The sequence below is a fragment of the Falco punctatus genome (genome assembly GCF_963210335.1).
Source record: "Falco punctatus genome assembly, chromosome: 5".
NCBI classification, from domain to species: domain Eukaryota; kingdom Metazoa; phylum Chordata; class Aves; order Falconiformes; family Falconidae; genus Falco; species Falco punctatus.
In genome coordinates this window covers 61,601,159-62,123,384 of record NC_137584.1, presented here as the reverse complement: position 1 = coordinate 62,123,384, position 522,226 = coordinate 61,601,159, and the positions used below count along the sequence as shown (strand labels likewise).

Below are 522,226 nucleotides of genomic sequence, written 5' to 3'. Positions count from 1 at the left end.
GGGGCAAATCATCTGGTTTATCTTCAAATACATTTACTATATAATATGTGAATTTCAGAGGGGACCATTTTGTTAACTGAGAATAGAGACTGCTACTTGGCTGTGATGACTAAGCCAGCAGTAGGTAGCAAGTTCTAGAAATACTGAGAAGATTCCATAAAAAGGAATGGCTGCTTCTATGGTAAGTGGATTAGGCATTCTGTGTAGCACTATCCATTTTCTCTCTCTCTTCGCCCCCTTCCTTCTCCCCACCCCCCCTTGAAGAGGTCAAATCATAGTATTGCTACAGCCCTGAATGAAATTTTTTTAGCATCAGGTTAGTTTTTCCGTAGGGACTAAGCATAAACAGTACTATGTATTGTTTGTATACCTATCTTCCCCATAAAATTCTCACTTAATGTGACAAGCTGGCTGAGGCTCTGGCATCACTTGCTGAAAAACCTGAAAACTGACTCTGTCCACTTCCATGGCTAATGTGACTTGCTTGTTGTGCTCGTGTACCCAGCAGGGAGTCTGGTTAAGCCTTTTGTTAGGTTTGTTCTGAACTGCGTGTTGGAAGTTTGAATGGGAGTCTGCAGCAGACAAGAAGATGAAGCTGCACTACAGTATCTCAAAACTGAGATAACTAAATAGCTGAATGGTCTTCATTGTGGAATGCCCCGTTTGGGTTACATTCCTGTTGTTGGAAGTAATTTGAAATTGGAAGTCTTTATAGCAGCATTTGGACAAAGCAATATCTTTAGAGCTGTATTACTGGAGATGAGAATTAATATTGCGGCCTTCCGCCCTACAGACTGTAGAACTGTTGGACACTTCATTCTGGAAGTGTTTCCTTATATTTTTTCTTTCCCCTCTTCAAAATGAGTGTTGCTTTATATCTCCTTTGGGATAGACATGTCACTAGAAGGGAAAACAACTGCTTTTAAAAAAGGGAATTGCCAGATTTTAAATGAATGCTGCTATGTGAAACAGTATATTTCAACTGTTGTAGCTTCATGTAGTGTTATAAAGGTGATTGTGTAAACTCTGAGTATGACAAAAACCTGCAGCTAAGATCAGATTGCAGTTACAGGAAAGAGCTGTGGTCTACTTCATCTCATAAAAGAGAAGGGGATGTTTAATCAATTAACTAATGTTTTTGACATCAAATAACATTCTATATGAGCTGGAATGTTCAGAGCACAGTTGGCTGCCTTTTGCAGACTGGTCTCTGATGTTTACCAGTTACTGTGTGGCAGAGAAGATGAACAGTTGTGCAGTGTTTCCTGGGTTCTGTCATTGCCATAGGAAAGCTTTCTTGCTGAATGTTAATTGTGGGGAGCCTGTTGGAAGCTACCTGGAGTACTGAAGTTTATCTGTAATATTAATTTTGTTTCTTTAAAATGTAAGGTTGTGTTTAAGTTACCATGTGTAAGTGTTACTGTGTCACTGAAGCAGTTCTGGTGCTGGCAGTAAAGATATAAAATGGGAAAAGCCTAGTTTAGTCCTCAAAAGTAATCTATTTTTTATATGTGTATCAAACTGCCAAAGAATACTTCTAATACCTGAGCTCCCCTCAATCCTCAAACTTCTGCCTATCTCAACTAAAAAGACTTGTTTTCTACTGGAGATGGGTCTCAAGGTCTAATATTTGTCTATAGAGGGATGCTTAATGAAACTAAAATATGATTAGTTCAGCTGCATTTGATTCAACTTAATCAAATCTCTTCTGATGGCTAGTTTAATTGTGAATGAAGTGTTCCTCCTGGAATTAATGTAGTTGAACTAATCCATGTTATCACTTAGTTGGGGTTATTTTACTGTCCCTGTGTGGGCAATCTTCAGTGAGCTGTGCCAAATGCACTGTGCATATCCACAACTTGATCTCTGAATGTATGTCATTGCAGTTAGCACCTCTCCCTGCCTTGTTCTGTGTGAAGGTCTGTGGTATAGCTGTGACATGCTGTATGGCTGTAGTCTCTGGGTACCTGTACATAATGTGTAAAACAAGTTTTTATGATTAGGGAATCAATTTATTGAACTTTATTATTGAAAGTTAAATCTGAATCTGTAAACCAAGAAATCAATAAAAGACTATAATCTTTCTACAGGCTATGGTGATACATGAACGCTTTCGCAGGTTTGACTGAGATGTAATCTTACTCATATTGCTACATCACTCTGGGAAAGTAGAGAACTTAAATGGCATGCTCTTAAATTGCTTTCTGTGTTGTAAGAACTAGACAGATTGTCTACTACTTCCAACTTCATAGAAGCTAATGTGTGAGCTTTTATGGTAAAGCATTTACTGTAAAAAATATGGTAATAATAATAAAAAAAAACCCACCAAAAAACCACCAGAGAAAGAAAATCAAGCCCTTTTTGATTGCCCTGGGAACTTGCTAAACTTGTTCCTGGCTACTAAAAAGCTTGCTTCCTGGTGCTGAGTCAGTCCTGAACCTCGTGCTGGGCTCGGCTAGCTGCCAGCTCTCTCCTTTGGAGCATGGTGAAGCTGAGGACATGGTGTAGAAGAAGCCTCCACAGCCTGCGGGGTGCCTGGGTGCTGAGCATGAACCCTTTTGAAACGGGAAGTTAGTGTTCAGGTAAGTTTTGAAAAAGTACTGAGCGTCGTGGTGGGTACCAAGCTGAGCATGAGCCAGCCCACAATGAAGGTCAGCGGCCTTCGGGGTTGTGTTAAGGTGAGCGTTGCTAGCAGGTCAAGGGAGGTGACCCTTTCTACTCAGACCTGGTGAGGAATCTGGAGTGCTGGGTCCAGTTCTGGGGTTCCTTGGTCCAAGAGAGAGGTGGGCCGCTGGACCTAGTCCAGCAAAAGGCCATGATTATGCTGGTTAAGGAGTGGCGCTTCAGTTGTACAAGCAGAGGCTGAGAGAGCTAGGACTAAACAGCCTGGAGAAGGATCAGGAGGGATCTTGCCAACGTTTATAAATAAATGAGGGAGAGGGAGTAAAAACAGCCTCATTCTTCTTGATGGTGCTTACTGACAGGCTGGGCGGCAGTGGGTGCAAATTCAAATATAGGAGAATCTATGTAAACATCAGCAAAAACTTCCTCTGAGGGTGGTCGGAGAGTGGAGGAGGTTGCCCAGAGAGGTTGGGTGCTGGGCTAGATCATCTCTGGAGGTGTCTGCTAACCTCAGCTGTGCTGTGAAATGGAGAACTGGGTCGGCAAACAAGTTACTTTACAGAGAAGGGAGTTTTCAGCGAATAAATAGTCTGCTGTTGCCAGAATTCAGCATATGGTGCTTCCATGCTGGCTTTTATCTGCATATGCTTCAATCTAGAGGAAAGCCCTAGGTGGTGGAGCACTATTGGCGGGCTGGCACACTCCATTCACAACAGTGAAAGAGCATGCTGGGCACGGGCAGTGGTGAGTTTTCAGTAGGCTTGCCAATTAAAAAATCCCAACTATTGACAGAAAAAAATATTCTTTGTTCAGGTATTTTGTGATAGAGGCTCTTTGTTGGAGAATGTGATAAGAGACAGGTTTTTCTTCCTTCATTCCTTAGCAAATGCTGCTGGCACTCTGTTTCCTTAGATATGCAAGTTCCTGGTAAGAAAACTCATGTTATTGAAGGTAAATCTTTGGTATGCCCTCGATGATGCCCAAAATTTGTTACCATGCAACTCAATAGACAGCAAATGCAGAGGAACGAGCATGGCTTTTCACCAAATTGGCTTACACCTAGCTTCACGCTTGCCAGCATTAAGCTGGCTCTTAAAAAGCTCTTCGGTTGCCTCTGGTGCATGTGGAGTTATTACTTGCACGCATACAACCTGCCTGTAAAGGTTAATAGTAGCTTCCGAACTGGAGCTGGCTCTAGGGCAGTGTTAGGTATGGTGCTGCTGGGGCTCTCCTACCTCAGCTGGTTTTTAATAGAGTCAGCGATGATGGCTCGCTGCAGTTAATCTTTGGTATTGAAATTACAAATTATTAGAGGTGTCTGGATGGTGGAAAATTCAGCTTCACTTGCCCCAGTGTGAGAGCCCCCATTAACTACTACTCTCTTAACAAATTTCTTAACAATTACTACTTCTCTCTTAACAATTTTGTCAAATTTCTACATCTTTCCTCTTTTTTTTCCTTTCCGGTGGTACACAGTAGTTTAGCAAAGGAACTAGATGAGGTTCTGAAATAGTTGCTTTGCAGTGGGGAATCTGGGGACATGGTCGATGCTACAGCTGTTACAGGAGTAGGCCTACAAAGCAGCTCCTGAAATTACAGTGATTTTTAGGACTTCTTTTTATGAATGTGCATTGAGGAACCATACAGCATAGCATGCTGCATTGAGCGAAGACTGGTAAGCAAGCAGAATGCAAAGTAAAGGTCATTCCTTTAAGAAGAAAGTATATTCTTACACGCTTACATCTGTAAGTGCTTTCTAAAGTACTTCACAAAAGTGACAAAAAAAGAATAACCTGCTGGTTGGATTTCCAGTATATTTCATGAATTCAGCTTGTGTGAAATCGTAACTGCCCTGAATAGTCTCAAGTTTGGTTTTTTATACTTAAAAACATCCTTTTTAAAAAAAAACGTTGGTTGTTTTTCCACTTGAATTAACGTGATATTAAATGTTTATTCATTGGCACTGAAAGGTAGGTATAACTATAAAAACCAAAGCGTATGTGCAGATAGTTTTAGCCTCTGTCTGCTGATCCCGATGTATCAGCTGCCTTGCAGGTGGGCTTTGCCCCACATTGCCAGCCAGGACTGTGCTGCCCAGGCAGCAGCTTTGGCAGGAGCAGTGCTGGGAACATGGGGACAGGCGTTCTGCTTCCGCGTGGTGCCTTCCATGCTGCCATTCTTTCAGGTGTCACAGCCGCCCAGTGCTCTGCTCACTGGGAGCTTTCTTGGAAGAGGTTCTCACTGCTGCTCCTGAGCGCTCAATGCAACAGCAGGAGCCTCGGCTCAGGAGCGAGGAAGGCACTGGAGAATAAGGCTGAATTGCAGCCCATCCTATGCAAAATTTTGCAACTAGTCTTGCTGTGAAGGTTACCATTTGTCCAATTTCGACCACACCGTGAATGACTGTAAACAACTTCTAGATCTCTTCCAGGAGCTAAGCTACTTTTGATAAGTTTGAAATGCTAAAGCAAATGAATCAAAGGCCATGCTTTAAACCCCTACACAATTTCTTTTCCTCAGATTTGCCAAATTAAAAGGGAGACCTGCAAGCCCTTCCTCTGCTGTATGTTTGTCTGTGTTAAATGATGCAAGACCTCCCTGAATTCCACTGAATCACTGCTGAGAGCCATAGGATTATTCCTTAATTGCATCCAAAACAACTTTTTAAGATGATGAATAATATTATGTACTATACAGAAGCATGCCTCAACCCTAACTTTGAAGTGCTTCACAAATTAATATTTAATGAAACCGTTCGCCTTGAGGTTTTTGCTGTACTATCTAACTGGCTGAATATGAACACAAGCCAGGGCTCTTTCATCTCCCTGACAAGCCTTGCTGCTTTAATACAGCATATTTCCTCTGACCGTGTGCAGCCAGTTTGCAGTACTGTTGTTTTCTACACATGTATGCTTGACCTGCAAAAATACTGCCTCTCCTCTAAAAAAAAAAAAAAAACCAACAACAAAACACCCCCCAGCAGAAGACCCTAATGGATTGGTCATATAGAAAACATATTTTAGGAAAATGTTTAATTGAGCTAAACATGACTAGTATACCAGTTTTGAAATATGGTTTACATTGTAAACATTAGAAGCCCAGTAGCTGATAAACTGAAACAACATTTGTCTACTCCTTGGCTGCAAGGATTTATTGTAATTTCAATGGAAAATTTCTCTCTGAGCCAGCTGTCAAAGCTAAAAGCTTCCCATTAGATTTTGTGCCATTTTGTTGGCAGGGTGCCTAATATTTTTTTTTTTGCGAGCATAAAGGTGTCCGAGAATGTCATTTCAAAGGGGCCCTCTCTCTAAATCTGGCAGTGCAAAGATGGTTTTGTTAAACTGATGTCATGAGTCATTCTGCAATTTACAATATTTAAAGTTGAAATCCAAATAAAGTCTCCTTTCTGTCATGACAGAGCAGTCACACTGTTGGAATCAGAATTTCAGGAGGACATACGGGTGTTATGGAAATAACAGTATCTCACACAGAATTAAGTATTGTACTGGCGTGGTGCTGAAAGAAAGCAGAGTAAGATGACGATGAGAATCACAGAATTGCAGGAAAATGTTGCTGGGGAGGAGGATGGCTGGAGATCACCCAGTCCGACCCAGGGTTTGGGTTTTCTCAGTCCCTGCCAAGTCTCGCTTGCAGAGCTGGGCCTGCTGTAACTCAGCACCCTGAACTGGCAACTGCCAAGCAAGAACTCGGGAAGGTTTTGGAGATGAGGCTGAGTGTTTTCTCATGGACACTGTCGGATCAAGACTGTCACACACGTCTGGGGCTGGAAAGGAGACGCCGAGGTCTTTGGGAGCTGCCGTGGGAGGGCCCTGGCAGACACCCCTCTTGTCTGCACAGAAGCGGCTGTCGGTGCCGTTTCTTTTAGAGCAGAAGCCTGGATTTTCACAGACTCAACCTGTGGATTTTATGATTAGCTTGCATATTTTCAAGTAGTTGGAACCGATCAAAACATCTGTAATTTCTCTCGTGTGTCAGTGCCAGCCCACAAAGCCTGCCTCAGGGGCTGTGGTGGGCGCCGTGCGTGCTGCCCTGCGGCAGGGTGGGCTCAGCTCCTTGCCCCGCCGTGGCTTTGGCCATGCCCCAGGAGGGCAGGGCTCCCCCCACGCTGTCTGGCAATACCGAGAACCTTTCCTACCCCTTGGCTTCATTACTGAAGTCCTGTCCAGACTGCATGAGCCTCTCTGTGTAAGTATATTCTAGAGGCATAAAACAGCATGCCTGATGATGATCACTGCCTTGAAATTCTCTCCATGTAGCTGCTTCTGACCATGTTTTATTTAGCTGGCTGGCTATGGCAATCCCTGACCTGAAAGCCTGCAGGCTCCTCCACTCAAAGCAATTCCAGACACTCCTCTGAAGGTTATCTTGACTTAGTTCTCCAACCGCTTGTGCCCAGGAAGGAGCTGGGCATAGCCTGCCTGGTCCACCTTGGGGAAGGTTGAGGTGAGGGTAGTGCCTGCCAGCGCCGCATCAAGGAGCCCTTCATGGCTATGCCGTGTCTCCCAGCCACAGCTCCCCACCCCAAAACCTCCAGTCGCCTCGTCCTCACCTCTGCAAAACCCTGCTCCTCCTGTGTGGGCAGGAAGCCTCTGCCTGGCCCTGCACATCCCTTCTGCTCCCGCATGACTCATGACTTGACAAGAGAATGTGCTGAGGACCAGCTTCTTCCCTTGGAGCTGCCCTCATCTTGCAGGGTTCCCCCGCGCAGGCAGAGCCATGGGGGAACACTCCTCTCCATGCAGCAGGCTCCCAGCAGCAGCCTGTGGTAGCGCAGCTGCAGCCCTCGCTAGTATGGCGTTCAAGTTCTTGATCTCCAAATCAAGAAGTCTATCCTCATGAAGGAACTTTTTCCCCAAAATTAAAAGTTGGCTTACTCTGAACATGAGCGTGTGGTTTTATTCTTAGTGAATCTTTAAAATATATGAAATGTGTGGGAGGTGACAGCAATGCTGGAAAATGAGGTTTTAGGGGGACGTTTATTTTCAAAGGAAAGGGGAAAGAAAATTAAATTTCTATTTATGCATCATCTCTAGTATGAATGTAAAAGCACACAGGAATGGGAGTAAAAAGCTAAAACTTATACCCACACCAGCTCAGCTGCATTGCACACATTGTATATGTGCAAAAGATCTGATTAATACCACAACAGTTGTGCAATAGAATCAGTTTAGTACTGCTGAGATTTATTGCTTCGTGCTCTCCCTCATTTTACTGGTGGTGGCATTTAAATCCTAATACGCTGAGTTTGTGTTTACCAAGTTTATCGTACATTTCTATTGAGACCAGGTCAAATAAATCCACCTTTCCTACAGCAAAGACCTGTGATTGTTACTGCAGGTAAGACTCTGCACAGTGTCTTGCCTTTGCAAGGCACATATAGAGATGGGGAGAACTGTTGCAACTGTTTGCATTGCGTACAAGCTTGTGCAGCTTGTGGAGAAGGTTGGTGAGACCTGCAGACACAAGAGACAGCAGCTTTCTGCGCAAGACTTTGGCATGTGCATTCAGAGACCTTGACCTCACTTCTGTTTGCATTGTATTCGTAACTACAAATCTGAAACAACATTGCTCTTAATTTCTGCTCTTTTTAGCACCTGTGAAAGTGCTGGTTTTCTAGGGGACCAGGGAGGTGGAAGTCACTTTGCACACCAAGCTCCTCGCAGTTGTTAGGTTTTCCTATGCATAGACTTAGAAGTAAATTAATTGTCTAGACAATCAGTGAAACAGCTGCTAAAGCCTTGCTAAAACTCTAAATAGCTGAGGCAGTGGACAGCAAAGTTGCAATCCAGTCATAACCCAGAACACTGCTTTCAGCTATTAAGGTGCTCGACCCCACTTCCCAGCACTCGCTATGCTGTGCTGGAAGTCGAGAGGGCAGGGTAACGTATGAGGGCAGAGGAATATATGAGGATATCTCCACAAGAAAGGAATTATCAGCTCTGAAAAATAAGGCAAGCTTTTAGAAAGCTCCTTGTATGTGATGTTAGCAGCCCTCGGCAAGCAACCAATGCCTTACAGTAACAGCTGTGTCAGTCTAAGGAGTGCTGTCGGGAAAAAGGGAGTGTCTAACTAAGTCTGAGGATCACTTGTGTTTTATTCATAAAGTGAACTCTTTCTCATAGTGTATTAAGGAGGCAAAAGAGAAATAGGGGGCCAATGGGAGACCTGCCTTGGCTTCAGGACAGAGCTGTGCGCTGTGTCTCAGGTGCTGGCATTCAGAGGTGATGCTGAGCACAGCACAGATGAACACAGCACTGTAGCTGAGGGCAGAGCAGGGCTGCGTCCCCCCCTCCGCCTCCCTCGGCCCTCTGCAGCACAGACCAGCAGGAGCGATGGAGTGTGCAGCCCCGTGCCTGTGACCCCTCGTCACCGGCTCCAAATGGCTCACCTGCAGCATCACCAGAGCATGCCTGTGGAGCTCTGCTCTCTGGCTGCCCTCCGGCAATGTGTGGCAGGTCAGGTTTAGCCCCCCAGGTGCAAAAACCAAGCCCCTGCTAACAGAGGGCATGAAGCAGGCTGAGCACAGGTCATCCCCAAACACACAAGGCAGATAAATGACCAGTTCTGAGGATGTGCCACACTTCAAAATGTGCAGAGATCCCAAAAAACAGACAGGTGGTTTTTCTGTACTGATTTATCACAGGCCTTTCTTTACATGATACCACGAGTTGCTTTTGTTTGAGCAACATGTAGTACAACCCCATGTTTTGGCTGTGCCAGGAGTTTTTTTTCCCTGCAGTATGCAGCCAAAACAGTTCTTATGAAAGTGTAAGTGCTATTTAGGCAAAGCTCACCCACCTCAAATACTCTGCCAGAATCCGTCTGAGCCATCTGTAGTGGGTTTACATGGCAACGTTTTGGTAGTAGGAGGTCTACAGGGGTGGCTTCTATGAGAAGATGCCAGAAGCTTCCCACATCCAATAGAGCCAATGTCAGCTGCCTCTGACATGAACCCACCGCTGGCCAAGGCCAAGCTAATCAGTGACAGTGGTGGTGCCTCTGGGACAGTGTATTTAAGAAGAGGGTGTGTGGGGTGTAGGGGTGTGTGGGGTGTGTGTGTGGGGGTGTGTGTGGGGTGGGGTGGGGTGGGTGGGTGCCTGTCTGTCTGTCTGTCTCTGTGTGTGTCTGTGTCTGTCTGTATGTGTGTGTCTGTGTGTGAGAGAGAATCTGCTCAAAAAAAAAAATAATGCAATGGAAGAGAGGAGTGAGAACATGTGAGAGCAACCACTCTGCAGACACCCGGGTCAGTGCAGAAGGAGGCAGGAGGTGCCCCAGGCACTGCAGCAGAGATGCCCCTGCAGCCCCTGGTGAAGCCCATGGTGAGGCAGGCTGTGCCCCTGCAGCCCACGGGGGGTAACGCTGGAGCAGGTACCCACCTGCAGCCTGTGGAGGACCCCACGCCAGAGCAGGTGGATGCCCCAAGGAGGCTGTGACCCCGTGGGAAGCCCACACTGGAGCAGGCTCCTGGCAGGACCTGTGGCCCCGTGGAGAGAGGAGCCCAGGCTGGAGCAGGTTTGCTGGCAGGACTTGTGACCCCACAGGGGACCCACACTGGAGCAGCCTGTGCCTGAAGGATTGTGCCCTGTGGAAGGGACCCACGCTGGGACAGTACATGGAGAACTGTCTCCCAAGGGAGGAAGCCCACACTGGAGCAGGGGAAGAGTGTGAGGAGGAAGGTGCCGCAGAAACAAGGTGTGATGAACTGATCACAACCCCCATCCCCTGTTCCCCTGTGCTGCTGGGGGCAGGAGGCAGAGAAACTGGGAATTAAGTTAAGCCTGGGAGGAAGGTGTTTTTTCTGATTTGAATGGTAATAAACTAATTTTCCCCAAGTCGAGTCTGTTTTGTTCATGACAGCAATTGCTGAGTGATCTCCCTGTCCTTATCTTGACTCACAAGCCTTTTGTTATTTTTTCTCTCCCCTGCCCAGCTGAGGAGGGGAGTGATGAAGCAGCTTTGGTGGGCACCTGTGATCCAGCCAGGGTCAAACCATGACACCGTCACAACCCCTGCTGCTCACTGTGTTGTTGTTTCTGGCTTGAGGGCCAGGCTTATCCACCTTTTCCAGTTTTTAGAAGCTTGCCAATGTAGCTGTGCTCGTTCTAATCACAATTTCAAATCACCCTGGAGTTGGTTCCTATTGTTTTAACAACAGCCTCCTGCATCTTTGGGGACAGATCAGATGTGAACCTAAACCTTGGTACAATGAATAGAAATGGTTCTGCCTATAACAAAACTTGTCTTGTTGGTTGGTTGTGTTTTTCACAGTCTTAAGAACAGAGTCTTCTTGAGTATTAATCCCTGTAAGTGTATTAGATGTATTTTGTAGGAGAAATATTAAAAAATAATTGTTTATATTTTTGCAGCTGGAGTTCCATTTCCTCATATCGCATCCACGGTACCAACAGGGCAGTATGAACTGATTGATTGATGGCCTCGGGCTGCCACCTCCTTACCTGGAATCTCTCAAAGCAAACTGTGTACCTGGGGGAGCAACCAGCCTGGTGTTCCCAGGAAGTGCTGGAGCTGTCGCCTGTGCTCTGTGGGCACAGTTTCTGCGTGGAACAGAAGTGCAACCCCGGCTGCAAGCCTGAGGCTTAATGCACCCTGCAGACACAGGCGCAGTGAATCTTTGTGATCTTCCACAGAAGCATCACACCTATTTCTATTGCCTAAAGACAGTGCCTGGTTTGAATTACTGTGTGGTAGCTCTAGGGAGGAGGTTGCTGGTGCAGAAAAAACAAACAGATGGTGGAAGCACCCAAATTCTACTTGGACAAAATATCCAGAAGAAAAAAGAGGGCTTATTTGGGAAACCTGCGTGAGTAGCCCCAGTGCTACTGTGTCCCAAAAGATCAGCTCTTGCTTTCACCTGAGAACATCACCTCTTCTAGTCCTTAGCATTTTGTTGATCAATGTGGAAGAATAATTCCACCTTTGATTACTATTTTGCAAACAACGCACAACTAGAAAATATAGGTCACTAGGTGTTTTACAGTAAGACATCCACCACCAGATAGCATCAGCTTTGACATTAAATGGGAGACATAACCTACACTTACTCATTTTTATTATGGTTGTAATAAAGATGGCTCAGGTAACTCAAATCCCCACAGCCAGAACATACCATCTGACAACAGGCCCACGAAGGACCTATCATAATATTATTCTGACCTTAAATTGTTTACAATCTTATTCTTCAGGGCATCATGTCAGCTTATCTTGATCATTACACCTCTTGAATTGGGAATCAATTAAATGTTACTTGATCTCTCTACTCCATAGTATGCAGTTTATTTTCGTGCAGGAAATGAAAACTGCAGCATGATCGTATCATCCTGCACTTTTGATTTCCGCTGTATATAAATCTGAATAAATACTGCTGCTTTGACATGTTTAGAACAATACTTGCCAAAAATACACGGTTATCTTCAGTGGCCTAGCCTAGTTCTCCAGGTCAAAAAAAGCTTGCATTTTTATTGACGTAGAATTGCAATATTCCCAAACAGTGTGATAACATCCTCTTTAATATGTTAGATTGTCAGTCTAAGAAGATTATGACTGAAAAGTCGAAGAGTAAGTTGTTGTGCAAAGAGGTTTGGATTCCTTTATTTTAGGAATTTACTTTGAATATTTGCTTTGCTATGTTAGAGTACATCATGTGTTGAACAAAACCCCAGCTTTCTAACAAAGACCATTTGTGAAGAAAGCGCAAATGCTGAAGGAGTTAATGTGAACATAGGGGGCACCAGCACCCCTCTGAAAAGAGGAAATTCTAGGAAGGCTGTTGGAAACGAATTGAGCAGTAGTACACTAAGAAAAAAGGAGCATTCAAAATTAAAATCTCCACTTTAAATCTGTGCCATTTTTTAATGCACAAGGTTCTGCAGATTCTGTGTTCAGCCAAAAAAAGCATAAACCAGAAGATACAAATGTTTAGGTGTGAAACTTCCGTTATCTGACCTTAGGGAAGAAGCAAACGGCTGCAGAGCATCCACTGCTACTCTGGAGGGAGCAGGATCTCTGCAGAGGTGACTCTGAAGGTTACGGTATTGTTGAACTGCAAGCAGCAAAGTGGAAAGCAAGAAAAGGAAGATTAACATCATATTGATTGCAGATCATGTTTGGGTTTTTTTTATATATATCTTTTTAGCAGCAGACTAGTGATGAAAGTCCACCTGGGGCTGTCCTGTGGGAATATGACATTACATGTGTGAGCTTAATTCAATCATCTCTAGGCTTTTGCAGTCAAACTCTACTGTTCTAGGGGATAGTGTCCAGTCCCCAGACTATTATAAAGTGAATCTGGTTTCCACTTCCTTTTATCTTTAAAGCCTCTTTTGTTGTTTGCAGGCTGATAGAAGAAAGTCGCTTGCAAAGGGACGGAGCAGGTTTTTTAACATCAGAAACAAGGACAACAGGAAGACATCCTATACTGCAGAACCTGCAAGCATGCAAAAAATGAAAGTTAGTGATATTAAAAAGAAAATCAGAAGGAGCAGGTTCAAAGCACATTGTTCCATAACATTTTTTTATCAACAAACAGTTGTGAGGGGGATGGGTATGGCACAGTGCTAAGTTTGGAGATAAGTCATAAATTCAAATAAAAAAAGAATGAAAATTTTCTGGCCACATAGAAGCTGCATGTCTAGTACACTCCACCCCCACTCCACCTCCCATAAATAAAGTGGAAAAAAACCCTAAAAGGCAAGGTTTTTCCATGACTAGTCAGAATACTATTTTTTACTGTTCAGCACAATGCTGAGCTGGCATCCAAAAACCCCCTGAATTGCAAAAAATGAACTTCCAAGACCAACCCATGCTCTCAGAGACCCAGCCTGAAATAAATACAATTTTTTAAAAAGCGCTGAGCATCTTCCAGAAGCTCAGGCTTTTTGGGACAGTTAACACTACTGACCACTTTTCAACATTTTGTGTAGAATCTTGTCTGCCCTTAACGCAGTACCTTTACACTGCCCAGACTGGCAGCAAACCCGAAACCACTGGCATTGGGGTGCTTTGGGCTGCACCTCTTCTCCAGGGAGCTGCCAGCTTTGGGTACTGCTACTACAGCTCCTGTGGTTTAGTGCTCAGCCAAGGGCACCGGGGCGCTTTCAGTCAATGAAGAGTTGCAACAGAACAATATAGGGGAAAAATAAAATATTCCATAACTGTAGCAGATTTCAAAGCGATGGAGAATGCATTGGGTCTATAAGGAAGCTTGGGAAATATCTGATATTCCTGGTTTTTACACTACAATTTCTAACATTATAAATCAATCCTATGATAAAATCGAAGAGTTGCTGTGAGTGTAAAGGAGAATGGAGACTGTTGTTTTGGTGTATCCCTATTGCAAACGCCGAGTCAGAAATTCTGAACTACTCTTCCTACAGAAAAAGGGAGCTGCAGAAACTGGCCATGTGCTCCTACTTCATGCTGGAAAAATTTCTCCAAAGTGGCTTTCAGCTTTCAAAAGCATATTTTCAGAAAAAAACAACTATGGGCACTCAGATACCAAGAGAAGATACCCTTTGCTCTTACAGCCACGCCTTGCCCTAGGCATGCGTATTGTGGTTAGAGTACAAGTTTCACAGTCCAGTGTCACCTCTGAGTCACACAGAGAAGCAATTCTGTTGGCCTTGCTGTACTGGAGCTTGGCCACTCATGGACTTGGGCTTCCTCACCTGGCCTAAGGTCACTGTGAAATTTAAAACATGCCTTCATCTTCTGAACAAAAAATACAAGTTATTCCTAGGATGTCTTTTCTAGTGTGTTTGTATTTGGTTGGTGGTGATTTTGTTACACTAGTGTGCTTTCCCGATGCTCAGAATCATCCTGCAGGTGACTGTTTGGAAACTGTTCCCACAAAAGCAGGCTGCCTTGTCTCTGTACCCTCTCAGAAAATGCTCACGGCAGCCCAGGCGGCACAGGCTGTGCATCGCAAACCTGTCACTGCAGCAGGTATGGCAGAGAGAGAACTGGCAACGCCAAATGTCTGTGGGAGTTTAAAGAAGGAAAATCACAGGAAAAAAAATCCATTAAGAGCTGTTAGATGCAAAGAAAACACCTCTAACTCAGGCTGAATACAAGCAGAGGCTGGAAGGGTACCATATATCGTCACTCAGGTCTTAACGCTCTTCCCTAGTCACCTGCTGCAGGCTCCTGCCAGAGGCGACGTCCTGGACAGTCCTGGGTTTGGCCCAGTAGGGCCATTCTCAGGTTCTTGTTAGAGCAAGCGTAGAAACCTCCTTAAGCCTATTAAACATTTGTCTTGAAAGACCTGGCATATGGTGCTGACATACTCTGCCCCTCAAGAGCCAGAAAAGCATCTCCAGCTCCACAGCTTGCAGAGTCGGTATCATCCTGAAGGCTTTTGGAGTATTTTATTCAATTAGGACAATCCTATCCTCAGTGACTAAACATTTGGTTAATGCCTTCTTTTCAGAAACGTTGAGAGCACATTGCATTTCCAACACGGGATGAAAGCTCGTTAACCATTTGTTATTTTGACCATAAGGACTGAAGTTAAAAGTTTGTGTAAAAGATGGATGTCAGCGGGATAACAGCTGGATCGTTTGGGATGGAGCGGATACATACTGGCTCCTTCAACAGCTGCTTCCCAGGTGCACATATGCTTTCTCGAATTTTGATAAGATGTGGAATTTTTCTTATAAAAAGTAATATTGGGTTTGGCTGTTATTTGGACTCCAGTGGAAAAAAATTAACAATTTTAGCTCTATTTGAATTTATGTTCAGAAATTTATCAGCATCTTTTTCCACTTGAACCTCTTGAATTGAGGCCGTGGAGGAAGGAAACTTAAAAAAACACAGGAAGCCTTGATCATTATTTAGGAAAGAGCAGCACACAAAATTAATATCCATGTACCTTAGACACTTCATTAGATTGCTTTTCTTATGCTGTATAATTTTGCCTCTAAGGTCCCTTCCTCACCTTTCCTTCCATCTACATTAAGCAAAAACTTAGTAAAAATATTTCTAGGAGGTACATCTCTGACAGATGTTCAAGTGATAAATATTTGCAGTCAGGGTAATTAGCAAAACCAGTGTAATTTTGTTGATATAGGATCTTTCTGTATTTTGTATTTTTGTGCAAACACGTAACTCTGGAAAATAAATTTGTCTTAATCAAAGAAAAAGTAATTAAAAAGTTTGTAACTGAAACTGTTGGCATTGCTTCTGAATGTCACAAAAATGGGATCTCAAGCAAGGCATGATGCTTTTCAAATGTACTTAAGATATATAAAATTGATTGAAAATTTCTATGCTTGAAATGATGTATGTAATGGAAAGCATGCACACTGCTTTAATTCACTGCAAAAACTAGCAAAGCAGAAAGGAGAAGAATTATATAGCTAAATCAAACACAGAGAGACATTGAAAGAGATGAGAAGGCAAGACTGCCTTTTAGCAACAGTGCTCTAAACCCAGGAAGACTGAACAACAACTTGCACGTGGAGGAACTGCTGAAGGAAACACACACATCTATTAGGGGGTGGGATCACTGCTGTCTCACGCTTCTCAGGGCATTTCCAGGCTGGCCAAGCTGCAAATGATGTAAAAAGGAGGTTGCTTTTACATAGAAATGTTTTCACTTTTTTCTTAAAATTACTGTCAAAAAAATGGGGTGTGGGGAGAGAGAACAATATATGTTTGTAGTCTTCCTTATAAGAAATAATTAATCCCTGCCTAGATGTTTTATTTTCATTCTTCCTGACCTTCCAGACTTCTGGCTCTAGATTAAGCAGGAGTGATTTACACCAGATAAGATCTGGGTGGAGAACTTTTACCTGAACCATTGGCTGAAACCTGCAGTGGACCTTATTCGTCACTGATGAGGAGTATTTCCGTGCACCGGAACTGAAAAGACAAGGAGCCTTCCTTTCCAACATTTTGACTTTAAAAAATCTCTCTCCCTTTGGGTCTATTTTCTTCTGGAGAAGCAACCACTGATGGATTCATGCTGTGGGGAAAAGAAAATGTGTTCTTCACCTTTTCCTTGCCAAAGTGCTTGTGTTTAGAAGTGTGCAAGGCCACGCAGGCAGAAAACCTTCGTGACCACCAGGGAAGTGATCCTGCCTCTGCTGTGGGAAGGCTTTCCAGGTGACGGAAATTAATTAAAATCAAGGGGCTAGAAAACCCTGTATTCCTGGCTGCTTTACTACATTAAACAGCACATTTCCCACCTGGCACACCTGATAGGCTATGTGAGGTGTTGTGCGGATGGAAGCGCTGGGTGATGCTGCCTGAACCCTCAGCAGGTGTTTGCAGCAGGAGAGGCTTCACGCAGGGAGAGCCGGCAGGGCCTGGATTGCTTTGCAGACTATGGATGGCAGGGGAAAGACAGCAAGGAGCCGTGAGAGCTCCTCCGGTTTGTTCCTTTGAGAAGGAAAAAGAAAACTTCCATTTTATAAGGGAGCCTGATCTTGTCTTAGTCTGATCCGGCTGTGCGGCCGCACGTAGGGCTGAGCACTGCACCTTCTGGTGGGTATCTTACGGGAAGGGGAAGAGTACTCGCGTCCCTTCCTTTGAGCAATGTTTTGTCCAGGCCTGCACCTATCCCATAGTCCTGAGGGTGTTGGGAAAATAACATTTTATTCATGACATCTATGTCACGGCTGTGCTTACAGGTCATACCTTACGCTGGGGTTACACACATATACTTAGCCAACGCTAAGAGTCCAAAGGACAAAACAGAGCAAAGCAGGACACGAGACCCATTGCTCTAGCAAGTCTGGAAAGGACGCACTGCTGCTTCTCCAGCACCAAGCTGTGCTGCCCTGCCTGGGCATGCTGAGCTTGCAGCTTGTCCTGTGGGAAGGGGAGGGAGCGTTAGAGGAATGCTTTGGGGGACCGAGACGAGTTGGCATGAATCTTGGTCAGTTTAGCTGGTCCTAATTTGGGGGAAAATTGTCAAAATTGGAAGGAAGGAAAATCTACTCCTTGCACTTTGTTAACCAAAAAGAGTGAATATCTTTTGTGTCTTAGTTCTCAGATGAATTTGTTTTTTTCTGTCTTGTTAGGGCCTAGAACTTTCAATAGCTTCCTGGCAATAACCTCAAAGTATGACAGTATTTGTAAAGTCCCGCTTCCTTGTTGTCTTTTCTTTTCCTTCTTTTAGAGGAAAATCTTGTGGTGTTTGCAATGAAGATGTTATTTGTCCAAATGAGTTCAGTCTTTCGCAGGCACCCAGCACTTGTTCGGTACAGGATTTTTGCATGCATGCAATCAACGAACCCTTTTCAAAATAGCCTCCCTTCATTTTAGCCTTCAGACATAACTCCAGATATTTAATTTCCATTTCTGCAAATAGTTGCCATAAGACAACTTGATCACATTAAATCAGAATAACATCCCCAGTGTAATTACAGTGGGCACCTGTTCTAAATGAAAAGTATTCCAACCAGGGGTCCCATTGGCACCCTGATTCCTCCTGTAAGTCATGTGTGCTCATGAAGGGTTCAAGTCATGGCAATGCAGGAGGATTTTCTAGTCCCAGATGAAGTGTCAGCAATCTGTATCAGAAGAGCTTTAGTCCCCCCAGGTTGGTGAGTGGAAGTGGAGTTATTTTCACAATAATATTGTAATGATGTTGTTGAGAGTGAAAGCGCTGAATTTATCTGAGGCTGATGGTAAGCTTAAATTTAATTGTTGTTGGCATTCAGGCAGAGAAAGTACTGCTTTGGTTCTCTCCCCCGCCCCACCCCCCTGAAAGAAAACAAAACATTTAAAGTTGATCGTGCAGCTGTTATCCTAGCTACTATGGCTTTTCCACTCCTTTCCTCTGAATGAAGAGTGCTTTCTGAAATCAAGTAACCTAAATTTTTCTTGGATTCAATGGAATTTTGGATCCATATCTCTTTCAACAGCATTGAGTTTCCCTCTTGCTCCCACCCAGTCCCTACAAAAGCCAAATATTTTAAAAAAATTTGCTTCTTCTTAAATTGCCTCAAACAGCCCCGCTTCGCCTAGTAAGAATGTAACAACTCTCCATTTATGGGTGCCCATATTATATCTAGCCTTCCTCCTGTACTAAGACATTAAACTTTTCTTTTCTTCATGTGCCTGCTTCAGGTTTTGGTGCTTCTAAGCACTACTGTAGTTATGAAAATGCATTTCTCCAGGCACGTCCCAAGGGGAGAATTGAGTGTACTGCTGTCTCCACCACAGGTTTTCTACAAATCTCCTGGTTCTTCTTGCTCCCCATCAGGCCCAGTGCTGCCCACACTGCTGCTGTGTGCTCCTCTTCGGCACTTCAGCTGTGGCCCCATGAGTGCACATGGGGTGAGGAACCTGAAACACACAGTGCCACCAAGCAAAAATGCTCAGGTGCCTGAGAATCCCCGGGGGCTGACCCTGTACCTCAGTGTGTGCTGGCCCTTACGTATGTGAAGAGGACAGTCCTGCTTCAGCGTGCCTCTCTGGGATGCAATCAGCAAAACCTTTTTTAGGAACCAATTGGCATCAAAGCACCTTCAGGATTCCCCGGAGACCAGCTTCCCCCTCCTCTCCGGCTTAGGGCTGCTGGCACTGTGGTCCCTGAGGGACCAGGCTGTGGCAACCAGGACTTGTGACGGTGGAGGCTGCAAAGCCAGTGCCAGCGCTTCAGCCCGCATTGCTCAGCTGTGTGGCATTTCAGGGCTGGGCTGGAGGGAGGCTGCATTCACTCTGGCCTGGGAGAAGTGGTCCAGAAGAAACAAAGGGAGGCTCTTACAATTGATGGTGCAGTTTTGAAATCAAAGAGCCGGGTTGCTGAGTACAGGAGATCAAGGTGAGAGTATAATCTGAAGCATTGCTTCAGCATCTCCTGTTAACAAAGAGAAACAGCCTGTCAGTGCTGGCCAGGCGTACGTAAATCACCTGCACCTCAATGAAGCCAAAGCAGAGAAGGCATCCCAACAGGCTGAAAACCACAATTAAAGGTATTTATGCACGCTCGCATTTGGCTTGGGGAAACCTGCTCGTGCCGATGTTCAGACCCAGAGCAATGGGTCTGCAGGGGCACGTCCACCGCCAGCGACACTGCCCTCGCTATCAAAATAATCGTAAGTGCTTTTTGCCCAAGCTATCTGTTGGGTGGTACCTGCCTTGGAGCTGCACCTGGGTTTTCCGAATGCCTCGCAGAAGCTTCGATTCTCCTTCGAGGAGGTGGGAAAAGAGGGTGCAGGGGGGTTTGCCTGGGGGGCAGCCCGGGCACACCTGCCCTGCCGTGCGCTGCCAGGCTGCGCTGGCCACTGCCCCACACCGCCCGGCCGGCCCCGGAGCCCGCTTGGAAAAGCGAGTTGGTCCCAGATTTTCCAGAAGATGGAGCTCAAGAGTCTCCCATGTGAAGAAGAAAAAGGATCTCGTCTGTACCTGGGGAATATGGGAGGTAGACATTGCCCCTGGGGGGGCTACCTGAATCACAACCTTGTAACAAAAGGCTTAAAATATCTTCTAGGGAGAAAAGGAAGCGCTGCCCCCCGCAGTGTTACTAGGAATGATGCAGAAACAGTGAATTTTGTTCTGAAGTAATATAGAGTGATGACTAAAAATATAAATGGAGTAGAGTTTGCTTGAGAGAGGAACAGAATAAAGTGCAAACTGAGAAGATACCAACCACTGAAGTAGGACTTGGAACATTAAATGGTATTTCCTGAAGTATTTTTGTGCCCTGCACACGCTCTTTATTTTTTTCACTAGCCAGAAAACTGCCTTCTGTGGGAAAACCACAGGGAAACAAGGAGGAGATTCTTATTTTCTTGGGCCTGAGCCCACCACCAAAAGTCTGTTTCCAGAATGGATTAAAACATCTTCCAATTGCTGCAAAAGGAATGGCAGAGGCTGCATATTGAACCAACTCTTAAGGAGAGAACTGTGCATGTACACGAGGTCAGTAGGAATTTGCAGAGATTAACAACTAAAGCCATCTGCACTCTGAAAAAAATCAAACCCATGCCATATATTGTGTGGGAAATCCATGCAATAACACCAAAATCCCTGGGGGTCCTATTAGTCAGACCACAAGATAGCCATGAGAAAACAGATGAAATGAAAATTATTAGCAGCTTGCTCTCTTTAACAGTCATGTTCAGGTCCACCACAGAGTCTTTTAGGATAGTTTTTGAAATAAAAATATGAGGTATTTCTCTTGTTAAGCTCTTTTGGCATTGATAACAACTTCTCCTGTGCAGTCAGATTTTTATATCACATTTCAGCTGCACAGTTCCATACTTAATCATACACATCCCAACCTAACTGAGACGATGTTCGTGTAAAGCAGTAAATATTTATTTTCAAGGTACTGTTATGGCATCCCTATATTATGTATATTGGTAAAGAAAATGTCTTTAGCTTAATTTTTAAACAGATCAGAGTATAGCTGTGCTAATAAAAGCTGGGGTGAATTCTGCTGCCAGAGAACATCTGAAGGCCAGATACTAGGAGATTTTAAATCTCCTGGCATTCATTTTGATACACATATAGATAGATAGATTTATAAACCACCATAATGCCGAATTTGCTGCTGTTACTGCCTCGGGGTAGGAAATTCCCAGACTTACTTCAATCCTGTTTCCTTTCTGCTGCTAGACTGGGAGAACAGACGTCTCTGACAAGTCTGCCCTCAAGGATTCCTTTCCTCCAGCTTCTTCCACCTTTGGGTTTTCCCGTTATACAAGACCAGTGCGACTGCTTGTTTTCCTCCTTGGAGCCTTTTCAGACAGCACTTTAGGGTACATAAGGGGATAGGCTGATGGCAGACATCTGAATGGTCTGCCACTGTGAACTGGCTCTTGTTGGGAAACCTTTGGGTGGTGGTCCGGGTTCATGAAGTTGAGGGCTTCTTTCCCACTTTTACTGGGACACTTCAAAGGTAGATGCCTAGAATTAAAATCCAAGGTGAGACAAGCCATGCATATCTTTAAGGAGTAAGATGAAGAAGAGGTGGCTTTAATGAATGGAGCGAGAGAGATGATTCTGACCATTTAGCATTGTTTGTGTAGAAACCACTCAAAATTGCACTTTTTGCTGGAGACCTTTTCCTCCTTCCCTCTCACTTTAGATATGTGAATAATTTTTTGTTATACACTTTTGATTATGTACAAAATCAAGACACGTATGTATATATGCTCATACTTTGAGCACTCACCAGCCCCTCCATTCAGAAGCTGAATTAAATGAAAACAGGTTTCATGATAATTCTGGCAACTGAAACCTGCAGCCCCTCTCCCTGTGGGCCCATTTTTGGAAAGAGGTGTTGCATGTATTACACTAAGTCAAGCCCAAACCTTGCTATGAGGGAAAAACCCCAACATGCACAAAAAACCTGGGTATGTTTTGTTTGTTTGGAACCTGCCACTTCAAGAGGCCTTAGTTAGGTCACTGTCAAACAAAACAGGCAAAATTAATCAAAAAACTTAGAAATTATTTTTTCTGTATGAAACCAAACAGCTGCCTACCAGTATGAAGGGATAACCCAGACTGGCTCAGGCATGCCACAACCCTACTGTGTGATAGGCCTCTCTTTTCAGCAGTATTACCTCCATAAAATTTTTTACTGGAAATTCCTGCCAGATCAGCTTTGCAAGAATACCTTTGGGCTTTTAATATATATCTAGATACAGAAATAGCTAATGGGGTGAATGAAACAGATGTCAGTTATGTCATTGCACAGAGGAGTGCAGATACTGCTGCTACAGAACAAAAAAGTGCCTGAGACTAGGACAGTGAATAGCCCTCTGGAAGCGCTCTTTGCTCAAGGCTGCGTACAAAGAAAGTCCAAAGTATTGATGAGGCAGCCAGCCTTTAGATATTCACTGCTAGTGAACATAAGCCCTTCTTTCCTCATCATAAATGTTCTTTTCAATGTTTCTAGTACTATTTTTATGATGCACTTTTATTATTGGACCTTTTCTAGGAACCTATTTGATGCATAGTCAACAAAGACAAATCAGTTTACTTACTTTTGTAACAAATGGCTCACAGTTGACTTTGCCATTAACCTTCCTATTGCAAAATTAGTGTTCAGATGCAAGACTTTCACCAAACTCGTTGAATTGGCTGTTGGAGGCCAATTACTGTGAGTTTATGCAGAGATCAGTCTGCAGAAGCAGACTATTCCTGAGGTACTGAATAAGCAGTGCACTTTCAGGAACACTGGGGAAAGATAAACAAGGCTGAGAGCAAGGAGAAATCTGAACAGGTTTTTCCCTGCTGAAAAGCAGCTGCTTTAGAGAGTGTGGAAGGGAAAAAAAGTAGAACAAAAGCATAATAAAATGGGATTTAGTGAATTCCTCTTTTGTAACTTAATGATTAAGTGGATAATACATATAAATCTATTATCACAGAAAAATTGAAGCATCAGACTAAAATGAGTCAGACACTGACAATGTGGAAAAGCAATTAAATGATGGAACCTTTGCTTTTGTCTACTGGAAAAGGATTTGTGTCAAACATATATTAAAGCACAAGCTCAGCATCCTGCCCTCGTTGTATGGAAGTGAGCCTCCCCCCCACACCCTACACCTGCAGAGTTAAATATATCACTGAGGAGATTTGTAGGTGAAGGTAAAACCAAATTCTTCCCAAGACTTGACCATCTTCACCTGGTGCTAACGGAGAGGTACACGCTGAACGTACTTTTCCCTGTAATCCACAGATTTTGGTTGTAGTCCAGTCACCGAAGTGTAAATTATCTGCCTGAAAAACTGGCTAATTAGACCTATTGGGGCAACTGTGTTTAACTGGGTAAAGATAAAACATGATTCATTGCTCTGTGGTAGCTTGTACCTGCAGGAGCTTGCAGTTAACCCTGCCTTTCATGTATGTAATGACAGTAACTTCTGCTCTTTGAACACTTTTCTTTCATTTATTTTTTTTGCTTCTTTTTTTTTCAGTAAAACTTGCATGGTTTGGTTAATGGCATCCAGATCAATACTCTGCAATACAGACAGATAGATAATTAGATTCCTAACACAAAATATGACAAGTCTGGGGATGGACACATGTAGTAACCCTCCCTGCACAGTGAACATGACAAGCTGTTCATTCACGAGTTGTGCTCGGGGACATGGAGGTCAGAAGAACAGTATCTTGGACTAACTGCCTCTGAAACTACTTCAGATTTCCTATTAGTGTGTTCAACATGATAGATAGCTCCTCTCCTTTTCAAAATGATGACCTATTTTTCTACTGTCACTGCAGAATACATTATCATAAACCATAGGTTTCACATTTATTGCTCTGGACCATAGAATCATTATTTATAAGAATTATAAGGTTGTCCACATATTTTATTCTCAGCATTAAACATGACTGAAGTTTAGAATGAGGTATTTTCCATTCTTACCTTATTTTATAGACCGGAATGGCCTGTGTGTCAGTGTCAATATACAAGAGGTTTCACAATATTCAAAGTTACAGCATTTTCCAAACTATTTCCGATTAGGCTTTGAAATAAGGGGAAATACCACTTCACATGTATTTACTCTTCTCCTTAAAAAAAAAAAAAAAAAAAAAAATATTTGCTTTCAGGATGAAATAACTTCAGGCTAGGTCTTTAGGTTGGAAAAGACCCGAATACTACAGCAAAACAGTAATTCTGTACTTTACAAAGTGTTTTGAAAACACTCTTTGAAAGAAGTGTGGCATTTAAACTACATATCTTCATATTCTTGAATTATCCAAACAACCTTACCTCTGTATCTCTTGCAAGGCCAGGCTCTTTTTCTCCCCTTCAGATATGTTTGCCTGTCATTTGGATTCATGTTCTTCCCTTGCAGGGAAAAGAGCTTTCCCACTGGATGACCTCTAGAGGAGAGAAAACTTGGCTTGGAATTTGTCTTTATTTGCTGACAACTAATACTAAAAGAAAACCTGAAGGAGGAGTCTTGTTCTTTTCTTGGAAGGAAGTTGAGAAGGAAATATCTAACTCATCCTGGGTAGAATTGTAAAAATACCAGCTGTACAAGTGCAGATCTTAATATTGCTAAAGGAATAAGATCTCTCCATCGGGGGTGTGAAAGGGCACTTGTGGTGTAGGTAGGGTTAGTAGCCTTGCTAAGCTTATCTGACATGTCCAATTAAGTAAAGGCAAGACTCTGAAGACAAACTTCTCACAGATAATCTCTGACTGCTAAGCTTGAGACCCTGGCACCTGACTGGAGAAGTGCTGAGAATTCATGGCTGTCAACAAGATGGAGATGAACTGTGCTCTGGGCACAGAAGAATGGTAAATATTGCTGAGAGCTCTGAAAAGGCACCTTTTAGACCTCTCAGACTGAGCACCCCAATAAATGTCTCTGTGCATCAGTCTTCCAACAGTAAAACCTGACTATCCAGCTTTTTTTCCTTGCACCTCAAGAGTGCTCTAGAAAGATAATTTGCAAAACCATTGAGATTAACCACAGTGAATAAACTAGTAATTCAGGACTAATATGAGCAAAGATTAATGTTTACTAGATAAAGATGAGGGTTTCAACTGCTGTTCATGTGAATACTGCCCATCCTGTGTCCTGGGTCCTACATATAGCAAGGGGATCTACGGGAAAGAAGGTGCCCTGAGAGGTCCTGCTGTGGTAGGTTGGGTGAGGTTCATGGGTAACCTTCATGCCAGCCACTCTTCCTTTCTGTGTGCTTCCCCTCACACCCTTATTGCTCTTCTAAGGTCACTCCTGTGCATCCCGCTCTCAGAGCTGTCATGGTTGTGCTTGGCTTTGCTTGTTGCCAGTGGTGCTCCTAGAAAAAAAAAAACCCAACAAAACATCTCCTCTAGTTCAGTGAGTTCATTTTGAAGCAGTGAGTCAAAGCTGGCCAAGAGGCTTCCTCTGCAGCTGAAGAGAAGGTTTTGCATAGGTGAGACGTGGCATCTTTTGGAAATGCCTAAATATCCATACATGTGTTGGCTAGAGGGGGTGCCTACTAGCTACTAGTAGGTAGGTAAGACAGCATCTCCTCTTTGCCTTCAAGGTAAGGGACGCTGATCTGTAGAGTAATAAGTGGTTTTTTCCCCCTAAATGCTATTCCTGTGAGTGAATGAGTGAGGGAAACATTTCAAGATCAATTCTCTGGAGACAAAAAAAGACAAGTTCAAACCAGTGCTTTGTGGTGGCTGACAGGTACTTTTGTTCTTGGTTGCTGACCAGCTAAATACTATGACCAAGTGAGACGGGCAACATGCCACCAATAGGCTTGGGCTATCGTTCACTTTCACTGAGCATTCCCATGGCTCTGTTTTCTGTACGTCTCGTCAGAAATCCAGGGCTACAGAAAAGTCCCAGACTTACTGTGGTTTTGTGAACCATGCCACTTTTAACTGTCTACATTTTTACACAGAGGCCACAAAGGTTTTTCACATGACATCTAACAAATACTTCTCTGAGTATTTGTAAAGTTTTAAAAAGTGTTTACAAACTATGGTTGAGTAAACCAAATGGTCCTTCAAATGGATCCTGCGTATTGCAGCATTCTATGTCTATCTTCATCCTGTTCATAGTCATGTCCTGCCATGGAAAAAAACATTTCTAATTGTTCCTCTGTGTGTGCCATACTTTGACAGCCTGTTTTTCTGATAGCAGACTTCTTTAGCTAAAGTTAGGTGTTGAAGAGTTGAAAAATATCTGGAGCTCACATACATGCTGTATTTATAAAAATTTAGTAACATTTCAGATTTGTCTCCATTGTACAAATGCTTGAGTAAATTTGATATATTTATGCTAAGAAGAGTTCATATACTCCAAAACACAATCTGACATTTACTCTCATTTATTTTGAAATGCAAATGCATCTAGTTTATTCAGGATTCTTTTGCAGCTTACCATCTTATTAGTGATCATGCTGATAACTTGAATTTCTAAAATGTTGTTGCTAAGCAATGCAACTTCAGGCATGTAATGAGGCTTTCCAGTGGCTACTTGAAGATGAAGAAAATTATCTCAGCTTCACAGGTTGTTTGATCATCAACCACATTATAACGGTTGGGTGATAAATAAGTTTTCAGCTTGCCCTCATTCTCCTGCAGATAATTTATTTTTGTATGGTAACTGAAGATCATACAGTATCAGGAAGAAAGTTGTATATTTTGGGATGCAAAGGCAGAACCAAAGAACTTGCGTAGCTCCTTTGTGTAACTTTCTATAAAAGAAGATCCCTTCTTACAGCTCATTACTTCAGGGAAGACTAGAGGAGAACTGGGATCCAAGGATGTCCCAGCAGGACCACCCCCCCCACACAAGGTGATGCTGCCCCTTCACCCCTTGCGGTGCATATCTCTTGCTGGTGGGACCTGGTCGAGGAGACCCTCCAGCTGTGCCAGGAACAGGCAGCTGTGCTGGGCAGCATGGTAGGGGCAAGTCTTCTCACATAGGATTTGTTCTTGGGAAGCAAAACTCATGCACCATATTGGGATAGGTTTCTCACATTCCTGTGATGTGCCCCAGCCTGGCGCTCCCCGGCGTGTAACAGCAGCCGATGCCTGGCAGAGCTTTCATACAAGCTCTCCGTGGTGCAGCCGTGCCAGCTGGAGACTGGCTATTCTTGAGTCACCTTTCAATTATTTTTCTTGATTTCTGCGAAGTCCAGTCGCTTAAACCTACTGTCATGTATCTGACGTTCCCCTTTTTCTATAGGATCATCCTGAGCTCTTTTTTTTCTTTTCCCCTCCATTGTAGTTACGATAATACCTGCAGCTGAAGTAGATGGGAGCAATGTCCTGAACAGCTAACACTCTTGTGCATGCTGCTCACGGGAAAGTGGGTCCAGCTGCCTCAGTCAGGCACATACCACCCTGACCTTGATCTCTCAATGCCTCAATCCTCCATGCACCAGAGGAGACAGTATCTACAAGACAGTGCAAATAAACTGGTGTCTGAAGAAGTCAGAAGTAATAATGATGAAGGCTAAAGAAAAGGCCAGGGGAAAATAGACACATCTTTACTCAGAGCTGGTTTGAAAAGTCTGCAGTAGACGAGGCCTGGGGCTAAAAAATGGGGGGGGAAAGGAAATAAAATAAAATATTGACTATCCGCTCAAAAAGTGCCTTACCTTCTCCTGTGCACTTCACAGTGCAGATGACCAAGGGAGAAAGGCTGTGTAAGACTGTGCTGTGACCCAGTCGTCAAAGTGAATTAAAGTTGTCCAAACAACTGCCACACTACCTCTTCTTTTCAGTGCCTGGTTTTTGCAGCCTAATATTTTTAAAGTAGGTGGGGGTTTTGTGCATGTCTGTGTTATTGGTGTACAGGGCCTTCCTTGAGGATCAGGACTTTTTATGCCCCTCAGCCTGCTAGAATAAAGATGGCTCCTACTACTGAGAGATGCTTTTGCAAAATTACAGAGCAGTCCTGCATTGAAAAATCAAAGTGTAATGTAAGATGACACAGCTCTTGCCCTGAAGGACTAATTTTTACATACTTTTTTTCTGGAGCAGATCAATGTTCACAGTGAGGCAGCAGTTTCAGAGGAGTCACCCACCCAGCCAAGATACATTTTCCTGTGCGTGAAGGAGTGATATTTTTCTGCCCTCATTGAGACGAGGTGTTTCCTATTTAACAATTAGCAACTTAAGGGTTTAGTCCTGGAAAAGAGAGAATATTTTAAAGGTTGTGGTTTTGAGCATCTTTGATTTTATTTCCTCCACTGTTTCATTCAAAAAGCCACTAAATCCGTACTTACAGTGTGTAGACATGAACCTAATCTAAACATCAGATTAATTTCCTTATCTGTGGGCAAGCAAGCCTTAAAACACATGCAGCCAAACGTTTATGTAATACTCAGTGCGCTGTTCTCCTAACTGCTAAATGTTTGTGCTCCAGGAGAGATTTCTGTCCGTTTTGCTCCTGCATGTTCTCCAGATGCCACTGGCAATCAGCAGGTGCATTTTTTCCTGTACCTTCTTATAGTCACACCCAGCTACCTACTGGCATGACAGAAGGATGGGGGAAGCCTGTGGGGAAAGGTGGGGTGTTGGGGTGTTTTTTACTTTTAAGGAAGGAGGGTAAATTGGATTTTATTTTTTTTTTTTTAAAAAAAAAGCTTGATTCAGAGCTGTTGTAAATTTGATACATTTCAACCCTCAGTATGTGCCTGGCTGGGACTCTTAAGCTTCAAGTCCGTATCATGTCCATTCAGATCCAGACCTCTAAAACTCTTCATAAAAAACAGCACCTCTTTTCTTGCTGCAGCAGCACACGGTATTCTTCTACATAGACCCAGCATGAAAGCATATATTTCTGCTTTCCTGTGCTGAGAAAGCCAGGTGAGGGCACAGGCTCTGAGCATGTCCGGAGAAAGTCACCCCCGGGTAGGCAGCGCACCTCGTATTTCATCCCTGCAGTATCAGCGCTGGCCAAGGAGCTCAGTGACTTTGATCCTTGTAATGATCGTTGTTTTATTGCTGCCATTTGCTGATGCAGGAGCAATCAGTTGTTATTGGTTTGTGCAGTTCCCGTCCTCAATGGCACACATGGTTTGTGGCTCTCTGGGAATGGGATTTATTTTCTGTATCTATGAAAAAATGTTTTCGGTTAGGTCATTAATCTTTTAGACTGACATTTAACCCTATACTGGTTCAGGACTTCAGCAGCTGGATTCCTCTGTATAAAAAGGCTGGCTAATTAAAATCCTCCTTTTCCAGTCAACTAGGAGAAATATATTTTCTAACACAGATATAGCACTGTAAAAAAATAATACAACACCTAATATTCAATGAGAATGAACTGATAATGTAATCAAAGATATTCTCTAGCATGGCAGTTAAAATTAAGCATTGTGAACAGTGCATAACGTTTCCATGTTTTAACAAGTTCATAAATATCTTAACCCTTAGCAGCCTGGTTAATTCCAGGATGCTAAGCTTGTTTGACATGGCCTAGTCACACACATACAATCAGGAAAAAACAACGCATTTTTTAAAACAAAAAAAATCCTTTCTGTACTGTTTTACACTTTCTGTTTGTTTTTTACTCCCACTACCAGCACCTCTGCATGGTGCTCTGCTCAGGCAGCCTGCGTTGGGGGAGCTCTGGCAGGTGGCAGTGAAGGAGATGGGGCAGGAAAGGTGATGATGAGTGGTAGGATGCTGTTGGTCCCTGCGCTGGAGGCTGTGCTGGGGATGTCTACAGGGTTAATAGGGAGCTGAATATGCGAGGAAATGTAGGAGAGAACCTTGAGAAAAGAAAAGGATCCATAGCAGCCGGAGCACCGAGCTTAGTGATCTGTGTCCTGATACTCCTGGGCCACACAAATGCTTCCTCTGTGCCATATGGGAGGGAGCTACTTAACTGGTTCAGGCAGGTCTTGCTGAGGGCTCCTCATTCATGAGGAAGCTGATCAAAGGAGTCTGGCAAACAGCTTCTAAACTTGGGGTGAACAAGAGGATTTGTATTGCCTGTGCCACCTTCAAGGTCACCGATTTCATTACGAGGTCAAGCTCATACAATAATCAGTCCTCACTGTGTGGATGACAAAGGCTGGGTGGAAGAAAGTTTAGTTTCTGGTCCCCTTGTGAATGGACAGAAATGCTTTTTTGCCATTGTAATTCAAGGATCCACAGTCAAGAAGGAGACGGTGCCTCTAGAAATAAGATTAACAGCTAGTGCACTTCACAAGAGGGCTTGAGTATTGATTAATACACTGCCACTGCTCGATAGCGGAGAAGTGCTACATTTCAACTCACCCAGGGAATTGCCAATGTTGCCTGAGACTAGGGCATGAGTCCATAAACCTCAGATACACGATCTTGCTTGAAGCATTACATGCTAGACCTTGTAACGGGGTGGATGCAGACAAAGACGTATGTGGGGACAGTGACCCAAGTGAGGTGGGTATAGCCCCAAACATTTAAACACAGCAAGCCTTCAGCTAAGGAAAAGTAATGTGTGCATTTCCTTTTGCATAAGTAATTGATAGCTCATTAACAGCCCATTAGAGTGAAAGCTCCTGGGATGAAGAGCATGCTGTCTGTTTTTATTTGAAAACTTAAAACAAATAGAAGAAAAACCCCCAATATTAGAGTCTGCCATAGATGACTGCTTTGTAGCAGCATCTTTTTCTGACTTCCAACTACTATGATCAGCTCACCTCAGGGAGACAGAGGGGTTTCCGTCCTGACCATAGGAGATCCAGCTCTACCAGGCCCATAACTTTTTTGCAGTGGGCTTTTTCACTGTTTTGCAGTATACTGTCCTTCCTGCACACCCATGGACCAAGGATCTGCTCTTCGTAATGGCATAAAATGGTCAAATTGTTTTCTTCTGGCTGAAAACCTAAGAACAGGTAGAAGGCAAATTATTTATTCTCTGTCAGTGAAATTCAATGTTTTCAAGTACAGACACAAAGGGGGATCACCAGCCCTGCGCTCCCTGTTGTACAGGGTTTGGAGAAGGTTAGGGACTAAGGAAGCAGCAGCCTGAACAGGGAGCACCTAGTGATAATACCATCAGCAAGAGGATGCTCAAGGCTGACAGAGAAAATGCTGACCACAAAGCTGTATCCAAAATCCTGCATCTCTCTGGCAGGTGCCTCTATCCACAGGTTGGTGCTGTGCCGTGTATGAATGCTTTACTGACATTTATCCAATGTCCCTGTCCTTCAATAGCACGGTTACTCCTCTCTTGCCAAGGGTTTGGCATAGTCACCAAGGAAATGGAAGATTTAGGTCCGGGTTACACCATGCCTTTACACGCACTAACCATTTTATTCAGTAGCTACAACATAAGCTCTGAAATAACACAGGGTGAAGGAACCAAACTCAGCTTTCCCCTCTCCACCTTGCCAGCATCCAAAAGATGGACTGTCCCTATACCCACTCTTCTCCTCTTGCCCCAGCTCCAGGCACGAATGCAGAAAATGTGAGTGCCTTCACAAATACAGCTGTCTAAAGATATTGGGATAGATAAGATAAGTTTTCCAAAAAAGGATTAATTCTATTCAGTTATACATCTGACCAGCCAAGGTACCTCATTTGAAAAACATTTGATAAGTAAAGTAGAAAATAATGCTGATCTAAGGTCAAAAGCACTTACTTTGCTCCTATGTTTATTTTGCAGCAGGTCAGGGAATTAGGAGAAGACAGATGGAAGACGAAACAAAAATGTGCACCTTGAAATATGTCAGACAGAAGCTTTGTTTCTAACAAGCCTTGCAATAAAAAAGATCACCATGTCTTCCACTTTTCTGGCATGTAAATCTTTTTCAAGAATTAGCATAAATAAATTTTGCATAAACAGATTTTTTTATTTGGCACTGAATATGTAAGACAAACAAGACATTTAACAATTGTCATAAAATTATTCATTTCCTCTGTCAATTTCTAAAATCAAAGGCATGTGTTTTGGAATAATACATACTAACTAGGAAAGTAATTTTAAAAATGTCTTTCACAAATGTTACCAAATTAAATATAACCTTCAATGCTGTTTCTGAAATGTATATTTTCTTATCAGAGGCTCCCTGTGTTCAGTTTATTTTGTTGTGCTCCTTCTACATCACAGCAATGACAAAGAAACAGTCAAAGACTGGAAAATACACATTTATGCAGGAGAAGTAGGTGTATCGACACTTTCTTCCAAGTGTTTAAATGCTCTTTATCATTGTATTTAGCAGAGAAAAGCAACTTCTCATTCATAACTCAGGAAACTTAGCAAAAGGCAAGCAGATATCATTGCTACTTGATCCTGCAAAATATTCAAATGGAAATAGTGAGTTGCAAGCGAAGTCAAGAAAATAATTTAATCTCACAAAGAAAGAGAGTATTATTTTTGACAACTGGACCAAACCCAGTAAAACAGGTATTTTGCGAGGAAATGTGACAGCAGAATGGAAAAGGTCAGTGCAAACCGTAGATTGCCTGGATCATTAAACCAGTAGCATTATCTGGGGAAGCCTTAGTTGAGTCCTGCACGACAGGCATATCGGAGCCCGAAGCAAGGCCATAGAGACAAGCCTACGGTGGGCACCTTCTGGCTCTGGAGCCTGACCAAGGATACACACGCAGGAGGAGCTCCAGCTGTACCATCCTGCAGCTGTGTCACAGGGCCAAGGGCAAGAAGTGCTCTTCCTCCCCACAGACAGATACTTCTTTTGAACCTGTGAAAGATAAATAGAGAATTATTAATGATAAAGCCTTCAGACTACAGGAAAGTGTGAGGGCACATACCCTGGCAAGCTAAACAGCACTGGAGACTTCTAGTGAAATACACGTGGCTGCTTTGCAGCTGTGTACTAGTACTCAAGAGACAAGCAAGACAGACTGCATCTCACCTCTTTCCAGCCAAAGAGCTTTTCTTCTGAAGCCCTCCTGACATACTGAGTACTCTTCTCAGTTACAAGTTTCAGCACAGATTTTGTATTAAGCCTCATCTAAGATCATCACCCGCAAAAGCATCTGCTGAGTGTCTGGAATTAGGATGAAATTTCCCTTTCATCGTAAGTAATTCCACATCCATCCATTATTCAACCATCATCTCAGATCAGTTTTGACCCCAGAGACAGATCACCACTCTGATCAAACATGGCAATTTTGATGGTCTTGCCAGTGATGTTAATAGTCTACAAATCACATAGACTTGTTTTTTAAAAGTATTTAGGCACCTAACTTGCACTGCAATAAATTTAAAGGTCTCTGAATAAATTCTTCTGTAAGAAACTCATATTAGGGAAAGAATGCTTGTCTTTCTCACTTAAAATGAAATAAAAGATCTAAAGCCTGCTAATGAGCAGTGATATTCTTGAGTGCCAATTTAAATGGAAAAAAATTGCTTTCATTATGCAGATTTTGATGCTGGCCATGTCATGACACTGCTTCCTCCAGAGGATTAATTTAAGTCCAGTAAAGCAGAAAAGAATCCTCTTGAAAGTGATGAGGTGAACAAGAAGTGAAATTGATTTATGCAAAGTACGAAAGTCCTGAAAGTGTTGTAGATTATGCAAATGATTAAAAAAACCCCAAAAAACCAACAGGACCAAAGTACTTTGAAATTTTGAGGGGAAAAAATCAAATTATATTATAAAAGAAATACTTACTCTTCAATTAAAGGGCTTATTATTTGATTTTGTGAATGGAATAAGATAATAATCTTAAAAGAAATTAAGAATGCAATGCATATTAAAATGGTGCCAGTCTTTCCCGGGACCAGACCTTTACCAACTTCTGTGGCAGAAATATTGAATAAGAACACCCATGTGTGGTTATTTTTAAATAACATCACTGCCAGCTGGCAGACTGAATTGCACTGCTTTAGAGAGTACAGAAAGAGGAATCTGATTAGTATCTAGTACAAGGTGCAAGTTCAGGCTCATTAGCCAGTGGTGATGAAAGCATTAACGCCCTTCAAGGAGTGCATTTACTCTGAACGCATTTGCTCATTAGGGGGATGAAGGTCTCTTTCTTCACAGTACATCTGAGCCGTGAAAGAGTCTCAGGAAACTCTCTGCTTTATCAGGAGCTTTGTCTCCTCATGCTGACAACTGCAGGGGGGTACCAGGGCACTGTGGCCGGCGCTGGGACTGATTTCCCCTGGCAGCGTTTCCCACAGGGCAGCTGCCCCCCACCCAAGGCGCCAGCCAGGTTTTCGCTGTGGTATCTAGAAACTGGCACTTCCAGGGCAGGAGTTATTTGAGATGAACTCAGTAGAAATGCCCACTTTAGAAAGAGAAGACTCATTGCCATGGGCCAAAGGGGGGTTAGAGGACCAGTTTGCAGATAGTCATGCACATTACATTTGGGCAGATGAGTTGCAGCCCTTTCCCGGGCACAGAGCCACTGGTACTTTGGTACAGCCATTGGTGCAGCAGAAACTGTTTTACCATGGATCAAGCCAACATTTAAAGCCAACATGAATGGCTTAATTGCAGATTCCTGTTGTATCCAGCCACAGAGGCAGAAGGAACGACAGAAATCATCAAACACTACTAGAGGCAGTCATGAGTTTCTTGAGAAAATGGCCCAGTCTGTTGCAACAGAAATGCTACTGGTGATAGCAGACATTTAGAAGCAACTTTTGCCCCAAGATGCTTGTCGTCTTTGAAGTAGGATCAAGTTGGACAGCAAAACAGGCAATGAATTGTTCATGGGACAAGCTCTTTTTCCTGTCCTCACCCTCCTTCAAATATGGGGCTCTGCTTCCAGACCAAGCTTCGGCTGACTATTCTTTTCATCCTTGTCTTCCAGAAAAAGAATTCAAAAGTTATCAGCAGAAGTGTGCTACAGAAAAAGCTCTTTCTTAAATCTTAGTATCACCATATTTAGCCAGAACTATCATGTTGGTTTTCTGTCACATGGTGGAGTAGTTACACACAGGGAAGAGATACAAAACAAAGGAATTGTTGCATGTTCTTTCAAAGGTACTTAAAATCTCTTTCCCCTCTATAGGCCACTATTGTTCAGGGAAATGTGACATACTGGCACCCCTTGAGAGGAGCATGAATACTTGTGCACAGCTTTGTTAGCCTGCATACAAGCATTTCTACAAAAACCCTAACCGATGAAGAGGGTCAAGATACAGATATGTTTGCTCAGTGAAAGTTTAGAGAAAACCAGAGCAGACTGCAGTCCATGTGCCAAGAAGAAAGTGCTTTTTTTTCCTTAACCCTCTCTTTCACAGGCTTTCAATGTCTTTGATTATAAGATCTTCTCTTCAGACATGATGAACTGCCAGCCATTGTGTTAGTGTTGGGAAGGATTCTGTCTTCATTGGGTATGTGAGTGTTTCTCATTGTAAGTTCCATTATACATGGCAGAAAAACACATTGTGCAAAGAAGGATGCATATGTATGCAACATAAAATGCCTCCAGTGTACCACACCAAAAAAGGGGAATCCTGATAAGCAAGAAAATGATCCTATTTCCACTTGTACCTTTCATCCTTCTGATCTTCTATTAACTATGCATGGAATATATTAAGGCATTTTATTGTTTTGGGGAATATTAGTTTAATATAAAGTTACGTATTAATTCATCATCACCAGCTGTATATCTACAAAGATGGTCACTTCATGGAAATTGTCACAACAAGCGGTTGCTCCAGTTAGAGATTTCTAATGAAAGGGAATTATACTGATTATTAATGAGTTCCAAATGAATTCAAGTCCCATGGTAATGATAAGCTTAAAATAACACAAAGGCCAAAAATACTAGCTATGGAAAATGGCTGATCTGATCAGAGTTGTATTGAAATGTAGCTTCAAAAAAGTAATCAGCCAGAATTGAGCCAATTCGACTTGCAAAAGCAATTATTTTGCTTATGTCATATTCACTTCCCAAAACTGTTCAAAAAAGGACCTCATGCATCACAAATCCAGTGATTTTCCTACCTTCTCAAGAGGCAAATCAAAAAAAAGAAGGAAAAAAAAAGAAAAAAAGAGGCTTGCATATTCTGAAGTGAATTAAAAAGAAAGAGGAGTAAGAGACAACAAAGGGACACTGATCATTCCAAAACCATGTTAAAAGAGAAGAAAGAAAATGCAGCACAGAGGAGGCTGGACATCCCTCAAAGCGCCCTAGTGAAGCTGAAGATAAATGCAATGTATTGTTGGCACAATGCTTTGTTCTAAGGGAACTGGTGCCTTTGTGAACCATACGGTGTTGTAGGCACTCGGAGAAGGCAAAGGCAATGGAAACAAAACTATTTCTATTATCTGGTGTTTTGAATAGAAGAAATACTAGTTTTCTATCCTGGGAGGCGACTTCTGGCATTCAAAGATATGCATCACTGGCAGTCCCAGGCACTACTGTTACTGCGAATCCTATGGTATGGAAGCGAGTCGACAAAACTATAGAAAAGATTTTGGCCAAAGTAAAGCTCAAGTTCCTGGTATCTGGAATTTCTTCTTCACTGCAAAATGGATTTCTGCTGCCTCTGTTTCTGTGCTGCCACGTGAAAGGTATGCTGCCTTCACTGCTAAGCCCTCCCCTACACAGGATGCACCATTGCACTTCAAGTGCCAGGAGCCCTCCTCTCCCTGCAAACAGCTGCCAAGCGAGCTTTAATGACTTGCAAGCAAAGTCAGATAGAAGGAAGGAAAAGGAAGTTTGCTGGAGCATAAACAGGTCAAAAGCAGTCTCTGTAACATCTTCTCACCCGTGGCCATGCTCCATTGGGCATTGCTAAGATGGGCGAGGAGCAGGCTGCATCCCTGCCCATGGGTCTCATCCCTTGCAGACACCTGCTTTATGTACATCTTGCAGTGGCAGTGTCACTTAAAGCAGCTTGTGCCCCTTTCCGAGACTCCCTCCCTGTCCCTTGCCCTGCCCCAGCTCAGCCCTTGCAGGTGGGCCAGCAGCAGGATGGGGGCTGGAGCACCTCCTGTCTGAGATTTATTTCTTCTAATGGGGATTAAAAAGTGGATTCTGGTATAGGGATGAATGAAGCCTCTGGATTTTATTTGCTGTTTCTTTGTGTGGCACTTGCAGAGGGAGTGGTTGTGCTGTTTTTCCGATAGTGGATGCTCTAGTCACCTCTACGGAAAAAGGCAGCTTGAAGAAAACAACAGCCTAAACCAAGGGTGGTGAATTTGGTAGAGGAAGAGACATCTGCCAGCTTAATTACACTCTATGTACCACCTGGACTTCAAAGGGGTAAAGTCACACTGGGGACAGGACAGATTACTGTGGTGTTTAGCACCATGGATAAATTCATTCTTGGGCAGATCCCTTGAAAATTCACTTTCTCCTCTCTTTCCGCTCCTGAGTTACTCGTCCAGCGAGCAGCCATGTGAGGCTGGCACACCTTCGGACACGCAGCCACTGGGCAGATTATAGCAAAAACTGGTATCCAGTAAGTTAGGTTGTTAAAGACAGCATTAATCTCTGTGGGTGACTTAAGTACTCCTGAGTAAGGTGTTGTGTCAGTAAACTTAATCTGTAATTAACAGACTGCACATGCTTTGCTTCTGATGGCGTTCACAATTTGGATTCTAATGGCTTACGAAATACAGGTATGTCCCTTCCTTTTGTAGGAAAGGATATTTCCAGATTGTCATTCCTACTCAGTCTCTTTGAAGTTGTGGGATTTCAAAATCAATCAGATGACTATCCTGCAAGAAAGCCCCATCTTCCCTTGTTTTCTTAATAAGTGCTAAGATTTTCTTTCATTTAATTGTGGTAGATCATCCCCTTAGTATTACATGACATGCCGAGGAGGAATACTTGTGACTGCTGAATAACACTGCAAATCCAGCTGTCCCATGGGGGATCAGATAGTTTTAACCGTTAGGAATGTGGGAAATGATGAGAACCTGAGCTTTCTGAAGCACACATGATATATGCCAGGACACGTAGCTAACCAATGTTGATGGGTGAATACAATAAATCCTCCAAGGAGTAATGTTGTGCTAAAGCATGTTTTCATTTGCAACCAGCAGCAGTGTCTTTTCTCACCCCCTGGCAGATAAACAAGACATCAGAGTTGCATTTCCTTGTGGTGGTGGTCGGCTTCTCCAGTATTTTTTGTAGTGCTTAACCGGCTGGCACAGCTCATGCTACTGCAGGAACAGTATGACCGTCTTCTTCGTCAGAGGGACACTGGGATGGGGCTAGGATCTGTTCCTGGCTGTGTGCAGTCTCCAGGACTGCCTTACTTATCTACACAATAATGTATCCATCTCCTTTTGTGCTTTATGGCACTACTGAAACAATTAGCCAATATGGAAAGTAAGCCGAGAGGCAAAAGCTTGCAAACTTCTTGGTCTTTACCAGTCTTTTGATATGGGGAGTTTTGTGTGGCTGCCAATGAGTTTTGCAATACCAAAACTAAGGGAGCAATTCAAGTGCCTGAACAGAGGGCAATCATGTCACTTCAGGCACACAGAACACCTGGGCAAGGCTGAAAGCCATGGCGCAAAACTTGCCACACAGTTTGGATCAGCAGCTGGAGACTGGTGTGATGCTCTACAGCACCTCAGACAGCCCTGCATGGCTATGGTGGAGCCATGTGAATCGCACCCTTGGAGGAAAACTTGAAAAGACAAGATTTTGCAAACATCAAGCTGAAGTTCTAATATTTCACTCAAAATTGCTCTCCCTCTATGTTTTCCCACATTTCACCTCATAATTTGAATTTGTTCCTCTGGGTATTCCCTGACTCAATATCAGCAGGGAAAACTGTGGGCAGTCAAAGACAAATTGAGTATCTGCTTTGTGCTTGATAAATTCTTTTTGAAGAAAAAAAATTAATTTACATAAGGAGAAGGAACAACTAGACTAAGAATATGATACTGCATAAGTCCGTTTCCCAGTTAGACTTAGTAGATACTTTACAGTTACCTGTTCTTATATATCTATATGTTTATATAAAAGATTAAATTTTTCCTGATTTTTTAAACTATACTTCTGTTAATAACTTTCTAAAAGCTAACTTATTTTTGCCTTATGCCAGTCTTCTATTACTGAATATGAAATACTAGTAATGGTATTCTTAGAAGTGATTTATTTTCTGTTGTCAGCATTTTATTTTTTTCTTTGGGAAATAAAGCTTTTTCATAGCTATTCCAGAAGCTTAAATTAACCAGGAGAAGACCAGTGATTCTGAGAAATAACAGAAGGAGTCAGAAGGAAATGAAAATTATGAAAGGAAGAGAGTAAGTAAGAAACAGAAAGGAGGATGAAGGAAAGGAGAGCAAGTTAGGGGTGCAGTTTAGCCAATATTTATAAAAATCTGTCTTCTTTCACAGTCTTGTTTCTGCCAAGTGTTATTTTGACAAATAATAAAATGTAAGAAGGGTATGGAGGTCTGGCTTCAGCTCCCCTGTTCATAAAGTATGCAACTGTTTTTTAAAGAAAAGATAGAAATGTCAGCATTTCTATACTTGGGAAGAATTAGAATTAACGAGGTGACTTGTCACAAGATCAGTCATCATCATGACTATCCTGTTTGTATTCTGCAAGCTGTTTCTGAGCTTTGTGTCCATTTTGTGATCAGCTCACACAGAGATACAAACAATTTATTTCATGTGCAGGTAACTCAAACCTTCACAGACTTGTCCCTGTCCCCTCAGCTTCCACCAAGTGATGCTTTATGTGGGAGCTACATCATGTCTTGTGCCATACCTGCTCCATGGGTGGGCACTGCTGTTATTTTTGAGCATGCTTAGGAAAGATGGGGTCAGCTGGAGAGAGTTCAGAGGAGCGGGGGTGAATAGGCAGAGAACACGTGGACATCTCAGTGAGCCTGGCTGACCTGGGCTCACTTGGCAGCTGGGCTGTGCTAGCCAGAGGGCAACCACAGGCCAAAGGGGAGCAGTTTCTCCCCGTGGCTGGGCACTTGCAAGCCCACAGCTGGAGCGCTGGCTCTGATCCCCCCCTTAAAAGAGAGACATCAACAAACTGGAGAGGATCTTCTGGGATGGTCAGGGGAATGGAGCGTGTGCCAATTGAGGAAAGGCTTGTGAGGACTGGGTTTGTTAGCCTTTTATTTGCTGTAAGAACCAGGCATTATCATGAAACAAATAATTAGCAAACTATATAAGTAAAATTACAATTAGTTAAATGGGGGGTGTTTTAAAGACTTTTAGATGGCTCTGTAACTGGAACACCTTGAACTTTGAGGTCCATCCCTTCCCTCTTGCTCTGCTGCAAAGCCATCACAATCAATGTGCATGACCCAGGCTGTAGGAAGTATTTTCTGATCACCTAGCACAGAGCCAGTAATGGTGCTTACTGCTTGCACACAGAAATACTGCAACACGAAGCTGGTTCACTACTATAATTTTTCCCCACTTGTACTGTCAGAGCTGGTTTCCACTGCTTCTCAGTGAGGGACAGCTGTTCCTAAAGGGGGATGAGCTGGGACCTGAGGGTGACCCCAGGGCAGGCCATTCCCTCCCCAGCGGGTGCCATGGCACAGGATCTGACCACTGTGGGCAGAGATGACGGCTATAACAAGGTCCATCAGCAGCCTCTGAGATAAAGAGTGAAGAATGGGGGCCAGGGACCACCCAGGGGCTCCCATCAGGAGCTAAAGGAGAGGAGACTGGAGACAGGACCAGAGACAAGGGATCGTGACTTACGACCAAGGGGTCCCAACATAGAACCAGCATTGCCATGGCATCACTGGGGCAGGGACTGATGGCCCCAGGCTGGGCTGAAATGGGGCTCCTGGCCTCAGGTGGCCCCAGCAGAGGCTGGGCAGGAGCAGCGAGGCCCGTGGCAGCCCTCAGGGCCCTGACATCTATGTAGCTCACCCATTAGGAAGCAGGAGAAATTATGAAACCTGCTCAGTAGTTGCTCAGACTGCTGCATGGCTTCAGGCATAACTGGCAGGAAAGAAAAAGAGTAGGTCTTTTCTCTCTCTCAAAGTTTTTCAGTGGATGAAATATGCTGGAACTTATTTTTGGAGGCAATCAGATAATGAGAGTGGGGAACTCGTGTACTCTCTTGTGCTCACTGTGTGGGAAACAAGAGAGCAAAAAACAGCCTTAGCTTACCAGATAGATAACCAAGAACATCCATACGTGCTTACCGTTTTGTTCACATTTGACTTCAAAAAACTGAAATATCAAATGGGTTTTCTAGACACATTCCTAATGGCTGGGATTTATTTTTGTGAAATTAAAAAAAATAAATCATAGTGTTTCCAAAAATGTAATGCCTTTATGTTCCATTTTGCCGCACGTGGCGGAGTGTTGCAGTTTTGAGTTACAGCAGCCAGACCTGGTCCGGCCAGACAGCGATGATGGCTGTGCTGGGGGAAGGCGCAGAAGCAGCACAGTGCCACGGGTGGCTCCCACCGCTGCTGCTGCTCAGCCTGGTGGTATTCTTGCTGGTGTTTATGTGCTCATTGAAGGTGTCTCCACTCGTAGAAGAAATGGGCGACCACAAGGATGTTAAGAAGTTTTTCAGGACACAGAATGATGTGTTAGTGCTGTATTCTAGATCTGCTGCAAGCTCGCTCAGGTTACTGTCCAGTGTGACCCAAGAGGTGAAAGTACTATAAGCTCATCAGAACCCCCCTCTGAAGGAAAAAAAAATCCCAGATGTCAAGAAAGCAGATGAGAAGAAAGGTGATCAGCCTCCAGAAACTAAAAAGCCCAAGATATAACTGAAGAAGGAATATGTGTATGAATTCAGAGACAAATTGTCTGAACTGTATGAGAAGTCTGTTTGTGAAAAGGTTGTGATGATTGTTAAATACGTAAGGTATGAAATGTTAAGAAGGAAAAGAAAAAAGAAAAGAAAAAAAAGGGGAGGAATTGTGGGGAAATTATAGGGGAATTGTAGAGGAATGAAAGCAGGTTAACATTGGTAATATACAGCGGTGGGCTGGCTTCAGGGGCAGTGGGCTGGTTGATGTGGATAAGGTGCAGCTGTGGCTGGTTCCTGCTAAGTAGTTAAATAGCTCTAAGGGGTATGGAAGAGGAGCACTGGATGAAAAGAGGCCTGGGAGAAGCAGAAGGAGGAGAGAGAGTATGCCCCAGATGTAGGAGAGACAAGGAGAGGCCCTGGGAGAAGCAGAGAGAGAATGAAGGTGGCCGGGCTGAGGAGAGGTTGGCTGGAAGAGGAGCTCAGAGAAGGAAGCAATCCAGATGCAGCAGAGAGAAGCAGGGTGGACTGACCTGAAGAGGATGGAGAAACAGCACAGAGAGTAGATGAACTTTTGAAACCTTGTGGGGGATTGGTGGCTGTGCTGGGGCAAGGTGTGGGAGCTACTTATTGAAGTTAACCTGGTATGAGATGGTAAAAGCCTTGTTGCAGCTGGCTTGTTTTGATAGTGCTGTGACAGCTGAGGTGCTGGGCAGGTTCAGAGACGTCTGCCATTGACCAGAGCAAAGGAAAACAGGCACTCTCTAATTATACCCTGCTACAAAAGTCCCCTGTGACTGTTCCGCAGCTAGTGAGCCACACCACAGCCCATGCACCCTCATAGCTAGCAGCTGGCATCAAATACTGTGAGTCAGGCTACAGCCTGGCCTCAGACACAGAAGTTGTCTCCCATGCGGAGGTGCTGCAAAGCCCTTTGCAGGACAAGGTGTGACTCCTTGTCACGGCATAGCCTGTGCTCCCACTACCCTGTGTTACTCTGCCATGGAAAGGCAGCAGTCTTGCCTAAGCTGGGATCTACAAGACAGTCTTTCCCTGACAGTCTGCCTGTTTCTAGTTGTCAATAAAGTTATGCCAAACCACGGTTGCTTTTAACCTGAAGCAGACCTACACCCAGGAAAGGAAGGGGGGAAGGCACTGAAACTGGATAGGTGGGTGTCCCCGAACCTCACTCTTCCCCTTCAGATTTTAGGCAGGCCGCACTAAGCACCTTGGCACAGGTGGATGTGCAGAAGCAGTGGATGCTCTTGGTGGCTGCCAAAACCTCACCTCAAGCAGCTGCTGCCCTCTCTTCCCTCCCTTCATCAGCCTCTTCCAGCAGCACAGTGTGTGTCTGGATCTGAGATCTGCTTCTGGAAAAATAAACCTGCTGGCTTAGCTAGTGGGCAAGTAGGTACTCCCCAAAGAATTATAAATTCCCTGCCCTTCCCTGGGACAGAAACCATGTCCCGGCTGTGTCCACAGCCCTGGGCACAGTCGGGGCTTGGCAGGGGCTGCCTGACACTGGGGCTCAGCCCAGCCTTGCTGAAGCAGCAGGCAGGGGGTGGCACAGCCAAGCTTGGGCTCCTCCTGCCTTTCCATCCTGCTGCACACCAGCCACAAGTTAGCCCTTTGATAGTTAAAATAAACAGAAACCCAGCAGTGACAGGTTGTTTGTTATAGGCTCTAGGCAAGAATCTCTGTTTTCAGGATCACGTGGAAGCCTATGGTAACAAAGTGGGGCAAACTGGGAAAACGCCTGCACAACCCTTTGATTAAAGCTATATAGCTCCTCCTCCCCCCTCCACACTTTTCCTATTGCTGCTTGCCTGAATTTGTAGAGTTAATTGAAAGCGAGCAATAAAGGGCTTGTTACAGATCTGAGCAAGGAAAAGTGAAATAATGACCTGGTTAAGCCAGGCTCAGGTACGTAGCTTCAAAGGAATGAGGATAACAATGTCTGCCTCTACCCAGCCAGGCTGGGAGACTCCTCTGGTAGCCAAGTCTGCTTTCAAAGAAGCCCCTAACACCTCCGAGATTCCAGGAAAGGGCAGGGGATTATGTGAGCTGGGGGAAGCTGACAGGCTAAAGAGATGTTTAAAAAAAAAATATAAAAAAAATTAATCAGGGGAACCAGGCTGCAAGTGTGATAGACAGCTTCCAGTCCTCCATATTGGGGGAAAAATACCTGGTCCGCCTAAGCTCCTGCAAGGAAAGTTAAGTATGAGTACAAATGTAATGTGTAAGGCACCTCTCTTAAATCCATTCTACTAAGAGCTGTGCAGCTTTTTGGCAAAATCAATCACATTTTTCTTTCGGTTAAGCTGCTGTTGCAGCCTGCCAGGAGACCTGCGTTCCAGTGCTGGCAGCCCTGGATCCCAAATTCTGGGATGAAAATTGCAGAATTTCATCCAGGAGGCATCCCAGGGACAGTGGAAGGGAGAGAGGCTGCTTAGAGAGGCCCGGAGCAGGGACAGTAGCCCAGCTAACCCAAAATCACTGCTGCACAGGATTTAAGGTGTCCTGGAGTGACATTGTACATGATCTGCCTAGGTCTTTCCTGTATGGTGCAAGAACTGTCCTTCTAATCCCACATTGTTAACTAAGTGATCATTTTTTCCTTATAAACCAGTCTGTAATTCCTCATAAATCCATCTTGCTGTCTCACAGAGATTGCATTGACTTTTCAGTTTTCACTCCCTGTGGCAGCCTTTGGTTAGAGAAAACACTGTGGTGAGCTGGTCATACTTCAATAGCTCACTCACAAATGGGCTCGTCAATAATTAAATTAATATATTTTCAGACAATGAAGAAAATATTTTCAGCAGAGCTGTGAGCTAGCAGTGCTCTGCTTTCAGCATATTTTCGACCACAAAGGCCACTGCAAGATCTGAACCTAGTGCAGAAAAAAGAAACAAAAGCAACTGAATTTCCACAGTCTTCATTAATTTAATTTAGCTTGAATAATTCATGTAATGCCTCTCTGTAGTGTATTTTATCTGGAGACGCAAAGGCTCTTTAGAAAGTTGGGCAGCATAATTATCTTTTTACAGGTGAAGAAGCAGAGATAATCTCCATACTCGAACATCAGACAGCGGGCAGGGTTTGCCTGAAGTAGGCACAAAGCCTCTTTCTGCCGGCTGTCATTCTGCAAGAAGACAAATCTGGCCCCATGTGTTAGGGACATAACTCCAGAAATTTGGCTTCTAACCCTGAATGTGACACCAGTAGGAGCTACACTTCTGCAAATGAGGTCACCTCACCGACCTTAATAGTCAAGTATTTAATGTAGCGCCGCTCTGTATCAACCAAATGAGTAGAAATCTGAAAAACACAAATGATGGGGGATGGCAGCAGGCTCTCTCTGTGCCTTCAGAGTCTGATGTCACCCAGCCCTTTGGCAGTCCTTTCCTCAGCCATGGTTTCATGACATGAAGTCTCCAACAGCAGCACTATTAGCAGCGCTAAGGGGCTGCTGCCCCACTTGCTGCTGCTTGCTCAGGTCCCCTCATGCACCAGACCTTCATGCAAACCGAGCAGACAACTGGCCCAGTTTATAAATGATGTACTAAAAACACCCTCAGAGAGGCTCTGTAGATTCCTTCATCGCATTCAGTGTTGTGGGAACAACTATGCCCGTGCACCTCAGGCAGCTATTTGTTTGAGTGGAGTGGTAGGAAGAGAGGAGATGGTGGGAAAGAGGTGGAGAGGCCATCAATGCCTTGGGCCAGTTCTGCCACTGAAGTCCTTGTGTTATAAAGCCACAAAATCAGGGTCCAATTTTTAACAGCTCCTCCCTCCTTTGAAAACAAAATTTTCAATTGAGCTTACTGGTACAGGATACCCAGATTTGGGGTTGAATTTACCAGTCTAAACTTTTGGGGTCCAGCTGGACTGCACAGTGCTCCAGCTGTATTTTCTTAGATATTGTCAACAGCCCTAATATTTGAGCCTGTGCTGCAGCTATCCACACTGTGCAAGAGATGGTGCCTTCTAAATTCAAACTAATTATTTCTTACGCCCAGCTGGGTACAAAAGAACGGATTCAAGTCTCAGTAACCTCCTTGCTATGAGGTCTGATGACCACTTGTGTTGCTTGCTGTTAGTCTTCTGTCAGCTCTAAAACCCCAACTCTTTGATGGACTACTACAGCTGAGCAGCAAATTACTAGAAGAGAGCTCTAAATACGTTTGAAGATTATTTCTTGGTAATGGCAAACGCTCAGTGGGAACCTTTGCTTTTTTACCAATCAAAGCAAAATCTTGATAAAACTTTAAATGCATACCACATAAAACTCAAGCTGGCAGCAGTTACATGTGACTTTGCTATGACAGACAAAACCTGTATTTGGCACTGGTGAAGCCGCACCTCAAATATTGTGCTCAGTTTTGGGGCCCTCATTATAAAAAAGACATCAAGGTGCTGGAGCGTGTCCAGAGAAGGGCAACGAAGCTGGTGAAGGATCTGGAGCACAAGTCTTATGAGTAGCAACTGAGGGAACTGGGGTTGTTTAGCCTGGAGAGGAGGAGGCTCAGGGGGGACCTTACTTCTCTCTGCAGCTGCCTTAAAGGAGGTTGCAGGCAGGTGGGAGTCACTCTCTTCTGCCAGATAACAAGTGATGGGACAAGAAGAAATGGCCTCAAGTTGTGCCAGGGGAGGTTGAGATTGGGTATTAAGAAAAATTTCTTCACTGAAAGGGCTGTCAAGCATTGGAACAGGCTGCCCAGGGAGGTGGTGGAGTCACCGTCCCTCAAGGTATTTAAAAGATGTGTAGATGTGGTGCTTAGGGATGTGGTTTAGTGGTGAACTTGGCAGTCCTGGGTTAACAGTTAGACTGGATGATCTCAAAGGTCTTTTCCAACCTAAATGATTCTATGATTCTATGATCTTATCCTAAACTCCATTGCTAAGAAGGATAAAAGAAGCAAATAAGACAAAACAAGAATGCTTGCTAGAAGAGGATGGAGAAAAGTATCGTGCTACTGTTGCAATAGTAGTGGCCAGTAATTCAGCAGTCTAACAAAATGTACTTATTTGTGGGGTGCAGGATAGTGGGCAATCCTGAGGACGTGCTGTGACAGTTCTGTGATTAGGAGAAAAAATGGCTAAACATGGTGGGAGGGATGTGATACAAATGCAACACTGATGATTTCCTAGTCCTGTCCTTTTCCTTTTATGCCTGTTTTACCAAACATTTGACTTTACTGTTGCTCAAAATCCCATCTTGTTTCTTTTGTTGTTGCTCATAGTCTCTGTGTAGCAATTAGCTAGACAAGACAGGAGTTATTTGCCATGATTTGCTCCTTAGACATCAGACAAGCTCTGGAGAAAAAAGCAGAGTCAGAAACCAGACAGGAATAAGTGGAACAAATAAAATCAGCCCCCCCTGAGTTTCAGAGATCAGAAGAACAGAAGCAGCTGTATGAGAACATTTGTGTGCTAAAGGGAAATCTTACATGATCTCAGACAGGAAAAGCTGGATTTAAAATTTTGTAGGGCTTGTTATTACTGAGTTTGCAATAGGGTTTTTTTCTGGGAAATCAGAGCCTTGTGAAAATTAATTCTCACCCAGAATGAGAAATTGCATGTATACAATCTTCAATAGTTTGTTTTAAAAGAAACATCAGTCACTGAGGTGCCCAACACACCACCACCCCCACCCCCACCCCCCATGGTTTTGGGGCAGGGAAGGAAGGAGAAACAAGCAACAGAGAGCCACATCTATGTAACATACTCCGTCCTGGTCATACAAATGATCTGTACTCTGAAAGTGGACTGTGCACTAGAGAAGAATGAGACGTTCTTTTGGGGGTTGGGGAATAATAGAGCAAAGATGTTTTCATCATTATGTGGTCTGTACATGAAATCCCCAACCCTTCTGCAGGGGAAAATTCTAAGTTAGCAACATCAGCTCAGTGTCTGATGCGAGCCACAGAGTGGTCACACTGCAGACATATGAACTGCCAGCAATAATGACATGACAATAAGTCAGTACAATGGAGGGGCTTGAAAATATTTCCTTGGAGGTCATCTGTGGAATACAAAGAGAGGATGATGAAGTGTTCTCATGTAAAGTCGCACTTTGACTTACTGTAACCAATGAGCTTTACAAAACTGGGTTTGGTAAAAATGACACTGGTCCCAGTCATAAGCAGAATGTTCTCCATGGGAATGGGCAGGGCTTCACAGCCTACCATCTTCTCCTATAAACATATCAGCCAGAGATCTCTGGTGGACATTTTGGTGTGTCCCAAAATATTCCATGATACAGAAAGTTGTAAATGACAGTCTACTTGGAGGTATTGTAGATAGGCAGCAAAGTCTAGGGTGGCCTAGAGAGTTTAGAAGACTCTTTACAACTTCAGAAGTTCCCACTAATTATCTGAGCTGAGCTAACTGTCCAGGTGCCCAAACTGGTATAACTTTTTAAGTAAAACTCATACACTATATTATACCACTTTCCCCAGAGGCAAGACTTACCCTAAAAACAAGTGGTTTAAAAGGGAAAGTGTTTTACTTTGTGAAAGTGGCCAGCTAAGAATATGCAATGATCACTTCTGTTGTCTCTGACGACAGGCAAGGCCTTTTGCTTTCCTCAGAGGTGACCATCTGCCAGAGCCAAGGGTTACAGAGGTATCGATAATGCACAGGGTTAACAATCCAGGGTCATCATGCTTACTACACACCGCTGCACTGTAAGGGAGATTTCTTCATCCTGAGTAATTTTCTTTTATTAAGAGCACATCCAGCTGTCTTCATATGGCTCCTTCTCCATGACGCTACCAGTCACTCATCATCTTGAACATGAATGTCACCAGCCACCCTTTTTTATTATTTTAATCCAGTCAATGGATTAAATTTGGCACACTGTAAAGCCTTGCATCTACCAGAAACGTGAGTCAGTTTAAATTGATTTAAACTTACGTAAATTACTATGATAGACATTTAACCCATGTTTGTATCGATTTATCTTACATCAGTTCTGCTCCTGCCATGAATGCCAATCATGATTATTTTTTAACCAGTGCACTCATCTAATACTGGCAAAGCACAAGGCAAGGGAAAAAAGTCAAAGCTTAGGTTTTCTTCCATTGCTGAAGCAAAATGGAGCTTGATACCATGTTGTGTGCTGTAAAGAGCACATGAAATAGTGGAATATGAAGGGAAAGAACACGGCACAAAAATAGCAGAAACAGGCAAAACACACACAGTTGGGCAGGGTTTGTTGTAGGAAAGTTTGAGAGCAGAGATGTAATCTCTGTAATCCTGTCTTTTCCATCTCATAAGCACTGCCCGTTTAGCTGTCATTTCTCATAATTAATTTTTACTGTACACAGACAATTCCCCGTGCTGGAGAAACCTTTTCATCTGCTGCGGAAGCAACCCCAAACACCATGAGAGACTCCCTGTGTCAGAAACGTCAGTGGTGATGACCTTCAGGCCTCTAAAAAAAATATGGTCGGGCTTCTAGACTATGCTCAGGGGGTCTCCGGGTTTCATGCTGAAAGCCTATGAAATTGTCACGCTGACATTTTCTGGGTCTGTTTTGCTGCTGTAATGTAGTTTTAAACTCTCCAGACCTTTCAGGAAGCTGCTGCAGCCGCTTACACTGAAGCGTGACATAACCTTACAGCTGGTAAGGGGCCGGCCAAGATTTCTGCCTGCTCTGTGCACAGATCGCTGCTGCGTTACCACTGAACACAGCTCCAGATCTCATGGCCCGCTACTCGGTGTAAACACTTCCTCTGAGTCCTGCAGCCTCGAAGTAGTCTATAAAACAAGAAGACAGTGTCTCACTCTGTCTGAAATCCAGGTCCTTGGGAAGGAGTGGCCCGTAGCTTTTATTTTACTTGCACACTGGTTTTAGTTTAAGTAAAATAACTGGAGTATGTGATCTCTTGCGCTCGTTCCCTCATACAGGGATGAATGTTGCCCACAGGCACTCCTAGTCCTGCAGTTGGTCCAGCAGGCAGAAATATCATAAGCAACAGTGATGGTATACCTCAAATTGTTTTCAGTACAGCTCTTGTACGCTTGTTTGCCATGAACTCGGCATGAACACACAAGCTGCTGTCTTGTCATGAGGCATGGTTTGGATATTCAGCTTTTTGAGATGCAGAACATCCTCATCTGGAGTAAATAAGTACCCTGTGTGCAGCGATGGCATCGACCACGTATGGTATTTTGACAGGAGAATCAGCTCTATTTTAACCTGCAAATCACTAAACAGCCGACACTCATTGAATGGCAGATGCCATACTTCAGGGAACTCATGGTTTGTTTGCTCCTAGACCACAGTACTGAAGCTCTTTCTTTCATCAGCTCCTCTGCTCTTCCTTGTCATTTCAAAACCTTGTGAAAAATTTCAGAGGGTCTCAAGCACAATGTGGGCCCTGGTTTTGTATCACAGATCTCCACTCTTTACTGGAAGTCTTTGACGTAAAATTTGAAATGTCTTTATGCATTTCGTAAGCTTTGAAAGGACACTGGCCCTGCAGTAACATTAGCTTCGCTGCCCATTTTTCTTTCTGATAAATTCTTTGGATATGAGGTGGAGGAAGCTGAAGCTGAATCTGCAAATGCAGTCTGTGCTCATCCAAGGAAAAGGAGGAATCAGCAAGCAGACAGTCAGTATCTGGCAGGCTTTTCATACAACAGTAGGCAGCAGTTTACAGGGTTAGCTGTCAGGCAGTACATCCTGATAGCTGCAAGTCAGCCTCCAAGTCCAGCTGTGAAATGCTTTGCATGTGTAGCACCCGTCTGGTACGTTGTCTCCAGTACTCCTGTGCTAGGTTACTGAGTCAGAGAAAGCTCAAATGCAGTTCCAGTCATCTCAACAGCATTTAAACTCTGTTACCCAGGCCCTGCTTCCTTGAGAAGGATTTCACACTATGTACAGGAGCACATTATGGTGGGATTTACTTGCTTTTACTTCAACACAGGCATTATATCTGTCTGCTAAGTAGTTCTTATCGCTGAGGATAGCTCTTTCTTCAGTTGGCATGGCAGTTAAATACTCTCCAGAACATGATAGGCATGTTCATTAATCCCAGTGTAGCAAGGAGCAAATCCTGGTTGCTTGTACATCAGGACATCCTTCATCCTGTTCCTCTGCTCTTCTTCCTAAATGCCGAGCAGGGCAGGGCTCCAGCTCTGCAATTAGGTACAAATGTGCACCGAAATAAGAAGAAAGCCTGCATTTCTCAGAGCAGTTTATGCACCTGCAGCAAGAGTCTGGAAACTGGTAACATTTTCACCTAAGTCCTGCATCTGTTGTTTAGCCTGGGAGCTAGTTGAACGTGTTGTGAGAACAAGTTAAAAGGAACAAATAAAAAGGAGCTTGCACCCCAGTCAGCAAAAAAAGCTGAATTTGGTCCAATGCTTTTGCCCATAAACTCTGGTTTCCGTATCTCTTTTCAAAATTCAATGTTCGTTCAGAGAGCCTTTATTAACCATTAACATATTCTTAGACTGTAAAACTTACTGTAGAGGGTACTGTGGGACATGACTTTTCTGATCATCAAATCTAACCTCTGGAATAAAACAGGATTAACCACTGAAATAATTCCACTTTGCATCTATCCATCTTTATCTTGAACTCTGCTAATGATACTGACCTAATGACCTCATTAGGTGATACCTGCCTAAGCATGAGGCATCCTGTTAATCACGCCTGCTGGTGCTATTTCAGTAATTCAGAACTAAAATAATAAATAACAATTGAATAAATCATAGAATCATAGAAAGGTTTAGGTTAGAAGGGACCTTAAAGATCATCTAGTTCCAAGCCCCCTGCCATGGGCAGGGTCACCTTCCATCAGACCAGGTTGCGCTGAGCCTCATCCAACCTGGCCCTGAACACTTCCAGGGATGGGGAACCCACAATTTCTCTGGGCAGCCTGTTCCAATAAAACCTTGAACCGGATGATATCTTCCATTAATCACCCAAACATTTGACCTATTTGCAAAGTGTGACTAGCAGGTGTGATTTTCTTGCCCCCAAAAGCTATGTATTTTGTCTTTATTAATTCCTTCAGAACACTAGCCTTTGGGCTTGGCTCAACAACAACCACCCCTCTCACCCACTTGCAGAATTACAGTTGTGTCTTGCCAACGAGGCCTGCAAAACAGGGACACATAGAAAAAGATAACATGGAAAGGCACTTTACACTTTGACAAGTAGATCTTGCTAGTATCTGGAGATCACTATTTATTTTTTAAAAAATCAAGGTATTTTGTAAAAATGTACCAGACCTAAAGAATAACTGGAAAACAATAATAAATATCCCCAAATAGAGTTGCTCCTGAAGGAAGTATTCTGAATTCTCTGTTTTTACTAGCTATTACCTCTATTGATGGATACCCTAAATGGCCAGTTGGTCATAGACATTTTGAATCTTGACTGAGGCAATAATCCCAAGAGATGCTCATCTCTCCAGTCCAGAAAGGAACAGGGCAAGAGAGCTGAATCTCTACTATTTCTATCAATGCATTCGAGTAATTAAGAATTTGCATTGGTCAGGTGCTTTGTTGTTGCTTTATTGACACTAATTTTATTTTCACTCTTGTATAATGTCATGTGGGAATAAGTTGCTTTATAGATACTCATCCTTTTGTGTTTTCCTGTAACTTTGTCCTAACAAAATTCAAAATAGTGAAAATGATACTTCTTCCAGCTATTTCCCTTTCTGGAGTTTTCTGACCCTGCAGTTGCACATGCACATACTGTTGAAATATAGCTAAAATAATAATTTGTAGGATAACTCTCCTTGGAAGAGGACTCAGGAAGCTTCTGCTCCAACCTCCTACTCACAGCAAGGTGAGCCATGAGGTGAGACCAGGTCCCTTAGGGCTTTTTCCAGCTGGGTCTTGAAAACCTTCAAGGACAAAGACTTTGCATCCTGGGCAATCTGTGCCACTGCTTGATGGAATTAATAAATCACCTGGCAGTTCTTGTTGTAGCCTGTACCCTAAAGATGCTGTGATTTGGTGTCTTTAGAGCATCATCATACTAGAAAAAGAACATGTTTGTTCTTGTATATCACAGACCAGGGCAGCGTCAAGGTGTAACCAAGATCCTGACAGTTCCACGTGGCCTCAGGAAGTTAGAAAGGATAGAAAACCATTTTTACTTCCAACAGCCTGCTCTGCCTTCAATATAGCTGATCCAAACACCGTACCAAAAAAAGCAGAAGGAAAGGCAGCGCAAAGGTCAGTTGTCTTCACCTGCAGAGTTATCTAAAAGGTCGCTGTGTTGTCACAGATGTACGGATCAGCTCTCAGAAGGTGGCTCTGTGCAGCAGGAGCCATGGCTGGTGGGATTAGATGCACACAGGGCCAGAGAGTGAAGACGTGAGAAGTCTGGATCGAGCACGAAGGGCAGGCAGTGCCTGTGAAGATGGAGATGTGGTCACAGCGGTACCATTTCAAACGGCTGGACCGTGCAGCTGAAATGCAGAGAGAAAAGCTAAACTTGCCAGCACCGTCATGACTACTGCTTGAAAGCATGAGCCCTCTGCTCCTGCCTGCTGCAGCCTGTCCCCAGCCCTGGGGGAGGAGGGAGGGACACACACCGCTCGCCCTGGGCCGGCGCTGGGGTTGCAGTCCCTGGGGTCTTGCTCACATCTCCAGAGGGTTTGATTTAGGTTTCAGCCCTGCCATTTTGTTTCCTCTGGGAGTTATGACAGTGGTAATTAGAAACCCAGAGGCCTCTGAAAGCAAAGTGTTATTAACTAGGACAAAAGTCTGTCAATGAAATGTATTATAATAACACTAAGGCATGCAATATGTATGGTTGTTTTTCTCTAAAGGTTAGCACATTTGCTGTTTGGGAAGCCCCTTTAATTCCTCCACGCTCTGTCTAATGGCTTTCCTCCCTGACAAAATGAACTCTCGTTCTTCTCCCGAAGTGCATTTCTTTAATGTTGAAAATCTTTTTCCAAATATAATTCTTGTCCAGCAAAACTGCTGGGCCACTTTGCCCTGGAGTCTGGCGGCCTGTCTCTGCCCTCTCACCTCAAGTGTTTTCTTGGATGCCACTTACTCAGAGAGTGCATGGCCAGAAGGACCTCAGGATCACCTTATATGACCTCTTACATATCACAGGCCTCCTCATTTCACTGAGTTATCTCTGTATGGAAATTGTGTGGTGCAGCTGGAGCAGTGAAATGGCCCCTTAGTCCAAGGGCAACCTCACTCTTGTAAACCCAGTCCTCTCCTTGTCAGATTGTTGATTATCTGGCTTGCAAATGGAATAGTAAACCACCTCTGCTGTGAAGTGGGTCTCCCTTGCCATTTTAGCAAGTCAGTCTCTAGTTATCCTCGGGGCAGCACTCCTAATTTGCAATAGGGGGCCTAGACATGTGGACAGCTCTGCATGCAGGAGGGACATGGGCAAGTTTCATACCTCAGGCAGGGAAACAGATGGTCCTGGACAAATAGAATAGCTACAGCTAGTGCATCGGTCCCATGAACATTTCCCAAGTTATGGGTCAAAGCGTGCCTCCCACCTGCTCCCTGAGTTCCCCAGGCAGAGAGCCCTCCTTTGCAGCCTGGCCTTTCCAAGGCATCAGCCAGAGGAGTGCCTTGATCACAGGGCAGGCAAAGGATCTCCCATGTGCCAGCATGAGAGCTAGGGGTGATGCATGAGTGAACAAAGTCTGCAAAACTGAGTGTTTTGGTTTTTTTTAAAGATATAGATAAGTAAAGAAAGCAAGCAATTGTCACATTCCTACTGAAAAGGACTGCTCAAGACTTGTTTCTTCAATCTTAAAAGGAATTGGTTTGGTTTTTCACATCTGTGTATCATGTTTTCTGACTGCTGAACAGTAGTAACAAGTTGAAAAGTGATATTGTTGCTTCATAGATGAACAGGATTATTTTTAAAACTTGTTATCTCTGGACAAGTAGAGACACTTAAATCAGGGTGTACTGTAGGCTGACATTCAATTATGTAATGAGGAAGGAGAGGAAGCATGAAATAAAACAAATAAAAGTAATTGCAATATAGTTTATTGAAAAGAACAAGTAGATTGAAAATGCTACTGGGCTACGTAAAAATAGCATCACACGACTATTATAAGTTCATTTCTCTTCTGCTAGCAAATTAGGGACTTCTTCCCGCTTGCTTTATCGGTACTGAATATCAACGAGGGAAATAACAGTCTGCCTCCCTGCAGCTTTCTGAGCTGATGAGCTGTTGTTGCTTTCTTTTGAGTTTCAGCTTTCTTTCCAACGTGAGGGTTTGAGTCTGCGAGTGACCTATGCCACAAGCAAAGCACAAAATTTAAAACACCTCTTAATTAACCTCTGTAGGATTATTTATTTTTATGCAAATTAAGAAAAGGACAAGTAGGTAAATACCTGCAGCTGTCTAACAGCTATTGGTGACTGCACGGCTACTACAAACTCTGCTGAAATGATAGCTGCGGCAGTGAAGCAAGTGAAATCTTGAAGAAGAGGCAATCATATGTGAGGCAGCAGCTCTCCCTTTCCTCCTCCAGAGAAACTCAGCTATCCCAGATGTTCCATTTCTGAACTGCTTGTGAATCTTATGCTATTGTAAGCTAAGGCATTTGCAGATTATTTATTGTACTTTTTATTGTGCCTTTGTTGCTCACCTAAGGTGATGGAAATGAATAAATTCTATCTAATTTTACCTTTTCTGTATTGTATAATCTATTTGTTTTATATGGAGTCAGCCGCTTGGTCTCAGGCTCCAATGGCATCACAACATAATTCTCCCTGTCTCTGTGTGTGTGTGTGTAAATATTCCCCTAGAAGAGTGAAAACTATTAGTCAGTTGGTATATTCCCTCCTGCAACTAATGAGAAACATAAAATATGTTTATGGTTGATTTGAAAAATTGGCATTGTTACCCACAACCTTCCTCACCCCTTGTGTGATGCAGGTGGGGTGTCTCAACTTGCTCATGCTGCCAGGGAGTGAGGAGTCAGTGGGAGGAGCACCTCTGTCTGCATGGCTCCATGCTCTCCTCCTCCTGTTTTGTTAGATGCAGAGCTGCTGTCTAGGAACTGTACATGGGCTGTGTGTTGAGATTCCCCACAGCTATGTTGCCTTTCCATAGCTGTTCATCCACTAACGTGTATGAATAAACATTTTATGCTCAGATTCAGAACTGCTGACTTCTCATCTCCTAAGAAGTTGACTTGTGAGGCCCTGATTATCTGTAACAACCTGATGGATGGCAATGATGGTGCTGAAATGGGACACTGGCACGTGGAGACTGAGGAATAACATGAAGGTTGTGCCACTGTGCTCTACCCTTGCTTCTTTTTCTCACAGTCTGCCTCATGTGTTGGAAACTTGTGGCTTCTCTGAGTCTTTCTGAGTGTTGTGAGGCGGCTGGACTAGTTGGGCTCTTGTGATAAAAACTTGCCTGAGAAGAGGCTTGGAAAAATTTTGAGTAAAGGGCTTTTGTGAAAACCAACACCTTGTCTCTGTGGCTGTTGCTTGTCCCTCAGAAGCACTGTAACAAATGCTGTCACTGCCGTGCTATGCAGTGCTGCATGTAAAGACACCTGGGCTAGTTATTAACAAGCTAGGCAGCAGCACCACAGCTTCAGGATGGTACTGAGCTCAAACTTGCCAGACGTATGAAAACCTTCTCTCTGGAATGTCATGCAGAAACAACCGGCACGAATCTTGGCTCTGACCTGACATTGATCCACGTGGTGTTGCAGTAGAGCGTGCTAGCAAAAGTTCTCGATCCCTCCAGCTGCAACTACTTCATTCCAGGGATAAAGAAAAATAATATATAAATATTTGATTTTTTACTAATAATCAAGCAATGTTTAGACCAAATAAATGTTTTAATATAAATAAAATGTTATATCAAATGGTAAAAAACGTAAAAATTAGTAAATCAAAGTGTAATTTTGATATAGAGTAAACAGCAAATACTGAATAGTCATTTAGACAGATGCAGAAGTGATCATGACTCTTCCTCTTGGTAGCCCTGGTGTTTGTTTGAGAAAGGACAGGACATGTCCAGTCTTGGCCAAAGCTGCTTTAATACCCTGAAAAAAATGTGATGGAAGAGGCTGATTGCCTGATTGCATCCCCAAGAGAAGCCAAATGGCCTTGGGAGTATAACACTGTTCCACATCTTAGGCCAGAGCTGTGACCACTGGAATTTGGGTTTCTTTTCCTGGAGCTGGGAAGCAAGGGATGCTGACAGTACTGCAGAAAAGCAATTTCAGCAATTCCAGGAGACTCATCTGGAATGGGAAAGACTTTTAACTCTCCAAAATTTGGCTAATCTGAGGTGAGAGCCCAAGTTCCCGCATCCAGGGAGAGCGGTCAACCTGCCTGGAGACGGATGTGCACATCTTTATAAAAATTCCTCATTTGTTGACACTATTCCCCTGCTTACAAGTTTTACTGCTGCTGTGTTGTCCCTCTAGTTACTGGTCAGCCTCTGGTGCTGCTGCAAGTCCTGTCAGGTCTTGAGTGGGGTCAGAGCACAGCTACAAGCTCAGAACCCCAGGAGAGAACTTCCCCACTTAGCTCAAGAATTGTGCTTCAGGCACTAGGGTGTAGGCTTGAACCAGGTCCCTGGACAGTGTGTTAGCCAGTCAGTGTGGCTGCTGTTGCAACAGCTTTGTGCATCCCCCCGTAACCCAAGGGGAAATGGTCAGTGACCTGCTGCACCACTTAGACACACACAAGTCTATGGGGCTGGATGGGATCCACCCAAGGGTCCTGATGGAGCTGGCAAAAGTGCTCAGTGAGCCACCTCCTACCATTTATCAGCAGTGCTGGCTAACTGGGGAGGTCCCAGTTGACTGGAAGTTAGTAAATGTGATGCCCATCTACAAGAAGTTCCAGAAGGAGGATCTGGGGAACTACAGGCATGTCAGCCTCGGTGCTGGGGAAAGTTGTAGAGCTGATCATCCTGAGCACCATCACACGGCACGTGCAGGACAACTGGGGCATCAGGCCCAGCCAGTGTGGGTTTATGAAAGGCAGGTCCTGCTTGACTAACCTGATCTCCTTCTATGACAGTGACCTGCTTAGTGGATGAGGGAAAGGCTGTAGATGCTGTCTACCTAGACTTTAGTAAAGCGTTTCCCACAGCATTCTCCTGGAGAAACTGGCTGCTCATGGCTTGGACAGGTGTACTGTTTGCTGGGTAAAAAACTGGCTGGATGGCCGAGCCCAGAGGGTGGTGATGAATGGAGTTGCATCCAGCTGGTGGCTGGACCCAAGTGGTGTTCCCCAGGGCTCAGTACTGGGGCCAGTCCAGTTTAATATCTTCACCGACGATCTGGATGAGGTGGTTGGGTGCACCCTCAGTAAGTTTGCAGATGACATCAAGTTAGGGGGGAGTGTGGATCTGCTTGATCCTCTGCAGGAAGGCTCTGCAGAGGGACCTGGGCAGGCTGGACTGATGGGCCAAGGCCAGTTGCATGAGGTTCAACAAGTCTGAGTGCCACGTCTTGCACTTGGGTCACAACAATCCCATGTAACACTACAGGCTTGGGGTAGAGTGGCTGGAAAGCTGCCCAGAAGAAAAGGACCCGAGGGTGTTGGTCAACAGCTGGCTGAACATGAGCCAGGTGTCCAGGAAGGCCAACAGCATCCTGGCTTGTATCAGAGACAGCAGGGCCAGCAGGACTGGGGAAGTGATCATCCCTCTGTACTGGGCACTGGTGAGGCTGCACCTTGAAAACTGTGTTTGGTTTGGGGCTTCACACTGCAAGAAAGACACTGAGGTCCTGGAGCGTGTCCAGAGAAGGGCAACGAAGCTGTTAAAGGGTCTAGAGAGCAAGTCTTACAAGGAGTGGCTGAGGGAACTGGGGCTGTTTAGTTTGGAGAAGAGGAGAATCGGGAGACCTTGTTGCTCTCTACAACTATCTGAGGGGAGGGTATAGTGAGGTGAGTGTCAGACTCTTCTCCCAGATAACAAATGTCAGGACAAGAGGAAACAGACTCAAGCTGCACCAGCGGAGGTTGAGATTGGATGTTGGGAAAAACTTCTTCACCAAAAGGGTGGTCAAGCTCTGGAACAGGCTGCTCAGGGACGTGGCTGAGTTGCCATCCCTGGAGGTATTTAAAAGATGTGTAGGTGTGGTGCTTAGGGACATGGTTTAGTGGTGAACTTGGCAGTACTGGGTTATTGGTTGGACTTGATGATCTTAAAGGTCTTTTCCAGCATAAATGATTCTGTGATTGTATCAACAGAAATTCAAAAGTAAAAAGGACTTAGTCCCCTGTGAACTCAGGTGGTCACAGAGAGGTGGTTTATTTATGGAAGTCTTTGGTGACCAAAAAGGCTGAGTCAGTTCAGTGCCTTCAAGAACCTGGGTTTAAACTTACATGATGATTTTGAACCTTAGGCTTAAAACCAGACTTAATACTAGAAGGCAAAACAGTTCTGCAGTGTAAACCACAAGAAAGTGTCATCAGAATAACTCTCTAGCACGTTCACTTGTTTGTTAATCAGGGGGATGATATGCTTAACAAAAAATAATATTCACAATTTTTAAAATTCTATTCTTATGTTTTGGTAAAATTAATCCAGTTGCAAGTTACATTAATGAAGATGCCAGACGTGACATAGTTGAATGTCAACACACTGAGAAACAGCTACGTTGGAGTCGAACATGCTCAGCACTATGTTTGAAATCAGGCCAAGAGTGCTGAGGCTGCGAGGGATACTAAGCCTCATGAACAGCATCTCGAGTAATTATTAAAATGTTAAAAAATGCTGCTCTCAATCAGTCACTACTGATTGTATGATGCAGTCAACTGCTGATATTACTAAACAGAAGACATCCAGTATAATTGCTCTTCCCAGTAATCATGTCTAATCATGGCAAAAAACCAGCATGGCTAAGCTGCAACATGAAAGGCACAAAGCCGTGGGATGGCGTCATGCTACACATGTGGTGTGAAAGTGACACAAAGTGAAAAGTAATTGGAAACAATTTTGTTGGACACAGCAAAATTTTGGCAACGTATTTATGATAGATCTCTGTGTGCAAGAAATCCATTTGTCACGATGGCAGCAGGGCTATCTGCACAGACTTACAGTTTCCTTCCACATCGGTGAAAAGGGGCTGCCAAACAAGGGGGCTGCCCTGAGGAGAGGGGCTTCCTACAGCCCCTCTGTTTATCGGCAGAGCCCAAATTGGACTTCAGGTATGCATTCATTTGGTTTAATCAGTAGGAATAAAGTTACACAAACACTGTTGTTCTGACCCGCTCAGCTGTCAGATCAGACTGAAATGGCCACTGAGCACCCAGAAGCAAACACATCTCTTATCTAAACCTTCTCACACCAGCACGGAGAGTATTTCCAGAATATTGGCTGTTGCCATCCAGCCACAGTTTGGAGAAACAGAACGTTTAACAAAGGGCATGGAAATGTTAACAAATAGGTGCTGGAGGTACGTGGGACAGAGATGAGCAGGTGAGCTGGGGGTGCTGCGGCTGCACCCACGGGGTGATGGCACGCAGCGGCCAGCCCTGCAGCTAACCCCGCACCGCCTGCCACAGGCGTGGGGGCTTTGGAGCCTCTGTCCCTTCCACTTCCAAGAGCTGCCAGGGAGAATGAACCTCATCTTCTCTCCACTTATGGAAACATGTGGTTGCCATGGGGGGAATAGGAGAGAGGAGAATCTCTAGCATAATCCAATTCAACTGAGGTTCGGCTCGCGCTGAAAACAGCTGGCTTTTTGCCCAGAACGGAGAATGAACTTTAGAGGATTTCGAGTGAGCGAGCCCCATCTTCAAAAGCATTCCTCTGGTAGAGCAACATGCTCCACTGGATCTCATCTGAAGACCTGTTAGACTGAGGCTGCTGAGGTACTCAGAGTAAAGCAACATATTAAAAATTAATATTGCCAAAAGAAATAGTCTCAGTAAACAGATCTGACGAACCTGAAATCTAGTCATTAAAAAAAAAAAAAGCAAAAGTAATTTTGAGTATTACATCTATCTGATTTCCCTGGGGGACACTCCACAGCTTTATAACCACATTTCCCTGCTTTTTATGAATGTTCCTCTCACCTTCACAGCTTTCTGTAAGGTCCACACAAACAAGAATACAGGGAAAGAATCCTTGACAAAAGTAAGAAGGGGGAACAATAGAATGGAAAAGGTGAAATCTCAAATTTATTTCACTCAGAGAACTTTGCAAAATTACCACATAAAACGTTTCAGAGAGACACGATCGATTTCAAAGGTATGTGTACGTTTTACCTCCTCTCAGCCTGATTAAATTTTAAAAGTGACATATCTTACTCTTTCGAAGGAGAAATATTAAACCTGCATTCCTTCCCTCCCTTTTCAGACACAGTCCCCGTATCCGAAGGAGACTAACGCCGGTCTAACCAGCCCTGCCCATGCATGGAGCGCACCGGCCGTGCGACACCCGCCTGGCGCACCCAACTTCACGGCCACTGCCACTGCCACTCGCCTCGGTAAGGGCACGGCTGTGCTCACAGGCATGTTTCACGGACACCTCTGCCAGCCCACTGGAGAGAGGCCACGCCGCGTTTCGAAGGACAAACGCACGGCAGCTCCCAGGTGCTCCAGCCCCCAGCTGGGGCAAGTCACCCGGCCAGCAAAAACTCGCCCCGAAGGAAAGCCGATGGGTGTTTAACGGGGTGAAGCCCTGGGGGTAAGCGACCCCCCCGCTGGCCCGGGCCCCCTCGCGCCCGCCCCAGCGCGCAGCCCGGGCGGGACGGCGGCAGCAGCCTGCGAGAGGGACCCCCGGCACCGCCCCCGCCCCGCTCCGCCGCGCATCCCGCCCGGCTCCCGACGCCCGGCGGGGCGCCCGCGGCTGCGGCGGGGGGAGGGAGCGGGGGCGCTGCCGCCGCCGGCGCCCCCTGGCGGCCCCCGCCGCGCTCGGCCGGCGGCATCGCGGCGCGCAGGGGCGGTCGCCGCCGCACACGGCTCCGAGGGGGCACCGCCGCCGCCGCCGCGCCGTGACGGGCCGGGCCGGGCCGCGGCGGCAGCCGTGAGCTGGGGGTGCGCGGGGCGGCGACGAGCGGGGAACAAAGGGGATCGAGGCGGCGCAGCGGCGGCTCCGCCGGGGGGAGGCACCGGCTGGGCGCGGGGGGTGTGGGGAGGAGGAGGGTCGTCAAACTGCTGCCACTTCGTCGACCGTGAGCGCACTCGCTGGCGGCGGCGGCGGCAGCCCGCCCCTCGCTGCATGGCAGCCCAGTGAGGGAGGAGCGGGCGAGGGTCTGGCGCTGCCCGGAAGCCGAGGGAGCCAGCGCCGGCGGCAGCAGCGCCCGCCGCCCTCCCGCCGGGATGCGCCCCGCTCTCCGCTGAGGCGCAGCCCCGCCGCGATGCTCTCCCCCGAGCGCCACCGCCACCACCGCCACCCCCCGCCGCCGCAGCCGCCGCCGCCGCCGCACCACCCGCCGCAGCCCAGCCATGTCGTGGCCACCATCGAGAACCTGCCGGCGGAGGGCGGCAGCGGCGGCGGCAGGAGCGGCATCTCCGCGCCCTCCTCCAGCGTGCGCCAGAGGATCAGGAAAGTGCTGAACAGGTGAGCCCGGGGGAGGGACCGGCGCTCCGGCGGCGCGGCAGGGCACGGCGCGGCTCGCCGCCTCGCCGCCGCTCGCCCTGGGGCGCGCAGGTCCCGGGGGCGGCCGTCGGGGGAGCCCCGGCCCGGCCCCTTCGGCGGCGTGGGGCGGGGAGGCACGGGGGCTCCGGCGGGGCGGCTGGCCCGGGCTGGTAGCGCCTTTCCCGGCGGAAGCCGCGGGCAGGGGGCGGCGGCGCGGAGTCTCCCCCGGCCCATTGTTGCCTCCGAGGCGCGGCGTGAGGCGCGGCCCCAGCCCGCTCCCTCCCCGCCGGCACTGGTGCCGATGCCGGTCGCACCTGCCCGGCCCGCAGGCACACCCCCCTCGGCGGCGGTCCCCGCTCCTCCCGCCAGCCGCGGCTCCCCGGCCCCCGTGGCGGACCCGCGGGGGACGGCGGGCGGAGGCAGCCGACCTCCCGCTGCCGCAGCCCGGCCGGTGGCGGAGGCGCCGCCGGGGAAGTTGGAGCGCGGGCGCCGGCCGGGAGGGGCGGCGGGGAAGGGAGGGGGCGGCCCCCGGTCCCGGCGGGGGTCCGCCAGCCGCGGCCGGGCGGGGCCTGGTGCTCCGGGCGGCCGGGCGGCCCCGGGTGGGGTTTTTGCCCCATCCTCGGCCAGCTGGCGTGGTCAGGGAGACGCAGGCTCCGGCCGCGGGAGCTGGATGCCGGCGAGGTGCGGGCTGCTCGGTCCGCCGGGGCGGGTGGCTCAGCACTGGCAGTGCGAGGGCAGGAGAACTGCAGGGTACCCGGGGTAAATTATTTCAGCGAACGCACAAGAAACCACTGGAACCGTCTGACTTAAATCCGTGGCGCTCTCATCTTTGCCAGTTGTTTCTTCTGCACTGCATTCGATTAGGGCTGAGGTTTTTGGTACAAAACAAGAGTCTATCCAGAGCCTAACTGGTTGCACTTCTCCAGGAGGGAAGGGGCCTCAGAGCTCCTGTCTGAAAAGCCAGCTGAAGCCATCACTTCTGCCTAATGACTTTTACGTGCTAAATAGAGTGGTTGCAGCGTTATGAGCAGCAATGGGATGGTGCGCACCAGCACCGGCCTCATTGTCCCCGCTTTAGTTTCGGATACGTGTGGTGTGGATGAGCTACCAAGAGAAACAGCTCTTCTGCCTGGGTATGCTGCTTTTGAAGATGAAGGTCATTGAATCTTTCGAGCTTTTAAACATTAGGAAATCATCATTGTCACTGTCTTTGTTACAAATGCCTGAAGGTATTTGATTGCTCGTAGATCATTGCTATGATATGCAGTTAATTGTTACCGTTCTAGGAGGATCCTCAAAAGCATTGGTAAGGGAGGAAATACTTATTCTTTGTTATTCGACCATGAGAAGGATTGAAAAGAAGTCGACACAAGTAAGAGCTGCTTCAGCTCAAACTGAGTTACACCTTTTCTTGTACATTCGAATTTGCAACTCTCACTATAGTAAATTTCACTCAATTTCTCAGCCCAACAGCCTGTGTCATCTTGGGTGTCCTGTGCTTGCAAAATCCTGCTCTCCTTCTGCTTGATCATCCTGATGTGTGTGTCAGTACTGAAATAAGACACTAGAGAAGATTTCTCAGGGGCAGCAAGAGATGTATGAAGATGCGGTGAGGTGTTCAGATACAGAAGCAGTTGGTACTCCGGTTCAAGGGTGGTAATAGTGACCTCTGGGGAGCCATCAAATTGGCCACAGTCGTCTTGTCTAGGATGTGTTGGATTAATTAGTATAGTTGAAGCAGTTACCATGCTTATGCATATATATGACCCTCAGCCATAGATAAAGAGTCAAATCATTATTTATTGTTATATATTTATGAATGAAATGAGACTATCTTGATGCTCTGTTTTTTGAAGGGGGAAAAGGATAGAAATTTACTCTGGTGACCAAAGTTCAAATTTCGGTTCTGCTTCGTAAACTTGAATCTAGAAACAAGACCTCCCATTGCCTAGAGGAAAACCCTAACGAGCAGGAACCCAGTCATGGTTTTGTGGACATACCCTTTTCTCCTCCTCAAACAAGAAACAGGAGTAAAATTTTTCCAAATTTCTGTGATTTGTAGAGAGCAAGAAGACGTGTTACTGTGGTGTTTAAAGGCAGCCTTTTCTTTGTGTGAGAGAATCTTTAGCCCACCCCAAAGTCTGTATGGAGGGAAATTTTGCCCGAGTTAGGTTTCCTTTAACTTTACACACGAACTAATGACTCAGCCTGTGTAATGTCATGGCTTTCATGCAATATTTCTGTTGATGCAGTGAAGTGAATCCTGACACGATGTTTATTTTTTCACCTTCTATAGAAATAATAGCACGTGATGAGTAAAGTAAAGGAAAAAATATGTATGCCAAATTCCTAAAGAAGCAGGAGTCCAGAACATGCCAAACATTGGTTTCCTCAATGTTTTACTATTGGGAAAGGGTAGCACTTTCTCCATGCTGTGTATACTTTGTGTGCACCATTTGCTTGAGACTCATTTGTGAAAGATTCCTGATTGACTCATTGACTTGAGCTCATGTGATTCAGTTTTCTGCTAGACAGAGTGGGGGCTTTTCAGACAGAGGAACAAAATAAAGTTTGACAACAGCTGGGTTTGCCAGAAACCTGCTTGTAGCTGGTAGAATCATGGAATCGTAGAATCATAGAATGATTTGGGTTGGAAGGTACCTTTAAATGTTATCTAGTCTACCTCCCTCTGTAATGAGCAGGGACATCTTCAGCTAGATCAGGCTGCTCAGAGACCCATCCAGCCTGACCTTGAGTGCTTCCAGGGATGAGGCATCTGTTACCTCTCTGGGAAACCTGTTCCAGTGTTTCACCACCCTCATCATAAAAAAATCTCTTAATTCTATCGAGTCTGAATCTACCCTGTTTTACTTTAAAACCATTCCCCCTTGTCCAGTTGCAACAGGCCCTACTAAAAAGTCTGTCCTCAAGGAGGGGACAGGCTCTGGTATGGTCAGGGAGGAGACAAGGCAGCAGGACAGTGGGGATAGACACTGGCAGAAACTGAGCATCATTTCTCTTTCGTTTTATATGCAGTAGTTTGGTCACCCAGGCACTTGTTGATTCCAGAATTGCCTTTGAAGGCTTCTCTTAAAATTGCTTTGCAAGCTATGGAAACTTACTTGAAGTTCACAACTCTCCTCCCTGTTCACTCAATAGATCCCAAGGTAACAGAGAAACACTGTAACACCAGCACACCTCCCCCCCCCCCCCCCCCCCCCGCCCCCGGTGTTTGAGAGAGGACGTACTGAAAGCAGAACTGGTTGACTGTGAAAATCTATTTCAGTGATCACAGCAAACACTCCACTCTGAAAAAGTTTCCCATAACAGAAAACCAAAGTAAAACACAAAACTGAAGGGTCAGAATCTCAGAGGACTGGAGATGCTCAATGAAATTGTAGGTTTTACTGGAATAGTTTGGATATAAATTCTGAGCTGCCAATGACAGTGAACAGGACCTGCTGCAACAGGAACAACCTTCCTGCTACCCTGGGAGTCTGGAGAGGGTGACTTGGCATTCCCATTGCATTAAGGGGAAATGTCATGGTGATTACATACTGCAAATATGTTCCTGGACCTGTGACTCACACCTGTGGTCCATGAATCCCATCTGCAGGGCCCTGCCTGGTACCTTCCTTGTGACATTTGCTGAGTAGGTGTCCCTGGCTGACCCTGCCCTGCTATATTTCAGGGGAGAAAAGGAATAATGGCTGCTTGCTTGCTTGCTTCCCCCAAGCCTCTGTGAAGCCAAAATTGGACTCCACCGACTCTGCTTGCAGAGGACCACTTAATAAGCAGTGACTCACCTGCTCTGCATTGCCTCCCACCTATAGCGGGAAGCAAGAAAAAAAGGAGAAAGTCGTGTGGTTTGAAGTTCTGTGGTTCTCAATGCTTCCATCCCAGCACCTGCATATTTCAGATAGCTGTTGGTGAGTATGAACTCGCCCTGTCTGGCTGTATCCCAGCACAGAGGGGTGGCTTGTCTCCCTTCCTTGCATTCCCTGGATGACCTGAAGGGTGAAGAGCAGAGAATCACCTGCAAAATGTTGCCTGTGGCCCCTGAAGCCAGGTCGATCTCATGTTGGTAAAGTTGGTTGTCGCCTCTTCAGAGGAACTGGGTGAAGAATAAACATTGCTGAAACACAGGGGGAGCACCTTGCCAAATGATCTCTTTGGGGGATTCTTGCAAGTTATTGATCTAAATGAGAACCAACGAATGATACGTGGACATTATCTCTGTAATCCTAGGCACCAGGACAAGGAGGGAAGATGAAGTTTCTGCAAGGGAAATGAGTTAATACCTTTATATACTATAGCAAAGCTATTTTACCTAAATAAACATGGCTATTCTGTAAAACAAAAAACCCCATACTGTAGCTGTGTCAATGAACTCAGGCCTCCAAAGTAACATCTGAGGCCCTGCTGTTGTATTGCTTTCCTTGGTGTGGACTTTTTTAGAAAGCTGATGGCACATACATTTTTCTGGGTTTACCCACTTCTACCTTACAGTACTTTCTTAACGAATACTTGCTGTAAAATCTAGCCATGCCTTATCTTGCTGTTTCAAGGATGTCTTCATGAGCTTTTTCTTGCTCTTTGTTGCTAAATGGTGCTTCGTATTTTTCAAAAGATTCCTAAAAATCATGTCAGAATATTAGAGACATATTCAACTTGATATCAGAAAATGGAGTAAGAGTAATTTCAGGCACTCAGTCCCATGCCATCTTTCAAATAGCTTTGTAGTTATGTTCTCAGCTCCAGTGAATTGCAAAAGCTTTCTGTGGAGGAGTGTGAGTCTCTACTTCTTTGCTCACTTATTCACCTAATCAGATAAATTTTAGCCTTGTGCATAAAGCCAGTGTATGGTCTAATTACCACTACCTTTCTTAGGAAAAGGAAATAAAAATAATGTTGCTAATAAGAATAAATCATTAAGCTCGGCAGTGATTTACTGAGCAAAATTATACGAAGAAAAGCAATTTGGATTCTTGTCAGAAAGCCCAGCTGTTTGGGTACAGTCTGAGTAAAACATTTTCCTTTTCCTTTTTTGTATGTTACAGGCTCAATTCATCCCTGATAATGGAGTTGAGGAAGAATTTGGCTTGCTAGCTGGCTACCTTTGAACTTGAACTGTGTGTCAGGGCTGCTAATGCTTCAGAGATGAGAGCTGTTTAAATGACACTGCAGGTATCAAATGCTCTAACCCAAGGATTTTTTTTCCTAGTAACACGTATCCACATAGTAAATCAGGCAGAGGGAGTTTATGTGCCAAAAAGAACCTGAAATTGAATAATAATGGAATTGAGGGAACGTATTTCATTGCCCCAAAGCAATAACGCCTTTCAGTTGACTGAGCAGAGAGGAAAACAAACCAAATAATTTATGGCATTTTTCCTTAATGAAAAGCAAGTCAAGGATCAAACGTGTAATTTTTGGAATCCAGAAAAAGAGTGAGTATTCATAACCTTCACTTGCTTTACTTCTTCAAAACAAAAGGATTGACTTCCTGTGGGATTTTTATCTTCTCAAAGTCCACCCAGAATAGCAGTGACTGTAGAAGAATGAGTCTGAGCCCAATTCAGATAGCTGTAGCTTTCCTTTTAGGTAAAAAAATTTATACATTCTGAAGTAAATCAAAGAAAATTAGTTCAGAGCGTAGATAAAGCAATTAGGTTGGCTTTCTTGTACCTCTTAGTATTACTCTTTTTGGTCAGGGAAGTGGGAGGGTTGTATCTGCCCGTCGAAAAGCATCCTGTCAGAGGATATAGAAATCAACTGATGCAAAACTGACCTCCGTTTTCTTTTCTCATTAGTTTACTTCTAATCGCCATTTTGAAAGCCAGTGACCTCTGTGAATCAGCTACATTCCCAATAATTTGGGTGCATAAGGGAAATACCTCTCAAATGGGAGAAAAAGATGCTTTTCCCCTTCCCCTCCAAACAACTTATTTCTGTGAATGCATATTTATTGGAATGCCATAGCACACTTAAAATGCTTTGATTTAGGAGTGAAGATGAGCTCAGGTACATAAAGCTTCCATGTTTCTGCCTTAGCAGGTATTGGAAGTCTGTCCAGGTATGGTTACCAAGTCTCCGAGTGTGGTTTCCTAACAGGATTTAGACTCAGTGTTGGAAAGCTTTGTCCCCCTTGCCTCACTTTTGCTCCTGAGAATTTGCACCGTAGGAGATACAAGTGATGCTGGCCCTATTCTGAAATAGGAATTGTTTGAAGTGATTTGATATGGTGAAAGTGCACTGTAATCTAAACCTGTCAGCCCACGTACTGATTGGGAAAAGACTTTCCCGGGGCGGGGGGGGGGGAGCGATTTGGCAAGGGGAAATATGTGGGTGTCTTCTGTCTACCTATGACATTCAGAGGGCTGGTACTTACCGCGTGCCTGTCTGTAAGTGGGAATTTTTGACACTGGCTGTGCTGTGGGCTTTGGGAAGGGGTTACTGCCTCTTGAACTAGGGGGGTTTCAAAGGAGCAGCACTGTAAATGGCTCCATAGAGAAAGCTGGAGGAATGGACAGAGTGGCTCTTATGGGATGGACAGAGCAGCTTTAATGTGTTAATGAGGGGAAGGCCAGATGCCAGTAGCTATCAGAAGGGCTCTTTGTGGTTCTGTCGCTGGAGATGGCTGGAGCCTCTGTCCTTATCGTGGTTGTTTCTGCAGGCAGAGGGAAACACTGGGGCTATTAGTGAGGTGTTCCCTTCCTTTAAGTCAGCAGATAGCCTTAAAGATCAGCACTTGAATACTGATTAGGGCTAATTACCAGGAAAACTTAGGAAAAAGAACTTGCTGAAGAAGCTTGACTTTAAAAAACTACAAAAAATTGCTCCCCAAACCCAACAACAACAGAAAAGTCATGCTCAAAGGGTTGTGAGCTGAGCTCAAACTCGCCTGTTGCAAGAACAGCTGTATGGGGACTCATAAATTGCTATGACTGTAAAGTATGTAAGTATTGGTGGTCGTGAAGTTCATGTTGTGAACTGCTGCATCTACCTGTCTCTGCTTATTTATGTCTGTCATCTGTCTCTCTTGGATTTTTACTGAAAACACACCAGTTTTGAAGCTTGCCTTTCAGCTTTTCTCTGACTTGCTTTCTCTTGTGATTTAAGAAAGCATTTCTTCAATACGTGCTCGCTGTCTGTCGTTTTTCTCATAGACACCGCATGATTGAATTAGTGGGTTTGACTCCCATGCATCACGTTCTCCTCAGTACGGCTGGAACTAAAGAGCAAGAGACAGAGGAGGGACTGGCCCCACAGCCCGGCCACGCTCGGTGAGAGCACCTGTGCACAATACTGCGTCGTACTTCTGCAGGGAGTGTGCCTGCTTTTTGGGGTGTGCCACAGTGTGTGGCGCTAGCCAAATCTTTTCCTAGGTGAGGTAGATGACCCTTGATCTCACCAGAAAGGTCTGTCCACAAATGATGCCCTGTAGGTGTCACTGTAAAAAATAGCGACACTTATTAAGCCAGCCTTCTGTTTGTAGCTGATACAGTCATTTCAGCCCTTAATTTTAGTTTCCCCTTAGTGTGGTGCTCAGTTGCTTCTTTATACTGCCTTTGCCTGCAGTGACGACGGAGTGGTGCTCCACCTTCAGATAAGTCTGAACTGTGGCGATGTGTAGGAACTTAGGAGCCGGATAGCAAATCTTGTCTTTTGCTTTAACAACTTTTCCTGTCAGAAAATGTAGGTGAGTCAAAACCTTGGCAAGGAGGATTGAATTTTCTCAAGACTGCATGTTCGGCAGGGTTTCTTGTGTCCAGACTAGATATTTTTGGATAGAGAGTGAGTAAGACTTCATGGTAATCTGGCGATGGGAGTATTTATGTAGGAGACCAGGTTTAACTTTGCTTTGCTGCATCCCTGAGGGCTGCTGTGAACCCATGAGATTCTCTTGGGATGAAGAACCTCAAAAGGTCATGGTTTTGTCCTAACGCAAAATGGGAGAGGTTTTGAGAATTAAAAGTTTGGAACCAGAAGATGCTTTTTTGCCCAACTCATCTCCCAGGGCATTTCAGACTTCAAGATGTTCATTTACGAAAGCACACTATGCTTGGAACAGATTGCTGCATCTCTAATACAGATTAATGAGGTAATTTACATCCAGTAGCAAGACCATAACTATTACCTCCCAAGCCCTAGTGTTAATTGCAACCTGTAAGCCAGTATTAGCCGATGACAGAATGAAAACACAATTTGAAACATTGATAGTGATGGTCATTAGTTTACTTACCCCTTTTTGGTGTTCATTTGTCAAAGGAGCTGTCACGCCTGCGCCCAGAAGCCTGCTTCACTGTCTTTTTATTGGGCTGCATTGAATTCAAAATGGTGGGGTCTTCCATGCCACGTTGGTTCTCATTACTTTTTTTTATCTGGCAAGTGTTTTGATGTGACCTAATGTTTTCTGGTTTCCATTTGGTAGAAATGGAGAATGACTTAGGAGGGAACTAAATGTTTCCCCTGTTTGGTGAAATGGAGAGGAAGCAACGTGGGAGGGAGATACCAGGGTCCATTCCTGCTCTGATACCTCTTCATCAACCTTATCGAAGAGGAACAGAGCTCCACAGCTCCACTCCTGGATCTCTCCAGCCTAATAACTAAAATCCAGATACTGAACGTAGCCTTGGGGCTGCCAGTTCAGACTCTTTCAGTGGAAGGGGGAGTTCGAAGGGTATGGACTGAACGAGAGTGGTGGCTACCAAGCAGAAGTGGGGGGACTTGTCTCTACCTTTTTTTTTGAAGAGAGGAGGTAGATGTCTAACTCTTCAAGAGGAGCCCTGAAGTGAGTCACTGACAGAGGTCTGATGCTCCAAGGTGGGTAAGGCATAAGCTGTACCCTATCCTATGCTTTCTTTTTTTTACCAAGATTTGGATCTTTATCTGCCTCTGTGGCTATCCCAGGGTACATTGTTCTTCTGCGTGGATGTTTGCTTTTTTTCAATCCCTACGATGATTCAAATGCCAGAAAAAACGTAATAAAATTGAATTAATTGCCTTTTGATTATTCTAAGCCCAGATATTTTATTGAGTTTAAGTAGCTCTGTGTTTTCAGTGGCTTCTGCAGCCTGATTTGGGCCATTTACCTTCTGAAATCTCTTCTTACTAGAAGCTGAGTGCCATAATGAAACTGAGCTAGTGTTTCTTTCTTGTTGCTGCTTTCCTTTTCTCTCTCTGCTGGTGCTACAGATATGAAATGCTTTTGATTATGGTTTCTAAACTCCCTGCTGCCAGTATATTGAGGTCTGTAGGGACTGTCCTGGGTAGACTGAAAGTGAGGAAGGACAGCAAAGAGGAGGTAGGTTGGGAAGAGTTGAGCAGGGAGCTGGAAAATATTTTAATGGGTATGAGACTTGATACTTGAAGGAAATAAAACTTTAATATTGTAGATGTAATTTTCACCACGCTGGGTATGAGGATTAAGTACCACCAGGCAGAAAAAGTTTCTAAGCTTCATGTAACATGGTGGGGAAAAAGGCAGCACCCAAACACATGTGATGATCAGATTGAAGTGCCTCCTCTTTCTCTGTGACCTACCTGTCATGCCCAGGTAACTTCCAGTCAGATTTCAGATACTAGACCCCTGCTGTTGGGTGCCTGCTGTGCTGAGGGGGATGCTTTGTAGAAAAACAACTGGTTTTCTGGAATTTAGATATCATAATTTGCAGAAGTGCGGTCCAGCTCATCCCAGAGGGGACAACACCTCTGCGTAGCCCTGGAGACCTTGTTCTGTTGCTTTCTCTAAATGTTCTTCTACCAAAGCTGTTCTGCTTTGATTTAGTGCTCACCAGCATTTTTTGACAGCATACTTCAGTGCTTTTTCGGGTCCACTTTGTGGTGGGGGTGGGGGAATCATGTCTTTGAAGAGAATCGGTAAAGTCCAGGACATCTGGAGGACTTAAATCTAGAAGCACAGCGGCAGGGTGGTGTTACAGTTGTCATACGTGTGTGAAGGCACTGCTTACAGGCATTGACAAGGAAAATTCCAGATTTTGTCTTATTTAACCAAAAAGATGACATCTTATCAGAACAACTATTCATTAGGAGAAAGGCACTCAAGGAGTGAGGCAGAGTGAGATGCAGTGCCATGTGGTGGTTGGAGGGTTGCCAGAAGTGGAAGAGTTTCATTGCATCTATATTAACTAAGTGAAATCCCTGGGATTCAGAGTTTCTCCTGCTTTAAATAGGTTACTTGAGTTTAAGACACCAAATAATTCCCTAATAATTCACTTGAAAAAAGGACTCTGTCTGTGTGTGTGTTTAAGCATGCAATATCTTTTAGGATGAACTACAAGTTACCTGAATTTAACGTCCCATTATAAATAAATACATTCTAGCACATTCTAACTAGTAGAAGAATTTCTGTTAAATTTGATGCCTGAAATTGTTCATACTCATCAATTGGGTAGCTATTACCTTGTTAATGGAACTTATTATTACTCACCTAGATTAATTTATTAGATTTATTTCTGTACTTTTAGAACCTATAGTTGTATTGAGACATGAGCCCGCAGAATCAATACCAATTTCTTTTCTCATTTATGAATGCACTTACTAACATCCAAAATACTGTTACACTTGAGAGTATTTAGCTGCAGTTTGTTTTGAAGCATACGCTCCAACAATTTTAAATTTGTATTTCTTCTTTGTCCTTTAATGATTATTTTTTTTTCTGTATGTGGGCTCTGTTTGAGCAAAATGCCATGCATTAACCATCAAGTGAGTCATGACCATACTCCAGTCATTCGGACTAGTTGTGCAAGATTAGGGCTCTGAGACCAGACCTAATCTTTGAGATGTTTTTTGTCTGCTGTTCTGTGTGGCAGGTCCGAAGCAGGAGAGGGAACAAAGGTATGAATGTAACTTACAACTAAGTTGCCTGCCAAATGTGTAATATATTTGCATGTTTTTCTTTGAGCAGCGGCGATGCGTGCGTTTATCTTTCAGAAGCAGTGGTGTTTGACTGAGAAGCAGTAGCAAAGCCCAGCTGAAATGGATAACTGATGTGAGGCTTGTTCACTTGCTTTCAAGAGCATGAATGTCAGACAGGATCTGCTGAAGGCTGGCAGTGGGGGGGGAGGGGGGGGCAGTGCAGGTACAGAGGAAGAAAGCTATTTGGTCACCTCTGCCGTGCCAGCTCAAGACTGGTAGACAGCTGATGGCAGGGAGAGATCAGTCTTCAGGCAGTCCTGACACTGGCATTTCTGTTCCCATTGTGGCATCAGTTGTGCTTGGAGATAATCATCCATCCTTCCTTTGGATGGACCAGGAATGTTCTGTAGATCTTGGGAAGAGAATTGCAGGGGTGGGTTGATGTCAGCCCAGCCTTTAAATCCAATCCAGAGCAGCTCACCGTTTCTGTGGAGAAATCTCCACCAGCTGCAAGTGCAGAGATAATGTTTCATCCAGTGGTCTTGTAAGGTGGCGCTCAGTAAAGCTAACTCTTCTCCAGTCAGCCTTTCTTTGTGGTTTTCCAGTAAAAGTTGCCGTATCCACTCCGTGTGCTGCTCATCTCATCACTTTTTGGCCTGTACTTAACTGCTGCTGTAGCTGCTGCTTGTGCACCAGTGCAGTTGCTGGGTATTAAAATCTTAAGCCTGACAAACAAACACCAGCATGCACAAAAGGACCAGTCTGGTGATAAAGGGAAACTGAGGGGAAACAAAACACCCCCAAAACCATCATATGTAAGTATGATGCAGAAGCAGACATCAGAGTTAGAAAGCTGGGGAGATGGCCTGTGAGTACTATTTGCCTGATTGAGTTGTGGGGTTTGGGACCAAAGCCAGTGTGATTTCTGTCATCTTGTCCGTGCTTGACTAAAAGTTACAGGAGAGCTGGTGGACAAAAAGCAGCCTGACCAACCCGTTGCAGTGATGGGCAGGGTGGGGTGGGCTTTTGCCTGTTCTGTTTTTAGGAGAAGCTTGTATTGCAGCGATGGATGGGGGGAAATACTGTGTTTTGGAAGACTTGGGAAGAAGTTACATACAGTAGCTCCTGATGTACAGGCCAGGATTGGAGACCAGTTAGTTTTTTGGCCTTGGGCAAATCTCTCAACCTCTCTGGGTCTGGTTCAGCACCTGTAAAATGCGGATAATTAAACTTAACTACCTGGAAGAGTTGTTGATTAGTTAATGCTTGTAAAATGCTATACAGTGCTATAAAATACAGTGTAGTATTCAGAAGCATCTGGTCTACAGTTACTGTAGTGCTTTTCTGAAACTTTATGGGCAAACGTTTGCCAAGAAACAAAATTACTAATATGTGCAGTACATGTAGGCTTTGGGAGATGAGGGGGCAGCATGTTTTCAAAGGTGTCTAACTTTCCTAAGGTACCTCCTGTCGGAATACAAGGGGAGGTTTCCCTAGGACACCCGCAGTGGTCTGGCATTGAAATGGGTGTTGGATGAGGTGGGGGCTACAGAGGGGGGCTCTGGCAGGTGGCGGGAGAGCTCCTTGCTCCACTCCCAGCTGCTTGTTCTTATTCTTGTTCCTGTCCCCAGCCTCTTCTTTCTTTGTTGTCCTGGGGGAGCTGTTTGTGTGGTGGCATGGGGAACCAGGCTGGTGGCTTGATCCAGATGGGAAAAAAAATGGAAAAAAAAAATTCTGTTGTTGTTGGTTTGTATTTCCAGATAGCTGTTCTCTCCAGTGTAGTTTGTCATGTGGCTACAAACACATGGACCAGCACAATGCAAAGGCTGGTACAGGGGTAAGAAGTGTCTGGAGAGAAAGTAGGGCTGGGGCTGCTGAAGCTCTCCTGACACTAGGGATGATGCCAAACACAAAAGATGTTGCCATCCCAGAGGTTTGAAGGTGTGTTAGTGAGCTAACAGTCTCGTGTATGGTACAGCAGCATAAGAGAGGCCATGTGGTGATGAGCTGGTCCTGGCTGAAGCTCACCGTGCTGTGTGAAACTCTTGCTAACAAGGGGGAAGGAGCTAAAGATGTGCCCGAGATGAGCCTGTAATAACTTCTGAGATTAGCACCTTGACACTATTATTTGGGACACTTGTGATGTGAATATATGGCACCGTGAACAATGCACACACACACACATATTACTTTGGTTTAATAGGAGACCGTAAAAAAAAAAAAAAAAAAAAAAGTGGTGGTGCTAGGAAAACATTTCCTAATCGGCCACTCCCGAATTAATACCTAGTTGTTGTTAGGAGAAGGTGGTGATCTCAGACACTTCACAGAACTACGGAAGGTAAATATGAGCTAAGGCTGAGAACCGAATTTGTTCTTAAGTCAGCTTCAGGGACTGCCAAAAGGAGGTCTCACTTCTGTCTCTTCTCTGCTCCTGGACAATTTAATCCTTCTGCTTTTGCTAGGCCATGTCTGGTTCCTTTCACATTTCACAGTCAACTCACTAAAACAGCAGTGAATTAACCTGCCCGAAAGAGGTGGTTGTTGCTGCTGCTGGGTCTTCAGCTAACTTTTGAGTAGAGTAGTGCCTGGACTGATGAAAGAACTGAGAGCTGGTGAGCAGGGAATGGGGAGAAGCAGGAGCCAAGGAGACAGAGAAGATGGGGATTGGAGGTAAGAGAAACTAGGAAGAAGGAAGGGAAAGTACCTCTTTCTGTGGCCACAAGGTTTTTATTTGGCTCACTATATTTCAATACTGTGTCTGAGCTAACTGCTTGTTGCTAGGGTCTATAGCTTCCTTCTGCCCATGCTGTCCTGTCTTCTCTCTTGTTATAAGCCCTCATGCTGGTGTTCCTGAGGAGAGTGGTGATGACCCCAGGTGAGAGAGACCTGGTGGGTCTCAACAGTTGGTAAACAGTCAGCTGTAGCCAATTCCTCACTCAAATAGGGGGGGAGGGGGAAATGATGTGATTATACCAGGAGAGGAAAAAGAAGGCAGCCTGACATTTGATAGTGTGAGTCTGGATGGAGCTGGTGGAAAAATACAAACTGTTAAGTGCTTGCTGTGCTTTTGGAGGTGGTGGTGTGGTGCAGCTCTAAATGGACAGCAGTCTTCCTTGTTATACCTTCTTTTTATTTATTTTTAGGCAGGGCTGAATTCAGTGGGGATGGGTATTTGTGCAAAACCTTAACATGAGCATGCTCTGTGTTTCCCTGGTGCTAGAAGATGGAACAGGAGCCTTATCCCTGGTACAGCTTTTTTCACAGTAACTGAGAGGTGTGTGTTCATCGGGTCTAAAATCACTATATGTAGTGTGTGGCAGTGCCCCTGTGGGCTTTATGACTCACTTCTGCCGCTCTGGCAAGGTGTACAGTAACCTTGCTGCTGCTACTGATTAGGAAAATAGCAATTGATCGGCAGCCACTGAACTGGTTCATCCCGCTTTCCATGACAGCATGCACTGTATTACAGCCTTCTGCTATATGCTGTGCTGTGAATCCTGGTTTTATTTGGCTGATGTGACCTTGGAGGCCTATAGCCATTCCCTGGCCTCTCTTTTTCTCCTGTTTCTCCCTAGAGCCAGCAGCTGCGTGATTGCTTTCCCAAAAGCTGTGCCTTTGAGGGAGCGCTCTGATCAGCAATCCCATGGCTTCAGTTACTGGGAGAATTTCTTAAAAGCAGAACGTCCACCAATTTGATCACCTCTGGAGTGGTCACACCAGGGCTCTTTCTGGGTAGGCAAATTGTACTGATATAGAAAGACAGTTTTCTGGGAGCATTTTTTTTGTTAGCTCTGCTTCCCAAATCGATTCTGTATCCTCCTAGCATGCTGTTGCATTCTCCCTTGCTGGTGTGAAGAGGGGCTGCACAGTTCCAATGTATCTCTTCACACCTTCTCCTCTCCTGCAGCCTGTAAAGCTGTTGTATTTAGAGCACCAAAAGCGCAGAGGTATGGAGGAAAATGGGTGTTGTAGAAGACAATAAGCATGAAACAGTATGGCTGTATACTGTGCCTGGATAGAAATAAGGAATTAACAAATCCAGACAGAGAACATCCCACATTGTTCAGTTCTTCATTGTAATCCTGTTGAAAAGAGGTGGAAGTGATAATAGAAATTCCAGATCAGGGCCTAAAGCCTCTTTAGGTTGAGAATTTCTCTTGAATGAAAAAAAGAAATACATAAAATAGGGGCATTGTGGTTTATCCAGCTTGAGTTTCTTGGCAAGTTCTTTTTATGAGTGGTAGTAGATGAAGGCTTTCTAATACATTAAGTGGAATTTAGGAGGTTTCACTTTTGTGACTTGGGTCAGAAGGTTGTGGTTTTTTTCCATATGAGGAGCTGAGTGTGTCATTGTTTACAGATCTGAGTGTTAACATTAGTATTTTTTTTGTGACAGTACTGAAAGCAAGTTTGGCCATGGGTCAGCCGTGATATTTTCTTTTATTTTTGGCCTGTGCTCTAATGCGGGAATTTCTCTGGGTTGTGGTTCCCCTGTATCCCCTGGATTACTGTCCAGCACCCACTCAGATTGTTAGCTGCGGCTGGTCTTGTTTTGGGGAAGCTTAAACCATTAGTATTGCCACATTCCTGTTCTCAGTTAAGGCTTTAACAGCTTGTAAATAAATACAATCCAAGTTGATATCTAATTGATGGTGTGGGGGGGAAAACCCCACCAGTAAACCCACATGACCCATGGGTTGGTCAAGCCATATGTTAGACTGGGAAGGTCTTTATTAGTACAGGCTCTGTTGACTTTTAAAGTAAAAAACCCCAAACCCCAACAGAGCTACAGGGCAATATACAGCAGTTCATGGTTTGATACCAAAATGAGTGAGTGGGAAGCCGGGAAGAATCTTCCACATAAATTCTGCTAGTGTTTGAATTCCAGTTGTTGGGAGTGGGGAGGTGCAACATAACAAGAATCTCCATCTCATTTTGTCTCTCTCTCTTCTGTGGAATAGGAATAAATTGTCACAGAGGGAGGAAGGACCTGTTTCTATGCCTTTTGGGTGTTCCTGATGATTGTCACTGCTCTGATTTGTGGTAGGCAGAGATTGCCAGGTGGCTTGCAATGAAGTAGCTTGCACATGTGGATACAGTATAAACACATCGGCTGTTTTTTGCCCCCAGCCAATGCAGCCCATCGAGAACCCTGTTACCCTTTTGGATGTGTGTGTGGGTAAGAGGGCACGATGCAGTTCTGTATCTCAGCCCAAGTGCGGGTGGTGTGATGCCCTGGTTGCCATAGCAATTAATCGCTGCTTTTAAGGGCTGGTGCCTACTACAAATCCCTGTAAATTGCCCAGAACAGTAGTTAATGCTGCTCCTTAGGCATCTTTCTGGCGTGGGATGGAGAGTTTTTTTTTTTTTCCTCTACTCACGAAGAAAGCCATAATAACTAGCCATAATAACTTGGTATATGCAGTTGGACTGGCTTTCACCTTCCTGGGCTTGTGGAGACATAGGGAACTTTTGTGAAGAACAAGTGCAAAATAGATGGGGATGTGGTGGCTTCCAGCTGCGTGTATGTAGGCTTCATGTGACCAGCAGATTGTGCATGGCTGGGAAAGTAACAAGCATAGTCTTTGAGAGATGTGCATGGATTTTTTTTTTTTTTTTTTTTTTTAGTTATTATTGGAAGGTTTACACCAGACAATTAATGTGTATGTCTTCGGCTTTTCTTTGTGCCTTACAAAGAACAGCTGTGAGTTACTGTGCTGTTTGTATGAATTTATGTAACCATGATGGAAATGAAAACCAGCTACAGCAAGACTGTAGTCTACGTTTGTCTGTTTGAATAGGTAATGGGAGAGAAATAGGGGATGTTTACTATGTCATTGTTCCAGAAACGTGAACGGCGGTGAACGCAGATATTCTTAAAAGTCTTCCTGTAAGTTACAGCCCTGTTCATTTGAAAGGCAGTCTTGATTTCCTCAGTACATTCTTAAAAAGGTTGGAAACACCTGTCCAGAAGTTTGAGAAGTTTTTTTCTTCCGTGAAGGCATTAAAATCTGTTACCTTTAATACTGCTTCTCAGGAAAAAAAACCCCACCAAAAACAAACCCTGTGAAGGGAAACAAGTTTAACGGGATAAGCTATTAAATGCACAGTATTCTCTCTTTGCCTTAAACAAAGTGATAGGTACAATTCAGAACAGCCTTTTTTTTTTTTTTTTTTAAGAAAAATGAATGTTACTATGATACATATACATTCATATACACAACATATGTACATGGAAACTTGCAATTACTTTTACTGGAGATCATGGGTAAGATGTTAGCTTTCTTTGGTATGCCAGATCAGAGTCAAACGTGACAAAATAGATGAGGAAACTTCGATTATCAGTAGGATTAATAGCTGTGCATGCTGAGAGCATGCTATATAACCTGGTTTTGGGTGATTAGTTTAGTCCCACTAGCCACAGATGGGGGAATATATGATTTAGAGAACTATAGGAACATAATATTGGTTTGCTCTATTTTTGATATTTCAGTATTTGAGAAGTATCAGGTACTAGTGTTGATAATTAAACTGTAGTTGAAGAAATAGTTGCACTTCATCTTATGTATGGCAGATCACTGTGATCTTTCAGGACTGGTCAGACTGGAGCAGCTAGAGGCAAAGTAATCAGAATGGACCCAACCCACAGTATATGGCTTTGCAGCCATTACTCCTGCCCCTTATCAAAGAGCTTTAAGCTGAAAGTGTGCAAGATTGCTGTTCGAGGACTGCAGGCTAAGGTCTTCTTTTATTCAGTTTCCCAGGCAGATCCCCCATGATCAGATTTCCTGTCTGGAAGAATAAGAAGTGGTTAAATAAAGAGCATTCTCTTCTCTTCCTTCCTTCCTTCCTTCCTTTTCATGGAGCCTGTGGAAATCCCTTTCCCAGGCCTGCATTGTTCCTGGCCAGCAGTGGCTGGTGAAAGGCCCTGAGGCAGATGGTGTTCTTGGGGTAGTACCTGTCCTCCTTGCCAGCTGTCCTGGAGGTACTAGTCAGAGAAGGTAACATCCTCCAGCCTTGTCTTGCCTGTGACAGTCAGAGCCCCCTCTTGGCATCTGGATTGAGAGGGCTTGCAGGACGTGGGGGACAGAGTGAGCTTCAGTCCCTGCCATAGTTGCAGCTCTTCATCCAGGGTGATTCTGATGATCCAGCAGAATGAGGATTTGAACCTGGCTATGCCCACATCCATGCTGTTGCCAGAGCTAGCAGACTGTAGCCTCTTGCCCCATTCTTCCCAAGAAACTTTGTTGAAGCCAGTATATTTTTTTCCAATGCAAGTTTTTCTTTTGTCTTTTTTTTTTTTTTTTTCCCTTCAATGCAATATAATACTACAATGGTATTTTTTCTTCACTGTAAATATTCCAAGCAGCCCTGCGTGCATGAGCAGTGCTTGTCTTGAATATGTCAGCGTGTTTATATGGGTTCTGGTGTCATGCGGTGCATCGTATTCAGCAGTCATCCTGCAGAAGTCCCGAAAGCTTCCTTTCATCCTTCTCTATCTGCTGCAGTACCAGGACACCCCTCTGTGGAAACGGTGGGCCAGGTTCTCGGGGCTTTTCTTAGGTGAAACTCCCCCAGGTCCCGGTGGGACTGTGCAGAGTCTGGTAGGGGCTGGCAGGATATACCCTCATGTGATAGCTGAGACTGCTCTCCAGTTACAGTATCTTGAAGCCCAGCAGAATGGCATACAACAACATCTTGCAGTGCCGGCAAAGAGAAACTTTCCTGTTTCAGAGTGGCAGATGCCATCCAGTCCTCTCCAGCCTGTTAACTCCCGGCAGCTTTCGCAGCAGCGCAACCAGCAGGGCCCGCTGCCAGTGCACGGGCTCCTTCAAAACGATGTGTCGTTTGCATCTCTTCTCCAAGCAGGCTGCTTGTTGAGGGGCTTGCATGTTGACTGTGGTAGAGCTGGCAGATACCTGTCCTGTTTTTAGAGAGATGTATGACAGAGAGGGGAAGATCAATGGGTGTTATAAGATAAGGCAATACTCTGGTATGGTGTTGGTGAGCTGGCAGCCGCTCGCTCCTGCAGCCTCCCACCTGCTGAAGCTGAGCTGTGCCGGGGGTGGTGGAGAACGGTGCAGCTGGTGGGGTGGGAAAAGAGGCCTTGGTCTCGTGTGTTGAGTGGTCTGTACCTGAGTCTTCCCCACTAAAAGCCCTGGATCCTCACCACCTCTGGGCCACCAGACAGCTGGCAGGAGCCACCGTGGTACGTGCAGGAGCTGCTGCTGCCACGGCCCTGCGCTGCTGCCATGGGATGGCTTCTGCAGCAAGCCCTGCAGCATCATGCCTGCTCTGCCCACCCTGAGCCAGTACTAAGAAACAATTTTATTTTATTTTTGTCCTTTTACTGCTTTGTTTTTGTGAACTACTAGTCAGTTGTCCCTTTTCCTCTGATCCCTGTGTGGCTGTTGTTCCCTTCACCCCTTCACACGCAGCTTCCCCTTCTTCTCCCCAGCTTGGCCACCTCTTCTTCTTGCCCTTCCTACAGGTATTCTTAGGTGAGGGTCAGATGCTCGGGTCTCTTGGGGTAAGCGGTTGAGGGTTTTGAGACTGAAATAGCACAGCTGCTTTTTGGTGCCTGCTGTGAGGAGTTGCTAGCCTGGTATCCTCTCCCCCAGCTTCTCTGGGCTCTCATGGAGGTATTTGGTTCCACTTAAAACATGTGCAGGCTTGAAGGGGCTTTGAGGAGCAGAAGTAAGCTGGGTCTGTTTTCCCATGGCTTTAATCTATTTAGCATGTCTCATGAAAGCAACATGTCTGATTTAATGTAAGTTTGTATTTACTTTTAGATTTGATTTCTGTGATTGAGGCTGTTCAGTGTGACAATAACCATCTGATTGGAGATGATGTCTCTGTGACAGTAGCTTCACTGTCACCACGGGCAGGGCTCTGAGGTGCTGGTAATGTGCTCTCAGGGCTGTGGAACTTCCAGCTCCCGAGAAAATCACATGCGGCACAGCATCCCCTCTAGTGGAAGAGCAATTTTAACTGATTTCACCTATATCCTTGTTATGTTATTTTTAGCTGCTAAGATTAATGCTGTAGTGGCATAATTACAATGTAGCGGTCTGAATATAGAACAAAGCTCTTTAGTTTTAACCTATGTTCTGACGTGCAGTCCCTCTCGAGCAAGGCATTTCCCTGGTTTGCTTCTGGTTTTACCCCCCCATGGATGCAGACAGCAGCCTTGCATCAGGAGACTTGGGAGTGTTTAATGAAAAAAACAGGAAAGATATTTATAAATGCTTCTAATTTGTGTTGTAAATATAGGCTGGCAAGGGAGTGGAGCAGTCACAGTGAAGGAGAGTAAGAGGCTATAAAGGCTATGGCACAGATATGGAAGAGTCTTTTCCATCTCTCACTGCAGCTCAAGAAAACATAAAAGGGCAGTGTAATTGGGATGCTGTTGAATTATGTATAATATTGGCACTGAGTTCCCCGTTAGTTTCATTTTGGTGATGCTTGCTTTCTTGCCAACAGAATAGTCTCTGTAAATAAGCTGCCTCCTCATTTACTTGCATGGCCTGATTATATACAATTATCCCTTGACTGTTATGACTTCTGAAATTAATACTGAGCTCAGCCAGGTGGGTATTCTAGGACTGCATCTGAAATACTTCACTGCTTTAACTGACCATGTAAGCACACATGCTTCAGCTCCCAAAATGGGAAAAGCCATTCTGCTGACAGCTTCATTGCCTTTCTTCAGGTTTGTTATCATTGGAATCACTTGTCACAGTAAGAATGGCCTCTGACATTATTTTAAAGACTGTACCTTCTTAACAAAGGTAAAATTGAGAGTTAGTAAAGTATATTATGAACATAGTACTCCTAGATCTTTTATGTCTTAAAGTTGACATGGGAACAGAACTAACAAACCTGGGCAGAAGGTTTTTGTCCAGCCTCAGATCCAAACATGTCTGCAAGTACACTGCCTACTTCACAGCTTGCATCCGTTGCAGCACAACTACATTCTCCTTAACTTGTGGAAACTTTGGTTCCATTTCTGAGCTCTCTGTCTCTGAGGCATTGGTATCTTTACTGCTTAAGTGGTAGAACACAAATTTATCTCCTGTCAGCAGCAGAATAGCCATCTAGAAGTTCAGTGCCCTGGCCATATGATAGCCAAGTATGTGCATTCATAAGCCCAGACAAGGAAAAAAGATTGAGATTTCAGGACACAGAAATCTACAGCAAACAGTGTTACTTGGACAAAGATAAAACTGTTGACAAACTGACATTAACTACAGTTAACAAACCTGAAATTTCAGTCTTAAGTATTTGAAAAAGATTGTCTTCAGCATATAGAAAATAAAAATCAGTGTGGAGTGTGTTAGAAAAACAGGTGTTTACTTGTAAAGGTTACAGAGTTTGGCCCTACAGAAGTAGGAAAAATGAACAATCACATCTTGTGTGGTATCTGAAGAAGGCAAAGAAATCAGAAAGAATATAATTCTCAAGTGTTTTGGAATCTGTGTAGGGTGGCGTGGCATACTCGTGAAAACTAGCTTCAACACAAAACCTGCCTGTTCATCCTGAGCTGTAGTATTAAGCTTAACACGACCTTTCTTAACTTCCTAAATAAAATACTACTTCTTCATGTGTTGAGCTGAATTTTTCTGGCTGATTTTGGGTAAAAATTAGCCCAAAATACATTGAAGGGAATCTGTACCCTCCAGTATGCCAAAGATCCTTTTAGCTCCCAAAAGCTCAAACTTTCTCCTTGCTGTCTTTGCTAGAAGTTTTTGTGTTACTGTCTTTTTCTGTCCTAGCTCTGTGTGTTGTCTTGCAGTATGTTCTTAGAAAAGAGGTTATATTCATTTTGGGGTAGGAAGGCTGAAGGATGTGAAAAAACATGTATAAACTAACCTGTATGTGCTACTCATTTTTATTTCTAAGGGACAAAATCTGAAAGTCTTGTCGTCTGCTACAGCACAGAAAATATTTGGGACATCTCAGAAAAACCATAATTAGAGCTAATGGGATAGGTACAAAAGCTGGGTAATAGAGAAAAGGAGTTGATGGATATACCTATTTGAATCTGGACTAATCTTTAATGGAAAAAGAGATATCATCCAAACTAAATCACAGAAAGCCCTTCCAAACCCATGTGGAGGAAATCATCCTTTGCTGATGGAAGGATGGAGGCACATGATCTAAAACATCCTTTGTATCTCTGATTTCAGTGGTTACTTTTTTTTTTTTTAGCTCTTTGTCAAAGCTGCAGTTTCAGAGTTATTAAAGAAGAGGATGATGGATTTACATTCAGACCTGAGGCTTGTTATATCACTATGATGTGCTATGGGTTATAATTTGTCATGGGCATCCTTCCTGTGCACGGGCAGGGAGGAGACCCTGAGCGGTGGGCTCTGTTTGTCTCCCCGCAGAGCCCCCCATGGCCTTCCCCTCCAAGCGGTGATGGGGATCAGATCAGACTGGCATCCCAGACCGCAGCTGGTCTCCCCTGCAGGGGTTTCCCATGACGGGAGCAGAGCAGCACCATCCTTCTTGGCGGCTGCCTACGGGTGGGAGAGCATACATGAGACTGGGCACAGCAATAGCTCGCGCTTCTTTGATGTGCTGTTGGGCTGCTTTGTGCGCTGCAGTCTTCTGGTCCCCTCCTTTGTGGCCCCTAAACTGTGATTAAAGCCTCAATGAGTGTCCCTGCGCTAGGCAACGGGGGAGCAGCGCCTGGAATCCACTCAGTTCATTGATAAAACCCGAGCCTGAAAGAATGATGATGCCTTTGTGCGAGTGCATCCAGGCCTCTGCCACAGGCTGGCTGCCGCCGAATTCTGCAGCCCCAGCCCTCTGTCGCTTAATCTGAGCCACCAGGGAGTTGTCTCTTGGGACCCGCTCTGAGGTTTTAAATCTCTTGTGTTAAAATAATGTGTCAGTGCAGAACGTTGCATGAGCTTGGGGGCCCTGACGACTTCTCCGAAGAACTGTGAGCATTTGGAGGCAGAAATGTAGCAGAGACCTGTTGCACAAGGAAGTGAAATGGCATTTGGCAGTCTGCTTTGAAAGATAAAACCCCCAAACAAACAAAAAGAAGTGGTGTGGGTTCCTCCCCCCCAACACAAATGTGAAGCAGTGGCTACACAGTGGCTGTGCCCTGGTAGCCAAACAATAGATAAACTGAGTGTGAGGTACATACCTCTGCCTGCTGGCCTGAGGGCAAATATTGCATCTAGAATAAATGGGTGAAATTCCATTGAGTTAGTGGAGTAGCACCGACCTGAGGTAGCACTCTCCCCACCCTAATTATTATTTCTTATGGAAGCCCCAGTCACGCTCTGAGGCTGTGAATGAGTGGCATTTTTCTTCTAAGGCAGATAATCCAACCGCTTCACTCTGAATGGGGAATGGCATGTCTTTCAAATTACCACACAAACGATGAGAACATAATGATTTTCTGAGATTTACAAGTGGAACTGTTAAATTGGTTTGTGATTTAAAATGAATTTTAGATTTTGCTCCTTTGAGAATTTTCTAGCTGCTTCTTTTTTGTGGGCTAAGCAGAAAAATAATGCAGAGCTTGCACTTTCTTTTTTTTTTTCTTTTCTTTCTTTTTGTTTTTTTTCTGCTGTAGTGCCTGGATGCATGATGCTTTGTTTGACCTTCAGCCTCCTGATGCTGATGGATAGAGGCTTGAGAACTCTTCCTTGTAGCTATTTTTTTGTTGCTGTAGATACAGAGCTGTTGTTTCGAGTAGACATCTTCATGCTGGGAAAGAGGAGGAAAACTTCAGTTCCCCAAAGATTAGCCAAACTAAAAAAAGGTGGAGAAGGAAAAAGAGGAGGGGAAACTTATGCTCACTTTCTGGCTATCTCAAGGTGCAGACTGCAGTGCAGCCATCAGTTGACCATCCTTTCTTCTTGGTGCAAATGTTGTGTTTTTCACCTAAGCAGGCTCTGCTATCTGAAGCAAGCTTGTCACAACCAGGAGCCTGAGTTATTTCTGCAAGCTGGAAAGCGTTAAAACATGAATAATTTTCACTGATAAATTGCAAGGGTGATTTTTTGATTTATTTCTTTATTCTTTTAAGCTCTGAGTTTGCACACGTTTAATAAATATGTGTGCTTTTAAAAATTACAAAACTAAATCTTGCCAGTGGGAAAGTCACAGATCGTACTTCTGCACCTTTCTGCATTCTCTGTGTGAGAGCTTAAGTAGCTCTATGCCTTTGCAAAATGGGATTTAGACTCCTAAATGATTTGTGCTACTATTGCTATTTTTGCTCCTAGACTTCAATGATTATCAAGTGTTGCCAGGTTTCATGGACATAGGGTTAAATTGATAGTGAGCCCATGTATAAAGAACAGTTTGTTAATCATAATGTAGATTGGGGTTTGTTTTGCCTGATGTTGGCTGTCTCTGGACTGGGCCTTTGGTAATACATGTTTCCTCTCTGCTCAGTGGAGGGAGGGGGACCCTCCCACAGAATATCTTGGTCTATCTTAACATGGGTCCTTATCCTCTGTATGTGCCTTTCCCTCTCCTTCATGGCAGAGTGAGAAGTGATGACCTGACAGGTAGTTTTTGATGGCTTCAGTTAGGTGGGATGGATTCCACTCCTAAATTAATATTAATAGACTGCTTGCTTTGTCTTTTTGAGAAAACAAAAAATCCTTGACAAACACTACCTGACTGAGACTGTCTATGTCCTCCCCGACACATACACAAGGTAAAAATATGTTATGCAAGAGGGCACTGAAATTACATGGAAGCACACACACCTATCCAGGAATGTTTGAGCAGTGCTTAGAACAAGGTTTTGTTGTAACAGCTGGAATATGGTCTCTTCTGCGCTATTTGAGTCGGCGGAAAAACACCTTGTTTGCTTTAGTAGGAGTATGAAAGGGTAGAATAATGCTGGCAAGGGCATAGGAAATGAGAGAAGATGGGTGTTTTTATAAAACCTTTTAATTGATTTTAATGTGTTGCTTTTAATGGCAGCATTTAAAAGCCTTTTAGTAAATAATCTCTTCGGTACAGACATTTATTTGGAGAAGAGACACCTCCATGAGAGGATTTTAAATGACAGTTCTTCATGCTATAGGTAAATCAACTAAATGGTGTTTTAAATACACATCGATTTCCTTCTCCCAGCCTCTGTACTACTGCTATATTTCATGCTGCCTTGCCGTGTGATAATACTGGCCTGTTACACAGCTAATACAGTTTTACCACTATGAACAATTGCAAAAATAATCCCATGTTTTGCCTCATACTTAGAGACAATCAGATAATCTGGAGTTCTGCAGAATTATTGCTGATGAGTGAATAGTTGTGGAAAGCTGTCAAACCTAATCCTTGTTGCTAGTACATAATGTGTTCCTTCAGCTTTAATTTCTATCATTTTGGGGTAATTTTAGGTGAGTGTCTGTGTTATGGAGGAGCAGCATTGAATAGTACTTACATCGTTTAATAATTCTTGTAACTTTAATGAAGGCTTCGTACCAGCAGAGCCCTTTAGAGCTTTCAGTGAGACCTTGACGCTGAGCTGGTGTGGAGGCTGAGAGTACTGGGTCTGGCTGAGCCCCACCACAGCCCTCGCAGTGCTGTGCTTGTATTGGTAGCTAAAAAGGTGCTGGTAGCACACCAGGGTTTTGGCTCAGCTGGACCTAATACATGGAGGGACACCACCTACTTGTTTTATGAAAACTTGCTGTAATTTGGCTGTTACACTTCTAACCGCCACCCCCCCAGTCACATACAGATGTCCTGTCATACAGCTTGTGTTTGACAACATGCCAGACTTCAAGTTTTCCTCTAATAAGACAGAGATGCGTCTCCTACATCAATAATGTACCTCTGCCATGGAGCCACTCAACAGCACACGAGGAAAATGTTGTCTTCCTCCTGCTTTTGCTTTCCACTGTTAATTGTTGCCATCGGGGAGGAGGTAGTGAGCATGGATAGCCCATCATAACCCACAGATGTCATGTCCCAAATAGTCTTAGTTTTCCATATGATCTTAATGCACCGTCACCATTTGATGCCGTCACGTTGGTATCTATATGTTGTTTGATAGATGCCTGGCATCTAATGGTTGAGATACAGCCTTCTTTCTAGGAAATGTTTCTCATTCTCAAAAAACCCCACCCCATTTAGTTCAGGCAGAGCATAGGTCACTTTTAAGGATCAAGCATTTAAAATAATGAGTTTTCTGAGTGTCATCTGGAACCCTCAGAAATGTGTTCCCTACCGAGCATTTCAGAGCTCTGTAAATATGCTCCCATCTTCAGGAACAAGACTTGAGTTTGGGAAATCTGACTTGGAATTGTGGTACCATAAATGTCAGCATGAGAGTCAGAAAAGAAAAATACATTCAGATTTCCCATGGACAAATAAAATGTGTGTGGTGTTTTTTTTTGTGGTGTTTTGGTTTTTTTTTTGGATTTTTTTGTTTTTTTTTTAATGATGAAGATAAAGTTCTCCATAGTGTGACAGTACCATCCACTGGCCTGCTAATGTCTAGTACTTTGCAAATAAGCAGCAAAGTTGCATAAAGAAGATGGCTGCTGTACAGAATGGCTAGATAAAACTAATACAGCTTCTAGAAGAATAAGGCCGCATCTTTACCTCAGTGACTTTGCAGTAATTACCTTCAGCTACTGCCTGCTAAGTCTTGGTTAAATCTTAATTGACATACTCAATAATAAAACTATAAATTTGGGAAAGGAAGGACCTCCCTACCTCCCTTGTTTTTAGCTGCAATAACATAGCTAATTCTAATAAGGGTTTGTTATCTCGCCAAATACATTTAGCAAAAGATTTTTCTAATAGCTTAATAACCCTACAAGAAAAAAAGAATATGCATAATCTCTGAAAACTATAAACCAAGCAATCAATAAGTCAAGTTAATCAAATTAATTCTGTCAGTCGGTGGGGTGGTGGAGTCTTCTGCTCTCTGGCACTGTACTGGCTGCAAATGTTGATAGCTAAAGAAAAAAGATTTTGCACAGAAGACTCAATGTATGTTGTGGGCTGGGAGCAATTCCCTTTTCGCTCCAGAGAAACCCTGAATTCCCTGGACTCTTTTTGTGCCCCAGTAAAAGTTTCCCTGTTTTACAAATGACATTTTCTTTAATCTTTGATGTAAACAAAACCAAAAACCAACCAACCACAAAACCAACAATGCTAAAAGAAACCAAACAAACTTAGTGAACAAGTTTAAAGCCTCATTTAAAATTTTGCACAGTGGCCCTGTAAAATAGTTATCATGCCCACCAGAATATTTAAAGTGGCAGCTTCTATCTTTATCAAAATTCAAAACTATTTAGCCTCCAAAGAGGCTTGCTGATATCAGCAGCTTTGGAACATTCCCTTGGTTTGGCTATGTGCGGTACTCCTTGCATGTTTTAAGGTGAGCGGCATAACAGACCGTTTCTATGCTGTCTACGCATCCCAGGTAAAAAGTTGTGATTTTCCAGAAGGAGAGCTGTAACTTGACCCACTTGCTGGCTCCTGTCTACTGAATACAGATCATACGATGTAAAGTTTACTGTAGAGAAAGTTGTAGAGTGGAAAAACTTTTCTCTGAGGGGAGTAAGTAGTGAACTATAGACACCTGGATGTACTCAGTAAATGACTAAACGTATTTCTGTGTGCCTGCATACAAGTTTTGGATACTGTAAAGATCACAAAGCAAACCTAAAAAATCCGGTGTATCATTTCGGGGGATCAGCATTCCTCAGAGGAGTTTTTACAGGATGAAACTGGCTGCTGTTTCCGTCTGCACTCCACATGCACGTGCTCTGAGGTGTCTTCTCCAGGCATGTCTGTCCAAGTGGCAACCACGTGTGGCTTTGAACTTCCCCCCAGCTCTTTATGTCTTTTGGTTTTGGCACTTGCCAGTCAACGGGTGGGTCAAAGTTTGGGAGTCATGTGCTGCCAGACTTCAGTGCTGGTGTGTGGGGTCCAATTCCTGCAAACAGAACATCACCTCCAGTGCTGTTCGGGAGAGCCGTTGGTGCCCAGTACCTATGGAGGGATGCTGTGATATGAGCAAGTGTGCGCTGGTACAGAGAGAGTAAACCAGTGGGTGAGCACCTGCAAAACTGTTGTGGGCAGCATCCCCAGTAAAAAGCAGTAAAATAACTGAGTGGCCATAGCCTCTGACACAGAGAGGCCATGGGTTATACTGGATTCTGGATCTGATTTATATTTGCAATTTAAAATAACTTTGCTACAGCTGCTTTTTTTCTTCCTTTTTCTAAATCTCGAAGGGCTACATAGGAGAACAGAGATTCTTTTTACAGAAGTTGGCATCACCCTTTTTTTTACTGCTCTCTACGTGATTTTCCACAACAGCCATAGTGGTAGTTTCCAGCTGACTTTCACGTGAACTGGACAGAAGCAGGAAGAAATTCTGTTACTGGCATTTATAGCTGATTTCTTGGCATGGGAAAATGAGACAGCGTGCAGACCATGAACACAGGCAGTATTTCTTGAGATGAGTTTGAACAGCAGCAGCATCTGATGAAGTGGAAAAATGAGCTTTTCTGTTCCAAAGGTTTCATATTTTCTAGGGCAAGGCAGGAAGTGTTCTCGTTCAGAGGCAAAGGAAATTGGAGGGAGGCTGATGAAGCAATATGCATGCTGACAGAGGAATAAAAGGCACATAGTGCTTCTAAGAAATACTATACACCCAAAAGTGTATCTTTGTGGAATTTTTTAGTAGTAGAAGTGATTTGTCGTGTTTTTGATGCTATTAAAATGCAATAGATAGCCATGTCAAAACCGGTTGTAATCTGAAAGGACAGTTGTGTTTTCCCCTCATTGCTTATTCCCATATTTAATTTTGTGTTTTGTACCAGAGAAGATAACCTTTGAGCTTTTTAAGCAAGGACGATGTGCGCAGGAAGCGTTTGCTGTGCTGCAGTAGCTGCCAGTAATAAATACAGTATTGCTAGAAACCCTTATGAACTGGATGTTTCTTTTCCTATCCAGTATCCTCCCACTAGCCTGTTGTCCTGTGAGTCCTGTGAAGCTGTCCTTTGCTCTGGCAGAAATAGTGCTGAATGTTGTTACTTAGCATTGAAGTTATCAGGTGCTGAGGTTGCTTGGTCTGTAGCTAATGCAGGTCTTCAGGCTGCTACAAATCTGAGGCATTGGGATAATCAGCCCGCACCAATGAGGGATGGTGGTTTATTCTAGTTGATAGCTTTTCTGAAGAGTTGGCCTTTCCATCAAAAATCTGTTTGCCTAGATATACAGCGGCATTGGCTCCCTGGATTAGTAGCTAATTATAAAATGCCCTGCAGTTCTCTTTCAAGACAGGATGAATTTAAAAGGGCATTTATATGTCTTATTTTTTGTGCAAGCTAAGAGTTCTCTCAGCTTTGGGAGCTCCTGAAGAGGCTCGCAGAGGTGGCACAGCCAGTGCTGTGGGGCGGGCAGCTGGGGGGAGGTGCAGGTCCCATCGGTTGCGCTGGAGCCTGGGGCAGGGTCTGAGTTGGTAGCTTGTTTTTCTTTTGCTTTTCATATTTTCTTCATTGTGTCAGAAAGCCACAGGGATCAGCTGCAGTCTTTTCCTTAGCTTCAGTGGGGTTTGGATCAGGTGCGGTGTGGTTTGTTCTTCCGTCGGTGACTACAGCATAGGAAGAAGCTATTTGGCACCCAGGGTCCAACCAGGCTAAGTTGCAAGTGCTGGGATGTCCCTTTGTCAGGGTGATAATAAATAAGACTGGGTCAGTCACTTAGGTTCTTAATCTGTCAAAGAAATCTGCCTGCTGAGAGAGAAGCCTGTCCAGTGGCTGGTGAGGAGAACCTTCCCTGGGGGTCCTTCCTGCTCAGTGGTGGGGTGGAGACGATGTGGAGTATCATGTCTCTGATTTTTCTTTTGAATGTTGTATCTTTTTGGCCGCCTTGTGGGCTCCCAGTCTTGATCAGTTTTCCATGTGCTCTTTTGCTAGCTTTGCACCCAGCTTTCTGCCTCTCCCTAGCTTGTCTGGTCCTTTCTTTCTAGCATGCTTCGTGACCGCCTCTTATCTTACTTTCACACTTTTCTTGTTTCAGTTACTGAATTTACCATAATCTTGTTACTGTCATACTCCTGCACATCTTCTTGTTTTACCAAAACCAAGCTGGTTTAAGAAGAATAATAATTTCTAAACGAAAAACAATGAACAGTCAGTCTCTTTTGCATCTTTCATGATGCAGATTTCCCATAACTGCAGTACATTTAAAATGCATACAGCGGTATTCTAAACTCCATGTTCTGCGTTTGAAGCATGTAGCTTATATCACTGCAGGTGAGAAAAATTATTTTTTTATTCATCTGGATGATAAATTTGATCCCTGTCCATCTGGGAGCATTCGGAGGCCACCAGCAGCAGCTAGAGCTGTCTCCCACTCTGTGCTCCTGTGTCTTATTAAGGAAGACTGATTATACTTTTAATCATTGATATCAAGTGGGGTTACTCAACATTTTATTGTTTGTAATTTATGGATTTGATGGAAAGGTCACCGGAGGGGCAGCCTCTCCATTTAAGTGTAGAACTTCACTGAAGTTCTCTTTTGAGAGTACTCACACACGTGCACACACACGTGCATGCACACACAGAGTTCACACTATTTTTTCTATAACCGTAGGGAGGAAAATGAAAGCAAGTTAATATTGCTGAATGGAGCTTAAGGGCAACGGGATGCGTTTCAAAGTAATTGCTGAAGCTGGATTTTGGCCAGGACTTCAAGCCAATAGATAACTGAAGCCCCAAATTACATGGTTTCTTTAATGATCATAAATAATTGGGAGATTCTGTATTTGCATTTTTATCTTGGAGGTGTGTGTTAGAGATTGATGTAGCCAGCTGTCACACAATCCAGCTTCGAAGAATGCTTGTATTTTCAGCCAGCAAGGCATCCATACAACTGGAGCTTTTTCCTATGCATTAAAAAAAATGAACCACCTATCAATAGCATATGACAAAACTTCAGTTTCTTTTAATCTTAGGACTGGCTTAAACTGTGCTTTAGGGAATGTGTGGTAAAAATAATTGGCACACTAAGGTGTTGCACAAACCACAGTGGAAAGCTGATTTACATTGATACAAGTTGCTTGTGAACCTCTCGCGGTATTTTAACCCAGAGGTGGAAATGGTACGTTAAGTATGTGTTCCCATAGTGTTTCCTTTGGCTTGACCTTTTCTTTTACTACCAAAATGTTTCATTGAAGCATATTTCAAATGCATGTCAACTTTCTGTCAAAGGTTGTGGTGAGAAAGGGAAGCAATATATTTTGCAGGAGTACGTGTTTATACATCTCACATCTTGCGGTTGTGGGAATTTGTTGTACATTCTATATTTTACTTGTATTTTATAGTGTTATTTGGATGAAAAGAGGTGGAGAAATGAAGAGCGTGTGTGTGTTTATGTATGGAGAGACATAAAAGTCAGTATTCAATGGAGACAAGATTTTAGCTCCTTCCCTCTGCAGTGGAGTCATCCTTTTACAGACCAACCTTTGCATTGCCTTGGCTTTAAAAACAGAACAGACCTACATTAGATCAAGCCTCATGTTTTCAAATAAACTGTTTCAAGTCATCAATATCTTTCTGTTTTTTCTTTTTTTCTGTATGTAATAGAGTTACAGTTTATTCCTCAGAAAGCAGCTAGTTCTCAAACAGTCTGAAGACTTGTCTTTTTCTTTCATAAGGTCTCGGTGACTCGCAGTCTCAGAATGCTGATGTATTTGTAATCTTATTTTTGTCTGGAAGGTAAAATTCTTCCATAACATGTAACTACAAATTAACTTTTCTGTGATGTAAATTTGCCTTGTTATATGGTTATCTCTGCAAATTTGAGGCCTGGCTATGACTAAATGAAACTGATACGGCAAAAGCTTTGATATGGTGGGCAATGGGATATTTCCCAGCTTCCTCATGTAACCTGAGAAGTGGCATTATTAACTGCTTCAAGAATAAATACTACAACAGCACGTATGTATTTTGGTTTTGTCCGTGTTTCATTTTATTGCTTATTTTTATAAGTCACAGTACCAATGGCTAATTGCATAACTAATGAAAAAAAAACCAACAACAAAGGGATGAATTTGCTGTTCTGTGTTGTCAGAGTTTGAGGAGTACAGAACAACCCTGTTGTAATAAGGGACTGTCCATTTACTTCTGGAAATGCAGATAATTCTTTCATGTTGCCACCACATTTGCGTAAGAATCCCAGACCTTAAGGCTGCCCTTCAGCTCCCCACCACGCTGTTCCAGTGAATGCCCATACTGTTTGAGCTCGGCTCTGCTCCTGCGCCTCGAGCTGTGTTTGCTGTAACTGACACAGAGTATGAAGAGGAAAAGATGAGAAGATAAAGGTTACTTATTAGCAGGTGGAGCTCCCACCAGGCTGGGGCTGTGTGATGGCTTGAGGCTGCAGGTACGCTGGAGTGACCAGAGGGGTGATGTTGCTGGGGGCTGACACCTCTGCCTGTGATGGGGACCTGGCACTGTCACCCTTTGACACGCTGTCTTCTGATGCTCGTTGCTGCCCTGGGGTGAGCCTGCCCTTCCCAGGGTGGCATATTTTTTGTGCCCCAACTCCCCTTTTAGATTTGTTTAAAACCAGTTTTACCTCCAGAGTTTGAACTTAAAACCTGAACTGCAAGGGAAGAGGTGCGGTGGTTGTGCCGCCTGTTGAGCTCTCACACTGTAGAATTTGGTGTAATTACGTGGTGTTGAGAAGCTGTGGTTAACATATTCTCAGCAGAGTCTTTTTGGGGTATGTTTATACTGGACGTGCTCCAGTCGTGGGCTGACCAGGAGTTACCCACTGGTTACAACCCTGGCTTACGTGAGCTCTCTTGGGGCTAGATTTATGCATCTGAATGGAGGACAGAGGACTCGTCTTCCTTCTGCAGCCTCCATTAGGACTCACCGTGGACCTGGGCTGTGTAGAGGGAGAGGCTGCCAGTTCAGATGTAGAGGCAACATGACCTAGAAGACCAGAAAAAACTGTTTTTTGGAGGATGAGAGAAAGACTGAAACAGACTGTGCTGCTTAAGGGTAATAATTTGTTGGGAAGATTGTACGAAAATGAGAAATCAGAGATGTGGGATGGAGTGGGAAAGGATGGCGATGCAACAGCAGGTTGGAGGAGATGGGGACTGGGCACAGGGCAAAGGTAAAAGTATAGAAGGAGTTATGCTGGCCAAGCGTGGATGCAACACATTGCCATGGCAGTACTGTTGTCCAGGTCTGGAAAAGGACATGATTTTCCTGGGTCTCACTGCTACTGAGCTTCCAGGTAACTTGAAATCTCATGGCTTTCTCTTTCCAGCGCTGGTCCACCATGAGAATGACAACCAATTACTAATTCAGTTACTCCAGCAGATCAGTAAGTTCCTACTGTGACAGTGAACCTTGGCAGCATAGCAGGATGCCCAGTGAGGACATTTCTGGGTCCGCAGTCTTTAACTGGAAATCTAAATGATTAAACGGGAACGCTCACAGGGGGAGGGCACTGTTAGGGCTGCATGTGAAGCATATCTCAGTTGCCAGAATGAGAGACTTGCAAAGCCAACATTTGTGGCCTCTTTCTACTGCAGCAGAGCTTCTGATCATACAGAAGGACTTGCTCAGGACAGTGCTGGGGTACTGTATTATGGCTTTGCTGGTGCTGTTGCATCTCTGACCCAGTCCCAGTATCAGAAGCTGGAGAACATACAGCGAGTGAGGGAACTGCAGGATGGCAGAGGAGTATTTTGGCAGTTTGGGGTGTCAGAGGCTGCACTGAAGGATGAGTTGTACAGGATTCAAAGTGACAAGCATTCAAGTGCTTATGGATTTAGCGTTTTAGCTAGTAATACTAAATGCAGAGTTGGAGTGGACATCTGTTAGGCTATCAAAACTTGCTGCTTACAGGCTAAGCTGCTGCTTAAGAATCTGCCTGGAGTGAACATTAAAAAAACCAACCAACCAACCAAACAAAACCCAAAACCAAAACAAAACAAAACCAAAAAGGAAAAAAGAGAAAAGGGAATATATGCCTTCAAGCCACAGAAAGTTAGCTTAGGCAATCAGTAACAAAACATCTTTGAAGTTTCTAAAACCATGGAGGTTAATACTCTAATGGAAGGGAATTTCTGTGCCATTTGTGACATTATCTGGTATTGGAAGATAATGAGAAAATTTTATTCTTTGATCAAATTTTATTAATACCATGATTTGAAGCCTGTCAGGACTCCGAAACGCTTCTGGGCAACCTACTGCAGTGTTTGGTCACTCTTGCAGTAAAGTTGTCTTATCTTCAGATGTTTCATGTGTTTCAGTAGGTGTTCATTACCTCTAGTCCTGCCAGTGGGTACCAGTGAAAAGAACTGGTACCACCTGCTGGGCTGTAGCTGCTTGCTGATGGGGTTGTGTGACGCACCATTCAGGTTTCAGTGCACTGAATTAGATGATGTTGTTTTCCCTTTTAGTGGTGATTAAAATTCAGTCTTAAACCCTCTCCGTCTCATGCATTGCCAGGGCATGCTTACACTGTTTTGAAGATTTCCATATTGTCAAACAGGTTGCAAGATTTCAAGGGCAGGTGCAGAATATTTGGACTCTATGAAGAAGCACCTGTCTGATGCTAATTTCATCTTTTTTACTTAAAAGTCACTTAATTCCTTTGGAAAAAAAGTATAGCAATGCTAACTTTCAGAACAGTTATTTGAAATGAGTCCTGTCTCACGCACTGGTGGTGTTTTCTGTTGAAATGGTGGCTTTTCAAGTTGCTTTCTAGCTCGGAGTTGAAGATTGATAGATAGATGAAAGTAAAATACTTTGTACTGACACAGAGTAACATACCCCGTGTAAATAATCACTTGGTTTTTTTTGGGGGGTCTCCTTAGTTTTAAGCCAACTTAAAAAAAACAACCCAAAAACATATATTTGCAGACAAAAAGATGTATCATGCAGTGTATTGGGTTCATGACGTGGAGGCTGGTGGGCTCCAGCCTGTGAGGTGCTGGTGTTCTGGTCTCCCCTCTGCAGAGCCCTTTATTTTGTGCCAGGCTGGCTGCGCTTAATAAGTACCCCATACTGCCATGCTTTGCTAGAGAGGGGCTGGCACGCTCAGCACCCTGCTGTATCAAGCCCAAAGAAAGTGCTGCATATTAGAGGGGGAAAAAACCTGCATTGTACTCTAAAAATAACTACCTTTTTGCAGGTTGGATTTCCTCTCTCTCTCCCCGTTCGGGTCTCTCTAGTACCTGGTACTATTCAGCAGTGGTAGATAGAAAGGTCTGCTGGACAAGTGCAGTGCTTTTATAGAAAGAGACATTCTGCGATTTCAGATTGCTCAAAGCTTTTTCCCTTCACTGCACTTATTTGGGGGGGTGGGGTGGTGGTGGAATCTAAATGTATGAGGGCAGAAATAATTTCCCTTTTCTTTAACAATTGCACCCATGATGTCAGCTGCCACCAGTAATGTAGAGTGATAAATTGACATTGAACTTGAACAGAATTCATGGCGTGCTGGAGACAATAAGAACCTCTGAGGAAATAATTATTTTGCTGCCAGGAGCTCATGCATCTCAAATTGGTTGGTGCAGGGACTTTAGAGTAGCCTGCTTGCCTATTGACTGGAGTTGAGAGCTGGCGCTGCTGGCTCTGTGTTAGTGCAAGAACTTGGGCATTGTGGTTTGCTCATGGCATGTCAGAAAAAAGAAAAGAGAGTGACAAAGGTCTGATGTTGACCACTTTCGCTTGCTTGCAGAGAGAGAGAGCGAGTATTGAAAACCAAGCTCAGTAATATGCTTTTTCCTGTGAATATAGTGCTTCAGTGCTCTCACAGTGGTACTTACTGCAGACACTTGGGTGCAGCACAGTTTCTAGTGAGGGGGAGGTCACTCACATCGCAGCAGCTGGAATTTAATTTACTGTTCATGTGCTTGATTGGTTTGGGGAGGGCAGAGTTCCTCTGATCAGGTGACCATTGTTACTGATTGGGGTCACAATAATTAATTTTCCATGAAAGTAATTAGTCTGCATTGTACACAACACTTCTCTGCATTTTTGGTTTTTGTTTGTTTGTTTTGGGGATGGAAGTAACTTAAAAGTCTGATCAGGCTGTTCTCCTCCCTCCCTCCTTGAAGTCGGTTTGAAGGTTGTGGGTGGTCCATGATGACCCGTAATTAAGCTTTTGCTTTTCATTTGAATAAAATGTAAATAACAGTCTAGCACGTCGTTCCTGTTGACTTTCACTGAGAATTGGGCACCCTGATGCCTTTTCTGCCTTTGGAAATTTCATTCTGTATTCAAAGGTCATGTTCTTGAAGAGAAACAATCTTTCAGCATGTCTTTCTTTTTTCCTAGAAAATATTAGTACCTGCAAGGGAAAAGAAGAAAAGATAACCTCACAAAGTCTGTAGCTTTCTTACATCTCAAAGAGATTTCCCGGCTGAGTTTTGACATTTTAAGTTAGGAGATGTTCATTTGTGTGGGTCATAAAGTTTTGGAAGGTTGTAAATTACTGTATTTATTCCCTAGCTAAATAATAAGACTAACCATATATGAGTTTGTGTTTTCATAGAATTATAGAACGGTTTGGGTTCAAAGGGACCTTTAAAAGTCATCTAGTCCAACCCCTGTGCAATCAGCAGGGACATCTTCAACTGGCTCACTTTATTCTGAGCTGCTCTCGTACTTTGCATCACAGAGCATGGATCCCTGAATTCCTCTTTCTTTCCTTCTGTATAGCTGTGCCTCTCAGCCCCTGATTTGGGATTGGCCACGCCTAACAAACTTCAAAAATGTGGGACGTGCAAAATAACATTTTCATACATGAAAATCAACGTACTGTGGCATCATGCTTTCAGTAATAATAACTTTTAGTTAACAGTAGTTTTACAGTTCTGTATCTTTCACATGTATAATTTTAAACAATGAAATTGTCAGACATCAAGTATGGCGTGAAACAGCAGCTTGGACAATAAAGCTGATGTCAGCTACTGAAATGAGGTGGAAAGCTATGTCTGAGCCACCAAAGGAAGGGTTATCTCTTCTGATGGTATCTATTGCTTTGATGTTCATAGCTTTTCAGTGATGCATCTCTGGTTATATATGCTTTATTTGATCTCATCTGTTACGCTGTTACACTGTTTAGGACTAATTTTTTTTTTCTTATTTAAGCACGTAGCAATATAAAATAAAGTTTAATCAGTATTTTCTGTGGTTATGCTCTTGTCACGACAGTTGAGGGCAGTCCCTGGAGTGCTGATGACAAAGAGCCTCCCAGTAAGGCTTGCATCAGGAGGGTGCTGTGTATTTTGTCTCTGACCTCTCTGAGGAGTTCCTTGCTTTGGTGCTTTCAGAGAAGAGTCCTGTGCTCAGTATCCTTCTTGCCTTCCTGCACGGTACTGAGGTGAGGTCTTTAAATACAGAGGAGGTGTTTCAAAGTTTGTTACCTATACCACAGTAAATAGTATAAGTAAATTAAGTAGGTATTTGTTTGTTTGTTTTTACATTTAACAGTACCTCACCTGCAGGGAATTGGTTTGGCCAGCTGCTGGTGAGGCAACATGAGCTGGCTTGTCTTGACTGATGTAGTGTAGAATCTGATGTTAAGACTTTGAGGCATGAATGAAAATACTTTCACCCAACAGAAGTGGCCCTTAGTGCTCTTTTTAGGAGGGTTTTGGCCGACCACTGGGGAAGAAGGTTGTGATGCCACTTGTGCTGCAGGGCAGCACTTTTGTGGCTAGAAAGTTTCAGCATCCTGCTTGTCCTATCCATTCTTTCAGCTGAAGCTACAATTCACTTAAAAACTTTAATTGCTGAAAATCTAAATGAGTGCAATCAAAAAAAAAAAAAAAATCTTTCCTGGGGAGCTCCAGTCATTGTTGTAGCAAAGGGGTTTGTCTTCAACCAGAAATTTACTGAAATAGTTATTTCAGAGTAAATGCTCTGGTATAATTATTCCAGAAAAAAACCACCACCCTTTGTAGAGTCTTTACTCTGTAATGAAAGCACAGTTAGAGTTGTGGATATTAATTAATAACAGGCAGATTGGTTTCAGAAAAACAACAATATTCCAAAATAATTATTTCAGATCAGATATTCTACTAAATTGGCAAGCAAATTGCCAAGTACTAAAGCTTTCCACTGCCATTACAAATAAAGTGATCTCTTAGTATTGCTTGAAAGTCTGTGCAATATGTAGTGCATATTTTTTTAAATTATTTTTCTATATAAAGCTCCGTGCAAACACCCTGGTGTGAATTCAACATAGGAGAGTTTTTAGTCACAATGGGATAATAAGCAGAGAGAAAAGAAGGGCTTGAGTATTATGTACATAACTTGGGTTGTTGCACTAGTTATAACCACTTCTCTTTTCCTTTTAGAAGTATCCTACGTAATGCCAAAGCCATAAAATGGGCCATAAAATGGAAAGGTGAAAGGGTTTCTTGTCCTATATAATTACTAGACCTTAGCTCCTGTTTGTTTGCTCCCATTGTAGGAATGCTTAGTCTCTGGTTCCCTGCACATATTTTTTAATGAATCGCTGGCATTTATACTGAAAACAAAAGAGAAGAGCACTGCTCTTTAAAACCCTTCTTCTATTTTCATTTAACTAGTGCTATTTACAGAAGTAAAAAAAACCCAACCCAAATCTGTGAGTTTTTTTCCTTTTCTGCCCTGTAATAAATGTCTGGGATGCAAGGCACTAAGAGCATTGATGCTGATAGGAAATTGTTAGTTGACTGTCTCTGGTTCTCTGTTCTTTAGACTGCCTGAGATTAAATTTCTGTGGAGCCTCACCAGTGACAGCAGTGTAAAGAGTTTTTGCACACCCCATTGTGCTGACCTGTGGCTGCTGGGTGTCTTGAGTGCGGGAGCGAGCTGGCCGTGCTGAGTGCAGGATTTTTGTCGTTTCTGTAGGGGAGGGAGAACATGTGCTAATACTCAGTTACTTTTTCTGTGTCAGTAAACAACTATCAGTGATGCAGATAATTAAATAACTGAATGAAAATGTGTCCGTAGCTAGTCTACAAGATATGGATATGAGGTGGAAACCCTGACGGGTTTTGTGTTGTGGCTGAATTCCAGTTGGTCAGAAATACTTTTTTTACAACAAGAATACCAAGTGCTGTGATCATTACACAGGTCACCCAGCTATCAGAGACATGCCTCTTCTTGACTTCTCCAGATCTCCTTCAGCAGTCTCTCCTTACCCGCAGCAACCTGGCCTCACCCCTTCCCTGGTGGGAATCAGCCTGACCTTTTCCCTGCATCCGCTCTTGCTTTATTAGGGACAGGTTTTGATCAGCTACTTGCAGAAAGAGCTTGTTGAAATCAGCTTCTGCTTTGGGAGATTGTTCGTGAGCAGCAGTTCGAAGTCTCTGCTTTGGGATTTAATTTCATCAGGCCTACATGTGTAACTTCGGTGTGTTTTGGGAGCACAGCGTGCATCGATGGTGCTGCTAGGTGGAACTACCCTTATCGCTTGTGTCACATAATGCCGTATTTGGATCTCTGGTGCCAGTTATCATTCAGCATAGTAGGCTTGGGTTCAGGTCCCTGAGGTGTCCTAACAACAAACAGAAGCAGCGTAACAACATTAAAATGGAGGATCTCAAATCATAACAGATACCAATGTTTACCTCTTTGACTTTATGGTGTTTGGTTTGCAAAGATATTTTCCTTTATGATGCAGAAAAAACATCTCCATTGTAATGCCATTTGAGTGTTTTTTTCACAGAGGAATGAAGGTGAAATTTAACACTAAGGTGGTTCCATGTCCCAGCTAGGGATTTTGAAGTCCCCTTCATTTTTTTTATCTCCTCTGGACAGAAGTTTCAGTTTGAGTTACCAGTAGAGATTGCTAACCATCTGGGAAAGAGACAGCTAGCCGGAGACAAACCAAGTGTTGTGGAGCTGAAGGTTTGATATCTACCCTTGATGTCACAGTTTTCAGTGCTGAGACCTTCATAAAATGCAGGAAAAATAGCAACAGAAGGTAACAGTAAGAAAAAAGAAGGTGGTCACTAAACTAACATGTATGGGAAAGGGCAGGATTAATGGTAGGCTGGAACTAGTTCAGGATGTTGAATGAGGAAGACTTAATAAAACCAAAAGTCAGTGTATTGTTTTGATCTTGGAAGATAAATCACTTAGCCAGCTGTGCATCACAACCAGGTAACGTGGGTCATTTTTACTCCTGGAGCTGTGGGCCTCCAATTTATGATTGACAAGCATTAATCATTACACTACTTTGCACAGGCTTTGTTATCCCTGAACTGCATCTGGCCAATAAAATTTTGCCTCAGTAACCCCTTTAAGAAACGAGTGCACTACACTTAGGTTTCATTAGGAGGAGAGTGTTATAATAGCTGAAGTTTTCTGTGGTGTTGGACAAGAGGGAGTGCTTACGGGGTAGTTGACTATGATTTATGACCTGGAAAAAGCAAGCTGCTTGTGCTGCCGATTCTGAAGGTGCTGCAAGTGAGTTTTTTGTAGCAGGAGCCTGATGCTCTGTTTTCATGTAACTTACATAGGTAACAATAGTATAAACTCATTGTTTTTTATATATATTGGCATAGGGAGTTTTTATTCTTACCTTCCCTTAATATAATGCGACTCAAATTTAAAGCAGTGTTAAGCTATCAGACAGCATAGATAAACATTATCTCTGGGTCAGTGTTCAGGAAATAATGACAGTTTTACCTGTGTTCAAGTTGGAGCAGACCAGCAGGTGGTATATCCATATCTGCTGCTTCACTGCCATGTTAGCAGTTAACAGCTGCTCTTGGTGGCTCAGACGGCGTATCATCTGTAGAATATTAAATGTTGTAGTTAATGCTGACAATCAGGACTAAAGTAGACAGATGTCTTTGTGATTAAGTTGTCCACTGATTAAAACCACTTATAACAATATACATTAACGTAAGGGAGTAGAGTACCTAAGTCCTATTGAGATGTATGTAAATGATTGTCTGAAGCCCTTATGCTTTTTTGAATATCCTGTGATGTGCGTTTTGGCTGACATGCCAGGGAAGCATTTTTTTATTTTTTTATAGGAGGGCAATCAATGTACATGCAGCCAGTTTATGTCTCCAGCTTCACTACAACCAGTGTTTCCTCTCGGGTTGGTATGTACCTGGAGCACAGCATAGTTTTCTACATTTATGTCATTTTGTTAAGCAAAGTTTGTCTAGTGACATCAGTAGCAATATTTATTAGTTTTTCATGGTCTGAGGATATATTTACCTGGGGCTAATAATTTTCTGTGTTTTCATTCCATTTCCACGGCTTCTCTTCACTGCCTCTTCAGTCAAGCCTGAGATTGTATTTTTACTTAGCTTCCTCTTGCTGTATCGACATATTTTTAGTAGAGACCTGTTAATTGAATTTGGGTATCACACTAGCACATGCACACGTATACACTTATGCACAGAGTTTCTGTTAACATATGTTCCTGTAGACAGTGACATTTATTTAATTAGTCATCACAACCTGCAAAAATCTGCTTAGATTGTATTATGGCTACGTGCCATGTGAAAACAAGTGTGTTCACAATTTTGTGTCTTTTGGGTTATTGTAGTCTAGTTAAAAATTAATTTGAGAGTATATGCCTATGTAAAACACCAATTTTAAAGAAACAGGATGATTGTGTATGTTGCGTTTTATGTCTGTTTAGATATTCAGAGGTTTTAAAATTTTAGTAATATTTATGAACATGTTATCTGTATTCCTTTATTAAATGCAGAGTGTTACTAAACTTTAAATGCTTCAAGTCTATACAGAAGACTCAAGGTGCTAAAAGGATCCTATTAGCTGCTTGCAAACTTGGAACTGGAGTCATCTGGCGAAGTCATGCTGTTAGTTGGCATCCCAGCTTCAAGTAAAACCATGCCATTCTGCTGTACAGCATCCTTACATTTTCTCCAACTTTTTTTCTTGTGGTCATTCTCTTACACAGTCCGTTTGATCATGGGATTGTGGTGTCCCAACAGTTAGCAAGGTACAAATCCGATATGATCTGGACTATCCGTCTTTTCCTTTCAGTGGAACGGCAATATGGAAGGCAAAAGCTTCATGCTACTGATTATTCTTCAGTTTTTCTTCCTTTTAGGTGGGGTAGACTTGCAAATCTTTAAATACCTCAGTATTGCTAAACCTAGAGTGAAAGTGGGCTGACAAGAACTTCAGCTGAGGCACAAGTGAAAACATAAAAATCTTGAAAAGGCACTGACTGCATGTAAAGAGCCAGTTCTGAGGTCTGGCTCCTGCTCACTTTTCCTTTACCCCATGCTTGCATAGGAAATGTCTCCAGTGTTGCAGTGTTGAGGCTTCTTTAATAAGAGCATAGGCTGGTTAAAAACTCAGCAGTGTCATCAGGATTTGAGAAATCTTCACTCAGAAGTTCTTTTTCTTTCTCCTGCCCTGTTTCATGTAGCCTGTAAAGGCAAACTGTGGGGTTGGTTTTTTTTTTTTTTTTTGGTTGATTTTGAAATTATCACTTTGAGTTTAAAATTAAGGCTTTTTTTGCAATGCAGAATGTCATAGACGTAGGTTTGTTAGGGCAGGCCCAAAATGAGAGACAAAATCCTAGGATCTGAGGGCTGGAACAGGCAACAACTGGAACAGGCAATAGCTTGAACTGCCTGCTACCCAGTTCTGTTAGCTCTCTTGATAACACTAGGGCAGGTGAAGACGTAACGTTTGTGAAACGTCACCTCCTTTGAATTGATACCTGTGTGACCCCACAGCACTAACTTGAAAGTTCACCAAGTTGTCAAGACGGACAAAAGTCTGAAATGTATCATAATTGAACAAGCACTTTTAAGTACCAACCTTAGTTAATTTACAGAAATTTGCTGTAACTAATGCAGCTGTAATTAATACAGATGCACTAGTGCTGTAATTAGTATCTTTTTCAGCTATTACTTGTGCTGTGGAAACAAAATACTGTGTAGTAGAATTTTGTTTACATTGGATGCTTTGATTTAGCAGTTGTTTGAGGGCGGTATTTTTAGCTGATGATAGGAAGCTCCAATAGGAAGGAATCCAAAAGCCCTTTAAGCATCTTCTTAATTTTAAACAATGTTATTTTATCTATTGCCTTAATTAGAACCACAGTTTTGGTGCTTTCCTAGGATAAGCATAGATTAGCTGGAGTATTTGGGTAGATAGGTAGTATACCTGTTGCATGCAATTGGGATGTAATCACTAAAGTGAACATCTACTGCAAATCTTTTACAATGCCAGTGTGACAAGACAGCCTAACTCGCTGTGTGCAGTGTACGAAGATCTGGGGACAAATTTGTTAGTTCTTTGCCGTGTTCTATAATTGAAGTATGTCCGCTTAACACCTGACCTTATCCTGTTTTGCAGTATTGCCATGTCTGCTTTTTGGTATAGACTCCTACAGTGAATCACATGCCAAAATAAGCAAACAAATAGAAGAATCTCAAACCAAAATGCCTTACTGCAAACTCTGAGTGTCTCAGGCTTGAACATCTGTAACACAGTATTTCTCTGTCATCGTTCTTTGTCTTTTGCTGAGGCACCTAAGCGGCAGATGTGGGATGCACACAACATGTTAACTCCATAGCAGTTGTGATGCCGTGTTATATGGCATTGTACTCTCACCGATGTTAAAAACAAAACCAAAACAAACAAAAAACCCCCAAACATTTTTACTTTGTGTGTGCTGTTAGAGTTTTCAGTCTTGCTAGGTTGAGTCTGATTGTTAGCAGAAAAAACATTTCTTTTTCACTGTCACCCTAGAAATGGTGTGTTTTAAGAGGCTGCACCTGGAGTGCTGTGTCCAGTTCTGGGCTCCCCAGTTCAAGAGAGGCAGGGAACTGCTGGAGAGGGTCCAGCGAAGGGCTATGAAGATGGTGAGGGGACTGGAGCATCTTCCTTGTGAGGGCAGTCTGAGAGAGCTGGGGCTGTTTAGCCTGGAGAAGAGAAGACTGGGAGAGGACCTTATCAATGTCTACAAATATCTTAAGGGCGAGTGTCAAGAGGACGGGGCCGGGCTCTTTTCAGTGGTTCCCAGCGACAGGACAAGGGGCAACAGGCACAAACTGTAGCACAGAAAGTTCCATCTGAATATGAGGAAAAACTCCATTACTATGAGGGTGACAGAGCCCTGGGACAGGCTGCCCGGAGAGGCTGTGGGGTCTCTTTCTCTGGAGACATTCAAAACCCGCCTGGACATGATCCTGTGCAACCTGCTCTAGGAGAACCTGCTTTAGCAGGGGGTTGGACGAGATGATCTCCAGAGGTCCCTTCCAACCCTGACCATTCTATAATACTGTGAGTATCATAGTATCTAGTATCATAGACTAATTGAGGAAAGCTTAAAATAGTAGCCCTGCCTGGGGGCTCCCACTCTTACTGCCCCCAGGGGAGACCCTGGCCCCTGCTGTGCCCTTCCAGTAAGGAGAAAGTGCTGCTGTTTTCCCTGATGTATGTCCCTCCTGACAAAACACTTACTGATTAACCAAGCTTTTAGGCCGTAAAGCATTTCCTTCATCAGCTACATTGCCCTAGCACTACTTTTCCAATGTTTGAGGTATTGTTGGCTCCAGATAATGATTTTTCTGTTCAATCCATATCTGTTGTTGAAGAAATCAGAAAACTTACGGTTGTGGTGGTGGTCTGATTCCTTGATAAGTATATGGGGATGCTTCTGAGTTACGGTTTTATCTAGTTTATATGGATGTCAGTAGTATCTGAAAGAGGATTTTTGTGTTCTGCTGCCATAAGATTTGAAAATAAGGAACCCTTTATCATATAACTCGACAAAAGTATTGAGATGCAATTTATAATTAGCTTTTTTTTTTTTCTGTAGCTGCCTGTGTAAGTACTCACATGAATCACTTTTTTAAATCCAAGGCATAAATGAAATTAGAAAATTGCCACAGATGCTCAGCTTCCTTGCTATAATGAAATAGTTTGTGTTCATTTTTTTTCTTCATCTTGGAGAAGATCTTGTCAGAGTACATTTAAAGAGATTTTCTGGATGTTGTAGTAAAACTGCCAAAGCAGATTAGAGGATATTATAGAAACAGCAGTATAATGAAAAAAACAGTTTCTTATTTTCTAATTAATTTTTACTTATCAGAGGAGCCATCTAGCACTTCCAGGTATGTTCTTGCTCATTTTGCATGTATCTTTTAGAGTAACCTAGGGTTCTAACTAAAAAACACAGGTGCGTGTGTTTGGATTTCACTTTTTTTTTTGACTGCATTAATCCATGCTTCATTTCTGGTCAAGTAACACAATAATGATGTGACTTGTTCTTCCGTAAAAACTTGTAGAAGTGCACCAAACATCTGCACATAATGAATCCATTCATGCAAAGAAAGCTAAGTGACTTATTTATCCCACTGGATTTGCAACAATTCCTCCTTTTCTGCTGGCAGTTTCAGAAGTTTGCTGCCATTGAGGGCAAAACCCCTCGTCCTGTTCATCTAACAAGCAAGGTACAGGATAGATGCATAGATAATATCCATCTTGATTTTCAAATTAGCAGGTAAATGTTTACACAGTGAAGGTAAAAAGGGCAAATGTTCTTTGCTATTATTATTTACTGAATTCTTGTGATGGCCGCAAAGGACCAAGCACTTCCTTGTGTTGAAGGAAGTTCAACACAACAAGTTCAACACAACGTTCCTCCAGGACGCGGCAGGTATGACTTCGGTTGAAGTAAAGACACCTACATTGACTGTTACATTGTGTATTGGGTGCCTAATGTCAACCCAAAAGGAACAGGAAGGAACAGCTTCCCGCTGCCACCGGTGACTTCTACCCCCTGCAGCATGCCACAGCTGGGAGCAGGCAGGCAGAGACTCTCCCTTTCTGCATCCTGCTCCTGTGGGAGTCTTATAACGTATTCCCACAGGAAAGCAAAAGGGTCAGTATGGTCAGTAAAGCCTAGAGAGCAGTGGTTCAGCTGTTTACCGGTATGGGCTCTGTTCGGTTGCCTGAACATATATATAGTGGTATTGGAGACACACTACAGAATCTGGGACATCTTTGTGGGTTGGTAGGTGCCGTACAGGTTTGCAGCAGACCTGCTCCATGCCCTTTTGGACAGGCGTCTGGAAGCTAGGAAGGGTATTCTAGTGAACATAACACTAGACAGCAATGCCTAGTTACTTGTCTATGTCCTGTGTTTATGACAAGTGGATTGTACCCTAGATGTTGACTTAAACATGAGTTGAATCACTTTCTAGGCTCCACTGATCGTATTGACTAGATCTGTGTCAGTTATGATGGTAGTGTAGGCAGCTGGTACCTCTGTGGGCACTTATGTGTAGATAACTAAAGGGAAATGTCTTACTCCCTGTACAACTTCCACTCTAGAGAAACATACAGAGTGGGAAGGGTCAGAAAAGATACATTTACATTGCCACATACCTAATATTTTGATTTATACATAATAAAAGTGGGTCTTAATAACAGATTTTAAGTTGAGAAGAGAGAGTAGTGGTCATTGAAATTAGTGAAAGAGGGACTCGATGGATAGAAATTAATCTTCCAGAGAGAAACAGAGCAATGTTTGGGTACAACCTCAATGTGGTGGACCCAAGAGAGTGACAACATGGAGAAGGGAAACCTCTAGAGCATACTCGCTGAGGGTTGTTAAAAGTGACCAGAGTGCAGCTAACTGTTAACATGGTAACTTCTGGATAGGAACAGGTTAAAATATAAAGGACAAGAAAAGAAATACTGCTCACTCTGTCCTTGCAGGGTAGATCTTTTTCATTTTTGTGATTTCCTGGTTTGAATAGCTTGCACAGAGTGCCTTGCTGCTCTAGGGAAAACCTCTTGTCTTGACATGACCTCTGATGCTCACCCACCTTCCTCCTTCCTTCATATGTGTGTCTCTTAGATTTGCTTGTCCTGTGGTCTGGGAGGTTTTCCCCAGGTTAGCATGGCCCGTTGCTTTTGGGGAAGGAACAGCTTCCCACTGCCACCAGTGACTGCTACCCCTTGCAGCATGCCACAGCTGGGAGCAGGTGGGCAGAGACCTTCCCTTTCTGCATCCCACTCACACAGAACAAAACAGCCTTATAACGTACTCCCACAGAAAACCAAAGTAAATAAACCAGATACCGTTCATCCCAGACTTAATGGGGATAAAGAAGGAAACAGAGGAAGCAGCGGAGAAGTCACGGTGCTTTACAGAGAACTGTAGCAAGAATCATTAGACAAGACTCTGGCACTGAAGTAGCAGGAGGAGAGTAGATGGTGTGAGTCAGGATGCTGTGTTGATTGTGAACCGCTGAAAGTCATTAATGGGCCAAGGGGGCTGGAGACTTAAGTTGAAGCCTCAAATTTGAAGGAATTGCTGGAGACTTCAGTGAGAACAAAACCAGTAAAAGGGACAGCTGTGAAATTGCTACGAACAGCAGATGAAGTGCAAGGAGTGAACTGTAGCTTTTCACTGTTGAATTTACCTTACAAATGATGGGAGGAGGGAGTACAAGGAGCAGCTAAGAAGGTAGGTTTGGATCAAAGGTGGGATTTTGGTCTCAGCAGACTAGCATTTTAAATGCAGCTCCTCTTGATACATTGAATCTATGCTAATGCCTTCGCTTGGTTGGCAGCAAAGTTACTAGATTTAGGGTTGTATTTCTCCACCACTTATTAACAAAAGCCTATTCCTGCTGAGTACCAATAGATGTTATTGAAGTCAGCGTCTCAGAGGACTAGGCCCAGAAAGAACAAGGGAAAAGCATCTTTCTGCTCTGACAGAGCTGCCCTCAAGGCAGGGTTGGATAGTACAACCCTTGGCACTGTGATAAGAGGTAAAAATTATTTTCTTCTTACTATGTTGGTTGTTTTATCCTTAGTTGCACTAGGCTGTTAAATCTGGTGTGGAAGGAGAGAATTGCTCTATCATAAAGAGTTTTGTTATTGTAGGATTTTGAACACATGGGTAAGTAGCGCAGCACACAAACATAAATTAAATGGACAGTGGCTGCAACCTTTTTCAAACTCCATACATGGGTTTTGAGCAAACCGACAATGAGTGGTAGTGCTACGAGAGCAAGGTTTTGGTCAAAGGAAGGAGCAAGAGTTACTTTTTGGCTATAGTGGTCCCGTTAGCTGCACTGCAGTGCTGTAGCGAAGTGCACAAATATAAACTAGAGTGCAAAGAGATGGGAATGAAATCAAGATAACTTTTAGTTTGGTACGTTGAGGAACATTTGGTGTGCAAGTGCACCAGGAAGCTAATCTGGTTATAGCCTAGGATTTCAGAAAAGAGCAGTGATTTGAGATGCATGAGTTTTTACAGTTCATTAAAGTCGGTCCCTGTTCCCGTATCTCAAGATGGACACCCAGAGCCACCAGTCATTTGGGAGCATTTAGGCATTATCCCTTTATTCTGAGTTCAGTGTCATAAAGGTTGTCTGCAGCCTGGTAATTCACAACAGAAAAAGGAAAATGGGGTTAGGAAAAAGTTTAAGGGATTACTGTTTCATGAAATTGAGGCATTGGTGTTGTCAAACGATTTGTGATTTGATGTTCTTTGTTTTCCTTCAGTGTGGCAGATGATTTGAAGAAAGAGCAATCAATTGCAAATTCAGGCAGCATGGGAATAAGTATCAGTAACTATGGAAAATTGTACTCTTCTATGCCAGCATACTGTGAAATCAGCCAAAACTTCTCCGTGTTCCAGCCACCTTTAGAAGGTTTTATTTCATCACCTCTCTGAGCTGAGGAACACTTGTTATATTAGAAAAGCTGGATAGGAAGGGTAACACATGGTTTAAGACTAGCAGAAGTGTTGGGGAATTGTCAGCATGCAGGTAGACACCTACCTGTGGGATCAATGCATTTCATGCAAAATGAGGAAGAAAAGAAAAATGATTTAATGAATTGTTCCTGAAGAGTTCACTGAATTTAAAAGGTGTCTTAAAATAGCTCATGTGTAGTTGTCTCTCCCTTGTCTGACATTTAGCAAGAAAACATTCCAGACTCTGGAAGCCCAAAAGAGCATCCAAGTACAATGTCTGGCTCTTAATTCTTGGCTACTTAAGAAACAGGGAGGGGAAGGCTTGAACTGCTCAACTCCATCGACTTGTTGTCTGTTAACAAGCATATGCACACACATGCTCTATATCTTGACTGCAGGAGAAGAGCACAAAAAGGTGAGATCATATACAACTCTGAACAGACTTACTACATATCAGAAATCTTGAAGCCTTCCAGAAGCTTTGCTGAAAACTGTTGGCTTCAGTGTGGCCATAGTGGAACATTTGGAACATTATTTAACTTTTGTTACAGTAGCATCTACAGCATTCAGGAAAATCAGGACTTCACAGCACAAACATGGACAAAATGAACCTATCTCAAAGAATTTACATTTTTTGTGATATATATACAAAATATTGTATAATATATACAAATATAAAATATTGTAATATATATACAAATACATATATTTGTAAAATATAAATGAAGTTTATATTATTCTCTGAAAGAATATAAACTTTAGGTAGTAGTCAGCCACAGAAAACTGCAGGGAAGATTAGGGATATTACCAGTTAACTAGAGCTCTGCAATAAAAAGTAATTAGATTCAAAGGTCTGATTTTTAAGAACGGATCACTCCTTTTATTCTGGAGACAGACAAAAAGAAAACAAAGGGTCCTACTCGACCTAGTCTAAAGGATGCTTCATAGCACCAGGTTTTGGTGGGCATAGGTAAGATACAACACTAACGATTGAGAGGTCTGTCAGTATCTTTAAAAGCACTAGTGTAACCCATGTGACACATCACTGATGAGCCATGACTTAACCATGAGCATTTATAACCCCAGAGTTTGGATCTAACTTAAGAGAACAACTTTTACTTGTTGTGTTTCAAGTATTTAAGAAAATACAGTTTGAGAATAATACAAGATGAGTAATCTTCAGCTGAAGCCTCATATAATTACTCATGTATAATGAATGTAAGGGGACTTACAACCTTTGTGCAATTTCTTTGCTATTTAGGGGTCAAAGCTAGGGAAAAGTACATCAGAAGTCACATGTAACTGAAATTATTTTCGGGACACTAGGCAGTATATAATGATGGGAGCCTTGAATGTCCCTATGCTTGATAAAGTTGCTCAAGGCAGTTGTCAATAAGTTGACTCATGCAGTCTTTTTTGTGAGAAATTATATGTATCTCAATATTGATGGAGGTATATACTTATGTTAGCTCACTATCCTTCAGTTAAATATGCTATGCTTCTCTCAAACAATAAAGCTCAAAGAAAGAAATTCTGTTACATACTCATGAAGTTATGTGAGTTAAAACCAAAAATTAATGCTTCTTATTCTCATATAAGGTCTTTTTTTTTTTTTTTTTTACCCACTGCCCCCTCCTCCCAGCAATGAAAGATTTTAAATGTAAATGGAGATGAAGGCAAATACATAAGTACTTGGTTAACTGTTTTAACACTGGCTGCTTTATCCACTAGTGACAAACACAAATTGGAGAATGTGTATCACTAACAACAGCTTGATTTTGGAAGACCTTATAGGATGATTGAAATATTCTGTTGCAAGGGATCTCTGACAGTGCCTAATCTGATGTCCTGCTCAGACTAACTTTAAAGCTGTATCAGGTGGCTCATGGCCTTGTGCAGTTCAAATAAAAAAAAATGACAGAGTGGAGAATCCGTAGCCTCTTCAGACAACCTGTTCCAGGGCTTACCATCTACAGATCTCCACTGATTAACACAGAATTCTTCATTTTGGTTTGAAATTAACTGGTTACCATCAGGAGAGAAAGCTGCTAAGGGCTTGATTCCAAACCCTGTTCCTTCTTGGCCAGTAAATGACCCAAGGGGCATTTAAGTCACCAGTGCAGAATAACCTGTGATAAGTGTATTAATCCGCAGGCTGTGAATTAGCACAGGCCACTCTGCAAGGAAGTTGTGGCTGCTTTTTGAGCAAGTCGTCTTTTGTTTGGGATGCAGAAAGTATCAGCAATGGATGCAGGCTGGTGGCTGAAACATGTGACTAGAGGGAATTGTCTCTGAACTGTTTTAAAATTCTTCTATTTGACAAAGATGTTCATAGAGGTTTGCTGATTTAATTCCTTGGCAAGAAGAGCCTAAGTGAGGAGAGCTGGGTTATATTTTCACAAACTGCTTTTTCTTTGCAAAGGACTGATTCAAAAGAACAATGGCACCTTGGGGAGCACACCAGTTTTAGCACTGCTTTCCCTAGGAAAGTCTTTTGAAGTGCCAGATAGACTATCTGGTCGAAAGAGAGTTGACCCGTGAGGAACCAGGATGTTCCTCTGAGTGGTGGGTACGGCTGTGCAAGACAAATGAGATGAATAACCCTCTGGAGGTGCCAGTTTTATCCATGAGCTATAGAGCAAGGCCAGATGCAAATCTTAGATGAGATGCTGAACTTCTGCAGAGCTGAAGTCAGAGAGGTGAACTTCTCTCTCATATTTTAAAGCAGTGCCTATTCCTTTAATGTTTTGTGGATGTAAATAGCTTTGGAAATCTGTGCCAGTTATAGGGAAAGGAAAGAAACTGATGTCATGAGCATCTTAAAGATCATGTGTTGTATAGAGTTCCCCACCCTAGGGAGGGCATAAGCTGACTTTGTTGCACTTTTGTGCCATTCACCAGGCAAAGGATCATTAAGGACCCTGCTGAGCAGATCTGATCACTGTCACCTACCGAGGTAGAACCACTTCTGTTGTTTTGAGCAAGTCTTTCATGGAGCAGTGTCTTGGCTGTTGTGCTTCTGTGTTACTAAGTTCAGCCCAGTCAGTGGTTAGAGGCACAGAGGCCTCTTCTCCCTCAAGTTAAACTTGCAGACTTTCTAGTAATCTGTGAGTTTTTACATATGCGTGTTCTCACATGGGACAGCGGCTTTTCCTATGGAAGACTGAGCTGGATTCCCAGCTGGTATCGTTTAAATGCAGTTGACAGCATTAAGAGATTGAATATGATTTCTTAGGGATGAAGAACTGCATCACGTAACTACTGTCACGAATAAAGCCACTTTGATGGTTGTTTCATGTAAAACAAAGGTCTTGGAGACTGAATGAGCTCAAGTGCTATTTTAAATTCATTCATGGGCTTCCATGATCTTGCTGACCTTTTAGTCCTGACACCCCTGATGCCAAATAGGGTGAAAAGGCAGATTCTCAATGAAAATGAGATTTTTTCTCTATGATTTAAACTTCCCTTAGTGAAACAAACAGAGCACTGAAGACACTGCCTCCTGAGAAGGAAATGTTTTGCATTTGTATGGACTTCTTTTATTGTTCTCTACAGCCACAGTAGAGCTAGGTGTGTGGGCAATGTAAATTTTTATTATTTTTTTTCCCCCAGATCTTCACCCTTCCATCTTCTCCAAAACCTAAGATGCTGTGAGAACAGCTTCAAAGTCAAGAGGATTCAGAGCTAAACCACAGAATCAATACGAAAGTATTTGTTTGTGGATACGTACACAAACATTTATTTTGTTGTTCAGTACAGAATTAGAGCAACTAGTTCCTGGAGTCACATCTCTTATCTGACCCTGTCTGGTCTCTTGGGAGTGTCCATCTTTCTCCAAACTTTTGCAGTGCAGTTATGTCCTTTTAGAAACCTTTTGTTCATTACTGCAGCAGTAATCATGGAAATAGGACACAGCCTCTTTGGAGTTAAGCTGTTAAGTCCCCACAGAGAATGGCACTTAAATATCAATAGTGTAACCGGGAAAACTCGGCAGTTATTTCCCTGTTTTCTGCAATTCAATGAGGAGTTGTTCGATGCAGACCCCATTGCACTCTAGATGAATGGCAGTGATTGTGAGAAAATGATCTCCTATTAATGCAAGATGTCACACTGAGAACAAAGACTAGTTCTTACCATGATGGGATGAGCTCACTCTAATCCCCGATTTGGGAGACTTTGGTGCTTGTCCAGGTGCCAGTTTTTCCATATGTGACGTACCAGAAAAAACTTTTAAAAAATGTTGAACAGGGTAGTGTTAAACTGGTGCATGGCTTCTGAATCTCAAGGTCATATTGGGTGAGAATATCATATAATTACCCTTTTGCCTACCATTTCCCAGGGAACCACCTCCCCTGTCAACAGTTTGCATTTTCAGGGTGCTAAGAAAATAGTTAATATTAAATTTACTATCACAAGTAAAGAAGTGCAGACAAACTGTATGCAGTTTGTGCTTGCATGGATGTGTAAAATATGCCAGTTTAATTTAAAACAGCATTGTCTCCAGGTTTTCTGTACTGCAGAACTTTATGTCCCCATCCTGGGATTTTGGTGTGTGGTCCTAGGAGGACTCATTGTGCCCTCCTGATATGCCATTCCTCTGTTTGCATTGCCTACTCATCTGTCAGAATGGGAAGAACCAGAACATCGTGACTGCTTCAATGTGTTATTATGAATGCTGTGATAACTGGAGATTTTTGTATCATTTATTTGGTTAATTTAAAGTTTATTTTAAAAATAAACAACCAGCAAAAAAAACCAACCACTGTCATTGTAGGTTGGAGATTTAGAAATAGTGAGATGGCCAGTAGGATTTCATAACCTGATAATCATGTAACTTACAGTTTTCTCTTTCTGGGTCAGTAGTATTTCATGTTGGCTTCCCTATTCCACTAAGATGCCCATTCTCTTGGTTTGTTATCTCTTTAGCTTATTAACTGTCTTTTGTCCGAGATCCTTAAGAAGGCATTTGGAAAGTCAGGCAGCAAGGTTTAATAAAAAAAGACGTGTATTGCTCTAGCAGCCCATCACCCCAGACCTTTTCTCTCATCATCTGATGTAAGTGGCAAGCAGAGGAAGGTCTTGTGAGTGCTGTCCCAGTGTCCTGCACAAGGTTGTCCTCCCGTTGCATCATGCAGAATCTTTTCTTTAGGGAAAGTGCAGAAATACTTCTTATGTTGTATATTCCACTAGGATAAAATGCATGAGCAATAGGACCAAAGATCATTAAAAACCTAAAAGAAATGGCATAAAATTAGAAGGTTATTGGGAAGACATTTTTTGGAGTATGTGTACAGGGTCTCAAGAACAGAAAGTGAACTCCCTGAAGAAAAAATAAATAAAATATTCAAAATAGTGCTGGAATTGCCAGATTCACATTCTTTAGGGAACAGACGTTTTTGTTCTGTATGCTGCTTTGTAGGGACTAAAATCTCCAAAATTTCTGATTTCAGTCATGAGTTTATTTTAGTGTATGTACGCTATTATGTAAATTAGAAGCAGATCAATTAGTGAAGTAAGGAACTAGGCTGACATGCCAGAAGAATGTAACTGTTAAGATAAAAAACAAAGTAACATTCCCTATACCAGTTAGAGTCCTGTAAAATTTCAGATGGGGCACATTTTGAATATGACAACAGAGATTCAGAAGCAGAGAAATCACAGTAAAGACCTAAAAGAAATGTAGTATTTACTTCATTTTTAATTGCAGCTTTGAGTTATGATTTGTGTCTGTATTATCAAAAGTGTGTGGTTAATGAAATGCTAAAATGAGTCTGGTTGCATCACTGATTTCTGGACTATGCTTTTTGCTTACCCTGGGGACTATTCGTTATTTTTCCTACCTTCCATTAACTCCGGATGCAGAATCTTTGTGAGTTATCATCAGGCTTTGTCTCAAACTTTTCTGAAGATTTTATAATTATCATCTTTAATTAATACTGTTGGAAGGATTGTCAGCATCATCACAATAACCAGGAACCCATGGAATTGTGCAGTTTTCCTGTTCATTGTATCTCTTCCAGGATGCACGCCTTTCTTCTCAGGTGACACGGAAGGAATTTAACACCTGCCATGGTACCAGCCCGTACTCGTGATGCCTGGCAATGTAGCAATACCTCTTCAACAGCCTTGTAAAATATGAGCAAAAATTGCAGTGCTCTTTTTAGAGCACTGCCCCGCATCCCTCCCTTCCCATGCAAAGCTTCAGGTCACAAACATAGCTTGCTGGCTGCCGGGTCTCTTAGCAGCAGTAGGGCCTGGTGTGTTATCAGCTAATGAAATCTCTCTGATTTCATACAGTGCTTGGGAGCTCTTCTGGGGCACTCCTCTTTTGGTTACTACAGATTCTGAAATTCATAACATGTCAAAAGCCTAACTGCAAGTGTAGAGGGCCATTCTAAATAACAGCAATTTAAGCAACGCTGTGAAATCGTACTAATTACATTTCTATCATTCATCAACAGTAGGCTTTTTGTGTTAGTCTTAATGTGGAAGTGGTGTTCTTTTAGCCCAGTGGTGTTATCTTAGTGCTCTTCTGTAGAAGGTGCTCATTGACTGAAGTGCTTGAAATCAACCCTTTTTTATGTTGTTTTGCTGAAGCTGTTGTAGTCCAAGAAGAAATGAGAGACGTGAGCCACAGCAAGGAACGAGTGGCTACTTGCACTATGAAACTGAAGGCCAAGCATAGTTTAAATGCAGTAGATAAGTTACTGTGTCAGATTCAGAGCTGATGTGTGAAGTGGCGTAAGTTACATGTAACTGAGTGGATGTAAGTGCATCTGACTGAGTCTGAAGGGGCAGAAATGATATCCTGAAAAAGTGCTAATTATAGTACTGTAAGTGATGATAGGACAGTTTTAAGCATTAATCATGGAGAAGATTAGCTTAAACAACAATATGTAGAAGTTGCATTGAGTTGCTGGGAGAGGGCTGCTTAACGGACATATTTATCTTAGTCGCTTTTATTGCTGAAACCCTCTTTCCTGGTGTTTTGGGTTTTTTTGTTTGTTTGTTTTGGTGGGTTTTTGTTTTGTTTTTTTTTTTGGTTAAGTTTGCAATGCTGCATACAGGGTGCATAGAAGATGCCAAGTTCTGTGCATTCGCTGTGCCTCATGCCTCATTAGCCTTGTCTGATGACTAACTTTCCCCTCTGTGCATGCAGGGCATGTGCTTAATGAATGGGGAAGGCTGCTGCACTGCTTTCAGATGTTCCTGGGGCAGCCGAAGAGCAGAATGTGCCCCTTCTTTCATGTGTTCTAACATCTTGTTAGCTGTCAACTTGACGTGCTGAGCCTTGCCATTTCTGTGTATGCACTACTGTTGCAGAACATCCCAGACGAGGCAATCTATAAGACAGTAGATAGTATCTAGGATGTTTTTAGATACAAGCAAGTGTTTTTACGCGCAAAATCTTACATACTAAAGAACCACTGGTAGAAAAGTGAACTTAGACTGTGGTTTCATTAAATGAGAGCCCAAAGAGCATAAAACTGCCAAGACCATGCTGTCAATAATTTTATATAGATTGTGTGACCTTAGTAGAAGTTTTCAAGGCTTTGTACATAAAAAAGCCTTTTGAGGCACTGGTTTTCTACCTCACTTAATGTAACAATAATAATAATAGTGTATGGGGATTGGTAAAGTGGTTCTCATCTTATATGCCAGGTCGGACAGCAACATTGTTGTTTCTGCCCCACTGCCCTTCATGTTCTAGTTTGTGCAGAATTACTTGAAAGTCATGTGTACATTAGTTGTTAATACAACTAATTTTCTCCACTTCATTGCTTGACTAAGTTCTACTCCATCATGGCACCAGCATTTGATTAAAATCAGATTTCTTCATGCTAGGGCAAGGAGCACTGAAGAGGTGGTTCTGTCCTAGAGAAACATGTGCTTGTCCGTGGACCACTGATGCATTTCATTCATTTGGCAAACTTCGTGTTGGGTGAGTTTGGGGGATGGAGAAAGTTCTTTGACTGCTCTTCAGTTCTGACAGCAAAGACCCAATAACCTTGGCAACTATGGATGCTGAAATACCACTTAATCCTTACCCATAAGGCAGTAGGGTTTTGCCTATGTAATAACTTATTAAGCCTCTTAGCACGTGAATGAAGAAACTATGAAACAAACAGGGTGCTGTGGTTCAGATAAAGTATTCATGCAGCAATTAACTGTGTGGCTAAGCAACTGAAATACATTTGTTCCGGAATTTACCAGCAAGAGTTTCTTCTATCAGAAAAAATGCTGATTCACAGAAACCAAAACTGTGGGCGAAGATTTTTTTTTTTAAAGTCTCCCATTTCAAAACAAAACAAGTAATTGTCCAAGTATTTTCTTAACGGAATTTTTTTCTATTAGGTAAAAGACTGTAAATCTAGCAATTGTGTATTAGAGTTTTTTGGAACAAGTGACTACCTGAGAGAGAACACTTACCTTCTTTCTTGATGTGTTGTGTTCAGCAGGATGAGCCGGTGGGTCTGAGTTGTTTCACAGCAGCACGAGTGCCAGGTCCGGGGCAAGGGGGGAGGGTGAGAGGAAGGAGTGAAATCTCCCCTAGCAACTGCAGCCTTGCTTGGGCTGGACCGAGTAGAAGGTGCAATCATGCCTGAAGTTAAGGTTTTGCTCTGAATCACCCTTGGAAGACCCTTCCCTCCCACACCACCATTTATGAAATGGAACCTTGGGGAATTAGGTTTAGGAGGCTAAAGTCAGCATTTATGAACATCCTCCCAGGTTTGTTCCAAAGATTGTAGTCACTGTGAACCAGTTTCTGTGAATGATCAATCTGGGTTTTAGGGTTTGGTTTGGATTTTTTGTTTGTGTTTCATTGTTTTGTGATTTTTTGTTGCTGTTGTTTTTGTTGGTGGTGTGGTGTGAGGTTTCGTGTTTGTTTAATTTATTTTGTTGGGTTTTAATTTCAACTTTTTGTCTCTGCAGCAGAAGCCCTTAAATCCTCCTGGGCTTGGAACTGTTTCCTGCCCATTCTACATTTATACCCAGAGTAAATAGGAAATATCTTTGATATTTCTAGCAGTGATTTTTTTGTTTATTATCCTGAGAGTCATTCAACATAGTCAAAAGGCAGTAAAGGTTTCTCTAGAACGCGGACCTCTTTACAGGGCATGGAGTATAGCTGACTGAACAGCACCATGTGCATGCACAGCCTTTCTTTTACTGCCAGAGCTTCCTGGTAGGCAAGGTTGTGGTTGAAGTTAAGCTGCTGTGGAAGAAATTTTTACAGTATGGTGAAGACAATCTTTCTTTTTTCCTTAAACTACTCATAGATCTGGGGTGGCCAGCCGAATACGTATCGGTTGGTTTGGGAGGGAGGGAGAGGAAGAAATGGTGGTAGGGGCAGGGCCTGGGGCCAGGCCAGGAGGACAAGCTACCCTGGGTGAAGGTGGGGTGGGCAGGAGGTAAGCTGGTGTCTGCTGCCACCACCTCGGCTGTTGGCACTGCTTGCCAAGCCAAGCCTGGGCATGGTGAGCAGGGAGGTGCAGGTGCAGCAAAAGCCATGGGGAGCACAGCTTGCAGAGGACAATTTTTAATTGCCAGTTTTGGAGCGGCTAGTTGTAGTGAACCAAGCCCTGTTGTGTGTTGATTTGGCATATATGTATGTGGGGTTGGTGCAGGCAGCTAGTTTTTGATAAAAGAAATAATAAATTTTGAAATAAATACTGATATGTTAAAAGGCTTGAGAAAAGTATTTTTTTTTAAGGCTGAGGAATGAGGGACTTTTTCTTCTACTTCATTTTCGCTTCCTTTTTTTCCCATATTGCTGCCTCATTCAGTGATTCCTTAGTTTCCCCTGGTTATTTTTGGTTTTGTTTTGTTTTTATGCTGCTTTCCTGCACAGCATTTGGAAATGTTTTCAGGTCATCTGTAAAGCACCATTCCTTTGGTATTTCCTGTGTGTATATATACACATATATAAAAGAAAAGATAACATTACAGATCCTGTCGTGTCGTCTTGAAAGGTATTTTCAAGGCTGGAGAACAAGACATTTCATCTTTGTCATGTTGTACACTAGTCCTGCCTTGTGAAGCTAATCCATGTGTGCTATATGTTGTCATTTTATTCCACTTAGTTTTTCTCTTTTAACTATCTAATACGAATGCAGCTCAGCCAAGCAGGGCATATTTAACCTTGCAATGCTTTGCTGTATTAGTTTGGCAAGTTCAGAGAGGATATAAGCAGTCATACGAAAGATTTGCCTCCTGCAGAAAAATCCATCAAAACTTAGCCAAATGTTTTCAGAAGCCAGGGAAATAAAGCTGGGATCTTAAGAGTGGCTAATTGGATCTTGTACTATCCCTGTGGTTTTCCAACAACTGAAAAAAGCATCAGAAGCATTTTTGTATGTTTTGAGTTTCCATGTTGTGCCCCCCCCCAGATCACTTTCTTGGCATGAGTTTGTCTTAAGAAACAGGATCCAGATGCTTTAGGAAAGGCTAATAGTTCTGCCTAAGTCTGACTGGTTTTTCCATTTATTGTGCGTTGAAGGCCTGTCAAGAAAGGATATATCACTTTAAAAGGCTATGCAAATGGAGATGAAGGAATAATTTCACTTTTGTAGATAATAAGTGTTAAAAATAATTTGTGGAGATCAGAAGGCAAAAGATGCTCAAGGATGATTGCGTTGTTATGACAGATTTAAAAAAAAAGAAAAAAGAATAAGGCTGGAGACGTTCACTGAAATGGAAATCTTCAAAACCTGTTAGGTGAAACTTTCCAGTTGTGCCGTCCATAGCCTGCATGCCCTTTGCTCTCACTTCCAAGATGAGTTAGTGGTGGGAGGGGAGGATTGGAAGTGATCCTTCACGCTCTGCCCTCTGTCCAGGCAGAGGCTCCTTGTTCTTGGTCTGGTTTGGCTGGTGCCCACACTGCTGCCTGCACACTGCTGGATGCCTGGAGTCTGCTGCTTATGTTTTTAGGGGGGCCAGCCAAGGTCGCAGTAGTGCCTCCCTCACTCCTTTGAAGTTTCGGGGGGCAGGAAGGTTTGGTTTCTTTGCTGGCCCAGCCCCAGATTGGTGTGGTTGCTCTGTGTGTAGTTACTTTGCCTTCATACTGGTGTAACTGTCAGGTTTGCAGCTGTGCGAGTCCTGCCCTCACCATCCAAGGGGGTCTTTGCCTCCTCCCATGTGTGTGTTCAGTGTCTGTTACACTTGTGTTTGCATGGAAAGCTCCAAAACTGTGAGCATTTTAGATTCCTGCTGAACTGAATCCTGCTCTGTTAAATCCTTACATGAGCCATAATGTTAGTTTGTGCAATTGGGATGAGTTAAACAAGTCTGAATCCTTAGGGTTGTCTACAGCAGCACTTCAGGCAAGATGCTGTAGCAGAGAGCACCTGGGACTGTAGCATCCCTCATCCAAGTGTATAGTTACATTGGAGATGCTTGCATGTGCAGCGGGAACTGCAGCTTGAAAAGAGAAATTTAAGGAAAGGCAACTAATAAGAAAGCATAGGGTGGCACGGCACTGTTCTGGGGATGCCTTATTTAATGCAGGCAGTTTTGTACTTACTCTATATCTAAGGCTGCCTTTAAGACTGAGTCAGATTTGGTAGGCTTTAATGTAAGCACCGATGCTGATCTGGGGCATGGTGGTTCACGGTTGCGCTCCTTTGAATGTGCAAGCAGCACATTGTTGCTTTTTGTTGCCCTTGTTTTTGCCTTGTTGCAAAAAGTTGGTGTTTGCCCTTTTCCAGCAGGCTTGGTTAGTGGAGAGGGACGGTGCATAATATGCTGAAACACCCCTGATAAACACCCCAGAGTTAAGAAGGAAGCCTGCCAGGCGCCCTTTAAATATGGGCCTTTAGCATTCAGCTGTGTGTGCTTGAATAGTAGTACTTGTCCTCCTCTGCCTGGAGCGATGTATCAGTTTGGTGTGTATGATTGCTGTGGCAGTTAGCTTGATTGCAGATTTTTAATCTTATGCTGCAGATCTAAAACATTTTTCTCAAATTTTGCTTTTCTTATAGGAGGTTTGATTTTTTGGTTTGTTTTCTTTTTTGGTTGATTTTTTGTTGTTTGTGATTCTTTGGCTGTTAAAATCAACTCATTTCATCGTAGTATGCTAAGCTATGATTCGGAATTTTGTCATTTTTAACAGAGATTTATTTTGTTTTATTCCCTTTTCTGCAGAAAGATGCCTATTTTGTCTCAAAATCAGGGGCTGAAATGAAAACTGGTGACTTCCACGGGCATAAACTAAAATTACAGTTTCCTTGATGGTTGCTTGGACTTCCAATTAATAGAACATTTAAAATGAGCATTGATGCCCATGAATAATAGAGCAAAACATGCTAGAATTAGGCAAAAGGAACATTTGTAGAATTTTAATGAGTTTTGAAGCAGCTTGTGGGTGTATGAAATTTCTGTCTAACTGCTTTCTTTAAATGAAAAGTGACGGGTAGTTATTGTGTCACATAGCAATGTCACTTTGCTCCTACCAGTCCTTCAGTAGGCAGCAATCCTATATTCAGCAAAACCAACCATCCAGGATACAGCCTTATTTTCCTGCACCTATTAGAAAGGCTTGTTGGCTTCCCTCAGCCAAGTAGGATGCGATGTGGAACAGCAGCTGCAGCAACTCAGACTCGACTGCAATGCATTCGGGTGTTAAGATAATGATCCAGAAAGCTCAGAGGGAGAAGCTTCTGGGTGGTTTTCAGCTTGAGGGAAACCAGATCTATTTCACTGGAGCATAGCCTGGCCACTGATGGTGCCTTACTAGAGCAGAGCCACCCAGCAGCCTGGAGGAGGGGCTGCTTCTCTGACTTAACAGTTAGGGATGTTTGTTGTGATGGAGGAGCCAAGATCCAGCTTCTGTTCTTGGTTCTGTCACTTAGCAAATGTCTCCTGCTTTAACTTACACCTATCATATGATCACACTATGCATGCTGATCCTAAAATACTTACATAAAAGTCAGCACTTTTTAAAGTACAAGTTAAACTTGATTGTCTGAATAGTTTTGTCTACTGGGATGCAATGAAAATGAAATATTTGCATTAGGATCTTCCTGTTCCGCATACAGACTGAAGTGCCCCGTTAATTTATTGTGAACTGAAGAAAAGAGGAATTATTGAAACCGGTACTGTCTTTTCTGCCTTCTGAGTATAACTTTGAAATTGCGGAGGTAACTCAGGAACCCAAAGAAAACCGAATATCAGTGAAATTCAGAAGGTCACTTCATAGCTGAACTCAAAAACATTGTGGAGACTCTTGTGTCTTTTTGCTTCCAAAACAAAGACATTAGGAGCAAATCAGTCTTTTAATATATGCTCCTTCTATTTCATTTTCATTGTTTAGTTCTAGAAATCACCAAATCTGAGATAAGAAAATGTAAAATCTTTTTTCTGCCAGTTTTGGAAGTATTTCTCTTAGATGTGAGCTTTGCAGCCACTTTCTGCACTTCAGCCACTTGCAGCCAGCTTTCTCCCGCATGCCATGTAGCGTGCAAGGGTGGGAAGGTGACCCAGTACCTCGGAAGAAGTTGCTGTGTTGACACTGGGTAGACCCAGCAGTGCTCCCCAAATGCAGTGCCAGCTAGCTCAGCCCTCCTCCCTTTCCCAGTGTGTCTGCAAATTTCGAAGCCATCACTTACTCCTTCAGCACGAGGGAGAGACTTTGGTAAATACAAGGGTTTTCTTCAGATTGATTTTGGTGCGCATTTATAGACATTGCTTGTGAAATGCTCATGAAAATGAGAAATCTGGAAAGTGAGGGCCAGCATATGGAGCTAGCAAATGAAGGTGGGAACAATGAAGTAAATGTCGCTTTGGGGAGGCATGATGTTCAGGATTTGGCTTTTCAGTTTTACAACCTAGACTGTTTAAAGCTAATTTATACTCTTTGACCCAATGATGCCTGTCTTCTGTCTGTTTATTGTAAAGATGAGCGGTTTATGTAGATGTTTTCATCTGGTTACTATGTTGGCAAAAAGGGGTAGTGGATCTCCCCAGAAAACCTGTTGGCTCGCAGTCACTTTCCACATTTTCCTAAGGATACATTAAGTGACTTCTCTGTTTTCAATATATTGGAGTATCTCACTTACATGCAAGATACCTGGAATCCATCATGAGGCCCTTAATACTCTTCATGATATGGACATTGTAAAGTGGTGAGCAAAGGAAAAAGAAAATAACTTTTTTCTTTGTCTTGTTCTGATGTTCAGGTCTTCTTTTTTCTCTACCGTTCCTCAAGTTTTCTCCAAGTATCAGTAACATTAATGCTGTTGTCTGTTTTTTTTTTTTTTAATGGAAGATTGATTTCTTGTACTTCCACTGAAGGAACAAACACTCTCCCTTTTTAATAAAGTGCTCTTCTGCCAAATATTCTGAGTACAGAAATACATAAATCTAACAACACACTTTTGTGGGCAAAATCAGAAAGCATCAGCAGTTGGAGGGGCGTGGGGTGCGTGTGCAGGTGTGGTGGTGGTTGTAACCAAGGAGAAGGAATTAAAGCAGCGGTTGATTGTGTTTTTTTCAGAAATAAAAAAGAGGTCAAGTCTAAACAAAGAAACAAACGAAAAATTGACTTGGTTTTCAAGCATTTTACTGTGCTACTGGTAAGATTGTTCAAATTAATACCACTGAAATACATGATACAACACTATTTCTGAATAGTCTTTCAAAATTACTAAAAGCCTACAATGTCAAGTACTTTTCAAATACTGGGAAGAATGAAAAGAGGACACAAGATTGTGCAGATTTTGAAAATAAAATAAATTTGTTTCCAGTAATAGAACTTAAAGCAACATGCAGGTTTCCAGAAGCTTTATTACGAAGTACGTTTATTGGCATAGTGAAGAAGAATGCATACGTGAAGTGTAGGCTTACAAGTAGTTACCTGCCCTAATGTGTAGAGGATAATTGTCTCACACGAGGCTTATATCTGTTACTGTCGACTTCTTTGGGTTTCATTAATGATGATAATATCTTTGCAAGGTTTCAATGAGTCACAACATATGGATCTGATAATTGTAATTTAGAAGCTGATAACAATTTAAATCACAGGAGTTTGATTCCAGTCACCACGCCTGCTGAGAGCACTGAGCGCCCATGAAAGCAGCGCCTGGTGGGGCTGGCTGCTCTTCAGGAAGCATTGTGGTGTGGCTGGCTGCAAGCCTGCGCATCTGAAACACTTCACATGAAATGAAAGAAAAGTCCTGTTTTAAACACTGTGACTTGAGTCTGTCCCCGGTTCTTGGGGATGGGTTATCTGCTTGAGGCCATAGGAAACTTTTCATGTTAAAAGAGAAGAGATTCAGTCACAGGTGAGAGTGGTTGCACTTTTTATAGCTATCTACAAGTTGTGTTGACATTTAGAGTTGGTTTTCACTAACTTCTGCTCAGTGCTGGTTGGTTTCTAGCCAGTGAAAATATTAAATATAGTTCCAGAAAAATCTATTTTTTTTCTAGTAAAATACCTGAAGCTGCTGAAAATAAAGTTGATAGGCTTGAGACAAACTCTTAGAATCATAGAATGCTTTGGGTTGGAAGCGACCTTAAAGATCATCTAGTTCCACACCAGGCCAGGTTGCTCACAGCCCCATTCAGCCTGGCCTGGAACACTTCCAGGGATGGGGCATCCACAGCTTCTCTGGGCAGCCTCTGCCAGTGTCTCACCATCCTCACAGTGAAGAATTTTGTTCTAGTATCTAATCTAAATGTACTCTCTTCTAGGTTTGCCCGTGGGTATCGTGGCCAAAACTGATCTCCCCTGAAGGAGACTCTCCTTCTTAAAAAAATAAACAATTCAAATCTACTGGAAAAGGGCCCAGATTGTTTATTCTTGTCTGACTCCTTTCTACTGGATTTTTTTTCCGCAAAGGGTTGGCTGCCGTTGTGGCAGTGGCAAGGCTTCTTTCTGCCAGACAGCCCATGTCAAATACTGAGCACTTTTCATGATGTTTTACACCTTTTTGGTCTTAATATTACTCTCCTCACTTCACTCTCAGGATACAGACTGCTCTTCTAGGATCTCTGTGGACAGGATCTAATAGATATTGAGGAGGACTTGCTCTTTTTGCACTCTCTAATGGGCAGCATTGCCAATTTTAAAGTTTTTTGCAGACTCTTCAATCTCTGTGATGTTTCTCTAGTTCTTTGCATTTTGGTGGCTGTTCCTCTTCCTCCCTGCTCCAAAACGGGAGTTATGTTACTTCCAAAATTGCTTCCAGGTATCAGGAAACCAAATATCCCCTTATCAAGCTATAACTATATGCCTGGGAGTGTAACTGTACCAGAGAGAAAGCCAAGCCATGCTACATACAGACCTTTCTCACCTTTACATTTAGTAACTGGTGTTTCAGGAATCTTGAATCAAAAGCTGGAAGGGCTGACATTGTCTGCGGTCAATTTTGGACCAGGCCCAGTAGGGCACAGTCACTGCTGTTAGCCGATCAATATTTTGCAAGAAGTAGTAACAGCAGCATCCGTAAAAGTTGTGAAACTGAGCACAGCCATCCATAAACCGGTGCAGCCTACTTGCATAGATGTAATGGGCTGAGAATGGTTTGTGCCAATTCCATCTGTTTCTTCAATAGCTCAGGCTTTGAAATAAAATGACACATTTTTAGTAGGCTGGGCACCAGATGACAATAAAAATTGAATCCACTATCTGAAATAGGCTTGATTTTGGGTTTTTTTTGTTTTGTTATTTTTTTCTTAGCCACTTATATGCAGTAAATAGATTTGCTTTCTTTTTTCCTTGTGCAGTACCAGCAGTTTATGTACTATATTTTCAATATAAATAATTTGCATTTCATGCTGTTCTAATACTATAGTATTCTCCTTTGCTTTATTCCTACTGTTCTTTTAAGATTCATGCATCTGCTTCATATAGCCCTCATTTAATGCCTGACTCTTTGATTGCAAACTATTGCTATGGCATATTTGCAAAGGATTAGTTTTTCACTGGATTCTTCATTCAATTTCATAAATATAGTGGAAATAAAAGCAAATCATAGATAAATTGGTTCCCACATGACGCTGTTAAGGATTTTGATGAAAATGTGGCTTACTTTGTCATTCACTGGAAAAAAATCTTAGCAAAAATAATTAACGCTTGTGTCAGCTCTTGATTTTCCTCAAAACTGAGGTTACCTTCCCTTGATCTTGATCTTGTATATGCTTACCTATATAAGAATAGAGCCAGTGCAAGAGGAGATACAGTTAAATTTAGATCCATAAATCTTCACACGATCCGGGCTGAAGCCCAGTTCTGCTGGTGGCTGAGCATTCCCTCCAAGGGCTCAGCAATGTGCAGCGTGAATCAGTGGTCAGGAGTGGGGCTGTTTCTGCTGGAGCTGGACCTGCTCAGCCTTGAAGCAGGAGTGATACTAAACTGATAATGTAACACTGAGGTGGAAAGGCAGATCATGAAACATCAGAAAGTTAAAGTTCCAACAAGAATATTAATGTTGCCTCTCTGTACGTACTGCATATTTTACAGTATTTGTTAAATGGTGTAAAATGTAGTATGATAATAAGCTTTATAATTACTGAGAAAATCAAGATGAAAAATATGAAATATACATAATAAGGCTGAATGAATATTGCTAGTAGAACAATTATTTAAAAGTTTACTTTTAATGAGATTTTATTAACACTTCATTTTCTATTTAACTTCTAATCAGTAAAAAAACACCCAACTGTTGTCAGTACTGTGTTTGATGAGTAGAATATTGGAAGAAAGAATAACATACAACCTTACCCCTTTTTAACCAATTTAGATGTTTATCCCTCATGTGAGTTCTCAAACTACCGATTGATATCAAATGATCCAAGCATTTAAAAGACGTGAAGCCCTTGCTGTGACTTAGCTCTTTAGGTCATCCTGAATAGTTAGGGCAGTAATCAGATGATTTCAGATGGCCTGACTCTTTGAACTACTATTTGGACTTGCTGGTCTTTGACATAGTCATTTGTCTTTCTGCAGGGTGGGTGCAGAGGATGGATCCATGACCCTGTGTTGTAGAGTGGTGCCAGCAATGGCATATAGGGGCCATGCAAGACTCAGGGTGTGGTGATGGGGGGATGGGCCTGGATGCTTCCTATTTCATGTTCAGTCACACAGGCCGGTAGCAAGATTAACAGGTTTGGCTTTGAGGAGAAAGCCTCAGCATGCCAAGCTTCAGAAGTCAGAAGATCTACAGCTTGAAAATATGGTTGTAGTTTGTTTAGCAAGTTTTAACGGCTTGGAAAAAACCCACCTCCTAACTGTACAGTCTCTCCCAATTTTCAAATAATGAATACAACTCTGAGCAGAAACCAACCGTGGAAACTTTAAATCTGAAACAAATTTCTTTTTGAAATTACCAATAGGAGCACCTAATGGAAATTGCTTTGTAAATGTCGTGTGCCTGCTGAAAGTAATAGCAAAAGTCCAGCTTGTGTTTTATTCCAGTTGTTCTGATGAAATTGAAAAAGACAAAGATTAGTGATAAACCCACTGGAACAGAAAACTTCCATTCTCATGGTACATCAGAAGAAATAATTTTGAATTCACACTTTTGTCTGGGTGGACAGAGATGGTGGGACTGTTACCTGTTAAGTTATAGGACACTTGCATTCCTCAAACTTTAAACTGGTAAACATTCAGAAATTGCTTTACATAAAAATGTGTATAATACAGTTTCTGTCACATGCCTGCCATAATCAGCCAAGCTGCTGGAAAGTGCAGGAAAGCAGTGATGGAAATAGCGATTATCTGCTAAAACTGATGGATCACTTCATTGCAGTTCATCAACTTACAAGTGTGCTGTTAACTATTTGTTTATAAGTTATTCTTTTTGTCTATGAGATGGGGAAAGTGGTGTAGTTATTTTTTATTAAAAAAAGCTGAAATCAAGGTTCTGATCCTGCTAGGACTTTCTCAAAGACTTATTTTCATATAGTGTGTATACTTCTGTTGCTGTCTTAAAGGAACAAGAAAGGTCCAATGAAAATCTTTCCTATATCAAGAAAATGTCAAGCTTCCATGGGTAAGCACTTGCGATTAATCAACATCCACTTGTTAGGGTTTTCTAGGGTTGGTGCCCAACTCGTAATGTTGCTCCTTCCTACGTTTTGGATTTTTTTGGAGTAATATACCATCTTCATAATTGTTTCCTGTAGATTGAGCTAGAAATAGGTAAGCATGTAAAAGAATTGATTAATGTCTTTGCAATGTATTTTTTCTATTGGTGAACCAGATGCAGAATTATTTTTCCAGTTAACAACAGTCCTAGACTAAATCAAATGATGCTGCACGTCCTTGTCGTGAGTTGTGTCATTCTCACTCTTAGCAGCAGAGCAGTTTCCATTTTGGCCTCCTCCAGACAAAAAATTCCTCCTCCTGCCTTCTCATTCACAGGCCCGTACATTACCAAGTAATTTTTTCATACTTTGCATTCTAAGACAGGACCAATTTTTCTTTGAGTAAAAGCGTATACTCCACTGGTGGCAGACAACTGCATGGCCTTATTAACTCCTGACTCCTGTTGGCTAGGCACTCAAAATTACTTTTTTGAAAAGCTACATGTTCCCATCTTCCTGAAGGCCACAAGTAGGACTTAACTGATTTTTTTTTTTTTGGTCTTGATTACTGTATTAGGACTCCTTACCTATTTATCAATATTTTTTTGACTGATTAACTTCAGAGTAGCATCCAAAAAATGTCAAGTGTGATGGAAGTTGGCAAAGACAACTGGCACTAATGTTGGAGACCATGCTGAGCTGTTCAACATGAGGTGTCACAGAAATGGATTAATGCAGCTCGTTTGTTGTGGGGGGTTCGGCCAAACAGGTGTGTGATAGATGGATGGCTCCTCGGGAATCAGATTGCAGATACATACAGAGCTTTGCTGCTGTTCTCGCCACCCATGTTGTCAACGGGATGAAAAAACATTTCGCTGTAGTGCTTTGGTAGAAAACATACACAGGGATCACTGTTCAGATTGCTACTCAGGAAGGTAGCCAGAATTCAGGACAAATCTTCATGAAAGTAATATGTGGACGTTGAAGCAAGATTTTTCATGTGATGTGAGGATACTCGAAGTCATGTTCTCTATAAGGTTTAAAATATTAATTTGTTTGTTTGCCTGCCTTCCTTTTTGGGTCACCTTCTTCCCTCACCCACTCCCCATTCTTCTTTGAATTTAAAACCAGTGGAGCTGTGATTTATGTTTCCATGATAATTTTGGATGATATATTCATGTCTCCACTGGAGTCCACCAGCAGACTCAGCTGTCTGCAGACTGCAGAACTCCATGAGATCCCAGGATCTCAACACATCTGGCTTCTTTGACTGAGAATTCAGGTGTTCTTAAAAGTAAGTTTCAGAGACCGTAAGCAAAGTTTATTAGTAAACAAATTTTCTCAGGACTGGAAGAAATACTGTCTGTTAAGCTCTTCTTACCACAGCTGGTTGTCCACATCTTGCAAGACTCAAACCAATAACATCTTACTGACCCAAGGGTTCAAACTTCCTTGAGAGTGATAGGAAAGAAGATGGAAGATGGCATTAGTGAGCCTTGTAGGGGTACCTGCCCTGGGCATAGGATGATGAGAGTTTTCATTACAGTCTGCTAAAAAGATGCACAAGAGAGTCAACAGATCCTGGTGAGTTTGCTGGTAAACTAGCCCTTTTTGCATACCAAACTTCCACTATTGGCATATGTTTTCTGTTTTTCTGTGCCATAAATGTCTGCTATGCAAGATGATGCCTTCTGGTGCTTTATGATGCTTTAGACTAGTTTTTCCTGAGTTCCTGGAGCTCTTACATTAAAATCTCAACGTGACCCATTAGCAAGTGTCCAGCTACCCCAACTGAAAGCCTGACAATTGATTTTGATATTTTTGAAGGTATGAAGAAAAAGCTTTCAAATCCTTCTAAAATTTCTAAATGTTTGAAACATTCTCAAGAGTGTTGTTTTGTATCTGAGTTAGTGTCTTGGCTGACATAATTGATTCAGCACAGCATCACCCTGTTGACCCAGGCTTTGCCTGTCTTTATTGAGCTGCAGAAGTGGGTCATGTTCCTGTATAGGTCAAAAGCAGATTTCTGGGTCCCTCTTGTGAAGAGCCATGATACTGGACAAGTTGAGTGCTTTCAGTTCATGATGTCCTTGAAAGCTCCAGTATTGGTAGCTGAAAAATACCAAAACTGCAGTTTCACAGAGATGTTTATTCTACACTTGGTTTCTCTAGGCAGCAGTAGCCTAATTCAGTGTATCTTGTGTTTAGAAAGTGGGGCTGTAAAATACTGACCTAAGGTCTTGAATGCTGTATTTTTCTTTTTATTTTGTATATTCCATGCTTTCATTTTAGAGTTTCTAAAGGCTGTTGCTCTTTGTCTTAGCTTAATGAAGCTCAGTTCTGCAGCCAGATTTTGTACGCTGCAGAAATGCAAGAGAAGCTGTGTGGTGGCGGTCTCTGGAAGCAGAGCCAGAAGCCTCCTCACCCACTGCCTCCATGGAAAAGCCAGACTCTGCATTTGCGTGGTGTTTTCTGTCGTCTTTCCCTTTTCTATTTCTGCTAGAAGGTGCTGTTAAGCAGCTGCTTTGCTAAAGATTTGAATTACTGGTGAGGAAGAGTTGCACTTCAGTAGGTGCGGTAATGTTTTTTGATCTGTAGCAATAAACTTTTCCTTATAGCTTCTCTGATGCAGATGATTGCTTTTAAACTGGGTATTCTTTACTAAATCTACCCTTTACTATTTGCATTGCCTCATGTGCAGGACAGGGCCTGTGCTGCTTGTGTCTGGTGGGGATGCAGTAATTACAGACAGCAGAGGATGAAAAGGGTGCTTTATTGGCTAACCTGGCTGCCCTAAAAACTGTACCCAGCAGCATTTTACTGGTGGGATTAAATGTCAGGTGCCCAGCTTTAGAACTGACTCCTGCTGTGATTTGATGAATACTTGTACTTTCCCAGCACACAATAAAAAAGTGCCTGGAGTACACCAGTCCTTTGAAAACCAATACCTGAAACAGTCTGCAGTATAATGAAACTTTTGTCATATTTCCCATATAGCCCATCTCACCTGAAAGCATTCCTGCCTTAGAGCAGATTCTTAACGTATGTAAGAAATTAGCTTGAGCTCCACAAAAACAAGCCATGTGTTCTCTGCACAGAGCAAGAACATTTAGGAGAATAAATAAATTCACCTATCTCTTGAACACGGTGACTTTGTAGTAATTTTCATACAAGCAGCGGCAAAGGAAGTTTTCAAAGTGCAGTCTTCTGAAATGTGAGCATAAGCCATAGGGGACAAATACAAGGTGCAGGATTGGGATTTTGATGTTCTCCCTCTCTCTCTCTCTCTCTCTCTCTCTCTCAAATGTTCCAGATAGTACTACTCAAAGTGGATCCATCAGGAAATTTGTTTCTCCACTTCCAGCAGAAGGGTTTTGATGATTGATGTGCACTCTACACCAAAGATCCCTTGATTTCTCCACTTCTACCCCCTGACGCGTATTCTCCAATGTAGAGACATGATGATATGCTTGCATTATTTGTGTCACTCAGATGAAGACATAAATCACAAGGTTCACTTCAGTTCCATGCTTGATGTGGTAAACATTTATCAGTCTGCAGTGCAGATACTGTAATTGCAAAGACATAAAATGACATCAGTTTCCAAGCGACTTCTTGGAAAAAATGTGCATCCTGAACTTGTTCGTACTGTATTTCTATTAGATTGATTAGAAGAGCCACAGGGTGAGGATATAATGCCCCAGTGACCTTTTCAGTCTTCTCACTGGTGCATCTTTTGGATAACTAGTATCAGTGACTGATCTTGCTCTGCTCTGTGCCTTGCTTTGTTGTGGATGTGTGGTGAGGTTTTAGGTCTCTTACAGCTGGATGCTACGGGAAGGAGGGTTTTTCCAAGGGTAGGCAGGCACCTACACAGGCTTATAGGCATAATCTGTAACCCTGTTGCTGATACAGTTACTTTAAGCTTGATGTATAAATTGTAGGCTCAGATCAGCCCAGCTGAGCATTTTGTCACTAGGTTGCTTTCAGGTACGTATAGCTGCTGTTGCACCAGTTTATGTGTGCAGTTTACTAATGGTCCAGAGTGGTGGGTGAAAAATTTGTGTCTATGAGAGAGACATGCTTTTCAAAAAGAGACTTCTCGATTGTCTTAAGAGACCAGTGAGGAAGATATTTGGTACGTTTTTCTAATGATATAAATGCATGTCACTTCATCACTTGAATTAAATAAAGCTGTGGTCAAATACATACTCTTAGACACACAAAGGTTCAGGTTTGTTGTTTTTCTTGTTTGCTAGGTTTTAAAGGAGTTTGAGTGCATTAATTTAAAATGCTATGAAGCAGCTAATTATTTTACAGACTCTTACCTAATGGATTAGAATGCCTATTTTTTCCTGTGATTGTATCATTACTGACTGCATACTATTAGCAAATTATGGAGTCCAGTTAACAACTGCATTTACATTAGACACCTGACCATGTAAACTTGCATTTGTTCATTATTTGATTTTACTGAGCTGTTGCGTGTCTATATGTACACATCACATCTCTAAAATCAATCAGGCATTACACGCATCTAATGAAGAAGACTGCTACCAGCACTGTTATGACACATCTCTCAGAAGGGTCAGCGTCATCCTCTGGAGTCTTATAAAAGAACAAGTGAAGGAAGAAGAAGTTTGACCACCTTTAAAATATAAATATTAAATATGAGTATAAAACAAATGAGAAGTTAACTGTATTAATTTGTTCACTCTTCTTTGCGTAGCCTGTATAGCTTCCATCTATGAATGTACCCTGATAGAATAATGTTTGTCTGTTGGTTTAGATTCTTTGGGATTTTTGGAATCTTCATAACTTTTAGAAGAGTTGCTCAGTATGTGCTGTTATTACTTTCAAAAATATTTTTGCCATGCCCTTCTAATAATCTTTGGATGACTGTCTAGTATGCCAGTCTTTAATGGCTGCAGAAATACTGTGTGACAGGTTTGTCAGATGATAGGTATTTTATGGTTGCTCTATGCATTGGGGCAGTTTGCAGGCTTGTGTAATTCAGTACCACTCTACTAAAATCACTGCTATCATATGAGCTTTTGGGGTTTTTTTACATATCACTTGGCTCATGACAATTCTAGTTGATATTACCTAATGGTTTCAGTTTTAAGATCTTACTTTGAATTGTTTTTAACTACTAGGCTGTAGCTTTTGGGTGGGCTGAAGTGCTCCCATCTGACTGCCTCTGTGGGACTTAATTCTGGGGGTAAGAGGGACCTCTCAGGAGAGGAATACCTGCTTGCTTTACTTCTACAAAAGCCATTCAGTTATATCTTAGGATGGATTTAGAAAAGAAAAAATATTATTTTACAGTTATTAAAAATTCTTGTAATTCTAGGGTCTGGACTAGAAACTTGAAACGGCAAGGATATCACTCACACACACAATACACCCCATTTTTAAAAGTAATACTTCATGAGTAATTTTGATTTTTGTGAGACAGCTTACCCAATTGGGGAAAAAAATACATTTCAGATCAGCTACAGTGTAATATTTTATTTCCTCACCAAACTGGAAGAGCAAATGGCTTTGGTAAATGTTTAGTTTGACATGTCATGCTTTACCTGTTGCTCCTTTAATGTTGAAAGGAACAGTAAGATTTATTTTTTTTTACAGATACCTTTTTCTTGACAAGCCCTTACAAACATAGCAAGTATTCTTCGCTCAGACACGTTTGCCGTGTTGCCTTTTGCTGAGCAGATGTCATGGTGTGATGTCTGGCAGGGTCACTTGTGAGTAACAGGCAGGCTTCTCTTTCTCTAGATCTGCAACTCTGGCTTACTTTTAGAAGCTTCTAAAAGTGACAAGCAGTATAGGCTGTATTATGTATACGCTATATATATTATATATATAGGATATATATTTATATTTCCTCCTATGCTTTCATAAGATGCTGATGTTTCCGTGGTTCTGGTGGCAGAACCACTGTCCAAAGACTGCATCATTATGTGTGGCTCGTACTCCTGGCTCAGTTTTAAAAGAAAGTGCACTATGAAGCACAGTAACAATAACTTCTTTAATTCTCTGCATCTCTGGACCACGCAGAGCAACATCAGAAAGTGGTACCCTGCCTAATGCCCACGGGCTTGTGTACAGCACCATGTGGGCAGCCACAGGCAGGTGCTGGGCAGCACAGGGGCATTGGCAGCACTGCCCGCCCACGGCAGAGTTGTGCCCTGCTGCCAAGGCTCTAGTCTCTGTTTTGGGTGCTCTTTCAGGTCCAGCCTCAGCTTCTCTTTGCTGGCTTTATGCACCGTAGTGAAAGCTGTTGATGTACAGTTTGCTACACACACATGGAGCAGTGGCAACCTCGCCTGTGCACTGGATTGGAAAAATATACCTTGGGAATATTCCTGCTAACTAGTAAAACTGTGTTATTTCTGATTAAAACAACATGTATTGGAGCACTAGCGAAGAGCACACTGGTGTTTGTATTCTTTATAAGTACTGAAGGTGATCCAGGGTATTACAAACCGGTATGCTGTATCTCAGTATCCAGCAAACTGATTAAACTGAAAAAGAAAAAAAAAAAAAAAACCCCCACAAAAAAACTGCTATCAAGCAGCTGGAAAATCATGATAAAATGAGGTCAAAATAACACGACTTCTGTAAAGGCAGCCTGTGCTTCACTAGTTAATCTTCTTGAATTGTTTTAATGTAGCAATAGAGGAGCAAATAAAGGGAAATGGTTGGTACAGTTTATGAAAATAAGGGAAGGTCAATGAAGCATGGAGCTATTATAGTAGAGAGCAGAACAAAAAGGAGTGAAGGCAATTACACCAGCAGTGATAAGACTGTAATGTCTTTGATACAGAACACCAACTACCTTGCCTGAAATCTTGTTAAGACTTCCAGATTCTTCCCTATCCCTAGAAATTATTCCAATTATTATTACTGATGGTGGTATAAAAAAACCCTCTGTAAACTGTAAGAGGAAAGCTATTTAAAGAAAAATTCTGAACAATTTTGAATAAAAGTATGCAGATGTTCAGAGTGAAATTTGATTTAGTATTTTTAAAAAATTGCATGGAAATGTTTTCCATACTATCACTAGCTTTGATAATATATACCCATGAAAGAATAGAAAGATACAGAACGTGTGAAGGATGCCTGTATTTGAGATAAATTTTGAATCTGTATTTTTGTGAAGGAGTGGGATTTAGATGCTGTTGGTCTGGTCATTATAGGGAATTTGTGTCATTAGTTGTTCTTTCTCTTTCAACCCTAAAAGATGATGTAGCAGAGAGTTACTATAGCCACTGAAAACTGAAACTTTCACTTTAAAAGCTTTTGAAAAGTTACAGAGATACTTTGTTGTTTGGGTTTTCTTCATCTGATTAATCCGTTGAACTGGATCTTACCTGTTCAGGAGAAGTGTGAGACCAAGGGAGTCCACTCTGCTGCCAGTGGCAGCACTGGTGGTGTTTGGGGAGGCACTGCCATGGTGTCTGCTTCTCAGATGAAGAGGTGCTCATCCCAGAAGAGCTATAAAATGTAAACTCGTGCAATGACAAACTATTACACTTTGCCAGGTCTTCTCTTTGTGATAGACCAGATTTTTGTCTAGAGTTGGGTGTACCTTCCAGAAGGATGCTCAGCTTTGGCTTGAAGACAGCACAGATGGAAAATGTGCTGCCTTCCTCAGCTGTCTGCTCCAACAGCAAGGTTTTGCACCTTTTTTCCACTCTTTATTTATCTGGCTTTTCTCTGCACTTTCTCAACTTAATTAAAGAGTACTTTGCCAGACAATAGTTGCTCCTTATAAAAGTATTTATAGACTGTGATCAGGTTTTTTAAACTAAACCAATTACACTTTTGTGATGAGGTGTTTTCAAAGATCTGTAGCCTTTTTACTGACTTTTTAAAAATACAATCTTTTCCATGTTTTCTGTGCCTTTGGAGAAGATAACAATATCCTGGGCTGCATCAAAAGAAGCATGACTGACAAGTCAAGGGAGGCGATTCTCCCCTCTACTCTGCTCTCATGAGAGCCCACCTGGAGTGCTGCATTCAGCTCTGGGGAACACAGTACAGGAAAGACATGGACCTGTTGGAGTGGGTCCAGAGGAGGCCACACAAATGATCAGAGGGCTGCAGCACCTCTCCTATGTGGACAGGCTGAAGAGAAAGGGGGTTGTTCAGCCTGGAGGAGAGAAGGCTTCAGGGCCATCTTATAGCAGCCTCCCAGTACCTAAAGGGGACTTACGGGAAAGCTGGAGAGGGACTTTGTACAAGAGCATGTAGTGATAGGGCAAGGGTGGGGGCAACGGCTTTAAACTGAAAGAGGGCAGATTTAGGTTAGATATTGGGAAGAAATTCTTCACTGCGAGGGTGGTGAGGCACTGGAACAGGTTGCCCAGAGAAGCTGTGGATGCCCCATCCCTGGAAGTGTTCCAGGCCAGGCTGGATGGGGCTGTGAGCAACCTGGTCTAGTGGAAGGTGTCCCTGACCATGGCAGGGGGGGTGGAACTACCCAAACCATTCTATGATGGTGGCAGGATCATTAACCCAACTGAAGTGCACCTACACTAGTGCATGCATGGGCAATAAACAGGAGGAACTGGAAGATATTGTGCAGCAGGAAAACGATGATACAGTTGCCATTACAGTAACATGGTGGGAGGACTTGCACAACTGGAGTGCTGCAATGGATGGCTATAAACTTTGGAAGGGAGAGGCAGGGAAGCAGAGGCAGTGGGGTAGCTCTGTATGTTAGGGAGTGTTTTGATGTCTAGAGCTTAATGATGGTAACAGTAGGCTTGAGTGTTTATGGGTAAGAATGAGGCTAACAAGGCAGGTTTCATAATGGGAGTCTGGTATAGACCATCCAACCAGGATGAAGAGGCGGATGAAATATTCTATGAGCAGCTGGGCTAAGTCTCACAGTCACTAGCCCTTGTTCTCATGGGGGACTTTGACTTACCAGTTGTCTGTTGGAAATGCAATACAGCAGAGAGGAAAAGGTCTAGGATGTTCCTGGAGTGTGTGGAAGATAACTGCCTGACCCAGATGGTGAGTGAGCCAGCTAGGGATGGCACCCCACGGGACCTGTTGTTTGTGAACCAGGAAGGACTTGTGGGTGATGTGGTGGTTGGAGGCCATCTTGGGCACAGCGATCATGGAATGATAAGAGTTTTTGATTCTCAGAGAAGTAAGGAGGGGGCTCAGCAGAGCTGCTCCCTTGGACTTCCAGGGGGCTGACTTTGGCCTGTTTAGGAGCCTGGTTGACAGGGTCCCTTGGGAAGCAGTCCTGAAGGGCCAAGGAGTCCAGGAAGCCTGGACATTCTTCAGGAAGGAGATCTTGAAGGTGCAGGAGCAGGCCGTCCGCGTGTGCTGAAAGAAAAGCTGGCAGGGGGGAAACCAGCCTAGCTGAACAGAGAGCTTTGGCTGGAACTTGTGAAGACAAAAAAGAGAGTTTATGACCTTTGGAAGAAGTGGCAGGCAACTCAGGAGGACCACAAAGATGTCATGAGGTTATGCAGGGATAAAATTATAAGGGCCAAAGCTGAACTAGAACTTAATCTGGCTACTGTTGTAAAGGACAATAAAAAATGTTTCCATTAATACATTAGCAGCAAAAAGAGGGTCAAGGAGAATCTCCATCCTTGATTGGATGCAACTGGAAACATAGTGACAGAACATGAGGAAGCAGCTGAGGTACTTAATGCTGCCTTTGCCTCAGTATTTAATCGTAAGACCAGTTGTTCTGCAGGTACCCAGCCCCCCGAGCTGGAAGGCAGAGATGGGGAGCAGAATGAAGCTCCCATAATCCAAGGGGAAATGGTTAGCAGCCTGCTATGCTACCTAGACACACACAAGTCTATGGGGCTGGATGGGATACACCCAAGGGTCCTGATGGAGCTGGCAAAAGTGCTCAGTGAGCCACCTCCTACCATTTATCAGCAGTGTTGGCTAACTGGGGAGGTCCCAGTTGACTGGAAGTTAGTAAATGTGATGCCCATCTACAAGAAGTTCCAGAAGGAGGATCTGGGGAACTACAGGCCTGTCAGCCTGACCTTGGTGCCAGGGAAGGATTTGGGGCAGGTCATCCTGAGTGCCATCACATGGCACATGCAGGACAACTGGGGCATCAGGCCCAGCCAGTGTGGGTTTATGAAAGGCAGGTCCTGCTTGACTAACCTGATCTCCTTCTATGACAGTGACCTGCTTAGTGGATGAGGGAAAGGCTGTAGATGCTGTCTACCTAGACTTTAGTAAAGCGTTTGACACTATTTCCCACAGCATTCTCCTGGAGAAACTGGCTGCTCATGGCTTGGACATGTGTACTGTTTGCTGGGTAAAAAACTGGCTGGATGGCCGAGCCCAGAGGGTGGTGATGAATGGAGTTGCATCCAGCTGGTGGCTGGACCCAAGTGGTGTTCCCCAGGGCTCAGTACTGGGGCCAGTCCAGTTTAATATCTTCACCGATGATCTGGATGAGGTGGTTGGGTGCACCCTCAGTAAGTTTGCAGATGACACCAAGTTAGGGGGGAGTGTGGATCTGCTTGACCCTCTGCAGGAAGGCTCTGCAGAGGGACCTGGGCAGGCTGGACTGATGGGCCAAGGCCAGTTGGATGAGGTTCAACAAGTCTGAGTGCTGGGCCCTGCATGTGAGTCACAATAACTCCACGCAGCGCTACAGGCTTGGGGAAGGGTGGCTGGAAAGCTGCCTGGGGGAAAAGGACCTGGGGGTGTTGGTTGACAGCCGGCTGAACACGAGCCAGCAGTGTGCCAAGGTGGCCAAGAAGGCCCACACCATCCTGGCTTGTATCAGTGTGGCCAGCAGGGCAAGGGAAGTTATTGTCCCCCTGTACTCAGCACTGGTGAGGCTTGAATACTATATTCACTTTTGAGCCCTGCACTGCAAAAAAGACACTGAGGTGCTGGAGCGTGGGGCAGCGAAGCTGTTGAAGGATCTAGAGCACAAGTCTTACAAGGAGTGGCTGAGGGAACTGGGGCTGTTTAGCCTGGAGGAGGCTCAGGGGAGACCATATTGCTCTCTGCAACTACCTGAAAGGAAGGTGTAGCGAGGTGGTGTTTTGCTGATTGACTGGATACCAAACAAGAATGAATTCCAAATCAAATATAGCAATAAATGCAGGGGTTTTATATTACAATACAATAAAATAGCATGCAATATCATAAAAAGAAACAGTACTAGTTATTATGCACAACATGGTAACAGAGCAATAGGAGTGAAGCATCAAATCATTACTGCAAAGCATTATAGAGACTAAGAAAGGATACATCACCAGTCACCACCTTAACATCATTCAGGCCCACACATTGGCTGGGAAGCCCCGTTGCAGCCAGCACCAGGAGTATATCGGTAACTGGGAAAATTCCTAGGCGGTGCATCCACCCGTAGGTGAGGCTTCTGGCCCAGTCCCAGAGCTTGCCCACCTTTATACTCAGTGAAAAACAAAAATAGTTTACATACCCAGTGTATGTGAACTTTGAAGTTTAGGCTAAGTGCAGGCATATGCTGTCTCATGATTTGTAAGGTTCACACATGCCAGGAATGTTGGCCAGATGGCAACGAGTTACTGTCATGACATAGCTGCACACAGTGTTATCGTCTGAATGGTCCTGCTTGTTCAGGGGGCTCAAGACAAAAGCCACCTGCTCATTAAAGTTGTCCTTGAGCTCCCTGTCCAAGTTAAACAATTCCTAATTAAAGACAAAGACTTTTCCATAAGCAGTAATCAGTTCAATAAATTTTCACCACAGGTGAATGTCAGTCTCTTCTCCCGGATAACAAGTGATAGGACAAGAAGAAACAGCCTCAAGTTGTGCCAGTGGAGGTTTAGACTGGATATTAGGAAAAACTTTTTCACCGAAAGGGTGGTCAAGCACTGAAACAGGCTGCTCAGGGAGGTGGTTCAGTCACCATTCTTGGAGGAGTTTAAAAGATGTACAGATGTGGCACTCAGGGACAGGGTTTAGTGTTGGACTTGGCAGCCCTAGGTTAATGGTTGGACTCCGTGATCTGAAAGGTCTTTTCCAACCTAAACTATTCTGTGATTCTTGTGACATGTAGGAGAAGGATGCACAGCATTCCAGGCCTGGTCACAGCAGTGCCTCTCACAGAAACAAAATCCCCTTTTCCTTCCTGTGCTTAGCCCTGGTTCTGGCTTCTGTTTTATCTCCTCTTTTATTTGTTTTTTTTCTTTAGCACTTGGGTGCGTACTTTTTGTACATTTATACCTACCCACAATTTTTTTTTTCATCCCAGAGGGTCCGTTAATTAAAGATTATGATTACATTGTTGTAATTCTGGATTAGATTTGGAAAAGAAAGATTACTATTTTATGTAAGTGTAGGTTTGCAAGAGCACTGGATTGCAAAATGCCTTATTAAATAGAATATACCTTTACAAAGGTTTCTAATATAGCTTTTTATATGTTGACTGTTATTTTAACATAGCAAAATTTCTTAGGGTGAAAAGACTGTGCCATAGCTCTAAAGCTGCCATCTAAGCACTCTAAGATTTATATATGCCATGAGGTCTTATGCAGATTCTCTGCAGGAAGGAAGGTTTGATGGATATATCATGTTCTTTCTACAGTTCAGCTAAATTGCTAATTACAAAGTTAAACTGAAATCCAGAATCATATTTTGGTTTGTAAAATGAGAAGGAGGATTGTCCAGTGCAACTTTGCATCTGTGTGGTGTGTACCAAATGACCTATCATCCACCTGAAGGAACATGCATTGATCATTGTTATTGTTAGAAATTCAGAATTTTTCTACAGCCACAGAAAAGAATCTTCAAATACTCTGGCGTTCCCCTTCCCCTCATCCTTGCTGTCAACTTGGGTATTTGTCAAATGCCTAGCATTTGGTAAATCTCCTTACAATTTACTGGTTTGAATTACATCCTAGTACTGAGCCAGTTTTTTCCCTACAGTAACTTCAGCTGCAGCACCGTGATGCAAATAATGTCACAGTGTTGCTGCTGTGCAAAAGCAGCCTAGCATCTTGTTTGATCCCTTCAGGATGAAACAGATACCCTCCAGCTCCCTGGGACCCATGGATGAGGTTGAGTCACTTTCATCTCCAGCCAAGACTCTTTCCCCTCTTTCTCACTTGCTAGAACTGGCAGCTGTTGAAATGAAATTTTGGCTTTTACTCAGAAATGGTGTGGTACAAATGTGATATACAGGTGTTTTACGCTCTGTTTTGTCTTTTGGTTTGCCTGGCTGCCACCACTTGAGAATTTGTGTGCACTCATTAGAGGCATAACAAGATGATGGAGTACTCCTCCCTGGTGAACAGAGCCCCTCCTGGTAAGGTTTCACTCTAAAGAAGATCTGAAAATGTGACAAATATACTTTGATGTCTTGTTATCTGAGATAGCTATTCCTTCAGAAGCAAGATCTTGCTGTACAAGTATAGACAACTTTCTATTGCTGCTACAGTCAAGTGTTACAATTTTAATTTTACAAATTTGAAAATTAACTTACTTGAATGCTTTCAGTTAAAACTCCATTTCTGATATCAAACCACCGTGTTCTGTCTGAGGACTGTATGTGAACACAGTAATATTCGGTTCATTATTCTCTGATCTGCAGCTTGTAAACTGGTTGTCTTCCTCTGACAGTGATGTACAGTCCGTGGTGTGTAACTGAAGTTAACATTTATATTGAGCTTAGTGATTTAAGTACAGTTAATCTCTTTATTAATGCTTATTAGTACTCTGCATGATCATGTTTTCATTTCTGGTTGACAGAGAAGGAGCATTTGGTTAATTACATGGTGAAAGCAAGAATGCATCTTTTCACCCTAATTACAACTATTTGCAACAATGACTACTGTTTTTTATAATTCATAACGACAAGAAATGATGTAGAAAAGAGCTATATACACCATTTTAAACAATTAGTGTATATCTCAATATTACCTTAAAGCATGGAACTCTCTTCTGCAACTTCATGGGATATCACTGAAAAACAAGCCGTTGCCTTACTCTGCTCTGGACAATATTCCTGTATGTGAACAAAATAGCACCAGCCCTTCAAGTCTTTGCTCAGTCCTCAACTGATCGTGAGGACCTTGGGATTTCTCCTTGGCCTTTTCAGTGCAGACTGTACATTCAAAGTCTGCTGGGCATTACTGTTCCTGTTTGAAGCAGGTTCCCCTCCTCCATGTTAAGAAGCGGTGTGGAGTGTTTTGGCAAAGCTGCTGAGTCAGTTAAGAAATGCCTTCAGTCTTGTCTTTCTTTTTGAAGAGGCAAATTGGTACTCCTAAAAATGGGAGCAAAACCAATATAACATGTTACTGAATGTTAAATTTTCTGTCTGAAGATTTATTAAGTGTGCAGAAGCGTTTTGCTTTGGTTCTGAATATTAAAGTGATAATTGTATTTCTGGAGTTATCTGCATTTGAGCTACAAATTACCAAGTGTTTTAATTCAAGCCAGGTAATTGTGTTGCTTTGATTGATTGCATATTTAAGGCAAAAGAGCAGTTTTTAATCCAGGCTGAACATTTTAGTCAGTTCGCTTTTGATTAAAAGTGCCTTGTGGTGACATATTGTCAGAAATAGTTTTTTTCACAATCTTCTTGGCTAGTAAGATGCCACAAAGAAATAGCGCTCCAATGTTTTGCCTGCTTCTCTCCACAGGAAATGTACCGTGAAAATTGCATGCCCTCCTAAAATGGCCAAAAGGGGAAGCTAGAAATGTCTCTGTATATGTTGCTTTTAGGGGGAGTGTGTTTGCATGTACTTTGAACAGAAATGTCCCTGCTAGCCCGTCACTTGCAGGCTATAGCATAGCCACGCTGCCATGCAGCGACTGGTAAGAGTCCCAGGCTGTGCCCGTGGAGGGTGTCACTACTGCCAAATTCACCGAGTCTTGCTTTCACACAAGTTTTCTCCTTCTTGATGCAGTTAGTTCTCATTTTGTCTTCCGTGTTAATCTGGATGCATGCACTGTCTTCTCTGGCTGCCGTGTAATGTATGATTGTAATCAGGCGCTGGCTTTGGCTGAGGAAGTTGCATCATTAGCAGAAAGGAGTGGGAGGTTCCTAAGTTGCTTTCTTGAACTGATGGAGCCACAGCATCACAAATCCTGCTGTTGCTAGTAGCTAACAGGAAGCACCAAGTGCTAATCTCATTTTTGCAGAGCTTGAAGCCTCAGTGTCTCACATCATGGGCAGTTTAACAGACGCGAGGCTTTAGTGGGTATATGAGATTATAGTGAAGGTGAGAGTTATTGCTGTGGATACAGGACAGACCAAATGAACGAGTAACTGCAAGCCCAGCTGGAGCCAGGCTCAGTGGTGGGTAGGAGAAGCTGAGAGGAGAACTGAATGAACAACCACTGTGTGAAAAACGCCCTATTTGGGAAAAGGGAGCAGTGTGAACAAATGCTGATACTAAAAATAAATAGTTAGAGCAGACACTTTTAGGGAGACATTGATGACCCCAGCAAAGATGGAGGGACTGAACTTCCCCCATGCAAATAATATGTTGTGCTGTGGTAACAGGTGTAGCCGATGTGCCAGGCTGCAAGGGGAAGGAGTTTTCTTTGGCAGTAGCCTGCTAGGGATGGAAATTGAGTGATAAATTTCAGTGGCCAGTCACCTAGTGTTTTCAAATTATATTTTTTGGCTAATGATCTGTGCCTGACTCCTACTCCTGACTTGAACAGGGTCATCATCCAGAAGTATTTTCGTACCAGTATAAATACGGAGTGGTGGCGGTGTTTCAGCCCCACTCTTGTAGGTCAAATGACAAGCCTGCTAGCATAGAAGAGACGAAAGCAACTGACGAGCGCAGGTGCCCAGTGATACAGAGGTTAGCTTTCAGGCTTCGAACATGGTGTTGATCAGCAGAAAGATAGCAATGTTACGTGGGAGAAAGGTGTGAGAAGAATAGGGCCTAAGATCGCAGGAGTTACAGTCTAGAGTCTGACAGCCTTTCTATCAATAGCTAGTGAGAAACGATTTCATGTCTCTGCCTCAGCTTCTCCAGACATAGAGTGGAGATGTGAAAAATTTTTTCTGTGATGAGGCAGACCATGAGAAGTCTTCCTATGGAGAGGAGTTCTGTGCCGGTGTTTGTTCTTGGCATGGACCTTTTGAAATTTTGAGACAGCGACAGCAAGTGTTCAACTGGATACTTTTCTGGGATATGGAGATCAATGGTAGACTTTTAATATATATATTAAATATTTTTGCTCAAAAACATTCTCCTTTTTTGCTGCGCGTCTTACCTGCTAACCAAGAGTTGAGTGTTCAGAGGAGATTAAATAGCAGTTCTTGTCATTATTCAAGAAGTTGGATATTTCATGTCTTCCCATTGCTAGAGTTCATTTTATTTCATACATATGGATTTAGCAGTAATGTGGTAATTGCATTTTCTGGTGATTAACATTGCCCTGGTGTAAAATATAAGAGCCATAGCCTCCAAGAGCACTGTCTTCCAAAGTCATCCTATCACATGGCCCATTGGCAGAGGCAAATGAAGTTAAGTAATTTAATTAGCTACGATTAGCATTTAAAGCTGTCTACCCAGAAACCAATAAAGAGGTTCACAATTCATCCTGTATTATTTCACATAAAGCTTTAACAATATTAGGTGAAGGTAGCCTAGTTCAGGGAGATAATAATTCAATCATCTTCTCTGAATTCCTGGTTTAAACCAGTAATGAGCAAAGATAGTTGTTATTAGGCAGCAGTTAAACATCTGGTGGCAAGTGAGTAGGTGACAACAGCCCAGTTGCTCCAGTTGCAACTGTATAAATGACAAAAAGCATCATCACAGCTAGCGCTGGGCTGCCACCTGGGTTGTCAGGAGCAGCGCTCGCCCTGGCCGGCCCGATGCCTCTGGCTGGCATCACATGGGCTGGGAGAAGGTGTGGGAAAGGCTGCTTGCCTCCCACTCCCCTTGTCTGGGCTGCAGTTAAATATGAGTCTGGTTCTCTGAATTGCAAATTTGGCTTCTTCAGAACCTCTTAATTCACTTAGGAAAGCAGACACCCCCCCATCCCACGCCCCGTTGCAACTTTAAAGGACGTGCCAGTTGGGCACGCAGCTAAAGCCATTTGTAGTTGGAATAAAGCAGGACCTGGGGTGGCAGTGCCAGGCCCAGCTCCTTTTGAAACCCCAGGAAAGGCTGCCGCAGCGTGGGCGCCTGTCTGTACCCTTTTGTGCATTAACATACGTGCCAACTGGATGAGTGCAGGCAAAGGCAGAGTCTGGCTTAATGTCACACAAAGCAAATGTCAGCTAAATAGGTTTTCTTTATCTTAATAAGTGATGTGATGTTGGCTACGGTACAACTATGCTGGATGGTGTGCAGTGGTTTCCAGCTCTGCTCTCTGCCATCCCTCCTGGCTGGGTGCTGAGGCATCGCTGCCTGCCTGCCTGGGTGTCCCTCTCTAGCTGGGGGTGGATCGGTGGTGCCACCCGCGCACCCTGTCAGAAACACCCTGGGCTCACTTGGCGAAATTGCCTCCTGGGAGCCTGTTTCACAATTTTCAATTGGGCCTATTACCTGACCCAAATGGCACCTTGATTTTCAAGTTCAAATGCACCAACAATCAGAAGAAAACAAGGTTAAACCATACTTTAACGCTGTTGGGATTTGTCACCCAAAGCAAACACCACGAGCAGAGTTGTCAGTCGAGGTGTTAAACAACTTTTTTAAAGCATTACTGGAAAATCTTATGTGTTTTTAAACATGATTTTTAACTCTCACAGCCCTTCAGAAAGCAGGGAAGTAAAGCAAGCTGCTTCTGCTTCTTACTTTTTTTGCCCCAAGAGAGGTTTCCAGCCCTTTTGGACCAGCTCTGGCTTTTGTTCACCTCCCACCCAGTACAGGGGGACTGGGGACAACGCGAGTGTAGCACAGATGGAGGCTTGGCATATGGGTCACGCCAGCGAGAATTAAGAGGGGGAGAATTAAGAGGGGGAGAATTAAGAGGGGGAGTGAAGCGTGAAGACGTGTTGCCCCTGACACCTCAGTGAGAGCTGCCGTTTGGGGTTGTTTCTCTCTCAGCCTGATTGGCAGCAGTGCAAGGTACAAAGCCTTTCTCTAATTTCCATTGCCTAGAGGAGAAGGGGTTTCCCCCTTTAACAGCCTCAGTGCCTTTTTGTAATCCCACACACCTGCCTGAAAACACTTTTTGCAGTAGCTCAGTGCGTTGTTTTTGTAAGGTCTGTAAGTATCTTTAATAGCTGATGTGCAAAATGTGCCGTTTGTCTTTCTAATAATGCTTTCCTTTTTAAACATGTTCCTCCTTTGCTATTTTTCTGCCATCCCTTGGCAATGTTTCATTTTAGCTCAAAGTAAAAGAACAGCTTCTTAAAATAGATTGTAATCTTCAGCTCTCGTTTGATCAGTTTTAATTTAATTTCAGTGCAATGAAAATATAATGGGAGGCTGAACTCCAGAATGTACAATTCGAGGAAAATCATTGTCAACGTTACTGAATCTGTGACTGACCTTTCAAAACAGCAATGAGGGTCTAAGCCTGGCAGCCCTTTACAGCATGGTCTGCAGCTCTGCAATTACCTGCTCAGGTGTGAGGCGTATTTTTCAATTTTTTTTCGAAGTAATCTCTAAATTTTGAGTAGATGCCTTTTGGGATGCTTATGTGAAATGCCTTGCGTCTGTCTCTCTGATGGGCTGATTGCCTTTCATTTTCATTTAACAGCAGTGTTCTTTGTCCTCGAGCCTGTTTATCAGCAGGCTTTGAGGATTTCATCAAAAACTTGGCACTTGTCCGGTGTGCTTTGGGTGCAGGTATAACTCTGAGTTCTCTGATTATCAAGACTCCTTTGCTTCTTTCTTCTCTTTTTTTTTTTTAGCTCTGTGTAGGAGAGAAAAAAATGCCTCCCTCTCCCAGACTGCAGATACCCTACCTTGTCGAGGTCCTCTGATTTTCAATAGCGTAGCATTGTCGTGACTACTCTTGTCTTTGATCTGCTTGTCCTCCAACTAGCTTTAGCCTGTCTGTTACCCTGTCGGGATTCAAATACCATTTCTTACTCCTCACAGGCATTATTTTTGGAACTTCTAAAATACTGCACCCGTAACATGGCGTTCCTGTGCAGCTGCAGGGAGCTGCTTGTGTCAGGAGGATGACTTGGAGGAGGAAAGAGAGGCTACAACCTCCCGGACAAAGCTGATACAATGCTGCCTTTGTATCTGGCCCCTATTCATGCATGACTGCAGCATAAGAAAAGAGCAGCCCTAAACTAGTCCTGCTCTTGGGACAGGTCCAAGACCTGCCTGGAGGTGAGAGCGGGGTGGCCAGGGGGAATAATTCTTCACCAGTAACCTGTACTCTGCCCCCATTTTATGAGTGATTGAAAGTTTTTGCCAGAAGTTGCAAAGATAATGTTTGGAACTGATGATGCTAATTAGTTAAGCCTGATCATAGTCCTTGAGTAAGATGAATGATGGCTGAACACAGACTATTCCTATCTTTCTTTGCTTTCTTTGTTTGCTTTTTGTACAGCTTCATCCAGAGAAGCAAAGATTAGGTCACATGCTCAGGAAAACTGTTCTTGTGAACCTACCTGTGGTCAGCATGGCAGCCAGGGAAAGTGTCCCTGTTCCTGATGGCCTCAAAGACCTACCATGCTTGGAAATTCTGGAGTAGCTTCTGCTGCCTTCAGTCTGCGTAACAGTGGGACATATCTTGGTGGTCACCAGGTAGACCTAGAAACACCCCTCCATTTTTTTCAGTTGGCCACAGTAGCAGGCTGGGTTCAAGGATGGCTTGTGCTGTTTCCTCGGTTCTTAATATACTGAGTTTCTTTGTTAAGATTCAGTTGCCTTGACCCCACAAATAGAAATTAATCACCTGTCTGTGAAAAAGACAGATACAGGAATAGCACTGATCTATTTGAGTGGTATCTTTTGGTTCTGGTATGATTTTCTTTTGGGTCATAGAATCATTGAATTGAGTTGGAAAGGACCTTAAAGGTCATCTAGTTCCAAGCCCCCTGCCATGGGTAGGGACACCTACCACTAGACCAGGTTGCTCAAAGCCCCATCCAGTCTGACTCTGAACATTTCCAGGGATGGGGCATCCACAGCTTCTCTGGGCAACCTGTTCCAGTGCCTCACCACCCTCGCAGTGAAGAATTTCTTCCCAATATCTAACCTAAATCTGCCCTCTTTCAGTTTAAAGCCGTTGCCCCCACCCTTGCCCTATCACTACATGCTCTTGTACAAAGTCCCTCTCCAGCTTTCCCGTAGGTCCCCTTTAGGTACTGGGAGGCTGCTATAAGATGGCCCTGAAGCCTTCTCTCCTCCAGGCTGAACAACCCCCTTTCTCTTCAGCCTGTCCACATAGGAGAGGTGCTGCAGCCCTCTGATCATTTGTGTGGCCTCCTCTGGACCCACTCCAACAGGTCCATGTCTTTCCTGTACTGTGTTCCCCAGAGCTGAATGCAGCACTCCAGGTGGGCTCTCATGAGAGCAGAGTAGAGGGGAGAATCGCCTCCCTTGACTTGTCAGTCATGCTTCTTTTGATGCAGCCCAGGATATGGTTGGCTTTCTGGGCTGCAAGTGTACATTGCTGGGTCATGCTGAGCTCGTGCCCCAACACCTCAAGTCTTTCTCCTCAGGGCTGCTCTCAATCCATTCTCTGCCCAGCCTGTATTTGGGATGGCCCTGACCATCCTGATGTGCTTGGGATGGCTCCAACCATCCATGTGTACGACCTTGCACTTGGCCTTGTTGAACTTTATGAGGTTTGCATAGGCCCACCTATTGAGCCTGTCATGGTCCCTCTGGATAGCATCCTTTCCTTCCAGTGTGTTGATTGCACCACACAGCTTGGTGTCATTGGCAAACTTACTGAGCGTGCACTCAGGTATACTGTCCAAGTCATAAACAAAGATGTTAAATGGTGCCAGCCCCAATACCAGCCCCGGAGGAATGCCACTTGCCACTGGTCTTCAAAATACATATGTCTGTGTGTGTATATATATATATACACATACATATATATATATACATACATACACATACACAGGTCTTGTAGGATACTGTTCTTCTGAGCAAGATCATTGTTTCTGAGATGCTAAGGGTTTAGGGTGTAAGAGAATGGAAATGAGCTTTCTAAAGCAGAGGCCAGAAGTGCTATGTGCTGTTGATGAGGTAGCAGTGATCAAAAACTAGTGTGAAAAAAAGGTAGATTGCAGAAAAATGATTGCAGTCATTTATGATTCCCTGGAAGGAGGCTGTTAGTACACAAGCTGTTGCAGTGTGTGGATCCAGGCACTCACAGGTCTTTTGACAGCAGAAGGTCCTAGAGCCCCGTCTGTAAAAGTCTGGTAATTCAGGGGGTGCAAGCTGAAGTGGGCTGTGTATGTAACCAAGCTGCAGTAACACTTTAACTTTTATTAATATATAGAAGGACCTGGAAGTAAAACGTACTGTAGGATGAGATTACTTCCATAAATTATGCTTGACTACAGCCAAAGAGTACATATGACAAAAAGATGTTTCTCAGCCTGTAAGAAATGTCATAACACTGGAAGAATTAAGACTATACAATTAAAGATTATGGTCCCAATTGCACTCCCTAGTCTAGGAAGGCTGCGTAAGTATTCACTTAACTTTAAGCTTGCACTTATATTTCACTTCAGAGGGATTTAAGCACATGCTGGAATCATTTCCTGAATGATGTTGTCCAGATACACAAAGGATCAGAATCAAAATTTTAAGACGAACAGTTCTTCACTCTGTGTTCACTAGTGCTGGTTGATTCTCAATGAATATTTTAACACAAGTTCTTTAATACTATTTCAGAGGTAATTTTATTGTCTGTACATGCAGTGTGTATTGTCTACAGACCCACCCCATACTTACAAAATCAGGAAGAAGTGTTCTGTCATCTACTTACCAGATCAATTTGTTAACTGTCAACCAGCAGCTGTTTGCTCTGTTGGCCAAGCATTGGTGAAGGATGTTTGCCTCTTAAAATTCAAAGAACACACAGAATTTATATGTATTTGCCACCAGTGTGTAGTTGGCCTAGCTTGTACAGGGGAAGGCCGATGTTATCATCGACCATTTTTTCCATTTCAAGGGGGAGTGTAAGAAAGTGTCTGGAATCCGCCTCTGCTCCAGACTGCCTGGAGGCTCCATCAATTGGAATTGCTAGTGTATAGCAATTAGATTTAATGAAGGGAAGCTGCTGATAGCTTTGAGGTGCTGACAGCCCTTCTTTTTATGTTTTTTTTTAAGGGAATGGATTGTGCAACCTGTTGGTATGTTTTGGTTGGAGCTGTGTTTTTGTTTTCATGAATTGCTTTTTTAAAAAATGGGCTTATTTCGTCTGAGCCAAGAGCTCATGTACACAATATTTGTTACAGGTTTACTCAAGATATTTTGTGTTGTGTTTCCTCTTTCTGTGTCCACAAACATGGATTTGTTGGACCTGTTTTGGGAAACACGAGTTGCTCATCCACAACAACTGTCACGCATCCCGTTCCTGACAAAGCTGTTGTGCATCTGCTGGCTTCTCCATACCTTCCCAGCTGTGTGGCTCATCCATCCTTCCTGCTTGCTGTTTTTCCTCTGCTTTGGTGACTTATTCTGGGTGGATGTAGTTTCCTGGCTTGTGCGCTGGCTGTTGGGGTGACACCGGCCACCGGGAGTCAGTGGGACAGCCCGTCCTGAGATCATCTATGGGCTGTGGGTTGCTGCCAGGGGGGGGTATGGTCTGGGGGAAGATCACTTGGGGGTTGCACAAAACTTTCTGTAGGATGTTTGGAGAAAGAGTACCAAAGGTGGGGAAAGGGAGGAGCTGGGAGAGGAATCAGCATGGAAAACTAAAGGAAAAGGATATAAAAGAGGCTGGTCACATGTGAACAAGTGGCTGGTAAGTGCTTGTGTCTGGCTAGGCTGTAAATGCTGTTTTGTCTTTGCATCAGTACTGTGTTTGCAATCTGAATTGATGTGTGTGACTGCACACGTGTGTCTGTGTAATGTGTCAATGTGCACCGTTGACCTACTGAGAACAGCTCAGCCTGGCTTCTGCCTGGGTGTGGGGACACACATCTTTGGCAGCCTCCCCTCTAGTGGGTGCCAGATTCGGTAAGCCTTGACACCACTGGGACCCCCCCTGCTGCCCTTGGAGAGGCCAGGAACTGTGGCTGAGTTATGAGAATGGTATTCATGGCTGTCTAGTTAGATAAGACCTACCTGGGATTTGTGAATTTCTCCGTGGCAGAGGGTCCCTCTGCTTCAGGGAAAATGTCAGGTTTTACTTGTACAGAAATCGTAGGCAATTAATGTTTTTTAATTATCAGAAACAAATTAGTACTTCTGTATTATTTTCTTCTGTCATTGCTTAACTTGGCCTGGTGAGGAAGAATCACTTCTTAAATGTGCCTTTTATATCTTACTTGTTTCATGGAGGCATTTAAAAAGCTGTTCCCCATCCTATTGTTTATTGCATTTGGATACTCAGTTCTTAGGGGCTGCACAAATTTCTCATATTAAGCAGTGCCACTTAACCTTGTACTTCATAGCCAGGAAAAAGATAATTACATTGGGCATCTCCAGATGTTCTCACTTAAAAAAAATGACACGTCTATATTTTCTTTACAACTCTTGACTGAGACTGCTGTGACCTTTCCAAATACTGGAATAGCTTAAAGCAAACTTCTTTGCCATACGTTCTGCCAGCTTTCCTTTCTGCAGAGCCAAAAAGCTTCATTAGCGTTAACAGTGTAAGGAGTAGTCACAGGACCCTCATGTGCTTTCAGGCTCCACAGCTCCTACGGTAGGTGTGACTACACGTTGGTAGAAGATCCTTCCACTGCTGTCATTTTCATCTGTAGTACCAATAACTTGATTATGAATTCCTGGATCTTGTCAACCTTTCAAAGAACATGTGGTTGTTATCCTGAAAACACCAGAGTATCATAGCAGTCTTCGTCGAAGGCACGGCCCCAAATCACCTAGCCTAAATCTGCTAGATTTTAGGATTAACTCCCCACCCTGTCCAACAGGTGTTAAACACCTTAGTCTGCCTGTTTCTTCCTGCCATCCATCTCTGAGGTTCTCTCCATGGGTCTCGTAAAGGTCATGCACAATACAGCAAGCAGTTATTTTGTCGTAAGTGGTGGATACTTATCATCGACCTTGGCATCCTATTTCTCCATCCATCTTTCAGTGTGTTAAAAGCACATTCCACCAGTGTTCTTCAGCGACTGGGGCTGTAACTCACCATCTTCTTGTTAAGAAATAAGAAGAAAACAGACAAGAAAACACAACTGTCAATACCACCGTGGAAATTTTCCATGGAAGAAAATAGTCCAGACATCGTAAAAACCTTGGATTTATGGTTGTTTTCAGACTATCTCATACTAATATTATCCACTGATCACCAGAGCCTTGCAGTTTGTCAAAATAACCATTTCAGTGCTGAACTCCAGGATATGCGCGTGTGCGAATGAGGAGTGAAGAGCAGATACATGGGTCTACCTGTGCAACCCCGTTAATAACCCTCTCTGTGTCCTCTGCTTTCTGATCTACAAGGACAGCCATTATGGGATAGCGATGCACGTCTGCACCAAAAATCCTACAGCAACAAGTGGAATGCTGCACCAGGGCATATCTGAGCATATGCTTAGTGCTTGTTTCCAAAGATGTGCTGTGCTGTGGGGTTGGACAGGTGGAAGGCAAGAGGACCAGTATCACACAGCTGATAATGGGCCATCACACATTTTGCTGTAAATCACTTACTGTGGAGTAGATCTGCAACATGTTTTGGCTGTAGAGGTTTCCTTGTATTTGTTTAGTGGCTTAGTAAATAAAGTCAAGAATTAATTTTTAACTACTGACTTATTTCATTCCTGATCATAACAAAATTTCTAACAATAATCCTTAAACTTCTGCAAACAGTTGGTTTTTACAAAAGCAAATAGACCATGGGATTCTCCTCTTTGTTTGAGTTCCTGTATTATCTTTTAAAAAAAATATTTATTTAGGAAATTTGAAATATTCAAATGATGTTTCTAATTATGAGAAGGAAAACTAACCATTCAAATGGAATCTTGGCTTTGTTTGTTTAGTGTATTAATGGAAAATTTTTATCTGAGTTCCTGAAATTAGCAGAATAATAGCATGTTACAGGCATACCTGTTTTTACATCAGTTTTATTCAGAGATTCTGTTAAATTGAATGTAATAGTATGTATTTATCAATGCAGATATAACTGTCAGAAAGACACATTTGCTAGGTTTTCCTGGTCATGATGAAAGCCTGTGTATTTTAGATATCTCGCTAGAGGTTTATTCAAACATATCTCAATGTGGGAGATTTGCAAATATTGACAAAATCTTTATGATAAATTATGGAAGGCAAATTCTTCGAAGCTCTGCTAGATGTGAACAATGGTAAAACTCCATGACCAGAAAAGTTTTTATCTGAATTTTACCACTTGTTTAAGGAGGTATTATTAGGTTCCTTGGAAGGCACAAGTAGGTTCCTTGGAAGGGTTGTAAATGTTGTTTAGTTACAGCAGGAACTTCTGTGGGCTGTAGCAGAAGCTGTTAGTTTTCCCTGCAGCTGGACACAGCTTTACCTTTGCACTTCTTATGGACCCATATTATGGCAGAATTATGCTATAAAGGTTTTTGTAAGCAATTAGTGAGATGATGCAGACTCTGCTCTCACTTTATACGCTGAGATACACCTAGTTCATTTATAGGGCTTTGCTACAGTCTGGAGCAAAGAAAGCTTTAGACAGAGCAGATTTGCAGGAACACATGAGAAAACAATTTCATGTGTTTATCCTTTTTTTATGGGACTCCAAGGCTTTGCTAACATCTAAAGAAAGCCTGAATTGTCAAAAAGTGAGAAGTTTGGATATGAGTTATGTCAATCAGATGGGCTAGCAAGAACATATTCTGGACTCTGAAAAGTTATTTCTCCGAGACCTTGTTGGCTAAAATGGGCAACACATTTATAAGCTACATACAAATGCAGATCTTAAACAGCCCTGAAGAGCTGTATGATTTGACTGTCAGGTGACTACAGTAAATGAAATATGGGGGGAAATGTGCAATCTCTTGTTGGGAAGACTAATTGGGCTTGAAATGGATGTTTTACCAGTAGTTTGCATGCTTTAGACATATCCTTGGATCATTCAAGATAAAAGCTTATCAGTAATAGCATAAGGCTAGAATTCATGGGAAATTTAAAACCGAAACATTTGGGACAACGGAAGCTTAGATTATACCCATTAAGCAGGTTGGTATAATCATTCCAAGTATTATATGTTTCTATCACTGCACCAGCTCAAAGCAACAGTAGATTGACCCAAACACTGAATTAAATATAGCTGCATTTTGGTGAGCACTTTAGTGTAAAGCTAGAGATTTGTTTATTTCTACTTTGCCGGTCGCTGGAAGTAATCTTCATTTAATCAAATCACACATCAGAGTATTGAGATTCAGGGAAACCATTATATGCAAAGCTGAGTAAATACCTCTTCTCTGAAAACCCTTTTCTACTTGGTTTGTGATACATCTCATCAACTACTTTCTATGGATAAGGATATACATGCCGGTCTATATAGAGGGAAGACTTTAAGAGCGATCTTAAACTAGCTACTGAAGTTTTAAATTGCTACATTTAGATGTTATAAAGATAAGACAGTTCCCACCCAGTTAAAGACATCAGAGCTGGCTTTAACTGGCTATTCTTCTGTCCAGTTGCTGCATTCAAGAAGGCGGTTATGCTTTCTTAACTTAAAAAATTATTATTTTATACATTAGCTATAGTTGAAGAGTTAGACTTTTGATTGATTAAAAAAGATAACAAAAAACCAGTATGAACACTTTCAGATTAGTTTCTTAACAAAAGAATCTGTTCGTGTCAGGATGGAGAAAATTTCTTGCAACTAATCTGTAACATGGTAAAAGTTAATTGCTGCAATATATGTGATGCCTCTCTCCAATCAAGTAAATACACATACACATAGACTGAATGAGCATAAATGCTAATGAAGTTCTACTAAAAGAGGAGATTGCATATGTTCCTGCGTTAACATTATTAAACTGTAGAGAGTATTGGGATGGGGCTTCAAAATCAGTTTGGTTTCAGGGGTTTCATATAATGAAATACCACAAATTACAAAATACTTCTGTGGTCATTTGTATACGTGATGTATTCCATTCCAGGAGTACTCCTAAAAATACTCCCTGCATTACTCAGGTGCACAGTATTATTTTTTTATTTTAGTGTTTAAGATCCTCAGAATTATCTTTGGGTAGGTATGGGAACTCTTATAATAAATTCCAACACATTTTAAATGAAAAACTTATTTAGAGGAAGCTATGTAGGTGTAGGCCCAAGAGCTGGAAATTCAGAAGCTGTTACTGGTGTTTTTTAAAAAACCCACAGTATATAAAGCCAAAGGACAACCAAACTCGATGCTGAACTTCTCCACAAAGGGAACCCCTCCCTGTCAACCATGACTTAGTGCAATCTTAAAATGTATACTACAAACATTTCTAGTTTACTTTAGGGATCAGGTTAAGCGAGACTACAAATATTTGTAGCCCATTACAAATGGTTGTGAAGAGTTCTGATTTGCTTTTCAAAGATGCTAATAGCATCAGTTAATTGGCAGTCAATTAACTTGGGATTTTAAAAAATCCCTAAAGAGTGAACAAGAATATCTCTAAGCAGAAGACCTCAGTATGAGGACAAGCACAAATAAAATCCCCAAAAATGTTATTTGCAAAAAAGGAGAACTTTAGAGAAGCTTCCCCAGGATTTTAAATCATGTTTGGTACCCAGTAAGTACTCTAGCTTTGCATGAGGATTTCCTTTGGCTTTATGAAAAGACATAAGAAAGGAACATATAGAAGGAAAGAAGAAATCTATCTTGGAATCTTTCTCTTTTTAGTGTTTGGGGAAAAGCATTCAAACTAGTGCTGACTCCCCTAATGTCTGTGCATGGAGGAAGGGAGGGATTTGCTTAGTCCCTGTAGCCCCAGTCTCAGGTCCATGTTTGTGTCCCATTTTGAATTTAATAGAATCATAGCATGGTTTGTGTTGGAAGGGACCTTAAAGACCATCTAGTTCCAAGCCCCCTGCCACGGGCAGGGACACCTTCCACTAGACCAGGTTGCTCACAGCCTCATCCAGCCTGGCCTGGAACACTTCCAGGGATGGGGCATCCACAGCTTCTCTGGGCAGCCTGTGCCTGTGCCTCACCACCCTCACAGTGAAGAATTTCTTCCCAATACCTGATCTAAATCTACCCCCTTTCAGCTTAAAGCCATTCCCCTTTGTCCTATCACTACATGCTCTTGTAAAAAATCCCTTTCCATCGTTCTTGTAGACCCCCTTTAGGTGCTGGGAGGCTGCTATAAGATGTCCCTGAAACCTTCTCTTCGCCAGGCTGAACAACCCCAACTCTCTCAGCCTGTCTACATAGGAGAGGTGCTGCAGCCCTCTGATGATTTGTGTGGCCCTTCTCTGAACTTGCTCCGAGGGTCTCATGTCCTCCTTGTGTTGGGGGCCCCAGAGTTGCAGAGCTGCAATTTCTGCAATGCTAGGGACAAACTGAAAACAGCACAGTCAATAAGAAGTGTGTATGTCTGTAAGATGTGTGTAAGTGGTTACTAAGGCATATATTTTGTACAGTGAAGGGATTAATTATAATGCATTTTTGCAAGAATGGCTTTGCATGGAACTGGTTACATCTTCCAGATGAACCTTAAGTAATGTATTTACATTGCATGGGTAAGACCGATGTTGGGTGGTACCAAGGCTCATAGGCAAGAAAGCAAGTTCAAAAGGAATCATTTGCATCCAAAATAGTTTCCAAATGGTTTTGTTTTGGTCAAGTCTGAGAACATCTCCCTGACATTCTGTCTGGCAGAGGATGATGGTATACACTCATACTGACGAGTGGAAAGTCAGAGATCCAGATATGCTTGAAAGGTTCCTCAGACTGAGCACTCACTGCAGAAAGTAGGATGTAACTGATAAATGAAGGCCACAGAAAGGGGTCAGCTCTCCAAGTTTACATCTGGAAAGACAGAGTATGTGCTGAAATTAGTTCACTAGAGAGACAAGCCCCAAGAAAGAAATCTGCCCAGCCACCACATTGCATTTGAGTTTCAGGTTGATCTCCATAATGGCTTTTGCTGATTTTCCTTTTTTGTAGCTGTTCTGCATTTTGTAGTCAAGTACAAGCTGTTACTCAGCTGTATTTGAGCTGGCCTGTCTTAAACGTCATCTCACAATAACTCCTCTGTAGGCAGGAGGCACTTGGGTAGCAGTGAATCCATGCAGAGGTACACCAAGTACTCTTAAAGCATCTCACCTAGAGTGTGACGAAGTTTAATGGTTTTCCTGTTGTTTGAGTATACCGCCAGCTTTTAATATGCTTTAAAATGTAAGGTCAAAGCCTGTGTTCCCACCGCAAAGCTGTAGCTGTGCAGCCAGCATGGTCTGCCTGTGGAGCTGCAGAGGAGAGCTGCTAGGAGCAATGGCTGGCCCCGCGTGTGCGGAGATGTGGCTGTGGAGGAGGAGGCAGCCGTTCCTGAGAAGTCAGCCAGTTGGCCTTGGGTCAGAGCCCAGAAGACCTTACCCCTGGGAAGAGTTTTGGATTTATTTGACCCTCAGAAACAGGAAGCTGAAGGATTAATTTTCTTCCAGGATGCTTTTCTGCAGCTCATTTTTCCTCCCACCTCTGAGCTATAGGAGGTTAGCCACATCCAGAAGCAGTGTTTTCCCAGCTCTTCCCTTTCCCATCTTTCTAATAACTAGGGGAGAAAAGTTACTGTAGACAGTAATTTTGTTTGGAAGTATTTTTTTCAAGCTAATTATCTAGTTGTTTCCCCTATAGTTAATTGCTTGAGAGGCTTTGTCTAACCACGGAAATGGTTCTGGTTTTAAAAAAAGGTTGCAATTTATTCCTTTGTATTATGATTACAAAATTAAGTTCAAGACAGTAATATATAGTATGGATATGATTAAATTTTTTGTTGCCTTGTAAGAGTTCAGCTACACCACTACAGAAGTGTTTTATATACTTCAGCATACAAAAAAAGGGATAACCTGTATTGGTGTGATTGTATCCACAGTACAGAAATTTTACAAATTGAACCCAGCACAAAGAATATAAGTAGACCACATTGCACTTGACCTTGAAATTTGAAGACATATTCTCATGTTATAAGAAATTAAGCTAGAGAAAAAGGTCTAAATGTCAGCTGGCAAAAGGACTTCAACAAATTAAGCCATACATAAAATTTGTTGCTGTGTTATTTCATGGTTGGGACATTGCTCTTTCTTCCTGCCTTGCTGTCAGCTAGCCTGATATATTTTTGTTCTGATTAATAGTGGTACCCTTGCTGATCAGCTAGTCATTGCTAGTGGAGGCTTGCTAGGATGTGTGGCAAAGAAAATTTGCAGAGCAGAGATTGTATGGTATAAGGTGGAGAAAAGGTCATTTCATCAGGGCTGCTGATGACTGATTTAGCAGAAAGAATTTTTTGGTCTGTCAGCTGACATGGCTGTGCTGACTTCCTGTTACACTGAGGACTGGATGGGAAGTGTCTACAAGGAGAATGGGAAGTGCAAGAAATGTTTTGAATCATCTCCAATATCCTGAACATATAGAGAAATCTTGAAACTCTTGACTGAAAGTTGGGGTTTAGGGGGATTTTTTATTTTTTTTTCTAATTCAGAGTTGCTCCAATCTTTGTTTCATGCTGTCAGTAGACCCCCTTGAGGATCTTGTGGTTACTTCGCACTGAAGATGGTTTTGCTGTGGATGGAGTGGCATGGCTGGGGGGCTGCTCTGCCTCAACGGGAAAGAAGAGGTGCCATTTCTGTTTTCCATTCATTTTTGGCTTTCTCATTGTGCTTGATTTACGGTGCATAGCGAGGCTGTTTCCAGCATCCATGGGCACAAATCTTTAAGAAGTCCAGAGCTGCCTTTTATTCCTTACACCCTCAGCACCTAAGTAGCATTACAGTAGGTAGTGTGGGAGCTTCAGCCACTGCAGAGTTTGTTCTTTCTCTTGTCTTCATTCTCAGTGGGAGAACTGCGTTGTGGTCCTTAACCATTCCCCAAAGTCTGACCCTTAGACCAGAGCTCAGACCAGGCTGGTGGTGTGTATATCTGGTTTTACAGAGGAAATTCTCATCCTTATTCCTTATAGATACTGTAACTATCAACTTACACTCACTGTTTGTCGCATGGACCCCATAAGTTTGCAGGCAGTCTCACATGGCTTGTCAGCTTTCAAAAGTGTTCAGATGGGACTCAAGGGTCTTTGATTTTATTGTAGGAATGTGTGCTTGTGGCGAGTGGCAGAGGGACATTTGGGGAATGGGTTGCAACTTGACATCTACATCAGCAACTAAGCGGCCAGATAATTATCACTTGTTTTCTGCAATGATTTATGCTTCCTACAGCTCTGTCACAGTACGAAGGCTAACTTAGGGTTTAGTCAAGAAGTATTAAAGGGGATCTGGGCTGCATGCTCCATGCCATGAAGAAGAATCCTACATAAAGTAAATGATGTGTTAGACAAAGGAGTAGCTCAGGGCATCCTTCACTTTACAGCATGGCTGAAGTATCCTGAATTGTCCACAAAGATCTTTTTATTTTCTTTTTATTACTTAATAAAAAAAAACTTACAATGGATAATTTCTCCGGTGCCTTGGGGGTTCTCTTAAATTCTGATATAAAAATGTTAATTCTTAAAAGTGAAAAATATCAAGCAAGACTACGACCCATCATGTTGAACAGGGCTGTACACTCAGTACAACATCACTGCCCATTTTCCTCCTTGGGTTTCTAACTGTACTTGTCAGGTATGACAGACACCTTCTTCCTTCACTCTTCTCCAGCCTCTGGGGAGCTATGAAGTCCAGCCCAATACAATCAAGTCAGTGAAAAAAGCACAATTTAAATTGGAGGGAAAAGATTTTTTTGTATCTTAAGCCAGATTTCCCAGAACATGGTGATAGTGTGTGTCTCTTGTGCCAATTTAAGGGCACTGATGTTAACGCCAGCCCTCTGATCAAAAATCAGTATTTTATTCAATAAAAACTTTGTTTTGTTATTAATGACACAAGTACATAAACCCTTTAATGAATGGGTGATTTTAATGTGTACAGCCCTGCCCATTTAAAAAAGAATGAGCAATATAGGTAAAGGCTTTCTGTATTCTTGCAAGACTGCATCCCAGACGATGTTAGCTTAAGCCAAACTGTTGAAATAAATTATTGTGATTAAGTCAGCGATGAAAAAATTGTAAATATCAGTGTGGGGAAATGTGATACAGTAAAACAAGTCATATAAAAGCAAATATTTAACAAAAGAGTGGGAGGTGTCACTCTATTCAAGAGTATCTCTAAGTCATCATACACAGAAGGCAAATTTGGAGGAAATATTTGTCATGTTGTCATGAAAAACATTTGGGCTGTTTACAAATGTAAGTGAGGAATCACAGGCTTTGTATGTGGTAAACTAGGTGATAAATCTTTGCAAATTCATATGTAGAAGTAGCTTTTTTCTGCATTTTTTTTTCTACGAGGCCTTTGTAAATGTGTGTGCAAGCCAAGAAACTATTTCCCATAGTCTCTCTGTCCAGTTTTTTGCCTTTATGTTGTGGCTGATGGATTGTCATTTATTTACTGCCCTGAGCCAATATTTGAGCTTATCAGAATCTGGTTAAGTCTCAGCTTAGTTTTCCACATCATTCTAAGTTTAATTTGTGAATACTTATATTTTAACAAGTATAAATTTGGATGTAAGTGACACTAACTAAAATATTGTCAATGAAGAAGTGACATCCCAGCTTAGATTTGCACTGTGCCATGGTCGGGGCCTGCTGTGCTGAATTGCTGTCCTCATTTTAGAAGAGGAAGGGGTCACTTTCAAATGAAAATTAGTTCAGCTTGAGATTTTTGGTGAGCTTCAGCAGCTGTAGTTATTTGAAACCAGCTGGTTTCACTAGCTCTGCTTCACAACACTGGCCTCATGGACAAACGTCAGTATTACACAGTATCAGAAATTACATGGAAAACCAAGCTGGTGACTTAGGTGGCAGTTCCCTGTTCTGTTTGTTGATATTTTTTTTTTTTTTACTGGCATGCAGCCAGTTTGAGAAACTCCAGTTGCCTGGCTTTCCCTTTTCTCTGAGGAGGATTGCTTGTTCCTCCACAACCCTGGCTGCGGGTGCCTGCCCCTTACCCTATGGTGGCTGTATAATTTCTTACCTCAAGCAGAACACTAACCCAAACTCAAACCCTGTTTGTTGTGCACTTGTGGATTAACCAAGGCAGGTACCATGGAGGCAAGGCAGTGGAGGAGGAGATACTGAAAAGTTTTTGTGCCAGAAGCTATTTTCCCAGTTAATGAAAAGAAACTTTCTTTCTGAAGGATGTGTGTGCAATTGAGAGCTAGAGCAGGGTGATTGATATGCCAGTCCTCTAGGCTTTGAGGCCATTAGGGAAGGTGGAGGTTGGGCAGCTCTAGGAGAAAACAGATAGTGGCTTAGAGCGGCTCATGCAGCACCAGAGACACTGACTGCAGCATGGGAAATGTGCAGAACAAAGACCTAAGACAGCATCCCTCTCTGGCTGGCAGGGAGCAAAAACACCTTGGTGCAAAAAGGAGTGTTCAGGAAATATATTTAATGTATATTTATTATGTACTTTAGGGAGAGTATTTTAAGATAAGGAGTGTGAGTGGTGAAGAAAGAGGACGTAATGTGAGCAAAGCAGAAGGCAAGTAAGATGTCTATGGAGAAGATCTATAAATACCATAGGCAAGATGTGCGAATTGGAAAGGCCGTAAGGTCACAGAAGTCACATTTGGAAAGGTCTAAACGGGAGCAGATGCTATGTGAGCAGTGAGTGTGGGGAAAGGGTAGATTTTAGACACACAGGAATAAGCAGTAAAAAGAAGATAGGTAGGGATGTGTGGAGTAACTGGAATTGAGTGGCTAAGGAGGGTGGAACCTGCTTTCATGGTAGAGGATGAGGAGGTAAACAGGGAGTATCTGCATCCCTCCAGAGCAGAAGCATCCTGGTGTGACTGTGTGTGGAAGTTTGTGCACATGCTCTCCAAGCTGTGCCTTCTCTTGGGAGGTGCAAGACTTGTTTCCTCAGGCTGTTGGGCAAGCTTCCTTACACTTTGTAGAAGGGAACAGGAGGGAGGAGAAAGAAAGAAAAGAAAAGAGAAGTGTCCTCCCTTTATATAACAAATACTCACTATTGGATTATGCATGCTAGAACATAGGCAACATGGATATCTAAAATACCTTCGCGTTCATCAGATGAAACACGGAAGAAATGTAAAACATTCACCGTGTGTATTTCAGAAGAAGCGAAAACGCTGTTTTCTTGCTTGGATCCTTCTGGCTTTTTTTGTATTGTGCTGAGACCAGATTGCTCTGCCCTTTGATAGGAAGGAGTGATGCAGTGAAGCTGGCCATGGTCCTCCGCAGCACACTGCTCTTGACTGCTTATGCAGTTGCACCAGGGTAAATGTGCTGGGGTTTTGATACCAGGTATGTTGACGCTGAAGCCCAGCACCAGTTAGAAAGCTTTCACTTTGTAGTGACTTGAGATTACAGATCATGGAAATATTCCCTTTGACACAGAAAAGTAACTGAAGTCTTATTTAATCCTTTTCTTTCAAACACCACCAGAAGAGATTTCATTACACTGGCTCAAACACAATCAGTCAGATTAGAACTGGCGCAGCATTCAGAAGATATTTACTCTCTAAGGATATTTATCATTAGTGCCAATAGTAATTTGGATTCTCCGTTGGATCATACAATGGACTACTGAACATTAGTTTCAGCAATATAGTAATAATAGAGAAATAACTGCTTAAACCCCCATTAAGTGAAAATGTAATGCTCCCTTCATGAAAAATTTAGTCATTAATTTTATGTTGGTATCTTTTTAACATTATTAAACTGTACACCAGAGACAGTGGTCCCATAAACCACATTTTTCCGGTAGGAGCTATATGACTTAGATGACTGCAGCCCAGTATGCTTTAGAAAGAGTAGTGAAAATGTTAGGATGACTAATGCCATAATTAGGTGTGCAAATAGCACCGACAGGAAAACACAACTAATAGAGTACGTATGTTTGTGTGTGTATGTGTACGTACATTTATAATATACATTAATTTGTATATATGGTTAGCTGCATGAAGCCTCTAAAGTCTAATAGGAGATTTTCTAATGTAATATTGTAATTTAGGTAGGGACTTGAATATTGTGGTGAACTAAGGCCTATATACAGATATGCATTTCTTCTTTATACAGTGGCATGCTTAGCTGAAGGAAAGAAAATAGCAGCGTTGCAGTTCACAAGGCAGAAGTGAAAATAGCTTTGTTCTACAATGTATATTGTTTTTGATGGAATTTTTTTTTTTTTGTCTGACTGAATGTACTCTCATATGAGTCCTAGTAGATCGTTAAAAAAGGTGGCTTCTAGTGCAGTTTTCACCCATGCAAATAAAACAGGCGGAGAAACACATCTGCATTGACCAGAGTTCAGAAGAGCACTGACAGATGATATCTGGGAATTTTAAAGCACTAGTTGGATCTCACTGCTGTCATCAGGTGTCAGGTTTTTAATTTGGTAGGTTTGTTTTTTAGGTTGTCAGTCTTTCCTTTGTTTTAAGTGAGATGGTTATGCCAAAACCCTCTTCAAGGTCAGCAGCCTAGAAGGCTTGTTCTTCAGGTACATTCACTTAGATAGTGATAAAAAAAAACAACAAACAAACAAGAGACAACTATAAGGATATTTAAAAAGAGAAGCCCATGTACAGCCAGTCCTAAGTCTAGGCAATAAATGGATTAATTGGTGAGCAACATTACAGCAAGTGCTAGAATTGTCAAAGCTGTTGTTGCGGTGGCTTGGAAGTCTTGTAGGAACTGTGGGCATTGCAGGTTGTAGCTTGGAAAACTGATCTCTCTCTCAAAAGTGTTTTCAGAAGGAAGAAATACGTTGCCCTGTGACCTGGCCACCATAGCTGTCTCACCTGAGAGGACTGTGCTTCTCTTCTGAGTCTTGCTCATGCTGGGTCTGGTATTTACATTGCAGAATCTATATGCAGATATTAGAAGGTGATACCAACCCTGCATATCCCTATTCATTCTGCACTGCAACCTCTATGCCTGTGCTGAGATACAAAATGTGAGGAAGCCAAAGTACAATAAACCAGATACCCACTGGAGGGAGCTATCAAAATCCATGCTGGTATTTTTTCTGATTGATTGATAATGGCTTTTCTGGTCCTAACTGACCTGTTAGAAGCCAAGTCAGGTTTGAAATACCATGGAAGTGCTTGCAGCATATGCTGGTGCTTGCTTTGTAGTTGAAATGGGGACCGAGAGGAAGGTGGGAGGCTCAGTTTGGCCTGGGCTCCTAATCGTTTCCATGCCTAAAATACATTAAAGCCTGTAACCAAAGGTTTATACTAAGTCTACCACTCAGCCCTTGCAGCGTTCTTTTTGAATGGGACTGATGAGCTGTTGCCAGCACTTATGGGTATACATTGACTAAAAGCATTGCCATGCAGTAAAACAGAGAGTCAAACTTCGGTAAGAGCTGGTTACACTACAGACAGCACTCTGAATTGTGTCTGGGATATTCAGAGCAGCACTAATGTACTGCCACTGGAAATTTTGGATTAAATCAATGTTGAGCTCTGGGAGTACAAGATGAGAGTGGTTTTTGTTTGGTAGTGTTTGCTTTCAAGCAGGCGGTTACAGCGTTTCTTAAAACCTTTGCTTGTGTGCATTTGTCTGGGGACACTCTATTATGGTCAGGAAACTTCAGTTTTGCATATGCTGGCATTGTGCTGCTCCTGGGACGTGTGAGCCAGCCTGGTGTGATCTGCACCTGCCTGCACACCAGCTTGCAGAGGGGTTTACCAACAGAAAATCCCTATTCAAGCCTACTAAAAAGTTTTGTAGAAGTATGTCAATGGTATTTAGATTTGTGGAAATAAATTACTTGAATCATTCCTTGAGATTCAGTCAGCACGCGTAAGCTGTAATGTTATGATAAATTATATTACAGTATTTGGTAAAATAAATACTGAAACACATCCATATGAAACACTTCTGTGGGTTCAGAACTGAATATTTTGCAATTACTTGCTGTGTGAAAATTCTGAGTATTCAGTGTTTTTTCCAAAGATTCTAAATCTTGCCATTTTCTGAGGAATAAATATGTTTCCTGTTGGCCAACTATAGTTTCTCACTAACTGTGTTAGTCAGGTGTTGAAATGGGAGAGGCGGTAGAGAAGCTGGACTGCATGATCATAGAGAGTATCCCATCACCACCTTCAGTATTTTTTTCTATAATATATACATACTTTAATGATTTAACAGCTATATTGGTGTTGTGGTTTGCATGGACTACTCTTTTAAGTGTGCTAAGTATTAGCATTCTTGTTATGGATTAGTGTAAACTATTACACTTAGTCTGCTACATCTGTAAGCTGTTTATCTGATTAGCAAAAATTTTAGAACTTAGGAACAACTTTTCTGTTAGTTGGTTATTCTGAAGGATCCTCATTTAGTAGCTCCTTCCTGCTTAGCAGAACACTTAAACATGGACTTAACCTTAGTCATTCACTTGAATTTAATAACAGTAAATACTGGCTGATGTCGAAGGTACCTTCTTGAGGACCTATGATTATATCATAGACCCAGCATGTATAGGTGACCTGATACACAACAATATCTGTTCTGTTACTAACCAATGAATGTTTTCTTATTCTTGAGAATTTGTAATAATCTTCTCTTAGTTATTTAAAGGAATAGTAATTGTGCCCGCACATGATATGAATACCTGAACGTTTGGTGTAGAAGCAAGAGTAAATTTTGGTTAAGTACAAATTTTTTTAAAGAAAACTTCTTTATAAAAGAGAGGGTAGAAACAGAAAAGTGAACAGCATGTATTTGTGGGACATCTGCTGTGACAGACACTACCAAATCTCTTACATCTCTCTCCAACCTCTACCAGGATTTGTTTGAATTATCGGCAGATGTTAGTTACATATTTTTGGAGCATCGTAAATCAGATGAGTTAGTATGCTACTGCTTGCCTCATCTCTTGAGTCAATGTAATAAATTTACTTATTTTAGAGACTTGCTGTAACAGGCAGCTTTTCAATTTGTCCAACGGCATGAAAATAGAAAGTGTAATACCAGACAGGAAAGCAATCACTCCATACCCTTACATGTAAGTAGAACATGTTCTGCAGTTTATAGCTTTACATATTTTGAGAGAGGTATTTATGGTAATCTTTTTGTAGGGAGGTGAGTTACACTCCCTGTGTATTATTACTTCCATTTTTTCCTCGCTATAGTCAGCCATTTCTTCCTTTAATTTGTGTAGCTTCTTTTTAACAAGGTTGAAGAAATTGTAAACCAAAATTAACAGAGGACAAAAGGATCAATGTAGTATCTGAAATAATGTTTCACTCATTCTTTTTGAGTGAGTCAGTCTCTAATTGATCATGCCTTTTATTTGGTGTGTCAAGGAAGCAAAGGTAATTGCTGAGCTCTCACAGAGCAGAGTAACAGAGAAAATACCATTATATTGTTGAACTGACACCTTTTTCAAACTACTGGTGGAATATGTACATTCTTCTTTTTTTTTTAATAAACACCCTAACACTGTCTTATGGAAGAAAACCCTCCTAGCTGTGATTCCTTAAGATTTTAGTCCCTCTTTTTTGGGTTAGTTTGCAGACATACAGACCCAAATGGGCTTAGCTGACATTCTGTTGAGACCCAGCGGTGTTGCATAGCATGCTCCAAAGCTGGCAGGTAAATTCTCTCACTGTCTGCAGCTCCCAGAAGTTCATCCAGATGAGTACCATCTCAACTACATTTCTGTCTGCCGTCCACCCTCCTTTTTTCTTTTAAAGCAACTGCCTCACAAATGGCTGTGAAGGTCACTTAAGCTGTGTGTGGTGTTACTGTGAAGAACCTGAGGCCTGATGATGTTGAACAGTCAGTTCTGCTGGCAAAAAGAAAAATGGAAAACCCCTTGTGTTCCATGGTCTGCTTATGTTGATATTTTATATTATATTTTATTTATAGATTTGTTACTGTTTATTGGGTAGGTTGGTGGGTTTTTTTTAAGCCTTAGCTCCTGGAATACTAGGAGTCAAAGAAGATCTTAGGTTTCATTTTAAAAAATGAAAATGTCTACATCCTTATGTTCAAGAAAACTTGGAAAACTAATCATGAACTGGGCAGATTTTAATTTTTATTTTTAAAAAGCAAATATAACATTCTGAGCTCTGGACTCATCCTTTTTTGTGTGGTTGGAATTTTTCACAAGAAGGCTCTAAGCAATGACCCACTAAACCTGTCATCCTGGTTTTGGGTGGTATAACTCATAATTTGGATGCTTGGTGTTTTAAAAAGACTGTAGAATAAGAAAAGCTGTATCATTCTAGTAGCTACTCTGTCTCTCTCGCTCTTTTATTGAAGAATATTTGCCTACAGGCATTCCCCGTTTCCTTTGCCTTCTTTCTTCTATAGATTTAAAAAATACTACATGTATTCCCGCAGCCGGCTTTGTATTTTTCCACAATCCCCTGTTCAGTGGCAAGGACTGTTTATGGCCTGAATGTCAGATGGGTGTGCACACACGATTTACCTACTGAGCAAGAGCTAGCTTTCATGGAGTGGCACTTCTGTGTGTAGATTTACTTACACGGGAGACTTTATTCAAATCTCTTTTACAGAATGATTCAGCCAGCAGCAAGTGATAGCTGATAAACCTGCAACAGAAATACTTGACACCAGCTACTCAAAATACACTAATCCATAAAATAAACAAATAACTCTCACGTAAAAGCTTTAATAATCATCAGAAAAAAACCAAAACTATTACACGGTAGTTATTCCAGAGTGCAAATGTAAACTCTGTTGTGACAGCATGGAGGCTTTGGATATATACTGCTAAGGGAACTTGTTGCACTGCCCAGGCCAGTGGGGGCTGGAAGTGACAATCCAGTGCTGCCTGCAGCTTTGCCTGCCGTGGCTCTCCTCCCCGTGGGGCTGGCCGAGCCTGTGCCCTGCCATAGCCAGCTTCTTGGCTCCAGCACGACTTCTGGCTCCAGTGGGCTCAGGAGGGAAGGGGGAAACTCAGGGTGTCCCCATGGGTGAACGCTACGTGCAGGCTCTGGGGGGAAGTGCAGCAGTGAGGGCAGTGCAGCAGCGGGGCAGCCACCGATTATACCAGATCGAAGAAGCACTATGGGCCACGTGAGGACGGGCTGGCTCCGATGAGCAGCGAGGCTTGTCACCCACTGGTGGCACAGCCCTGGGTTGTGTGGCTTTCCAGGTCAGGACTAACATGGACAGCTGTGTGATTCTGTGCCCTCAGCCTTGGCCATGCCTGGGACCAGCCTTCTTTCCACTATGGAGGCCTACCTAGTGGTTGCCCAGGTGAGGGTAAACTTCAGAATTCACAATTGCCAAAAAATCAGGACTTTTTAGCTGGCAAGCAGAAATAAAAAAAAAAAACCAAAACACAACACCTGAAAATTACCGTGGCCACAGAAGTGCCTTTTAAAAACTGTTTGGGAAAGAAAGGGCTGACACAAGTATTTATCGTAGCTGAATCTTTTGTAACATAGCTTTAACTCTGACAGACCTTGTGGTTAATTGATATAGAGGTCAAGGAAGACCTCAGTTTAGACTCTGCGGTTGTTTCCTATTTCATACAGTTTAGCCTAGAGATGAAACCTGCTTCTGTCAGAGAGTCCTTAATTTTATTTGCTTGGCTCCTGAAAGCCAGTAAAATCTGCTGTAGAAACAGAATTTGCGAATGAGCTCATTCAACAGAGCGAACATAAAAAACCCGTGCAGGTGTGCAAATGCTCACAGCTGATGCTGGGATGCTGCTGTATTTCTTGGCACTGAGTTAATGCACAGCCGTTTTTTCTGGCCTGTTCCCAAACCAAGAGCTTAGATTGTGCTGGGAGTTGGGAGGTAGAAGGCAGGGCTTAGTGTTTTTAAAGCTGCCCCCTTCAGCCAGGGCTCACGCAGTCTTGCTGCAGGAGATGGAGGGAATGGTACCAGCCCACGAAGTGGCACCCTGGCACTTGCAGCTGTAAATAGCTGTTTCCAGTAAGCTATGTCACAGATTATAAGTAAGATGTCTCATAACCTTTAGTTAGTGGTGAACATGCTCCATCACTGACTGTCATGCATAGGACAAGGAGATGCACAAGGCTTAGCGCATTTTTCCAGAGTAGTTTCATGTGAAGAAGTCCGGTTGCATAGACCAGGGAAGACGGAGCTGGAAGGCATTTGGGATGGCTGCATGGCATCTGTGAGAAGCTGCTGTGTCAGGGTAAGATAGAGTGTCCTGTCAGGAAATCTGCAATGAGGAGGAGAAAATGATGCTCCTCCACGATCCGTATATCCGCTTCCAGAATCAAAGGAAAGTAGGTCTGGAAGAGATTGTCTACTGCAGACGTTCCTGATGCCGCATCTGCCTTGGGGAGCCACCAGCAGTAGAATCTCTTCCGTATCCCAGGCCATACAGTTGCTTTGAAAGCAAAGTAAGTGTCACAATCTGGGGACATCTTTTGCTGTTTTTAATGTGCTCTTAAAAACCTTGAGCAATGAAAGTTCTCTAGCCATCCTAGGAAATCGCTCCTGTTGCCTCTCCTTCTTTGTAGAGGAATGCAGGCAGTGGGTTGATGGGCACTGATAACATGCAGCTGTGGCCTTGCCTCAGAGGCGGTGGGTTGATTGACATGGATGATGTGCAGCTGTAGCTCGTTTTGCCAAGTGGTTAAATAGCCCTGAGGAGGGTGGGAGAGGGGTTGTATGGAGGGGAAGCAGTGTGGTCTGACCTCTGGAGGAAGGAGAAACAGCATGGACAGTAGACTCTGGCCAATGGTAAAGCCTTGTTGCAGCATTTTTTCATCACCAGAAAGTTTTGCTGTTGGATGAATGTAGAGATGTGCCTAGAGGGAGGAGGGTACCTGGTTGTGAGACCTGTGGAGGTGGTTCCTGAGGAGATGCCTAGGACCTTGAGCAAGCAATAGGAGGTTGCGAAACTGAGGTTGGCTATGGGAACCTCTATGCAGTATTGAGTTTATTTGCGATTAGCTGGTCAGGTTGCTGTTGTTGTCCCTACTGTGACTATTATTCCCCACCCTTGCTACTCTGCCCCCAGGTTGATCTCCTATCTGTATCTGGCTTCAGCAGTGGCAGGGGGAGAGAGCAGGAACTCTGCGCAGTGGGGCTTTTTAGTCTGGTAGTGAATGCAGGTGACTGCTGCTGAAGTCCATGTTCTGTCAGCCTTGCCATACCCAACTCACAGCAAGATCATGCTGTAGTCTGTCTACCCCTGTTTCCCCATCTGTAAAATAGTGATTGTCCAGCCCTAACTGATGGGAGCTTTGCTAGGTTAAGCGTGTTTAACTTCCAAGCCAGTAATGAGGGACCTCTAACAGGTAGAGAGGGGCTGCCTGAGAAAAGGGAAAGGCTGTTTGGCTGCTAAAAAGAGTCTGCGTGGTGGCATCTAGTGCACAACGGGAAGAATTACAGATGTCCAGTGATCCTCCAGCTGAGCTGGGGGTCACCGAGAAAGCTGCCTTGCAGGGAGGGGCTGGGAGCCTGTTTCTTCCTCCCCTTGGCTCTCCAGAGTGGGGCAGGGGACCACAAGTTTTAGGGCAGCTCAGAGCATTACAAGCTGCTGCTGTGCTTTTGCCCATGTGCACTCAGTCATCAAAATGCAGAGTTCTGGCAGGAAAAAATAAAAGGAAAATCTAGTTCAGGCATTTATAGAGAAGAGGGTGTTGTCAGTGTTCGTGATGGTGGGAGCTGCTGATGGGCCAGAGAGGTCATAGCTGTTTTGACTGACAGAGGTAAGTGTCTGGGCACTCCAGCAGCATGTGCTTGTCTCTGTCCCTCTTTGAACTGGAATGCACTGGGTGCCAAAACGGACACATCACAGCATCTGGCCTGAGTCTGGATTCAAAACTCCGTGCAATGTCACACTCTTTTTTTCACACATATGAGTAACAAAATCAGCGTGTAAAAATGGCAAAGGAGAGGAACTGAGGAAGCCTGGGTCAGCATTCTTGACCCAGGGAAGACCAAAAAGGATGGTGATGCAAATAAGAAATATGAAGAATCACTGTTAGGTACAAATGGAACTCTGTTTCCATTTGATGCTTTGGTTCTTGCATGATGAAGTAATCCTGGTGAGTATCACAGCATGATTATTTGTATATGGTCATTTTCAGCAGAAATTTGTGAAATATACGTGCATATATGTGCACATGCATATATATACATGTGTGTATGCTACATTGTAGTATTTTCATAGCAAACCAAGTAGAGGTCATGTTTTATTAATATCAAGACCTTATGAGGCTATTTTTGTTGGAACGTTTTTCATGTATGAAAGTATTCATATATTCTAGATAAATACAGAAAATTGAGAGAAAAAAAATTACTGTAAAATAAGTATGTTTATAATAACAGAAGACTTAATTCTACTTTTACTGAAGTTGATGATAATCCTTCCATTGTAGTGGTCTGAGCAGAATTGACCCCAGAAAGCTTCAGTTTCTAAATGATCTCATTAATGACAATAGGTCAAGCAAATCCTCTTATAGAAATACTGGAAAGTCTTGGATTTTGCCCTAAAGAAGTGGAAGTCAAAGTTCCCTCCTAGCAGCATGGATAATCAACCACATCCTTATTCCTTTTCCTTTCCTGTGTATTAGCACACATGCACAGCTTGTAGATATTGGTTGAAGCCTTTAAATCCCATTGATTCTGGCTCTGGAGGCCCAAGATCCTTAAGCAGGCAAATCAGAGCCACCTAACGCTGAAGAGGAAGGGAATAATAAGTTTGTCAGAAATTTAGTTTCAGTTGTCACAAAGTGGTTCATTAATTTGGTTGGAATAATCCACTGGATAGTTTTATTTTAGAAATTTATTGTGCTGCAGTTTAGATTGTCAGAGATAGTATCTCCTCCCTTCTGTCTGCTTTTGGTAGGCAGGGAATGGCTGGTGGAGTAGTCAGGCTTCATTCGTTACCCTCCCTGATGAGACGTGACCAAATGTCTCTTAGCTTTCCAAATACCGCTTTATCTACCAAGCTACTAAACATCTCAGGCCCTTTCACACTGTTCCTACAAACACATTATTCGACCGCCCTGATGTACGTGGCCTTCCTTCCTTTCTGACAGGAGTAAAAGAGTGGAGCCTATACTGAATATTGCTTTAAAACTGTTATTTCCTTGGGCTGCAATATCTAGTTGAAAATCCATTGTCTCAAGACAGAGAATGCTCTAAAGAAGATTGCCCACATCTGTTTCTCTTGTCTGTACAAATCTCATTCATCTGATCTGGATGATCCATGGGAATATTTTTTCTAGATGAAAGGGGGATGCAGTGCTTTGGGGAAGTTTCTCTTCATCCAGGATGTACTCAAAGGTGTGCTTTGCTCCTGGAAGCAGAGGAGATTGGACCCAGTTTACTCTGTTTCTTTGTATTAAATGGTTATTAAAATAAAAAGGATTTTGTAGTAAATGATGGATTTCTTTTGAGGTCTTTATAATCCCTTTGGCTAGCATCAGATTGGGTTTTGCAATATAAATGCTTTATTTATTTATGAAATGGAAGGATGTTTGATGACACTAGCTGCACAGTTGAAATCAGTATCTGGTAGAAACAAATTCTAAAAAATTTAAAAAATCACACTATGATTGTGAATTGAGGCTTGCTTTTTTAAAGCTCTGCTTGAGATCACAGGTAAAACCCTTTAATTTCTCAGGTAGAAAAAGAGCCACAGCTCTGGAAGAACTCAGTTAGCAGTAGTTCTTTGACAAATTGATTTCAGAGCCTGAACAACTCCACTTCGTAGTTACTGCTACTATTTGAAGCCTGTACTTGGAGCGTCTGCAGCTGCCTGTACATTGATTTTGACTGCAGTTAGCTAGGATGAGAAAATTAAGTGATGCTGGATGCTAAATTTGTTATGTGCAAGACTTCTCCTGCTGCCTCCTGGTGAAGCACCAGTTACTTAACACATTCTGCACCGCCTTTCCAGTTCTTGTGTCTACCACAGGCATGTTCTCTGTTACAGAATAAGATTAATTTTTCATCATTAAAAAAATAACACACTGTTCTTAATACTAACACATTAATTCTTTCAACAAAGAAGCAGTCCAGTTGTGGTCATTCTTTATTCCATCTATCTCAGCCATTGGTAAATCTGAGAAGGGCAGATGTAAGGTAGGGCTAGAGTGTGCACTGCACCAGCAGGGTTAAGCTCAGACAGGGCAGACGTGGAAGGTGCTTGCTGAGCTGTGGAAATGGTCCCTAACAGGAAAGGCCATCTGGCAGGGGAGTCTGAGAGGGGTGGGAAAAGACTTTCCCCTTGCTGGGTAGTAAAAATGCAAACATCTTACATTGTCTGCCCAAATGTGTATTGCCTAATGATTTCTAGGTTTGCTTTACAATGCCTTCTACTTGGCTGTTTTAATCTTTCTCCTAGTCTTCCATCCTTTTGTAAAGGCATTGTGGATATCAGGGTAGATGAAATGGCTGTTTGAATAGCTCCTGAAAAAAAGAAGTGTGAGACAGAAGTGCTCAGAAAGAACATTTCTCTTATTCCTGTGAAATCAGTCATCTGTGTCTGGAAAATTAAGAGTTGAACTGTAAGGAGATTGCAGATTATAGAGCTGTCCATTTATACAATGCAATGAGAGTCCAAATCAAAGCCTTCTGAAATCGGGACAGATACTTGACTACAGCTATGAGAACGTCATATGAAGAACCAAATTTTTTGTTGGCATAATCTGATCGTCCTCCACTGTTGTTGGATGAGTAATGCCATTTATGCTCTGCATAATTTGATCTGTAACTGCTTGTCCCCTGACTTTTGTTTATGAAAACTTGGAGGAAGTCTTTCAGCATCAATGAAGTTACAGCTATGTGAAAACAATTTAAAGGTGTGGAAAACCAGTGGTTTTGGACAGACCATATTGATACTGATAGGGACAAAGGCAGAAGTCAAGGAGCTGGCAGAGTATCAGTGGGCAGAGAGCTTGTCTGTTCCTAAGGAGAACTCTAACTGCGATGTGCAGCTGAGGTGGTTCCTGATCCCCATCAGAGCAACATAAAGGCACCGGAAATGAAGTAGTCTAATCACAAAATTGCTGCAGGTGTTGTGTGCATTGAGTTAGGAACAAGAGGCATCACCAGTGTGAATTTAGCTGACCCATGAAACATTGCTATCAGAGCAAACAGCACAGCAGCTTGACTTGTTGCTCTTTGAGTAGGATGATAGTGCAGAGCAGAAGCACAGTTCACGCAGTTTTCCTGTGTTTGGGAAAGAAAGGGCTTCATTAATGCAGCAGTGTGTGTTGTTCGCCATATGATGTCAAAAGCAAGGTTCAGCCGGTTCGTATTACGGTGAAGAAGTGACAGTCCTAACATGTGGTGGTACAAGAGGAGTTCTGCTAGGGATGTGCCAGTGCCTATGGAAACCACCTGACAGCTGTGCTGCCACCTGTGGTTTCTTTGTCCCTGTTGTTGTTTACTTGACTGATGGCACCTGTCAAGGGCAATATGCATACAAATATCATGGTTTTTAATGTGTTCACTGACAGTCGTCTGTGATTCTCAGGACCAATGTGTCCAGTCAGTTAAAATGAATGCTCTTTCAGAAACCCAGGGTGTTACCTTCCTAGTCCATCTTTACTTTGTCCTTTTGCTAGACGTTGTGTCCCTGCTGTTTGCTGTCAGTCAGTGGGTACTGGATTTTCTACACTGTATGTGATAACCTCTCTTCTGCTGGGTACTGGTAGAGTGCAATCAATTGACTTGGGGTCCATAGCTCAGTGGCTGTTGTCTGTCAGTGGGGCTGTGCTACTGCCACAAGCAGAACTATTTGCATCCTTGCTAAAATAGTGGGTGGGCACCACAACACCTTTGTAAGGCTTTTTCCTGTTTTTTCTGCTCCAATTTTCACTTTTTCTCTCCTGTTAACCCTGTTGATGATGATGGATGATTGGAAAGAACTGCAGCTGCCTTTCTTCCTTCTTTGTTCTTCCTTTTCCTTTAGTAGCTCTTTTTTGTGTACTGGGAGAAGCCCAAACCAGCAAATAAAAAATCATGCATTGCATGTATTTTGGTATGTATATACTGTCAATTCGTATGCAATATGGAAGGATGGGAAGTGGTTTTTCAGGATTCAGCTGGAAGAAACCTTAGTTTGCCTGCAGCTGCTGCTCAGGGTTTCCTTCAGTTTGTAGCTATTTGCTCAGAGTGGTTTTAGTCCATGTGCTGCAAATAACCAGTTTGTGGTCCACATTCAAGTATATTTGGCCAACTGCTATTATATTTGAAAAAACCTAGTTTTGCTTTCTAAATGCTCATGAACATATAATGTTTTTCCCATACTATGAAAACTATGCTTCTGATAATGTGGAGTGGTATTTGTTGTTGATTTACTTCATTAGAAGGCAGGGCCCTCCCCCATGCCTGCCTACGTGCCAGCTGACCAAAGCAGGCATTTCTGCAATGTTGACTGCTATAGATTGCTTTGGCTGAGAGATCTTGAAATGGAACGTCTCTTGGGTGAGTTGGTTTTGGGTTTGTGTTTTTTTTTTTTTTTTATTCTATTCCACTGACTAGCCTGAATGCCTGAGTACAATCTGGCTCATCATCAGGATATTTTATCTTGGTGCTGACAAGTGCCATCTTCTGTGCTGTTGCAAGATTTTTCTTTGGGGAATGTGGTGAGAAAATCCAGCCATCTCGGTGAGTAGATGAGGCTGCCAAGTTGCAAATGCCAGAGCTGCTGTAGATGCAGTAGGAGACCGCCAGGCGGGGGAGGAAAGCGGGTCCCTTTTCGTTGCACACCTGTATAACACAATCATGGAAATGAATACAAAGGGCTGTTTTTTAAAGCTCTTTCTGAATAGTGGCAGTGTGTATTGGCCATGAATCTCAGGACCTCGGAGAGTTTGGGCTTTAGAAATTTAACAATAGATGTGTTTAAAAGGCAATAAAACCTGATGTAATGCTAAACTGGAAGTAGGGAGGAATCTGAAAAATAGCTGCTTTCAGGAGAAACTGAAGCAGTGGAGAGGAGCCAAGGTTTTGCATGAGAACAACCGTGATAAAATTTTGGTCTGGGAAGACTTAATGACTGTGCTTTCCTGTTGTTGCTATTTTTTCAGTTAGTTAAAAAATACTTGGCCAATGACAAGTGCCTTCTCTCCGTGGTTACTTGTGCAGTGGTGTGTTTAGGGTTGCTCGATGATTATGCTTTGAAAATGAGAGTAATTACGGACTGAGACTGGTACCGTCTCTCCCACAAATAAGAGATCAGGACATACACCCCAGACCCCTCCTGCCCACCCACCTCTTTCTTAAACAAACCCACTCACAACCATGAGTTGGCCAAAATGAAGTTTTCTCACCTGATTCCCTTTTCCTAAGGTTGTGTTATTGCCCAGAGACGCACCACAGGCAGGAATGTTCCTCTTCCTCCACACTCAAGCCTGCCTGCCTGTGGGGACCCCCAGCGCCCCAGGTCTGCAGCCAGACCCCTCCATCCCAGGGCAGAACTGCCACGTATCAACAGCCCACAGAAATACATGCCTGGCAGTCCACAGGTGTGTGTGGAGCTCCTGTTTGGCACTGACATGCCTCCCACCATCGTTAGTTTGCTATTGCCCGAAGTGGATCAAAACCCAGCTACCCTTCTTTGCACAGTTGAAAATAATTCAGGGATGAGTAAACCGGTCTGTTGGCTGCGAGCCGGGTTGCTGTGCCCATAGAATCTGTAGTGTTGTCAAGTGCTGAAACTGCAACACCACTGTTCCAGGCAATGTGGGAAGACTGGGTTGAAACTGTAAGGAAAGATTAAGCACTGTGTCCTGTGAAGCTGTTTACTTAGCTGAAGAATCTGGTTGGAGTTTAAAACTTGATTATTGACAGTTGTGGATGCCTTCAGTCTCATCTGCTCAGTTTGAGACTTTCTAGTGGGTTGCTCGGAGAAGGTGCAAGCAGAGAATTTCTGCAGCGATTTCTGAAAGGCTGAGCTGGGCACAACTGAAAAGCAGGCTACCCATCAGCTTTTCCAAAAGTGTTGACCCAGTCATTTCTACCCATTGCAAAGGTATACAATGCAAACCTTCCAGTCTTCTTAATTTTTTCAGTTTCTGGTAGATTACTCTTAACAATAGCACAGGAAATTTAAACAGTATTTCTGGACAATTGTAGCACTTCTTGGATGGTTAAAATTTAATATCCTGCCATTTGTGGTATGATACCAATACCCATGGGTATACTCCTGCCCTGTCTTATTGCTTAATTATATCAGTTATGAATCAACCAAAAGAAACAGCAGAATGGATGTGGAATTCTTGATTTAGGTAGATAAAGGGCTAAAGAAAAGAATAAGGCTGGTGCTTAGCTTCTAAAGAAACTGGCTGCTCACAGACAAAATGAAGGGTAGAGACTTCAAAATGACAATTAAACAGTGAGTTAAATGAGGCTACTATGCACAGATGTCAGTATACTAGTTTTCTAAAGTTAGATTTAACTTCTTGCCTGTCAAGTGTACTTCAAACTGCAGGGTTTTTTTTTGTGGTCTGCATGTACAAATAGGATTTCTTGTGTAATATACCAACTATACAAGACAAAATTTAAGATCTCTTGCTACTCAGTTCTTCTGTTACAATATTCTTCCATATCATTGCTTAAGTCTTCATTTCCAAGTTTCATTAACAGGAGAAAGGAGAAAACACATTGTTTTGGAGGCTGGGTAATAAAAAGGCAGTTCCATTTCCTGCAATATGTGTTAAAGATATGTATTTAGAAAGAAGAAGAAAAAATGTTTTTGCTGAGAACAGTGCAGTACATGCAATGCCACCTGCAGAGAGGAAGGTTTATAATGATCACATTAAAAGGAATCTCAAATATGGCTTAGAAATCCCACAGTCATACATACCACTGAAATTTCAATGTATCCAAAGGAATACCCTAACCTCCTGTCACTCTGTAAGCTGTCTTATTGTAGTTTTCCCTAGTTCTTATTGTAGTTTTCCCTTATGTGTACCTTTAACTGCTGCATCATGCCACAGCCTCAACATGGCATGGTAGAGGCCCATGCCCAGGAAAGAAGGTGCAGCAAAGCTGATAAGGGATCATACTCCAGTCTGTCACATCGTAGATGCATGCTCTAACCTTTAAGTTTTAAATTGCATGTGGGCAACTAAGAAATTAGGGTCTAGCTAAATACAGAACTCGAGTTGCCTAGAGAGCTTTGAAGACAAACAAGGAGGTGGGTGGCCAGCTACGTGAGCTGAGTGGGAAGTGGACTAGGACTTGAGTAGTTTGCATAAGAGCATTCAGTTTTGACTCATCCTGCTTATTAGACATACAAGTATAATTCCTTAGACCCGATCTGGAGGCCCTACAGCATCCTTACTGCATACACTATCACCTTAAACTTTCTGACCCAAAGGATCTCTCCCCAGACTCTCAGCTGCCCTGACTGCCCTGCTGAGGGAATTACTCCTGCTTTGTTAGCGCCCAGGGCAGAGCTAATGAGCAGCGTCTGCTCCACTGTGACAAGAGAGCCTCCATGGCTTAATGCAGAATTTCAACACTTGCTAATAGGACAGGTCACTAGGGAAATTGTGCTTCTTTCTTAGAGTTAAAAATCTGATTTTGTTCAAGCCTTTCTGTTTCAAACAGGAATGGATGACAGCAAAGACCCAAAGATTGTCCTTCTTAACAATAGGGAATCTGACATGGACTTTATTTCTTTCAAATAACATGGCGACTGGAGGAAACATACGCTTGCTGAGGTCCAGAGCCATCTGCAAATCCTTCAGAGTGCACACACATTTGCAGTGCCTGGAAGAATTATCATTACATTCATCTTTTCTGTGTCAGGATATAAATGATGCCTCTCAAGGAAAATTACTATGTCAACAAAAGTAAGAAAGTATAATTTTCAAGTTAGTTGAAATTGAAATAAGGTACCTAATGGAATGGATCACTTACACATGAAGCCTAACAATCTGGCCTACAGTGTTGTGGTTTATAAACTGGGGGAGGTGGGGTGGAAGCGGCGAGGAAGCCAGCTCTAGGAGCTCTGCCTGCCACAAACGTGAGTGCATCCTTACTGTCCATTGAAATCCATCCCTGAACTGCTCTGACGGTACCCTAGAGAAAAGACATTTTTTCAGTGTGTGAACTATATATATGTATCACAACCATTTTCTCCAGAGCATGAAATTATTTGTAGAATTTTTTTTATTAGATCTAATTTTTAAAGTGAAATTTTAAAACCATTGTTTGGTCTATTGGCATATTTCAGCTAAGTTATTTTTTCTTCTATATTTAGTTGTTTGGGTTTTTTTCTTTTTTTGGTCCCAGTGTGAATAGAAGTTCAGGTTGGTCCTTTTAATAATGAGATTTGGACTGCAAAACATGGGAAAATAAATTTGATTTATATATAGTGTACATATATAAATACACACATATATATTATATTTGATATCAAGCAGAGAGACACGACAAACAAATCCAGAGATTATACAAGATTGGGACAACCCCCCAGAACAATATTAGCAGGCACATTATATTAGCACAAGGGAGAGAATTTGATAAATAATGGTCAAATAAGCAGAATTTAATTTTATTGCTAGCACATACAAATTTTTATTCCTGTCTTGAAGGCTTTGAGTACTGAACTTCAAAGCAGCCAAGGTGACAGTAACTGATAGTGGGGCAGGCAGGTAAGCTGAGGAGTAAAAAGTGGAAACAAATAGGGAACTAGTGGTGTTTTAGCTGACAAAACCCAGGGATATTTATGTGAGCTTCTCAAGCAAGTGTCCCTGTGCAACACGTAGGAGATGGTTGTGTAAAGATGGGAGCGTTGACAGCCAAATAAACTTTTGTGATTGCTCATTAAGTATGTGTGGCTTTTGGCAACTGTTTCAAAGCATGCAGTCTGATGCTGGTAAATTATCAAAGGAGAGTTGCTGTATGCAGTAAGACTCAAAAGCAAATCTTCATCCTGCAGACTTCATTCCTCCCTCAGGGCAGAGCATGTAACAGGAGAAGCCTTTCAGGGACTCTGTGCATCTTTCTGTAGGAATAGTTTAACATGTTTCTTTCATCCTAAACTACCGAACAAATAAAAGTGCATGTAGGAAAACCAACCTCCCAGATAAACGCAATGAACCATGAAGAGGAATCCTATTCCCTCAAAGTTATTGAGGATCAAATGTAGATATCTTTATGTCAGATAATGCCTTTCCATTCTCTCTGAGCAGTCGTGATAGAATAAATGTTTCCAAATGGCAGTCGCAGTGCCAAGCATGGCAATGCTGTCAGTAACCTGATTGAATCCGGCTCTCATACCTTTAGATATAATGTGGTTTGGAAGCACATACTTGATTTAAAATACAAAGCATTTCTATTGAAATAAATGGTGAGGTTAAGCTAACCATCAATGATAGAAAAGATTCCACAGGTTTTTGCATTTCCCTCCTTTTTGCTTTTTACATTATTCATGGTTTCCACATTTCTTTTCCATTTTCCAGTGCATGCATACATGTACAATGAATTACTGTATAGTGTTTTGCTGTATGTGTATTTTAAGATCTTAAAAAATAGATACGCTACTGTACCCTGCTACATTTTCTGAGCTGTCTGTAACACTTCTGGGAATTCATCTTGCCCTTCTGTAAAAGAGATTTACTGTTCCCACCAGGACCTCTAAGGAAAAGAGTGATCCCATTTTTAAAGCAGGTTCTTCACATAGAATAAAGCCCTAAGGAATTGCAGAGCCAATAAAAGAATCTCCTACTTCCCTGCTGCAATGCCAGGCAGTGATTTTTTTATTTGGTGTCACTTTCAAAGCAAAATTATGCTGCAACAGTGTATTATAATAAAATAATTGAGTTTGTCAAATTTGTTTTGTAAGTGCAATTTTCCCCCAGTCCCCTCATTTGTTTTTCTCTCCTGTAGGCAGAAATTGCAGTACAACAATATTAGAACATAAACTGTTGTTTGGTGGATATTGAGAAAACTCACATGACAGCTTTGCTTCTGCACTCTGGTTATGGTATACAAACTGGTATCAAAGATTCAATAAAGGGACAACAGCCATTAAAGATTCATTGGTATGCATAAGTAGGGATGCCTTGGTGCCACCTTTTGGGGAGTTACACCAACTCCTCTGTCGCTGAAGAAGACACAGGCCGAGGCAGGCAGGAGCATCCTGTCATGCATTGCAGCCTCGCTAGCTGAGTTCCCCTCCGGTTCCCGTTGTGCATGGCTGGACATTTTATCTGCTGTCCAGTTTTCTAACTCTCTCTAGTGCTGTTCAATAGCTGTGAGGTTTCACATTAGAGATGGTTAATGTGAATGGATTCTAATAAAGTGAAGTGATTAAGACTTACATGTATGTCCATCAGCTGTTGCTGAAAGTGTTTTCTGTTTCTGGATTAAAAAATGTTATACTTGCCAACTGGAAAGTTATGTGGGCCTTAGCAATAGGGTGATCTGGCAGTAAAAAAAGAAGAGATGTGCATGCTGGTTGAATGCCATAGGGGAAGAGGAGACCTGGAGCTTCCCAGGGCATGTGGGATGTTGATGAAACAGGGATTTTGGAAAAGCCAGAGCAGCAGGCCTGGCTGTGAGTCCCAGAGCCACATCCACCCACTGGGAGCTGGGCCACAGCTCAGACAGGCTTTTGGTACAGCAAAGGTGACTCAGAGAAGACCCAAAAGAAATCTTTCCCTTTAATATTTTCCAGTCTTTGATGAATTTGCTCTGTTCAGTTTAATTTTTGCCTAGACTCAACAAATGCAGAAATTCATAGTCTAAATGTGGGAGGTACTAGTAAAATTCTGTGGGAGCTTGCAATACCCTTCAAAGGAAAAAAAAAAGGGGGGGAGGTTTTTTCTTAATTTGTTACCGTACCTGTATGCTGGAAGGGAGAAGCCATAGAAGAAAAGATGATAACTTACTTGGGGACTATCTGTAAGTAGATACCTAGACAGCAGGAAATAAATGGTGGGGAAGTCTTTGGTCTGGCAAGGGTGGGCAGGGTCCAAGAGCAAGTGAATCAAGGTAAATGCAAACTAGAGCTTGGACAAATCTTTCCAACAGTGAAAACAATCAGATACTGGTACAGTTTATGGTGGATGCAGATTACTATCACTGAAAATTTAAAAGTCAAGGCTGGATTATTTTTTTCCCATCAAAATTAAAACCTTTATGTTTGTAATACTGAATTTTTATACAGTATTATCTGCTTGGTACAGATATATCTATTCAGCTTTTGCTGAAACCTTTGTATTTCTTTTTAGGAACCTTGTATACTTCAGAAATGAGTCACTTTTTCTAATTACTTGTAATTAATACTTCTGGTAAATGAATGGCATGTCTGATTAGTTTTTGTTTCTTTGCTTGCTGCTTTTTCCAGAAATGTTTAGGAGAGATCTAATGCATTCATTAGCAAGAAGTTAACATTCATTTAATGTAATTACCATACTTTTTCCTAAGTGGAAAGATTCCCTTTTCAGACCAGAAAGCTGTGCTTTGATGAGCGGATCACAACATGGGAAAACTGACTTTGGTGAGGCGAGAGAAGGATGCTGAGAATTGCCTGAGGAGGGGGACACTGGAGCTTAGTTAGCATCAGGGAGAAAATGGAGGGTAACACTATATGCAAATACTTCCTTCTTTTAAATATTAAAATGTCAAAGGTGTATTCATCCGGTAAAATAATTACCTTTCACCAAAAGCAAAAGGAAAATTCATGGGTTTGCTCACTGAAATATTGCTGAGTTTCACAAAAAGAGCTGTTGTTGCTCCCCAAAAGGAGAGGGCTTTATGGCTGCGTAGGATTCACATTATGCAGGGAGCCTTTTAGATTCATTTGCTAATTCTCACAAGTTGCCAACTGGCAATTTCCTCAAAAATCTTTTCACTTTTTCTAAGGTGGTCTAAAGCATCCATTTGAAAAGCTAAGCAAAGTCAGAAAGCTGAGGCACTATTCAAATCACACTTAAAAAGTCCATCTGGGTTATAGACTTTGTACACACGGGTCAGTTTCAGTCACTGCTGCTGCTAATTCGTCCAGGACATGGTTAATCAATTGTCCTTTCCACTATGCCTGGTAAGTCACTTCATGTTAGCTTTTAGAGATAGACCCAATGTCAAGAGGATAAGAAAGGCAGGAATGCACGGCTTGTCTTTCGAAAACATGGGTCATGGCCCCTTTCACAATGATGCTCGTGAAGTGGAGGATAAAGTTCCTGAACTGAAAAAGGGGTTGGAGCAGATAACCCAACAGGACAGGAATATGCCCATTCAGGCTTTGTCCTCCCCTAGTGCTGGAGATTTTTACTGGAAGTGATGAGGCACAGATGACTAAGCTGAGTCCCCATTTCATCACAGCCATCTTAATACCCTTTCATAATATTTGTTGTCTTCATTTTCAACACCTTTCCCAGCATAAACAAAGATTTAACGTTTGTTAAAGTTGCCCTGTCAGCATATCTCTTTTTGTTGTCTTTGTTCAGCTCAGGGCTGACCGAGGAAGTATGCTTCTTAGAAATGGTGGACAAAATATAGCAGGAGGTAATGGCTGAGGAAGGCCTGTCAACCCAGGCTGCTGTGACAAATTCTTTGTATGCATATGTAGCCTTTCAAAAAGCTGAGAGTGTTAAGAGGGGAAATTTGCTTCCCGGGACTGCTGAAATTAGGAATAGAACTAATTCTAATTTCATTCTAAATGATTGCATTATAAGACTTGCATGGATGCCCTTTTGCTCATTTCCTTGCTATTTTTTTTCACCATTTACTGCTAGCCTTGTATACCCTTGTAGCAGGCACAGTTCTCAAAAAGAAGGAAAGTGGGAATAAAGAAGCTCTTTTCTTTTCTCTTTCCATCAGCTAAACTTCCCATAGAAGCTGAACAACATCCTCTTTATCAAGATTATGGGTTTCCAGATCTTGGCATACTATTTCTTTCCTTTAGTGCATGCCAGCAAGCTGAACTAAGAGCTATAAAAGTAGAGAATAAGACATGTATCGGGGCGTGCTTACTCCCGTACATCAAGAGCATTTATGAGTAAGGCAAGTGGGATGTAAGTTGCATTTTGATCTATGAACAAAGCATACCTGTGTTTCAAAAGATGACACATCTGTAGCATTCTGCCTTGCACTTGAAGAAATGGATATTAATCGTAGAAATCTGCCTGGAAGAAAACAGCTGTCAGTGTTTTGAGCCACTTTAGAACAAATACGGAGCCGAGCTCTCCATCTTACCCGTAGCACAGCCCTGACTTGAATTGATTGGGGGATGTAGTGCTTAGACCTTGCTGTTGTGGAAATACGGACTGATAGGCCTTTGCATTATTTGTGCTAAATACATACTGCTGAATCATGAGGAGGCTTTTATGGAAAAAGCCACTAAGAAATGAAGCACTTCATGCTAACAGCCTGAGTGATTTTTAACTCCCATTGACTGATGTAAGAGGGTATGGCAAGCAGTGTCCCGTGACATCAGGCACTGTGTTGGGTTCTAGCACACTGAATGACTCAAACTTTAACGTGAAAAGCAGCGGTAGGACAAGTTGTGACTTGCAGGTTTGGGCTGGACATTAGGGTGCACTTCTTCACCAGGAAGTGTGTATATATATATATACTGTAGTATAGGAACAGCTTATCCAGAGAAGGTATGAGTTGTCTACCCACAGAGGTTTTTAGGTCTAGGATGAGCAAAGCCAAGGCGGATCTGATCTGCTGATAGATAGTCCTGTTGTGAGCAGGAGGCTGGACTAGACGATCCCTTTGAATCAACATTTCTATGATTCTGTGGCTTAGTAAAAATATATGAACTATGCAGTCATTTTCAATACACACTCTTTTTCAAAGATCAAAGTATAAGCCATTATTTTTCAGGAAAAGTAAACCAGAATCAACACATATTTTTGTTTGATAAAGTGCCAGCCTTTATAATAGTGAAAATAAGGTTTATTTCCTTGGATCACTGAACAACAGTACAACTGATATTTCAGTGAAGTAATCGGGAGAATTATTTTAATTTGAATCCAGCTGTTGTTACAATGAAATTCAAAAGGCAATGTGGGCCATAATAAGGAGCTAAAAACCTGTGGTTCAATAGTCAGTATTGATTTCTCTCTTACTGATTTCAAGGAAACTAAGATTTCATTCTATGGCATGAAGAGCCTCACAAGGACTTTCCAGCAAGTAATTTCCTTTTAAGTCCTTCTCTGATAGCTCAAACGGTATTTTTAAATTAATTATGCTGGTTCTTTGTGCAAAGATGATTTTTAAAATTTGTAATAGATGTAAAGAAGTATAGACTTTTTGCATGTTCAGGTGCAAAACCTCTGGTTTGCCAAAAGAAAACGAGTCTTTTATTACCAGGACAGATCAATTAGAATTATGTAACTCTAATAAGCTTTCTCATGGTTATAAAATTCTTTACGTGCTTGGGGGATTATTAAAAAAGTATTATTCTTCTCTATCTTGAAAATTGTCAGAGCCATAGAAGCCCAATCCCCACTGATCACCATAGCAAGGTATTCATTTGTATGAAAACTGTGTTTTAGAAAACAATATTTAATCCATACAGTGAAAGATCAGGACAGATGGATAACAGTGAAACTCAATTTGATTTGAACTACAGCGAGTTTTCTAGGGATGGAAAATTTCCTGGTATTTAGTGGAGATGAGAAATGCCACTGGTCTTGGCATTACTTGCATTTGAATGGATTTCTCTGGTTGAGTGCAAATATTCTTTAGATATTTCTTTGGTCCTCTTTGGTATCTCTTTTTAGTTTATCTGAAAAGTATTTCATAGTGTTTCTTAAAAGAACTCCCACAATATTCTACCTTCCAGTCAGTTGTGCTTACACGACTACATTAAATAATCAACAAAAAAACTTGAAGTGTATAATAATGAAAGAAAAGGAGACCAGATGGGAATTTATGTGCAGCAAAAGCTGAGGACTGTAGAAGGCATGTGAGAGTAGGAGAGGCAAAAAGCAGGAGGAGAACTGATTTTGCTTTGCTTGGGGGTTTGGTGGTGGTGGTGTCCTGCAGAGACAGGAGGGAGTTGCTTGTTCATTTTGCTTCAAGAGAGACATTGTAAAAGTAGAAGTATTCTGAAAAAAAAAACAGGTGGTGTATTGTATGGCAATGATGAAATACTTTGTTACAGCAGTAATTAAGGAAGATATAAACCTGAACCTGGATACTTGTAAATGAACAAGCTAATGCAATCTGCATCCGGAGGAGCTCTCTGTGTTGCTAATGCTGGTTTGCAGTGGGGGCATTCCAGAGAAGAGGAATGAACTAGTGTTGTACTGGTTTATTAAAGACTAAACAGGTGATCCAAATATTCATTCTTCTGTCACCTTGCCATTGATCAGAAATTGCAGCAGATCTGGAATCTGATTAATCAAATGTTAAGGAAAGATCAAAATAATTAGCTCTAATCAATGTGGGTTTATGGTTGAGTACCTTTTATCAAAATAGCTTTGTGTCTTTTTTGAGGCAGTTGCTAGTTTAGGGACAGTCTTGAAGTTGCATATTTCAACTCTTCTCAGACTTTTCAACTTTTTGATTAAGAAAGTAGAATGATCAAAAATCAACATCGTACACACGTAAATGGTTTTAAAACTGGCTTAATGGAAGTTTCTTGTGTTTCTTGAACAAGCAGGATGGTGAATGTCATGCTGTTTTACATTATTATCAGTGGACGTGGAAGAAATGAGAAAATCATTCCACATAACATTTGCAGATGATGCAAAGTTAACGGGGGTGATAACAATTAACAGAAAAGTTGCTGTAAAGAGTGGTCTGCCCTGATTGCTGTGGACAAGATGCAAGACAGCATTAAGAGTTTGTATGAGGCCAGGTAAGAGGTTATATGTAGGAATAAATACTGTGGGCCATGCTGACAGGATCGTTGGCTCTATCCTAGGAAGCACTAACAGAGAGAGCTGAGACATCACGTGTGGAATTAACAGGGTATGACCTCCTACTATGATTGTGTGGTGCAAAAGTGATGATGAGATTTTTTGATATGTGAAGAAGGGAATATTGAAGAGGGAGACTACATTAGCACACATTTTGGTTGTGGTGACTGGTATTGGGACAGTGTCCCATTTTGTTGTTCAAGATTGAAGAATTAACTAGAGAAGCATAAGGGGAGAGCCACAAAAGCACTAAGAGGAAAAATGCTTTATAGTGAAAGCCTGAAGAAACTTGGCCTGTTTAATTAAACAAAAATATGACTAGAGGGTGAGTTGGTAGAGTTTTGTATATGTTAAGCAAAAATTAGTAATAGAACATCAGGAAGCAGTGGTAGACTGAAAGCTGATGCTAGACAAATTCCTCCTAGGAATAATAGACACTGATTTTTAATAGCTAGGCAATTAATCTCTGGACCAATTTGTCAAGTCTTTCCATTGCTGGACATTTTTAGGACAATATTGGATGCCTTTATAAAATATGTACTCGATTCAAACAGGAATTAATTCCAAGAGGTATCATGGCCTGCATTATGCCGGAGGTCAAACTAAATGGTCATGTGGATCCCTGCTGACATTTTAGCTTATTATATCTATGGTCTTTTGTTGGAACTTACACACAGCTCAAACTAGTCAAATGCAAAAAAAAAAAAAAAAAAGAAAAAAAAAAAGAAAAAAAGGTTAGAATCAGTACCTGCAGTAATTGTATTCATTTTAGTTTTCTTTTTATACATGTTAGCTGTAACTCTAACAGACAGCTTCACAGGAAAACTCTTTGTTTGCAAAAAAGTGATCTGTGGTAGCTTCCTGACAAGAGGCAGTTCAGCCAGGATGCCAGGTCACACCGAGCACAATTGGTTACACAGTCAGCCAGCTGCTGGTTCCTCATAAAGCTCTTCAGAGAAACTGATTTTCCTTCAGTGTATTTTGAGCTATATTTCCAATTTTTTAGCTAAACTTGAAGGTTATAGCTAGATTTTTTCCTTTTTCTTGTTTTAACTTCTTTTCGTATAATAGATGGCTGACAAAAAATGTAACATGACCTGGTGGTAGAAAGTTGAAAGTACAAAAATTCACACTTGAAATAAGGTTCAAGTAAGCATTTCTTCAAACACCTTAATTAGGAATTTGACAGGTTCCCATGCTCTGAAGTCAAACAAAACTGGATGTCTTTCTGAAAGAGGCTTTTGTGCAAGAAGTGCTGATTTCAATCATGGAGTTGCTCTGTGGAGTGTTTTGGTGTTATACCCAGGATTAGATTGCATGAACGGATTGTTTCCATTTTAATTTTAATATCATAGCATGAAAAGTATCAAGCTGTGTATTTTTCTAAATATCATGTATTGCTCAGATTAGCTATTTGATATGGAGCAGTCTGAATGATAGAATTGGGGTCAAAAGAATTTTGTTGGAAAAAATGAAGGACTTCAAACAGGCAAATACTGGACTTGTCAAGGAAGTGACAGATAGGAATTATGAGAAACTAATTTACAAATAATTCTGAGGCTGCATTCTGTCTTGTCTACATCTACTCTGTGATGGTTTACTCTTCTCAAAAGTGATTTAGGATTAAATATTGCATTGAACATTGAAAGTTCTGAGATAGTGGAGGAGGGGAGCGGCAGAGTTTGAGAGGACTCACTAAGCTGATAGCCAGTGAAAACCTACTGAGATATGAAAATATGGAAACATTACTTTACTAGATGTGGAGTTAGCTGATGTGTAAAGAAGTTGCTGCTCTGGGAGTTTCTTCTCAAATTGTGAACCCTGTGTACTTCAGGTATGAAATTACACCTGATGTTTTTTTGGTTGATAATGAAACAAAAAAGTGCTGTGGCAATCTATGTTACCATTTTCTGCAGGGAATTCTCAATTACAAGAGAAATGTTTGGCTGCTGCAGCTTTCAAGCTTGACTCAGATTTCACTTTAAAGAATCTGGTTTTCTCTGTGTCCTTTTTCTCTGTGTCCTTTTTCATTTGATCGAAGTAAGAAATAGAGACATAGCATCTCACCTCTAGTGAGGTTGGATGTGCCATCACTGAATTTTGCCAATGTAAATTTCTCCTATGAGTTACATTCTGACCTCAGAACCTGTATATTTGTAAGAAAATGTTATCTATGAAACCACGTGTGTGTAGATCATAACTGTATGTTATGTCATACATATATAACTGTCATAATTGTATCATAGAGTAGAATCGTAGAATAGTTTAGGTTGGAAGGGACCTTTAAAGGTCATCTAGTTCAACCCCCCTGAAACGAGCAGGGTAATCTTCAACTAGATCAGGTTGCTCAGAGCCCTGTCTAATGTGACCTTAACTATTTCCAGTGATGGGGCATCTACCACCTCTCTGGGAAACCTGTTCCAGTGTTTCACCACCTTCATCATAAAAAAATTTCTTCCTTATGTCTAGTCCAAATCTACCCTCTTTTAGTTTAAAACCATTACCTCTTGTCCTAGTGCAACAGGTCAGTTGTCTACGGAACAAGTTCACCAAGGTACAGGTTTGCTTTTAAAGCACACATCCTAAATCACATTCAATTCCTGTCCTGAAACACCAGGAGGAAAATGGAAGAGATGAAAAAAATGGACAAAAAGGAGGCTTGAACTGAATGGGCTTCCATTTTAAATGCTCGATGAGTTTTGAGTTTCTTCAGAACTGTTTCTTTGGTCAGAAGCAGGGGAAAATGGGATTGTGAGACTCAGCCTAAGCTGTGTCAACAAAACCTTAGAAGAGGGAAAGCACAAAGCTTCAGGAAACTGAATATCTATATAAGCAGACAATGAAAGCATTTTTATTACAAAGACCCAAAAGCCATCATACAACACAAGGTTCACTGAAAATGGAGCCAAGGAAAGTTTAAGGCTTTGGCTTTTCCAAGAAAATTGTCAAAAATAAACCACAGTTACAAAGAGACAATGTAATATGCTTTTCTTTGCAGGGCAAGAAGGTCTTTTCCATAAGGAGTTAGGAGGAGTGGAACCACCAATACCACTGGGCATCTTCCAATGGGTTTCCTTGTGGAAACACTGGTTTTGTTCTGCCTCTCAGTTCATATTCTGCTTCCTGCACAGGGGAAGGCTTTCTGGTAGGTGGTGGTCTAATATATGAGAGAGTCCTTTCTCCAAGATTTTATAACCAGACAGACACAGCAGTAGTTACTGGAGAGTAAATTGAGGCAGGGAGAGCTGAAGATATCCTTGGTGGGTCTGTGGTAGAACTGGGAATAGACCTTGGTTAAAAAAAACCCTGCAGGTAAAGACCTCTGCCTTCTTTTCCTTATGCCCACTGCACGGCTAAGACCTTTGAACTAAGTATCATAATTTTCATCCCACAAGCCAGGATGGACTACTGGAGCGCTTCCTCTGTCTGGCTTTGCAAAAATAATCAGGCACAGTAGAAAACCTATCAGATGCTTGTCAGAGGATCAGAAGATGCAGGGTAGCATTTTTTTTCAGCTGCTTGACACTACTATGACACAAGCTCAGCAGGCAATGTGGCCCGCAGCATGGTTGCTGCTACACCTTTCAACTTCCCGGTGTTGGGCACAGGCAGAGGGAGGGCAGAAGTGTTTCAGAGTGAGACATCTTTGCTCCTGTGGTTGTGTGAGAGTTGCTAGTGTTCCCTCACATCCATCCACAACAAGACCTCCTCCACCTGTGGTGGGTTGACTTTGGCTGGCTGCCAGGTGTCCACCAAGCAGCTCTCTCACTCCCTCCTTTCAGCAGGACAGGTGGAGAAAGTAAGATGAAAAATTCATGGGTCAAGATAAAGGTAATTTATCCCAGCCAGCCCCAGTGTGACCTCCAAGAACCTTGCAGACAGGTTGTTCTAGTCTTAGAAATTTCTTCCTTCTCACAGCAGTGCCAATTCCCTGCCATTCTCATTTCCAGACACTACTTCTGAAATATATCAGTGCACCATCCCAATGGAGCAGTCCAGCAGTGCCCTAAACATTCATTAGAATAACTCAAAGATTAAGTAAGCAATTTAGCAAAAATTAAACAAGCAATTACTTTGATGTTTCTCATTGATTTGATCTCTCCCTGTGCTCAGTCAGCAGCCCCTCTGCAGCCCAAACCATCCCATCTCCGTGTCTGGGCATGAGTTGTTTTGAGCAGGTTGTGCAGACAAATTTATAGGCTTATTATTGTGTACATTTCATGATCTTCATTTGCTCAGAATGTTGTACGTACAGAGCTGTGAAAACATTGACCTTTGTGCAAGGTTTGTGTTGAAATGAGCATTAGTGTTATTATTTCTTCCTTCTCAAAGTCTTGTTTGAGGAAATAAATTAAGTTTAGGCTCCCATAAATAGTTTGTTCTACAGTGTAAATTGGATTTTTAATTCTGATCTCTCACTATGAAAAAACATTGTCCATTCTGCCACTAGTGCTCTTTCCTGAACTGAAATACTCTTCTTGAAGGAGTGGTTTCTGAAGCCACAGCTCTTGAACTGTTTTAAACTAGAAGAGGATAAATTGATGATATAATGAGTCTTCCTAATCTCCAATTTCCATAGTTTGATGAATTTCAGTATAGCACATTTCATTAATATTACGTAAGAAAATGATTTGCAGGCAAATTAAGTGGTTGACACAGGTACTAAATAATCAAAGCATATAAATTAAATTCAAGAACACAATTAATTACAAGATTAATCTCTCTTATCTGGTCCCATGATATCTTTCAAGTATACCTGGATATACATAATCGTATTAGTTGAGCATGAAAATATTTATTTGTACACCTTAATGTGATACTGATGATAATCTGTTCCTCACATGGTTGTACAGTACACACAGGTGAAGTGTGATACTTCCCGACAGCATAAACTAAAAATCAGCAAAAAATAGTATCTGGTTCTCAGATTGCTTTCATATTTGAAGGGCCATATACTACCTACATTGTAATGCATAGTAAGATGCATGCACTAAGGAAGCTGTAGCAGCAATGTGGCATGATTTGATGGCCACTGATACCAAAACTTTCTCATTGACTGCCTCTGTTTTCTTCAGATAATTTATCCTGTGAAGGCCTCTGATGTCTGTCCAGGCATTTGGCCTAGTAATCAGACTTAAGGAGCAATAAGAAAGTTGTCACAATGAAAAAATAATCCTTATTAATTTCATGTGAAGCTGAATATTTGAAGGGCTGTTTTCATGCCAAATTTGGTTTTTGTGGGTAAAGATGCTTTTGCAGCTGCAAACAGTCTTCTGCGATGTCTTTTCCATCTGTCTTTCTGAGAAAATAAATCTTTGTAAAGAACAGAATGTGAAAAAGCAAAATGACGTCCTGTTGGGTAAATCGTATTCATTGTATTTCACAAGTCTCAACAACTTTTCAGTCTTGTTCTGGATTTCCCTGCTCCTGATTGAGCAGGCCACCAGGATGTCTTGACCCACAGCCAAATTTCCCTGTAGGGAAGTGAGGGGTGAGCATAGTGGCCTTAGGAAGGCACTCTCCCAAGTCACAGGGAGCCCCGTCTTGGCCTTGGGTCACCGGCGGTGGGAGCTTCCAGAGGAGCTGGACCTGCTTAACTCACATACAAACATGGATCTTGTGTGTTCAAACTCCGCTTCGTAAACAAAAGCATTTGACTTAGAGAGTAATTTAATTACAATCGAGTTAAATTTTAGTTTAATCCATAACTAAACCAAGGAAGGAAATCAGAAGCTAATTTCTTTTTTTACATCTATGAAGTATTTAGGTGCTTTGCAACCCATATAGTCCTTGTCAGGTAATACCTCCCACACATAAATTAACCAGTGCATGTTGCTCAAAAGCCATGTGTAAGGTACCTACAATCATGTCACAGTATGGCCTGCATGCATATAAACCCTTAACCCAGCGTGTGTACTGTATATGATGGGTATGTCAGTGGATTCACTTGGGTGGCTTGCAAGAACATTTCTGCCTTTTCTCTGTTTCTTTTAGTTCTTACTAGGAAAAAAAAAATCAATTGAAAATGAAATGTGTATTGTTACAGTGAAATCCCATTTAATGGCTAACTTCAGTTCCAAAAGGCAAGGAAACGGAGAGCTAAGGCTGGGATTTCATCCTTCAGTTATAATGACAGCCTTAGATGCCTTTCAGAGGGGTGATTTCTAGAGAGCAAATGCTACTGAATAACACAGAAATTCTTCCTCTTCTTTTTAATGCTAACAGTGGGTTTATGCATTTTTTTTTCTAACAGTATCTGTGTAAAGCTTTAGAACAGAGCATCTCGAATGGCATGCGTGTACAGAAAATTTAGTTCCTGATTTTTCTTCACACTTTTAATTTCAACTGTCAGACTGACCCCCTGCTCCCTTTGCTCCAAGCACAGAGCTAGGCTGTTCTGGGAGGGGATATAAAACACACTTGCCAGCTGAAGGTTGTGACCATGCTTGTAATGGCTGGGAGGTGAAAGATCTCTGCTGAAGAAAAGCAGTTGGCCTGTGAGGAAGCCTCCCTGCACCACAGTGGGCTTTTTATTCCAGTTTTGAGAAACCATGATTTTGGAGAGATGCCTGGACTGGAATGGCATCTCCTTCGTGGCTGTTTTCACAGGAGACGAGCTTCTTCAGAGGACAGTTTCAGCTTGTGCAGGCTGCTCTCTGATCTGTGCACATCAGGGTGAACCAATGTCAGTGCCACCAGTGAAGCACTACACACAGAGCAACCCTGGGGGGTAATAGAGGAGTGCCGTTTTCCAGTGTTTGGATGAGGAGGCTGACGCATCTGAAGGATAAAGGGGAGAACAGAGCTATGCCTCCTCTGTACCTGCTGCTGTCGGGAAGTGGTGTGGCGCTGATCAACTTCCCAGCATAAACTGGGGTAGCCTCACCTCATGAGGCTGATCTCATTTACTGAAGCTGGACTTCCATACTGATCCATGTTTTCCTGGTTCAGGAGTGCGTGTCAGCCTGCCATCTCCATGTGTATGAGAAGAAGACAGCATATCAGCTGCACACACTGAGACCCTCAGCGGCCTGGTTACAGCCCGCTTGTCACCTTTGCGTGACTCCATAGTTCAGTGCTGGGAAGACAAAATTGTACCCAAATCCCACTAAGAAAATAAGTCGTACATGATTAAGTTTTCTTTTCTTTTCTTGCATATCCAAAATATAGATACTAATATTGTGGAGACATTGCAGGAAAGCAGCCTGGGAGGGAGGGAGCTTAGGCAGATCAATGCTTTGTCAAAATGTCAGAGACTGTTCCCTGCAAGAGGAGCTTATAGCTCCCTTTTCTTCACAGGTTTCATTTTACTTGGAAGTCATCATTCTTGTCCTTTAGGTCATCGGTGGCTTTGTTTGTACATTTGGCACCACAGCAGTATCCTCTAGGCCAGGAGTTTTTCTGTCCTGACCCTCTAAAAATCTGCGGCTGACCCCTTCCCAGATAACTGCCAATTTTTTCTTTCTTTCTTTTTTTTTTTTTTTTTATTTCAAACACCTTGCAATTTTAAACTCTATTAAGACCAGCAAAAATGAGATCAGTGCCCTTATGTTTTTTCAGCTTAGCCTGTTCCATCATTGTGTGTCAGGTCTGCAGTATATTTACAGTGTTTACAGAGGCAGTCATGCTGTTCCACGGAACAGAAAGGAAGAGAGGAAGGGAGAGATTTATCTTGGAGCCAGTAAGCCAGAATCATCACACTTATACCTGAAGAAGAACTTTTGTTAAAGATAGCTGGACTTTCCATTTAGCAGGAGGTGAATTCTTTCCAGTTGTAATTTCTGTTCAAAATACCTTTTTTTTTCTTTTTAATTTATGTGGAATAGAAATTCAAATGCAGGTGCAGAAGTTTGGACCTCCTGTGTAGATTTGGTGGGGTAATGGCTATCACTGCAGTGTAGTCAGCAAACAGCAAAAGCAAAGAGAAGTACCTGCACTCCACATCCCTTTGAGGAAGCTGGCTTTGCAGCGGCCCCTTTCACCAAGTGCTTTCTTTCCTGCAGACCTGTGGTGTTGCAGAAATAAGAAAGGCAGAGAGGAGCTGTGAAAGTACCTATGGGTTATCACTGCATCAGTTCTGGCCACCCAACTTGAAATGCCTTAGAGGGACCTTGGTTTTAGAAAGGACCAGTAGCAGACATAAGAGAAAACTCAACACCTTTCAAGTCATGCAAGCAGGGCACTCAAAACTGGTCCAGTTGGGCCAGGAATAGTGTAGCCTACTGAAATCCCTCATTGCTGCAGCCCTGGGGTAGTTACCTACCTAAACCAGAAATTCATTCTCCAGCTGTGACTCTGCAGTTCCTCTGGAGCTCGAGCAGAACCTTCTCTTCCAGAAGGTGGTACCCAGCTCTGTGAAACAGTTGATCCCCTAAATTGTTTGTGTAAGTGGCTTCAGTGCTCTCATTCCATGGACTCACACTTATATATTCTACCTCCTGTGGTGTCTTAACCACCAGATTAGTGATAGATCTGATGCGGATGTTTTCTGTTCCTCCTTAATGAAGTTGTTCCATCATAAAACTAGGTATGCAGGGTTCAGAGGCAAGAAGAGGGTAGAGAAAGACAGTCACTTGAAAAGGGAAAATCCTGGCCTCTATGCATTAATGAACTGTTGGGGGAAAAAAAAATGCGTAAAATTTTAATGTCCTTGCATTTGTCATAATATCAATGAACAAGCAAATCTGAGCATTACTCCTGCTTCAGGGGCTGCTGAATGATGCAGCAGCAATACTAACCCACACGTGGGAAACAATGAGAGGTCAGGGCCCTGAAGAGTTGGAAGTCAGAATGAGCCACAGGCACATGAGCATCTCTCCTTTGAAGTAACTGGAGATTTGGGAAAGTGCGCAGCAGATTAATGCCATCCTCAGTGAAATGCTAATGTGGGTATCCTTTGTCTTTCTGTACCAGGGCTGCAATTAAGAGGCCAATATTCAAGGGCCAATTTAAGGACGTTTTTTTGTAAGGTTCCTTTGATGTGTTTTAAGCATGTAGACAATAGCTGGAACTTACTGTAAAGAAGATTCAAATTTATGGGAACTATACATGCCTACCTGGGGAGAAAACGCAGCCCTCTGAAGCAGTGATTTTCCAATTCTTCCATGTTTCAATGTCATTGAAAACATCATTAATAATGTCCAGAAAGGTTTAAAAAAAAAAAAAAAGTTGTGTTCTGAAGCTTTATATATAGTTTTAGCCAAGCAGAAGATTTTGCAAAATCTAGGCATATCAATTTTATTTTTAAATTAAACTTTTATATTAGATATTAATTACCATCCAGAATGAAGTCATTGTTATGTAATGTCTGCATTTTGCAGATGTGCTGATATATATTAAAAAAAATATCTACATCGTGTAATAATTGAATTAGTAGTTTTAGTTCTCCGAAAGATAGCCATAATCTTCATAGATGTACCTTTGAACTTTCAATATTCATACCTGTCACATTTTAACCTCTAATTTTATTGGAGAAACAAATGAACTATAATTGCTTTAGGTGCATAATTGTGGATGCACGGCCAGTACTCAGAAGTGCATATGCTTAGAGTTACGCATTTTACAGGGACAGAAATACAGGAACAACTTTAGCAATTTTCAGGAGCATCAGGAAAAATCTGAAGTCATCCATCATACTGACTCACATACCATTTTCTAGAAACTACCTAATTTTCCAAGCCCATACTTCTTGTTTCTGACAACACTGAATTAAGTTACAGTAGCATCTATTACTTGAGGATTCTTGAGTCATTTAAACTTGTTTTCCATCAGAGCGTTCCGTCAAGATTGGCTTATCAGTGGCAAGGGTATAGCAGGAGCTATAATGTTTTTCACCTCCTTTTTTATCAACTGTCTCTCAATAGCTGTAAGACTTAGTCCATAAACCACCATCAGTTTAAACTATATTAGCACTGTACAATAATGGCAAGAGAGCAATAAGAAGTGATGTTGTACTTCTTAGCGCACCAGTGAGCTATTTTTCTTGATGCTGGGAATCATCCAGGTCTATTACTGTAGGCTCTCAGCTCCTCTGAGAAAACTGGGAGCTAATGATGATCTTAACAGAACTGAAACTTTTAAAACTGTTTCTCATATCTCTATCACTGTATTTATAACGTCCTGAACCTCAGGCTGCTAAAAACCACTGCAAGTGAGATGAGCTAATAAAATGTGACAGAGAACAGCTCAGACTGGTGTATTTGAAACAGAGTAAGAACAAATACCTGTCTTATAAAAAGACATCTATTTGTGTGCTTTATTCCTGAATTGCAAAACTAATGGCGATCAGCAGCCAATGGCTGCCTAGCTTTCATTGGCTAAAATGTAGTATTTTCAGCAGCTGTCATATTTCCTATGGAATTCCAGCCTGAGAAATTACAGCTCACTCTTAATCCATACTTCAGGACCTTTTTCTGTTTCTAAGACTGGAAATCTCACTTATTGAATTAATTTTTGGGAAATTATAGAAGAAAAGTTACTTGTTTAAAAGTACCATACTCCTCAATTAGTGTTTGTAACTACTTTTGTAAGCTCTCATGTGGAAAGTTAATTCTGTCATTTATTATTCTAATCTACATCAGATCTTTAGATCTAGGAGTCTTAATTTCTCTGGTCGTACTTGGGTAGAAAGTGACAATTTATAAAAAGTTATGGGCTGCAGCTAGCTTAAATCGGTTTATTTGGCCAAAATAACCTGAAATACAATTCCATTATTGGAAGTTCATCTAGAATTGTATTTTTGATTCCATCAGAAAGATTGGAATATTTTCAATCTATCCAGTGCTCCGTAGACAAGGAAGTTGCCAAGAATTGTAAATGGAGAGACCTTCATTCTTAAAGAGAAAAAGCCTGGGTGCTCCAAGTCCTGTGATTTGTAGCTGAAAAAGCAATAGGAAATTTCTGATTGGAAAGCAGATGGCTGTTTCAAAACTTAGGCATGTTTTTAGATAAACTTGCGCGTTTTTTCTTTGTTGACTTACTGGTAGGATGAAGCTAACTATTGCATCAACACACACCCTGTGCCTGCAGTTTGCCCATAATGATTTACCACCGGACTCTGTCAAGTTAATAGCATGGAAATTTTGTGACCACACTTTCCTTTGCTATTTTTTGATGTATTTCTTATTTAAAAATACAAGAGAAGTGCCGCCTTTGCACTTAACAGGTAGTGCAGCAGATTATGTCAGTAGCATCTTGCTAAATAGTAAGTGCAGGGGTAAGTTTTATCTGTGTAAGAATAGTCTTTTAAAAAAATCCAGTTCCTTTGTTATTAAAGAATTGTAAAAGACATATTTGTGAGCATGTGTGTGTGTGTGAAATTGGGTTAAAGCTTATTATAAATTAAACCCATTATCAAGAATTTCTGCAACTGGCAATATACAAGAGTTGGGAATTTTTTTAGGTAAGATGTCATCTTAAGAAGCTGCTCCAGAGACTCCCGAGACTTGGTGAATATAATTCTGCTTTTTTTTTCATCTGAAGCCAGCAATCTGTGCTGGTCCCTCAAACTGTCACTTAAAAGCAGCAGAACCTGAGTCAGCCACAGCTTTGAGGCAGATGTACCTAGACCTTGAATTCTAGTGAGCTCCCCAGAAGGCTTTTAAATTCAAGCCCAGTCATATTTGAATAGAAATTAGAACGTTAACACTTTAAATAGAAAAACTCAAAGCAACGAGGAAAGCCAAAAGGTGAAGGATAAGAAACGTGTGCAGCTCTCCCGTTGCCCAGCGTGGCCTTCCAGTCAAGGTGGTGACTGCTGGGATCCTCCAGCTCTCGGGAAGTACCAGCCATGTGGCCAGGTCTGTCTGTCCCTTGCCTTTCCTCAGGGCTGTCCCTGGGATGCTGGGTGAGCTGCAACCCTTGGCTTTGTGCGGTGGCTCTCCTCTGCCTGCCTGGGCCTTGCTATCCCCACTATCCCCACAGCTTTCTCCCTGTGTCCACCAAAGGGAAAAACAACCCCACTTCCCTCATTGGGGCCCCATCCAAGTCGGTGACTTGTTACAGAAACATCATAGATGATGGGGAACACATAGATACAGCTGATACTTTCCTCTGTATTGCATGGTATCTATAAAGTTTGGTCTAGAGCCAGAGTGTGAGTGAATAAGGAGGCGGTGGGGAGCTGGGGAGGTGGCAAGAGAGGGTGATGAGAGCAAGAAGGTGCAGAGGTCCCCTCCGCTCCCCAGATTAAGGCATAAAGTCTTTTAACTGCAGTGAGAAGGAATTAATTTTGTACTTCTGGCCCTCCTGGAAGGGCTCAAAGGCTTGATTTTAGGAGGGTGTGTGGGTGTGTGTGGGTGTTCTTTTTCAGCTTACTTGGGACACAGAACAGAAACCAGATGAGGAACTCATGAGTAGTGTTTTACTCCCCTACTGGCTTTTTTTCACAAATTAGGCCCTAGGGTGTCAAGGCCTGGAGCTTTTCAGACCAGTCTGAAGGTTTGAAATGCATGAAGTCCATAGTACCATCCTAAAGACATTAAAGTGTTCACATTTGGAAAATAAAGAGCTATCAAGATACTGCAGAGAACCTGCACTTCTTTTGAGCATCACTGGGAGGTTGAGGTACCCTGCAACTCACCAGGTAGAAACTTCACGCTTTGTGCCGATACCCAGTACAAAGCCTATACATCATTTAAATGTGACTGAAGATTTCAAAATAATGACTCAGTGGGAATTAAGTGATGGATAGGGTTGGTGTTGCATGGGTTTCACTCTCTGATTTGAAGGTTAATATTAAGAGTTATTCATATTTTAATGCAGTATATGGGTTTAGCTGGGATTCAGGCTTTGGTATTTCACTGTTCAGCAATGGCTTGATGCCTATATTCTGAAAATATTTTTTGTTGTTTTGTTCTGCCCTATTAGAAATATATAAAATATCCTTTGTTTAGACCTTCAAGACCATCACATTTTCTTGAGACATCACCTAGAATGATCATGGAGAATGTACACTATGGGAGCATTTGGCTAATAGAATAAATGTGGCACATGTGCCAATGGTGTTATTATCAGTATATATGTAGGGGAACTTGGTTTCCCTTTAGTGCTATGAACAGTTTATTATAGAATATTGTGACTACTTCTGTAAACTGCTCTAAATTTCATGCATTAATTGAACCTACTTGCCGCAATCCTTAACCCTATTGAGAGGAGCAGAGGACAGAAGGCTTGTGTGTGCCAACTTGTAGAATTTCTTTCCCGTGTAACAAGCATGTCAGAATAATGAGAAAATAAGAAAAGATAAGTTTCCATGCAAAATTAGTGTAGAATCTTATTCTCCAGATGCAATTGATTTCAGAGCAGTGCAGGACTAATAGGAAGCTTCATATGCTTAAGACCTATCATAAAATCTGCAGCTTTAGCTTTCAATGAGAGGTCAGTTGATTGCCCTGAAAAGAAGTTTTACCAAAACTTGTTAATTTATTCTTTCACAAGCTGCCTATGTGTGTGTTAAGTGTGAACAGCAAAATGTGGAAGTAATGTCCATGTCCTCATTAAGCAGCTATTCAAATGCAGGGTACTGTGGAAATTTAGGAACTTGGCCACAGTGGAAGCAGCCACGTTGGGGCGGTGGTGGGAGATAGAGTTTGAGTTTTTGACATGTATGCCGTTCCTGTGGGAATGTGTGTCAACATTGCTATCGGTAGGTGTATATAATAAGATTCCACATCCACCTTTAAACATTTAAATGAATTGGACTGGATTCTTATAGGGGCATAATTTCAGCTCAGTTTGAATCAAAGTAAAGTTTATAAGACTTTGTTTTACTTTTTCTTGAGCTTTTACAGAAACACGCTAAAACGCACTGAAGTGAAGAAGCTTGGCAAAACCACAGTGTAGTGACAGACATCATCAACTTTGCTATGGCATAGCAGTAATCAGTCTCTAAATGCAGTGTATATGTTTTTTTCTCTTTTTAAATACATGCTTGGAACATTTGGAGCAGTAACTTTGTATAGCAGTCATTACCATCATGGAGAAAGCGTGGTCCTGCCTGCAGGCCCCCTTTTAACAGTACTATGCAGCAGCCTTTGCAGATGTGTTCCTCTAGTAAAATCTCAGCTCAGGAAACAGACTGCTAATCTCTCATCTGCTGGAGCCTTTGGCACGCTGAAGGATTAACACACCTCATGCTGAAGATTAAAAGTAGCAGTAGCCTCTGTTCTTTACCCTCTGAGGTACCCTCTAACTGATGCAGTGGGGACCCATCGGTGGAAAGAGACCAAATAAACTACAAGAGAGAGGAGGGAAAGCAATTAAATTAAAATAAAATTGTCATGGAGAGTGCTTTAGAACAGGATTTAGTGTCAGAGTAAAACAGGCCCAAATGTTTAAATCACTTGGCCTGCTCTCTGTATGGCGCTGTTTCTCCAGCATACAGCAGCTGTGACTGTGTGGCCCCTTCTGAATGTTGCCCTGCATTTATTTTGTGTTGTGAATGGTGTTTTAATGTTCTGGGGAGGACGTGGATATGAGCTAATAGTCAAAGCTAAATGTTTTAACTTTATGAAAAATATTAACAGATGAACATGAGAATAGCTGTTTACTACTTTGTATCACACTAGTGCGTATGTGCAAGCAACAAGCGCTAGCTTCAGACTTCTGTCTGAAGTGACACTCAAGTGTCACTCAAGTGACAGAAATTTCTGTATGCCTGGAGGAGCAAGTAAAAATGATGCTCAGCAGCTACCAGCCCAGGCATTTAAACAGAATTAAATGGCTCCCAATGCGAAGATAATGCTTTGTCTTCTGGCTCCTCTTTTAAAGAGGTGATAAAGAATTATTGTTTGATTTCTGTTAGGTTATCGTGAAAAACCCATGATAGATGCCTAGCAGTGTGACACCTGGAGATTCAGGACTGATTCTGACCTACTTCTTACTACAAAATACCCATCTGACTCAATAGGAAATGCTGGACAGATTAACTGGCAAGTGTAGCAACAGTGAAATGAATTTGATTGGTTCCAATGCAGGATTTTAATTCAAGCAAAAACATTACTAAAGCTGGCCCTAAATTGATGGTTTAAGGAGAAGAATGTCTTCTATTTGCTCTGTATTAGTGAATGACTATTGTTAAGATGAGAGGAAACAGCCTCAAGTTGTGCCAGGGAAGGCTGAGATTGGATATCAGGGAAAACTTCACCAAAAGGGAAGCCAAGCATTGGAACAGGCTGCTCAGGGATATGGTTGAGTCACAGTCCCTGGAGGTATTTAAAAGATGTGTAGATGTGGCACTTAGGGACATGGTTTAGTGGTAGACTGGGCAGTGCTAGATTAATGGTTGGACTCAATGATCTTAAACGTCTTTTCCAACCTAAATGATTCTGTGATTCCATTTGTTCATGAGATTAAAGTTTAGAGACAAGCTGCAAATCTTCCCCTATTCTTACTTAGCTTGAGAAGATGCTGTTGATCTTAGGGAGGAAAAATGGGATTTCTGAAGAACTGCTTTATTTTGATTTAAATAGAATACAAGTAGAGAAAAAGAATAGCTCTCAACTAAAGAGAAATTGGACCCCGAAAATCAGAAACCTTCACTTTTATAAAGCTTTTTATACTGAGACTCTTTTTGGTGCTGTTTGAAGGCCCTGAAACTATATGCTTTTCTTCAAGGTATGAATGAATGTTGCTTCCTCAGTGAATGAATGTACTGCTGAAGCCAGCATGGTAGACCAAAGGCTTAGGGAAGAAACCATTCTTTGTGCTAGTCTGAGTAGTGGAGGGTATGAAAACCAACATGGAAGGTCTTGCAGATAAGATCCATGTTTCGTATTTCAACAGTATTACAGTATTTAGGAAATATACTGAGTGCCAGAGATGACAGCAACGAGTCACTTTTTGCTCTGTCTAAAGAATGAAGTAGGTCTTCCACAGCCACTGAAAGCTTCTTTTCAATGTTTGTTTGCTGCTGCTTCTTAAAAAAGAATATGTATATGATTATTCTTATCCAGGTATTAAAGGCTCAGGAGCTAAGACTCTTTTATTATTAGAAAATTGTTGGCAGGAAAAATGAAATACAGATAATGCTATCAGGCGTTTTCTCTACAATTCAGGCATCTTACATTAGTTACTAGGGTTATCCAAACATTATATTATTCTTTGTTGCTTCTGATGTTGTCATTAATTCAAACAAATAATGTAAGATTTTTTTCTACTTTTCTGCTTGGAGAGAGATGAGTTGTTATCTTCCATTCATGCAAGGCAAAAATCAGCATTTTGTTGATCTTGTGCTTTTGTTTCTTTCATACATTCATTTCACCTGTTTTCCATGGTGGTTAGTGTTTGTTGCAACCTACGCTTATGAGATAAGGGAAGCATACCAAGTCTTCTGTGCTGCTATTTGTCATTCAAGTCTGTAATGGACACATTTTTAGGTATGGTAGGAGAGCTTAATGTGGGCATCAACAGTCTTAGGAATAGCTATACTGTGTAAAATGGATCATCTTTGCTTGAAGTCTGTACTTCATGGATGTTTGAATTAGTTCTGCTTAACCATCTAACTTATGCTACTCTTTGCACTGATGAGATAAGAATAAGAGATGTATCTTTCTATGTCATACATTATCTATGAAATGTTTAACTAAGTTCTGACTGGAAGAGGAACACAACAGCTTGATTTCAGAATGAGTTTTCTTACATAGTTAAAAATGCCAAATGTGTGCAAAAATCAGAGACGAGCAGTACTTATTCAGTATCACTTACACAGTCAGTGTTTTGAAAGCCAGTGATGGCTGTACTACTTACACTGGTCTTCCTCAAAGTAGTTTTCTGCATTTTTTTCATTGAGTTGATGCCCCAAAGACAATTTTTACTTAAAGGCTGTTTCAAGCTACAAAGATAATACTCTGATCCACATCCAGCCTTTATCTATAGACTTGGAGGTGTTCAGGTTCACAGTCCAGATTCTTGTCCATGTCTACTTTTGCTGAACTCCTAATTACCCTTCTTTAATGACTTAAGTAATACAATATTGAATGGAATTTGTGATGCATTTTGTAATTGACAAAAGACATAGAAAGCTGTTCTAAATTACTTCTTAGGAAGAAGACCATAAAATCTGAATTACCTTGAGTTACCTTCTTGTTTGTATGTTCATGAAATGTAAAATACAGAAGCTGAGGACAGGAGATTGTATATGTGTGTGTCTATATATATGTATGTGTGTCTCTCTCTATATATATATGTCAGGCTGTAGATGGCTGCTTGAATTCTTCAGGAAAACTGCTGCTTGTAGATGTGGTTGAATGCCTTGCCAAAGAATTAATTATGAAAAAAGTACATCTGTTTTATAATTGCAAAATGGCAATGACAGAATCAAAATGTACTCCAGAGAGGGCTATAGTTATCGGATACAGCCTTGAGATATTACCTAGGGTTTTTCATTTTTTGTTGATTGGATTTTTAGTACAGACATCGGTACTGCCTGGTTAGGCTTGGTGACATACCTGAATATAGAAAGCTGAGATAAAAAAGTTATGTCTTTTATAAGACCTCATCAAACTTTCCACCAGTCTAAAAAAAATGTAATGATTAGTGATGTCCAACAGCTAACTGCCATATGGAGCAAGGAATATTTTAATGGGAAAATCCTTTAATGATTGAGGATATATTTAGCTTTCTGTAAATCTAAGCAGGATCCAAGAGGCTTCTTTCCAGAACAGATGTAGTCCTACAATGGACATAATACAACATTTGCTCATGGGCATAGCTGAGGTACAGAGAACACCTAATAAAAACCTGCACCTCCTTAAAGCAAGCAACACATTTAGCGATAGATATTTGCAAACATTTAATTTACAAATGAAATAAAATTACAAAAACTGCATTAGGCAAAAGGACAGCCTGCATGAAACTTCATTACACAAGAAGGACCTAGGAAACACTATCCAGCTAAATGAAGAACTGTAAACAAATTTACAAGATTAATATGTGGATTTAAATTGCAGTCACTGTTCAGATTTCCCGCTTTAGGTCAGCAGTATAGCAGGTAATGGCAGGAACTGAGGATCCATGGATTTGGCAGTGTTCACATCATAGTCTCAGACGTCATCTCTGTTGAGTGTGTTTGTTTCCCATGGTTACGTTTCACAGTAGAGTGAGTAATGCGAAAGTGGAGGCAGCAGTTGTGGAGTCTTAGTTGCTACTTATCCAGCAGTCTGCCGTCAAAACACGGGGTTTAGCACAATAAAGTTTGTACTCTTACTATTTGTGTCAGGCTGTTTGTCAGCGATGTATGTTAGCTGAATATAACTACCCAGACTGCTGTGGTTTCAGTGTCTGTTTGGTTGAATCATGCCACAGCTGACACCCAGACACATTAGTGGGAGGATTGTTTATGAGAAAAAGGGAAACAAATTTGCCATTTGATTTTACCCGGAAAGTTGTTATGGGAGCACAGATGCTTATGGCTGCTGAATATGCCCAGCCGAGGTCAGGGAAATCTGTCAGGGAAAGCAAAGCAGCCTTGAAGCAATTTTTTTTAACCATCTGGCAGAGGAGAGCACACATGAAATACTGTTGCAGCTGAGCAGAGTGCTGCCCTCCTTTGTCTACTCCCTTAGGATTGACTAATCCCCTTTCCTCGTACCAGCCTCTGATGAGACATTGCAGAGTGTGCTCCTCTCCCACCTTCCCCTCTCCTTCGTGGGTTCCCCCAGGGACCTACTACTCCTCTTTTCTGGTACTTGGTGACAGCTGCAGCCAGCAAGGCTTGAACTATCTGTCTGTACCCTTTGGATGTCCTTTTGCTGTCCCTTGCAGTCATTGTGCTTGCTCCTCTTCCAGGTCAACACTTTTGCATTGCATGCTTCTGCATGGGAAGGTGTAACTGGGGAGCAGGCCTAGTCAGCGTGAAAATACTGACACATGGAGAACCTGGGAAACCTCTTAAGGACAATTAAAAATACACATATTCCTGCACTGTGAGGATAAGAGATAATAATTGGAAAAGGGCAATTGTTTGGACTGAATTGTGCAGCGCAGTTAGACAATAAATTCAGTGAGAAGAGTAAAAGAGATATAGTTGGAAGTGGACAGGGCTAGTGGTTTATATATATTCAGATATAGTGGTTTCTTGAAGAAAGATGAGAAAGCTATAGGAAGACAGAGGACATGCACAAAAGGAGCAACTGTCAGAGACCTGTGAGGAGAGAGAATGGGGAACATTGTAATAGGGGAATGCAGAGGAGACTGGAGATTAAAGTCAAGAAAAACAGATTAAAACAAGAAGCCAAACCAGAAAATAGATTTTTAAGAACCAGAAGAAGACAGGAAAGGAAAAAGGGGAACCTCCCACTCCTGCTGAGCAGAAGAGGAAGTAAACAGTGACAAAGATGGAAGAAAAAGTTCATATATTTGCACAGTAGATGGGAAGAATAGTTTGTACAGTGAAACGGAAATTAAGTGAGAGGAAGTAAGTTATACAGTAAATTAATGTTGATGGTGAAACACAATAAAATTTTTTCTCTGCTTTTTCTCTGTGGCTACTAAGTCCTTGAAGAGCTGTGATTCCCACTGTCTGAATGATACTACTAGGTCTTTCTGTTAGGGAAGATGCTCAAAGGAAGCAGTGCTGTATTTTGGTTGATTTAAACTATCATTTATCCTTTGTGAAATGTGAAATTAAATGATAGAGATGTACCATCTGCTGTTGTTTAATATCTGAATAAAAGCTAGTGTGTTTGGGCAATGTTTAAGCCTGTGGTAAAAGCAGAAATAATGGAAACGTTATGTCGGCTACACCCAGCAGATCCCTCATTAACTGAAGCATCGCGTTTCTTCCCATGTCTTAGTCTTCTCACTGTCGAACATGATTCCTGGAGGAGGATGAGCATTTCCTCCTTGACAAGGAGGCTGAGTGTTTTATATCTGTTTTTCTCATTCATTTTAGGGATCTCTTGCTGTCTGTGGCGCTCGGCCAGGTACTCTCCCTCCTTATCTGTGGCATCGGTCTCACAAGCAAGTATTTGTCAGAAGATTTCCATGCCAACACACCTGTTTTTCAGAGCTTCCTCAATTATATCCTTCTATTCTTGGTCTACACAACAACACTAGCTGTCAGACAAGGTAAGTGCCTCTCTGAAAGTGTTTGATAGAAAACAGTGAGGATAAAGGCTTTTGCAGAACAAGCAGCTATGTGATTTAGATACATATGCCATTAACATTTGTTACATATTTATATTACTAGTAATACATATTGGATGAACTGAAAGAACCCCAACAAATCTTCATTAGCAAAGTATGAATCAGTATATGTTGGGGATAGTGGTGCTGCCTAAAAGCAGTACTTTTCACTTCCTAACTGTTCTTACAGGAATGCTCCTCTTACACCTGCCTCTCTGGCACCGTAACCAGAAACTCAGGGTTCATTTTGGATTTGGCTGCATGCCTTCCTGGGAAATACTACTATGCTTTACATCTTGGATAGGCTAAGGAGAGCTCAGCTGCAAGCAAAGAAGAGCTTGCTAGTTTGAGTTACTGATCACAGCAATTCAATAGTTCACCTATTAGAAAAAAATGGCAGCCAATTTTTAGCCATTGGGAAGTAGAAGATGAAGAGAGGGAGTTCAGGATGCTGTCTCTGTGGGGTGCTGTGTGGGCAGAGCAGCTCTATGGCCCTGTCACTGTTTTGCAACAGGTCCTGTATAACCAATATGACCTCCAAAGTGAGAAATGCATTATAGTACACTTTGGTACTATGTACAAATGATCCTCTCTTTCACAGTCTGTATATAATACAGGGAGTTTGTGCCTGGCCCGCCCATCCCTCCTTTCTTTGAGATTTCATGTCTAGAAGAGGTGTGGGAAGTAAATGCGTTTTAAGTACATTTCTCACCCACTCATTTTTTTGTAATCTTTTTTATTTATTCACCTTCACAGAACATGTGGATTAAAACAAAATAAAAGAGCAAAAATAACATGTGCTTTCCTGACTCTGCTCTCCTGACATAAGGAGAGAAGGGCTCTATGGAGGAAAATAACTACAAAATGTATTAGGCTGTGGTACATTTATCAGCATACTGAGAGGTTCATGTTTTCTTACAAGAACAAGTATTTTTGGATCGTTCTTTGATAGTACATCTTTTAATGATTTGGGAACAGGCCTGAAGCTTAGGTTCTTCACTCACAGTACAGTCTTGTGATATAATACTATAAAGTGTTCCAAAACAGCAAGGACTTCATTTCCATGCAAAAAAAGAACAGTCAGAAATATACCGCTGTACTGAAGCACAAAACATTTAAATGTGTTACAGCTTCAGTTTTATAAACCATGGTCTCCATTGACATTTTTCAGAAGCGACGAAGGCCAATCTGTAGAGGAAATGTTAGCTCTTAGAGAGAGAGAGATTGCTCAGGCAGTGTTTCACTGTCTTGGTATTTCAGTTTGCGTAGGGAGAAACATCATCACAGGCTTTGCTCTCCAAAAGGTTTAATGCACGTAGTAGTACCATCTTTCTGGAGAACTGTGTTTAAAATTATTATTATTCTGAGTGCAGGATTGCCTAGATGTTCACTAGTTCTGTCCCAGAAATGTCCTTTTCAGGACTGATTTAGATACTGTGGAAGCCAAGTCGCTATGACTTTTAAATAGATTTTACTTTTTTGAAAATGCTCACTTGTGAGAGGATATATGGGCCAGCATACTGCTGTGCATTACAGGGGTTTATTTAGAGTGAGGTTTGACATTTCAAACCTGGTACATATTGACATTTCAAAAATGCTATCAAGCACTCTGTTTTACACATAAAAATGTATTAAAACTGTATTTTATAAATAATTTTATGTTTAAAAATATAGTGGTGGACTGAAGAGAAGTTTGTCAGAGCTATCTGTTGTGCAGGTAAGATAGACTTGGGAAGCGAATAGGGAAAGTGTTAGGGGTACATGAAAAATGAGTAAGGAGGATTGGGGAAGGTGTTTGAACGGGTCTGTGGTTGAATACGGATCACACGAACAACCAGAGCTTCTGCTTTAAGCATTAAGCTTACCAGTGGAATAGTCTGGAAAAGGAGCTGTCAAAAGAAGAAAGATGGTTTGGTCCAAAAAAATCCAGAACAAAATTGGCTACAGACACAATGAAAGCATTGATGCAGGCACTCAGCATAACATTCCTGCTGGATGGTATAGCACTACGCAGCCAACTCATTTAATATTGCGAAGTGATTGAGCCTGACATTGTCTTTTTGCTTGTGTGTTTATTAAAATTCATTATCTCTGTTCCACTGAGGTAGTTCTTCTAGCAGCTCCAATCATTTGGCTTCGTTAAGAGATGGAAATCACATAATAATGATATTAATTTTATATGGGATGATTCTGTTCTGAGTGCTGAGAACATCAGGAGGCTTTTTTTTTTCATGTGCAATTCTTCTACACAATATGCACGATTTAAGATTCTTCAAATTATCCTCTTTTTCCTTAAGAAATCAAGCCGTCATAAGTTGGCTGGTAGTCAGAAAAAACTGCATCCCTTTATCTTTTTCTTTGCTTGCTTTCTTAATCTCTGGGGTTTTTTTCAGAAATGTACTGGCTAAGGAAGTATCACTTGAAGTAGCCAAAACCCCCCTTAATTTGCTGTAGGACTGAAAACTATAATTTCCTGAGACATAAGGAACTCCTCTTTCTTTAGAGACTTCTTCCAAATTTTGATGTACTTTGGATCCTCTTTGACTTAGCCTTCCATCACTGTTTATCTCACCCCTATAAACTCCCTGAGTGATAATGAAAAACTAGAATTTGCACTGGTCTCTGAAAACCATCATTAGCAGATGATGAAAGCTCCTGATTCCTGAGTTCTTCTGGCTAAAGCCTTCTGCAGTGAATAGCCAGCTTCCAGCAGCTAAAGTTAGTCCATGGGAACCAGCAGCTTCCACTATATTTTTATATTGTGGATCCAGAATTTATTTCCAAAATAATATCACAGCCCTTTAGTGAGTGCAAAGATTAGGACCACCACTTTGCAATGAATCCACATGTCATCAGATAGTGTAGGAGATGCACAAGTCCTGCAGGTGCCAGAATCTCTGAGTACTTTTGAGCTTCATTGCCATGCCACAAAAAAACAAAAACAAAAAAAAAAGAGAGAAGTTTGTCCTGTAGCTCTAGATGGGGAACCAGTTTCAAGGCAGTAAAAGTGCACAAGTCCATAGTGAAGTCCACATGAGTAAGCCTTTTCATCATTATTGCAATTTTGTTCTCCTGACCAAAAATAAGAAGTGACAGAAGTATTAAAGGAGATCTGTACTTGTGAGATTTTCCCATGAGACTTAAAACGTGGATACTACTCAGGCAGAAGTCACAAAAAGGAAAGAATTTGGCCAAACTGGGATTTTTCTGATGCAAAATCCAACCACCTTTTTCTAGCAGTTGAACTCTAAAGTTTCTGTTAGATTGTGAATCTGGTATCTAGAAAACTCTCTTTTATCCTGGATACTTTAATGCAAATTTTAATTTTTCTTGTTATATGTAAATTTAAGTTGAACTTACTCTTTCCCCAAAGAGGTGAGTACAGAAGGTTCTTCACAGTTAGAAATGCACATACTCAGACATGCATAGATGGTAGTAGCCACTTAAAAATACGTATCCACTAGAGCTTCTAGTCCAATGCTCATTAATGCACCAGTACTGAAGGTCTGAATGTAATTCTGTAGGAGTTTTCTTTGTATGAGGACAGTGCTATAAAATTATTATCACTAATGCATCATTATAAGGCAATGAATGCCAGCATGTTTTATCTGGCTGAAATGCCAGAAATCTAATAGGTAATAAGGACCTCCTCAGTTCTTTCTCTTGAGGTAACTTCCTCTTGTGCCGGTTGTTTTCACAGCCAAACCCTGTATTCGCCCATGGTAACAGCTCTGAGTTGAGAAGAAGGTTTTAACACCTATTATCTCAGCTCAGTCCCCTCATCAGCAGAGGATTCCGCTTAACAAAATCTTGTTAGGGCACTTCCAGGTACTCCTTTGGGTTGTGTGTTATTATTAATTGAGGACAAGAAAAGCTTTGGCTATCAGGAAAGGAGCCTTCTATCAGTGAAATGGAGCTATGGGACACAAAGCTGGTGGAGATTAGTTTTAACACCTTAAAAAGCAGTAAGTGGGAAATTGTCCATAGTGGACCAGAAGGTGTTAATTACTAACAGTCAACATGGGTGCAAGCATCAGCAGCTTGCCACCAAAAATAAATTATTTCTAAAAGCCACCTCACATATACTACAAATGAAAATATCACATCTACTAGACATCATTAAAAAAAGAAAACATGCTATTTTTTGTTATTCTAGAAAACAAGAAATGAGGGAGCAGTAAAGATGTCTTTTGAACAGAAGGGTACCATTAAGCCTTAAGGGCCAGATTCTGTGGTAGTAGGGCTCCACATTGCAAGCTGTTCCTTTAATTTTAGTTCAACAAGTTACTGTGTATTTTCAGCCTGTCATTCATTACTGGGGGCTGGCAATAATTTTCTAGTTCAGAAAAGTTTTTATGAATCTGTGCATGTCTGTCTGAGTTCTGCTTCTAGGCTAAGTGATGAGGTTATAGCATATGTCAATGGAAATATGTTTTTCACAAGAATAACTGTAACGTCTTAAATTTGACATATAATCAAATGGGATCTGTCCCTCTGAGTCAGCTAGAGTCCTGTGAGACTATTAGGGATTGCGGTCCTGTTACTTGAATATCATATTTTAAGCATTTCTATCTAGGATTGGTTTATGACATTAGTATCTCAGTCATATGTAAATTCCTGATTTACCTGCTATTCACCTATGTATCTCCATTTAGATATATGATACCCCCTGCCCCCACATCATTCCTAATTCCGCTAAACTCACTGAAACAGGCTACTTGAAGGGAAGTAGAGCACTATAGAGGAGTTGCTGTTTTACTGCAGTGCTTGTCAGCTATTTGTTGATTGAAAGGGTAAATGCCTCTTTTTACTCAGTTTCATTGCACTAGCAACGTTATATTAACACAAAGCTGTATTATGTGCTTCACTTAGGTAGACGTACCAGAATTTCTTTGACATTAACGCCTTTTTTTGTCAACTGCCAATAAGAACATGCCTGGGAAACAAAGACGGTACATGATTTAAGCTGATCAAACCATATTAGGTATAAAGTAATGGGGAATATGTGTTGTACCATTAAGATGAGATGTCTTCTGGAAAGGCATCGATCCTGTCAGAATTTTCAGTGAGAAGCCTTCAGAAATATGGGACTTTCTCTTCACTGAGGATGACAGGGAGTGATTTTGATTGGAAAAGATGCATTTCACTGTCATTCAGTTTCCTTAAGTATGCTCACGCCTCTACTGTAGAACAAAGCTCAGTTATCCCTCAAATGTGAAACAAAACCTGTACAAGCTGCCGCCGAGTAGCTTCCAAGCAGCTTTATGGTACTCTCTGCCTGCAACAGAGAAGTGGTCCAGGTCCCTTAAGGCAATGACCCAGCCCACATGCTGGCCTGCAAATGCATGGGAAACATCACAAAGAGCAGCAGCATTCCCCTTGAAGCACAGGGGAAGGCAAGCTGGCCCAGCTCCTCCTGGCCCTCCTGCTGCAAGGGGCCAGGCTAACCCTGGGCTGTAAAAGTGAAACACTGCAGCAACTGTGGCTTGGGACCAGTGAAAAATAATGACCTTCTGGTCTTTGGTATTCTCATAGTAGCACTGCAGAGTCTCCCTGCTGCGTTGTGCTTTGCAGTCTGCAGTGCACTTTCTCCTAATTACTCTGGGCTTCTAATTAGGGATGCCAAACTGTGTGGGATATGTTTATTATGAAAATGGTCAGCCAAACAGTCCTTTTGTCTGGGCTTTGAAGAGCCCTTTTCATATTCAGAGGGAATTCTGTACTTTAGGAGAAATGAAACTAGAATGTTGCCTGTTTACAGGCACTTCAAATTGCAGGGATCTTTTTTGTAATGTGCAATTTTCTGTTTTGGACAGCATGCTCACAGGAGCAAGAATTACGATGTGTTATGTGTTCAGGATTTGCCTGTCACCTTGTGAGCGTCGCAGCAAGCTATCTAGATAAAACCAGTATGACTAGAGCCAGATTCCTGTTCAGTCCCATTTACATAATCATTGTCTTTGTGCTTGAATTTTCCCTCTACTTTCAATCGAGTTTTAAAAATGTCCTGCTGTAAAATGCTGAATGCTGCTGCTCTCTCTACTGCATGAATCTAATTTTACTCTGTAGATGGCTACAATTCAGTGAGTTGTTAAACTTTTCCTGTATGTATAGACTCCATAAAGGACCTTGTGATCCTATTCTTTATGCTAGTTTCCGAAAACCACAGGATTTCCTTTTCCAGTCCAATGAAGTCTTCTCACATTCTTAGCCATAATACAGAAACAGATGCAGTTTCAGCAGAGTATGGTTTATTCCAAATAGCTGGTAAGAAGACAGGGTAAAAAAAACATAGACCATATTGGTGATGCAATGACAGGATTAAAACCAATAGACTTGACCTTTCTGTCTTTTGCTTTGCTTTCTTTTGCTATTCCTGGTGGAAAGGTTGGGTGGGGTTTTTTTAATCCTCTGAGTTTTTCATTGTCAGCTCTCCCTTTTACACTAACCAGCAGACAAACACTTTCTGCTTTGGCCCTGCTGCTCCTTTCCACCCACACAAGGGACCAGGCATCTCAGGGCATCTCAGGACTTAATTAATTTTCATCAGGTGTGTTTTGCTTTACCAGCTGTTTAACAAGGTACAAATAAACACTACAGAGGGGAATTCTGGGACCAAACATAGTGAAAATATGTTGGCAGGTAAAGGCTCAAAAGAAACCTCAGCCCTTTCTTTCTGGTGTTTTTATTTCTCATTTCTGTGCTCCTAGTTGTTAGGTTAGACACCTGCTATCCAAACTCACAGCACGTGACCTGTGTTATGAAATATCTGTCTTTCTGGTAGTCCTGGCCAAAGCAGCATCCTTTGCATAGTATCGTTGGAATAAATCATGTATATCCCACAGCACATACAAACTGAAAAACGGAAAGCACTGTTCCTTTAGGATGCAGGTGGCAGCAGTTAAGCATGAACATTGTGTGTCATGGTTTAATGATGCAAACACTAATTTGCTCATGATGACCCCAAAGCAATAAAGGCCAGGCCTAACCAAGCACCCATGCTGTTGCATTCTCTGTAGTAGTATCTCATGATCCCTGATGCATTTCATTCAGTCCAGAGATGTCTTTTGTTTTACTAGGTTGCTTTCAAAATAGCTTTGCTGCTCAGAGAAGTATCCTTTGTGCTACCAGTAACACAAGCTGCAAGAGGGCACCGAGTGAAAGAACAGGAACACCTTATTTTTCCTGTGCCTGCTGACGCAGACAACAGCACGCACAAAAAGAGGGGATTTCTCTTACCATCCTCTTGACCTAAATGAGGAAAGGGGAGGTCTTGTCCGTGAAGAGAATTAAATTTGTTCTACGCTTGCATGTGAACTAGGGGTACCAGTCCTTCTAACAAAGTCCTTGGGGGATTCAAATCAGGCAGTTCAGTGGACAGATGCTCAGGTCACTCTCACTTCAGGAATTTCAGACTCAGCTGTATTTCTGGCTGCCAGGTTTATGCCCTTAACCAGTTTCTTCTAGAAACAGCATTCAGATTTGCACCATGGTTCAAAGACTGGTGCATATTTTATGAGAGCAAACCTTACAGACTCTGCGTGCAGTGAGCATAAAAGGGATGATAAGCTTTAGGCTGGCCAAAGTCCTGGGTGATGAACCATGTTTGCATCAAGACACTGCACCATCGCTGTAAGGCAATATCTATACTGAATATACTACTTGACAGTAAGGCAGTTTTACCCTGGAGGTAAATGTACATACAGTTTAGGAACATTTAGCCAGATGTGCCCATTCCATGCCAGTAACTCCATAAATAGAAACCACAGATGCAATAAAATGGGAGGCGATGCAATTATTCAGCTCACAGCTGCAACATCACAGGTAGCTACTGGAATTTTGCAGAATCAAAAAATCATCACAGCGTGGCATTTTGTACTGTTTCTTCATGATTCCAGCATCTAAATCTGAAACTTGGGGCAAATCTGCAACATATATTTGCAAACGTTTATGTTTGGATCAAGATTTAGATTTTGTTGCTGAGCCTGGGAAGCTCCCTCCTTGCACACTTTTCCAGCAGCCATGCCAGCCCTTCAAACATGGTGCTAATCTGAACACAAGTCTGTGAGTACCTGTTTAAGAAGATACACCTTGTCACGAGAAGGATGAGTGAGCAGGCTCAAGGAAGCTCTGAGGAAGTGCAGTTTGAACACTTGTGCATCTTGCTGCATGATTTGGATCCCTATCTCTGCAGCTGCCGTTACATGTATTTGTACTTGTACCACAGATTCAGATAGGGGCACAGATGTTGTACGTAAACGAATCAAGGCTTTTAAGCATGTGGAAAGCCAGGCATTGCATGGTACAGTCCTGGATGTGCTTGGGTATCATGGCAGTGAGCACATACTGAGCTTTGAAATTTGGTCCACAGAATGAGAGTACTGCACAGGGGTGAATGTGGTTCTCAGTAATTTTATCTGAGGATAAAGCAGCTCCCTATCTAGCCCAGATTGCGTTACAGTATGCCAAATAGTGAATTGTTTCTTAAGGGTGCAGGCTGAATTACGAACAGTTAATTTTCTGTAGAACTAAGGGATAACTGTCCTTTGTAGTGTTAGTATATGGGCCTGACTCTTCTTAATACATTAACATCTTAAGTGCTGTTTATGAAACTGACCATCCCTTCCCACCACAATGAGGAAAGTTTATGGGTCTGGTAAATTGCGTACCCTTGATCCTACAACTGTGAGCAGAACGCGAGGGTTGTCTCTTCCACTTCATGCAGTATCAGTATTTGCCTGTGATTTATTGAATATTTAAACATTCATCAATTCCAGCAGCTAGCCTGGGTAGCAGGATCCACATTCAGCACACGTAACTCCAGTGTTCGTACGGGAGATTTGAAGTGTGGTTACAAGATGACAACTGTATTGCCTGAAGGAGATAAGTCCCGTTCTGCCAGAATGGTGCTTTGTATGTAATTAATGTAAAAATTGAGAGGAATAGAGTTTATCCTTGCGATTGCCTTTCTCATTAAAAAAGAATCATAATGAAAGAACAAAGCAGTCCCTGCAGTAAATGGGATTGCCTTCCTAAGTTTTCATTAAATCAAAGGCTCAGCAGCATCCTGTTTTGCAGAGCCCAGTTGTAAACTGTACACAAGACTTGCAGCAAAGTCCCTGTGAAGATCACATCCTTTCTGAAGGTTTGGACGTGCAGTGTGTTTCCCTTACATGGAAAATAGCCCACCTCTCCATTTTCTTTTTCTGATTTCATTAGCTTCTGGTAACAAGATGGTACCAGTAGAGAGGAAAAAGCAAAGAGTGTATGCAATGCTTCAGGTAACTCAAAGCCACAACTGTAAAACTTAATCTAAGTAAACTGCCTTTTCTAAAATAAGGACTATGAGACAACATGAATCAAGGGAATAAAAAGTTATGTTAGTAGGGAAAAGCTCTATTTTCAACTTATTCTTCTGACTCACACTTAATACCAGGCTGTAGCAGAAGCAGTAATTTCCTCTTCCTTCATCTCCATTATTACCAGGGTAATCCATATAATTATTGTTACAACTAAATACATCTTCAGGCAGTTTTGGGCCCCTCGCTACAAGAAAGGCATTGAAGTGCTGGAGCGTGTCCAAAGAAGGGCAACAAAGCTGGTGAAGGGTCCAGAGAGCAAGTCTTACAAGGAGCAGCTGAGGGAACTGGGACTGTTTAGCCTGGAGAAAAGGAGGCTCAGGGGAGACCTTGTCATTCTCTACAACTAGCTGGAAGGAAGCTGTAGTGAGGTGGGTGTTGGTCTCTTCTCCCAAGTAATAAGCAGTAGGACAAGAGGAGACGGCCTCAAGTTGTGCCAGGAGAGGTTTAATTTGGATATTAGGGAAAATTTATTCACCAAAAGGGTGATCCAGCATTGGAACAGGCTGCCCAGGGAAGTGGTAGAGTCACTGGAGGTATTTAAAAGATGTGTAGATGTGGCACTCGGGGTTATGGTTTAGTGGTGAACTTGACAGAGCTAGGTTAACAGTTAAACTCCATGATCTTAAAGGTCTTTTCCAACCTAAATGTTTCTATGATTCTATGACTCTAAATATCTTAATAAGTTTTTCTACCATTTTGTAAGCATGTTTTTTCCTTTATATTTGGCTGAGCTTTAGCCATTGGCATATGTTTGCTTCAAACTCCTGTTGCATTTCTGGATGATAGTGCTATAATAATTGCAGCTTCATCTGAAAAAATGTTTACAAATTCAGTACTCGGTATGCAAGCTGCAGTTCTGCTGAATGCTCTCCCGTCTGCTCATAAGCTGCCAAGCACAGGCGGGAGCTCCAAGTCACTTCTGAAAGATGCTCAGAATTCAGGGACCTGGGGACTCACCTCTTGGCTTAGGTCTCCATTTGGCTGCAACGTTGCTTCAGGAACCCTGAGGATACTTTAGACCCATGTCGCTACTGAATAGAGCAGCTCAGGGTCATTAACAACTGGCTCTGTTAGAAACCCTCCCTACATTATCTTTCCTGATTTAACATCAAAGAGAAAAGGAGAAGAATAATATATGCTATCTAGCAGCCTCCTCCATTTCTTGCACACGTTTACCTGATGGGAGGAGGAATCTTTGAGGGAAGGTGCGAGCTTTGCTGACAGAAGGAAGTAGTGAGCACTCCAAATACATGGGGAGGGAGAGACCATGTGCATGTCTCAGAGGAGCACTTATCCTTTAGTTTTCAGTTATATGACAGCAACAGTCAATTCATAGAGATATTTTTGTAAGTGTTACAGAGATATAGCAAATGAAGTTTCAAAGGAAAATTATGCATCTGTACCTTTTCTGAATTAAATATTCATGAACTCGCTTCTGTGCAGCTACTAGGATATTTACTCAATATCATTTGTTCATACTTCTCTGATTATCTGTCTGTGATCTGATACTTGGTTTTGTATAATTCTCAAAGAGGTTTTAATACCCCAGGGCTGAGGTGGACTGTCACTGCTTTAATAAAATGGATCTGCGCTATTTGCACCATTGATGATATAAGTGAAGGAGTTGCATGTTCATGACCATAAATTATAATACATTGCTATTTGAAATCTTTTGTATTGAACGTGTTCTTGAGTGTCCTATTAAGATTTCAGCCACTTGGTGTACAAAGAGAACAACTAGTTAGTGCCCTTATTTCTTGCTGACTGTGTAAGAGGTTTGGCTCCATTTTAAAGGAACTGTAGTGGCTTGCCCTCATGGAGTGATCCTAAGAGTTTTTCCATGCACACACACATATATATACACATATCTGAAAAACCCTAGGTATTATCAGTAGAATTTATTTTTAGCATTATTTTATATTACTTATCATCTCAAGATCCCAGTGAACTTCAGGTGTTCCTAAGCTAGGCGTCATGCTTATTCAGATAGGTGTGTGATAAGAAACAGGCCATGGTATAACCAGGAACATCTCATGTCCACTCACAGCTTTTATAACAGTTCAAAGAGATGAAATACCATAAAGGGGCAGAAGCTTGCCAGTAACCATACTTACCATGTGAACCAAGTTGCCAGTGAGCTCTTCCCAAGCATGCCCCGAGGTGAATTCCTGAATGCATGGACACTGATGAAGAATCCTGTGGATTCTTTTGCAGCAGCATGCTGAAACTGTGGGTTAAATTTTGTGTTAATACAAAAGATGTCTTATGTTAAGACTGTATTCTAAAGCTGAAGAAAGCAACAAAAACATTTGAAGGACTCCAGGGAATTTCTGGAGCCAAACTTGATGTTGTAAAAATGCTTGGTGGGAACTGGTCCCTGCTAAAGCTGGAGGTAGGAGGTCTGAGTGGACTTGGTCATTGAGCCAGGTAGCCAGAAGTCACTGGGTTGAAATTGTTGGGTTGAGTGCTTTCTAAAAAAAGCAGCTAGCAGAGGGGGTGGCAGGCTGGCAGGAACTGGAGTTACAGAAGCAGCTTCGCAGAAGTCTGAGGGAGAATCACCATTTAGGTGGAGGCTGCAATGGTCCTGCCGCAGTGCACTTCTGAATGCTGATATGTCAGGAACCACAGCATGTCAGGTGGGTAAGGTGGAGAAACCATGTCATGGGAAAGTGGATTTTACCAACAAGTGTATGCCCTGGTATTGTAGTTTAGATGATAATGTGCTTGGTATGTATTGCTATCATGTCCGGAGTGACATGTTCCTCTTCCCAGTGGTGTTTTCCTCATCCTACAGTAGACCGCCTCTCTCTGTGGTGGAGTGCCCTATTGAGGATGTATAGGGAAATTAATAACCACTGGAAGCTACTGAGCAGAAGCAAGACTAAACCTTTCCTCAACTTCTCTCCCCACACTACAGCTATAACACTGAAATTGCATGGATAATATTACGTGTGAATGCTTGTTGATCTGCAGTGTGCGATGGTCTGAGATCTGCACACTCAAAACCACCTGCTTTTTCTCTGGTGAATGAAGTATTAGAAATGTGGGAATCCAGTCATTTTTAATTGAGTGAGGATTTTGAATGTTTGTTGCTTCTATTGTTATTTGCTTAGAAAATATGAAAGTCTTTCTGTATCAGAGGACTGTTTCTCTGAAGTATGGAGAGAAATAAAACTGATAAAAAAGAAAGTAGGGTTCTTTTTTCTTTAAAGGATATGGCACACTGCAGGAGAGAAATGTGGTGTTTCAAGGTGAGAAAATTCAAGTCGTATCTCAGAACAAGCTGCCTTTAAGAAGGCAAATGACTGTGGTATTTATGATAGTATTTTTTCTGATAATATAATGACTGCTGAATAGGATCCTTTTTCACAATAAAGATCACACTCCCCAAGAGCTTTTAATGCAATCCATTGAGACAAATTAAGTTACAAGGCAACACAGAAATTTGGAAATGTATACATAACTATTTGCTGTATGTGTGCATTTCCATTAACAGAAATGCATGATGGCAAGGAAGAGCTCCCAGATTGTCCGTTAAAGAATTGCTGTGCCTTGGTGATAGAAACATTCTAGCAGGGCTGACTCATTTCATGCATAGGTTGTATTTCAGCGACTCGGTCTGTAAGGATTGTATCCATGCCTAAAGACATGTCATCTTTACAGCTGATTAATTTTTCTTTAAAATCATCTGGATGTAAAAATAATCATGTTTAAAAGCAAGGTGGCTGTTCCATTTGTCAAGCAGTGATAGCCCTCTCCATCGAAAAGGGAGGAGGGGATCTAAAATATAGAAGTGCTGTGTCAATGAACTTGTCTAGAAAAGCACAGACAGCTTTGTATCAATGGTTATTTCTAAGCAAATGTATGCAACAAGTACTTAAATACATGTTTATAAGTATGTGCACCTGAAATTCCAAGTTAAAGAGTCTAATAAACACAAGCCAACTGACAAAAGAAAGAAAATCACATCTTTCAAATTTAAGCAGGATGTTTCTTCCTAAAAGTTTCACAATTTCTTCAATTTCTGTTATATGTACCTAATAGTACAGCAGCAACTCATTCTTAATTGGGAGCTGCTTAGTGCAAATTGTCAGGTTCTGTCAACTTCCCTTCTCAATTTTCACAAAAGACTTGGTTTTTTAGTCCTTGTTAATACTTTTCATATTTTGTCAGTAATGTGCCAAAATGTCATCTCCTTATTTCTTAATATTTTGAACAGTGGAATAAAAATGGAAATTCATTGTCAGCTGTCTCTGTCGTATTCATTGCAGAGGTATTTCTTTTCATGCCTTTGATGAGGCTTGTGTTTATTTCCATAATTTTCACTACACTGGTGAGGGAACAGTGTATCTTCTGTTAATGACAATATTAAGAGACAACCTGCATGAGTATGTTTATTAAAAAAAATATCTATCATAGTATTAGTATTTCCCACTGTTGCTATTATTTTGTACTTTCTTGAGCTCTGTTTAATATGTTTTATGGATTTAATCTGTTGTGTACTAGTAGTATTTAATGGACTTGACAGATTATTCGTTATAGATTTAAGCAACACTGAAATGAAGCAGAATTTTTATGAAAACCTGGGTTTTGTGAGAGGGATTATTGACAGGTCTAAAAAAGCTGTAGAATGAAAAAGTAGCAGGTGCCAGGATCAATAGCACTGATGTTTGTCATTGCCTTTTGCAGTCTCACAGACAAAGCTTCGTATTTGTGAAGTTGGAACTAATTAGTTGTAGAAGCCCAAATTTGTATCTTTAGTGAAGAGCTTTGAGCAAATTATTGATAGTGATTTTCAACTGAAAATCATATCCCTTATCAACAGTTTAGCTGCAAAGTGGCATTCAGGAATAAACCATTCCCTCTCAAGGAATTTAGTAATCTAATTCCTTCATTAAAAATTATTTGTATTACCTATTAACATTGGTAACTTCAAAGCAAGCACAGTAAGGGTTTTAATACATACATTGATAATAAGTATTTCACAGCTTTAAGTGTTTGTGAGAAAGAGTTATTGTTTTACCTAGGGTTGTTATATTGCCTAGCGTTATTATGTTGCCTAGTGATAATTACATGATCATAAAAAGTAAAAAGACCTCCTAAGTTAAACTTGCAGAAAACACTGTGCAACCCAGTTGAACCACTGCATCACCAATCACCAACTGGTTTTAAGAACAAGTATTAGAAAAATATTTTCTAGAGATAATATATAGATACAAGAAATCACCTTGCAAGGTGTTTGATTAGGTGATTTATATTTCTGTAAATCTTTGGACAAGCACAGAAAATGCTTCCTCTTAAAGAAGGGTACCATCTAGTACGTCAGGAAAATATGCACATAAAGGAGTTCTTGGGATAGTTGTCAGAAATCAGCAAAGTGGGAAAGCTCAGGAAATGCAAATATTTGCTCTGGAAACTGCCCTTGCACCTCAGGAGCATCCTTAAGAGGATGATTTTGTTGTATTGGGCCGTTAGCTATGTCGTAAGCACCAGACTGATAGGTGTGTGGCAGACATCTGTGGCTGAGTTGTACAGTCACACAACAGATACCCCACAAATTGTGGTCAGCATTTTCTTCTGAGTAAGGAAAACATTGGAGTGAGTGTTTGCACCAGTACTGTCCAAGTCCCTCCCCAAGACCTGCCTAGGTCAATCTTCCCCTGTAGTGGTCAAGTGTTTCCCAGCTTGGGAAAGTGATAATTAACTGTGTCACTGTGAAAAGGATGTGAAATATCATTGCTGGAGCTTTGCTGTTGCTGGTTTGGTTGACAGAAGGGCTCTGTGAGGGACTGCAGTGGAAAGGGACTGCAGACAGGAGCATTTAAGTGGAATAGTTCCTCAAGGACATCTCCTGGAGAACTGATCTTAGCTTTTGCAACTCAGAATGGCACCAGAGTCACAAAGTGAGTGGCATTGCTCAGTGATCATCTCTTGTAAATGCTGTGAACTGCCACTTTTTCCAGTGGTGAAATGGCCAAAGGGAACAGAAAGGATTTTGGTTCCAGCATGTGGAAGTAGAAACTAATTCCATGATGTGTCTGTGACTTGCCTCTGTCAGATCCAACAACCAGGGCACAGGCTGTGATACCTTATGCTCTGGATGTCTGACTTCGCTGATGGCACAGTCTCCAGATGGTTACATGGTGGCTGGCTGTTTGGACAGTCAGGTTTAGGTTTTATTTTGTTACGAAGTGGATCATCTCTGTCCAAACTGCAAATTTGTGGGGTGTTTTTAGCAGTAGCTCAGTTTAAGAACAAGAGTTGATGGCAGGCACCCCTTTCTAACTCCTTGACTCCCTCAGGGAACAACTGTACAGAGAAAATTTGTCTTTTGACCTTGTCTATTTCCAGTTGAAAAGCAAAAAATAAATTAAGGCTGAAATAGAAATGGCCATGAGTTTGAACATGGAAATTAGGTTTAGGATTTGGATGGACTGGGCAAAAGTCAAAGTGCAGCAGAAAGTGATTTATTATTTTAAGTTCAGAACATAAATACAATATGATCTTCTTGTAGCCTTCTAGGCAATTTTGGAGATCGCATACAAAGAAATCTGTGAAGGGCTTGCCTGAACATGCTAACAGACACGTAAATCAAGAAAACAAAGCTGTAATGAGCAGTGGGAGCTGAGACCAAAACACTGATGTAGGCTTGCAGAAAGCTGAGTGAGTCAGCATGCCTGGAGAACAGCACTTCCCATTCTCTGCTTAATTTGAAAGCCTTGCGTTGCATTCACGATCAGAGGAATTCCCTGCTGATTCCATTTTTCCCTGTCATACTGAAATTTTATGCTGCTTGCCCCTGTTGTCAGTGCCATCCAAAACTTTGTTTCTTTTCTTGTTTCGGATGTTCTGATTTTCTTTTTTACTGAGTTCTTTTGGTAGTGTTAGGCTCCACTCCCTGCTTCTCTGCCTTATCCTATAAGCGTTTTTGTAATTTTTTCTAAATATCGCCTATAGATGGAAAACACTTCTCAACTGATCACATCTTTGAAACTATCCTGAAATTATGCATTTGATTCTGAGTCAGGTGTTACCTTCTTTTCTACCTGCTCTATCTTTATATCATATAGATATCATATATCATGTCTATATGTCTGGAACAATTTTTATACTCATATAGTTTCATCTAGATGCAACTTGTTTACTGTTTAGGAGGAGAAATGAGATGAACATCAGAGCAGTGGTAGTGGGTTTTACAAGGCATGCTGTTATCAAAAGAAATGATACAATAAGACCAAATTTCTCAAGGCCTTTGTCTAAAAGAACATATAGTATAGAGGAGCGGTTTGCAGTATAGAGCAAGAGAAAAAGAAGCTGCATTTTAGAATGAGATGTTTTCTCTGTTACAGAGCTGCATTTTCACGATATCAATAATGGATTACATCCATATCTAAATTACAGACAGAAGTTGAATGAAATTTCATGAGAACTTGATTTATGTTTCAGCTGTAATGAGATTTTTTCATACAGATGAATTTTGAGAAAACAGACTATTTTGAAGTCAGGCATTTTATTAACACAGAAGATTCTCATCAGCTTTTGAATTATGTGCTCTAGTAACACAGAAAAATTTCCATCTCTATCTTTTTGAGTTATAGTAAATATAAAGAGTAACTTATAGAGATTTGATGATTAAACATTTCCTCACAAATACTGGTGCAGTTAGTCTGAGTGGGATAACCTTTTCATAGCTGCTGCCATGGAAATAAACCCAATGAAGTTATGTTAGAAAGGTATGCCCCTTGTGGTTAGAGTTCAGTCAAGCAGAGTCTTAAGGAATTTGCAGTTTCAGTGCTGTGTAGCACAGGTTCCTGCAAGGCAGTAAATCACATCAAAAGCATACAGATTATCCATCTGTCCGTCCATCCATCCATTACTGTGGTAGCTGAGTTCCTTTAACAGCTATTTTATTTTAGACCCCGTATTTTCAAATATATTACACAACACATTTAGCGTGTCAAAATTTCTATTTCTGGCTTTGATTCAGTGTATAACACTGAACAAGTTGTTCAAAGTATAATCTTAATCTTGTTTCTCTCCTGTGGACAGGAAAGAAAATCAGCAGAGGCAGTGAACTGGGCTGCCAAAGATTGTGCTTTGTACAGAATAGTGCCAATTTTTGTAGAACACTTCTGTAATTTAAAGGGATTTATGATAATAAATATATGTCTGTTTTTTTCTTAAAACCCTCATTTAGTTTTGTGAACTGAGAATTTCTCCTCTGAGTTTTGTAAGAAATATGTTTCTTACATGGTGGCAAAGAAAAGTGTTCAAACATAGAATCTCAATTTCTTTTTTTTAATCTCAAATTTAGTATGTTCAGCATAATGTGATTCTCTAAGCTGTCTCTCAAATTTTGAATGAGATATCTCATTCAAAGAAATATTTAAATGTTTTTGGTTGGCTGTACTGAGAATGGTACACGCCTGAATGACAGGTTCAGTAGTTTGCCACTCTGAACATGAGACTACATTTGCCTGTGCTTTTCTTGGCCAGAGCAAAAGAAAATAGTGACAAACTAGAGAAAAGACTGAACAGTGCTGCTAATATGGCCAGTGCATAGCAGTTTGCCCACTGATCCAAGCTTTTAGAAATGTAATTGTACAGCCTTTGCTGAGTGCAGAGGAGACCCATGCAACCAAAAGCACACAGCCTGCTTATGTATTGTTAAAATGGTTATCCTCTCCCTCCGCCTGGAAAAGGAAGAAAGTGCACTGGCATTGGGTACAGAATATGAAGAAGGACAAGATGTTATTTGCCACTTTTGAAGGTTATCTTGTAGAACAAACTCTTAGGAATGTACTGCAGCAGTCATGTTCTCCTGCATGACTACTGTGGGTCGCCTGGCTCTCCTGCTGGAATCTAGTATCAGAAGCCCCTACGGGCCTTGCAGCCTTAGTCTTGCAAAGGGTAATGGGGATGCAGCTATAAGCTGGATGACATGCATTCCCAATCCAATTTAAAAGATCCCTTTCAGTCTTTGGTGGCTCGATGCCCCATCAATGGCCCCAGTTGTTCATTTCTAAAACCAGCTGTAATTACTTTACCATCTCACCCTCCCACTCAGCAGCAGTATGTGGCGATGTATTCCTTCCAGTAACAGATGAATCCTCATTTCCTGATTCTGGATGATCACCATCAATATTTTTCTGTCTGGCCTTGGCAGACTGCCTTTCATCTTCTGGCTCCAGTAAGTGAGCAGCCCCTCCTTCCCTGCTGTTCCCAGTTGCCTTGTGAAATCCATCACATTAGAAAGCTCAATTGTCGCAGGAACGTGGAAGAAAAGCCACCTGATCAGGAGGCACTCCTGTGTTTCCATTTTACGCTTTCCACTTGGTTCAAATGCCCCACAGGTAACTATAGCTAGCTTGCTGGAAGATTTATTCCCCTACTGATGAAATAGCAACTATCCACTTTTTGCACATCTATTTTGATATGGAAGGTAGAACAGTGTTGAACAAATTCAGATCCTTCTTTCTTACACCATAGAGAAATCTTGGGATTCAGTTCCATGATATTTTGTCTTCACCTGCCTACTTTTACTCAAAGAGCTGAAATAATCTCTAGGAAGATTTATTGATTTGCTAAAACCAAATAGCATCATTCTGAGACTTCTGAATTTATCTGTAATATCACCTAGAGCTTGTGAACTTCTGAATTTATCTGTAATATCACCTAGAGCTTGTGAAGGGTTCTACAAAGCAATATCATTAAAGCTGGTGTGTATCCTGCCTAAATGGATCTTCTGCCATTTCTGAGTCTAGATAAAAGTAGGGTCATGTCTCTTTATTAATATGAACAAATTCAGAAAGTAGAAGATTAGAGAATTTTTAATTTTCCTGTTGAATATCTCAGATTGCTCTTGATGTCTGACAAGGTTGGGCATAGCTGAAGGAACACTTCTGGAATTTTAAATGACCATAGAAATAAGAAAAAAACCTTTTGATCTTTTCAATCTCTAAACAGAATCCAGAGTGATAATGCTTTTCTACTGTAACTGCAGGATTAGACATGACTTAAGTCAGCCCTACAGCCAGGTGGGAATGTTCCTATATCCTATTATCTTCACTAATTATTTATGAATTAGAGCAAAAATAAAACACATGGAGATTGGCTTTGTAACGCCTTTCTTTAGACAAAGCCAGTGTCATGGCATGGTAGTAATAATATTGAAATTTATACCACCCATAAACCTTTTATAGCAGTGTAATTAGTTGGGCTATTAATACCACCCAAGCTTAGCCTTATTTTATTGCTGTGAACACAGCTTGTAATCACATAAATGGTAATAAGTAATAATGCTTAAGGGCACTGTATAAACCTAAGCATTTTAGTCTCTCTAGTGAACAAAAGTAGGGTATCCTACAGATTTCCTCTCCTGTGGGTACTTCTTCCATGCTCTCCTTAGAGGGTTCTGTAATGGAAACTAAGGTCGTAAAATTCCCGTTCCTCTCTCACTTTCTCCAATCTGACTCCACTAACTTCTCTGCTAATACAGGTGTAAATTAGGCAATAAATACCAAGAAAGAACTGGATTCAAAGAGTTTGGGGACTATTTCTGCAAATCAATGTGCTGCTTCTTGTAGTGTTACGGTGTTTTCAACAGCAGATTATTCAAATCAGCTTCTTATTGCCTTGTGTTTCATGCTGGTTTATGGAATTAATATTAGCCTATGAAGAGGACAATATTTTGGAGAAAAGAAGATGCAACTTGTTTGTAATTTACAGTACCTTTGTGAGCAGAAAGGAGAAATCTCCCACAGTTAAGGAAAGCATAGTCCACTTGGCTCTGCAGCATGTTTCTAGGTTGGTTTTGTGTCCTGTGGAGAGGAGTCTGGATGGCTACTCCCGTTGTGCATCACTCTGCATCTCTAGCATCCTTCCCAGTTGGGCTACACCATCATCTAATGATGTTTCATGCTGTTTCTGGATCTCTAGTGCAAGTCAGCTGGTCCAACATCAATTCTGTTGTTTAACTCTGGTGAGAACAGGGTGTTCACAAAACCAAAATGGGTTATTTCCTTGTAGTGTTAATAGCCAAAAGAAGATTCACTGTGCAAGTGAGCAGGTATTCGAAACAGGCCAGGAGCTAACTGCTAGCGAATTGGTCAATACTCCAACCTGAATAAAATTAAATTTAATTAAGTGGCCTGGAATGACTGTGTATCAGTCTTGGGCATTCTTTCCACATTAATAATCTAAATACTTTAGGGAGGAAAAAGACTTTAATACTGATTACTCAATTTGAAAGGAAATTAAAGGCATGTTTTAACAAAGCTGGAAGGCAAGTGGCGGTAAATGACCCAGTCTGTTACACTGGATCTGATAGCACCCCCCGCTGCAGTTTGGGCAGTAGCGGGACCCCTTTTGTACAAGCCCTGTTAGGGCAGAGCCAAGCTGCAGTTTCAGATGCTGTTTTCTGCATCCCTGCCCCAGGGGACAAGGGCTCCCTCACCCAAGGACAGGCCAAGGGAAGGCGGCTCCACTGCCCCCTGGGAGCTGGCTGGCTGCTGGCTGTATCTACGGGCTGCTCCACTCCGAGGGCACCCTCAGTTGAGGGGTGGAAATGAAAGAGCCAAGGTAAGCTCCCTTGGAGCCTTCCTAAGCACCCAGGGCCTTTTCTGCTCTTGACCACAGCTCTCACAAGGTGAGATGGCCTTAAACACAAAACTCGTGTTTAGGCAGTAAATTTCATTTACCCACATTGAGGAGACTGTCTCAATATCTGGACTATTTCTAATACTTTTTTTTGTTTAATCCTTTTGAGCTGAAGCCATGTTTGCCACTAACAGCCAAGTTCTTCTACCTAGTACACTGGAAATTCCAACAAGAACTTTCTTAAAACTTTTATTTGAATAAAGTTAGGAAGCCAGGACTCTGAAGAAACAAGCAGCTGACTTTCATCTTTGGCCATTTATTTAGCAGTTTCCAACATAGTTCCCTCAGGACTGCTTCTAAATCTCCCAGAAAAAAACTCAGATATGTGTGAGATTTCAATTTCTGTTATATTTAAGAGCACCGTCTTTACAGTATTTTGCACAAGGTTGTGATAAATATTAATATCAAAGATCATAGTCACTATTTTTCAGATATCTTACTTCTGAAGTTATTGCTTAGTTGCATAAATGCTTTCGTGATACTCCTTGTGCCTGATATCTTCTATCCTTGAGGGCCTTTTAGAACCCACCAATCTGTTTGATTTTGTTTGGGTGTGTGAAACTGCTGGTACATGTTTCTTAAGAGCATCATCTCTTCAGCATGATTTGCTACTTGCATCAAAAAATTAGAAAGCCAAATTCAAAAGTATTTTTTTCTACAGTGCTACTGGTCTTCTGAACATCATCATCTGTTATCACAGTAGCATTTGTAAAGAAAAGTTGAATTTTGACTTCAGTGCATTTGCTGGATGCTTGCAGTTAGCACCATTTCTGCCTCTACCATGATGTCTACTGTTCATGCTCTTTCAGTGCTTGTGGATTTAATGAGATTTTTTTTGACAGCTTGTCTAAAGATCAAATTTTGGCCTTCATCTCTATTACCTAGAGTTTCCTAGCTCTTATGGAGTATTGGTTTTATGCTGGATGGAGGATTAAGTACCCTGCTGTTTTCAAGCTTAATATAGTCCTGCTTTTTGGCTTTTACACGGGAACATTTAATTTTAAAGCGATTTTTAGCACTTCTTGAGAAACAAACCTATTCTTGAATGATAGAGTACTCTGCTGCTTGGAAAACATGACAGAAACTTTCTTATTTTGAGGCATGCTCCAAAAGCTTAAATATTTTTAAATTGTCCATTTTTCTGTACAATTGCTGGTTCATTACTACTTAAGCATCCAGAAATTGGTCTCATGCTAAGATATCTTGTAACTCCTCAGGGCCTGCTGATATAGCCAATACCCTAATTGTTTTTAGGCACTTGTGGAAGTTTCCTTGTGTGCTCCAATACAAAAGTCAACAAATTGTGGCTGAGAATGAGCCAGTCAGTTCTGTATGTGAGCTTGTAATGTGGTGCAGATACTCTAAGCTGAGAGATAAAAAGCAGTACAAAAGCAGAGCAAACCAAAGTGGCCCATTTAAGTTTTCCAAGACAAATGCTTATTAAAACTCTATGATGCTCAGACAGGTATTCTATGAAAGCAATTGCTGTAATTGCACCAGATGCGATGCAGTTACAAAGAGGAAGCGACAGGCTCCAGGAGGCAGTTGCTCTTGACTTTCAGTTCATCCATATTTGCATTGCAAATAATATTCTGAAACTTTAGTAGGATTATTACTGTTTTGCCATTTGGCAGCTTCTTTTTGGAGTTTGGTTGTAGAATAGCTGCTTAATATACTATGAATTTTTATGAGCACAGAGAAAAAAGCATTTTCTGCTTGTCTGTGTAGTGGATCATTGGACATTCTTAGCTCAACTAGGCGTAAGTTTCTGTGGATAGGTTTCCATTCACAGCTGTCCCATCAATTAAGGCTCTCTGAGCTGCAAGCAATAAACATTGCTATCCCCATCTAAAATTTAGATCATAGGCACCTAAGAAGTATTACCTATCAACAGATAAATACTAGAAGTTTAAAAAGTGCATTTGTTTTTGTAATAAAAGTCAAAAGTACTTCTGTGACAAAGAAACTGGAACTATAGGCACAGTAGTGTTCAATAAAAGGGCTTTACTGCAGCACAGGTTTGAATCCAGAAGCTTTCACATTAAAAGAGTTTCCCAGAAGTTTGTAGCTACATCTGCTGCTTCCCAGCATTGGAAGACGGGAAGAAGATGCCTTCCTTGCAAGATAAGCATCCCATGTCAAATTCAGTATTGCTCTGTCTTTCGTGTTGCTTGCACTTTTCTTCACTCCTGAAGTCTGGGATCAGCTAAGGTTATTCTTATCAGGAAGAAGTTTCGTCTTCTATTTGGTATATGTGTGAGCGGGATCATGCAGTGTGTGGAAGCAGGGAAGAGTCCCAAGGCTGTGAGTAGGCTAGGTTTCATGCATCCTTTACCGAAATGCAGCCTTCACCTTCTAATGGCAGGTCCAATTATCACCTGTTCAGCAGAGAAAACTATCCTTTTTAGGTAACAAAAAAAAAAAAAAAAGCCTTAAATTTGGTTTTTTGCTAACATTTTCATTAAAAGCTGTGCTGATCATTTATTGATACTAGTTTTCTGTAGCTGCTCTGTTGACAGGGGTTACTCAGAGTTTGGGTTTAGTCACGTTCATTGTAGAAGTGTTACCCTATAAGGATTGTTTTTCCATTGGGTAACAAATAGTCTTGACCCTTGATTTAAAAATCACCTTCAGCCAACCCTTCAGTTTTTTTGCAGTTAACACTAATTACAAGAACAATTTGCACATACTGATTTTTGGAAGCTGAGTTACTTCAGTTCACCTATTTAATTTACTTCTCTGTGCTTTTGAATACAATCAGCAGTGACTAGAAATAATTCAAATGAAAAATGCATTGAAGATATAAGCAGGTGTTGCCTTAAATAGCAGCTCCTTCATCTCCTTCTGGTGAAAGCCAAAATTGCTTTTGCAGCTGTATAGGAGAAGTAGTATTTTATAGATCTGCTTGGTTTATATGGTTTATTAGATCACATTTCAAATTTTATTTATATACCTACAAATTGTTTTTCACTTCTCTCTATTTCACCATGTTCTTTAATTAAAACATGAATTGAAAAACAAACTCTGAACTTCAGGTTTATCTCAGTTGAAAGGTATTTAGGTTTGAATAGAGTTATTTCCCCTGAAAAAGTTCTTACTGGAAGAAAGTTTAATGATATGGTAGTGATCATCCCCAGTGTTCTCAAAGATCATGTTTTCTAGGAAGGCAATGCTTCTTTCTGTTTCTTTTACAAACTTCAAGGTATAATTCATTTATGCAGTAACTCTTATTTATAGCCTGGGGAAACAGGATTTATATTTCTATTGTCTCTATGGTACCAGATTTTTCAGCCTTAACTTCTCAAATACCATGCAACTGACCTTAAAAAAAATCAAACAAAAATACATGGGAGTTCTAACAATAATACATTTTGTATGTATTTTGGCTGAATGACAGGCTTTAACTTTTAGGATACGTGTAAGCCATATTGTCAGGTTTCACTGTATGAAGTGAGTGCTTGGGTTCAGGTTTTAATGGAGGTTCCAGTAGAAGCAAAATTAATTGATGCCGGAAACCATACGTTGGGGGAAATACCAAATGCTGTAAGTAGAACTAAGGGATCAGTTTGTACAAGCAGTGTTTTACAAAGAAAATACTGGCTGGCAGCAGTGGTGTTTTAGGGATTTGTCATTTTTCTCAAACATTTCTCATTGTAATTCTTTACAAGTCCAAGAATACATTTTCAACATTTTTCAAAGTGAAATTCTTGTTTCTTAAATGTGGAAGCCTTTAATTTTTAAAAATACTTTGTGTTTTAAAATGCTTGCTCAAGTCAACAATCACAACACTTTAAAGGTTTTCTTCAATCCCAAATACTCTTAAAAATTTAGACATTTTATGTCTTCAATACAAAATCCTTTTTTGTTCTTGTCTAAGGTTGCTCGTGCTTTAAAAAAAAAAATCTGTTCATTATTTAAATCATGAGATAGAACAAAATAGCACCTTGGAGTGCAATGTCGAAGCAAAATCATTGAAACTTTTTTGAATTACAATATAACATTTTAACATAAATATTGATTGCTGGCAGGTTCTTTCAAGTCACATGCTATGCAGCCATGCATGATGTGACATTGCATGCCCTTGGGTTACATACTTAACAATGGACTAAAGCATGAATTATTTAATTTCTTATCACTCCCAAGGATTATTTACAGAACTCAGCACTAGCACATTTCTTTTTTTTTTATTTGCCACAAAGCAGAGGGAATGCTATATGATTGCTGTGCCACAGAGATTTCTAGGGCAGTGTAACAGTTAAAGCAGATGATGTACTGAATTCTCTATTAAAAGTTTACAGTAACTTTTAGCATTGGTAATGAACATTCCTATCTGTGAAGGTTTTGTCTGTTACTTTTAATTTATCTTTCTTAGGGGTTTGGGATTGTTTTGGGGTTTTTTTCTTTTCTTTTTTCCAAACTCCCAGGTCTTTCAGGAGTGATGGCTAGCACTTCAGGCATCTAATCTAGACCTTGCAATGCTGACTCTGAGAGGACAAGTGTCTTGAGGTCACAGCTGCAGAACCAGATCCTCATTTCTTTCTGAGGCAAAGCTGTGCCAGTGACTTCTTTTTCACTGAACTGTTAGTAGAGCAAAGTTGGGTGGGGTTTTTTTGGTTGAGTTTTCCCCTTATATAACTAATTGTAGGACAGTAGCAGGTTTGCTGAAAGCTCACGAAAGATCTCAGTGCTGATCAATTCCTTACCTCCATTTCCTGACACAAGCCCTCTAGAAATACTCTTTTCCCCCCTCCTCTTTTCTTCCCTTTCTCCAACTGCCTGCTTCGTTTGCTTTCTGTTACTGGCAGTCAATTACTTTCATTTCTTTAGGACATGGGTCAGTTATTAGCAGTAACACTGACCAAAGATGATCTCTGATCCTTTATCCCTGCTGTGAGCTGTAATATTCTTGTGCTTGATTCTGTTAAACTACCTTCTCGTTACAAAAGCGCCAAGGTTTTTATTCATCAGTAATGACAAACAGGCTATAGTGGAAACCTAGATATTTTATAATTTTTTTTAAGCTTCTGCAGAGGAAAATTTTATTACTATTCTGTCAGCTTACAGGAGAATTTGTGTTTAGGACTTCAGGACAGGTATGTATTAAATAGTATAAATCAACACTTAACCTAATTCAGCTATAATGGTTTGTATCAGCTGAGAACTGGGCATTTGCTGGTGTTTATAGGAGACCTGTTGCAACCAATCAGCATCACAGGCCCAAGTAGAGTGAAGTTGTTGCAGCTCTCTTTGTCAGTGGCACTGGTGATTACAGTCACTTGGAAGCATTATTCCAGCTGGAACACCCAAGGGATCAGTGGCCAACAGATAGTGTGGGCTTAGTAGTAGGAATACAAGGACAAATTAAATTAATAGAAGAAATTCAGGAATTTTTCTGATAAAAGGGGGAAGAGGATGATATAAAGATGAATTAAGAATGATTTTAACTCTACAAGGAAGGTAGAACATGAATCATGAACGTACAGTGACATTCCCAAATACTTCAATGAATTACCGATTTCTTAAAATTTTGTCTGTGGTTAATTTAAGTCTTATTCCTGTGTTGTAAGATCCTTGAAGCAAATCCTGTGTAAATGCACTTATCAGACAAGGGTACTGTCCATTTTCTTTGTCAATCACTAAAAGAAAAGAAATCGCTAGCAGAAGGGAAAATAAGCCCCAGCAGACCTATCTCTGTATTCTGCAGTACTGTTTCTTCTGGTATTTTAATCACTTTCATGTTTCATGTTTGAAAATTCTGATCTTAAAGTCTAAGTGATATGCCAGTCAATTTTTGTTAAAATTAAAAAGTCAGCCTTTAACTTTTCATGGATAAAGAACATGCTTTAACATAAGTGCTAAAAAGCAGAAAGCAACTAAAGAACATTGTGCTCAATAATTATGAACAAAAGTTAATTATGTTAACTCTTATCCTTGCAAGGAGCCCCCATTGTGATTTTAAAGGAATGGTGATGGTGAATCCCCCTTCTTCATGTGTATAACCTACAGAAGTTCAGCAGTATTGGATCTACATAGCTCCAGTGGGAATAAAGCCTGTTCTTTAATCTGTGTTTACATCCAGTATGCTTCAGTTGTGCAAACTCTGACTGCCAAGTGCTAGAAAGCTAAATTCTAAAAAGTCATTTGGTAACATTAATTTTCTCTTCCCTTAAATCACCTCTACTCCATGCTTAGCACACGGATGTTATCTCCAAACTGTTGTAAGGAAATAAAAGCAGGTGCACATTATTTGAACATCAATGTCTCATCAGTTTTAACTATATGCTTTCTAAATTACTTGTGAGACTAAATACAAGGCCTGGATGCCAGACTCAGAAGTTGACCATCTGTGGGCTAACAGTTGCAAACCAGTGCATTCTTTCATAAGGAAGATGCTGGCCAAGCTATTGCTTCAGTCAGCCATGGCAGCAGAGCAAAAAAACAAGACAATTCTTAGTATTTATGCATATTCAGAGGAGGTCACCGTGTTCACTCTGTGTCAGCTGCACATGTGCTTTGGATGAGGCACAGAGAGGGGGAACAGCAAGCGGGGGAAGTGAATGATATTACTGAGAGGGATACTTTTATTCTCTGCCAGAGTCAGTCGAAAGTGCTGTCAATAACAAGCACCATAGGAGAGTAATGACTACAGAAGACCTCTCTCCCACAGTGAGATGCTGCAAAGTCTGAATGCCAATCAGACCCCTCCTCTTCTGGCTGTGCAGCAAAAAAAATCCCTTTGTTTCATGCGTGTGTGGCTGATTGAAGCTATTGTAGTTTAGCCTGGCTCCCTTCTCTTTGTGGCTCACTCAGGGGAAAAGCAAGAGCTGAATTGGGGCTTTCTCTCCTCCAAGAACTTCTAGGAAGGAAGTCGGTCCCATTCCCAATTAAAGACTGCAGTCCCACAGGAGACCAGCTTGGCTATCACTTTTCATAGCGTTCCAGGTTGGGAATAACAAGAACATGGTGGAGGGAAAAACTGCACAATATTTTCTAGGTTTCACTGCTTATGTTTAATGCAGGATATTTATAAGGTTTCTGTACTTTCAGAAGCTTACCACATTTTGGGTACCAGAACTGATGACATGCTGTCATTACGGGCTGGGGAACAGATGAAATGCTCACACAGAGTACAGAGATGCTCTGCTAGATGAAGTTTGGTCCGGGTAGCAGGTAGCTGGCAGGCACCATTAAAAAAAGTCAGTCTGTTGAAGAATTTAATACAGGTTAAGGAAACACAGCACAGAAGAGAACAACAGAACCTCTGGAGGAATTACATTAGTCCTTAGCTGCAAAACCAGTCTCTGGGTCTGTTATTTGTCTTGATACAGAGCAGCAAAAAAGCTGATCTCCGCGTCAGGCTTGTTCCTGGACTTCAGCTACAGTATCTTATGGTGTCACTATTGTCAGGTGAGCAGATCAAAGATCATGGTTTTCTATAGAGGAAAAGAGGATTTTATTAGGTTGGAATAACCCTTTAGGTGTTAAAGTGCTGGCTGAAAGTCCAGACTGGCATTTCTAAATGTGTCTAAATAGATACAGCTACAGGTGGGGCCAAGACAAACAAAAATAAGAAATACAGTAAATGGTAGAAATAAGACTGGTGCAGGGTTCCTCTTCACTGGTACCTGCATTGAATTCAATAAGATCCCTTTAAGCTGGTGCTTTCCCAATGCAGTGCTCCGAGGCCTCACCGTCGGGCAGCAAGTCTAGGCAGCAGTGCTGGGATCAGCCAAATGGGCAGTCAAACAAGTACTGATGGAGCAACTGTGGGGAGGTCCCCTCACAAAGCCAGAGCGGAATCAGGCTGGCTGCTAGCTGATATCCTGATGTGAAGGTGTTTCAGCCAGTGTCCCCTGCTGTGTTCTCCTCTAGCTCTCTAGCCAATACCTCTCAAAAGAAAACAGATATCTTCTCCTTTGCTTTGCTGCTGTTGTGTCCCAGAAGTGGTGAGGGTCTTGCCTCAGTCCCTGAGTGACAGCAGCGTGGAGGGCAATGCAAGTGGCCCTGTTTGGGCAGCACTAGGTTAAGGTGCTGTTTGCTGAAGGGTGGTGTATCCTTATGGCATAGCCTTCGCACTGGGAGTCACCCTCCTATGAAGACTGTGTCATAACTGTTTTCCCAGTTAGTGGTCCCCACCATGTGTTGGAATACCAGATCCATAAGTTCACATCAATGTAGGCAATCACGGTCCTCATTCCTGCTGCCTTTCTCCAGGGTGAGAGATCAGTCCTACATCTCTCATGTGTCCTTTATAGAGGCCTCCCAAAGAAAGGAAGTTCATTCTCCCTCAGAGAGACTAGGAACACTGAGACTTCCCAGCTGAAGTTCAGATCCTGCACTCAGGCCTTTTTTTTTTTTTTCCTCCAACTACTACTGGTGTCCAAAATTTTCTTTTACTGACCTGCAAGTATTCATGTTCTTATTTTTGAGTGCTTTAGGATGCCACATCAATAGCTGTTTCTGAAAGCTTTGTTCTTACCCATCCTGGCCTGCAGATGAGATGTAGTAACATGTGCAAAGCTTGCCGTATGTGTTTGTGGGAGTCTTGGCTGAAAGAAGTAACATAAATTTTGTGTGATGCCTATGGCACACACGTTAGAAAATAATTAGCCATTGAAATTATCATGTTAGGAGAGATGTAGTGAAAAATATTCTTTTTTTTATCATTTAGATCTCTTACATATAGATGTATGAAGTCTCAGTGGATGCCATGCTGGCAATTACTGTATTACAGACATCAGCTTGCTTGTTTCTGTTCAGCATTAAGTCTATTTTAATGGACAGGGTTGCCCATAACATAGAAAGTAACAGTATTGCACCAGCAGTGTCCCATTTATCATGTTTTCTTTCTGTACAGCTTCTTAATAATTTATGGCTAAGAATGCACCCTGAGATCACATAGGAAAGCATAGGCTCCTTTCCCAGAGAACTGCAATTATCACCATCAACAGGCATTATTGTAGAGTTACTGCTGTCCAAGCTTGACTCTGCTTGGTTCACCATGGGGTCAGTGTGAGCATACAACTTCTGCAGAAAGCTAATCCCCCTACTGCCTCATGACCTGTGTCAATCACTATCTTCTTAAAAAACAAAAACAAAACACTATTTCCCAAGTAAAATATGGGGTAAAAAATTAGCATAAACTACCAAGAAGGAATAAGCCAGCCTTAAAAGGGGAATGAAGATCAAATAGAAAAATACAAAATGGCAATATGTTCAAAGAAACAAAAGAAATTGGGTGGAACACAAACACTTTTACCTGCTGTTGTGTTTAAAGGGAAGTTGATTTTTTGTATAGCAATAAGAGACTTTGCTCCCTACACAGGAACTTGTCAGCCCGGTTGCTCCATACACAGTACCTTCTATTTTGTGTTTCAAAGAAATAACAGTGCTAAAATCTGGCTTAATTAATAAAATCTGACTTCAGTATAGGTGAGAGACTTCAATCAGTTATGAAACTCAACAGGCTCATATTCAGTATTAGCAATCTCCTGTTATTACTTAAACATTACTGAAATATTACTTAAAAATTACTAAAGAGCTACACAGTAAGCTCTTCAGAGATGCACAAGAATATCCACATCTGCCCTCCAAGAAAACAGGACTCTTAAGTCTGAGCATCACTGCTGTGGTACTGCTGAGCTGTCAGACAGCTCAGGACAGGACACCATGCTGCAGTCAGTGCTGGGCACTGCCTCACCAGGTGGCCTTCTGCTGAGCCAGTGTCACTTCACCTGGCTTACCATCCGTCTGGGAAGAGTGATTTGAATCACTGGCACCTGAAAGATGGATATGCAGGGGCTTTTCTCTGAGTGAAAGGAAGTTGTCCCAGACCCTGAGCATGGTCATGACTTTTTATTTTTCTATTATCACAGAATTGTACTTAGGAAGACAAAAATGAACATGGTACAGGAATCTGTCAAGAGCATAAAGAACGTGATTTCTCTGTGACTGCCTAGACTTAAAAGTTTCCCTGTCCTTCAGTTATTATATTCTGGGATCACATTTCATCAGTTGATCTCAATTCTGCAAGCCATTTAAGCATGTGCTTAACTTTAGTCAGGAGTTTAGGCTTCAGTAGTATTCTGGAGTGTTTAAAGTAGGTTTTATCACTCTTGTCATCTATGTTCTTTCATATATACCTGTCCCCAGGTAAAAATATCACTCAAGCACAAGTTTAACAACCTCAGATGAGGCCCGTGCTCTTTCCCATTATTCCTGTTAAGTATTCCCGAGGTTTCTCCTTTCCCCATTTTTTTTTCTCATGCTTGTTTTTAACATGAAATTGCTACCTCTCCTTTTTTATCCCTTTCCAAACTCTTTTCTGTTTACATGGAGGAAATGTTTACATGTACTTTCACTAATTTTGACCCACTATCATTTCAAGTTGACTTCTCTAACAAGAGACAAAGCATCTGATGCGACGCAGCAGCAATAACTGTTCTCATCGTAGGTGTTCAGCATAGGTGTGCCAGTCCCTTTCAAGGTATTGAATTACCTGTCCGTTATCAACCATTTGGTTCACTTAACTCTTAATGAGAATGACTGTATTCTGACAAAGGCTGGGTAGCACAGTCAGATTTCTAATTGTAGGGTCTGTACTTGCCACTGTTGAGTTTCGTTATGCAATGGCCCAATCTTGCTTCAAGGTGCACTGCTCTGATTCAATACTGAGAGTAGTTTTACTACATTGTGTACCTAGAGTATCTATTTGAAGGCCTGTATTCATCAAACAAATGAAGAAGCCAGGAAACACAAAGTGAGTGAAGCTGGGTGCATTGCGCTGGGTGAGTGTAGCATGGGCTGTAGCCCCCTCCCCTTCTCCCTGGCTTCCCTGGGCGCCTTCCTGCAGCAGTGCCCAAAGCAGGTGCTGGAACAGACCAGAGGTGTGACAGTGACACTGCTAAGAGCCTCGATGAGATATCTGTAAATGTGACACCTGGTGCCTCTCCTTTGCCAGTAACACTTCTTTCCCTGTGATAGAAATAAACTTGGTCTTACACAGTTTGTTTTTGACAAATCTGTGTCACTGTCACCAATCTTTGCATTGCATTCCCTCAAGCTCTATCAATCCTTGGAGAGAACTAATAACAATTTGGTGGCTGTCCCAACAGCTTTTTCCAGCAGCCAAGGACAGTGCTTTTCAGAGTCAGCTGGTTTTAAAACAAAAAAATTATCTAAAGCACTCCAATCTATCCTTTTGCTGTTCTAGCCCAAGCTGTTCCCCCTTGGCAAACAGCAAGGGCTGGTGAGACCCTAGAGTTTCAGTGCAAGCTGTGTGACCTTTCCATGCTATGTCTCTTCTTGTGGAACATTACAGTGGCTTTTAGAGGTGCCAGCCTCCAGGAGCTATACATATGTAATGTGAGAGGCAGCTGGGGACCCTGCCTAGAGAGATAAGCTTGCAAAAGGTGGACAGTTAGGAATGCTATAGAATCACAGAATGTTTTGGTTGGAAGGACCTTAAAGGTCATCTAGTTCCAAGCCCCCTGCCATGGGCAGGGACACCTTCCACCAGACCAGGTTGCTCACAGCCCCATCCAGCCTGGCCTGGAACACTTCCAGGGATGGGGCATCCACAGCTTCCCTGGGCAGCCTGTGCCTCACCACCCTCACAGTGAAGAATTTCTTCCTAATAGCTAATCTAAATCTACCCTCTTTCAGCTTAAAGCCATTCCCCCTTGTCCTATCACTACATGTTCTTGTAAAAAGTCCCTCTTCAGCTTTCTTGTAGACCCCCTTTAGGTACTGGGAGGCTGCTGTAAGGTCTCCCCAGAGTCTTCTCTTCTCCAGGCTGATCAACCCCAGCTCTCTCAGCCTGTCCTCATAAGAGAGGTGCTCCAGCCCTCTTATCGTCAAATATTATTATCTGTTTTAAGATGTGAATTTGAGAGGAACTGGAGTGATTTGCATATGATTACACTGGCTGCGTCTGGCAGAGCCAGAAGAACACTCAATTTTTTATATCTGAGATTAATAATTAATAACATAACTAACAATATTGGTTTAATATAACCAACAGTCCTGGATACTCTTTACAGTGCTGGTGATTTTCCAGGATAAGCGTTAACTTCTACAGACTGACACTCCCTCAGCTAATCATTCTGCCTAGGCTGCTGAAAATCTTGTAGCTATGAGTCTTTGCTTACCTAGGCTGCTGGTGGACTTCTGGCACTGATAAGAGTACGATATTCCATTACCGATCTGCTGGGCCCTCTAGTTCCTTCAGCCTTTCAGCTTTGGTTAACAGGAGTAATTAATTGTACACTGATGAGGCTTGTGGTGACTAAGCCTGCTGCATTTACGGGAGCAGCATGTAGGTGCCGGGGTGCCAACTGTGAAGAAGGAAAGAGAACAAGAGAAAGAAGCCGTGTGGACTTCTGTTCCTTTGAAGTGACCTTTCAGTGCAGGTTCTTTACTTTTGTATTTCCTTAATTTTATTATTTTCCTTATTTGTTCTGAAAAGAGTCAAGCATTCCTTGAAAAGCAATTTATATATAAAAAGTTTTCACATTGCGATTCACCTGATAAGGTCTGCAGAGGGGACATATTTGCACTGACAGGTTGGCAGCCACACAACCTCTCCATTTTCTAAATGAAAGGAGAGTAGCAGCAGGAGATCTCCTACCCTCCGCCTTTCGGTGCTGGAAGAAACCCAAAATCTGGCCAACAGCCGTTCAGGGAAGCCAGCTATTTACAAGCTGCAGAAATGCACGGACACTGGGAATGTAACATACCGTGCCTTCTGTGAGAAGCAACACAGACAAGTGACATTTGGGTTGGTGATTTTCTGGGATGGGAAGCTTGACCTAGCAGATGCAATTTGCTTGCCTTTTTTTCTTTTAGCATAACAGTTCCAAATGTGTAATAATCTAAATGTATTTTTAATTCTTGGTTGTAAAAGAAAAGGCAAGAATAAAGACTAGATAATTTTCTCCCCCATTCAGTTTTATAATCTAGCATGTAACCAGCTTGGGATCACTTTTCCATTTCCTTCAAACATACTGGCAGGGAAAGAGGATGAAGGTGCCTCAAAAGCCTACTACCCCCCTGCCATCTCTGTGGTATGAGTGTCATCTGGTATGAGTGTCATCTTAAGAACACTAAGGTGAGGAACCCTCAGTCCTATGTTAGGGGTATGATCACTCCCTCCACATTTATCCACATAGAACAACATACGTATGCTATGCATTTTAACCTGGGACACATATGCAGCCGTATCAAGGCAGCAGGAAAAGGTAATCTCTTGATTTCTGCCTTTGCTCTGAATTAGTCTGCCAGGCACCAGTAAAATTATTTCATAACCTACTACCAAAATGCAGCACAGTATATATCAGAGCATCTCATGGAAATGGGAGCAGGATTTTTGTGAATGCAGTAACAAATAAATGGTGAATTATCACAACTTGCTGTTAATCCATATTTGCACAGTCCTGCACATAGCATACTGAAAAAGAGCATGCACCTTTAACTGTAATGGGCAACATCCCCTGTGTTGAATGCTTCAGCATATGGGTGTTTCTTAGCTGCCATAAATCTTGGTATTCCTCTTAGTGATGTTAAGGGCATTGTGAAATTACCCAGTTAAGAAATCCTTAGCTGCATTGCAAAATGTGCTTTAAGTGGAAAAATTTGTAGTATAGAGATTATAATTGTCATGGTTGTTTATATGTGCACCTAATTAAACTTTATCTTCCAGTCATTCTTGGGTAAAATAGTGCTGATGATACTTGAAAATTTGTGGCTTCTTGTTAGCCACATACCTGACTTCATGGCCAAACACTCTGTTGAATCCCAGTCTCACGCCCCTGCCTGCCTTCCCAGCACGCATGCCTGGCAGCTCTGCTCCACTCCTTCCCAATGCAGCTGTTTGTGAGAATTCAAGTTCTTGAAAGATGGGGAGCAGACATTAGTGATGCTGCCGTCATCTTAAAAATCAGATAAATTAGTACTGTGTCCTGCAGAAGGCAGAAATCACTTCTTGGTCGCATAAATGTCACTGCAGACTAATAGCAGTAAAAATAATTAATAACCCTGCCCAGGCTCAATGTTTCTGTATATATTTAGTCAGTACAAGCTAACACTTTAATTTTGCAGATTTAGCTAGATAAATGGCCTGTTGTCTTTCACTGAATCTTAGTTAAATGTACTGGTGTACATTTTATGGAAGGGTTTTACAATAATTACAATAATGTTAAAATAAGTTTGTTTTCCGTAAAACACAAAGGGAAGCTGGTAACTGTCTTCTGCATAGTTATTAGGTTATTTATCTTGAGAAGTGAACGTCAGCCATATGCCTAAAATGATGTTGTTCTTTGCTACCAAATTAATTTACAGAGCCTAAACAACTGCCTTTAGTACCCGTGAACACTGGTGATGCCCACAGCATGGCTGACCCCACCTGCCTAATGCAGGCAGCCAGTAAACAACAGATCACAAACATTTTTAAGGATTCAGATGAACCTTCTTCAGAGGGGACCCATGTGTTACAAGCAAGTTCATGCTGCTAAATCGGACCGTACATGGGTGCGAATCCCAGTGGGAATACATGACCTGGGATCTTTTCTGGTCCAACTGGCAGTTTTCTGACTTTGTTAGGTGATAATAGACCAAACACTAGAAATATGATTGATGTCTGTGATCCAGTAAGTGGTGCCTGTGTACGATAGCTTTCACACCACCTCTGAAGGAAACAGAAGGTCCTTTCATTAACTGGTCAAGGCTGGAACAGGAAGTCTAATAACTTAAAGATCAATGTTTCCAGAATTACGTTACATTGAAAAATCAGTGCTGCTGCAAGCTACAAGAAAAAAGCCAATTGGTGGAGGACTACCCCACACCCTCCCCCGAAAAAAAAAAAAAATCTTTAAAGAATAAAGCCTAGAGTGGATTTACCACACCAAAACCTGAAGTATTGCTGGATAAACCCTTATTATCCAGTGTCAAGCCTAATAGCATGCATGTAAATGAGTGTAACAGATGATGAATGGCTCAGACTGGCTAACGCTCTTAGGAGTGATAGAGTTGATGAGAATTTGAAGTACAAAAGGGTTTTTAGAGCATTATCTCTGTGGTTTTTGAAAGATGTTATTAAGTTAACACACTCATCACAATCTTTTCCTTTCTTATGTATGACTCTTGTGGTTAGAGTTGACTGTGTCCCTCTGAAGAGAAGCTAAGCTATAATGGCAGCTCATATTATAAATGACAACAGTTCATATTGCACCTTGATGCTCAGGCTGATGGTCAAGGAGGTACATTAAAGGTAAAACTTAAAGCAGGCATAGCAATATTTGGGAAGGCACTTGTTCCCTTTCTTAATCTCTGCCTTATGTTGGGGTGCAAGACATGGGAGGTGGAAAAGAAATGAGAGCTTATAGGATGCCTAACCCCTCAATCTCAAATATTTATCAGACAGATGACTTGAGAAATTCACCTGGCAGGAGGTTTCATTACATGTATGTTCCCAATCAGGATTCTCAGACACATATAACAAGCAATTTTTACTTTTTAGACCATAAGTCTAAGAATTGAGCCCCCACCCCTGCTCATTTTCCTCGTGTCCAGATTAGCCTCAAGAAAAGCACGATTGCAAAACAGGAATAGTCTGCATTTCCAGATAGGAAAACTTCCATTCACCTATATGAGGAGGTTATAGTGCGGTTCAGCTGAAGGTAGTGGTATTCATATGCTGCAGTGCTGAAAAAATGTAGTTGCAATTCTCTCTGTATGATTACCACTCTGGACACCTTTCAGATCACAGGCACTATCCTTCACCTCCTTTCACTCCCATCAAAATAAAGTTTGTGTGTGAAACCCCAGGTTTCCAGGTTTTCGTGCTACAGCATGAAACAGCAATTAAGGGAAAAGGAAAACCCACTACCTTTTACTGAAGTAGAAATGTAAAGAATAAAAATCCTGAAGGCATGCTGGGTTAGTGTTTGGGTACTGCCGTGGTTATGCAGGAGCTTTCTCCCTGCTTGATGCTCCTGTCTCGGGTCCCAGCTAAAACTTCTTAGTCTTGCAGTTTCTTTTTCAGCTTACGTTTCCTCATCTACAGACAAGGGAGAGCAGGCTTGCGATGGAAGGGATATTGTCCAACTTGTTATCTTGCTCTTTAAGCAGCTACTGGTATTTCGCAGTGGGATGAGTATAAACACATATATCTGTGAAGCAGCTCTTAAAATGACATACTGAAATCCTAATTTTTATGTTGAGTTTTTTGCTTGGACTGAGAGTATCTTTCTCTGCCTTTCAAGAGCAGCAGCATTGGTGAGGAAGATGGGGTCACAGAATTAGCCAGAGCCTTTGTGTCGCTCTGGGTGCTAAGGATATTTTGAGTAGCTGAGTCATTTGACCCCTACTGTCTGAAAAACTTTTTTTTTTTTTTAATTGATTGTTTGAAAGGGCCCTGGCTTGTTATCAAATGTCAAAGGAGAGAGGATCAGCTGCATGGCAGTGAGGGGAGGAAGAAGGGATACAAGAGGGAGCAGCAGCTGGGAGAGCTGCGGAGGAGTAAAGGGTACGAAGTATGGGCTGTTGCTGTACTCTGTTGCTTCTGGGCTGCACTGAAATGTGTTATAGGAATGAGTGTTGTTGCAGAAGGACAGAAAAGAATCAAATGTGAAGATGCCCTCAGCATTATGTGTGTGAAGAGCTCCTTCACCAGAAGTACACTTATGCTAATCCATACATATGTGCACACAGAGGTACATACACACTTGCTCCTCCCTGTCTCCCAGCTGCAGCTACTTCAGATGAGCACTGACCAAGAGAAGAGACGGCTCCATGACAGGTAGTTTTGAGAGGAAAAGACAATAGTATAAACTAAACTATTCAAATCCAATAGCTGAGAGTTAGAATTACAGAAGTACTGAAAGTGAAGCAGCTTGTGCTTGTTTTCTTTGGGTGAGTAATTGTGCCCGTGGTGCTCTTGTTTGTGTGTGTATATGTATAGCGTGTAGGGGATCAAATGTGTAATCACATCGTGTGGGGAGTAATCCATAGTTACTGTGCTCAGCATAATTCCTACTATTGGAATGTTGGAGGACAACGTAATCTCATCTAAAATGATTTTAGAGGGGACTAGGAAGAAAGTAAATACTTGCATGAAACCGTGTGCATATACGGTGTGCACCAGGCCAGAAGGTGTTCATTGCGTTTAGTCCTTTGAACCAGAAGCTCAGTGGCTGCTTTCCCTCTGCTTTTGTAGAAGCTGGACCCAGCTGGCTCTGTCTTTTCAGTTGGAGACAGGTAAATCTGCTGGGTTTGTGTGTATGACCATAAAGCCATATGCCAGCTCCTGACACAGAAAATAAAATGTCTGGCTTAAGGCTGGTGCTGCTTCGTGCTGGAGACAGTCAAATGACGGTGTGGTGGAAGGTGCTAGCCTGAATTGCCTCAGGCTGACCACAAGGGCAGGCATGTGAATATAGGATACATTTGATTTGAATCTAGCAAAACAGGTTGCAAAAGCAAAGGCAAAGCTGCAGTGGACATGAAGGGAAAAAAGTACAAAGGGGGAGAGAGTACAGGAGGTGAACAGGAAGAAGAGGGAGAAAGCATAATTATTTGGGGCGGTATTTTGCATTTGAATGCTGGAGTTTTCCAGAATGCAAATCAAACTGACACTTGGAAACATCTGCATGTGTGTTTCCAGCTCACAGGATGCTGTGACTGCAAGAGCTGTTAAAGGCCTGTTGGTATCAAACCTTCTATCAGAAGTGGGTCCTTTCCAATATTTAGTCCCAATTCTTAACGTTATACTTGCAATAGGTAAAGATATATATGATATCACAAAGTAAGATAACAAGAAATGATGTTGTGAATTATACCCTTCCTGCCTGGGTGAAGCTTCCACCTTAGCCCTTCCCTCTGACAGAGGGCTGCACGCTGTAAGCAGGTTTGAAGCAAGAGCTGAGAATGTAAAAGACACATCTCAGAATATACTCCCTACATCATGACTAATAATATTATTATTATTATTAGAATATTATTTTATTTCATTTTAGGTTATTTTGATACCATTTAAGGGAAGCTTATCTTCTTTTTGGAATCAAAGTGTCTCTTTATTCTATGATTTATTAAAAAATATCATGCAGTAAAAATATGAAGTATTTCAACTACTCTGTTGTTAGGTTATGTATCACAAATATCAGACCATGAGTCCATCAGTTCACTTCACTTCTGAATTTCTATGAAATTATTTAGAAGTATATAAATAATGAAAACATGAAAAATTAATTGACTAAAAATCAAAATGAAATCTCAAACTTGTAAAACAGATCTATGAGAATTCCAGTGCAAATTTTTTTACATCTCACTGGAGATAATATTCAATTTTCATTTAAAAATGTTCATTTTGTCTAAGCAAATTTTATTGCTTTTTGTCTGGTGAAATTGATGCAGAAATCTGAATCCCAGGAAGATTTTTTCAGCCTTCCCTATTTGCAAATTATGTAAACTGGTAAGCAATTATAAATGCAATCATTTATTTTGAAGCAGGAATTTTTTAGAGGAAGTGTGTAAGATCACAGAAGATCTGAATAGTTATTATGGATCTTACACATTTAAGAAACTCAGAATTTGGCAGTAGATGAGTATGTAGTTTAATATCTTGACTAAACTAGTGCACAAGAGAATATCTGCATATGGTATTGTTTGTGTGGCATGTAAGTTCCAGGGAATAAATCTGAATAGGTGTGGTTGTGACATACATGTTTATGTACAACTTGCTCACTTCTTAGGGTATGCTTTCCTGGACCAACATATTGGATGGTTTTGTTTGTTTGTTTTTTTAAAGCTGTTTTTCCAGGATGATGTCTGTAATGGGTGTGTTGGATACAAATGTAAAGGTGAGATATGTAATCACGTAATACCGTAGCCCTGATGTTGATGAACTATACTGATGTATTCTATCCAAAGTAACATCATCTCCTAAAGGAGAATTTGTGTATTTTTATGCCCAAATATTATGCATTCCTCTCCAGCAACATTAAATAGAGCAAGGCATAAGGAGAGACCAAAAAATAAAAAGAGAGGGTGTCAGGAGAGCTTTGCAGCCTTTTGCCAACACAACACAAGAGCACACTGATGGTTTCCATTTTTTAAACAAAAAATGGCTTATTATGTACTCATATCTAGAAAACAAAGCTCAATCTGTATGCCTAAAAGCTAATCAGCTTGTTATTAACCTCATAAACAGGCCTAAATCATCATCCCTTCGGAGTTGTCTTCTAGCTCACTTAGGAGTAGCAAAGATCTTTTATGCAAATGCTGATTATTGACAGGCTGAAATTACCGAAGGTATGTGTGTGTTATTTCATACACATGGAGATGGTAAAGAGCATAATGACAAATTGACCCACTCCATAAGACCATGGAAAGGCTGCCTGTGGCTTTCCATGAAAATCTTGAGAGCAAGAAAGAGGAATGGAGTGCAGGAAAACAAAAAGAAGGGCTTTTTGAGCTTCTACTAATGCACTTGTGGCTATAGTTGGCTACAATACTTGCTTGGAGATTGATGATCTTATGGTCAGCCTATAAATCACAGTGGCTCACAGATCTTTATAGGGTATTTCAACTTCTTGTGTAAGCCTAACATCATGGCTAGCAAAGTAGATAAGCCCCCTTCCTGTGCAGGTACTGCATGTGTGGTTTTAACAGGTGAATGCATATGGCCAAGCATCATGGTTATGTCCAAGTGCTACCTTCATTCTCTTCCTTTGCCATCTGTCTGGCATGGTGAATTTTATGCCATCAAATAGTAATTGCTTCTTGGGAGTTTCTCACTAGAAGAGCTCATCCTGGTGCTTGCAACTAGAAACCCACAACTGTGTGAGCATCCCAAAGAATCTGGTTCACCTGGGCTGTCCTGCATAAATTTCACTTGAAACCTGTGCTCATGTTACATAGCTAGTCTCAGTTGTAAAGTTGCTGGGAGGGCTGAGCCTTCACAGCAGAAATACATTTAACAATTTATAGATCTGCTATAGAGGAGGTAAGTTGAGACACCTACTGCTGCTTCCACATTGCAGAGAGCTCTGATTCTTTGCTGTTATGCACTTCACAGATCCATTAGCACACTGGACAAAGAAGGTGTAACTCATCTTCACCCAGGCTTCGCTCACTGGGGACAAGGCTGCAGAAGATCAAGGTCATAATTTTTAAAAATTGTGAATGTGTATCAAAGAATGGGACCAGTTATGGGATGTTCAGTGGTGCCTTCATTCTTTTTTGAGTCTCAGCTTTCCCTTCTGTGATTCAGGGATCAGCAGCAGCTGCTACTTTTCCCATCGAGTTCATGTGCAGATTTATCACCTGTGAATTGTCTTCCACTGAAAAAATTCCATCCAGCTTTTCTTTACAAGAAGGTTTTCTTGATGCTAGATGGCACCTGGCGTTTTATGGGAATTACTATATTAACCGCATTTCCCAAAAGCTTTTTATTCTACTTCTCTCACAGTCTGGGGCTGCTTTACTGTTGCTGGCAAACAAGGTTTCATACTTACCCATCACGACCTTTGTGATGTTTGAGTCTTCCACACTGAAACTGAGGTAACGTCTCTTCTCTGAGAGGGTCAGACAGCCTACTCAGGCTTTCTGACTGCTTGATCCTGTGTGATAGAATCTTCATTCTGCTTGTGCTCATGAGTTTTCTGAGAGATGGGATTGGTAAGGTGACCTCTACTTTTGGGATGGTTTCTTGAAGCATTGTGCTGATGCATTGCTCAGTATTGGATGCATCAGTACAACACTTGTATATAACATATCAAAAATGTGCTCGCTCTGTGCTCTGCAGCCCTCAGCGCTCTGTCAGTTTTAACAGCATCTTGTGCTAAGAAGGTGCACTGACTCCCTTTCATGTGCTGAACAGTTGTTGCATGACTGTACTGCTCCTGGGTTTCAGCTTTGGGATGGGGGAAAGGGAGAAAAACCGTAACTCTTTCACAACCAGATTGATGAAATTGTCAAAGAATATCAGTAGTGTCTGAGCCGGGTATGCGTGCTTGTAAGCACGGGAAACTATGCTCCTGAATAAAATGATAGATGGCAAGATGGTGAAGGTTTTGTTGATGTAACTAACCAGCTGGATGTGTAAGGGGGCATCCTGTAGCTGTGATAGATGGTCATAATTCACACATTAATGGTTGGGTACTTCATCAGTTGATGGAATTTCTGCTTGGATATTAATTGCACATGGTGTAAGTTCCTCTGACCCTGCAGTTTCACATTATAGAACTTCATGTTGCAGTTATCGGCCAGAATATCTTCCCAACACATTAGTATTTATTTTCCTAAAAAAGGACTGGGGCATATTTCTAATTAGGTGTTATTTCTCAGTGTTGTGGAAAGGCTGCTGTGGCAATTACTGTTAATGGTAAGATAATGCCAGTGAGGTATCTATCAGCGATTTGCTTATAAATCAGGATTCGTGTAAAGGAAATGCTTTTCTATAATAAGGTTGCTCATTGCAAGTATCACTGCTTTTTTATTGATGGAGATTTTTTGAGCAGTGTGGCAGTCAGCTGGGATCAAGAGAGGAGCAGTTGCTTCTCACAGCTGTTTTGTCAGGATTGCCTACCTTTCATTGGTGTTTTCAGATACATATTCTCTTGAATTCTTGGTGAGGACGAGTGTAAGATTTTTAACTTTGAGTGCACCCTGCTGAGCACCGTATGATTCAGTACCACACCATGCAGGAGAGTTTACAGAAAGTGATGCAGAAATGGCAAGCACTGAGCACTGATTATCTCAAGAGGCATCTTAATACACCGTAGCAATATACTTGCATTTATCCTGAAGCCAAAACAGGGGTATTGGCTGCCTCTCCCGCTGATCTCTTCTTGCTCTGCCAGGACTCCCAGCTCTATTGAGACTGGACCCCAATGGGCACCAAACCACTGTTGTGGAAAGCACCTGCTTATGTGCTGACTCCAGATTCTGCCCTTAGCACTAGCTCTTCCTAAAACCACACTTGGCTTTTCCAAGATGCACAGTCAGTTTCATACTGGATGAATTACTGGAGTTTTTCTTACTAGGGCACTATAGCAAGTAGCAAGTGTAATACTAGTTTGTCATGGATTAAGCAGCAGCACAGTGGCATTAGCTCTCCTGCTACATGGTAACTGAGGATCTAAACTACATCATTTTATTGTATGTATTTGATGAGATCCTGGATTTCTCTATCATAGTTTTGTTGGCTATCACCTTCTACCATGGAAATATAAAACATGTTATCTTCAGTTAATTACTTTTTCAATACCTGACAGATGTGCACAATCTCCAATCATCAGCAGTACTAGATACATGATTCCGGTTGGAATAGCACTGACTGAATACCTCTCGGTTTATACATCCCACTGCAGGTAATTTTTGCCAGACTTTTGGAGGACTGCAGACCTTCAGCTTGCTAGCATAGCATCTAGCTGCTTATCAGTCCCACTCTCAATCTCTTCATTATTTCAGATGCACGGCTACAGTAATTAGAATCTGTGTTTTTCAGACTTCATGGACTGGCTTAAGACTAGACTGCCATTTAAGACTAGCTTAGGCTTCCACTAGGAAGGGACACAAAATTTCCTTTGTCTGTAGATCTCAGTTATCGCTTTGTATGTCAGTCATTATTTTGCTCAAAAAGACCAGGTGAGGTTCAGTCCCTGCTACAAAGCTGCTTTAACTGATTTATTGAGGCTAAGATGGTACACACTGAACATTTAATTAATGTTCCTATCTAGAGCAAAACAATGTCTGAACTATATTGCATCAGCTTGCACGGCTCTCCACCTTTCTGGGTATGACTGCACTTATGTGCTAGTCCTGACAACTGTGCTTGTGAAAGCTGGCAAAAAATACACAAAAACACACTACTCTGACTATACATGTGCTAGAGGTGCTTCATAAATCTGTGAGTTGTCTTGTTACAGAGTTTGAATCATGGAAAATCTGCACTGCACTTGTCAGAAATACTACAGACCTGACTGCATTGCAAAGTTTTTCTAGCCCAGTTCTGTCAGCTCAGGAGGAGAGAAGTGCATGCTCAGTGACTACCCAGGATAGAGGGCTGCTCTCCATCGTTCTGTTGTCTCCCAGATTGCTTGCTCCTTTATGTAGATATATGGTTACATAGTGCTCATCCATTTATCTGATCCTAATATTGCTAAATTTCCAAAGGTCGTATCGAGACTCTTGTTTTAGGTACACAACAGGTATGCAACAAAATATCACCTGCTCCAAACAACTCATCATCTAAAAAACATCTGGCCTGATTTCTAATCTTAATGGTCATTCTGGGTAACTCACTCAGGATTATGTGACAACAAACAGACAGTTTCTTCAGCAGAATTGCCTATAAATGTCTAGTTGATGTGGTAGCTATGTGATTAGGGCAATTAATTAGAACGGTTCAGTGATGTTTTATGCTTTTAGTAACACACATCAGTAGTCATGTTGCAAAGGATATAAACAGGTGGGGTTTTAAGTACTTTTGGTCATTATAGATGCAACATTGAGATTTTTATATGTATGACTCCTGAAAGTATCATGAAATAGGCAAATTATTGAATTTGTCAGCTCTGGGTATTATTTGAAGCCGTGTGTTTCGCATATTTCTGTGTGCTCATGCCTGCATTTTCTCTATTCTTAACTGGGTTTACTCATGACTTTTGGAATTACTGCCATGCATAAAACAAGGTGCTCATGCTGTGGCCAACAATGAAGGACCCACAATGGGTTGGTGTGTCTTGCAGGCTTCTCTTGAGCCTGTGCTGCTGGTCACCATGGAGACAAGAAGTGTCCTGGACCGGCCCCATAGCTGCTTTAGCCACTTAGTAGCCTTCTACATTTTCTGCTTCGTGAGTAATTAGTGGCATTTCCATATAATCTGTGATTGTTCTGGTGTAAGGCTTTTACTGTAACCCATTCCCAAAGCTTCTATATTCCTCCAGGGATAATATTTAATATTTAATTTGGAAGTTTAGCAAACCTTCTTGCAGTTCACCGACAGTGGTGTGAGGAAAGTCCCAGAAGGGGAATAACTCTGCTAGCTTTTCCCACGGCTGCTACCGCAAATAGATACTCCAAGAGGACTGAGTGCATGTTTGCAGCATCTTAACACAGAAGAATACTGAAATACCTCTAGAGATCATGGAGCATTTGTAAAGCCATATTTATCCTGAGCCAGCCAGCCCTAACGTGTTCTGAATTCTTCAGCCCTCCCCTTGACCCTGGACAATGGCATGAAATAGTGCTGGGGGTTAGGATTGTATGTATTTGCAGTTAACAGTATTAATTCCAGGTTAAGTTTTAATTCTATCAGCAGTGCTTCTTTAGCATTGGCTTCCCATCTTATTCTCTTTAAAATGCTCTTTAAAATGTTAGTTTAGTTGTTGCTAAACAAAAAAAAAATTCACAGTATTGGAGTGTGTGTGCCCTTTGTGTTCAAACCATGAAAGACAACACTCCTGTTTTCAGTTATACACCAATAGCCTTTTTCCTCCTAGTAGTACTAGCCTCTTGGTAGTCACCTGTAGAGGACTGAAGGCAGTGGGTTGATGGGCATTGATAACATGCAGCTGTGGCCTTGCCTCCAAGGCAGTGGGTTGATTGACATGGATGATGTGCAGGTGTAGCTTGTTCCACTAAGTAGTTAAATAGCCCTGAGGATGGTGGGAGAGGGGTTGTGATGGAGGAGATCAGTGTGGTCTGACCTCTGGAGGAAGGAGAAACAGCATGGACAGTAGAATCTGATCGATGGTAAAAGCCTTGTTGCAGCAGTCACCAGCAGACAGATTTCTTTCTTAATAGATACCTTTAGGTTTCATAGTCTGTAAAAAGTAGGTTCTCCTTCATGTTTCCCACATGTTATATACAGTCTTTGCTCATATTTCATGCCGGTATCTGCTGTTATGTAGTAGTTTGATGAGCCCCAGAACTGGCGTCGCCTAATCTCTTAGGGATTGATGTCTCGTATTGTATGAGCTGGTGCCTAAGGAGATGCAGAGTCCAGACTCTGGTGTCTAATAAGTAGCAGGTTTACCTCCAAGCCTGTACATAGTGGTGGCAATGTTAGATTTTCTCTCTTCTACTCAGTTACCTACTCACAATAAACCTGTAGGAGCTAATATCTTTGCACTCTGTGTCAGATTAGATTTAAATTGGTTCAGGGTGTTCAAATGTTACTGATGGGGAACAGATAAAGATACACACTCCTTGACTTCCTTGTTCTTATTGTCTTCCAAAGACAAAGCTAGAAATTCAGCTGCAGTTGGATCTGCTTGATCTATGGGTGGTTAGTAGTAACAACAATTTACATTGTGTCTTTTTGTCCCTTTTTTTTTGTTTTGTTTCACTATCTCAGGAAAATCTCATGCTTTGGGGAATAAACTTTATAGGAATCATGAATAATTAGATAATTCATTATTCATGTCTATCTGCTGGAGGAAAAAATGTCACAGAGTGAGTAGGTGGCTGGACCAACCTTTTGTAATGGCATTGATGAAAGGAGAAGGGAAGGAAAAAACAAAAGGGAAGCTCACATACCCTGATTCATCTGCCTTAAACAATGAACATTATTTCTTCTAAGATTATTTGACTTTAAGTAAGTCTTTTGAATAGGATTAACATGCCCAAGATTATCCAGTAGGATAAATTATTCACACAAATTACACATTTATAAATGACATAATGGAGATATATACAGATTTCTTTAATTTCACTAGCACTCTGGTAAATTCGAAAATGAGATATTTTTTTTTTCTTATGAAAACCTTTCTTTGCAGTGCTGTAAGTAGCTTCATACTAGATAAAATAGGATAAACTATGAAAAAAGGGGCCTGACTGGAGAGCTTACAGAGTAAAGGAATAGTACCGTTTTAGAATAGAATAGACTACTTCAGTTGGAAGGGACCTACAATGATCATCTCATCCAGCTGCCTGTTTCATGTGAGACTTAGCCAGGTTTAACTCCAAAAGTTGGAAGACTACAGTGTTAGCTCAGAGATAACTTACGTCTGAGAGTACTGTAGATCAGAAATCTTTTTGTGCATGAAGATATGAGAACATAATAAAATCTCAAGTTTGAGGGAAAGCTTCGCCTTCTCGGTGTGCTCATGTCCCTCCACATTACAGAGGCACAGGTGCTTCTCCCAGGACACAATCTGCCATTTCAGGAAAGGTGCTTACCTAGGTTTAGCCTGGTAGATAAAGCAACTTAAATGAAAAATTTGTGTGCTGGCAACATCACAGTGTTTTTTACCTTGACATTTTAAAGTGCTTGGAGTTTGGAGATCTAGTTTTTGAAACAGTGCACTGTTCAGAGCTTTCTTCAGGTCTTACACGTGGTCTGTTTCTTGCAGTAACATACAGCACTGTGTCAGCCACCGAGGGAAAAACTGTATGTGACACGGTGGGAGGGCAGGTAGAGAGAAACTGAGGCATCAGCAAAATTGCCAACTACTTTATTGTTGCAGTTTTAGTTGTAAGTTACTCATAAAAGGAAGTTGTATGACCAGTAATCTAATGAAATAAGAAGACAGCTGAAGATTATCAGATCTAACCACAGAGCTTAGGGTAGATAAAAAAAAAGGCACTAGAAAATAATCTTTTCATGTTTTATGAAAATGCATGTTCAGATTCCTAGATCTGACTTCAGCTATTATGATTTACAGCCAGGGTTGAACCAGACTGATCTGCAAAATCTCTTAAAGGAAATAACAAGTCTAAATACTTCAGGTGAGCCTGTAATATAGTAACTTGAAAGCTACGTTATGACATGTTAATAGACTAAGCTTATTATGGAAAAGAGGAGGCTCAAAATGATGAAAGTAGCAGCCAGAAAAGGTACAAACCTTACCTTCAGTTTGTGTTCCTCCTAAAATAATCTGGTGGTCAAGGGTTATATAAAGTACCTTTTCAAAAACTGCCAGACAAATAAATGTTAGCATGATAGGTAGATATTTGAACATTAGGGAGTTGAAACAGACAACAAAAAGAAATAGAACCCCTTCAAAACTGAAAAATCCTGTTGATTGTGACTGGCAAATAAGATTTACTTCCTGAGTAGGTGAAAATGCATTGCCATGACACAGCTGACCCCTAGCAAGGCACATATGCCAGCTGGAGCCCTCTGACTGTGTTCCACCTCAGCAGCACGACCCATTGCAGGTTTGCTCCAACACGCACAGCAGGAAGACCTGCAGCCTCATTGTACACTGCGTATCTACAGCAAGGGTGGTGGTGATGGCTGCTGGGTTTATTCAGTGACTGCTGCTGCCCTGCGATGGATAGGATGCATGCATGATTCAGCCTGCGTTGGAGAGGCAGATGTCTCTGGCCTGGGTCCAGTTACTTGGTTCTCACCTCCCACAGGACTAACATTAAATTGGGAACACACTGCTCAGGACACAGTCTGAAAATTGATCTGAAAACCCAAAATCTTTGTTTCCAGGTAGTTCCTTGCCCTGGCTCACCGTGCAGCCCTACGGGCACCAGGCAGGCGGCAGGAACACACGGCCAGCAGCTGGAGCACATGAGCTGCTTGCAGCAGCGATTCGGTGCTGTTACACCGGCAGCATGTCTGTGGGTTATGCAGTTTTCCTACTGTGGGAGAGGGAGCAGAAAGGAGCTCTGGATAAGATCAGATGTTCTGGGGAGGCAAAAGGAGCTGAGATTATCTAGCATCCCAAAAGGCTTACTGAAAACATGGTATAGGACAAAAGCAGTGCAGCCTATAAGCAGTCATCCGTAAGGTGAACAGAGTATATCCAGGTGTTTTGTGAAGCCAGACTGGAGGAACGTTCCTGTAAGAACGTTTTCTCTATTGCTTAAATAATTAAGAAGTGGTGGTGTCTTGCCTTTAGGCAAGTATTACCATAAAGTAGTCATCAGTAATACAGGTAGATATGAGAAAATAAGAAATGATTTTGGGTCAGAGGATTTGAAGTTACATAGAAGAGGGACAGTTCTGAGATTTGTGGAGAGCTGAAAGCCTTCTACAACAGGCTTTAAGTCCCCTGAATTAGCAACTTGGCCAAGGAGGAGACCAGCAAAGTTCTATTGTTCAGACATGGGAGCCTCTTGGCATAGTAATACACAGAGGATCTGTGTTATGCCTACACGCTGTTACCCCATTTGACTGCCTCCTTCCCCTGGTCCTGCAGCAGTGCTGGATGATTACAAAGTCTGTAGAGAAGCAATGAAGTTCGGTATCTGCAAGAATTGCTATAATGGATGAAAACAGAAAAGAAACAATTATCCTGTAACTGTGCTTTGTAACTGAGATTCTTTTTTGAAGAAGGTGATAGAAAGTAAATTTTCGTGTAATCTTCCTCCTCTGTGAGATTTTTAGTTCTTTACTGTGTACCACTTGACTGGCATTCCTGTTAGAGGCAGGGAAGGACCAGCGTGCCCAGCAGCCCTCCAGGCTCTTCATGCTTCCTTCCCCCTTGCAAATCTCCTGCATACATTTAGATCTCTTCTGCTGAGCTCTGTGAAGCAGGAGAGCACAGCTCCTTTGATGATCTTGATCTAAATAGCAAATTGTCATCTGAATCAAAAGACAGCAACTGCAGCAGATGAAAGAGAAGCAATATGCTTATTTTCTGGTCTAGCAGTGCTGTTATTCTACCTGTGTCCCAAGCCCATACACAAATAATTGGGACTTTGCTGTCTTAACGGCTGTTGGGGTTTTATTATTGCACCTCTGAGGCTGTGTGGGTGAGTGTGAAAAGGGTTTTGCACATATATGTATGTATTTTTGGTAGACACTGCACAGCTAAAGCCTCATTTAATTTTCTCTCTAATTTATTTTTAATTTGTAAACCCCCAGGGGTAATTCCTTATTATATGATGTAAAATCATCTCTTGTAAGAACAGCTTGTTTGTTGTTTTTTAATTTGAGCCGGCAGAGGCAAAGATGTAACTTTTTTCCAAACAGCGAGGGCTCCTCTGTATATACTTTCCAGCATGTGTCTCATTGCAAAATTAGTAAAAAATGTAAAGCCTAAACCTATCCTTCTAGAAAGGGCAAAGAGGGGTGTGTTTGTATATGTGTGTGTGTATTTATCAGTGTTAACGGTATGTTAGACTTCTGAATCTTGAAACATTCTCAATATCCAAGTTGCTTTTAAATCTGTTACATTTGAATTAGACTGAATACATTTTCAAAAGCTTGAGTACTGCTGACGAGAAGGTAGGGGTTTGTTTTTTGAAAGGGGATCTCCATCAAAAGATGGCAGTGCCTAAAGATGACATTACTCTGTGCACTCACATAAATGCAAGTTCACCAGTGTCAATATTTTGCTTTGGCTCACTGGAAATGTTTCCTTTAAGCTAACCTGCACACTTTAAGGTTTCCAGCCAGTCATATAAAAAAATATTAAACCATAGTCCCAGTCCTATTGAAATAATAACAAAAACACATGATCTGGCATAATCTCTCTTCCCTTTACATTCAGTAGGAGAGATGTTTATTTTCAAAATACTGGTTATCTCATCCTAAGCAATTCAGCCGGAATATGTTAGGTGAAAAAAAAAAAAAGCTTTAAAAACACCTTACCAGCTAGTTCAGGTGTAGGCATGTATGTTTGGTCCTTCTGGCCTACAATGCTTCCAATTCAAAAGACTTCAATAATTCATTTGCTTTGAGTTGTCATCAAGCTAAATAAAAAAAAAAAAAAAAAAAAAATTTCTGGTTTAGGTTTTGGTTGGTTGGGGTTTTTTAATCTGTGGTATTTCCACCCCCTCCCCCCCCCCCCCCCCCCCCCCAGTTTTTATGCAAAGGTGGTGTTTGTTTCTATTCAGGATGTAGACTTTTGAATGAAGAAGGAAGCTCTTGATTCCCTCTGCTTCTCATTTTGGTCTTCCCAAGTTAAGTCAAGGCTTCCCACTTACCTCTCTAACTCCTGTTTCCCTTCTCCTTGTCATCTGAATTCACTGAGCATGCCACCTGTGACTGCTGTCCAAAGGTCCTGTCCTGCTGGCAGCCCAAGCCTTCTTCAGGCTGTCTTCCACTGTTGCCTTCTACTGGGTCACTCTTGCAAAAGTGTGACATTTGAATACGGTGGCTTTCTTTCAGCCCCATGTCAAAACCAGCAATCCACCTGCCTCTTCTTTGATTTGTGCACAGCACTGGGTGGCACTTATTGCAGATGGTCATCTTCTTTCTCCTGTTTTTCTGCCCAGAAAGTCTCCCACTTTAGGAACAATTAATTCACTTCTATGAATTTGATGACAATGCCAAAGAAATAGAGAGCAGCAAACAAGTAACAGTCCCCCAGCTAACAATGTTAATTGTACATTGCTTTTCATAGAATCATTTATGTTGGAAAAGACCTTTAAGATCATGGAGTCCAACAGTTAATCTAGCAACGCCAAGTTCACCACTTAAACTATGTCCCTGAATGCCACATCTACACATCTTTTAAATACCTCCAGGGATGGTGACTCTACCACTTCCCTGGGCAGCCTGTTCCAATGCTGGATCACCCTTTTGGTGAATAAATTTTCCCTAATATCCAAACTAAACCTCTCCTGGCACTACTTGAGGCCATCTCCTCTTGTCCTATCACTTGTTACTTGGGAGAAGGGACCAACACCCACCTCACTACAGCTTCCTTCCAGCTAGTTGTAGAGAATGACAAGGTCTCCCCTGAGCCTCCTTTTCTCCAGGCTAAACAGTCCCAGTTCCCTCAGCTGCTCCTTGTAAGACTTGCTCTCTGGAGCCTTCACCAGCTTCATTGCCCTTCTCTGGACACGCTCCAGCACCTCAGTGTCTTTCTTGCAGTGAGGGGCCCAAAACTGCACACAGTATTTGAGATGCAGCCTCACCAGTGCCCAGTACAGGGGGACAGTCACTTCCCTAGTCCTGCTGGCCACACTGATACAAGCCAGGATGCTGTTGGTCTTCATGGCCACCTGGGCACACTGCTGGCTCGTGTTAAGCCGGCTGTCAACCAACACCCCCAGGTCCTTTTCTTCTGGGCAGCTTTCCAGCCACCCTTCCCCAAGCCTGTAGTGCTGTGTGGGGTTGTTGTGACCCAGGTGCAGGGCCCAGCACTCAGCCCTGTTGAGCCTCATACAACTGGCCTCGGCCCATTGGTCCAGCCTGTCCAGATCCCTCTGCAGTCTTCCTGCCCTCAAGCAGATCAACACTCCCTTCCAACTTGGTGTCATCTGCAAACTTACTGGGGATGCACCTGATCACCTCATCCAGATCATTGATAAAGATATTAAAAGAACTGGCCACAGTCCCAAGCCCTGGGCAACACCACTTGTGACCAGCTCAGATATACCCTCAAATGGGGTCCATCAGTTTTGCTGATGCTTGTAGATCTGCACAACTGCTAATTTATTGATAAACTATAATAATAACGTGGGCAGAGGGATCCTGGTCAGAAGCCAGACTTTTACACACTAAGTAACAGGAGATGCAGCAAGTGAGTGGAAGTGAACACTTAAGTATGTTCCACAGAGAAAGATGCAACTCCTGCGCAAGAGTTTTTTTCCAGGAACAAATTCTGTGTTTTATTTCTGTTATGCTGAACGCCTCTACATTTCTCTGCTTTTCACTGGGCAAGACAAAGACACTTGCTGTGAAGCTAAACCAATGTTCATCAGAGCTGTACAGTGCCTGCATAAATTCATTTTGGCATTGCTTTTTGCTCTACCCAGCCTTCTCAGCTGAAACTGAACTTTTGCAGTTTGGAATATTTCAGAGCTGTTTATCAAAGATAAAATACCATTGCCAAATATTTTTCGTATTTCTGTGATTAGCAAATGAAGTATTGAGAAAGCAAAAGAGTGAACTGTATGTGTCAGGTAAAATTGTAGAAGGTTTGATTTCCATCTCGGGAAAATCTGACTTCACCCATTAGCCAGAAGTCAAAGCTATACATTCATTTTTAAAGGTAACTTATTTGGCCACATCTGAGCAGTACAGTGATCTGTGGTTGGAATTCAAGCTGGAGATAGAAAAGCATTGGCAAACTAAAGGTACAAAAAGAGTCCTTGAGGTGTGTCTATAGTCCTTGCTCAGGCAATCTCATGCTAGTGCAGTTCTTGAGCGTGCTCCTTTTTTCTGCTTTGTAGGTACCACCAAGGTCCTACTGTAAAAAAAAAAAAACAGATTCAGGTGGGATTTTCACTTTTGGAGTAGAGACTGCACTGTGATGTCTTTGATTTTTAAAATTTCTCTTTACAATTAAAATGAAAAATCACTCTGAAATTTTAAGTATGCCATTCCGTTGCATTGATTTTTTCCAGTTGGTGTTTTAATGGTATTATCTTGGCAGCATAAAAATTTCAGATACAGTTTCAGTATCAGGAAAGGATCTATCTGTGTATTTTACACTGATATGAGTAGGAATTAGGACATCTAATCTCGCATGCTTCTTTGAAAATGCCCCCCTAAATGCATTAAAAGATAAAATCTAAAATATTCCTCTTTCTGCATGCTCAAATAATCACAACAAATACGTAAATGTAGTATGTCTGAAGGGTGGGATTTTATTCTTCATGAGTTATTCTGTGAGTTGGTGGTCAACAGGAAGGTGTGGGTGTGGTTGAATGTACTGATTCCTTATTTAGGGTCTTAAATAATTAGCCTGCTCCCCACCTTGTTTCTGCTGTTTCTCTGCTGCTTAGCAAGAGAAAGAGAAAGAAAAAGAGAAGGGAGGGAAGAAAGGAAAGGAAGGAAAGCTTTTTAGCTTTTACAGTTTTACACTCAGTGTCCTTATCACTGTAACAAATAATTAGGTTATTGCCTAATAGTATCCCACTGGAAGTGTGTATGTTTGAGCATCTGTTAATGAACAAGCATCAAGTGCTTCAGATGCTTTGTTCAGGTAAATACCTGCTCAGGTCACCTAGTGTCTAAGATTTCTGAATCGGCTTCTGAAGTAGTTATCCCTTTTTCTGTGATTGCATCTTATAGGATCCGAGATACTCCGTGCTGTAGAGAGCCTGCCATTTTTGATAGTATGGCAGCACATACGTCAGTGGGTCTATTTGAACCAGAGAGCAAACACACCTGTAGTGAAGGAAAATGATGGGGGAGAAATGAGAAGCCTGAGCAAGTCTTGGTGGCAACTGACAATGAAGTTCCTTTTCTTCTGTATTTTCCACCACTCATCTTGATGATCGCACGCACTTAGAAAGGCTGCAACAACATGAGTAAATTTCAGAATAGTGGTGTTTTTTAAAAAACTTTAAAGACTTTAAAGTTCAAATTCTATTTATGGTACTTCGGCAGTACAGGTCAAGCCTTATTAGATCCCTGTTTAGGCTACGGACTCTTAAAGACCTCACAGTCAGTGTCAGTGTGTCCAGCCCCTTTTGCAGTGGGGTCCCATCATGTCTGGAGCTTACTGTAATGCAAATAGATAACCGGTTTGCCCACCGTCACTAATGAGCTGGCTTCTTTTGAACGGAGAACAATAATAATCTCTAGCCTAGCATGAGCAATGCTTTGACTTTTTAAAAGTTGTGGGTCTGATCTGCAGGCCGTATTGTGCTGTCAGTCTTCACGTGGTGAAAATTAAGTACTAGGTGATTGACAGGGCTCCCATAGAAGGCAGCAAACCTGCCTACTTCAGAAATCAATCCTGGGAGCAGGGCAACCTGTCAGGCAAAATCTGTTTGTCTCAGTGCAGCTTTTCTCTAAACAAGTCTCATATTTTGAACCTCTAGGATTGTAATAACCGTCCTTGGAACAGGATCTGTAATCTACCCAAAGGTGATGCTGTTACTCTCCTGCTCTAATATTCCATCATATTTGCAAATACTGGTAATCTCCCACTGGTGAAACCCTCTTGTGTTACGTGTGATACAACATTTATCAGTATGTATGGAAAGTATAAATGTTTGTAATAAACTGCTCTATTCTTTACCATTTTATAGGTGTATATATAGAAGTAAAACTAAGAACACATTTACAGGCTGCCTAAGCGGCACTTGTTTTTCCCAGCATTGTTGTTTACACCTTAAGTGACGTGACAAGCTGACCCTCACATATTACTTCGCCAAGCTGGCTGGTTTAATATCTACAAGGAAAATAGGGTGCATTAGTTTTTACCTCCTTGCAGTACCTCTTTTTATATGGTACTTTTCAACTGCATATTGTAAGTATGAGAGATAGTCTAGGTAATTTCTCTTGACAGGCAAGTATTTTGTGCGTGTAAACCTAACTCTTACATAATTCTTCTTCTTTATTGCCACAGGAGAAGAAAACTTGCTGGCAATTTTGAAAAGGAGATGGTGGAAGTACATGATCCTGGGGATAATAGATATAGAAGCCAATTACCTGGTAGTGAAAGCTTATCAATACACCACTCTTACTAGTGTACAGGTAAGGACCCAAAGGATTTTCCCTTTTGAGGTAAGATAGTAGGCCCAATGGGGTCAGTGGTGCAGTGTCCATTGGCTTCAGTGCACTAATATTTGCTGCCTGTGTCTTCTAGGTACTTTTTAATGCTGTCTCATAAGACGTATTTTTTTCATATTGGACTATTTTTATTACTCCGTATTTTCCAAACTGTACAAAAACATATTTACTTTCATTTTATTTTCCTGTGCTAAACCATTCATAATCATATTTTTGGTATTACCTACTTACTTTGGTCCTGTTAAGGAAATGCTTGCAGCTGGGCTGAAATGTTTTTCTCACTTTATATTGTATTTGGAAAAAATACAAGCACTTCTTTTAGGATTCCATAACTCGATCTGACTGCGAAAGTTGTATGGTGGGTTGACCCTGGCTGGATGCCATGTGCCCACCGAAGTCACTCTATCACTCCCTTCCTCAGCTGGACAGGGGAGAGAAAGTGTAACAAAAGGCTCGTGGGTAGAAGTAAGGACAGGGAGAGATCACTTACCAGTTACTGTTGTGGGCAAAACAGACTTGACTTGGGGAAATAAATTAATCTATTACCAAGCAAATCAGAGTAGGGTAATGAGAAATAAAACCAAATCTTAAAACACTTTCCCCCTCCCCCACCCCATCCTAGCCTTAATTTCACTCCTGATTTACCTACCTCCTCCCCTCCCTTGGAGCACAGGGATGAGGAACAGGGGCTGTGGTCAGTTTATCATATGCTGTTCCTGCCGCTCCTTCCTCCTCACACTGTTTCCCCGCTCCAGCGCAGGCTCCATCCCACAGGAGACAGTTCTCCATGAACTTCTCCAATGTGAGTCCTTCCCGTGGGCTGCAGTTCTTCACACACTGTCCCAGTCTGGGTCCCTTCCATGGGGCACAGTCCTTCAGGCACAGGCTGCTCCAGTGTGGGTCCCCTGTGGGGTCACAAGTCCTGCCAGCAAACCTGCTCCAGCCTGGGCTCCTCTCTCCAGGGGGCCACAGGTCCTGCCAGGAGCCTGCTCCAGTGTGGGCTTCCCACGGGGTCACAGCCTCCTTGGGGCATCCACCTGCTCTGGCGTGGGGTCCTCCACAGGCTGCAGGTGGGTACCTGCTCCAGCGTTACCCCCCGTGGGCTGAGGGGCACAGCCTGCCTCACCATGGGCTTCACCAGGGGCTGCAGGGGCATCTCTGCTGCAGTGCCTGGGGCACCTCCTGCCTCCTTCTGCACTGACCCGGGTGTCTGCAGAGTGGTTGCTCTCACATATTCGCACACCTCTCTCTGGCTGCAGTTGCTCTTGCGCAGGTCCCATCATTGTGTGTGTGCCCCCCAGCCACCTTTTAAAATACACTATCCCAGAGGTGCTACCACCATCACTGATGGGCTCAGCCTTGGCCAGCGGTGGGTCTGTCTTGGAGCCGGCTGGCATTGGCTCCATGGGGCACAGGGGAAGCTTCTAGCAGCTTCTCACAGAAGCCACCCCTGTAGCCCCCCACTACAAAACCTTGCCACACAATCACAGTATAGGATTTTTAGCATTCCATAATTAGATCTGAGTGCAAAGGTTGTCATTAATTAAAATGAGTCTAATTATGATGAAGAAGTCTTACTCAGTGCAAGCAGTTAAGATGTGTTATGTTATACAACTGCTTCACCACAGCTATCAAAAAGTGTACTCCTCCTTAAAAAATTATACACGCAGTAAACAAAAGCTATGGTAGCAATTTATCCAAAGATCCAACCTGTGTATTTTAAATACAAAGAAAAAAAAATCAGGCTCCTTCCCATGTAAGTGGAAAAGTGAATAACACAAACATTTTTAAGAGACTGGAAATTGTGTGTCTTGGGAAATCATTGCATACTTCATTGCTACTTGTTCTAACACAAACCTACACCATTTTTACATTATCTCTAAACAACTGGGCAACACTAGGTAGTGTTCAGTGTATTTTACACCTTATTTGCCTGAAGCTTGTTGTTAAAGCTGGTAAAATAGAGGAGCGTCAGAGGATTCTGCAAAATCAAAGCTAATTAGGAATATATCTCTTCCATAATTGAAAAGTGATACTGGAGAATACTGAGCTTGTTTAGCGGAATAAGAAGCAAACCCAGAAGAGAACTATGAATTCAAGGAATCTGAATATGAGGTTTATGCTAAATATTCACAGGTGCCTCTGCCATCAGAGTCTTGGTTAGACAATTCTTTGAAATGTGCCTAGACAATGTAGCATTGATTTTAACACTTTTCCAAATCAGATTACTCACTATAGAGTAAAGCATAAATCCACGTAAACTTTATACTGTCATCAAACATAGTGTTTCATTTAAAGATGAAACAGAAGCAGCTCAGGGAATTATTCAGCCTGAAACAGCATTGGTCAAAGTGTGTAATGGTGTGAAATGAAAACTGAAGAAATGGAAAGTAAAAGATGAAAAAAAGCAAGCTTTCCTGGAGTTTGAATTCTGAAGAGGCAAACAGGACCACTCTCTCAAGAGCATCTTCTGAGAGGCCTGGTCCTGCAAGAGCACTACCTGTGAGGCCGTGGAGCAAGAAATGTTCAAATCCTTTCAGAACTGAGACCTGAGAAACCATTGCTACCTATCACAAATCAGTATGGCTTCGACTGAATGCTGTGAGAGCTATGCCAATGTACACATTGACACATAATTGAACCCCTCAAGTAATTTCTGGGGGATTTTATTCTCAACGGGCTTTACTCCAAGGCTTTTTTAATAGCAAGAATGTAAGAGTTTTTGAAATTGTCTCAGTAAATAAGAAATCTTGCACTATTTTTGCAGTGGTGGTACATGGACCAATTCGGTAGGAAATCAGTTTTACAGCATATACTTTTTTTCCACATGATGTCTCTGCTCTGTCATGCAAAACTAACATGTGAGTGTGCTGGGCTTGTGGTGCTTTTAGGCAAAAAAACATTAAGCTGCCTCTAGCAAAAAGCCAAAGTTTAACTGTAAAAATATGCCTTTATTGCAATTGATTTGCAGTTCTGCTTTCACCAAGAAACTGCAAGCACTCAACAGCTTACTTAGTTTGCCAAGTAGCTTTAAACTCTTAGGACTGACAAAGTTTGTAGTTTAAAATCCCTTCTTTTTTTGTAATTGACATTATCTTATCATGGTTCCAGGAAACGACTGAAAATGGTGCCCTATTTTTCCCCTCTTTTTCTCACCCAAGTTTTTCCTATATTTCCTTTAAAATTCGCCTTTGGTTTTGGTCTGGGAAAACAGAATTTTCTAATAAACCTTCCTATACATCTTTCACCAGATGCCTTCAGAACTACAGCGAGCAAGGACACACAGGCATAAATCAGAGATTAATATGGTGCCTAAAATTTACTTTTGGACAGGCTTCTGGTTATTTCAAATCCTCATGTTCTCTATAATTACTGTCTGAGAATGTGGCACTCAGTTCCCTTATAAGATGAAAACAAAGTCTGTGAAGCTTAACACCACATAATTTTCCCTTAAAAAAAACCACCAAAACCACAACCCAAACCATCAAACAAACAAAAAGATCTCCCTTATAAACTGACATAAAAAAAATCAGATTGAAAGCCAATGCACTGTTTATATTTCAGACATCAAGGTGTAGGTCATTTGCTAAGGATAAAATCCAAGGGGCTCTTTAGAGACATGCAATGCAATCCAGGGGCAACTAGACTTACTAGAACAATCCAATAATAATTGTCTACGTATCTAAAATGTCATAGGCATCTAACAGCCCCTGGTTGGTGTGTACTAATGCAGCTCAGAACACAGCCTTGGGACATGAAAATGTGTGTTTGAACCTCTCATGTTTCTCCTCCTTTGGTATTTTTAAGTTCTGGTTCTTTGCATGCCCGGAGTGCTTCTATATTGATGGAGACAGATACCTAAATATCTGCCAACATTGTAAAATTCAAAAGCTAAGTATTCGTACATCAAAGTACCCCAAGGAGCTCAATTTGTTAAATATGATCTTAGCATACCTCAGGTGCTTACAGAAAGCCTGGAGTGCTTTCCAAATCACAAGGGTAGAGCCACCTTTTACATAAAGTCATAGCTGTTAAAAGAGTAGCCCGCAGAAAGGGTTTGAGTTACCTCTATCTTAGTTGCGGGGGTTGAAACTCAATTTGTCCACAGCCATAAAAATGCTCTGGCTAGTATGTATAGACTGTGCTCTAGAGGGTACATTTAAAAATTGAGTATACATCAGGTAAAAGGCACAGTAGTTTATCAATGGATCGATTTGATATCCAAACCCACATATTACAAGAAATGCCAGAAGTGCCAGAGATCAGTCACTCTTAATGCTCTCAGACGCTTGTGTCCTGATTCGTGATGGCCAAAAACTTGCAAAATGTTCTTTAGTTTCTCTTTGATACATTGATCTAACTTGCACTAGATTTTGCAGCCTTCTTGCATGCCAGCTGTAGCAGGTGGAGAAAGTGCATTAAGCCCTCTCGTGTACACTAGCACCCAATCCCATGGGCTTTTTTAAAAAACTATACACTTACTTTCAGTACTGCCTGTGGCAATCCTTTCCATATTTGTCCTAATGGTTTTTAAAACAGTCCTGGTGTAGGCCTGTGGGAAGTTTAGTAACTCTTCAAGAAGGGTGTTTTAACTGCTGTTACAGATACCTTTTACACAGCAGATAACATTAGCTCCCTCAGAGGGAATTAGAAGATTCTGAAGTTCTTGCAGTTATTTATACCTAGATATTTAATTTATTTAAAACTACATTTTGACTTGTCAGTGTTAGGTTTACGGTTGGACTCAATGATCTTAAAGGTCTTTTCCAATCTACATGATTCTGTGAATTTATGATTCTATGATTTCAGCTTCCCTGTATTGCATTTACAGTGCTCCATACACATACGTGCCACCAAGCCCATAAAGTCTTCCACTAAGGCGGCTATATTAACATCTGTAATCTTTGCTGCCATGTGTTTCTCATTATACCAAGCTGTATTATGAGGCAGACTGCCCTCTCCCTTCTCCCCCGTTGTCCCCACATTATCCCTCCTTTCTGCAATACACTGTTCTATCCACCTGCATATATGTTGTTGTGTTGCACTCTCTAGTTGTAATGTTATCCTTTTTCTGTGTTATGACATCACATAGAAATCTGGACTATTTCTGCAACACCTTGCATAGTGATACTGTAGAATATGCATACAATGTCAGAAGAAGTAAGGTACTGTCAAAGAGAGCTATGTTTCCAAGTGGTGATTTATCTGGTAATTTATTCCTTGAGCAATCAAGCCTTTGATTGGCATGATGAAAACCAAGGTAGTAAAAGCTGGGATTTATAGACACCAGGAGACAGACAATAAAACTACGATGCTGATGTTCTCAGGTACTCTTAGATCACTGTGAGGCTCAGCAGTACATCATACTTCCAATTACCTCTGGCAGTTTTCATACCTCAACCACTGCCACCAGAAAAGGAAAGGAGTCAGCAGTAAGTGCTTATTATACGAGTGCTGGATGGCGATAGACTTTGCTTTGTTCTTGGTCCCTATGGACTCAATGTACGTTGAGGCAGAAGGTTGAGATAATTTTGAAGAAAATTTGAGAGGTAAGGAGCAGGGGATGTGCAATATTGAAGTTGTTGATCCACCTTGTTCAGTGCCTGCTAGTGTGAAATATGTCAAAAACAGGGAGAAATTCCACTCCTTCCCTTCCTCCCCCCCTCCTATGCATGTAAGATGGCCATACTTTCCTGTTTTGCTTCAGGGCAGTGAGGAAATAGTGCAATGTTAATAAGGTTTGCAAATCAGCATCATGCAGAAGTGCTGCATACCATACATTTCTACTGTGAGAGTCTGTGGGATGTATCTTGCATCTGATTTATTATCACACTTTGAGTTGCTGTTATGTCTTTTCACTGTTACATACCTGTGGTTCTCAAACCAGCCCCTATAGCACCCTCAGTCTCTGTACACATTTTTCAAGTCAATTGAGCTCTCCATATCCAGAGCTCCTGCCTCTAATGGCAAAATTCACCCTGAGCCAAACTTTTTACTAACATAAATATGCAAAATCTCATTAAAGTCAGTGGAGCTGTGCCCATTACAATGGCAGAGATTTTGGCGTCCTGTGCCCATTTTGCATATTCTTGCAGGTGAAATGCAAAAGCAGAGGTTTTTCTGCAGGAGACATCCATGATTTTTCCTAGGCCAGGATCTAATCCCCCGCATAGCTTACAGGCTGGTGATATGGAGAAGTTTCTAATACGTAACCTTGAGAAAATGGTCTTCAAAGCCCATATCCAGTCATCTTATTTAGACAGAAGCAAACCAGAAAATAGTTTTTTTCTACAGACAGGCATGACTGCTGGTAGAGCTGTCTCCTGTCTTAGAATGATCTTTATCTGACAGTGGTGTGTAAAATCAGAGAAGAAAGGCAATTAAAGGAAAGGCCATTACAGTGGTGAGTTTATTGGTAACTCTTCCTGGTATTTGGGGAGATCTTGCACAAGCACAGCTGGAGTGCATGTAACGAGAGGAGAGGATGAAGAGGTGTGTCCTGAGGTGTTTTTTTTTAAAAGTCAAGATGTGGTTACTCATGTTGGTAATAAAGCATGTCCATGTGTAGAGAGTTGAGAGCAGAAGTACGGGTTGGATGTGACCACCACCTTTCATTTAACGTAACTTCAAGAAGTCACTAAATTCCTTCTGTGTACACAGAAAGCTGGAGCTGTGATAATCCTCATCTTGAGTGTTGGTGCATGGAAGTCAGAGGTAGGTGAAGGTCTTTCACTAATGAAAGTTTTGAGTGAGTTTCTGTGTCTGCAGGAAAAAAGAGAAAATCCTGAGAACAGAGTAAAGGAACTGATGGGAACAGTTAGAGAAGCATTGGTCATGTGGCCCCAAGGAAAAAATTAGAGATCTTGTGGGCAAGATAATGATTTAAAGAGGCTTCAGACTAGGAGCAGTCTTCTGGCTTTCGTTTCTTCCATGCCATGGTAATTAAATATTTTTACATTTTTTTTTAAACAAATGACATCACTAACCAATTCTTTCACCAATCTCCCTATCCAGAGTACCCTACATTTTGGCTGGACGAAAAAATGAATAGTTTTGAAATTATTTCCATGCATGTATAAAAACCGTGCAAGAAAGTGATTAAGTTGTGCTGAGATAGCAAATAGAAATACAAACAGTAAAAACAATGCTCCCTTTTTTATTTGAATTGCTTGAAATATCCCTGTCAGAAATGCTGCCAGCATCCACGCCTTCTCTGCACAGAAGGTTTTGCTTGCAGGGTAGCGCAATGGCCACGCAGTTCCCCTGGCGGCTGGCAGCCAGCTCTGTGGTGTTGTGAAGGTAGCGTGAAAACTGGAACAGAAAGAGCCATCAAATGGGCAGCAAACCCTGTCTTCCTTTGGAAGACAAAGCAAATGTCATGAGGTGTGTCTCTTACTGGATGTAGCACTCGCTGTTGTGTTAAACCTACCAGCTTGCATGCTGAAATTCAGTACCTGACCACACAACGCTGGACAGATGCAATGCTGATTTTACTGATCCCTCTGCTCTGGAGAGTAGGCTGAGTAGAGGGTGCAGCTGATTCTCTGCGTGATTTGCTGGAGGGCAGTGCTAATGAGAAGCCCCTAATGTGGAAAAAAAGGGCTTATAACGGGGGGGGGGGTGGGGGGGTGGAAATCCAATGAATGTTTAAAAAGGGAGATTCAGCTCAGCTTCTCCATAGGGAGTTTGCTGACCAGCTTGCTTCTTTTTGATATCGCTGCAGATCAGCAGTTCATCCTCTGTATTACAGACCTTCCAAAGCTTGCTAGCTCTCCCTTCCAGTGACTAACAGTACATTCTTGCTATAGATGTGCAAACACATGCCGAGTTTATGAGATCAGAGACTGGATATTTACTGTTACCAAGAGAGTATTTATCTATGATTTACAAGTATAATAAAGTAACATAATCTAACAAACAATTGGAGGAAATACATTTCAACATTGTGTGTCGTCAACAGATTTAGATGCAGTGTGATATCTTTTAGAGTCAAATAATAATCTTCAATCTCTACAACTCAGCCTTTTTATAGTAGAAAGGAGCTTCTGTAGGACAGTATATCAATAGATTATATATTTTTGTATCCTGCTTTCTAAAGCAGCCCAATTCAGAGCTGTGACTGAGGAAAACCACAGGCAAACACAGCATCATCAAAGAACGTGGTCTACACCTCACACTCCTATCAGATTTATTATCTTCCCATGGCAAAATAAGAAATATGTTTCCTTTTAGTTTAGTGAGTTCTGATAACTTCTGTGATTAACAGGAACATTGATTAAAATCAGGTCACTCATTAATTTAACATAATGACAGGGTATAGGCAGTGCCTTTCGAAAAAGCAATTAAAAGGAAGAAAAATATCAAAAATGAACCTTAGGGAAATACTGGTGAACAGCTGACCTTTATGTACTATAAATGAAATTCAAGCTAAGCATAATTTATCTTTGTTATTTTAATAGTCAGAAAAATTACAATTAGGTATAATGTTTTTTTCTTAATAGCTGGCATAACTAATAACAAACAAAAGAAAGAAAAGTAAGGGGGAAAAATAAATAAGAAAACCATGTTGCAGATCAGGCAATCCACAATAACACATCTTTTGTCTGTAGAATATATGTGCATTTTTTCTTCTACTAGACAGGTTTATCTGAGGAAGAAAGAAAGGCGGAGCAAATTTAGTCCTAGGGAAATGAAAAGTAAAGCGATACCTGAAAAACAGTTAAGCAGTATGCACTAGGTTATCTTACGCTTGTATTGTGTTAACCTAATTTATTTTTACCTACCCCATTGTTTAATTATAGATATAAACTAAGCACAAATCAAGAACTATATAATGTCAGTGAACATTGCCTACGTTTAACGTTTATATCTGTTGATGCTGCAGTATTCCAAATAGCAATTTGTGGATTAGACCTTGGACTGTCAGCCCCAGAGGGGCATTTTCCAGCTGCTGCCAGCATTGTTTGTTTGTGACAGGTTCTGTTTATGCATCCCTTCATGTAAGTGCTTAAAAACCACATCGTCACATATTTGAAAGCATAGGTATGTTTAAATATTTATGGAATTAGAAGAATTTTTAAAATCTTCTTCTAAAAGACTTAGTGGGAATTTGTGTGTTGAAGTACACATGCTGCAGATACAAACAATTTTTTAAACTGGCTATTAAAATCACACTAGCACCGTAATATATCTCATATTCACAAGAAAATGTTCTTTTTGTGTGCTTAGCCTGGAATAAGTAAAGCAGCCCTCATCAGAGCTCCCGTCCACAATGAACGTGCAGTGTCCTGTCCTGTGTATAAAGGTGGCCAACAGGTTCCAGATGTTAGGGGTTAAAAATATCCATTGAGTCACTCTGTGTCTCTTGAGCAGTAGTTAGCGGCTGAAGGGTGACATCTTCGTATTCTTAAATCTGTTCTTAGACTCTGTGTGAATGACTAGAGCTCCTGATTTTGTGAAGTGGAATAGTTGGTCTAGTGCTGGTTGAGGTTCAATTTGTCACCTTTGCACGGAAAAGAACTGGAAAGATGCTTGCAGACGCTTACTGTTGCATTAAATAAGTGGCTTCTTAAAACACCTCTATGCTTAACGGTTGCATAAGGCTTTCTACTCTGTTTTGGGCACAGTGCTCTAAGGTGGTATGTGTATGTGTGGGAAGAGGGTGCTCAAATCTTAGGTGCTTGCCTGAGGAGGGCAATGCCAGACTGCAGTACCTCTGGCTAGTCCTATTTTACTCATGTCCAGATCTAAATAAAGTGTAAGGGTGCCTCTTCCCTTCTCCAGTGCAAACTTAACTGAGTTGGTATAACCTACCGGACACTGGTGACCCCAGGGGGACAGTGTGGAAGGAAAGCGATGTGCACTGAGCCAGGTAAAGGTAGATGTTACTGGTGACACATTTTGGTTGCTTTCTCCAAGGTGATATAGGTGCCTGCCCATGTAAGCTTCTCCTCCACCTTGTTTTGATGCTAACTACCAGTGAAGTTAGACTCACAAAATAGCCCAGCTTGGAAAGGACCTCCAAAAATCATCTGGCCAACCTTTTGTGGAAAAGGGAGTCTAGATTAGATTATTTATCACCCTGTCCAATCACATCTTGATAAACCTCCAGTGGTGGGAACCCTACCATGTCCCTGGGGAAGTTGTTCCAGTGATTGATAGTTCCCAGTGTAAAAAATTTCTTTCTTATGTTGAGGAGAAACCTCTCCCAGTGCAACTTGTACCCATTGCCTCTTGTGTTCTCCCTGTGGCTTCTGGTGAAGAAAGAGCCTCCATCTTTACAGCCACACTTTAATGTGAAGAGGTCAGAAAACTGTGAGTTAAGTTTGTATGTTCAGTGCTGCACTGGGAGGGAATGGGATAGAGCAGTGTAAGAAGTAAACTACCTTCCTGCTGTTTGGTACCACCTTTCTCTGTCTTCAGCAGAGATGATGGGCACACTGTGTATCAGCGCAGCTAATGAAGAAAACATGTCCTGCGTGTGCAGGCATGATGACATGAGGATTGAGAAGGGAGGTGTTGAGCTGTGTCTACATCCCATAGGTGATACTGAAGAGTGAGCTTCTCACAGATGTCTCACCTGTTGCTGGTAGTGCTAGGGCTGCATTGGTGAAGTGCAGAAGTCCACAGTGCATGAAAAATGTGCAGTGGATGTTATCTATGCAGCAGTGACCATTTGAGCTGGCTAGGTGGACCCCATCCCTCCTTCCAGTGACAGGAGGAGGCCATGTGCCACCTTGCCCACACCACGTGCCAGCATTTAATGCATACACCTGGTAGTCCTGCCACCACCCCTCCCTGCCCCAGGAGCTGGCTGCTCCCAGCAGTGCGACTCCTGAAATTGTTCTTGTGTGGGTGGTGTCTTGTATACACATGTTTTTGCAGAGAATTGTTACTGAGTGTTAGCTGTGTTATACATGTGTATATGTGTATATATATCCACACACATATATATATATATGTCAGAGGCAGAGCAGATGCCCTATGCAGACGAAGGAGCTTGTTGCAGTTCTTTCAGACCTTGTCCCTTTTCGTGGTTGGTCTGTGAAGGATGGCATTTTGACAACTGCTGAAGGAAGTTTTCACTGTAAAGAGGCCCGACCATGCCTTTTAGATTATTAGGTCTCATATTAAATGCAGAACCTGCTTTTAGCATGGACCTTTCCCATTTGTAATTTCCCTCATCTGTTCTGCAGTTCTTTGGGACTGCTCAAGCCTCCCGAGAGCAGCATGGTCCCGCTGCTGAACCAGTTCTCTTCTGAAGGCTTTTGTTACTCGCTGTCTGGAGAATCTTTGAAATGGATGGGTTTCTATGCACACTCCTGTTTTTAAACAAAGTTTCAGGGCAATTATCCTTAGTCCAAAAATTGGGATTTATATTTTTGCTGATCCCCCAAATTTAATATTTATTACATAGGTATGTCACATGTAAATAACAATTTTCTAAGCATTGAAATTCTTGAAATCATCCAAAAATCTTTTTCTCTTCACATAGTGCATGGACACACAAAGAAGATAAAAGGGATGTGATCATTATTTTATAATACTTGGTGTGCTTAGTGGTAAATCACACAGAAAGAACAAGTACTGAGTAACAGGCCCAAAGGGAAGAAACCCCAAATTGTATCATCTAAAATCAAAGTAACATCTGGAGTAGTTTTTCAGAACTGTGGACACAGTCTCCTCTTTTGGTTGCTCCAGAATATTTTCATTAGGAAGAAGATGCAGTCATACAGCTCTGGTTGATGCTGTATCAATTGGCATTGAGCAGTAGCGTATGCTGCACAATTTGTTAAATCCCATTGTTAGTCCATAGAATCACGACTCTTATTTATCTATATCCTTTTTGGAGGTGGGATTAAAGTCAAGTTTCTTTGGGTGTTTCTTACCCAGGATTTTTGTTTCTTGGTGACATACTGGTATTTTCTAAAATATATTTTAATTTGAAAATCTCAGGGTCCTCTCACAACCATGTGGTGTGTTTCTTTTTTTTATTGCGGCTTCTGTGGATTTACTCCTGGGTGTCTCTGAAAAAAACAATTAAAGATCGTGCTTCGTAACACTTCTTTGAGAAAGCTTTTACCCAGATTCTGTTGGCAAGAAGCCTGAGTTTCTTGCATTGCAGGCAACATGGGGTTTTGTGGGGTTTTCTCCTTCAGAGGCATATGGGACTGTATTTTCAAGGAGTTAACAGTCCCCACAAGGAACAGATTTTTCGTAAGTATTCTGCATGCAGAAACCCCTTGATTTATATGGCCAGTTTTAATAAATCTGGTCAACTTGTGTATTATGAATATTTCTGCTAATTGAACCAGAAATGACTGAATTAAAGCATATGTCTAGACTGCAGGAGAACTGCCCTCAGTCTCTGTCTGTTAATCACGGGAGGTGAGGACCAGATGGAGTGGTGTGGCTCTCTTTTGGCCCTGGTTTCCTTCCCATCGATTTGAAATATGCATCTGAATCCAAGAGCAAGGCAGTGCTGTTGGGTGTTACAGCAGAGCGACAGCTCTCCAGAATTTGTGGAATAGACTTGAACAGCATAGACTTATCCCCTGTCTGATGGATGACATAACCACTGGAAATACACTTTCTATCCGGTAGAAAGTGCCATAACTAACTAAATAACCCTGTTCCTCCCCTCTGTTGGAACCTATCCTCATATTTTAAGGCAAGGTTGATTTGTTGATTTTTCCTCTCTTTCTTGACAGCTCCTGGACTGTTTTGTCATCCCAGTGGTGATACTGCTCTCCTGGTTCTTCTTACTGGTACGATACAAGGCAGTGCATTTCATTGGGATTGTGGTCTGCATTCTGGGCATGGGCTGCATGGCAGGAGCAGATGTCCTTGTTGGGAGACAGCAAGGAGCAGGTGAGTAAGGATGGATGGGCTGTATTCCCAAGTTTTGTTCAGAGAAACCATTGACAAGAACATGTCAGACTGGGACCAAAGAAAAGGGGAAATTGGCAAGAAACCCTGTGTCTCCATGGATCCAAAGCACTGCACCATTCAAAATTGCTTCTTTGTCAGAAGGAACAGAGAACAAAAATGGATCAACACTTAAAAGTCAGCATTGCTGCAAATGGACTTCATGGGCCCTGTGTCTGCAACACACGTCACCCTCTGTGCACACTGCGGGAACAAGCTAAAGACTTGTAGTATCATTGTTTGGGCTTACTTGTTTGACTGCAAACCTCAGTTGCTTCCTTTCCAAATGGGCTACATCTTTGAGTAATAAGCACCTCTCATGTCCCCTGTGTACTATTAGTTCTCAACTTTACTCCTTTTTCATACTGAGGTGGGGTTGCTGTGTAGGTGTAGAAGATGCCAAACCTACATAGTAACTGTACCAGTTGGGTTTTGCACACAGTCTCAGAGTAAAGGTTTGGGATTTGCCTGTGTCACTGCTGGAGAGAACCTTCTTGTGTGTACAATGTTCTGTTTTACGTGCCGCATCATATGAATAACGTGTGTGTAGCTAAGCTATTAATGCAGACTAGACAGAGTTAGATTTCATCGATCAACTTCCTCTGTCACATTGATTTCTCTTGTGCCAACCCAAATGATGTGGGAAGGCTGGAAATTCTTTTCAAAGATTGTCAATTAGGCACAGTTTTCATTCTTAATTAAAAGCGCTGAATTGTGAGCTGAGCATAATACACTGGGATTTAAAATACTTGACTCAGCTTTCTGAATACAAATGCAAGTGCTCTGAGAACTGCATTTGCCAGGATGCTACTACATAAAACAAGGGATTTTGTGACAGTTCTTACCATATCTCCCTGCCCTCTTTTATCCCTGTCCTTTATCCTAAAAGGAGACTTCTAGTTCATTGGTCTCCTCCAGAAATAGTCCTGCCTCAGCTAAAAAGGAAAGAATAGACTCTGTACTATAAATCAGCCAGCCAAAGCTGCATTGAGAATGACTGATTTCAGAGGGATTGGGATTTCAACACTGGGTTCTGGAGGAAACAGCCTGTGTCCCAGTAATCTAGAGAGTAACATGCTGGGGTGGGTGAGTTGTGGATCAGCAGGAGTGTGTAGGGCAATGGACCTCAGTGGACAAGGAACAGACTGAAGAACAGGGACACTTTGCCATCCAACTGCAAGAATTAGGTATTATCTGCCATATTCACTACTAAAGCACAAGTATAGCTGTTAGGTGAATTTGTCCAGAAAAATCTGTTAACATTGCATTATTGCCTTTTAATTTGGAACTACGCGTGAAAAACTCTGTCCATGCTTACTGCTACGCAGCTAGACTGCAGCTTTTTTCTTTAAGTGGCAAAATTATGTTACTAATTTTATTGTCTTTAACAGAGTAAAATAGATCAGATGGTTTAATTTATCTGAAGAAGTAAAACAATACATTACAAATCTACAAATAAAAAGAAGTATCGGTAGCAAAAGAAAAAAAAAATCTTGAAACTCTTCATTAAATGGTTCCACAGCATCTATAGGATATTTCCTAGGTCTGGGCAAACAAAAGAAAAGAATACACCAAAAGCATGATGCTGTATTAGTCCTCAGTAAACTCTGTTTATCCTACACTTTAGGGGACAAGATCTGTTGACACCTGTTGACTGTATTATTTACTACATTGAAGTGCCATAAGGCTCTGCTAGGCACTTACTGCATACAGCAATCTAGCCTGCCAGCTCTTACAGTAAGGGAAAATGAACTAAAATGTATCACTGAGAGTTTAACAGGTATTTTCCATACTATCTGCAGGAATTAGGTATAATGTGTAGGCATGCTCCCAGCTTTCAGTAAATAAATATATGGTAGTTTACCTCTTTTTTTTGTATCCCGGCTGATGTTTTACACATTACTCAATGGGAGAAGCAATTACTATCAAGTACTTTGTACGCTAGCACCTTACATGCCAAGTATAACTTAAAATAACACTTTCCTGAAGTAATACCCCTAAGGTGCCTTGGTACTTGTGCTCCTGTAATACACAGGTGTCTAAGACACAGAGGTCTAAGTGTTTCATCCAGATTTTTCAAAGCATTTCACAGCTTTAGCTTACCACAGTCTCTGAAAACCAGTCACTTCAGTCCTGGTAATAAGTATATGAGAGTATGTTTAGTCTAAGATGGGACACATTGAGACTGATTTTTAGATATTATGATCATCATTAATTACAACCAAAAGCAAAGAGAACCATCTCTTAATGCTGGGAGGTAAGGTAAAAATGTGGCAAAGTGGCCTAGCGAGAGTGTGAAAAACAGTTGTGTCAGACCATAGTTCATATTCAAATTATTTTTATTACACTATAGTGCTATAACTGGTCCCCAGAACATTAAGTTCTCCCTGGACTGTATGACTTCTGCTTCCAGAGAACATTAAATATGCCAATGATTAATGCAGAGCGTGTTGTGCCAGGCTGTGCCTTGTGTTTCTTTACAGGAATGACCTACCCCATTAAATTGGTCAAGTACAAGTGTATTAACCTACAAGTCTTTACAATGCCTCTAGTCAGTTGATACATATTTCCTTAGCAATGAAACCAGTAGATGCGTGTGGATTTTACATGCATGAAAATATGTATATTGGGATATGTCAGTCTTGGGAGAAAGTTCCAAAGTCAGCCTCTTGAGGAAGCAAAGAAAAGGCATTTGACAACCAGGATGCTAGGAATTATTAGGAAAGAACCCAAAAGCATAGTATAAAATATTTTAATGCCAGTATATGTTTTGAGGCATAAACTTCTTGAGTACCATTACTTTAGTCACTGCATCTCAAAAAGAAATGACCAGAAAATAAGCCTATAGAAACAATGGAGAAAGGTGAGAAAGCTGTTCACAGGCAGAAAATGGTTTCAGGATGAGGAGACTGTAGACAGAATGGGACTTTTCATCTCTTGGAAAAGGCAAGAAAGATAATATGGTAAACGTACATGAAGTCTTGGGTGGTATGGAGAAGGTCAATAGAGAGTGATCCTTAAATATTTCTCACAATCAGAAAATTATGGGATGCCCAATATAATTTTGAGGTACCATGATTAAAAGCTAAAAACATGAAGTACTTTTTAATAGTTGGCCAAAATTATATGAACTTTACTCAAATTGATGAAGAATCCCTCAAGATCTATTAAGTTTGATGGTCTAATGCAACTTTCATCTCAGAAAATCCCTAATCTACTGAGAACTGGCAGATAAAAATCCCTCTGTGCTTTCCTATTTCTTTATGCTTTCCTCAGCCACCCTGTGCTGCCCAGTGCCAGAGGAGGGTCCTAGGCTGGGTGGATCCACGCTCTGACCAGCTCTTGGCGTCCTTTTCTGGGAAGGCCCCAAGGGTTGAAGCTCTCGCTCTCTGAGCTTCAGTGCACTTTGGGGAGAGCCATCACAGTGTGGTGCCTGGGGCCATCCCATCTGTATGCAAACGTTCAGTGTCTGAGACGTCCTTGTTTCACAGCTGCAAAAGGATGATATTTTTGTCTCAGCAGTTCAACACAGTCAAGCTCTAAGGTCAAAAGCCTTTCAGCAGTACTTCCCCGAAGTGTCAGTGAGTAGCTGTAATAAATACCAAATGAGTGAGCTCAGTGAGGAATGATTGGAGCAACTGTGGAACATCAAATGCATCAGGAGTATGAAGAGGTTTTGTTAAGTGCTGGTGCTTATTTTAAATTAAGGGCATCTTAATCTTACATGTTGAAAAGATCATTTTGAACCAGTGAGAATGTTTGGCTTCCATTTTTAGTTACTGCAGTGTATTTTACAAATCAATAACAAAAAAAAAGGCAGTAACTTAAAAAATAAATCGAGGTATTTTAAAAGAAAACAAAGTGGGTTTTTTTTCAAAAAAATTCCAGTCTAGCACTTCAGCATTTCTGCTGAATCTTTTCAAAGGGAATTCCATTATATATAGCCTTTTGGAATGTGATTCTACAGCAGTGTCTGACAGCTTTGTGAAGCTCTTGCAGAAATCATTTAACAAGCCATAATGTGCAAAGGGAATCACATCAGTTTACAAAGCCAGGGCCTCGGTTTTCAAGCTGGAACTTGATCTTGATCAAATCTCCCTGCAACCCTCCCCACCATCCAATGATAGAAGTCTCCAAGACTTAAAAAGATTTCAAACAGTCTTGGATAATGCAATGTTTTAGCAATTATATATGCCTGGAGGTACTGAAAATATATCTTGGTGTTCATTGTATGCCTTAGGTACTGCTATGTTAATTGAACCTCTTTTAAAAATCTGTCGTTATCATCACCCTCTGTCTACACCCCATCCTTCCTCCTCTCTTTCTTGTCAAACAGCTTCATGTGAGAATGAGGTCAGTATTGGGGTTGTAATGATTTCTTCACTTATTTCACAGGTACATGGAATTTTTCAGTTGGTTTCGCATCTAAATACTGGACATGTTTTAGACTGGTTGGGTTTCAAGATGAGATGAAAACTGCTCTATGTAGCCTAGTCACATTCTATCTGAAAAAAAAATTAATAATAAAATAAAAAGTATTAATTGCTTTATTGTTTTTACAATATTTCAGATTCTTTCAGATTCCCTTATCTACAGCAAGGATGATGCTGTCCCTTTACCTCTGCTAGATTTTGCTGGGATATTTATTGAATGAAAACTGTTAAAATGACAGAATATTTTTGTTCTGCTTATTAGTGGCTTATTATTATACGGGCTACTTAGTGACTGAGGGTTGAAATCTGTAGGGAAGAACTTGCAATGGTTCTAGGCCAAAGATGGTTGTTCTGAGATATTCTGATTTTTCCCATCTTTATTCCTAGGTGAAAATAAACTGATAGGGGATCTCTTAGTACTGGGTGGAGCAACGCTATACGGCATCTCGAATGTTTGTGAGGAGTATATCGTCCGAAATCTGAGTCGAGTGGAATTCCTGGGCATGATCGGACTCTTTGGCTCCTTCTTCAGTGGAATTCAGCTGTAAGTGAGCAGATTTGAGCCCCAAGGTCATTCAAATAAGTGCAGCTGTGGCCTCCATTGAGGTAGTGTAACCCTCTCTTTGAAGGTAGCCGTTTCCTGTGGAGAGTAGGTGTCCTCTGATTCTGGAATTTGCGTTGGTTTTCCTATTTCACATTGGTGGATTTGAATAGTAACACAAATTTGTACCTCAGTGCTCTCCTTCAAGGCATGGTGTCCTTGAGTAGTCATATGGGGAGGGAGGAGTAGAAGACACATTCGACCATCTTGTTGCTGGAAGGCAAGTGGATACTTCATGTTGGTCTGATCTGTGAATAACAAAATCTACAGCTCCCGCTGTTCTGTTTCATAGTTTTAAAAAGTCACTTAGCTTTCTAAACAGGTAGAAAACATGTCCAGTTAGAAGTTATTTTACAGATAGGCTCGTTCTGTGTAACTAAAATATGATATGGCAGAAATAATGGGAAAGCCTTTAAGAAACTGGCCTTTTCGCTTCAAAATATTTAGTACTCAGGTGATTGTCTCATGGATTTCAGGAACTACCGTGGCCTGTCTATATCCACAGGTACCTAATGAGCATCTCACCTGCAAGCCTAAGAGTTGGAAAGTAGCTTCCAGTGTTGTAATACTGTGACTGATGAAAGTGTAGTAAAAGTCACCATGAAAGGTTGCAGATTTGTCACTGGTGCTTGTCACACAGTATAATTCTGGATCATTAGTCAAAATCAGGTTGGTTCCCCGCACATCTGAGCTACTCAGCTTCTAACAGAGACTGATCAAAACAATGACCCATCAATTCCCCCTTAATCAGTTCTATTTCTTTAGCCAGAAAGCTTATTATGTTTATGTGGGATCTGAACATGTGACTTAAAATGTTTTATATTAACTGGCTGGCACACAAGTAGTTCCTTTTATAAAATATAGAATTCAGGAGCACGTAAATGTGCCTACTATCTTTGGCTAAAGATAGTTACCTACGGTGTTCACAGTAGATAGGTACAAACTGATTCTGAGGGCATCAAAGCAGTGCCTTTGTCTTGCTCCGCGTGTGTAAACTGTCATGTACATGTCTCGTACTCCTGAATTTAATTATAGTGCCATTACCCTCTCTTGACCCAAGCAGTTAGGCACAATTCAGGGTCTGTGAGTAGTTGTTTTGCTGGGGAGAAGAAGGTGTTGCTGGAGCAAGGCATCTTTGTATACAGGGGACACAACTGGAAGGGCTAATAATGTTTCTGCTACTTGATTCCATGAAGCAGTTCAGCATTTTCTTACCTTTTCCTGTAATGAAGAGCAGACATCACATAGTTATGTGTTCACAGAAGTTTAATCTAACTAAATATACCAATTGTTTCAAAGAGAAGCCAGCTCCCCATATTAAAATTGAAGACTCTTTCTTTGAAACACTATTGGCCACTTTCATGCAATATAGCACCTTTAGGTCCTGTACACTAATGTAGCCTGAAGAAGGAATTTTTCAGCAGCAGGGCCATTTCCCAGCATTCTGGACACAGCACTGGTCAAAGTTTGGTTGGCATCCACAAAGTGATTGAAGATGGGGAACATGTGTGCTAATACCACTGGAGGTGTAAGTCTCATATTCATAGGATTTACAGGGAGCAGTACAATTCTGAAGAAGGGAAAACACTGGTGTGTAGGACTATGCTGAACATACAGAACAGTACCCACAAGTGAATGTGCCCTTTATTGACATGCACTGATCTCAAAATAATATAGTAGCAAAAAGCTGTGGTATTTGCTTTTTATTTTATGTGTAATTGCCAATATATAAATATGTGTTGATGATTCATGTTAGTTCATGCTTCAGCTCTAGTGCAGGGCTTTATCTCCAAGAGGATGTTCAAGAAGTAGGCTGTTGTTTTCTAGAACAGTTTAGCAAGAGTGCTTAATATTAGACTGTAACATAAAATAAACCCAGATAATGCCTGTTGGACAGCAAATGAAGGGCTAAGGTGTCAGGGCAAACAGTGAAGTAAAGAGTTGGCTAAGTATCCGGCCATGGTGGAAAGAGAAGTGTAGTGGGTTGGATGGGGTTAAAGCAGAGAGGAATTGTATATCAAAACAAGAGAAGAAATTAGTTGACAAGAGTTGGGGAAATAGCTACTACCCAGCAAATGAAGATAATGCTGTCTGGTGGAATCATATAACCATGGAATAACCTTCCTTGTAACGGAACCCTGAAGGTCGTCTGGTTCAAGCTCCTACTCAAAGCTAACTTCGAAGTTATGTCAGGTTGCTCAGGAACTTGTACAGTTGACTTCTTATCTCCAAGAATTGAAACGCTAGTCCTGCTGGGCAACCTATTCCAGTGTTTGACCAATATTTTTTTCTTTATATCTAATCAGTTTCCCATTGCAACTTGTGTCCATTGTTACTCATCCTTTTGTTGTGCACCTCCACGAAAAGTCTGACTTTTTTTCTGTAACTACCCATTAGGTAAAGCAGCAAATTTATTGTCCCATCCTCCTCCCCAGCTTAGCCTTCTCTTCCTCGCACTGAACAAGTGCTGGTGTTTCAGCACCTCCTCTTACATCAGGTGCCCCAGCTGCCTGACCGTTGTGACAGAGCTCAGTTGTACTCCAGTTTGTCCATGTGTCTTATTCTGGCCAGGCCAAAATTGGATACAGTACTCCAGCTGCTGTCTCACAAATCGTGTCCTTCAACTTGGTGGCCAGACTCTTACTAACAGAGCCCTGGATGCTGTTGGCCGTCTCTGCTGAAGGACATACTGCTGACTTACATTCAGGATTATGTCCAGCAGGACTCCAAGGTTTAATTCTAAAAAGCAGCTTTCTGTCCAGTCAGCTCCCAGCCCATACTGTTGCATGTGGTTATTCCACCCCAGGTGCAGGAATTCAGATTTACTTTTCTTGAACTTCACGAGGTTTCTCTTGGCCCTTTTCTTCAGACTACCTTGTGTTGGAAACTTTGCTAAAGTCAAGGTATGTTACACCTCATCCTTTCATCCATTCCCTCTCCTTTATTTACTGAGCCAGTCATCTCATCATAGAAGGCAGTCAGTTTGGTCAGATATGGTTTGCTCTTGAGAAGTCTATGCTGGCTTTTTCCAATCATGTCCTCATTTCCTGCAAATGGCTTCTGGAAGATTTGCTTCATAATCTTCCCAAAGGTTAGCATAAGGCTGTCGGCTATAGTTTTTGCTCTTTTTGAAACTGGATGTTGCATTTGTCTCTTTTCAGTCATCAGTGACCTCCTCCAATCACCACAGCCTTTGAAAGATCATTGTGATTCCTATTCTTCAGTGACTCTGGCATCACTAAATGGCAACTTCTGGCAAAGTTGGTTTTGCCCCCCTTTGTTTCGCAGGTCATAATGAATCACAGACCACAGCATATTGTTTTATGCTTATTTTGTATCAGATAGGCAATACTATGAAAGCAATGTTCCTGCATTACGTTTATATCAAAATTCATTTGCCAGAACAAGAGACATTGCAGTTTGTTTTCATGATATTCTTCAGGAATTACTGATAAAAGAGATATATGCCTTATGCATGCAAAGACACTTATAATGTAGTTATTTTGTAGACAAAATAATCTTATTATTCTGTACACAGTATTAAATTTGCCACACATCAGCAGCAAGAAAATTAGAATTTCCAGGATGCAACTTTCTAGACCAGATTAATGTGGAAGTCATTCAGTTCCTGCAGTTTTACTATTATGCTTGCTCTTCCACATGCCACCTTTTGTACTAGGTACTTTGTTTTTCAATCTGTGTAATGTCATGTTATATACTTGTTTAAAATATTGTCCAGACTAGCATGCAGAGTTCTGCACAGCAGGAGTTATATGGAAATCACAGATCAGAGGGTGATTAGCTAAGTGAAGACCTAGCTGGTGAGATACCTAATCTCCAAGGGTATGTTTGCCTGGAATGGGAAGAGATGACTTGTTGCCACCTTAAAATTTTCAGGACCTGGAATTTTGATGCTAATGTACAATGCAATACTTATACAATGTTGAAAGTGGACTTTTGCAGCTTGTCCCATCCTTTGTTTTGTGACTTTCATTGCTGTGACTATTTGATCTCTCACCGTGTAACTAATCGCAGTATTCTTTCTCCCCAAAGCCAGTCTGTAATACCTATTTATTTGACACTGCAGAGCTGCTCTGAAGGGTGAATAACTCAGATACCTCATTAATCATTAAAGTTCAAAAGCTTTCAGAATATTAAGTCAGAAGAGTACAAGAGGATTGAACATATAGGGGGGTGAGCACTTTGGTATATGGAGAGCTGGAAATAAACCAGCGGAAATTGTACCCTATCATGTCTGATTACTGCCCTGAAGATCGTTCAGATTCACAGGCACAGGGATGATGCCAGAGTGGATTAGCAAAGTCTGATTGCATTTGGTTCCTACAGAGATTTTTCGTTATAAGGTTATTCATGTTGTTGTGTCCAGCATTTGAATTGAATGGGTAGCGGTGATTTAACTTCTGTTCTCTTCCATGAAATTTTGCCTTCTCTTCTCTTATAGGGCAATCATGGAACACAAAGAGCTGTTGAAAGTTCCCTGGGATTGGCAAATAGGTAAGAAAAGACTTTACCTCATTGAAGATAGTTGCTGAAGGAAGCGTGGAGACAAGCAATGTTTGGGGAGGCAGGCACAAATTTTCACAGGAGCCAATGTTTGTGACTTTGCCGCCAGTTACTGCCAAAGGCTGAACTCCATACCTCGACCTTTCTTAAATGATCTGTCCTTCCATTACCATATTATGCTTTCCTTGCGCCATTAGGTTAAGCATATGAATGCCATAAGATAATTATTCAGACAGCCGTGAAGTAAAACAATAATGGGGTTCCAGTTCTAAGATTCAACGCAACGCTGGGACAAATTAATGAGGTAGTCATTAAGAGCCAAACCTTTTCAATGAATGCCAAAGAAAGAAAATGGAACCTAACATAAAAAAACACAACCAAACCCAAAAACGTACTTGCAGTGCATATTATAGCCTCATAAACTCATTTCCAAGGGGAGCATTTCTGTATACAAATGGTTAATTGCTTTCCAAGTAGTCTTGGTGGAACATAGCAGATGTGTCTTTTAGACAAGTTTAGGTAGCATTGTGCACAATGAAGCTTTTATGGTGTTTTGCGAAGCAGTGGGTTGCATTTTCCCATTTCAATTTGGAAGCTGAGTTTATGATCTAAGACTCCCTTCTAATTAGTCCGACAAATTATTTGCCTTAAAAGCAAAACAACATTTTGCAGAGCCCCTGTAATCACTCTTTTACTATTTATGACAATAGAAGAAATAAAAGAATACTAATAGTGTAGAGCTGATGTACTTAGCAGGGGATTCAAGCTTTGGCAAACCATTGACAATAGCTTGTTGCTTAGTTTCAGAATGAGCATCAAAATGATAGCTCAGAGGTGTGCAAAGGCAACTGGTTTTGTAGGGAATCCCGGAGGACAGGTGATAGAAGTTCTGGAATACACTGTGTTTTCCTTAATTCAGAATTTCTTCTCATCATTATAAACCTTAATAAAGGCAGCGCGTCTTTCACAAAACACTGCATGCACTTAAAAGTCTTGGACATTTGATGGTTGAGCTGTAAAGCTAAATGACAAGTCAATTTAAAGTATCCATGGAGAAACATACTCAACTGCGTACTATAAGTGTATTGGCCTTCTTTAATCTGAGATAATTAGCATAATTGCATCAGTATTTGTTTATACTTCATAATAAGGAGCTCAGGGACATAATTAATCTGGTACTGATGGAACTAGCAGTGGTCATAGTGAATTATCTACTACCCATGTAAATGTCATACATGCTACCATGGGAGTTCTGTTGTAACTCAGTATTGGTGAAACACACTATTAAAATAAAGTCTTACTTGGTCTGTCGTGCCATTAAAATGTCATTGAAAGTTAGTCGCTAATTCTGAAGAGTCCCTATATGAGTCTCCTCATAAAGAGGAGATCATCTCATCTTAGCAAGAGCATCATAGATATGTACTTGTTTTGGTAGAGCAATCATTGGAAATGCAGTGTAGTTGAACACGGATCAAATGGTGACAGTTATGTGTAGTTCTGTGTTCTTCCCTGGCTTACACTGCACTCGGTGTGCTTTCAATTGCATTGGCAGTGATACAAGGTTGTCAAGTAGTGATTGACAAATCTATGTCAGGGTGTTCACAGCCTTGTCCTGAATAGTTATCCGCTGTGACAGACTCAAACCTACAGTCCAGCAGAGTTAAATCATCAGCCCTCTGAATGGTAGTGATAAAGTCACAGCAGGCAACCTAATAAATATCTCAGGGTGGCCTGTTGCCATCTGCCATAATTGTGCTATTAAGAATGGATTAGCTACCTTTCAACTGATGTAAAATGCAAGTGATTTTTTAATATAAAGATCTAAAGCCAATCTGTTATGTCTATCATGTTTAAAACAGGCTGTGGCCCTCCTGGTTCTAATTTTGGAAATTCCCCCGATACATAGCATCATCTTAGTACACTTAGTATAAATCAGTGTAGCTCTGTTTGAATCCTTGAAGGTTTAAGTATTAATACTTACAGGCAACCTGACTGAAAGGAGAATCATTATACTGTTCTGAGTGAACGGTTTCATATGAGACGGTGACACGTTTTGTAGAGTGATAGATTAAATAACAACAAACAAACTAACATCAGTTTTATTTAAGCGAAAAGCCATTTGAATCTCCAAGGAAGTGTCCTTTGTTACAGAGGTTTTGAATATTTCTGAATGGTCTTTATTCCAAGAAGACAGTATTAAAATCATAACAAATTCAATTTCATCCCAGTGGAATGATAGCTGTTGGAGTAAAAACACAAAGGCCAAAACATGCAACATTCAACCAGCATGCTCAGGAGCTAAAGGCAGAAGTTCCAAAGGCATGTTAGTCCTAGTGGTACTGGGGCTACTTTAGAGCAGTCCCTGGGGGCAGATCCTGCCCATCTGTATGAAGATGCCTAGTCTTAAGAGAAGTGGGGAAATACTGAAGGACTGGGACTTGTTCAGCCTGTAGAAGAGAATCACAGAATGGTCAGGGTTGGAAGTGACCTCTGGAGATCATCAAGTCCAACCCCCTGCTAAAGCAGGTTCTCCCAGAGCAGGTTGCATAGAATTACGTCTAGGTGGGTTTTGAATGTTTCCAGAGGAAACTCCAAAACCTCTCTGGGCAGCCTGTTCCAAGGCTCTGTCACCCTTGAAGTAAAGTTCTTCCTCATATTCAGATGGAACTTCCTGTGCTGTAGTTTGTGTCTGTTGCCCCTTGTCCTGTTGCTGGGCACCACTGAAAAGAGCCTGGCCCTGTCCTCTTGGCAGTTGCCCTTAAGATATTTGTTGACATTGGTAAGATCCTCTCTGAGTCTTCTCTTCTCCAGGCTAAACAGCCCCAGCTCTCTCAGCCTTTCCTCACAGGGGTGATGCTCCAGTCCTCTAATCATCTTCATAGCCCTCCACTAGACCCTCTCCAGTAGTTCTGTGTCTTTCTTAAGAGAGAGAAGGCTTTGAGGAGTTACCTACAGGGAGGTTATCAAGAGGACAGAGCCAAGGTCTTCACAACAGGGCATGGCAGGGGAGTGAGAGGCGACAGGCAGAAGCTGAAATGAGAGTGAATTCAGACTGGATAAAAGGAAAATCTTCACACTGAGGACAGGCAGGCAGTGGAGTAGGTTTCCCAAAGAGGTTGTGTAGTTCTCATCCTTAGAAGGTTCAAGACCAGGCTGGGAAAAGTCCTGAGCAACTTGGTCTGGTTTTGAGCAAGGTTTGAACTAGAGACCTCTGAGTTCCTTTCCAGCTTGAATCACCCCACAATCCTATGAACCTAAGTGCCCAGTTCAGACACTTATGAGGCATTCACACCTAACCAGGCAGAACTGGTGACCTTACCCATCAGGGTGAACACTGACAGACAAGATGGGATTCCTTCCACCAGCTTTACATACCTGGGATGTGGACATCTGATTTATATAAATAGACTCTCTTTATCATCAGCATCAATAAACAGGCATGGCACAAATCATACTGTACTAAAGGTGGTGTCTTAAAGAGGCTGATCTTAAAAGATTGTCATATGCACCCTTACATTTCCCAGTCTCTTCATTGACCACCAACCCTCAGTACGTGTCCAGAGTTAGGTGGAATGAATCCCACCCACGGCTGCCTTCATGCATGTTAAGCCTTCAGTTAGGACAATGCCAGCACATGTGAAAGCAAACAGTTAGGATGATGAACTTCTCAGGGTTTAACACAGACGAGCTGATCAGCAGGTTGTTACAAAAGCACCTCCTGACTTGCCAGGTTGCTTCCTTCCAGTGCCTGCTACAGGCAGTTGGTGCTGGTGACCCGGTGCCTGGTTAGATGTGGATCCCAGCACCTGCGACTGCAGCACTAGTGGCGATTCCCAAGGCTGCCATTTGCGCTGCAGGGGTACCCAAAGAAACTGAGGCCCAAGCCTTTGACTTAAAACATATTTTTAATCAGAAGACTGGCCCTCTAAGAGGCAATATCTGAAAATCATATGATGTTATTTCCGGTTTGTTTTTTGTCACCACTAAATGCCATCCAGCTGGTGAGTATTACATGTATTTTAAGGTGTAAATGAAATGCTACTTTACAATCACCTCGGATAGGACAGCTACAGTTTAAGCAATTTTCCACTGGAACTGGAATGCCCTTTGGAAAAGCAGCCTGTGAAGGGTGTGAAGTTGGCTGCCGAAGAATGTGAACACCAAGGCAATACCATAAAATTGTGCTGTCAATTGGGAGCAGAACCCAGCAAAGCACCTGGATATGTGTGGTAAATCCAAACTCAGAGGGCCTCAGTGGACCAGCTGGTGATTTGCAGACTGTACTTTGAGAATGCTGACTTTGGGTCCAGAATGACTTTTGCGCCTGACTTGTTCTTGATTGAAACCTGGAAGAAAAGCTGTTGTAATGCTCATGTATGCAAACATTTTCTCATTGACAAAAACTACACTCCACTTGATGCAATCATTTACCTACTACATAAGAGTTGCAGTTTGCATAAAGCGATTCTTTCCGGTGCTGCCTAAGACTGATTCTGTTGTTACCCATATGCAATGCATATACCCATATACAATACCTTAAAAATTTGTTACCTGTTAGTAAAAGCAGTTCTTCTCAATATTATCCATATTCTGAATATAAATTCCAATTCATTATCATGCCATAACAATTGATATACGGACACTGACATATTGTGACTGCTGTGTTTGTTTCGGATTGATGTACCCTTCCATTCAGATGCTTCCAAGGGACTCAAACTGTCACAGCTGATCTTGTCCTTTGGATAGCTTTCCTAAAGAGTTGTTAACTAAGTGGATTCACAAACAGATACAAAACATACAGGCTCCCCCCGCCTTCTAATTCTTTTCAGGACTCGGGCAATCAGATTTTTCTGCAAGTTTTAGTCAACAACAACATGCTCTGAAGAGCTGGTGTGAATCTAAATTTAGGCTCGTGCGCATATCAGCTGGGAATTCTGCAGCATACCGCAGCCTAAGAAGTATCATTTACATGAGAGCAGATGAGTGAAGTGTTTGCTGGTTTTTTAACTTCATATTGATTAATTTGCCTTGGGATTTATCATGTAATAATTGAAGCAATGAATTTTTTCCTAGTAAGTTATTTAGGTTTTAAAATTAAATTAGGTTTTTACTGTAATGTATTTTTATTATATTAGCGTCTAACAATCCAATTTGTGTGAGGCACTCTGTAAACATGTAGCAAGAAAGAGTCTCAACTCCAGAAAGCCTTATTAAAGAAGGCAGACAAAAAGGGGCAGAAGAAGAGAGGTGCAAAACTGTGAAGCAATTTGTCAGGTTTGTTGGTAAAATAGGACTAGGACCTCTATCACCTGAGTGCTGTCCTCATGCGTTCATCCATTGGCTCATTAACTCCTCTGCAAATAGTGTTGCGTTCATCTTGTGGGTCCATTCCCAGGAAGCTATTGTGTGCTCTATCCCATTCAGATGAACTCAGGTGGTGTTGGAGACATTCAGCTCCTTAAGAGACTAGATTTGAGGTATCTGAATGCATCATTTAATCCAAATTTATGTTGGACTTGAGGTATGCACTTATAAGACACTGATTTAAAACAGTGCTGATATTATGGGGACCACAGAGGAAAGACCTCCTGCTCACTGCTGATATGATTTTCACTGGTTTTCTTATATATTTAGAATTATGGTTTTAGTCTCTCTCTATATATATGTGTGTACCTTAATAATTTGATCCCATGTTTCTTTGAAAAAGCATTATTCTTTTCTAAAAACACAGCCTTTTTCCTCCCAATGCGAGCCATTTCTGCAGGCTATGAAAGGTCACTGTGCTTCTTGTTTCTCTTCTGCAGGTTTGTTGTATGTTGGCTTTAGTGCCTGTATGTTTGGCCTCTACAGCTTTATGCCAGTGGTCATAAAGAAAACCAGTGCTACAGCCGTCAACCTCTCCCTCCTCACGGCTGACCTCTACAGCCTTTTCTGTGGATTATTCCTCTTCCACTACAAGGTATGTGGAAATGAGAGATGTGTTTGGGTAGCAGCAGTATGCCTGAAGAAACATCAATGCAGAACAATGAAACAAAACAACCCTCCAAACTTTGTTAGATCTACACAGTAAAAGAGCAGATATTTTTTTTTTTAATACTTCAGGCTTCCCACACCAAACCCAATTCTATTTTATGATTTGTAGTTTTTAAAGAGAGCTCATTTTGGTCTTGTTGTTACTAGTTTTAAGATTTGAGTACCTGTTGGTCAGAAACTGTTTCACTAATTTAATTTTATTTATCAGAGATAACTTTCAATGGCTGTAACCAGACCCAGGGTGGCAGCATAAAGGGAAGGGCTTTTCCAAAAATCCCATAGACTTTTTTGCCCGGGAACAAGGTGTTTCATTCATACTGATTCTGAATTTATAGTTTGTAATTGTCCATGAATTAAACCTTTCTCGTTAGCTAAACCAATGGCTTGCCTGGTAGTGTAAATGCCAAAATATACAGCAGATTTGTGTTGACGTTAAACTTTTACCTCTCAGGTCCTCTAATATTTAAAACATTGTGTTGTACAGGCACACATTTGCTCTCCAGTTACAAGGAATGGCACTTCATTATTCACAAGTATCCCCCACAGTGTCCATCATATGAAAGCAGCATCAAGGTGCTGGAGGTGATTGCTTTGTACCATCATTTATTCATAAAAGGAAGGTTACTTGATAGCTAAAATAGTGGCCCAAAGGAGTGTTAGATAAATGAAAGCATTAAAATTCTGAATAGCTAACCAACTCAAATCAGACTTTGTGATACTAATGGTACCTGAATTAATCTGAACAAGACAGTGAAAATTCAAAGCTTCAGTCTAACACAAAATTGTTCCTTGCTATTGCATTTTGGTTTGGTTTTATGGCTTTAAGAACTCTGCAGACAGAAGAAAAGCAAGTATAGCAACAAAAATTTGACTGAGAACACAATGTAGAGGTTGCATAATTTTCAACCTCATTGATGCCCTCTTTTTCTACAGTAAGTGCATGTCAGCCCTCAACCCCAGTGGCACCCTGGCCTCCCCTTAAGACCTGTTCTGAAAAAATTCTCAGGAAGGGAAGGCTCAGAATTGGAAGGTTTCTTGGTTGAAAGCAAGGCCTCATCATCTGTGCTGATACACTGGTTGAGTTCCACCTCTGACGTAGCTGGTGGTCCCTTCTGCCCCTTACTCATCTGATTAGAAAACTGAAAATCTCATTCTCCTATGGTTAACTGTATCATGCAGTATTCTTCATAAACTCTTATCGAACTCTTACTTCAGCCTGTTTAGGTTTTTTACCTCCACTGCTTTGCTTGGGAGACTTACTCTAACAATTACAAACCTTCTTATTTCTAGCATAAATTTACTTGTGGCTGGTTTTGTCCCACTCATTTTTCTGCCAAGAGTATCACTTAGTATGAAGAATTCCCCTGTCTCCATAGCATTTTACTCCATTAGTACATTAACAGACAACAGTCATATCCTCTCTCAGCCCCTAGTTTACTAATCAGAGCAAGCCCTTCTCTGCACCTCATCTGGTTGGATTTCATCCTTCATGAGATTGTCCCTTCAACCTGAGAAGTAGGAAAGGTCCCTCCAGCACCTGGTGCAATGCTCTTGTCTCTCCATTTCTCCAGAAAGCCTGTTACCCCATAGATGGTAAAACTGTATTTACATTTTTCATCACTGCTTTTCCTTTGTGGTTTGTACTCAGCCTGCAATCGATATAACTCATGTGTGTCTCTCCTTTGTTCTTCCCAGCTGAAGTGCTGATGAGAAGACCTTTGTCAGGGATTTGTGGAAGGGCCTTTACTTGAAATGTAGCATCAGTTTCCCAAGCTGTCAGTGTCTCCTTTCATACCCTTCAAACTTAGGTTGCAGAACAAATTTGAAAAGAGAGACTATATTCAGAGATCATCTAGATTTAAAAACCCACTTAGTTATCTGCTTATTTCTTTAGTTATCGTGGTTTTATCCTTAGTCAGATCACCTCCTCCTTTTTCTTTGTGGTTTACTATCTGCTATCATTTTATATGAGGAATTAGAACTGTGAAATGTGCGACTTGCACTCAATAATGAAGTCTAATATGTTAACATTAAATGATCTAAATTAATTCCCCTCCTAAGACTGTGTACACTTGCTTGTTTTCCAGCTTCTAAAAAGCTGTTTCATTCCCAGCCCAGCTGTATGTCTCCATCAGATATGCAGCTCCTTCTGCTTCTGGCTGCACTGGCCAATGGGCACAGCCCCACTTCACTGGGAAGCAAATGGTTTTATGCTGAATTAGGATCAACTGGGTGGTTTAGTGCCCCTTGCAGAATATAATTTTATGAGGCTTTCAAGAAACAGTTATGATTTTTGCCCTGTGCTGCTACTTTTATCACCAGACAGGTTTATTGCACCTATAGGAGTAAATCTATGAAAATCCATGGAAACTGCAGGAAATGAGTTTAACTGTGCTTTAGAGCCTCTGAGACCAAACTAAGAAGAAGATTGTGTTTGAAGTATTTTGATTCGTTAGCATTTCATTTTTTTACAATACAGACTTGCAACATCATGATATGCAGGACAGTGAGTTTATAAACAGCTGCATTTATATTCTTACCCCGTATGCAGATATCTTTGTAGTGCATTGAACGGTTCCCAGGCCCATAGAAGCTAGAAAGAAATACAGTATGTTTGACACAGCTCTGGTGATATACTTGCAGTTAAATATGTTAATTGTTCAAGGTGTTATTGTATTGAAATGTAATGATTTATGACTTTCATTTTTTTCATATAGTCATAGATTGATGACTAGACTGTAGTGCGTCATTCTTAAAATTATCTGTACCCTTCAAATAAAAGTTCTCCTTTTAGTTCTTCTGTAATCAGTAATTGATTCCAAATATTCCAGTGGATGGGGAAATGTGTCTGGCCTCTTTGGTGGCTGAATGTTGGCCGCTGCCATAGCATTTAAGTATACAACTCTGTATCTTCAATCCTTTTTTTAAAATTTCACCATATTGATACATTTTATAAAATTTTTATATTTTAAATTTTCCTAGCTATCTTTTCTCATTTCACCTTCTTCTTAAGCACTATTATGTCCTGCTTTGAAAAACAAAGGCCATCAGTCCTAAAACTTAACTAATTATCATCATCATCATCATCGTTGTTGTTGTTGTTGTTACGTTATCCTCTGCTATCATATTCATCTTAACCTCTTGTCTTTCAAACTCATCTTTTGATTTGAACTTCGCCTTGATTTCTTTGTTCCATGAACCTCAGTGGTCCAGGAGTACAAAAGCCAGCCTGCATAAAGCTCTGTCCCACCCCACACAGTCAGGAGCCCCCAGTGCCCTGGCCCCAGCGCAGGGAATGAGCCTGTGCAGCAGAGCCAAGGGGCTCCTGCTCCTGCGCTGGCTGGTTTCACCCATGCTTTCTGTTGATAGGCATGATGGTAAGCAGCTTTGGAACCAGACAGTAGGATACGATACAAGTGCGAGATGTGCTTTGTAGAGGGATGTCTAGGCATAGCATGGAGGAAGTTTAATGTTCTGAGTAACAGGACTGTCCTTGCCCTGTCAGAGCCTGTGATAGCCGTTCTTTGTCATGGATACACTGACACCAGTAGTGCTGGGAAATAAAGGGCCAGCTCTCTGGGTGTATAGGGTTGGAACTTTTGTATAACTTCAGCTGGGTTTTGCTTAGGAGGTATTCTTTTTTACATTTTATTCTCAGCCTTAGCTTTATTTTTATGTGATTTTTTTAAACTTCATACTCTTCATTTGAAAGCCGTATGTTGTGCTTTAGTCATTCAAGCAAATTGAGTTCTCACTAAATAATCTAAGCAGTTTATTTTATGTTTTCCACCAGCTAGAGCATGCATACTGATTGTGTTCTGCACCAGCAGGTCGAGTCACACCATATTATATCATTACCTAGCAAGCCAAGTACAATCAATTATATTCTGCCTTGGAAAATTCATTCATTATTTTATCCAAGATGCAGCTATAAAAATGCAGACTTTCTGGATAGAGTAGCAATTTCCAAATGAAGAAAATGCATATATTTCATAATAAATTAAGGAAGTCATATATCATGATTCAGAATGGTGGACAGTGTCTGTGACAAAGGACTTGGATACACAGATAAACATGATCCTCAAAACCTTTTAGCACCAAAAATGTGAAATAATGCTAGCTGAAACCTCACTTGCTGACACTTACTGATGTTTCTAAAAATGACTTTTCCTTGCTAATTCTAACAGCAGAGTCCCACCAATGGAAGGGTGCAGATAACAGTCTTCCCATTACATCAAAAAAAAGAGCCACGTAGGAGTCTAGGTGTGTCTTTGGTCACACTTGAATATATATTCCTGTGACAGAAAAGGCCACATCTGCTCACCCTTTGTCTGAGGGTGCAGGATGCTGTACACTAAAAATGCTGTGAAGTAAAAATACAAAAAAGTATAGAAGCTGGAAAATTAAATGACTCTTACAGATGTTGCACAGTCTGACAGTAGATTTTTAACAACGCAGCACAGATATGGCAGCTTTGTGAAAATACTGCATTGTTAAAAGGATATCTCTTCCTTTCACAGTGTTATCTTGCAATAGTTTCATTAGTTACAAAGCATGAATAGTGAAACATGGATACTCACTGTTTTGGAGCTGTCAAAAAGAGCATAAAAGATGCGGCATTTGTATTGCAGAAGTTACAATGAAAGCTTCAATATCAATTAGATTTCTTCAGACACTAGCTCATCATAAATTTCAATTTTTGTAGATTGTTTTCAAAGCTTTTAGCTTGGGATTTTTTTTTAATTTTTTTGGGGTGGGTTGTCACATGTTAAAAGACTGCTCACAACAGAACTGGTTAGGAGTTTTATATCAAAATACTTTTTTGTTGGAAATGCCTAGTTATCAAAACAGCAATGCAAAGTGAAAACCTCCTGTTTTCAGTATGCTCCCAAGGAAACACAAGCCGGAAATTCTCAGTCCCCGACTGTTGTTTTGCCCATTCATCTATGAGCTTGTAGCAGCACACATTTTCCAATGTTTTCAGATCTCAGTTGGAAGATCTCGGGCACAAGAAAACACGAGTTACACAGCTCATGGATTCTGTAAGCCAGAGAACAAATCTCAGTTCTGCATTAGGCAGCCCAGAACCCCAAGAAGGAGCTTTTAAGGCTTCCAGACATCTGCCATGGAGATAATCCTGACAGCTGCAGTAGCAGTTGCCAGAATTTCTGGCAAGCATACTTTGTTTTAGGAACAACAGGTATAGGTGTTTTATAATAGAAGCAAATGCAGGATTTCTGTTCTTGAAAGAGCTTCAGTTTCTATTTTGCATCTCAGTTTAGAATTTTTTTCTTTTCTTTAATTACGGAACAATAATTTGGTTTCCTAACCAGAAACTAGTTCATAATTACAGCAAGAGAACAGCCAGGAGCTGATCTACCTACCTATGCATGGGTTTATATTCCCTTAAATATGTAATTTAGATTTCTTAATATTCTTAGTGAATGCCTGCTTGACAGGGTTTACTGACAACAGCACTGTTCTGTGCCTTGCTACTCCACACCTGGTTGTCACCTCATAGTATGTTTTTTGGGGTTTTTTATCAATGATCATCTGGTCATAATATTTCTTTTCTTTCTCCACTTCTCCCTCCCTATCATGTGTAACTTTTTAATCAAAAAGGGGTTTTTTTATTAAAAAAGACATGTCATGGTATCACGTCTTCCTGCATAGCTTAAGTGTTAAAATGTTAAAAATTTTGTTTGCAATTTCAAAAGAGCTTTTTGGTTTGACATGGTTATACTCTTTTTAAATATGTGCATAAGGTAGGTAGGCAGGTAAAGTTTCGTTTGTATAAAAGGTGTTTGAAGCCAGTTGAAACTCACGTAATCACTAAACCGAACCAATTTCAGACTGAAGTAAGGAGTAGTTTGTACTGACAGACCGACCAGTCAAGGGGAAAAAAGCACCACTGTGTGACTAAGTTCTGCCTTTGGTCATATTGAACAGCAAATTGCCTAATTGATATTGGCTCCCCAAAAGAAAACATGAAATGAAAAAAGAATGTAAATGTTAATTGTAGTAAATAAATGCGTAAACTCAGCCTGTTCACAGACAGTCCCCGGAGAAAGAAAAGAGACAGTATGCCTGCCTGTGTAATCTACTTAATTGGATGGTCAGACTTGCTTGCAATGAACCACTTAAGTGCTCTGACCTACAAGGCACTGGGAAAGTGGTTTACTTACCTTATAGTGAGAAGTTGTTATTTTTCAAACAAAATCATGAACAAAGGTTTTAAGTCCTCACATGGAACTTATTAGATTCTTCTGTTGTTTTGTTTTTTTTTTATAAAAACCAAAAAGGAACCACAGGACTGTAAGTTCCCATTTCTCTGTATGGATGATGTTATGCTGAGGGTCAGTATTGCTTTCAGTTACTATGAAATACTCCTTCTTCAGTGTCTTCAACAAAGAATCATCTTTGGAGAATGAGTTGAACATAGATATATGAACAGGAATATATTTTGACTTCTTGAAGAAGTTAATTCACTTCACTGTCATGGGACCTGAATTTTCACCACCTTGCAGAATATAGAGTCCATCATCCCTCAGTCTTCACTGCTTTCTTAGCAGGGGTAGATAAGGGGGAGCGGTGTTTAGGGAGCTAGTGTGCAATGGTTAGGGAATTGCGGGGCGGGTCTGTAATTCAGGATGCTGCTTCATTTTATTTGTAATTTGAAGTCACTGCTGTCCACAGTCAGAAAGGCTATAACACTAGTCTCTTGTGTACCCACCTCTGCCCCTGTACTCAACGATGCTCCAGACACAAGCACTACAGCAGCCAAATGAGGCGACAACATCGTACTGGTGGAAAATGCAACGATATCCTTATGTTTAGCATAAGGCTCACAGCCATCAGTCATTTTCATTTGAAGTTAATATTTGGATATTCTTTCTTTCTTATATTGTGTTTCAATATAAGGAAAATGTTGTTCAAAGATCTCTTAAATATACCACAGAGTACATTATGAAGTTTAATTCTTGCATTCTGAAGGAAATAAACAGTGTTTTGGAAAAAGGAGTGAAAAGTCATGTGGAAGGTAAAGGTGAAGTGCTTTAAAATTCCTACCAAATATGAAAGTGCAGTCATATTAGCAGAAATCTTCCTGTTATTGGAAATACTTAACTCCAGAATGATAAATCTTCAACAAAAGTGTATGGGTTGTAAAGGTGCTCGTGAGCATGGACTGAAAATGGAAATTTGGGGAGCTGAGCAATAAACAACAGAGAACAAGCAAGTTTTTGAATGAACTGCAGAAAGCAAAAAATACTGTAATAAACACTGCCTTTTTCTTTATTACAAGAAAAAGTGAAGACAAGAAAACATAACAAAGACATTCTCCTATTGAAAGAGCTGGATCTTACCAACAACATAATTTTTCTAAATGATACTCAGTGAATACTAAAACAAAGACCAAGAGGCCAAGTTTCATAACTACTGCGGGGGGGGTAGTCAATGAGAACCTCAGCATTTCCCAAGTCAAGCATACTTTTGAAGACAAGGGAGTACGATGAATGTGTCATGCTACATACTTTGGCAATAATTTGCAACCCAAGGGAGATAACAAAAAAAAAAAAAGTCATGAATTAGCAAAGCAGCAGCTACATTCAAAAGCTTAAATGTTACTGAAAACGTTCGATTTTTAAATTGCGATTCTTCAAATTAAATGCCATTTCCACCTTAGCATATGGAAACAGAGGCTAGAAGTCCCCTAGAGATGTAGACAGAATAGTCTTTGAAAGCAAATGGTAAGGGTTAAATGCAATAGCTGCATTATAAAATTGGAGATTTCTTATGGAATTGAGTAAGTCCTTGTTTCCTGAAGTTACCAGAAAAGAAGGTAGAGTATTTAGGATGTGTGTTAAGAGTTATGCCTGGCCATCCACATAGTCCATGAGCAACTGGGAAGAAACATAGGTAAAATTGGAAATTAATTAATTTTTCTGTTTTGATTAACTAAGTGGATTGAAGTGCTTACTCCAGTTATGCCTCCTACCAGCCAAATCAATGATATACAGGGTTAAAGCATCCAAATTACATTCTATTTCCTACCAAAATGAAGGAATGGGTCAACAGGCAGACATAACGTCACTCAGAGGACATCACTTCTACATGCTTTCAATCTAAGCAGTAAGGTATTTTATTAACTGCTAAGAAGTCTTCAAAAAGCATCTTCTTTTTGCCTAAACTCCCCCTTCCCACTAAACTGGAAGCTTTCAAACCCATGATACAGGATAGATGCTTGTCATTGGCACTGCTGCCAAGCAACTTATCTGAATTAACTGGAGTAAACTTCTGGAGTTATTCCCACCACTTACATGTGTTAAGTTTAGAAGAAACAGTATCTGTTCTTTCAGGTGTTTAAAAGATTCATAATCAGTCTGAAGGAGATTTGAAATAGCTTTGACTTAAAATAATCTGGATTTTATATCTTAAGTACAAGAGGAGAATGTGTAGGGGAGAGGTCCAGATGCAACTGGACAAACCACCCTTTTTAAAAAAGTGTTAGAACTGGAGAGAGAGAAAACAAGGAATAAAGAATAATCACAAAAGCAAACTGATACTGTGCAGGTGAAAAAGAAAAAGGGTTAAGTCTAGCTGCTGTAAATGATAAACCAAGCTTGGCAATGAAGAAGAAAGTGAAACAAACAGCAAAAATTTCTTGTATAGGAAGAGAAGAAATAGTTTTGGTGTGCAAAGACAGCAGAGGCCAATATTGAACAACCTTTAGTTTGGCACCAAAATGAATCCGGACCTTCTGTCACATTCAGTAAGGATGAGAGTTAAATATGAAGACAATGCACAATAGTTAATAGAAATGGTAATTACTAAGTCAGAAGTAGAAACAGAACACAATAATCTGAATACTTTCAAGTTTGGGAATATAGACAGTTGAAAGAATTGTATGGGAAGTAGGCAATAAACTAAAATGAGAAGCAGACACCAGGGAGCAGTGATTAGGGACATGGAGATAAATGGAAAATTGGGTAAAATGAAGCCTAGTTCACAAAAGGTAAATCATCCAATCTAGATGTAGTGTCTGTCTGATAAATTAACAGATTTTTGTAGACAAAAGTCCAACGGTAGATCTAATCTGTAAGGCTTTTGTGTGGTGCAGTGTAGGAAATTATCAATTAAGCTGAGGAACAGGATTAGCACCATAAAGACTGGAAGCTAGGTAAGAAACTGGCTAATGAGGATAAAGGACAAGGCAATATGCTGAGAGAAACAGCTTGCTATAAGGAGCTTGCTGATGGAGGTCCCAAAAGTTTGGTCTGAAGACTGGTCTTGTGTAGAAACCGTAGTAATAGCTTTGGCACCCTCAGTAGGAAGAAGGATTAAAATAATCAGGCAACAAGAACTGGATGACATTGAGAAATGCTGTGAAGCACAAAATGCAAGATAATTTCTGTGGCGACAGATGGGAGGAATTTGTGCATGGTTGTGGCAAAGCTGTTTCTGGATTGGGTCAGTCGAAGTATTTCTAGTATTGATGGGGAAGTGCTAGTACCATCGGACATGAGAACTTACTGTCTCAGGACAGCACTTTTCTAGCTATAGCTACAGAGTTTTTTGTTCAGCTCAAGGGGCCAAACAGAGCTTTTTCTCTTATGTGCTCCAAAGCCTTGACAGAGTAAGCATGTGTCCGCTAACAATGTGCTGAATGTGCAAAGCCTAACCACGGAGACCCCCTGATGCAAACCAGCCATACTGCGCTCCCTCCAGACAGCGAACACAGTCACTCGCGGCAAGGGTAACTGCAGCTGCATGTTCATTGCTTCCCAGGGTAGGAGTTCTACCCGTTTGTATGGCTGAGAGAAAAGAACGCCATTCTGGGAGGCGTTCACTGCAGGAATATATTGTTAGATTTAGCAGAAAAATAGAAACAAAGGATCCAAGATGAATTAATTATTGTAACCTTGGTTTTGAACGCACTGAACACAATTAGCCTCATATACTGTAATAATCAAGTACAACAGACAGCTGCTACTATATTAAAATACACACAAAATCAGAAAGACACATGGCAGCTGACAGCTGATAGAGCAAACCAGCAAAGAATATTGAAAGGTAAAAGTGGGGAGATTTTTATAAGCATTTCTGTCGTGCTCCTCCTTCTTGTATTAACGACATTTAAAAGGATAACTGCTTTACCACTGTCTTGTCAAGTGATTGACATAAAATAACCAGAAACGAAGCCCCCTCATCTCACAGTAAGGATGCTCACAGGAATTTAGAGCAGTGCATTATAAGTGTTTTAACTTCACATAAAAATCTCTCTGATGTAGATAAGATTAAAACAGATTGAAGGACTCATTCTACCTTGCACTTTTTAATTAAACAAACTGCTGGTACCGCAGGGGTACTGAACACAGGCTCATTTTTTCTCCACATCTGATGGCAAGAGGCAACAAAGGGAAACAGAAGAGAAAGCAGCGTTCCCTTCTCTCCCAACACCCAGGAAAGGAAGATCAGCCATTTCAAGCAAACATTTTGCCCTAATAGGCATGTATTTAGAAAAGACAGCCTGTTATGAAATTTTTCTAATGATACCATTTGAGAAGCATGAAATCATGCAGATTTGTTCAAAACCAGTATTTGCCTTATAGCTGCCTACATCAGACTCAAGAGATATTTCTCCAAATGCTATCAGTTTTCTCTGTAAGTTTGTTTTATTCCACCAATGAATTCCAGGAAAACGATGACGTTTCCCAGATTTTAACAGAATTTCTGGTGACAGGTTTCCAATAACCCCCTCCTGACTTTTCTCCCATGTAGATAACCTCAACATCTAAGAGCTTAGGACTTTCCTGTTCACCACTGTCTTACCAGTTAAACTGCCCACCAGCAAATGCCATGCAAGGACTGAAACAGAGGGTGTTGCTATATGACAGAAGTCATGGACCACTATGTTTTACCTAAGTAAAACATACAAACACTAGAACAGGATCTTTGAGAATCAACTGGAAAATAGAGAAAATGTGTCATACGATTACTTCACATTACAATTTCTATGCAACATTTGCTCTTCAGCATGAGCTGTAGTAATGGACAGCATTTCATCAGAGTTAGGGCACATTGAGGATGCAAGCAGGCAGCAGGAATTGAAGAGTATGGTCTTTCTTTCATGTGTGAAATGACAGAGGCAAAACTTCCTTTGGCTCCTTTGTTTTCACCAAATGGCAATGAAACCAATGTCAGGTTTTCACTGGTTTTGAAGCAAGCCAGATGCTTCTGGCTGGCATGAGCAACAGTGATGTGTTGAGACATGCCTGCAGCTGAAACCTCCTTCATCCAGTGAAAAGCTGCTTATGTGACTGCCAATGGACAGTAAAAAAAAGAAAAAAGATGTGGAAGAACTAGCTACAAATTTCACTTACCATCCCAACAGAGTTCGGAGGGCAAGATAAGACCTTAAGTCATCACTTAAGACTATATCCTTACAGTTTTCCTTGGAAGTAGCCAGGGGTCAATAAAATGTGAAGACAATGTAATCCTGCTGGTAGCGGACAGACCTGCTGCCCAGAAGTTGTCATAGTTACTGAAGCTGCCCAGCACCCCTTGATACTCTTCTCGGCAAAAGAACAAACACTTCTGCTCAGACGTTCAAGCTCCTGCAGCTGGAGAGCTGAGAAGGCATGCTAAACCATATCCCAGTGGTTTGGGTCCCTTTAGGGATCTCTAGATTAAAGATCTGAGACATCTGTCAGGACATAGAAAGGTTCAGGTAGATGAGTTTTATCTGTTTGAATGCAGTCTGGAAAACTTACTGCAGCCCTTCTGGTGTTTGGTACCATTTGGGTTTTACAAAATACTGTTTCAGTGTTGGTGGCTGCCCCAATTTCTGTTGATGACAAAGATGTATCATCACCTGCCTAGAGCTTAGTTCTATAGTCCATTTAGAAGGGTATCTATATATTCCTAGGAAATATTCTGCCCATAACTGCCACCTGGGATCAGCGATCAGCTAAAGGTCGGGTCTTTATCTCTCACCCCCGAAGGCAGACAGCAGTAATTGAGGCTGAGCCAGCAGATTGTTTTCGCCATAGAGCAGTGCAGATCCTGAAGCCCAAAGGGACATCTTCCTGGCAGACTGGGACAAAAATAGTCAGCAACAGACTGACTGAGTCACAGTCCCAACCTAAGACAAATTTGGCCTGCTCCTTGTGAGTCTGGGCCAAGGGAGTCACCAGAGAGCACTGTGAGCTGTGACTAGGATGCTGGCTCCCATTCCTATTAATAAAGTAATATGTCTATAATATCTAGCTACGCGAGTGGAAGCACTCTGCACATTCAGAGCTCTCAGAGCCCTCACCCTTCCTGGTACTGCTGGTACTGCTGCTGGCTGGAGAGTGTGTGCATCCCACAGCACAGCTTCTGCACTTGGTGATGGTGAACTTCATTTGCTATATTGGAGGCAAAAATAGAAAACTGTGTGAAAAGAAGCTCAGTCCCTCGATCAATTCATCAAACTGAGTGGAAATGTCTGTTTGCTATATAAAAGATAATGAGAGAAATTTGGTTTAAACTCCCTTCACTCATCCTGCTCAGGTACTCATGTGTGAAATTACCCAGGGGGAAAAGACATAAGTCGGTGCAGGAACCCCTGTCGGCATTAGCTTTGATGGGCTCTGCGGCGTATGCTACAAACTGAATTAGTTCAGAAAACAGAGAGGTTCATCAGACTGCACAGACCCACTGATTGGAATAAGACAGCGGTGGGAACTGCCTGTCTGGAGAGCACACAGGGTGTCAACACAAATGCGGGGCTAAATGAATTCCACCTGATAAATATATTTTTGTCTCTCCTCATCAGTGCAATTCTGAGGAGATCGCATCTCTCTAAGGTTTAAAATCTGAATAAATAGAGCTGATCTCTTTATTCATTTTTGTGAAAATGTGCAGAATTTCTAGACGAGGCAGGGGAAAAGGTAGTTATTCCATTTCATACTTTATCACTCAATATGTGAAACATGACAATTCTAATTTCTCAGTTAGTCCTATAACAAAAAGTTCCTTTTAAGGACTTACAGAGCACAGTTGGGTTGCCATAGGCTAGGAGCTGGGCTTCACGTTTCCTACCAAGAGATTCAGTCTATGGCTGCTGTTGTGAAATACAAATGGAACTGGACTGCTGCAGCTCCAATAGTCTGCTCCAGCAAAAACCAGCTCCAATAGTCTGCTCCTGCAGACTATTTCCAGTTCAATGGACCGAGTAAAAGGGAATTTGCATTTTCATAACCATTGTAATAGCCGTCATGATCATTATCATGATAGCTGAGTGAAAAACCAAAATTAGCAAATCATTGTGTTTCTTTGTGTAGGCTTTCTGCAGACTCACATCTGTCTCGTTTTGTCACTTTGGATATTGTTTCACACTAGTGTCAGTGGTAACATGGATGTGGACATCTGTGACAGTCAGAACTACTTGTCTGCAAATTCCCTCTGCAGCAGTCAGTCAGTGCAGCGTTCCGTAGCTGGGGGTGCAGTGATTCTGCTATGCCCTTTCTTCCTGCTTTCCCTTCTAAATTCATGATCTGTGTACTGAAGAATGACTCGCTCTCTCCAGACCCAGCCACCTATTTACTGCCTTCTGAACAGTTTTTCTTTCTATTTTTCTTCTGCTGTTACTGTCTTATCACTATTCAAGATAACAAAATCAGATGCGCTGTTTGTTCCCCATCAAGAAGTTTCTTTTGCACCTGCCTTTTCAAGTGGATTACTTTAAAGCATAGGAATCTCAAGTGGAAATATAGAAGGGTTTTAACAATAATGGTTTAAGGATATAAGAAAGACAAGTTTTGCACAGAGACAGAATAAGTAGAGAATAAGAACTAGTGGGGAGTAAAATTTGAAAGGTTTAATAGTTCATTCTGGATTTTTAAAAATCCTAAGTTTTGAGGAGCCTATATATTCATCTTCTTAACTTTAGAAATCTTGTGATGCTTGACTTACTCCCAAATGCACAGCTTTGTTTCACTTGGAACAAAAATACTGTGTATAAACTAAATTTCAAATGGGTTTGTAAACTTCATCCGCAATTGTGTGTAGCACTGTTATATTTTATTAAAAAAAAAAAAAACACCAACAACAACCACAAAAAACACTGCAGATGTGTTTGGGTTTTGTTCTTTTTTAATGTAAAGGACTTTGTGTGTGGGTAACAGTCAGACTGATTCTACCCTATATTTTTTGTGGCCAGCTACACTGGGCTGCCACGGTGGTTTTCTGGTGGGGTTCTGCAGTGGCACATAGCGGAGCGAGGAGCAAGACTCCTGCAGCTAAGCCATCAGATGCCATTAGCTCTTCTGCTAAGCCTGACTGGGTGAATGCATTCAAGTACTGGGTCCCTAAGGAGCATCTCTTAGATACATACCACAAACATCCACTCACCTAGAATCATTGCAGGTTTTGATAGACTGAGCAAATCTTTTTACACATGTTATCTTGTTACATTTTTCTAGGGTTTGCTTTGTATGTTAATCTTCAAATCGACAGGCACCTAAAATTTGCATTTTATATGCTGAAAACTAATGGTAGTGTAGTGTAAGCCATTTTCACCACAGGTACTAAATAACATCTAGAGAAGATATATTTTTAATGTCTTCGTAATTTTTTAATGTTTGTAAATAACATTGTGTGTTCCATATTGAGTATTTTCAGTTGAGAAAGCATTTAAAGACACCCAGATGTCAGGTCAGACCAGCCATGGTGAAATCTATAGGGCTGGTTTAACTGTTTGATTTGACTACTGAGTAAGTATTGGCAGATGCTTTTCATGTCAGTGATGAAATTGGAAATGTTGTTGAAACTAAGGCACTTATTTTCGCTCTGCAAAGGATTCTCCTCAGAGGATGATATCCCTATTTTTTATGTAAACCCATCTTTATTCCGTAACCAAGTGTTACTGTCCCTTTTAAATGGGTGAAAAACTGAGGGTCATCTACAATCATTTTGGTTCACAAAAGAAATTTATAGGCTGAAAATCAGTCCCAGGACTTGAGAGTGTTAGATCATTGATTTAATCACAAAGTCATCTGGTCTTTCAATAAACTACCTGATAAGCAAGCTTATATACATATGTACCTGTAAGTGTAGATACAAAATCTATAGTGAAATCATTTAATGATATAGAAACATGAAATTTTTTTTGGTTGCTTACTTTAGGGTGTGTGACAGCCATTAGCTAATCTGAGCTAAACAATTTCTGACTGTGTTACTCTTTGAACAGTATAGTTCAATAAGCAGAATAGTTATCCTGCTTAACATCGAGGAAAGTGGCATTTGGAGTACAAATACTATTTAAAAAGTATTTTTTCTTGTAGGAAATATGTTTCTGTAGAAAATTAGAGATAAGTCAGAAAAAATGAAGAACAATATCATTCTGAAGTAGCTTTTTAGCCAAAGAGAGGAACTGCACACTTCCTGAGAGCCTGCAGTTTGGTACTGCAGTTGTGTCAAGGGTAGCAATGAAAAATGATCTTCCCTCACTTCATTTCTTACAAATAGCCCTTTCTGCTGGTTTTGAGTCTCTCTTGATGTTTATTAATAGTGAGTCTCAGCAGATGAGGTTTGCAGGTCAAGGTGAAAAAAACTCCAAAATCTATATGTAGACACAGCAGTAGAGTGTGCCTGGAAATCCTGTCTTCAATAAAATAAAGATTTCAGCTAGAGTCTGAGGAACACAGTACAGTGAACAACACATTTTGTATTTGATTAACTAAGTCTTCATCCTCCCTTCACGCTGCTGAATTCACTGCCATTTTAATAGGAGGAAAATGCCCATTAATTTCAAGGGCCTTTGGGCCAATCTGACAGAGTATTGACAAAACTCAGAGATTTCTCATATACCTACCGCATAAATTCCTATATTAAACTTACTAACAGCCCTTCTACTTCAGTGCTGCAAAAAACAATTTAGCCTGCACCTTAACTTGTTTCTAAGGAAGATAAAGATGGAATTGTTACAGGGCTGTTAGGATCCAGGTCTCTTTGCCCTAGCTGTGCATAGATTACAAAGACAAATGATTCACAGGCCTTTCTTTAGATTTCCCCCAGCTTCGTCCAAACCTTTTCTCCCAGGCTGGAGGGCTGCCACTGGGCAGGGGGACATTGCCATGGAGGGAATATTATCGGGTGAAAGAGCCCACTGGCAGGAAGCCCCTGAGAGAGGAATGGGAGGTATGGCCAGGAGGAAAAGGCTATGATAGAGCTGGAGCCATGAAGCAAAGCAACAGTGAATTGGTTTTGGCTGGGCAGCGCCTAGAACAAGAAAAAGAGCACATTTAACTGATGGAAGCCCCACTGATTCCTCACAGCAGGACACAAGGGAATCCCAAATCTGGCTGGCACTCTCCTTATACAGGGGAGCAAGCCAACTGGCTGTCCAGTGTGAGAAATTCAGGCATCAGGTGGGAAGGAAAGACAGTGAGAAACTAGGAAACTAGTTCCTGGCTTGGGAAACTAGATGTATTTGACTCCTGAGTTTTGCTTCAGCTTAGTCAAGTCCACTGCTGCCAAGGGTACCCAAGTTCACATGCAAAGAGGAATGGGGAGGGGAAAGTGCTGAGAGCAAAATTAAACCGAAAATGGGGAAAAAAATCAATTGGAAAATGCTTTGAAATTATTGACTTGGGTTTGATTGCCACATGGGGGAGATCTAAGCCTAAACAGTCCTCTCAGAGCTGTGTCACATGGGAGGAATCCTTCAGCAGATGCATGGTGAGGCTCAACACTCTCTTTGTGGCTGGACAGATGGATGATTGCATCAGATCATACTGCCAGATGACACATGAAGACCTGGTGACATTCCTGGAAAAAAGCAGTTAACAGCTGGTGAAGAGCAGAACTCTTCCTACCCTGTAATCCTTCTGACACACTTTAAACTTTCTTCATAACGATCCTTTCCTTCTAAAACATGCATACTAGTTGTGGGAAATGCATACTAGCTGTGTGAAATAAGAACACATACAGATATATCACCACAGGGTATATGTCCAAAGCTTTCAAAGGTACTGTGGATTCTTAAAAAAGCCAGATGCTTCCTTCGGTGGGAAGCTGGATGCAGGTTTCTTAGGTTTATTAAATGGCAATGAATTAACATCACTCCAAAATTATCTTAAGTAAAATTTTTGTTCTCCACAATGATTATTTCTTTAACTATAAAAAGCAGAATTGCTAAAAAGCAGTCCAGTCTATCCAATTTTTGCCATCCTAAAGTGATCCAGAGGAAACAAACTGGTCATCCATCAAAGCATAGTCTGTTGGCTTGCAGACACCTTCATGTAAAATAGTGAAGTACCTCACAAAGCAGCTAATAGCAGGTTGCATCTAGTTGTTGGTGCTGAAGTACGGATCCCTGACAGTTGCAGAATACCGGCATTTTGCGTACAAATCAGTTCCATATCCCCACCAACAAGGTGGCTGTGCAATCTGTCCTTCATGGCTTCTCACATACAACAGGCAAGAAGAAAGAACTTGTAGTCTAAGATCAGGGAACCAGTCATATGGGCTTACAGACATTTGTGTCTCCTCCATAGCAGGAACCCAGTAGGTACAGCTGATATCAAATGGTCTGTGCTTTTGAAACCCTGCCTTTGCCTTTACCTTTATCTGCAGGGACTAACATATTGCCAAAAAAGTTGTGTTGTATTTTTAGTCTGGGCACATTGAGTCTGAGTATGTTAGAAAATTCAGGCTGACCTCTGGTCTAGTGAAGCTGTGTGCCAAAATATGTGTACTTGAGCTTTCAGTTAACTGCCCTCCATCCATACTTTCAAACCTCTTGAAGTCAATCAACCCAGAGCGTGTTTCGCAGCTGAAGTTCATCCTGTCCAAACTCACATCAAATCTTCCAGCATCTGCTTTCTGTTTACAAGCAAAAGAAGCTGCAGGCAGGGTTTTTAAGCGCCTTTATTACTATACATATTTTTAAAGCGTATACATTTAAAATGCTTGTTTAAATGTTTATTTACTGATATTTTTTATATTACCAACAGCATGTTATACTTCATAGACGTGTGGTTTAGCTGTAATTAACTTCAGATTTGTCCACTACTTGTCAGACAACCGCAGATGATAGTATCCCGCACTGGAGCTAGAGAAACTTGGACTCGGAGAAGTAGCTGGCTTGTCTAAAAGCATGACAAAATCAGCTTTGGGTCTGTGACCAGAATTCAGCTTTCCCAAGTCCACCTTGTCAATACTTAATATGCCCAGGCCATGGGAAGGCACCAGTTAGTTGTTGGTTATGGCATACAGGAGAGCTGATGGGAGCAAATCAACTTTCAAAGAGACATTGCCATAAAAATTCAACATCCCAGTGACAGGGGGTTTGGTCTGTGCAGTGCATGCCAAAACAGGGATCTGTGCCTGCCCTTGGCTGTGAGTCTTCACGAACTCAGGATAACTGGTGCTGTGTCTAATGACTCTACTCTTATTTCTGCTTAGTTTTCAGGACTTTACTTGTTGTCATTCTTCACTATCCTTGTTGGGCTGGTGCTCTACTCCTCCACGTCCACCTACGTAGCCCAAGATCCTCGGGTGTACAAGCAGTTTCGAAACCCTTCAGGACCTGTTGTAGACGTGCCAGCCACCGGCCAGCTGGAGCCTTCAGTAACATACACCAGCCTGGGGCAGGAGACAGAAGAGGAGCCTCACGTTAGAGTTGCTTAAACCCAGGGCTGTTCATCACCTACTGATGATTCAGTGGAGCTCGTATATCCATTATCTCTGTATTGTACATAGAGAAAGGTATTTACCAGGTGCAGTTACACTGGTGAGCTGCAAGGTAGCAAATAAGGAAAGCTCGTAAAAATACAAATAATTGTTCCAGGGTGTTCATTGCAAGGAGATGCCAGTCCCTCGTTTACGATAAGAGCAGCATGTTTGCGATACAAACTGCTGCATATGATTCAGTTAATGTCAAACTGCCTGAGAAAGGTACTCAATATATAAGCTGAAATTAAAAGGAATTCATAGAAGGGTGGTTTTGCACCCACTGAGCGTTATTATGCTTAAGCCACACCAGTTGTGGAAAAGCCGCCTTTTTATAGCAAATACACTTGTGCAGTCACTGTTAATTTCTCTCTAAGATTTGTTTGTTTGCCCAAAATAGATGAGTGAGTTGTGGTAGCAACACCCTGATGCATTTTTGCTAGCACCTTGGATTTGGTGAGAGAAAGACAATGAATTCATCTGTGCTCACTGTCTCGTTGCCCTTTCTAGGTAATCTGTTCCATGAATCCAGAGAAGGGACAACTTAGAATATCCGTCTCTATTCTAGGAATAGGTATAAGGCAAGCATTTTAGCCTTTCTATATTTGCAGAAGTGAAGTACTCAAGCATTGACCTCTCTACGATCCATGGCAGATTTCCTAGCGGCTGAGGTCCTGCATCAGCTGACAGGGATTTAGCTTCTCTGTAGTCATGACTTAACACAGATTTCTTACTTTTTAAATTTTAATCTGTAAAAAGAAAACTACATTTTCTAGTTTCCTATGTATTGTACCTCTCCATGGTAAGATGACACATCATGTGGATCCGGGCACTTATTTTAGATACTCAGTGCATCGAGGGCGCCTTCTGCTGTTCCCATTTGCTTAGTCTCCTGTGGTTCATTATTCTAACAATAGCTATTTAGAAATGTGTCAGTTTTTCACCAAAACCCACAAACTGTAAAAATCAGGAAGATTAAGCAAGGAATTCATGAGCAGAAAGACTGGACCATCTGCTGGTGTTGCTGCAGTAGCGCAAAGGTGTTTCTACTGGCAGGGTGCAGCCAATTATTTTTCATTAACTACAAAACTAGCAGAAGAATTCAGGAGTTTTCTTAAATTCCTGGGGACATGTGAAAACAGTAAGGGTGTGCTCCACAATTGTACTTCTGCTCCAGGAGCCTTATCAGAATGGGGAAAAAAATCCATCTCTGCCTGTATGTTTGCTCTTCTGAGAGCCCAGTAAAAGGAGATCAGTATTTCGACATCCATCGTCTATTTTTAATTTAAAATTAAGGAAGGAGAGATGATCTTACATTGAACAGATAGGAGAGGGATCCAGGAGAGCTTGGTTTAATTCACAGGTCTGCCAAGTCTCTGAGTGATCCTTGGGCATGACTTACCTTCTGTGTGGCGAGTTTTCCAATCTGTATATACGGGCATAATGGGATTTTACCTACCTCACAGGGGTGCTATGGGACCAAGTTATTTTAAAATGCTTCAGAATCTTCAGAAGGAAGGAGTTTAAGAAGTACACAATAGTGCTGTAAAAGTGTGTATACATTCATCGTATTTGAAAATGGAGTTTATGGCAGGGCTGATGAATATTTTGCTTGTGGGCATAGAAGATTAATTTGATTTAAATGTTACTTTGCTGAAGAAGTCTGTCTCAAGTGAAAATGTAGGGCTTCATGTTTGAAAAATACAACTTACCTATTTCTATTTAAAAAAGAGAAAAAAAATCAATCTGTACTCTGGAGATTAGAAAGGCCACACAGTTCAACCAAGCAGGATAAATTTCTGCTCAGGTAGCATTCATCTTTTATAGTCCTGTTCTGCTTTAATATAGAAGGGACTTCCCTGAAGCAGACTGGGAGAAGTATGTATGCATAATGTACATGAAGTGGCAAATAGGAAAATGCTGTTGAACAGCAGAAGTATGTTGTACGTTATTCTTGCAGTGGAGGAGAAGAGGCGATTTCTGTACCACCGTGTTTAGGTTGTCTGTCATGATCCTGCTGCAGCTGAGGGAAGGGTCTGCACTATTGCCAAACCATGCCCAGAACTGGGCCAAAAGCTTTGGTTAAGATGGTTTGGTTTTAAACTCATAACAAGTGTAGGACTTTTTTCCCTGCCTTCTGTCTATTTAATCTTTGTAGCACTCATATTTCCAAGCTTTTTTCTCTTAAACTGTTGAAGATTTTAAAAAAGAAAAAATCACACAGAGAAACAGAGTCCATATTCTGAGGATACTGAGGAAAGTCTAAATCCTACAGGATTAAAAAATTTAAAACCACCCAAGAAAGATCACCTGATGCTTCAGGGTAAGGTCTGTGGGGTAGAAGTCCAGGTGGGAAGTGCATGGTCAGGTGAAGCCCTCATGCACAGGGGCCAGCAAGCATCCTCATGTCAAGCCTTGGCAGAGCTTTGACTTGAGGTGGGTTTCCTACATTCCCCGGGAGCAGCGGCTCTGGTTACAGCCACCGCGGCTCCCTCAGGTACCCGGAGGCGCACTGGCGGGCACCTGTCATCTCAGTCTTTTTTGCTACCTTTTATACCAATTAAATACCTTTCTCTGAACATTAGTCCCTGTGTTGGTCTGAGAACCTTGAGGATTGCGTGCGTGTGTGTTTGTTTCATGTTTGCAATTCCTTCCTTTTGCATAATTGTTTTGATTAATTTCATTATTAGTATTTATTTTTAAGCCAAATGTTTGTAGTCCTTCCGCCTCCCCCTCCTCATTTCTCTGACACTAACTTGTAGATGTTTGAGTCTTCTCAGAAACAGCTGGGCAGGCGGCATCTCCCGGCTGGGTAACTGGGCTGGGAGTTTCTACATAACAAGGGTTTGCGATCCACAGGTGACAGAGAGGGGCCGTCTGAAGCAATTTTTATAAGCTATTTTAAAAGGCTCTGTTGTACGGAAATAAGCTATGAATGTTTTGGTGTGCACTCTGCACCCAGCCGCCTTCCCCTGTGTTACTCACACAGGAGGAGTTTGATGTGCAAAGTGAGGCTGCTTCGCTGTCTGTGTCTCCCGTTAAACAAGGTGGATGCTTGGATTAGCACCAATGTGCCAGTGCTGGATGGACCTCAAAAGAAAACAGTAGTATAGCTTTACAAGTAACTGTCTTGACTGAAAAACTGAGGTCTAGTAAAGGAAAACATTACTTCTGCCTGCTTGTTTTCTGCAGTTCGAGACCTCAGTATGCACCAGCAAAGGTTCAGCTTTCTAACCGGCAGCTACTCTGGATTGCATAGGACGGCTCTAGCTCTGTACAGCTCCTTGCCTGAACAAACTGAAACTCTGATACGCTGCTGGCCCTGAGCAGCCCTTAGCAAGACTGATGTAGTTTTCTGCGACTGGATGAAAACCTTCACTGGGAGACAGACCTTGTCTTTGTTCCAGCTGTAAAGTTTCAAAACACACAATGATAGACCAAGCAACTGAAAAATTTTGCACCACTGTGTCATAAGAAGTTTCAATGTATAGTGTAGAGATTGCTAACTTGTGCTATTAACATTTTGACAAGCGTGTAGTATCGTTTTCTTTCCTTTTTTAAAAAACCATTTAGTATTCCTGAGCTAGCTACAAATATAAATTTTACCCCATGGGTAGGATTTTATTGTTAAATGCCATAATAAAGCACACCAATCTTGACACCGCAGATGGAAATACAAACCAAAACCAAAACCAAGCAAATAAGGCCCCAACCCCAAATCCTGCATCAAAAAGCTGAACAAACCTTTCTCCATTTTGATATTTGCATGCACCTATATGGACTGGCTGTGGCAATGTAATGCCTGTATAATGTTTTCAAATAAAAAAAAAAAATAAATGCTTTATGAAAGCGGGGTCACTAGTTTCCTTGCCTGTTTCCTTTTGTTTTCTTCACCTGAAATTATTTTCCTGAAGCGTAAATCTTGACTGCAGGGCATACATTTTCACTGTGCTGAGGACTCCTTTCCCTTGTGATGGTTAACCTACAACATCTTCCAAGTGGCTAAGCAGAAATGCCATTAGTCACCCTCAGGTATCTTACCTGTCCCCCAGGTGCTGCTTCAGAATGATAAGGGGTCTCCTGTGCACCCTCTGTCTTATCCTGCCATTCCCCTATGGCTAGCTCAGGTATCCTGATATTCACTGCCATCATTTGGACACAAAAACACTCCCCCAGCTGCCTTCCAGAAACAATCAATCAACCTAGAATTAATCTGGGGCAACACACGTGTATGATGTTGAAGGGCTTATTTGGCAGAGGTTACTGAGTGCAGCTGCCTTGCCCAGCCCTCCCTCCCGGCTGCTCTGCCCGGCGCTGCAGCACTATTCCCAGTAGAATCCTGAAACAGGAAAAGAAAGGGTGGAAACAAAAATTAGACACATGGGGGAAAGGTAGTGTCAGGAGGAGCAGGACTGGGGAAAGAAGGAAGATGAGGCTGTGGCTCATTTAAAGTCCACATGGGAAGAAAGGAAAGGAAGTTCCTGAGTCTGTGAGAGCAAGAGATTTTACGAACGTGAATTCACCTCTAAGATTGTTTGGCAGCATATGCATCTGTCCATCTCTCTGCCTGATGTCACCACAGGAAACTTCACATCAGTATTTCTCACATACTTCACTGCTGAGAGTAAAAAGGGAATGGAGACTGGTGAGGTCATTTCCAGCCTCTCCCTGCACCGTAGCAGCGTGGAGCCCCAGACATGACAAAGCCAGCGGTGCTGCACCAATGTGCTGGTGTTTGTCTGATTTTCCAGGTTTCCTAAATTATCAAGTTATCAAGAGCTCCAGAAACTGAGTTAGTGTATGTGGCTTTATCATGCTAACAGTTGATTTGTATTTTCCTCTAAATCTGCTCAAGAGTCTCTCTGGCATTATAAAAATCTCTTTTATTGCTTGGCTAGAATTCAGCCTGAGTGCTTGAGTCATATGAATAGTAATTGCTTGGAATTACTCTAAAAGTAGATCATAAATAGGCATTAATGGATCTTTCTGTGCTTAAATCAAACATGTTTCAACACTAAAGGACACTCAATCAGCTTAAACCTACCAGTCTCCCTTTGTTTTTGTTTATTTAGAACTAGTTCTCCAAAATATTACAAATCCAAAGCTGAATGCTTGACAGCATTATGCTATGGCATACAAACAAGGAAGCAATGGTTTTTACAGTTATAAAAGTTGTTTTGTTAAGTCTGCTGCACAATTTAAGACAAAAAATATGCCGAAGCTTTGCAAAAGGGGACACCTCTGCTCATGCAGCCATAGATCAGTTCCCACAGCAATTGTGAAATGGGTACCGAACACCAACAACGCAGTCACGATGATGGCATTGGAGTAAGGGCATCGCCCGTGTCATCCTCCTCCAATCTGAGGTGCAGGGCCATGCAGTGCAAGACTTATTAATAAAAATACCTGCTATGTGGAGGATATTAATTCTGCAGGGCTGGGACCACAGATGAGTGATTAGTCGCAGACTGGCTGTGAGCCAACAACAGGAGACAAAACCCCACAAACTGACCACAAAAAGCCAGTTGTAACCCTCTGACATTGTAACTTGCAGTTGGTATTTCAGTTTCAGTGAAAGGCCCACAGCGTTTCTTCAGGCCCCATCACTGGCTGGGTGGCACGGACCAGCCTCCACAGCCTTGAAAAGCACCACGGGTGTCCTGTGATCCCATGAGGTCACCTCACTGTGTGCAGGGAGGAACTGCTGTGCTGCCTCTCACCAGCATTTCCCCCGGCAAGGAGGAGCCCCTGCTACCGCCGCTACTGTACAGCTAACAGTACAGCTAGCAGGCGGAGGAAAAAGACTTGCTCAAAGTAAATCATGAGGCTCAAAGGGAAAAGTCAGCATTCTGTGCAGTCCTCTCTGTTGTAACAGCATGCATTTGCTACTACCTGGGGGCTTTTTTTTTTTTTTCTTATCCTAGAAGTTCTGTTTTTCATTGAAAGTGGTGCACTGAGTTCCTCTGGTATTCACGAGATCAGAATTTGCCCCTTTATGGATAGTCTAATGTTGCAGAATCTCCTTAAGAATACAGATACCGTCAATCCTGTATACTGTACAAATACTTGTAAATCGAGACTAGGTGCAGCTGATTTTATTTGATTTATAAATTTTATTCTACTTAGATTCTGATTTATAAACTTGAGCTGTAGTTGGTTTTTTTGTAACTCCTTATTATGTACAATGCCCTCAGGCGATTGCCTAGTTGCTACCCGGATCTTAATAATGCATTAATTCCTTACTGCCAAATACATTATTTATACTGTTGTATTTTATTCCCTACGTCTTGATAGCAGTGGACTCATCCAATTTTTACATAACTGCAAAGTTGTCAGTATGAAATCTTCCCCTCCTTCCCATGTGAAATACATACATGCTTGCCAAGAGCAAAGTATTGGACTTACCACGGATAAACAAAGGACTTTTTTTATTCAAGACCTTACCAAAGCAGAAATAATGAACATGTGCTGAGTTTACATGATCACTGAAACTCCAAGTGATTTGACTACAATGCTAGAGACATTTTGCATACACAGTAGTGTCTCTGATAATTGGTAGGCTTGGATTTTTACAAGGTGCAGAATGCCTGCGAGCCCACGAATCAACGTTACATAAGGTCATCCATATTTAACTTCACACTGCCTACAGTAGCCAGTGTCGTGGAAGCCTGACTTTTTGCCAGATCCTTAGCAAACTAGCAATCGGTGTTTGCATATCCTTAAAATGACTACTTGCCTAAATGAACTTCCTAAGTGAGAAGGGCGAAAGGAATGAACTAATCAGGACAATAATCTGAAGAGTCTCATTACATGACTCCCTGTGAGCTTTGGCCTGAATTATCTGGTGTAGTTCTTGGCATTAAACAGATTTGTGGTTGCTAAATAAATCACACATGTATGCAACCACTAAAGTGGATTTTGTAAAGTCTTTATGACCCCAGAGTCCTCTGTGAAGCTACATTTTAATTAAAGAGAAAACAGAGTACCCGCAAAACAGGATGACAACTTTAGCATTTAAAACTGTTGCAGTTCAGATCTTCCACATTTCAGCCTCCATTCAGCAAGGTTCGTTTAATAACCAAGCTGATGAGGAACACCAGCATTGCAGGACCTGCACTGGCATTGCACCCTCAGAGCACACAGCCTCCTGTTGCAGGGCGTACCGCTGCAGTGCAGTTGGGCCACACCAGCCAGCAAAGCACTTGAAAACCCCCAAATCTTAGTCTTTATTTTGGTCTTGAGCTTTAATACAACATACAACAAAAGGAAATGGGGTTTTAAAGTGAAGCAGGCATGTATTGAAAGAAGAGGATAGCACCTAGCTCCTTCGTACCTGCGCTCTCTTCTACAGTTTGACAATCTTTTCCACCATTCACCAATCCACCAGTCTCCATGAGGTCAACTGCTAAGCTCATCTTCTCTGCCCTGTTGCTCTAAGGTAGTTTCTGAATCGCTGACTTAAATGAATTCATTCACATCTTCCAGACTTTTTGCTGCCCTGCCTCCCCCTCCCCGCCTGCCCCTGCAGTGCAGCTCTCTGCATGCCCATGGACCGCTCACACACATGTTTCGCTGCTTTGTTGCTTGTGTAGTCCAGACAAACAGGCTTCTGGCCTCGACACAGGGGCATCTGGTCACAGAATATTTGAACAGGACCTTCTTTCAGTATCTGTATGAATGTCAGATCACAGCCCTGCTCCATTGCAGCTGGAGATACTAAAAAAAAAAAAAAAAAAAAAAATATAATGCCTTCCTCTGCTCCCAATTCTACTATATGATATTCAGCCAATGGTATACCAATATGGTATGCAACCAGTCCTAAGAGAATAAAAAAAGCCAATGTGTTTTTGCCTGCCTTTTCACTTACAGGTGAAAACTTGCTTGCTAAAGCTGTCCCTGAAATTAAGAGGGATGGCTGGTGAAGGATGAGCTACAGATATCCTTGAAGTCATTGGCTCTAAAAAGTCAGTACCTAGTCATATTATTTCAGGCTGTGAAGTGGCGTTTGGACTGAGTGAGAGACAGTAACCTACCTCATCCCTTCTTGATGGAAAAGGCAAACATAAAAAGCAAAATGCCTCTCCAGCATGTAATTACTCAATTTACAGAGGTGGCATTGACAATCCATTCACATACATAGAGATTGTCTTCCTCTTCCCAAGTCTTCTCACCTGCAGCTCATGTTTTCCTCTCCATCCTCTCTGCAGCTGGTCACACCAAGGAAAGGCTTAATTCCATTAAAAAAAAAAATCTGAAAAGAGAAATAATTAAAAAAAAAGAGTTTATCCAAGGTATATCATAGCTCACAGCTTCTCTTTCTCCTTGCTCAAAGGACTCCTTTGAGCTACATTTGGTGCAAACACGAACTTTGACTGAGCTGGCATTTGTCATCACAGGCTGGGAGCAGGACTGTGAATACTTAGCCCCCAAACCTAAATCTTCACTTTTACCACAGACTTAAATTCATGAGAGAGGCTGGAGAGACAAACCCAACTGAGCTCTTTTTATTTCCTCTGGGTGTGGGAGGGAAGGATGTATGCTCAAGACAGCATGAGGAAGCTTGTGCTGCTACAGCTACCTGAGCTGAAATTTTGTGGCTAGGTACAGGGCCGTGCTCAGCAGAGCCAGCAGTCTGGCACTTTCCACAGGTTTACTTTAATTGGAATTACTGTTGTAAGCTGCTGAGCTAAAGTAATTGCAGCAGCTGCACTAGCAGAGGCTTGTCTCCCACTACTGTGGAAGAAGAACCACCACTGCCAGCTACAGCACAGGTATTTTATTATGACAAGAGAATACTGACGGACTTTGCTCTGAGTGTGCCTTGTGAAATACCAGAGAGAGGCTACGTGTTCGTTAAAAAAATACTGTAGCACTCTTAACTTGTGCATTTTCCTTGTGAGTTTGCCATGCTTTTTGCCCGCACATAGCACCAAGAAAACTTTTCACATCAGTATTAGAGACTTAGAGCAAAATGCAGATAGAAAAAGGAGAGGAAAAGAAAAAAAAAAAGAAAGGCTTTGGTGGCCCAAGAGACTTTCAGTCACATGAAATTCAGCTCTGCACCTTGCTCACACGGTAAGCACCGCAGGCAAGGTGTCTGCAGGGCCAGGTCCAGGCTCCTGCAGCCCCCTGTGATGGTGAGGGAGAAGGCTTACAGTCGTGAAAGGTAAAGATACAGCAGTGGGGAAGAGAGGACTGTGGTGATTATGGACAGAAAAAGAGGGTCTCTCAGCATAGAAAAGGGTTGGATGAGGAATGTGAATTGTGAAGGAAAGAAAGGCTGGGGGCAGAGGGGCCGTGGCTTTGTGGGCTATTTAGGAGGCAGGAGAGGGGTGGGAGAGAGATTCACCCTGCCTGCTACCCAAATGCTGAAAAATCCGGGGTTCTAGCTCTGCCCTCGACCAGCACTGGCTATGGGGGAAACATGCTCTGCCCTCACCCCCGCTGGAGGAGCATCTGCCTTTTGCTGCAGGCAGCCATCTGTGACTTCTTTTGATTTTATAAAGGAACAGGTCTTTTTCTGTTGACTTCTACTAACGCTAGAAAGTAGGGGCTTCTACTCTTAGCTGTTCCCACAGGCAATTAATAGTGCTCTGGCAGTGCCTGCCTTCCCACACAGCAGCACTTTGCCTGGGGGCTCCCATTTCCATACCTCCCTCTGAAATCACTGTGGAAATAGAAAGAAGCAGCTTTTGTAGGTGGCTCCTCCTTAGAACTGTGTCCCGTGGTGCTTGTGTTGGATGTGTGTGTACCTAAAACAAGACACTGCCAAAGCCAATGAACAACCTTTCCCAGATATTCAAGCTAGAAGAAAAATTCCTCAGACAAGAACAACAGTGTGGAAAGGGACTTTATTCTTGTTGTCAGACAATGTGTTCTTGTTGCCTTGGGTTTTGTTATTTATTTTTTTTTCTACCAATGGCCCCCACCCCAAACTGACTTTTAAAACCATATATATTTATTAGCGTACATGGGAACATTGTTGCTGCGTTGGAAGTCTGTGTTCTGGGGCGATATCATCTCTGTGAACATGGGAGGTGGTCGGTGTGTCTGAGCAGAGGGAAAATAACCCACCCTAGTTTCATTTCCTATATTTCACAATGTTGATACTGGCTGCCTTCTGAGTGTTCTTTGCACAAGCTAAGTGGCAATCAGTCAGTGCATGTGAGGCACTGCAAGAGGAGCGCCTGGAGTTTGCCACTGACACTTTAATCTAACTCTAATTCTCTAATGAGAAGTGCCAGGCACTTCCTGTTGGTTATTTCAAAATATTTTGTTTGGAAGAATTTTAAGACTTAGTCTTCTTATATCAACATTTCTGGACAAAACAACTCCCATATCATGAGATTCAATGCTTCTCCTGCTTCCCCTGTGCTTGGCTTGCGACAGAGCTAGGAAGCACCGGTGTCACTACTCTCACCACTCATTCTGCAAGGAATGAGAACAGATGAGGGGAGAGACATGAAGGGAGAAAAACTGTGGGGCTCTGCGGGCCTCTTGTGTGACAGTTTCATCTCTGTAACTGTGGGTTCACAAAGCAGTATAACCACAATTGCTCTGGGGTCTTCCTCTCCAGCGGCCTAGTGATGTCAGAGTCTTCAACAGCAGAGCCTAAGGGGTCCATTTTGATCCATGGATTTGATAAAGAGAATAAAGAAAAAAGAGTGAAGCAGTACATACGAGAGCACATTGAACAGAAGCTTGCAACCACTAGCCAAGAACTGTTTCAATCTGTAATTGTCACTAATGCATTTTGAAAAAATAACATGCTAAAATGCATTCTGATTTCCATGAAATGAAAGGTGGTGCACAGAAAATGAAACAGACTGTCACACCATCCCTTGAAGAGTTCAGAAGGAGCAATCCCCAAATGGAAGCTGACTATGCAGAACTGTCCCCAGATTGCAATAGCACCTGCTGGCAGTGACAGTACATCTTCCATGGGAGCTGCTAAGCCTCTGAGGCAATGGTATTCATCCACGGCCCCACAGACAAATCTTTCTGAAGCAGCCTTTGTGTTACAGCCAGTGACCTAAGCCTGGCTTTTACATATGTAAAGATGATTTTCAGTTTAGCAATTGAACATACAACTGTTTGTCTTTGTATTTCCTAGATACAAGCAAAAACAGTTTTCAGCTTGCTCATTTGCATACTGCAGGTATTTGTACTATCCAGTAGTGCTTCAAAAGAAAGAATATTTTCTTTGTGTCGTATAAAGTCTAAGATTTGAATTGTCACATGGAGAAACATGATACTTTTAACTAGATCTGAATGCTTCTAGTATGCCTGCAGAGCTTTACATAAGAGCTTGTATACAGCAGAGCTGTATATACAGTGCTGGTACATGTATCCTGTAGGTGACACCCGCACCGTGCCCCTTTGGCCTTCGTACTTTCTTCTTACTGAGGCAAGTGACCAGTGCTAATTCTAAGTGATGACAGAGCCAAATCTTGTTTCTGGGTCTTGCCACTGTGATGATTTAGTAATTTAACCTGCCATGATTTATTATCCATTTTTTTCTGTATATTTGCATTTCTGCTTGGAATACACTTGTGACATAAAAGTCCTACACTTTTAAAAGCCTTTAAAGGACATAACTGAAAATGGTAAAGCCTTTAACATGCATTTGTTCTTTTCCCAATTTTATATGGCATAGCTCTTAAAATTTAAACTTGCTGTTGTGTTTAAAACTAATGCCGTAAATGCTGAATTGCTCTTACCAAGGTTTCCACATTTATACCCGTTCCTCCAATCAATGTATGGTGTTCTATGTATTGTATTTAAAAATAGGAGCAACCTAATAGATTTTACATTTAAGCAGAAAACAGAACTGCTGCAAATATGCACAGACAGATTATTCTTGACATGTATTCCTCCCTTGAGCTGTCAACTGATATTTCTCTTTAAATGGGCTTTATCGTTTAGGGTGCCACCCTCCCATCTCCATCCCCTGATGATGCCTTCAGGCATCCGTATACGTGGAACAGCTTCTACAGAAAGCTGTTTGATAACAGACAGCTGCAAATTTTGACCTTTTTGAGGTGTGTTGTGCAAATGTTGGCTGGGCTGTAGCTAATCCCCTTGCCTTCTGCTCAGCTGCCAGATGTTTCCGAAGCTTCAGGATGGCTCCTGCCCAGCCCTTGGGAAGATCTTTGTGAACACACCTCTGATGCTGCACTTTCTCTCCCCATTTAGCCTTGACATCATCCAGCAAGTCTGTCAAATTTCTAGATCTCGGGGGAGCATGCAATTACTGTTCTGGTTTGTCTCTTCTCAGCTTTACAACTTATCCTCTGCATGCTCTTAACTGTGCCCCTTCCAGCTCTCCTCTAAATCTTGGAGAATTTAATTCCTTGATTGCTTTCCGTCTTCTTTCTGCATCTTATCCATGGGTAAATTTGTTCAAATATCATCTGCCAGATGAATGCTAATGACTCCCAAATCTTCCTCTCAAGTTCAGATCACCTTCTCTGTCCAGACTAAACTGTCTGCTGGTGTCTCTGACATCATTTTGTGGGTGACAGCATGACTTAAGCCTTGCTCAGTCTCTTCCTATCAGAGCTGTTCATCTCTGTTCTTAGTTACTGTGAACTCTGCAGTCCTGAGCTTGCTGCTGTTTTCGATGGGTGTGCGGTTTTGTCCTGAAAAAATGCTGCTGCTCCTCTTGTTTTAATTAAAGTAGTTTCCCCTTAAAGGTTGTTCTTTGGGCACAGATTAAGGGATCAATTCTACTTCCTCCTGCTTCTGCTGCAGTTGAGGGTGGAAAGTAATTAGCACAAGTATCTCTAGCATCAGAGGCTAGTCACTGAAGTGCTGCGTATTCAGGTGGCATCAGGCAAGTGAATGGGGGGGTTTGGCGTTCTTTTTAAAGTTCTCCTTAGTATAAGGAAGCTAGTCACTTCTTTAATTTCAAATAGAACAGCCCTCTAGTACCTGAAGTCTTGTAGTAAATTAATGTAAGAGAAATCTGTGTAAGACTTTACAGAAAGGGAAGGAGATACCTTAAACAACTGCCAGCAGTCACACTCATTGCCTCATGGGTTGCACTCATTCACACACAGGTACTCACATCCATCCAAGATCAGTAGTGAACAACACCAAAAACCAGAATTTCAGCTTCCAATTCCTCAACACATCTCTTGGGAGAGAAAACTCATTTCTGGATAGACTTGATATGCCTCTAAGGACTCAACAGTTACCATGGGATGAGCTCTTGCCTCTGAACCTTGCTTATCTTGACTTCTGTTAATTGTAGGCACAGTTGCTGCCCATTACCTTTATTTCCTTGTTTTGGTTATCTTTCTGGCTGTAACTTGACTTCTGGTTGGGTGGCAGAGGTGGGAATGGCACATGTGATATAGCTTTGTTGCCATCATCTTGTTTACATCTAGATGAGAGGACCTGCATCCTGACAGCAACACATTTTTCTGTGTAAGAGCCTGATTCCTGTCTCCCCATGTTCTCAGGTATGTAGTGCTATATGCTGTTGGTTTAACTCTTTGTTTTCTTCTGGTGCCATCCACGCGGGCAGACACATTCAGACAAATATTGGCATTTCTGCTACAAATATTTCTGTACCTACTGTCTGAATGGCAAAGTAGAGCTAAAATTTGCAATCATGATGGTTTATTTTGGTCATTTGGCCTTTTGCTGGTATATGAATATTTAATACCATGCAACATAAACCAGATGTACAGGCTTTCAGTTCTGTTTCAGTTTTTACCTGGCTGGCTTATACTTCTTCTGTTGTGGAGGCCTATAAAAAAATTTAAAAATGGCAACACAAACATGAAACAAGTCACCATGGCTAAGAAACCTAAAATGCTGGAAGCTAATTCTTGAGTATAAATAATTCTAGCATCTGTTTCATAATCTTCCAGTGCAACTACTTTTTTTCCTGAAGTATAAAAGCAGAGACACTTGTGGTTTTATGCAGATCGCTAATTTTGAAAATGAAGTGATAGTATTCCTTGGCAGTAGGTCAGTTGTGATTGTGTGTGTGAAGTAGTTGCTCAACACTGACTGAGTCCCTGGGAATCTGCCTGGGGAAAAGGACCATAATCTTAGTGTTGAGCAGAGGGTGGATGCCCTGTAAGCAACCTTTCTGGCTTCTTCAAAGCTGATATTGCTTCAAACCGGTGAAGCAATTGCCACCAAAAAGCAGTATGTATACCATAGGCATTCATGTGTGGAGGAAGAGGGGAATGTTCGTTATCCAGTATCCTGTCCTGTGAAGCATTACTTCCCCATTCCCTCCAATGAAATAAGGCTGGTTCTGACCTTACTTTCCACAACAATCAAATAATTTGAACACTGTTTTTGGTAGAGAAGATGTATACTGGTTCTCTCCCCAACCCAACTTTCTCAAGCTGTCCTTTTGCAATACAGCCTTTCCCTCAACCTACTTTTATTATTGTTCTGCAGACATGAAGAGCAGTGATCATTTCAAACCCTCATTCCTGCATGTCTTAGCTCTAAACCTGCGACGATCTGTAGACATTTTTTTATTGACTTTTAAATGTTTTTATCCTTATCATGTACTAAAATGCAAATCCGAAGTTCCAGCTATTAACACAAACCCAAAATTTCAGTGAAACATTAAAAGCATAAGCAGTTCTCCTCCAACACAAGTTCTTTCCACCATTGCTTCATTTAGTTTAGAGCATTCTCTTCTCCTACTAGACTGGGATTTTGCCTACAAATGAAAAAATATTTTGCAATTAGCTTTGCTGGTTTTGGAGTTCTTGTATGTAAGAATTAGACTCCAATCCCAACAGCAATAAAACACCTTTATTTTAGTTTCCAATCCTTTAAATCAAAAGTTATTAGTCCAGGTAATCTCTCCATGTTTACCTCTCTCCTCAGAGCTCACTATTTCTGCTTTGTCTATCTGTGGGGCAGGGAGAGGGGGCAGAAATCGCCATGATTTGTTCTTCTGCTATAGTCCAGTTACGTTTTTTCTATTTTCTACAACAGCATTTGAAATTATAAATTTCTGCAGTTACTCCATCCAGAACACTTTTCCTGCTACAAAAAAGGAACTGGCAAGAGCTTTCAGTTCCCTTACTTTATTATCTATTCATCTTCTTACTCACGTTGGGAGAATGTGTTGTTTGAGGACTCTGTTGTGGGTTGATGAAAGCATTCTTAAACTTTTGTCCATCAGCTGTTCAGCCTGAGACATTTTCAAATTACCTGTGGATTAAAGGTAGGCAAGTGAGGGTTAAATCTGAGTTTGTGTTTACTTCTGAGGATTATCACACAGTGGCTGTGATGGTACCATTCTTCACTATGGGATCAAATGGTGTCTTTTCAGCTGTTTTCTTTTTGTTGTTGTTGGATATTTTTGTTTTGAGATCAAAATTATATGGCTTCAAAACACTATTAATTCTGTCAAAATAGTTAACATAGGGTTACAATGGAGGATTACAAATTTCAACAAGGCATGCTTAATAGTAAGAGAGAAATGGCTGTGCTGAATCTGAGGGTTCCTTTCTCCATGGAGGTTACATTGCAATGTAGATTTTCAGTTTTTCTAATGTTTAGGTTATAGCATATTGTGGCCTGCAGTGAAAACTCAGACTGGAATTGAATTTCAGGATTTAACTTTTCATTTGCAATTATTCAAACAAAGGATTTATTCCTTAAGAAGTTCATGAATGAGTGCCTTACTGCTCTATAGATACAACTGGTTTTAATAGAAAGGTAATAGAAAACTGAAATACTTAGGTGCAGAATCTTTTCTTAGTGAAATAAGTATCTGGAACCTTTCTGACAACTGACATTTAGATATCAGTCAACAACAATGATTTTTCTAATGGATTTTAAATGTTAAATATGTAAGAAAACATCAGGCATACACAGCCACTCTTGAAAATACGATCTCTTTCATTTATATGTGATGCAACATCTAGCATCTGACTTTTATCTTGGCTGTCATGGGATCAGGTGAGGACTATGTTCTTTATACAAGAAGGTGTGTATGTATGTATCTCCCCTCTTTCTCTTCTCACTACATGGATGCATGCTCAACATGTACGGTTTAAACACCACATAACTGTTTATGAAGGGGCAGAGACACCAACAGGAGGACAGAGGTGAGAATAAAAAAGCATGCTATGAAATAAGAGACGGAAGAGAAGAAGTGGTGGAAGGTAGAAGGAGGCTGCACCTGACCTGGGGGTCAGAAGTGTGTGGTTGCAGATGTGCCCTGCCCACACATCAGTTCCACAATGATGTAAGGTCTGGGATGCTGTAGTTTTCACATACTGTACTCCAACGGGTCCCCAGTCATGAGGAATGGGGTCCCCAAAACACAGCACAATGAGCCTTCGCAAGCAACAGAAAGAGCTGGACATAACGTACAAGGCAGAAGTTGTAGCTACGCACATGCCGCTGTTAGGAAGAGGGCTCTGATGTGTGCTCTGTGAATGGTGGCAGTAGCTAGGACATCACATCTGTTACCTGAACTGGTCACAGTAATTCTTGCTAAACGGTTGTGCTATCTTTCTTTTAATTAACGATGCTTGTGGCTTGCTGAAAAGCTCAATGACTGATGCATAGGAATGAGGTGTTACTGGAGCTGTCTGCTTGACTTTATTAAATAAAGATTAATTTATCCTATGTGTATAGAGTACACTGCAGGGTTATGTAAGGCTTTGGTCCCGAGTTAAGAGTTTTTGACAGTCTCCCTAGATGACAATTTGTCATAGTCATTAGTGTCACTTTTTACAGTGCCTATTCAGGACAATTGATCAACTGTCTTTTGCTGGGGCTCTCGCAGGACCTCTTCAGCTGAGGGCTGAACTGCTACCTGCAATCTTATATTACATGCATAATGAGGCATATAAGACCACTGGAAACTTTTTGTACATTCCTCATGTTTGTCTTTTATCTTCTTTTCCAGCACACACCCTTCAGTTCTGAGGTTTATTTAATTTCACTCCACAGTATCAACTACATCTTTCAGAGAGTAATAATTTGCTGTTTTGTTTTAGATTGTGAAAAAAAAGGGGGAGGGGAAAAAAAGAATTCTTCTCACAGAGAAGAACACCTTAATAATAATAATAGTAATAAAATCTCCGAAAGATTTCTAGCTTCCTCAGATGTGTGCTGCATTGTGTGATTAAGCAAAGTTCAGCCAGGGCTTATGTACAGCTGCACCAAGACTGGGCTCTGATCTTTGACTGCCAGAGAATTGGCTCTGGCAAATCTGAGTAATTCCATGAAGGGTAAGAAGCCTTGAGGGACTGTGAGGAGTGTCTGAAATGTGGAAAGATTAGTTTGGGGCCAAAAAAAAAAAAAAAAAAAAGCTTTATACAAGTAGGTAACACTGTCCATAGCTGTGAGTTTTCGTGAGTTCTGAAGAGCTTGATTCCCAAAGGAGGGAGATAGTCTGAAATCAATGGCATTAAACTAATTAACAAAAAAGTTAGCCTGCAGGTAAATTTGTAATTATTACCTGTCAAATTAGAATGGTTTCCGAAAACATGATGAAGAAGCCACATTACCTAGGGTGTTTAAAGCAACATAAGAAAAAATATCAAAAATAAAAACTGAAATAAAAGAAGGGAAGAGAAAGTCTTTTTGATTAGACCACAGTGTCAATAAGCTACCAGGTACTTGTTGTCTCTGATTTGAGAGTGGTGTTTGGCAATAACAATGTATTTGTTACTTCAGGAGTCAGTTCTTCCCGTGCTAACTAATGCAGTATAAAAACATCAGAGGCTTTGGAAAATTCTTTGCTATTTTGCTGACAAAAGTGCACTTTACAATTTACAGTTAAATTGATATGAGGTGTTCAGATTGGCTTATTGGAAGTGGTATTTCTTGGGGCTCTACTGAGCCAGTCTCAAGACCCTCAGACGGTTTTCACAGCGGAGATGAGTACTATCTGTTTAACTTTTCTCTGGGGCTGGCTGGCTGAAAATTTCATAGTTACTAATTTTCTGGTTTAGATTTGAGTTAGGGTTATTGCATTCACATCAAATGGAAATTACAGCTGCTAATCACATTATGTTCAGTGTTATTTATCCCAAGATTATGACTGTCAAAATATGTATTACAATATTAGATTTTGAAGAAGCTGTCTCTAACAGTTGTAGTATGTATTAGGAAATGATAAGTAGCTCAGATTTTTACTCCCTTGTTGGGGAAGCCTCTTCTGGCACAATTGGAAAACCTCATTAGAAGTCAGCTCCAAGCTGTGATTTTTGGATTACGTGCATGATGTTCACCATATTTCATATCCTAATATGATATTTGCCTTCTCTTATTAGCAATGCCACATCACTCTTGTCTGAATTTTACCAAGTTGGGAAACTCCCACAGTTTGTTGAGGTTAATTATTGCCAAAAAGAAAAAAAGGCTTGGACCCTAGTGAGCATATGTTCAACATATAGACCTGCGTCTGGAGCTACAGACCTGAGTCCCTTCATTCTGGACACTTCGGACCATGTGTCCAGATCAGCCAATGGCTGATCTAGTTGGACTAAAAACCTAAGCATCCTACTCATCCTGGCAAGACATCTTTTAGGGTAAAATATTTACAGTGCAAGCAAACCAAATTGATCTTTAGTACATAAAGTACTTCTTTTGCCTTCTCAGCTGTACAGTCGGTGTTAAAATGAGAGTATGCCATTTATGATCGTAATGAATATGTACCTCAGTTTCTCGGAAACAGCTTTGAGATGGAAAGAGCTCACTATGTCTGTTTACATTCTGTAATCATTACCAACGTGGTATCGTTCTATCATAGCCTTTTCAAAGGCTGCATAAGGAATATTTGGGAAGGGGAAGGCAGGGAAAAAAAAGGCAAAACAAACAAAAAGCTGTAGATGACCCCATTTGAGGCAGCATAGCTTATCTTCCTATGAGCTCTATCACTGTTGAGAAGGTGCAACTTCTCGACCTCCCTTTAAGCAGTTGTAGACTCAGTCTCTCACCCAATATGTATTATTCTGGAGGACTTCCATAAAATCCACCTTGCCAAAATGTCAAAGGAACCAATGAAAGGTGAGCAGTGACTCCACATGGTCCAAAGAGACTCATCTGCTGCGTAACTCACCAACAAGCAGCACTGATTGTGCTCAGCTGCCCATATTGTGCAGATGTCAGAAAAGATAATGAGCAAACCAGTCACGGAGAAATTTCTGTTGCTCATCCTAGAGGTGGGAGAGTTGTTTGCTTTTAATCTATGAATGGATAGATATTTTTGTGACAGTGCTATTCACCTTTTAGGGACCTGCCTTGGATGTTGAGAAAGGTGTTGGCTTTTTTTAAGATTACTGGGAATTTAGAAATCAAAGAAGCCCTTTACATTTAAGGAATGGTATCATCAAGCAACATCTTTTAGTGGAGTGTTGGTATTTTTAAAAACTTCTAACATATTTCCAGCATGTAGTAATCACCATAGAATTTTTAAGTAGGGAAGAGAAGTAGTACCAAGTACATTATTTTTTGTAAATATTGCTGGGGACAAAAGTATCCTCTTTATTTTCTGATCCACTGTGAGACACCAGCAGAAAGCTACTGTAACATGCAAAATCTGTTGAGGCTGTGCAGCTCTCAAAATTCAAGCTGGTGTTGTGCTCTCCTTGATAATAAAGCTGCAATTGTATGCATCAGCAGCACGGGCCATTGGGATTCCTAAAGCTGTTCCCATACTGTTTGTTTAATCTTTCATAATCACATGCTGGGCATCTGCAGACAATTTACCCTTGATAAATAATGGTCAGTAAGCAGAGAGTTTTCTGCAAAGAAACTAAAATGTGATGTTCAGTATTTGTAACTAAAATAACAAGCGAAGTCAATTGCTAAAAGGGATGAAAACCAAAAGGATAGGGAGCTTAGCAAGTGAGATTACATGTGGAACATGATGGCCAGTTTGTGGTGGATCACAGAGCAGAGGGCTTTGTGTTTTATGACCTGCATATGCTGCCTCTGGATGCCAGCATCTCTGTTTTTTTCCTCTGTGGACCAAGTGCCTAGACTGTGAAAGATGTTAGGTGAACTGTCTGCTGTGAGTGGGGATTGGTAGATGATTTCGGATTCAGGTAGGATGAAAGATGAAAAGTTGTAACTAAAGCAGCAAGTAAAGCAGAAGTTTCAACACTGAGAAATATTCATTCCTGTCCTGGGGACCCCAAGCAAAGTGTTTTAGAAACGTAACTTCGAAAGGCTGACAAATATGTACTGGGCTCCTTTCCTCAAGGAGGGAAGAGTCCCTCTAAATGCCATGATCTCTTGCCAGCACTCACCCTGCCTTGTAGCTGGACCTGGAGAGAAAAGCACTATTAGAAACAAGAAACTTCTGATAACCTAACGGTAACTGTAATGTCATGTAGCATTGGCCTAAGGCACTTCCCCTTGCAGGACACAAGTAGGAGTGCCACAGACAAAACTTGGACACTTGTCTTTATGGCACACTTCCACTTCCAGCCAAGGCAAATGTTGGTTCAGTGCTCTTGGTCTCTAATCTGCCTTCTCAGAAACATGACTTGGCAGTCCTGGGTTAACAGTCGGACTTGAACTTAAATGTCTTTTCCAACCTAAATGATTCTATGTCTCTGTCACTGTGTCTTTTTCTTCTGTCAGTGATTTGCTTGCAAACAAAACAAGCTTTGGCACTGGCCAGGTCTCGGGGTATAGGACATCTCTAGCACAGGAACTATTCTGCACAGGCTCTGTATCACGAGATTTTGACAGGGATGGGTGGCTTCTGGGGCTTTTTTTGGTTTTCCATAGGGGACTTTGTAATTATCAGCTCTATGAGCTTATATAAACCCTTCCATTGTTCCACTTGGATTAAATACAAATGCAAACCACCTGCTGTTCTGCAGCCTGAAGTGTGAAGATCGCTCTGGCTTTTGTCATCCAGTGTTCAAAGCGAGAGAGGGTGTCACTGTGACTTCTGAAGGACTTGCAGCCAGACATGGTGACAGTGGCACCCTCTGAGTCATTCCTCTATTTGAAACAAGCTATGTTGAGGCTTATTTTGGAAAGATGTGGAGTTGTTTGTCCTCAGAGACTGTGATTCAGGCCTGTCAGACAGAAAAGTTCTTCTCCATGTGTAAATTTATCTAATATTGAATCTCCTCTGCTTATCATCTCTATTTTCTTAGAGTATAATTTTTAGAGGCTGTAGTCCATCAGCTGAATATCTGCTAACAAGAAACATGGATTCAGATCTTTATTTCTGCCTGAGGTTGAGTAAGTTGAGTGAGGCATCTCTAATTACTGGCTACTGTTTGAAATACAGTCTCTCACTATTGCTTGCTGATAAAAGCCAGATGCAGTTTCATCTGGAGCACTTCTATATTACCAGCTTTCATGTGAGGGAATCTAGTCAGCTGAAGAGTCCTACAGAGCTTCCTTTTTGGCATGGTCACAGGGGGGCTCATGCCCACATTTTAGAGTTGGCTACCCAGTGAGCAACAAAGCTGTAATGTAAAGATCACAAGTTTGGATGATGACATGTACAGGCAGCTTCTCTCTCAAACTGTGCACATCAAAGCAGTTGTTATTTGGTGAGAAAAGTTGTGTTTTGCTTTTATCTATTAGTCTCCCAAGAAAGCTATCTGTTAACAGAGCTAAATTCAGAAGAGTTCACAGCTGTGCTCTTCTTAACATTCCCTTTTTACAGATCACCAACCAATAGGAAATAAGGGGGGGCGGGGGGGGTGGGGGGAAGACAGCAGAGATTTCACAAGCAAACTCTTCCTGGAGCCTGTGAATTAATCAGTAAAAGGATGATTTTGTTCCAAGCATTGATAAGTTGTCATTATAATTCTAAGAGCATTTCAACAGCCTTTCGCCAGTTATATCTCTGAGAGTCTTGTGACTTGTTCATTGGAAAAACTGTACCACGTGTGCAGCTGTTCTGCTTTTACAAGATAACGAGGCATCAAAAGATGCCAGGCATCATGCCAGATAACGGAGCCATTAGAGCAAGACTACCACGGCACTTCAGCCTAAACGCCTCTGCTTGTTCTAAAATCATCAAATGGTCACAGCAGTGAGCAGATCTGCCTCCTGTGAGGGATACCTCTGCCAAAAGCGTGATCTTGAACTGTGCTGAGATGCGTGACCCTGGAGTTAGAGGGAGCCATTAACTAACTCTCCTGGTGAGAGAAGGACATAAAAGAATTTTGGGTCAGGCTCAAGTGGTCTAACATAGGTGACAAAATAGGTATTCATATTATTAATGATATGACTACAAACAGAAGGTTATAAGAGGGTACTTCCTACTACTTCAGTGATATGTTAGACCTTGCTTATTCACATTTTGCTAGTTTTTAGAATAAATGTAGATACATCAGCCTGCTGCCAGCAGAGCATTAACTGCTGGCTTCTGCAGTCAGCTCTCTTTATTGTGAAAATGTTTTTTTCTTCCTTATTCTCGTCCCCTCCAATTCAAAGTAAATATTAGATGAGTGACTTTACATGCCATAATTCCATATTGGGAATAATTAATTACATCTGTTAACTCAGAGGACAATGTAGTTCATCTGTATTTTTCCTTTTTTTGTTGTTTTTAGATTTGCGAAGTGTATTCCAAGTCCAGCTTATTTTGGGGCACTTTTAAAAGACCAGGTCGACCTAAACCTTTGTGACATGGGAGAAGGAGAACTGGGGATGCAAATACCAGTTTGCTTGCATGGGTGACAGGGGAATGAGGAATAAGGCCTATAGTCAATCTCCTTGAAACAGCAATGGTGAAAACCCTCAAAGTTTCACTGAAGCAGGAAAACTCACAGGAAAGAAATGGGGCTCCCTTTCCAGAGCAAGACACTGTAATGGATCTTAAAGATCTCCTTGTCTTTGTTTTTTTCCTGCTTTGCATTACTTTGTTTCAGCCCTGCTCAGTGTTACATAGCTGCACAGAAGTACTGTACATCTATAAAAAATGAATTTATTAAGTCAGTGGTTTCATCTTACTTATCTCTGTAAAATGTGTTTACAGCTGTCTCTGTACACAGTGATATATTCATAGAGTATAAGAATAAAGTTACACTTGAAAGAAAAAATTGATTTCAAGTTCAGTAGCTGGTGCTGGCACCTGGCCTCCTGCCTGAGAGGGTTTGCTGCTGTGCTTGCAGGGCGTTAGCGTAGGTGATATTACTGACACAGCGCGGGGCTACTCAGATTATCTGTGTGGAAATTTCAAATTGCTATAACTGAGAAACATAATGCAGTAGACGATGGCTTTTGCATTTATTTTAAAGCTTTAATTTTAGGTTTATGAGCTCTTCACAGAGTTGAGCATTTTTTTAGGATCAATTTTCTGTTTGCAGTTTTGAACTCTGCTTTAAATTCCACTTCTGAGTGAAATGAATTGCATGGTCCCTGCTTAGCCCGAGCACACCAAACCTGTTCGGCTACTTAATGAATGGGTAGGTGTTGCCTTGAGTGTAGATGATAGGATCCTTCGTACCTCTGCAGGCATCACCACTTCTATTTAAAGAAAGAATGCTCTGTGGCCGCAGCAATTTCTTAACTTTTACAAGATGTCGTTTGCCAAACATGTAAGCCCTCATGTGCCTTTTCAGGTGGCAGAAAGGAGGAATGGCCTTGCCCAGATGTGCTGGCCGCCCTTGGGGAGTGTGGGGTGAGGGGCCCTTTCTGCACCCTGGGAAGCCTTGTGGTCCCGGGCGCTCCCCTGCCAGCCCCTGTGCCGGTGGGCTTGTCTTCTCCCTGCCTCAGCCAGCCAAAGGTGTGCTATGGCCCCCGTCTTGGTGGCATGAGGGGCTATAAAAACCTTGCCCTATGCCAGTCCCTTCCCCCCAGCATTCCCTGAAGGAATAAAACCCCAAAAGTTGTGTGCCACATTTGCTTATCTGCAGAGCACTTTGCCTGTGTCTCATAGCTGGTGAAGATTACGCAGACAGACAATAGAGATCAAAGAAATCAGAACGATGACTTGGCATGATCACTCACCAACGACTCTGACACTGCCAGCAGCGGTATGCAAGCTGAAAGAGAACACAATAAACTTTTTTCAGCTTCTGCCTCCCTAGAAAGCGATGTTCGCTGCACTCAAAAGCCTGCTGGTGGCCCTCCTTTAGGAGCCAACGTGCTCCAGAAGGAACTGCAAGGACATCAGTGGAAAGCCGACAACCCAAATGATTGCAGTAAGTCCATTGTTTTAATACATGTATCCTGGCTTTGAAATATGAGGTAGCTGAAAACTCAAGTTGATTGTCGTATTTCTTGCATATGCTAATGCTGGTTTATGTGTTAGTTTTTTTGTTCACAAAAGTGCTCAGGTTTTGAGCCTCCTGGGAAGACTGTGCTCTCCTTGGTGTGCTTCAGGAGCAGGTAGCCAGCTCACATTCCTGGGCAATGCATCTCGCAAAGGTTACCCATGCTGGTTCAAAGGGGTTTGGCTGGAATAGTAACAAGATCACAACACCTTGCTTACTTTCAGCTCTATTGAAAATTCAAGGAATAACCCCCCCAACTATCCCAAGAAGTGGCGAAGATCAGACTGGTGCTAAGGAGGGACTGGCAATAAAGAGAATAAACATTAAAGACTTGGTGTTTTTTCAAAGAATAATAATGAATCTAACCACCCTCTTTATACTGAGTAGATTGTGCGAATCTCTAAAATTAGAGTTTCTATATGTATGTGTTTCAAAATACAGCTATATTAAAAATAAGTGTAGAAGAATGTAAACACTACATAAACCTTAAATAATAGCCAGCACCAGAGCAGCAGAATGAGAGACGATGAGACACCACCACTTCTGTTCACAGTGACTCTTCCCTGAAATACCAAGTCAAAAAAAAGAAAAAAAACACCCAACCAAAACAGAAAACCCCAAGCTTGTTTGTATATGAAAAAGGATGAAACCGTAACTGTGTGTTTTGGTGTTGTGCAAATTTTACAATAGTTTAATTTAATTTAATTTGTCTTTCTTTGGAAGCAGAGGATACGTACCACTGATAAACTAATGAACTTTGGACGAGGCAGGGATGTGGTGCAGCAATAGCTATAGCTGTTCCCAAGGCAAGCCAGGATCCAGTTCAGTTTGAATTGAAGTGTGGCAGGACCAAGAAGCCAACCAGGAGCTTGTGGCTAACCTCTTGCATTGGAAGATGCAGATGCCAGGCTTGGGGCATAACTACATAATTGGAGGCAGGATGAGGGAGCAGCTCTGTGAATAGCTGGTGCTGGGGAGAGGGGGAGCTTAACTGCATTGCTTATGTACATAAAGGACGAGGTGATTTCTAATTGTGAAAGTCCCATGGAAGTCATGTTCTTGTATTGCTGAGCAGCGTCTCATAACATCGTGTGTGCGCAGGGAAGTTCACGGACAAAGGATACATATCCACTATTGCAGCTTGACCGGTTTATAATATTACTTAAATGCCAGTACTTGCTGTGCTTTCTAAATGTTGATCCAATTTATGAGAGCTTTAAAGAAAGTGTATGGGTGGCTGATCAGCATGATTTTTTGTTGTTGTCATTTTATATGAAATGACGTTGTCATTTACCAAATAAAAAGGAATGATCCCGCATATTTCTACTTTGTTCAAAAAACGAAACCAGACACACGTGTAAGTTGAGATGGCTAAGTCTATAGGTTGTCTAGTATATTCCTAGTTACTGTGATTTAGCTCAAACCATCCTACATTCATGCTAACAGAAAATTAAAATCTAGGTTTCTTCATTGACTTACGCATAAAATAAACTAAGGGTTCTGACTAGTTTTTAGTAGATGGAATTCTGTACCACAATACATTGTAAATACCAGGATGTTACAAGCATCTTGGAATGGCTGATGATACAGGCTTTCATGCAATCAGGTACTTAATTACGTATTTCGGGTTAAGGTTGTGAGTTATCCAGCCTCTTAAATTAGCAAGTCCTTCAGCACCTGAATAGTCACAGACTCTTGATTAACCTTCTTTGCCATTTTCCATGATAGTAGCTTTTAATCGGTTATGGTGCTGTTCAGAATTCTTTTTCCTCCCTGAACTTTGAGAGAAGATACCTACCTGCCCATGAGGAACTCCTGACTTAAGGACGAAGGATTGGCATTGGAAGCAATTGGTGGTGATTTGTCAGAGCCACATCTCATCACAGATGTGGCCGATGTTCTTCACCAGTGAAATACAGATCCTTCTAGTATTACCCTCAAGTCTGCTATTTCTAATCCCTAATACAATGTCTCAGCTAAGGAATTAAATTGCCCAGCCCCAACCAGGAGGGGAAGCTCACCCAGCCTCATACCCACTGTATTTTGGGTAGGAAACATCTCTGCATTGTCTAAGAGCTCCAGGAGAGCAACACAGATAAAAGAGGCATGTCTGAAACATGAACATAGAGAAACCAGGCTGACAGAGAAAAATACCACAGCCTTTGCTGTGTCTGCCAGGCTGCTGTACTTGTGTTACAGGAAAGTGATGACAAACCTTTTCGAGGCTTGATGCTAAATCAATGTAAAAGATCTTGTGACTTAGAGTCAGCTCGAATCTCTCTCCCTGGCACCAGCAGCAGATTTGGCAGTGGATCACCATCACCACACTAGTGTAGCTTCTGAACCAGCACTTCTGGTTTGTTCCCTGTAGTGAAACATGCAGAGAAGAAATTGAGAGGTCAGCTTTAATGTAACCTCCTCAAGAAGGAGGGTGCTGAGTTAAATTGAAGGTACACTTATTTATTTACATTTTGCTTCTCATTTTTAAGTAATCAGTATTGTGGGTACACCAGATACAGAAACTCCACAACTGTAGCTCCTTAGAATATAAGAAATCTGAACCAGCAGGTACTGTATGATGGAATCTGATAAAAAAGCAATATGTAATGTCATATTTTCTACCAATATAGAAAACAGCACAGATTAGAAGATAAAAGCAGATGTAAAGAACTAGTAATTTTCTCCTAACTATGTCTTATTTTTAATTGCAATGTATATGACAACCTGTGAATACTGCTAAGCACAAGTTGAAAATATGTAAGATTAAATTATCAGCTTGGGAAGTAAAATGTGACTTTTAACTGCATGTAGTTGACAGTGGCTCAGGTTTCTCACTGTTGCATTTGGAAGCATTTTTTCAAAACAAATGTGTCTTAGGGTGGTAAATGCTCTTCTTGGGGTCTACCAGCAAGCCCACCTGTGATGTCTACACAGATTAAGATCTGGGTTTACTTGCAAAATAACAAAAAAAAAAAAAAGTGAATTTCAGCATCTCCTGAATTGTTTTCATTTCTCTGTAAGTATCTTTGCTCATAGAAGTATATATGAAAGCTTACTGAATTTGAAAATTGCAAAGATCTCATCAGCTACCTGATAACCATGTTGGTTCTGGTTGGTCCCAACATCTTACATCTTACTTCCTAACCATACTGGTTGTCCAGGTCTGTGTGCAACCAGGAAGGTTTTGCACAAACAGCAGCAAATTAATGAGAATTGGGGTTATTACCAAGCTTCCTCTTTTAAGCTATGACAAAGAGCAAGAAATGGTTTTATGGAATGGAGGAGGATTTCTGTCATAAAAAAGCCTGTGCATTTCCGATGATTTATTGCCTGGTAGATCTTCCCACAGAGCTTCCCAGAGCTTGAAATTCCGATTTTGTTCTACTCAGTAAGGCTGGATGCCTGTTTACATTGCATGTTTTTCCAAATTATGTCTAATCAGGCATTAGACTTTTATGTAAACTTTCCCTTATGCAAAGCTATGTGTCTTCTTAATGTGTGACCAAGAGAAGAATCTTTGTCCATAACTTGACCTGATATCCAGTCCTAGCTTACACTAAAACAACAACCTACTCCTTCCACCTCTGTTTATTCTCACCCAGAAAAACAGAAAGCAAACCCTTGTCATGGAAAGAGGCAAATCAAAAGATCTTTCTGGAAAGGACTCTCTGAACCAGGCAGGTCCTCACCACAAGACTGAAGAAATACATTTATAGCACAGCTGACTTCTGCAGGATTGCTTTTAACCCCCTGACCCTCTCTCCTTGTTGAATTTCTTCCTTGGCAGGGAGAACTCGGGACTGTGTGGTGTCTAAGGTGCTGGATTTCATCTGTCAGTCATGACTTGGGATCCAACATGCTAGTAAAGTAGAATAGCCTTTTTCTTACGACTTTAAGCATGTGTGTAAAGGTAAACCTTTTTTCTGTTGCTGTGTTTTTAAAATTTCAGAGATTGCTAAGGAAACTGCTTCCCTTTATCTGAAACAAAACAGTGCTTTGATTGTTCAGACACAAGCAACAAGGCTAGGTTCCATGCATTGATTTTTTTTTTTTTCTTTTTAAAGATGCAATTTGAACTTCTGCAGCCGAGAAGCATGCTATTAATTTTTTGAAACCCAAATAAATTCTACTTTTAAAGGAGTTCTTATTTCACCTCATTACTGACTAAATTGGGTTTTATGAATTTCTATAAACTGCGAAACTTCTTTGTTTAGTGGGTGCTAGATGTCCAGACTTTAATTTTTACAGAAGACTTGCTTATTGCATTGGGTAGATTGAAAATCTAATTATGTAAGTAGGCTGTTCCTATAATATATATAGAAGCATATAACAAAATCTGTCGAGACTACAGCTAGCTCAGGACACTTGTACTTCATTCTGAAATACCTTCAGATTTCAAGGTAACAGAAGATTTTTTCTTTCTAGGCTAGACCTAGTCTCGTTCCTTTGTTTCGATTAATACAGAATCACAACGGACACACTCTCCATCAGCCTAAGGTTCCTAGATATTAGGCTAAACCTGCAAACTGACATTATTAGAATGTGATTTCTCATATTATGCAACTGTTATGCACAATCTCCTAGGAGCACCTCTTACAACACCCTTTCGCATAACAGTGCAAATACCACTGGAGAAAATACTATTTTTAACTTTATGTTCAAAACGGTGTAAATTGTTAGGGTAATCATGTGTACAAACAAGATCTGAATAAAGGGCTATTGAGTTTAAAAGCTCTGTGATTCACACTGTTATTTCTCCTAGAACACCTCCATCAGGGAGGTCTGCGGAAAGTGGTACTCGGATAGTGATGCACCCTAACAGACTGTCAGTCCTAAAGCATCTGTGGATTTTGCCATTACCAGGTAGATTTGTTCTGTTTTCTTCTTAGAGAAGGATAAACATGATGACATGGAGCTTATCTCCTGGTGCCAGAGAGGGTCAAGAGAACCCTTAACCCAAAGCTCAAGACTCGGAGGAATTCCTGCTGGCCGTTGTCCTGGTCTGTGTGCTTTGTGTTGAACTTCTTCCCGCAATAGCATCTCTTCTTAGCCCCAGTGTGTTAGTCAACATGAGCCATGCTGGCTCATACCTGTGCTCAGCTGTCACAAAGAAGTTGAAATGATATTTACGTGTCAGAGACTGGCTGCTGGTTGCTGATCTGCTTGAGGTTGCAGCAGTGGCAACACTTCTGCCATGCTAGACTGAACCGTCAGAAGCACCGAGAGACTTTGTTCCAGGCACTGATACCACCTTAACTAACCACCTGGTTTCTGTTTGCTTGGATTCGGCTATCACACAACAGGGCACCAAGGTGTTCTTTCACCATCCTTCTTGATTTTTCAGTTGTTCTTATACAGGCCTGAAGTCCTTCCATTTATGTTCCTTGTTCTAAGGACTCTCAGCACTGCTTGTGTTTTGGTGACATCTTCTGGATAAGACTGCTACTGGAAGGAATAATTAATACACCTCAGCTTCTAGCCGCCTTTGTGCTTGTTTCTGATCTATTTTGGGAAAAACGAAGTACATGTACCTGCTTCTAGTGATTAGCATCCTATATGAAATTTAGTAATGGGTGTAAGACTCCAAAGTGAAAGATGAAAATGGATCTGATTAAAAATGCAAACAGAAACTGCTTACATGGGTTTTCATACATGGATGCAATGAGATCTTTTGTCTTGCACTTGGATAAAAGATTTCTTCAGTTGCACTTACACATTTCTCTATTTTTCCTCTTAGGACAGGTCTGTACTGTGTTTCCTATTGGCTAGAGAAAAAAATCTTTTGAGGCCCAGGAAGCTTTTTAGCATCCATAATGTCATTCAACAAGGAGATTATCATCTTCTCCCCATGTTGTGTGGGCAGCAACCTCTTAATTTTGTTTTGGTTTTGAACTTGACACTCACTAGTGTCATTTGATACCCCATCTACTTGTGTTGGAAAGTATGAGAAATATCCCTGCTTGTCTATGACACTTGCAATTTTATAGACAATGCTGTTTTGTGGGGTTTGGGTGTATCTTTTTGTTAGCCTGAGTCTTAGTGACTTTAGTTACTGAAAGCTGCTCCCAACATCTGACTGTCCTTCTAAGGAACTTACCAATTTTTCCTTTACTGTCTTTGAGACCAGGGGACTTTCTACAGCACTCAGGGTACATAAGTACCCAGGGTCCCAGCTGTATGTTTGGGTTAGTATCTTGTTCCAAATGGCCCTTCTCACTTCTCCTCTTCTCCTCTTCTCCTCTTCTCCTCTTCTCCTCTTCTCCTCTTCTCCTCTTCTCCTCTTCTCCTCTTCTCCTCTTCTCCTCTTCTCCTCTTCTCCTCTTCTCCTCTTCTCCTCTTCTCCTCTTCTCCTCTTCTCCTCTTCTCCTCTTCTCCTCTTCTCCTCTTCTCCTCTTCTCCTCTTCTCCTCTTCTCCTCTTCTCCTCTTCTCCTCTTCTCCTCTTCTCCTCTTCTCCTCCTCTCCTCCTCTCCTCCTCTCCTCCTCTCCTCCTCTCCTCCTCTCCTCCTCTCCTCCTCTCCTCCTCTCCTCCTCTCCTCCTCTCCTCCTCTCCTCCTCTCCTCCTCTCCTCCTCTCCTCCTCTCCTCCTCTCCTCCTCTCCTCCTCTCCTCCTCTCCTCCTCTCCTCCTCTCCTCCTCTCCTCCTCTCCTCCTCTCCTCCTCTCCTCCTCTCCTCCTCTCCTCCTCTCCTCCTCTCCTCCTCTCCTCCTCTCCTCCTCTCCTTCTCCTCTTCTTTTTTTTTTTTTTTTTTTTTTGTGTCACTACTACTACTGAGCTGACATTTTAGTGGGAAGCTGCATTTCATCTAGTTTCACAGTACAACCATTGAGTATCACAAAGTCCTCTCTAGTTCTTATCTTGTCCAAATTCCTTTAATGCCTTGATTAAATTAGTCCTGGAAGAAAACCTTTTTAACTTTTTTTGCCTCAGACCATGTGTGGATATGTTGCGTAGCATCAGCTTGAGCACCGATTTGTGTGAGATCTCACTCTACTCTGCAAATGACCTGTTCAGTTCTGCCCTCTGTTTCTGATCCTCTAACAAGCTGTTGATCGGTGTGAAGCCCTTTCCATTCACTGGGGCACCAGAGCCTCTTAACAAGCTCTGGAGGCTTTGAGAGAGCCTGTTGGAAAACCAGGGAGCTGGCACAAGATCATGGACAAGGAGGTCTGGGCTGTTACTGTGTTTAAAGGGTGACAACAGATGAGCATGGCTTCCCTTTGCGAAGCCCAGGCTGAGCCTCCTCCAGCCTGCTGCAGTGAGCCATGTGCTCAGCTGTGCCCTTCTTCACAGCACTGAACGTTTTTCCTGTCAGTTGGGTCTGCAGTGGCCCGACCTCCCTGGCACCTCTTGGGGCTAATGTCATCGTGTTTCCATCTTCCCCTTCCCTCTGATGCTAGGTGAGAGGGTGGGTGCTGCTGGCAGCAGTTCAGCTGCTTTATCTCTGAGTTTCTTGAGAACTCCAGAGCAAATGCAGTCAGGTCCCGGCCATTCACCACCGCTCGTTCTGTCCATTTGCCACTTGTTCACCTCCTCTTTACTTTGCCCGTTATTTCATAGCTCTTCTGACAGTTTTGCATCTGGAAAGTGAGCCTCTGTGTCTTCGACAAAAAAAAAAAGTGGGAGTGGACACTCTAGATAGAGAGAGCCTACTTCAAGCTACTTAATGGTAACTGCAGATGTGAAGAGAGTCACTTGGGTGTTTGACCATGGTTTATTTTCTGTAGGAAATCCCATGACATGTGGATCATTTGTATGTCCTCTAACCTTAATGAGTTCAAAAAAGTTTTGGTTTTGTAAAAATATGCTTTACAAGTTGTTCCTTGCATATTTTTGGCCTGCGTACTAGCAGAGTTTGCAATCATCATTAGAGGGACACCATGATTGTTTGTAAGAATATTGTCTTGCTTTTAGTAACATCTTTTACCTGGGTGCACAGCTGTGCTGATTTCCTTTCGATGTCCCCAATTTTCTTCTATTATTTTGTGATATTTTTTTTTTTAAAATTTCTGTACTCCTGAAGAGGCAAATCTAAATTGTCTCAATGCCCCTCTAAAAGATTTAACTCTTGCAGTTACCCTGTCTACCTTATTTTTCTTAACAAGATTTCCTCTTTTGGTGAGTGTCTGCATTCTAATCCTTTAAATTAAGCAAAATAAGATAGAATTGTATTGCTTTTTTTTTCTGTGGTTTTGATTTTAACTCTTCCACTGATCTCCTTGCCACTTTGGAAAGCTGCATATGTCTCCAGATATAAATTTATCCCTGCTTTTATGTGCTTTGCAACTCTTTGAGGGCATGCAGTAATACTGCTTCAGTGTATGGGACATTGGTGCTGGGCTGTTTCAAGAGGAACCAAGCACTGACCTCAGACTTCTGTCATGGTTCATGAGAAAGCTCTCACTGTTACGAGGGCCAACACTGGACCAACTTCAAAGCACTTTTTGAAAACCTCTAGTCCAAATATTGATCTTACTGTTTGTCAGTCCCTAAATATATTTTGAAAACTTATTCACCCAAACTTTGCTGAAGGAGTGTCTCCCCTTCTTCTGCCATCTCCCCAGCATTCCCATCTGCCCATTGCATGCTTTTTCTCAGACAACCCATTCTTCAATGGGGCCTTCTGGGCCAGTTGTGCCTCCAAAATGTTTCATTACTGGCAAACCAGTGCCTGGAGAAGAAGCACCAAAGCTTCTGTTGACCAGCTTTCAGTAAGGTTAAAGTAACATTCAGAAAAGAAAAATATATCTCTTTTTGCTCACAAGCAAGTTGTGAGGAAGCTTAGACAGGAATCCACAGCCCATGAAGCTGCTCTGCAACACATGCTTCAGCTTCATGGGAAAGGCAAGGTGGTCACTGTTATGTACTCGCTTATTCTGCACTGCAAGTGAGACTGGACTCTTGCATAGTGCAAGTCCAGAATGCCATCACCCGGGAGAAATGTGTTTACACCAAAGTGCCTCTGATCTTCAGTGGGAGGGAAACGTAACTGTCTCCTGACAGAAGAAAGGCAATTAATTTTAATTTTGGGAGAGGAGCTGCTGAAACCAAGTTTCCAATACTGCCTGGTCAGAAAATCTTAGGGTAGGTAGTGGTTTAATAGGGCTGTAAAGGTAGGAGTTTTATCAAATTTTTAAAGATTTATCACTGGTTTCATTTTCTGTTAAAGTAGCACATGTTTGCTGGCAAGGCTAGGAGTATAGAGAGACAGCCGTTATTAGGTCTTAGTATTCTCCTTGCCCCAATAACGACTCATTTACAATGCAAAGAAGGTTGTTCCAGTCCAGCTCATGCTGAACAACTGTCTAAATAAAATCAAAGCTGTATTTCCTTCCCACCTATGCCCCTGATGAACACCACTGAGGTGTCAAGAGCCACCTGGCTGAGACCGGACAAAGGTTGACATGAGGGCAGAAGATCTTCAACCCGTAAGAACCTCTGCACATTTTTTAACACCTGGAGCGGTGCTGAACATCTGTCTTCCAACATCTGGAGCTGTGTTACAGATTTGTCAACCAACTGCAGCACTGAAGAGAGAAATTACTGCGTTCCTTCAGAGGCTGTTATAGGTACCATACAGCTGCTACAGCTTGTTGGACACAAGGTCCAACTGTCTTATCCCTGCCATAATGAAATTTGGCAACTTCCACCACTCTCAGGGAGACAAAGTACAACACCTAGGAGGTTACTCTTTTAAAAAAAGTCCTGTAACTTCTGGTTCTGGTTGAAATCAGCTTCTGGTTGAAGAATTTAATGATTTTCTTTCAGGGAGATGGATGGCTGCCCTCCAGGTGGCTTAACATCATTTCTTTCCATGGGCCATATGTGCCTACCAGAGCTCTCACTTTTCTGAAGCCTGATAGTGACATTTCAAATTTAATCATCATTTAAAATCCCAGTGGGAACAAATTTCATATCTAATCTAAATCGAGCGAAATAAATAGGCTTACACCACAGGTGAATTTGCCCTGATCCATTTCCTGCCTTTCAGATGTCAAAAAAAGTCCCAGAAGTTTTGAAGCAGAACTTGAAGAATACACCATAATTCTGCTGTGAGATGTGAATACCTCCTTAGTCAGAGACTGACAGCTGCCCTGTTTCTCTCTGAACACAGGTGGTGTTAGCTGGCAAGTCTACGGCAGCATTTCCATTGGCCTTGTTCAGTGTCTCCTTGGCACTGCAACAGTTATTACACCCACCCACAAACTCTGTGGCTGCAGCAGGTTGTTTCCTGGAGGACGGGATTGCTGTTGCCTGTTTGCTCCATCTCCGTCTTCACAAAAAGTGACTGTGGAGCATTAGGTCAAGTAGGCAACCGATTTGTAGGACATATTTGCAGTGTTTTCTAACACTTGAATAGCTTATTGAAAATTGATAGCCTATTATTGAACAATGTAGTTCCTAGCAGTTGATGATTTCTGCATCACTTAACAGTTGGGTTTTCCTCTTCTTCTGATTCCATCCTGTTTCAAAGTCCTTCTTACGGACACCAGTCAATATTCTAAATCTCAGCGCGGGTTGTGCCTTTTCACCTACATCTCTAATGCTGTGTGACAGCAAATTATTTCCCATTTGGGCAGTACTCTTCATGAAATGTCCTGAATGACAGTCAGTGCAAATACTCTTTTTGACACAAGTACTCTTTTCAGCTAGGCAGGGGAGATGGTTTCACGGTGGTTAACACGCTAGGTGTGTGCTAAGCAACAGCTAAGGAATCCAGCATCTGTCTTTATTGTATATGGTGAATACACCTATCATCATCCCATCTATTTACTGTCTTGTCTCCTTGGTTTATTAGCTCTTCACCTTGTGGGCTGTCCTGACTAGGTTTGCACAGTAACTTCCAAGGGCAGCTGCCGTCTTACCTGGGCACTCCAAGGTCTGCAGTGATATAAACCACACTGGGTTAGGGACTTTGCTGTCAGTTTCTCTATCAGTGTGGTTCAGTTCTTTATAAGATAAGGCGCAAAGTACTTGCACTGAAGAAACTCAAGAGCTTCAGATGATGCCCTTAAAACAAGAAAAAGACCACTAGATATAACCAGACAGATAATACGGAATGATCCAACATCCAAATGGGCTATGGCTTTTGTACAGCTACTCAAATATCTTTGTATTTTTTGCCAGGTATCTCTCAATCATCTAACAAGTTTTTTGTTTTTGTGGGTTTTTCTAATTAGACATTATTGTGCATAAATAATTACCACTATATATGTGTACAAATACATGTATTTACATTACATATTTATACATGATACATTACACTTGTAAATATGTTACATATGCCAGATTTTTTATTCTTATTTGCAGTGAACTCTTTGAAATGCTGATATTTAGTGATTCAGATACTTCATTTTTTGGTGTTATAAGTTCAAAAACAAAACAATTTGCTGTTTCTGGTTCTGTTTAGACTGGAAAGTTCGTTTAGAATTACTCCATCTTACCAAGTCTCTGATGTCCCAAACATTGTTTCAGCCCCAGTGTGATTTTTCTGAGGCTCTTGCAGATGTTTGAGGTCTTAAAGGTGTTGCTACAATTGTCCCCATGTAAAAGTCCATTAAATGAACAATTCATGTTATTCTGAAAGATGTACAATTTAAATTGAGTACATCAGACAAGTCCTGCTGTTAGTAACAATTAATTTCTCATTTGATGTGGCAATTTTATCGTGCATAAGCGTAAGTGCTGGTAGATTCTGAGGTCTCCAGAGCCTGTGTGCTTTGTGTCAAACAAATTGGTTTGTAAGAATGGCATCACTGCATGACTGAAAGAGAAACTCATTAGTTTAGCCAAGATGTTTTGCTAAGATTTGCATTTCAATTACACTGAGGCAAGCAGATTTTAAATTAATGGATTTCAGATGCTTTTTTTGACCATGGGTGTGGGGCCCAGAGGGACTGGACTTAGACTTACCGAGATACGCTTGCCAGTTCAAAGCTCTTCTCTCCACCGATTTAAAAATTTGGATGCAGCTCAGGTGATGTGTATAATCTGAGGAAATATCTAAGAGCTCCTGGAGCTATGAGAAGTGATGGAGAGACTCATGTTAGGGGCATAATTCTCTCCACTGGCCATAGATGGAGTGAGAGCCATGAACCACCTTAATCTGAAGCCATGATTTCTCAGGTGCCTCTGCTACCCTCATCTCAGGCATGAAAGTAGATCCAACTAGTTGCCTGATTGAAGGACTCACAACAGTTACCTCTTTTAATCTTATACTGTCTTCAGAGTAGCTCCTTAGCAAGGAGGCAAGGGCTTGGCTTTACGCATTTTGCTCTGGTTCCTCCTCCCTCATAACAACTTGCAAGCACATGCCAGGGCACTTGCCCAGGACTTGGAAAACTTGAGTTCTAGCTTCTCTGGGTCAAAGCGGGTTTGACTCCATCATTACTTTGGTTCCCTGAGTGAGTTTTCAAATCAGTGATTAGATGAGCGGTGAGTGTTGTCCAGGAGAAAAAAAAGTTTGCCAGGTTCAGAAGGGGCACCAGCATCAGGGCGGCTGCCTCCTTTCACTCAGCTGTGACAGGTGGGCAACCGCAGACCCCGTCCCTACCTCCAGGACTATTCAAGTGCTAGCTGAAAAATTAGGTACTTTGTGTGAAGTAGTTTGTAAACATTTGTAAAAGTTTGATATTACTTTTTTTTTTTTTTTCCTTTTAGCATCTTCTGCACAGGCAAGAAAAAAATATTGTTTACATAATACATAAATGCCAATGCTATCATAATAATTGCTACGGTTATGTAGGAATTGCTCTTTGTAGTGACAACCATCCTTAGTGTGTGAAATATTTTATGAATACCTTGAATGAAACAGTCTGAGTGTCTGTCAGGATGTAGACATCACCATTGCTCTGAATTTAAGTGATATATCAGGGGAAAGAAAAAGATTAAAGCTTCATGCATATTTTAAAAGAGAAATTTGGGTCACCCTGCACAAATGTGGAGTATTTTTTTTTCTGACAGAGCTAAGCACTGTGTTCATCCCTGTGGGAGGAACACCTTTCTGCTCTTCACATCCTTCTTTATCTCCTGCCTCATCAGAGGGGTCAAAAATTCAGTGAGGGAGAAGCAGTGCTCGCTATACAAATGTGTATGTGCTATGCATACTCCTGACAAGATGCTTCTGTTCTCATCTCCCCATGTTCTCTTGGGGAAAAAAAAAAAAAAAGGCAGAAAAAAAAAAAAAAGGCAGTATTTTCTCTGGGGCAGGTAGGGTGTCTCCCAGAGAGCAGCAGTGGTAAAGTCAGGGCTGAGGGGATGGGGGCTCTGCCCTTCAGCCCAGGGATGGGCAGGATGGCCAGTACAGGGTAGTGTAGGGCAACATGAGGAGAAGCTGTGCAAGCTCTAGGTGGGATGCCCAGCTCCTGCCCTCCCCAGAATCCCCCAAAGCCTGTGTGGCTTTCTTTCCAAGTCTTTGTTTTCAGAAGTTTAATGGAAGTGAGATCAAACTCTCCTAGGCATGAGCAGTGGCCCTTTTCATTTGCTTCCCTGCACATGTCTCTTTGGAAGAGCAGGTTTATAAATAGCCTACTGCAATTAAATGTTGCTTTTTTTTTTCAGTACTGCTAAATAATAGGGGTCCCTGAACTTCCCTGCAAAAAAAGGGCTGGGGGGGTGGGATGAATGGTGGTCATTGCCAAACATCTCTAGAAGGTACTGTGCTTCCTTACAGAGAACTGTGATGTGACCATCTCCTTTACATGATATCCTAAATTTTGGTAAAATGTGTAAACTTCTCATGTCTCCCACCTCCAGCCAAAAGAAATTCCCAGCAGGAATGGGGCAGTTTCCCTTAAGTGCTGATTTGGTGTTATTATGAAGAAGCTTTATTTGTGTATCTCACCTCTCCACTGTCTGGTGCCCAGTGCGGCCTGGCCAGCTGCACCAGTGTTTGCTGTAAGAATAAACAGGTTTGCAGCTGTTGTTATGGAGATAAATCAGAACCAAAGGCTGGCTTTAAACACTTTTTCCCTTGTCTTTGCAAGAGAAACAGAACAGCTATTCCTTACCAGAACCGACTTCCTTATCACATTAATAATGGTGGCTGATGTGCCCATTGCTAGGGTAAATGTTGTTGGTGATTAAATACTGACTGGTGATAAATCACTAGTAAAGATAAATATTCATCCAAGACAAATGGAAATCCAAGCCTTCTTTTTCTTATGGTAGAGTCCAGGCATTCAAACAGTTTTGCTGAGTACTCTAAGAAAATCGCAGAGCTGAAATGAAGCTTGAAGGCTGCAGAAAGAATTTTCTTCCTTACTATTATTATTCCTAAACTATTTTACATTTACATTACTATTCCTAAACTAAATTACAGCCATGTCTGTGCTGCCAATTAAGAGGACAGCAGGAATCCATCTCAGTTCCGGAGGGCCGTGCACACCCGCCCTGCCCGGGGATCGCCCCTGCTGACGGTATGAAGTGGAGCTTGGGAATGAAGCCAGCAGCTGAGCTGGGGGGCTGAGCCTGGCCCCCCTTCCCCACAGCAGCACCCTCGCTGCTGCCGGCCTTCAAGAATAACTGCTGAGAGCCGCGGCAGGGAACACAGCGCACAAACAGTGAATTTTCTTTAAGGAAAGCAAAGGCACCCTCTGTGGGTTAAGAGAGCACCCCCAGGCTGCGATGGGCTTGCAGGGGCTGGGGCTCCTCATGGCTCCCCCAGGCCTTCCAAGCAGCTTTCTATCTCAGGAAACAGTGTGGTGGGGACCACACTAGCCTGGGTTTGTCATGTTGTAAGCGGGATAGTTTGGCAACCACTCTGAGCGTTTCCGCTTCCCTGCATGGGGCCTTGCTCGGATGAGGATGGGAAACACGGTGGGAGGGTGACAGCTTGGATGGACGGCACAGATCTGCACCGCTGGCAAGGGAGAGATGGAAAACTGCCAGCCAAGGGAGCTCTTTGCCCTGTCACTGCTGCTTTTAAACATGTCTTGGTGTGAAAGTCCCTTTTAAGAAAGCTCCTTGCCATTCTCTTTGGTGCTCTTTGTAGCTATCTTTCATAGGAGGCACCACAACGAGCAGAGAAAGGCCACCTTAGAAAGGGACATTCCCATTCAGGCCAGTCTGAAGGAGCCAGCCTGATGGCTGATGGCTGCGGTGGGAGTTACCGCATTCCAGCTGCCAGAGCTGTGGTCTCTCCCCTGGGTGATGGTGCCCCAAGGTTCACTGTGCTTCTGCTCTGAAGTTCAACCTTCATGACACACCACTGAGCAGTGGAATAGGGTCTTACTCCAAAGACTCATGGCCGCCTCCAGCCAGCTCAATGTTCAAAGATGTTTTCTGTTCAGTCAGAGGAGGGCTGTGTGTTCAAAAAGCTCTGCTTGTGGGAATCCCCACATTCACACAGTCAGCCTTAGTCTGGGGGTTTCACACCACCAGACATAACATCCATGATCTGGGGTTTAAATGTCAAGGTTTTTCTTGGAGTTCAGTGTTCTGGGTTCCCCCCCACCCCCCACCCCTTTGCTTTATCTCCCTTTCTCTCCCACAATGTGCTCATTTACAGGTGATGACTCCCTGAATGACAGGAGGCATCTCAGGAAGGTGTCCTTAAGCTTTGAAGCTCTCCCTGAGCCGTAGTGAGGCACTCAGCCATGAGCAATCCTGACATGTACTGAACAGGTTACCTCTGTTTTAGTGATGCTTTTGATGAAACCTCTCTAGCCTTTTTCCCTTTCTCCCTTTGGAGAAAGAGAAGGATCTGCTTGTTAGAAAGCAAACTGATGGCATATGCTGCCTGCGCTTTGAATGAGGAAACTGTATTGCACAGGATTTTCTTGGCACGAGTGGATAGTCTTTATTCGTCAGGTGAATTGACTTTATTTCCTCTCTAATTTAAAACAGGATTTTATTAGCTGTGCATGGTGTGGGTGGTTTTCTCCAATCTAATTTTTGTTTGTTTTACTTTAAGGAAACTGCTTGCAATACTGATCCAAAGCGTGGTACCAACAGTTTGCTGTTTCATTCTCCCCTTCATAATGATCTTGGTAGTTACAGGTGCTTACATACTAACAAATTAACATGAGTCTGAAAGACTTCATAGTAGTCTCCAGCTTTCTTTTGCAATAACTTGCTATTTCATTTGCAGAGTACGTTTTCTTCTTCCTGGTCAATATTCACATGTTTTTACCATTCCAACAAGCAATGGTACAAGTGTAGTGCTTGGTGAGGGCAGACTCCTCACTGGGCAGCACAGTGATGAGTGCCATTGCTGAATGCTGAACCAAAAGTGTTCAAAAATAAAAATTTCCGTTCTGAAGATCCAGTCCAGTCTAGATTAACCAATAAGCCTTTCTGTAGTTGTGCTTCTCAAGGCTGCCACTCTGCAAAGGAGAATCCATTACTTGAAGGGAGCCTCTGTTGCTTTCAGCCAGAGACGCTTTGATGTTTCTAAAAGGGATTGTGACACTGTCACCTTTTGCCTCTGCATGCTGTAGTTAGAAAGGTTGTTGTGCTGTTGAATCTGCCTTAGGAGAAGGACAGACACGTTATTCATTAGCGAGCAAAATGTCAGGTGGGTGGAAGAGCAATTGATGAGACAAGAAGGTGGTGCATGCGAGTAGCATGCACAGAGAATTAAGTCAAGATTGGCTTCAGCCCTTGCTTTTGGTTTGTCTGTGCCAGGTATGGACAATAAGAGCTCACCCAGCTCCTTTCCAGTCTTTGGTTCAAGCCAAATCCAGTCAAGTACCCCTTCACCTCTCCCCTTATCTCCTGCAATGCAGTAGAGGCGATGACTGCTGACGTGCACACCAAGTGCCTGGTGTGCAGGCATGATGTATAACCAAGGAGTATCCATGGGAGGCAAGACACTGGATGTGCACGCAGGCTTTGCCATGCTCCCTTCTACTGCAAGGGTGATGAGTGAAAGGAGGGTTGTTAATACTTAGGAAAAGCATTACTAAGTGGTAATGAAAAGCTCTGAATTGTGGCTGAAGAATATTTTTACTAGAGCTGTTGAGCTAAGATGAACAGTGATGCCTGTCCATGCCTGGGGACAAACCCCTGCCGAGCATGCTGCTTCTGTGCAGCAAGGGCTTGCTGGCACGTGGGAGCATTTGCTGCTTCAGGTGCATCAGCAGTCATTTACATGGGGAGTGCAGGGAATGTAGCTTATAGCAGGGAGAGAATTCTTCATCTGCCACAGCTAAAGGCTGGTCCCTAAAATGGAGCAAAATATGCAGGTAGAAGGACATCCTGACAGGCCTTCTGCTCCCAAGGGAGGGGGGTTAAGATCCCGTGGAGCGGGGCTAAGATCCCACACTGCTGGTGCTCAGATGTGAAGCAAGGGGACAAAGCCAACCGCTTTTATGTTTTTAATCTGAAGGAAATTCGGAGCACTGCAAATACATCGCTTGTGATCATCACGATCCTGAGATCTATCCACTTAAACTAATCCTGTACATTGTATTCTGTACGTTTTGTCCTCATCAGTGCTGCAAATCTTTGTTTGCTTGGCCAGGACTCTTCCTTGTGAAACTACTTTCTGTAATCCTAATGTTCCTTCTCCTAGTTGGAAATGGGAGAGCATAATCTGTCTGCTGTTTGACAAAGGATCAAACAGCTGTGCCTGAGCTTTTGAAGTTTTTCGTAATATTTTCTAGCTCATTTTCCATTTAGCGTTGCACATACACAGCCTGAAGCACCGACAGACTGCTGAATATATGAGCAGGGCTTTCAATTAGGAAATGTAAATCATGAAGTAATGCCGGCATGGAACAGCAGCCACTGCCAGTCGTGCTCACTGCCTACGTCGAGTGGCAGCAGGAGGTGCTGGGGCAGGGGGCTACTGGCACTGCAGGGTGGGGAGGCAAAGCATTGAGGTCCAGCCAGGAAGGGGTGCTGGCAGCTGCTGCTCTGTAAATTCAGGGCCAGATGGATGGAAAAGGAGAGCAGCAAAGGCAGCATCTGCTGCCTGCAGCAGGCAGGAAGCAAACCTCCACTCCATGCAGCTCCACAATGTTGAATGATGCTCTCCTGTGGCACTCAGTTCCCAAGGGACTGCTTCCCAAAAGAGCCAGATGCCTGAGCAATGTGCTAGCTTTTTCCGCTCTCTTGGTTGTTCCTCTGCCAGCACATGAGGCAGCAACACTCCACTGCAATGCACTACCACAGGGTGACCATCTCCAAAACATGGCTGAGCAGACACTAATGCTGGGAATTCAGCAAACCCAGAGAAGTCAATATGGTACTTGATGAAGGAAAACTTGCCTTCAGTGCCATCTCCAGGAGAGAAAAATAGTTCAAGTCTTCCTGCAGTAGTACCTTTTCAGAAGTACAGAAATCATGCTGTATGTAAATGAGATTATAACTTTTTGGCTGTAATTGGTCCTTTGGGTATCAGTTAGGAAACTTTTGTAAATTGGTCCCCTGTGTCCCATGTCCTCCCCAAAGAACAGATTTTGTTTTATTCAGCTCAACTAATCTCAGTTCTGGGAGTAGGACAGTTTTTCCTGGACTACTGACTGCCATGGGGTGGTAGTGGATTCAAGACAGGAGATGTAGTATCCCAGTTTTGTGGGTAGATTGTACACCCACTAATTTTTTAGCATCTAATTTCACATACATAGTCTTGTGTGCAAATGCTGATTCGTGGAGATCCTGTTTGGTTCTCATGGAAACTTTCATCCAGAGGTGTCAAGATGTTTTCAGAGAAGCCTGTGTAATCTCTGCTTAACATACACATACACATGGCACTGAGACAGAGCACCTTGCCCAGAGCTGCCCAGCTCACCCCAAACAGAGCAGGCAGCACTGCATTTGGGCATTTTATGCCATTTTCCAGGACATGATGCCTCTGAAATATGTTTCAGTCTTCCACAGATGCAAGGTTGGCCTCTTCTTGGTTAGTTTGTGTCAAGAAGAAACAAATTCTTCCCTCTGTACACTGAAACAATTCAAAGCATTCAAAAGTCAGATTTAGAATGTGCAAGTGCAGGGCTAATTCATTTCTTTTTATTAGAAGGTCAGTTTATGTAATAGATCTTTTTGGTTTAATTGAACAGTGTTGTGTTTTGTATTAATGTGCATATAAATAACAGTACTATGGTGCTGTGATATTTTTAGAAATTCTTTCTGGACCTGTGTGAAGCCCTAAACCTCAGACACAGAAAATGTCACTACTGCTGCTTCAGACCGCCTCCCCGTGAAACCTCTTTTTGTCCTTGTTTCAACCAGGTGAGACCGCATTGCCTTGTCTTCAGATGCCCAAGGCAGAGCTAAGCTTTGACTGCTTACCATGCTCCTCTGGTGCGACCCATCTATCGCCTCTCCCTGTCCCTTTTCTCCTGCCGTGGAGACTGTATGAACCTTGCCAGCTCCTCTGTGCTCCCCTGGCTCTGTGTTTTGGCATAAATCCGGACTTCCCATTCCTTGCCACACAGCGCGAGGGACTTCTCTCAGATTACTGAGGTGATCATGGAGAAATGTTAGGCTAAGCACTACCAAAGTGCAAATAATGCAAGTCCTATAGGGAACCAATTGCAAACTGGGCTCAGTGTACATGTATGTGCGTGTGATTTCTCACCATCATATGATGTTTCAAAACCTACGCACCAAGGTCATTACAAGCAATCAAATGTGTTCTTGCGTCTGAAACCTGGGAGGATAGACTTCAGGCAAACACAAGCTTTGTTACTTGCTGCCTCTGACCCGGTGTGAATTTGACCTGCTTGCCCACATGTTAATAACCAGCAATTGAGTCATAACCGTGAGAATTACAGGCATAAAGGACTCTTCCTCTCCCAGTGGAATAAAGCCCTGATGATGAGCTCTGTAACGCAACTCTTTACCAAGAGCCCACAAGTGCTCAGTGATGAGACGGCTTGGCAGGAAGCGCTTGATTTACTGCTGCCTGAATCACTCCACCACAGGCTAAGGGGCAGAAGCAACAATTCACCTTATTCCTTCCTATTCAACCTAGCAGGCTGGGATGGTGCTGAGCACCACACAGCGCCAGCCCTGTGTCAGCAAGGTTCAATTGGTGCTTTGCCATGGACAACGACACTGGGGTTTGTTTTTCTCGTTACGTTGCCTTCTGTATGCTAAGCACAACTCCCGTCTCTGAAAAGAAAGAAAGAAAAAAAAAAAGGTTTCTTGCAGCAACTATGTTTCTCCAAATTATTTCAGGAGGGCCCTACAACATGGTGTGTCTCCTGCAAAGGTACAGAAAGACTTTGCTCCAGCACCGAGCAGCTCACAGAAGAGCTAACAGACATCTGGCAAAACAAGGAGGGAAAGGCCTAGGTAGTAACTGCAGAGGTGACACATGCAGCCTCCACAGCTCTCTGAAGTCAGTGGATTTTTTTACTTGACACACACAAGTTCTGAGTAACAGCGAACTTTCAGAATGCTTTACTTCACTTTTTGGGGTCAAGTTGTTGGAAAAAAATCATGTTAGCATTATCACCTGCAAAATGCATTGATGTTTTAACTTATTTAAATGTGAGCTAAATTATTGAAGCAGTGTCTGGCACCCCCAGAGCTTTGGGGAAAGAGTGTTACCTGTGAATGGAAGGTGTACACAAACAAGTGAACAGAAGCACTAAATGCAGTTGTAGCTGTCAGAGGTTAGATCATCTTCCAGGTCTGGGAATACAAAGCAACGTAATATGGAGCAATAAAAACTACCCGCGATGGAGGAGGCTTAGGCTGGGCATTTAAACAAGCTGGGCACGCACAAACCTTTGGGCCCTATGGAACGTGCCCATGAGCGTTGAGGGAGCTGCCTGATGTCACTGCGAGGCCACTCTCAATAACCTTTAGACAGTCACAGCAGAGGGTCCAGAGGACTGGAAGAAAGCAAATGTCATTGGCATCTTCAAGAAGGGCAAGAAGGAGGGATGCAGGGAACTACCGGCTGGTCAGTCTCACCATGATCCCTAGGAAGGTGATGGAGAAAGTTAAGCTGAAAACTGTTTCTGACCATGTTAAACACATGATAGTGAGTGGGAGTCATCAACGTGGATTTATGGAGGGGAAATTGTGCGTGACCAACCTGATAAAACTTCTACAACAAAATGATTGGCTCAGTGGACAAGGGGAAAGCATGGGTGATAACACCTTGACTTTAGGAATGCTTTCAGCACTGTCTCCTAAAACGTCCTCATAGACAAAATGATGGGTCTTGTTGCAATTGTCTGTAAGCCTGTAAGAGTGGGGCTCTTTGCTTATTTAGAAAAAAGACCTGAATTTCTTTCCTGAACTGGATGTTCTTTATGTGATCAAGGTCTTTGCCTTACTCCTTTGCTTTGTAAAGTCACTGTTTGCAATGTATGTTACAAACAATCTGAGCTTGCTTCATTTGTGGAAATAGCGGAGGGTTTTGTTACCAATCCTGTGTTATACAAATAAATCTACTGGAGCTTTAGAAAACTGTACATAAAATTGCAATATCCAAACAAGCTGTTAATTCCCAGCCCCAGACAGCTTTGACTCTTCCATTACCCAGCAAGTGGTCTCAGTCATACAGTTATGTCCACACTGAGTGCAGCAATGTGTAACTGCCTTGCTTTGGGCATGGGAATTTGCAAAGCCACCTTGGATGCCTACCAGAAGGGTTTGTGCCTCCTACTATATGGAGCAAAAAGATGCCTAAGCTGATGCACAGGAAACACTAAGATGTCTGGGTGCCTCCTGCCTCCACCCCACACCAACCTGCTCCCAGACAGCCTCCTGGGTAACAGAAGGATTTGCAGCAGAAGTACTGGCCTGCACTCCTATAGTCAAACATCCCTTTAGACACAGCCAGCTGACTTGCTCAAATTTCTCCAAAACTTCTGAAGGTCAAGGGCAGGATGCCTCCTTTGAAATTCATTCTTCTTCTGTAGCGATGTGGTGGCCTCTGACCTTCAGCAAGATGCTTTGTCCCCTATTTTACCATGGTTTATAATCTCATCATGAAGGTGTGCTCCTGGGAAGTATCTGCTATGGATTTGTACCCCCTCAAGCCTCAAGAATTGAACCCAAGTTCCCCAGTGACAAGGGAAGGGCTCATTTCTCAGGCAGAAGGTTAGCACTGCTCCCCGGGGTCCCCTTCACTCACCTTAACCCAGCACAGCACAGTGACCCCCACACAGGGGGTCTAGCGACTTCTTCCTGCAGCCTGAAAGGTAGAGAGAAACTGCTTTACTGTTGAATATTTACCCCCTCAGCATCAAAGCTACTTAAGATGAAGGTTCCCCACCAGCTTCAAACATCCTGAAAGAGAAAACGAAACCTGATGGGGCAGATAACCTTCTCAAATGCATTGGTGCTATACCCCAATGCCAGCTCATGGGTCTGTAAATGGCACCAAGGGCACAAGGCTGCTTTCGGTAGGACAGCAATGGTTTCCTTCTGCTGAACTCACGAGGAGCTGCCTTCCAGCCCTGCTGATGGATGCACCATGCCGTGTGCACTTCCCAGGGGGAAGTAAAACAGTAGCAACCTTTTATTTTGGTCAAGAAAAGCTCTCTCAGTTAAAATTGCTGATTTTTCTTTGGCGGAGGCAGTATTTCTGCTTCAGATTCCAGAGCTGCTGGAAAGAGTTTAATTCCCAAACGAGGTGTTTTAAGGCCAAAGCCTCATTTTGTTTACACAGGCTGGGATCAGTGATGAGCCTTGAGAAGGTCAAGGCAAAGTTTAGCCAATGACTTGGGGTTAATTCTTTTTAAAAAAGAGGATCAGTTTTGTATTTATTCTTACATCCTCAATGTATTTTGGAGTCAGGCTGCACATACTTAGTTTTAAGCTGCCTGGGATTCCCACGTTAGCTGCTCTCTCAGCCATTTGGGGTAGTTTGTGTGCTGACCTTCGCAGCCAGCATGGCAGCACTTTGGGGAAGGTTTGGGACTTTCTGAAAATGCCAGATCTCTGAGAAAACAATTTTCAAATCGGTGGCAATCTAGGTGTTTTCAGCTCCTCTCACCTCCAAGACACAAACAGGTGCCTGAGATACCTGGGTCTGAGCAGACCATCGCTTTTAATTCGCCATGACTTGCAACACACCCCATGCTGGCCATACCCAGCTCTGAGAAGGCTGTTAACCTGTCCTGAGCGACTAGTTTCACCTGTGCACACAATCTGGGCTGGCTCTGTGCAGCAAACAGTCCAGGCAGCAGCAAACCCAGGCTCTGAAGCTACCACTGGGCAGGAGCAGTGTATACTTACTCACTGGCTCTTCATGGTGGTAATTAATTTTTATGAATGAGGGCGAGGGAAAGGGTGTTAGAAACAGATTGATTATAATCCGCTTTCAATTAAAATGTTTGAACCATAATTTAAACTAAAAATATCCTATTACTTATCTTTGCCATTTCACGGGCACTAAGGCAGCAGATGATAATGTAACTAATGATCTGATTGTCACCAGCTTTTACAATGAAGTGCAGCTGGGCGCTGATCAGATTATGCCATCAATCAAAGCCCCCTGCAGTGCTCCCTCCTCAGCAGAGCTCTGCGCAGGGTGCTGTGTGCCTGCACCAGCTCCCTCCCAGCTATAGCTTTCATTTTCTCTCCGCAACATAACGAGATCCCATGAGGGCAGCAAAAGTCAGGCTGCAAATGGGTGCAGTTTGATGATCTACTGGTCATTGTTATAATATTTCAGGGATGATTTTGCTGGGAGGTGGCTATTTTGTGGCTTTAACCTGCCAGTAAATTGTATTTATCATAGCAGAGTTACTGACCAAAGAAGGGTCCTGAAACCAGGTCCTACCACGCTGGCTCTGACATGAAGAGGACAATAAGGTGGTGTCTGGATTAACAGGAGGCCGAGGGCCATCAACACACTGTGGTGAAACTGAGCTTGCAGAGCTTTCAGGCTGAACTGAAAGACGACTTGGGTGCCTGTGCTCAAGGCGTGATGGCCACCAGGGTGCCTGAGTCAGGCTCTCAAGGACTGGAGCAGGGTGCGTCAGACTTGAGAGAGCCTGTCTCACAGCTGGGATTTGTTTGCAGTGGAACAGAGGGTCTTCATCTGCCCATCCTGTCCCCTCCATGGCTGCCCCACAGCTCCGGATTTGCCCCAGGCACCGGCATTGTTTTCTGGCCACCTTAAAACACTGGGCTCAAATGCACCAACACAGGACCAGCTTCCTGAACAGCTCAAGCGTCCACGTCCACGCACTGGGGGAAGACAGATCATCTGAAAAAGCTTGTGTCATCACTCACTCTGCCCAGAGCTCCCTCCCTCCCTGTGGCTGCATTCTCCCCCAGAGTTAACTGACAATAAATTAGGCATTGTCCAATTTAACCATTACAATCAAAACCAGCAGAAGGTTAGAAAATGCAGCAGTCCATTAAGTCCTGTTGACCAAATTACCTTTAGAAAGCCATGCTGCCTTGCTCTTGTGAACAGCCACGTCTCAGCAAACAGGTAGGTGTTTCTTCCCCGTCCTCCCCCAGCCCCAAGCCCAGATGTAACACACCTGATCCCTATGGCTAGAAACACAAAACCAAACTTTAAAAGAAGCCTGAAAGTGATTGCAGAGTCCTGCAAAACAATTCGGTAAATTAAAGCAGTTATAATTACAGAGTGTAATGAGTCCTTGCTCCAATTACTGCATTAGCTTCTGGATCTCAGCCAAATCGGTTTCTTTAATATTCCAGCTCCACAACACAGGCATCATAAATACCAGCCATGAAAATAAGAATGGCAATTAATTTGCCATCAAAGAATCAATAGCAAAAAAAAAAAATTAAACCAAATTACTGATTACAGTCTTTCCTTTCCTAACAGTAAATCATTAGAGTTGATAAGTATAAGGAACTGTTGTCTCATCAGAGAAAGTGCTCAGTCACAGATGCAGACATTCTGAACTGCTTTTCTTCACTGGCTCAGTATGACAGCCCCGGGAACCAGGCTAATTTGGCTCCACACTCTGCCCCTCCTCTGGGCTAACATAGGGAGGAGAAGCTTCACATTTTCTGTGATCGAAGCAATAGGCTGCAGTGCCTGTGCCATAGCGAGCTGAAATCCTTCACCAGCTGGACCTTGCTAGTACCGAAAAGGGCAACTCAGCTTCTTGAGAAGCCAGGAAAATCCAGCTCCTGGCTCAGCCCACACAGGAGCCCCGGGGCTGGTTTTGCAGCTGCAGGGCCGGGACCAGCGCCCGACGCCCCCGGCCCCGCGCAGAGCCCAGCCCTGGCAGCCGGGAGCAGGCCCTGCGCTGGGCCTGGGTACGTCTGGGCCCTTGCCCCAGCACAGCCCAAGGGCAGCAGGGTGTAAAACACCCCCCAGCTTGCCACCTGGGGCCACCGCAAAGCTCCAAACAACCCGTTTGGTCTGGGGGAGCGCACTGGTCTGGCTGAGCGCCCCCAGGGCTGTGCTCGTATTGGCAGCTGGAAAGGTGGTGATAACACACCAGGGTCTTGGCTCCTGCGTTCACAGCATCACAGCTGTCTGTAAACCCTCCCCCCTCACCAGCAGCCTGGGGGTGGGCAAGATCTTGGGAGGGGTCACAGCCGGGACAGCTGACCCAAACTGACCAAAGGGATGTTCCATACCACATGGCATCTGCTCAGACCTAAAAGCTACGAGAAAGGAGGAGGAAGGGGGAACATTTGTTATTTACAACGTTGGCCTTCTGGAGCAACCACTACACACACTGAAGCCCTGCTTCCTGGGAAGTGGCTGAACATCGCCCGATGATGGGAAGTAGAGAATAACGTCTTTTGTTTTCCTTTGTTCCCACACACATGACCTTTGCTATTGCTTTATTAAACTGCCTTTATCTTTTTTACATATTATTTTCTTACCCCCTGTTCTGTTGAGGAGGGGAGTGACAGAGCAGCTTGGTGGGCACCTGCCACCCAGCCTAGGTCAACCCACCACAGAGCAGCTTTTGGCATCTCCCTGGCAGACAGGGACTACCCATGTTCTCAGCTTTTAATGTTGCAGAGACGAGCTTTTTTGATACTAAATTCTATTCAGATGCCCCTCGAGGAGGAGTTTTCAGTCAGAGAAGTCTCTTACCACAACTTTCACTGTTACAATTCACTCTCTCAGTAGCAGACACAATTTTTCTCAACCAAAACTTGACAACAGTTTCCTTTTGCCTTTCTCCAGGCAAATGTTTTCCCAGGTACACAGACCAGTAAATCAGTTTTCTGGTCTATTAATACCTAGGGGCTGCATTCTTCTGGGGAGCTGCCAAACCACTCATGAAAGAGCCCTGAAGCATTAGCTGAACCTATCAGGTTCCCCACAAGCGGAGCAGGCTTCAACTCCATGACTTGAAGCATGCCTTTACTTCCATGAAATTCAGACCTGTGACATCAGGAAAAGGAGGGGAAAGGCAGCAGCTGCCCCTAAAGAGGGAGTAACTCAAAGTAGGAAGAGAAATATGCACATACTAAAATGTAATTAAATATCGTTGTTCATAGTGTACGCTTTCCCTTACCGCTTGGAAAACCTCCAAGTATACTGAACCCATTCATTTACAAAACAAACAACCCAGCCTTGTTAGCACATCCTGCAGAATTACTTAATTTACATAATGTAGGCCATCTACTGCAGATTTAGCTATTGCAAGTTGTCCTCATTCAAGATGCTGCAGCGTTATGTGCATCATTTTTATCCACATTTGGAATTGTATTTTGTTTGTGGCATAAAGGCAACAGAACATTTTCTACCACTACTATTGTTAGCAGTGCTTTAATCATGATACTTTGAAACCTAAACCTGACTTGGAGCAGTTCACAAAAGGTCACCCTCAGAAAACTTATGGAAAGTTGGCATCTGTGCAGCCCTTTACATACATCGACACACGGCACAGAATGTTTTTTTAATTGAGTTAGAAGCCCATCATTCAACGTTCAGTCACAAGGCTGGTGAAAAGCAAGTGACCTCTACCATATATAATGCATTAGCTAATTAAACTGAATTTCCCAGAGTCTTTGAAAAGAGGCGGCAGCGTCAACTTCTGTGCTCTGCACAAGACAAAGAGGGAAGAGGGGAACACCACTCTAAACACAAAGCTCATTCAGCGTTCAGTGCTCCAAACAGGCTTTACGATTTCTGACAGGGAGCTGTCAGAGAAGAAAACATTTTTGGGAGACTCCACTTCCTTCAGCACACTGAGTAAAATCCTTAACCTTTGACTTTTCCTCAGACCGCACTAACTTGACACGGAAGGGAAGACAACATCGCTTGGTTGAATTGGTCTGGACTTACCTGCAGTATTTCATGCAGCTGCAATTTCTGACTGCCTTAACTACTGCTCAGTCTGACCAGCCATCCATTTTCTAACTGAAAAATAACAACTAAAACCACATGTCCTTTCTGATCACCAGTTTTCTTCTTGGTACCAGACTCACCGCTGGTTTTGTTTCACCATCCCATTTTCTTTTTTGCCCTGTGTGACTGGCTTTGGGGCAACCACATGTTGCACAGCTGATGAACCTTTCAGCAACTTTGAAACTAGCTATCGTAACACTTCCGCCTACTATTTTATGCCAACTTACTCTTTGAAAAAGTCCTACCTGTGATCTCTCCCATCAATATCCAAGACGGCTAACAGGAACACCTGCTTAAAAAAGCATCAGGGACTTTGCAAGCAACTCTGCTCTAAACCCCTTTCACTGTACTGAAATAGTATTTTTGCTACTAAGGGTCTGTTCTCTTAAAAAAAATCGATGCCAGGAAGAGAGCTAAGTCAGCTGGTATTCAGGCAGAACTACAGAGCACTAAAGGGAAACTGGGGTGGGTATTGGGAAGATCTTCACTACTCCTTTGTCTCCTGCCCCTAGTCCAGCTTCGGTCACTTATGTCACGTGCCAGATATTGGACAAACAAGAACCATGAAGAAATCACTTTTGTAACAAAATTTATTTTTGCTCTGTGGATACAAATCCCACACATCGACAAAGAAATTCCAGTGGAAAAATACCAGTCATTAACAATGAAAACTTTTATTATTATTTAATAAATAGAACTTTGGCATTCAAAATTCTAGCTGTAAACCTACTTTAAAAAAAATTACAAAAAGAGGCAAGAACAACAAGCCTAAAGCTGAGCCAGCCAGTGGCTCTTTTACTTTTTACAATGAACAAACACATTGTGATTAAGTCATGACAACTCTATTTACATATGAGGTATTCTGAGCGGTTCAAAAATTGAACCCAATTTACAAAACTACCAGTCTTCAGGGACTGATCCAGTACATATGTCAGCTGTGCTTTTAAAAGATAGCTCCAGACACTCCTCCCCACTGAACTAATGATATACTGTAATTAATATACACATTGTGATGAGATTCCAGCTCACGCTTCATATGGAAAAAAGCTGCATACTATGACCAGCCTAACATTCCAAGTGTGCACCTAGTACCTAGTTTAAGTAATTCTGTTTCTAGATGACATGCAAGAGTCCTTACTACAAAAGCTTATTAACAAAATATCAGCAGGTAAGAAGAAAACAAGGTGCAGTCATCAGCATCCTAACAACTTATAGGGGAATATACACTTAGGTCAGGCAAAAAAGGCACAAAGGTATGCAGCTGTGGAATTAATATTGCTAATGAGCTACCAGAATAAAACATTCCTTTAGATAACCACCACTGATTTGTTTGCAGTCTAAGAATGCAGATTATTCAGAAGATCTTTTCCCTGCTCATGACAGAACTAGTCACATCAATGAAAAGAGCCCAATTATACCTCCAACTCCACCTGTGTAACATCATTGATGAGGACAAGGGAAACTGGAGCGAATTATGCCCATGCAGTGTGCTGTTGCTGCCCATGCTAGGGCAACAGGTTGCAGAGTAAGGGTTCTTTTCCTTGTGCTCTTACCCTGAAAGAAAAACATCCAAAAAAACGTCTGACACGAGAGGCGGGCAGTGAGGGCAAAGGAAGGAAGGAAACCTTTTGAAGTTAAAAGGAAGACATTTCAGCTCCTGTAATGACCTCAGGGTCACCAGCAGTTTCAATTGCTGGAGCCTGGGTGGGTGGTTACAGCAATCTCCACAATTTCACACAACCATCACACTACGAAGCTGCACAGTGGAGGCTAGCAACCTAAATCACATTTACACAAGTGAGCTGTGTTATTTCTATATAGTAAACACAGAGAATCATCTATAGCTTGTCTGAAGACAGTTACTTTCCAAGTCTTTTTCAAAATACATTCTTGAATACAGTAGTTACTGTAAATATTTTCTGAAGGACTGTATAAATTCAATCTGAAACTATACAAAAAGTTGCGGTACAAATTTGCTGACAGCCAGAATGGTAGAGTCCCCATTCATTAGCGTTGTTTTTCAGCCCTTGAGATTGTCTAATAGCTACAGCAAAAAGTTGTCATGACTGAATCTAAGCAATTCCAATGTTAACATTCATTAATCAACTCTGTATTAAATATGCTGAATGAGACCACACACACTACATTTTAACCAATTAAACAGTCATGCATATCTTAGACAAAGCTTATTCCATTTAGAGGCATCCAGAAACTGATGCAAATATGTTAATTGCTATTACTACAACAGGCCAAATTTTAAGAAATCGAAGCAAAATACTGTATCACTGTAGATAGTCAACTGGTAGTCCGCATCTTTGGCTCATACATCCATCATCTACCTCCCTACTTTAATTTGACTGAGGCAGATAAACTCAGCTGTTGTTTTTTTAAAATCAAGTGCTTTAAAGTCAACATAAATATTACAGGTTCTGTAATAAAAATATTACAGCGCAAGATTACCACATGGTAATCAAAGTACTACAAGTAAAATGGGACGACCTTCCTGAGGGCCTTTCAACTAACACTTGAAGAGCTTAAAAGCTCCTGAACTTTGCAAATATAAATTACTGATCTCAACTCTGCAATACAGTATCGCTATTTAACGGGAGAGACGGTGGAGGCACTCCAGCCACATGACCAGCTTAATAGTTCAAAGTGACCCAAAAAATCTCTTACTACTCTCTAATTGCTCTATTAAACTCCTTGTTATTTCTACCAAATTTAGAAAAATGTGTTACTTGGTAATTTTTTTTGTAGGTACAACATTTCCATCTAAGGAATTAATAACATGCAATGTAGGTGTTTCCTCCCTCCCTAATACTTCTAGTTTATCATCTGAAATCCTATTGTTGAATTCTGATACAAGACAGATGCCATAAACTGTAGATTTCAGTGCGGGGCCAAACCCAAGGAGCTACACACCAAAGGAACGAGCTGAGGCCCTAGTCACAAAAGCCAATACTGTTAGAGGTACAGGAAACTGCAAGCCCATTCCTGCAAAGATCCTTGCTTTCACTTTTGCACTAGTATAAAAGTACACTTCCAAACCTACAAAAAGAGATGAGAAATTTAAAATTAAATAGCCTCATTTTTTGCCGTGAAGTAGAGACACTAGGCAATTTCACTCAAGATTTCACCTAGACACTATTTCAGTGCTCACAGGAGCTGAACCAATCAGATTAACATATCTGAAACCACTACGTAGCAATAATATAAATAGCAACACTATTTTTCACAAATTAGTCCATGTGTAGGTTCAGGATAGAGAAAACTGTCAAATAAATAAGTCCATATAGCTAAAAAAAAATAGTTCACTAAATTATAAAAACAACATTAATGGTAACTGTAACAATGAACAGAAAGCAAAAGATCACCAAGTTAAAACTGGTAACCAGTCTACCTTGCTATACCATTTTTTTTCTATTAACACAAATATAATCAGAAAACTGAAGACACTAACACTTTTGCCATAAAAATGTTACCCTAGAATTTACTTGGTTCTAACTGCTAAGCTTTTTAAGAGATCCCTGCTGTTATCCACACTACAGGTCAGTTGACTGACTTGCACTTTAGTCTTTTGAAACTTTATTACCATATATAGAAGCATTTAGATTGGAAGAGATCTTTAAGTAACTGATGCTCATATATTTTAACAGTGTGATCTGAGAGTGGTTTTGCTCTTTGCAAGTTTTTGTTTCCTTCAGTTAATTACTGTTTTACACCATGCATAACTGTGCACTGACTTGCAGTGATGTTCCAGGAAATCAGAAGTATTAATGTCATCCGTCCCATGGGGTTGAAACAGCACTGCCAAGTGAAACTCACTGAATAAACTATGGAACACAACCTTATTTTTTTTTCAAATGTAATTGCTTCCCACATCAACAGAGAGATCAAGAATTCCCAAACAACGTGGAAAATTTTGCAGTCCTCAGATAACTGAGTACTTAATACTTCTAAGTGGAAACATTCTGTTCTGAGCCCTGATTTTGCCAAGTGCCAAACACCCGTTTTGTAGCTATGGTAACCATTTTGGTTGAAGTGGTTCACACCCTCATCAGAGGCCTTCACGGACTGAATGGAGACCAGCCACATTTTAAAATGGAGATGACCTAAGGGAAAAATAAGTATGGTACAAACACCAAAATACAGCCTCTGACAGCCATGTATTATGCTGCAGTCTCATGCTTTCCAGCTCCTCTGGGTTTGTCACAGACTTCATACTATTGAAACTTCTTACGGCAATGTGAGAGTGCTTAAAACAATTTGATAGTGCTATATTTTATGGACTTCATTTGCATAAAAGAGTTAAAACTTGGGTTTCTTCTGCTATTGGGCAAACAAGATAGACATCCATTACTAAAACCAACATTCTTCCTCTATCAAATTATTTAGGCAACTTGAAGAGCCACTACTTTTTGTAGTGCTCCAAGATTGTTCCCATTGCAATTTCCAGAGTGAAGTGCAGTTGCAGAAGCCTCTGGCTTGACCACAAACAGTACAGGTCCTTTGATGCTCTGCTCTCATTTCAGAGCACAGATAATGCCATACAAACCTCTGATGAAGGAAGGGACTGAAGAGTAGTAGCAGCACGGCTGTTTTGATGCTCTGATTCTAGAACTAGGTGAAGTAATAAAATGAGCCCTAATGAAGGAAACAGAGTATCCAATTGAATGATTCTTCACAGTTCGTTCCTACATTCAGTAGTTTGGAGAAAAGATTTCTTATAGTTTGTACCACTCTTTAAACGATGACTCTCCCCCCACCCCCAGACTCCCGAGATTAAATGCACAGTCTCAGAGAGATGCATGTGTGGTGCTATTTGCAGTCTTCCGATATGGCTCCTTAATAGAAATGCAAAGACCTGTGACACAGCAGCATTTAATAAGTCATTTGCTACTAGATGAAATGTTGTCATTGAGTAATGCAATTGTCCCCCATGTCCTGAGCATAACGGTCTGACATTATAGTCCTTAACTCATCAATATCCTTTCGTAACTGATGAACGTCCAACAGCTTCTTTGAAAGGGTTTCTGTGCTGTGGTAATTTTCATTCTCTTCAGCTGAACAGCTCAGCGCTACAGAAAACAACAACCAAGGTTAAAGCTCTAGCAACTGTGTTCTGTGAATACTTCAACTAGTCAGTCCCGTTTGAAATAAGGGGTAGGTCACTTTAATTACAGCAAGACAAATCATGCTTTAGTATGATGACAAGCCAACAAAATGCTGTACTGTGAACAACTTATCGTGTTGTAACTGAACTGTGTTGTAAGTGAACTTAAAATCAATTCAGAGCACATCAGCGCTTCTCTGAAAGACATGCTTTTCTGTTTACACCAAGACCTGGCCTTGCTAAAGTCTGATGGATCTCAACAGATGGGTAGAATAGCCATTTCCTAGCAATTTTGGAGCTTTCCGTAGCCACTCAGAAAAAGAGGATAGAAAGCCTGGGGAAACGAGGCCATGTAAGATGATGAGATAGCACTAACGCTACAGATATGCTGCACTATTCATCCTGCTGGCTGATGACGGTCTCATGGACTTTGAGACTGGCATACGCTGCGCTCCCCAGTATGTCAAGGGGTTACGGTGCAGATGAATCTATGTGGCTCCTGATGAAAAGGACTCTATACTTCTACCTTTCTACCTTGCTGACGGTCCAGATCAGCAACCTGTCTGATTAATTCTAATTAACGTTCAGAAAACAATACAATATGATACAGTCAAGGTAAAAAAAAAAAAAACAAACAACTGTTTATTAAGTTTTTTAAAAGAAAAGATCTAACACAAACTCACTATGCCAAAGCTTTAACTGATTTGCTTTAGGGTGTGCTTCTCATTTCCTGGTTAAGTTTAACAGCTTAGTAAGCGCTGCAGACTAGATGTGCCATTAACAGTACTGGAGGTGAAGCTGACTGGCACTAGGCTTATCTAATAGACAGACACCCCCAACCCAGACATGAACATGTTCAAACAGTGCATGCATATTCCTACCACTTGACCCTAGGGCTTTGAAACAAAACCACATCGTGTAGCCACACCAGGCCTGCTTATGCCTCACCTCTCTTGAAATGAGTTCATACGGTGGAACAGGTTTGCCAGAAAAGCATACGTTAGCCCTCAGGGTGACTGCAGCATCCCTCAGGAGCGACAGACACCCAGCTACACACCTCTTTTCTAGTGGGGTGAACATACCTGTGATTCAGTCCATATGACAAGGACCTGTTGTAGTCATATGCATTTAGTGGCCCAGGTGCACTAAAAGCCCAACTTTTCCAGAGAGATCCAGGAGTAGAGTTCACAAACAACTGCTTCAGTTGCACAGCAAGCGGGGACACTGGCCTGTCCAGCTGGCAAGTTCTAGCACCACTTAACTAAACCGTTACACCCCTATGTCAAAACATTACTAAGCACTGGAATGACAACATTACTTACATCTGATTCCCAGCAGTAAGGAAAGGTTAGGTTCCTTGCCCTGAGCTCTCTGAGTAAGAATACTGCACAGTGCTTTCAAGTCAAACAAGCAATGGGACATTTCCTTGAATAACTGGTCTGCTATAGGCATCTTCTCAGATACTGGCTGCCTGGACTGCTCCACCTGCCGCATCTGCTCCTTCAGGCAGGCATTCTCTTCCATCAGTCTTTGGTTCTTTGTGAAAAGTAAATGCGAAAAAAGGGGAAAGTTAGTCTGAAAGCGTGCACTGTAGCAGAAAATTTCCTGTTTCAAACCACAAACAATATAATTAAAAATAATTCATTTCCATACATACCATAAATATTTCTGTACCCCTCCAAAGAATAGCAGATAGCCATGTAAAAGCTTTCTGTTTCATGCTACCACAGCTTTGTGGCCTTTACCCTTGAAGTTCTCACTTCTTGAGGTAGGGATGGTATGTCTGCACAGCAGCCAGCGCAGTCAAGTATGTAATAAAGCGCATAAAGCCCTAGCAGGGGACCTTATAATCATTCTATAAGCTTCTTCCCAGATCGTGTTATTAGGTTAGTGGAGTTTGTACTTACTTCAGTGACAGTTTTATTTAACTGCTCTATATTCTTTTCTTTTTCTTCAAGCTCACTTGTCATCTTCTGAACTATCAGCTTTTCTTGCACAAGCTTCTCTTGCATAGACTAAAGTGAAGGAAAACACAGGTAATGATTTTAAATTTTCACACTTTATATTAGCACTGACCAAAAAAAAAAGTATCCTCTGTAGATTTCTACGTTTCAGTTATTTACTGCTTTTGTATTAATTCTTCATTTTTTGTTTTCTACCATGTTCCACCTGGTAATATTCAGCTGGGCCCCAACAACTCTCTGTGCACTAACACAACTATTCTAAGTATCAGTGAACCCTTTTAATAAGTAGTACCTGTTCAGAAGCAAGAAGACTGTATGTATGCAAAACCTTACTCATATATGGAACGCATGAAGCCTAAAATAACCATGCAATATTGTTTAACCAAACAATTCCACTTGAAATAGCAGCAGATTAATGACAACTAAGCTTTGTTTGTGCAATTCCAAGTTGTAACTGAAGATTTTTTTGGCCTCTACTTTCCACAAAGACTATGGCAGGACTTCCTACAACCTTTTGTAACACAGAATTCATCACACTTCTATACAGCTGAGAAGAAAGCCTTTGATAATCGATACATAGCAGCAACCTCTTAAAAACCATTCACACACAAGGTAAAACAGACTGTCTATACAACTCTACTGAAAAAACAACTACTGCAGGAAAAAACCCCAAACGAAAAAACCCTTATTTGTAGCTTATAGCACCATTTTTAACAGATACATTAATTACTCTTTTCAGTAACGTAAACAAAAAATTCCTAGGATGCTGTTGTACTTAAATGTTGGAGCTTTCCATGACTGACTTCCAGATCAGTCACAACCAGCAACAAACAAACAACTGCTGGAATGTGGAACCAACTGCTGTCAATTCCTCAGTCTTCATTGACAGAATTGAAACTGAGAAATCATGAAATAATTCCAAAGTAGAATTTTTGGAGTTAATTCAGCCTGTCTTTTTTGTTAAAAGCACTCATATTTATTCCACTATTTGGTGTTTAGATCTGTAGATGTGTCTTTCAAGGTCATCTGGCAGAATTCAGAAAGAGGAATATTCAAACCGCGATATCTGAATACTAATAACAACAAATAGTGATTACATAAACCCCTGATGCTTTCATGAAGAAAAAAATAATCCTGTTTTGTCATTAATGGTATTATTCACAAATCCAATGCTGTGCTAGCACAGTGCATATCAAGTGTCCTCTCCATCCCTAGCTCAGCATGCTGATACATAAAACCTGTTACCCAATTTCAATTATAAGATGCAAATCCGATCCCACCATGCTCAAAATACAGCTGGAGCACTGGTAACAACAGTGCATGTCTTGGCAGAGTTTTGACTATAACCTTTCACAAAGTGGGAACAGACCATGATGGGCAGAAGCAGCATTTCACACACCAATGGCTCTCAATTTATGGAATGACACTGTCCCCAAGAAGAATGTTTTTATTTGGCTGTCTGCAGGAACAGTCCTAAAGATTTTTTCTTCCAAAGGAGAGAACTCCCTCACAGAGAATTCTATATGGTAGCTTAAATGAAATGCTATAGGAAGATCATAAGTCTCTCTTTAGTAAAAGATACGTTTAAATTGCTGCACTATGACTCTGCAGCCTTAACCAAAGACACAAAAAACCCCAAGCTCCCCACTTAACAGAACCACAGTGAATTGTGTCAAGGTATGTTGGTCTGGAGGTCTTAGGAAAACAATTTAGGTTTGGAAAAGAAGCCAAATTGACTCTTGTAAGAGCTGCTCCTAAGATGTACGAAGAGTAGAACTTTCAGGGTACCAGTACTTTGGAATTGTAGCACATAGGAGACCTACTATTTACCATGTACATCACCTACAGAGTGGACGAGAAGCCATTTAATCGATTTACCAGGTATAAGAATTTTTAGTGCTGACGAGAAGGCAGGGAGTAACGAGAAGCAAGGCAGGGCTGAGACTGAGCAGATTTTTTAACGGCCTGGCCACTCACTGGAGGTGTGCAGCCTTGACAAAATTTCCCAACACATTCAGCTCAATGCTGCACAAACGGTGAGAAAAGTCAGTACTTTGTCATACCCTTTGCAAACCTGGAAAACAACGGTGCTAAAATTTACACACTTAATATGGACTAAAAAAACCCAGACTTTCATTAAGTAGTAAGAATCAGCAGACAGAACCCAGAAACGACTACTTGTTTTTAAAACCATTTTCAAACACTTGACCCGTTTCTCAGTTCACCCATATCGTGCCCCTCAAAAGGAAGTGCTGAAATAACTTGCATCCTGAAGATAAGCCATGTGAGAAAGCACAGCTTCACACTCCAGTGGGAGGAAAGGGAGGAAGAAAGAGGGCCCTGCCTCATGTAAAAGGAAACACCCTGGGCCAGGAGAGGGCAGGAAATGGCCCTGCTTCAGGCATTTCCTTTGGCATGCTTGCAGACGGGCAGAACCTGCAGTAGTGTTAAACAGTTTTACTCTTGTTTCTTAAAAACAGCATCTACTGAGGAAAATGGACATACTGGGTTATACTGAAGGTCCCTCTAGCTCTGTCTGTGGCAGCAGCCAAACAGAAGATGCTTAGGAAGGAGGAGGAGAACAGGGCGATGTAGGTACCCAAAAAACCCTCCCAGCTCCCAAGTATCTCCAAATCTTAGTAGTCTTCTATGATGAGCAAGCTCAGGGACAGCCCCAGCCCCAGTTACCACACATACATTAGTACTAGTATTAATTTCATATCCCACGTCAATGGCAGACATTAAAGGTTTGACAGTGCAACCTTCCTGAGGGTGGGGAACACAGGTTCAGAAATACTCCCTTCTGCAGTGCATTTTCAGAACTACACCTCCCATTAGATTTACATTTATTCCAAATGCAACTTCTAGAATATTCAAATGATGTGCATGTGTTCAATTCATGATTTGCACCATTTAACAGTAACTACTAGAAATGAAAATCAGTATTTCTAAAAGATACGCCTAACATCTATCATTGCCTGCTACCCTAATCTTAAAGCTCAGAAAAAGCATGTGTGCTTACCAGCTTGGCTGAGCTATGATTTCCCAGTTGCTCACAGTGATACGAGTCCTCCGTACTTTACCCTTAATTTTTCCATATGCTTTCCAAAGCTACAATTTGGTGGCATTACTCCCAGCCTGGCACAGTTTGCGTTTATTGTGACTGACAAGATTGAGAGATGTACTATGGGTAACACAAGCATTGCACAATCTAACTTAACTTCTAATGTCTTTTTTTGTACCAAAAAAATGTTAATTTTGTGATATCTAAATTAATCACGTAAATACAGATTTTTTTGAAATACCATTCCCATCTATGATTTTCCTCTTTCTGAAGATGTACTATATATGCAGCATGACATCTCATCAAGACCAACCAGACTTTTAATCCCTCATATTCGGAATAAACCAACCAAGCAAAACCATACAAGGACGATCTAAATCATTCCACCACAATAATGAGCAAATAGAAACTAGTGCTGCTTCATACGCTGCTGTCTGAAACAGAATTTGTTTTCAGCTTGCAAGTTAAAAACAATGAACTGGAATAAATTCTCAAGCATAAGTTTATAACGTGGCAGAAGATGGGGACTAAAATGAGATTTTCTGCATTGAAGATAAATTATATCTCACTGCTGATAAGGGATTTCCATTTCTAATGAACTGTTTTTCAGTGTTTCCCAAGGAACAAATGTTGAAGGTCAGGGTGATCAAGGATACAAAGAAGCTTCTGTAGTCTGCAAGTAATTGGAGAGCTAATACCATTTTCGAATCTGACTTTCTGTCCTTATATAAAATACCTCGAAAGAGGAAAAGTAAGAGAAAGCCCTGGAGAACAGAACACTACTCTGTTCACTTACTGTCACAACTACTCAGCCTATCCCAGTCTCAGCTCCCTAAAGTCACTTCAGACTAAGCACACAAAACAGCCATCTGTATAAATGTGCACAAAGTCTCAATATAAAGGTGATGGTGAGAAAAAGATCAGGAAGTTTAGGAAATATGAAAAGATTTAGGTTGGTGATGATACATTTAGGTAAGTTCTGTCTATTTCTTATAAGCACAACATACATGTAGCATGTATGTAAATAATCTTAACTAAACTGAGGGACAGAGACCCTCAGAAAGGTTATGGAGTTCAATTTGAACTTTTTTGGGTTTCATTACTAAATACCCAAAACAACATTTGCCTGTGGTGTCACCATTTTTGCATATATAACAGACTGCTCCATAAAACCATTTCAATTTGAAGAATTTTGTCTTCTTCAAACCTAGAGAAGTTTAAATGATTTTGGTTTTCATTTAACAGATGTATGTTACGTTGCAACTTAAATTCCTCTACTGATGTATTTAATACACTGTAATTTAATCAAGAAAAAATATGGTTGTTGACAGGAATCAGGTCTGCTATTTACCTGAATGGTAGAGAAAGGAAGCATTTTAACGGTGGAAGACAACTTACTTTCAAGAGCAAATAAGCAAACTTGGCTCTACTGTGCAAAGGAGAAATAAGAAAGTACATTCTCTTAGCAAGGTTTATGCAAACAGTTTTGCATCTCTTCACTATTTGGATTCTAGCTCCATAGAGTGCTCCCTTTCACTTTGGAAGATGCAGGCATTCAGCCGATTATTTACTACCATTCTGTTGCTCTTCCAAACCTAACATACACAGAGCTACAGCACGAGCACCCTCCTCACTCTCAAGGGACAACCCTATAACTTCAGTCTTTCTGGAGGACAAGGAAGCAAAAAATGTGGAGACAAATGCCAATCTAGAAGAAGAATGCAGAAACTGGAATTTATTGAATTTGGCTTCATTATTTGGTGAAAACAGATGTTTGTTTTTTTTAAATTCTCATCTTTTTCTAAAGCAGGTCACACCTTCTTCCCTGTAACCTGTGTAATATTTTCTCCACAACAAACACTGGTCACTAAGTAACTTTCAAGTCTCAGGAGCCTGTGTGTTAATCTCATGAGCTGCAACTGACGCCTAGCTGACAACGTCTGCTTTCTTGAAAAAGCCTTGGCCTCAAGCTAAATGCCCAAGACCTGCCGAGAGAGTTAAGATATCTGAGTAAGTGATGTGTCAGAAACCAGCTGAACAACCACCTGCTTAAGCGGTGCAAAATGCTATGGTTTAGAAAGGCACCTGTCACTACTAAGGATCTGAGCATGAAACTCCTCATCTGTATCACTTTCTGTACTCTGATCATCTGAACCCCAAAGTTGGATGGGAGGCTTTACCGTTACAGAGGCAGAGCTCACACTTGGAACAGGTAGTTCTGATAGGAAATCCACTAGACCAGCACAATAATGATGCCAGATGGCAACAGATTTCCACTTTATGATGAGCACCAGCAAACTGCTAAACCATACAAACATCCATAATGACAGGTCAGCTGCAGGATGTAAGTTCTTGGCATTTCTATCATAGCCTCCAATACGGGAAGACAAAAGGACAAAATTCAACTTCAGTAATGTTACCTTTACGAACCAGAAGTGTATGGAGTAAATAACAGAACATACAACTCTTCCTTACCTGTACGTCTAAAATCAGTCCAGCAATCTGATTTTGTTGATTGTCTATGACCTAGAATATAAAATTGAGTAATTTAAAATGCTTGAATCTCTTCAGATCCTTTTTTAAAAATCAACTTACATCTGTGTCATCACAGATTCTAAATGGAATCTTTGAAAACATAGAAGACAAGACAGAGAGTTTAACTCTGATAAAACAGGAAATTTATGCAAAATAAATGTACTGAACAGAAACGGACAGGTATTGAAAAATCTGAATTAGCAACAAATGTGTAATTCTTTAGTGAGATTCTTTATTTTACTTTAGATGTAAGCAATGCAGGACTCAAGGTTGAAGATGCTACCAACAGATCATTTACAGACTAACCTTACTGGCTTTCTCATTCTTCTCTTTGAGACACTCATTCTCACTCTGAAGCTGTTTTGTGTCCAACATGGGAAGGCGAATACCATCTTCCAGGCATTTTTCAACTTTCTGTTGTAAACTGCCATTCAACATGAAAGAAGAATTAAGTGTGCTGACAGAAACAGAAGGGCTGTGTGTTCTAGTGAAAAATTAGAAAGATGCACCATCTTCCAACCAGAACTGTAAAACCACACCTAGCAGAATCCAGCCTTATGAATGAGCAAACTGACAGTGGATGAATAGTCCAAAAATCCAAACTACTGTAGCTACCGTGGCACTGACAAGAACAGATTCACGCAGGAATGGATTTATGGGCCACATTCTGTGCTGCATCTCCCAAAAAGGCACAGCTCCAGCAGTACAGTGTAGGGGGAAGGGGCAGAGAGGAGCAAAGAAAAGCTTTGTGGTGTTCAGTGCTGCTCTGTGCTACTGTGGGAGGCAAAGCCAGCACCAGCATAGATCAGGAGTCTTCAAACATCTCAAAATTACAGGAGCTTTAAAATCAGACTCTCTCACTAGGGTACATATAACTCAAAGTACAGTCCGGAACTGGAGGCTGCAGCCAGTACTGGTGGCCTATCCTTCACACCCTCTGTGACTTATAAGGGTGAGCACAAAGCCACTCCTGCCAGCTGCTCGCACACAAGGGCATGACCTTCAGACCCTCTGTAGCTCAACTCAAGCTCCTAGGTGTAGCTAGAGCCTTTGCCTGCTCACCTTCTCTCAGAAAGGAAATACATTTTATCAGTGTTAGCCTTGGTGTCTGATTTAGAAACCAGAGGCCACCTCAACTATTTGTAGGCTTTCAGAAAAGACAAATGATCTGCCTCTAGATTATGAGCGCATGAAGAAAAAAAGGCTTTCATTGCTAAGATGGAAACAATGCGTCAACAATTTGTCTGGCAAGGTGTCCCAACCAGCTTGCCTTTCGTCATGGAAACACTTTCAGACTCCTGTGGCATGCACCTTTACGCAATGGAGGGACAGTGAACTGTAGTAACATCCACACAAATTATTAAAAGTGATTCCCCCCTGCTTCCCCCTTCCCCTGTTTAAGTAGATCCCCTAATCTAAGGTACCATAGTAACAATGCCTCCATGTCTCATCTGGAACCTTCTCATGGATATCTGTCCAATTTGTTTTTTCAGTTATGCAAGTACAATGACAACAGATTAACTACAGCTAAATCTCCCTGTAAATACCCCCTGCTCTCAGGGAAAAGGTAAGAAACAGCTACAATTTATTTAAATCTTTGACCCTTTCCTAATATAACCATCAGCCAATATGCAGGGAGCTTTTCCACAGCTTGTGACAGGATTAGTTATCAAATAGGAGCGCTGGCAGCTTCTAGACAATGCCCCTTTCCTGCACATTTTTATTCTACCCTCTACTCAGTAGCAGGCTATGATGCCATTGCAGTGGTGTCCCACACCTTTAAAGAAAGATAGTGAAGAATGTCCTAGGCAGACTCTTCCCTGTGGTATTACTTGTAACTTGATACAAAACAAAATCTTGTTGGATTTTCTATTACATTACTTTGTCACTCTGCATAGCAATATATTTATGCCATGAAAATCTATTACAATGCTAATGATTTAAGAGTTCAAATAACATTAGGTCTTGACATCAGGTGGCAAAAGACACCTATTTCAGGACACAGCCCAAGCAGCTGTTCATACCTCTGTACTGTTGTGACCAGATCTTTTTCTTTTTTCTTCTGACACACCAGCTGCAATTCTCTCTCTCTGCATTGCGATTGGGCCTCTCCGAGCTTCTTATCTAACTCAGTCATAGTTTCTTGAAGTTGCTTGTTCTTCTCTTCTAGAATTTGCAGCTAACACAAGTTACATTAGTCAGACACAATGTCACGTTAGCAGAAGGCCTTGTGGCAGGCCACAGCCTTGCAGTTACCTTCTGTATAATCTTAGACCCATCTCACTTACTGAGTATGGGAATCCCTAATAGCAACAGTACTTTCTAAAACACGGAAATACTCATCTTCCTAAACAGATGGGGAAAAAAAAGTATGTTGAAACAGTAAAAGATTTGACAACAGCTATTGGGGAGCTTACTTGTATTGTTGAAGTGTAAACAAACTCCCTTTACTTTACCTGTTTGGTCTGCCTTTCTATATCATCCAGTGTTGGTAGGTCAGATAGGTATTTTTCTAAGGTTTCAATCCGTCTTTGTTTTTCTTTGTTTTGCTCAGACTCTTTCTGGCATTTCTTCTTCAGGCTATTAATATATCGGTCTCTAGTTTTAAGCTAGAAGGAAGTAAGAGTACACGTTTTATGATTACAGTGAAAAAATAAACCTGCTTGGAAGCAACGGCTGGTCACTTTTTGGTAATTGTACTCTCTGCTGCATGAAAGGGTTGGTTATTGCAGAAAACAAACCCAAAGAATGATTAACCCCAGCAGCTCCAAGTCACAGACCCACACATGACCTCAAACCACAGTTGCTTCACCTCTGCCCAGAACACTCCATGTGCCTTGCGAACCGAAAACACAAACAGTTCAACAGCTAAAATATTCTTAGTTTTTTCACCAATGCAGATATTCATATGCAAAAAATGATCAGGAAATATTTCAGTCCATCCTCTTCCTCTGGCCTAGGAAAACAGCTTAAAACACAGGGACCAAGAACTTAATGCAGCAAGAACTGGAGCCATAACCCTGACTGATGCAGTCTGACAATTACATCAGAACAGAATAGTGATTTTCTTAAATGCCTTTTCTACAGGCATCTTAATTGTCATCGGCCTAGAAAAGGGTTTTTATATTGTGTTATCTTTGCTTGCATTCCTGTACTTGCTTTGCTTTATTATCTAGGTCAAAAAAGCAGGAAGGAAAGTGGGGTGGGGGGGAGGGGGGGAAGAGTATTTTCCAGTCATAGTCCAGTTTAATAAAAACAGCATCTCTATTGCTTGAACTAAGGTGTACTAATTCACAGATAACAAACACTTGTCACAAGAGTAAATGCTAAATGTTCTTTTATTACAGTGCTACAGACACCCACCTCACAGAGAAATAAATGTGTAACACTGTCAATGTCAGAATTCAGTAACAGCCTGCCGAAAAGTTTAAGTAAATAACACCTGGAAAGTTTTTCCAGAGATAGCTTTCTATGTGAGCCACAAAACTAAGGACTGCCAAAAGGCCAGAAATCTTCGTATCTTTTATTTTATCGAGACCTCAAAACTGAACAAAGCTTTCAGGCTGCTTTAAAATCTTTCTGATTAGACAAAGCCCAAGTAAACTCCACGTTCAGTAAGGCAGAACTGCAACTCAGCCATGGTGTTTTGCCACAATGTGCTTCAGAACCACATACCCGCCCCACCACCCCAACCCTTAGGGCAGTGATACAAATACACACATGTAAGCCAGCGCTGCACAGTAACAATTCCCAGGAGTCTGACCATTAATTAAATGCATCCCTCCTCTCTGTTTCTCACATACCATTAAGGATGACAAGCTGACCAGTCGGAATACTCCCATACTTGTGCAATAAAGATTACATGGTTTCCAAATCTTCTTGTCCTGCATATATACCATAGGGGATTTCCCCTCCTGCAAACTGTCCTTCGAATAGCTACTGTGTTTGCCTTGGGATTCCTCCTGCCCTCTCTAAATCTCTAAATCCCCAGCATCCCTTCAAGGACTCTTTCCACTTTCTGTCACCCGAGATGGGAAGAAAAAAAAAAAAAAAGTGTTTTGGTTTATTTTCCATTCACACTTGCTGACTCTGCAGAAGGGAAAACAAGCTTCTAATCTGTTTTGTTTTGTGGTTTGGTTTTTGTTGGGGTTTTTTGTTGTTTTTTTTTTTTAGATTTCCTCCTTCATATACACACTGCTGATGGCTTTGCTGGGGCAGGAAAAAAATGGAAAGCACTCAAAAGCACTCACCTCTTAGCAACTAAATGTTAAAAGTAAGGCCACAGAAAAGAACACTACTACAAGCTGTCAGCAGTATCTTACAGGAATCCTTCGCAATTACCCAGAGCAGAGGGAGAAGGAGCAGCCAGCAGGGTAAGTATGGGTGTCTGAACTGAACCATTTCCAGCCCAGCAGCCCAATTTCCAGATGAATGTCTTGGAATTGAAGTGAGGGCTACAAAATCTGCAGCCAAGAGGCACATTCATGTCTGGCATAAAGAAAAGGAAGAACCTAGGCATTCATGGCATGGACGCTGGTGGAGAGTAATGCAGTATCTACCTTAGCAGGCTCCCTCAGCTAGGAAGCTGTGAGGAGCTACCACAATTACTGGCCAGCCATAACAGGGAAGCTTTTTCAGGCTTTTGAAATTTTAGTGCCAGTTACAGAGCTCTCAATCACCTCAGTCCTACACCGACTACACGTGGAACCTAGGGAAAAAAACCCTCTTCAGACACCAGAATTATTCACACAGCACAGCTCCTTCCTCCCTCTACAGTCATTCCTCAAACTGCAACACACTAATTTTATTACAGAAACACATGCTCTCCTTCTTCGACCTTTCTCTCTTTGAGCACCTTTTGTTCAGTGCACAGAATGGATGGGTGTTAAGGGGTGAATCAGGATTGTGCAGTGATTCAGGGCTTCTAGCTACAAACCATCTCACTGACACAAGCACTGCCGCACGGGTCCTCACCACTGCCACCACCTATAGCAGCAGTTCCCACACAGTGAGGAACAGCAGCAGTAAGAGCTGAGACAGGAGGAAGCATCATCATCCAATTTCTGCCCTTTCTGAAAAGCATACTGCAGGGTTCACGGGAAATGGTAAGGCAGAACTGGAGATGAACTACGCTTCTTTCTTCTTTGTCTCCCTACCTGCCACTTCACTGTGTCACACTGCTCCCACCCCTTGAATCCACATTAAGATAAATCTAAGCCCAGCAGTAAGGCCTAGTGATCAAAGAAGAGAAGGTAACAGTGACAACACATCCCTAAAACATTAATTCGGAATGACTTCGTCAACAGCACATTCCTGCTTGCAATAAAGGAAGGCTGTCAGGACACTCAAAACTACCCCTGGGTACTGCTTCAGCCTCCAAAGAAAACCCTTGTCGAGACAGTTCCAAGAACACAGGCATCTAAGCCCCTCCCTTGTCTCAGGCTGAAGTCTGGTCTGCACATCCTACGAAAGCCACCAGAGAATCATTCCTGCTAAGTGGGCACATACAGTCTGGTAAGTGCACCTCAAAGCACGAGGGCCGCACTTACAAACAATGCTAAAAATATAGTCAATTTTCACAATCTTTCTGTTTTCAAATGATACTTTATTTACTGTAATAATCACTTCAAGCTATATGAATTCTTAGAGCTGAGCAGCTTTTTTTCAAAGCAAGTGATACCTGGTTAAAAACATCATCATGATTGCCATTTTATCTAGTACTGCTTTTTAGGATGTATTCAGTACGAGTTTAGATTTATCCATTGCCAACACCTACAGACACTTAACTACCAGTTTTTCCATCACAGAGAGTTTAGCTAACTTTTGAAAATAGCTCAGCCACCCACACACTAAGCTGCTTTCTAGCGCAAACAAAACATATGCTTCTTTAACAGTGTCAAAAGGAAACCTGGAACATGAAAGACACTTACTTTCTCTTCCATCTTCTTTTTCTCCTCACTGGCTTTGTTTGAAATTTGTTTTACAAATTCACTGAGTTGTAATTCCTTATTCTCAGCTGCTGCAATCTTTCGCTCAAGCTCCTCAAGGTGGGATGTTGATCTTTCTGAAACGTGAGGTTGCACTGGTGTGCTCTCATACTGTGGTTGCTTACAAAAAGAAATAAAATAATCATACAAATGAACACACACATTCTACCATATACTTGAGCAGCACAGCAGAAAACAGTCCTGCATTTTTTTCCTACTGTCAGGAAGGGTGGGGTTTGATTTTGCAAACATTAAAATACGTGGTAACTGCATATACTTTGGCATCTGGAAAAAAAAAAAGTTAGACTCTTTTACATTCACAACACATGCAGATGAACACTGTGGAGCCACACTTCCCCTCAGATTTATGGAAGGGGTGTGACTTCTCTTCCAGAAGAAATCCCTGAAAATCCAAACAAGACATGTTTTCAAAACATATCACTGCCACTGCATTATCACACCATCCCCTTAGGATGAAAAACACTACAACATGCCTATGAAAGTATTAGAGATGCTCCAATCTCAAGATGCTCCTAAATCAGAACATAAATATTAGTCAAACCTTAGAGCTATCACACCTGAGGTGCAGAATGGTGCAGGGACAAGCCTGAGACAACAGCTAAAACCAGAAGGCAGGCCTCTCACTTTCTAACCAGAAGGCAGGCCTCTCACTTTCTGCCCTGTATACCAAAACCCTCTCTCCCTTCCCATTTCATGCAGTTCAGTGTTGTTGTTCTACTTCCACTGCCCACACACAGATAAGCACAAAATGGACATCAACCGCATGTGGGATGAAAAACGAGACACACCCCATTAGGCTTTCAGTTTCCAGATTCTTTTAATAACATAAATTGGTGTCTTTAAAGAAATTACACAGTGTTGTTAACCAGTAACATCCCTTCAGCAAAGCATTAGAAGATATTAAAACCTCCATTAAAGAAGATTTGCATTTGTAAGTTAATCTTATAGAAGGCACAAAAATCAAGCAGAAATCCTAATACATTATAAACTTTTAAAACTCTTAAAATTATGAAAGATGAATGCATCTGGTGCTTTATTTGAAGAGTATTATGGTATACTAAAATTTCAGTTTCTGCAGTAATTCTCCCCCTCCCCTGCAAATCTTAATCTAGACAGAACATTAAGTATTCTATAAACGAACTTCTGGAAGCACCAAAAGCCACATTCCTAGATGTCTGAAAGTTTCTGAATACTCATTTCACACTGAGGCTCCCCTTGAATTTCTCTCCTGTCTTAATAAACCAGGTTCTCACCTGATGCACAGCTGTATTCTTCCAAGGATATAATTAACGTCATGTCATGCTAGCTGACATCCTGGTGCATTTTGTAACAGAAAGAGGTAAGGTAATGGAACACCCCCCCCCTATTTCTCTGTATATCTGCCTTTAACATTCTCTTCCTGCACTGCCTTTCAGATATGCTGAGTTCTGGAGATGGAACTGGTGTGTTACAACAGGGCAGCAGCCACAGTCCTCAAACTGATCTGCATTTTGTGGTGCGCTACTTCAGCCTCACACTTTCTGGCATTTGTGCTAATTAGATAAAAATTAGGACAGGTATGCCCAGAACACCACCACACATTCCCTTTCAGACTAGGTGTCCCCTAAGAATACTAATCCATATCCTTTTCAGGTATGTGATGCGCAGGTATTCCACCAGTCTGCCTGCCTTCCCACATCTCCCATCTGGTCTATCGGTAACAATCTAACCACTCCTTCGAGTAGTGCCTCCTTTTCCTCTTTCAGAGAACCTCCCATTAGTTCTTTTCAGATGTTCTCCTATCAAACTACTTTATCTCCTAGCATGCCCCTGTATAACTGTGCTACATGCATGCTGTTAACCCCTTATTCTTACAATGTCACAATCTCTTATTCTTACCCCATTTTTATCAGGTCTCAGAACAAGTGTGTACATAATGTTAACATAACCTAGATTTCTGCAAATGTAAACTAAACTACTACATTTGGAAGGTATTCTCCTCTATACAATTTACGGCTATACGTTACACAACCATCAATAATCACAAAAGCTCTACATTTTGGCCTGCAGTAAATAGTGACCATGCTTTCAGATGTCAGTTACTGGGCAATGGAAAGCTTTGCTGAAAGAAAAATATCCATCCTACCTGTAAATTAGTCATGTAAGGTTCTTCACAGTTCACAAGATGACTCAGTCTTGCATGCTGAGCTCGTAATTCATTCTCCCTTATCTTCTGATGCAAATTGTTAATTTGCTGCTTTTGCCTATAATACACAGATTTTATTTGAAAAGAGAAGGCATGGAAACGAGATTAAAAATCACAGATCTTAAGACTTATACTGAAGAATACCGTAACAATAATATTCAGCTACCCTAGATCTACATTAACTGTGGGCTTTTTCCTACCACAGCCAGACTGCAACTAGTCTAGTTTACCACTAGAACTGGAATCTTATCAGGATATGAGCTATTAACTATAGTCACCATGTAACTTTCACTTAAGCATACGCCAAAGGCAATAATAAGCAAGTCTTGTAGAAATACAATTCGAAAACTCAGTTTTGTTTTGTGGGGGCTGAGGCAGGCTTCTGTTGTCATTTGCTCCTAGGGCCACGCATATAAGCAGGAAAAAGTATACAGAGAGCAGAATGAAAAGAAACAAAATCTGCACCTTCATTTTACTTGGCCTTCTCTTGCTTGGTCCCTTTCTCTTTGCTAGAGCTGACTTTTGACATAGGTTGATGAGATTTACAAACCAAGGGGAGCAGAAAGAACTTAAGAGTAAAAAGTCATTATGTAAGACTGTCAGCATGGCTTTCCTGCAAGGTCTTTCTCTTGGCTTTGCTTAGGACTTTCTCCGTCAATTGTTTTACTGGAGATGTACCCCGCCTCTAGGGTAAAACACCACACTGCATACTAAACCAGAATTAACCTCTTGCACCAATGGCTTGGCCAGTGTACAGCAGAAACAGTATCACTGTTATATCACTAACTATATCACTGTTTAAATCATGCCTGCATTTGAACCAGCATGACTGCAGGGCAAATACAAGCCAGGTGTCAGCCCCAGCCCCCATTAGACAGCCCTGTGAAGTGTGCTATATTCTCTGTGGAGCGATGGGCACCTCAATAACTGGCTCCAGAATGGAGCTGTCAGCACCCTCCAGAACCACACACAGCAACCTTCTTAAACTGAAAACCAGTTTTGTGTACTCTTTTAATTTCCCCTTTTCCCTTCTTTTTTATACTAGGGCATTTGCATGCAAGCATGAAATTGTTTGTCAAAGCTTTGCCTCTAAGCGTGCAGTATGATTGGCTTTTCTGGAAACGACAATGCCAAACCCAGCTGACTAAATCCAATCCTAAGAGGAGATAAATGGCAAATACAGGTTAACTTCAAGGGTGAAGACCTGCCTGCGCACACACCAGAAAAGCAAATCCTCTAAAAGTACAAAAAAAAAAAAGATCAAAGTTAGTTTGCTTTTTTAAAATTTGGGAAGAGTTGTGTTTAGGAAAAGCATCTTGGAAATATCATGAGTATACAAAATATATTATACATCTAGAAACTAAAACAAAATGTGTATTAGTTGAAAAGATGCAAACTGCAAATTTAAAGAGGAAAAATAAGTTGCAAAAACTCAATTAAAGTTGTTTTTTATTATATATATGAAATTAAACAATTTCAGCCACGTATATTCTCCTAGCCGGTCATTAGCCAACTGTATGACAATTATTTGGTTTACAAGAGGAGTTTAATATTTCAAAAGTAGTGAATATATTACAAGTTAAACTTTAAAGATATACATGTTACAGAAGACATGCTGCATGCCTACAGAACATCTTTTTTTTCCCTATTTTTATATCTATAAAGAACCACAATGAATGGAAAAACAGTATAATCGAGTTGCAATTTGGTAGTACCTTCGACCAATTAATTCAACACAATTTATAAAAACAAAGCAACTAGATTTATTTATGTGACTCCATCGCAAGTCTTAAAATATTCTGTATCACTACAGGCAGTCTGGGGACTTCTGTCTTTCAATCCACTATCTAGATGGACCAACTTGTACAAATACAGTATGTAACACTAAAAGACTTTGTACAGTTCTGGTTGGCATCTGTATGATGGCACTACAAACAAAAATCTTCAAACTTATTTTGGAAGAAGCAGATTTGAAGATTAGGTAAAAGAATATGCTCTTAAGTTGTAAAAGACGTTATATGAGCCCAAGGATTTCTATAATCATATGAGAAAATATAAAGCCTTGATGACTTCTATGCATGCTTGGTCACAGATAGCAGAATTATTTAGTATGAGCTGTCCTAACCTAGGAACTGAAGTAATTTTTCATTTTTTATCACCTTACCACTTATTAAACAGATCTATTAAAATATTTTTGCTTCATGTGTTTTAAAATTACTTACCCGTTTGTCATTTATCCCTTCAAGGAACTACGTGATTTTATGTTTGTGGATGATTGTAACTTAGCAGTGCCTTCTTTCACAGGCAGGATTTCAATAGCCTGAACTAAATAGTACAGCCCGGAGTAAATGTTTTAAAATATTTTTGAACTTCCAGTGTAGTCTGAACTACACTACCATTATTTCCTCTTTCATAATCCTTTCCCTACTCTACCAAATCCCTGCAGGAAAAAAGGTGAGACAAATTAATCCGTGACAAAACAGAGCTGTGCTCGCACAGAATGTAACTAGCTTGCTTCTTTCCACTCTGCAAAGCATGAAACGCTCCACTGTTATAAAACCTTGCTAACAAAACACACTGTAGACATGTTTTAAGGGTGTGGAGATTCTGCACAACTTCTTTGCATAACTGCCTCTGAAAATGTCATTAACCTCATGGCACCCAGAAACAAAAATTCTGGAAACAGCCCAGCAGTCACAAGCAGAATAGAAGATAAATGCTGTAGAAACGTACTTACTATTTACATACAAACCTGTAAGTCTTTCGAGACTTCATACCAGATGCATTTTATCACTGATGTTCCCATATGCTAAGACAGTTTTAATCCTCTGATAGCCCACTGCTGTTACTATTCATCTGCTGCATAACCACAGGCTGTGAGCTTTATTTAAACAGTGTAGAAAGTTCAAATACTTTCACAAGCACAGCTTGTGTGTATTACAGTGGGAATGCTGTCCCTAGAAGCCTCCCTATTACCAATCAATCACCCCAGCACTTTAAAAAAACAAACAAAACCCCAAATGCAGTGACTTTAAGGCATTTTTCCTCAGAAGCAAGCTGCTTGTATTTTCATCATCATCAGTATTATTAAGATTTCACTGATACCCTGAACTATGCATTTTCATCCCATTTTTTGAACCTCCAGTCACGATTTCTGAATATCCTGAGATCAAACCCTCTCTGTGCTACTCCCAGGTACATTCTTTCTTAGGGAACTCACCTGAAGTGACAGGTAATCAATCATACATGACTGAAGTGGTGGCTACATGGTTTATGGTCCCCTGTAACAGCCCTTTTATCCCAATTTCCACACATCAGTTATTTACACACCAGCTAGATTATTTATGGAAAACCCTTCTATTTTTACAAAGTAATGACTTTGGCATACTTTCAGGTCTTGTAAAATGCACACATTTTGTTCCCTTTTCTTTATTTCCTCAAGCCCAACAATTTAAATCAAATCAAAGCATGTCAATCATCAGGAAGCTACAAGCCCGCACTCAAAGGACTGACACCGATGAAGTGACATATGCCACCATGGCTCTGACAGGTCTCTGCCAGTGTCCTTTGCTGTAAAAGAAAGCAAAAGCACTTGATCCGGAATGCGACTATGTTTGGGGAGAAAGTTAATTCTGAGCATCAAGCGTATGAGAAGGGTGGGTCACTAAATCCAGCTCAATGTTTCTGATGCTAAGGTGACGAAGGACAACTGTAAATCCCAGAATACTTTCAACCAATTACAGACCTAAGGAAAAACACACTCCTTTTATGCCCTTGCAAACAGCAAAACAACCCACCAGCTATCCTCTTCTCTTGTAGTGACCTTTAGTGTGCCCTACCACCAAGTAACTCCTAGTTTGCCTAAATCCAGGTTTGTAAATAAGTAGCTCACTTTCAGTTGGTATACTCAGAAGACAAGAAGAAAATGGACTAACACTGTGCTGCCCCATCTGTTTGGGGTGAGGCTGTCCATGCCCCTCCTGTGCCCTGGACATCAGCTCTCAGCACCTCACTGGATCACAGGCCCCTGCCCACCCCCTCATGCTCCCCAGGAGCCCCTGGCCCTCATGGGGATGGAAGGAGAGAACAGAGTGAGAAGTTTCTGGGGTTGAAGGAGCTGTGGGTTAAAAACCAGAGACAGTCTAGTAGTAATACGAACAGTGCCGACCCTGAGCAAAACCGTGGAGCTGATCCCTGGAGCTAGGGCCCTCGGATGACACTGCAGTCGAGCGACTGACTAGGAAGGGCTGGTGAGGAAGAGTCAGGAAATCAGACAACACTGCTGCAGCTCTGCTTCCCGTCCATGGCATGCCATGGGTACCACTCAGCCACGCTGCCACAGCTGGAACAGGGACCTTTGCTATGGCCCTCCCCAGAGTTGCTGCGCAATCAAGACAGCTAACACTCTTCTGCTCATCAATGAAGGGAGAAAGACAGGCCAAAGAAGATCATCCCCTCACTAGGGCATTTGCATTTAAAGGTGAGACTCAGAAAATACTTCGAAGGCAGGCTAGGGAATGAGCAAAAAAAAGGCTTCACATGCACATTTCAATTGTGGGTCTGCTAAATTCACAGTCTTTCTGCCCACAGACAGTAAGTGGCTGCTTCTGGTGATGCATATTCCCTGTGTTGCTATTGTCTGCAGACAAACATGGGGAAGGCAACATGCTACACCCCATGAAATGGCAGCCAAGCTCCCCCCCATCCTGGATGACTGCGACTCTTCTTAAGAAACTGGCTAAAATCCAGAGAAAAACTACTGGCACCACTTGACGGTAACTGGATCCATTTAAATGCGCAAAAAGAAAGTTAACAGCGGTAAGAGTGAAGTATCAATTGGGGGGGCATATCTCAGTTTTGATTCATTTGTAGTTCTGTCCTTTAGCTCAAACAATCCCCTTTGAAAGCTCAAGCCAGTACAAAGAGCATGGGATAGCAGAGAACAGCACTCAGTTCAACATGCATAAGCTTGGACTGTCCTCAGAGATCAGCATCAAACTGCTTAATATACAAATCGCTTCTCTGTATGTCTCAAAAACATTAGTATGACAGAACAGACATTCACATTATTTTCTCATATTCACACAGGATGAGCAAATTGTGGACACGTGCTTACACAGACATTCATACATGCGTTCATCTGGAAATAAACCATATTCGCTTCAATCTGGGACCAATTCATCTGTTCTCCATAAATCCATCTTGTCCCCTACTTCCTCTAACATGAAAGAGCCTTTAGAAACCCACACCCACCAGAGAAGCGCCTCCTCCCTTCAACCTTTAAGAGATCAGCATAAATCTAAGTCCCATCTAAGTCACACTACAAGTCAAGATACAGGTCCGGTATCTCAAACACTTCACGGACTTCAGAACAGAGCTTCCTCCACCACAGAAGGGACGCTAGTAACTTCGTAATAAACCAAATGACAATTGATGTTTACCTTCAAGAAGTCATGAGTTAATGAGAAGGAGTTGCTTTAGGTGAAAATGCCTAAGCAGATTTCCTCAAAGTCAGGATGCAAAGTAAAACATGATACAGATCCTTCTGTATTGCAAATATAATTTATTCCACACTGTAGTTGGGAGGTATGCTGCTTTGTTTTGTGGCTTAAGAAGTTGGATACTAATTTTTATATCCCTTTGTTTTAAAGGCATGATCTTTTGGGACCACAAGTGCAAATGTGCAGAGTACTGATAGGGAAAAAGATCAGTAGTAAACGAAGTCCTAAACCTAATGTGAATACATTTTCCATAATTTGAAAACTCATGCCAAAGTACTCCAAAATCAGTAAAGCTCATGAGAAGTGTGACCTCAAATTTCCTATGCAATAGAGTCTGGTTTTTTGGTGAAATTAAGAGCCTGCGTTTCAAAGTGAACTACCCTTCCACCTGTCACAGGAGAACTTATCTTGAAGAGAAGATAGGAACACTACCTCTGGGAGCCAAGAAGTAATCTCTGCTCTGGACGGATCGTTATTTTTTAAATGACTTTTCTGAATTGCGTAGAAGTTTGAAATGCCAGCCTGACCCACAGGAGGTAAGCTAGTGCTGAAGGATGGCAGGCAAAAGCACAGCCAGCAACTGTACTCTCTAGATGCTCTGGGCTACTTAGTCCAGGGGGGGCAAGGCATGAGCAGGACAAGGACACAACCGTTCAAAGGACTGCACCGTCCCTCCCATGGTGGGAAGTTTTTGACTTCTGCAGTCTCCTGACAGGACAAATACAGAGCAAACCTCCCACCTCCCCTGCTGTTGTCAGCTCTGCCAACTGTAAGAACTCCCACAGAAAAGGGTGTGGGATAGCAGCTGACCAAAACTACACAGCGTTGTACTACAAAAAGCAAACACAACATAAGGCAACAGTCTGTGAGAGATGGGTGCTCAGACAGAGGGAGACCTGGGCTGGCCAGTTTGGACGCTTCAGGGATGATGTACTGATCAGCTGGAGAGATCTCAAGGAATAACGAAAGCTACAAGAGGTCTAGAAAACATGACCTAGAAGGAAAGACTGAGTCATATTAGGAAAAGTCTTCTGTTTCAGCTAATTAATGACCAAACTCTCCAACCCAGAAAGGTCGTGGAACATCTGCTATTGCAAGTAACAACAGCATAGGAACCTACCAGGAGTGACACTACTACAACTTGTCCTTCCTAGGGCTGAGCATATAGGTTAGACAGGTCCTTTTTAGCCCTACATCCTCTTGTTATTGCCAAGATGTAGGTTATTATATGAAAACTAATGCTATCAATTTCCATTTCATAGATTACTAGTATTCACCTCTGAAAAGGTGAACTTTAATAACTGCTAAAATAATTACTCTAACAAAATCTTCCTGAAAGCTTACCAGCCCATGATACAGAAGTCTCAATCACAAGTTACCTGGGTGATTGGTGATATTAGAAAAACATAAATGCATCTTTTTCAAGATATGACTGCAAGTGAAGAATATTTTACAAAGCAAGACACTCTGAGGAGGTTCTTCACAGCCCTACTACCTGCACAGGACTCCCAGATATACAAGCATGCACTCAGAGCCTGGGTGGTATAAAGTTTCAAAGCTTCCTCAAAAATTATACCAAATTAGCACTCAAATGGATATGCTAATTCTGCAGGTCTTAACAGACTATCCCAACTTAGCAGAATTACAGCTTTACACTAGCAGTAACATGAGCACTATCAGAGCACGTAGTTTGATGTCAACTACTGAACTCAGGACAATCTGACACAAGCCAAAGAAAATCTAATTCTCTTGTCCCAGTGAAAACATCTAAGCATAATTCAGATATGGATGGAAAGCTAACGATTTAGCAACTGTTTTAAGAATGTAAATGTTATTATGCCCTGAGTAATGACAGCTATTCACTAAAATTGTACTTCTGTATCTACCTTCCCTTAAAAAGCTGTTAGCTGTTCAAATGCCCTTAAGCCATCTGGAAGAGAGCACTACACGCAGTCTTATTCTCAGCAGCTTATGTCATATGTTCAAATATTTGGCATTATTCATGTAGCCCCTATATACAGTCCCTGCCAAACAAACAGTGCCACGACCACACTAGAGACACCTATTGAAGCCAGCCAGTCTCAAGAGACATTCACAATTGTACAAAACACTAATTTCAGTGTTGTGAATGTACTGAACATAGGAGGAACTCAAAGAATTAAAACATGATGCCGTCATTTTCTAAACCAGTTGGCTCCCTCTGGTGCTAAATATTACATACTGTTACATAGTAAACCACAAGAGAAATAAGGCAGTGATATAATCCAATTATTTTGTACAGTAGGTGACAGACATTCTAGTAGTAAGTGTTACAGCAGCAGGTTTCCTCCTACAGACAATATTCTTAAGTCCTTGTTCACAGCCTGTACCAACAGCTCTTATGTGCAGAAAACATGACACACACCTTTAAGAAGTGCCATTGTGATCCCATGCACCCCCGCCCCCCCGCCACCCAGACTTCCTTCCTTAGCTACGTTTTTGCTTCCTAAAAGCATGGTCTCCATCTCATTTAAAAGCAGACTTAAAAACCATTCTCAGGCTTTAATTCATTAGATTGGCAGAAATTCCTAGAGTGGTTTTAAAAAGCAAACCAAACCCACTTTTAAACCCACCCATTTATGCTGTGTACATTCATACTTTAAAATATGCATTTGTTACGCTGAACAGACTACACAAATCAATTTTAACTAATGTATTAGTAAATCTGCTGTTCGGTGCAGTGTAGAGAATACAAATCAAGCCACTTGTTCTATTCACAGATGCAAGTGGCTGTTTCGGTTTTTAAAAATGCTATTCACGTCTTTGAATTTCCAGTGATACACCAAAGTATCCATGTATGATGATATACATACATTGTAAGCATTATTCCTTGAATCGTTTTTAATGACTGAAAACTTGCTTGCAGCTACTCCAAAGTCAGATTTCCAATGCAAAACAAGGAAGTTTAACAATCTAACCTGGAAAGGCTGGATTTTTGTTCCCTTATCATCATTGTGTGGAAAGAAGGGAATCAGGCAGCAGGTTTTTCTTTACTTTTCCTGCCCCTCATCCCTTTTTGTAACATGGAAAAGGTAGAACAGCTTAAGCATACTGCCTCATACAGAGCCTCCATCCTACTTACCAACAGATTTAAGCACCACTGTGCGTGGTGTGATGTCATGTTAATCTCTTCCACCTCCTGAATTAGCAGGGCCCCTCTGCAATTCCCAACAGAAGAGGGTTTAACATTAAAAAAAATGGGTAATGACCCTGTGGGTGAATGGAAGACTAGTGAAAACGGCAAGAGAAGGGTGTTCCCAGTGTGCTGCTTTTCATCTAGCTGTTCTCTGTACCTGTCAGCAGTAAGCAGCTGGCTCTGGAACGCCATGCCAGCTGCTACCCCACTCCTCTGGCTCCCACACAGCAGGAGTTTAACCCAACTCTCCCAAGATTCTGTCCCCCCAAAATTAAACAAGTCTTGCTAGCACCCTCCAGTCACCAGTTTGTAAATTCAGCATGAAACATGAATTAAGACTACACCTTTTAAAACTCTTGTGAGAGCAGGTACAAGAGGCCTTCTCAGCAAACACCTACCACCAAACCTCAGCCAACAAAGTAATTCCTCCTCTAGTTCCTGAAGGCATACATTCTGTAATTTAATTACCACCATCCTGAATCCTAATTAACCACACTTTAGCAAACTTTAATTTTAGGTCACTATACCCAAATAAATTCAAATTCTGAAAAGAAGTTTAAAGTAAGCTCAGGAAGCCCAGCAGCTGGAAGACTTCTGTTTACTCCCAAACATCATCTTGACTGTCAGTGCAAGGCCTTGTGTCCCTGTGTGTTAAATATGGACAATATCAAATTTTCTCATAGTGACACTTAGTGCCTTGAAGAAAGTTAATATTCACACTTAAGTCTTATTTATAACCATCTGATAAGAAATGTTACACTTGTGCTTTATAATGGACTTCTATTTCTAGGCTTTTGGACAGCAGCCATGTACCATTTTCTCCATGAGTGAAACCAAAAATATTTTGTCATAGAAAACACTACCTCTTCTTAAAAAAAAATAAAATTAAAAAAATATTTGTAAAATCTTTCCAAATATGCAACACCACTTCATTTTAATTTTAAATAACACAAATCCTCTATTTCAAACAATTTTATTTTATTTTAAAATAATAACTTTTAAAGCAAGTATTTTGCCCAAATGGAGGCTAAGTATTCAAGAGCAAGCCTTCTCTGTGGAGTATTATTTTACTGCATTATTATAATTTATAACATGCTTAACTGTGACACCAAGTGTCTACTTAAAGGAAATGACTGTAACATCACCAAGTAGTCTTTTGTTTTGCTTCAGTAGCTTCCAGAGTGTATTTTACATTTTCAGCTGAATGAAAAGGAATCATCGCAACCAACTTCTGTCAGAAATCCAGAGAGAACTCTTGCCACCTTCATTAAGTCACATGAAAATATGATTCACACAAAAAAGAACCAGCACTGCCACTAGAAATGAAGAAATAGTTTTTCTTCCTCAGCATGGACAGTATCAAGTAACATTAGCGGGCAACTGGGTTACAAACTGTCACTTGAGAAACTTCACCCTTGACTGTAAACGTATTTCCAGTGTGAGAATAACATGAACTGCCTTTTTAGTTGCCATTGTATAATAAGTCTTCATGTGCAGAGGGTGATATCCTCAGCAAAGGCACCAAAGACCGGCCCCAGCCATCATGGGCAACGCACTTACCAATGCTGCTGGCAGCTTGGGCCCTTAGAGGGGGGCTGCAGGTTATATATACAGCATTACTACTGAAATAGCTAGCCTGAAAAAAACACTGTCATTTAGACAGCCTGTAAGAGCTGACCAAAAGGCTCTGACAGAGGAGATCTAACCAACAGTTAAACATGTTTCCATTTTAACTGCTGATCCCCTTGGGAGATCACCACCTCTGTAGGACAGCTGGCAGAGTGGGATGGTGTGCCCATGCCTCAGCCCCTGCAGTTCCTAACTTTGCATAACATCTTCAGCTGCAGGGGCAGGTAATATCCCATTATCCCAAGCAGGCACACTAATATCCCATATCAAACTGGGGAAGCTGATGCCAACCTTCATCACAACACCAGCAGAGGTACTGGCCAGACTGCTAGGGGACAGAAGCACTTTAAACTGCTGCAATTCCTTGTTCTTTTGCAATAGAAGAAGAAACGGACCTTGCACAAGCATAATTCTCCCGATCCCAAAGTAAATTACGCCCAAGATGCCTATCTCCACCCATTAAAAGAGAGAAGCTGCTAGATGAATATAAAAACATTCATAACGGATGCCTGACATCCCTGTGATCGACACACACCTGCTTTATAGAGTTCTCATGCTGTGGAGCAAACTATCATACAAGAGGGCACAACTATTTCAAGATCAGAACAACCACTCCTCTTTCAGCCACAAAGCCAAGAGTTTATTATTAAAACACAGACTGAGCCAAACGATAATTATGTCAAATATAAAAACACCCTTCTTAAATGCCCTACATCCAAACTGTGCAGCTCCTGATGACATCTGCTAATTTAGTGTAAGCTTCATTAAACTCAAGCCCTTTATTAAAAGCATATTTTCCTCATTAAGGCTTTATTTTATCCAAGTTTCAAAAACTCCAGAATTTACTTCAGATATAATAGAAACTTCACAGCAGTAAGTTGCTGCCAAGGTCAATTTCAGATTGATAGCCATTTTAATAAGAAGCTATGTATTTACTGCATATAGATCCTGGGTGTAATATTTTATTATCTGAATAAACGTGTATGAACATCTGAATAGCATTTTACCACTGAATGTTACTGCAAAGGTGAATTTCTCAAAGCTTTATTAACTGGCTTCAAATATATTAAATTTCTGTACTTGTTATGGAAAAGACTATCAGTGCAATGCAGTTTACTGGTTTTCATCTTGCAAGTAATTTCCAAGACCTGCACAAGCAGAAAGATGTCTGATACAAACCCCCAGGCTGGTAAGAAACTAAGATGGGGAAGCTGACAGTAGAAATGGCTGTTGGTCTCTCCCTTTTCCATAGCAGAGGCATTAAACCTTAACTAAGTAAATTTCCAACTCTGTAAAAGACTATTAACCTCTGTAAAAGACTATTAACCAGCAGCCAGTCTTCTCTCCTAGCAATGACTAGCTCCCACATATTTGTGCATAAATATTTGCTGGACTGGAACCTAACTACTGAGTAGGGCAGCTCTCCTTAAAGTCAGTTTCTACATTGTAGCTTTACATCATCTAATCTAATCAATTCAGCAGGAGCAGGTTACTCACCGATCAATCACAATCTCTTTCTGCCTTAGCAGCCCCTCTTTAATTTTCATTAGAGATTCCCAGTTGCTGAAGTCCTGATAGCTGGTAGCTGGGTAACTCTGACGAGATGTGCCAGCTGGAATCTGCATAAAATAATGGTAGAATTAGCCTCCAAAACAGTAAAGGTAAATAATATCCTACATATTAGCACGTTTACAAAGCAGTCTGTTGTTTCAGAAAGCTGGCAGTTGTTTTCCAGTTTAATTCATATTTACTTTATATAAAACAATCAGATCTATAAACAGGTTTCTGGAAACAAACTTCAGCACAGTGTCACTGATTTAAAAATTATTTTATTATTTCTCTTCTAAAGAGTTCATAGCTCTGAAAGCAGTTTGAGATAAAAAGCTCATTTAGAATTTAAGCACGTAAGACAAACACCACAATTTTCATATCCTGCTGCAATTCTTCTAGCACTACAAATGGGATTGCCTGATAGCTTTAGATCTGCTGGTGACAACAACTGTTACCATTCACTTGCTCAACTTTAACTCACCTGTAACTTTAGCACATAGAGAAATTCCCCTAGATGTGTATGCATTTAAAATACAGAATACGGAAATATCATTCTAGTTAAATTCTAACTACTTCCAAGAAGAAAAGTTTCCCAAGTAACAGGTTTCAGGCTTTCCATTCATCTTTACAAAAACCAGGCTACGTGTCTCGCCACAAACTGAAGATGATAGTTGAACTGAATATATGAACCAACAACATTATGGTTTGGAAGAAAAGTAAACAATTAACTGGGATGTTTAATCAAAATTTTTATACTCAGAATACATAAAATGTATTACAAACATTTGTATCAGGAATTCACATAAAGGAAGGTTTAAGTTAGAACTTCTGTGATCAGACTAAGGGATCCCAGCATCAGATGCCATAAGGTATTATCTTATCTTCCACCAGTTTACTAATCACGGAAAAAAAGATTTCTCTCTTTATTATCTGGGAGGCATCCTGGACTATGGTGCCTATTTATGCTTTTGGAAGAGAACAGAAGGAAGAAATGTGACAACATGGATAATCGTTTTTTAACGTTTAAATTGATTTTGGGATATTTTTACTTGTATTGCTCTAAAATGTTTTAAGTTTCATTTGGAATTACAATAAAACCGTATTAAGACCAAGACTTCCATCAACAATAAACATTAGGCAAACAAGTGTCAACCAGTCCATGCTTCAGGTCAAAGCTTTACTGCAAGTTACAGCATGAATGGAGAGAATTCATTGCCTAAACCCTCATACCATGAAGTGCTGAAGTCAGGAACCAACTTGTGACAGCTATGGTCTCTATAAACTGAAAAAGTGTTCTTTTCCCCATTCAATCTAGTTCAGTTTAATCCCTAGCTTGCCCATTGATAAAATGGACAGAAACACATTTTATCTCTTCTTATATCTGATTTAAACTTATAAATTAGATGACAAGACTTACTATTTCTAAAAATCTTCCGAGACTATCCCTCACACACACACCACCACCATCTATCAAGTCCAATTCATCTGCTTCAGGGAATATTTCCTTTGCTTAATAAACTGGATAGCTTCAATAGTAAAAATAGGTATGAATGATTAAAAAAAAAATAATCATCAACGATTCTACACATTAAACACTTCATGCAAATTCCTGTCCAAAGACACACTGAAAATATGTTCCTTGCCAGACAATATCAAGTATTGTATCTTTATTGAAAGGGCCACATTGGCTGGACAAACAGTGATTTTTGAAGAAAAGTAAAATGTGAAATAATATTAAAATCAAGTTTTATCTTAAAACGGTTCATTGAGTTATGACTATGGTTAATATTTGATGTTCCATGCTCATTCACGATTACATTCTACAAGCAATAAAACCACAGAAAACATTTGAAAATTCTCCCAATTGTGCCTCAAAAAAGTGCCTTATACACCTGCCTAGTGAGGCCTATTCTAAGTTTGAAAGTTTTGTGGGAATAAAATTTGTCATAACTGCAACTTCTAGGAAATCAGTTGATTAAACATATGCTTATTCAAGGAAGTTACGTTAAACACGGCACTACACTCTACTGGGAGGCATGGAATGGCAAACTTAACTGCTGCTTGGATTAAGATCTACCACCCACTTGTTGACATTTGTGATAGATTTAACAGTTGTCTTGCTTCATTTGTCATGCACAATGATCAATATTAGCATTTTAAAAAATCCTAAGTTGGTGATATCACCTTAGTTTTTGTTTTGGTTTGAGCAGTTGTCTAATAAAACCTAGGGAAGATGCCATGTCAGGATTCTTCCTGTAAGTAATATACACACAGAGTCTTTAAGGATCAACAAATCTGAAATAAATTTTGCCTAGGTCGCTTAATCCAGACCAGATAACTTCAAAGTCATCTTTGGTGCTTAAAGAATACTTTAGGATTGTCACATATTGTTCTGTATTACAGTTATCCACATGACTGGATGAATTAGCAGGCACCAGCACAAAACTATTTCAGTGAAAGTCTTAGTCACACATACCATGTCATGCAATATAAAGGGACAACATCCGGAACTATCACCGTACTTAGTGTCACTAAATTTTTTCTTTTGTTTCTCCCATTTAAGTACTGAGGAATGCTTTTCTATATCCACATCAATACCATTATGCTACAGTCAAAAAAAGAGAAAGAAGCATTCCTTAATGCAGCTAGGATTAGAAAATTACTTTTCAGAGCCTGAAATTTCATCTCTATCAACAATTTAAAAAAAAAAAATCAACAAAAAAACCCACACCAAAACCCCACAAGGGTTTAACACAATAATCTGGAAAGATAAGGCTTTATAAAGCCAAATCAACCCATATTGAGCAAGGTGAATTCTGTCTTTAAGACTGAACTATAAAAATTAAGAGATTAAAGACAACTCTTTAAATACAAACCCATCTTAACTGAAAACATTCTAAAAGCCACCTGTGGTTTCTCCATCAAAATTCTTCAAAGCAAGCCCCTTACTTCAATCTAACACCTTTTCAAACTTATATAGTTTGCACTAAAATCCTTCAACTTTGGTATAATAACTGACTATAAAAGAAGCCAAATATTAAGGCTGCTGAAAAGCAAGGCAATGAATTTTGCAAAGTTAAGAACAGTAGTATTTTGTCAATTAGATACTAACAGAGGTGTCATTTAAAAAAAATAAAAAGTCTAATATGTAAGGTCTCCTTAGCTGACTGACAAAAATGCTTTTGGCTTTGGAATATATCTACTCTTACAGAGTATATATATGCTGTATATACATACGTAACAATAAATAAAGTATTTTGTATCATAAGTGTGCGCTTCAAGTTGTCACTGTCAACGGATGAAAACAACAACAAAAAATATTTGCTTCTGATATCATATTTCAGCCATATTTTTTAAAAAAGAATATGCTAAAAATACTTCTTCGCATTTCCCAAAATAACAAGATACTTCACTCATCTAGGAGCACATAGAGTTGGCTACTCCAAACAGCCTTCTAGCTGCTTTGAATGCTGTGGTAACACACAGGTGGTCCACTTACATTCAAGTACTTTGTCTCCTAAGGACATCAAACCAAATCCTGACAGAAACTTTTAGAACTCATACAGAAAGCCAGCCACAACTCCAATCCCCAACTTGAATCCTCCACAACTACAAAATAAAATGCCAGCTTGAAACACACAACATTCTCTTCCATCTGCCCTAGAAAATACAACTATTTTTATCACCTGGCAACTCTTCCAAGAGTATCAGCCTTGGACTGAGAACATCTGTTCAGTTAAAACAGTATCCTTTGCACAGTGCCATCCAAAGGTCCTCACTAGCATGTTTTTTGACAAGGGCTTGGCCTTGACTTTCACAGCCTGGCAAGCCTTCAAGTCTGCTTGAAGCAGCTTCACTGCTGAGGCACAGCTAGCTATTGGGAAAAATAAAAAAATAAAAAATATTTGCTGTACTGGCCTATTTGAAAACATTTTTGCTGGAACACACATTGCCGACTGATTCCATCATGTTTCTGAAGTGGGAAAATAGTTTTGCTCTGGACTAGAGGGTAACAACATTTGCATAACTTAGGCCAATAATATCTGGGTATAAAATTGTCATAATTAGGATTATCTTCTCCAGACATGCCCATGGTTTCTGCCTGAAGCGGTTCAGTGTCTCAGCACACAGAGTAGCACAGCATTCCACAGACCACGCTGTATCACAAAGGTGGAATCCGAAAATATCAAAATCATAGCCAGTATCAAAAAACCCAATGGATTTTAAAGGATTTTTTCCCCCCCTGAAAGTTGCAGTTTAAATAATTTGGCACTGTCCATACTAGAAATGTAAATTTTCACAGCCCGTTACTAACAGCTAGCAGGATTCCAAAAGTTATGCTAAACAAATTTGGCTTGCACTGCCCTGTGCTATCGTAAACCCCCTTCCTGTAGGTAATATTATTCTCTCACTGCATTTTACAGGCATTTGTTATTCAGGAGAAAGATAATTTCTTGCATCCACAGCTAATCCAAGGCAAAGAATCAGCACAACTGATGTCAGCAGAGCACAAATGGTTCCTTTTGTTTGACTGACAGTGGAGGAAACAAATAGGAGTGTCTCCATGGGCTGTGCCTCAGGGACATGATGCTTGCCCTACCACCTCACCGGGCGATGAGGGAGAAATTAGAGGTGGATGTAGCAGCAGGAAGCCCAAATGCACTATTATCACAGAAATGCCTCTTGCTCTTTGCTCCCGTGATAGGAAAAGGATGAGGTCTGTGAACGGAGAGCAGCAGTCACTGACGAACTCTGCAATTGCTCCCTGCCCTGGCTATGGAAAGAAAGATTTACCCATCCCTTCCTACCAACCGAGATTTCTTCCTAATTATCAGGCTGTGTGTTCAGGTCCCAGCCGCTCCCTTAATTCAGACAAGCCCAGAAGATCATCCACCATCTTACAGCAAAACATGCGAGGGCTAGTGGCTCTCATGCAAGAAAACCAAGTGGAGGCCGCAACCATGGAATCAGACCCTAATTTTATGTCACTTTAAAACCAAGGCAAGGCATCATTTCTATAGAAAGAGGCTGCGCCTTGCTGAAACGCACTAGAAAGAACAGCCACAAAGAAACATTATCGCAGATTCCCAGATGGGTGAAAACAAGGCTACAGACAGATTCAAGAAATCCTGGCATGTGGGTGTCTGTATTTCACCACCACCTACCTACCGCACCACTCTGCTCCATCTTTGCCATTTAGGGAAGACAGTGTTTCTGCTCAGCAGGATATAATCACTACAATTCTTGGCAGCAACACCTAGGCCGTACTGCTTTTCGCTATACTTTCACAAATCTCTGGCAGTCGTGGGGAGAGAAGTAATCATGCCCTTGCACCCTTATTCCAGCCCTGGTACACGTGGTGTTCTTTGGGGACTTTTTAATGAGGAGACGACATAATTTAAAATCAAAATTGAAACATCATCAGACTGTGAGGTACTGAGAAATATAGACATATCGTAGAGAGGTCAGCATTGTCAACAGCAAGTGGTGACATTCAGCAGGGGGCGGGGGGGAAGAATCAATAAGGCTTGGAAAAAAATCCCAAACATACTTTATACATGCAACCTGCAAATTAATTAACATAAGAGGAACCACAACTAACAAGGAGAACAAACTGGACAGAAGCTCACAATTTAACCTGCAGGAAAATCAGCTTAATGCAAGTCTGGATTGCTTGTACATAGTATGTCAGGTCACAGAGAAAGGGGGTGAGGGAAGGAATAACACAGTGGCTTTAAATAATGCTGGCATAAACCCAGCTAGAAGAGCATGTTTGGTTCTGGGCATCATACTACCAGAAAGTCACTAAAATAGTTGAATATGTTCAAAGAAGAGCAACTCTAATGACTAAAAAGCTTAGAAAGAGCGGTTCATGAGTAAAGAGCTAAACAGCACAAATGCTGAAGAGACTTGACATCAGCCAGCAAACACTTTGTTTCCTAGGCTGAGTCCATACAAACCAAGGTTAACAGAAAACTGACAAGACAATTTGGAAGAAGAGGGACCACCACAAACCAAAACCAAACTAACTAAAAAGGAGAAAAGTAGCAAAAGCATCTCAAAACAATTGAAGGAAGATGCAGATTTTAAGATTTTAGGATCTACACTGAATAAAGTTTAGGAACTAAAGGGCAAGCCAGTCTTTACTTGATGACACATCCTCAGTGTTAGGGTTAAATTATGCTGGGATGCAGTACATGTGACCAGGGACAGAACTGACTACACTATGCCAAGAAGAGAATCACAGTTAGGCTCCAGTCTCAGAAACTGAAAAACAAGATCAAAACTCTAAGGCTCACCTTAAAAATATATAGCCACAGTTGAACTACATGAATGCTACATGAAGATTTTCTATAGAATAAGCAGGCAGCATGACAGATGCACTAATTGCTATCCCAGTTTGCAGCAGTCTAAGGTAGTGTTGGTAATTTAGAGTGTCAAAAATTGGCTAAACAATACAACGAAGAAAAAGGACATTCCTCCCCGCCACCAATTTTCATGTGGGTTTTTTGCCATCATCGGATCAGATCCATTCAGTTTGGCACTGCAGTATCATACAGTGCCTTGCAAAGCAAGCACTTCACAAAGTAAGTACACTAACCCGCTCCTTTGCAGCAAGATTAATTAAAATTGCGATAATGAGTTGTTCTGTTCTGCAAAGGGGGAGGGAAGGACATCAACATGCCTCTCTTCAGTTAGATGGAACCGCATTATTGCTTCTGTTGTATGACTTTTTAAAGCTCTTCCAATAAAAAATTAAAATGCTAATGCTGACTACAGGCAACACCACTATCACTGTACCTTTTAGAAAGTGGAAAGCTTTCAAAAGGGAAACAAATAAACAGCAACAGCATTAAAATGCCTCCTAAAAGCAGCGCTCCCTCTAGCCATTACATTTTTACAAGAATGCTGAAGCTTCCTTCCCAAATGGAACCCCCATTGCACACAAGGCATTACATGCTTTATTAGAGACCTCACGGACTTGACCCACATAAGCCAGGGAAGAATTTGACCGTCCTACAAATTACTGTTCCCCAGCACTGTTTAAACTGCAGCTGAGGCTTCTGAACTTTATCAAGGCCAGGTCTGATAACCACAGCATGAGAGGAAGACATGATCCCTTAGCACAATAGCTTACAAATGAATTAAGAGCACAGCATAGCAAGCACATGGTTGCTGGGATACTAAGACAGCTGGGAGAAAACAAATGCTAAGGTCAGGTATGGTATTCACCACGGAGGGAAAAAAATGGAGGAAGAGATTTGCTACTGATAGCATAGTTACACACAGGATTTTAAGTGACCATGCAGTTGCTATCAAACGTGGCACAGATTTACATTGCTATCAAAAGGGAGCGGGGCCTGCTCTCCTGCCCCTTCTCACCACTTCAAACATTCATATCTTTCAGCTCCCTTCTGACAGCCCTAGTCCTACACCCCCCCTCCATCCCATACACACGAAGGTTATTTTATCTAGGTCAGGCTCCTATCAGATCCGTTGTACAAGGCCATGTGAAGTGTAGCACTGGCACACACCGTTAAGTGGCAAAGCAGCGTACAAGACAACACGTTTTGCAGTGGCACAGCTTTGTGCTGGATTAGTATGAACACACAACCACAAGTTGAATTATCTCAACTATGGACAGTGCCAAACACTCCACAACTATCAGTTTGCGGACTGAATATTTTCTATGCTTCTGAAAAAAATACTATTAGGCAGTTGCTGTGACACTGTCAAGTTACTGGCCAAGACCTCATGTTTCAATATGCAATCACTTCAAGAAAAGGAACTTCCACGTGAAGGTGGTGTGTGAGAATAAAACAAATAGCCTCCTGCACTTTCATCTTTCAAAATAGTCCTGCCTGTGGTCATTACCTGACTTCCAAGAGCTCACACAGGACCAGCAGCGCAGTCCCAGCCTACAGTCAGAGACTGTAGGTGTCAAAGACCTGTACGTGCTCAGCATCTGCATCCAGCAGGGGTTCCGGAATGTAACAGCAGATTAGTAAGGGAAGTGAACTGGAATGATGGCCACCGCTTACCTGACAAAGTTTTGGTATTGTGCAAAAGCCTCAAACAACAAAGTAAGAAGTCAATACAATACAGTAACTCTAAAAAGACTTTGCAAGACCCCTAGGCATGCACATTGTTACTGTACGAGTCAAGGGCAGTCTCATTAGAAGAGGCTACAGCCACTCAGCAGTTCTCCATGACTTTCTCATCTCTGCCACCTCAAGCTACTATGTTCTTAAAGGGTGAAACCAGCACTCCCAGAGCTGCAGGCTAAATTATACACCTTCTTCTGCTTATCTTCCTATGAACAATTATACTTCTCTTGCTTTTATGTGTTGTTATAACATTCCTTTATACTCCATGCAACACCAGTATTATTTTTGCCAGAAATCCTTTCCATTTATATTCTGGCAAACGTTACAAACACAAAACACTTCTAGGTGCCACTTAGTATGACATTAAAAGCAACAGTGCCTGGAATTTTCCACTGATAACAATTGGGTCTTTCCTAAGTATAGAAGCACTTGTTTTATTAAGCGTTCATTTTATCTTCCCATTACATTTAAATTCAAATGTTCTTTACTAAAAAACAAAGTTAAATCTGCAGGTGAAAGGGAGCTTCCACAAGAACAACATTAACCTTGGTTTTTCGGTGGAGTGGGTTTTTTGTTTTTGTTGAGGGTTTTTTTGTTTTGTTTTGTTTTTAAGCTCTTAGGGTAACCTTCACTGTTAAATTGATTATTTTTCTTTTTGTTTCCCATTCTGTCCTGCAAAGCAGTATGACCAAAAAGTGACTACAGATACTCTAAGGCCACAAAAAGACCATTATTTTAAGTGCTGCACAGATGTAGAACATACATTATTCCCTACAAAATTTTATGAACTGTACAAGTAAGACAGAAATAGATTACAAAAAAGGAATAGCTGGGAAGGTAAGGTAAGGTGCAAATCAATCATGAATGGAAACACCCCTAGAAGCATGACACTCAGTCACTTGCACTCAGGCATCCTCCACCAAGTTCTGATTGCTCATAAAAACCTTTACATGAAGTGTACATTGCTAATATCTACAGCCACCAGTTCACTAAGAGCCAGCGTTGATTGCACATTCATTACTTACTACTCCTGCTCATGGCCAAAAGAGAACGCATGCAAAAAGTGACCTAGAAAGCAAGCAAAAAGGCATCTGTTTTTTTGCCAGCCTGCACAAACTCTGCAAGGATGAGCAGAGCTGGCCATCAGTCTTGCTCAGGATTTGACAGGAGCCCTTCTGTAAAAGAGGTAATGAAAACAGAGTGCAACGTGTGAGTATTAGAATGTGGGGTGGGGAGGGAAGAAGAATAATTGAATACTTGCTGTGCAGTAATTGGAAACGAAAGTTTAAAAGCACTAAAGCACAGACCATCAGATTCTTTTAACAAAACATGCAATAGTGAAAGAGAGGTAAGCCACTCTGAAAATGTGAAGCAGGAGAATACATTTGGAGAAAACTGATGCTCTGCAGCTTCTTTATCATGGGTCCCAAATTTTCAAACGGAAGACCTTTTGATTCTATGAAGGGTATTGACCTCTGAACCAGAAAATTGAGCCTCTCTTCTTCTGCCTTCAAGACTTCAAAAGAAATACGAGTTACAAGTGCAATATTCACCACATTTAACTGCAGTTAGAAAGAAACAAAAACTCCCACAAAAATAAAGCAGAAGCGTTCAAAATATTTATAAGACAATTAACCCAAGTATTCACACAAACTCAGAAAAGCACGCTTCATTAAAAAATGGCAATCCAGAACTGGTCTCCATGGGCACTTGCAGAAAGAATGGAGTCTAGCCAAATTACTGGAGCCCACGCATTTAAAGTTTTGCAGATGGAACTTTTGTACATATCATAACTGAGAGCACACATGGAAGAACTATTAGGTAACATACTGTTTTCCACTCCCTTTTAGGCTGATAAACCAAAGAACCCCCCTCCCCACCCCCCCACCCCCTCCCACTTTGCTCTTCTCCAGCTCTCATTATTATGAACACAGATTAAAAAAAGACAAGGAAAAAAGACAAGCATATTCTATAAATGGCAGCAAGTGGGGGATTTAGTAAAGCCACTTTGCTGGGGATTGGAAAACAAAAACAAGTTCTCTGTAAACACAGGCTCATGCAGAGTTAATAAGGTCTATGGATGTCAGAGCTCTGCACAACATTGAGTACAGTACTCAATTACATTTGTTGATGACTACCTTGAAAAACTTCAGCAGATGGAAAAATTAGAGGCATGCTCGTTTTCCACCCCCACTGCAAGATTTCTCCCTTAGAGGAACTAGCTGTGTTTCAGCCAGCAAACAAAGCAGGACAGCACATGGACCTCCTGTGAACAGATCTGCATTGCTTTGGGCAGGGATTCTACCACCACCCCTGTACAGCATCACATACATCACATAGTATCATGTGAACAACAATTACTCGGTCACTTCCGCAAATGTAAAAAAGAAAAAAAAAAAATTGTATTTTTTTTAAACTCACATGGAGCCACCATGTACCTGGTGTGACTTTCTAAATTTCAGAGGGAATTAGCTCTGACAAATCAGGTCCTGGAATCTCAAAAGTCAGACATTTGAAAATTCTGGTCTGAGACACCGGCATCACTGACATACAAAAGAAATGCAGCCAGTTTAACACTGCACTGTCTGTGAAGCCGGGAACCACACAAGCATGGGAGGTAGTCACACAATTTGTGCGTTGAGTAAGTGACAGATATTTAAACTGTTTGGCTTCAATCCAGATTATGAACCTTTCCCACTTGAGTTCGAGGGGTACTTGAAACGCACTTGTCCCTAACAAAAGTAGCAGTATGATGTAAGGGTACATTTGAACATTCGTGTCAGTGTGTGAAGGTGTTTTCCTTCCTTAAGAGATAAACTGGAGGGGGTGGGAGCCCCAACACCTTCTTAATACAAGCAGAACGAGTAGAAAAAGTTCACACTAAAAAATAAGTATCACTTCCATCACCAGCAATTGGTACTTGTCTCTTTTAGGTCTCTAAGTATCTTAAATACATTAGAATGCCTTCTAATTCGCATTCTACAGAAAGGAAATTGAGATGGAAGCAAAGACAGTTTGTCTGAGGCTCTCCAAAGAGCACCAAAACACAGCGGATTAAATCCTCTAGTGTGGAAACCATTTTGTCAGCAGAATACTGGTTTAATTTAAGAGATACAAATGAGACTATCCCTGCCTAAAGAAAAATAAACATGTTGAATGAGGTTTCTGATTTAATTATAAAGGAAAACAAGGTCTTATCCATCCAGAACATCCTTAGAGCCAAAACTGAGATGAAGCCGCATATTCTGTTTGAGATCCAATTCTCCTCTTCATCATGCTAGAAGAATGTCACACATGTAGGCAGGTCTCCTGATGCTCCAGCTAGAGACTCCCTTTTGTGTCCAATAATGAGAGAATGAGAGGGGAAAATGATTCCCAGTGTAACGATAAGCCACTCTGCTAGAAGTGGGGCACCTGCAGGACACCCTTCCTAGTATACTGCCAAATACTGCACCAATAATGCCAATCATTTGGAAAGAACTAAAAGCTGGTTCAGTAACAATTCGTTCAAAGCTGTACATACACCTCTTTACCTAGTTTCTCTGTGATTGAAGCCCAAAATAACTTTCTCATAGTCTGAAAAAAAATAATCAAAGGAAATTTACAAATCTGGTAATGTTGATGAGATTCAAAGTCATCATTCCCCACGTTCCAGTCCACTGTTACTTCCATTAAGCTACACTCTATCCACTAGCCAAATTCTCAATTCACCTTTCTGCACTGTCATTACTAAGGTGTTTTAGATTAATGGAAATCTGCAAAATCCTCCATAGGTGGAAAGAAGCACCAGGAGGCTCAGGCGGTCTGTAAGGAACTTGGGAGATCTTCCATACTTTTGCCTTTGTACATGCTGAATGTCCTACATGCCGAAAGTGTCATACTGATATTCAAGCAGGAGTGTTTTCCAGTTATATAACCCTGTAAGCATATTTGATGACCCTTTTGACACTGAAACATCCCCCTTCTTCCTTTCTCTTACCCTCAAATACACTCATACTCGGTTCAGTGACAACTAATATATTCAACTAATCCAGTAAACCAACATATCCTTAATCTGTATATTTAATCTACACAAGAGTTACTGCAGTCTGAAGGGTTTTAAATTTCATGTAAATGCCGTAATTTATTGCAAGAAGAAACCAAAGTATAAAATACACATTTAATCTCTTATAACTAATGCTAGAGTAATCCAATATAATGTGAATTAGGCAACTGTATTTTAACACAGAAGATGGAGGTTCATCTAGAGGGTGGCAAAATTCATGTTTCAGAATGAATTCCCTTTGTTTTCATTTTCTAATTCACAGAGATGTCAATACTATTTTTACACCAAATACTTATATAACCAACTGATACAAAGGACTGTATTTCAAAACCACAGGACCAATTTGTTTTCAATAGAGTCCACAAAAAGAACGCAAATACCTTCTTCTGTTAGAAGAAAGTCATAAAAGAAGGAAGAAAAGCTCTCCTTCACATCATCTCAGTGGCCAGGTAGCTAAAGCCAAAAGGACCTATGAGATGACATATGACAAAGTTTCTACGTTCCAGTTAGTGACAACAGAACTTCCATGAGGAAGCAGCTGCTTGTAACAAAACACAAAGTCATAAAATATTTACAAGACTGGGAAATCTTTTATTGCTACTCAGAGATGGTCTGAGCCAGAATGGTAAAGCAACATTTTTATTTTGGCACATTCTACAACAGAATAAAAAAAATACGAAGTTTTGTACCTCTAATTCTCAAGTAATAAGAGTATGGGACCTTAATTTTCTCAGGTGCTAGGAGCAAACCAAAATTTTTAAAATAAAGGATTTTTTCCTGCATACATAATTGTGAAACAACACTTCAGTTCTCAAGAGGGAAAAGACATTCCTACTATTTGAATAAGCTTCAGTGATTTCTGATGGAGTAAAAAAAATTTTTACATAGTGTTTTAGCTATGAATTGCAGGTAACAAAGAAAGGAAGTGATAGATAGCTGACATTCAGCATGGCAATTGTGCTAGTCTAATATAGTACTAATACAGGTACTGCATGGGGGGTAGTGGGGGGAAGGCAGGGCAATGGGCAAAAGAAAGATGTGAAGAAAAAGTCTGTAACACCCACCATGAAAAAAAAAAGGTGTTTCTGGTTCATTTCCCATATACACATCTCAAAGTAGGAGCATCTAAAAATTAGCCTGAAAGCCTTTCAAATGTCTAATCTACATGATCTCCATGTTGATCTGAATGAAGATCCCAGTGAGGCAAGACGCTGAGGCCACTGGTCTACAAGCACCCCCTCCACACTACAGAAGGATCACAGCAATACCCTGCACGAGAGAATCCTTCAGCTTCTAAATGCTAACACATTCATTATTTGGGCAATATTATGCATTTCTGTTAGGACAACTTTCAGCTGAAGATAGGCAGCAGCTAAATCTAAACCCTAATTGTTTCTCCTCCATTCTGCAGTTACTGTTTAAGTGGAGATAATGCCATACCACCACTTGGCAACTGGAACATGGTCTTCCAGCTTTATCTCTCCTTCATATGCCTTTGTCCTGCCGTTCATCCATCACTCATAACATGTCAAATAACACAACTAATCTCTGTGTTTCCTAGAACAGTTTATCTCAAAGACACTCAACACAGTTTCTTAGGTATAAGGATCTCTGCACACTACCTCAAGCACATTGTTCAGCTTAACCAGTTGAGGCTACAAGTAAGCACCAAAATACAGTTCTCCCATGCAGTTCATAGAAACAACCAACCAACCAAAAAAGCAACCAAAAAACTCCCCCACATTCCACTGTAACGAAGATCACAGATTTCCTATTCTGTATCATGTTGCTATTTTGAAAACACATTGTATGACTGCAATAAACTGCTACTGTTCAATTATTTGGCCTTCATTAATCTAGTAAAAAAGCACACTTCATTGATATGAGAGCAACCAGGTATTTGAAAAAGCACGGGGTTTTGTGCTGTCAGTATTTTCTTGCAAAATACAAAAGCTACATGGGTCAAACCTGTGCTGCCTGCGTTGCCTTCAAGTGAAGTAAGTGCTCTCTATGGGAGTATGGGAAGAGGAAGGACACTGTGCATTTTCAGAGCAAGACCCAGGCAAAATTTCTTGTTCCCCTACTCTCCTAACAACAGGTCAAAGCACCACAGACCATAAACAGGCGTTACAGGCTTCTGACCCCTGCGATCTACTTTAATAGTTAGAAGTTCATGCCAGTAACAGTGACTTAAGTGAAAACATTCCAGATGACCTTTCTGAAAACGTCTTTGGTTAGTAACAAATCAGATGATTAGTCCTGCCAGAGCCTTCAGCATTCCCAAAATGAGAAATATTTCAGCCCAAGTTGTATAGTTTTCTATTAATTTATTTTGTACAGGTTTTTAAAATCAGTTTGTAATGGTATGCTTCACAAGTTGTGGCTTCAAAAAGTTAAATTTACCTTGTTTAATAATGAAAAATAAAATGTGAAGATCAAACTAATTTAATGACTGTCCAATGCTTAGGAAAAGTAAATACTTCTTGTCCCAGAGGAGACTAACTCAATGCAAAGCCTAGATTTCTCAGCAGAGACTGCAAGTACCACTATCCAAGCACCACTATCCAAGCAGGAAAATCTGCAGCCTCACAAAGGCAACTTCATCCACATACATCCAAAAAACCCTGAGATTCCAGATGTGAGTGAGAATCACTGAAATCAGGTAAGCATTAAAGGAGGCATCAGGTAAAACAAACAAACATGTGGGTCACAAATCTTTCAAATTCAAGCAAAAAACCTCAAAGGCATAAAAAAAAGTTATTATGTCTGAATTGATTAGGCTATTTCCTTGCCTGGTGTAAATCTGGAACGCTGTTACACCAGCTGAAAATATTGCTTTTCCTGTAATTTTAGAAGGAAGTGAAACTCCCATCTACCTTTAGGTTTATTAGACCTGCAGTATAAATATAACTGAAGGATGCATTAGCTGGGTCCTTTCCCTTAGCACAGATAAGCAAAAAGTGTCTGGTAAGCCACATTTGCTGATACCTGGATGGCTACAAGCAATTACACATGCTGCACAAAGCACCTCAGATTCAGGGCAGAAAAATACAGGTTAGAAAAAGGAAAGATCTCATTTTAGTGTTCAGCTTCAATACCAACATCTGCTATTCTGTCCCACCTACACAAACTAATGCACACCTGTAGGTGCATCTGCTTCTCCCTTCTCTTTGTTCTTAATCACTTCTAAATGAAGATGTGCAACATAAGAACCTTAGCAGTGCGAAGTCAATAGAGGCACATCTGCAGTATGAGAGAAAACTGCAGCAGCACCATGAAATAATGTTCTGGGTACTCAAGACTACTGAATTTCTTTACTTGTGTAATTAAATAATTGGCCTTGGGTTACAATTGCAGAGTTGTAGATTATCAACAGACCAGATACTGACATCTCAAACTCTTTACAGAGATTATACAGGTGGCCAGTGTCTACAGCTGGAATTTTAAAAACTAGCACACAAAACTAAAGAATACTCCAGGAAATTATCACCAATGTGACTAAAAATATTATTATTATTATTATTAAAATAAAGGAGCTGGTATGCTTAAATATAACAAATCTTTTTGGACACTATCCCAAACATCAACCGGATTTCTAAATAAATTTATGAGAAGAAACATGCGCTGGTGGCAATTTCTAATCCCACTGGAGAAAGCCCAGATCATCTCCATTTAAGGTCAAGGAAGCAACAGCTGCACATTTTTGTTCCCCAGAACAAAATAAACTAGACCAGAACCTCCAACACAGATTCCTTTTCTCAAGCTTTTCCTTTCCGATATCCATGGGTGTCTGGAGCCACTCACTCAGGGGTGAACAAACAGTACAGCTATGTGTTCATATATCCTGTCTGTACCTGTCAGACTGATGTGTCCCATAAGCAGCACTTGGTCATCTGTCTCAGAACCCCACCAAAATCCTTGAGTTACACAAGGGAGTGACACTGAACTGAAGCAGAAAAAACGTTCAGTACCCAAACAAGCTTGTTGTCAGAGAAACAACATCAATACAAGATCTACAACATCCATGTGGTCAGAACTTGTGCATGTTCTCTATCTTAAAATTTCTTATCCAAGTTAGACATTTACAGAAGGCACGCATTATATTTCTGATGAGATACTAGTATTTTTATTAATGCCTTAGCTTGCACATTTATGTATCATTCTCTAAGACAACCACCAAGCTATTAACTGTGTCAGCAACTCACAAACAAAATCAGCATTCTTTTAAGGCATCCCACTTCTAATGAACTTCAAAATGATGGTTAGATCCAACTCACTAACAAAAGAACTGCTGAGACACTGGGCAGAGTAACTAAATAACATGATCATTTCACAGTGACTTGGTAAAAGGCAGGAACTGGCATCGCAGCTACTTCAGTGCTGGGTGTTCAACTTTAATAACAAAGTACAGAGGTGAATTTCAATAGTACAAGTTTCATATTACATGTTACAAAAAGCAAACAATGCAATGATAGCAGTACTTTTGCTGGATGAAAGCATGCAATAAAAACATGAAACTTCCCTCATTAAAAGGCCAAATACAGTTTGCTTGACTGTGAGAGATTTATAATGTTAATAATGCCATTACAAGTAAATTATGAAATGCTTCACGCTGGTAAAGAACTATTACTCCTCACTGTGGAGATAGTCAATTAACTTTCAACTGAAACATGTGACCCTAAATTTCCTGGTTTGGATATCAAAGGATAACAGAAAGCAGGCAGATGTACTATATTAAAACTGAATTGCTAACTTCAACTATGTTATAACCAATTTTGCAGAAGAGCTAAACCTTGTTTACAAAAATAAAAAGAGCTCAGTTTGAAACAAGGTGGCACATCCATCTCCAAGGTCTTATTGTCTCTGTCATCATTTATCACAGCACGGCTTACAGAGGATGAAAAAAAACAAACTAACCCAAAATCCCCCACCACGTGAGGTTTCCTGCTCAAAGCCAAGCACTAACCTATGCTAAATAATTACTGTCAAAACTGTATCTGTAAGTTCTCAGAGTTAGGCTGAGCTTCTATATTTTTGATTGCAATTTCCAAATTGGGAAAAAACATGCTGTCAGTTGCATCCACATACAAAGTCTGAAGTGAGACACTTGCACGCTGAATAGTGCAGTCCTTTCACATCCAGTAAATCCTCTGCTTCCCAGATGCACAAAACCTACTCTGCATGTGCACTGTGGTCTTATTTGCCATTTCCCAACGCATGATAGTATATACAAGATAACCTACAAACCAGCATTCAGCTCCTACTCCTATCCAAACAAACAGAACAAGTTCTCAAAAATCCCTTGGATGGTTTCCAGCCATTAGAAGAGGGGGAGAAAAAGGGTGGGTGGGTGTCTTAAAGGAAAGGTAAATCACATTACATAGGAATGACAAATTTTGGAAATTAACTTATGTATGATGGGTTTTATTTGGAGGGAAAAAAATACTTTTCTAATCCACAAATTAACTTAAAAGGTTGGAAGAGACCCGAGATACTGAAAAATTACTTCAGTTCAAGCACTGTAAGAAAAAAAGATATCAGAAAACACACATCATTCACTGTAAACTGAATGCCAGCTGTGTAACAGAATCATCAAAACTATATATACAGAAAGTGTAGTTTAAGAAATCCCTTGTACAAAAGAAAATCATTGGAAGTCAAAACCCCATATGAAATGTGATTCCCCATATTAGAGATTTTGGGGGGGGTTATGATGAAGAAATACCGCTGTAGCAAAAGGACCACATCCAAACCGGCTCCCTGAACAAATTCCCATTTAAGTTCTCGTTTAAGAAAGGCAAGGAGTAAGCAAGCAGCTTCCGTTGCTGCCCCACTGAAACATGCATTTCCCAGATTCCTTCATCCTGTGGCTGAGCAGGTGGTGTCCCTGGCACACAGCTGCCTTCACGAGAGGAAAGATGTTGCCCATTTTTAATACATTACTGCTGTGAGCAAGTTTAGAGGAGCAACTGACTGTGTCAGAAGGCTGAAATGGGACCAATCACATCTTGTGAGCTGCTGAATGACACCATGAGTCCTGCCTCTGAAACTTTTTGTTATTTTCTCCCCTCAACCTACTTCAATTGTTCCCACAACTTGGTCACAGACTCGGATAAGTTGCCAGAGATCTACAGACACTTCCCACAGCCTGGAGCAGGTTCCTCTGTGCTTCACTAACAGTCACACCATAGGTAAGGAACCTCTCTTTAATGCTTTTAATTGTTATAGCAAGGCACTGTAGCTGCTGTTTTCTACAAAAACTCCTCTACTCAAATTAACAGCTGCTTATAACTGTTTATCAAAAATATGGATACTGTAGACATTACAGCTCTGAGTCAAACATATAGCACTGTGGGGGACATGTTTTAGCAACAATAAAGGCAAGATTTTTTACACATGCTCATGGGACACCAGCTGTCCTTGAGTATATGATTTATAGAGGTAGACACTTTCACACAGTCTTCCTCAGACCTTCGTCTCTCCTTTTAAATTTAATGTATTTTGTTTGGATTTTTTGGTTTTGTTTGGATTTTTTGGTTTTGTTTGGATTTTTTGGTTTTGTTTGGATTTTTAATACAAAATCCACAAAGAGAGTAATTCACTTGAGGTTTTGTAGAGACACTTTTGTTTCCCCCAAACTGCCTATCTACAGCCCAGTAAAGGTCTTTCTTTACCTTTTACCTCTTTCACCATTTAACTCAGAAAAGTATTTTTCTGATCTAACACATTGAGAGCACAAACTTTTTTTTTTTGTGTGTGTAGGGTAAAAAATAGCCTTAATTAAAAAACTTAAGGGATTTATAGCAGTACCAGAACTAAAATTATATCACATTACTCAAATTGCAGTTCAAGCTGCAGAATTCATATCGCATTTTTGCTGTGAATTCCTTTAAAGGTTTATTTTCTCCCACTGATCGTTATAACTGCCAAACTTGTTCTAGAATGCTTCTAATAACAGATAAAAATCTAGCCAGGATTTGTAACATCATGAACTGAATTTCAATGCATGAAGTAATCCATTTATTTTCCAACTAAAGGAAACACATATACACTGTACAACAAAATACAACCCTAGCTTTAAAATCGCTGCAAATAAAAAAAGTGCATCTCAAGCTGAAACATATCACAAAGAACATTTGAATATTTAAATATACAAATATTTTAAAAGGAATGCAATTCATTAATATGTAGGTCTCTAAGGAATTTCTTCTCCTCACAATCATGCTCCCTCTTCCATCAGTTCACACCTTGCTACTGATAACTACTTGAGATTATAGTTTTAGAAAACACAGACTTGGTACAGAGCTTAATTTTGTCCGGCGTGTTTTCCCTGTTACCGAATAGACACACCTAATCCCTTTTCCTATTACTGACTGGTAGGCACCAGGTAAAAAAAAATACATGCAGGTACTTGGTTTTGTGGTCAGCAGCCTTGTGCCAGTTTTGAATAGACAAGTACTGGAAGTGTTTGGACATCCCATTAATCCTAAGGCAAACAATGTCTTACGAAGTTCTCTAGAAGCTTTCCAGTAGGCAGAAGCAACACTTCAGAGCTCCTAGTGCTTTCTAACCAATGCCTATGACAAGCAAGAAGGTTGCAAAAGACAGACAAACAGATTTTTTTCAAGGCTAAAGTTAGGTTAAATGTATTTTCAAGTGAAGACAGGAGTCTGGGTTTGATCTGCCACACAGACAATCCTTCTCTCCTAACATAAACATTGCATACGTGCACCTTTAAAAATACAGAGTTTATGCATACACAAAGTGAACATACACAGAGAAACTGCTGTAGATAGCTCTTTACTGCAATGCATCCACAGCTACTGCAGCTTAGATGACCATTCATCTGAATTCTCTCTGTCACAGAGTTAAGTAATTTAAAAGTAGGTAACAGTATGGCTCAGCTGTTAATTTAAATCTAAAAATTTCACGCTGATAACATCCCATATTACAGATATCAGAACCCTGATTAACAGCCAACAGTCATGACAGAAGCATGTGCTACATAACAGGTGTCAATGTTACAAATCAGATGTGAAATACTACATTTAATTTACAGCAAGTAACAATTTTCTGCTTTTTCTTTTTACCACTCATTTGTCGAGAAAACAATGTTATTAGTATTTACAGAGATTCAGATTTACGTATACACCATGTCTATTTTTAAAAGTTGCATTTATTTCTTGTTCTCTGAAGATGTTAGGAATATAGCGCCTTCATTGTACAGTATGAAACTCACTAAAATCAGTTTGCAATCAGACAGCATAAAGGTGATTTTCACAGAATTTTTTTCTGACTAGCAGCAAACAAAAATATATGGGATACAGCTGCACAGCTACAACAGCATCTTTTTATTTGCATTAAGAATAACTGGATTTGGGCATAGAAAAGTGCCCCAACAGGAGAAACAAAAAAACCCCACAGGAAATTAATGTCATGTTCCCTAAACTACAAGATACTTTTGATCTGGAAGACTGCTTTTGCTTTCCAGAGATTGGTACATGGCTTAACAGGACTTTCCTGTTATCAAGTTACTTCTCAGAAGTTGAATTTGCCTACTACATTGTTCTTTGAATCAATGCCATGTCATTGTCTCCCAAGCTGCTAAAAAGGTTAAAACCACAACTTGCAGCATCTCCTTCCACTTCAACCTTTTATACATGCTACGTGTGTTACAATTTTCACTTCAGTTCCAATTGTACATACACCATTTCCTATTAATAAGTAATGACATATGAACTACGAGAACCTAAAACCCAATTTGAAACAAGGTGTTCGGTACTCAGTGAGTGCAGTGGAGAAAAGAGTTCACCTCCTAAAAGTAAGTTACTATGTAAAAGGCAAATCATACAAACAGATGGGAAAAAGCATGTGGTTATTATATGTCTTGTTTTGATTAAGGGAACTGATAAGTATGAAGTATGAGCATGAAGGCACCTGCCCAAGATGCCACTACATGGTCCTGCACCACTTGCAGGGAATTTAACCCAGTTAAAAACTAGCCCAAAGAATTAGCTCCGAGGCTACTCTAATGGACCAGCACACAGATAAGTCCCAGTTATCCACAAGGTATGTGGATAACATCCAAAAACCAAAATGCCAAGCCTGGTGCGTTCAAATATTCATTAGTGTAATTTCCTGGTATCCACACCTTTCTCAGTCTCATGGACTTACAATACAGATAAAGGCTCTTAGTGTTCTAGAAGCAAGGTCAGCACTGAAAACAAAGCTAGTCAAAAGGAAGATTGTAAGAAGAATAAATTAGTAAGAGGGAGAGGGGAAAAAAATCTAAAGTGTGAGTTTTTCCCTATCCTTCCCCCAAACACATGAAAAATACTGACACCAGTACAAAACAGACTTTAGAACAAAAGGTAAAAAGAAGGATAAAATGAGCATGCTTTTCCTGTTACCAGCACTTCCCAAACTCTTGAGCTGAATTGTTGCTTCTTCCCCCATTCCAAGGAAATGTTTTTTGCATGTGATTGAAAAAATGGCATTATATGTCACAAGATAGTGTCTAGCTCTCTTCAGTGACAATGCGCTCCAGTTGCGGTTTTCTCTTTCCCCTTGGACAATTCCTTGCTCTTTTTCCATACGCCCACTCTCTTCCTCTGCTCATTTTCTTCTTGTACTTTCCTTCCTCAATCCATCCTCTCCAGTATTAGTAGTGCAACTCTCAAGCCTAAAATCAGAATAAGCAACAGAATTCTGCACCTCTAGCATAGGTAAATACAAAATCTAGCTGCTGGGGTAAATCCTAGCAAGTCATCTCCATGCTATTTGTTTTTCTGCTAAAAGAACATGATTTAAAAATTATGACATACCTTTATAAATCACTTCGGTACTTGAAAATCTGTAAGCAACTTCTGGTTTATTGTCTGAAACTTTTTACTTACTGAACTAAAGTGATAGCAGTGAGACTCTCTAGAGGTCTTTAGAGTTGAATCAGATTGCTTCCTTCACTCCCTTTTCACACCTCATCTTCCTCACACAAAAAAGGAGGTTTTTTAGACTCCAAGGTCTCACCTGCAGTTATTCCACACTGCCAGGGAGGAGGTATTTTACAGCAAGCTTCAAAACAAAGCAATGCAACTTGAGTAAGATATATACATTAACACAGGACAGCCAGCAAAGATGAAAAGCATGCTTACACATCAACTGCAGCTGCTGTGCACAGGCAGAGCTTTAAAACTCTGCAGTGTCTTCTCCAGGGGTCGCACAATTCACAGACAGTGGTGACAGAGGGGTCCAGGGTCAATTCAACTCACAGCATTTAGTCCCGCATGCAGGGTTCTTTGCTTTGGCACGCTTTAAACTTACCTCCTCTGAACGTGCAGAGAATGTGTCTTCGTGCCTACGAGTATCATATTGTCCACACCAACAGCTACAGGAATTTCTTGGGCCAGGTAATTTTTAGTAACAGTTCTAAACACATATTACACCAAGGTTTACATAATTTGATGGTACTTTTTGCATCACTATGTTTATGGTTATTAAGACATTTATTTTCAGTGGATGAAACTGCATTACTGGGTTTTAGGGACATCTCATTGTAAAGATCTATGCAATAGACTGTTAAGCAATATCACTTTTTAAACAATGCCCCTTTAGGGCTTCACATGCTCATATGGGACAGCAACAAATCAAGTATTTCAAACCTCTTCTATTCCACTGATATCACTGCTGCATTTAGTAAACATATGACAGGAAACAGGCTGTGTCCAAAATTGCAGTGGCATTTCCAAAGGAGCCAAATTTATCCCATGTGACTCCAATGGAGTCAATGCAGTTGCACTAGCAACAAGTATAACCCACAGTTTTCACTTTGGTCACATACCTCCTGTCATTGTGAAGGACACCAAGGAACAAAGACAAAAATAACCTAATACAAATCAGGGAAACAGTCACATGACAGTGAAGAAGGACGCAATAATTGTGATTGGTGACTCATTCTAGGGCACCGGGTGTAGGGGATCCCCTACATAGTAAAATATGGGTTCAGCCACATGACCTGTTCCTACAGATTTGCACTGTGCGTAAGACAAGCCTTTCACATCCATTAACAACACTGGATTAAACAAAATTGCATAGCAGTGCAGCCAACAGTTTCTTTTGTGCAATACCCGAGTCTTGTCACACAAGAGTAACACCTTCTGAATTAAAAATAAAAGTCAAATATATGTTTGCCCTTTTGCTTCACTTTCAAGGTGTGTGCATGCATACTGCTCTTAATATTGACCTAAAACACAATCAAGGGACTAAACACCAGAGAACAGCTACTATCTGTGGCAATAATCAGCCTTCATTTCAGTATAATTATTTCTCAGGCTGTCCATTTTTACCTTGATAGCCACCCATGTGCAGCTACATTACTGAATCTGTCTCTCTTTATGCACACTTTAGGTGGGTGACAGCACCATGGAGGATTAAACAAGCAAGGTATGTGTTTATTAGTTGAAGCCACAAACTTGTAAAGACAAACCTTGTTAAAATACCGACACAGAATGTGCTTCTTTCGCCTACAAGAAAGCTTCTCCCACAGACAGGCTTAGTAGGTAAAACAACATGTAGATGTTTCAGAATTTCCAAAAGTCATTTGAGCTTTGAGCTTTTAAACTAAGAAAACCAAGTTACTCTTTTTTGACCTTTCCTCATCCCTTCTCTACACCATTTCATAGATGTAAAAGGTATACTTTTTAACTTCTACTACCTTCCCTTTTTTTTTTTTTTTAAAAAAAAAAAAGATTCTTTTGTAGTACTTCCATTCCAAAGGGAAGAGTACTTTTTTTTGCTTTGCCAGAGAGATCTCATCATCTTTCCTCACCTGTGTTGGCCTCATACCTGAAATGCCCAACCGGCTGGTATTGCTTTTTATGAAAGCACTTAAAGGGGCAAGGACCTGGGGCTTTAAGTCCTGCAAGTGAAACAGACGCAGCAACACTGCGGTGCAGGTGCTAGCATGTGTGCAGTTACAGCTAACACAGTACACCAAAATAGACTTCTTGTGCATACATGCTGGTAAAAGCTCATGATCCAATCCTTCTGAGGGCACCAAGAAAAAACTGCACCCAGAAAGAAAATAGGTATGTTGCCACAGCAGGTCACAGACAGTGCAAAGACCACAGGTTGCACACATTCTGCATTAAAAAAATTACATAATAAGTTGTGATGAAGTTATCCGCAGGAAATTTTCTGTGCAGTCTCTGTCACATGAACAGGTTACACAAACTTTCCTGTACTAGCGTAAATCCATTAGTGGTTCATCTACCATGCCTTGTCTAGAAGAGAACAAACAGGCTAACGCACCCCAGCCTGTACCAGGCAGGGAGAATAAATGTGCCTTCAGCCAAGTCACTGGAGAATTCCTGTGAACGCCTTGCTTTCACTGCACTTAGAGCAGACAATGACCAGCAAAGAACTAAGCCGAATATACTTGGCAAGCTGCTTAAATAAATGAGAACAGGCACAGCATAAAGTCAAACAAAGCTGAAAAATTACAGTTACTCTGAAAGTAAGTTCCTGGTGTATGTTTTGTTTGCAATAAAGTTAAGATCAATTATAGCTCAAAATATCATAACAATCTGAAGCTCAATTTTAGGAGGAGATGTCATTACATGGAAAGCTCCAAAAGTATTAGAATATCCATGTGTAATGTGCTTTGTTTTGAAAGCCTTTTTAAATACCAACACTGCCACTAGCACTGGAAATGCACATAATTCTGCTCACACAACACCATTTGACTCTACAGCCTGACACAGAGGAACTTAAAAAAAAAAAAAAGGGGGGAGGTGTGTGTCTGAAAGACACCTCTGTTTCATTTTAAGTTTTTTCCATTTTACCCACATCTAAAGACAAATTCGTGGACAACAAAGCATCTCCAATTCAGTCAGGATCATCGTGCTATTTGGGCACGAGATACCTAAGCAATGGTTTTCCTTTATGTGGCATATATGAGTAGATAGAAGTTTCTTTTGTTGTGCCTGCCCCTCCCCCCCCCTCCCCCCGCCAAAAAAAAAAAAAAAAAAAAAAAAAAAGATTACCAGAGGCCTTCCATGAAAGATATGATCACAATATAAATTCATAAAACATTTAGGGGCACATGTAGCTTTAGGAACAAAGTTTGAGAGCTGCATACATCACCACCATGACCTTGAAAACCAAGTTTTTACATTGCAATAGCACCTACAGAACCCGCTTCATTAAGAGGTATAAGCAAGCAAATATCAAAGGCCGCCTCTTGCCATGGAAAGTTTGTACAGCTGGGTTTTGCACTGCAACTACTTATTGGGAGTTTTAAGACAACTGACACCCTGTGCTTTCATCTGCCATTTAAAAGCGGGAAAACACACTTGAAATAAAACACTCACTTAAGAGACAGTTCTATACATGCTTCATTTTGTCCTTCACAGCAGTCCTCTGCCTTTACACCTACATTTAGTAACATTCTGTAATATATGTATTGAATATATATTTAGTCCTTACTCTGTTTTTTTCTGTTGAGAAATACACTACTGAATTTCCGTATAGCAGTGATGCATTAGCTTTTAATTACCACCATAAAGAATTCTAACTTGGAATGGAAATGCTTCAGGAAAATTTCTTTTCCTCCCTTCCAGAATAAGGTACCGGTAAGTCAGATTATCTGTCCAGGTCAGTAATAGCCAGCAGTAATATCCAGATGACCTGTCTTAAAGGCTGTGACTCTAACCATATCATCAAGCTTTCACGTGTGCTTGAACAAATAAATGTGGGTGGGGTGTATGTGGAAATCAGCCATGGCCTTTTCACAGACTGCAAAGGATAGAGAGATTAGGATCTGAAGCAATGATCTGGGTAAAACCCACATATCCACAATTTCCACTTCACAATTCCTCACCTCTGCTAAGAAGCAGGTGCTTGGTAGCCTTCAGGAGGAGAAGCACAACACTGCCCAAAGCTAAACTTGAAAAAAATAAAAAAAAATTAAATCCTGTTTAAAACTAAAATCACTGTCAAGGCAATCTATTTCAGGCTTTTTAGAACTTCAAAACAATCTCCATTTACACCCATCAAAACACTTCACTTCTGCATTTCTAACTCTTCACTTTCCTGCTTTCCCAGCTCCACAAAGGCTGTCTAAAACAAAAAGAGAAGATAATAGGCACTTTGCGCTGTTCCTGACAACTTCTCTTCTTCCCTGCACTCCTAAAACCTCTGATTTGTGCCCTCTGCTTTCTTGCTGCCATGGAGAAGGTCCAACACATAACCCGCTCTGCTCTAAGAAGAGCCTCAACTATTGAGGTCAACCCACAAGCACGCCAAAGGCTCCAAGAGCTCTTTGTGAATTTCTGCCTGATTTTAATTTGTCTCTTGCTGATCTGTATCATTGTGATGCTCCTCTGAAGTTCCAGCACTTCTCTGCACTGTCCTCTAGGAAAGTCACTCCAGAGGGAAGAGAGACCTACACCCGCAACTCCTAATGCAAGGATCATCTCGCGAGAGGGGGTAGCACTTGGACTAGAACCATATGCCAACCATCACGCTACTCTCTTACTACCTGCTACATGTATTAAACACACACTTTATGCAGAACAGCGTTTAGAGCCTGTTGTTACAAAGCTGTGCATGACCTGATTTGTCTGTCTCAATCAAGAGATGGCTTTTCCAAATGGGGTGAAGTATGGGCTCTTCACAGAGTTAGTAAGTTCGTCAATGTTTTAGCTAGATCACACAAACAGCAACTTCACTTTTGGGGAAGCCTGAGTGTTCTGAGTTCTCTCCGAAAATCCTTAAGCCTTTGGAGGGTTTCCAAACTTGGCCCACATCTGCCCAAAGAAGAGCTACAGGCACACAGCCCTCAACGTATCCTAGGAAAATTGCTGCTCTGCTTCCTTCTAGGTGCTGCATCTCTGCATTATCAACTGAAGGCATTCAAATTGTTTTAGTGGAGTTTTTTAGGGAATACGAGAATAAACAAAAAATCTCTTCTAACTCGGAAAAAAACCCCTTATTTCATATGCTCTTCTCCCTATTTAAGGGATCTTTGTTTTATATATATATATATATATATATATATATACACACACACAACTTTGATCTGAGAAAGAAAAAAAAAGTCACTTCATTTACAGCATTTTTCACTAGATACATCCTTAGAGAATTAGGTTATACCTGGAAAGTTTTTTCCACTGTGTTTTGCAGAAAGAATTGGCACTACCACACTGGTATCAAAAATTTAATTTTCTATAGTTATTTAATTGACATGACAATTGGAACAACTCAGCAATAATATTTTGCTTCAGACTTTATTATAGCCTCCTGTAATTTATATAATAATTTCAGTAGTTTAGAACTACAGAAAACTTGGTACTTCCCCATATCACACAAGGTGGCTTGCATCTGATGTGCTAAAGAGAAAGGTCTAGGTCACCTTTACTGCTGTGATTAAAGAGTATCATACAAATACAAGTAACACCACCACCTTCAACTGAAAATACCTGTTAACAGAACAAGCAAGGATCTTCTAAAATAAATGATGCATACTAAAATAAAATAAATTATAAATGATTATGCACAGGAGGGAAAGCATTGCAGAAACACCCTTTCAACATGTAAATCACAGTGTATACACATAAAAGATGAAGCATTTGTCAGTAACTAGACTGAGGAGTAGACTTCAAACCCTCCTACATGTCGCTGGTATTAATCTCAGTTCCTAGAAACATTATACAGTTTTCAAATTTAAAGACAGAGGTCAAACAGACATCCATTTTTTAACAGGCATCTTTCTATACCACTCTACGTAAACAGTCCCATTGATGACTACAGAAAATCAAAACAAGTTTAAGATAAACTTGTATTCTCCCTTTAAGACTTACTATTCCATGAGTAGAGGTTGACAATGAACAACTGCGAAGAAAGCTAAGAAATCTTTGGAAAAAAACTCTATTTCATGGAATACAGGCAAGTCCAGTGGTGACATACTTGCTATCTGGCAAACAGATACACTGAGATCAGACCTCTGAAATAAGGTTAATCACTACAGGAAATTAGCTAGCTACTGTATGAGCATTGGAGCAAGCACTGATGAGACTGGCAACACCCCTACGCCCCCACTCCTTTCAAGTTAGTGTATGAATATTACTGATTTTAAACCGTCGGTGTAAATCTCAGTTTTCATTTCATGCATTCTGACGACTCTCACAGATGCATGAGATTCTAGTAAGTGCACTTTCCCTATTAATCAGTCTTCTTAAGGAAAGCCACGAACTCAGTGCAGTTCCGGGTGGGGTGGGTAGAATCTAAAGGTACTTTCTTCTTTTTCAAATCTGTATTTTTGTGATGGACAGGGTTTCCAGTTTTAGTTTGCTTTGGAGGTGTTTCAAGAGACTTCAATTGGAAATACACAATAGTTTTACAGTACTGAAAAAAACCTGCCTGTAGAAAAAAAATATGTTAAAATATCAGCACATACATTCTGAGGATATTGAGATTACAGGTTTCACAAGTCAGTAATATATAGAAGTCAAAATAAAGCGCTGCTAAAAAAATAATCCCTCCACCCCCCTCATAAAAACAAACCCACCACTTTCCTCCTATGTACCTCCCATTATTTATTAAAAACAAACAAACAAGAACAAAACCGAAGTATAAATAAACTGGAAGCTCTACTGCTATTTTACAGCAATGTAGACAAATTGTATTTACTGTATGGTTTATTTCTGTCTTAGGATTCTGCTGATCAGAAAATATACCACCATCTTCTTTATCACTTAATGTCGACTGAACACGGAGATTAAAAAAACCTCCAAGAAACAACACTTTTGTACATAGTACAATCTCCTTTGTATACTTATATGGGCTTTAAAATTAGCATCTATTGTATTGTTATTTATTAAAACGACTGCTTGAATATATGTGTTAAATATATACTAAAAAAAGTATCAAGAAGTTCAGTCCTTTTATGAGCAGTACTAAAAATTCCAAACACAGCATGTAGCTTGGATTAACTTTTCATTTCTCTGTTCCACTCCACCCAAGGCTACATCTTTTTGCTCAATTCATCTTACACACTGATAGTGAATAAAGTGAAAGTGAATAAAGACAGCTAAACAGGCAAAAATCTGGTATTACTTTTCCTCCAAAAAACAAGTGACAAACTTCTATGGCAATTTTACACTGGGAAAGAGCATATGCTGATTTTAAAGATGTGCCTCCTCAGCCAGCTCTTCAGTAAAAACTGATGTATGTACCTATTTTTCTCTAGATGAAGACATGACTGGTTTCAGAATTGAAATTTTGCTCTGATCAAGACTAGTCAGTAAGGCATTTTAGAGGGCAGCAAGTACTTGCATGCCTTTATTAACTTTTCTGCATCAATTTAGCAACAACTGCCCTTCCTAGCAGAATTGAACTACTCCGTGGAAAGACAAGTGTAAAGTAGGCCTAAACAATTTTTTTCACAAAACACGTACAAAATATTTGCTGCCTCCCCGCCCAAGGATTTTTCTGTAAGTTTTACTACAACTACACACAAAACAATAATGTCAAACACACACACTCATGCCAAAATGTGCTTTTACCTGTATCTTCTCTGCCAAAATCAGAGCAATGAACACATTCGTTGAGAGAGTATTCTTTTTCATATCTGAGAGCATATTAATATACTATAGATTACAGTCCAGATACCTGTATTTTTACAGCTATTAATAGATAGCAACTGACAGAACACAATTAGAAAATATTTGTGAAGTCCTACAAGATCCATAGGTATCTTACTTAACAAATGTAGTCCTTTTCGCTTTGACCTAGATGTTAAAAACTGGATGGAGGGTGGGGAAATCTGTTTTGGTTGTGGAAGGAGACCAGCAAACACCTGTTGTTCATTGCAAGGCTTAAAACCGCCACATTTATATGGATACCTTTAAAAACTGATGCTCATCACAGTAAAAACCCTGGTAATTTCAATCAGTTAAAACAGACCCTTAGATTTCTTGTAGTATCTAACAGTTCAGTCAAACCGATTGCTTCATAAGCCCGTTTTGTTGGTTTGGGGTTTTTTTTGGGGGTGTTGTTTGGTTTTTTGTTTTTATTTTGATGGGATTTTTAAGATAAAAAAATGCCAAAATTTCCATTTTTATATAAAACTGTAAAACACTGCCCTCTTGTGATCTTCCATGAAAACTTAACTGGTTATTAAAAGGAAGTTTTGGCAACATTTCACTGTTAGGGCATTTATGTATTTTTTTAATAGATATAAAACACAATTGGTAAGTTATTAATACTACCTTAAAATAAGGTATTGCATATGTGCTATTAAAAGCACTAAGGATACATCCTCTGCCAGCCCAATCTAGATTCTTAATAAGGCATTTGCAAAGCAGCAATGAATCCTACACAGCACACTGCTGGCAAAATGCTACCTACCACACCGCACCATGCCAAACCCTAGAAGGGTAGAAAATACTACATTCTGCCCAGACGTCAGTTTTCTCTTTTTTTGCACCTACTTCAAGAGTAAATTTTCAACAGTCTATTGCTGAAACAGACTAAGTCTTGAGAATAGCCATTCTTTTGAAAAATCAAACAAAGCCTGAAAGGTACCATACCAATTTTAAAAAGTAAATAAACAAAAGAGCCAAACTATAAAATTCAAGTCCTTTTCCCATTATTTAGTTCTTCAGTTGTGAAATGAGAGCTATCATTAATTATTTAAAAGGTACTTGGAAAAATAAGACTTGTAGGAGCATTCAGATTCCTTTTTTGGGGGGTGGGGTGGTACAGGGAACAAGTAGTTACTGTAAACTTTTTTTCTTAAGCAGCAGAAACTAAAAACAGGTGAACAGCTGAGGACACAAGGAAGTTCATGTGAATCTACACTGCTTGCTACTGAAGGAGCACCCCAGAGCTACAATAAACAGTCTGCTGCGAGCACAAGAGGGCAGACTCATGCACGCTATGGATCTTGCTAACAACAGAGGTCTCAACCTGCTACTCAATTTTCTGCTTATTGTCTTGGTTCTGGTGCTTGCATTTATCCTTGTGAAGCTGATGTGAACCTTTGTGAGGCTCTGCTTCCTTCTCAAATCTTGTTTTGAGGGTTTTGTAACTATCATGTAGACACTTCAAACAATATGAATACACAAAGGCTGCAGAGACTAAAATACCTGCAAAGCGTTCATATACCTTTATTATCAGAAAGCAATACTTAAAAGCTGTACACAATTATCAATTTGCCACTGAGTAAAGAAAGTACTTAGAGCCTTGCTGAGTACCCGAAGAAATCCAGGTATGCGTCAGAAGTTACTGTAGTTTTCTCACTGGTACAGCTGACTTGTATTTAAAAATCTACAAAAGATTTGCAACATTCACAGAACGTAATTTCTACAGAAGGGGACAGCAGAAATCAAAATTTTAAAATGGGATTTCTGTAGAACATGTATTTCATGGGAAATGACATGGACACAGCAAGAAAGCAGAACAAAACTAGGTTGACAGCATGCATCAAATTACCTGTGGAGAGCAAAAGCACAGACACTGTAGAGATGGAAACAAGGATAGCCATGAAAAGCAGCCTGCAGCAGCTGAAATGGGGATAGGTTTATATATGAAAACATAGTTATTAGTTATACCTTTTTTGACCATCTACAGTTTACAGCAACATCTTAAAAGCCAGAAGCCATTAGTGTTATCCAGCAGTATCAAAAGAAGCAGCTGTCAAAACTGAAAACCCAACCACCATTAACCAGGGTTACTGTAATTTTACCTAGGAAGCCCTGAACACTGACACATACACCAGCAGCAGGTGCATCTGCACAACTGCAAGAAGCGTGCTACAGCCTCAGTAAGCTGGATTTACCACTTACGCACAGGTCAAGTGTGCAGCACGGGAGCCCTCAAGCTGTATTTGCCGTACCACTTGCTACTCGCCACTGCAATCATGCAGTCCGTAGTCTGTCCTCACTTTAAGCACGCAACCTGAGCTTCTTACAGGACCTTCTCCGATGGCCTTTTACAGGATGATGTACTTTCCCCACAGGTCCCTGGGAAGAACAGTAACGAAGAAGAGCTCACTTCTGCTAGAAGTTTTTGCCCAGAAGGTAGCTCTACGTACCTGAGAGATGCTGGGAAAGGCGGTGGCCAGAAGTAGATTTCATACATTACACTGGGGGCCAAACAGCATACTCCTAGCATCTCTCTTTCCCCAAGTACAATGTGGGAACAAAGTGCACCAACATATATGCATTGTCCAGTAAACTTAATGCTATACATACACCTACTAATAGTCTTTAGCACACATGCAAAAGAGGCAGATGTTGCTTATGGGGTGGGGGAAGTCCCAGCTTCCAGCTTTGTCTTGCCAACAGTACATCCCTCCTTCAGCACATATACTGTGATCCAGCACTTCCTACATGTGCTGAGTATATTACAGAGTGACCTGCTCATGTTCACACTCAGGATTTCCAGATGATCACTGCTGTCTGGAAGATACCGATCTAAACTGGATCTACAAAAAGACTTTCCACAGGAAAAGGCAGTACACCTAGGAAAACAAAGTTTATGCGAGTCCTGCCATTAACAGGCATCAGCCTTCCACTCTGTGCTACCTGCCCCAAAGCCCAGGCAGAGTTAGTGTGCTGGTTTTGGCTGGGAAAGAGTCAATTTTCTTCAGCTACTATGAAGAAAATTAACTCCATCCCAGCCAAAGCCAGCACAATTAGCTAGGCAGCACAGATAGTTAAAATGAAAGCTTTTCTCTCATCTGCTTTAAAATATGTGCAATAAACATCTAAAATAGCTTCTGCAAACTATGTATCTCTAACTTTATGTTGATATAGTCATATAAATTCCTGTCTGCATTTAAAGCAGAAAACGTTGCACAGCCACATTACTGTATCTTAAAAAAATAATCTGTAAATGTATATACAAGGGACATACGCTGTAACAGTTATGTAGTTGTATATTAATTAGGAGGATTTCTGCTGACTGTTCACAAAGATGGCCTGAAGCATATCAAAACCACAGAAACTAACTAATACGAAGCCCACCCTAGTCTAAAGAAGAGTAAAAATGTTTTTCCCAACCAAATGACTATTCACCAATACACCGCTCGTGACTGTACAAAGCTTATGGTCTGTATGCTCTTCTGTATATTCTAAACTTTCCCTATCTTAGGGAAACCACTGTGACAGTTTAATAGCTAGAATTAGATAAATGAGTTAGCCCCGACAAAAAATAAAAATTACAAATTCCTTTTGAATAAAATGAGAACAATTATTGTACTGCCACCAATCACATATCTCCAGACTCAAAATCATGTAAAAAAGAAGCCTCTAAGAAACTCTGCCATTGGCACGTAGAAACAAACTCAAGAAACAACCCCAGCAGCCTCCTCTCAGCCAGCAATGAAAATTACAGAATCTTCAACAAATGTTGAAATACGCTGCTGAAATGGAAACATGCATTTTCCTGAGATGACATATAAAATTGGCAAGTTTACCAGTTAACCAAAGCCAAGACTCTTTTTGCAGTCAAGCATGGTCCAAGTTTGGTTTCCCATCATCTGCTAGCACTTACTCCAGACTGAGCCCACATATGCACTAGTAACAAACAATACCAGTTGTTGGACTACTAACTTCACAGCAAAAGGAACAGAACGTAAAAGCTTAAGTGTGATTCACAGTGAAAGAGCTCACTCTACTAACTAAAGGTAGTAATTCTTCATGTTAAAAAATTGTATCTTGTGAAAAGTATGGTTTCATCAAAGCATGACACAGGAAAAATGTTAGTATCAATAATTTTGGGTCCTGGAAGACCAGATAACTAAAAGAAAAACTAGCTTTGCATTGATGTTCAAGAATAAAGTTTTCTGTGATGACAATACTGTTTGAAGAATGTTATAAATTTTTTTTTCAATTGAAGTTTTACAACTTTTGTTTACCAATGTTTAGGTATGTATGCAGTTTAATTCCTTCCTTCTGTGTTTGGAAATTAAGATTGTTCCAATATCTCTAAATTTCTCAATGCATTAAAAATTAACTTTTATATATACGGTATGATCAATGCAGTTTTCCTCATTTAAAAAAAACAAAAGACAAAGAACAGTAAACCAGATACATTAAAGGAAAAAGATGCACTTCAGCGGTGCCCATCTATTATCTCTGCTATATTCTGATACAAGTTCATGATGAAATCATGCAGGTGTCCCATACACTGGAAAAGACAGAGATTCATCCTGTGATGCTTACAACATTGTACACAGCTAATAAGCAGATATGCGATCTTCTGAAACCTTCCTTCTTATTCCACCACCCACCATTTTAAAAGGCATGCTTTCATTTTAAACCTGATCTCTAGACTAGCACACAGTATGTACCTAGATGCATTCAGATAATAGGATCAGGCTTTAAGAAATGCCTTTACATGAAAACATAGCCTTTTAATGCAGACTTGTATGGCCAGATTTGTATGGCCTCCCAGTTCAGCAAGTAGAAACTGCTGCTGTGTATTGTAAGCACTTTTCCCCTTCACACAGACCTGATCACAGACTTCCTTACTTTAAGGGTTTTAAAAAGAAAAAAAGAAAAAAATAATAAAGACTATTACAATGATAATGTCTGCTGAAAGATCAGCTGTACATTGGAAATAATTAAGTGATGGTGCAATATAAATTCTGCATGGAGATTATTTTCATTGAAGCACTGTTAAAAATCTGTTCATTGGAAATGCATAGACTGTTTGTCTTCAGAAAGCATACGTGTTAAACAGTACACATTAGCTAGAGAAAAGAATTGTCATATACAACTCCATGATATTACACAATAATCATAGACCGGATCCACCTTGGAGATTTATTTCCATAACGTACAAACATCACACCCACTGCTAAACAATGCACCTTCTCTGAAGAGGTGTTCTGTTGATCCACAGCATCTTTTCTGCAGTTGCAAATCTGACCATGTCCTGAAAGAGAATCTCAACTTAGCTGTAGGTTTTCTACTCTGAGCTTCCCTTACAACGTGCCATAAATATTTCGTTTTAAAAACCACAGTTTACAGTTATAGGATTTTTAATTCAGGAAGCAAAGTGTAACAAAAGAACAACACGTAGATGCCGAGTTCAGTCAAATTCAGACTATTAAGAAAGCAGAGAATCTTAATTTCAAGAGTAATTAAGCTCAGAACAGTTTTTAAGGGCTGCAATACACTCTCTTTTACAGTAAACTTAAATACAAAGCTTGTCTGATTTTATAAAAATAAACTCTTAATTCAGATTTTTGTGGGGGTAAGCTGTCTATATCAGTCTACATCAGGGCATAAGAATTTATCTGTAGACTGTATTAAGTCGAACAGCTGTTCCTGAACCATCAGTCCTCAAAATCAACTCAGAAAATTGTCAGAGTTTATTCTTAATTCATTCGTGATGGCTGCCCTCTATAGTGTCTCCTCCTACCAGCCTACCTTAAAGGTACACAAAGCCAACCTAGATTGTCAGAAGCAAAGTTCATTTTGTTTTCTGTTCATGGCAATGGTAGCTTTCAAGTGAAGTGATGACAAACTGTACATTTTTCGGTCCTGTAAAAACCACTGCATTCCCATCAGCATACATACATATTAAAAGCAAAAAGGTAAAAATAATCCCCACTAAGAGGAAAAGAAAAGTTTTAAAAGTTTCTATAAAGGTGTGGCATTTTCCACTTTTATAAATCAACTTCTTCTAGCAAAATCTTATGCATTCTGCTCTCTTTCTTTCCTATGTATATATATTCCACTTAGGATTGTAGTTTTCTTGGTTTCTCAGAAATAATAGTGTATCAGTTCCCAGGGGCATAGATGGTGATCTTTGGGGAAAAAAAACCCTCAAAACCCATAGCACAAGTTTGCTGAGGTTTCTTGAAGAAACAAGTGTCAAGACAGGAAGAATCATTCTCCTTTCTTCACCTCTTCTGGCATCCCTTCTCCTTACAACTGTAACCTCTGGCAAAAAGATAGGGCTGGCAGGCAGGGCCAGCAGAGCCCGAAGTAAGAGCCCAAAGGCTCACTGCACCTGCATGTGCTTTAACTTTCTCTTTCTCCAGGTCCTATTTCACAATCCCATCTTCTTACTTGTGGCAATGTAAGAGATCACATTTCAAGGTCCATCAGCACAACTCCGAATCATACCAATGGAAGTGCTTGGTAAGGCTACCAGGCACCTCCTCCACACCCCTTTGTGCCCCCAGTTACTGTCAGGCTCCCTGCGGCCCCCCAGGGCAAGCAGAGCAAAGGCCACAGCTTCAAGGACTTCCCCTGTTTGCCAGGACTGACCACACAGATGACGGAATGAATCACAGCTTCCCAAGCCAGGGGCTACATGGATCCTGTAACATATATATTTTTACATCTGTATCAGTATTGATAACAAGAGCAAGAAAACAAAGTTTTAGGCAAAACTTCATCCTATAATCTTACAACCTCAAAAACCTGAGAAGGTGCAGCACCATTTCACGATTTCAGCCAAAAAGATAAATGATGCCCGTGCTCCGTCTGTTGGCTCTCCTCAAAACACAGCTCGCATCCCTGCCGGCAGGAACGGAAGCGTTTGGATAACCACGTAACACATGTAAGGTTTAATCTGTTTCAAACGTGAAACTTAATCTTCGTACAAAAAGGAGACACTGTATTTCATCACAATCCGAGTCAGAAAGCATCTGTGAGGTGTGCAAAAAGCTGGGAGTTGTTTTGACCTAAACTGAGAGTTCCTAAAACACCCATCCTAAACAAAGTGTTGTGAAAGGTATGTAAAAGATGAAGAGACATACACCTAAATGAAGAAGAATAAAGCTTGCTCTCAATATATATTTATATCCAAGAAACGAACCACCAGGCACAGTAACCTGCACACAAACCTCAGAGACAGCACTGCTGACAGCTGCAGCCAGCTACACGTCTCAGGTGTTTGGGAAGACGTGAATGAATGGATGGAGTGAGCATCTCCACATTTCCTTGCTGTCGCTTCCCAAACCCCTCATGTGCTCCTTGACACCGCTAGTAACTGCCAGCTGCCAAAAGCCCTGCTGGCAGTGCCCCCAACCCAGCCCCAGCAGCAAGCCAGCTGCTGTCACTTTGACTCCAAGAGGACCCTATCAGTCCCTGCTCTCTACCTGGGTAATTTCTCGAATTCAAAAATCTTCAGAGCACTTAGAGAAAGATGAAGGTTTCTGTAGTAATAAGGATAGTAAAGGGTGGCTACCTGGAACAACATCAGGTTCTTAAAGACACCCTTACGGGTTACTGTTACTTTGGGCATATTAATTGGCTTAAATTTTTTTAAGTTAAAAAATCCAGATCACCATTAATAGCAAAACTAGGATCTTGAGAACATCTAAACTTTTCAGTCTTTCCTTCAATATACAGTGGAAGGAAAAATAAAAATTAAGTAACTTAAAACGAGTTGTGCTAAAATATATCTTCAGGCTGGAGAAAATGAGTAATTTTCACGTACAATTATCTCTGCTCAGGTAATAGCCTAGCCTAACCTTAAGACGCCTTTCAAGGTAGGGGAAAACTTAAATATTGTGATCTGTTTGGCATTTTTTGGCAAGCCAAGTTTACCTACACAGGTAACCCTGAACGTCTAGATTTAAAACACTGCCTTCCTTCACAAGCTATCTCTTCCCATTAGGGGAAGAGCTGGAAAAAAATATTATGAATCATCATGTCCAAAAGGGTTATCTGTCTCTTAAAACCACATGCTTGATGTTCTGTATATGAAAACACTTGCAGAATGACACATAAAAACTACATATTATGTTATTTAAATAAACCAGATTCATTGACTACTATTAGTTGGTTCTCATTAGTTAAAAAATAAGCAGGAATAAAAACTAAATTCAGTTTGATAAGTGCTAGGCATGGAAATATTAAACACTCATCCTTGCAGTATGCAAAACTCATTCTCATTTTGCTGAATGCATAAATGCAGACTCTTTGTAAACCCATTCAGATCAAAATATATTCAAACTTCCCCCACTATGCTGTGACCAACAACTCTCTTCAGAGCTACTGCAAATGTTATTTGACGAACGTCTCACTGCGTCTTCAGAAGAGATGCTAGTCTCATCCAGCCACGGCACAATGAATCAGAGGAAACTATAAGCAGACGCCATAAAAAAAACCAAAGCAAAACTGTCTGTCACTCAGGTAATATTGAGAAACAAGCAGCAGCATCCCTAATCAAAGTTTAAAAACACCACCTGGTCAAGAGGACCGGTTCCCTTCCCTGTTTTATTCAAGGCTGCCTGATGCCTCAGGTGTAACACATGATGCCACATGATGGCAGCAAACACCAAGCTTCGGCCTTACCTGTACAGGCTGTTCACCTCCTGTTCTAAAATCTTCAAGCTGCTGCACATGCCATGCAGCAACGCTGTAGGGCTCCTCAGCAGTCCTGCAGTCCTGCGGATTTGCACGTAACTGTTCTTTAAGCCACATTTGAGTTCTCACTGCTGGCTGTATGGGAGCTCCACTCACAGCCTGTTGTCCCAGATTTGCATATCTCTGTCCAAAAGCTTCACAACCGGCAGCTGTAGGTTTGCTTTCAGGTAAGGCACTGTAGGTCAAGTCTAAGGCATGTCTCCTATGTGAGGAATCTGAAACAAAGTCGTCTTTGCTGCACGTTTCAAATTTGTATTTGCAGTCCCGTAGAGAAGATAGTTTTTTCCCCATTTCTTTGTCCTCAATTTTTAGCAACTCCATGCTATCATGCAGACAACTTGGCCCATTTGTCCTTAGTTGTGGTGACACAGCTTTGTCCATACTAGTCCTGGAGTCTACGGAATGACTGCTACCATCTTGGCTAAAGGTATTTGGTGAGCTGAGTTTAGACAAGGAGGACCATTTTCTTACAGGTCTTGCATCCTTCATGTCAAGAGAGTTGTCCAGGGCACCCTGATTTCTGCCTCCTCCTGACCGTACAAAGCTTGTGTTCCATTTTGAGCCATCAGACTTGAAAGCTTCCCTGTGTTTGGAAAGTGAAGTGCTGGCATTAGACGGCATCACATGGGCAGTGGGAATAGAAACCAGTGATCGGCTAGGCTTAAACGATGATGTACCACTTGAAGTTGAATGATCTGGGAAGAGAGATTTATCACATAAATAAGTACAATACAGAACTCGTATCATCAGTCCCCAGAGAACAAAACATCAAATTCAAGATGAAATGCAAAAATAGAAGGAAACTAGTTTCTTAACAAAACAATTCAAATGTAAACACATTCAAGATTATGAGAATGGAAACCTATTAAAGCAGGAGATAATTTTATTTTGCTCAGGTGCCACATTTACAAGAAAAAGAGAACTGTACTAAGTAGTAGCGACAGCATCTCCAGATACAGTTCTCAGGCTGCAAGCAGAAGGCAGCGATCATTCCACAGCTTTAAGGTGGCTGGCTAGATTTCTCTCCCACGCCACGTAATATTAAGTAGCCTCTATATCACAAACCACAGAGATATCACAATTCAGGAGCCCCAGGACTGGTTCCTTTTCCATCACCCCTCTTCTCATTTTTTAAAGGCAAAACAGTTCACTAAATGCACTTTGTAAAATGGCAGTGCTGGAGATAAGCCAGTTTAATTACAACCTCTTAGGCGGAGCTATTCATCCCTTTTGGATCTCACTGATTTCAAACTACGCTTCCTGTTTTGGCTGGGGTAGAGCTCATTTTTTTCACTGTAGCTAGTACAGGGCTATGTTTTGCATTTGTGCTGAAAACAGTGTTGATAATCCAGGGATGTCTTCTGTTATTGCTGAGCAGTGCTTAGACAGCATTGAGGCCTTTTTCTGCTTCCCACATCACCCCACCAGCGAGTAGGCTGGGGGTGCACAAAAAGTTAGGAAGGGACACTGCCAGGACAGCTGACCCCAACTGACCAAAAGGGATATTCCACACCATATGACATCATGCTCAGCAATAAAGCTAGGTGGAAGGTTGGCAGGGGACCGCTGAATAGGGACTGGCTGGGCACTGGTCAGCTGGTGGAGAGCTACTGTCTCCATTTACACCACTTGCCTTTCTTGGGTTTAATTCTCTGTTACTTTTCATTTTTTTTTTCCAATTATTAAACTGCTTTTATATGTCAACCCAGGAGTTTTCTCACTTTTTACACTTCCAGTTCTCTCCCTCATTCCACCAAGGGGAGAGGGAGAGTGTGGGCAGCTGTGTGGTGCTTAGTTGCCAGCTGGAGTTTAACCAGAACACATCCCCAGGCGATTTGCTAAAAACCAAGATTTTGAAAAATGTCATGTTCCATTTAGGTTTTATGTTCTTTACAGACCCAAACACAATACCACACAGAAACTGTGTGTGTAGCATAGCTTCTGAAATCTATTCCAAACTGAAATATCAAGAACAGAGAAGTCGGTGAGGCAATACTTAGGAGGGGGATGGAAAAGCAAAGATGAGAGAGGTAAAGGAGAGGTTACTAGGGTCTGGCTGAGAGCACTCATGCCCAGCGACATGTGCTTAGCATTACAGGTTGTGGACAACCAGAAATAAACACCTAATCCTCTCATTTGAGGATCAGCTCCCACCAGTCACATGCCTGCATCTTAGCAGGCTCATACTGCTCATTAGATTCATGGCAGATAGACAAAATGAAATTGCTCTAATTTAAAGATTCTTTTGGGGTCCTTGTTGCCAAAAGCAAGACAGATACACTTCTTATTTATCTCATCCTCCAGTAGAGAGAACATATTTCTTTGGGATTTTTCTGCTGGTACAAGAGTTCATAGTGGAACAAGAAAAAAAAAAAGAAAAACTGCTCTAGAAGTACAACTGGCATACCCAGTTTGATGGCTACACTAGATCAATGTGACTTGGTGAAAGCCAGAACATGTTATTGATTGGACACACCTTCAAAAGATATCTTTGACTCAATATATGCCACAGACAAGAAAGACAGCTTCTAATGGTGCAACAACTTCTAAAAATAGCAGCACTTCTTTTTCTACACATCCAAATAAAAATATCCTTAACTCCCAACTTAAATACTCCTCCCTATTTGGGACCCAACTTCCTCACTCCTTGTACTTGCAGCACAACACAAAATATAGCCCTACAGCCACACTCCTCATGAGAAAAATGCATTATAGTCCACAAAATAAACAGTTCCTTGATTGATAACTGTTTATTACATACTTGTCTTCCAGTTCCTGAAGGAGCCTGGGCTCCTAAGAAGGCAAAAATTCACACTAAAGCCTTCCTGCCTCCTAATTAGCCACTGTCCCACTGTGTACCCTCCTGTTTCAAAGTGTAAGCTTACACCACGTTGTCTCTTGCCTCTGCCCAGCCACCTACTTTCACAACAGTTACAGAACATAGGTATCTTTTAAGACTTGACAAAACTGTCACATCTGGTTAAAATGGACCAACAGATTAAGAGTTATGGCCATCATCAGCACCCTATGAATAAAATACACACAGGATACTCACACTAGAAGAAGTGGAATTGAGAGTAGAATACCACCAGCCTGTTAAGATATGGATCGTGTTGCTAATAGATGTGAGGTATCTTCTTTTGTTTTATATGCAAGATGAAAGACCTTTGTCCTCCCTACACTTCTTCCTGAAAATTCTATATTGCAGAACGAAACATTTTTCTTGGCTGTTTTTTCTGTCTTGATATTGCACAAGAGGTGGCATGTTAAAGAGGAAGACAGAAGGCCACACAACTAATTTCAAGTGGAAGGAATCATGGTCTTCTGACCAAAGACATTTGTGCCCACAGCTACTGTAGCATGAGACAGTGCTATGCAACGCTACAAGTTCCCAAAAACGTGATATGCCCACCACATGTAACCAATCTGCCTGTGCCAGGTACAGTATCAGCTTCTGTCAGCTCTGTTTTCCCATCTTCTCTGGTGGCACAGTAGACGCACAGATAGCCACTACCAATCAGGTACACCTTGCTACTGTGTAGCAGGGGCCGCCAGCTTCCAGCCCTGCTCTGCAATAGAAATAAAAGTACTCAATCATCTCTTACTAAGGACATCAAAGCAGTGACAAGAAGGTGAAAGAGGTATGACATGACGGAGCTGGAGTCTCAAACATACACACTATGAGACGGAAAGCACAGTTAAGAGTCCTGCTTTCTAGGAGCATGCAGCAGAAGAGCAGGGGGACTCTTGCTCTCCTCCTACTCTCCTAGACAGAGCAGGGAAAAAAACACCCAGTAGAAAAATGCACCTCTTCTTGTACAGGTACTCCTCAGCTAAAGGCTGCTGCCTTTGTAACACCCAAGCAAACTAACCTTTGTACTGTACTTTACTCAGAAGCTGCATCTGAAACAGCACAAAGTCAGTCCTGTGAAGGAAGCAGACACAGGGGTTTTTATATCCAAAGACAATAATCAAAAGGAACTAAGTGTGGGGACCTATGTTTTAGGCTATGCAGATTTCTATGAATAGAAACGTCACATCTGCAAGAAAAAGGTAAGAGAAGAAACCCTACCTGTATTCATGTATCTGTAAAAGACACATTTCCATAACAAAAAAAATATTATGGTTTTTAATATAGCATTTTCAGTTTGAAATACTGACTTAATGTTACCTACATGCAGTCTTCAAACTAGAATTAAAACCAATAACAATTAAAAGTATACAGTCTCCTTTACCTGCTTTTATTAGAGCACAGTTATTCATATGTGGCAGATTTTCATTTTTCCCTTGTTCTACTCTAAGTTTAAGCTGAGTTAGATTTAAACTTCTTTTCCTCACTTCTGGTTCTAAACTCTTCAAGCAGATTTAAACTTGGAATACCACATACATCCAATTAAGCTGATGGATGTCTCTGATAAATTTGTCTCAAACACAGCAATTTTGGCTTCAACTTGTCCTAATTAGTCTTCTAATTAATGCTTACTGAAACATATGAGAAAATTCACACTTCTTCTTGGAGCATATTGCTTCAGTCTGCCTTGACTGCAGGCTCAGCTGGAAGAAGAGCTAGCCTGCATTTTGAAACATCTCAAAACACAAAAAACATGAAATTCTGAAGTGTCATTGAAAATGGAGGAGAATCCAGAAAGCACCATGGAACTTAAAAGACATTACTTTTTCTGTAGTCACGGGAATAAACTCCATCTGGCCAAATCCTGCCAAAAAAACTATTTTATCTAAGCAGCAGATTCTTCCCTTCCATACAATCAGGGGTAAGCAAAGGGTTCAGAAAAAAAAAAGTGCTCTCTTCTCAGCATTACTCAGTTTTCCCTTAACTGAGCTAGAATTTATTTGAAGATTACACTCTTAAACATGGTTGGTGTGCCTCCAGAATCTTTCAATGCTTAAGACTGCGCTCATTAATGAAAACTTAGAGGCAAGACAGGGAAAAAAAAAAATATATATATATAAACGTATATAGCTACTTGCCACTGGTTTTCCTTTAAACAGCATCAAGATTATACGTTACATTTTGCTTTTTGATTACCCTATTAGCTTTTTTTAGGGCCCACCACAAAGCTCCCTAGAGCACTTTTCTAATAGGCATGATATTTTAATACCTGATCCAATACTTTCCAAACTACACAAATAAAGAGAATTAAAAAAAAAATCCTTGTTTAACACACACTACAAGATTTCTACTACATAATAGCAGCAGACTGAATGAATAAAGTATAAAAAAAAGTTCATTTCATATGGCTTTCTTCCTATCCTGTGTTACAGTTCTGAACAATTGCATTACTGTGTATCTGGCATAAAAAAAAATGCAACAAATATCAATCTTGGTCTTAATAAAAACCTAATCACAGGGAGAGAGCATAACAGACACTTTCTTAAAGAGGTAGAAGAAAACAACCCTCTAACATAAAGTTAATGAACGCCTCCTGCTCATTTACATTTTCCCGTGCTATGCTTCTTAAACCACTATTGCCAACCAGGTTTATCGTAACTAGAAGAAAATCTCTGAAGTCATTTCTCACCACCATTCAGCTACTTAAAATCATTATGACTGACCGCTGGGCAACAGAAAGCACACAAGACACAAAGAAGGTTCATTGTAACCCTCAACATCATCTTTAGCTGCCAAGTGAAACTAGTGCCGTAAGAAGCCCCATCTCCAACATACACTTCTAAGTGACAATTTCGTCGCAGCTCCCAGTAAGGTATTATCAAACAATAGCAGAGCAACCAGCTAATACAGTTCCTCAACACTAATCAAACATATGCAGCATATGCATTTTGGTTTTATGGGATGCATGCGTATCTAGTGTCACTGAAAACAGAGAACCTTCCTTGTGTGAAGGACTTCGAAATTTGATATTTTATCTAGGGTATAATTAGAAAGCCCTGACCATGGGGAAAAACACCAGTATTAAAAACAGCTGACCATCTCTTCCTGCCCTCCCCTCCCACCCCCCAAAACACGGACATAGATTACCCAATCCAGGAAAATAAACTGAATTATTCTTAGTAACTAAGCAGAAGATCAACAGGGGACATCAAGCCTCTATCATACAAATTAGAGGTCTTAAATCTGGCCACAGTTCAGTGTACAAGAGCTCTTAAATTAGTTATAGGATGTCAGTTCTTCTGAATGCTTCTCTGAACTGCTCTATAACTCTTAACTGCATGGACCCCAGAAACAAGTCACAAGCTATTCCAGCGTCCAACATACGACTTACTGAAGAGGCCATCTCACTCCACCATGCAAGCATGTGGCTGCCTTCCAGAAATCTCCAAAACAGCTGCCTTCAACAATAGAAGCATCTAACTCTCCTGGGAGTTGGTCAGAAAACCAAAGGCCATGGGATGAGGCGCCATGGCAGCAGTATCGGTGCTATACACGTGTTCCCTCCTACCTACCTACCAAGTGGACTAGTCCTAATGCCACATAGATATTCAGATGAACCAAGACATTTCAAAAAGGACAGGCAGGAGGCCAACCCTAGCAAAAAGTCCTGAAGAAATTGACTCATCACCCTCTGGAATCAAAAGCATGCCTTTACAGGGTGCAGCCACCATCACAGGAACAGTTTGGGTTTGGCTGGTTTGTTTTGGTTGGTTGGTTGGGGGGGGGGGGGGGGGGTGTTGTTTGGTTTTTTTGTTTGTTTCTTTGTTTGGTGGTGGGGGGTTGTTTTGTTGTTATTACTGTCCAGAAATTGTCACAATTTTTTTTTACTAGCCCTGTTCATATTACTTCCAAGTTTACTATGTCAAATATAAGATGAACGGAGGAAATCTGCAAATTTATCTCTTCCAAAGAATAAATAAATACAAGCATGTGTCATAGAAAGTTGTAGCAGAAAAGGAAGTGCTACAGACACAGGAGAGAACTGTTCAAACATTTAACAAGTTCTGTATAAGAAAGGCCCAAAATCCTCAAACAATTCCTAAGTATTATTTATCAAGTGCTGTATTTCACAGCAAGGAACTAAAACAATAGAGTAACTAACAAAAATTATATTTTGCCTCTAGTAGGTTTTATTACATAAGACAATATTAAATACTGAAATACTTACTGCCAGTAAACTGAGTTGCCTGTGTAGCATCTATGCCTTCAAAGCAAAAAACAGTCACATGGTGTTCAGAAACAAGTTTGATTAATGATACTTGGAAAAAAGAAGTGAGTTCACTGGCTTCCACCATTAGCAGTTACCATGCTGGCAGTGTCCATCAGAGCTGTTTTAAGAAGTGGACAGCAAACCCCAAGTCAGTTCCAGTTTATTTCAAACTAATTCCCATAGAATTTTCTGTAATCTACTGTATTGCATAACAAAAGAATCCAAGTTGTACCTAAAATCTTGCTAGTTTTATAAGTTGAAGTAATTTAAAATCTAAATGATTCACACAGTGCCAACAGTACTATCCTGAATAATACAAATGCAAATTTAAGAGGTTGCAGCTAAGACAGAATTTTCAAAAACTGAAGCAATTTTGTTGCTTTTATTATCTCCCTTCAAATGGCATCATCACAGAATAAGATGTGATAAAATAAAGGTAAAGCTACCACCCCTGAGCAATATTACTGTAGTGAAATAGAAGAACTAACTGGTAGGGTCAGCCTCACAGGCCCCCTACACAAATCAAAGAACACTACAAGATGAGTTTAAAGGATTTTTTTAGTAAACAGAGCAGAAAGAGTGCTGGAAAGAGTAAAAGCTGTACACAGAAGTACTAGGGTAGCACACACACTTAGCCAAGGAAGGAAATGCTGAGGTAACACTGAGTTCCAGCAAATGGTAAACAGATTCTCAGATATCCTTACAAACAGAAGGAATACAATATACATATGAAAATACTTCCAACAGAAACTTGCCTAACATACCCCATCTAACTTCTTATGAACTGGCCATTTAGTATCATGTTTATTATCCTTCTCTACAGTTAACTTCCCTTTTTTCTATTTGTAACATCTCACTCATTTCCATAATTCAAATTCACCTTCTCCCATGTTTGCCAGAGAGGGGACAAGATAGCAACAATCCTACTTAGTATAAGAAGTGAGGATAACACTCTGAGCTTTCAAATAATATGAGAAAAGGGTGACTGGGAAACAAGTATGTTCGAGTTTGGTTAACAAAGCTTAACACAGAAACTGACTGTCACTGAAGAAGAGAAAATCATGCCCTTCCATTGAGCAAGAGTACTCATAATGAAAATTACTTAGTATTCAAAGTCCTGTTTCTAGCTTACCACATAAAAGGTTGCCTTGCTTCACTCAGATTTACCTATTTCCCCAGAACACAGTATTGGCAAGGAACATGCCCCGTGAAATTTATTACTTTGACTGTACTCAGTTATAGCAGTTAGGGTACTGAAATACTTCCAGAAGTCTGCTTTTTGATCAACTCTCATTAGAACACAGCAGACACTCTCCAGCTTTGATTTATCTAAAACCTGCTGTCCCATACCTGAGAAGCCAGCATTGTACACCAACATCAGGTTTCAAACATAACTTCCAACAAGACAGTCACTTAGCAAAAGCCTCATTAGTGAAGTTATTAAGAGTCCAGCAACAAGGACAGCCCATTAAATAATACAGTGGACCACATGGAAGGACAGCATCTTCATATGATCTCACCTTAGCACTGCAAAGCAATCTCTGCATTCCAGTGGCCATTTTGAGTCAAAATTCCTAATTCCATCAATTCAGTTAGGTAACAAGAGGCAATCTGAGTATCTTCCCATAGAACTATGCACCAGTGATCAAACCAGAACCAGTGCCAAAATGAAGAATGCAATGGAGATTATACATTTGGTTTTTTGAAGATTATACATTATCAGTTTAGAAACCACTATGCAGGAAAGAGACAAGCTCAGCAGAAAATGTTAGCCTTCTCCTATGTTCCACTGCAGTCAGGTTTCACATTAAAGTTCCCATTATTAACTGAAGACATTTGGTAGACCTGTCATCCAAACCACCCTCATCAAAAATTAATATACATTTCCCTGATTATTTTTTGTGAAAGATGGTATCAGGTAAAGTTATCCACATTCTGCACAAAAAAAAAAAAAAAAAAAAAAATAAAGGGGGGGGGGAAACCCTGAAACACCAAAAACCCCATACCACCACCCCAAACATAAACACAAACCCCAACCTGTTCCTGTAAACTAGCTGTTTGGCAATATCAACTATTACAAGTCTCAAAATGTAAATACTTTATAATAACAAATAAAGCCTAACAACATCTAACAGCACTTTCTGCTTTACAACATTTTACTTCAGGGAGACTGTACCAAGCCAGTTCAATAGTTTCTGATAGGGGAAAACAAATACAAATTCCACAAACAAAGGTAAACACCTGTGAGGAGTACAGTAAAACTGGGATTTGCTCTGATTAAACTGAGTTTTTAACAGGCACAAGGTATATACATGGAGAGAGTAAAAAGAATAAAACCCCCAAGTCCCCAACATATCACATACAGACCAAGTACAGCCACCCTGCTTAAGGGATCTTAACAGGTATTTTAAGATTTAACACAAAACAGCACTGTCTATTAATACTTCTGTGAAGCGACAATTTGCCTAGCAATATCTAGGCTAATAACACTCAGATGGGGAATCTACAACTCCAGAAGAGAAACATCTTCAAACAAATTTAATAACTTTCCACTCTTGAGCCAAATCTGGGTCAAGTTAGCTTGCTCACATGAAGCTCACATTGAGAAGATGATTTAACAGAGAACTGTAAAGAACAGTAGCACTGCATAGAGGTGAGATGCTGCCACTCCAAGATGAAGTCAGCTATCAGTCCCATGCAACAAGTAGCACACAGTTCAAAGAGCAGCAGATGAGATGTTTAACAGGAAAAGATTATACAGCACAAAAAAATAATTACAGCAGACCCACAACCAGTGCAAGATTCTATTCCGGTTTTCTTACTGTACTCAGTTATTCCAGATGCCAATGGTAGAGAAATGTGAAAGTATAGCTTCATCAAAAGCACATGAAGCAAATACAAAACTATGGGGTATTTAACTGAAGCAGAAAGTATCTCATAGACTGTATCTGATCAGCAAGTCTAAAGTAAACAGCAGGTAAGCCCAAGAGCAAATTTTTACTCTGTATCGGTCACTAGAAAAGAAAATTTATTTATAACTGTTATTGGTTCAAGCTTGCAATAGCCATCTGCTAAAAAAATCTACAAAGACAAAGTCTAACCTAACTCACATGAAATATCTTTAGAGAAGAAAAATGAGTTAAGATGAAAGTATGTCTATAAAGAATGAACTCATTTTACCAGAATACAACAAACCTTCTGATTTAACTGGTTTGATTTTAAACCTTCTGAGGCATTTTGCCTCATTAACCTAAGGCTATCACACATACGTATTCAAATATAATTTTGATTTCTAGAAACTCCACTTAATAAAGTATGCTCTGAACAAACATTTTCAAAGAAACTTTCACAGCAGTAACTGACACACACACAGAGAAATAACCCATCCTCACTGCTTTCTCTTCGCATGCCTCTCTGCCTAGCAGCTCTCCAGCATTCAGCTTTGCTGCTATTACTGCCATAAATACACAGTATCTGACAGAACTGTGCTACAGAACCTGCTGTATGAGTACACGTGAGTAACTTCCAACTGGCCACAACAAAGCAGTAAGAACACATTATGTATAAAATGTGGATGCTCTACGTAAAAGAGAAGAAACTGAACAAAAGAGAAATTTTGTACCCTGTAGTACCCATCTTTCTTTCCAGGATTCTGGAGCTATTTTTAAGAAGTTACATAACTTAAGTAGAATGATTTTTAGATTAACAGGTTCTATTCCCCCACACGCATATAAGAGGATAAAGCAATATTCCAGAACAGCAGTCACGTAATCAGGCAACTTCGTTTTTCTGAAATAAAAGTATGAGTGAAAACTTACACCGCCACAAGGATATTTTTTTTTCCTTTGCAGTTGGTTATTTCTTTTTATTTGAAAGGCTAGATCTTAACTTGCATTTGCCTTTTTACGAAGGCCATCTACAGCTTTCAATTCCATTTTCTAACACCGAGCACTTAACAGTAAAGACATACAGAAAGCAAATATCCCCCTAGGACCTTCATTAAAAGCAATGGCTAAAAGGAAGGAAAAAAAAATACTGCAGATGTCACAATGTATCTGTCCTCTTTCCTTTCTGAATCCGCAAAATACCTATGCCCTAAATACCATCTACTTCAATAGCCATCAGATACTCCCTCTTGATAGCATTACTTCTTCATCCCTAGCTAGGGATGACTCCAAAAACATGGGCACAACTTGACCAATCAGAACAGAAATCCACCCCTGCCCTCCAGAGGGGGAAAATCCTAGGTTTTCTTTTTGTCCTCTGTAAGAGAAGATCCCGTAGCAGGAACATACCTGCCCTCCACTTTCCTATACCAAGACAGGCAGAAGTACTTTCTCAGGCTGCAAAGGAAATTTACTTGTATTATCCCAACTCTCTAACTTACTCCAGTTGCCATCTCCAACAACAGCATTCCCAGATTAGCTAGGCTGGTGCCTTTCAGCAGTGAAACCACCTCACCTAAGATACAAAGGGTCAACGAGGTGCATGCGAGGAGAGAATCGCATGAGGGGAGTCTCCCTCTAACCCAAGGGACCACAGCAAAACTGGTGTGCTCCCACAGAACATTATCATTCCATGCAGTTAAAACTTTGTTGTTGACCAGCATGTATGAATCCCTTACATTTTACTCATAAGTACAGGCAGAAACCGAGCCTACAATTTATGTCAAGTAACTTTGGAAGGTTAAATCTCACTTTCAACTTCCAAGGAGACTGGAGTTCCTGGCTACGCTTTTGAGATCATCATGCATTAAGGGAAGTTTAATCCCTGCTCCTACTAAAATAGTCTTTAGCTTAAAAATATCATATCCAGATTCATCTGGTACCCGTTCTGCTGACCACTAAGCAGGTAAGAACCTTGGTTTGCAGCCCACCAAGAACAGCTCTTTCTACCAGGAGCAGCAGCTTTCAACTTTACACCGGGCTATGCAAGTGAGGAAGAGAGGATGTACCTTCATCCTCATTTTCTCTCCCAACCTCATACTCCAACCCCTCTACTGATTTCCCCTAGTTGAGCCCTACACATAGTAGTCATCCTCCCAGTTTACCTCTATATTCTCACTTAGAGAGACACTGCCCAAACTCAACTATAAATTAGAATCATTTAAGTTGGAAAAGACCCTGAAGATCATGGAGCCCAACTGTTAAGCTAGCACTGCCAAGTCTACCACTAAATTACGTCCCTAAGCTGGTACCATGTCTACAAATCATCTCAGTACCTCCAGGGATGGTGACTCTACCACTTCCCTGGGCAGTCTGTTCCAGTGCTTGATAACCCTTTAATGGGTGACCCTTCAAGTATCACACAGGCTTATGTTCAGTAAGAGCACAAGTGTATGAGCTTTTACTCAGATGGAAAAAGAAATCCTTTCACAGGCAGAAATAGGTGTAAGCAGCCACAGCAGTGAGGCTGCCACCAGTCCAGCAAAGCAGGAGGATACTGCTTGGCAGCTTTCACACTGCTTCATAGCAAGACTGTCTCTATCTCCTTCCTTCTGCTGCAGACAAAGGTCAGGCCAGGTCACCAAACACAGACAGCTTGCCACAGCACTGTCACTGCTACGTACCACTTGGAAGCAGTTAATGTACCACAGGCAATTTACTTAATACACTTTGGGAACACCTGCATCAAGCAGCAAACCCTACAAAGGGTCAGAAATCATCTCCAGGAACCCCAAAAATTCAACCGCTGCCTCAAGAACAATTAGTTCACTGGGGCAGTCTCTCCCCTTCAGATGCTGATCCCCAAATGGAGAAGAACATGTTAACAGTAGCTTATATTCAACTGGAATAGGTCTGCTGAGGACCTAGCAGTCTTGGTGAATGTAATTACCTATCAAGACTTGGGAAAAAGCAAGATATTTAAAAGAAAAATACCACATCCACACACTTAACCCCCCCCCCCCAAAAAAAAAAAAAACACCACACCCCACCAAAACCAGAAAACCCCAAACATAAAAACGATAAAATACATACACAAAAGAACAAAATACAATATTGCATGCAGTAGTGCAGAAGTAGATCCAGCTCTCTATTTTTTAACTTTGACATTCTTAGCTTTGTTACTTTACCTTTCATTTACTATGGAAGATTCTCTCCTTCCATTAAGGTTTCTTGGACAGGAAGTCTTTGATGAAAAAAAAAAAACAAAACAGCCTACTCTACCATCTGGAACCAGCTCAGGCATGGAAGGATTAACCTTAAACTGGATTTGACCATACCTCTATACCCTACAAATGAAGTTAGTTTTTATACTTCAAAAATTAAGCATCATTATCCTTATTTCCCAAATGGTCAAAAGGCAAAGTGTTACAACAACTAGCCTGATGTCACTTAGTAAGCCTTACCTGCTTCCTCCCACTGCTCTCTACACTAAGCAATACTGGCGACCCTGGTATAACGTATGTATTTTAAACTTCACAAAATCAAGCAGAACAAAAAGAAGGACTAAACTGAGGGGAAAGGAAGGTAACACCCATCTAGAATCCTCAGCATTTTCCTATAGCAACCAAAAACTTGATACTTGCCAAAGGAATCTGACATTGTTATTACTAACTGTAACACTTCTGAAAGGAACAGCAGCAAGAAGAAGATATGGAAAAGTTACTGAATTCCATCATACAAAACTGATTACAATATAATAAACAGATGAAAAACCTCGATTTTCCTGCATCATCTGGCTTTCAGCATTTTGACTCCAGCTTCTAATGTTTTCTGAGAAACACCTGTGAAGCCATGATACTATGACTGATAATAACTGGGTGTTGTTCCATTTCCAATACAGAATTTCTCTACAGCATAAAAAAAAAGGAGAGGGATTCACATTTCTGTAACACCCATAAAAAACCCTCCCTCCAAGACCTCCACCTTCCTCACACATACTCCAAGGACTTTTGCTCTTTTTGGAGGACAGTCGACAGTTTAAGCACATGTGAATAATACACTGGTAAAATTAGCAGTGTTAATTCAGAGGCTATATTTAGAACTAAATCTCATACGCTTAGGAGGATTTCTGTACCATAAAAAAACAAGCCTCCCTTCCACAAGGGAGCTATACTGCCTTATATGTTCATCAAAGAAGTCACAAAAGATAATTTTAAAGGCTGGGAAAAAAACCCCAAACCTATGTATGTTGCCATCTGAATAATATTACTCTGAAGTTTTCCTGGCATATAGATGCAGATCTTAATGCTTATCAGTGTTTCTTCACCTGCAGTCTGTCTGTAAAGTAATGAGAGTTACTATTCATCTGAACCTGTATGTCACCTTTTTTTAGAAATATTCTGAAAATTGAAGGTTATTTGTGTCCTTTGAAAAGGCTGGCTGAAAGTGCTGATATTAACTGTAACCCACACTTAAACAGATAGCAAATTAGGAGAGAAATTCATAACACCCAGTACATTCTTTTTCCAAGCTTTTCCTAATGAAAATACTTAGCTTTGGAAATAAAATTCTTAAAAAAAAACCAAACCAAAAAAACCCAAAAACAGCAGTTTATTACTTCTCCACCCAATCACTGGCAAATTATTTCTTAAAAAGTTACTGTTTCTCCTTCCACTGCCTATGCCAGAGATTCAGTGCCCTAACGTTACCATGACTTAGAATATTTTATGAATTAGTACACTAATTAAATGAAAGTAACAAATCCAACTAAATCGCAAGAGCAAGAAAATTCAAGTCATTAATTATGATAAATGCTTTAAAATAATGTTTCTCATCCTGAAACACTAAGGGTTCCTTTGCCAACTTATATATATGTCAGGTACCATCTGGTCCACCAAATCCATCCTCCCTGGTATGAAGCACAACGCTTGCTACAAATTATATAAACAGTCCCAGATTAAAAGACTTGATCCACTGCAGAGAACATAACTGTAATTAAACTCCATCTTGCATATTTGATATTATTTCTGTAGTCAAGATGAAACATGCTAAAGCATTCAAAACACAAGGAAGACACACACACAGAGAAAAAAAATAAATCCGTTCTTGGTAAAATTTTGGGGTTTAATCATGGTAATTCTAAAAATTAGTTTAGTATCTTAATTCCCAACAGTGTGGCTTACCTAGCACCTAGACGGGATGCTGGCTCAATGCCAACACATCTCCCCAAGTACCCACTCAATGTCCAGCAGTAGCAAGCACAGACTTCATGTTTAAACAAAAGGATACGCTACGATGTAAGAATTGCAGTGTCATTTTAAGTGCTGCTACCTGTAATACTACCCAGTCTTCTGAGCACCAACTCCTAGACAATATCAAAACAGAAGAGGGGTTCACCATTTACAAACAACTAGCAAATCTGAACACATTCAATTAAAATTACATTCTTCTTCAAAAAGTTTGGTGACCACCTATCTCTGTATCCCACGAAAATTAGCACAGTTGGAATGTCTGTTTAGTTTTCTGATATGCGCAGTTATGAGTACAGAGCCAGAGGTGGGACAGCAGAGAATGTTTCAACTGCTGTCTTTGATAGTGGAAAGAACTTAGTGTTTATAAACTCATTTCCAGTTGTTGGGTCATATATTGAATATTTATAGTACTCATCACTATGGTATCCAAGCCCATTAGCAGTGCTTTGACCCATGCAGAACAATACAAAACTGTTTTTCCTCCATTCTCCAACCCATTAAGAAGCACCTTGGTGTGGTATTACTAGCACAGCATGTTCCAGAACTTAAAAATAGAACTCTTAATGAGCTAGACTCAATTTCAGATCTAACTTTTTGATCAAAACAAGCAGGGAACAAGGTATAAATATCATAAAAGCTGGTGCGGGACAAAACAGCTTACCAGGGCCTGCCCTCTGACTCTGAAATAGCTCCGTAACTACTAGGTCTGAGAGTCTGAATTGTCTACTTACAGCAAGTATTTAAATAAAAAAATTCAACTGGTCTAATGATTTTAATAATTGAAGTCATCTTTCACCCCAGAGAAACTCAAGGGAGCCATTTTGCGCAATGCAGTACCTCATGCATTCTCCAGTGTTACCTAATAGTACCAGTAAATCCCTACGTAGCAAATCGTAATGGCATTTAGCCTACATCCAAGCTACCAGGATGAAATCTGAAACTCCGCAAAGGGTAGCAATTTTAGAAGCTACATACAGATCTTCACATCACCACTCAAGCGGTAGAAGGCTAATGATGCACTTCAGCTTTAGCAGAGAAGTTGACACAAATGATTTTTGATAAATCAAAACTACCAAGCTTCACATTCCATACAATAGTTTTATCATCAGCTACTACTCAATTCCCTTTCACATCTTTTGGGCTAGCATTTGTAGGCAGATTAGGCACAATTACAATATTGAAATGATGGAGCAGTGGGAACAGAACTGTACTAACATAATTACAAACACTGAATGCAAGATCAGCTTCTTAACAGAAACCCCTAAGTATTTTTTTAATCCTGTCTTTCTGTACTACACTTTATTTTTAGATTTTAATTTAAATTCTCACTTATTACAGGCCAAAAAAGTTAATGATGTTAGAAAAACAAACATGGTAGCTGTGTTGTACACATACACGTGCAAACTCTCATATAATGCATATTCATTAAATAGTCTATGTAAGCACATATAAAAGATAAATTAAGTGATTTAACCAGCCTCACAAATATGTAAGTTGGGGGGGATATCCATGCTTCTCCGATATATGACTTCTGAAACACTGAACTTCACCATCCGTGTCACACCCACCATCAAGTCTCACACCTACCTCCCAACAGCTGAAATAACACCCACTCATGTAAGCAAGTCTCATGGTCTTCAACTTTTACAGTAAATTAAGGGTATACTACTCCCATGGCAGTATAGTACTCCCAGAGTCATATAAACATGAACTCTTGGCAGTAAGTCACATGTTTTATTAATTTTACTAGACTATGCTACCTGCCAGGACTAACTGAAGCAAATATTCATATATATATATATTCATAATATTCCTTGCCACTAATTCCTGTTTCATTCCAAAACTTCAGAAGTGCTTAAGAGCTGCTAAATTCTTCACATTTCTCATGTCGTTCAAAATATTCCACCCCAATTTCCATGAAGGATTAAATAAACTGTAATTTGTATTAAAAAAATTAAACTAAACTCATGGGTAAACACAAACCCTGCAATTTTTGCTGTTCACTCATGCCTACATATATATTGCATCTTCATATTCTGCAAGAATTTGATTGTATCACTTACCCATAGTAGTCTTAAAATTTAGAACAATGCAACTCTCCCAGGCCACATCTTACACAGAAAAACAGGAAAAAGAAAAAAAAAAATCAGCAAGAAAAGGACAAAACTATTACTGCACCATCTCATAACGATACTCTAAAACCAAAAATTCCTCCAGTATAAATAAAGGTCTGTTTCTTCTTTTATTTACATCACATATTATCCTTTTTAAGCCAAAGATGATTCTCAAGACCCAAGTTTTACAAGAATTTAACCATTAGTAACATCAGAAGTTACGACAAAGGACCATAAAACAGAAGCCAGAGGCAACCCTTCAACACTCTCCTTTCTTTAAGGAACTGACACTGAAATAATAGAAAAGTAACAAACTGGAGCAGGTGTGCATGTAAAGCTAATCCAGCTGAGCGTCCTGTACTCAAGTCCTCTGCCACAGTCCCCTCCACATCAAGGGCTAAGATCATTTGAATATCTGGTGAAGGCGAGAAGTTTCATGGAAAGATCTGAATATAGAAAGCACACCTACCTCAAATGATATTCTCCCCCCACCCACCCACCCCCCGTTCTCCCTCAACCCCATTAAGGAAGAGAAGGTGGGGCTGTAACCTGGACCTGACCTGGAATACGGAAGCTGGTGACACTGATGGGAGTTCAAAGGAAAGAGAAAGTAATGTAAGATCAAGTTCAGACCACACATCACAAAGACAGCACATTTCCAGTTCTACAAAAGCCACAAATCACTTCACTCAGGATTTTTTAGAAGCTATGTTAGACAACAGATGTCCAAACAACCTCCACAGAAAGTCCTATTGCTTTCTTCACAAGGGATATTTTTCATCATGAGTAATTTTCCTCCTAATCTATACAGGGCAAAAGAGTTCCTCCACAAGCAGTACAAACTTACAGAAAAGCCATGATTTCCAAGACCCCATGTCCATCAAACCTGCAAATAGCCTGGCCTTCCATTCAGTTTCAATCTAGAACAATCCTTCATAGATCTATGACACTAGATTCACATGAGCATGAAAGCAACCATGTTTTCGGGATGTATCTTTATACTTTGAAGATGATATTTTTCTTAGTTCTCCTCCCAGATGGAAAATATTTATACTCTGTACCAACAGGACCTGAGCATGCATAAAAGTAGAAAGTCATACAGAGTTTAAATATCCTAATTCACAGCTTACTACCTATTCAAATTAATTTTAGATTGTGAAACTTAGATAGTCTACACAAACTAGTGTGCATTACACACACATTTGGCACAGTAATAAATAAAGGCCAATTTTAAAATCACTGCTTTTAAGAATCACATTAAAACACAAAGTTAAATAAAGAGATCATTATGCTAGATTGTTATATCATCGTACTAGACAATCTTTTATCTGCATGATCCCTTTACTAAGTATCTGCACCATGAACTGCCAGTTCTTAGTTTACTACTGCCAAAAGTAAAAAAAAAAACCACACCACACCAAAAACCAACAAAAAAAAAAAAAAACCCACACCACTACAACTCAGTACATCTCTTTTGAATTCTAAATAGTCTCTAAAATTTTTCAGCTAGACTTCCTTTGGCTGTGAAGATTTCTCTGACACGTGACAAGAACCACAACTGATGATTATGGGTGCCCCCGTATCTCCCCTTCCCCATAACTCCCCTTCTATGCACTCTGAATGTATTTTTAATTTACCTTTCAAGCTGAGCTAATTAGAATCAAAACACTGCCATCACCCTCAACAGCAAAGTAGGAGTGCATACAGACAGCTGGTGCAGTGAGAAAGAAAAAGAGTACTTCTTCTAACCATATTGCTTCTCAAAGGAAAAGGTTACTGCAAAAACATCTCTCACCCAGTTAAAATGTTAAGTGTCTGTTTCTTTATAAATTTATGTAACATAGAACAATAAACTATAAACCTGTGCTCCTATGGCAAAACTTGTAAGTATGAAAACTGGAAACCTCCTGCCACTTCACTGAAAGAAAAATGCCACTGCTTACATCAGCCTAGAAAGACTGTTCTATTTTTGAAAATACAAGCCTTTGACAGTGACAAGCTAACCCCTGATGGAAAAGGATGTGCCATTAGGAGTTTATCATAGTTCATACAATTTAAGAAACACACACAGGATGTTCAGATTCACAGACTGACATCAAGAATAAAACCATCCTGTGTATTTAAGAATAGCTGCCCAAACAGGGAGGCATGTGTTGTTCTTCAAAGCAAGATACATCAAAAATATTTTATATTTTTAAACTCTGGTTTATAATATCTAGATCTGCTAAAAACTACAGTAGGTAATGCTGAGTCAGTACACAGTTTTGGTCAGAAAAAAACCCATAACCCACAACTCACGCACCCCCCAAAAAACCCTAAGTCACAGATAGTTAAGTTTATTGGCCACACTCTTCCTGGTAGTGGTAGACAAAATACAGGCCAATAACCAATAACTGGCTCAGTAGGTTCACGCTGGACATCAGAGATAAATTCTTCACAAGAGCATCCTATAGCACTGGAATGTGTTACCCAAGGAGACTAAAGAACAAGCCAAGGTTTTCAAGAATCAGCCAGACAAACTCATGGCTGACCTAGTCTGTGTTGGTAATAGTCCTGCTCTGAGCACAGGGATGGAAACAGAAATACAGTTTGGAAAAGACTGCTGGAGGTCACTATGATTCTACAGCATGAAAATATCCATTGCAAATTCTTTTGCAAGGAGACCAAAATCCTTCTTAGTTTTTCATTAAAAAAAGAAAAAAGAAAAAAAAGAGAGAGACTGAACTATTTGCTTCTTGTTTTCAGATAAGCTAGACTGTGGCATTTAAATTACTAAGCATCAGGTGAGTTGCAAGGAGCCAACCTATACCCAGGTAGAATTTATCACAGGCATTTAGTGCCAGGTGCGCCATACATTTAAGAGACAATCATCATATCACAGCTACATTATTATCTAGCAAGATTAAAACTGATTTTTTTCCACTTCCATTCCTTTTTCAGAGCCATACTGTCAAGGAGAGTATGTTGTGATCTCAGAACGGGAATGTGATTTCTTCCAGGACGGTAAGCTCATGGGGAAAGAAAACATCTCCTGCAATCCATTGCATTTGTTAGCAACATCCTTACAAACTTTCTGTTCCAATACCACAAGAGTAAAAAAATAAAACAAATAATCATCCAGTCATCTCAAAGTAGTATATTTTAATGTATGGGCAATTAACAAGGAGGGAGATGTTAATTTATGTAATCCATATGTGTAACACATTCCTAACACCTGCCAGGTATAGTTTATTGTTACCACTTTTCCTATTCCAAGGATTACGTGTCCGGAGGAAGAGCCACACAGAGAACACTGCACAGAAGACGATGTAATTCTTGACCACCACAGAAACACCAGACATTCACTGAACAAGAAGAAACTGACCTAAAATTTTAGAAAATTTACTCCTGTTCTTTTACAAGAACCCTGGAGTTCCTGATAATCCAACAGAATCAGACCACTAACACAATCTTTGGTCTAGTCCTTCACCACCACAACACTGTCATCTAGGTTTACAAAACTAAATTAATTTCTCTTAAAACTATATTGATTCTGCAAGGGATTTCTTTTTAAAAAAGCAAACACATTTTAAAATACTCTTTACCTAGCCATGTACTAAAATAACATCTCTATGAAAAATACCATTCTGGTTTCCATTGTTATTAGGAGAAACTTAGAAAAAGCTGCACAGACAAATGCTGAAAGTTTTTGCATTAGAGGGAATAAAAAATTGCATTTTTTCTTGCCAGTTACCTTTCTCCTGCTAAGAACATAGATAATTTGTTTTCTTACATACACACCTAAAATGCCTTTTGATTTTTTTTTCCTGAACTTGCTAGTTAATAGACATTTTTAACACAACACACACACAGAAGATACTCTTTAGAGCTATGCAACTAACATTTCCTACCAAGGTTGCCTCAAAGTGTTTTTCTACAGAAAAAGCTTAAATTTTCATTAAAAAAGCTATTCACTACATAAGTTTATTTGTTTTCATAAGCCAAATGAGGCATAAACTTTTCAACCAATTACACAGGATAACTACAGTACAAGAACATAAAATTGCAGTGGAAAAGCCATCTTCAATAGAAATGTTTTCCCTCCAACAATTTCAAAGTAGTCAAGAGGAAAGAACATACTTCAAGAGGTTTGCCATCAATAGAGGGTACTAAAATAAACCTGCAGACCTTCAAAAAGGCTCCATGTGGTCACTTCATGAGAGGATTTTCTATCACTATGGGAGTGGGAAACATCGAAGGATTTCACAGTAAAGAGCTGTGGATTTTGCTTGGGGATTGTAAAAAAAAACAAACAAAAAACAAACCCAAACCACTAACTGGGGGAAGGGGAAGGCAGAAATCCAAGCCAAATCAAGACATAGGTTTCCTCTCACAGGGGCCAATATTCTGCCATCCACAGGATGCAGCTTAACTTCTGCCTTTAAGTAAATGTCATTCTGCACAAAAGCAAGTCCAGGATCTATATACAGACAAAATGCATCTAACTGTAAGCCAAATTTTAAGGGAAATAAAAAGAGCATCACAGGCAGAAAACTGAAGAGTTCTAAGAGCAGCACTAGACAAATAAAAATGTATTTTAAATGCCCACCTTTTAAAACTTACTCTTCCAAAGTTTGAACATTCTCTTTTTAGTCATGACAAACCGAAAAAAGGTACTTTGAGACATATTGTAAGGCTTTCTTAGCAGCTGGCTTAAACCTGCAGCATATTCAGCTGTTCTATTGATAACAATAAAAGAGCAAAGGCATCAAGTTAAGTTACAGAGGTGAAAAGTGTTTCTCTCAAATGAAACAGGGAGAAATGGACAAGGGTCCCAACTCTCACCTGGACATCAAAAGACTATTTACTGCTACATTTCAATGACCATCCTGCAGCCAGAAGAGAACAGAGGGCCTCCAATTTTTAAGGTTTGATTTTTTTTTTTTTCCCGGCAGTACCAACACTATTGATAGTTGTCTGGATCTTAACAGCAGACCCACAGGAAAACAAAACTTGAGCAACAAGTTCATTTCAGCCCAGTTCCAAATCAACAACAGCTCTCAACGCCAATACCAACTGCTCATCCTCACAAAAGGTCACCTTGTGCTACCTGGCACATTCAAATGAATTCAGTAAATCATATGGTGGTGGCAAAAACTGGACAAGACAGACTTGTCTCTGCTTTGTATAATCAAGACTATTCTTCACACTACATACAGACTTCTTCTGGATTATTTTAAAACAGCATCTACATCTTTTGTACACAGCTATAAAGCTAAATTTCAAATGGAGGAACACCTACTCAGACGATCTTACCACCACTCTCCTGAGATATTTCATACCAACTCCTCTTAAACACAAGTAGATTTTGAATTAAGAGCTGCCTTCTTTCACCACATTCCTAAAGCCTCGCTACTGGCAAGAACAAAGAATAGTAAAATTATGAGCTATCAGAGAAGTTAAATTTGCTTATACACTTCTGCATTGGAAAAATAAATGTCTTTTTTCTTCCATTAAGACCCAACATTAACAATTAATTCACTTTAGCACGTGGTCATTGCTCGATTTTCTTCAAATACTTGTATTTACAATCAATTAATGACACGCTACTTTTACACTAGTATTTTCACCTGAAAACATGAAAGAACTGTTAACCTGGATAAATCAGCTATTACAAGTATTTAAGTATACCTAAACTAAGACACAAATCCTCAAGTCTCCAAAATTTATGGGGCTGTGAAAGAGGGTCTAGGTACTGCAGCGATAAACGAGAAGCAACCTTTACAAGCAACATGAGAATATGTAGCGATAGTGTGAGAATATAACCATCAGCTCCAAGAGCTTGAAAGTGTCTAAGAACAACAAAAACAGAGCAAAGAAGATACCTAGTACCACAGCATATACCTGACTGGGGTTTCATCTGCAATCTCCTCTTCAACACTACAGGAAGATTATTTTTTGATTATTTTTTTTCCTGGCAGTATCAACACTATTGATAGTTGTCTGGATCTTAACAGCAAACCCACAAGAAAACAAAACTTGAGCAACAAGTTCATTTCAGCCCAGTTCCAAATCAACAAAAAGATGACTACTGCACACTTTCCAAGGACCACAATACTCACAAAACCTAACACGTGCATTTAAAGAAAAAAATATTTGTGAGAACTTCTAATTACTGTAATATTACCTAAAACTCGTATAACTTCATTACAAAGAGTAAACCAAGATCATGCTTATAGATTATCAAACCCTTTTAAGCTAGACAGCCCTTGTTTATCTAGGTTTATTCCAAGCTCTGCTCATCTCAAATTACATGTCCTAGTTATCCCTTCAGTCTGACTGAATGAAAAAATGCATGCATCTAACTTTTTAATGCAATTCCTAAAAAAGTCAAAGGACCAATAAGAAAACATAAAACCTCTGTAACTAACTGAAAGACTGCTGGTAGCTGTTGATAGCTCAACGTAACATAAAAAATACAGACCAACTCCACTGTCATCTCAATTCATAGTTTCCATATGTTCAAATTTGCACATTTAAGAGACACATTCTAAAATGAGGGGTTGTTCCCTTCCAATGGCAAAGAAGTGACCCCTGTGTAGCTGACTATACTCCTACAGAGCAGACTTCCACGACCACAGCTGAAACACATGCAGTCATACTCATAGCAGAATCTTTTCTTCCTTTTTAAAGGGCTGACAGATAAGAAAAACCTCAAGGATTTCTTTTACCATTTTTGCATTGGGAAAACCCACACCAATCTTCCTTCCAAATCTGACTGGGTAAGAAGCATGTAAAATGGTAAAAAGAAAAAAACACAGCAACAATGACGATTGCTTAAAAGAAGAGTAACAGTTCCCCAAGGAATTTAGCATATCAAAATAACAAACTTGCACCTATTCTGCCTGAAAATTAACAGGTCAGCTGTTACTGGCTGTTAAATCACTCGGGCAGGTTACTGCCAAGAAACTCCTCCATGAGCAGACAGGCAAGCATTCTTACAGGCTTTTTTCCTCCCCTTTTCCCTTACCAGTCCCTGCCACTCAAACTGTTTCATTCCACCCAAAAGCTGGGATAGCTAGCCTGACTTGTAATTTACTGTGTATTTCTCACTCTCATACAGACACTCAGTTCCCCTAAACTGTAGAAAGTAACGATGAAGGAAGCAAGATGAAGTAACTGATTCATGTAAGAATGATCTCTGCACATTGTTCTTTCTCACTGCTGCCTTTATACGGCCAAAGCTGATGCAAAAAGCCCATCTGACTTACCACAGGAGCTCACAGGAACACAAATGAGGCCCTGATAAAGGTTCTCTTTAACAAGGAGCTTGGTTTGTTACAAAATTCCCTATCATCAGTACACTGAAATCACAGCTAAAATAAAGGATGACATTAAACACACTGACTGGACTTAACATCAAAAATAAGGAAAAAAAAATGTTTTATTTGTGCATATATTAAGGTGGAAACGGGTCTGTTGAGTAAGACCAAGAGCAAAGCATAGGCCCTCCAGAAACAGGTAGCGTTGTCAAACCATTAAAACCCAGGAATTCACAAACCTTTCTATGGGGAATAGAACCAGTCTTCTCAGTCAAGTCCACGCATTGGCAATGGGTCTTCTCTTGCCTAGCAGCAGGCTAATAAGCAACTCCCTGCCTACATGGGCTGACTACCATACTAAACAAGTACAGTCTACCACTAACTGCGCTACTTTGTCTATAATGGAAAGGATTATAAAAAGGAGTCCTGAGATTTTTTCAGGTAAGGCAGCAAATGCTACTGGAATGTGTACATTATATATTCAGTAGCTACAGAATGTTCCCAGTGTTCACACAAAGGTAGTTTAAGGTTTGAACTGTTCCTCTCTTGCTGTTCTGAAATCAAGCTCAGCCCTTTTTGTTTCCTGAGACCCTGCGTTACAGGGCTGCTCAATGCAGGTCAAGGAGTGTTGTCTGACAGAACACAAGCAAGGGAAGTTGCAAAGTCTCTCCACAAAGATGTACAATGCTTGGCATGCCCAGGTCTCATGATACTAACCTAAATACAGACAATATGGCTGTACGATGCTCTTTGTTTTCCCATCACAATGTCAGACATCCGCCACACTCAAAAAAATACCAATTAGAGGACATATTAAGAACTCCCTGAGATTTCACCTGAGCACAATACCTATTATATGGAATAAGGGGCAGAGATCGTACTGGGTTCGGTTGGGACACAGTTAATTTTCTTCACAGAAGTCCCGATGGTGCTGTGTTTTACACTGGTGACCAAAGCAGAGCTGAAACATCTTAGCTGTTGCTGAAGAGTACTTACACAGCATGAAGGCCTCTGCCACCCCAGCAAAGAGGTGCACAAGAGGTTGAGAAAGGACACAGCTGGGACAGCTGACCTGAAATACCAAAGAGATTCCATACTATATAACGTCATGCTCAGCAATAAGACTGGGAGGCAGTTTTTTTCCCAAAGTATTTGTTGCTCAGAGACTAGCTGGACATCAGTCTGCTGGTGGTGCTTTCGTACCACTTGATTTTTGTTTGTTTTTCCCTTCACTTATTGAACTGTCTTTACCTCAACCGACAAGTTTGTGTCTTTCCTTGCTTTTGCTCTTCTCATCCTCTACCCCATCTGACCGCGGGAGCGTGACAGAATGCATGGGGGCTTACCTGCCAGCAGGGGACAACGCCACCACCATCTTAAACACATTAATTCTGACATAACTCAGTGACATAGCTTCCAAAATACGTATGATAGAAATAACTTTTTGCACAGTGTCAAAGTGCATGCTGCCAAATTCTAAGTAAGCACAATTTATTTTCACTGAATTATTTCTGATTGGAATAAACAGAAGTCATCTTTCTGAAAACCAAGTACTGATGTTAGCTGAAGGCAAAATTCAGCAAGTTCACTGGGCAGACCACTCCCACTACTTGGAGGAAAATCCAGCTATGCGAGGCAAACTGAGTGTGTGCATACTGTGAGCTTGTTTCCATGGAGAAACTATCACAAAAGAAGACAAAAGTACAAAGTTAAAGCAGCATCTATTTCTCCTTGCAGAACACTCACATGTGGAACTAGTGAGTGCCTTTAGTTTAGCTGAAGTCACTTTCAAAGTCAGAGTACACAGGTTCACACAGGGAGTACACTACTGTCATTTGAGGCAACTTTTCCATGTCTTATTTTAGTGGAAATTTATTAGCATAATTTTTTCCTACCCATTACATCCTGGAAATAGATTACTAGAATTCTGAAATAACCTGTGTTTGAATTTTCTTCAAAACCTACCACAAAAACCCTCAGGAAATAAACAGCAAGCTCTGAACATGAAGATTTATATTCTCCTCAAATACATAGACATTTCATTCTAGCAAGGGACAACAGTACCTCTTCTGCAAAAACGAGAGTCTAATACAGGCTGAAGTGCACATTTCTGATTGTCAGGATAGATAATATCCAAGTAACACAATAAAGCTGACTCACAGAGGGCTGGACAGTGCTTCACAACGTGAGACTTGGCAAGCAGGGAGGAAGGATGCCTCAAACATCATTATTTTCTATCTCCCAAATAATCACGCTACTTCACCAAACTTATGCCAGTACTTGCCAGGATCCAAAGGCGTGAAGATTAACTTTAACTCAGTTAAGTACAGGGACTTCCCTGAAAATCCATCATTTTCCAGAATTACAAAGCACAGCAGAACAAAGTACACTGCCCGCTCTCAAGATCCAGGATCACTGCGCTACTGCACCTTCCTGACATCAAAACAGCACAAATTAGTATTTGATCTGTACATATTCCCAAACCCATTACCTTTAGCAGCATGCTTAAACAAAAGAACCCTGCCAAGATATTCATAACTAGATTTTGTCTCCTGAAAGTCAATTCTGCTTTTCACTATATTCAATAGCTATATTTACTAACTTTTCTTTTTTTCCTTCAGCAAAAAGAAAACAATGAATGTTAGAATATCGTGCTTGGGACATGATGGAAGAGCGCCTGAAATACCAAAACCAAATAACTTTAGAGCTGACTGTACCATGTTCCCTGGTGTATCAGGAAAAAGCTATAATTAAACTGAACTAATTAGATTTTTTTAATCTGTTAAGAAGGTAACATACTCCGTTCAAAATGAGAGACAAGAGACCTCTCTGGGTCTCAAAACTTTAAAACAAGTTCCTATTCTACCAGTTAAGCATTCCAGGGAAGTATATCTACACAAAATGCAATGACAACATATCAAGCATGTTGCATCTAGTCCATGATACTCCCTGAACCACCACTTGTGAAACTCCTCTCCCAAAAGCAACCTCTACGTATAGCTATGAACAACGTTTTAAATTGTGAACAGGCCATGCTTATTCTTATTCAGATTTCTATATGAAAAGACACACGGTTACCCATTCATCTTAAACCAATATTTTTTTCTTAAAACTAAAAATAAGAACTAACTCTGATCCTCTGCATCAAAACTCTCTCTTCCAGGAAAGCAAGATTCTATGAATTTTCATGCTGATTAATTTGCAACCAGATATGGTAAATCAATAATTTTATTTAATAGTAAGGGAGAAAGATCTGCTTTATAAGGCACTTTCCATTGCACAGCAAGCTTATCTGATGGAGGAAACTGTTTTGGCCTGCAAGAGCCACAGGCTCTATATCTTCTCACATCAATATCTAGTTCTTACCTCTCCCGTCCAAAAGGCAAAGCTCAAGAATATGCACAGGGCAAAGAGCTCTGCTGGGGTTTACAGCCCATTTAATATCTTGTAAGATGCTGTTTCTCTAATTAGGTAACACAAAAACAAGTCTGAAAAATGCTTAAAATATAGACTTCATATTTCTTATGTAAACAGTACTGAAAGAATGGTTATACAGGGGCCAATGGATGACTGGCAAACATGTCATAATGGTTACTAAAAACTCTAAGTATAAATGCTATTATTGCCGACGGAGAACAGGAAATACCGTGCTTCACGAATGCACTGCACATTTCCATACAGTATCCCACGCCTTTTTCCTAATGGGCATTGTAAATTTTAAGAGAAGCACTTCTAATCTAGACCACACGTTTAACGTAGACAGAGAATTAGAAGAGTCATAATTTATAAGTTTACCACTATCTGCCTCCATTTGAAATACTTCCGAGTTGCACAAAGATAAAAGATTCTGTAACTGAAAGTTTTTAGAACTTCATACCTGCACATTAGGGAGGTTTTTCTCTGCCACCCACCACCCCTTAAACTTGTTTCCTCTTTTAGCTTCACTTTGAAATAGTAACAACAGTCTTTTGGTCAAAGTGTGAAGTTTAAGAGACAACCTAAATCTGAAGGCCTACACATAACACAGCTGTTAGCTGTTTGATGTTGGGAGCTATAAGCATAAGCCACAAACGTTATGTCCGCCTATTTCAGAGCTGCCAGTAAGAAAAAACAAGAACAAGCCCATTCAGATAGTCTTTGCTGATAGTTGATCAGCTGTTGGCCACCAATTAAAGCCTTTTCTTCCACACAATTCATCCTGAACACAACCCCCTCCTACCCCAGAAATGCAGGAACTTTTAAACAGTTTTAGGGCTCTACATTTCACTCCCACCGTATTTCTTAACAGAGGATGAGATTTTTCTGAAGACTCAGCTGCAATCAATGCCCAAGAGTAAACTATTCAGTTAGACTTGTACATGGTAAGTTGAAAACAGTAATGAGTTGACTTACAAGTGGAGGTAACTTTAAAAAACCAAAACCTGAAGAGATTATAAAAATCTTTTCCTCCTGCTCCATACAGAACACAGTAAATATTTTTATTTCACTTGCAGGCTGCCCTGAACCCAGAACAACTTACTGATAGGAAACAAACAAAATCCCCAACTATATTAACTGTAGTTTACGCAGAGATAAAATGCCTTTTTATCTTTAAACTAAGAGCACTCTGAATTAAAAGATTTAGATCTAAACTGCCCAAACCAAAGTCCCCACATTTAGGGTCTAAATTTCATTCCTCAGCTTCCTCTCGTGCACATCAACATTGCTCAACTTCAACAATGAAACATCACTAGTTATTTCATTTCTTAATTTTCCTACTTCTGCACAATATAATATACAAGTAACTGAATATATTTTAAAATAAAAGATTTCTCTTCCTCTTGCCTTTGTCAAAATGCATCTCCCCTCCAAGCCATATAGGTTTGAGCCAAACACAAGAGATACTTGGCACAGTTCTTTAAATCCTGCACTTGCAAAAAGAACAAGTGCTCCTGAAATGAAGTATGAGTAAGAAGATGAATTTGAAGGCACATTTAAGATGCAAGAAAAAACAGTACAAACAGATTTTAAATGCATCTGAGCTCCATTCCCTGCACCAGTGTATTTATTAGTAACTCCATATCTGTACAAATTAATTCACCTGTGATTTCCAGATTTAACACAGATGTTAATTCTGAAAATAAGTTTTTCAATTTTAGTAGGCATAATAGAAAGGAAACAGCAAGGCCACATTTCATTCTCTGAGCACTGCAGTGATCTGCTGACTTGTGAAAAAAACTCCCCTATGAAAAATCCCCAAGGGCTTCTTCCCAAGCACCACACTGAGAGCAGATGGCCACCATAGTCTGCAACTGCCAGTCTGACCTAGCAAGCCCACACCACAATGACACCCTTTTCTTTTCATGGATGTGGGGAGGGAGCAGCTTGGGACATGCAGACAACTAGGTATCATAGGCAACAGCACTCTCCGCTAAAAATGTACGTATACATTCTATTTCCAACCTGTCATATGCTCCTTCCATTAACTTCCATTTTACATTTAGGTTTCCCTCATGTTTTCTTTAACATTCTCTTTTCTGCTACTGACAGTTTTTCAAACAAGACGGTAGGAAGTCAGTAACATTAAGGATACAGTAGAACTGACCATTGTCAAGCATTGCCAGTCACAAACTTCATTAACTCTGTTGTTGCAACTTTTCCCCCCTTTATTTTACTTTAAGCCCCCAAAGCAGCTCATAATAACAATCTATTAAGCACATGTAAATAGACAGAGTTAGTAGTTAACCGGTAATAAATGCCTACCAAAACTGTGATTGTATCAGTGTGCCATCCCTCCCTCCTGCCCCCAAGAACAGTTGTTCTGTTCTCCTCTTAGCCAGGAGGACATCTGACGAGAAGGTGCCGTTTCATTTCCTCTCCTTCACCCCACCCCCTTCAAATGGGGAAGCCCTCAAAGGGAGGGTAGGGGAAAGCACGTTTTTAATTCAAATACTGCATCTTAAAATACTATCGTGCAACACTTGGGTGAGTCTGATTGTAAAAATACATATACACACACACACCCATAAGAGGTCTATTCTCCCCACATCTTCTAAAAAAAAAAAAAATAAAGGCAGTAAGGCATCTGCATTAATAACTATTTAGTGTTTCAATTTTACATCCAAGAATTTGAGTGAAACTTTTATTTTGCCAAAGCAAATGAGTGTTTAGAAATTAAAGTAAGGATGAAGAAAGCTATAAGGACTCCCCTATGGAGTTCCTTTCCAACAGGCAGATGCAACAGGAAGAGATGGAAAGGATTCTGAGGCATTCAGACCTCTCCTCAGGAATGCCCAGCCCCCCTATACAGACTTCCATCTCTCACACTGATTCAGCATTCCTTACTTCATTTCTGCTAATTCCTCCTGTTCTTCCACATTTCAGCTACCGCTTTTGAAAATTTTACCAGGCATAGAAAGGCACTGGAGAAAATTATATCACAGTTCCGCTGTTGTTACCTTCGTCTTGAAAATCTTACGGGGAAATAAGGCTGTGCAAGAAGAAAACATCAAGCCTTACTACTGCCTAGTCTCTCTCTCATTCAGGATTATTGCCAGTGACACATGACATAAGGAGGATGCCAGTGTTATGTAGATGCTGCTACTTTAGAGGCTGAACCCCTCCCTGATAAAAATCAACTTTGAGTAGTCATGATTTAGTCCAAAGTAAGTTTTAACTATCTGTAGATACTGTTGATTCTCCTTAAAGATCTTTGACTATGTGTCAAATATAAAGCAGTAAAATGTACATACATATCCCATCAGAACAAAGAAATGCGAAGAAAACACGCCCCATTTTCCTCTCAGCCCAAAGAGCAAGCTTTCTTTGCTGACACACACAATAAACACCAGAAAGCATTGCCCTTTCATCAACTCCCTCAAAAGTTTTTCTGCTTCTACCACTTGTTAATCAAGTGCTGTAGTATGGGATATCCCTTCTCTGTATAAATCTGGCACTTGCAACCGCAGTTATCAGAAGATCTAATTAAGTACCGGCTTTGTGGTAGAGATTCAAGTTAATGCACACAACTCATGCAGAAGGAAATTAATTAAACCTCACCAAAACAATTACTTGATCCAGCCAGGAAAACAAAGAACTGCATGCGCCCAGCAGTTTTGTAGAAGTACCATTATTTTGGGAAACATACCTTTAAAACATTTTGGATTGTTTCTCCCTCAGAAACATCCAACATTTGAGAGTGTCAACTCACCTTCCACACTATCAGAACAGGAGGTACCAATCCCAGTGTCCCCGCTGTCGGAAGCTATACTGTGTCTTCTGACAGGATTGCTTTGACTGCTTGATGAAATGGTTGTGGACTGCCACAGGGATTCAGTACCAGGTAACCATCCCACTGAGGAATAATCTGAGCCTATAAAGAAGGAAGCCAGAAGTCTGTCATTACAGATACAGTACAGAAGTCAACAACAAAATACCAGTCAAGATGAAAACTGAATCCTATGTTTCATAGTTCAGGTTTGAGCCAGACTCTGCCATTTGGGTTTATTGGGATGGGGGGGGGGGGAGGGGGTGGTTTGATTTTTTTTTTTTTTTTTTTTTTTGGGGGGGGGGGTTGTGGTGGTAATGAAAATCCTTGTCCTAGGTGGAAGCTTCCCAAAAAGTTCCAGTAAATATATTTTCACTATTTAAAAACATGACCTAACATACATACAAGAACTAACGTACAGTTAGTTCTTGCACTAACTGTAACAGGACCTTTATCATATGATTCTTATCTTAGAACTGTTTCTCAACTCAGAGCAGAATTTTGCACTACAAGTTTTTAAACATAATGAGAGAGATAAACAAATTTTAGGACAGAAAACACGTGAAGGTTTGGCCAGTGAAATACAGTCATTTCCAACTGTGCATGAACCACATGACCAAGGTGATAACAATTCCATTGTAGCTTTATTTTAACCCTGTATCTAAAGTAATACATTATGGTTCACTGTTATCAGTAGTTTTCAGTTATCAAAAGATAGACTACCAGCTTAAGCAGGTACACAGTAACTGCACACAGGCTGTCTTTGAGACATCTATCCATCTAGTGCTTTGTTTAATTTTGGTTATTTTTATTTAAGTAATTACTAAAATATTAAATTTTAAAGCACAATTCAGAGCAACAAATAGCTCCTCTGTTCAAGGAATTTTTGAGAACGTGTGGCCTACTTCATAGTCAGTCTCAAGGGAAAATACACCAGAGTATAACCCCATAGGACCATCACCATTTCCAAGAGCCAACATCTAAATCTGAGCATTGTTTACATGCACAATACTGATCATCATGTTTGCACTCCAAACCAGCAGAGCTACATAAAGAACCTTGGAAAAAGCACGGCCTGCTCTTGATTTATATATATAATCACATACATACAACCCCCCTCTAGCAGTCAGCTTTGCATAACACTTTCAGAAGGAAATGACTCATGAAGAACTATCAGTTCACATACAATGTCTCTTATGCTACATGTGGTTATTTTTAGGTCATTTAAACATTTTCAGCAGTGCCCATTCAAAGTTGTAACAGCAATTTGCCTCTGCAATGACATCTGCAGATCATTGCTATTTCCAGCTGTACTGTTCCCCAGTAAATTCAATAGTTCAGAAAGGATGTAAAAATGAATACATATGTGTGTATATATATAACCCCCCACACATATATCTACATGGTCCCCAAATCGCTAGACCTAATAGCCAGAGTAGTTACAGCTGCTTGCCACTTGTAAATTGAGGAGATAGTACATGCTTCTTTACTGTATGCACTATTTAACTGTAACTTGACATCTAAGACAGTCCACTTCCTCTAAGGTTTTTGGAGGTCTTAGATATGCCTGTCCATCTCATTTGTCTTAACTTCATTCTCCTTTGAGGTTACTGCCTCTTCTTCCCTTTAACACATTTTCCTATCTTTTCTCAATCTTCAGGAACACTTGATTCTCCTTCCTCTTCATTCGCTTTAGCCATATATTGTGCAATGTATTTCCTTCTCTTCCTTAAACTTTTTGCTTTTCCTCCCAAAAAGTCTCGTAACTATTCCATTGAGGAGCTTTCAAGTCCAAGGGTAAGACAGCAGAAGAGAAGACCAGAGGAGCCAGACAAACGCAACTGCTCATGGCTCATCCATCACACCCTGTAAGGTGGTCCCTGCCAAGATCCTAAGCAAATACCACTCCAGGTGTCATTCTCCATACCATCCTCCATCACCATCTAACATACTGTGATGTGATAGTTTTGCATACAGCTAGTGGGAAACTGACATTTCTTCCTCTCCCACCATCCAGCACATTTTTCACTAAGCACTCTGGCTGCTTTGGGAAAAATAATTTTTCCATCCCTCCTCCTAAATAGGTCTACTTTCCACAAGAGCTCCACTTCATACTTCTAAAGCTGCATCTAGCTATTCCAGCAAGAGTAAAAGTTGACTTATGGGAGCCCAAGCTAATTAAGTCAGAGACAGTTCTGATTCATGAGACATTTAAAATACATTTACAGGAAGAGAAATTTAGTCTCATTTACCCTTTATTATGCTGTTCTCCACAATACAACTCTTTGGTGACATTTTAGCATTTATGGCATTAATATTAAAAGAAATGCAGCAGATAATGCTACCGCTACTACACATTAAATCAACACAGCATTAAGCATCAGACTCTTTAGATCTCTTTGTTAGACAGATGTTCAGTATGTGAACCTATAACCATCCATACAAAGCCCCCTAAAAGGGAGATATACTTGACATTTTGGTGGAACTTTGAGGAAAAATACCACAGAATGAGAGTAACTTAGATAGGAAAGGATGTTTGGAGGTCATCCACACTAACCCTCAGCTGAAAGCAAAGCTAATTAGATCAGACTGCTCAGAGCCCCGTCCAGCTGATCCTTGAACAGCTCCAGGGACACAGATTCCACCACCTCTCTGGGCAGCCTGTTCCAACATTTAACTTTCCTCCCTGCAAAGAGGATTCTCCTAATATCTCACCAGAGTCTCTCATGTTCCAAACATGTTGTTGCAATATATCCCAAAAGATGCAACAATACAGTGCAACCAGACTCAGCAAAAAGGGTTAGCATACTAGAAAGGGCAGACAGTCATGCCCATCGGGATCTCTATGGATACTGTAAGTTGAGTAAGTAAAAAGCATCACAAAACACCCTACTATAATCTATTCTCTATTTTACACCTACACGCAGATGGCTTGGGAACACACACTAAGCATCAAGTGTCGTGCTGAGGCACAGGTCCAGGGGGACTTGCTGGCAGAACACAGAATTAATTTAACATTTTCTGGAACACCTTTGCATCCAGGGGCAGTCGAGCATTTCTAAGTTAACTCATGAAGCCAATTCTTCAGCTGGTAGGCTTGAAGAGCTAAATGCTGCAACACATCCACAGCTACACAGAGATCAGCATGAGGCCAACAAAAGTTCATTAGCTTTGACTCGGCACAGGCCTGCCAGATCCCATCTGTCTCTCCAGGGAAATACTCAAGTCTCTCTGCACCGTGCTCTGGGCCCCAGAAGGGTCTCTTTCCTCGGGCACTCCTCTCGCTTCCCCTTCTAATGCACAGCTGGCTGTGCACAGCAGGAGCACACCCACAGTGCTGTCACTGCCTTCCCTTACAGCCATCCTGTACGCAGGGGCACGGACAGGAGCTGGGAAGGAGTGCAATAATCTCATTGTCTCGCTCACTGGGCTTCTACTGTTCAGGAGCTGCCTCTGCATTTAGAAGGCATACATCTGAAGAAAGAGAATTGGTTTAGACTTTGAATAGTTAAACAGTGTGCGCTTTTTAACTTCAGACACGCCAACAGAACACAGTTGCACGTGATCACTTGAAGGAACACTTTCTCTTTGCCTCCCACAAGAGTCCTGACATAAAACATGCTGTATCTTTTAAAAGATAGCTAGTAACATATTCCAGGAATGTCATGGCACATCCACATACTTGTTTTACCTTGCTGGCTCAACAGTGATTCTGCACAGTAGAAGGCCATTACAAAAATAAGCTGTCTACACACAAAAGCACTTTGAAAAAAGCTCATTGAACCCACTCCCATAAATGGCCAAATAAAAGCAACAAGAGAATAGAAACAAACTCAATAATTAAGTCTCAACAGTAAGTCATGTGTACCCAATTCAAAGTGCCAGACAGCAGACTGTCACTGAGGGAAGGCAATTACATAAGTTGCAATAAGGAAGCTTAACCCATAAAACAAGACCTTCTAGACCCCATTAGTCCAAATCACCGCTTAAAAATTCATTTATTAGTTTCATCACCTTCCCAGTGTAGTCCTGAAAAATCACCAATCGCTATACACTTTGTTCTATGTTCCCCATCTCCTTCTCAACAGCTCTTCACGCAGCAAACAATCTACACTAAAAGAACCCAGCATAACAGGGGGAGACACACAAGAGTCCCCACACTGCTCAGCTAACACACCTGCTTTACCCTGCTGCTCTAATCTCAAATCTGCCCATCAACAGCTAGTGTCCATTTGCCCACCATACAAGGTAGGGCAAAAAAAAAAAGCAAGCAAAACCCTCTAATAGATATTTGTGCTGCTAAATTGTGTATTACCATCTGACTATGATCATTCCTTACTGGGTCAGGAAAAATCTACATTTTACAGCATTTAACAGAAGAGAAAGAAAGGTGTCATCCTACCTGGCTATAATTTCCAATACCAAACGTAACAGATAAAATACATCTAAGATCCCAAACAAACCTCAGCAAAAGCCTTGTTTATGCAGTTGACTGCATCTTGAATTTGGCCAGTTAAATATACCAACATAGTATTGTGTCTCCAGCCTAAGCATTTAAAACAGATCAAGTAACAACCAAGTATATATAAAGTACAAGAAGTAGATTATTTATTAAAAGAGAACAGTTGTTGAAATTTTACTCCACAAAAACATGTTATCTTTTTCTGTGTATTACAGAATGCTGTCAGCTAACTGCTGGCAGGAAGGCACCTAGTTAATTCTGGATCATTACCACTAATTTCAGTGGCATGCACAGATCCCACATGATATACATACACAAAGTAATAACACCACCATCTTTATATTTGGTTCCTAAAATACCCCTGACATGCCTAAATGTAAAACATTATTTTAAGTGACAGCTTTGTTGCTGTTATTTTACCCAGACGCTGAATGGAAAGCAACAACAGAAGATGTAACTGGGTTTTCACAGCAGGTATGTCCTAAATTAAGGGTACCATTTTTTCTATTCCACACCATGACTTTGACATAGATTGTGACCAGAAGCAAACAACTCATGACAGCCAGTGTAGATCTCTACAGTCAAAGGATTCTGAAGTGGGCACCTTACAATAGTATCAAAACTGACAGCTATGCAAAGCTCATTCTAGTCATCATGGATGTGACCAGGCTGTAAAGTAACACTTCACACCACAATGGTACTGAAGACTGCCTGAAGCTCCTCCAAGGAAAAAAGTCAGCATTTCAGCCCAAATACACTGCCAAACTTACTTGGTTCACCCTCACCATCAACAACTTTACCCAAAACCCTACTAATTATGCTAGATCATACGTATTTTGAAAGACAACCCTCCTTCAATCCAGCTCTCCCACGCCTACTCATATAGTCCCCAACGTTGCAGAACTTATGCCAGTTGCAACTGCCCCCCCCCGCCAACAAATCCTTCAAGGTTTCACAGCCTCTCTTTTCACTCTCTCCCTGTCCCACAGGGCTAAGTAACCACATATCTCTTCAACAGGAAAAGTCTACAAACAAACCCACAAATGGTCACTCAGTGAACTGTTTGCTGTACTGTAGGAATAAACTTACTTCAGTTGGAAAACATTTATGTTTACTCATCATAGACGGATGACCATTACTGCTAAAAGATTAAAGAAAACCTCAGTTCGGTGTACGTTTCACATTCAGAAATTCTTTGCCAATAAATACCCTAATTTTTTCAACTGCTGGAAAGACAGCACAAATAGTGAGAAGAGGAAATAAAGGCAGGAGAACTTAAAATGAAAAAAACCCACCCAACTATCTAAAAGTAGACAGGCAGATGTCATACTTCAATATAGATTAGGTAACACTTTTAATATTGCTGTTTGGGTGTTTTTTTTAAAAAAAGCTGACATCTGATAGAATGTGCAACATTAGCCTCTTTCAATCAAAGATGAAACAAAAGATAAGCTGGACTCATCCAATCTGATATATTGACACAAAAAAATAACGAGGTACGTAAGTGTTCCTTGAGACGCAGGCAAAAAGAAAACCTATATGGCCAACTAAATACTCTTGAAAATAATGTTAAAAAAATGGCATCTCAACCCAGAGACAAATATTTGCTAGATGCACTTGATATCTATGATCCTTCTGCAAAACAAACTGCAGCATTTATTAATAAAAATGTCCAAAACAAGTTCCAGGTCTACAATCTTAACTTGTCTTCTGAGATGAGCAGTCCACTGCTGAGAGGGTTTCTAATGCTTTGTCCAGATTTCAGGACCCTTTTCACAAACACTCTGGAGGTGGTGGAAGCTCAAGGCTCTGCCAGCTGGCCATGACCTGAGGTCCTAGTCCATTCTCTCACAAGAATACAGCTGAGAGTAGGTGGATAATACGGCTTAATCTATGTGCAAAAAAAGGAGCAGGGCGAATTGGGATGAAATGACAGCCCTAACTAATGAATTTTTACATCTCAGTTTCTCAAAAGCAGTTTACAATGTCAGATAGCTAAAGTATGATTCAACCTGAGGACTCATATCCTTCATTAGTGGGCTCTCTTGACAGAGCCTGCAAATATTTAACCAAGTTCTCCTAGTTTTTCACTTGGAAATGGATTAGAGCAGGGGTCCTCAAGCTTTTTAACCAGGGGGGCGGTGAGGATGCAGTGGCAGGCAGTCATCTGTGGCTGCTTGGTTTCCCCCCAACCCCTGGCGGGGGGGTCTGTAAATACCGGGGGCCGGATTGAGGACCCTGGGGGGCTGTATCCAGCCCGGAGGCCATAGTTTGAGGACCCCTGCTTTAGAGCAATCCTAGGTAAGAAGATAAAAATGTACAAAGATAGAAGGAAGTGGGCAAAGAAAAAAAAAGAAGTGCAAGAGTTTAAGCAGAAGACTACCGAGAGAGAGAGAGAGACCTTTTTAACAGCATTTTTACTTGTACAGCCTGGTAACATACTGCCTGGCATACGAAGGCCCATGCCTGTCCTCCGTGCAAAAGAATTCAAGAAAGACAGACAGACATACATCGTAAAATAGTAGAGGAGAAAAATGAAAGCAGAAGAGAGAAACCCAAAGAAGAAAATTCTCAAAGTAAACATAAGCCTGACTGGCAGTATCAATGAGAAGAACCTGACTACAGTCATATTTAAAGGAATATAAACTTCCTTGAGAGTGAAATTTTAAGTAGACTGTGTCACCAAACCTCCGGCTTCTATTTCCTCTGGAATTCCTCAATAAAAGTTAATCCATTTTGGTGTGTCCGTCCCCACCCCACCCTCCAGAAGTGGCTTAACATACAATCTCTCACCATAGATAATTACAGCTATAAAATTGTTGTCTTTATACAAAACAGTATTTCAGTGTGAAGTGTCACAAATTAGTGGTTTTTTTTAATGACCTGACAAATGTGTATGGCACTGTACAACAAGTTATAAGTTTTCTCATGCAGGGCAGTATGCAATCTGGAAGAAAGAATGAGAACTAGGAAGAATAAATATGTCAGTTTGACAGACAAGCTTTAGAGAATCTTGCCAATGGCAGTTAAAGACATCATCAGGTAGCTCACTCTCTATCAACCCCCCACACCAGAGTCCACAGAAAGTAAGAGATGCCCAGCTCTGTCTTTCCGTACGAGTCCAGCTGGCTAGCTTACGCCGCTGGCTAAAATGGGTTTGAGCTGAGGACGCCATTTGACATTAGAGCTAATTGGATCCAGTGGTCAGCTGCTACGCAAAGGCTGGTCACCTCTCCCAGACACATACTCACTTTTGCTTTCCCAGCATAAGCCCTGCCACTCCAGACTCCACAGAAAGTGGTTCAGGGACAAACTGTCCCTGCTTACAAAAAAAGGTTATCTGCTAATTTGATTTCCTAAGCTGGCTCAGCAAGGGGTCAGACTAGAAGCAGTGCCAAGGAGGGAGTGGGAACATCCAGGCACACTTCTGATGCCTAGCAGCAACTAGCTAGCAACCAGGCTTATCCCTACTGCCAAACTGCACATTAAGGCAGATTCTAAACTGGAGCAAGATAGGCATAAATCTCTGCTGGCTTCACTGTGGAGGCCAAAATCTGTTCAACTAGCAGAAAGCTGTGTTCAGTGCAGCATACTGCTAGCTAGAAGGGTAAAAAATCCTTAGACTGACACAGTATGTAATAATGGTCTAGGCTTTCCTGGTTTCTGTTCTAGAAAGTATGTAAAACAAGAATTCAAATTCATAAGACACTTTATAATTTTTATACAGACAGGATTTAGCTGTAGTTATTTAATATCAACCCAATGACGCAATTCTTACCCTTGTCAGGAAAGAAAGAGGTTTCCTTTCATTTCATCACTAACAGGAGCAAGACCAGGAATTCAGTCCAATTGTTGATGGCACTCCTGTGAGTTTTCCACTTCCAGATAGACCATTTGCATAAAACAGAACTTCAAAACACAAACTGCAGATGTTTCTTATTTCACATTTGGCACACAGACTACATGTATTACCTCATGCCTGCTATGCTGGCTTGCCTCTTTGTCTTTGCAGTCAATGCACTATTCACCCCATAGAAACACAAAATGGTATCCTTAGTTTCCATTCTCTTCCATATACTAAATGCAGAGGAGAAGACTACCTTTTGAACTTGAAACTTAAAATATGAAGAGGGGAACATCCAGGAAAATAAACACATTAAGTTATGCTTAAACAAACTTTGAACACCGAGCCCTCAGGACATGCAGTCAGTTCCTAGAGTCTGTTAAAAAGCTGTACACTTGTAGGTGACCAGCTGAATACTCTTCCTGTCAAAAAAAAAAAAAAAAAAAAACACAAAGAAAAAGACAATCACAGATTACATCTATGATTCAGCCCTTCTTGCAGCTTAACTTTAATGGCATTCAAAACCACAATCAGGTAAGTTTTTCTCCAAATTGTTTGCCATTCCAAGATTTTTCTTGCAGAATCACCTTTGTCCTCCCTCTTTCTGTTTAAAGAGTTAATTCATTCTCCTCTGTGCATAGGCAAAAGTGAAGTAAGTATAGCTGCTAGAATGAGTCAAAATATACTAAATGGTTTTAAGCAGCTCCCACACTTACCAGAGTGGATCAAATACAGGAGTCTAGCAGTCTTACTTTTTTTGAAAAAGAGTGTAATTTCCCTCCTCCTTGTAATCAGATCTAAAGATATCCTTGATGCTAAAATACATGAAGACAGAGATAAAAAAAATATTTAAATACTTCACTCACATAACACTAGAAATTTCTCCATCATTTTTTAAAGAGGTCTAATGTGCATTATACACACAACAGGATCTACTTTAATATGGACATACCAGAGAATGAGCCTCCAGACTACAGTTTCAGTGCATGCCAAGAGAAGGTATGCGCATCAGGTAAGGGACTTCCCACATTGCAACATTTGTGTTAAAAGGATGAAACTCTGACTTCACTTAAGTCATTAGGAGATTTTTCTTACAAATTTCCAAAGCTCATGCCATAGGGCACTTTTCCCCAAGCTCAGCTTCTCTGCTTCCACTCATACCTATTCAGTATAAGCAAGGACGATACTCTGGAATTTAAAACAAACGAACGGTAGTTTTCGAAAAAAAATAATAATCCTTCACACTGTACACCAACCCTACCTAGAACACTTCTAGTCAAAACCAGTACTTCTTGTCTTGTCATCTTCACAACTATAATCACTTCTGATTTAAAACTTTTCAATAATTCTACCGACCACACTAAAGCCCTTGTTCAGTTTGGATTTTCGCATAATTAAGTGACTAGAAAGAGGTTAAGATCACAACTGTTAGCTTTGTTTTCCATAAAGTCTCTAGCAAAAGCAGTGAAGTTTTAAGAAATGGCATTTTCAATGCCTTTTAGTGCTTCTAGCTGGGTCACTATACTCCCACTGTTTTCTTACTACCCACATAACTGTCAGGCCTTTGATCAGTGCTAGTCACTGTACTTTATATAAAGCATTAATTCTTAACTATAAGAACATCTCCTAAGGTTCAGAAATGCCAAAATGTATAAATAGCTTTGTCGTAGAGTAGGCATTCAGAAGAAAAGATACCATCGTCTAAAGAAGGGGGGGGGGGGGGAAGGCTTATTTATTCTGAAACATTTGTAAAAGCTGCAACTTTCCACACCATCTGGAAACTATGCTACAAAAGGAGTAAAGCAGACATTAAAAACATAATGATACCTTATAAGGAATCTCAGATCTGCCTCCAGGACGACTCAAGAATGTTTCTTGTCTGAATACTACACCACCGGTCTCTTTACATATTAGGAAGTTGAAAGTTTTAAAAGCATCATTTGCTTTTCTACTTGCATCTGTTAAGTCTCATTTAGGTATTTTCATCGATAAAGAGGCAGCACGACTTTTCCTTGACACTACTTGCACTGCCCTTCCTCAGCAAAATGAGATGGTCTCCTACTACCTCTCTAGTCATTACCCATTCTTCTCAACTCATTTTAACCCATATGCAAGTCTACTAATAGGTGGAAGCTACACTGTCCAATGGAATTAATGCCACTTTTTCCTGATCCTCTCTCTTAATCTTCCTTGGCCTTCACAGTAAATCTGAGGATTAACTATATACTTCCTGATGTTATCAGCAGTGGCGATGCAAGATGGTGCTAGGTTTTTCCATTATCCATCAGCTGACCCAAGAGCCAGCCCATGTGACTTCAGGTATTCTGTACCCACCTGACATAGATGCTTCCTGCTGCAATGTCTCATACTGGGGTCAGGCAACTGGAAATCCCCCCTTCAGTATTTGTTTAACTTTATTATCCTCCTGGTCCAGCTTCCCAAACTAGCTTGCCATAAGGCTGAACAAGTGCTAGAGCGGGTGGAAGTACCCAGAAGGGTGGGAGCTACTACCCACCAGATTATTTCAACTGTGAAATGAAATTGTACCCTGCAATCCACCCATATACACCCCTTCAGACAAAAGGAAGGGTTCACCTGTCACATCTTTCCACATTTCAGGGAATACCCTACCTCGAAAAGAAAGAAAGAATTCTCAATGCTTGCCCTTCCTTTATCTGTGTTAATGCCTCCTTTTACAGAGTGATCATTCAATTATCAAAAAACAGCAAAGATCCCTGGGGAATGAGGACAAGAAAGATGCAGTGCCACTTACAGCATGGCTGGCTGCAGAGAAATAGGTCACTTGAGCGTAGCTGTGCAATCAATACGATGTTCAAGCCCAGGCAACCAAGCCAGATGCTGCAGAGAATGTTGCCTGGAGAAAACTAGTGTCTTCAGGGGCGATTCCACAGGGATCAGCAGTTCCAAGGGATGTGAGGGATGATGGGTCAGGACTAACACAAACCTAAGCACACTTGTGAGGGTATTCACACAAGTCATTCCCTACTGCATGTTATCTTCTCCAGTCATCCACCTCCAGGCCTCTGCAGCCAGTCTCCCATGTGGCACATTTATAACCACCTCAGCTTGCCCTAGACAACAAGAAACTCCCACGCAGAAGCCTAAGACAGAAATCAGAACCTTATACCTCCGTACACCTTTTCACATCTCCCCCCAGCGTTGGCAGGGATAAACTTCAGGGCTATACATAGTATTATTCCAGGCACCAAAAAAAAAAAAAAAAAAAAAAAAAAAAAAAAAAAAAAAAAAAAAAAAAAATACTCAAAATGTAATGGCTTCCTTCTACAGAAGCCGTACCAGACGCAGGTGCCCAGGTGCTGATGGGGGGCTGCAGGGCAGCCTCTGTGAGGGGCAGCTGGGGCTGCCCGTGGCAGGCATGGCCAGTTCCAACAGCTCCACCGCAGGGCACAGCCGGGCCCTTGGCAAAGCGTATGCAACGGCAGGCAAAACACTGTGGGAGCAACGAGTGAGGGGGTGGAAAACAGTGTGAGAAACAGCCCTGCAAACCCAGACATGAGAGCAGAAAGGGAAGAGAAAGAGCAAGAACTCTGGGCACCTGAGCAGAGAGTCCCTGTCAGGTCCTACAGACGCCAGGTTGGAGCAGAAAGGGAACAGTACGAGGAAGGAGGAGTACGGAGAGGAGCTGTCACGGACTGACCTCAAGGTCCAATCTCCTTTGCCAGTGACGGTATCTGGTGAGCAACCCCCCTGTCTTCATCTCAGCTTAGGAGCTTTTCCATCTCCCATCCCACTGAGGAGAGGGGAGCAAGCGAGCAGACGGGCAGGCACCTGACAGCCAGCCAAGATTAACCCACCACAGAAGTCATTAAGAAAGCCACTTTTTTAATCACGTAACAAATATACTGAACACATTTTAAAGCTGATCACAACCACAATGACGCTGTTTTATTGTCAGTGTGCATTTCAAGAGACATTTGGGCATCTGAGAGACTACTGACAACTACAACCAAGTCAGCACTTTTTCAGCCAAAAGAAACCAGCATGGAAATCCACAATTAGTTTAACTCTCCAACTACCAAACCACAGGCAAGTTACATGATAAAAAAAAACCATCCAAACAGTACAAGGCAGAGCAGTTGATACTGAACTGTGTAGTACTATCCTCTTTTCCTTAACTAACCTGTCTACAGGTTTTGCTTCCCACAGTGGCAGGTGATCACCTCTGGCTATAACCTCAAGTCATGCCAGAGCTGTCTGATTTCAGAGGCTTTCAGATACAGTAATGGTGCACGTTGGTAAGAGTATTTAGCAACTTCTCCATATTTTGAAATGCATGGGTTCCTTAACAGGTATTAAATGCCTGACTAAAACCTTAGAATAAATATTTTGGAACCATAACAAGCAATATTTGGTGGACATAAATCCTAGGCATTCTTTGGAAAAACTACATATGCTCTTATCCTAACTAGAACTTCCTTTACCACCATCCCCTAGAGCAGACATGATGGCTCAGGCTGCTTTTTACTATAAACTCATTCTGTACAACTGTTTAACGCATCCTTCTCAAAATCATTAAACAAATGACTACTTCCTTTAATTAAAGTTTTAAACGCACAGAATTACTGAGCTAGAGGTCTATATTCAGTCAGTAAATATTTAACATACAGTTAGCATACAAGAGATTACAGCAATTGCTAACCCCTACGAACAACAATACAATACACCCTTACATTTACCACTCTTTTCTTCCTAGTCAAGACATTTGTGTTTTGTACGCATTACAAGAGTGGATACTATGTCCATAAAAGTGAATTGCCGGGGGCGGGGGGGGGGGGGGGGGGGGGGGGGGGGGCATTGTTTCTGAAGGAAGTAACTCACTCAAACACAGAATGTCATTTCACATCATTGCAACTTCTGAAAGATGGCAGAGGCCATTCTAGCAGTCAGTCCTGCGGCTGCAACATTACTTTTTTAAGCTTGGGTAATCAATCTTTACAACGCACCATATACATATGTGTGTATATATATATATACACACTTATAACTGGTAAGCAATTTGAAGTCTACCCTTGGTAACACTAGCTCACCTTTTATTGCCTTGCCTAACCTGCAAAGATAAACCTGCCTTCTCAAGAAATCCCAAGAGCTGTCACATTCCCGGCTGCAGACCTCCAATAGCAGACCAATAAAACTTGTTACAGAAACAAAACTACTGGATTTCTGTCCCTGGCTCCACCACAAAGGATGAAAGAGAGTAACCATCAGTCCCATTTCCCCCAGCCTGGCTATGTAGTGAAATCCATGGATATCCCAAGAAGGCTGCGCCCCACCGGCCTCACAATGTGTTGTGACCTTATTGCTGCTGACACTTTGATTGTGACATCATTAAATAATCTTTCAGACTTGTATGTGTCATGCTCACTGACAACAAGGGTTAAGTACAAGAACGCACGTGATTTTTGGAATTCGCCTTATGAACAAACCACATTGCCAGGCCTCTAGAAGCAGAGGGATGCAGGCTCCTATTTTTAGGGAGTGTCAATCATATCCTTTTGAGCACCTCACTTCTTGTTTTCACCACTTATTTTGTCACCCAAACAATTATTACCAGCCAAATTTCAGTAGTGGTCAGCTCTTGGTAAAATTGGACAGTGGAGAGAGATTTGACTAGAGGTGGTACAGTTTACCTGAAGTAATAAATATTTCTTGTTTCATTGTAACCTATATTTGTTTCACTTGCTGCAGCCATCTGTTGGACACAGGTAGCCTAACTGAACGCCTGCATGCCCCAGAGAAACAACACATCTAGATGAACACTTCCATAGGCTTTAAAGAGTTATTAACCAACTGTACATTTCAAAGGACAACAGTCTAGATGAATAAGCAAAGGGCTTGAAACACTGCATGCCCTTCACCACAGTTATTTAAATTTCTGCAGCACAGTGGATAACTGCTGCCTTTATAGAGGTATAAACTATGCTGCGAGGTTTTCATAAACAATTAAACGTGTACAAGAAGACTGAGAGGCTGTCAAGTCACATACATTCCAAAAATAGCAATTTAATTTTTCAGGACAGGTACTGAGACTGTAAGAAGCTGAATTTATTTTACATGGGTAAACTCTGTCATTACATCCACCGGATAAACAAGAAGCACCTAGCATAAAAAAAAAAATATAAAATCTCAGCAGCATGCAAACAACTGAGCACAGTTTTTTCAGAGAATGCACTGCTCTTGAACTGAAAAGCAAGAACAATTTGGAAATGACAAGAGAATAAAACTGAAGGCCACAAATTAAATACTCCAAGTGTCCTTGCCTGTTACATTTTAAGAAAATCAGAATTAATTTGCATCTATTACTGAAAATCTGATAATTCCCCTGTGCAAATAGTTACAGAATTCTTTAGTAGGCATCCAGCTTTATAAGGGAATTGCATGATTTTCAGCAAAAATAGGATTTCTAAATAACCATATCCACGAGCAAAACAGAATGCTTTTCAGTAATAAACACAGCTTAACAAGAATTAAAAAGTCATTAACTGTGATGCTCCCACACCAATATTTAAAAAACAAGCAGAATCCATAGCAATTAATGCTACTAAAGAATTAAATTTATTTTGACAAAAGAAAAATTCCTTCAGCTTGAAAAATAAGTACTTAAAACTTCTGCTTCTTAGTAGGACACTACTGTTCTGTGCTAGAATACTTCTCCCTTCCTTTTCAAAACAAAAATCTAACCTGGCAATAATATAATAGCACAGAATCTTAGTAGCCATTATCCCTTCATTAAAATACATGCATGGAACTAATTAACTTCCTCTTCTTTAGAGGGATTACAAACATCGAGACACAGCTTTTTGACTCTTTCAATGTAAAAAGGGACTACTACGTTGGAAATGATAATGCACAGATCATATCTCAAGGTTAAACCTTTATCTACTTGCCTTCTAATTAACCACCAACTCCTGTTAGTCTATCTTATCTCAAATTAGAGATTTTTCTGCAAGTTTTGCTACCTCACACTTCTACTGCTTATAGATAAAAGTACATTTTGAACTTCATATTAACCTTGAGTATTTAAAGGAAAGAGAGTATGGGGGAGGAAAGAAAAGCAATACACAAAATTAGTTCTCAAATCTTAAAGGCTATTATGACAAATAAGAAAAAGTAAAGCATTCACCCAACAACTGACTGATCAGAATTGCTTACAAATTCAATTAAGTACTAAAACACTTTATTTGACCCCAAACATAAAGGGAAGACACTGTAACAACTGGCACAATTCAAAGTTTTCTGAAGCAAATGAAAAATTAACACCAATAATCTTTGTAACTGTCTGAAGTTGGTGCCAGTGTGTGCTCGTGATACAACCTTCTAATATTCTTTACCCAAAGACAAATAACCAAGACCTGAAACACCCCGAATTCCTGCAATTTCCATCAACTTAACTGAAATCTCTGCGCCTAGTGCTCAGAATACCCAATACCTTTGCAAGCTGTAGCATAAAGATAATGTAACTCCATTCGTTTGCAGGAAGCTTTAAAAAAAAAACAAACAAAAAAGACAAACCAAAAAACATAACACTTCAATCTTCAACAAGGCAAACGTTTTATACATAGAAATTAATAACTTAATAATAGTACAGAAAAAAGGAACAATGTCTTCTTTCACATTATAGGGACTGAACATTAGATTACTTGTAGAGATCCAGGCAGCTGCTGAGAACATCTTAGCAGCTCTTGTATTTGCAAGAAAACCCCTGTCAGTCGAAAGCAAAACAATCCTGTCATTTAAATAATATGCCAACTACCTGTATATACATTACACAGCCACATTTTCCAATCCCAAAATTAAAACCTGAATCCAGATTTCTGAAGAAAAAAAAAAATATTCCAGCAAGTACTACTTTGCATTTGTAACAGCAGAGCCAAACCACAGACCTTCACAGTGATCAATTACTTCAAGAAGTCAAAATATCACAAAATCTTTTCAGGAACTCTGCCAGAGTGAAGCAGGTGACAGAGCTGGCAATATTTCCAAATCCTGAGAAGGGTATCCAAAACAGTCGGTACATCGTCTTACCTGCCCAAAGGTAATGCTCACAGGGCTCTGCAAACAGATCATCAGTTTTCCTCTGCCAGTTCTGACAGCCTTTTTACGGCTGAAAGTTAGCCCACCTCCTACAGCCAGGATGTCCCACCAGTGACAACCTACGTCCAGGCGGAACAATTCAGCGTATCCCAGCCAACCTGCAGAACTAGGCTCTAATTAACCCAGAGACAGAAGGCCGGGGGGGGGGGGGGGCACAACAACAAACCCAAAAAACAGAGAAACAAAAAAAAGACTCGACCGATTTGATACAGGCTAAATTTTAAACGGAAAGCACTGAGACGCGCGCTTCCAGCCTCCGCCTAGACAGACTAACAAACGGGGCGGGGGTGGGGGGCAGCGGGAAGAGAAGGCCAAAACAAGGAAACGGATTATATAGGTTAAGCTCAGCTTTTACCATCCGCTGCAAGGTCCAACGAAGTAAACACCGAGCCCTCCGCCCGGCCGCCCGCCGCCTCGGGCCGGCCCCGGCCCCCGCGCCCGCTCCGGGAGGCCCCGCCACCACGTCCCCCCTCACGGAGCCGGGTGGGGAGGCAGCCGCTTCCTCGGACGTTTCTGTCCCTAAGAGCGAGCCGGGCCGGGGAAGGGGAAGCGGCGCGACGCTGTCCGCCGCCCCACCGCGGCGGGCCCGTATGCCTCCCCCAGCCCCATCCCTTCCCGCCCCGCCGGGACGCGCCGGGGCCGCGGGGTCCTTACCCGCCTTGCAGCCGCGCAAGCCGAGCTGGGGGTGCAGCCCGCTCCACATGCTGCCGCGCCGCGCCGGGCCGGGCCGGCCGCCGCTCTCCGGCCGCGGCGAGGCGGCGCTGCACGCTCTCCGGCGGCCCCGGCGGGCGGCCGCGGCCCGGATGGCCGGCGGCGGCGGCCGCTCCGAGTGCCGAGGGAGGTTAGCGGCGGGTTGTCGCCGCGGCGGGGGCTGCTGCCTGCCCCAGGGGCGCCGCAGCCATGGTGCCGGGCCGCGACCGCTGAGGGCGGCGGGACCTCGTCACCCCCGCGCAGCAGACAAAACTTGCTTTATTGCGCTACCGCCGCTGCCTCTCCGGCCCTGGGAGCGGGGCGGAGACAGGGGCGGGAGCCCCGCCGATGCTGCGCTGCTCGGGGACGAGGCGCTTACATAACCCAGCCCCCACGGCGGGGAAGCGGGGCGGGCGGCCGCGGGGCGCCGGGGCGGGGGGCGAGGCGGCGCTGGCTGCAGCGGCGGGTCCGACTGGCCCGGCCCGGCCCGGCCCGGCCCGCAGGCCGCCCCCGCAGTGCAGCCGCACAGGCCCCGCCGGGGCCGCAGAGGTGGTTTGGGCGCTGCCGCTGGGCTCGGGGCCGCTCGTTGGCTCGTCCGGCTGCCCCCGAGCCTGCCCGGGCGGGTCCGAGCCCCCGGCGGGAGTCGCGCCCCGCGCTGCGGCCCGCTGCGCCTCGCCTCGGGCCGGCCCGCAACGGCGGGAGCCGGCGTGGGGCAGGCACTTAACTGGCAGCGCTCAACCTGGTATACAGATCATTGGTTAAAAACAAAGGACATGCCTTATTCCAGAGTAACTTAACTTAGTAGACTTTACAATAAAATCACAGTTTTTCAGTGTTTGTTTTTAGTAAGAAAACTAAGTGGAAAGAAAGAAGAATTGTAACATTCATTTGAATTAACAGTTCCACCAAAAGACCCTCGGTATCACCATAAAGTTTAAGGCACAGGGCTGGAAACAAAATGCTCCTGTCAGCAACAATTCAAATCCAGCAAGAGGCTTCCCTCCTGCCCAAGCTGCTTTGAGTCTGCTCCAAGTATTTCAAGAGAATTCCGCAACAGCAGCCTTTGTGGTAACTGTTGCTTGCAGCCCAGTGGTCCCCATGGTAAGCTACCTTCTGATCAAGTGTACCCTGACTCAATCAGCACTCCGGATTATCAGACAAAGACATAAAAAGAAGGAGAAGATACTTGGACACCTTGTAATTTCAGCATAACCATCCCAAAATTCCAAAACCTACCACCACCAGGGTAAGAAAAGCAATGCTTTAGACAGCATTGTAGAGTTTGACAGACATGACACCTTGGGGAGAGGAGGTAAAACAGGAGCAGTTCTGTGCTGGTGCCGAGACATTCACAATCGATAAATAAAATCTGTGTTCAAACGCTTCCTGCTGACCTGATGCATTTTTAATTAGTAGCTGATGATCACTGAATAGCTTTTATCTCTTAGGAAAGTTGTATGTTACAGTTCAGCACAAGTCATATTTTATTAATGCCTAGCCAGGTATTCATAATGTACTCAGTAGAAGAGAGGCCTCAGAAATACTGGCATGAGCATGTAGAAATGCTGTTTACTGTCATTTTGCCCTCTTTATTAACCTGTATAAAGCCCTTATATACTCACTAAAGACCTGCCATGACGTGCATTCCTCACCAGCTTGTTTTAACTATGGAGCATAACTGTCACTAGGTATTTTGTCAGTACAGTTGTAGAAACACAAGCTTTAAAAAGTCAGTAAATACTGACTAAAACCCTCAAATACTTAAACTCCAGGAGATCCCATCAAAACCTTCAGACTGCTGCTAGAGGTCCTCTGAATGATAAATGGTCAGAAGTCTTTTCAAGAAGGCACAAATACTGGCTTACAGTGGAAGACTAATGCAGGAAATTAAATTATTGTTGGTAACACCTCAATGAAATTATGCAGCCTTTCAACCCTGATGCCAGCTTCAGTACTAAAGAACGTTTGTGAGAGAAAGCATGACTGGTAAGCATGAATAGAAGGAAGAATAAAAGCTAAAGTGTCTTGCAAAAGACTCAAGACCAAGAAACATGCAAACAGCTTAGCTCAAGACCTCTTTAAAGAACTTATCTGCATATAATACTTGTTGCACACTATTTTGTTGGATAAGCATGTGTATGGAGCATATTTACAGGACAATGCAGAGAGCTGTGAGGAAGCTGAATATCAAGAAGGGGAAGGCATCTAACAGCAAGCAATGAGAAAGATTACCTCATCACTGCTGAGCTCTGGAGTTTGTGATGCTGTTCTGTCATGCAGCTGCAAGAATCAGAGGCATGTCACAACCCCAGAAAACTGCATGCCTGGAAAAGGTATGATAAGAGTTCTTCCATCTCCTAATAAATGTCACTGCAGTGTTTTTATGTACCTTGGTATTGCCATTCATGGAAGCTTTACGGTTTCCCATGTATCTCCTGTCTACTTGTGAACGATACCACAGAAGAAAAAAAATAGGTAAAAGGGCCAAGGTGAAGGTGGCAGAACAGAACCTGGTAGTCTGGCTGAATCAGCTCCAACAGCAACGCCATATCTTCCACAGTGTCCCTGCTGGGGCATCTATGTTTTGACAGTGCTACTGCTCAGAGCAGAAAGGCAAAAAACCCATGCTTACATTTCAGCAGCCAGATAACAGAACCTGAGACACATTCATTCTTTCAGTTGGGCTTTAAGTTACTAATATAGAAACTGGACGCAATTAGTAAAGCTTTTTCACTACGAATAATCTCAGTTTATCTGTCTGGAAACCAGGCCAAATTGAAGTCAGTAGTTTTACTCTATAAATAAATTTAGCTGGTTAATGCTTTATTCACCATCCAGCAATGTTTTACATGTGCAGTCTGCTTATGTACACAGCTGTAGACTGGGAGCAGTATTTGCTTTAGATTTCCCAGCCCTCTTGAAAAAGTGTGCTAAGTGGCTTGGACCTCCTGCACAGATGAGTTTGTGCTTGGTAATGCTGCTGAAGCAAGCCTCTGTGTTCACATGGATCTCAACCTGGCAATGCAGCGGGCCCTGAGGACATCCCAGGCCCCTCTTTTTAACAAGTCTCTGTTGTCCCATCTAGAAGGCCCAACCAGGCAGAGGTGGTGGGTAGTACTGGCTCCAGTCCATTCTACGTGCATTTGTCCCTCTGCGCTTCATGGAGCCTACCTACACTAAGGTGACTTTTATTAGCTTGTCAACTCTTACATCTCTTGGGTCTATAAGAATTAGAAGCATGGCAATCTGCGTTCCAGTATTGCCCCATTCAAGAGGGATAAAAAGGTCTCAATGCACGTAGAAAATGGCGGCATGGTATGAAGGAAAACTCATGTAAGCTTATATGTGAATCAACAGTAAGTGGAAATAGCCTGCATCCCCAGATAATTATTGTGAAATGTGATGCTCCAGACAATGAATGGGCTCAAGTTCTTATTGTCTGAAAAGCCTTCTCCCCACCTCCTTCTGACACAAACTCCACCCTCTTGGCAGAATCAACAAAGAAAAATAACAATAGAAAGTAACAGCTTAAACATTGGTACTAGGCAGATGCTGTCTCATTAAGGTCAATCGCAGCACATCTCACCCAAGAGTTTGTGATCTATTTCCAGGTTCAGAAATCACATATCTTCCCCCCCCCCGCCCCCCGAGTAAAAACATAATGCTCTAAATGGCATTAAGCTGAAGCATAACCTCTGAGAGCAGCATTTTTCTTTGATTAAAGCCAGAAATGCATTCAATATTTGTCCTACACACTTGCTTTTGTATTTAATAGAATTAAAAGATTATTTAAAAACCAGACACTAAATAACTAAATATTGTTCTAAGAGAATGCAATTTCCTCTATCTAATTAAGACATAAAGCATGTGTGCATTCTATCAAAAAGCAACAGCAGCATTTCTGCAAGCACATCTATATCATAAATTGCTTTGAAATTAAAATCACAAAATTTCAGTTATTGAGTTGCTTCAGTAAGTACAGAAATCTTTTTCTTCCACCCACAGCTTTTTCAGCTGAACACTGTGTCCTGGAAAAGTCTAAGCAGCCTTTAGAAGCCTTAGAGCAATTCCTCCTGCTTTGCAAAAAAATGTTACAAAGCAAGACGTTAAACTGTATTGTGTGGCACTACAGTTAAGAACAGTTAGCTTACTTAATAAACTGTACTCCTGCTGCTAGGGGTAGGCTGGCCTACAAAAGACTGAAACGTTCCACTAAAAGTACATTACCTGCATTGCGCAGCATTAACAATAAACTGTGTCACCTAGTATCTGCAAAGCAGGCATCGTGAAATAACACAGTGTACACAATGTTTTTGGTTTTGTCTTTTCTGCAAGCAAACGAAGATTGCGTGTCTTTCACAAAGGAACAGAAATTGATACCAATTTGAATATGCTTTGCGCTGTGCTTTCAGTAACAGCTTATTCCATGGGAAAGAATAAAACCAAGCAGCTTGTTGTTACCATAGCTATGGTTTATTACCAGCCTCCTGAAATTTTAGATTCTTCTTAATGTTCCAGGTTTCAGAGTCAAATTTTCACCTGACAAATTAGTTACATCATTTCTAGAACACCCTTGGGAGTCGGGGATTTTATGTGATTCATTACTGGTGGGTGGCTCAAACACTTTTTTTGGGTGTGCCATATGATTTTACAATAAGTCTAAGAGATTCAAATCAACCCTGTGTCATCAACTCTGATACCACAGGAAGAAGAACACATACAGGGGGTGGAATCCAGTGATATTTAACCAGTAACTTCTGAACGTAATTGGGAATTTCCCAGGTGTGTTTTTCTTATGGGGAAAATTTTGAATTCTGTTCTACCTTCTCATTTCTCCATCCCCTCCTCTCCCAAAGGCAGTGGGAAAGAAGAGGCAATACAGATTACTTGGGAGGAGATGGAAAGAATATGTAAAAACCTACAGGCCAGAAGCAGGTCTGCTCCTTCTCCCAGGCTTCAAGGGTTGACTCCTGAAAAGTTTTAAGTGCTTCTACCAAAGCAGCAAGCCTCTTTCCCTAGTCCCAGTGGGACTACCATATCCATCTTCCTTGCAAGACATTATGCTTCCACAAAAAATATTTTTTTAAAAATTGCTTCTCCTACTCACATTGCATGACTTTTTTTACAGTCTTTCGAGTTTTCTTGTTCTTGAGTCTGGTTGAGTCACCTCCACTTTCTAAGAACACATTATCTGATTTTAGGAGCACCCATCCTTTTTTTCAGTAGGTCTAAGACAAAAAGAGATAGCAAGCTGTAAATCCTCTTGAGAGGACTGAGGCCTTTCGGTGATATTCTATAGATATTTTATATGTATGATGATGCTGAAACATCTAATGAAAGCCATATTTGGGACCTGTCTGAAGTCTTCTTTGTAATAATTAATAAAAAAATATAATTTGGTGCTTGATAGTATTTATTGGTATTCTTCTGAGAGAAAGGCCAACAAAGTGAAGAAAATGAAGGCATGAGATAACTGTGCTACCGGTCATCAGACAGGCAGGCACAATTCAGTTTCAAAATGGCTATGACAAGATCCTTTCGATTTGGAATTTTCAAAATACTGAACTTCTTGTATTTACTTTTCTGTGCTAAAATTTATGCTAAAGCCTAAGAAGCCTCAGCAGTGCTGCAGTTCAGTTTTTCAATCTGACTGCCACTGGCAATGCTTGAGTTTTTAAGTTGACCTTTTATTTCAAGGCAGTCTTGTTTGACTGCATGTTATACACAGCCAAATGAATGCAAAAGGATAAAGTACTGGATGATATTGTTGCACAGTAACTTGAAGATTTTCTAAGCTTCTTTATGTATGTTAAACTCTATCTCAAACGTGAAGTCACTGACATATTAGAAACACAAAACAGCATTTAGCCTGACCTGTTTAAAACCTACCTGCTTTAAAGGTTAATCAAAAAGCATCTCCCGTGTATGCAGTCACTGAAAACAAAGGATCAGACCATGCAGTGAGGTTCCTTTCTCTATCTCCACCTCAGTGCAGAAAGGAATAAATGCTGTTTTTCTTTTGCGAGAAACATCCCCACTAAATTATATAACTTTTGAGAAATGCAGAATTCAGAACTACAAGTGGCTATATACAGGAAGGCCAAACACACTACTGCACAACCAGCCAGTGAAGCAGCGTTGTATGAATACTTGGAAATGTCTTCCAAGTGGCCACCATTATCTGCTAATAGCCTGAAATATATAGTTTGTTTACTCCAAGTCAGAAATACAACCTATGAACATTACCAGTCAGAAAATTATCTGGTCACTTCTGTTTGAGCCAGTATTGCTGCAAAGGGATGAAATTTCGGTAAAGTCAATGGAGTTATGCCAGCGCTCAGTTTAGTCAGCTCAATGCTGTCGTATGCCTATATGTAAAAGTCAGATGGAAAAAATTATTTCATGCTTTAACTATAAATACAATTAACTTCATGAAGCTCCCTGCCCCATTTTTTCTCCATTGACTTTTATTCTACAAAAATACTGATTCTACAGTAATTCACTACTATCTACTACAGTAATGTATCACTATCATAATACTTTGTTTTCCCTCAGCAGTGAGAGGTCCATGACTAAAATGACAGGGTAGTCTATGCTGGTAAAATAAAATCCAGTTTAAAAGGACACTTTCAGACCCACCTGGCACACCCCCTGCACATGTGCAGGAACCAGCCTGCTCCGTGCGCAATGCACGAGGGCCTGCAGCCATAGTGGGTTGTGGCACTGCTGGGAGCTTCCCAGTGTGCAGGACAGGCAGCCTTCGAAAACACTCTGGTTTTGTTACGCCTGAGACTGCAAAGCACAATTTGTCTGTATCTTGTGCTTTATATCCTTTAGGTTTTTTAGTAGCACTCACATCAAACTAATAAACATATATATTACCACACACTTTTTTAGGCAAACCCAGTTCACCCAAGAAGGTAGAAAATTACTGAAATGCAAAAAGTGGACTGTACTAGTTTGTACTGACCACAGTGCCCATCCCATTCATGTCATGGGGCCTCAGGGTTAGTATGTGACATACGTATGAATCCACCACAGTATCCCTAGACTGTTTTGCTTTTGACTTAAAATTATCACAGACGAGAGTGTTTATTAGAAGTACCTTTGCAACTCTGGCTTGGCTGTAAGATGGTTCTCTAGTATTCTACTTTTAACACATTGCCTGAGTGACCAAATTGATCTAGGAGGCATTTTAGTAAACATGCAACCTGATCTTTGGTCACAGAGAAAACAAGACAACATTGAACTTATAAGCATGTAACTCTAAATGTACATAAGTAAGCATGTAATTCTAAATATACATAAATAGAAGAAGCATAAAAGTTTAAGTGTTGCTGCTTAAATTGTTGGGGACTGTCCCACTAATTCAGGAATCCCATGATTTAAGAATTGCACATCAAGTAGTGTACCAGTGTACCATTCTAATACTCTAATAAGAATATCTGGTTAAAGCCATTAAAATTAAATTTTAGAATCATAATTCCAATTTTCTGATTAATGCAGGACAGTATGATACAAATATGCTGTATACTTTGACCATTTAATTCTCAGCATTACAATCTTCTGAGCCAAGTATCAGAAGGTCAATTCAGAACATGGGAATGTTCCCCTAACTCCTGAAGGAAGACTGGTTGCTGTCTATTCACAAGGTAAGTAGCTTGAACCATCCAAACAAAATGCATTAATGGGAAGAAATTAATAGCCTATCTAAAAGTTTGGAACTGGCCGCATCCTTAAAAAATAACATTAAGTATGTGCTCCCAGTGTGAAAATTACAAAGAAAAGAAAAAAAAAAAAAAACCAGGACATGACAAGCAGTGCAGGCAGCTAAAATGGATAGCAACAAATACACATTAAGAAAATACAAGAGGCAGTCATACACGACTCCCATCTGCAAAGTACTTCAGTGAACGCTCCATGAAGCTGGTTCAGTTGTGGAAGTCCTTGCTTGAAGACACCACTGAGCTTATATTACATGAGCCTTCCATGATGTTGGCCCTGCTGGAACGCATCCCCAGCAGTCACCATGACAAGCTCTTTACTGCACAGCCACTGCAGTTAAAAGGTAGAACAGGAAAATGAGAAAGAAATGAAATGGAAGCAAACAGCTGTAATCAGGTATCTTTAAATACATGTAAATATTATTTTTCTTTCACTTCTATGTTTGGAGGTAATTGCTGCAAGGATACGTTCACAAAATTTGGATTAAAACCACAAGAAAACCATGTATTTTGCATTGTATTAAGGGCTGAACTCAAGAACTAATTTTAAACATGATAAATTGAATCACATATTTCTAAAAGCACATTTGCGGCATTTATGTTACTGCTTTCAGATGTTACTGATATGCAAGAACACAGAAGTTTAAAGCGTAAAAATGTGACCTCTGAAAGCTGATTCTAATAGACCTCTAAAGTCATCTGAAAGATCTAAAACCCTAGATGTATGTACCAAATTCTAAAAGCAGAACATAATCAAAAAATAATATCTACTTGGTGTTTTATGTCCTTGAGCTTATATATTTCAATGTAAGTAAACCAGTCTCCCTTGCACAGAGATGAGAAAACTGAGCTGTGTAAAACAAAAACTACCAACCATTTCAGTTAAGACTATATTTAGCATTTGCTGTGTCATGCTTTAATTGCTGAAACTTCCTCTACAGAAGCACTAAAAAATTGCTGGAAAGAATGGGGTTTTTTTCATCATGCCATCATGAGGCACATTGAATGTTCAGAACAAAGCTTCACCTTGCAAGACTTACACATCATTTCTGCACCACAAAAAAGTTCTAAAATTCAGATGAATTATCAACATTTTGTTACCCTCAGGTAACCCTCTTGAAGCTCAGCATCACAAACAAAACACAACCTATTGCAAATTCAAATTTGGATGAACACAGATGAAAAGAAAATGCTGGCAGGTTAGTTCATTTAAAAAATGCAGATAAATTAGGAAATATAGAAACTTCCATTGACCTAGCAAGTCAAGTTGTGAGACAACTTGGGTAAAACAGATCCAACTATCTAGTTTGAGAGACTGTGAACTGTGTTTCCTTATCTAATGAAGTCCCTAATTTTCCCTCACTGGGTTTTTTAGCATAATCTCTCGTATGATTTTCAAATACAATTTTGCATGAGGTATATATAGGTACTCAAACTGGACCATATGGTAAAAGACTACTTTGCTAAAGACTCATTCATTTAAAATATAAGTGAGCAGTCACTGAAATGGACTTTCTTGCAGAGTCCTGATCAACCATAACTACAACTGCAAGGATTTCCCACAGAAATCCCTTTTACTATCCCAAGTAATGACTGCAATATAGGGTTTTACTGCCCCTGTACCTCAGCCACTTCAAAAATTTCTACAGCATGCAGCGTGGGATGCATACAGCGGATCCTCCCTGCCCAATGACAATTCCATACAGAGCAGCACAATATGGACTTGTAAGCTCCCTGATGCACTGTGGTTGGATTTACAAAAAAAACCGGCAGAGACGGGTTATTAGTTCAGTGCAGAAAAGGACAAGGGCTCAGGGTCCCTGAGGTTCTGGTCTGTATGGAAGCTCTGCTTGATGCACCTGCAGGGTCCCCAAAACTACTTGCAAAGGCTTGAAAAGTAATTTGATTGACTGGACCTCAGTACTGACTCTAATGATTGTATGCAGGACAAATAAGCATATTAGGACAGTAGAATAAATTACCCAATTAGTTGTGCAACTTTATCACACAGTTTACCATCCCAGAAGACCACAGTTTCAAAGGATCTTGGGGTGAGACCTTCCAAAGTCCTTATTCCCCATACGGTGAGCTCTTTGCAAAGTCTGCCTGAGAGAGAATGGGTCTGTTTGGCAAAGAATAAAAAGCCGTATTTCTGAATGTGCTCTTCCACCACCCATCCTTATCAGCTCTATTTTTGAATACAAAGCTAGCTGCATAGATTTCCTGAGATTTGACAGTTGGTCACACTGTTACAGATTTAACAGAAGAGTGGCAGACTTGGCTGGGCCTACTGCTCGGCACAGAAAAGAGAGAGACCTGCCCCTGTAAACATGTCATGGTGTTGGGAAGTAGCATTTGCTGGATGAGAAATGAGCGTGATGCAGGTCTGCCCCCATTCAGTACACATGACACAAATCCTTTCATCATATTTCAGCTTTGATGCAGGCACTGCCAACAGCTTTAGTCCTGTTCAACTACTGCAAATGAGTAGGCAGCTCATTCAGTGGGTTGCTGGTCTCTGCAGAAGTAACTAGCAAATGCATCATAAGAGTTATTTGTGTTAATGTGTGTGTCTGTGTATACATGTGTTTGTTGAGGCGTTCAAAGAGCTAGTGTAAAATCTGTGTCCCTCCAGGCCTTCATGGTGTATAGCTCCTCCTCAAAAATCTTTCACCTTTATTCTGCCTTGCACTTTCAGACATCATTCCCAAATCAGTGGGAGTGAGTCCCATTGTGGTCATGTCAAAGATGATGAAGACCGGGTGCGCAACAGCCCACTATGGAGCTGTGAAGGGAGTTCAGGGCTGCCCATTTGTAATGCTTCCCTGTTAGACAATGCTAAATGTACTTACTACCCACAGAATTGTTTATTCATAGCTTAGTAAGCTGAGGTTTTGCTAAAAATTGATTTTGTTATAACAGTGATGTCATTATTTCTAACCAGTTTCAAGTCTATCATTTAAATTGAATTCCTTTAAAAATATACAGGGAGAATTAATACAGCCCAATTACTTCTGTGCTGTGCATAGCTACTAGATAAAATGAGAAAGAATATTTTAAATTAAAAATGAATGCACTCTTTAGAGAATTACTGTTTTCATAATACTACTAAATACTATTTTCTGAAAACTTTAATGCTATGTATCTGGCTAATAGAGAAAGAACAGCTATACTAGAAAAGAGGTTTTTATTAAAGACAGCTTTAATTTTTCAACCACCACAGTTTTTTCTGGCTGGCAGAGTATCAGCTTGCCCAGTGAAACTCTTTTCCCTTGGAAAGAAGAAACGGGTATAGGACGTACTCAAGAAAAGACAACTCGTCTTGGCTGACCTAAACAGAAGTACTGGCTTATGTGTCTGAAAGGAGTTCTTTATTACAGCAGGGTAAGTTGCTCAGTAGCTACACAGATGGGTTGTTTTCTGTTATGGGTTGTTTTGTTGTTTGGTTTTGGGTTTTTTTTTTCCAAAAAAAAGGAAAGGAAGTTGAAATTAGCAGTGAGCTTATAACAGATTTTGTAACCTTAGCAGATGGTAATGAAGAGAGCCATGGGTGATGTAGTAAAGAGGGAGAGTTTCCACATCTGCCAAATGGCAATGATGGAATCAAGAAGACAATTCTGAAATAACATTAACTTCCAGACCACAATTAAAGCATAGTTAGCTTTTCAGAAATAAGAAACAGGCTCCTGGCAGGAGGCCCTGAATTTTCAAATGCCTCTCAAGCAGCATGAAGTGCGCTGTCTGGTCTAACTAAACAGCAACAGTCAAATAAAATTTTCTGGATGCTACAAAGAAATATCTATCTATACTATGAAGTAATGCCTTTTCAGAAATGTGTCAGTATCAGCTTCTAGAGGTTTCATGTTCTCCTCAAAAACTCTTCTGTTCAGAAACTGTTCGAGCTGTCTTTGACTTAAAAGTTTTAGGCAGACAAATAAGTACACTGCTGAGTCTTTTCTTGCTTGTTTTTGATGCAGTCCGGGCAGTCAGTACAGAAATCCATTTGGGGGGGGCAATCCTGTTCCAAATCAAGCTGATGACTGCTTTGCTAAACCCACATAGGGTCAAAAGAACCATCAGCAAGATAAAAATTTCCATCATGAGCTCTTTTCATACAAAGTGTTTCAGAAAACATTAAATAAAACATAAAGGTTATTTATCCCCCCCACGAGAATGTAGTGAGTTTCAGAAAGAGAATAACGAACAGAATGAAGAAAGAAAAAGAAAGCAGACCGAACAAGAGGAGGGGGAGAGAACAAGAAGGCAGGCAAAAAATGAAACAGAAAGAATCAGAGACTTAAAAAGTGAAAAGAAGAAGGAAAGAAGGAACGAAAAAGAAAAAGAAAGAAGGAAAGAAAGGGAAAGGGAAGGAAGGAAGCAAGAAAAAAAAGAGAAAGAACAAAAGGGTGAGAAGAAAGCTCTGATAACGTGGTTTTAGAGAGACAACTTCTTCATCTTGGAGAGGGGGAGAGGGAAGTTTGGACAGTAGCAGTATACTGATTCCTCTTTGGAATAATTTATAAAATTGGATACGCAGATAATTCACATACATATAACTGTAAGCAAAATCGGCCTGGAGACCACACTAATCAGCAAACTGTAGAGCTTCCAGAAGCCTCAGCTGTTCCTATCCTTCAAAGTACATCCTTGCTCAATGATTTGCAGTTTGCTTACAAGCCGAGGTCTTTTCTGTCACAGTAAACAGACAAAGAGAAATTCAAACCAAGAAGCCAGCCCTGCTCACTGGCTATACATAGGGGTTTCTAAGAGAGAGGGAAAACAATCCCAGCTAGTCTGAAAGCAAAAGGACATCGCTTAAGGACAATTGTTTTCCCTCTCCAATGTGCATTGTCCTTATACTTCCTTGTGTATGGATCATCGTGAAATGAGAGAAAGATACGATAGAAAGCCACAAAAAAAATTAATGGACATATTCCCTTCGGGGCATTAATATAATCAATCAAGCAGCTACTTCAGTTACTTTGTTCGTGATCTGTCCTTGTTTCCATTAGTAAAATTTGCAATTCCACTTACAGATTCCCCCTCCATAGTGAAAGCAGTGGCCAAGCACAATTATGTATTTCCAAGTGGCACGATAGTACCACATGTTAACTTTTTCCTTCTCAAGACCTAGACGCTACAAGTGAAAATCATGCCTTGGCTCTCTGCATGCATCTGTCTGGCTTAATTAACTGAGCACAGCAATCACCTCAGCTAAAACAATTCTCAGTAAAAGGGTAGGAGGGAGCTTGTTTAGCAGAATTGGGTGAAGCTTTTCACTTAGCTACTACCCAAGCAAGATCCGGGAAGAAAGGATCAGAGACTTTGGCTCAGCAGCTTCCTAAGCTAGACAGGATTTGAATTTTTGCAGACTGAAAGCAGGATTCTGAATAAAGCTTGATACTTCCTAATGCTGTTCCAACTGCATCTAGAAAAGTTCAGACATTGTTTTTGGGGGGTTGTTCAGGTCACTGTAGAGAAAGAGAACCACTGTAAAACTGACAGCAGAATGTGCATTCAAATTCAAACCTTTCTCACAATCTCCTAAAGTACTTTGGATTTAGAATCACTTTGTAACAAGCCAACATTACCTTGAAGAGAAAGAATCAGTAACATTTGCCCTGTGTCTTAGCTTTGTTGTTTTTCCAATGACTGAATATCAGTCCAGTCATAACAGAAGATTTTCCCCTACTTATACTTGATGGTGGCACTACACAGCTCAGTATCCCCATCTCTCTGGTATATTTACCAGTAAACAGAATTCATGTTTCTGTGCTCTGAAAGCTGAAGGGCTGTACAAATCAAAGTTTTCCATGGTAATCCTGTCAAAATTACATGCCCCCATTTCTTAGCGTAATGATGCAACACTGAAAGTACTGAAGAGCAGTAAAATGCTTAATAGCATTTATGGTTTAAACACATTTAAAACAAAGATACTAAAGCATTTTACAAGAATAAACTATGCTTTGCAACCATCTCACTGCTATTTTACAGTGTCCATCACAAAGGTTTTCCAGCTACGGATTATTTTTAGTTCAAGTTTCCATAGGCAAACTAAGGCATATAGGCTGAGAGCATATCCAATGAGCATAGTCAATTAGCTTAAATTCTGTTTGACTTTTTCACAATTTAAGACATGATGTATGCCTAGATCTCCAGTGAAGGTATGATGGTTTATTCACATCATCCTATAGATGAAGAGAGTCCCACTTATTTATTCATTGCAGGGCTGGCTTACTTCAGTAGACAAACACATATTAGCAAGCTGAAAAGGAATGCAGCAGCCCATCTCCTATAAACACCACTCGGCTATATAAGCGTACACTGCATTAGAAATAGACTTATATCTTACAAACATCACCAAATGTCATAGCATAACATTTATTCATTACACAATGTATTATTTTCAAATCAGATTTTATGTGTCCCTTACTATATAAAGCTGGAGAAATATTCTCATACACACGAAACACTTCATCACTAAGGAATTACACCACTTCTAAATCAATTTACAGACTATGCAGTGAAGGTCAAACTACAAGGCAGGAGATTCAGGTTTTGGTTTGGGTCTTTCTCTTGGGTCAGTGACTGACCTCAAACATGTTCCCTAGCATTTGTTTTTGACGCTGCCTTGCACTGGGACATTGCTGGCTCTGCTTTCCTCTGTCGTATACCATCTCCTGTTGCTGCCCCTCGCATCTCTTGCTTGCTTAAACACGACTTCTGGAATATTGTCTGCTCCAAGCTGGATAAGGACAAACAGCCCAGGTATCTCCTAATGCTCAAGCAAGCCCTGTTCATCCAGGTGAAGACCGTGTGTAGTCAGGTCTGTAGTCTGCAAACCTTCCTTAAAATGCTGCCTTCTTTTGACCAAGGAAGAACCTTAATCAGTTTTAGTGCCTATACATGCAAAGACGGTTCAAGTAAAAAAGAAGTAAACATTTAATGCAGGCAGACAATGAAGCCTTAGGATCCAACCCTGCCTAATCAATCTATTTTGAATTGCCAGTATGAGACATATTTCGGACTGTACAGTTTTGCACACAGAAGATGTGCTCTGATCTTTTATGCCTCCTCCTCTAGTTAAGCTAGGTTTTCACACCGACAGCAGAGCTATTGTGTGCATGACATTTACTGCTGGAAATGGATGCTGTGTCTTGGCAATGAATGGAAAATCTGAGCTCTAGCAATGAAAAGATATCTTCACAGTGTTCCTTGGTCTCTTGTTAGTCATTCAACGTAGAGGAATTCAGCACAGAGGGAAGACACTGGCTTCCCAGCTCTGGCTGAAGCAAGAAAAAACCCTGCTACAAAACGGAGTATGGGCAGTGAGTGTGATAAGCTCCAGAGTTTCAGCGCACACCAATGAAAACCTTCCTGACAGCAAAGTGCCAGCAACCCAGCTGGGTTTTTTTAGGAAACATACAGTATTCCACATAAGAGAGTAAGCTGGGATGCTTCTTGTGTGGAAAAACCTAATTGCTCTGAGGGATTTGTATTTATATGCAGCATTGCATCCTGCAGAAAGAAGACATAATCAAAAGGCTAGAAAGCAGCGTGTCATCCAGACCAGAAGCTCCGCAGCTTTTTACAACCTCACTTGAGAATTATGTCCACGGTCTACGTCTGACTGAATCCCCAGGAGCCAACACAGGCTCTTTGAGCAGGCACAGCTCTAAGGCATTGCATTCACTTACTATTTCACTATTTTTATATTACAGACTTTAGCAGAAAATGTTTTTCTGTCTGTCTTGATCGGTGTCCTCTGTAGAGAGACAGAGAGGCCCTTTCCCAGCTGAAGCATGATGCAACCTTTTAAAGGTAATTCACAGACCATCTCACATCCCAAATGCTGTGTGTGTGCCCAGCCACTGTGTGTGCAGCTTGGCACCCCGAGGGGACAAGAACCAACTCCAAACTCTGCCTGCTGCAGACTCCTTCACTATCTGACAAGTGCAGAGGAGCCCACATCTCTTTTCCTTGCAGTTGCTTTGTAGGTAACCATCTGAGGACACACAGAACATGAATAAACCATAGAACACAAGCCATTTAAAACTAACCTGGATTACTCACAAAAGCATGTAATATACTGAATTTCTAATCTAGAGTTCATACCTCTTTCAATCCAGAGGCCAAATAAAAAGGAAGAGCTTGCCAAGGCAGAAGATGGTTGTTGTCATCTCCCTGCCCTTAGTTTTGCAGTGAGGATGATACTCTTCTGACTCCTGTGTTGTGTAATGATCTTTTGCATATCATTCTTCCTGCAATTAGATTGAAAGCTGCTGCCTAAAAGTCATGCTGAGGATTTATGCCTGCATTTTCTTATTTTCTTCATATTGAAAAATAGAAAATATAACCAGCCAGTTAAGGTGACACTTAAGTTTTTAAGTTTTGCTCTTTTTGCAGTACCATCCGTTATAAATGCTATATACAGCATCTGTATTTAACTTTATCATTGCTGGCAATGTAGATTAAAAAGAATTCACATTTCAGACATTCATAGGTTCTAAAAAAATTTAATAATTATTTAGCTATAGAAACATGATCTGACAACATATCTAAGAACCATTTCCTGCATGGTTTCAAGAAATCAGAGAAGGAGAGGGAGGATTTTAGTGATTTTTATTTTTTTTTTTTGCAGCTCTTAAAGGAGACTAAACTTAAGCAGAGTCTGTCAAGGCTTTGACTTCCCAAAATTGTCACTGTATTTCTTTTAGGAAAGAGGAAAAGATTATTCTTTCTTTAATTTCATTATTACAGTTTCTCATTACATATGAGCTTTTTGTCGAACAAAATTTCTCTGGTAAATCACAATGAGGTATGGCTTTGGCTCTTAAATGAAATATAATTATTTAATATTTAATTTTTTTCATCACAGTTTTACTGAATAGATGCTAGCAGTCACTGAACAGTGTGTTTACTACACAATGCAATTTTAAAATGTGCACAAAATCACTTCTGCACATGTATGTTTCTGTGGGAGTTAAAGCTGTAGTAATTTGGCACCAGAGCAACAGTGTGAGGCACTTGGCAAGTTTTTATATTGCACAAGCAAGGAAATGTGGTTATCTGGAAGAAGTAATTTGGAATAGATAAAATATTTACACAAGCCTAAATCTAATCAAGGTGCTTGCTTCATGAAGCACATTTACAGCACACTAGTATAATAAAAACTACAAAGGATACACATGAACATAAAACCAGACAAATGCATTTACAAATCTGGTTCCAGGTCACTGAACAAAAGATGTTGCCATTGACATATAGTCACTGGTCTATAGAGATGTATATAATCTTAGTCTGATTTCCTGCAGACAGATGGCATTATTTTGCAAAACCCATTCTATCACAAGACTACACCAACATTGCCACGTCTGTAAGGTAACAACTACTTAATAGGTAAAAGATTCCAGACTTGTTGGTTTTTTACCCCTAGAACTCAAAAGGACACATAGGGATATTAATGGGAAGCTGGCACTGCTGCCTTTTTGGATGGCACACTTCCATTCACTTAGCTATTTGTCAAGTGTAGCATGAATAGGCAACTGCCATGCAGCTCCCCAGGACACTACAGAGAGGGAGAAAGATCCATCAGAGAAAATTATGTCAGCTCATCTGCAGAGCATAAACAATAGAGCCAGCAGAGCCTAGCTTACCTTCCTTTATACTATCATGATGCCGTTTGATGGAAACCAGCTGCTCTGATCATGTGCTTCACACTATACCCAGCCCTGCCACCAGAACATGTGGACAAGATCAAAGTGTCTGATGGTCTTATGATTTATTTTGTTTTCAGTAAATTTCATATAGTATGTAGATCGATATTCTTGTAATTAAAGAATCACTATCAATGAATCTCTCACTCAGACATTTACATGAAACGTAAACTGATTTCTGCCAGCTACATCTGCACTGCCAGTACTAGTGAGCCTAGTAAAATATTTTTTAAATGGATCTGCCCATTTCACAGTCTGAATATGTCTTTAATGAAACTCCATTTCTATTTATTCAGAAACTTCTTGTCAAATATAAATTCTCTTGGCTTGCTTTACCAAAGGTATCACTGCATACATCCCAAATCAACAATCACTGCGTATTTCATAATGATGGCATATCAAGCAACTGAGAGAAAGCATTGCATGCATAGGACTAGACTAAGCTCAGAGAAGAGAGGTATGAGTATTCCACCCCACACTTTAGTTTGGCATTATTAGTGCCCTTATTATATTTAGATTGGCATTATTAGTGCCCTTAGTGATTCCTAGCATCAGTGGGATAACAATTTTCTTTTCCCCAGGGGGAAATAAATCAACATCAGTTTAGATGTGGCCTTTTTCTCAGTTGAGATGGGCAGATCCCAGGGTCTCCAAACAGATAACCTGTTCCCTGAGCTGCCCAGGGTCCCAGGAAGTCTGGTTCCACAGGGACTTGCCTGGCAAAGTCACTGGGCCCAAAGCTTCCCTGCAGCTGCCATCCCAGGCTCATCACCCAGGGGGAACAGTTGCCCCCTGTCCTGCCTGGAGCTGGGATGACCTGGCAGCACACCAAGCAACCAGGCAGCGAGCCACATCATGTGTGAAGTCACCTCTGAGCCAGGCTGCCTACCCACTTGCTTCTTTGCTGAACTTGAAAGCAAAATGGTCATCTTGCTGCAGAAAGCCTCTATTCCAGTGCATCAGCAGTCTTCTGCTGAAGAGGCCTGCCAGACTGCACACAAGCACTGCTCCTGCCACCTGGCAGAGAGCCACTGTGACATAGCAAGGTGTCCAGCCAAAAGAAGTACAAGCTTTACCCTCAGAGCAGCAGGCTTTTTGATAGAAGCCATAGTCCTCCCGAGCCAGGAAATACCCAGGAATACTGTCCTTTCCTCCTGAGACGGAGCAGCTGCACCTTGTATTCTGAACCGGTCTGGCTCGAAAAGTGATTATCACGCTAAATTTTCCCAGGAGGAATGGCATTTTTTTATTTCTAATGAGATAGCAAAACACACAAAGAGAAGAGATTTTATAGAAACACATTTATGATTATTTCTCTAGAGCACTCACAAAAGCTGTGGTATTTTGCAATGAATTTAATTCACTTGTGTTTTTCAACTCTTTACCTTTAAATAACACTCCTAAATTAATTAGCTGTATCATTTTATCTGTCTGCTCCATGATGCTTCTGCAGGAAAAATGACCACAGGTACGTGCACCTCCGGTATTTACACACTGTAAAAATCATCATTAGAAAAGAAACAGGAAAACCAACCCCTTTGACTTCTGCACAGCCTAATCCATCTCCCAAAATCAGAGCACCGAACAAAACCTTCCTGTCATTTTATCTCTTACTTCCAGAGCCAGGTTCAGAGCACTTTTTGTAGACAAATCTGTGAAGAGAGTCCTGGTTGCAGAAGGTCACTGGCTCTGGCAGCAGGCAGTAGCTGCAGTCTGCTCAGTAGTGGTAAATCTCCATATGTCCCAACTAGAAAAAGCCACACAGGAATCCCAGGAAAGATGCATTGGTTTAGATGGGCTACGTCTACCTTTCACCAGTAGCTTTCTGGCTTCTTTCCCCTCTTCTCTATTCTACATCATTCCTCTTAGTACTGAAATAAGTTCAGGCTTAGGATCTACATCCAGGGACATCTGTGAAAGTTTTGACCCAGACCTGCATATAAACTTTGTGAATCCAAATGTGATTCCTATTCTATTGCTTCTGATTTTTATTCTCTGTTCAAGTCTCACCTTTTACTGTATGCTTCATAAGCAATTATACAGAAGTGCAGGATTTGTTTTATAGGTTCGAATCAAATTTCACTCTTGGCTACTTCAGAAAATGGACAGACCACTCATGCTGAAAGTCTTCTCCTCCTGCTGCCTTTGCTTCCCCAGCATCCCCAATAGCACATTCGTATTCAGAAGCAAAGGGCCCTCCTGATCCCACTATGTGATCTGAGATGGTGAAAGTACTCTCTGTTATTTAAGCCCCCAAAGCCAAGCACAACAAACCCAGGGATCTACACTAGCTCAAAAGAAAGTTCAAAATTTAATAAACCAGGGTCCTCTGGAGAGCTACTGCTTCTCCAAAGGATTTATGGCTTTGCCTACAGGTCACAAAAATATATAATGGATCAAGGAGATAAACACAAGTATAAAGACAGCAAAGCTGTACTTTTCAATCCTATTCTAAGTTGTCCTACAAGCAAAACTAGTCACTGTAATGCCTATATAAAGTATTCACTAGTTTTATAGACTGTTGTAGAAAACATTTTCTATATTAAACAATGTTGAAGTTTTCACCTTTTGTCCTATAGCTATTATTTTATGGTTTTGCATATCGAGTCTTTTCTTTAAAATTATTCTGTGCAAGTTGCAGACAAAAGTACAGTATCTGCACAGTGGAAATAAAGCACAGTTAAAATCATGGAGCCATATTCTGCACACACTTACTCTAACGTGAATTCCAAGTAACTCTGCTGACCTCACTGGAATTAAACAGGATTTATAATGAAATACAGAAATTGTCCTGCACTTCAACTGATTAAGCTTCAAAGTAATTTACTTATGACCTTTTCTGAGCACAAAGACGTTTTAGTGTTATATAAGTGTCTTGCTAGCTACAGTATGTGTCATCAGTTGAAAACCAATGATGGCAACAATTACACTTGCTCCATCAATCTTCCTTAATATTGCTTTAACCAAGAAAGATACTTCCTATTTTGAAAGCTCTACAATATTATCTTGGTTTCTGATCCTGTTCTCTACTCAAAGGATATCAAAAGGGATGTCTAGAAGAAACTTACCTGGTGACAGTTTGCCCCCCTGCAAAATATCATGATTTTTCTTTATTTAACATTATTTTCTCCAGCATCCTCTCAAATGTCCCAAACAATACAGCTTCTAGCATTTCTCAAGAAACTAGTCTATATTCTTGCCACAATCTCAGGCAGAGTGAGTATGCTGACCTTGGGACCGCGAAATAACAGCATAGTCCAGGGTAGTATCTGATGTACTTAGAAAAAAATAGGAATGGAATAAAACCTCCGCCAAACTAGTACTACCAAACACCTCCAGAATTTTATCACTTTGTGCTACCCCAAATTTTTTCCTTCTGGAAATGAACTTCCATAGCCTCTGTCATGGAGCAATGCATCCCTCTTACAGCATCACTTGGTGATATCAGAGCCCAACACAGCATTCCTAACATGAAAGACAGCTCCCGAAACCTGGCTTATTTTTGACACCGTGTCTGCACAACTCATGCATGACTGGGAGCAGTTCTGATGTGGAGGTTTGCAGTATTGGTGTAATTGCACTGGTGTGGCGCATTCAAACAGAAGTTGCCTAGCACAAGGTTTGTAACACAGACACAAAGAGTGGAGACGAGAAAGATCCTTAATTCCTAAACGTAAATACATACTGCATATTCTGATCCTCTCATTTTCTTTCTGGTCAGCTATTGGTAGCACTTTTCCAATCTGCATGGAATATATTTTGAATTTAGGAAGCCCTTTTGGCTACATGGAAAAAGAATTACTACCTGCGTTTACACTTCCATTCATTCTACTGATCAAGCTTGACTCACCAAAGTAACAGCAAAAGAGCTCTTCCATCAAAAGATAGTTTATTTTTATTAAATACAAAATTAACTGTATTTATTAACTGTAAAAATCTAGATATTTTTACAGGACCACTATACTTCTTCATCTTACAAAAATAATTATGTTTTATGGCACTGGCTCACAATCTGCTACACTTGTATAGGCGTTTACTGTATTAATCCTTATTTTATTTTCACATTTTGAAAATTTAATATTTAAAAATGTGAATTTCACATATTCACATTCACATTTTGCACATACTTTGGCTGGATATAAATGATGATGGAGTGTGATATCTGTCGTTATTTACTGTAGCATCTACAAAACCATTGCTTTCTAACAAGGTGCTACTTTCATTGCCTCCCCATAAAATTTTGCAAGATTTGTACAATTGTATTAAAGTCTTACACAGCTCTAAAAATAGTACCTATAAGTGCTTTTTATTTGAAACCACATAAACCATGTCTCCATTTTGTGAAGTCACTTGCTCAAGCTCACAGCAAACTGAGCAGACCATTGAAAAGGACTAGGTCAAATAGAGATGCATTTTCAAAATTCATAAAAATTGGGATGGGCAACCAATAAAGCAAATCTGCATCTGCAGCAGGAGGAGAGACCTTGGCAGATACACTGTTAGGGGCAGCAGTAGCAGCAGGTCTCTTCTCCCCAACAGTTGCCCATATAGACAAAGAGTTAGGAGAGAGTGATAGATCAGGTAAGGTAACATAATCCTTAAGTGCTACAGCATCTTTGTTTTTCTAGATAACTTAATGTTTTAACCAAAGAGAAAAGCATCATTCAGAATGCAGACAGTTTATAGTGGCACAGAAAGCAACCCACTGACAGCTTCACCAGCAACTACCGTGTAAAAAACCTCATCTTCATTTACACTGAGGTCATTCAGAAGAAGGAAGAAGACTTCCCCCAGAGCACTCAATTATGCTCTAGAAATTATTTGGTTATTTGCTGTGAACATGAACATGTTGCCTTCACCTTGGCGTAAATTTTCCCATAAATGTTGGAATATTTATGTATCAGCAGGACCATTACCCTGTGAAAAGACCTGTTTCTCTGATATGAAATCATGATGACTGCAATGATACCAGAGCATTATCTTGTCTGTTGAGCTGCTAGGTAGCTGGCATTATTTATAAGCAATATTCTTTTAAAGCTAGGTGTTTTTTAAATAAAAAAGGATATTTTTATGATTGTAAGTCTATAAAGAAATAAATGGCCTTTTATAAAAGAACTCAAAATGTGGCACTTAATTAATGATAAAGTGGTCAAGTGTCATTTACCAGCCTTGGATAATAATATTCAAGTCCTTTCAGTATTTTTCTATGACAAAATAGATTCATGCTACTACAAGCCCATGTGTGTTACATACTGTGTACTTTTACCCTTTCACCTCAGCATTTGCTTTTACCACACTATTAATTTGGTATTCACATTTATACACTGGAGGAAACTATTAACCTGTGGAACATCCCTTTTCACAGATATGATCTCCTAATTAAACACACACTTAATTATCTCTGCTTTTATAACCTTGATTGATTCCAACAATTTCACCTTTATGGCCCTTCAGTGTCCGATACAGGGAACTGTTTGGGGTGCTCGTTTATCCCATTAAAACCACTCCCTCTAAACAATGCCTCCAACAGGCTGTCATGGCTTGAGGAAAGAGGGACTGGCTGTCTCCACAGCAGCCACCTTGGCTCTTGCAAACATCTCTGCAAGTCCTCCAAGTACAGGAGCTTGGGCCAAACAGGGAATAGACCTGCCCTGGCTTCAGCTGGGACAGGGTTAATTTTCTTCTCAGTAGCTGGTGCAGTGCTGTGCTTTGGCTTTGGTGTGAGAGCAATGTTGACAGCACACTGAGGTTTTTAGTTGTTGCTGGGTGATGTTTATACTAAGTCAAGGACTTTTCTGTTTCTCAGGGAGAGGGCTGGAGGGGCACGGGAAACTGGGAGGGGACAGAGCCAGCACAGCTGACCTGAACTAGCCAAAGGGGTATTCCATACCCTATGACGTCATGCTGAGTGTAATATAAGCTGGGGGAAGAAGAGGGAAGGGGAGACATTCAGAGTGATGACGTTTGTCTTCCCAAGTAACTGTTATGCGTGATGGAGCCCTGCTTTCCTGGAGGTGGCTGAACCTGCCTGCCCATGGGGAGTGGTGAATGAATTCCGTGTTTTGGTTTACTTGCACGGACAGCTTTTGCTTTAACTGTTAAACTGTCTTTATCTCAACCTGTGAGTTTTCTCAGATTTACTCTTCTGATCCTCTCCCCCATCCCCCTGTGCGGGGAGTCAGCGGGTGGCTGCATGGTGCTTAGTTGCCTGCCAGGGTTAAACCACAAGGCTGAAGAAAGATGCCTCCCATCTCATCACTTGGCTTCACAGTTACTTCCTCAAGTCCCAGCGGTGTGAGCCAAAAGCTCCCTGACATGCAACACGCAAACAGGGCTTAGGAAACATGCATGGCAGATTCCTCCAGCCAAAACACAAAATACTGCTTGAATACTGGTGGAAGAACTGTACCTCACCTGTGACAGGCTGGAAGTAAAAGAAATACCCACAATCATTATCCAGCATATAAGTTAAAAAATTAAAGACTGGAATTGGGCCTTTTAACATTTAATAGCTTACAAATGAAGGGATTTCTTTGCCTCATTTGACAGCCTGCTTACAACGACACAACCAATTTAGAACCATACAATCATTCAGGTTGGAAAAGATCTTTCAGATCGTCGAGTACAACCCTAAATCTAACACTGCCAAGTCCACTAACAGAAATTTATTGCTTTTCAATTAGTTATTATTATTATTCTGCTTCTATTACAAAACCACTTAGAGGCTCCAGCTATAGCTGATGCCTGATCGTATAGGAACTACAAGCACAAGCAAACCTCATCTACAAAGAGAAGTGATGCTGCTTTAAGTTGAGGATTGTCTAGAGTAAGTGTGCAGTAGCTACAGTGTGAGTTTACAGCCCACAAGCTAGTCTGTACTAGGCTTTTACATGGTCCCTGTGAAAGCAGAGTAAGTTACTGTAGCGTTCATTGTATACCAAGGACACCCATAAAGAATATAGTATGAAGTAGCTAAGTAACTATATATTTGCATCTTGACTAAGTATCCACTAATTTCTTCTATGCATCAATGTACAACCTAAACTAGAAGCCATATGTGTTGATGCAACCCATGTTTCCTTTTGTGCTTCCGCAAAATTAAAACCAGAAGCACTAACAGGTTAAGGTAGGGAACAGGAGAGGAGGGACCTGTACCCCAGCAATCCGTGTGAGGATCAGCACCCAGCTCTTCTCCAACCCAGCTTCTCAATCCTACTCTCCTCTGCACCAGATCTCAGTCCCCTACCCCACAGCTTAGGTGTCCAGCCCTGCTTCCTGGTTTGGTCACCCACTTTCCTACTTCTTCAGGGCTTACTGCAGCCTGGTGATGGCCCCAGCCCAGCAGGGCAGCCTATTTCCTGTGTGTCTCCTGACTTTCCCTTCAACTGCCCCATGATCATCACAGTTAGACAAATAAAGGAATTTCCAGTTTAGAGGACTAAATTGTCTTTGATTTAAGGCTTGTCAAATGCTCTTTCCTCCTGATGTAACTAATGGGAAATTCCAGGAAATCATCAGTTAAACCTGCGGAAGGCCTGAGTGGACATTTGACCTGGCTGGAGACACAGATAGAGACACCAACCAGGACAGTCCTGGAAAACATTGCCATGATTGAACATGCTGCTCAAAGTTTTCAGAACTTTGCTCTTTTCTCCTAGATTTTAATTTATGTGCAACATTCCCCATCTCTCCAAGCCACAGCCATGGGACCTCACTGGTTCCTGGCCCTGTGGGAGGAGGGTGAGATGGGTGCCCCGGGCTAAGCTGCAGACCCCCATGCAGGTGTTACACACCACTTGGCCTCCAGCCCAGGGTATGTGCCCCTCCTGATGCCAGTGCCAGGCTGTGGGTCCCGATGCAGTAAGCATGGCCCTCATGACATCCACTTTGCTTCCCAGGCTTAAAAGCAGAGAATAAAAGGAGAATAAAAGCCCTGTGAGTTTTCCAAAGCAGAGTCTTTCTCTCACTCCACGTCTGCATAACCTCAGTGTCTTGGCTGGGGCCTGTGGAGTAGCACCAGCAGGAATACCAATGCAGCGTTACTCATCCTCACCATCTCTAGCTATACCGCTCACCAGAGATGTATTTCTTTCCTATGTGTAAAAAAGGTTTCCAAAATAAAGGATCCAAATACATATTACTATTCTTATTTGGATACTGTCCAGAAGAACTGAACAAAAGCTTTTTAAATAGTAAGATAATATAGTAAAATCATACTACTGTGTTTTAGCAATATCTCTTCAATACTGTAAGAAATAAATGCTAGAAATATCTGGACATATACCAGCAGTTCTGTCATTTGGGCACATATTTTTTAGGGTTTTTTGAGACTCACTCTTTGCTCATCTTTTTTTTTTTTCTGCTTGGTTTCTCTCATGAGCCTGGCTCTTATTTCCCACTGCCCTGCCCCTCTCCTGTCAATCACATCCTCTTCTCAGCTTCCTCCTTGCTGTACTCATATGTCCTCTTCTGGGGCCATGCCTTCACCTTCTCACTATGTCTTGCTTGGGCATTTGCTCAGAGGAGAAGCAATGTTATGTTAGATGGAAAGATGGGCTTTTACAGGCATCAAAGCCAATGCATGAGTAAAGCCACCTCTCAACCTGGAAGCAAAGCTCTTTTTGGAGAGTTTTTGTGCCTAACTGCTTATAATGCTCTCTAGTAAATCAAAGTAAACTCGAATTCTATTATGTGAAACTGTAACACCCTCCTCATCACACCGGCTTTGAATTACGTGCTGAAAGGTCCAGTTGCAACCACTTGAGTGATAGGATAGGACTGGCTACAAAGTCAGATGGCAGCAGTACAAGGGCTATTTTGGTTCCTGGGAGCAGCTAAGTCACGTTAGTGGAGGGTTTGTCCGAGCTTCCTGGCTTTGCTGCTCAGCGGAGTGCAGTCAGCGAGGCAGAGCTCTGCCCCACACCAGGGCTCCCACTGCAGATCCAGCCGGGGGGGCTTCCAGGGCTTCTCTGCTGTGTGGTGTTCTCTGGAGGAGCTCCCAGAGCTCCCACAGCCCTCCTGCCCACCTACCATGCATTGCCCTAGCAACCTACTGCAGCACTGTAAAAAAAATGTTAGGAGAGAAAAGTGTCTTCAAATAATGCAATTGCTCACACCCACACCCAAAAAAGGAAAATATTTATAAACAATTCTGCTTTTATTTATATAGTTTCCATGGCTCTGCTCTGTCAGACTCCATCTGTGCTTTCCCTGAGACTGTCCTCCTTACGCTGCACTTACTATCTGCCTGTAATTTTTCAGAGATCAAGACTCATTCATAGGCTGAACAAAACAGCAAGCATGAAGAAGTATCACTCATTGAGGGTGACACATTTAACATATTTATTGTAACATCCAACACCAGAAAGGGATAAAAAATGCAGGAAAAAGTCACCGGTGACAGAAAAGACCCTATGTCTATGCCATAATGCCTTGAGGTGTTGCTGTGTCAGGTAATATTTCCTGCTGGAAATTGGTTGTAGGTGATGAGGCTACTGTGTAAAGGCAGGTCAGAAGAGGTCAGCGTATTTCCCTGAATGTTCAAGCAGAAGGACAATGTTGTGTCCCACAAGAATCAGTCTGGTCTGGGCTGCAGGAGGCTTCAGTTTCCTGCCCTTACTCTTGCACATGACATGCATTTTATGTATGGGCTAGCACTTCTGTCCACTCTTCAAACACCATTTCTACTGATTTGCGCTGCTTTTACATATGAAACAGTGAATATGGTGCAGAATGTTTCCTGCAGATTAATGGCTGGATGGCAACAAATGGTGGCCCATACATAAGGTGAAGGATATTTACTCCAAACAGTCAATAAATCTTTAGGAAATGCCCTGACTTCTGTTGGTTATTGCTGTTAAAAAAGGAAAAAAAATCCCATGCATTTTTTCTGTATGACATAGCCACCACTGGTATGTGTAGAGTATATATTAGCAAATCTTTTGGCTCTCTTTCTGTACTGTAGTGATCATAATTTGCTATTTTGAGGGAAAGATGTGCCTGTGTGTTGGGAGGAGCGGGCGAAGGAAACCATTATTGCTTTGAAAGCCACAGTCAGAAATTTTTCATTTTCAGAAATGTCTTTACTTCCCTATAGCATCAATTTCTTAATTCTTACTGTTGTTTAAAACTTTAGGCTCTGATCTTCTGAACCATTTACTTAATTCTTTCCCTTGGCGTTTGTGTGTGCAGATGAGGAAATGAAAACAGAAATGCATCGTCAGCGACTGAAAAGGATGGTACAGTACTAATAAACAGCAAGCAGATCTGAATGTAATAGACAAAGTGGGCAAAACCACACCTTTGCTAGAAGAGGAGGTTATAAATGTGAAGAGCTTAAAAGGAAGGTAGCTATGTCTGCTTAGCACTTTTACTAAGATCTTTGCCATACAAACTTTTCCCCCCTGTGCATTTCATTACAGTGTATGGTCCTCCTATCAATCAGCTTTATGGACATTTTACTGGCATGCTTTTAAGAATCTCTCAGAAAGGACTTAGGCTTATGTGAGGGCTAATAAGATTTCAATACCCTGTGTCCTTGTCCCTCACAAATGCTATACTGCCACACAACTCACCAGTATTTTAAAGATAATGCTATTGTAGTTCCATCAGAGTCAGCAGCAGATGCAATAATCTTTTGATAAGATCTTCTGCCTCCTGACAGACTATTGAGAAGGAGATGGAGGCATGACCAACGCCTGAAGAGACTTGGAGGATAATGAAGGCACCGTGTAGTCCAGCCCCAATTTAGGTACTGATGATGCACATTGGAAAATACCTTCTCATTAAAAGCTTTGGTAGCAACATTTTAGAATCAAGGCAAATTCTAGGTCTATATTATTACCGCAACTTTAGTTACAGGGCCAGGGAAAACTGTGATATTTAACAGATCTGGTCCAGTCATTTATAGGTGGAACTAAATTGCAACACATGCCACTCTTTCTGTCCTTTTCGCTAATGATCTCTGCTCCCTCAACACTTCACAAATGCTGAGTTCACTGACAGCAAATCTTGCTCTTTTGCATGGTGTTTCATGGACTTAGTCCATACATTCCCAGGGACTTGGAAACCACAGGTTGAAAATTATTAATCTCTCCCTGTGTAGAAACCTTGCATAAGCCAAGACTGCCTCTGCTGTGTGATCCCTGTAGGTTTCCTTAAACAATTGCTATCCTCTGTGATCAAGCTGCCTTTGCACAGAAGATGATACACATCAGCCATGCCATTGCCTTGTTAATATCCATGTAATTCTCATCCTCTCCATTGCAGAAGGCCACTGGTTTTGCCATGCTTTCTACACACTGACCAGCAGTTAAGTAATTCACCAGTCTGAGGAAGCTGCTGACTTTACTTTTCAAACCGAGATTCTCTGTGTTTGCAGAACAAATCTCCTTGTTGGCACCCTTTCTGCCATTATAACTCCATTAATGAGTTTCTCCAGGAAGGCTAGAAAAGCACTGGGAGCTAACAGATATCCTATCTACTATCAGTCATCACCTTGAACCAGTTTCTTAGCTTGTGCTGTTTGTCAAGACCACTGATCTTACCACGGTGGGGATATTTTGGGGAGCCAATCTTACCTACCTCCAGTGATTCCTGAGTGGCGCTTTGTGAACTGCAAAGTGCTTTACTAAAGCAGACCAAACAGCTTACAGCTATCAAGTCTTATGGGTTTCAGACACTGAGCGGTGGCCTGTTCATCAGTCATTCCTCTGTACTGTGAATCTTTTGAGAAGGACTTAATTTCACTGATCAGCCATCTGTGGTGACTTCTGCAGCTTAGCAGCTCACCTTTCTTAGACGCTATCAGCAGAATTGACTTTCCTCATTCTTTATTTAAGAATCTTTTTTTTTTCTTTCTGCGTATTATATAGCCTTTGCGACTTCCTGAACAGACCAGCTCCTCCTCTGAATCATCTTGCTCAGAGCCTCTTTGGATCTCTTTTTCCAGTGATGTCTAGATTACGCTTTTAACTTTCTCTGGTACAATGCAATCCTCATAATCATCCTGCTTGTAAATATCTATGTTTTGAATATTGTATTGTCTTTAAGGTGCCTTTTCCTGAGATTATCAAATGTTCAGCATTGGTCATCTGGAGTCTGCCCTGTAGTACTTCCTCCTTAGTCCTTACCATCTTTCAGCTTGAAAAATCTGAAGATAATTCTGCAATTTAAAAGTTCCTGGCAAATTGGTTTATTTCTACCTTAGCTATTTGCTTGCATTTTCTGCAGAGTTTTGGGGATTTTCCCATTCATAGTGTGTATCCCCCTCCGTGGTGTCCCACTGTCTCTGCCTTTTCACAGGCCAGAATATCTTCTAATATCAAGGGTACCTCAGCCAGTTCTGTAGCATATTCAAGGCAGACCTTTTCAGGGCTAATTTAATTGCCTGTAGATATTCCTTTGGACTTTGTTCTGGGCAGGTGCCAAAAAGCTTGTGGCTCACCATTTTCTACCAGTTTGGTTTTGTCCTAGGTCTTTCTGGAATCTTCTATCAGTATCTTGATTTGCCTTCACTGCTCATGCTGCTATGAAGCAACAGATTTGCTGGAAACTGTCACTGAGATAAACAAGGGGCAAGTGAGTTTTCAGGGAAGAATCACTCATGATACTGTCAATACCAGGTGGAATATCTTGGGCCAATTTTCTATTTCACTTGAACATTATAATGCACGTGTAGATACTGTGTTAGAAGCTTTTGAAGAGAAACAATCATTCACTTAGTGGTTTTTGGCTACACGTCTGTGCTTACTGCTGCAAGCTATGAGCACCAGTCAGCACTCAATACACAAACATCTCTCAAACTGCTCTTTAGACCATTGCCCTCATAACAGAACCATTGGGTCTTCTGAAGCATGCACATAATATGAATGCATTTCATATAGGTGAAGTGCACAACAGACACAGAATAGCTAGCCTCTGAGCTCCTCTAGAACTTTTGGAAGGTCTTTAAAATCAGAATCTGTATGTGACAGAGTCATGGAGATTAGGAGAACGCTCTGCTTATTAACTCCAAACTTCACTAACACGTAACAAGAACATAAATTTTAAAAAATGCAACTAAAACTTCAGAGAGATATTATAAAATAAATATTTTCGCTCTGTATAATACTGGTCTGTATATAAACTCTTTGCAGAAGCATCTAGTTCAGAATAGGCATGAGTTTTATGAAAGGTACAACAAAAGTCTGATCTTAACTTATATACCCTGTGATAAAAAACATGTGAGTTAGAGAAGCACTGGGCAGAGAGACAAGCACAGAATCATATGGCAAACCAAATGCATTATTTATTATTTAGCAGAGCTTCTGTAATATAATGCTGTGCATCGAATTATTTATTAAATGCAGTAAGAAAGAAATTGAATTTGTATGTGAAGAAAATGAAGTTTTATATTCAGTTAATACGCTATCTAAAATTGAAACTAAAAAACTTGAGCTGAAAAGATGCCATAATGTTCTTAGCCACTACTTGGGAAACATTAACTGAAATACGTCAAAGCAAACGAAGGAAGGTGCGTATGGCAACTGTGAAAGATGACACCCAGCTTCTGGCTTCTCAGGCCACCAAAGAACTTGTGTGTTATAGGCAGCAGGAATGAGAGCTCCCCTTTGCATGAAACATCCTCCTCCTGAGCATTCATCGCAAACCATTCACACCATTGCCAGGCTTGGCATTGACAGAGATGGGTTGGCACCACCAGCAGTAAGCTACAATAATCCTTTAAAAGAAAATTTGCCACCAGACAGCAGGAAGGTGACTCAGAATGCAAGATCCTGTTCTCCACACTTGTCTGGCTGTGAGACCCTGCTGGCACTGTCAGTGGTGATGCCTATGATAACCACATCTAATGGTAGTTTCTCTAACACAAAGCCTTTTGTGGACTCACAGAAGACAATGGAGACAAGATAAATATCGACATTGAAAAATATCCTCAACTCTTCTTTAAATCAGTCGGTGTCAGTACAGTATCTGTGACTCTCCCAGAGAGCAGCTTTCTGGCTTCCTTCTGTCTGGCATTGCATTTCCAGTTCTGCAGCTGAAGTACCTAAGATTGCCTTGCACAGCTCACTGAAATAGAGTGTAATGCCCAATGTCTGTACATTTCTCTCTACTTTATCTCAGAAATGGAAATTGGTCCCTTCTACTAAGGCTACCGTCATAAGTCTCTGGATCTTGGAATTCTTCGTGCAGACTACAGGGATCTTTTTGGGCCTTCACATGTCACTTTGTATCCAGTTAATGATGTTTTAGGTTAGTGCTAAGTGTATAGGGGAGTATTCTAGTTTGCTTAGCCTTAAGCAGAATGAATCTTTAAAGTGACGATGCAAAGAAACCCATAGTGTCAAGATAAGCATACAGCTAAAGAATTCATTTTCCCTATTACTCATTTCACACAGTAAACCATAATACTTTTTTCTCTCATTTTTTAGCGTTTGATACTCTTCAAGGTAGTAGTTTTCTTCTCTTTTGTCAGTCTCACTTTTTGTAGAAGTGACAACGGAAGTTTTGCTCAAGCAAACTGGAACTTAAAAACTGATCAGAGATGTGTTAAAGAAATGAGAACTTTTTGTGTGAGTGGAGAGGAGTGTCGCAGGTGGTTTATCAGTTTTAAAGAGTGGTGGTACGTGGCATCAATGGTTTCCAAATGTTCACAGCAGAAAACTCAGAGTGCAAAGAACGCACTGAGGCTCTCTGCTCTTCTGTGGCCTGAAAAGAACAGCCTCTACGGCTTGCTCTGCATTGGCTTTGTTCCCGCATTACCAGCAAAACAACTGCCTAGCAACTCAGCTTTTCCCACAACATTTCCTTGCACATGTTGTGTGCCTAGAAAAAAGTATAGTATCTAATATTCTCTCTGGATAATCCCTTATTTGAGAGTTATACTCAGCCCTCTGTGCACTTCAAAGCTGTACTTATCAAGGCAGTTGCTGTCATGACAGACAGTGCAGGCAAAGTCTAACCAGTCCTATCTGTGCTGCAAGCTGTGCAGTAACACTGTGCGCCCTGAACAGGTTATCTGTGCATCAGGCAGACAGCAAACTTGCTGCTTCCCTCCACCATATTTCCCCTAACAAAGGCAGGAAGCCATGGCCGTTAGCAAAAAGGTACACATATCCTTCCTATTGAAAAAACCGTTCTGTGAACAGTGAGGGAGCTCTCTAGCACACACTTCACAACCATCAGGAGAGTCCATCTGAAGGCATAAATAATTCAGTACTTAAAAACACATGCTGGCTTGAACACATGAAATTGCTTTTTCAGTTACTGCCTTTAAGGAACATTTACAGGAGGTAGGTTTACTTATAGTTAGATTTTCTTACCTACATCCCAGCTGCAGCAGCATCTTGCAACTGAATATTTAAGCTACTTCCCTCACAGTTTCAACACCAGTGAAAGAAAGAGTTGCCTTGAATCTTCTGCAGCTGTTTCTGAGCAACATGAGGACTGCAGAATACCTGAATTTGCTCGCATGTTATCTGGAAGCACAAGCCTTCTCATCCCTCCAAAAGATAGCACCGTTTGAGAAGCTCTAAATTCTCAAGCACTGTAAATAAGCTCTAACCAGCATAATTAAGACAGCACTCTTAATGAAACATTTAGAAATTAAGGCAGCAACTTACTTGCCCTCTTCATAACTTCCTCAGGAACGCTGTCTTTTCAAATGACTGTAACAGGAAATTGTGGTAATTACGGGTGAGCTCCCCATCTACAGCTCAAACCACCCACTGCAAAGTGCAAAGGCAGTCCGCACCGCATTGGTGACAACTGACAGCTGCCTCCCCTGCTTCTTGTACTTCGCATCTGAGGCTTAAACAGGCGCCATGTGGAGAGAAGTGACTTTAACAAAGATCCACGTGAAGATCCATGTCTGCAAAGTCTTTATTACTCATGATAGCTCCATGCTCAGAATAGTAATACTTACCTCTGTGAAGCGCTCTGAGACCTACAAGTGAAAAGTATCTTAGATGTGCTATTATTTACTACTATCTGAGCCATGAGGCCCTGCTATCTGGACAAGTGAGTTCACTGCCTTTATTAAAGGCAATACTGACCTTTTACTTTCTCTTTGTCACATAGGGATGAACTTGGACCTCTCTTGCCCTGTCTTTTGCTGCAATGTGGTAGAGGGTACTGAGAAGAGATGTGCATGCTCCTGGGTCAAGTAGGTCCAAAGACAACTGCACATGCCCTTGCATTCTTGGCTGAGGCACAGCTTTGTAGTGTATCAGGACCCTGCTCCTACTTTCTTCTTCCAACAGGGTTTCGTATTGGGGCAGACAGCTAGCTGAAACTGTGCCAGTGTCCGATAGACTTTAAGACAGAAACTACAATCTCTTTTTTGTTTCTGAATAAGCATCTGACAGACGCAGAGAGCTGCCATTAAATCCAGCTCACAGAAATATGTATGTAAGGCTCTGAACTCATGGAAAAGCTCTGATAACATCAGATACTGCAGGCAGTTTGGCATGTCTTTAAAAACTGGATTGCCTCACCGAGGTTTATACTTTCAAATCTGCATTTTTGTCAAAGTCAGTTTAGCACCCACTGGATGATTAGATAAGGTAAAGACGAGCAGCAGAGCAATGAAATATTCATGCAAGTAGATGAAATGCTGTTAACTAAGTTATACCTACAAGAACAAATTCTAACTGCTATGACACCTGAACAATCTTGCAGGGATGGTGTGGATAGGAAAGACAGCAGAATTACAGAAAAAGCAGTTGTACAGGATTGCTGAAGGACAGATCTAGCCTACAGAACCTGTGGCTCTAGGCATGAGACAAGAAACCTGCAGAATGCTTCTAGGATGCAGTCTGACTCTGCAGGGCTAGTAATTAGAGAAAAGTGTTTGTAAGCTGAGTCAGCTCCATGACATGCACTCCAGAAGGTTCTGTTTATGAAGCTACATATCAGACTAAAAAATCACTGGAGATGCACATGTGAAAGGAAACATTTGTGCCAGCAGCTAAAGCAAGTTAGCAATGCTTTCGTACATAACAGAAGTAAAAGGACATAGAGACTCCCTGAAGGAAAAGTTTTACCTAGCTTTCGTGAAATGCATCTGGTTTCTTTGCATTTTTCCCATTGAAACATATCCAGTCTTTCCTCACTGCATTTGCAGATAGCCCGAGCCTGGAAAAACATAGTTTGAACTTCTGTAGAATACCTGCCTGCACCAAATGCACCTGCCATGTGGGTTATTTGATACCCTAAGTAACTTTGCCACTTTTTGAAGAATCTGCAAACACAGACAAAAAGTAGCATCTTCCCCTCTCTGCCCCACTATTTCCGCTACCATCTTATCAGCAGACAACTACACCAGATGATAAGACAAGAATGGTGGATGTTATTAACTGACTGAAGTGAAAAGGCCATCCCCTGACAAGACATCTCTGCAACTGATCCAGAACTAAAGGCCCCTTTACCCTTGAGTTTCACCTGCTGTTTCCTCTCTGGGTTTCTCTGTTGTCTTAACCCTCATACTGTCCCTCTCAAGTGACTCTTCACTTTCTAGCTTCCTAACTTCTCACTTACTCTTAGAATCATAGAAACATTTGGGTTGCAAGGGACCTTTAAAGGTCATCTAGTCCAAAACCCCTGCAATGAGCCAGGACATCTTCAACTAGATCAGGTTGCTTTAGAGCCCTGACCTTGAATGTTTCCAGGGATGGGGCACCTACCTTCAACCTCTCTCAGCAACTTGTTCCAGTGTTTCACCATCCTCATTATAAAAAATTTCTTTCTTATATCTAGTTTAAATCTGCCCTCTTTCAGTTTGGAAATCTCACCCCTTGTCCTATTGCAACAGGCTCTACTAAAATGTTCATCTTCATGCCCTTCTCTTACTAAAAAGATCTCTAATAAGTAATAAAATAAATGAAAACAAAATTAAAGGCCTTTTTATGTCTTATTGTTTGCTTTTCCCATCCTCCTCTTAATTTCAGTCTGGAATGTATAATTCAACCCTTTGGGATTGCTGTCTCTCCCTTCTCCCCTTGCCCCCCACCCCCCAGCTTTTTTGTATAGCCATCATTTCTCTTTCTTCAGTTTAACATTGCTAACACCCCTGTGGAAGTTCATCCAGCTGTCCTGCCACCTCTCTTAGCCCATCACTGGCCAAGGGCCACCAATTATTTTGAGCCGTACTGGATGCATATGACTAACAGCAGTGTGAGAGGGGGAAGAGGACCCAGCTGCTACATGCTAGAGACCAGCTTCACAAAAGAATATGCAAGTTGCAACACCTGTCTCTTTCTTAAGTGACTGGCTTTCTGTTTAACTTCAGAGCCCTAATCCTTGCATGAAACCCACAACAGCTAAAGGAGAGATGCACCTGAACTGCTACTAGCAAGAAATGCTTTCAGCTGAAGCTCTGTGAGGGTCCTAAACGCAGATTCTGGTGGTTGGCTGTCTGACTAGCTACCAGTAAGTTCCCTTTCAGATGCTGAGTGTTATACACCTGGCTCTTTACTGCAGGCAGGCAATTCCATCTTCTCTGTACTCACAGACATGAATATCCTGAAACAAGGCATCCATGCCAGTGCTTCTTCACATATATTGTTCCAGGTGCTACCACCAGAAGACCTTCAATTCTTAATAACCCACTGCTCAGACCAGTATATGGAATGTCCAGATTCCACTTTTACCTCCTTACAGTGCATTGCAAACCTACATTTTCCTATCTAGATGCTCTGTCAGATTATGGAAAAAAATATTGCTGGTCTTAAATGCATATTTATCATATTTATCATCTTGACTGAGAGCAAGTCACATACCAAGAACTTCCCTGGAAGCAGTTCCATTCACAGGGAATAGATGCCGACACAGCTGCAGAGGAGCTACCAACTTTAGCCTCAGCATGGGATGGGGTTCTCTTGATTCCTCCTGTTGAAAGTATTGCTCTTTGCATTGAATATTTACACGTATACATTGAGCCTCTCCTTGGCCTTGACATTTAAGCATTCACCTAGCTTTGGGGAAACCCATCCATTGGTAGGATACTTAATGTTAAGTATTCACAAGAATGGATGGAAGAACCTGTCTTCTTTCCCTCCCCCCATCTAGACAAGTGGTCTAGTCATGAAGTTATTGTCTTTCTCTAATTATAAAACTGTTCCATTTTGCAATAGGAAAGATTAAAGCTGACTCATCCTATAGCACTATGTAGCAAATTTAAGTATCCATAATAGAGGTGAGTTCAAAAGCTCATGAACAGAAGATGGACTTGGACTTACATACATGTTTGAACTACTGTTTAACAGGGGAAATATTTTGTACATTGAACCATATTAATTGAATACCAAATGTACCTAGTCTTACCAATGAGCTCAGTAGATACTTGCTTAAAATAAAGATCTCAATGTAGCTTAGCTACGTACACTAGGTAGCAACAGACTGTACACAAAACATACACTGAATTCCTGAGGGAACTTCACTGCTGGGAAGCTGGCACACAGAAACTCCCGTTTGTGCTGTGCAGAAGTACTGCAGGGGTTTTGAAGACTTTTGAAGATATGAATTTTTAACTCAGATGCCCAAGTCTTTGTTTTTCTGGTGCAATACTCTTGAGGCTAAATGAAACACTGAAATATTTTTTCCTTGCTAGGAGATGCATCTCCTCCTGGGATTAATGGGGTTTACACACTGCTGTTTTCTCTTGGGATACAGGCAAAAGTTCATATAAATATTGGTGAGATAAATATTGATCTTGCTACCACAGATTGCATCTGGGCAATCTTAGGCCATTACCTTCCAATGTGCGAACCCCTCAACTGCATTCATGCAACTGCTTTCACTGGGTGAGACACCTTGCTGTTCTCACCCAAACAAAGATAACTGCAAATACAGCCATTTTCTTTTTGGAATAAATTCTAACAGTTCTCAGAATGATCAGATCTGCTAAATCAGACATGTAATTTAAGTCTATAATTTATGTCTGCAAATGAAGACTATAGAGGTTCACCGGGCGGACAAATACCTGTGGGCTAAATAATTGCTCTGAACAGTATGTTTTGATAAACACTGTCTGAAACAAAAACAAACCACAGTAATTCATATTAAAGTTGTGTTCTCTAAAGCTGATAGTATCATCTATAGTAAATAGATGCTTATGCAAGTTTATTTTTTAATGAATAAGGCATTGTTTTGGAGTTCAGCCTTTTTGTTACAGAAAGCTTTCTTCACATTAGCTATTATCATTAATGGACACATTCCTGAGCAACATTTTAAAAATATGGTTATTGCTTCTTACTGTGTTTCTTTAACTCAAACCATGTGGCTTCACTGTGTGGGAAGAGACAGGGATAAGTTTACAACCAAGCATGGCATCAAATACTCCTCTTTTTTATAAAGGGAAGCATTTTCATTTCGAAGTGCCCTGTTTGAGGAAGAACCTCTGAAGAATATCTGAATCACAGAAACGTTTCAGGGCTGCTCCTCCTCCACTCCTCATAAAGATTTGCTCCCCACAGTATATTTGCTAGTTCTTTGCAGACTGTATGTCTGAAATCAATACTAGACACTTCCTTTTCAAATTCAAAATTGATTTTAGCCAGTTAAAAGACAACATCCAAACAATTCCTTGTCATCTTTTCACAAAATTTATTAACACAGCTGGAAATAATCACTTATTCAGCAGGAATCGCCACAGTGCATTTCACAGGAAAAAATGAAAACCAGAAAGACTATTCCTGACCCACTAAATTAATTCAGACCATTGTAAAGGAATGGTTAGCAATCTAAGGTGGGTTTTAGAAATGTGGCCATGCTGACATTGTGCTGCAAAAATGTCTACAATACAAACAAAATAGATCTAATTTATTTACCTCAGCAAGAACACAAAATATGGAATCCCTGTCAGACTGCTATATTTCCAGCATTTCCAGCTGTGATCTCACATGGCTGTAACTCCTCTTAGCACTCAGGGCAATTACTTAACTGCAGAATACAGTTCTTTTATTTCACTTTGCCAGTTCCGTATCTGTTTATCTTGACCTTACGTAGCCTATGCACAAGTTCAAAAAACATAGATTTAAGATGTGCCTTTACACAGAAGGTGGATGGGAAGGGTCACACTTCTGTGGTTTGCTCTCCACAGTCTCTGTGTTAAGCTCACTGTTTTCATTGACAACGTAAGTTTCTGTGTTTTTCTAAATTCCTTGAGACCCGTGGAGATGACACGAGAGAGAAGAAACCACAGATCCCACTCCACATTGTGTATAATGAAAAAATTCTTCATTTGGTCCTATTCACTTGCAATTTACAGAAACCAGTGCAAGTCATGGCATTCCCCAGGTTTCTTTTGAGTATAACTTCACTTGAAAGACATTTTTTGTTGGTTAAGGGCAAGTTGTAAAAACTCATCGAAAATTCAGGTACCAAATTGATTTTACAAGTTCAGCAGCCTAACTTTCTGTTTCTTCC

At 41.3% G+C, this 522,226-nt stretch overlaps 3 protein-coding genes and 3 long non-coding RNA genes across 13 annotated transcripts; 4 read left to right on the top strand and 2 right to left on the bottom strand.

Moving 5' to 3' along the window:
• Positions 1-9,761: 9,761 nt before the first annotated feature.
• LOC308064698 lies at positions 9,762-28,657 on the top strand. Its single transcript, XR_013928493.1, has 2 exons — positions 9,762-10,011; positions 10,048-28,657. It is a non-coding gene; the product is annotated as an uncharacterized lncRNA (long non-coding RNA).
• Positions 28,658-61,536: 32,879 nt separating this feature from the next.
• Positions 61,537-319,367, top strand: SLC35F1 (solute carrier family 35 member F1). Of its 2 annotated transcripts, none has more exons than XM_080389531.1 (8): positions 61,537-62,174; positions 208,756-208,931; positions 264,223-264,350; positions 277,097-277,256; positions 282,134-282,290; positions 286,810-286,862; positions 292,676-292,830; positions 311,355-319,367. In XM_080389531.1, the coding sequence occupies exons 1-8, from the start codon at positions 61,972-61,974 to the stop codon at positions 311,577-311,579; spliced, it is 1,257 nt and encodes a 418-aa protein (XP_080245657.1). In that variant the 5' UTR covers positions 61,537-61,971; the 3' UTR covers positions 311,580-319,367. The 2 variants fall into 2 exon arrangements, with proteins under 2 accessions (XP_080245657.1, XP_080245658.1); XM_080389532.1 differs by lacking the exon at positions 61,537-62,174 and adding an exon at positions 69,388-75,743.
• Positions 210,555-259,107, bottom strand: LOC308064697. The gene is made up of 3 exons (XR_013928492.1): positions 241,039-259,107; positions 228,026-241,004; positions 210,555-227,986 (listed from the first exon to the last, which is right to left on the bottom strand). It is a non-coding gene; the product is annotated as an uncharacterized lncRNA (long non-coding RNA).
• A 44,246-nt stretch (positions 319,368-363,613) lies between the features above and the next one.
• CEP85L (centrosomal protein 85L) lies at positions 363,614-518,428 on the bottom strand. Of its 6 annotated transcripts, none has more exons than XM_080389521.1 (14): positions 516,124-516,417; positions 501,877-502,052; positions 466,175-466,336; positions 434,241-435,007; positions 395,713-395,834; positions 383,851-383,968; positions 381,648-381,824; positions 378,174-378,326; positions 377,742-377,896; positions 376,024-376,141; positions 375,658-375,708; positions 370,062-370,169; positions 369,477-369,690; positions 363,614-368,119 (listed from the first exon to the last, which is right to left on the bottom strand). In XM_080389521.1, exons 1-14 carry the CDS (start codon positions 516,144-516,146, stop codon positions 367,956-367,958), a joined length of 2,508 nt encoding a protein of 835 aa, XP_080245647.1. In that variant the 5' UTR covers positions 516,147-516,417; the 3' UTR covers positions 363,614-367,955. The 6 variants fall into 6 exon arrangements, with proteins under 6 accessions (XP_080245647.1, XP_080245651.1, XP_080245649.1 ...); XM_080389525.1 differs by lacking the exon at positions 516,124-516,417 and adding an exon at positions 491,266-491,415 and having other exon boundaries at positions 501,877-504,104; XM_080389523.1 differs by lacking the exons at positions 501,877-502,052; positions 516,124-516,417 and adding an exon at positions 516,424-518,428.
• Positions 395,841-411,435, top strand: LOC308064699. The gene is made up of 2 exons (XR_013928494.1): positions 395,841-404,937; positions 405,480-411,435. It is a non-coding gene; the product is annotated as an uncharacterized lncRNA (long non-coding RNA).
• Positions 411,976-422,490, top strand: PLN (phospholamban). Of its 2 annotated transcripts, XM_080389547.1 has the most exons (3): positions 411,976-414,110; positions 419,323-419,358; positions 422,020-422,490. In XM_080389547.1, the coding sequence occupies exon 3, from the start codon at positions 422,143-422,145 to the stop codon at positions 422,299-422,301; it is 159 nt and encodes a 52-aa protein (XP_080245673.1). In that variant the 5' UTR covers positions 411,976-414,110; positions 419,323-419,358; positions 422,020-422,142; the 3' UTR covers positions 422,302-422,490. The 2 variants fall into 2 exon arrangements, with proteins under 2 accessions (XP_080245673.1, XP_080245674.1); XM_080389548.1 differs by lacking the exon at positions 419,323-419,358 and having other exon boundaries at positions 411,977-414,110.
• Positions 518,429-522,226: the final 3,798 nt, after the last annotated feature.

What these genes read in the sequence shown, in the direction of transcription:
- PLN (XM_080389547.1), top strand. Translation starts at nt 422,143, where the DNA reads ATGGAGAAGGTCCAACACATAACCCGCTCTGCTCTAAGAAGAGCCTCA.
- SLC35F1 (XM_080389531.1), top strand. Translation starts at nt 61,972, where the DNA reads ATGCTCTCCCCCGAGCGCCACCGCCACCACCGCCACCCCCCGCCGCCG. An exon ending in TTCTTCAGTGGAATTCAGCT is followed by an intron (nt 282,291 to 286,809) that starts GTAAGTGAGCAG and finishes CTTCTCTTATAG; the next exon opens with GGCAATCATGGAACACAAAG. An exon ending in TATTCCTCTTCCACTACAAG is followed by an intron (nt 292,831 to 311,354) that starts GTATGTGGAAAT and finishes ATTTCTGCTTAG; the next exon opens with TTTTCAGGACTTTACTTGTT.
- CEP85L (XM_080389521.1), bottom strand. Translation starts at nt 516,146, where the DNA reads ATGCTGCTGCAGCTGGGATGTAG. An exon ending in CTGCTGCAGCTGGGATGTAG is followed by an intron (nt 502,053 to 516,123) that starts GTAAGAAAATCT and finishes CTATCTCATTAG; the next exon opens with AAATAAAAAAATGCCATTCC. An exon ending in TAGAAAGGCAGACCAAACAG is followed by an intron (nt 377,897 to 378,173) that starts GTAAAGTAAAGG and finishes AACTTGTGTTAG; the next exon opens with CTGCAAATTCTAGAAGAGAA.